This window comes from Hippopotamus amphibius, chromosome 3 (genome assembly GCF_030028045.1).
Source record: "Hippopotamus amphibius kiboko isolate mHipAmp2 chromosome 3, mHipAmp2.hap2, whole genome shotgun sequence".
In the NCBI taxonomy this organism is placed as follows: Eukaryota; Metazoa; Chordata; class Mammalia; order Artiodactyla; family Hippopotamidae; genus Hippopotamus; species Hippopotamus amphibius.
The window spans coordinates 35565711-36142426 of record NC_080188.1 but is presented as its reverse complement, the minus strand read 5'-3'; the positions used below and the strand labels follow the sequence as shown (position 1 = coordinate 36142426).

The following is a 576716-nucleotide window of genomic DNA, read 5'->3' as shown; positions in this document are numbered from 1 at the left end:
ATTTCCCCCAGTGATGATAGAACTAAAACCTGGGGCCAGGCCAATCCACCAAAGACAGTATTTCATTCCCCAAAAGGCTCAGGCTGGGATCCAAAAACATTTGGAGAAGCTCCTAAAGTACGGGATTCTACCACCTTGTCAGTCAGCATGGAACATGCCTCTCCTGCCTGTACAGAAACCAGGCACGGAGGAATATAGGCCAGTTCAAGATCTCCGAGCCATAAACCAGGGTACTGTCACCCTCTATTCAGTTGTCCCAAACCCCTACACGCTATTAGGACTTATTCCTGCTGAAGCAACATACTTTACTTGTCTAGACCTAAAGGATGCATTCTTTTGCATTCGTCTAGCTCCACCATGTCAGGACATTTTTGCATTCCAATGGGAAAACCCTGTAAATGGAGACAAGGGCCAGCTGACTTGGACTAGGTTGCCACAGGGTTTTAAAAACTCCCCTACCATTTTTGGGATGGCCCTAGCAACTGATTAGGGCTTATCCAGCTGACCAGCTGGACTGTACCTTGCTCCAATATGTGGATGACATTTTACTAGCTGGAAAAACCAAAGAAGGATGTATGGAGGGAACCCAACACCTCCTTACCCTCCTATGGGAAGCAGGCTATAAAGTATCTAAAAGAAAACCCCAGATCTGCCAGGAAAGCGTAAAATACCTCTGGTTCCACATTTCACAGGGACAACAACAGCTAGGCCCAGAAAGAAAACAAGCTGTTTGCTCAGTCCCGGTCCCTACAACCCGACGCCAGGTCCGAGAATTCCCTGGGGCAGCAGGCTTTTGTAGAATTTAGATACCCAACTTTTCTGTAATAGCAAAACCCTTATATGAAGCAACAAAAGGTGGGAAAAGGGAACCATTAATGTGGGAACAGGCACAACAGGAGGCATTTGAAAAAAATCAAAAGAGCCCTCATTAACAAGCCCAGTTTAGGGCTCCCAGATGTCTCAAAACCTTTCTTTCTATATGTACATGAATGTACTGGGATAGTGGTAGGAATGTTAACTCAAATTCTGGACTCCTGGCACTGTCCTATACCATACTTGTCCAAACAATTGGATACAGTTGCTAGAGGATGTCCCCCTTCTTTGCGAGCATTGGCAGCTACTACTCTCCTGGTCGCTGAGGCTGACAAGCTCACTGTGGGACAAGAATTGACAGTTTAGGTGTCACATGCAGTGCTAACTCTGATAAGGGACAATATTGGCTGACCAATGCTTGGATGGTTAGATATCAGGGAATGTTATGTGAAAACCCCCACGTCCACCTGGAAGTGGTAAAAACTCTCAATCCAGCTATGCTGTTGCCAGTGGGACCAGGTCCGCCAGACCATGACTGCATTGAAGTCATGGATGAAGTATTCTCTAGCAGACCAGATTTAACAGATCAGCCCCTCAAAGACCCTGATGTAGAATATTTTACTGACGGTAGCAGGTTTGTGAAGAAGGGAGATCGGTTGACCGGATACACGGTGGTGACATTAAATTCCACCATAGAAGCTAGGCCCCTGCCAAAGGGAACTTCTGCCCAAAAGGCAGAGTTGATTGCATTGATCAGGGCTCTTCAATTGACAGCAGGTATACAAGTAAATATCTATAGTGACTCTAAATATGCCTTCACCACTCTCCATGTACACAGAGCCCTATACAAAGAAAAAGGGTTAATTAATTCAGGAGGAAAAGATATAAAATATGGAAGAGAAATTCTTGAACTTCTAGATGCAGTATGGGCCCCCAAGAAAGTGGCAGTTATGCATTGTTGGGGACATCAGAAGGAAAACACAATAACTGCTAGGGGAAATCATCGCGCTGATCGAGAGGCAAGACTAGTGGCCTCTAGACAACTTCAGGAAACTGCAGCCTTAACTACTGCTTTACTCCCCTATGCCCTAACAGAATGGAACCCTTGGTACTCTAAAAATGAGGAAACTTGGCTTAAAACTGAGAAAGGAAAATATCTCCCAAGTGGATGGTGGCAGTTTGAGGATGGCCGCATAGCCATCCCAGAAGCCCTTGCCCCGGCCTTTGTCAAATCATATCATCAAGGAACACATGGGGTCAGACAGCCTTAGAAGTTACCCTGAGCCAACACTTCTATGTTCTTTGGCTCTCTAGCATCGTTCGGGCAATAAGCAAACAATGTGAACTGTGTGCCAAAAACAACCCATGCCAGGAGCCAGTAATGGCTCCCGGGTCACAAAGTGTTGGAGGGACTCCATTTGAAAATATTGTAGTAGATTTCACTGAACTCCCTCCTGTCTGGGGCTATAAGTACCTGTTGGTATTTGTGTGCACATTCTCAGGGTGGGTAAAAGCCTTTCCCACCCATACAGAAAAGGCGTGAGAAGTAGCCCAGCTCCTTCTAAGGGAGATCATCCCCCAGTTTGGAATTCCAATTACCATAGGGTCAGACAATGGGCCTGCATTTGTGGCAGAAATAGTACAGTTAATTGCCAAAGGATTAAAAATTACTTGGAAATTACATACGGCCTATAGCCCACAGAATTCAGGGAAAGTAGAGCAAATGAATAGAACTTTAAAACTATAGCTAAGCAAGTTATGTCAGGAGACTCATTTACATTGGGATCAACTGCTACCTATTGCCCTGTTGAGAATTAGGACAACCCCCACAAAATGGACTGGGTTTTCTCCATTTGAAATTCTCTACAGGCGACCATCCCCTATAGTTAAGAGCATAATGGGAGATTTAAAAGAAATAGGAAATATCACTTTAAGGCAACAAATGCAGGCTCTTGGCTCGACCCTAACCGATATAGATCACTGGGTTGGGGAACGACTGCCTGTAAGTCTAACTACTGACGTCCATTCCTTCAAACCCGGAGATACTGTATGGGTGAAGGAATGGAATGTCCAGCCTTTGAAGCCCCTCTGGAGGGGATCGTTCACTGTTATTCTATCCATTCCTACTGCAATAAAGGTGGCTGAGGTGACACCTTGGATTCACCACAGCAAAGTGAAGCCAGCCTCTCCAGACTGGGAGTGCATCCCTGATCCAATGGCCCCATGTAAACCGACTGTTCAAAAGAAATGTGTTGCGGCACTTAGAACCCTGGAAGACAACAGCCCTGCCTTAGTCACTCCGGAGGCTGACTGATCTATGCATGGTGGAAGCCTGAGAAAGGATGCCACAGCAAAAAGACAGATAAGACTATTATTACCTCCCCATGGACTGTAATCCATTTTTCTTGATTTTAGCTGCACTTTTAGCACTAAATCTAGCTGTGGGATTAGCGTCTACTGCTCCTGAAGATTGGACATTGGGGGAAAGGACTTTACTCATTTTTCCTCGTGCTTATAAGTTGCTTGCTTGCTATTGGATGCTTGGGATAATTGTTGCAATAGGAAGTACCCAAAACCCCTATTTCCCTATCAAGCTGACCATTATTGTGACTAGATCAGCCATTCCCTTTTCTGTAAAGTTTGATGCTTACCAAGTCATACCCTGTGGAAATCTAAATGCACAAAAACAACTTTCCCTGATAGGTAAATACCTCTGTCCTGAGACAGATAATAGCATGGGGCCACCCTGTCTGACTTGGAATGACATATGGTGGACCACTCAGTATCAAGGGTGGACAGCCAGCACAAGTTCACTCAGGTGGCAACTTAGGCAGGGATGGGACCGCCTGAAGCCAAAATTACATATTTACAAAGGAACTACACCCTGTAACTGCCAGCCATTACAATGTAATCCGATAATCCTTTCTACTAATAACCCTGTTGAAATAAACACCTTCCCTGTAGTAGCCCCTCAGACTTATGGACTGGGAACTGATGTGTCTGGAAGGGACCCCCAGGGAAAATTCAAAATAGTTTTAGTCAGCAGTCCAGTAGTTAAATCTACTTCCATAGCGCCTACCCCCCAAAAAAAGAAACATCAGAACGACAGCCTGTAAATAATCCAAAACAACTAAAGGTGATTGAAGTAAAAGATCTGAGACAGACCATAGAGATTGAAACAGGATATGGGGGGCCAAATGCCTAGATAGAATGGGTAAAATTCTCAGTGTTGGCCCTAAACAAAAGTGACTGTTATGCATGTGCTACAGGGTGACCACAAGCACAGGTAGTCCCGTTCCCTCTCGGATGGGACAATGATCCTTCCAGATTTGGTTGCATGATGGCACTCTATCAAGACAAAAAGGTCTGGAGAAATGAGACATGTAGGAGTTGGCCCCTGCTCTACCTGGCGATCCGTGAGTCAGACCCGAGGGTAACACCCTCATTCTCGGTGGGAAAGCTGAACTACTCTTTGTGTCTCTCTAGAAGGGGAGAAAAATTCACTACTCCTGTGGGAGATCTGTCAGAGTGCGTAAAGCCAACAGACGTGTCACACGACCCAGGAGCCAATTACTCTAACAAATATTCCTCAGGCCGATGTCTGGTGATACTGCAGAAATCGGACTCTCTTAGACAGATTGCCCACTGGATGCATGGGAACATGTGCCTTGGTTCAATTGGCTATACCATTCATCCTGGTATTCCGTCCCCCTACAAGAGCCAAAAGATCCATACCAGGATCTTTCAACCCAGATGTATATCTAGACTCAATAGGAGTGCCCTGGGGAGTCCCCAACGAGTTCAAGGCCAGAGATCAGATAGCAGCAGGATTTGAGTTGTTTCTTTTCTGGTGGGTAACAATTAACAAAAATGTAGATTGGATAAACTATATTTACTACAACCAGCAAAGATTTATTAATTACACTAGAGAGGCCCTAGAAGGGGTGGCTAGCCAGATAGACACCACTAGCCACATGATCTGGAAAAATAGAATTACCATAGATATGCTGTTAGCAGAAAAAGGGGGAGTGTGTGTCATGCTGGGAGGGACTGCTGTACTTTTATCCCCAATAACACCACCCTGGATGGCACCATAACTAAGGCCCTCAAAGGATTATCATCATTGGCAAACTGGCTAGAAATTCAGGAATTAAAAACCCTGTTACTGGCTGGCTGGAAGAATGGTTCTCAACTTTAGGTGGTTATAAAACTCTAATAATAAGTGTGCTCACAATATTGGGAATTCTCCTATTACTTCCCTGTTTTGTCTCCTAAATTATACGGATAATTTCAAACTTCATTGAAAATTTAGTTGAGAGAAAAACGGCCACCCATGCAATGAAGCTATGGAAATATCAACCAGTAAGGCACAATAAAAATGATGTTATTGCACCTTAAGTCAGATCTAAGCATCAAAGGGGGGAATGAGGCATCTTAATAACAAAAACAAGGAAGGACAAAGCAAACATAGGAAAATGCAAGCCCTAGGGAATAAATAACATATGGCCTCTTTCACAAGACCCTGCCAGGGGCAGTGCAAATATCTGGGTCAACAAGATAAAGAAAAACTAACCTATGCACTCTGGTTTCTGTACACTGCTTCTGCATAGATAAACAGAGCTATAGGCTCCCAAAAGTGCGGGAACTGGTTTATAAAAGGAAAAGCTCTCCTTTGGTTCAAGGCTCAGTCTTTGGATGCGAATCCACTGAGCCCGTACCCATACAACAAGCATTGCTTCCTGCATTATAAGCCTCGGTGTCCTGCTTACCTCTACTGATTCCTCTAACAGCACAGTTGCAGTACCTCAAAGATAAAATCTACCTATTTCCACATTACTCATTGTGTTTTCTTCTGTCTCTTGAAAAAGGCTAATCATATGAGGTAGTTTTGGCGCAGGAGAATGAAAAATGGACCAAAAATTAGAATATCTCAGCTTGAGAACTAACTCAGATGCTCAACCAGTTACACCTTTAAGACTCCTTCATTTCCTATAAAGTGAGATTAATAAAAAATTTCACAGAGAGTTGTTAGGATCACACATGTATTAAAACAAATGGGGAGGGCATTATAAAATCCACATAAAGTTTGGTTGCTTTTGTTAATTGGAAAACATCATCTCTTATAGTCAGAGATGACATCATGTAGCCTTCAGCTTAATTTAATATAAATTACAAACATAAATTAAAAGAAAATTTTTCTTTCCCAGTCTGAACATAATAGGACACAGTTCAAAATATGTATTTGCCACCTTATAAAAAAATACCTGTCATTTTCTGAAATAGATTGTTCTACTCCTTAGTAGTAAGCTAAGTAGAAAAGACATATACAGGTCAAATGTAGCAGGCTAGACTGATAAAAAAAAAAATTGTAAATAAATCCTGACCAGACCAAAGAATTTGTTTTCACTAGAAGAGTCTTTCAAACATGGGAAAGTGAACTTATTCAGAAGTTCAGAAGTTCATTTCAGCTAAGCACCCCCAAAATTTGGCAGTTGATCCAAATGTTATTTGAACCTTTAGAACACATACAATTACACTGAAAATCTTATTAAAACAGGATCACTGTTTGGTACTATTTCCACAAGTTTTGCCTGTTGATACAGCCATAACAGAGGACTAGAAACATATGTAAAAGTAATTGATGAAAATTACCCACATTTTTTTGAAATACAGGACAAGACTAAAGTTGGATCATACTCTTGCACAAAGTTCAAGTTGTTTTAAATGCATTCCCACGTGGCATTTCAAGGGGGTGAAAAGTGAATGGTTCAGGTGATAGCTTTCTCCTGAACTAAATTGTGAAAACAGACAACTTTAAAAAGCCACCAGTTTCTCCACATACAATGAAACAAGAATTGTCATTTCCCATGTAAAATACTGGAGTTTTTTTTTTTTCTTTTTCTTTTTTTTTTTTTAGAAATACTAATCTTCTTATAGGCTGATAAAGATCTCTTTGGTCCAAGATTATAAAATTCTTGAAAACAGAAATTGTACTGCCTTTTAAAAGTCACCAGCTAATTTGATTCTTCTTTCCATTCAGCTGAGGAAAACATGCTTGCAAATGTAGGATATAAATTTAATTCCCCCCCTCCCCAAATAGTATCCTACAGCATAACATGTGGTTACACGTTACTATCAGTAATTTCAGTTTTAAACACATACAAGAATAGCATGACCTTCAAAATGCCCAAAAGTGTTCTAATCCCTATGTGAACTCTGTGAACTCTACCACTGCCTCATTTCCAAGAGGAAAGAGAAAGAGGAAACAACATATTTTGACTGCCACTCTGTGTCAGGGTTTTTGTTATCTCATTCATCATCAGTCTGATCTTGAATAAAATAACATCAGGATCATGCCCATAAATGATGAATGCTATTAAAATATCTGTGCAGTAGAGAAAACAAGTGTGAATACAGAGCGTACAACTTGAAGTCAGGCTTTATTTCCCTTTTATGTGAAGTGTATTTTGCTACATGCATGACTATGACACCTCACTTCCCAACCCAAAAGGAGAGGGGGCCGGAGGGAAAGTGAGAAAGATAGAGAGAGATTCATGCAGTTTTCCCACCCCAATTTGCTTGAATAAATGTTTCAGTTAGTATTGCGTTCACCTTTATATAACAACACAAACAAATAGTGTTTATAGTGTTTAACAACAACAACAACAAAACTGTCATTCTGTCTATCAGATAGACCAGGATGGAGATGGCAGCAACACAGTCATCAAGTCCCCAAGTTTCTTCTGCCTTTTATTCCAACATCCTTGCTTCTGAGATCCTGAAGTTGCATGCTTCCTTGAAATCCAAAAAATCTCAGGGACTAAAATATCTTATTAAATTTTTTCTTTTCCATAAAATAAGTGTATACCTATTATCTTTTATTTTGAAGAGCTTTCTTCACAAGCCAAGTTTACAAGGTAAACATCCTGTATATTTTGATTACCACCTAATTCAGTAGTACTTCTTATTTGAGTTGGAAACAAAAAACAGAATCTTGGAATGCAGATTCACAAGGTGCTTCCAAGAGGAAGAGATAAAATTTGTACTCTAATACATCAGCTTCTTAGGCAGGCAGGTTGCAAACACTGCCTGACTCTTAAACACTTTGCTTCTGAATCATTTTACACAACTCAGTCAAAATGTGATGTTTGTGCAATAAATTTTAAATTTAGTACCTTTTTTTTTTTTGCAGAAGGGAAAAACCCATAAAAGAAAAAATCCAAACTAGTTTTTCCAAAATCATGCACAACAAAAAACCAAAGTAATCATGGAACACAAAGAGAAATAACCTCACCTCCACAGTCTTAATGCAGAAAACACACACCTACAAGACCACCCACATGCTTTTAGAAATCCACCAAGGTATGCTCTCAAGGAGTAATTTAAACAGGCATTTGGCCCAAAATTAATGCGTAGCACAAATCCTCCTCCATTTAATAATTCCTCAATGTTATTCCAACTGTCAAAGTATTTCACATTTAGTTTATATTCATAAAATTCACTTATGAATAAGACAATTATCTGGATATTGTTATTCTTTGACTCATAGCATCACTGAAATTCTTAGATACAGTTGGCTGTCTCTCTCTTAACGCTAACAAAAAGGACCCTAAGATGTGAGATAGTGAGTATAGAGCCAGAACTGGCCCTTAAGAGAATATGATAATGTCCCATCCTGGAGGATGATATTTTTACTCATATCAATACCAAATAAAGAAACGGCCTAAGAGCCAAATGCCGTTTAAATTTTCCAAGTCTAATAGTCTCCTTTATATCACTGTAGGACACATAAATGCTATATCCAAGGCCCTGCTTCAAGAAACTCTGAGTTTCAGTTATTTACCACTCTAAGTACAATTATTTAAACAATTCTTTCACCTTAAAGCTTGCTTAATTATTTTAACTGTATTGGTTTCAAAAGAAAATTTTAACTTTCCTTAACTATTGAACACAGTGTCTGAGGAAGGCAAATGATTCTTGCCCATCTTTATTTCAAAAACCTACTTCATACTGAATTTAGCTGCAAAAAGTAAAAAAAAAAAAAAAAAAAAAAAAAAGGCTGAGAAATTGTATGACAAAAATGATGTTTTCTTTTTCTATTTTGATTATTGATGTCTTTGCAGAATCCTCTGAAATCCTACTGAAGCACAGGTCTTAAATTGACACCTGTCAGAGACAGCCAGCCCCACCAATTAACAGCAAATCTTTTTTCCTCCTAAATCTTGGCAACAGATTCTGTAGAAAAGAGCCTCCAGAAATCTCATGAATTGCTATTTCCTCAGAGGGCAAGAGAAATGAACCTCTATATTAGCAGAAAGACAATATTAAACAGCTGCTCACAAGTCTCTCTCCAAAAGCACTTGATTTCTATAATAAACAGAATTAAATTGTGTCCATCTCTGGTCCTAAACAACAGGGCTGGGCTTTAAAATGTAGAGCAGGCACATAAAATGCCACTGTAAAATCCAGCCTCTATCATAAATAGGGTAGTCTAGGGAAATTCCAGATTGAAATCGTAAGCCAAAGCTTATTAACCAACTGCTTTAAAAGGACATAGGCAAGTTTTGTTTTAATTATTTTTTTTTCTTTATTCCTGGAAACCAAATTAAAAAAAAAAGAAAAGAAAAGACAAAAACAAAAAATAAAAAACAAAAAACAAACAAACAAAAAAAACCATTTTGTTTGACAGACAAGGTTTTTCTTTTTTTTTCTTTTTTTTTTTTTTTTGCCTTTCTAATTTGGAATGAAGAAAAAATTAATATTGTCATTCTTGCTTAAATGCCAGCATATGTCATTTGTGCCAAAATGGCTTTATTATGTGTACCAGCCCCATCAATTAAAATTCACAAGTAGAAGGGACTTGGAGATTTAATGCTTTGCCCTGAGCAGCAAGTGAGCAGAGTAGAGAATTTCTTTTCTTTCACATGTAATCCCTGCTGATGACAGGAGTTCACACAAACTCTGATGAGAATAGCTGGATTGTTTCCAGGCTCCTTACACCTCCGCAAAACCTTTCCAGGCTCAGTTGTTGTTTTGCTCTCTTTGCCCTGAAGACATCAGAACTGAGCTCTTGAAACTATCCATCTAGAATGGGATTCCTTTGGTCTGTTTAAATACCTCCTCTTTAAATGCTTGAATAAAAGGAAGCACTAGAAACCAGAGGAAATAAAGACAGAAAACCCAGAAGGAATATTTAAATGGAAATATTTAAATGGAAGGCCTCTCTATTGTTTGGAGTTTTTTTCCCTCTAATTGTGTATAGATGCCATGCTGAACTGCAAAAGATATACGACAGTACCTTAAGCTTATAAACCTGCACAGACTGTGTGCCTTTCAGATTCCTAACTCAGGTATGAGAGCCTAGTGAAGGCTAAAGAAGAGGAGCATGCTGAATGAGAACCTGGCCATTCAGAGACAAGCACCACATGGGAAAATGACCAGTTTATTAGTGAAAAGGTTGTCTTTGACACAATCTACTTGCTTAAATAGTTTAAAAACTTATTGTTTTAGATGCTGCTTAATTCACTCAAAATGTGTTCAATTCAGTTACTGAGTAACTTGGGCTCATTTAATGAGAAGAAATCATAGTAAACACAAGAGCATTTTTTTAAAATATAAATTTACTCTCATAAAATATGTATGCATGAATTGAAACACACACACACAAGAAAAAATTAGTAAGTGCTTGGACTTTCCAAATCACTAAGCCACTAAGCAAAGAATAAAAATAGTAGCCTCAAACTATTAAAAATTATTTTAAGAAATAATGTTCTAAAGGTTATATATGTGATATGTACCCTTTCATATTATTTAGTGAAATTGTGAATTTTCTCTTATCATTGGATTTATATGAGCAGAAATACCTTGAAATTAAAAAAAAATTGCTGTGGTACTATTTCAAAAGTGCAGTTGGGTGATGCTGAGAATCTCATAATCTATTTTTTCCATAATCACGATACTTGGAAAATAAATAATTTATTTCATCAAATAAGTATAAAAATGGGAGGTAGTCTGAAAATTTACATACTAGAATTTCTAAAAACAAGGAAATATTCAAATTGAATTAGTGCTATGTCTCTCACACACACACATATATGTATATCAATTGTTCATCCAGATTGTCCTTTGAGTTCCGCTATGTTTAGGGAACATATTATAAATAAATAGACACCTGTGGAAAAGCTGTGTATTACGTATGTGTCTAAAATGTACATGCATACAAGCACACACATGCACATAATACAGACACTCAGGTGCCATATATTTGAATGTATGTTTCAGTCAGGATTGCAAACAATAGAAACCATTTTAGCAGGTTAGGTGAAAAATGGCCATTAGGACTTCTGCTACTTATGCTCCAAAAAAAAAAAAGAAATCTCTCCATCAGGTTCTGCCACAATTGCCAGAACCACCCTATGAGTACCTCCTCCTCATGTCACACTCTTCTGAACAGAATTCTTGAGTGATATGTCTGATTGGTAGTACTTACGTCACAGATCTATATTTTAGCTAAAAGAGAACCTGGGGAAGGGGACTTCCACCTTGGAGATGTGGGGTTCCTAATACTAGAAATTCAAAAATAGAGGAGGAGTGTTCAAAACATGCTAATGGCCACAACAGATGACAAATATCCACTACTATTTATTTCTTGACATCCCAACATCACCACATATTTTCCTTTCATATTTAAATTTTCAACAAGAAAATGTCCCAGACTAACATATTGCAACTTCATATGAATGAAAATACAAGTGCCCTCACTCTAAAGTGGTAAATCCAAAGCTCCATGTGTTTCTCCATTTAATTCCAAATCTAAGGTATCTAGATGATAGTCATTATTTTTCTAAGTCATAAGTGCATCTTTATATTCTCTTATATACTAAATTATGAAATAAAAATATATAAATATAAAATAGCAGAATCGGAAAGAGAAAAATATTTTAAATTATGTAAATATGTGTAAACTGCAGGTAATATGAGCAGACACTATAGTCTTTATTTCTGGAATGGCTTATCATGTCAAGTTTTGATTTTCTTTCTCTACTACATATTCTAGACTTCTTTTTCCCTCAACCAGTTCCTCAGCTGTTCAGGGTTCTTACTTAGCATAGTAACCAAGCTTTATTCCTTAGATACAGAGGTCTTGGTGGTTTTTCCTTTGTGTACCTATCTATGGTAGCCTTCCATTCACTTTACCACTAGCTACAATAGTGCTATGAAAACCAGGATTTTAAATATTCATCCCTTTACCCATTATGTAGTCCCCTATTATCTTTGATAATCAATCACTCCAGCAACACTTTAACCCCCTTTCTTTTCCTGTTCATAAGAAGCTTGTAACGGTCATGAAGCAGTCTCAGATCCCAGTTTTATGGAAACACAGTTGTGTGCCAGGATGGACGCAATCTTTTCTTGAGTACTAATACTTGCAGACCAACAAAACCCAAAATCATGGACCATAAACTATAATTTTTGTCAATAGGTCGTAAGGTAAAAAAGTGAGAGGTTATATTCTGATTCCCAATCTCTTTGTTCTCAGACCTTTGGGAGAAAAAGCACTGTATATTACTGAGTGGTATATAACATATGCCACATCCTGCAAGATGGCATTCTAGCCTCATAAGACTGGTGCCGTAATGTGTCTTCAATAATCTTGTACACAGCAAGACCAGCAACTTTTGGGTGACAGAGTACAAAGCTAGACCTCTAAATCCAGGGAGTATACATCTATGCCTTACTTCTGTCCCTGTAAAATGAGTTCCAGGATCAGAAGCACTGGTACATGAATACCATAATAAAACACAAGGCATTCAATCAGTCCACAGATATTATTCATGAAAAAGAGACAGTAAATCCAAATATCCAGATCCAAAATAGTAATTTATTCCAGTAAGACCAAATCACTGTCCAGTTCATGATTAGTTATCCCACAGGTATCATTGTTATCTATCTATATCAGGTGTTAAGGGTTTTACCCTATGAGGTTCTACCATTGGCAAACTGGAAGTCTAATATAGTCGGAAACTGGTCAGATTGTGTTAAAGGAAAGATATGTTGATTCAGTGCATATCCTCCTTACTGAAAACAAGAATGAATCCATTCTGTACTGGCATGGTTACTGATATTTTTATTAGCTGGGTCATCCTTTGTATCTGAATATAATAATCCCCTGCACAGTGAGACTTCAGCATATCATTTACATGGGAAACATAATCTCACACTTTAGGTGTATTTTGTTTTCTATCTAAATACCTCTTCCTCAAAGTGCCTTGCCAGAGTCCTCCATTCTCGTTCCTTTTAAGTCAGTCCATGCCGATCCGGCCTATTAGTCAGTGTCTATGAATGGGTGTGAAAAGTACCTAATGTCTTTTTTCCTTGCAAGGCAAATGGACATGGAGAGGTAAAGCCCCAAATTCTCCCTATTAGGATATTAATTCTTCCCCCACTTTCTTCTAGGAACATCCCTGAGTACTATTCTAACACTGCAGAGGTCCACATTTCCTGCATACCATGCAGAACAATCTATAAACCAAACCAAGCTCAATTTTTTTCTTCCTCTGTTAATTAGTCATTGGGAACTTCTCATGAAATCATAGGTATGAATTAATGGAATGGATGAACTCACATGATGGTGGAGGGTTACTGGACACACCCAAATATATGGCTTGGTACACCAGGTAACATCAAACATGTAATGGTAGCTCCTCTTCCAAATCAAACTCTTGAATGGATGCTTCTAATTGGCAGGGCCCTCTAATTCCATGGCCTAGTTTCAAGGGAGGCTGGAAAGTAAATTCCTGATATTTTCCTTGAGAAGATAAGACTTATAAGGAAGGAAATTCCACCAAAGGTGAAAAGGAGTTTTCAAAATGTGGTGGACAGCTACTAAGTATGACAAAACAGTCAATGCAACATACATACAGATCCTAGATGCAAATGAAATTGGCATTCTAATTTAAGATAATGGAGGCTAAGAATCAAATGAGAACATATTACATACTTTTTTGTAGAACGTAGTAGTAAACAAAACAAAACAACACAAAACTCAAAATTGGCTGATCTAGACTCTCTTAACGGAAGTTAAAAAAAATCCTCTGGAGAGAGTAATTCACTTATCCATGTTATTTATTTACAGCGTATGACATAATGACTTCATTGTTAAGCACTAAAGTTGGAAGGGTAAGCTTGCATTCGAGTGGAAAAGCTTAAAGAATCACATAATTTGAAGTTAGACAGGGCTTATAATCAGACCCTCAAAGTGTCTGTTGTTGACTGAATAAAAGTGAGCAACGGTAGCAAAATTAGAGATAAAAAGCTCTCTTCAAAAACTGGAATTTTGATGTCATTACAAAAATGTTTGTTCAGAAATGCAGTGAGTTATATTGAGTGACCTAATTTCTAACTAATTATGTAACAGTAATTAAAGAACTTAAGGAGATTTCTTGGTCCCTTCTAGCCTTTATTATTTTCTATGCACTGCTTCCACAGTGGCTAATAGCCAGGAAAGGGAAAAGAAAACAATGAAAATGACAGTCATTGATTTTCTAGTGAACAAATTCCAAGTTGACAAATTATTTCCAGGTTAGGCTTCCAGTCAGGTTGTAAAATACTTCTCTGGCTAAAGTATTTTAAAAGGCACATTATTAGGCATTACCTATGTCTCGCTCTCTCTCTCTCAGAACATTTTTTAAATTAACCATATTGAGGAATGTAATTTACAAACAGTAAAAAGCACCTGCTTTAAGTGAATAGTTCTATGAGTTTTGGCAAATTTTATACACACATGTAACCAGCACCACAATCAAGACACAACATGTTCATCACTCTAAAATAATCCTTTGTTTCCCCTTTCCTTTGATACCTCCCCCAACGCCTAGCCATCATTTATTTTAACCTAAAAAAATCTAACATTTGTTTTAAATGTTTTTTAATCTAAAAAAGCTAACATTATTAGCTTCTAGATAGAATTTTCTGTCTCTGCTTCTCTCTAACTTCACTGATTTTGTCTTCTAACTGCTAACAACAGACTTCACAAGGTTAAACTCATTCTGCATTTGGCCAAACTTCATTGTATATATCTGGCTGTGTATTGTTGTTAAATCTATAAGTGTGGGTCTCCTCATGTCTATATGGGAAAAATTCACTTACACCTCAAGCTCATTGCCAGGTATTATATTTAGCACTAGTCTCAGACTATGATGCTAAAAAAGTTAGACAAGATCCCCACCCTCATGCGGATTACAATCTAAGTAAGTTGAATAAATTTACTATAAACCAAACCCAATATCATTAATTCTATTGAACCTAACACATTCTGTACAACTTGAAAACAACAAAAATGACAAAACTGTTTCAGTTGATAGAAACTCCATGTATTTTACATGTATACAATTAAATGCTTATAATCAATAAGTACTTAAATAATCATGATACATTAAATGAATAAATTTTGTATTTTTCACTTGACTTCAATATTTTGGTTGGCTTGTCTAATACAATGTTGTAAATCAACTATATTTCAATAAAAGATTTTTTAATTAAAAAATATATATTTGGTTGGTTTGAAGAATTTTATTATCATCAGATACACATAAGAGAGTTTTGAAAACTAGTTCTAAGAGTTTTTTCTTTTATTAAAACCAATTCACAATATATATTATGTGGCAACAAAACTTTTCCACCAACATCTTTTTTTCCCCCAGTGTCTACCACTTAACTCATCAACTTGACAGTTGAGATGACTTTTAAACTCCTTTGTTATTTCCCATAATGTTCTGACATTTAGGGGAAAAAATTTAAATACTAAGCTTTATTATGAATGTCTTTCTTCTCTGAGTTAAAAAAAGAAAAAAGTTAAAATCAATTCTATAACAAAATATAGAAATGACTCAACTGAATGTGTGCAAGCTAGGGAGCAAAACAGGCACAGTCTGTATTATATGTTATTGGATGAAATAGAAATGGACAATAAACTGAATGAAAAAAATATACAAGCAAAGATGGAATACAAGCAAAGATGGAATACAGCCAAAGAGCTAGTAAATGGAAGGTTGCAATTAAGCAGGCACCTAGTGGATTGGAGGAAATTAGACCACTGCTGCTGTGTTTCTGCTGCCAGCACAGAATGCTTTTTAACTCAAAATAGTCAACAGCCTACCAAGAGGACTGTAATCATATATTTTTAATTTTATTTCACAGCGTATGATTGCAGACAAGATAAAATCAACAAAAACTGAGAAAACTGCCTACTATCAATGACTAACTTTAATAAGTATATCTCTGTGAGAAGAGTTATTAAATTTTAAGTTGAAAAAATTGGATTCTATATTTATTTTAATTCCAGTCACGTGGCATTCAGTCAAAGCCTCCCAGATAAAAATCGAAAGGTAAATATGTGAAGAATTTCATTGCCAGCATCCTGCACAAGAAACATCTGGCATCATAATCCTAAAATAACATATATAGAGAGCAAATGCCTTGAGCTGAATAAATAAACTCAAAGCATCTCAGACTAGAGCGTCTACATTTTGAATTAGCCCAGTTTCCTTAGGAATTTTGATTGAGGGCTAGCATTTAGGGAAAATTAAAACGCAAAGTAAGTTTTCAGAGAACTTGTTTATTAGCAAGTTTCTCTTCCCTCTCTGCACCGTTCTCTTCATATCACCCTGCCACCCATCAATGTGTCTATAATTCTCATTCAATTATCTACTTGCTATGGGCTCTCCCAACTCTAGATTCCTACAACATTCCTCAAAGTTGCCTCTGTTTACTAGTCTTGATGCCAGAAACAAACATGGTAACTTAAGTACAAATAGTTAAATAATGTCTTTATGTGCTACTCAGTCTAAAGAACATCTACCTACAGTGAGTTATATTACAACTGCAGTTTGGGTGGTAACGGGTAACTAAGGCAAAGTCTATAGGAGGTTAGAGAAAAAAAATTCTAGAAATTACTGCTTTATCTGGTGTATCTCTGGCTAACCCTTTCTTTTCTTTTTATTTTCCCCAGATTATGTTACAGATCTATCTGCTTCCTTTTCCACTGTCACAACCAGTTATAATTCCAAATGTTATAAACTGATCATCCTGACTGAAGGCTCTTTAAAAGTAGGTAGGGCAAGTCAGTCTACCTCCATCAAATGGCCTCTAGTTAACCGAGATTGTCAGTATACCTGCAGCCAAGTACAGCTATTAAATTAAAAACAACCTCTCATCAAATCTCTCACTATTAAAAGAATGAAGAAATATGCAATTAAATACAATGGAGATGTAATACTACCCAATACAGAGAAAAATCAAGAATCACATTCTCAGTTACTCTGAAGTATTTAGACTTGTGACTTTGGTGAAACCTAGAGGTTGTGGACTATGGACTATTGAATAACGATTTTCAGAAAAGAGAAAGAAAATACTTGCTTTTAGAAATGAAACCCTTTGGGGACTTCTTTGGTGGCGCAGTGGTTAAGAATCCACCTGCCAATGCAGGAGACACGGGTTCGAGCCCTGGTCCAGGAAGATCCCACATGCCACAGAGCAGCTAAGCCTGTGTGCCATAACTACTGAGCCTGTGCTCTAGAGCCCGTGAGCCACAACTACTGAGCCCACGAGCCACAACTACTGAAGCCCATGTGCCTAGAGCCTGTGCTCTGCAACAAGAGAAGCCACCACACTGAGAAGCCCACACACTGTAATGAAGAGTAGCCCCCGCTCGCCACAACTAGAGAAAGCCCACACGCAGCAATGAAGACCCAATGCAAAAGTAAATGAAAATTAAAAGGAAAAAAAAGAAATAAAAGAACTTTTGTTATAATCCAATCAATCAAATTGCTATTGAACACAAAATTATATAATTTTAGATGTGGAAGTTGTTTTAGGGAAGAGTTGCTAAATACTTTCATTTAAAATATGATGAAATTGAGTCCTTGAGATATGAAGAAATTTACATAGAATAAAAAAGTTAAAACCAGAAGACCAGTTGTAACTAAGCAGGACCCTGTGGGGTCTTCCTGGGATAGACCCCTCCCGCATATACTCTGCTTTAGCTCCTCTCTCAAACACCTAGATAACAGCTTTTACAGATGCTTTAACCAACACCTACTGGAAGATATTAACTACTTGTTGACCATAAGCACATAGCCTCCAGGCCTACTGGAGCTTAGGGATTGACAACATTAACCCCTGTGACACAGCCCTGTTACCTTGCCATCAACCACTCAGAGAATTGTGCATGAGCTGATCATATACCCTGGGATGTCCCTCCCTCTCTTTGCCTTTAAAAATGCTTTCCTAAAACCCATCGGGAGTTCAGGGTATTTTTGAGCTCTAGGTGCCCTGGACTTCTTGACTGGTGCCCTGCAATAAATGCTGCACTTCCCTTCACCACAACTCAGTGTCAATAGATTGGCTTTACCATGCACGGCAGTGGACTCATGTTCGGCTTGGTAACACTGTCTCCCAATTTTTAAAGCAGCATCTTACCTCAAATGCAATGAAAACAGAGGGGTATTTTCACGCTGGTCAATTCAAGGAGATGAAAATGATTTCTGGGCACATATTTTTCTTCCTTCAAAAGTAAAATAATTTAATTAAGACTATGAAGAAAAAAAGTATATTCTGTAAATTAAATTCTCAACAGAGGGTATTTCTGAGGAGCAAGATGACTGGGATATTTTACTTTCTATTTTGCATATATAACCAGAACATTTTGAACTCATGCAGCCTTGCAGAGTTACCCTTTATTAACAGCCTTATAAAGTCAACCCAAGCCTCCATTCTATGAAACTGGAGCAGGTTCATTGCTCTCCCACTGTTTCTGAGTCTTCCTGAGGTACCACACAGAACTAGAAAGGATACTTGCAGAAGGGACCCATAGACTTGTATGGATGCTTCACTCTAAATCCATGTTCTCAGTTCAATTTTAAGTTACTTAGTAAATCTCCATGCTACCTCAGGGTGCTCCAGCTCTCTGTATGTGATTTGACACCCAAACTTGTATTTAATTTTTAGACTATGCCTAGCAGTGGTATAAGAACTTCATATGTATTAGCAGATTTAATCATGAAACAACTCTATGCATTAACCACACTTTACTCCCATTTTGGAGCTAAGCTAAATGAAGCACCTAGAGGCTGGTATTTACACATGGAGCCAGAATCTGAGCCTAAGCAAGTCTGGCTGAAAAGGCTGCACTCAAACATGTCTGACCTGCCTCTATTTCATTGCCCAAGGTGAAACTAACATAATGCTGTTGTGTGAAACTTCAACCAAACCCATACTTTACTGGAGCACCATTACTGCAGAACAAAAAAAATAAAGATTAAATATTGAATGGCAGCCATTATTGCTCCTAAATTCCTAGCAATCTCTGCCACAAAAAATCTTACTTACATTCCTGTCTTTGTTCCCCAATTTCTCACATTCTGTTCCCCTTTTAGGGCGTCCCTTTCCCATTTTCCCTGTGCCTAGAATCTAAAATGAGGGTGTAATAGTTAAATTTTGTGTGATATTTTTTTCTTCCCATTGTATGTATTTTACCAAAACCCCCCCAAAAACAAACCAAAAAAAGCCCATTGTTTTTAAAATTAGAAATTATTTTAAATTATAAAGTTTGATTTAAACATTTTTTAAATGTCAATATGAAAATTGACACTTTTCTAGACACTAAAATGTAATATAGGGGTATATTTGAGAACTCAAATAGTAGAGAGTCCTTTCTACTTTTTCTTCCTGTGTATAAGTGATGGACTCTACTATAAACTTAGGTGGACTCATGTCTGTTAATCTGTGTGATATTAGGAGAGTAATGAAGAATCAAAAAAGAAAAAAATGTTATCTATATAAATTGTTTAATGTAGTCATGAGAAAATATCTACCATATAATTATTTGGGATATTAAAATTAATCATCTTAACTATTTAAGATGGTTTTCAATTTTTGAATACTGATTCAGAATTTGATGAGAACTACAGACTCTTTATGGAGAAAAATACATACAAACACATATATGAGAAGAACTGTATACAAAATAACAGAAAGTTGACCCCTGAAAGGGGTCCACTGAGCTCTAGGTTTAAATTGTAAAGTATTATGTTAAATTTACTTTAAAATGTTTATTTTGTACAGTTTAGTAATCTTACATTTACTAATGAATATCTGTTTCTAAGTTTAAGGCATATTACTATACTTAATCAAATCGAAGTTACCTTCAACTGTAACATGCCTCATTGTTTCATGAAGAAAAAAATTATGCAATTTTAATTGTAGGGTGCCATTAATTGTAAGATGCTTCCAGGTTCCAGAGATGTTAAAAATGTGAAAAAGTACATCTCAGAATCAATGTATTATGGTATTTCTTTTTTATTTTAGATATGAAAACTTGCTTTTACTTCAAATAAATAATATGTGAAATATTAGGTCTTAGAGGATTTGCCATTTTTCTTTATTATTTTCCAAGAACTGAATTCACTTTCCTTCAGAGATTCATATACTTGTACCTAATTTTATTGTAGACCTATTATTTTCAAAATATTATTTTAACATGTCTGACCTTATCCTGCAAGCTTCCAACCTCTTTCTTGCTTAAAATGATATCTCGAGACCTGAGCCTACCCACTCTAGGAGGTAGTATAAAATGGAGCAAAGGCCAAGCAGCCTGAAATTTCTAGAATCAATCATATTCATTCTCTGATTTCTTAGATGTTCCACCATCTGATATATTTCAGCTAGAACTGGGGTGTCTGCCAGACCACTCCTACCTATTATGATTTGTTTTTCAACCTCGTGTTGATGTAAAAGTTTACCATATCCTTGATCTAAACCTTTGCTTCAAATCAGTCCTGACACATCCTTCTGATCCACCTTTGCCAGAGTTTTAACAATGCCAACAATAAATATAGGACTGACAAGATTTTCCATCTGGAACATGGTTTTTGGACATGATAGTTATTCTCATTTCTTCATAAAATATATTTCATATTATTATTTTCATTGACACAAACTAAAGGTCAAAAGTCAGTGGTCCAAGAAAAAGCTGAGAAAGATTGCAAACATTAAGGTACTGAGAGCACTAAGCCATACTGACTTTCAGCTAATGTCCAGAAAGAAACCAAAGGAGGGAATGTTGACAGGAATTAGGAATTTATTTATGTTTTGATATCTTTAATTTTGCAGATGCTCAGACAAGTCATTTGTCTGATGAGGTCTATCCAACTCATCAGATGTGTAAATAAAAAAAAATTTATTTCAATCTGAATATCCTTGAACAAAGGAGAGCAATTAGTTAGATAATTACCTTTAAATGTAGTTTAGAGACTGAAAATAGTATACAAAACTTGGGTACTAGTTTTTATAATGAATACCTGAATAATGGCTAAGAGATTTTGATATAACTGAGCAAAACTAAAACCTGCAAGTGATAAGAAAATTCATAGATGTAAAAAAGGTTTTCAAAATATTAGCAATTAACCTGGACAACCAAATAGAGAACAGATATATAACTTCCCACATTATCACATGTATCTAATAATAGAAATAGACTAAGAATTGTAAATATTGAAAGGTTTTAATGCCAATACAGAATTTTCCGATGTGTTAGGTCACTGACTTGCACTACTATGATTTCAGTTTTTATATTCATGTTTGCATTTACAGTTTGCAAAATTACAGCATTATTTGTTATTCCAAATATATATGTATATACTTTTCAAATTTGTTAATTCAACTACTTGCTAAAATTTATTTGTAACCCCAAAGTCAACATTTGTGGCATTTTTGCTGTCATTTGCAGACATACTCAAGCACAGAGCAGCAAAAAATTTCAGCTACCAGCACTCACGTTCCCTTTGGAAACTGAACAAGGCAACACTCTACCTTCTTGTTTTAGCTCTCATACTGTAAACAAGTGTGCTTTTCACAGTTTATTTAGCACCACACTCTGCATTTTTCTGCTTTTTGTTGATGATTTTGGTGTTTAAAATGGCCCCCAAGCATAATGCAAATGTACTATCTTGTGTTACAAAAGTCCAGAGGCTGTGATGTGTCTTATGGAGAAAATACATGTATTAGACAAGCTTCATTCAGACATCAGTTGTAGTGCTATTTGTCATGAATCCAAGGTTAATGGGTCAATAATACATGAGGGTGAGTCAAAAATTATCTGCACTCTGGCTATAGAATTTATTTTAATTAACTTTTAGAAAAGGCAAATACATCATTTTTTGACATAATCTCCTTGCCTTTCAATACACTTTGTCCCATCTTTCAACAAGATTTCATATTCCCTCATTTAAAAATGTTTTAGGCTGAGCTGCGAGCCACGAATGCACCACTGTTTTCACTTCTTCATCAGAAGTGGATCTTTGTCCTCAAAAGGCTGTTTCAGGGAACCAAACAGGTGAATGTCCAATGGAGCAAGATCAGGACTATAGGGAGAATGCTTTAACATCTCAAAATGAAGTTTTTGCAGAGTGTCAACAGTGTAGGCAGAAGTGTGCAGACTTGCACACCCTCAGACCAAAAAAAACAAATCACTACACACTTTTTCATGCAAATCAGAAGTGGAGCATCCATTTTTGGTTGCACTACAGTTACAAATGAACTGATGTAACATGTTCACACTTGCACAGCAGTGACTGGGGAGACAGTAGCCTTGAATGGAAAGTGCCGATAAGACAGTGCGGCCAACAGAAGTTTTAAAATAACCAGAGTGCGGATAATTTTTGACTCACCCTCCTACGTTAAATAAGGTGTCTTTAAACATAATCACAAATAAAATAAAGTTATACATTGGTTGGCTGATGAAAGTGTTGTAGCCAGAGGCTCACAGGAACCTAATTCTGTATTTTTTCCTTATTGCAATGCTAAGTATTGACTAATTCAGCTTTCAAGGAGACTTTAATAGAACTTAGCAAACATAACAATAATCAACTGTCTATGTATTATAGAATGCCAAGTTTAGAGGATATCTGTTTGTGTTTATTCAAAGTTTTCCATTATTCAAAGTTTCTTCTTATTGGTGGAGGGGATTCTCCCATTGTTTAAGTCTTGGATGGAGTGTAAATTGTCAAGCTGAAGAGGATCAGATATTGTCTCTCCATAAGGCAGTAAGGATTCAGGCACTTGACTAGTATCAGTCAAGTGAATGCTATTACCTATGACACTGAATCTTGAGCTGGACGTGAAAGCTTGTGGTGTGAAGACAAAGACATAATTTTTAATATATTCCTGAAGGGCAACTTTCAGCAGCAGCAGTGTTTTCTCATGGAGACCAGATTAGACAACTTTGCAATGTGACCAGAGCTGGGAAGCTTAATGCTGTTGCTTCCCTTTCTCTGAGCCTGATTCTCCAGTCTTCTCATTAAGTTTGTGAGTCATGGCCTGATATACTTCCAAGAAATTTTTTTTCTGATAAGTTAGCCAGCTATTGTTAGTGAGTCTTGCAACCCGGAATCCAGACTGATATAGCCATCATATGTCAAGTATTATGCCAAACACTGTCACATTACATTGAAAATACATATAAATTTGGGATTATTTTGGAAAATAGAAAACATATGTGAAGTAAATGTATTTTCCTTAGAGGGCTTATCATCTTATGTCTACCCTCTATCTAATATTTAATATCAATCATAGTAGAAAGAACCAGAATTTTTAAAAGGTGTTTAAGATATTTTAAAAGATTAATATGTACTCAATAAAAGTATTAAAATATATGTTAATGACTTAGCGTTAACTAAAATTACCCTCTAGACTAAATGATTTCACTGATAAATTGATCTTAATTTTCACTTCCTCAGAAAGACCTTTCAAGAATTTTTTACCTTTTTTCAATCTATCTGAACTTTAGGGTATGACATTTTCTCATGTAGAAATATTTTGTAATTATAAAGCATAATTGAATTGCCTTTCAACACATGAAAATGTGTAAAAACATTTCTAACAAGAAATTAAAACTTAAGAAAGCGAAACAACTGTCCTATAGATATTTCTTACAAATATAAGTTTAAGAAATTTGACAAATTCTGCACATTGGTTAGATACAGATAACTCAGTATTTATAGGGTTATTTTCCTGGCACATTGTCATGAAGCCATTTGCTTACATTCTCTTCCGTATTGGCTTTATGTTAAGAACCTGAAGCCACCAAAAATATGCAGACTTTAGTTAATTCTATCTATTTTACAAAGTATTCTGTCTCATGGTGCCTTTGGTTTGGTTTTGTTTATTTCATTTTCACATTTCAGAAGTGTTGAATAATGACACTGTTTTCACAGATTATATTTCCCCAAAATTGTTCAGATATACTTGCAATTTCTCTCACTTCTTAAAAAAGACAGTTTTCTGGTCCCACATGTTGAAGTGTTGAAGGGCCCCAGGGTAAAAAAATAAGATTTTTGTTACTCCTAGATTAAGCCTATCACTGAAAGCAGTTAGAAACACTTCTTGCATACTAGAAATACAACTGTCAAGTTTTGGAAAGAATAGTCATTAACCCCACCTGAGAAGCAAAGCTGACATAGACCAAAAAGAGCCCCATGGGTGCTGAATGTCTTGGCAGCTTCTAACCCAACATCCCTGGGTGTTTGTAAACCAAGTGAGCAACACCAAGCCATCACAGAAATATGTGCACATGTCATCTATTCAAATAAAATCTGTTAAAGTTAAAAAGGAAATACACCAACAGTAACACAGTGACCAACCAAATTGACATGGGTCTTCTTTATGCACACTATAGAAGGTGGAAAAGCCAGACAGCCAAGAAACTATTCTAAATTCCACTATTTATGCTGTCCGGAAAATAGTCCCTTTCATTTGAGGTAGATTTTTTTAGAAACCTTTTCCTGAAAACATATTAACATTCAATTTTGTGTAATAGGATACTGGAATTATTTTTTCCAAATATTTTTAAGCATTCCTTAAGACATTTAACAAATATCATTACTAATTCTATATATTAACAAATATTGTTAATATTGTTTAAATGGCCATAATACTCAAAAGCATCTATAGAGTCAATGCAATTCCTATCAAAATTCCAATGGCATTTTTCACAGTAATAGAAAAAACAATTCTAAAATTTATGTGGAACCACAAAAGACCCCAAAGAGCCAAAGCAATCCTGAGAAAGAAAAAAGCTGTAAGCCTCACACTTCTTGATTTAAACAATACTAGAAACCTATAGTAATCAAAACAGTATGAAACTGGCAGAAAAATAGATACATAGACAATGGAACAGATTCAAGAGCCCAGAAGTAGACCCTCACATATTAGGTCAACTAATATTTGACAAGGGAACCCAGAATAATCAATGAGGAAAAGATTATCTCTTCAATAAATAGTGTTGAGAAAACTAGATAATCACATTAAATGAAATCAAACCCCTACCCTTATACTAGGCACAAAAAATTTACACAAAATTGATTAAAAACTTAAACATGAGAGCAGAAACCATAAAACTCCTAGAAGAAAACATGAGAGAAAATCTCCTTGACATTGGTCATGGAGATGAGTTTTTGAAACTGACAGCAAAGGCACAAGCAACAAAAGCAAAAATAAGTAAGTGAGACTACATCATACTATTTTAAAAGCCTCTGCAGAGCAAAAGAAACAATCAACAAAATAAAAAGGCGACATGTAATGGAAAAAAATATTTGCAAATCACGTATCTGATAAGGGGTTGACATTTAAAATATATATGGAACTCATATAACTCAATAGCAAAAAAAAAAAAAACCCAATCTGATTTTAAAATGGGCAGAGGATCTGTATAAACATTCCTCCAAAAAAACATCCAAATGTCCAACTTGTAAATAAAAAGATGTTAGACATCACTAATCATTAGGGAAATGCAAATCAAAACCAAAATGAGATAACGTCTCACACCTGATACAATGGCTACTACCGAAAAAGACAAGAGATAAGAAATGTTGGTGAGGTTGAGAAGGAAAGGGAACACTTGTGCACTGTTGATGGGAACGTATATTGGTTCAGCCACTGTGGAAAACAGTATAGAGGTTCTTCACAAAATTGAAGTTAGAAATACCATATGATCCAGCAATCCCACTTCTGGTTGTAAATCCAAAAGAAGGAAAATCATGATCCCAAAAAGGTATTTGCACTTTCTTGTTCATTGCAGCATTATTCACAATAGCCAAGATATGAAACAACCTAAGTGTTCATTCATGGATGAATGGATAAAGAAGATGAGATACATATATACTATGGAATATTATTCAGCCAAGAGAAAGAAGGAAATCTTATCATTTGTTACAACATGGATAGACCTTGAAGGTACTATGTTAAGTGAAGTAAGTCATAAAGAGAAAGACAAATACTGTATTATATCACTATTATGTGGAAGCTAGGGGAGAAAAGTCACACTCATAGAAAAAGAAAGTAGAATGATAGTTGTCAGGGGCTGAGGGTGGAAGAAATGGGGAGATGTCAGTCAAAGGGTATAAACTCCTGGTTATAAGATGAAAAAGTTTTGGAAATCTAATGTACAGCATGACTATAGTTAACAATACTGTATTATATACTTGAGACTTGCTAAGAGAGTAGATCTTAAATATTCTCATCACAAAAAAGAAATGGTAATTATATGAGGTGATGGCAATGTTAAGTAACCCTAGTATGGTTAGTTATTTTGCAAAATGAGTGTATCAAATCACATATTGTACACCTTAAACTTACACAAAATTGTAAGTCAGTTATATTTCATAAAAGCTGAAAACAATATATGTAATATGTCAAATGACAATACTTTATATGAAGAAAATAAATCAAGATAAGATGAATAGAGAATTTCAGGTGGTAGGTGTTAGCTCCTCTCTGTCTCATGACACTTAAGAATCAAGTAAGGGATAAGCTATGCAAATATCTTGGTTAAGAGCATGATGAGGAGAGCAAGTACAAAGATTCTGAGGTTGGAACATGTTCCACATGTTCAAGAGACTGCAAATTGGCCTGCATATCTGGACCTAAGCAAGCAAGGAGACTAGAGGTTGAGAGTGCACAAATGTCATAGAAGCCAGATAATTAGGACTTTAGATTTTAGCCTTGTGGAGATGGGTAACCACTCTAGGGCTTTGTAGGGGATGACATAACCTGACATGTTAGAAAGAATCACCCTGACTAATCTGTAGTAAAGAGACAAGGGTGATAATAGAGACCAGTTATAAGGCTATTGCGAAAGTCCAGGGAAGAAATAATGGTGTTTTGTATGTAGGTGGTAGCAATGGCAGTGGTAAGAATTCAATTCTATATTGGGTTGCAAACACAGAGGTGGCAGGATTTACTATTGGTTTAGATGTAGGGTGGGAACAATAGAGAGAAATCAATGATGACTTCAAAGGTTTTGTTTGAGCAGCTAGAATAATGGAATTGACGTTGGAGGTAGGATCATAGGTGAGAAAAGTTAGTTTAAGAAAGAAAATCAGGAATACAAATTTTGATATACTAATTTGAGAAATCTAAGTGGAGGTGCCTATGGCAGTTTAACATACATGCCTGGATTTCATGGAAATGGTTCAGGCTGGATATAAATTTAGAGTCATCACAATATCAATGTCATTTGAAGCCATATATGTGATCTGATGAGATCACCGGAAGTGTGTAGATAGATTGACAGGACAAAAGCTTCAAGACTGAGCCCTGCGCACTCCAATTTGTAGACATTAGGAAGAATAAAACTCACAGAGCCGGCTCAGGAGGAACAACTCAAGAGGTAGAGGAGAACCAAGAGAGAATTTTGTCCCAGAGGTCAGGAGAAGAAAGTGTTTTAAGGCAAAGGGAGTGATCAAATATTTCCAATGCTGCTGTTGGGGTTCAGGACATGCTACCCCCAAATGTGTCACCTTGGCATACTGAATATTTTAAGTTGAAGGAGTTTGAGAAGCAGGAAGATCACTCTGATCTCCAGCCGCAACCTTGTCCTTCTCTGAAACAGATCATGAAATCCCTATATGAGAGGTGCCCTCCCTATACCCAGAGGAAACGAGCATCCTTCTCTTCAAAGACAAAGGGACACCAAGAAGAATTTGAACAAACAGGCCTTGCTAAGTTTCCCCAGTTTGCTATACTTGCCTCACACTCTCTGACCTATTGTATATCTACACAACTGTGTACTCTTCATCAAACCTAGCATTAAAATACTCAGGTTTATTTCTTTGGGTCTTCATTTCCTTAATGAAAGCTCCCATGTCACATAAAACTTATATAAATTGTGTACTTTTCTCTGGCTAATTGCTTTTTGTTAGTTTAATTTTCAGACCCAGCCAAAGACTGTAAGAGGACTGCGGAACATTTTTCCCCCCCTACACCGTCGATGGATGAAGTCTGTACCTGACTATATGAAAGTCATTGGTGCTATTCAAAGCTGCCAGGAGCAAAAACTCTATGAGGGCACCTTCTCTCCAGAGACTATGCAGTGATTTCAAGGGAAGGGTTGTCTCACTTGAAGAAGGAAGCCAGAACCTCCTCTTTCATGAGATCATGAAGCAAGATATTCCTTCACTTCTATAGTGAAGGAAGCATACCAATAAAATTATCTGTCACTCCATTTTTTAATTCTTCTCACATCTAAACATGGGACCACTAACTTCATGATGCAAAGCAAGTCCTGCACCAGGTGCACCATCCAAAAGCTAACCAAGTTCCAACATCTGTGAAAAACTGAAATGGCATAGAGATTGGGTTAAATGGCAGTGGAGGTAATCAAGGGTCCACCTCCTGAATCAAGGAGATACATTGCAGGTAGAGTGGAGGAGTGGAGTGATTTCCGAATTGATTAAGTAAACAAATTGTAATCACTCAAGGTACTTCATGACTTACATAGGTTTCTACAATTTAGAAATCAGTTATTTCAATGCTACCTGTTGAAGAAGGTACCTCTCCCACAAGATTTTTAATTTCCTGATGGTCAGTTTCAGTTGTATGTATATCTTTAGGGCCTAGCATATCACATGGCCAATAGGTAGATGCTCCATAAATGTGTTACCAAAACCCAGTCTCAGTTAGTATATGAACAATTGTCATGACTTCAGTTTCCCTGGCCTGAATCCCTGCTCTGACACCTCTAGGTTCACTCCCAGTTTGGGCTCCACACTATCTCTTAATACTTATGAGATCTTAAGTTGCTTGTATTGGACCCTATCTCCATAACACACTTCCTGATGCTGTGGGATTCATCTCCTGCCACCTGTCATTCAGATCAATCCCCCCACCCCTGCCACCACCAAACAATGTGTCCTTATAATAACACCAGGAAAGAGGTAGGGAAAGGCACATTTATCACCATTTGATGCTGGAAAGTTGAGGAAAATCTTGTTCAGCACTGTATTGAAAAGCCAAGGAGAGTGCATCTTTTCTCTGTTTTTTCAGGTTTGATGTCATTTGTCTCCAATTCAAAGGATAGGAGAATTGTGTTTTCCATAAGATTACAAGAAACCAAGGTGAGATTAACTATGAAGCTAACATAGCTTAAATTCGGGGGCCCTCACTAGACCACACCCCTTCCAAGACCCTAGGAGGGGTCCCTGTAGATATGTGTAGTTTTGTACTTCATTCCTTTAAAAATTTTAGAAATTTCAGACACCACACAATGTGTATGTGCCCTGCCTAAAAGTCTTCTGTTTGATGAACCAGGAGTGAAGCAAACCTAGTCACACAGCGCTAAGTGCCATTAACTAACATTTGTTGAACAAATCAGCCCCTGTAGTAGAAGGACACTTGCTTAAAAATATAATTTTTACTTTGTTGAATATGGAAAATAATCTCTTTGTAGGAGTAGTAAGAGGGTGAAATATATTATGATCTCAATGAAAGCCAAAGGTTTATATAAACATTTTTGAAGTTCTTTCAGGACTATTGTGCCATTTTAACCTATTAGTTCCCTTTGAGTAGGAAACTATATACTTCACTTATGTGGTAACAATATATAGACTTTATGTTTTGGTATATTAGCTTTCAATCATAAAGTCTTTGATATTAGATCTTAAGATTACTTAAACTGGCATTTCTTAATATCAAAAATTTAATATTAGTTTTTGGATATGTCTAAGCCTAAGCAAATAACACCTATGAATACCTATATGTTTTTCAATGTGTCTGCAAAGTATAATAACCCATTTTATGGGGAACCTTTCATGCTGAAGCAATAACTTACATGAAACCTGCATCAGCCTGCTCTGTCTGCAATGACTTGTCAATCTTTGATGCATTCACCAGTTCTCCCCTGACCATCGGTTAATTTAAAACTGGTCACTGGGACTCATGCAGAGCTTCACTAAATATTGTTCAGTTTGTTCAGGGAGGATAAACTAAAATGAGTTTTAGAAAAAAGTGTTTGTTGTTTTTGTGTGTTTAAATTCAATCTCTTTTTCTCCACATTCTCTGAAACCCAAAATAAACAAGTGGAATTCAACTTCATTCTGGCTCTTTTTCCAAATATTATCTGTCCCTGCATCTGTTTTTCTTTCTCAATTCCACAGTTGTTAAGTGAAGTAGGGTTGCAAGCTCAAAATGAAGAAAATCTAATTCTTGTTTTGTGTGAAGCTTCAGTCCAGGGAAGTAAATATCCCATCCACATAGGGAATTAAATGTCTATAACGTCTGTGTATGGTGGGGATCCTTTCTCTTCAGTTATATTTTATTGCTTCATCTATTGACTGGAGCACATTAATTCTCACATACTTAACTTCTTGCACAGATGAGAGCATTAGGCTTAAAAGGACAAAATTAAAAACTACTTGCACGCATAAAGTACAATAAAGCCAGGCTCTCTCACTACACAATTTTTTTTCCAAAGCCTAAAAACTAGCAATGGAAAGAAAATGTTATTAGTAGGAAACACAACACATTCATTTTTTTAAAGAATGCAAGACAGAAGCAAGAAATAACATTCTTATTAGTCTCCATAGAGCAAAGTGTTGAATAGAGCCCAAATATTCCTTTGTATAATATTACAGAGTTTCTGACTTTCAGTTCAATCTTCTTTTTGACTATGAACTGATTTTTTCTTGGTTATTATTCAAATTGTGAAAATAATCATATTATTATTATTCTACAGTATAAATGTCAAATTTAAAAAGAAAATTTCAATCACTCATCAAATGTGTTAGTGACCATTCGCATTTTCATAGATAACTGTATATTGCAAATGACAACATCTGTAAATCTCTGGTATCTCTGGCTCTTTCTCTTGCAATGTGTCTCTATCACTCTCTCTTCTGCTTTCTGCAAAATCACTTAGAAATTTTAGTTTAGAAAACTAAATTTGCTCAAAGCAGCAAAAAAGATATTGGTAGAGATAGGGATATAAGATGTGTCATCTGAACTATGAAACTTAATAAATAATATCAAAACTTAGCAGGGGAAAAGATTTGAGTCAGCTGTCCTGGCAATTTACACCACATTACCCACAATGCCCAGTACTTGGAATAGTATTTAAGAAGTCTTCATGATTATATTGGAAAGAATAAAAAGAAAACCCTGACAAATATCCAATCTAAATTCTTGAAATCAAATTTGTGGTAATCACCTATTAAGTTGTGCTGAGAAGTGCTTTTCCATGCTGTTTGTAAATAAATTAAAAAAAAAAAAGAACAGGAAACAAAGGTAATTTTGCCACACAATAAGGGATTGCATTTGAGAGCAAAAGCGGGTCTCTGCAGGGCCATCAGACAGCTTCCTGGAGTGGAATAATTAAGTTTGAGATTGCTGGAGGAGACTGCAATGGTATTTTAGTTTATAGCCTCAAAGCCAAGGGGACCCATTAAAGTGAAATAAGTGAAATTGTGCTAGTTCCTTGTAGGCCAAGTACCTGAGTGACATCAGCATCATCAAGGTAACGTACTTAAACGATACTGGGCTACGTTTAACAACAGCGGAATCTCAGACAGCCTTTCTGCCATATGGGGGCGGTGGGGGGAGGTAAAACAGTGCTCTAAGGAAAGGGACCTGACAGAAAATGAGCCAGTAAAGGAGGAACAATTAATTAAAGAGTCATTTGGGAGCTTAGAAAGCTGATAAACAATCATGAGAAAGTCACTAAAATCTGATATTAAATGTGATTTAGCTGAATTCGTTCAGAAGGGAATTTCACATTATGACTTCCAGACAGTCTGTTTCTAAAAGTCAGAGTTTTCTCATCTCCAGTGAGTGAGGTGGGAGACACAGTTGTGTGGAGTCATGAGTATTGACCCCAAATGACACACTCTCATTAAGAGAAGTGGCACCCAAATTCTTCTGAGAATCACTAAGCTTGGAAGTGAAATATATATATAAGCTGAAATAGTACGACACACACATCAAGGATTAAGCATTCATGACTTATCTTTTTAATAGTGAAAATGATGGGGACTAAAACATATCAGTTGAAAGCTAAGTACTATTAGACTCTATCCATCTACTTATCTATGGCACTGTAAAAAAAAAAAAGTATATTGCGTTAAAAAAAAGAATCAGTTATCAGTATGAGTACTAATGGCTTGGATTCCATTTAAACAGCATAACTAGTGTGAGGAATAAATAGAACTTGATACATGAATAAAACACAACTTTCTTTTGCTCTCCCACCATCTCTTTAAACTTTATATAGTAAAAACCATCTCCCTTAGTGCTAGATGGAAGCTCAGTAGGTCCCAAGGCTGTTTTTGCATATTCTTGAGGAATAGATCACAATATGGTCACTTCAGTCTGCAGATACTATTTCATCTCAATAATTAGAATATCCACTATCATATACTCAAAACACTCCAATCTTGATGTTGTTTGAAATCTCTTTCTTCCCCCAATTGAAAGCTCAAGGAGGGCAGACATAGGTGGTACCCAGTGCTTCTGCTGTCTACTAGGTCCTCTCTGTCTCCCTACTTGCAAGCTGCTGTTCAGCTCCTTCCCAGATTTACTTCATTGGGTGGCTTTGTGCTACCTCGGCAATGAAGATGGGTGAACCTCTGGGTGCCTTCAGTGCACCTAGCAGATAATCAAAGCCGACTCTTTCTCTCATGATCTTGATTTTATGAGCTTCAAAATGGTTCTATGTTCCTCCTCTTGCTTGAAATGACATTGTTCTGGGTCCATCTGTCTCTACTACATGTGGACTCTTGTGACTCTGCCCTAGTGCCAGAGCATCCAGAGTGCACTTTTAGCCCTCATTGCTTCCTCCTGAGATCTCTAATGGGCAAGCCCCCCTCTCTCTGCCAAATCTTCATAGTGTGGTCTGTGTCTGGTGCACCAGAATCAATTACACTTTTTTTTCCTTGACAAGATATTAGAGGGTGATCCTATCCCAACACAGCCACCAAAGCAGCAGCTTTTGGTCAGAACTTCTCTCTTTCTCTGGGTCTCCTGGGCAGGAAAAACCTCAGAATTCATTGTGCATTACCTTGCTTTGTTTGTTTGTTTTAAGCTCTTTATTGGAATATAATTGCTTTACACTCTTGTACCAGCTTTTGAGGTACACCAAAGTGAATCAGCTGTATTTATACATATATCCCCATATCCCCTCCCTCCCACAATGCCCTCCCACACTCCCTGTCCTGGCCCTCTAAGGCATCACCCATCATCGAGTTGATCTCTCTTTGTTATACAGCAACTTCCCACTAGCTATCTATTTTACAGCTGGTAGTGTATATATATCTATGCTATTCTCTCACTTCATCCCAGCTTCCCCTTTGCCCCCTGCCCCCCCAACCCCATGTCCTCCAGTCCATTCTCTGCATCTGCATCCTTATTCTTGCCCTGTCACTGGGTTCATCAGTATCACTTTTTTTTTTTCTTCAGATTCCGTATATATGAGTTAGCATACTATATTAGTTTTTCTCTTTCTGGCTTACTTCACTCTGTATGAAAGGCTCTAGGTCTATCTACCTCATTACATATAGCTTCACTTCATTCCTTTTTATGGCTGAGTAATATTCCATTGTATATATATGCCACATCTTCTTTACCCATTCATCTGTTGATGGGCATTTAGGTTGCTTCCATGTCCTGGCTATTGTAAGCAGTGCTGCAACGAACATTATTATGTGTTTCTTTTTGGATTATGGTTTTCTCTGGGTATATGCCCAGTAGTGGGATTGCTGGGTCATATGCTAGTTCCATTTTTAGTTTTTTAAGGAATCTCCAAACTGTTTTCCATAGTGTCTGTACCAACTTACATTCCCACCAACAGTGCAGGAGAGTTCCCTTTTCTCCACACCCTCCCCAACATTTGTTGTTTGTAGATTTTTGGATGCTGGCCATTCTGACCAGTGTGAGGTGATACCTCATGGTGGCTTTGACTTGCATTTCTCTGATGATTAGCAATGTTGAGCATCTGTTCATGTGTTTGTTGGCCATCTGTAAGTCTTCTTTGGAGAAATGTCTGTTTAGGTCCTCTGCCCACTTGTGGATTGGGTTATTTGCTTTTTTGGTATTTGCCGACACCAGCTCAGCAACTTGGGGCAAATGACAGGTGCTGCAAAGCATAAAGAAACACAAAGACAGACTTATGGGAAAGATGGGACTGGGGGACTCAAGACCTCTAGGATCGAGAGCCTGGCTGATTCATCCCACGTTGCTTTTATTGAGCTCTTGGCATTCAGGAAGTAAGATAGCATTAGGTTCCCATGCTCCCAGTTACATTCCACAATTAATGTTTTCTTTGAAGTAACCAATTTTCTCCTTGTACAAAGGGCCTCACATGATTGGGGGCAGTGGTCCTTGCAAGAACAGCAGAAGAACAATCAGTGCGTGGGCAAGAAGCATTCTAACTTGCGCTGACTCGGCATTCCTAAGTCCACACCCCTTGCTCCTCCACTGCACAAGCAGGACCTCCTGCCCCCAGTTGCTCAGCCCATGTACTTTAACTACTTTTAGCCATATTTTCTGTTACATTCTCAAGGCTTCAGAAAAACATCTGAATGTTTTCCCACAGGTACTAAGCTGCATGAGCTGCTTGTATATTTTGGAGATTAATCCTTTGTCCATTGCTTCATTGGTGAGTATTTTCTCCCATTCCGAGGGTTGTCTTCTTTTCTTGTTTATGGTTTCTTTTGCTGTGCAAAAGCTTTTAAGTTTCATGAGGTCCCATTTGTTTATTCTTGATTTTATTGCCATGATTCTAGGAGGTGGGTCAAAAAGGATCTTGCTTTGATGTGTGTCATAGAGTGTTCTGCCTATATTTTCCTCTAGGAGTTTTATAGTGTCTGGCCTTACATGTAGGTCTTTAATCCATTTGGAGTTTATGTTTGTGTGTGGTGTTAGGAAGTGTTCTAATTTCATTCTTTTACATGTTGCTGTCCAATTTTCCCAGCACCACTTATTGAAGAGGCTGTCTTTTTTCCATTGTATATTCGTGCCTCCTTTGTCAAAGATAGGCTGTCTATATGTGCTTGGGTTTACCTCTGAATTCTCTCTTTTGTTCCATTGATCTTCCTTTCTATTTTTGTGCCAGTACCATACTCTCTTGATCACTGTGGCCTTGTAGTATAGTTTGAAGTCAGGAAGCCTAATTCCACCAATTCCATCTTTCCTCCTCAAGACTGCTTTGGCTATTTGGGGTCATTTGCATTTCCATACAAATTGTAAGATTTCTTGTTCTAGTTCTGTGAAAAATGCCATTGGTAATTTGATCGGGATTGCATTGAATCTGTAAATTGCTTTGGGTAGTACAGTCATTTTCACAGTGTTGATTCTTCCAATCCAAGAACATGGTATGTCTCTCCATCTGAAACCCCAAAGTGAACAGAAGGAAAGAAATCATAAAGATCAGATCAGAAATAAATGAAAAAGAAAGGAAGGAAACAATAGCAAAGATCCATGAAACTAAAAGCTGGGTCTTTGAGAAGATAAACAAAATTGATAAACCATTAGCCAGACTCATCAGGAAAAAAAGGGAGAAAATGCATATCAACAAAATTAGAAATGAAAAAGGAGAAGTAATAACGGACACCACAGAAATAAAAAAGATCTTGAGAGACTACTATAAGCAACTATATGCCAATAAATTGGACAACCTGGAAGAAATGAAGAAATTCTTAGAAAAATACAATCTTCCAAGACTGAACCAGGAAGAAATAGAAAATATGCACAGACCAATCACAAGTACAGAGATTAAGACTGTGATTAAAAATCTCCCAACAAACAAAAGCCTTGCTTTGTTTTTGTCAGAAACAGATAATCAAAGTTTCCTGACTATTTCAAAAGTCGCCAGTTGTGAGCCCAGAAGCCCACCCTCTTCAAGCTTGTGGTTGGGAAGTGATACCCCTCCTAATGCCTCTTCCTCAAGAGGATGGAACAGCCAAGTAGGGCAGCAGTTCCAAAGAAACATCTTTACTCATCTCTTTCATAAGCTCTTCTCTTCACACCGTGACCCTCTTGTATAGTCTCTAAGTACGTGAAAGTGTTCAAGACATAAAAGAGTCGGTTCTTAATCAGCTTCTTTTAAAATCTTCATGGGTAGATTTGTTTCACACTCACTTTGATATCTGATATCATCAAAATAGAGTCTAGGTTGAAACTGAAACAGGAAGAATCCAGTCCTAACACACACCCTAGAGTCATATAAATGTCATGTTTTATCTTTGACTAGAGATAAGCTTATTAAGCTTACTAAATTAAATCATTAGAATGCACAAATAAAATGTGCAACTTTCAGGAATGTCACTTGGATAAAGTTGATTGGCTTAAAAATGAAGTGGAACTAGTCTTTATTTGAGCAAGCCTGTCAAGGCCAATAATGTTAGTGGATTTTAATGACCAAAACAATATATTGCCTTTATCAGTTAAAGAGCAGAATGATTTATGTATTCAGTGAAATATTTAAAATAGAGGGGAAATTAAATCTTTTCCTATAGAATTATCTAGAGGCAGAAAGCTGAGGTTTCAGGCAATCTTAAGGGTTCAGGTGTCATAGGCCATCAGAGTTTAGAATCTGATGATATTAAATGGGCCATACCCCACCCCCTCAAAAATTACAAACGCACACACACACACTCACGCACAGAAAAATGCTTAAAATATTGCGTACAATTTTGGCCATGAACTCTGGATTAAGCACCCCTCAGGGACTCGATAGTTATAGGTTCCTTCAAGTTAGGTTGCTACCTTGAGGAGCTATTTATGTGTTACATAACACTGTAGTTACAGCCTCTGCCAAATAATCTTCTGTTAGCAGATTCCTTTAATAATTATAGTCCAAAATAGAAACAATTATGAACAATATAAAGGTATTCCTTCTGGATTATACTCCTGTTCATATATAATGTCAACTTGGGTTTTATTTCAGTCTCCAAATTTAGACATTATATCACAGATATAACAAACTTTATGAAGGAAATGAAAATAATATAAAATAATGAAAATACAAATTAGGGAGAAAAAAGATTCAGAAATGCCTATCCTAAAAATCACTTTATTTTTGTTGCCCAGCTTAATAAATGTAATAAATTAAAGAATATGTAAATTTTTTTAAACGTAAATTATTTTTTTCCATAATTGCAGAATGGGGAGAAATAAGAGATATAAATCCTCTCCCACACTTTCTATCCCTAACAACATCTACACTTCCTTTTAACTATATCAGGTGCTCACCATGTTTGCAGAATGAGCAACTTTTAGTTTAAAATTGTAGTAGAAAATGCTCTTACTCTCTTATTTTTTAGTTGTAATTAAAGGGAATTAAAAATGTGAGCAAATAGGAAGATTCATTTATAGACAAAAGGGAGTAAATAACTGAAAGGGGAAAGATGAGATAAATGGCTTCTTGCAATTTTATGCCACCTGTAATTTCTATGGAAAATTTTTGTGACAAGTGACAATTACCTTGCATAATGAGAGTTTTCTCTATAACATATGTACATATATATATATATAGGTGATACTATCTGACCTCATTCTATGAAACGTCTATGAATATCTCATTAATATTTTCACCTTTTTTAGCATGTGCTCACTAATTAGATTCAGTTAGAAAGAAAAAGGATTTGAAAATAAAATGATCCATTCTCATTATAATGTTGAAAACGCTTTGCCATTTAACACTGAGCTTCCAATTTACTAGTTTGAATTTTAAAATTCCTCAGTCTCATAAATATTTTAATCATGGCAAAAAAGAACTTTGTAAAAATCTGAAAATAACCATAGATAATATTTAAGGAGCTGTACTTAAATCTAGAATTGAAAACTGCCTCTATTCAGGAAATCATCAAATGAATAGTTTATCTGGAACTCGGTGTCAGGCTGAAGTTTTTACTATGTTACAATAAGACCAAACTATTTTAAACCCCCGGTGACTCCAAAAAGAATATCATAGTGCGAGGACAATGACATGGTAAAGGACATTGCAAATATATATACCAGGAAATAGGTGAAGATCCATATACGTACATATATGTGTACTCTGGAATTTTGATGACCTTTGGAATTTTACAGATCTCTGGAAGTAGGTGTAGATCAGTGTTATCAAACCAACAATCCCTTTTTATAGCAAATAATTTGTAATACATGCTTTACCACCCCAAAATGAAGACCATAGATATGAAGATCTACCTACCCACAGTGTTTTAAGAAATAGCTATATAATGCCCTATCTGCTATTTAAGTATAAATAATAAGAAAGCAGTTTATTAGGAAAAAAATATGAAGTTCAATATGTGCACTCTTAGGCACAGCTACACAAGAAAATTTCATGAAATAGTCAGATGCTGGCCTCTCTCTGTATAATTACAGAAATTCAAAACTACAAACGCTACCTGATTCAGGTGTGAAGCATTGGGGGCTCAGATTCTATGAATAACTTGCTGCTGCTGAAATGATTTTGTGAAGGAAATGGCTGATACTAAATAATGCTTGGTAAGACTTTAAACAAAATAAAGTGCAATAATCCCTCAATATACACAGTAATGTGTATTTCTGGAAAAATATCTCTATAAAATTATGCAAGGAGTCTATATCTCTCTCTATAAAAAACAGAATTGAGTTTCTATTCACATAAATATGAACAGATTTTTTTTCCCTGCATGAATGCCCTATGTGCCTTTTGAAAATCATGTGGAACAAAGGAGAATTGCATATATATTTCTGGTCTCTTCTCACTAAAAAGACTAGTAGCACCCACTTCCAATCATTATGACAAGAAAAAAAATGGCCTCATACTGTTGAAATGGCATAGAGAACAGATGCACGGACAATTCAATGTGGAATGGACATTAAAGGCCGTCTAGCAGAGGTTAGGAACTGGCTTCCAGAAGACCTGCTGCAATAGATGTGACAAACAATGTCAATAACTAAGGTAAGTATTGACACTTTTAAGTTGCTCATAGCCTCCATTCACAGTGACTACTTTGTGCATTTATTTTCCCTTCTACTCCTAAAAATCACTTGAGTAAGAAATACCTGATTTTTGTCCAGTTCTCTTATTTTACAAAGAAGTAAATTGAAGAGTTCAGTTGGACAGCAAATAAATACTAAAATTAAATCTTGCTAACAGTTTTTCACATTAAAGATTTAAATCCACAAACTTAAAGATAACTAGTGGAGGGATTTCATGTAAAGTACATGTAATGTTATTCAGTGAAATGGCTCCCAGTGCCCCCCAAATCAGTGACTAGCAACCAAAGTTGAAGACAAAGAGGCACTAACTATCCAACATTTTAAAGAGAGCTGGTCAACAGCTAAGGGCAAACACTGTCTACCCCCACCCTGACTCCTGAGTTAATTATGGGTTTGGAGAACCAGTCTCAACTCTACCATCAGCTGCTACTCCATCTTCTTTCCCAGTCTAAGAAAGAGGGTGGGTCCTCGTGGAGTAAGAGAGAGAGAAACATTAGATTATTTTTCTTGTAGAAACTGTAAGTTCTTAGAGAAATATTATTAGTTCCCCTCCCTATAGGGAAGGAAGTGCTGCTTCTCAAAAATCTGAAACCATGCAGTGCTCTTAAAAATGGACATCCTGCAGGAGAAAGAGCTGGCATACCATTCCCTAAGTTAGTCATCTGTTAGGTACTAGACTCCTCAGAGCAGGACAAGAAACGTAGAGAGAGGTACAGAAGTGAAAGGACTAGAGTGACCTGTTTTCAGTATTTGTCATGTTGAAAATGTTTGGGTTTCTCAGAGATCAGGGGAATACAACAGAATATCTGAGCTATCTTGGCAGGAGGCCATAAATGAGAATTGACCTCAAAGCAAGAGGATGACAGCAGCACAAACTTTTGGCTATACTGATGGCTACCAGCAATGCTTGATGTTCCTTGGCTTTAGATATAAAACTCCAATCTCTGGCTCCATTTTCACATGAACTTCCTCTCTGTATGTCTCTGTGTTTTCTCCTTTTCTTCCTTTGATAAGGGTGCTCATCATTAGACTTAGGGACCACCTTATAAAAGCAGGATGATCTCATCTCAAGATCCTTAATTACATTTGCAAACACATTTCCAGACATGGTTACATTCACAGGTACCGGGGGCTAGGACTTGGACATATCTTTTTAGGGTGACTATTCATCCAATGGCCATCTGTCCTGAGAAGCTTTGTAATCAGAAAGAAGGGACTGTATCTCTTCCCTCCGAAACGATGAAAGTAATTTTGCCCCCTAAATCATACCCTCAATTCCTGATGGAAAAAATTTTGGACGTGGATGAGAGAGGTGATGGATATATCCCAGAGCCATGCTCCTCGGTGCTCACTTCATGTGTGGGAGTCAGGAATCTGGTCTGTGCTAAGTAAAGGTGAGGAGATGAGATTTAAAAAGAGTTTAAGTTTCAATTTTTTAACCGAACTGGTTTTAATAAGTGATATTGACTGGAAATAGGGAATCTCTCTCAATATTGTTTAAGGCACCGGAAATGGAGATATGTTACAGCATAGCTAAAGGCAGTGATTGAAGAAAAATAAAGCTGCTTCATTTTTTTAAAGGAATTGAATTTAGACAGCTCAACAAACTGATTATATAAACCTTGAATGGTTTTAAATATATATATGTATTTAATGTTTGAAGAGAGTAGTCAGATTGTGGGTGAAAAGGGCAAGGCACCAGTAATCAAATCCCCCCTATCCAGAAGTTATCTCCTTTATTCAGTATTGAAATCTGATCTGATACATTATCATCTCTTTCTTGAATAATATATTTAAAAATTTATCAATGTCCTTTTTATTATATCTAATATTATCATGAATATATAAATACATGGTTTCTTGTAGAACAAGGATTTATAGTAAATCTGAGCTGAGACAATTGGATGTTATATTTTATGGCTGGAATTTGTAGAAGATGAATAGAAAAGTGATTAGATGAAAAGCCTATGAAATGTATCTCAAGATTGCAAAATATAACAAGTCTTAGCTCATCCTTTGGATAAGTGTAAAGGGATGACATTAGTAATAATTGAATATTTTTTAATGGATAAAAGTCTCATACCATCTAATTGGAAAAAAAATCCATTGGAATCTACATCGAATTAAATTAAATTCAATCACATTAAATCTTAATTACTTACACATTACTGTGAGCAGTATCAAGAAGTCAAAAGACACAGATCCTGTCTTGATAGAGATTAAAAGCTAATTGAGGAGATTAGACTTGAAAAATGGAGAATTAAGATAGCAGTGAGGAATAATTTATAAAGAGTATTTGTAAAACAATAAGTAATATAAGATTTCAGAGGAGAGAGTGTTAAAGAGGGTCAGTTAGGAAGTGCTCTTTGAAGAAGAGGAATTTGAAGAATAGAAGAACAATTGTAGGGAGATATTGTTAGGTGAGAGAATCACATTTGCAGATGCAGATTCATTTTTCCAAACACTGCATTAATCAAAAATTTCAGTATTTGGAAATGTAAATTAATAAGATATTGTATTGATATAATACCTTGATATTACAATTGTCTCATTTTAGAGTCTACCATGCTTACCACTATTAAAAAATGTACATATCACACCATGCTCTATCTAGGAAAAAATGATCCTTGACCAGTTCTTCTAGAATTTTTTGTTTTCAAAATCTTCTATTGGAAAACTATTATAAGAGAATTTCTATTAATGAATCTCCTGAGCTATTTCAAAGACACTGACCTTTCAGTGTTGATGAACCCTGATAAAGAAAAAATGTGAAAGTCAATTTTTTCAAATAAGATGATGTCTAAGAGTTCAAATAATTATATTTTTATAGATATCAATATATTTTTCCTATACTAAGATTTTTTCATTGCAATATGTGGCAAGTTTTGTGTACATTATACAATGATATTCATAGCACTTCCATTTTTATGGCTTTTTTCCTATTTAATGACTGTAACAACTAACTTCCCTGCCTGCTGTAGTGGCCCCTTCTGTCATTTTTGAGTCAGTTAATACTTATAGGCTCATTATCACAAGCTTGATAGAAAACTATGCCAAAAATATAGCTTACATCTGGTTAAGAGACTAAGGGTTCATGTTTTAAACCAAATTTATTTTTTAAATTATTACTGCTAAATATTTATAAGGGATGGATAAAAGTTTTATGAGGCCTAAAACTCATATAATTTGGAGGACCCTACTGAAGAAAAATAAACAAAATAACATCTTTTAAAATGTTGATTATAGAAGGAGAAAAAGATGGCGGCGAAGTAGAGAGACGTGGAGTGCATCCCTCTCCACAGATGCATTGGGAATGCACGGAAGGACACAGCCATTCCCACAGAGAACCAGCTGAACACCAGCAGACGGCCTTGGACACCAGAAAGGGCTGCGGGGAGCCCGACATAGCCGGTAGGGAGGCATCTACGAGGGCTCAAAGAGGGTGAAGTGGCGGAGCTGTGGCAGACGGGAGGGAGTGAGAAACATACGGAGGGTCCGCAGCGCAGCCCAGCGTTCCCGGACCGAGACATCGATCCGCGGCTGAACGGAGGGTCCAGGAGCGGGAGCGTGGGAACCGGAGAGCTGGTTCAGGGTGAGAAACATTGTTGCCGGTAGGGTGACGGACTGAGAGGACAGGAGGGAGGAGGTCCGCAGAGAGGAGTGCCCGTCCCTGAGAGCTGCCCGGCCATGATGGTGGCTGGAGGCTGCAGGCTCCCGGGCGGGGGGGAGGAGCCACGCGCATAGCCTCTCCCTCTCTTTCCGCGCCTCTGCAACAGGCAGCGGAGAGATGCCCTGCGGGCCACCTAAGGCGCTCAGGGATAACAAGCACCCTCAGGCGCTCGGGCGGGGCTAGATTAAAACTCCTTGCAACACCAGCAGCAGGGAGGCTGCCGAGAGAAAAAATAAAAAACCAGCATCAAAAAGAAAAAACCCCAAGAGAGGCCCAACTCTAAGACTTTCTGTGTACGCCTGAGCCACCAGCGCCCTCTGCAACAGGCACCTCCAAGCCTGACTGAAACAACAGTGCGCCACTGCTCACTCACTCCCAGGAGAAGGAGCCACTATTGTACCCTCTCCCTCCCCACACACCGAGGCTTACAGACGAACAATAAAGGAACCTCTGCTGGTCACAGAATAACGCAAAAAAAAAAAACCCAAGGCAAGGAGAAGGACACTTACAGCTGAGACGCTAAGGAAACAGAAATAGTAGTATCAATACCTATTGAACTGGTCCATTCGGGGATCAGTTCTGGATTTTTTTTCTTTTTTTCTTTCTCTCTCTCACTTTTTTTTTTTTTTTTTTTGATTTATTAAATACGATCTTAGCCCTAAGGGATCTACAAGTTTTACAACATAATTTTTTAAGGATATTTTTTATTCTTTTTTTTTTTTTTTTTTTTTTTGCCTTTTTATATACTTCTATATCTAGCTAAGTTTTTGGTAGTACGGACAAAATATCTTTCATACTTTCCTTTCATCCCTTTCTTTTATACACTTCTATTCCTTTCTTTTTCTTTGCATATTTCCAACCACATTACGCTCTTCTGTTCCCCTTTCTTCCGGCCATTTTAAGTGTATTTTATCTTAACATACTTATAAGCAACACTATCGGTCTGCTCAGACTCCTTGCTCTATTCTCCAGATGATGCACTGCCTTGGTATTAATATTAGGCTTTTGTCTTTATCTTAGTTCTTAGTACAGTTGTCTAATTTCATTCTGAGAATCTCCATTCTCTCTGGTGGTACTCCAGCTCATTTCTATATTTGATCCTAGCTTACAAAATCTCCCTGGATTGATGTTTGTATGTGTAGGGTGTTATTTGTTGTTTGTTTGCTTTTGCTTTTGTCTCTGATTTGTTCTGTTTCAGTTGTCAATTTCTGCTGGGTTTCTCTTTGAATATCTGATAGCACACTGGGGTTCTGTCAGGTCTTTCTAGAGCCTTATGTCCTAACGGATTCAATAATTGTGTGTCTTATACATGTATGTGTTTCCGAGACTGAATATTCGTTTAATCCAATACTTGGACATCAGTCTGAGGCTTGGACAGTCTTCTATAAACACCTCTATCACCAGGACAAGCAACCCCAAAAGCTTGGACAACCATGAGGAAACAAAGAAACACCATGCAGGCAAAGGAGCAGGAAAAAAACCCACAAGACCAAATAAATGAGGAGGAAATAGGAAAAATGCCTGAAAAAGAATTTAGAGTAATGATAGTAAAAATGATACAAAATCTCGATAACAAAATAGAGAAAGTACAAGAAACAGTTCATAAGAACTCAGAAAAACAAACAGCAATGGATAACAAAATAACTGAAATTAAAAATACTCTAGATGCTATAACCAGCAGAATGACTGAGGCAGAAGAACGAATAAGTGAGTTGGAAGATAGAATGGGAGAAATAAACGCCACAGAGCAGGAAAAAGAAAAAAAAATAAAAAGACTAGAAGACAGCCTCAGAGACCTCAGTGATAACCTTAAACGTACCAACATTCGAATTATAGGCATCCCAGAAGAAGAAGAAAACAAGAAAGGGTCTGAGAAAATATTTGAAGAGGTTCTAGTGGAAAACTTCCCCAACATGGGAAAGGAAATAATTCACCAAGTCCAAGAAGCACAGAGAGTCCCATACAGAATAAACCCAAGGAGAAATACACCAAGACACATATTAATCAAACGAACGACAATTAAACACAAAGAAAAAATATTAAAAGCAGCAAGAGAAAAGCAACAAACAACATATAAGGGAAAACCCATCAGGATAACAGCTGACCTTTCTATGGAAACTCTGCAGGCCAGAAGGGAATGGCAGGATATACTGAAAGTCCTGAAAGAGAGAAACCTACAGCCAAGAATACTCTACCCAGCAAGAATCTCATTCAGATTGGAGGGAGAAATCCAAAGCTTTCCAGACAAGCAAAAGTGAAGAGAATTCAGCACCACCAAACCAGCCTTACAACAAGTGCTAAAGGAACTTCTCTAAGTAGGAAACACAAGAAAAGGAAAACACCTACAAATACAAACCCAAAACAATTAAGAAAATGGTCATTGGAACACACATGTCAATAATCACTTTAAATGTAAATGGATTAAATGCTCCAACCAAAAGACACAGACTGGCTGAATGGATACAAAAACAAGACCCTTCTATATGCTGCCTACAAGAAACCCACTTCAGACCAAGGGATACATATAGACTGAAAGTGAAGGGATGGAAAAAGATATTCCATGCAAATGGAAGGCAAAAGAAAGCTGGAGTAGCAATACTCATATCAGACAAATTAGACTTGAAAGTAAAGACTATTAAAAGAGACAAGGAAGGGCACTACATAATGATCAAGGGATCCATCCAAGAAGAACATATCACAATGGTAAATATCTATGCCCCCAATATAGGAGCACCTCAATACATAAGGCAAATGCTAACAGCTATAAAAAGGGACATCGACAGGAACACAATAATAGTGGGAGACTTGAACACCCCACTTACATCAATGGACAGATCATCCAAACAGAAAATAAATAAAGACACACAAGCTTTAAATGACACATTAGACCATCTCGACTTAATTGATATTTATAGGACATTCCATCCAAAAACGACAGACTACACTTTCTTCTCAAGTGCACACGGAACATTTTCCAGGATAGATCACATCTTGGGTCACAAATCAAACCTCAGCAAATTCAAGAAAATTGAAATCATATCAAGCATCTTCTCAGACCACAACGCCATGAGACTACATATCAATTACAGGAAAAAAACTGCAAAAAATACAAACACATGGAGGCTAAACAATTCACTCTTAAACAACCAAGGAATCACTACAGAAATCAAAGAGGAAATCAAAAAATATCTAGAAACAAATGACAATGAAAACACAACAACCCAAAACCTATGGGACGCAGCAAAAGCAGTTCTAAGAGGGAAGTTTATAGCAATACAGTCCTACCTTAAGAAACAAGAAAATGATCGAATAAACAACCTAACCTTACACCTCAAACAACTAGAGAAAGAAGAACAAAGAAACCCCAAAGTGAGCAGAAGGAAAGAAATCATAAAGATCAGAGCAGAAATAAATGAAAAAGAAAGGAAAAAACCATAAGAAAAATAAATGAAACTAAAAGCTGGTTCTTTGAGAAGATCAACAAAATTGATAAACCATTAGCCAGACTCATCAAGAAAAAAAGGGAGAAGATGCAAATCAACAGAATTAGAAATGAAAAAGGAGAAGTCACAACGGACACCTCAGAAATACAAAACATCATGAGAGACTACTACAAGCAACTATATGCCAATCAATTGGATAACCTGGAAGAAATGGATACATTCTTAGAAAAATACAATCTTCCAAGACTGAACCAGGAAGAAATAGAAACCATGAACAGACCAATCACAAGTACAGAAATTGAGGCAGTGATTAAAAATCTCCCAACACACAAAAGCCCCGGACCAGATGGATTCACAGGCGAATTCTATCAAACATTTCGAGAAGAGTTAACACCTATCCTTCTCAAACTCTTCCAAAATATTGCAGAAGGCGGAGCACTCCCAAACTCATTCTACGAGGCTACCATCACCCTGATACCAAAACCAGGCAAAGATGTCACAAAAAAAGAAAACTACAGACCAATATCACTGATGAATATAGATGCAAAAATCCTCAACAAAATACTAGCTAACAGACTGCAACAGCACATTAAAAAAATCATACACCATGATCAAGTGGGGTTTATCCCTGGGATGCAAGGATTCTTCAATATACGCAAATCAATCAACGTGATACATCATATCAACAAATTGAAGGATAAAAACCATATGATCATTTCAATAGATGCAGAAAAAGCTTTTGACAAAGTTCAACATCCATTTATGATAAAAGCTCTCCAGAAAATGGGCATAGAAGGAAATTACCTCAACATAATAAAAGCCATATATGACAAACCAAAAGCCAACATTGTTCTCAATGGAGAAAAACTGGAAGAATTCCCTCTAAGAACAGGAACAAGACAAGGGTGTCCACTCTCACCACTGTTATTCAACATAGTTTTGGAAGTGTTAGCCACAGCAATCAGAGAAGAAAAAGAAATAAAAGGAATCCAAATTGGAAAAGAAGAAGTAAAATTGTCACTCTTTGCAGATGACATGATATTATATATAGAAAACCCTAAAGACTCTACCAGAAAACTGCTACCACTAATTGATGAATTTAGTAAAGTAGCAGGATACAAAATTAATGAGCAGAAATCTCTTGCATTCCTATACACTAACAACGGAAGAGCAGAAAGAGAAATTAAGGAAACTCTCCCATTCACCATTGCAACAAAAAGAATAAAATACCTAGGAATAAACCTGCCTAAGGAGGCAAAAGATCTGTATGCAGAAAACTTTAAGACATTGATGAAAGAAATCAAAGACGACACAAACAGATGGAGGGACATCCCATGTTCCTGGATTGGAAGAATCAACATCGTGAAAATGACTGTACTACCCAAAGCAACTTACAGATTCAATGCAATCCCAATCAAATTACCAATGGCATTTTTCACAGAACTAGAGCAAGAAATCTTACGATTTGTATGGAAACACAAAAGACCCCGAATAGCCAAAGCAATCTTGAGAAGGAAAAATGGAGTTGGTGGAATCAGGCTTCCTGACTTCAAACTATACTACAAGGCCATAGTGATCAAGACAGTATGGTACTGGCACAAAAATAGAAAGGAAGATCAATGGAATAGAATAGAGAACTCAGAAGTAAGCCCAAACACATATGGGCACCTTATCTTTGACAAAGGAGGCACGAGTATACAATGGAAAAAAGACAGCCTCTTCAATAAGTGGTGCTGGGAAAATTGGACAGCAACATGTAAAAGAATGAAATTAGAACACTTCCTAACACCATACACAAACATAAACTCCAAATGGATTAAAGACCTACATGTAAGGCCAGACACTGTAAAACTCCTCGAGGAAAACATAGGCAGAACACTCTATGACATACATCAAAGCAACATCCTTTTTGACCCACCTCCTAGAATCATGGAAATAAAATCAAGAATAAACGAATGGGACCTCATGAAACTTAAAAGCTTTTGCACAGCAAAAGAAACCATAAACAAGACTAAAAGGCAACCCTCAGAATGGGAAAAAATAATTGCCTATGAAACAACGGACAAAGGATTAACCTCCAAAATATACAAGCAGCTCATGCAGCTTCATACCAAAAAAGCAAATAACCCAATCCACAAATGGGCAGAAGACCTAAAGAGACATTTCTCCAAAGAAGACATACAGATGGCCAACAAACACATGAAAAGATGCTCCACATCACTCATCATCAGAGAAATGCAAGTCAAAGCCACAATGAGGTATCACCTCACACCAATCAGAATGGCCATCATCACAAAGTCTGGAAACAACAAATGTTGGAGAGGGTGTGGAGAAAAGGGAACTCTCCTGCACTGTTGGTGGGACTGTAAGTTGGTACAGCCACTATGGAAAACAATTTGGAGGTTCCTTAAAAAACTACAAATAGAACTACCATATGATCCAGTCATCCCACTCCTGGGCATATACCCAAAGAAAACCATAATCCCAAAAGAAACATGTACCATAATGTTTATTGCAGCACTCTTTACAATAGCCAGGACATGGAAACAACCTAAATGCCCATCAACAAATGAATGGATACAGAAGATGTGGCATATATACACAATGGAATATTACTCAGCTATAAAAAGGGATGAGATGGAGCTATATGTAATGAGGTGGATAGAACTACAATCTGTCATACAGAGTGAAGTAAGTCAGAAAGAGAAGGACAAATATTGTATGCTAACTCACATATACGGAATCTAAAAATGGTACTGATGAACTCAGTGACAAGAACAAGGACGCAGATACAGAGAATGGACTGGAGAGCTCGGGGTGTGGGGGGGGGGCGGGGGGTGGGGGGGGCTGGGAGGAGGCGAGGGAGTGGCACAGACATGTATGTACTGCCGACTGTGGAATGGTCGGTGGGAAGTTGTTGTATGGCAGGGGGAGTCCAGCTCGAGGATGGAGGATGCCTTGGAGGACTGGGGCGGGGAGGGTGGGGGGGACTCGGGGGGGGGCTTCGGGGAGGGGAGGGAATATGGGGATGTATGTATGAAAACGGTTGATTGAACCTGGTGTACCCCCCAAAAAAAAAATAATAAAAAAAACAAAAAACAAAAAAAACAAAAAAAAAAAATGTTGATTATAGCACAAACATAAAATTGAGGGGGAAAAGTATTTGTATTAGTTAATTACCTGACACTTTTGTATACCTTTCCTGTATATTCAAAAAAATATATAAAATTAATGAAGTTAACACATATAAGTGCAATTTAAAATTTCTTCTAGGTTATATTGACCTAGATAATTATGTAAGCAATATTCTTCTATAAAGGACAGCAAGATATGCCACCCCAAAATGTGCCTCTTTGGCATAAGTATTATTCTGAGCTGATTATTTCGGAAACAACACAATAGGAAAAGCTCTGAAAAGAAGTAGAAGGGACCCTTTTGAAAGAGCAATTTACATTTATAAATGAAATCTTCATTTGTACAGCTGTCTCCCTCTCTATACCAGGAAGAGAGGGATGAGTCTAAGTCACAAGAGAATCTTATCAATAGAGAAGGCACTCACTTAAGTCATCATAACAAACATTATCCTTATTTATCAAGCTTTTCCTAGTAACCTCTCCACTACCAGGCTCCCCCAAACACACACATTTTTTTATCTTTAGGTTAAAAGGACAATCAAGCCCGACTTCTAAGCTACCCCAGAGAGTTATGCACATTTTCCTGGGTATCTTCCAGGTATACATGAGTTGTACATTTTAATAAACTTGTTTGTTTTTCTTTTGTTAATTAGTCTTTTATTACAGGGGTCTCTGACAAGAACTCAGATAGAGGAAAAATTATCTTTCCTCCTTTATATCTATATTCTTCATTTTTCTACATAAATATATCCAAGTGCAACTGAGTTAAACAAAGATTATCAAAAGGTCATTCTTGCGAACCCTGTGCAACCTCCCCACCTCCCATTCTTACTTCCCATGTCCCAATATGTAGGAAGATGTGGTGGTGTCAAGAGCTACTGAAGAAAGCACAATACATACTATTGTGCCCACTCCAGTGGTGTCTCCACTCCTCAAATGAATGAAGAAATGAATGAATTCTATTTAACATTTAATGATGGTCAATATATTCTAGGCACTGATAGGCTGGATCTCAGAGATTTGAATTGTTCTTGGTTGTTGCTTCAGACTGTGTTTCTCACGCAAGATAGTTTGTTGTTTCAGAGTCTTAACTGGGTCTTATGTTTCATTTGTAGCCCACTTCCTTAGCTGGCATACTGCCTCTAGCATAACACGTACTCAGTTCTTTTGACAGATTGCTTCTTCACTTACCCCTAAGAGCCCTTTAAAATCTCAAAGACCATAGAAATCGTATATTTTTGTGATTACTTCTTATTCTCACCTCAGTCTTAGTGAACAAATGAATTTAATATCATTAAAGAGTTGCAACTGATAAAGTGACCTAGACTCCTCCAAGCACAGTCAGCCTTGTTTGTAAGATGCTCTTGCGCATGTTTCAGACACAACAAGGTTGAAATAGCACACTAAATTAGGTATTTACAATTACAGAGGTCTTGGGATGTGTGGTCACATTTGAGCCACACTTTATTACCACATCACATATATTGCCCATGCCCATATCAGATTATGCTTTTCATCCTCTTACTTTTGTTTTTTTGTTTGTTTTGGGTTTTTTAGTAATCCACATACCCACAAAGCATTTCTTTATTTGACCCATTCATCTTCTGGTTCAAGACTTAAAACAATGTAGAGGGGGAATAATGAAAATAAAATTGAATTTATAAACATAAAGTCCTAGGTCCAGGGCATTCTCCAAGTTTGATTGTTTTTCCCCTCTGCAATGACAAAAAAGAGTGCTATAATCAATATGCATACATATTGAACTGAACTTGTCTAATCTGACTGTGAATATGTCAGTTTTAATGAGGACTCATGACAACACAGCTTCCTTTATATATCATGGACTTAAAATACTACCAACTGCACTTTTACTGAGCCTTTAAGTCATGTGTTGAGCATGTGAAGATGAAGGATTCTATCAATTTTATTCCACTCTCCCCTTGCCCTCTACATTGCACATCTCTGAATAGATTTTTCAAATAATTTCACTGAAATCGAGACTCTTAGAGTCCCCTCTGGCAGACCTATAAATCACATGCTTTAATAGTGACTTCCATTTTCTGGGCCTTCTCTATTTTTCTGTTAGTTTGCACACAGGATTTTGTTGTCTACCTCTCAACTTCCATGAAATACAAAATTATATCCTTAAGCACGACATTCTGATTTTCTTCTGAATCAGCTAATTTAGCTCTTTACTTTTGTTATGAGAGTAACAATAACTTATCTTGTATTTCTGTCCACAGCTGCTTCTCAGCTTTCAAGATTTCTATTGCTGCTACAGATTGCATATCTATAGATAACATCAGTGATCAAAAAAACTTTTCTCTGAGCCTGCTGGCTAACAAAGCAATTTCTAAGTCAAAGAAACCAATTTATGATAAATGGTTAAGTGCTTTAGAGTTGTTATCCATATACAAAAAGATCCTTTCAGATGACCTTGTAGAGGTCTTGAGAGTAGCTCTTTTGCTCCTTTCCTGTTTACCCAATCATGTTCCCCTTTAACCTTAGAAGAACCTAACTACAGAAATGAGATCGCTAGGCAATTTAGCCTAACTCCTGACTTATGCTCTACTGAATGCACACCATGCCTTGCCTAACCTATTGATTCTTTTCTGAGATTAAAAGAAGAATGAAGAATTAAGTTGTTAAGGAATGACTAGCTCTATACCCCCAGGAGCCCCCTTAGCAATCCTGCAGGCAGATCACATGGTCTAGATAAAATCTGAAGAAAGATAATGAGGCGTCAGCCAGTCTGCACTAATGGAGAATGATGCAGTATCTAACCTCCTGCCTTGATGATTCACTGAGATTATTTCACCCTTTTCCCTTCAAAAACTGTCATGGACAAGCAGAATCTTCCAAGTTGGTTTTGGGGACACAAATCCACCTTCTCCCCAGATTACTGGCTTTCGGATTAAAGCAATCGTTCCTTTCTACCAACATTTGCCTCTTGAGTATCGCCTTTTAAGTGGCAAACAGCCAAACCTGAGTTCAGTAACAGTCTCAACACCTAGCAAAGGAATAAGTTAATTTAATTGCCAAGCACTTAGGAAGATAAAGGGGGTAGAGAAGACTGAGCCATACAAATAACACTACAAACTTCATTTAGTTATTAGACCGAGTCTCACTCTTATAGTTTTAGCTCCTTTTTCTACAATGAAGGTTCTGAAATGCAGTGCAGCATGAAAAGGAAATCTGCAGGAGAGAGTGGTAGGAAAAACAATCATTCTGAATAGTCCACAGATAATGTGAGTGTTTTTTAAAGAAATCTAAATTGGTGGCTGGCACACAGCTTTCAGTCCTGAAATGATGGCAGAAATCTATTGTTGTGACAGTTAAAAGTAATGAGAAATAAGTTAAAAGCAAATTTGAACTAATCTACAGCAAAGGAAATGACAACTTGTAGAATGACTTATTTGAAAATCCATTTAAATACAAGATAAATTAGAAATCTAAAGAAGTATTATTTGGCAGTCTTTCTGGAGACCAAAAAAAAAACAAAAAACAAAACAAAAAAAAACCTGAATATGAAGATTAAAATGTAGCCAAAAAATAAATGAAATAGACACAAATTCATTTCTAAAAATAGCACCTTACAATTTACAATTCAGAGCAATTATTTCTGAATTTAAAACATACAAGTACAAAATCAAATTGAAAAGATACACTATCTTAGTAGTGAAATTTATGAATTGCTTCAAGAATAGGACTTGGCTTCTTTTTAAATGTTTATCCAAAAAATTTTGCATTCAGATGAGTTCAGAACATCACATTATCATCACTGCATCATTATTTGAATCATTTCCTATAGCTAAAGAATGTGTCCTTTTACATTTTCAAATGCAATATAATTGTTTTAAAATAGTTAATTCTTCTCCATTCCTACTTCAACCACATTTATTGTGAATCTACAGGATTCATGTGGTGACATTCTATGTTTCAATTTCAATCTTAGTCACAAAAGCAAGCCTTCTAATTCTGTCACCATTTAATGTCGACATATGCTTTTGCACTCATTTGACCTTTTCCATGCTTTCCATTCTCTCTTGTTTGATAAGCAGCCCATTTCTGTTTTCTTACAGTAAAAGGTAGAATAGATTAGCCAGTCAGAATTCAGAATATTTAAGTATTTAAAGCATAACAACAGACCACTGCTGGCTTGTAATGCAGACATTAAAATTCTAATGACTCATTCCCCTGTCACAGATGAGGAAAGGAATAGAAATAGACATAACATGAATCTGTTCTTCTGAAACTAATTATAACAGGAATTTGAGATGGTAGAGGTTTCATACACTCCTGTAAATCAGTTTTTCTTTAGCTTGATGGGGAAGCTTGAGGGATTTACCAAAACTCAGGCTTTTGGGGTATGGAATCAGGTTAGTTTAGGGTCCAGTATTAAAAGATATGTTTTAAAGATGAAAGGACAGAGGGATGTGAAAGGAAGAAGAAAGGAAAGTTACAAAGAAAGATAGAACCTCTTTATTGAGACATAATTTAAAGGAGAATGTTTAAAAAAGAAATCAGATTCTAAGGAAAAAGCTTGGAATCGTTCTATGACAATAAATGAATACCTATACAAGATATTTCCTTCTTTTCCTCATGCTACAATAATATAATCCCAGATATTATAAACTATTCTTATCCTATACTATAAGAAATAATAGTCAAAATAATCCGATAAATGTATTTCCTGAATTTGGGGGAGGTGGTTTGCAAGACATAGTGACATCATAGTGACTAAATACAGCATGTCTCCTGTTCTCTTGGGGCCTATAATCAAGTTAGTAAGACAGACATTAATTAAATGATCACCACAAAGAAATATAACATTGCCATTGTAATACGTAATGTGAAGGATACAAGAATACACCACCCCAAAATATGCTTCTTTGGCATAAGGCCATAGAGCACTCGCAGGTGCAAAAGAAGCGCTAAAAACAGGGCACAAGTTTTCCACTCGTGAAGGAAATTTACATTTATACATTTACATTTATAAAGGAAATTTCTATTTGTAAAATGTGTTTCCCTCTCCCATACCAGAAAGAGAAGGACTTTTAATACTGCTTATCAATGAAGAAGGCACCTACTGACTTAAAGCTGCATAACAAACCTTACTAAACCTTTTTTTAGTACACTTTTCCAGGTAACAGTTCCCTGCCTGGAAGTCTAAAACTTCTTTCTCATTGGTTTAGCCTAAGATATTATGTTAATTTAAGTTCTAAACACCCCTTTGGGTTAGTCATCATTGGGTGTTTTCCTGTGTATACGTGTGATGCACGTCTATAAATTTTTGTTGTTTTTCTCTTGTTAATCTGTCTTTGGCCAGTCTAATTTTTACAAAGCCCCAGCTAAGGAACATAAAATAGGTAGAGGAAAAGAAAGGTTTCTTATCCTACAAATGTGTCAGAAAGGAATACCACGATTATGAAAACTTGGAGGAATTGACCAAGGTGGAGAGTCCTGGAAGGCTTGAACAAGGAAGTGGTGATTGACTGAGACATAAAGGAGAGGGGGAGTTAGTGGAGAGAGGACTCTTGGTAGAGGAAACAGTCCCTGGAAAGGCAAGAACAGAAGACAGTTTGACACTTTTAAGGAAATATGAGATTGATGTGGTTGTTGTAAAAAGATCGAGGGGAAGAATGCTGCAAGACATGGAGGAAAATAGGGATCAAATACAATGCAAGACTTTGTATCTTGTATCGCATTTTAAGGATTTTGACCTTTTTATAAACAATGAGACGCGTGTGTATACTTGCATGTGTGTGTATCCATGTATATGTATGAATATGAGTCAATTTCTATTTACAATACCCCATTAGTACACTGTGGAGTACACTGGAGAATGAATTGGTGGTTAGTAAGGCAACAGGAGACAGTGAGGAGGCAGGTTAGGAAACCATGGAGACTGTCCAACTATGAGATGATGCAATCAGGATGGAGCAGGAGGTGGTAAGGAAGAAAAAAAAGTTGGAGGATACAGGTTATAAAGCAGTAAAAAGTTCACAACTACCATCTAAAACTGAAGGGCACTGAATCGTTTAAGAAAAGACATGACAGCTGTGGAATTTAGTATACACAGATGATGCTGGTAAAAAATAAACAAGATAATATCGAAAATAGATTATTATTAAATCACTCATATCATCTCTTTTCCTCTGCACCACTTTTCAGTGAAGCAGAATTTATTATTCTTCTTATCTTATTCTTTATCTTAGTCTCACCCATGGTCACTCAGCTAAGGCGTGGCACAGATAGGCTCTGATTCCAAGTTTGAAGTCTGGTTGATGACTTCATCATTACTTGTTTGAAGTAAGTTTGCTTGTTGTTGAGACAAATCATTAGAATTAATCTCTCACCCAATAGACAGTTTATTGTTCACGTTTTGAGAATGGTCTAGGATAATATTTCCCAAAGCACCTAGGATTTTATTAGGTATTGCATTTCTAAAAAAAGAACTTCATGGTCATATATATAAAGTTTGCAAAATTTTCATCAAACAATGCTGTTTTAGGTTGAGTTGAATTATTGCCCTGATTCTTCCCCCCTCAATGCACCTACACTTTGCCATGGCCTCATCATTGGTGTATTTCATCACCTCTTGACTTTGGTTAGGTCAAATAACTTCCTTTGATTAAAGGCCTATGGGCACAGGTAACAATGTGCCAGTGCCAAACCTGGACCTTAGAAGGACCCACGTTTGTGTTTATTAGCTTGCACTTCTGTACCAGTGCTATGAGAGGAAGGGACATTTCTGGCTACAAGGAAAATAAGAGACACTGAATATGCCCACTCTGGCTTCAACCTTTAATTAGAAGCAGGATCTAAGACACCACTGTCTGCAGAGTGCCACCTAGTCAAGTTCAAGTGAGATCAGCCAAGCCCCACAAGACACAGATAAACAAGAATAAATGTGTTATTTCAATCCACTGAATATTGGGGGTTTTAGCATAGATCACTGTTTCTCAGAATCTTTATTATGCTGGGAGTCCAAGGGTCCCTTCATTAGAAGAGTCCTTCTCTAAAGCAGCATTAGGAAGTGCTAGGTTAGAATAAGATCTATCAATCAGAAATAATATTTTTCCTTAAGTCTGTATTAGTTTAATACTTTTTAGTTTTGAGAGGGGCAACAAATGAGCATAGTAATATATGTTGTATGTTTTAGGATGTTGAATGGGACATTTCCTATCAACCTGAAAAATTTGGTGAAATCTCCAAAGCTGCAGACAGTAGGTGATACATAACTCCCTCACTCAAAGAAAGCCACAAATATATTCCCACAGAACTTAATAACATGTGATTAAATTGGTTCTTTGACTATCAACTACCATCACCCACTTCCAGTCTTTGTTAAAAATGACTGGAAGATTCATGAGAAAACTACTTAAAGAAAATTCATAAGAGTAGAGAAAACTGTGCCTCACTCTTTCCTTCCCCCACGGGAAGGAATAAGTGTTTCTGCTGTCCCACCACCACCAAGTGAAGAGAGGTGCTCCCCAAAATTATTCATATAGAGTTTCTGTAAGAGGGAAGATTAGCATCTCTCTCACTATTTAGATCTTATGCTTGTGAAGCTACAGATCTAATGACAAAAAGTAGGAGAGAATTCTTAAGAAAAACTGATGTGAGTCTTCGGATATGGGGGTAATGTGAAGAGAAAGACTGTACACACTTCTCTTGGGAAAGTCAGAGGAGACGATGATGCCAGCCTTGGTAACACTTAATGACAAGGTGAAGGGAGAAGATGGTACAGCAAGCAGGCAGCCATATGCCTTAGCTCTTCTGGGCAGCAAGTGAGCATAGTAACATATGCTATGTGTTATAGGACATTTGATGGGATGTTGAATGGGTCATTTCCTATCAACCTGAAAAATTTAGCTAAATTTGGCATTTTATGGAGCCAGGAGGCATATGAGTTCCCTTGGAAAACACGTATGCTTCTGTGGGTAAGTGGCTTGACCTGGAGCTGTGGACTAGGGGACAGAACTAATAAATGGGTGTAAAGAGACCAGCCCAAAAGTATTATCTGTTGTGTATGAGCCTACAAAAACCCATGCATGCCTGATGTGGCAGAGTATATTGAGAGCCAGTTTACATCGGTATCCAACCAATGAAAATATTTGCTTATTTCTCTGTTGAATCTAAACCCTACCTGGCAGTATCAGAAGGATTGGGAAGGAGGTGGAGGGAAAGAGGTAGTACCAGGCCACAGATAAGGTATGAGGAAAGGGAAAAGAAAAGTCTTAAATTTTATTCAAGATTAAATAAGATCATTTTTATAGTTAACAGTGACTATGTACAGGCACAGCATCTGCCAGAGATATTGTCATCAGGTGGAGAAAGAACAGCCTATATCAAAACACAGAAAAGGGGAAAGAATAAAGATATTCCCTTATTGCACTTTTCTAAGTTAATGTTTTTTTAAAAACTAGACATTGTGTGTGTGTATATATATATATATATATATATATATATATATATATATACACACACATACACATACATGTATATATGTATGGCACCTATGTGGTAAAGAATTTGACCTTGCCCCAAAAGAGGTTAGCCTTTGCCCTCAGCTTCTGCCAGGTATTCTATCTCTTTGTTTAAAGTTGGGGGCTCTGGCCACACTGGACCTAAGTGTGAAGCTGGACCTGCTAGAAAAACCAGCCACGTGGTTTAGAGTGGGGGCTTTGAATCCTGTGGTATCAATTGACCTGGTATTATGGGTTTAATGTTTGTATCCTTCCAAAACTCATATATTGAAGCCCAAAACCACAATTTGACAGAATTTAGAGATGGGGCTTTAGGGAGGTAATTTCACTTAGACAAGTTCATGAGGGTGGGGCCCTGGTCTAATGAGATTGGTGCACTTATAAGAGACACCAGATAACTCTTTATCTGTGAGCCAGCAGATAGATGGTGGCCATTGACAAGCCAGGAGAAGAGGCCTCAGAATGAAATCTACCTTACCAAGACATTGATCTTGGACTTCCCAGCCTCCAGAACTATAATAAATGAATTTCTGTTGTTTAAGTCATCCAGTCTGTGGTATTTTGTTATGGCAGTCCAAGCAGAGTAATCTACCTGGTGATTGAGTTAAACCACACAGGCAACCAATCAATCAATTACGCCTAGGTAATGAAGCCTCAGTAAAAACTCTGGACACTGAAACTCAGGTGAACTTCTCTGGTTGGCAATACTTCAGGTGTATTGTCACCATCAATGCCAGGAGAGTAAGTCATCCAGAAGTCAACAGAAGCTTCACACCTGGGACCCTCCCAGACTTTGCCCTTGGCTGATATTTTCATACATTGTCTTTTCCTGTAATCATCTTGTTCTTGGAGTTCTTCTAGCTAATTGTTCAAATTCAGAGTGGTTATGGTAACCCCCAAAACTTGAAGTTGATGTCAGAAGTCTTGGGCAGACTTGGTAGTCTAGAGGTATGTATCCTCAAACCTCACAATCTGGCTAACTGGTAACATGTTATCATCTGAGAGTAAATGTTTATTAAGTCTAACTAAATTCACATATATTAAGTCATATTGCTCAAACAATTGATCAAATTAATTAACATTAACACACATTAATAATGTATATTTTTCTTATTTATAAAGGTAATACAAAAAGATAAAAATTAACAAAAGTAGTGAATGTCATTTTAGAAAAATTTAGGAAATAGAATATGAAAAAAGGAAATTAAAATCATTAGTAATTATATCAATCAGATATATGCAATATGAATATGTTAACCTTTTAGTGTACTAACATATATTCTATTAGCTAATATTATTAACATATTATTCTGCAAAAAAGTTGTAACTACTTTCCAAGCACAGCTGAATTTCTAGGCTCCAAACAGTATCATCCTTTCCTAGTCTCCTTATTTGTTTACTTGCTATACTCTTCTTTCTTCTGTATATAAACTTTATTCTCAGGCTCCACAGAGTGGCAGGATGGCTGCAGTAACTCCAACATCATATATTCTTAGGTTCAAGTTCAGTGGGAAAGTCTCTTTACAAGTAGCTCCCAGAAAGAGCCTAAGATCTGAATGGATCCTCTTAGGACACATGTCTAGCCCTGAACTACTGATTGGCTTGAGCCTAGATTACATGGTTCACCAGTGGAGTTGGGAGTGGAGTCCCCAAATGAATTTCATGGAGTAATGTCAGAAGAGAAGAAAATAACTGCTGGAGAATTTAAGGGGAAAAAAGTGGTCATCACAATACACCTATAGGCTATTGATATTTCTCTGTGAGCTATTTCCAAACTTTGTCCTAAAGTAATTAAAATTTCCTTGTGAATTTGTTTCTTTAAAAAATAAGAAGTAAAGGTTCTAAACTACTTTTCTGTCATATTTCTTAATCATGTCTTTTCTTTCCAGTTTGTCATTACATTCGATTCAATTAATATTTGTGTATAGAAATTTTTCTAAGGGACATAAACTGTCCATCGTTTATGATTTCTTTCATTTGTGCTTTTAAAAGTCCTTCCTGTAATACAATCAAAAATTATCAACATATTTATTCTCGCATTGTTTGTTTTGTTTTTTCATTTTGTTTTGTTTTGCATTATTTTTGAATATTAATTTTATTATATTTGTTCATGGTCCTCCATAGAGCATACAAAGAGAAACGCATTGGCATGCCAAAGGAGTATTTCATATCCTTCTGAAATTTGACCTGCCTGGCTTTCTCTGTTATAAAATGTAGACAACTGTGTAAACTGTTTGCATCCTTTAATAAAAAATTAAAGAATTCTGTCATATGCTAGAAACCCACAAATTGTCCTTCTCCCGCATTGTTTGCAAAGTCTAGCCATCTATATAGAGCTTTGCAACCACAGACCTTACCAATTCCCATCATAACAGGAGATGAATTCCTAATGGCTGCATAGTGTGTGTTGTGGTCATGTTGGATATGATTTGACAGTCCAAGGCCATTCCTCAGAAGGGAGGAGAAATAATCTATTGGATAAAGATTTCCTCTCATCTCCTAGTTATGAAAGCTTTCATTTTGCCTTTTTGTTTGGATCTACTAATAATTCAGTACCTTACAACATTCTGGAATCACACTAGGAAACGACCATGAAAATAGATAGCTGAGTAGGAAAATTTTGCCTCACTGTCTCTAACAAGACTATCACCTCTAATACCTCCTATAGAACAGAAGGAAACTGTCAAGACATCTCAGCTGAAAGATTCCCAGGGGCTTCATCAAAATGCCTTCACCTCCTGAATAACAAGATTTTCTGACTAATCTGTAGCCATATGTTTCCTATCTTTTTCTTGATTTGTGGAGCATGTGAGAATTAGTTCCATCTAATTCTATGGGAGGGTTGAAGAAACGAATCCTATGCAATGGTTAAACAATAATGATTATAATAAAAAGTATATGTGCAACAGGGGCCTAGTAGAAGGGTAAAATCTATGAGTGCACCATGAACTCTAGCTTGTCAGTTCTTTTCATGCAAAAATGAAGGGTCTTCATAGAAAAAACCATGAAAGGACCTAAAGTCCGACAGTTGAGCTCAGAACTAAGAATCTATACGTGACAGGCACCAGGAACTCCTCTCTCTCATTTCATCCCAACATTCACATTCAAACAAGCATAAAAAACTGTGAGATTTACCTCCTAAATACAATAGTTCTTAAACTTGTCCACTTTACTCAGTCACAGTCACCAGTTAAAATGAAGCTCAACTGTATTACTGTAATAGGTTCCACACTGCCCTACCCAATCAATCTCCAGTCTTGCCATTTGCCCTTTTTCCATTGTAATATGAGTCAAAGAATGCTCTTCCTAAACACCAGTCCTAAAATACCACTCCACTTCAGGAATTCCTTTTTATGCTTTATATAAAATCTAAACTTCTTAAAATCACTCTCAAGGTCCTCAGGATCTGGCTAACCCCTCCAGTCTTCTCTCTCTCCCTTCTCCTGTCATGCCCAATGCTTCAGCCATTCTGAAATTCACTCAGAACTTTACACACACCAGCCTCTCTTATTCTCCAAGTATCTGCTTTAGGCTTTTCTTTTTCCTTTGAAAACTGTATTCTCCATGCAGCCATTGGTCCTATTCTCTCTTGTACTTCATTAAAGAGTGTTGATGCTTTAAGTCTCATTCTACAGAACATTTTCTCCAGGAACCATCCTCTGACCCTCCAAATTAGGATTAGTTGCCTCTATGTGCTCCCATAGCACCCTAAATGTCTAATATTCTATAGCTTATCACTCTGGATTATAATTGCCTGTTTCATTTTTTTTCCCCCATACTTAATAAACTTCTTAGGCAGAGATTGTGGCTTTCATGTTCATCAACACAGGCCTGATGTGCACTAAAGTTTTAATCATTATTCACATCTTAGATCAACAGAAAACTCACTCTGTACTTGGCAAAAAGAAGAGCTTCATCTTGAACATCTTCTGTCAATGAGACAGCGGATGGTAACGTCTTCCATTTTAGCCTAGGGAAAGCTGCTTGAAGTGTCTTGCAAGAGAAGGCTATAAGAGACCTATAGATGTCAATTAATAAAGTTGGTAAAAGAAAGAAAAAATAGAAACCTAGGGGAGGAGAAGGGCCCAAAACTAGTGCTGAATCAGAGTGACGAAGAGAGAAAAGTTTTGGGCATCTCACCCATGGTGGAGGATTCATGGTGAGTGGAGCAAATCCAGTTGGCAGGGACAAAGCTAGGATGCATCAGCAGCAGTGCCAAAATGTCAGTGACACAGGAAAATGTAAAAGTGGACATCTTTGCAGATCGAGAGATCAAGAGTGAGAATCAGGAAAGAGGTGGAAAGAAGAAGATTTAAGAGTGCGTAGAATACAGAGGTGCCTTCTCAGGATCATGTGAGGGGAAGGCAGCACTTTGGAGTGTGCTTGGTTTCTAGTGATTCCACTAGGTGATGCTCAGAGACAAAGATAATTTTTAATTTTATTGTTTTTGTCACCCACATTCTTTGAATAACATATCACACAGTAGTGTGACTTTGAGGGATACAAATGATGTCTATGTGTATAACTATAAATTGGTTGTATTTCATCATAATATAATTGTTAGCATTTATTGAGCCTTTGCTTAGAGCCAGGCAAGAGGTAAAGTACTATATATGCATCATCCCACTTGTGGTAGGCTGAATAAAGACTCCTACATTCATCTACTTGTAGCACCTGTGAATGTTTTCTAATATGACCAAAGGGACTTTACAGATGCGATGTACTTAAGTATTGAGATGGAAAGATGATTCTGGATTATCTATGTCACCCTAAATATAATCACAAGACATGCAGGTAGCCACTAGAAGTTGGGAAAAAAGAAAAAGAAAAAAAAAGATTCTCCCTTCAGAGCCTCCAGAGGAACCTGCCGACACCTTGACTTTAACAAAAAGAAACTATGAAACTTGTTTAGAACTTCTGAGTCAAAAACTGTAAGAAAATACATTTGTGCTGTTTTATGCCCTTAAGTTACTGCAATTTGTTACAGTACTAGCAGGAAACTAATATACCGCTTAGTTCTCACAACCACTCAATGTACCATCATTGGAAGCACAGGTTAGTTATCCAATCCAGGTAGTCCAGATCCAGTCCTGGTAGTCCATTCCAAACCCCTTATCCTTACCTACCAAACTGTATTCCATGGGAAAACTGACAGACTTGCCCAGTATATATCTCTGATCAATCCAACCATATTTGTGTTTTTAATTAACCTATGTCAAATTCAAAACTGGAAAGGTACATTTTGAGAAACTTTGGAAATTTTTTCAGCTATTTTTAAGTCTCAATTTCATGATTGTTTCCCATAACAGAATAATAACTCCTTCTATTGTATTAAAGACCTTGAAAAATTCTCATAAGACATATTAATTCATTAGTTATTGTAACCACATTGTTGTTGTATTCACACAAATAATATGCTCAGTTGTAATTAATGCAGGATTCCAATCCAGAGGGGAAAACGTAATATAGAAAATTCATAGCGTGCATAGTTGACTATTAAAGATTTGAATTTACAATTTCAGCTGCAGATTTGCTCCTTAGAGTATATAAACTTGAACAAGGAATTTAACCTCTCTTGATTCTCCTATCTATAAAATGTGAAGTTTGCCCTATCAGCCACCTTCCTTCTCTAAGCTTCTATGAGTCTGTGATTCAATTTGTTCCTCAAGCTTGTTAGTGACACTAGATTTTTCCATGTAAAAAGTTATATTTTGCTGATCCTGAACACACTGCCCAAAGTCTGATTCTAAACAAATCCATCCCTTTAGCTTATTCACAACTGCTTTGACTTGTTGGGAACTCTGATTTTGTAGCAGACTGAGGCACTTTTAGTGCCATTACCTGTTGAGCCAAAATTTGTGGGAGCATTTACTGATTGTGTATTATCTGTCAAATAATTTTGCGTAGGATCTCTTTAATCCTCACAATAACCTTTCAAAAATAAGTGTAACATACTAATTTAATAGGTGAAGAATTTCTCAGAGACAGCAAATAACTTAACAAGGATTTTTAAGTAGCCAAATATCCTGATCCCGAATCCTTACCTTTTCCACAATTCCATACTATATCATATAAAAGTAATAATAGCTTCTATACATTGACTACTGTGAGAGATTTTATTTTCTAAAAATGGTCACACAATGTATGTACCCCATCCCACATGTTCTCACAATGTGACTGAAAATCTTCCCATCAAGACGTAGAGTTCCATTGTGTCTGGGCAAGGGCTTATAAGTGCTCTAACCAACGGAGCATGGAAGAATAATTTTACTGGCTTCTGAGGTTAGGTACCATTAAGATGAAGCTTCCCTTGGCCCTCTCTCAGGACACTCATCTTTGCAACCCAGACACGGTGCTGTGAGGAAGTCTAAACTAGCCCTCACTGGAGAGGCTCATGTGAAGAGGTACCCACTAAGGTGAAGGACATTGCAGAGCAGATAAAAAACCACCCAGATTGTGCCCTGCTGAATTAGGGACCCACGGAACCCATGGATAGTTGTATACCATTATCTTCTGGGGTGATTTGCTATGAAGCCTTAGAAACTGGAATAAGTATACTTCATATACACAGCACCTTACAATTTTCCCATTTTACAGAAGTGAAAACAGACTCAGATCATATGATTCACTCTGACCCACACTGTTAGTACATAAAGACATTGGAAATAAAACTCAAGCTGTTGTTTAGGGGATTTTTGTTTGTTTTTCTGAAACCCATGCCCCATTCACTTCACTACATTATCTCCTAAAAAGTATCTCAATTTGGTAGTTGCTGAACTTTATGGATACTCACCAGCCTACAGGATAAACCACATTTTAATATGACATTAAATTTACAATATTTTCTAAGTCAAAGACCATTCTATATATGTAATCTGGTTTATCCACAAAAAAAAAGCTTTTAGGGGACCACATTATTTCTAGATTATTTATATCTTGTACCCATATTATCAATTTCATTGACTTTAAGGTATGTTTTTATTTTGTCATTTTACATTGGAAAATATGTGTTTTTTTATTTTGAGGGTTTTAGCTTTCACAAGAAATACAGCCATCAATACATTAAATACACTGAATAAATTGACTATATCAAAATTGATTTCATATAGGCCCTTGGAAGCAGATGTGGTTGATTGCCTATCTAAAAACCATTCCATCTTTATCCTTGTTCTCAGAAATCTGATTTTGTTTGATATTTACCACCCCTTTTCCAGGCTAGTGCTAGACTATTTTTTAAAGTAAGATGGGGCTTCCCTGGTGGCACAGTGGTTAAGACTCTGTCTGCCAATGCAAGGAATATGGGTTTGACACCTGGTATGAGAAGATCCCACATGCCACAGAGCAACTAATTCCGTGAACCACAGCTACTGAGCCTGTGCTCTAAAGCCCGCAAGCCACAAATACTGAGACCAAGTGCCACAACTACTGAAGCCTGTACACTTAGAGCCCGTTGTCTGCAAAGAGAAGCTGCCACAATAAGAAGCCCGCATACTGCAATGAAGAGTAGCCCCCGTTCTCCGAAACTGCAGAAAGCCTGCAAGCAGCAATGAAGACCCAGTGCAGCCAATAAATAAAAAATAAAATGAATAAATTTAAAATAATAAAGTAAGATAAATTTTGCTAAAGTTTTCTGTCTTTCAGGAAAAACATCTTAAAAACAAACTATGAGGCAATTGGTTTGGAGGAGGAAACTCTAAAATAGCATTATAAACAGCTTTTCCTTTTAAAAATTAAGTCACTGAAACACTAGGTCAGCTCCAAAAGAACACTTTGTTCTAATTATTTCTTTTAAATGTTCCCCTATGTCTTTTGCATTTCCTCTCTGAAGCCAGACAAATTTTTTTAACCCTCTGTGGAAATAGGTCAATAACTTCACTGTGAGATTAAATGTAGACCTTCCTTTCTTTAAACATGAAACAATGTAAATGCTGGTGTATAGACTCTCTAAATCTTTGCTATGCTTTTTCAACTATAATACAGTTGTGGTGTTTTGCCTTGTTTTGTTTCTTTTCTTTTCTTTTTTTTTTTTTTTTTTTTTTGGTTTTAAGAGGAGAGTGTTCTCCTTAGAGTAAATCAAGTATTTTGATTGGTGCAATAGATATTTGAAACTAGTTTTAAGACGTTGTGCCTTTTAGTAGTAATTTAATAAATTCGAGTGCTAGCTAACTTCCTGAGAAATTTTTGTCACTGATAAAATCTGGCTCACAGTGAATGAAATAGAAGGCGTTTTTACACCAAACATATGTTTCTAATAATAATCTTGTGTATGCAGTGTAGTGCTTTCAATATAGATGAGGTACTCTGATGACATCATCCTTTAAATTCTCTTTAGGTAAACCAGATGGTTCAACGTGAATGCAGTAAAAATGCTGTTAAACTGTCCAGAGAGGATAGTTTAATCTTCTTCAAGAATGTAACTAATACCTAACATGTGTATTTTTAAATGGGTATTTATATTGAAAAAAAATGGTATCCCAAAGTCTGTTTCAAACAATGCTCAATTAAACTAAATGATAAAAGTTGCAGGTTTTAAAAAAAAACAAAAATAGTCTTGAAAACTACAATTAAGATATAAAAAGGGAAAGGAGAAGCAGAACTTCAACGTCTTATCCACTCATGAAAACTTAAAGCTAGATATTTGACAAATAAATCTTGTCTCTGTGGCTTTCTTATGCATTTCATATACACAATGTCATGGGAAGAGAATAGCTTCTTATAAGGATGTAATGAGTCTAACTGAGGTTGGAGCTGGAGGAATCAAAGTAAACTGAGTTGATCCAATGAAGAAAAAAGTAAAAATAAATTTTAAATTTGACATTTGAGATTTTTATCATTGTAATTGCACCATAATTAATGATTTGCCTTTGATCCTACCCAATGAGCTTCCTCCCACCTTGAAACTATTGATATACTAGAAAAAAGTTGGGCAGAAGGAGGTACATGAAGTTAGAAGAGGTTTAGCAAAAAAGGTGCACTCTTTAATAGTCAATGGTAAAAGGTAATTTACAGCATTTTAATTAAATGTTCAAAGTTAAAATAAGCTTGAATTCATAGTTCCAAAGATTGGGCTAGATTTTACTTTTCTGAGGGTGCCACAGATCTCTATTTAATCTTACATAAACTTAAATGATAATATACTTAAGGTGAACAATCTATTCTTAGATTTTGAGAACTACCCAGAATGTCAGAATGCTGTTATTTACCAGTGCTAAAGATGTCTTCAGTTCCATAGTAATATTAAAGTTTTGTGTTATTTCACTGCATTACCTTTAAAAAAAAATAAAGTTTAAATTACCTTGATCGTAGAAGCAAGAATGATTTTCATGATGATGATGGTGCTGGAAGAAAGAATTAAGCATAAGTCTCTTGGCAACTTCTGTGTTTCTATTTTGTCTGCAGGAGGCATATATTCTGGTCTATTTACTGTCTTATTTGTAAGGGGAAAAAAGTCTGGCATGTCCACTCTGGGATTATACAGTTCTCCCATTATTGGGGTGAGTTAGTCTAATACAGAGATGGATTATTAGCAAGCCAACTTAGCCTTACATCTAAATTTACCTTTTCCAATTATTCATGAGAGAAATGAATGTGACATGTTTGCTCTGTCTGACCTCCAACACTATATCTCTCAGCTGGTTCCAAACTTGAAAAAAGAATAAACCTTGAAAAACAAAAATTCAATGTGTTTTTATGTGAGATATGTTCTACCTGAATTTTTCATTTTATGAAATATATGAGAAATAACAATACTGAACCATAATAATATTCCACCTAACCCTATGTCATACAGAGATATTAAAGGGATATTTACAAAGTTCTTTAAAATAAATTTTTATGAGATCAAGGATTGCCTTTATGATTATAGGAAAGTATAAATTTACCACAAAATTTCTAACCTGGAGGTTCCAACCTCTAAAATGTTGTATGAATTATCTGTGGCAAATCTAATATTGAATCAGGAAGTAAGGAAGCTAGAGATGTATTTATTTTTAAAATACATATAAACATCTATAAACATCATCAAACATCTTGCATGTTGACTTTTCTATGCTTACCTGTTTCTGACATAGTATATATACAATGGTGTAAGATTACACGAAGTCAACCGAAATAAGGATCAAGTTGAAAATTCAATGTATTATAACAAAATACAGGCAACATAAAATGTATAACCAAATACAGACAACACATACTATTCTCAAGTTCCCATTCAAGAAGATCTATTGGCAATCAATCTCTAACCCAAACTAGCCATGTTTGGCTCCCTAGAAACAGTCTGATCAAAGAAGAAATCTTCTTCATAGTGTTACATGGGGTAAAAATGTTTCCAAAAGCAACATGAAAAAATTTGCTGCCAGGAACCAAATGAAATTAAGTCAGGGTGAGTGTATAAAGTAAATAATCATAATTATAACTAATCCTTACTGATGTGTTGGGCTGCACCCCATGGGCTTGCAAGCCCTGTAGTTGCCCAGCCTCGAGACCAAAGAAAGCCTGGAGATGGTGACAGAAATATCAGTGGCCTACCACAGCGGTCCCCAACTCTTCTGGCACCAGGGATTGGTTTTGTGGAAGACAATGTTTCCACGGGGGGGTGGGGGTGACGGAGGCGAGGGATGGTTCAGAGCAACGGGGGAATGGTTCAGGTGGTAATGCAAGTGATGGGGAGTGGCAGATGATGCTTCACTCCCTCACCCACTACTCACCCCCTGCTGTGCAGCCCAATTCCTAACAAGCCTGGGACGGCAACTGGTCCTGGGACCCCGGATTGGGGACCCCTGGATTACCAGACAGGGAATCTTGCCTGTCCACAGCAAAAGGTCCTGAACTGACATCTCACTATGAATGGCAAGGAGCAGACGGGACAGGCAGCCATCTTCACTACTTGGAGGCAAAGGAGGCTACCATTTATAGGGGGCATTGACGTCACATTGGCTCATCAGTTACCAGGGAAACAAGAAGCTGGGGCATGTCCCTCACAGCCCCTAAGGTTAATGACCATCACAAGGGCTTTTCCTTTAACGAACTAGCAGGTGGACCCCTTCTGGCCTAAAGATTAGAACCATCACTAGCTGGGGCAGGAGGCAAGCACGTTCACGTGAGTAGGGTGTGGGTGTAGTAGGGACTGGTAGAGCAGAGGACGTACAGAGAGCAAGAGCACAGCCATCTTGAGTGGCCTGCCCATACATGATGCTAACTCTCTGCCTGGACATGTACACTTTCTCTTTCAAGCCTCTCAACTCTATAAAAAAAAATTGTAATGATTATTTCTGCTTTACAGACAAGGAACTGAGGCTTAGGGAGGTGATGTAAGTGGCTCAGACACATGCAACTAGTAAGAAGTTGAACCGGAATTCAAATCCAAGTCAGTCCAACTCCATATCCCAAGTTCAAGTTAAAATGTATACTACTGTGATAAAAAGACAGAAAAGAAAACCTAACTTTTATTTATTTATTTTGTTGTTGTTGTTAACACTGGAACTGTATTTTAAATGGTATGGAGCAGTCTGTTCCAGTGGAAGTTTTTATAAATAGAACAGCATTTATCATGTTAACTTATATTTTAAATTAAATTTTTATAAATCTGTATATTAATCTATGTATTAAGCTAATACTTTCTGTAGGAGTGTTAGAGGTGTGGCTCTGCATGAGATACACTACAAATTAGGTGACTATTGTAGGTTTTTCTGAAAACCTAACTTTTAAAAACAATTATATCTGTAAAAGTTCAGTTAATGGTAGGTCACAATCTGAACACCACCAAATATAAACCAAAAAATCTATGTAAATTATTTAGGAAGGTTTTTTGGCATGTAATAAACATTAATAATACAGCTAATAATATTTTACTCCATAAGAGAGGCTTACATAAAAATTAAAGCATATGATAACCTAAGAGCTGATTATTTCCATGATCTTAAACATCTTCATCAAGGTTACCTTGATTACTTGTTTCCATCTGAGTTGTTCAATCAGTTATTTTTTTTTTTTGGTAATTAATATATGTCATATTAGTAACATTTAAAAATATTAGGAATACATTGTCAATAGATATATTATGCTATCCTTCATATGTAAAATTGGGACTATTGACCCAAATTATTAGGATCTAAATCTTAAATTGTTTGATTTTTCCATTAATGGAAATGAATTTGCAGTGATCTTCACACTCTCAAGATTACCTTTATATTATAATTAAATATATGTGTCTATATATTAAATGTATATATAAATGTGTGTGTGTATATATATTAATTGATGGGGATTCTGCCAGAATGTAAAAGATTAACTCAGGAAGCTAAAGGGTTATGTCTGGTTAGGAGTAAAAGGTACCTTGAAATAAAATTAATTTTTATGCACTTGGTCCTGACTTTTTAACAGGCTAAAACCGTGTTTTAATTTTTAACCTTCATGCAAATCACCTGAGAATCTTGTTAATTGCAAATCTCAATTCATAAAAGATAGGGTGCAGCTGAGATTCTAAATTTCTAGCAAGCTCCCTGATACTACCAGCATTATTATTCCATTGACCACACCTTGAGTGGCAAGGGGTTAGGGAATGCAGCCTCTGGCCAAATACAGGAGATACTACTAAACTGTTGTCCAGCATCTCTTTTCTCAGAATATTCCCTTTTCTCTCCATCAACACTGGTACAGTAGAAGCCCTCAAGATTCTACTTGATTCATACCCATACCCCAGGAGTGAGCCCTGAATTCAACCAATCAGTTCCTTGACAAATAGTGAGAACTGAGACTCAGGGAGAGTCAATTTAGTATTTCTCAATCACCTCATGACTTTACATAAATTCAGAGCAAGTGTTGGTGGTTATTTTCTACCTAGGGAGGCAGAAAGAGAAAAACTGTCTTTCAATGAAGGAGAAAAATAAAGCATGATATTCAGAGTAAAAATAGATATAAGAGGCATCAAGAGACTAACTTAATGTATTGTTTAGTGTGTTCCCATTCTAATTCTATTCCCGAGGTCCAGATATTTGCTGCCCTAATAAATTAGCTTTTTGCTCAAGCTGAGTGGGTTTCCATTTCATACAACCTAAGGAGTGCTAACATTATACTCTGAAGTGTAATGTACTTTATCATAATACGTCTAAAAGCACATGAGCTTGGGAATCATAATCACAGCCGTCTCATTTATGTGCTAGGAATCTGTGCTAAGCAGGCACAAGTATCTATATAATAATATATATTACACACATGCACATTGTTGTAATGAATTTTTGCATCAAGTATATTATTTCAGTACATCTGTTGCTTTAGAATTTGGTTCTAAGTAAATAAGGATAGCAATAATTAAACTTAAAGATGTGCAATGATAGAAAAATGTATTAAGTGATGTATGAGTGAATATTATATCTTTATAAGCTAGGCAAATTGCTTTTTAAAAATGTGTGTATTTCTCCTTTCAGATGTTCAATAGTTAATTACGATGATGAAAATTCTTACATTAAATATATATGTTGATTGCTAACAAAGGCACTCAGAATGGTATTTTCCTTTAGATAAACGTATTTTAAACTACTCTGGTGTCTACATTATTATTCACAGTATCTATTCATATTTAACTGCTTAAAAGTTTAGCCTGATTAAGCAAAATGTTTACAAATAAGCAATGCCATAAAAATATCTCCACATTTTGGGCTCTGGCCAAATCAACTTCCTATAGACATGCAATGATGAATTCTATAATTGAATAGCTAATAAACCCATCTAACCTTAATCTTAAACTGAATTCACACATTTATAGCAATCAGATCATTTCAGTAACACAGGTGTTATAAAGCTATCACAAACTAGGATCTGAAGGAAATATCAAACTTCCTATTTCTCAAGTGTTTAGACTAACTGCAGAGCAAACTCAAAGTATGATTGTTAATCCTAAACACAACCAATAATATTGTTTGAATAAATCACCAATATTAAATTCCCAGAGCAAATCTATAGCATAAAATTGATTTTGTGAAGTAGTAACTCAGACTGGTCCCAAGGTGAATTTGCAGCCAAAACTTTGCATTGTACAGTTAATATGTGAAAACTTGTCATAAATTTACAGTCAAGTTGATGCAGATTGCTAGTGCTTCTAGGGATCTGGAAGAAGCAAATGAAAAATCTCTAGAAGAGCAAACTTTTATCTTAGGACTCAAAGAATTCTCATGGATAATTTCTCCCCAAAACATAAGCAGCTATTAGAGAAATAAATCAAAACGTATTCAAGAAAATAAGACACTATACGTAAGAACTAGCAAAAAAGAAAAAAATAAAATAAATCAGACCACAGAAGTAAACCATGAATTCATCAAATATTCACATTCTTAGAATAAAAAGTAATCATGCTGGCTAGAATTAAAGAAACAAAATATTAGTTTGAATTTATCTTCGGGGAACTAGAAACAATAAAGAAAGCAATCAGCTTGGGGGAAAAAAACAGAGAACTTATAGAAATTTAAAATATGAAAATTGAAAATAGAAGCTCAATAAATGGTTATAACATCATGTAGGGCATGTTAGAGGGAAAGAGTACAATGGAAGCTAGGTAAAAAGAAAGCACACAAAATATAGCACAGAGAGGAAAAATGTAGAAACTAGGAAAAAGGTCAAGAGATGGTGAAAATAACAGGAAGTCTAATGTAGTTCAACTACTGATCCAGCCAGAGAGAAATGAATTAACTGGTAAAAAGAGTGTGATTGAGAATATTCTATAACTAATGTAAGATGCCAAACAAAAGATTCAAGGAGTCCAATGTGTCATTTATAGAATAAATTAAAGAAATCCATACACAGAAATATTTTAATGAAATTACAGACAGCTAATAAAGAGATAAAATATTAAAATGAGATAGAGAAAAAGGTTATTTTCAAAGGAATGAACACTAGACAGTGAACTTTTTAATAACAAAAGTGGGAGTCAGAAGATAAGAGAGTTCTATCCAATTTTCAAAGAACAGATCATGCCAAATATTATAGACAATAGAAAAAAACTCATCCTACTATTCATGGACATGCCTGATATTAAGCCCAGAAAAATATAGGAAAGGAAAACTACAGAAACATTTCATTCATAAATACAGATGCAATATCCTAAACACAATATTAGCAAATAGAATCCAAGTGTATTTTTCAAATAATATATATTGACCAAAATGATATCCTAGCTATGTGAGAGAGATTAGGTCAATATTTTCAAATTCATACACTTAATTCAACATATTAACAGATTAAAGGGGAAAACGTGATCATCTACTTAGGTTGAAGAAAAGTGTTTAATGAAATCCAATACCTATCATAATAAAGATTATTAGTAAATAAGGAGTATAGAGTAAAACATCCTTAATCTTATAAAGAGGATAAACCTAAGGTAAATACCATCCTGAAAGGAAAAACATTAGAAGAGTTTTCTATATAATCAGGACTAAGACAAGGATGAATAATACCAGTCCTTTTATGCAACTCTGTATTAGAAGTCTTAGCAAGTGTAATAAGAAAAAAATGAACCATAAAGATGTAAGTAGGAGAGATATAATAATTTACATAGAAAACCAATAAGAGTTTATAAATTACTAAAAATAAGTTAGTAAATTGGCTATATATAATTAATACTTAAATAGCAACACAAAATTTACATCAGTTGCATTTCTAATTACCAGTAATAAGTATTCTGAAAATATAATTTAATAGATATCAGAATATCAAGAATCTTTAAAAATGTTCAAGACTGCTAAGATGACATTTTTTAAAAACTTTATTAACAGATATTAAAAGACATCTAAATATACTGAGTAATGTACCATGTCTCTGGCTAAAAAGACTGATATCTTCTGATAATGATTATATCCAATACAATTCCAATGTATACCAAGGTCATTCATGAAACATAATCTGATTCTAAAATTTAATGTGGAAGAGTAAAGGGCCAAGAGTAGCCAGAGATCACAGGGAAAGGAATTGCCCAAAATGCTACCAGGAGTTATTATAAACCTACTGTAAGTGGGAAGTGTAAACTGGTACAAGGATAAACAAAATGACAACCGAAATAGAGAACTAAGAAACATACCCACACGTGTTGATACATGACACAGGTGATATATCAGATAAGTTAGGAAAGGAAAGGTGTCTGGGGGAAGACATGACCATCCATATGGAAAAAAGAGAAAAAAAATTGAAGCCATTTCATCTCATATACAAAGTGCAAAAATTTAAACACAAATGTCAAAAACGAAATGTCTTAAGTGTCTGGTAGAAAACCTATTTAAAAAGTTTATAGAATTAGGGACATGAAAATTTCTTTAAAATACATTTAGGAAAAAGAGTTGACAATAAATAAAAAGACATAAATTTAACTACATCAAAACTGAGAACTGTTATTAATCAAATGATGTACTAAATGGAAAATGTTACAAAGTGGGAGAAAATATTTGCAATATGTAAAACAAAATACTAAGATGTTGTAAAAACAACTTCCACAAAATAATATGAAAAATTTTAAATAAGAAAAGAAATGGTCAAAAGGGATGGAGACTTTTCAAAGAAAAAAAAATTCACATGACCAATAAAAACATTAGTAGTGAACAGAGAAATGCAAAAACAAACAAACAAATCGCTCTAAACTAGAAAACAAAAACAAAACAGTGAAATACTATTTTACATGCACTTAATGACAAAAATTAAAATAAATGATAGACATAAATCCAGGTTTTGGAAGAATCCAAGGGTTTATTTAATTTGGGGTTCTCTAAGAAAAAGAGATAAAGAATAATAACAAATTAGGTATAAAATTTAATATTTATTTAGAATGAGAAATCTTAGCAAATTACAAGTTTTAAAAGCTGATAAATACCACAAACACCGTAAGTCAAAACAAACAAACACTTTAAAAAATTTCCTTTTGGACATATCTTTACAATGATATCTCCTTGAATTTTTTGGCAGCATATCCCTCCCCCCACCCCACCTTCATTGTTTGGAGGTTTTCGTTTGTTTGTCTGTTTTGGCTGAGCCCCAAGGCATGAGGGATCCTAGTTTCTCGACCAGGGATGGAACCCAGGCCCTTGGCAGTGAGAGGACAGAGTCCTAACCACTAGACTACCAGGCAGTTCCCCATGGCTGCATATTTTTTTATCGCTCTTCATATATTTGACAATAACAATTTTGGAAAATTTTTAGTGAACAGAATAGAAAGATAATTCCAGTTTTTAAACATGGTTGAAGTTTGTTTCTAATATTAGTAGTATAGAAAAGTTTCAGCTTTATGACATTATTAGTAATATAATTTAGATTTTTTAAAAGATTTTTGTCAAAATTAGGAAAACCTCTCTAAGTTTGTTTCATATATGATCTAGGAGATTTCAGGGCACTTAAATTTTTCTTGGGCAGGGAAATATACTAAAGAATTATGTATTCATTAACCAAATTATTGATAGCTTTATTGTGTGGTATATTTTATGGCATATTCATCAATGTTAGTATTTTGGGTCCCATCAACAGGACATCTTTTTGTTTTACTATAAGCCATACAGCTGGAACTTAAAAGACAAAGACGTGCTCCTATATGTTGAGATGCATGAAACAAGATTGAACATGCAGGTGTACTTATTTGCAGCATGTCTAAAGGTTTGTGCCCTACAAAACACTGGAGGTCTAATAGATTCTACTGTGTAAGATACTTTTTTATAAGTGTGTATTTATAACTGTACATGTGAATTATTGGGTGTGTATCAGACAGAACAGAGCTTCTGTTTTGAGTAAGCATTGAGAAGAACCACACCCTGTGCTTACCATTTTAAACCTCTTTAAATGGAAGAATTTCCACAAGTAAGTTCCTGCATTCATGCTTTTCAAAACTTATTTCTGCTCCACTTCACATATATTTTTGTTGCCAGGGACTGTAGGATGGCAGCTCAGCTTCAGGGACATAAGTTCTGTGCCGAGATGCCAGGTGAGACCACACAATGCGTGATTAGAGAACTCCTGGAAGGCTTTCCTACACCAACACAGCAAACAAGAATTAAAAACCCAGGAAAGTAACTCTATAAACCACATAAACACATTTCTCTACACCTAACATACTTATCCCCTTAGCTGAATCCCCATAAGGTCCATTGCCACACTATTGCCATCAACCAGGTAGGGAAGTATAACTAAGGAAAAATTGAGTGGAAAAAAAGTAGCAATCAATCAATTACAGTCAAAATATCTCTTACTGCAAATTTAACCAAAACATATGGCCAATGAAAACATTTCTTAAGGCCTTTCCAAGGACTTTGCTACTTGTAAGAGAAACATTTAGAATTGGAAAACAGAGTTGAAAGTAAAAGAATTCTTAAAAAGTTATAACCCACCATATTCTCATCAAAGAAAGCCAGTGTAGCTTTATAAATAATAGACAAATAGGCTTTACATCAAAAAACTACAGTTAAAGATAGTTATTAAAGAGCATAAGTACCCAGAAGTATAACCTTTTTAATTTTAATGAATTTTTATATTTAGGTAAAAACAGAAACTTAAAATGTCATAGGAAAAAATAGACAAGTACATAATGAGGCAAGTAGAATTTTCTTATACACTGCTATTGGGATATAATTCACATAACATAAAATTCACCTATCTGTAATATAGACTTGTTTTTAATATTCATAGAATTGTGCAAACACAGCCACTATCTAATTTCAAGATATTTTTTATCACCTCTCAAAGTGGTGATCACTCCATACACATTAGCAGTCACTTCCAATTTTCTCCTTCCCCCAGTCCTTGGCAACCATTAACCTACTCTCTCTTTCTATGGATTTACCTATTCTGGACATTTCATATAAATCAATAATACAACTGGTCTGGTCTTTTGTAACTGGCTTCTTTTACATAGCACAATATTTTTGAGGTTCATCCAGGTTGTAGCATGTACCAGTCTTCGTTCCTTTTTATCGATGACCAGAATATACCAACATACCAGAGAGCTCCATTGTATAACTGCTTTCTGTCATCACATCTCTTTTACCTATAGCTAGGCTAGATGCACAGGATCATCTGAAAGCATGTAAAAAATTATTTTATTTCAGTAAAGCTGGTTAAGTGAATGTGTCCTTTGTGCTGCACAGTGGCTTCCTGCCCAAAGCATTCAATTCACCTGGGAATAAAGACATGTGACATGTCTTCCTCCTAAAGGTAGCACTCATGTACCTGAGCACGAGCACCACCAATTCAATTCTATTCATTCTATTCTAGTAATGAAGTAGAATTGTCAGTACAATTATCTAAAAACAGTTTGTGTCTGTTCAGGTTTTTTCACAGTTCAGGGTAATAACTGCTGCAGGCTTATAAAGTCTCTGTGCAGCAAAGCCTTACTGCATGATGTTTGTATGAACTTTAACTGACAGCTGGCTTTTATTTTTTTCAAATGAACACCCAGAGTCCCACCTGGAAGATGATTTTGGTCTCAAAATTTGTTACTAGCAATGCAGTAGAGAATTTCCAGTTCACAGTATTCAGAGAGACTTTATACACAACTTTTTGTTTACAATGTAGTGGTGGCAATCGCGTGGTTGGAGATGGGCTGGCAGCTTTTTACTAGTTGTATGACGTGGGACAAATTACTTAGATTCTCCATGCCCTGGTTTTGCCAAATATAACAAGGGGAAATAGTGATTATGTTAGCGATCTTATGTGAATACTAAAGGAGATAAAACTTGTACAAAATTTAGTTTGGCACTGGCCATGCAATAAGTGGTTAACAGATGTTAGCTATCATCAGTAATAATAAAAATAAAGAAAATATTGACAAAATTTTATTCCATGAAAATCTAGACTTTATTAATAATAATTTGTAAATATGTTTCTTTTCTTCTATGACTCTCTATTATTTGGACTAGCCGGGGTAGCAGAATCAGTACAGTGAGGGGAGTTGTAGGCAGACTTCAAAGATGATCTATAATGACCCCTGCCTCCTGTTATTCATGTCATCTTATCATCCCCTTCACTTGTGTGTGGTATGAACCTAGTGACCCACTTCTAAAGAACTGAACTCAGCAAACGTGATGAGATGGTACTAGCAAGCCTAGATTCAAATCTGACTGCCATTTGCTAGCACACACTTTTGTCTTCTTGCTTGCTTGCTCTGACGAAGCAAGGTGCCATGTTGTGGGTTGAACTATAGATAGGTCCAAGTAGCAAGGAATTGAAGGCAGCCTCTGACCAACAGCCAGAGGCCCTAAATCCTGCCAACAATTTGGTGAGTGAACTTGGAAGTGGACTCTTAGTCAGTTGAAACTGACAATGACTGCTCTCGTGGCTGACATCTTGATTGGTCTTAACTTGAAACAGAGCACACAGCCTAGCCTCACTTGGATTCCTGACCTCCTGAGACTGTGAGATAATAAATATTGTTGTTTAAAGGCAGTCTCAGGGTAATATTTTATGCAGTTATAAATAACTAATATAAGGAGGAAGGATTTGAAACCTGAGCCAAGTTTTCCAATAGCTCAAACAATCTTTAAAGGGGAATTAGGGAACATGAATTAGAATCTTTACATATAAACTCTAAAGCAACTGTTTTGTAGAAGAGATTATAGTTACTCTGTTATTTTTAAACTATAAAGCTTGCTTCTATTTTTAAAGTATTCTTCTCCCATAAAAATGAATCCAAACAAAATTATTTTAGAAACTGTCTCTGTGCCTAACTGATGTATTTATGATATTTAAAATGACTACTTCTATGGTTTTAAAAGGCTTTATAAAGATTTATATATGATTTTTCTGGAGGGAAATTGGCAATAAAAAAGGATTACAATAGGATATTACGCAATAAGCTCTCAAGTTCAAAAACAAAGTAATTTATCTTTGTAGACTTAGCAGTTAACACAGAATCCGGCACACAGAATGCACCACAGATTTGTTTTTCTTGCTGAATGAACTGAATTTTTTAAAACGAAGAACTATGTATATAGAGCTTAAATTTTGGAGCAAGGCAGATTTTATTTCAAATGATGCCTCTGCCCACCCCTAGTTATGTGTCTTCAGGCAAGCCACTTACTTCCTTACAAAGTAAAAATTACAATTAAATTTCATCTAATAGAAAGGAAACATTAAGAAAAATGTGTTGAGAGGAACAGTCCTTATAGATATTAAAATATACTGTAAAGATAATAATTTTAAATAGGTTATAATAGAAAAGAGTAGGCAGAGAGTTCAGTGAATCAGAATTAAATGCCCATTAAGCAATCCAAGTACAGTTTTGTACATTAATTTGAGCAATAAATCTGGGATTTCAAATCATCAAGAAAGGAGAATGTTTGGACAACAATGTTTAAACAACAGGTTGTTTTATGAAAAACAAATGGCATGGAATACTCAGGACACTATGAATTACTACACTGACACTCGCTAAATAATTTAACCAATTTATTAATATATTAAAATAATAAATCAGCACAAACAAGACCACCAACCTTTTAGAAATATGTTCAAAGGATATAAAACACTAGTTCATAGGAAAAAGTACACAATTGCCCAGAATATCCATGAAAACAGCTTAAATCACTCCTTCTTCTTAAGTTGCAATCATGAAAGGCAACATAAAACAGTGATCCACAATGGTTTGCTTGATAGACTGCTGAAGATGAAAAGTAATAATATCTAATGTTAGCCATGGGGTGGAGAAAGGAACTCTCATAAACTGTATGTGAGAGTACAAGGACTAATTCTTTGTTGAGGGAAATTTGCCCCTACCTATCAAAATTTAAAATCCATATACCCTCTTTTCTAGAATATTCTGAAGTGATGGTTGTAGTGGTATAATGTTGGATCTTTCAAAATCCCATTATAAAAAGAGATGTAGAAACTGTACAGAAATAAACGAAAACCTCACAGCTAGCAACTACAATTAAAATGACAAAGTATTTCCATGGACTCCAAAATAGATACAGGTAGGAGTAGACCATGAATAATTATAGAACTACAATTCATAGGATTCGTTGGAGTGATAAAAATGAAGCACATGGAAATCTGAATGATCTTAAAGGAGGAGGACTCCAGAATTCCAACAGATTTTTACCAGAAAGCACAGGAGCTGAAAGTGGGAGAGTTTTGCACATTCCAATTCTCAGGTACACGAGTTCCATGGTAAGGTCTGACAGGATGGAGCAGTATGGTCTCTGTGAACACTCAATACTAACCAACCAAAGCTTCCATCTACGATAAAGCCCCACAATGAGAAGAAATTGTTAGGAACAGATTCCAAATTGGCAAGACAGGGACAATATAAGAAAAGAGAAGGTCTGAATAAAAATAGAAGAAGGGTCCCAGATCAGGAGAGTTCAGAAAATATGAGAGCATATTTTTAATAATTTTTTTTTGGCAAAGTAGTATTTTATTTAAGAAAAACAAGGAATGTAGTGTTAAATTATGACATGGGGGAAAGTATGCAAAACAGTCACATGGAAAGAAAGTGTTTTAATTTTTCAACATCCACATTTGCTTAATTTCTTATGAGCTGTTCAATACTGTTTCAAACATCCTGAATTAATAACTATGCCATCAAAATTCATCCCCAGTGTTTCCACAGGAGACATTAAAATACAACCAAATTATATTTTTTTCCTATTCTTCAATCAAAGTAGTCTTTCTCAGTCCTTTTTGTGCAAAACTATTACAAGAGTAATTCACATGGAAACACTGAAATGACATGCCAACATTTCAGAGCACATTTAAAACACTCAGAATAATTCTTGAAATTACTGTATTCTAAAATATGACTACCAATAGCTTTTAGGTTAGTTCTATACATCTATTCACACTGATGCAATATTCCTAGATCTCTGAAAATAAACAGGCTCATTGGTCTCTATTGATGTCCAAATAATAGGCAAGATAGGTTTACAATAGTGTCTAAATGGAACTAGGCATCTACAATCTCTTGACGTCCACCACATTCAAAACAAAAGTCAAGAGAAGAAAGATGGCGGCGAAGTAAAAGGACGTGGAATGCATCCCTCTCCAGAGATGCATCAGGAATACACCAAAAGACACAATAATTCCCACAGTGAACGAGCTGAACACCAGCAAATGACCTCGGACACCAGAAAGGACTGCAAAGATCCCGACATAACTGGTAGGGAGGCATTTGTGACTGTTCAAAGAGGGTGAAGCGGCTGAGCTGTGGCAGACAGGAAAGAGTGAAAGACACACAGAGGGTCTGCACCACGGCTCAGTGTGCCCAGACTGAGATGGCAATTCACAGCTGAACAGGGGGTCTGGGAGTAGGAGCGTGGGAACCAGAGAGCTGGTTCAGGGTGAGAAACATTGTTGGTGGTGGGGAGAAGGACCAAGGGGACAGGAGGGAAGAGGTCTGCAGCGAGGAGTGCCTACTGCAGAGAGCTGCGAGGCCATGGTGGTGGCTGGATACTGCTGACCCACAAGTGGGGGGAGGAGCCATGGGCATAGCCTCTCTCTCAGCACCTGCAGTGGACAGAGGAAGGACCCCTGTGGGCCAAGCTAATGAACTCAGGGTTAGCAAAGGCCCCCAGGCGGGGCTGGCTTAGAGTGCCTGCAGCCAAGAGCCAAAAGCTGGCAGAGTGGCCCAGCTCTGGAGATGTTCTGTTTACATGTGAGCCACCAGTGTCCCTCTGCACCAGGCACCGCCATGCCCAACTGAACCACTGTGGCCCAGACAGGGCACCACTGCTCACTCACTCCCAGGGGAAGGAGCCACTATTGTATCCTCTCTCCCCACACACCAGTGCTTGCAGACGAACAATAAAGGAAGCTCTGCTGGTCGCAGAATAATACAAAAAACCAAAGGCAGGTAGAAGGACACTTACAGCTGAGACCCCAAAGAAATATAAATATTAGTATTAATTCTATTAAACGGGCCCATTCTGGAGTCAGTTCTAGTTTTTTGTTTTTTTGTTTTTTTGTTTTTTTACTACTTATGATCTTAGTCCTAAAGGATCTACAAGTTTTATAACATATTTTTTTATTCTACTTTTTATTCTATTTTTATTTTTAGCCTTTTTATATATTTCTATTTCTAGCTAAGTTTTTTGTAGTGCTGACTGTATCTTTCCTACATTCTTTTCATCTCTATATTTTATACATTTCTATTTCTTTCTTTTTATTTTCATATTTCCAGTCACACTATGCTCTTCTGCTGCCTGGTCTTCTATCCTTTTTTAGTTTATTTTATCTTAATATACTTAAAAGCAATATTATTGCTCTGCTCTGTCTCCTTGTTTTATTCTCCAGATGACACACTGCTTTGGTATTTACTATTAGGTTTTTGTCTTTATCTTAGTTCTAAGTATAATTGTCTGATTTCATTCTGAGAATCTTCAGTCTGTCTGGTGGTACTCTAGCTCTTTATTATATCCTAGCTTTCAATATCACCCCAGATTTGTGTTTGTGTGTGTGTGGTGTTATTTGTTTGTTTGTTTTTGATTTTGTTTCTCTTTTGTGCTGTTTTGGTTTTGAATTTATGTTGGTTTTCTCTTTGAATGCCTGATAGCACACTGGGGTTCTTCTGTCAGGTCTTTCTAGTGCCTTATGTTCTATTGGATTCAGTATTTGTGTGTCTTATACATGTATGTGTTGCCTTCACTTAGTATTTGTTTGACTCAACCCTCTGCAACTAGTCTGGGGCTTGGACAGTCTTCTTTAAACCCCTTTATTGCCAGGACAAGCAACCTCTGAAGTTTGGACTACTGTGAGAAAACAAACACCACGCAGGCAAAGGAGCAGGAAAAAAACCCATAAGACCAAATAAATGAAGAGAAATAGGAAAAATGCTGAAAAAGAATTCAGAGTAATGATAGTAAAAATGATACAAAATCTTGATAACAAAATACAGAAAATACAAGAAACAGTTAATAAGGACTCAGAAGAACTAAAGAGCAAACAAACAGCAATGCACAACAAAATAACTGAAATTAAAAATACTCTAGATGCTATAACCAGCAGAATGACTGAGGCAGAAGAATGAATAAGTGAGTTGGAAGATAGAATGGGGGAAATAACTGCTACAGAGCAGGAAAGAGAGAAAAGAATAAAAAGAATGGAAGACAGTCTCAGACACCTCAGTGATAACTTTAAGCATACCGACATTTGAATCATAGGCATTCCAGAAGAAGAAGAAAAAAAGAAAGGGTCTGAGAAAATATTTGAAGAGGCTATAGTGGAAAACTTCCCCAACATGGGAAAGGAAATAATTAACCAAGTCCAAGAAGCACAGAGAGTCCCATACAGAATCAACCCAAGGAGAAATACACCGAGGTATATATTAATCAAACTAAAGACAATTAAACACAAAGAAAAAATATTAAAAGCAGCAAGAGAAAAGCAACAAACAACATATAAGGGAAAACCCATAAGCATAACAGCTGATGTTTCTGCAGAAACTCTGCAGGCCAGAAGGGAATGGCAGGATATACTGAAAGTCCTGAAAGAGAAAAACCTACAGCCAAGAATACTCTACCCAGCAAGAATCTCATTCCGATTTGATGGAGAAATCAAAAGCTTTATAGACAAGCAAAAGTGAAGAGAATTCAGCACCACCAAACCAGCCTTACAACAATTGCTAAAGGAACTTTTCTAAGCAGGAAACACAGGAGAAGGAAAAGACCTACAAAAACAAACCCAAAACAATAAAGAAAATGGTAACAGAAACACACATGTCAATAATCACCTTAAATGTAAATGGATTAAATGCGCCAACCAAAAGACACAGACTGGTTGAATGGATACAAACACAAGACCCTTCTATGTGCTGCCTACAAGAAACCCACTTCAGACCAAGGGATACATATAGACTGAAAGCAAATGGATGGAAAGGGTTATTCCATGCAAATGGAAGTCAAAAGAAAGTTGGAGTAGCAATACTCATATCAGACAAATTAGACTTGAAAGTAAAGACTATTACAAGAGACAAGGAGGGTCACTACATAATGATCAAGGACTCCAACCAAGAAGAACATATCACAATGGTAAATATCTATGCCCCCAACATAGGAGCACCTCAATATATAAAGCAAATGCTAACAGCCATAAAAGGGGAAATTGACAGTAACACAATAATAGTAGGAGACAACACCCCACTTACATCAATGGACAGATCATCCAAACAGAAAATAAAGACACACAAGCTTTAAATGACACATTAGACCATCTCGACTTAACTGATATTTATAGGACATTCCATCCAAAAACAACAGACTACACTTTCTTCTCAAGTGAACATGGAACATTTTCCAGGATAGATCACATCTTGGGTCACAAATCAAACCTCGGTAAATTCAAGAAAATTGAAATCATATCAAGCATCTTCTCTGACCACAATGCCATGAGACTACATATCAATTACAGGAAAAAAAAAACTGCAAAAAATAAAAACACATGGAGACTAAACAATACACTATTAAACAACCAAGAAATGATTAAAGAAATCAAAGAGGAAATCAAAAACTATCTATAAACAAATGACAATGAAAATACAACTACCCAAAACCTACGGGATGCAGCAAAAGCAGTTCTAAGAGGGAAGTTTATAGCAATATAGTCCTACCTCAAGAAACAAGAAAAATATTGAATAAACAACTTAAACTTACACCTAAAACAATTAGAGAAAGAAGAACAAAGAAACCCCAAAGTGAGCAGAAGGAAAGAAGTCATAAAGATCAGATCAGAAATAAATGAAAAAGAAAGGAAGAAAACAATAGCAAAATTAATGAAACTAAAAGCTGGTTCTTTGAGAAGATAAACAAAATTGATAAACTATTAGCCAGGCTCATCAAGAAAAAAAAGGGAGAAGACGCAAATCAACAGAATTAGAAATGAAAAAGCAGAAGTAACAACGGACACCACAGAAATACAAAAGATCATGAGAGACTGCTACAAGCAACTATATGCCAATAAATTGGATAAGCCAGCAGAAATGGATAAATTCTTAGAAAAATACAATCTTCCAAGACTGAACCAGGAAGAAATAGAAACCATGAACAGACCAATCACAAGTACGGAAATTGAGGCTGTGATTAAAAATCTCCCAACACACAAAAGCCCCAGACCAGATGGATCCACAGGCAAATTCTATCAAACATTTAGAGAAGAGCCAACACCTATCCTTCTCAAACTCTTCCAAAATATAGCAGAAGGAGGAACACTCCCAAACTCATTCTATGAGGCCACCATCACCCTGATACCAAAACCAGGCAAAGAGGTCACAAAAAAGAAAATTACAGACCAATATCACTGATAAATATAGATGCAAAAATCCTCAACAAAATACGAGATAACAGAATCCAACAGCACATTAAAAAAATCATACACCATGATCAAGTGGGGTTTATCCCTGGGATGCAAGGATTCTTCAATACATGCAAATCAATCAACATGATACATCGTGTCAACAAACTGAAGGATAAAAACCATATGATCATCTCAATAGATGCAGAAAAAGCTTTTGACAAAATTCAACATCCATTTATGATAAAAACTCTCCAGAAAATGGGCATAGAAGGAAATTACCTCAACAAAATAAAAGCCATATATGAGAAACTAAAAGCCAACATCATTCTCAATGGGGAAAAACTGAAAGAATTCCCTCTAAGAACAGGAACAAGACAAGGATGTCCACTCTCACCATTATTATTCAGCATAGTTTTGAAAGTTTTAGCCACAGCAATCAGAGAAGAAAAAGAAATAAAAGGAATCCAACTTGGAAAAGAAGAAGTAAAATTGTCACTCTTTGCAGATGACATGATATTATACATAGAACACCCTAAACACTCTACCAGAAAACTGCTAGCACTCATTGATGAATTTAGTAAAGTAGCAGCATGCAAAATTAATGTGCAGAAATCTCTTGCATTCCTATACACTAACCATGGAAGAGCAGAAAGAGAAATTAAGGAAACGCTCCCATTTACCATTGCAACAAAAAGAATAAGATAACTAGGAATAAACCTGCCTAAGGAGGCAAAAGACCTGTGTGCAGAAAACTATAAGACATTGATGAAAGAAATCAAAGACGATACAAACAGATGGAGGGAATTACCATGTTCTTGGATTGGAAGAGTCAACATTGTGAAAATGACTGTACTACCCAAAGCAACTTACAGATTCAATGCAATCCCTATCAAACTACCAATGGCATTTTTTCACAGAACTAGAACAAGAAATCTTACAATTTGTATGGAAACACAAAAGATCCCGAATAGCTTAAGCAATCTTGAGAAGGAAAGATGGAGCTGGTGGAATTAGGCTTCCTGACTTCAAACTATACGACAAGGCCACAGTGATCAAGACAGTATAATACTGGCACAAAAACAGAAAGGAAGATCAATGGAACAGAACAGAGAACTCAGAGGTAAGCCCAAGCACATAAGGGCACCTTATCTTTGACAAAGGAGGCACGAATATACAACGGAAAAAAGACAGCCTCTTCAATAAGTGGTGCTGGGAAAATTGGACAGCTACATGTAAAAGAATGAAATTAGAACACTTCCTAACACCATACACAAAAATACACTCAAAATGGATTAAAGACCTACATGTAAGGCCAGATACTACAAAACTCCTAGAGGAAAACATAGGCAGAACACTATGACATACATCAAAGCAAGATCCTTTTGGACCCACCTCCTAGAATCATGGAAATAAAATCAAGAATAAACAAATGGGACCTCATGAAACTTAAAAGCTTTTGCACAGTGAAAGAAACCATAAACAAGACACGAAGACAGCCCTCAGAATGGGAGAAAATACTTGCCAACGAAGTAACAGACAAAGGATTAATCTCCAAAATATATAAGCAGCTCTTGCAGCTTAATACCAAAAAAGCAAATAACCGAATCCACAAATGGGCAGAAGACCTCAATAGACATTTCTCCAAAGAAGACATACAGATTGCTAACAAACACATGAAAAGATGTTCAACATCACTAACCATCAGAGAAATGCAAGTCAAAGTCACAATGAGGTATCACCTCACACTGGTGAGAATGCCCATCATCAAAAAATCTAGAAACAACAAATGTTGGAGAGGGTGTGGAGAAGAGGGAACTCTCCTGCACTGTTGGTGGGAATGTAAGTTGGTACAGCCACTATGGAAAACAGTTTGGAGGTTCCTTAAAAACTAAAAATGGAACTACCATAGGATCCAGTAATCCCACTCCTGGGCATATGCCCAGAGAAAACCATAATCCAAAAAGAAACATGTACCATAATGTTCATTGCAGCACCATTTACAATAGCCAGGACATGGAAGCAATCTAAATGCCCATCAACAGATGAATGGATAAAGAAGATGTGGCACATATATACAATGAAATATTACTCAGCTATAAAAAGGAATGAAATGGAGTTATATGTAATGAGGTGGATAGACCTAGAGTCTGTCATACAGAGTGAAGTAAGCCAGAAAGAGAAAAACAAATATAGTATGCTAACTCATATATACAGAATCTAAAAAAAAAAAAATGATACTGATGAAGCCAGTGACAAGACAAGAATAAGGATGCAGATGCAGAGAATGGACTGGAGGACATGAGGTTGGGGTGGCGAGCGGCGAAGGGGAAGCTGGGACAAAGTGAGAGTGTAGCATAGACATATATATACTGCCAACTGTAAAATAGACAGGCAGTTGCTGTATAACAAAGGGAGATCAACTGAATGATGGGTGATGCCTTAGGGGGCCCGGACGGGGAGGGTGAGGGGGAGGTGTGGGAGGGAGGGAATATGGGGATATATGTATAAATACAGCTGATGAACGCTGGTGTTCCTCAAAAACTGGAACAAGAGTGTAATGCAATTACATTCCAATAAAGAGCCAAAATATATGTGTATATATATATATATATATATATATATACACAATAGAGAATGAGGTCCACAAAAGTAGAGCTGTAGATCTTAAGGCCCAGTCCTTTCAGTTTTCTTTTTCTCCCCAAGATGGTCCTGTAGAGCACAGTTTGCAAAACCATTGTTGTAGTACAGATTAAAATTATATCCTATCTCACCTAGGGAAAATGAGTCTAGATTAAAATTGACAAATGAAGCAAAAAAAAAAAAACCAATAAACAAAAGTCAAAGTTCATTTGGCTACCTTGAAATCACTCCCATAAACCTACTATGGTTCACTGGATCTAAACATTTCTCAGAAATGTGTTATTTAAAAATTTCACCTCAGTGATGATTTGGGGATCCTTTAGAAATGGTAATATCTAAGATAATAAACTTTATCAAAATGAATAATTGCAATAAAGTGCTTGTTACCTTTTAAAATGATGCTTTTAGACTATGGTGTGTTGTCTGTGAAGTGTGTGCTATTCCTATATAAAGGATCCCCAGGCATGAGAGTTGGGTCTTCTCACCTGTCTCAGAAAGCAGCAGCACTATCTCTTGGTAGGCTGACAATAGGCACATTACCCATGCGGATGAGGCTATCCTAGGGCTATGGCAAAAGGGGAAGTAAATTAGAAAAGTGAGGAGGCATGTGAAGGGTTCCTATTATATTCATAGTTATATACAAATATATTGAATATGCTATAAAAATAGTCAATTCTTTTCCTTTGCAATTACTTCAGAAGCTCCTTTTAGAGGAATGCCCAACCACCCCAAACAAAAGACTCTTTTTCTCCAATCACTATAAAATGGCAAGTGCCTTTGCACTGTTTCTTTTCCTCCACTTAAAAATTCCATCAGCTTATTCCTGGCTAGACTCACTCAGCAATAATAATATCCAGTGTTTAAACCTTCCAACACTGACCCCCGAGGGACTAAGAACAGGGTCACAGATATTGGAAAGGTTATAGACTTGAATGAGTTTTACACAAATATTTGTCAACAAACTTTCAATCACCAGAGAAATACAGAAAAAGGAAAAAAAGTAGAAATGAGCAATACCAGAGCAAAATGCTATTTGCAGTCCACTTTAATTGATTATTTTTTTGGGGGGGGGTACACCAGGTTCAATCATCTGTTTTTATACACATCTCCCCGTATTCCCTCCCTTCCTTGCAGTCCACTTTAAAAAAAAATAGTTTACCTCAATGTCGTGGAAACATTTTAAAACACGTCGAGTAATATCCTGTTTCGAGTAATACCCAGTTTAAAAATAATTTTCAACTGTCTGTGTAGAGCAGGCAAATAGAGTTACTATTTTAAGGGGCCCCTTCCTAAGGCTTCTTGAACAAGGGTTCATCTCCCTTCAATACACATTGCCCTTAATTAACTGCAAGCAGAATACTTGAAGGCAATGACCAACAACCCCAGCACTTCTGAAGAATTCCAGCAACAGTTTCACTAATCTGCTTTGAGTATTCTATAACAAACTATCCAAAGTCACTGGCATCCTTTTATTACTAGTACATTCCTAAACCAGATTTTAACAACTGCCAGTGAGGGCTGTAAGGATTAATAAAAGTTACTTCCGAGAGTGGTCTCAAATCAGAACCAAGACATTTAAAAGTACTTCTTTTTTTGAGTGAAAATATTGGCAGAAAAGCAAATACGGAGGATGGTGGGGTAGTATGTAAGTAAATACTACAGTTCACTCTCCCAACTCTGTCCCAAGTGGAGGGGGTAACTGGAGTCCTGTGCTCTGCTTTGTTACTAAAATCTGGCTTAGGAATAAATTTTTTAATAAATTTATTTATTTATTTAATAAATTTTTAAGTAAATTTATTTACTTATTTTTGGCTGCGTTGGGTCTTTATTGTTGTACACAGGCTTTCTCTAGTTGTGGCGAGCAGGGACTACTCTTCATTGTGGTGCGTGGTCTTCTCATTGCAGTGGCTTCTCTTGTTGCCGAGCATGGGTTCTAGGTGCACAGGCTTCAGTAGTTGCAGCACATGGGCTCAGTAGTTGTGGCTCGCAGGCTCTAGAGTGCAGGCTCAATAGTTGTGGTGCATGGACTTTGTTGCTCTGCCCCATGTGGGATCTTCCTGGACCAGGGCTTGAACCCGTGTCGCCTGCCCTGGCAGGAGGATTCTTAACCACTGTGCCACCAGGGGAGTCCTCAAAACCATATTTTTTAAACACTTGATGAAAACAAGAAGGATTCCTAGAAATATGAAACTAAAGAAAGTATTCTGACTGACCTCTCCTTTCTAAAATTTCAGGAAAACTAATTGCAGATAGAACTAGGCTACAGAAAGTGATTGGTTTGAAACCCATGCAAAGTATTTGAAAGTAAGAAAAGAATGCAGAGCAAAACTTCCTACAGACATGAAAGCAGGACAGATGTGCTCAAAAAGATAAAAATTATAAACTAAAATTTTAAAACAAAGTAAAAAAATAATAAAATGTTAGAAGTTATGAAAGAATAATACATATCAGAATTTTGAAAGTTCAGACAAGAGGATTGAGCTAAAAAAATGTTAGAAATAAAAGAAAAACATAAATTCAGTAATGAAAAATGATTATAAAGAATATGTATAACAACAACAAAAAATCTATTCCAAGAAACAGAAAAAATACTAAAAGTTATAATTCAGGAAAACTATCTGAAAATAGAAACAATTTTGAAATGGTATGCATGCTGGAAAACTTGACCCAGAATAGCCAACACGGAGGACCTATTTTAATGACATCATTGAAATTTGAAGAAAAAGAAAAAAAAATCCTGTGAACATTAAATTAAAAAGACCAAGTTACATATTAGTTAAAGAAGATCAGATTGTCATCTAATTGTCAATTGCAGCATTTTATGCCAAAAGACACAGAGTAGCATATTCATCATATTTCACATACTCAAGAAAAGCAAATTTGACTCAATTTTTTCCCACCAGTCTTTTGAGTATAAAAGTCACAATTCAATTTTTTAAACACCTATGAACTCTGCAAATACTGTTCTCATGCCCCTTCTTGAGAAATCCACTAGGGAAATAAGCCTCAGGTCATGAATATGACTGGACATATATTGACATGAATATTGATGTGATTATCAATGGCTACTAATACCATATAAAGAGAGACAACCATATATCATTTGCTTTCTAATGATAGAAAACATCACCTATGTTATAGTCTTGTTTAAACTGTTGTACCTGAATCTACTCAAGCTTCTGGATCCAACTCTCATTGTAGAGGAAATACAGAGAGTGGAGGAATCTGGCAAAAGACATCACAGTGATGCATCCTGTAAACGCCACAAAAGAAATGACATAATTTCTTTAACAACAAGAAAAAAAGAAAGCAAGAAAGAAAAAGACTTAAAGACCTAATCAGTTTCAGTGAGTGACATATGATTTCTGATTCCAACAAGCTATAAAATAATTGCCAGTTGAAAGTACAAACACTAAGTATCTGAGAATTTTAAAAGAGTTATTTTTAATTTTAAGGCATCCAAATGATATTACAGTTATGTTTAAATTTAAAACAGTGATCTCCTAAAGAAACATAATGAAATATATATGGGTAAAATGGCATAATTTTCTTCATAAAAAGGAAGTAAATCATAAAAGTTTCCTTCAAAATATAACTGGAAGGGAAGAGATGGATAGGGATATAGATAAAACAACGCTAGCCAATGGTTGATGATGGTGGAGAATGGGAAGTACATGGGAATTTATGTTTATCTATTTTAATATATGTTTAAAGTAGTCCATTGTAAGTTAAAATGCACACATCTTTGACTTGGCAATTTTACTTCTGGGAGTTAATCTATAGGTACACTAACATAAGTGTAAAGGATATGTGTAAAAAGAACACCAGAGGCTAGAATTTTTTATAACAGTAAGTTGAAAAACTTACTGTTATAAAAAAAATAAAAACATATATATATTGTATAGGAAGCTGTCATTGAACTGCTTAAAAAGTAAAAAAAAAAAAAAAAAGCCATTTGCTGAAAATAATTTCTCATAAGTAACATATTAAAAGTGAATATCTAATCACCTCACACTGGTTAGAATGGGCATCATCAGAAAATCTACAAACAACAAATGCTGGAGAAGGTGTGGAGAAAAGGGAACCCTCTTGTACTGTTGATGGGAATGTAAATTCATACAGTCACTATGGAGAACAGTATGGAGGTTCCTGAAAAACTAAAAATAGAATTACCATATGACCCAGCAATCCCACCACTGGGCATATACCCAGAGAAAACCATAAATCAAAAAGACACATGCACCCCAATGTTCATTGTAGCACTATTTACAATAGCCAGGTCATGGAAGCAACCTAAATGTCCATCAACAGATGAATGGATAAAGAAGATGTGGCACATATATACAATGGACTATTACTCAGCCATATAAAGGAATGAAATTGGGACATTTGTAGAGACATGAATGGACCTAGAGACTGTCATACAGAGTAAAGTAAGTCAGAAAGAGAAAAACAAATATTGCATGGTAACACATATATGCGGAATTTAGAAAAATGTTACAGACCAACCGGTTTACAAGGCAGAAATAGAGACAGAGATGTAGAGAATAAACATATGGACACCAAGTGGGGAAAGCTGGGGAGGGGTGGTGTTGGGGTAGAATGAGCTGGGAGATTGGGATTGCCATATATACATTACTAATAAGAAAAAAATACCAAATTGTACACTTTAAATACATGCAGTTTATTGTATATCAATTATATCTCCATAAAAGTTCTTAAAAAATAAAAGTGAATATATAAATGTAAGTCAGTGTAAAATTATATAAAGCGTGCATATATATGCAGGTTAACACACATATATATCTGTGTGAATGTATACCCAGGCACAAATACACATTGACATATCCCTAGAAAGTTTTAGAAGGAATACATACCAAATTGATATCAGTGGCAAATTTTATAATATGCTATTTTAAAATTTTTCATTATTGCCTATCCATTCATTGATTCATTTATTTAACAAATACTTATTTGTTGCCACTATGTGCCATATACGATTCCAGGTATTGGCAACACACTAATGAATAACACAGACATAAATCACTATCTTCATGGGTAGTGATGGTACACCAGATAAGCAAAAATTATAGCATGGCATGAGAAAAATTAAGCAAAGGAAGGGTTGGGGGGAGATTGCTGAATTTTCAGACAGGTTGGCCAGCACAAGGAACTGTGAGCAGTAACTCTGGAAATTTTCTTGGGAAGGAGCCCTGAAGCAGAGGCAACAGCAACTGTAAGGGCTTTTTGCAAGAGCACACCTTCCATCTTTGAGGACTGACACTGAGAACAGTGTGGCTGAGGGAAGAAAATGAAGGCAAGAGTATAGGAGATGAATTCAGAGGGAATTGGGTGCCTGATCTTTTAGGTCTTAGTAAGGACTTATTTTTTGACGCTGAGTGTGATGAGAGAGGCTATCAGATTTTTTTTTAATTGTTTTTTGCAATACTAGCTTTGGGGATTTTTCTTATGTAGTTATTTTGTTGTGATTTATGTTTGTATCATTTGCACGTGAAAATACTTCTAAAAAGACATCTGTGATTGTCTTCATTTAATTTGGAAGTCTGACCATTTGCAGCAAAGCAGTGATCTCTTTGAGAACCTGTCAAATCAAATGCTGAGTCATTTTAAAATACTTAATGTGTTTCGCTCTAACAATCTTCATTATTTTCCCTTGTAATCACTTGTTGAAACTAGTTTTTTCACCTGCCACTATATACTCTTCCTGTTGTACTCTTCCTGTTTGCTCCTCTTATTTTCAAGTAACGGGGGTACCTGTTTGTGTGCAAAAGATGGAGAATGCACAAACCTTCAGAAATGTCCCTCTAAGCAACACTTATTAAGTGATTTTACCAACCAATTGCTTATTATCTCTAAGTGATTATATTATGCTAGTTGTGTGTCCTGTGTTACTCGGACAGAGAGTTGTATCTTACTGACATCTTTGGGTAAAATGGCATGGCCTTATTGAGAGAAAAGTTAAATCACATACCTGACCATCACCTCCCAACCCCCACCCCCACCCCCACCCCCTACCAATGGGATACTGCAGCATTTGTTAAATAGCCATCTCATGGTGTGTTTGCCATTATGGCCCTTGCTAAACTTTACCTAGTTCTCATTTTTAATTGAATAGTTAAGTGTTGATATAGACAGCTTTCATGCATGAGTCAAGAAAGAAAAGAAAGATATGTGTTGCTATCAGGTTTTGATTGAAGCATACTTCACTATCTTTTGACTAAATATTTCATTGCCATTTTCATAATGATTGTAACCTTGAGAGGAAACTCCTCTGATCACCGTAGGCTAGTAACGAGAAATCATGCCTTGCTGGAGCTAAATGTTAGCCAAGATTTTTCCGCAATAATATATAATCCATGAAGAGGTTAGAATTAAATGGAATCATCCTGTTTTAAGTGGTCTAATATGAGATCTTGATGCAAAGCTGTAGTTTAATGTTGCAGTATAAAGCTCTGCCACTCTTTTTATGTTTTTTTTTAAATAGTGGCATTATTACCTTTTCCCACCCCCCATCAAGAAAAAAAAATAATTTTAATTGCTTAACTGCTCTATCAGTTAGAAATTATGTTTAACTGCATGTGATAGAAAAGTCTAAGTAACAATGACTAAAATAAGATTGTGATTTATGTTTGCTCAGGTGAAGGAGGTCTGAAGGTGGACAATTCAGGGTCGTACAGAAGCTGCATAGTCAGCAGGGACTTATGTTCCTTCACTCTCTAGCTCTGCCATCTTTAGCATGTAGCTTTCTTTTTCAAGGTTGCCTACTGGTCCAAGATGGCTGCTAGAGTTCCAACCATCACAGTTATATTTCAACAAGAATAAAGAGGAAGGGGAAGAAAAATAGGCACACTGCCCAGCTGAGGCAAGTCCTTTTAAGGAGACTTCTTTGAAGCAATATGAATAATTTTCAACTATATCTCATTGATCACTTCCGGCTACAAGAAAGGATGGGTAATATTGATTTGTAGCTGAGCAAACTGAAATGATATACAATATCAGGGTTTTATTAGTAATAGTAATAATAGTTTAGTACTTATGTACACTTTATGTGTGTCGGGCACACATGTGTATCACAAGTTCTAAGTGCTTTTCATAGATTAACTTATTTAGTTCTTATAACAACCCTGTGAGGAAGGTAAAATTATTATTCATGTTTTGCAGATGAGGAAACTGAGGTCTTGAAGGGTTGAGTAACTCACCTAAGTCAGAAATAATCCAAGTTTTAAAGTGTGATTTCTGGTTCCAGAGTGTGTACCCCTAACTAGCAATGCCAAGGTTGACAACCTTTTTTTAAAAAGGGCCAGATACTCAATATTTTTAATCTTGCTAGCCATAAGGTCTCTGTGCAATTATTCAACTCTACCCTTGTAAATTAAAAGCAGCAATAGATGACACTAAATGAATGGGCGTGGCTGTGTTCCAGTAATAGCTTCAGGGCGAACTTTGTTTATCCCCCACAAATATCTATCCCACCTCTCTAAGAGGGACAAGGATGAGCAGGTAAGTAACATAAAGTAGCTTATTCACTCTGAGTCTTTGGTGAATATCTTCTTACAAAATAAAGCATGATTGAGATCCTGCTGATCAAGAACTAGGTTTAGAAATCAATGGATCATGGACTTAGTAATGGATCTCTAATGTTCTTTCCATTTTAATTTGCTTCTTTTATATCCCATCATAATCCTGAATATTATCCTCTTAATAAATATTGTTTATGCTGTCTTTGGGGAGACTCACAACAACAGTTAGTATATTACAGCTTTTGCAAATTTTGTGGTTTAAAAGTGTATTTAAATTTGTTTAATTTGGTCTTCCTGAATGTACTTGACTCACCGAAAGCCCCCCACCCATCCCCCCACCCCCACCTACACACACACACACACACACACACACACACACACACACACAAACACACACAAAATATCTCAAAGAGCAGAAGTTTATCAGAATAGGTTGGGAAATATTGAATTAAGTCTTATAGTAACTTCTTATGCTTCATTTTGCTGCAGAAATGTCATCATGATAGAGCTTATTCTGAAGGCCTGATAACTTTTTCGAACTCTTTGAATAAGAGGTGTAATGTAAACATTTATTTACTGGAGAACCTCTAAGCTTACTTTGAGATCAGTAGATCTTTTTTTTTTTTCCTCTTCTTTTGAAGAACTACAAAATGGAAATAGTTATTCAAAGGCTTTATCTCTGTTCCTTTGTGTCTCAGTTTTTAACACAGTAAATATTCCCTTGCCAAGCTATGGTAGCTTTTGGCAGAGAAAATAACCTAGCAGAATGTGTTTAAAAGTTACTTACTTGTAAGTGACCCTTCACATTCTTCCATTTATCTGTTACTTTTCCTCCCCAAGCCTGCTTAATGTAGTTTGAGATTCAACTTAAAGATCTAAGGGGATCGCTATAAAGTTTATTACAAAGGAGATCAGATAATTGTAGCCAAATAACGTGCAAGTCAGGTCATCCTTCCTCCATCCTCGCATTTCCAAAAATTATTTATTAAATGCCTATTCTGGACAGAGGGTTGTTTTGGGGATATTGTTAAATATTTGTGAAATAATTGGAAATAATTATTTGGCTAAGCTGTTTCTATCTAGCAGTACTTATGTATTTATTAGTCCACTGACTCTAGTGGTGTACTGTAACAATATGTAGTAGTAAATAAATATCTAATGGGATAATTAAATCTCACTAGTGACATAATTGCTGAATAGCATTCTAAAACTCTGGAGACACCAGAGCTTCAGCTCATTTAATCGGAAAGGTTTTATTATTTGCATAGACAGCTTTTATTTTCCCTCTAAAGGATGGTCTTTACAGCACCTATTTTCCGTAACAGTCACATCAGGATTTATTTGTAGCACAATATGCTTAGTTACAATAGTCTCGAGAGTTATAATCCTTTTAAGCACTCCCTTCTCTTGAAAGCATTTTCAAACACTTTGGGCATGTGGTTCTATAAGCCCCAAGTGTGATTTAATCCTCAGTATTTTGGTTTGTTCTTGAAGTTGATATTCCTCTGAGAAAAGTGAAAGTATATGTTGATTTTGTATGTTGTTAGCACTTATGTAGGGTGACAAGAAATGGTTGAACGTTCTATCATCTTAAAAACTTCAGTGTCCTGAGATTATGCAATTGCTTTCATGTAAAGCCTATATAGATAAAGGAAGAGGTCTTTTTTAGTAATCAAAGTTCCACAATTCCAAAATGTAGGCTTTTAAATCTAGCAAATCTTCAAAAAAGCATTAACATTCAGTTGAATTTTATTTTTAAACTTGGCAAAATTTAATCTTATCTGTAATTAAATCACAATTATACTTTAATTATTCTAATTAAAGATGTGTATCATTTTCTTATGATGGTCTCCCCTGTAGCTTGTTTTAAATTAAATCTACTGGAAATAGTAATTTATTCTGAAGTATATCCAAGTTTTTTCATCTCAGATTTGGAACACTTCAAACTGTTTTTTTTTAATGAGACTACTCAATTAGTTTTTTTATTTTTGTCTAGCTTTTAATGTTTCTGGAAATGCTTCAAAAGAAAAATCAAAATTTGGTAGCACTTCTAGTTTGTTTATTCAGAAAAATCTCAATAATCATTTCCAATTAAAACTGAAGATACTAATAAATAAAACACAACTCTACAGTCATATGGATCACTGAGCAAAAGAGGCAGGACTGTAATTGTTTTTCATAACTGACATTCTTTTGGTAAAGCTGGAAATCCTATGGCGTTATCCTAGGGGTTGCATCTTCTCCTTAACTCAGAGAATGTGGAGGACCCCAGAGTATACTGCATATGTATTCATCCTTCATGAAATTGGGAGAAAACTGATAGCGTTTGCTTTTGTTTGCTAGAATAGTGTACGTATATATTTTCACTTCTTTTTCCTCCCAATAGTTGTGTGTGTGTTGGAAGGTACGATGAGCAATCCATATTCAAATAAAATGCTTTTTGTGCAAGGCATACCTTGGGAAAAGTCCCAACATTTTATCAGAAAGACTGTTTCTGACTGGTGGCAGCATTCTTTTGTTTTGTTTTGTTTTGTTTTGTTTGTTTTGTTTTTTTTAATTTTATTTATTTATTATTTTTTGGGGAGTACACTAAGTTCAATTATCTGTTTTTATACACATATCCCCGTATTCCCTCCCTCAGGTGGCAGCATTCTTTGTGAATGTAACTGTTCTTTTATTTAGATGTACTATTGGTGGGGTGTATCCCTCAGCTTTCTAAGCCTTTAGGCTTGGTGAGAATAACAGCTTTTCTGGATATCTCTTGCTAATCCTGGATTAAACCTAATAGCATTTTCATTTCTACCTTTTTTTTTTTTTTTGAGAAAGAGTTTTCATCAAAACCAATTTAATTACCTTTTCAAGGACACCTAAGTGTTTAGAAAAAGTAGTATTCCTCTACTTGAAAATTTCAAACTTACAGAGTGGAATTCAGGACCTTGATCTGAGAGAAGAGTGAGAACGAAATATTCATTTCTGATTTTCTAATGTTTACAATTGAGGCTTATTAAGGAGAGGAGAGAAATTCATTTTAACTGATGGAAATGTGCCATTTTGTAATATTGATTGAATTATGGGTTTAGTAGGTGCTTTTGATTAGCAGTATATGGTGAGATCGAACTGGAACTGAGTAAATATAAAGTTAAGGTCAGTCAGATGTGAAGCATGATTTAGATACGAAAGAGTGAAATATACAAGGTCCATATCTTACATAGCACTGTAAGAACTGATTCTACTCCGAGTGTGTTTGTCCAGCATCCCACTAACACTAGCTCCTGGTAAGACTTAGTTGTCCTAGCTGGAAATATGAACAGTAACCTAGGCTGATAGTACCCATCATTATGATACTCAGTCCCCCAGGGAAAACTGGCCCAGGGTGAGGTGTAAGAGTCAAGCATGGTGACTCTGAATCCTTCATTGTGATTTTTCTAGAGACTGTCTTGTTGCAACAGTAAGAATAGGGAACAGTTTTTAAGTGTGTATATGTAAGGCCCTGTTCTAAACACTTTATTAACTCATGATTTTAACGCTGTTATCTCAATAACCTTATTCAGTAGATTTTATTATTATCCTTTTTCAGTTTTACAGAGGAGGAAACTGAGCTATAGAGAGGAACTTGCTCATAATCACAAGACTAGAAAACAGAGAAGCAAGCTTTTAACTCAGGCAGTCTAGATTCAAACTCTAGACACTCAAGCACCATCAGATACTGCTTCTCAGTCAGAAAAAAAAAAAATCAAGCTAGGACACAGGGAAAAATAGAAAAGATAAGACACAGAGAAAGTCTTTACTGTGTTCATCTGTCCTGGTTCCTAATTAGACTTGGCCTCACCCTTTCCCTCCATGATTAGTAGAAAAATCCCATTAAATATTTGATGTTTTTAATTTATTTAGCTTAAGCAGGTTTGAATTATAGTTCTACTGCTTAAAGTCAAAGGATCCTGAAATACTCACCTAGTAAGAAAGGAGAAACTAGATCATGTGTGAGGCAGGTGTATTGCAGTAGGAAGGCTCGGCCAGGAAAATATTTTAAAAATAACATAGTAGAAAATATGCTGATCAGGAAACTCTGATTCAAGAATTAGCTCCAGCATGAATGAGCTATGTTACTGAACATAGCTCATATGTCCTCTGTAGTCCTCAGTTTACTTATCTGTGAACCAAAGGGACTGAATTATGTGATTTCAAGTGTTGTTTCAAGTCTGCAATTCTATGAATTTACATGGTACATAGGAAAAACTAATGGCTTAGAGTGATGAGTGGAAAAGTCCAGAGAGATGAATGAAAATGACTTAGAAAAAAAAATATGGTTGTGGGCTAAGACAACGGTGGGTCTGGGGAATATTTGGAGAAAGAGGAGAAACCAAGAAAAGGACTGGCTGATGAGTAAACCTCTAGCCAGAGTGAGGAAGGATGCTGCTGATTTGTGGAGTAAAGAAACATCAGATAAGATAGAAATGACTTTTGTGAAACACAGACATAAAAGGGGAAAACAAGTAAAGCTAAGATTAAACATGAGACAGACCCAGAATGAGATTGATAGGTAGGAAAAGATTAAAGAGAAAAGAGATCTCGTATTTCTATGAGATTAGATGGAATTTAGCCTGAATCTGAGGGAGACTGGCTAGGGATGTGGTCAGATGGAGGTGATGACTAGATAGAAGAGAGGAGGGCTTAGGTGAAAATAGGTCTGTGAAAATAATATGAAAGAAAACTTGCTAATCATAACCCAATAAGTAATCTAAAGCAAACATGAAGAAGAAGTGGAATAAATGATATAAGTAATTTTTCTGCTCCTCTTGTAAAATATCAGTATTTTCTATCACTGCATAACTAAAGTAGCTATCATCAAAAAGGTGTTAGGGCACTGGATTCTTCTAAAATATGTGACAGATATTTGTATTAACAACTTGTATATGAGATAAATACAAACATATATGTATAATTTATATGTAAATTGCATGTGAGTTGATTATTACCCTTGTGGTTCTCTTCCTTGACCATAGCAGACATAAATAATCCATCATGGAATTTTTTCTTACTAATCTTAGATGCAGCTTTCTGAAGATGTGCTCCAAACAGGTGTTACCATCGGATCAGCTGTCGCTAGAGTAAAAACTATTTGACACCCCACCACTTATCCATGAAAGTTATGTGTTAAATAGCTTGATAATTTAGATGTATTCATTCTGTATATTATTACTAACCATTGAAGGAGAAAACTAGTGGCCGTGAAAACACAACAGAAGTGGTTGTTTCTACCTAACAAATGGTTACTGATTTTTCTCTTACCTTCCATGGAATCCTCCACGCTATTCCTGCTTAGAGAAATGTTTAGGAATCAATATTAGTTGTTTACTAAAACCTAAAAAGAAAACTGTGAATTGGGTGGCCAACAGCTAAATAATAAGTTGGGAATTACATTGAAGACACTCAATTTACTATCTATTATGCATTTTAAATAACAAAAAAAAGAATATCCTTCATCAACTTACAGCTTTTTTATTTTTATAAATTTATTTATTTACTTTATTTATTTATTGGCTGTGTTGGGTCTTTGATGCTGCACACGGGCTTTCTCTAGTTGCGGTGAGTGGGGGCTACTCTTCATTGTGGTGCACAGGCTCCTCATTGCAGTGGCTTCTCTTGTTGCAGAGCATGGGCTCTAGGCACATGGGCTTCAGTAGTTGTGGCACACAGGTTCAGTGGTTGTGGCTCACAGGCTCTAAAGAGCAGCCTCGATAGTTATGGCGCATGAGCTTAGTTGCTCCATGGCATGTGGAATCTTCCTGGAGGAGGGATCGAACCGGTGTCCCCTGCATCGGCAGGCAGATTCTTAACAACTGTGCCACCTAGGAAGCCCTAGGCTATTCACTTTTACAATGAGTAGATTTTTGAATAGCTGAGACACTGTGCTAAATACCAGGTAAATATATGGTCTGATAATAGTCAAATTTCCAGGAAAAACTTGAAAAGAATTTGTTCCATGTAAATAATTCTGATATTTATCTGTGAATTCTGTATGATTTAAAATTAATAACTGACTTCTTTCTATATGATAATATTCATGGACCCTGAAAATGGTGAGAGAAACCCAGATATTCTGAACAAGAGTTTTTGTTCTATGAATTAAATAATGAAACATATATTTAATAACCCAGTTGATTTTTATTTGAACAATATATGATTCATCTTTATAAATTGGGAGGAAAACCATTTACGTGATTAACCAGGCTCACCTGAGGATAAGAAATATTCTTTGTCGTTCCTATTCATCATCCCTGCTTTCAAGAGAAATTTTATAATATTTTGAAAATATTTAAACATGATTAATGCAAATACTTATCCAATATTTATTAAACAGTTAACTCTGTGATTCTCAGCCCAAACTGCACATCGGGCTTTGAAGATTAACTAATACCTGATCACCACCCACAGACTCTGATTTAATTGCTATGGAATGAGGCATGGGCTTTTTCCCCCCTCTTTCTTTCTTTCTTTTCTTTGTTTCTTTCTTTGTTTCTTTTTCTTTCTTTCTCCTTCCTTCCTTCTCTCTCTTTCTTTCTCTCTTTCTCCCTTTCTATCTTTTTTCCCCTAATATGCCCTCATTGATTCTAATTTAAGCCAGACTGGGAAATACTGAGCTATTTTATTGATCTTCATAATAACATATGAAAATAGCAAGATGAGTTTAATCATCCTCTTCAAGGCAAGTGAATAAAACGTAGCACAATTATGGTGTGTTACATAGTGATTTGAATTAGTCTCTCTTTGTAAATGAGAAACATGATTGTTGAGTAAAAACTCTTTGTCTCCAGCTGCTGTAACCAAATGGATATTTGATATTGGGACATAGGAAGATATACTAAAATAAAGTGATGCTATGATTAGGGCAGAATTCTTTTCTTTTTTAAGTTTTATTGGAGTATGGTTGCTTTATAATGTTGTGTTAGTCTCCACCGTACAAAACAATAAATCAGCTATACACATACAGATATCCCCTCCCTTTTGGACTTCCCTCCCATTTAGGTTACCACAATGCATTAGGTACAGTTCCCTGTGCTATACAGTATGTTCCCATCAGTTGTCTATTTTATATATAGTATCAATCATGTATATATGTCAAGTCCTCCCACCCCACCCCTTTACCCCTTGGTAGCCATACATCTCTTTTCTACATCTGTGTGTCTATTTCTGCTTTGCAAATAAGATCATCTATACCATTTTTCTAGATTCCACATATATGCATTATTATATGATATTTGCTCTTCTCTTTCTGACTTACATCAATCTGTATGACACTCTCTAGATCCATCCACATCTCTACGAATGACCCAATTTCATTCTTTTTATGGCTGAGTAATATTCCATTGTATATATGTACCACATCTTCTTTATCAGTTCCTCTGTTGATGGACATTTACCTTCTTTCCATGTCCTGGCTAATATAAATAGTGCTGCTATGAACATTGGGGTGCATGTGTTTTTTTTAATTATGGTTTTCTCTGGGTATTTGCCCAGTAGTGGGATTGTTGGGTCATATGGTAGTTCTATTTTTAGTTTTTTAAGGAGCCTCCATACTGTTTTCCATAGTGGCTGTATCAATTTACATTCCCAGCAACAGTGTATGAGGGTTCCCTTTTCTTAGGGCAGAATTCTAAAGGCATCATTCATCTTAATTGTTCTTTACCTGAAGATTGGGACCATGCATTTAGTGGAGATACTTTTGTAATATTATTTTATGATGAGTTTTAAAGCCAATTAATATTGGAGGAGTCACACCTCTAGCATTGCATTGATACTCAGAGGGGGAAAAGGCTCAGTTGTAACAAAAATATTTGGGGCAGTGTTTTACAAACTGAGTTCCATGGGTTGATAGTTTTAAATTATTGCTTTTCAGATTTCTTGAGGATTTCAGGGCCAAATAAGTTTAGGAAACAGCACGATAAATACTCTTCTTCTACTCTGCAGTGCATTCTCTGAAGTCTTGTAATAAAAAAGCTATTTTACTTTGTTTAGCCTGACATCTCCCCAATATATTTAAACTGAAAAACATCTATTTTCATTGAATGAGACCTGCTGAAAAACAAGACACACACACACAGAGTCTATTTAGTACTAACCAAAAATCTGTTTAAGAGTTTTCTCAAGAATTTCATGTGTGCCAAGTGCATTATGTATCACATACAAATTAGGTATTGAATTCACTTTAGAGATGAGATGCTCTATTCTTAGAAAAGTAATTTGTTCAAAAGTATGCAATCAGTGACACTTCTCTTTTTCTCTCTCTTTTTTTATTTCTCCCAACTACCTGGTAAATTGGAGTTTGCATGAACTTCAAGTTCTTTAAAAGTAGGTTCCATGTTTTTTTGTTTGTTTGTTTTTTTTAAAGTTTACTCCAATGCCTGTTTCACCGCTTTTATTTAAACGAGAAGGGATGGGTTAATCTCCTTTCGACTAATCATTTAGTTTATGTATTGTAACATGGTTAAACAAGAATAAAATGGACTTTAGACTGAGAGATTTTGGTTCAAAACTCACTAGCTCTGTGACTTTGAGATCTGAATTTCAATTTCCTTCATAAAGCAAGTATGAAAAAATCCATTTCATCATATTATTAGAAAGATCAAATGAGGCAATGTAAAGTGCCAGCACATACTAACCACTAAAGAGTTGCTGATTTCTCTGTTTCTTCTTTGGAATATTTCTTATGAAAATGTATTTTCAATATTACAGAGTAGAGGCATCTAAATTAGATCTTTCTAGCTGATATTTGTACTCATATTACTGATTGCTAAGAGTTAGTAAACTAAATAATCTGAATCCCTGACACTACAGAATGATGATTATATAATGTCGACCTTTGCTATCGACAACATATACTAATATTTATTGTGCCCTTTATTCAAAAGAAGAATAGTGTAGAGCTCGTAACTCTCCTTTGGACCAAATGTTCGTTGCTGACTGTCTCTCCTACTACCCAGTTTAAGATTAGGAGAAATAAATTGATCAGGCAGCAGATATAGCACTACATTTGTTTATATCACATCATTGGCAAGCTTCAAGGGCAAACAGTAAGTTCTTAATTTAACTTCCTATCTTCCTGGAAAGAAGAAATTGACTTACAGACAACTTGGGTGGCAGCAGTTCTCTGAAAACATAAAGAAAGAAACCTCACATTTTATTTTCAATGTGTAAAAGGAGGCTGAAATGTGTGGGGATAGTAAGAAAATATACTAAGAGTCTATGTTTCAATTATTATCCTGCAGTTTGAGACACTATCTCCAAAGTTTGGGTATTACCATATAATAACAGTGACTACATCACTTATTGTTCACTGATTTTTTTATTGAGGTTTGTAGCTCATGACTTTACATGTGATAGTACAGAAGACTTAAGGAAAAAAAAAAGGTTGGAAAGGTTGTACAAGGGGAAAAAGTCCAATAGATTGAAATCTGGTGTGTGTATATGGTAAGATTAATACCATGTGTAAATATATGAGAATGTAAGAGACCAAAGCTTGCAATAGCTATATTCTCATTCCTAAAAAGTGACTTTTCTTATCAATGAGAAATAGCTTAATTAGTTGTTAGCTTTTAAAATAAACTATCATTTTTTAAAAAGATGTATCTTAAATTAGATTTAATGCTTGGCAAATGGGAAAACAGTATGAAAAACTTTTCCAATTATCCTTCCACTTTCCAATACATTTACAGAAGCCATTAAGGGAAATCAAGTTGACCCTTTCTGCAATTCTTGACTTTGTAGTTCATAGGCAACGATCAGCGTTAGAATATACAAATAAGACTTGTTTATAAATGAACACATTCTGATTGTCCATAGCTGTTTCAAGACATATCCTCTTTATTACTTAGGATGGTAAAGGAAATCTTTATTTTCAAATGAGGCACAAAACCCAACCTTAAACGTTTTTTTCTCATCTCTTGATTCATGATATCATTAAAAAGATAAGACATTGTGACAAGTTGAAATTCAAGGCATTAAAAATGCTCTAGAGGACTAGGCGGTGGTCAGCATAAGAGGACACTGTTCTAATCACCGTATCCTGAGTTCCATCCCCAAAGACCTCTACCTACTATTAAAGAGTTGACAGCATTCATGAATTTTGCCAAACAGTTTTTGAGCTCAACTGATACATTTCATTTTGAAGCCAGGACTATTTTGCCAGTTTCACCTTCAGAAGAATCAGAGGAATTTTTAATCTTTAAAAAGCCGCTTTAGGTTTGGATTTTAAATGTTTTTCCTTGCCATTGTACATTTTCACAGTGTGAAATTCTGCACCCTTGGGCCATTGAGACAAACTTAATTTCTTTAAAATTTAAAATCCTCCAATACTAGACCAACTGTAATCTTTAATAACCTCTCCCTCAGACCACAAATTGGAACATTCTCATTTTAAAATTATTTATTCTGAATGACAATATTTATCTAAATTAGGTCCTTAGAAGACAGCTTTACTTTCAACTTCTTTCAAGCTCTTTCCTTTAGCATTCTAGAATGAAAGAAGCATTGGGAATACTTTTAGACACATTTGGATTATGGAGTACTTTGATAACACGTCACGTGTACAACTGTCTGTAGAATTTTATGAATTGACTACAATAATAGAAGAGAGAGAGGATTTGAAAGTAATATTTTCAGCAGCGTAATTATTTGTTCAGTCTCAAAGTACTATTCATATATATAATGGATTATCCTATGATTATTGCTTGGTTATGAATTATTTTGCACAATGTACATAATTCCAATTTAATATTAATTTAATGTTTATTAGAAAGATTCATAATAAAGCTCTAAAAGGTACAAAGCTACTAGTAGCATTAACTGCGTTGGCATACAATAGAGTAAGCAGATTAGAGTGAACGTGAATTGAGGCAAAAATACTTAGACAAGAAATATTTAAACAGTGTTAAAAGTGTTTAGCATTTTCTGTGGAATCAGCAGGTTAAAATTATAATATGGTAAACTTCAATTTTATTTTTTTCAACACATCAACCGCATTTGGTACAGTATTTAAGATTTTTATCATTCTAATTTTATTATTTTTTCCTGGATAGTTTTTCTCTGTATCTCTAATTTAGGTCCAGTTACCTCACCATGAATTTGCCAACTTGGCTCTGCTCTTCTGTTCATACTGTGATTGAAAAGACTTCATTATCTCAATAGAGGTTTTTTCCCCTTACATAGTCTTCCTCGACTTCTTCACATAGATCAAAGTTCTCCTTTCACATACCTTCTTAAAAAATCATAGTTTGTATTTACCTTTAAAATACTCTAAAGGGACACAAATTAAGAAAAATTTGCGTGATGTACTATTAAGAGAGAGAAAGAAACATTACAACATAGTTGAAATCAAGACATTTGAATAATAAATTAAAGGTCCTAGATGTTAAAGAGGTGCTGACTTTTAACTTTTTTAAAAGAGGGAACAGCAGTGACTTTATTTCAAATGACAATATGTAAAACCATAATAACTGCCTGTTTCACTGCAAAAATCACAAAGTTTGCAATAATGTAAACAAGCTATTTCCTCTGCAAGCTGGAAATAAAAGGAATGGAATACGTAAGTATGTGTGTAGGGGAAAGCTGAAGATTGATTTCCCTTTTAAAGCAAAGAGGAAGTAATCAGGTTAAGTAGCAAATAGGAAAGATTCCTCTCATGGCCTAAGCAGGAAAGAAGCAGCTACCAACACTTTAACTTCTAGTCTAGAAATGAAAATTTAGATATTTAGCAATATTTTTCAGATGGTTTAATAGGAACCTATTTGCTGATTACAAAACTGAATTTATGGTTGGGAGCCATCAAATCCATTTTATAAACTCAAAGAAGCTTCTCATGTAGAATTCATTTGCACAACAATGCTTCCATAAACTATTTTGAAACGTTGTTGCTTTACTCTTGTGCTTCCATGTTCCTAATTTACTGATGTGCAGAAATCTAACATAAGATATATTTAAAGTATTACTTATGAATGCATACTATTTATGTGGTGATATAATTATGAATTGCTAAACGTGAACTAATACCTTGATACTATAACATACTCGGAAGATCATACATATTGTTATTTTACCTAAAATATTTCTGTTAGAGAAGAAAGGATATTCTTGTCAGTATTTTCAGAATTGCTCAAAATCAAATTAGGGTTTGGGTGCTTTTTTTTTTTCCCTCTCTCTAACTTTCTCGCTCTCTAAATTTGAATTGACTGCATAGTAGTTTTGCGATGTTTTTTATTTTCTGAAAAATGCCCCAAGCAGTAGCACTTTGGTACAGTACTGATGGACAACTTCTAAAAATGAATTATTCTCTCACTAACAGGAGGTGATGATTGATTAGTTTGAAGCTGATCTTTAGACAACGCAGAAGAAATATTTTCTTCTCTCTTTTGGTCTCTAGAATTGAGCAAAGTCAGTCTTTGAAGTTTTTAATGTCATTTTTAAAAGTAAACAAATTAGTCAATGGATTTAAACACGTGTGAGGGAAAAAGCTGAAGATATTGCCTAAATTTATGTCTATGAGTATTTTATAAATATTACTAATTCACTTACATGCTTATCTCCATTATTATGAAAACTTGTTACACCAAGTCAATATTAAAAAATTAAAAACTGAAATCTTAAAGACCTTTCATCAATATGTCAGCATTTTTAGATTAATGGGGAATTTAAAAATATACATTATAAACTATATTTTATAGTTGAATTTGTATTACAGGAAGATAAGGGGTTTCCATTATCAGCATTTGATGACTACATTTTCCTGACTATTTGTACCTCCAGATAATTGTCCTCATGCCAGTTCTTTTTTGTCATTACAATTATTTTAGCATAGCAATTATTAATTAAGTAAAGTATTTTTAATTTTAATAGAGTGAAAACAAAGAGGGATGCTCAGAAATTGAATTGGAATTCCAGCCTTTTTGTCCTTCACAAAATTTATATTTCTCCATAACTATTATCAGTTTGGAAGATGGGCTGTGCAACAATCCAAAAGTTTCTGAATCAACTAAACATGAGATTTGTTAGCTAGTGTCCTAATAGAGTATCATGTGAAATAGACCTCAAAAAGGAATAAAAAAGTGTAAAATGTCATGAAAATATTATTTTGCTTGGAAACAATAATTTTTTTCATTGGCATAGCTTTTACTTCCAGCTATCCAAATAATGTGCTATGTATGTACAGTATGTTTGATGAAAATTTACTTCTTAATGGAAAATCAGATAAACACATCAGAGATACGCAAATAAGGTCATGAATGTCACAGGGTATTATAGAGTCAGCCAAAGATGGTATAAAAACAAGAAAATTTTAAAATTATTAATTTATCAATTGCTACACATGAAAATGCATGTGAAAAAAGAAGATTCTAGTTCAGGAGTTCAACCTTTACTAGTGTAAAGAGGACTAAATGAATAATGTTAAACATACACACATTTCTATTGAAATGTATACATAATTAACTCATCCACTGTTTTGTTTTCATTATAGTCACTTTCAATTTAGGGGAGCAATCTCTTCCTGTGAAAGTCTTTGGGATCTTAAGTCTCTCTGAAAGCATACCAATTATGGTGTATGAGAGTTCAAAAATCTCACCCTTTCATCTTGATGTAAGAACTCGGTAGTAACTAACAGGACTGAATGGCTTTCTGTACCAGTTTATGTATTCAAGTGATTTTGTTCGACTTGGACTATATCGAGCTGGGAGGTTATTTGCTTCAAATTTCCATACAATGAAACACAAAAGATAATGGGCAGGGAGGTAGCACTAGCAGAAAACCAGAATTGGCAGCATCAGCAAGCTGAAGTGAGGTAGTTCCCCATTATTCTGTGAAACTAGCTTCTTATTGATGGACCTGCTTTCGTATAGATTACTGTTGGAATGGCAAAACTAGCATAAATACTCATAAATCCACAGACTACATTTGTGTTTCTGAAGTTACCTTACACATGCCTAAAAAGGATTCTTTCATTACCAAATGCATTCTACGTAACAGATAGGCTAACCACCTTTCAGGTGCTAATATTGCCATATGTGGTATGAGAAAACCTAATTACTATTAAAGCTTGTGGTTCTCCTGCAACTTAGAGAAAATCTGCAGACTTAAAAATACTTATGTCAAGTGACTAAAAAGGAAGGATGCATAAGATATTTTGAGGTGATACTAATTTAAGGTTATAATGTATTCTGGCCCAGCACAGAATTTTTTCTTTTGTCATATATTTTAAAAATGGTATGTGTAGATTACTGGCTATTCCCTAAACTACTCCTCCTAATCTTAAGGAATTCATTTATAGGTGGCTGGTGTTTAAATTTTTTTGAAAATATAAAGAAAAAGAAATTGCCGAGATATCACAAAACACAAAAGAAATTATAATTTGGCAAATTCATTCTAACTTTGCCCTAGGAGGGTCTCCATGCTTGGACACTGCTGGTAAAGATTTTTCAGTATTGGAGATCTAGAGAGTTCCTTTAAAGGACTTTTTCCCCTCCTATTTTAGACATATACAGAAAAACAAAAAATTAGCATAAAAATGTCTTATAGTCCTATCTTTATAATGTGGATATTCTCTTTGCCATTATTCTTGCATTTTTAGCCAATTGAGTGAATTTAGATATCCAACATCAAAATGAAACTTACAAGGGAGGAAAAAATATGATCCCCCCTTCCCCAATTCAATTCTTAAATCTCTGACTGAAGCTGACTTTTATAATAAGCCATGTGACTGAAGCTGGCTTATAAATAAGCACATAGTAACCTGTATATTAACCTGCTCGAAAGTAAGTTATGCATCTTATTTCAGCCAACAAAAACACGCCCATCTCATTTTTCTGGATTACTTTGTCTGCAAAAACTGTATAATTTTGTGCTTAGTTTATTCATCTAGGCAGATGGATTTCTTTTGCGTGGCTCATTTGGGCCACAGAGGATTAGCAAAGTTCATATATTGAAAACAGAAGGAAAGGTGAGCAAAATGAAAGGAATAATCATATACTACATACATCAATACAATACCTTCTAAATCTCAATCAGTTGTTTATTGGTTGGCAAACAAGTTTCACTTTTACAACAAATATTAGTAATGAGGTCATCCAACTTTGAGACCATACAAAATGGATCATAAATTGAAAAAAAATTATATGTGCTGCTAATTTACCTCTTGTATTCCTATATTACTTAAAATCCTGTCAAATAAATAAATTTTCCTGTTAATAAACAGAAGAGGTTTTTTTTTTTTTTAAATCACTTCAAAATAACTTGGCCTTTCAATTCTTTCTACAAGGGAGTGAATTTCCTTTAAAAATTGGTAGTGCAGGTGCCCACTTGGGGATCAGACTGAGCATTCAGCACTTTCACACCTATGGGATACCGTTTTTCACATGCAGAAGCCCCACTAGTTCTACTGACACCTCTTGACGTCTAGAATCATAGCTACTCTCTTAGTGATGAACTGCTTGCCAAATATGCTTTGCATTACAACAGATGTGCACTGTAAACATAAAAGTTCTTCCTGCTCTAATTTGCAAAAATGCTCTTGGAAATATTCTGACTGAATAAAGATATATAGTGAGGGAAGGAAATCTAATTTTATTTATTTTATTTTTTTTGTAAAAAATAATTTGTTTGCATTACTAGAAAATGATTCTTATAAAGTGATAGCTTCATTTATTTATTTATTTATTTATTTATTTTTTGCCAGGTGAAATTTTAAAGAAAAAAAGGCAAAAAAAAAAAAAAAAAAAAAAAAAGGACCAAAAAAAAAAAAAAAAAAAGAAAAGAGGATGGAGAAAGAAAAGAAAGAAAAAAGGAAGGAAACTTTGCTCTTTTACTGGTAGACAAACTTGCAAGACCAGCACGAAAGAAAAAGAAAATTTCTTTTTTTTTCCACTACATTAACAGGACTCAAATTCTGGAGGAACAGAAAGCAGACTACATGTGCAATGCTAGTATCTGTACATTACATAGAAATTGTTCAATATTTTTTCTGCCATTAGTTTTATCATCAGTTAATACAGCAAATCATAAAATATGCCTTTAGCATATAATTCTAGAATTCCCCTCCGTTTCATTATTGACTTTGTTGTTGTATTTTGTACACCACAGCTATTCCCGCTCTGGTGAATTCAGGTTGTGAGTGACTAAAAACCACTATGTGATACAGTTTGCTTTGCTTTTATGTTTGTGCAGCACTCCAATCTAGATGCAGCATTGTTACTAATTTCAAACAACTGTTCTGGCCTTTTAAAAAATCAGGTCCTTGTAATTATAGTAACAGAGCATCGGAGATGTTAGAACAAACACAACATAATTCAACAAGGCCACAATGAGCGCCATTTTCTTCAAATCTCGTTCATTAACATAATGAAGTCTCCATCTGAGGGGGGAAGGACAGGAAAGGAGCTGGCATAGGGGAATTTCAGCAGTTATCTTTCTCTCCTGGGATGACCTAAAAATCCCAGTTTAAAAAAGAAAAAAAAGTCTGAGAGTTTGTGTTTGTTGTTTAAGAACAGCATAAAGATTTAGGAGTACACACATTATTACCACTGCTTATATCAACTCAGAACAGTCAACCAGGTGTTAGCAGTTTTGTTGGCTTAAATTTCTGTCATCTTCTATAGGCTAGTGACCAAATGAGCAGGTCCTTTTGAACTTCCCTCCGGAGGGGTCCCATCTTTGTTTGGAGGAACTATAAATCCATCACTGCTACCGCGACCTAGCTGGTAGTAGGTGTGCAGCTGATGGACGTGGTTTCTGGAGCCTAGGTTTGGCATGCTTTTGTAGTAAACATCTTCGGCATCACCACATTTGGCCGGTGGGGGTTCGGTCTGGGTGCTGGTGGTAACACTCTCTGCGGCGGGCACACCAGCCAGTGCCGGCATGCTGGTGTAGAGAGAGTCCCTATGGGGTGACTGGAGATCTTCTGTGTGCTCGTTGGTTAGCAAAGGGAAAAAGCTCTCACTGTGGTCTTGGGGGATCCGCCTTCTGGTGTAATGGTGTGGCTGGTGGTTCTCTGTTGAGTAAACTCTTGGGGGCAACAAAGGAGCATCAGATTCCTCATGAATAAGTTCCAGGCCCAGACTCTCCTCATGGTTGAAGGAGGTGGCATCATCCAGGACAATGGCATCATCTTCACTCCCACTGCCCAGGTTATTCACCAGCTTGTTCATCAGATTCCTGTTCTGTTCGCTGGAACGCTCGTGGTTATTCAGATAAGATGGAATATAGTTGGAAGTGAGTTCCTTCAGAATCTTTTTCTCTAGGGCGGTCTCGTTATGGTTATAGCCACGGTCTATAATTTGCACACAGTTGCTCAGGTATTCACCACTGGCAATGCTGTAACTATTGCCATGGTTACCATTCAGTGGTAGAGTATCCATGACACTTGTATCCCTGGCATTGTTCAGAAGCCCCTCTGAAAAAGATTACAAAACATTATGACATTTATATCCAATTGGCCATAGAACACATAGACACAAACACAAAAGCAAAAACACCCAACTATGAAGTATGTATAAATTGCTAGCAATTTTCATTAAGTATAAAATCTTTGGAAATAAAGAAAATTACTAAATCTATATGTACATATCTATATATATGTATACTTGGACAATTGATAGAAATCTTATAAACAGAAAAGAAGTATTTAAAGTAAATCTTTAAAAGAATTTTAAAAACCCTATAAATTTGCAATTTCCACACAAACATTGCCTGAGAAACATAATGGTTATAACTTAGGGAAAAAAACACAAAATTTTGCTGTAGTCCTTCATAGCTTTCAATTTATACACACCAAAGTCAACCCAATGATTCATTATCTTTAATTTTATGTGTTGTCTTAACATTGAAATAGGTATAAAATTAACATAATTCATGTGTGGTACTTTGAATATGCTGGTGAAAGTAAAAAGTTCAAGCAGTTTCTAATAATCTGATATGTAATTTTGTAAGACTGAAAATAATCCCTACACACAAAACCACAAAAGAATTATGTTAGATTTGTCAGGATGATATAGTCACGAAATAATGCCTAGTCAAATAAGTGGCACATGAAAATAATTTGAACATAGGAACTTTCAAAGCAAAAATATTTGGATTTACTTTCCAATTTTTTTTCTGTTCTAAGCACTTTGGTTACTATTATATATTAATCCATTAGTAATTGTTTCAGGTCATTAGATAATTCTACAAAAGAATGTGTAAAGACATGGGTGATCTGATTCCTAAAAACAGTGTCAGTATTAAAGTTTCCATTTCATAATGAGTGATGACTTTGTGTGCATATTAAACTTTGGGTTTAAAAGAGATTAAATATCTTATTCTGGGAAGAAACAGCTGCAGTGAAATAAACTTGACCACATGCTTCTTCAAGGTTTTTGCATTTTCTTGAATGAACAGAAATCCAAGAATCTATAATAGTTCCATAAATCTCTTCAAATGCAACCACAAAAGAAAATAAAACACAAACATTTAACCAATACTGCTAAATAAGAAAGGGTATTTCTTTATAGAACAATTAATTGAAGAATTCTATTAAACTTCTCAATACATTGCTAACTTGTGAAAATATAGCATTCATTCTATATCTGTGATGCAGTTACATTTACCAAAACTGAACTAGTTCATTACTGGTTTAAATAAAGTATCCCAAATATATCAATTTTTATATGAACTTCTGACACATAGTCTGTATTCAAGTAACACAGTTTTCAAAAATAGTAATGCATTAAATACATTAAAAAGCAGCCATCACAGACATAGGGTGAAGCAATTTATTTTCATGTTATAAGATATCTTGTAGACAAATCCACAATGTTAAGAAAAAAATAAAAGTAAATGCTTTTTAAAGGGCCATATGTGATGGGTGATTGCTGCTGCAGAGGCTGCTATGGTATGCTTGATGGTTATGGTCGAGCAACTGATGCATTGAAACGTGTTTATTATTTCTGTTGTCAATGCATTAGGTACAGCTTGAAAACAGCCATAGTAAAATAAAGTGGGTATGTTGCATGTGACATGTATTTGTATGATGGAATGTAGTAATGAAAATTAAATGTTTATGAATTACTTAGCAAAAATAAATGCTTAATTTAAAAACAATTTAACTCACACAAACATTACATGAGACTTAACAATTATGTTATGTGACACAATAAAAGAATCAGACAACAAAAGCGTCTAATCTCTATTAACATATATATATATAAGTTGATTCATAGGTTCTTTAGTTTTTAAATTGTGAGATGAACTGTTTTTAATAACTACATCATCTATATGTGATGCAATAAAAGTGAACTAAAAAAAATTACATTTGATATGCAATGTTTAGCTTTACTCCCATACTTGTCTCTCTGTAGGGCTCTAAACGACAGCATGAAGAAAAGGAAAGAAAAAACAACAAGTAAGCTTACAGCGACAGTAGAAGAAACATGAGTAAAAAGCAAATTGATGATATGCAGAAAAAAGAGTCAAAGGAAATAATTCCACTGCCCCAAAATTCATGAGTCTGTGTTACATGGTTTATCATAATTAAAAATATTGAAATGTTAGTCAGAAATTAAACCCCCATAACACATGCTAATAAAATGAGTCTTTAATAAGCGTTTCTTCAGTTTGTAAATTTCAAATAAATACACATTTTAAAGTTAAAATTATCACACCAACCAAAGAGTAAAATCTTGAAGGCAAGCCATGACTATTTCCACAAAATTCAATATTTCATATATGTGTGTGTGTATAGGTTATTAGGTCATACTTGCTTCTAAGGAATGTCATTTAAGTTTAAAAATTTTCGGCAACATTATACATAAATTCTTTAGTTTATATACACAGAAAAAAAACCACAGTTTGAACTTTTCATAATTGTGTTTTTTTTTCCTTATGTATCTTCTCTTTTCATGTACAAAGGTTATTTTACTCCCACTGTACCTATACAAATGCTTCTTATCATTTGTAAATTATACTGATCAATACTGTCATTTTCAAAAGTTGTATAATTATGGAGAAAGAAAAAAGGTTAAATCCAACTGTTATTCTGTATCAAGAAAATGTGAAGGGGGAAAAAATACCACCAATTAATATCTGGTTTTCTTCTGGATTGTTGCACAATCATATGCAATCTAACATTTTAAAAGTTAATCCTTTAAAAACAATCATGGCAAAATTATTAAAAAAAAAACAACTTATATTTTAATCATGTCACAAAAAAAAAACAAGAAAAAAAAAAAAAACACACTGCTCTTGCTGATTTTGTTTACAGGAAGGTTAAATCATCACAAAATAAGAACCAGCAAAGTCACTGCGCTAGATCATTTCAAGAGATTCCAACTTGTTACAATTTAACCACTGCTGCTTTAGAGATACTGGTTTTGTAAAAGTTGATTTGCTTCTCAGCAAAAGACCAACAATATTTCAAAATGCAGAGAAAATTTCTTTTAAAGTTGCAAAACAGGTTTAGAAAAAGAATTTGAAACAAAAAGCCAAACTAGTATAACAACGGATGGAAATTGCTTGTAGGCTCATTATGGCTCCTTCCGTAAGTGATAATATTTTAGAACTGGAAAGCACATGAGAGACAACTGACGTTCATTTCCTGATTTTCAAGATGCGGTAGCTCCAGCCAAGAGAGACTGAGCCTTATGTTAACAGTGACAGAACTGGGATCAGAACGGGAATCTTCTAGATTGACTCTATGCACTACGATCTACTTTTCTTCACATCTGCCTTAGGCTTTGAAAGCTGTAACAGAATAGTTATTTATGGAGTTTATACTATAACCTTGTATTCCTGACAACAATAATGTATTCTTCACTATATCCCATCCTAAAGATATATGTCTTTCTTTAAAGTTTTAGAATTGAATTAAATTACTTTAAAATGTAAATTAACTTCTAAAAGTATGACTTCTCTATATTACATTTTGTTGACAGGTTAATCTATAATGAGATTTATCTAACAAAAATTGAATTCTCCAATACTGACAAGAAGATAATGATCCACAAATACTATGCATGAAGTTTTAAATATTTCCACAGATAGAATCTGAATGCAATATAACAAAAGTGTATTATTCATCTTTATTCCTAACTCTATACACATCAGTAACACTGTAACACATCTTTACATATTGTAAATAAAGGCATCACAAACAAAAATGGATACTTTAAAATCTGAATGCTTCTTTGCTTGGATGGCATTGGTACAACAGAATTAAAGGACCAAGAGAACAGAACCAAGTGGTAATTCAACATAAACCACTCCAGTACATACCGAGCCACCTATATTTCATGTAAGATTTCACCTTGCCAGTAAGAATATAAGTGCATTCATCTGAAAGCATAAGATTAGTAGCAATATGACAATCACCAAGTTTTATTTTTGGTCAGTGGTAAAAAAAATTATTTTAAGCACTATCATAGTTTCTTAACATAAAAAAATGTTAAAACATAAAGTAGTTGAACAATTCCATTTCTGACTCTGAAAACCAATAATAAAATTATTTACTTTCGTTTTCAAGAAAAGTCAGTAGAATTTAGTTTACTGGCATAAAAATCAAATCCATTCAGAAGAATTCTTTGTGTATTTATTTATAATTGAAATAGCAATATTCAGTAATAGGCTCAACGGGAATAAAATTTTGGATTTATACAGTATTATTTTAAATTTTTTCATGAGAATTTCACTTTGACAGCATTTATAATAGTGCTTCATTCTTAGAAAATCTCCTAATTTAGCATACCAGTAGTAAAATAAGACAAGGAGATACTGAATTAAGGAAAACATACAGATTGATGATTGTTAGTTTTTCATTATTTAAGACATTAGAAATTATATCTGAATAATCAAAAAAGCTAAACAAAATATAATCTAAAGTTATTACTTATTTTAAAAGTTTCCAACAACTCTTTGTATAAGGTGAACAATGTAGAATAGATTTAATTTGCAAATATGGTGTAAATCTTCATTTAACATCATTCGAAACATTAATATGTCAGCACACTTTGAAATGTTTCTAATGACACATTTATATGTCATTTAATAATGAAAATAAAGAAAAAAACCCATACAAGCCTCTATAAGGTGTGCAAAATTGTTGTGCCAAACCACATTTGGTGCACTGTGTAACACACACATCGCTGAGTGCTACAGTGAAATAGGGACATTAATAAATGTAGACAATGTAAAGGGGGACAACCTTGAGAAAGCTCTCTCCTATTGATAGAACTGAGGATGCTTTCCTAGAAAAAAGGAGGCCTAAAAGAAGCCAGATTAACTGCCTTCAAGTATTTAAAGGGTTGCCATAGAGAGCAGAAAAATGCTTTGCTCAGCTTTGTTCTAGAAGGCAAACCTAAGCATCATGGCCAGTGGCAAATTCAGACTTGGTGGAGAGAAAAAATATTTATAATAAATGGAGCATTTCAACCATTGAAGGGTCTAATTAGAGGAAATACTTAAGCATAGGCTGACAGAATATCATAATGTGGTAAAGAGGATTCAATGAGCTCTAACCCTTCTTTTGATTCTAAGTCTGTGATTCTTAAGAAACTGGATAAAATTGACAGTTTGCTTAATTATTTAATCCTACTGACATGCAACTTGACTATATTCCTGAAGTTACTTCTGACTTACTGGCTTTGGTATTTTTGAAATAATTTAAACATTTCCTTTGTATTTGACCAAGTATTACCTGGGAAACAGATGACTTTAGACACCCAATGACCATGTTGCAACAAACATGCTTTTCTGGAATAGGCATGCCCAGCAAGTTTTTCCACACTCATGCCACTAATCTTTTACCTCTGGCTGAGAAGAAACACACACACACACACACACCACACACACACAAAGATTCCCAAAGAGGTTAATAGAAATTTTATTCAAGATTGCATGGGAAAAAGTTAAAATATTGCTAATCTATCACATCAAACTTGAAGGAACCATTAAAGTCTCTTTTTTATAGTGAATTTTCTTTCAAATGTAATCTTAAATAGGTGGATCACTGAATAAAGTTTTTCTTTTATGAAACTTTTACTTGAATAATTTTTTCCTGTGGTCACTTTACTTATGATATGAATATTTTTAATCTCTTGTGCCTCGATACATTTTTTATCTTAGAAAAGGTAAAAAGTCACGTACAAATGCTTAGATTATAAGTGGTTTTAAAGAGATTAATGCTTGTTTGAGATACAATTAAATTTTTAAATCATTTAAAGTTGGAGGATATATAGAGGGACCATATTCAATACCCTTGTTTTTAACATGCAGCCACAGAGGAAAAGGCATTTCATGACCTTCCTGAGCCAGTTCATATAGGCAATATCACATTAGGGTAGAACCTGAGCTACTATCATTCAATTCACCGTTCTTTCCTCCACAGCTTATTTCAGTGTTTTCCATGGAGTTGATCTAAGTGCTTTTGTCAGTACTGATGTTTGTGCCTAGAGTGTGCTTCATGGTATAACAGAGTAAGATTACTTTCTTGATCTTAAGATTATTGAATCAAGTCTTCCTTTATCTTACTTACCTTAGGCAAATATCTCATTTCTTAAGATGAATACACAGGTATTTAATATAGAAATCAATCAACAACAAGAAAAGTACTGACAAACACAATACATTTTATAACATTACAGAGAAACAAACACATATTAATGACTCAAGCATTTGTTTATCAGAAGGAAGGAATCCATTTCTTACTAAGGAAAACCTAAGGAAAATGGAAAATAAAAGCACCAAGAGCGGTGGAAGGCGAAAAGAGTCTGTGTGTCTGCTTCCAAAAGAAAGAAAAGGCAGGAGGAAGGAAAGAAAAATAGAATGTGGCCATAAAAGCTACATAAAATGGGACTCTCACTTGAAAAAATTAAGATAAACTCCAGCACACCTTGTGCGTTGTACATGCTGACAGAAGGGTTGTTACAGACCGCCGGTTCCCCAAGCAATGTATTATAGGGATTGTTAGTACCATGCGGACGAAGCAGAGCATTGCTTATAAGATGATTAGCCATGGCTCCTGGAGCAGCCCCATAGAAAGACAGAGAAAAAAAAGGTCAATCAGGCAAATGTGTTTGAAAAAAAGAAAGGAAACATTTAGAATGACAACAGTTGATACAGTCCTGATTACAGGCAGGCATCTAGTTAGACTCAAAAATATATGCCACTAAAGCACACATGTTTCCAACAATGCACATATCCGACTCCATGGGAAAGAAAGAAAATGATTTACAATGTTAAGCCACATTTAGGGTGTTCTCTTTCCCTGAGGGTAAGCAAGGATATATTCCCATGCTTGCTAAAAATGAAAAATTAAAAAAAAAAAGAAGCAAAATACAGTCTTCCATATAAACAAAACACAAAACACAAAACAAAAGCTGAAAAAAAAGTTTAAAACACAGAAAGAAAAGCTAAAATTAAACGAAACAGTCCCTCAATCACAGAAACCATTTGGTTGTTTTCAATGAAGTAATAAAAGGCAACATTTATGATAAAACACTCATTTGGAGAGCAGTTGTTGACACAACAGAAGATTCTGACATTACTTAAAATTCTACGAAGAAATAATTCTTTAAATTTAAATAAACTAAAATGCAGTCACACTTATTAGTACACCATAGTAAGCATACTAATTAGGTGAACTTACAAATCTGATAGAATGATCATAAGGATATTATTTTTAAATATTTTAAATAAAATATTAACTTCATGGTATCAAGCAATATATATAATTACATTTTCCATTTTCCAACTGGTTGTTTGGGCTTTGGCATAGCAAAGCCACAAAGTTAAACTCTTTCATCGCTTTATGAACAGATGTACTCAGTCTCTAACATACTGTCAGTACGCATTACAATCTCCCACCCTCAACAGCCACTGAACCCAAAGAGCAAAAACTGAATGACAGCTTTATTAAATATAATTAGCCATGTATGAAAATGATAGGCAGAATGTATATTTATGTTAGATGATAAAGAAAAGAAAAATGATCGAAGAAAGAAAAACACAAATTATATGAGGATAGGTTGAGAACACAGGTATATATTAATTTAAATATATATATAAGAGAATAGAAATATAACATATAGAACAGCAGAAAATACTTGCAAACAAATTTACAAATATTTGCAATCCAACAAAAGACTAGTATCTGGGATATCTGGGATTTGGCAAACTCCCAAAAGTCTACAGTAAAAAACAATCAACAACAAACAAAACAAAACAAAATCCAATTGGAGAATGGGCCAAAGGTATAAACAGACATTTTATGGACAAGGGTATACAGGTGGCAAACAAGCTCAAAATGAGAAAAGAACTTCTATTAGTTATTAGGAAAATACAGGTTAAAACCACAATGAGATATCACTATACACTTAAAAATGGTGGTGACATCAAATGCTGGCATGGATGAAGAGAAACGGGATCACTCAAACTTTGCTGGTGGGAATGTAAAATAGTATAGCTACTCTGAAAAACAGTTTGGCAGTTTCTTACCAAACTAAATGTGCAATTACCATACTATCCAGCAACTGTACTCTAACATTTATCCCAGAGAACTGGAAATTTATATTCACACAAAAACCTACAGATGAATGTTTGTGGCAGCTTTATTTGTAACAGCTCGTAACGGGAAAGAGCCCAATGTCTTTCAACTGGTGAATGGTTAAACAATCTGTGGCACATCCATACCATGGAATACTACTCAGCACTAAAAAGGAACAGCTATCAATACACATAATGACCTGGATGAACTTCTAGAGAATTATACTGGGTAAAGAGACAATTCAAAAGGTTATATACCAAATGATTCCATAAATACATGTACCATGTTCTTGAAATGACAAAATTACAGACATGGAGAACAGATTAGTGGCTGCCAGGGTTTAAAAATGCAAACAGGAGGGAGGTGGGTATGGTAATAAAAGGGCAACAGCAGGCATCCTTGAGGTGATGGAATGACTCTGTATCTTGACTATGGTGGTGGATACACAAACCTACTCTTGTGAAAGAACTGCAGTGAACTAAACACACACACACACACACACAGAGAAATACAATTAAATACAAGTAAAACTGAAGAAATCTGAACACAAATGGTAGACTGTATCAATGTCAATATCCTGGCTGTGACACTGTAGTATAGTTTTACAAGATACTATTGAGGGAAATTGGGTAAAAGGTACATGATCTCTGTATTAGTTCATACAACTGCAAGTGAATCTACAACTATTTCAGAATAAAAAGTAATCTATATTGAATGAATACAACAAAAACATTCAGTCACTCATAGAAATGTTAAAAAATGAAAAGGGAAAACTTGGCCATGGCAGTTTTAATTTTTTCTTAATCATAGCTGTTTGTTATGTTGGAAATTACCAATCAAATAAATATTTTAACTAAAAAATTGGGAAAGTTAACTATTGATTTAAAGGACAATAAAGTCTGTCTGATCTCTAGAGCTGTAAAATTTCAGTTCTATCAGGAAATAAGCTATATGTTTGCATCCTATACATTCTGCAAAGAACTAACATAGACCTTGCACAGAAGTTTTCACTTACTATGTGCTCGGTAAATATTTGCTGAAATTGTACTTCATATATATTTAAATGTCTTTACACAGTGAGATGACAGCTCTTCAATTTATCATATAATGGGTATATCAGGATATTATTTCCCATTGATGAATTAAATACATGGTATATTAGTAAGAAAAGCTAAAAAGAGTTGGCTATAGTGCCTTTCAGATAACAAATGAAATACTGTTAATCTTAAACATGCATATTGTTGATGTCACACAAATTTAAGATCAATTGTTTGAGACAAGATTTGACCTGCTCAACATTTTTGAAAGCAAACTAGCTGTAAATTGTATCTGCTACCTATTATTTATTATTGCAGACTTTTCTCAAGTAAAAAGGAAAGTTAGTCTTCTAACACAAGTAACTGTTCTAAGGTTACTCTAAATAAGCATTTAAATAAAAAGTGAAAGGTGTAACCAACTCAAAATGAACTAGGGTAAAAAACTTAAAAGTACAGAATTGCTCGAATTCTTTACACTTCCTTGTACATCAAATAAAGGTAAGATCTGTATGCCTGGGACTTATATGTGCATCTGTACACATTTCCCTTTATTCTTACTCATTACTTAATTTAAACTAATTGGAAAACAAAACAGTAGGCTGGGAAGATGGCTTATCACTTTCCCCCTTCTTCATATAGCTTATAAAGGAAAATATTCTTTTTTTTCCCCATGCTGATGTAAAAGAAGATGATCTGCTTAGAAGCTCTCATCAGAAGAAAAAAAAACTGTAATTATGTATGGTGATGTATGTGAACTAGACTCATTATAGTGACCATTTCATAATATACACAAGTATTTAATTATGTTATATAGCTGAAACTAATATAATGTTATATGTCAATTTACCTGAATTTAAAAACTAATAAATAAATGATAAAATTATGTAATTATAAAAAAAGAAGATCTATACTTTAGAATAAGGAAACAACTGAGTTAGGAAGCATAAGCAAGAAGCATGTAACTCAATATTTTGGTTTCTGTTTAGCTTTCAGTTTACAAAAAAGCTAATACTATGAGAACAAAAAAGTTTAATCATACAAAAATGGAGTTCCATAATGGAATTCTAACAAAGCAATCACAATTAGTTTAGATTATCCATCCGGTTCTAGCTTTCCTAGTATAAAGTTCCTTTTCAGTTTTTCTTAGTGTTTTTCTAAGTTTTGAATGTACTTTAAATTTAAAGCACTTTTATCAGTTAAATCTAGTAATGTAGGAAGACTAAATTTTAAAGTTCACTTATTTATCATCAATTTCTGCTGAACTAGAAAGGCCAGCAACAATAGCGGAAATGCATTGGTATACAGCTGTATTATGACACAATGTTGGCAAAATGGAACAACATTCAGTCTCTGCCACATGGCTGGTAGGTTGCTTCCTCAAATCCGGGTGCAATCCAGAATCCAGTACTCATCTATAGCCCTAATGAGTGACATGATTGGAGATCTACCTGCTGTTAAATCTAAAACCACATAAACACTTATTTAACAAGTTTAAAACTTAAAAATAAAATCAGTTTTCTCTTTATCCTTGGTATTAAGGACATTTTTTTCCTGATAGAAAAAAAAGTCACTATTTAAATTAAGTTACTTTTTTACTATCACTCATTTTTATACCTCATGAACCATTTGAAACTAATATAACTAGTGTCACTGAAACTAACTTTAGTCCTGAAAGTAGAGAGTTATAACATAAGTGGGGGCTCAGTCACAAAAACTACAGAGCAGGATGTGAAGTTTGGTAATTAATGTTTCACAAAGAATAGAAGGTTGTGGATAAGTTCTATGAGTTTGCTAGTTTGAAAGAATGATGGAGATGTCTGAATAACTGAACAATTATCCCTTATTTGATTCACCTAATGTAAGAAGTTAATAATTTTTCATGGACACTCAGGTTTGTTGCTATCTCAAGAGGCCATTTTTCCTGTTGGCATGCCAAACAAGTGCAATTTTTCTAGAAAGTGTTGCCTATAGTACCCACTCACAATTAGGCATTTCAGTTATACTTTTGAAAGCTGGTACTGACTGCGCTAAAAAAAAAAAAAGACAAATCCTGCTTGTTGCCAATGCCTAGATCTTTTACCTAAAAACCTGCACAGAACCTGTCTTCCTTCATCTTTTATGTGCACAGTTACTTTTGTCTTTTCTCTGTAGCTGCACTGCATTTCACTTGTCTTTGTTCAAGTCTATTCTGTTTGCTTCTGGCTGCTTCTCCAATTTAGTCAGGTCACTTTGAATTCTGATACTATTTTCCAAGGTTCTGTCCATCCTGTCTCTTCATCTAACCTCCAACTAACTTCTGATTTGTAAACCTCCCTTCTAATAGCTGTGAAATTGCTGAAAACTTTCAAGAAGATCAGTGTTTACAGACCATCTGTCACTGTTTTTCAGTGGAAAAGTTAAGCTTATTGGTTACTCAGTTTGAAGACACACAATAAGATGTTGGGAGGTGGAGAGGAAGAGGGTTACTACAGCATGTATGTGAAAGGCATGTTTATGTGCTAATTTCACTGGCATGTAAACCTCAGGAAAACAGGGAATACACAGGGTTTTTTCTGCTGCTCTGTACTGCATGTCTAAGATAGTTCTTGGAGCTCAATAAATATTTCCTTAATTAAAGAAAAGATTTATGTGAAATCCATGGCATCTTGAAAATATGAAAACTAAAACAAAGTCATTTTACCAAATATGAATAGTTTTATACTTTGAGTAAATTTTTTAATAGTGCCATCTGTCTAATTTCTAATGTGATTTGTTTCCTTCCAAAACTATACCAGTGACCACAATGCTGAAACTTTTAAAACAAAGATAAAAATTCATATAATTATTTGGAAATAGAAAATGCTACCTGAATACTAACTGCAGATAATAATTAGAGGGGAAAAGAAAAACAACAACAGCACAACCTGCCATGACTCAAAAAAGCTCAAATAGTGTAAAACAGCTCAAGGTGGCTATGTAAAAATAGCTGTTTTTTAATTCTCTGACTCATTAAATTCTGGCTACAGTCTAATCATACCTGCTTACTTGCTATCAGAAACAAGGGTTAGCTCTTTAATAAAACCATGGAAAAGTAATTAACATTGAATTTCAACATATGCGAATTATTAATACAGCTGTCAACAGAAGACCAAGCACAAAATCCTTATTTTTGGTGAAAGCGTGATAGAAGCAAAAGAGGATTTTCATATTCCACACTGAAAAACTTAGGGAAGTTTTTCTGAATTTTTTTTTGTCAAACTGTAAGTTACTGGAAAAGACTAAGTTTAAAATCATAGATAATTGTTTTAAGAAGTTTTTTTTTTAACTTTATACCTGAAGACTGAGGTTGATATAAAAGTATTTAAATGAGTGAAATTTGAATAGAAGAATGAATACACTCTTTGCAAATGTGTAGTTTTTAACCACAAAACTGCTACATTTCTTTCCTTAGGAAAATAAAATAGGTGTTTTGACATTGGGAGGCTCTGAATGACAGCACTGCCTAGGCCAGTTCAATGTGATACCTGTAACTGAGGACTGAAAATCTAAGGCAGATCCCCCTGCTTTGAAATTGTGAAGTAAAGAACAGATCTGAAACAAGATGACGGTTGGATCTCACTTGAATCTATATTATATCATTCAGAAACATAATTCAAACAACGTTTCTTCTTGACAGCAGGCTAACAAAAGTATACTGAAAAGCTCTTTAAATGACTTGAACTGTCACTCTGCTCTGCCCCTCACACTTCATTTTTTAAAAAATGTACTGACATTCTTATTTGATCACATCAAATGGGCAAAGTGTTATAAATTAAGACCCTCGGTGATCTAATGAACCAACTGAATACAACCATTCTCTAATTGTCATATACCAATATACCTCAATTTTCAAATTCTTATGTATAAACATATAACATGATAAATGTTCTGTCTTATTTCAATAAAATAGTTTTACCTGAATGATTCTTTCTTCCTTAATGTACCTCATCCTCCATTCTATTCCCTCATGTTTCTCTCTCCTTTGGTTTGACATATTTTTCTTTATGAAATTATTTTCATTATATATGTTGACTGATGCATACAAGTCAGAGTTATACACAAAGCAAAGTTACTACTGAGTGATGCCTTTGTACTTCTGTTTTCAGACATTAATATTGGCCCAAAGCAAAGACTTCATTTTGTTCAAGCAAAAATAGTTTCACTGACGATGGGATTTTCTAGAGAATTAGAATACTAACTTCAGTGTAAGGCAAGGAATCTTTCACCAGGAGATGATTATCTATGAAGCTACGAAACCCTTAAAACTGTATGTAAAATGCTTTAGGTGTATGTTTGTGCACACACCTGCCTGCATTTCTTTCTGTTCAAAGGGTCTTGTGGCTTTTACTTCCTTTTCAGATATTTAAGAAAAGTGGTATACAGGAAAAAAGATGTCTCTTTCTTTAGAGAGTGACCTATAATATAAACAAGAAAACTGGAAAAAATGATTCGGAATAACCAAAATATATCATATATGTATATATCACCTAATCAATTGCAATATAACATAATGGAGAAAGGGAATTTACAACGCAATAAGATTTTAGCCTTATCTAATCTCCCATCATCACTTAACATGTAAAGTAACATAGGTCCAGAGACATTCGTAAGTTATTCAAGGTCACACATGACTCTGGTAGTATTTCTTAAATATATTTAAATCAGTGATTTTTAAACATGTTTTAGCATCCTCTCCCAAAATCATGTTTCAACAAAATTTTATTAGGACACTTATACAAGTGCATTACTCTTTTATTATATGCTTTTCAATAATGTTTAATTGTTTTATTTTCATATTCACATATTAATTCACACAAAGTAAATAAACAAAAATAAAAGTAAATAGATAAAAGAGACATCTGGAAGTATGGAGAACTGATTCAACAGGTATCTTCTATTTTAAATATTTTGTTTCCTACTTTTTGCTTTTCTATGTAACAAAACAATATCAGCATACACATGCAATCTACAGAATGCAGTGTAAGCAATGATTGATTCAATTTTAAAGGGCTACTTTATAAAATAGAGATGGCTATATTAATCAAGACCAAGTTATTTATAGTAATAAACAAAACTAAAAAACTTTGCATGCTATCCTTAAAAGTTATACAAATTTTAAAGTTAAACAAACTATAATTTTATATTTTTTCCTGTTTTTATTCAAACAATTAATGATATTACTAAGTGTCAAAGAAATGATTTATTGAAAGGCAAAATCTCTTTCATCATTTTTTTTCTAAAGTCATAAATTGAAGAGCTGACATCTTGATTTATCACACTGGACACTTTTAATAGCCAACAAGTTTGCTATTAAATTTTAATCAACCTGCCTATTAAATTTCTTTCAAATGGTTCGGGGATACCTCAGCTTCTTTTAATAGCTAATTCATTCACTGGGAATCTATTAATATGGATTTCAATGACATTTTCTCCAGAGAACAGATTGGGTTATTGTTAGTTCAGTATAAAATGATATTCTGAATGTAGAGCTGTTGACTCTATTTTAAAATGTAAATTCAAAGTTTTAGAGTTGGGAACCCTAGAAATGACATATTCTATTCTCCCTTATTTTACACTAATTGGCTTTACACATGTATTTTTGTCCAGGTACAGGAGTTTTTCTACAGTAAATATTTAGAAGTCAAATTCCTGGGTCATATGTTGTCTACATTTTCATTTTACAACATATTGCCAAAATACTATTAAGTATGTATGTATCAAACTACAAACAAGAAAGGAACACAAAACCACCCATCAGCACACAGACTATCTAAAGCCATATTAACCTCACAGATACCCTAAAACACACCACCTGATATGGCCCTGCTCATCAGAGAGAAAAGACACAGAGCCACACACCAGAAAGAAGACATCAGAAGCCTTCTCAAGACACCAGGAAGCCTTCTCAAGACACTGTACAACCCCCACCACAGTGGGCAGAGAGCAGAAACAAGAAGAATTACTACAAGGCAGCATAGGGAAAGGAGACAGCAAATCCTATAAATTAGACAAAATGAGAAAACAAAGAAACACCATGCAGGCAAAGGAACAGGAAAAAAATCCACAAGCCCAAATAAATGAAGAGAAAGAAAATTGCCTGAAAAAGAATTCAGAGTAATGATAGTAAAGATGATCCAAAATCTCAATAACAAAATACAGAAAATACAAGAAACATTTAATAAGGACTCAGAAGAACTAAAGAGCAAACAAACAGTAATGGACAACAAAATAACCGAAATTAAAAATACTCTAGAAGGTATAAACAGCAGAATAAATGAGGCAGAAGAATGAATAAGTGAGTTGGAAGATAGAATGGGGGAAATAACTGCCACAGAGCAGGAAAGAGAGAAAAGAATAAAAAGAATGGAAGACAGTCTCAGAGACCTTGGTAATAATATTAAGCACAACAACATTTGAATCATAGGCATCCCAGAAGAAGAAGAAGAAAAGAAAGGGTCTGAGAAACTGTTTGAAGAGGTTATAGTGGAAAACTTCCCCAACATGGGAAAGGAAATAATTCACCAAGTCCAAGAAGCACAGAGCGTCCAATACAGAATAAACCCAAGGAGAAATACACCAAGACACATATTAATCAAATTAATGACAATTAAACACAAAGAAAAAATATTAAAAGCAGCAAGAGAAAAGCAGCAAATAACATATAAGGGAAAACCCATAAGGATAACAGCTGATGTTTCTGCAGAAACTCTGCAGGCCAGAAGGGAATGGCAGGATATACTGAAAGTCCTGAAAGAGAAAAACCTACAGCCAAGAATACTCTACCCAGCAAGAATCTCATTCAAATTTGGCAGAGAAATCAAAAGCTTTCCAGACAAGCAAAAGTTAAAAGAACTTAGCACCACAAAACCAGCCATACAACAAGTGCTAAAGGAACCTTTCTAAGCAGGAAACATAAGAGAAGGAAAAGATCTACAAAACAAACCCAAAACAATTCAGAAAATGGTAATAGGAATAGGTCAATAATCACCTTAAATGTAAATGGATTAAATGCGCCAACCAAAAGACACAGACTAGATGAATGGATACAAACACAAGACCCTTCTATATGCTGCCTACAAGAAACCCACTTTGGACCAAGGGATACATATAGACTGAAAGGAAAGGGATGGAAAAAGATATTCCATGCAAATGGATGTCAAAAGAAAGCTGGAGTAGCAATACTCATATCAGACAAATTAGACTTGAAAGTAAAGACTATTACAAGAGACAAGGAAGGATACTACATAATGATCAAAGGATCCATCCAAGAAGAACATATCACAGTGGTAAATATCTATGCCCCCAACATAGGAGCACCTCAATACATAAAGCAAATGCTAACAGCCATAAAAGCAGAAATCAACAGTAACTCAATAATAGTAGACAACTTTAACACCCAACTTACATCAATGGACAGATCATCCAAACAGAAAATAAAGACACACAAGCTTTAAATGACACATTAGACCATCTCAATTTAACTGATATTTATAGGACATTCCATCCAAAAACGACAGAATACACTTTCTTCTCAAGTGAACATGGAACATTTTCCAGGATACATCACATCTTGGGTCACAAATCAAACCTCGGTAAATTCAAGAAAACTGAAATCATATCAAGCATCTTCTCTGACCACAATGCCATGAGACTAGATATCAATTACAGGAAAGTAACTGCAAAAAATACAAGCACATGGAGATTAAACAATACACTACTAAACAACCAAGAAATCATTAAAGAAATCAAAGAGGAAATCAAAAAATATCTAGAAACAAATGACAATGAAAACACAGCAACCCAAAACCTATGGGATGCAAGAAAAGGGGTTCTAAGAGGGAAGTTTACAGCAATATAGTCCTACCTCAAGAAACAAGAAAAATATCAAATAAACAACCTAATCTTACACCTAAAACAATTAGAGAAAGAAGGACAAAGAAACCCCAAAGTGAGCAGAAGGAAAGAAATCAGAAAGATCAGATCAGAAATAAATGAAAAAGAAAGGAAGGAAACAATAGCAAAGATCAATGAAACTAAAAGCTGATTCTTTGAGAAGATAAACAAAATCGATAAACCGTTAGCCAGACTCATTAGGAATAAAAGGGAGAAGACACAAATCAATAAAAACAAGAAGTGACAATGGACACCGCAGAAGTACAAAAGATCATGAGAGACTACTACAAGCAACTATATGCCAATAGAATAGATAACCTAGAAGAAATGGACAAATTCTTAGAAAAATACAATCTTCCAAGACTGAACCAGGAAGAAGTAGAAAATATGAACAGAGCAATCACAAGTACGGAAATTGAGGCTGTGATTAAAAATCTCCCAACAAACAAAAGCCCTGGGCCAGATGGATTCACAGGCAAATTCTATCAAACATTTAGAGAAGAGCTAACACCTATACTTCTCAAACTCTTCCAAATTAGCAGAAAGAGGAACACTTTGAAACTCATTCTACGAGGCCACCATCACTGTGATACCAAAATCAGGCAAAGATGTCACAAAAAAAGAAAATTACAGACCAATATCACTGATGAATATAGATGCAAAAATCTTCAACAAAATACTAGCTAACAGAATCCAACAGCACATTAAAAAGATCATACACCATGATCAAGTGGGGTTGATCCCTGGGATGTAAGGATTCTTCAAAATATGCAAATTAATCAACATGATACATCATAACAACAAATTGAAGGATAGAAATCATATGATCATCTCAGTAGATGCAGAAAAAGCTTTTGACAAAATTCAATATCCATTTATGGTAAAAACTCTCCAGAAAATGGGCATAGAAGGAAATTACCTCAACATAATAAAAGCCATATATGAGAAACCAAAACCAACATTGTTCTAAATGGGGAAAAATGAAAGCATTCCCTCTTAGAACAGGAACAAGACAAGGTGTCCACACTCATCATTATTATTCAACATAATTTTGGAAGTTTTAGCCACAGCAATCAGAGAAGAAAAAGAAATAAAAGGAATCCAACTTGGACAAGAAGTAGTAAAATTGTCTCTCTTTGCAGATGACATGATATTATATATAGAAAACCCTAAAGACTCTACCAGAAAACTCCTAGCACTAATTGATGAATTTAGTAAAGTAGCAGGTTTCAAAATTAATGTGTAGAAATGTCTTGCATTCCTATACCCTAACAACGAAAAAGCAGAAAGAGAATATAAAGAAACTCTCCCATTTACCACTGCAACAAAAAGAATAAAATACTTAGGAATAAATCTGCCTAAGGAGGCAAAAGACCTGTATGCAGAAAACTGTAAGACACTGATGAAAGAAATCAAAGACGATACAAACAGGTGGAGAGACATACCATGTTCTTGAATTGGAAGAATCAACATTGTGAAAATGACTGCACTACCCAAAGCAATTTACAGATTCAACGCAATCCCTATCAAATTACCAATGGCATTTTTCACAGAACTAGAACAAGAAATCTTACGATTTGTATGGAAACGCAAAAGACCCTGAATAGCCAAAGCAATCTTGAGAAGGAAAGATGGAGTTGGTGAAATTAGGCTTCCTGACTTCAAACTATACTACAAGGCCACAGTGATCAAGACAGTTTGGTACTGGCACAAAAACAGAAAGGAAGATCAATAGAACAGAACAGAGAACTCAGAGGTAAACTCAAGCACATATGGGCACCTTATCTTTGACAAAGGAGGCAAGAATATAGAATGGAAAAAAGCTTCTTCAATAAGTGGTGCTGGGAAAATTGGACAGCTACATGTAAAAGAATGAAATTAGAACACTTCCTAGCACCATCCACAGAAATACACTCAAAATGGATTAAAGACCTACATGTAAGGCCAGATACTACAAAACTCCTAGAGGAAAACATAGGCAGAACACTCTACGACATCCATCAAAGCAAGATCCTTTTGGACCCACCTCCTAGAATCATGGAAATAAAATCAAGAATAAACAAATGGGACCTCATGACTCTTAAAAGCTCTTGCACAGTGAAAGAAGCTATAAACAAGACAAGAAGACAACCCTCAGAATGGGAGAAAATACTCACCAATGAAGCAACGGACAAAGGATTAATCTCCAAAATATATAAGCAGCTCAAGCAGCTTAATACCAAAAAAGCAAATAACCCAATCCACAAATGGGCAGAAGACCTCAATAGACATTTCTCCAAAGAAGACGTGCAGATGGCCAATAAACACATGAAAAGATGCTCAACATTGCTAATCATCAGAGAAATGCAAGTCAAAGCCACCATGAGGTATCACCTCACACCGGTCAGAATGCTCATCATCAAAAAATCTAGAAACAACAAATGTTGGAGAGGGTGTGGAGAAAAGGGAACTCTCCTGCACTGTTGGCGGGAATGTAAGTTGGTACAGCCACTATGCAAAACAGTATGGAGGTTCCTTAAAAAACTACAAATAGAACTACCATAGGATCCAGTAATCCCACTACCGGGCATATACCCAGAAAAAACCATAATCCAAAAAGAAACATGTAACGTAATGTTTATTGCAGCACTGTTTACAATAGCCAGGACATGGAAGCAACCTAAATGCCCATCAACAAATGAATGGATAAAGAAGATGTAGCATATATGTACAATGGAATATTACTCAGGTATAGAAAAGAATGAAATGGAGCTATATGTAATGAGGTGGATAGACCTAGAGTCTGTCATACAGAGTAAAGTAAGCCAGAAAGAGAAAAACAAATACTGTATGCTAACTCATATATATGGAATCTTCAAAAAAAAGAAAGAAAATGGTACTCATGAACCCAGTGACAGGGCAAGAATAAGGATGCAGATGCAGAGAATGGACTTGAGGACACGGGGTTGGGGGGGCGGGGGGCGAAGGGGAATCTGGGAGCAAGTGAGAGTGTAGCATAGACATATATATACTACCAACTGTACAATAGATAGCTAGTGGGAAGTTGCTGTATAACAATGGGAGATCACCTTGATGATGGGTGATGTCTGAGAGGGCCAGGACAGGGAGAGCGGGAGGGAGTCGTGGGAGAAAGGGGATATGGGGATATATGTATAAATACAGGTGATTCATTTCGGTGTACCTCAAAAGCTGGTGCAAGAATGTAAAGCAAGTATATTCCATTAAAGAGCTTAAAAAAAAAGTATAATTGAATGAAAACTATATATAGAAAAAATAGCCATAATTAAATAAAAATAATAAGTATATTAAAAATATGTATGTATCAATTCATACTTCCATAAGCAGTGTATATTTCATAAACTCTTGCTAGGACTCTTGCTTGGTATTGTTAGGCCGACATTTTGCCAATTTGATAGAGTATGAAATATCTCACATTACTGCTATATTTTGAATTTTCTTGATTAACAGAGAGATGGAGTAATTTTTCATATCTTTATTGGTTGTAAGGGTTTCTTATTCTGTGAATTGCCTGTTTTTATCTTTTTCCCAGATACATATTAGGTTGTTGAATTTTATTTGTTGATTTGTAGACATTCTTTATACAATGTAGGCACTGACATTTTGCTTTTTCTATGTATTGTTTACACCTCCTTCCAGTAGCTCACCTGTTTCAAGTACTGTTTAAATTTTGAGATAAGAATCTTATCTTTTTCTTATAGTGTATGATTTTGTTATTTTGGTTTTAAGAATTCCTTTAACCTAAATTCTAAAATATATTTTCTTCTAAAAGCTTCAAAGTATTATTTTATGTGCATATATTTTTTTTTGCCCTGAAATGCAACACAACCAGGTTGTGTTGCAATGAAGAAACTAATGCTATTAGATATTCACTACTGTTTTTTACTGAAAAAGAATCTTCTCAGAGGTCTCGTGCCTTCTGACTGCTCTAGCCAATAGTGGTAGGATTGGAAATCATAATTCTTAGTGAATCTTTGCTTCACAATATAGGAAGTGGCTGGTCTGCAAATAGAAATGATGAACCCATACTAGTCATTCATCTCTAAAACTCATCTTTTGTGGTCAAAGGCATATATTTCTGTGTGCTTTTAACTTGGACATTTTGAATACACTGACATAGTGTTCAAAACAAAGAATGCTGAGCCCAAGGATAATGGGTCAAGTATGCTTAACCGCAGGTAAAATAGCAGTAAATCACATTTCTTTTTAGTGAGAATGTAGTATAAAGGATGCGTTATGTAGTCATTCCCACAACTATGGTTTATTTGTAAATCACATACTGCTTTACATTTTATTTGCAAATTCACACTGCTTGTAAATTTTTGCTTATTAAAAAAACCTCAGAACAAAGGAAAGTATAATAACTATTTAAGAACACAAAATAATTTACCAATTTGAAGAAAATATGACTTTTCATATACTTCTCTGCCCTATATTGCCATATTTTGTTATATTGTGCAACTTATACAAACATATGCAGAAAGTCTATACCAGCTAAAACCTGAATTTTAAGTTTGGAAACTTATTTGAAAAAAAGTATGTGAGGGAAAAGAGGATATGAATTAAAACAAGGTATCTATGAATAAAGAGATTCTTGATAATGTTCAGAGATGGCTTATTTTGTCATATAATCATAACCAGTTCTGCTCTGTTTAGACTGAGGCTATTTCAGGAAACATATTGTTTCTATTTTTCTACATCAAGACTAACTCTCTCTTCCTTCAATCTGTATATCCTCTTAAATCTTTCTTAGCTCTCCAGTGATTTTCTGGGGTTGTAAATTACTATCTATGAATGTGATGGGTAACTTGTCTTAGTTTTTAAAGCATCTGCATTCCTCATAATAATAAATTATGAGGAAAGCCTATTATGAAGATCACAGGAGAACCTATCACATAAACACTTATTTTTAATGGCATGCAGTATGTGAGGCTGAACTATATAAAGTGCAAGCCCCATATGCAATAAACAGGGGCTACCTTACTTGGATAATACACGATTATTGGTAATGAAAATTTAAGTATCTTTTTTTCTAATAAGACCTTCTTATGCTAAACATATATCCCATTTCCACATTTTAATTTTTCATATAAATGAACTAACTTCTATTCACTTTCAAAATACCAGATGCAGGTTAATGTAATCTATTTCTTGGAAAAATATAATCTGAACAAGTGATGACTCAGTTTACTTTCAATATTATATACCACATTTATATCATCACAACCTTTATGTTTATAATACAGTAGGAACATTTTTCCAGATGAGAGGTACAGTCCAGTTTTGCTTATTTTTAAATTTTGAATTATAAGACATTTCACAGTTTTTTAAAAAAACTGGAATTAGCACACAAAAGTAATAAGAAGTTTAATTTATAACATTATCACTACCTATTTGAAGTCAAATAAATTTCCTGTGTGTTCTAGGAATTATTATATTGCACTGACAGAGGACACAGTTTCAAGGATTATCAAATTCAGGAGTAAACAGATTTGGGAAAGTTATATCTTTGGTTCTATTACTAAATAATTATGGGCATAAGCTATTTACCAGATTTTTAAAAACACAATATTTGCTCTGACCAAAATATTCTTTTACTGAAATATCAGAAATTAAAATTAAAGATAAAAGGAGTCTACTAATAAAATATCTTGAGATTTGGGTATTTGAGAACTCCCAGGAAAAAAGAATGATTATAAAATTCTTGCAACCTAAGTCCTACAACTGAACATTTATGTATAGCAATTCAGCATATACATATCAAATAGTTTTGTAAAAAAAATGTTACTGGCCAATCCATCTCCTCATATACTCACAATATTTTAAAGCTTCTCTTTCTCTAAGTGAATAGGATGAATGAATCCACACCAAAGAATTGTACTTAGAATAAAATAAAGTGGAAAGAAATGAAGTACATCAAGGAAATTAAGAAATAAATATGTGAATAACTGTGCTAAGAATATCTTATTTCCATATGAGGTGATAAAAATCACTCTGAAATACATTCTTAGAAACTTAATTCTAATCTTTAGCAAGCTTCATGAAAAACTGTCATCACAAGAAAATAATGAAAATTTTTATTATTGTAAGTAGGACTCTGGTCAGAAAGACCTTGTTTGGGGGCTTCCTAGGTGGCAAAGTGGTTAAGAATCCACCTGCCAATGCAGGGGACACAGGTTCGATCCCTGCTTCAGGAAGATCCCACATGCCGCAGAGCAACTAAACCCATGAGCCACAACTACTGAGCCCATGTGCTGCAACTACTGAAGCCCACGCACCTAGAGCCCGTGGTCTGCAACAAGAGAAGCAACGGCAATGAGGAGCCTGCGCACCACAACAAAGAGTAGCCCCCACTCACCACAGCTAAAGAAAGCCCGTGCACAGCAAAAAAGACCCAACACAGCCAATAAAACAAACAAATAAATTTATTTAATAAATAAATAAATAAAACAAGCAAATCAACAACAACAACAATTAAAAAAAGAAAGAAAAACCTTGTTTGGAACTTAGATCTTGTTCTTTATTAACCATGTGATTTTTGACAAGTTACCAAAAAACCCAGGTTCTTCATGGATATAAAGGTAATGGATAATAAATAATGAACAGTAAATGATAGTTACACACATTAAAGGAAAAATCCCAATTTTATCAAGAGTATAAAGAGGCATACTGTGTTCTATTAGAGAAAAGAATGCCACTAATTTCGGAAGATAAATTGTAGTATTCACACTTAGTTCTCAAAAAATGATTGTTTTCCAAAAAAAATTACATCCTCAGCAACTTTTACAAAACAGTGATATTTAAAAACTAATTGGAAATGTTTTATAGCACCATATTTAGAAGTTATCAACATATCTCACTGTGGCTTGTTTGATTTATAAGAAAGCGGTAAGAGATACTGCTAACTACGTATAAAGGCAGTAAGATAATAAACCATAAAAATGAGAAATCTACTCTCCATAAATAACTCTTTGTGAAAGAATCTTTGAAAACTACAATAATAATAATAATAAAACCATTTTTACTATTGTGTAGTTGCCTATGAGAGGCTGGATGATTTCAAGGATTCCAAACAAAGAGACAAAGTTAAGAGCGAAACATAAGAAGGACTCACTGGGCAAGCATTTTAAAAGTTTTTCTTTTTCAGTTACTGCTGGCAATTTATAGCAAGAACACTTGGCTCAGACTGACTAGAGATCAATATTTAATATAGTTCATTTTGCAATGGAAAGTTCATTCTGAAAGTTATTTGGTCTCCTTGAGTTAGGAATCAGGGTATTAGTAGCATTGTTTACTTATTTATTCGATGCAGCAGCTCACTTTTAAAATCTGTACCTATTTTGCTTTTGGGTATTAAACTGATTTTTTTAATACAGAAGGTATCCTTATTTTATTGTACATTTTCTGATTATTGAGGACACATGCAACGGAAAGAAATTAACACAGAAATCATGGTTGCCTCACTTACAATCAAGAATGTAAAGGTCAAACAATACTAGATATAAATATAATGGCGAATCTCATACGAAAGATTTCTCCATATCATAGGATACTTATTATATTTGCACTCATATCATCGTAATACTTGTTCATAACAAAAAATAATTTGTTATATAGCGTAGTCTGATTTGTTAGCTATGCAAGTGCTCTTAGGCATAGGATTAACTGTTTCTGCAAATTTCACAAATAGATGTCAGATGTTAGAACCTGGTTAATATTTATGACCAATGATTTTATAATCCTTCAAAACAGCAAGCCTTTGGGCAATATGACATATTTTCCACATATAAGCCAAGTGATATTCACTGACATTAAAAAAGTAGAGTGAATGAATATGAGCGTTCACCCTAGTAGCTTTAACTTATAGAAATCATTAATCGCAGTGAAACACCACTTACACCTTTTCATTTGTATTTTTCTTTTAAAACATAAAAACAAAATATGTTTAGTATCCCAAATATTAATGAGACAGTGGGTGATTTATTGTGAAGTTTCATCTGTCCCGTGACCAGCCTCCTGGGAAAGACAATACAGTCTCTGAGAAGACATGATTTTAAAAAGGGAATGCGTCACTTCCCTACTCTGCTACATAACTGGTTATTTAGCAGGCCTGTCTAACTAGTGTTCCCCAAACCTCTGAAGGGTAGGAGGGCTTGGAGGAAAGAGAACGCAGTGCTTGTTTATATCATTATCTAAGGTAGGGAGAAGAAATATTTTACCTTCATTTCCTCGATGCTAAAATATAGTTACAAATCAAAAATGGAAAGTACAACTATGCAGATGTAATTTACATTTAATTTCTAATTTAAAAGAGATAATTCAGTTTTATTAGCTTATTTCCTTTTGTTAGCATCAAGGGGAGCACCATCTCAGGTAAATTATTTCTCTTACTTGACATTCAGGTAACCACCTCATTCCTCCTGCCTATTGCTATAAAATACAAAGTAGAGGAAACCTTCGGTAGTGAATGATGAATTTTAATATCTGCAAGGACCAGTTTTCATTTGTTGGAAAATATAAATGAACTTCTGAATAAAATAATAATAATAATAGTATTTATTATATCCCTGGCATGTTGTAAGCAATTAACATATATTAACTCAGTCCTCTCAAGGTCCCCCTGAAGTGGGTACTATTTATATCCCCATTGCATACCCACTGAGAAGTTAAGCAATTTACCCAAAGTCACTGGGTTACAACTCCATGCTCCAAACTGCTACACACAAAAAAACTTCAGATTAGACATTCTTCTGCCATATAACACTTGAATTTGGCTTAAATAAATATAGCTTTACTGGTCAGATCTCCATGAATAAAAATCTATATTGCATTAACCTGTGTGAGAGGTCGATGAGATGGAGGAAGGGAGGTAGGGGGAAATAAAAATCCACAATTCAGGCCAAGTCATTGTTCCAGAAGGAGAAATGCCTTTTGGCTAATTCTGTCACTTAGGTGGGGCACATTTTTGCACTCCACCGCTAGGCGGGGGGCACCTTTTGGTAATTCATATAGCAATACGATATTGGTAGTGGCTACCTATCAAACATTGATTTTAAACTGAAATTTCTGATGTCATTTCAACTTATTAAACAAAAAGAAAATGGGAAATATAATTATATTATTCATGATGACAAAGCCTAGTACAAAAAATCTCATTTCAGAAAACATCCCAATTTCTATATAAATCTATAAAAAGAGTGGAAATGTGTAACAATTAATGGAACTCCCAGAGAAATTTCTCATCAAATGCTTCATTTTTGGATCAAACTCAAGTTTTATAGGTATTGCTAATCTAAATCGCTCGGAGTTTGGTTTGGCTAGCACAGATTGTGGGTAGGGGATATAGGGGGAAAAGATGACCTTAGTTAAAAATTGTTTCTACTACTATCAGCAACTGGGAGCTACCAGAAATTTGGATTAGAGTTCCATTGTCTAGGGAGGAGCTTGGGGACTGAGGACTAACTCCAAGGTATATGCAAATTGTATATATTTAAATGAACAAATGAGTAAACCCTCCTGTGGGGTTTGTGAAATTTGGGTCTGCATCAGAGCTAACTTTCCCTGAAGCTCTCTGTAATCAACCATCACCTTAGGGCTCTCAAAATCTCCTTCTCCCTGTGCATACAGTGGCACTGGTGAAATTAACTTGATGGTAACCCTCGGGTATTGGGTATTGGCCTCAAGAAATTCTGGCTTCATATGAGTGTGTTGCATTGTAGCAAACAAGTCAGCAGAAGAAAAAATACTTGAAAATATTTTTTATAGGGAACACTTGGAAAATATCTTTATAAATAGATATTCAAAGGACAATGTTATGAAAGGTTTTAAAGAGATGAGGTGACTAAATAACAAAATCCCAAAAAGAATATATAAAAATGATTACATAAATTGAAAATTATCAACAAATCTTCCAAGGTCTTGCTTGATTCCAAGGAGTAAAATTCCAATAGCAATCAAATTTATCAAATTGGGAAATCTGGACAGGTAATCTGATACACAGGATGTAACAAGTTGGTTCAAGAACAGAATATTAGAGATGATTTGAAAAAATAAAAACCATTGAGAAGGATTTCTGCACTGCATGGTAGATGCTTTATTCTTAATGAATCCCAAAGACAATAATGATGGATCCTGTTTGGAAGAATAGATGATAAGACATACAGAATTTTAAAATAATTATTATTTTGATGAATTGGGCAGTGGTATGAATAGGAAAGAAAACCTGAAGTGGAAATAGGACTAATTGTTAGACAACTTCTTGTAGTTTTCAAAAGTCAGAAGTATTCTAAAGACAAACATAAAGGATTTAATATATCTAACTTAGAAAGAAAGGAAAATGGAGTTGGAATTAAAAAAAATGCAGCTGTAAAAAACTAAGAATGAATGGGAAGTTAGAATACTGTGTATGGAGATGTAAAGATGCAGTGTCTAACGTTTTTATTTTAATAATAGGGAATATAATCCTTTGAATAAATAGGTGTGAATAATTATGTTTCTGAGGTGACTGAAGTGTTTATCTGGAAAGGTGAATCTTGGATGCCACCTACCTAAATATGATACACACGCCTGAATGCAGGGAGGATAGGACCCTGGGAAATAAGACAAGATTAAAGAAGGAAGTTAAAGACTAGCTTCAGCGATATAATATGAAGAAATAAAATTTTAAAATACTGCTCTCATCTAAGATAAAAAATAATGAGATGAGAATAAAATGAGGAGTTTCTGATTTGTGGAACTAGGAAATTAATATAGGAGATCAGGAAGGTCACTATGATGTCTACCAGCATTAAAGTCACTGAGTGAAAGGAAGAATATATATCCTGAAGAAAAAAAACACTGCACGGACATACTTCAAATCATATATTCAATTTAACCCCCTCCCCAAAGCCATCATCAAAGTGACTTATTGGATGTCACAAGAAATTTTATACCCTTTCTTCAATAACTTTAAGAAATATCTTTTAAAAGCTGAAGATTTTAAAAACAGATTAAAACATATAATCAGACCATATAAAATATTATTATTTTCTTTAAATATATTTCAAATTGACCTAGTCATCCGCCTAGCACATATTTCAAGTTGATGAAATTTCTGAGAAGCAATTAAAAAGGGCACAACAATGCTACAAAATGTGATTGACATTAAAAATTAACATTGTAAAAATTATTCATTTAAAATAATTTTTAATAAAGCTACATACCTTACTATTTTTATGTAAATTTAGATCATAATGTGAAACCAAATAGTTATTTTACATATTCTATCTATCTTCACAGTAGGCAAATAAACAGCGCATCATTAAAATCAAATCTCATCTTTTGCTTATTCTATGGTTGCTATGATCATTAGATGCAAGATACTTCTAATAAATCTTATTAAGAATCATTTTCTTAAAGGAACATATTGTAAATTTTCTATGTATTATTTCTATGTATTATTTAAAGTAAAATGAAAAATCTGTCACTATGAAAGCAAATTAGTTCCTAAACTTTGGAGGCATATGTAAGTAATTTGTTCTCTGTGATTTAGAAAGTATGTCAAAAAGTTAAGAGTATTCATTTTTAAATTTTCACAAACTAACCAGTAAAACTAATCTTAAGAAGAGAAGAATACTTGAGAGATATTATGTAAAATAAACTGAAAATGAAACAAACTACAAGAAGGTAATTTTTTAATGTATTTTCTTCATATTTGGAGGAATACTGCATTCACTGTTCTAACAAGCGAAAGTGATATAGAAAATTTAATATCATCGCTAGGTTACAGTTACTATATCACTACCACAAATAAAAGTATGGAAGTCAATCAAGATTATACATAACATGGATGAATTCCTATATTAAATTCAGACACTACTTGTTGTAACTTCTTTTATATAAATAATATGCAACTTACTTGAGTAAAAGTAATTAACAGCACTGGCATCTGAATCTTTCTTAATCACAGACCATAATTATTAAATTATTTGCTTCTAAGCAGCATTTAATATAACAGAAAGCTGACAGAAACAGGTTTAAAACAAACAAATAATTCTAGTTTGGAGGTTAAAAAACAACAATGTTGATCATAAAAATAACCACTGAATATATGCATCAAAAAAATGTCTCCTTTAGGACAGTACAATTAGAATGTGCTCATATAAGCGTCACCCCCCAGATAAAGCCATATTCTAAAGATTTCCCAGCATGGACAGCAGTGTATTCTAGCTCTCCACAAACATTATATCTACTCATTTTTACTGCAGTCAATTTAATTTTAAACACACACACACACACACACACACATACACACACACACCACAGACACACACACCAGTGTGGGGAGTGGGAGAAGAGGGAGACAGAGAGGGAATAAAAAAGATCAACCACAAACAAAACAGTAGATCCAGGGAACTTCATTTTCAAAATTTAAATGATACCCCAGAAGCATTTTAACCAGAAGCACATACACACCAAAAATATCATTTTATATATATATAAAATTTATATATAGTAGGTTTTTTCTTCTGTATCTTTAAATCTCCAATATTATCTGGACACGTCTTTTTGATATTAAGATTAGGTGGGTTTTTTCCCAAATACACAGGTTGCCTTAAGTATGTATTAGACAGTATAATTTTACCTCCACAAAGACTATGAAATTGCTCTATACCTGGGACAATGTGGAACTCTATGATGCTTAGCAGACTATATAGCCACATAATTGCCCATTTTCACTGCTTCCAATGAGGCCTGACAGCTCACCAGCTTATAGCAGTGGCAGATGACTAGAGAAAGAAGTTTCTCATTTTTTAACTTACTTTCAGAAAAGATCTCGTGAAAATTCAGGATTGAAAAAAAAAAAAGGCTTATGAATAATGGAACACACTGCTACACTCAACCAGGTTTTATATCCTTGCAATAGTCCTATCACATGGAACAAGGTCCAGAAGTTGCAAACAAAGCAATGCATTTAAGAACTTCTTAAAGTAATCACAAAAGGGTAAATATGAAAAATTATTTCTAATTACCTCTGTTAAGTGATGCTGAACTGTTTATATCTCCAGTAATGAAGGAGGACTCTGACTGCTTTCGGACTGTGTCATTCCACATTCTACGAATTCGGCTCTAGATGAGGGAAAAGGAGAAAAGGAAATGAACTCACCACACAGTGAATTTTCACACAGATCACTCTTTCTTGTTTATATTATATTTATATAAGGTTTATATTTCTGACATCTGGCAAATATACAACTTCTACATGCTTGTAGTAGAGTAGCATGAAAACATCAGGAACTAAATTAATGATAATAATTTGTTCTCATTAAGTGTTTACTTAAATGCCTATGCCAGAAATAATTATATCTATTTAAAAGGAATAAATGTAATATACTACACCAATTTAAACATGAAGATACACAGAAGTGTACTCTAGATAGAATTTAATAATTTTAATTTCTAAGGTAAAACAAATTATTTTCATTGTAACTTTTATGGGAATGGGGTATTTAAATATGCATTACTTTGTAAGTTTTATTAAGATATTTTAGGAATTCAGAATCTTGCAAGAAGAAATAGTTTGGTAAGAAAAGAACATAGAGTATTATTAAAATGCTTCTAAACTTGTTTTCCATAAATTTTGTAAGAAGACCAATTTAATTTTACAGGTTACATACTATCTTGACTTTTCTTTCTTTTGAAGGAGATGAAAGTCAATTCATCTTTGTTCATTTCTAGACAGTACAAAGTTTTATAGGGAACTAAAATTTCTTACATTATTATATATATTCTCAAATTCAATTTTCTAAGTGTCTCATAATTCAAGAAAGCAGTGTAATATTTTTCCATGGTGGGTGGGACTTTTTTTCTGGTTTTTTGTTTTGCTGTTTTATTTGAGTTACGGATCAAAAAAAGTATTAACAATCTTGTGAGGAGGAAACACAATATTTTCAGAAGCTTTTCCAAGGATGAAAAAGTTATAAGAACTATTACTAGTAATGATAGTGAAACCAAGCTCACAAGTGGGTTATGTTCCAAATATATTTTAGCTCCTTGAATAATAGGAGTACCTCATCTTAAAATATTAGACAACTATTTTTATGAATCTTGGGACATGTTTATCCTTTGGAAATATTGTCTATATTGTTATATAGGTCAGCAAATACACTCACATATATACAAAGCAAAACTAATAAAAGTACAATAAGAAAACTGGTGTGGTAAACCCTGCACTTGAAAAATATTTCTATTGAAAAATAGTTCAAAACTTCAAGCTGAAATACTGGGAACAAATCTCTCACATTTATTTTACTAGTTAACTAGTTAAAAATATTAATTACCCTCTACCACGCGCCAAATACTAATCTAGGAAATATAAAGGGGAAGGGCAAACACAAACATCTTTGCCTTCACAGAGCTGCTAGACTAGTAAGTGACAGATTAATCAAATGTAAATTAAGAAAAATAAATGCAAAGGTACAATGTGCCCACAAATCTCCACAGAAGCATTACTTATTATAGCTGAAAACTGTGAACAACCCAAATGACTATCAATGGTAGCATGAATGAGTAAATTATAGAATTACACATAGCAATGAAAATCAAAGAGCTACATAGCCTCTTGAAGCAACAAAGATGTCCAAGGAAAGGAGAAAAACATACAAGAATACGTACCAAATGATTTCATGTGGATAAGTATCAAACACAGGCAAAACAAAGTACTGTTAAAAGTTAAGATAGTGATTATGTTTAGAGGTGAGGGATTGAGAAGGGTTCAAAGGGGTTCCGAGGTACTCCCAATATTCTAATATTTGATCTGGGGAAGAGTAATAAATCACCGTGCCATACACTTATTTTGTGTGCTTTTGTTAATGTTTTTTATACTACATAACTAAAATAACTTTTAAGTGCACGTAACAAGAGGATATGTCCTCGTCTAGGAAATCTGAGAACACTGCACTGAAGGAGTGACATCTCAACTGAGAGTTGATGGGATTATGATCATTGTTAGGTGACATTTATTTGAGCTGCCCGTATTATCTTCTATTATTATTTTCATTAATCTCCTCTACCTGGGCTAGCCACACCTGTTCCCCTGCCATTCCTTAACACGCCAAGCACAATTCTGCCTTAGGTTTTGCATGATTATTTCTTCTGCTTGGAGTGCTCCTTCCCCAGACAGTGGTATGGATAACTCTTTCATCTCTTCAACTTTTGTTCCTGAAAGAGACCTAACTTGATCACCCTATTTAGAACTGTATTGCACCCACACAACGCTACAATTTCTGCCCCCAAAGCATTACTATATTCTACAATATGACATATTATTATAATGTAGTTATTTCTTATATTTATATTTGATGTCCAATAATTAATGTCCAATGTCTGCAGTAGGTTTGAGGCTCTAGAAAAACAGAAATCTGGGGAATTCCCTGGCTGCTGAGTGATTAGGATTCCATGTTTTTACTGCCGAGGGTCCAGGTTCAATCCCAGGTCGGGGACCTAAGATCCCACAAGCCACATGGTGTAGCCAAAAGAAAAAAAGAAAAAGAAAAATTTTGTCTTTTTCTCTTCATTGATGTATCACACACCTGAAATAATTCCTGGTACATAGTCATTATTATATGTGTGTATATATAAAATATGTATTATAAATATAATATTTAAATATTTCAATTAATTCTTTCTATGTTCTGGGTTCTATGCTAGGTACTTTGCATGTATTCACTCACTGAAATCTCCCAAGAATTCCCTGAGGTAGGTGCTCTCTTATTCATTACAAAATTGAGGTTTAGAGGCTAATACGTCCAATATCACAGACCTAATAAGTGGCATAACCAATATTTGAATCCAATCATCTGGCTCCCTATCTAGGAGATTAACAACTCACTACATTATACCAAATAATAGTTGAAAAGGAAATGGAGAAAAGGGTAAAGTATTGCAGGTAGAGGAAAAGTATACAGTATGTGTCACAGAGCCAACACGTAAATGTTCATGGAATAAACCACGACGAGCCTTAGAATATGGCCATGAACAAAGCAAGTCACAGAAGACTACATATAATAAGATATCATTTTAAAGAAAGATTTTTAAAAAGTGAAGTAAACAACATCTTTTTTAGAGGTGAAGAAACTATTAGAAAGTCAAGGAAATGAAGAACAAAAGTTAGTACTTGTCTGTGGTAGGGAGGCATAAGGATTGGTTAGGGAGAGTTTTCAACAAGGGAAAAACATATGGAAAATATTCTGTTTTCTAAGTTGGATGGTGAGTTCACAGGTATTGATCTTATTATGCTGTGCTTCACAATTTAATATATGCTGCAATATTCTTTTATGTTTCAAATATTATATAACAAAAGTAAATACATCTACAAAGTCAATAAAACAAATGAAAGATAAATGACAGAACAAATAATGGAAGGTCAAAGTGGAAAGGACAATACTTCAGCTCATAGTTTTTATAAATACACACACACATACCAATCTTATACACATCTCTGTGAATATATGTTTGTGTGATTATGGATATTAGCAACCTTATAAGTGATTAGCACCAGGGTATCATCAGGTGGAGAAGATTTTTAATTTTTAGTCTTTCCAGTCACACCCTTTCATTATCTACATAGTAGCCACATGAACTTTATTACACATGGATGATTTCCTGTCACTGCCTTTTCTAAATGATCCCATTACCTTTCTAAAATAACCAAAATAAAATGTGAACCCCCATACTCTTACAAATACCTAAGGATCCATCTCTAGCTTTCTTTGACTTCATCTCCCATTCACTCTTTCACCACTTTAGCCAATGACACTCTTATTATTAGCAAAGTTGCAAGCTATCACCCTTCTAGAGGGCTTTCTATTTGATGTTCTCTCACCTGGAATTCTCTTTCCCTAAACTTCCTTCCTGTCATTTCCCCAGTCTTTGCCAGCACTGAATCCAAATGGATCTTCTATATCACATTACCATATTTGGTTATCCACCAGCTCTCATAATCTGATATTCTCTGTCGCTTTATTTGTTTGTTAATAAATTTTCTGCCTTTTACAATCAGAATGAAAGCTGCAGATCATGGGGGAAGTTATCTGTCTTTTAAACATTTTATCATCAGTGCTTACAAGACTGCTTGGCATTACAAGAGAAACTCAATGCTTCTCAACAAAAAATGTAATGACTGCTATTTTAGAAGTTCTCTGATGTGGAAAAAGGTATCTATAGTCCCAAAATTTTACCTAATATTCATGAGTGTTTTAGACTTTGCTCATGGAAGTTCACAGTTATTATGAAACATTTATTATTTTTACTTAGACTAGATTTAAGTAACTATCACTTTATGTAGGATTGGATTGTCATAGTTAATCAGAATTAGTATTATATTAAGGATAATAGAACAATGTGAGGGTTTTTCCCCAATATTAGAATTGTGATGTTATAACTATACAAGTGAAAAAATAACACAGCTTTGAAATATATATCTGAAACTATAGTCTGCAATACTGATACTAGTTAAGTGGTACCTGCTCCAATTTATTGAGCAGGTACACTATGTTGCATTTTGTTTACATAAGCTCAATCTTCCTAACAACATAAGAAATCAGAAACCACTTCACTTATGAAAAATCTGAGGTTCAGTGAGATTTAATAACTTGTTTTGTGTCACAGCTGGTAGGTACATGGCAAGGCTAGAATTCAAACCAAGGTCTACCCACCAAGTTTATGGTTATTCTACTAAGCTGCATTGCCCCATCTTTTAGCTTAGAAGTAATGCTAAACACTGCACAACTCTGTTCTAACATAATAAATCAAGCTCCAAAATATGATTGCTTCATTAAGGGCATACGTCAATAAAATGACTACAGGATAATGGACACGGTTTTATGAAAAGTGTGCAGAAACAAATCAAGTTAAATGACATACAGAATCTCGGCAATTTAAAAGTTGTGGGAATGTTGTTACGAAAAAGATAGGTAAGAATTATCGGGTTGAAAATAAAGGGATGGATTACAAGGAGGTTAGGCTGGAAGCATCATCCAGGTATCCCCCTACTCTTATGTGAAACTTCAGATTCTTAATTGACAAATTCAGTAGTCCTAGACTAAGAAATCTCAGCCCACCTAACTTGGTACATTTGTTTCTCCTAATTTACAACTTTGCAACCTCAGTAAGGCATAGAAATAATAAAATAAATTCAAACCATTAATAATTGCATATTATATGTAGGAATGTTTCATGATCATTATGATAATTTGTGGTTGTTAAATATTGAGATAGTCTGATAAGTTTGACATATATGTTAGTTTTAAATTTTTTAGTTGGAAATATTAGATTGATATTAGATATATGGTTTCATTTGTAAGATAAAAGAGAACTCCTTTAGTGTGAGGAAAGTGTTTATTTCTAAGAACACTGTTCATTATCTTTGGTTTATAAGAGTTTTTCAAGTGCTAGTTAGGTGTGTACAACAATCCAGTCTGACAGTGAATGTGTTTGAGAGAATCAGATATATTAGATTTGTAAATGATATTTAAAGGTTACAAGGACATTTAATTTTCTAAGCATCTGAATGGAGTTGTTTAGATGAATTTAACCTATTAAATTTACAAGCCGATTGGGAATTAGTCAAAGAATAAACGAAGTGATCTTTTTTATTTTATGTATAAAATTACCAAATTAAAAAAAGATTTATAAGTTGAGCTAATAGAGTTAAAAAAAGAAGTTATTGCCTTATAACTTTATTTAGGAATTTAAATTCAAGTCTTCTTCAGAAAACTTCAATTAACAACACTGGAAAAATGATTGTGTTTCCCACTGAACCATACAATCTTAAAAATATTGGTATGCTAGTCGGAACCCAAACTCATTCATGCATGACCCACATATGTCTTTTATTTGACTTGCTCATTTTAGCCATCCTAGAATTGCTGAACTTACTATGTAATAATCTTTGGATTGACATTGTGGCCTGGGAAAAATGGCAGACAGGTCACCTATAAGTTTAAGATTTCCTTGGTGAGGGATGATGCAGCTACTATATTTAATGCTGGACTGATGCGAGTAGCACTTAGACCAGTTAAGTCAATGATGCTCTTATGGTATTCTTCACTCCCTGAACTGCCCTTCAACTTACCAGCATACAATATGGTATGAGTTATAACTGCTTTTATTAAATATAACATTTAATAAGTAAATATTTCAGTATATGATAATTACTACACTAGTTAAGAGAAGTAATTAACTCAAGAATCAAGAATCATATCTATGTAAAATATTACTTTCTTAGAATTTTGGGTGAAATGTCAAATTCCTTTCCTTACCTTCTACACCCATTCAACTAGAAACAATTTGAAATCATGAATTATTATACGAACTTAGACCCTAAACTTCATTTTTTTTTTGCAATTTGGTTTCTTAAATTTCTGTCATAACCATTCTCACTTGAGACACACTAAAATAAAAACAACAACACATTTGATGTGTTAAATACTTGGGATAGAAAATAGATCTCATCAAGAAAGGACAGCAACTCATAACAGAATATAGGTAAGACATATTTCATTTTAGTTAACAAATATTGTTTACCTGTGAGCCTGTGGAGTAGCGCCCAGGAGTTCGAGAACCAGATGTTTTCCCTGAGCCGATGGAACTCTCTGTACTTTTGCCACTACAGCAATGCGTTCGCAGGCATTTCCCATACTCTTTTCGTACCTAGCCAAAAATATTAACTTCTGTTAGCAAGTAATTCATTTCAGATGGGAAATACAAAATGTATGTGAGTTTTATTTTTAGATAATTAATATAAAAAGTTTTTTTGCCCTACAGATATAAGAAAGTCTGTTCAGCATATATTTTATATATTTTTGACAATATAAAATAATATTCATACTGTCAAGACTGAAATTTTGCATATTTGGAGCCTTTTAAAACACACAAAGACACATATGTCCAATCACACTATGATATAATCTCTTAGTTGAAAAAACAAAACTTAACTCTTCAAGACACTATTTTTAGCTTCATAGATTTGATATGAAGTAGCCTATCTAACCCTTTCTCCATTCCCTCTTCTCTCTAACTTCCTCATAGAACAGTTGTATTGTTTGTTAGGCAGAGGTCTAGTGAGGAAGTTAGAAGAGGGAATGGAGAAAGGAGAGGGAGAAAGAGAGGAGAGAGAATTTTTAAAGACAACAGAAAATAAAGAATGTGTTGGGCTAAGCATTTTTTTAAATTTTTATATTTCTCTGAAGTTTATTTCTCTTAAAAGAGATCAAATTTGCTACTTGGGAATATACGATATTCTCAAAATTTTAAAAATTTATTCCCTCAAAATAGTTCTATTCAATAATTACAGAGAAATATGATTACTTTTCAATACAGCACTGTGATTACATTATTAATCCTTGTTGTAGTATAAAAATTACAGGATAAAAAGGAGATAAACTTTTTTTAGCTGATGTTTTTTCAAACAGGAAAATATATCAAGGAGAAAACTTTGATCATGTTTATTTAAAAATTTTATTACTGCCTATTTAATCAAACAAGACACATAAAAATAAACAGTAACTGTTCTACATCATACCTCTACTAGTAACATCAAGAAAAATAATTGCCAACTACTAAAAACACATTCTAGGATAACTTACTGGTTTTACATTCACAAATTTACATTTATCATGAAATAACACTGCATATATGTTATTCGTAGCACTTTATTGATTTTAATTTGTGACAATGTAATATTATTTAAAACAAAGTTATAAAAACATGCTTTTTTGAGAAGTGTTATTCAGAATCAAAAAAGGAGTATGAATGATACATTAAAATTAGTATTTGAAATTGAACATTATATCTTAACATATCAAAGTTCATTCTATCAAAGATATAGCTAAATTAGAGGTGGACTATATTCAGATTTGTTTGAAGAACTCACATTCATTAAATCCTTACCATATAATAGGAAAAATGATACAGTCATGTGAATCAAAGCATGGAGGAGGAGAGCCTAATTGGAAGTAAGTAGGGAGGCCAAAGAAGGCTTCTCAGAGAAGAGGACTTCTTCAACCTATCTTCAAAAAGATAGGTTGGAATTTGTTGGTTTAGGGGATTAAATTGAAAGAAAGGATAGATAAGAGAAAAAAGGCATTCAGTGTGAGCAAAAGAGAGAGGCATGATGTGCTAACCTTTGAAGCCTTTCTCTGATTTGTAATGCTAAAACTACATATTCTTTAATATATTTAAATTATATCGATGTTTTCCAACCAACCTCTTCTCTGCTACATTTATCAATAATTAGAAATAATTATTTGTATTCACTATTTACAAGCCAATTCACATTTAAAAGTACTAAGTTTGTGTCCACTTGTGTGTGTCCAAGATATGTGTGAGTTTGGGGAGGGTAAGATGAAGAAGCTTCTACTTTTTAATCACTATTTGCTAGGAACTATGCTAGACACCTCCCTCAGAATGATTCTGGGAAACAATTATTACCTACATTTTAAAGATAAGAATACTCTGAAAAGGTTAAGCAATGAAAGTAAACTGAAAGACTGAAAAAGCTAAGCAATGTGCCTTATGTGAAAAAATCCAAATCTTATGGGTGCTCTGATCAGAAAGCTCTTACTAAGATGTCACATTTCTAATATTGGTATAAGACCAACACAAGGCATTATATATTATTAAAGTAATTATTAGATTATCTCCTTCTCTATCTCTGGAGAAAATAAGGACAAACGTTTAATTAGAATTTGAGGAAGCTTAAAATAATCTTCAACCAAAGGTAAGCACTATCAATTACAGTTTAGTAATTTGTACTGAATTTATGAAGCATCTCCAAGAATCTAAACTTTCACCATAACCTACATCCCATTTTGTTTTTCCTAACATACTCAACAAGTGAGATTTTCTTCTTAGAAGAGGAAGTGTTTTGTAATGAAGTGATTTAAATCTAAACAAATATTTTGGGGGAGAGAGAAAGGAGAGAAAAAGAACCAGTTCCATTCCATTCCAGAAAGGAGAGAAAGAACCAGTTCCATTCCATTCCATTCCATTCTATTCCTGTTACTTACAAAGGCAGCAATATTGTATAAGCCATAGGAATTCATCATGGACTATTTACATTTACCAGCAAAGGTTAAATGTTCTGAATTGATTATACAACAACCAGTAAATCAAGATATCTAGTGATGCCAAGTCCCACATTTAGGTACATTACTTACTTACTGAATCATTAGAGATTTTATTTTTCTATGATTAGATTTGAAGTGGTAAGCACGTGTTTTAAAAAGAAGAAAGCAAAATAACATGGGCCATGTCCATGAGCTATTTCTCTTTAGATTAGTGTTTTTTTTAAATATATATTTTTTATTTATTTATTTGGCTGCATCAGGTCTTAGTTGCAGCATGTGGGATCCTTATTGGCAGCATGCAAACCCTTAGTGGCAGCATGCAAAGTCTTAGTAGCAGCATGAGGGATCAAACCCGGGCCTAATGCATTGGGAGTGCGGCGTCTTAGCCACTGGACCACCAAGGAAATCCCAAGATATTTCTCTTTAGATTACAATAAAATATATTTGACCATTCAATCGTTTGTGAATTCTAAGCCACTATTTTCTGTGATACTCCATCTTATCCCAATCAGATATGGTATCTTATTATTTCAACATGAAGTTGTTCTAGAATATATAAAACTAGGAAAGAAATTACACCTGACAGATGGAATATTTCTTTTATACTCTCTAATCAGAAATAAAATAATTATGAAACCCTCTAAGATGTATCACATAATTGAGTACACAACAAAGGAAAAAGTGACAACTTTAATGTCACCAGTAGAGACTATGGTGACACAAATATACAACCCACACTCAGAAAAGGACTAACAACTCAAAGTTTGACTTTTGTCAATGAGTTGATCAATCAACAAATAATCATATAAAGCAATGTATTTCAAAAATGGAATATTTCATATTTCTCTAATCAAACATAAGAGCAACTATATTAGATGGGCATAGTATTGCAATTAAGTCAGATGGCTTAAGAAAACCCTCCCATAAGAAATAAGATTGTTAAAACATCTGTAAGACCCAATACTGTATATGGATTCAATACAATCTCTATAAAGATTCCAATGATACTTTTCACAGATGTAAAAAAAGCAATCCTAAAATTTGTACAGAACCACCAAAGACCCCAAATAGTCAAAGCAATCCTGAGAAAGAACAAAGATGGAGGCATCGTGTTTCCTGATTTCACAATATACTACAAAGCTACAGTAATCAAAAGAGTATGGTGCTGGCCTAATAGACACATAGACAATGGAACAGATTGAGAGCCTAGAAATAAACTCTTGCATATGTGGTCAACTAATATCTGACAAGGGAGTCATCAATAATTAATGCGGAAAAGACAATCTCTTTAATAAATGGTGTTAGGAAAACTGGATAACCACATGCAGAAGAATGAAATTGAACCCCTATCTTATGCCACCCACAACATTTAACTCAAAATGGATTAAAGACTTAAAGATAAGACCTGAAACCACAAAACTCCTAGAAGAAAACATAGAGGAAAACTCCTGAACATTGGTCTTGACAATAATTTTTTGATATCGAAAGCATAAGCAACAAAAGCAAAAGTAATAAGTGATACTACATCAAGTTAAAAAGCTTCTGCACAGCAAAAGAAACAACAGAATTTATTGGCAATCTACAGGATGGAAGAAAATATTTGCAAATCATATATCTGATAAGGGTTTAATTCCAAAACTACATAAAGAGCTCATACAACTCAGAAGCAAAAAAACTCAAAACAATCCAATAAAAAATGGACAAAAGAAATGAATTAGACTTTTTTTCCTAAGAAGACATACAAATGGCTAATATGAAAGGATGCTCAACATATAAGTAATTAGAAAAATGCAAATCAAAATCACAATGAGATATCACTTCACATCTGTTAGAATAACTAGCATCAAGAAGATAAGAGATAAGCATTGGTGAGTATATGGAGAAAAGAGAGCCCTGTGAACTGTTAGTGGGAATGTAAATAAGTACAACTATTATGGAAAACTGTATGGAAGTTCCTCACAGAATTGAAAAAAGAACTACCATATGATTCAGCAATCCCACTTCTGGGTATATATCCAAAGGAAATGAAATCAGGATCTTGAAGAGATGTCTGTGCTCCCATATTCATTGCAGCAATATTCACAATAGCCAAGATATGGAAACAACCTAAGTGTCCGTCAGTGAATTAAGGATAAAGAAGATGTGTTACATATATCTAGGAATATTATTCAGCCACAAGAAAGAAGGAAATCTTGCTATTTGCAACAATGTTGGATGGACCTTGAGGGCATTATCTAAGTGAAGTAAGTCAGACAGAGAAAGATGAATGCTGTAAGGTATCTCTTATAAGAGGAATCTAAAAATGCCAAACTCATAGAAACAGATTAAGTTGATGGTTACCAGAGGTTGAGGGGTGGGGAAATGGGGAAATGTTGGTCAAAGGGTACAAACTTCTAGCCGTAAGATGAGCAAGTTCTAGAGATCTAAGGTACGTGATGGTGATTTTAGTTAACAATCCTGTATTATATACTTGGAAGTTGCTAAGAGAGAAGATCTTAAGTGTTCTAACCACAAAAAAGATGTTAGATGATAGAAGTATTAGCTATTAACACTATGGTAGTAATTATTTCACATTAAATACATGTATCAAATCAATACATTGTATACCTTAAACTTACACAATGTTATATCTCAATTATATCTCAATTTTTAAAAAAAGGAATAAAAGAGAAATCTCCTAAGACTATTTCTGCAATATCAAAGAGAAGTCTCTAGATTTTTTTTAAGCAAAAAAAGGTGAATGATAATTCAATGTCCTCTATATTCTCTGATGTTGGCCCATGTTCTTGACACCCAATAAAAATGCCACCAGAATTGAAAAATTCAAAACACAGAATGGGTGAAAGAAAATATGCTTATTACTAGTTATTATAAATCATAAAAGCAAGCTTCTGAATCAGGGCCTGGCACTTTTTTTCAGGAAGGGCCAGACAGTCAACATTTCAGGCTTTGTGAACCAAGAGGCAAAATGAACAATGCCATGTATGTACTTATTTTAAATTTTAAATGTATCCACTTGAAAATGCAAAAAACATTCTTGGCTGACTGACTGTAAAAATTAAAGGCAGCTGGACAAATCTGGCCCACAAGCTAGAGTTTGCTGAACTTTGTTCTAATGAATCACAAAATTGAGCTTGATGACATATATTTTCAAAAATTTCACTTGTTAAATATGTTCAATATATTAAAAATTCTAGACTTGTTTTTGGATCCTGAGGTTTGGTATCTCTACCTGGATATCAAAACATTGACATGTATCTAACAATAAAAATAATAATTGGGAAAATTCTAATAGGTACTGGCTAATAAAAAATAATCACAATCAAAATAATTCATGCATAAAGCACAAAAATCTTTTCTATTCTGTAGAAAATTTCAATATTCACTTTAAAATTGAAAAATTTGTTAGTCCAATTTCCAGCTAATACATAAAATAATTGATAAATCTGGTTCGCTATATTTGAAGATGTTAGTATAACTATGATGGTCCAATATTCCCTTACTGACATGGACAAATGCTACCATTTCCCTCAGTCTTCTGATTTTGCTCCCATCTTTCTACATATTTCTCTTCACAATCAGTTACAGCTTTTTTCCTACCAAAATCTAGAAATTTTTCCAAGTGCATACTCTTTCTAACTTCTCTGAAGTATTTTATAATACTGACAGTGTCTACTTCTAGACTTTTGCCCCTTATCTTTAATTTAGGTATTATCTTTCATTCTTCTCCTCAGACACTTTTTTCCTTCCGTTTCTTTTCTTACTCATCATTCACGTCTCCTCCTACTCTATACTCATCGAGTGTGGTAGACTGCTAGCTGTTTGTAATACCCAATTCCTCATCTTCCTGGGTACAAAAGGTAGACTCTGTTTTCCAGTCTTCCTTGCAGTTTAGGTAGTACTGTCGATAGTGTCCTATCTGATGGAAGGTGAGTAGAAGTGATGTGAACCACTTCCAGACTTTTCATACAAGATCCTCTCTCTTGGTTGGCCATGTCCCTCTATGAGGAACCCTCCTCAATCAGGCCATAAGTAAAAAAAAAAAAAAACATTTATTAGGTTAAGTGACTGCAATTTGAGGTATACGTACACTAAGTATTTGGGAAGATTCACCCATTCCAAGACAACTTCTTTTCTAAATTAATTTTAATCCGTTAGATTAGAACCCACCCATTCTAACATCATGACCTCCTTTCTTTTCTGTAACTTACATTTACAGGCCTGAGTCATCATTACTATTCTAGTTTGTATTTAAGATCATGCCAACACATTTTTATGCCCGCCACATAAAACTGAAACAGGATAAAACTGGACTCATCTCAACAAGTGGACACCTTTCAAACTTTTATTTGAGGTTCCATTAGTCTCTCAAGCCAAAAATTGTAGAGATGGATATCTTTACTCTTTATTTTCCAAAGAACAGTTTTAGGTCTTATTGTTTCTTTCTTAGAAAAAAAATTTCACATTTTGCCATTTCATTTTCAGAACCACCTCTCAATATCTCATAATTATTTTTATTACCTCCATTTTACACATGAGGAAACTGGGGCATATAAAGGTTAATTAAATGGCCCAAAGTCACATAAGCCTTTAAGTAGAGGAACTAGGATTTGGACCCGGTCTTGGCTCAGGGGTCTATGTGATCAGACCATATTTTTAATAGAGTTAAAAAGTATAGGATGACAAAATCAATCTTGAGATTTTTAAAAAATGCAATATAAGTCTTTAGTTGCTAAACTTAACTTTGAAAATGAATATTTTAGGTCCTTATAGATGTGAAAAATCCTAAAAATACACAAATATAAAAATTAAATATTGTATTCTAATCATTAAAATCATAGATTTTATAAAAGATGCTTTTAAAGAAATACAGAGATCTTTACTAAGTTTCCACCATTCATTTAAAAAATAAATGTTTAGATAATTATATTTTCTAAAATATATCAATACAAATTAGTTTTTTTGAAAAAAGAAAAATACATATTTCCTATACCATGTCATATATGTACATATGTATACATTTATACATACATGTACCCCATGCCTCCATAACATCTTAGAAAATCTACTTCCTAATATGCAAATTCCATGTGTCCACCAATAAAAATATTAAAGGCTATAAGGTCAAATCTATAAGAATAAAAAATATATATATAATTTTTGTGCAAATATTTTGATTCTGTTTTTTGCTGTTAAACACATTTACCAACTTTTATGCTTGCATTTTACGTCTGTTTTGTCTTTACTATTATAAAAATAAAATCAATGAAGTAATACATTTACATTACTATAATATAATATATTAGAGATAAACACATCAAGAATGATTTATGTTATGGGTGCTTTGCTGTCATAGAATGTATGCCATTTATTCTTGAATGGAGAATTCTAGCTTACCTTCTTTTGTAGGACACAATGGAAAATGAATATAAACATTCCCTGTAGAGAATTGAAAATGGTGAAGAGATACGCCATGATGACTGTGCTTTCATTAATATACATAAGTCCAAAGGCCCAGGTCAATCCTAATAGGCAGAGAAGAGCTATTGCACCTATAACCCATGACCTGCAGAGAGAAGAGAAATTAAGGGTTATCAAATAATTTGTCTTTAATTAACACAGTCATGTCATATCAACAATACTGACACTGAAAAAAATGTTACAGTAAGTTTTTATTGACAGAAAATGTAAGACAGGTGGTATAAGTACTTTAAGATTTTAATGAGAACTTACAAGTTTTCAAGCTTGAGGAGATATACATGAATGAAAATGTTATGAACACAGAAATTCATTTAAGCAAAAGCAGATTTGTACTATTATTTACGTATTTGCAGCACATATGCAAATGATATGGAGATGTAATTATGGTTAATGGCAAGGGGGAAAATTCTGTAAAGCTATGTTAGTCTCCACTGGTCTCATTGGTATGATAACGTTTGTTTGATTGGACTCTTTCCGTTAGTGTTTCATCTTTTACCCCATTTTTCCAAATTTCCTCTTTTTCCATAAAAAAATTTAGTGTTTATTGACAAAAACAGAAGGAACTTGTATATGGAACACATGTATAAATGTTAAAAGTTCTATTTGTCTGATTATATAGTTAAGTAGAACAAGTGTGTGATATAGTAGATGGGAAAAAACAATTTCCCCTCTAGATCACCATCTTCTCTTTCAGCCTTTGGATTGCTATCTTCTGGGTTATGTTGGACTAGACTTTGGAAATCGGGCACTTGGCAGCTTTGTTGAAAAGAAGCCCAGAGGCTCAGGACACCCTCATGTCTTTGCAGTGCCTGTAAACTTGTGGGAGAAAATGAAGCTGAGAATGGGATGGAGAGATATGAACAAAGTAGTCCAGAATGGAAGACAAATTCTCACTCTCACTCCATTCCCTTAGTTTCCTCCAAGCTGCCATTCACAATAGTAATAAATGGGTGACAAAAGTCCATATATTTGTAGTTATGTATTACATATTTACTAGCAACATAAAATGAATCTTTCTAATAGATGGGAATTCAGTAATTGAAAATGGAATCTTCTCAATTCCTCTCTAAGTATATAGAATAGGATCAAAACAGTCTAGATCTCTATACCCTTATGAGCCCACCCTTTCCTTTCCCAGTATACCTTCCTGAACATGGTAAACTAATATTTCTTTTCAGCAGACTACTATCCTCTATTTACATTGTCTAAGGAATAAATATTTACAGGGATTGAAACTTTGCAAAATGAAGGAGGAAAATCGCATATGTTTACTACAATCTGAAGCTGGGTTTAATAAATGTTTTAGAAAGAACTATGTCTTAAGAAAGATATGTCCCAAAGTAGTCAAATATTATTAAAGTCTTATTAAAATTAATAGCAAATATTTACCATTTTCCTTCTACAACCATCAGCCACTATATTTCAGATGTAAACATCCACTAAATTCAATATGCTTAATTTAAAACAATAATACTCTTGAATAAAGAATCCCTACAGGAAGCTTGCCACTGTATGTGCATGTTTGCGTGTATGAATTAGAAAACATCTTAGATATTAATATCTTATTTTGCAAGCAGATTCAGAAGTTTGAGAACTTTCAAGGTAAAGCTCTCAGCTTTTTACAGATATTGGAATAAGGAAAAATGGGAAGAGTCACCATTAAATTAAGGCAAAACTGCTATTCAGATTTACAAATAAAATGATAGGATAAAATACTTGTCAGCTATTATCCACTAGAAAACACATGATGGGCCCGTGTTAATGATATAAAATAGCGATGAGCCCAACTTCTAAAGAAAAAATTAAGTAAGAGCATGAAGCAGTAAGTGAAATGGTATTGGAGGAAATGAAAACAAAGGACTCTTCACCAGAAGAACAAACTGAAAGTCTACAGCAAGGTCACCCAAAGGTTGCCAATCTTAAGTTTATGGTTACAGGACATGTAATTTTAAAATGTACAAAGAAAAAAAAGCTCAAATATTAACATTTGTGTTTATTCTTATTATATTAGTACAGACTTGTAGCTTTGTTTCAGAAATGTAAACGATATGTGCATAAACAATCAGATCAGCAATCAAGGATGTGTTGAATTTGAAAGAGATAATTTTGCATACGTAAGGTTTAATTTTTGTAGGAGGTATTTTCCCCTCTTTTGGATATTTAACCTAAAAATTCATTAGTATCATTTGCAATTGGGTAGTTTCATACCCATAAGATCATTTGAAGATATAACACTAAATCACAAAATAACTTTAGATGAATGATGTCCAAACGAACAACAGAAATGAGGACATATGCAGCACAGAGGAACACATCACAATGAAAGGCGAAAGCTATTAAAAGCAAAACAAGTCTGTACCACATGAAGTTGCTATTACTGTGGCACTAAATTCAGGTGATATCCAATTGAAAGAGGTGAAGCAGAATTTTTCTGGCAATACACCTGCAGCACATTTATTCTGCATAGAAGTTGTATGCCTGATTATTTTCCTGCACAGTTTGCTCTTCTGCCTCAATGTGAATGACAGAAGCTCTAATGATTTTTCAGTACTGATCTGACAGCTGGTTCATGGGACCACACTGATAAATGGAATTTATCAGCCATTCAGGTCATTCTTACTTGATGAAGGGTCTGTTATCCTCATAGCTAAAGAATGCATAGACATAAAGACAAGAACACCAACATTAGCATTTTATGACAAAGAATTCATATGAAAAATATTCTCCTGGTCCCAAAGGCCTCTGTCCCCCACCTCCTTAAAAGGCATCATAAACTTCCTTTTATATCTAGAAGGTAAATCCTAAAATGACCATGAGAACTTAAATAACGAGGAATAAAATCAATTTTACAATACTGCAATATCCCTTATGAGACTAAAAAATTCCATTTTTTCATCATGTGCTCATATTACTTGTGACTTGACAGAGACATTTATTTCTAAGAGATCACATTTCTCTAGAGAATGAGAAATCTTATGAGCAATCTGGAAAAGGCTTGGGGGCATACTTAAAATGACAGATTTCATGTCACCTAAAGGTCTCCTTATTCTATAATATTAGTAGGTAAGATTACTTAATTATGGACAGTACAGTTCTGAGTAATTTTAACATGCAGATGATTGACCTGAGTTAAATCTGAACATTACAGTCCTTTGAAAATAATCAACCCGACTACTTTAAAATTCTTTCCAATAGTGCACGGAGAAAAAATTTTGAATAATCTTTTGCAGTAATAGGAGCAAACAGACAGCACCTGTTCATTATCACTTACATATACTAATTCATTTAGTATCATTCTGATAAAATGAGATCCAAGTGCCAAATTAGTAAAGATTAATTAGAGGGCATTTTGGATCATATTTTTACAAACATAGCTGCTGCTCAGCGAATTGTGATAGGACAGAAAAGAAACAGAAAGCTGTATCCTCTTTTCTCTTACCTCTTGCCAGAGGCAATAGTTTCTGATATTATGCATACACAAGTAAAGCTCTTAGGAACACATCCCCAGCTGTGATACATTTTGAACAAAGAGAACCACTGATAAAAAACCTCACTCTCCATGGTAAGGAAAGGATAAAGAATAGAGTGAGAGCCTGGGATTTGAAGCCAGTCTGCCTGAGGTACATCCTAACTTATTCACTTACCAGCTATTTACCTTAGGCAAAAATTAATTAACCTGTGGTTGTGTCGGTTTATACATCTATAAAATGGTGATAATTATAATGTAAGTTTCTTGTGTTAATGAAATGATATACTGTGTATCAAGTGCTCAGAACAGTGCCTCACATATTGTGTTCAATAAATATCACTTAGTTACTATTAGATTATTTTAACACTGAAAATACAGAATTTCTCACCCAAGGAATAAAACACCAAATAATAAATGCTGAATAGTTAAATTCATTTGAGGATGTTTCAGGAGTAATATTATGCCGTAAAATAGATGTGGCAGAAATAAGTTTGTAGATGGAGCAGGGAGTGACTAAACGTGCTGTCTAATATGGAGTCACCGGCCACATGGGTTTATTTAAATTTAAATTCATTAAAGTGAGATAAATTTTAAAATTTAGTTCCTTAGTCATACTAGTTACAAGTACTTTAAAGCTTCAGTAGTTGCCATATTGGACAGCTCATTTCTAGAACATTTCTGTCTTCACAGAAAGTTCTACAGGACAGTGCTGGACTAGGACATTCAAAGAGAGTTTTAAGCCAGGAATTGAAATTCCAAGAGATGTTTAAGTAATGTCATGGGTATGTGAAAAGATAAAGAGAGAAGAATTTCTAAGAATTGATCATATTTAACAGTTGCAAATTGTGTCTAAAAAGAAAATCCTGTACTTACACTAACATTGAAAAGTTATAAAACATAATAACATGATATTTATTCCATTATATGTATTCCCATTGCATCAATATATTCCATCTGTGATGCCAAGTTCATGATTGGCACAATTACTGTCATAATTTGTATAGTACAATGTTAAGTAAAGAAGGTTACAGAGGTTAGCATGCAGGAATACACGCAAAAATACTCTATAAAATTATATTAAGCTATCTAATTGCTTCAAAAAATAAAATACAGAACTTGCAATGTAATTGCCAGAGTGCGATGTTTGTCTTTAATGAGAAACACTAAAAAGAGAGAGATCAGGGTGCAATTCAGCCATTTTTGTTGGTAACTGTGGGGGTTAGCTGCTTGCTCTACCCAATAATGAAGACTGCAATTCCAGACTTAGACTTAGCTATAGCTATGTGTTTAAGTAGTGTCCACAGGAATGTGAACAGAAGTGGACTGTGACATTTCTGGGTTTTGCTAATTAAAGGATTGGAATTGGACTTCCCTTGACCATTTTTTTCCCCTTCTCTTTTGCGAGGACAAAGTGGCAGACCTAGGAAGAAAGCTGTTTATTGATGTGGAACCACCGTATTAGATTTAGACCACTTATTCCAGACATCTAAATTTAAGCCACTATATTTTCGAGTAATTTTATAGTGTCTTAACCTGTGAAATAATTACTAAAGCATTTAATTTTTATCTTTTAGCTCTAGGAATCCCTATTCCATACTCAATATAGAAATTCATGCTAATGACAAAGAACTATTCATTAATTTTACTTCCAGAATGACATGAATAATATACAATGGTTCAAAATCTAAAGATCACTAAAGATTATCTATAATACGTCAGTGCCTTCCATCATTTTGTCAGATATTCTACTGGCTTAGAGAATCTAGTTTTAGAATGCCTCTCCATCAAATTTAAATTAAATTGATGATAATGTTGCCACGAGTTATGGCGACAAAGCTGTACGCTATTGATTCATTTTTTTATTCTAAAAAACATATCTAGGCAACTAGCTTTTAAAGCTGAATAGTTCTCATTCTAATTTACCAATGAAAGTCCATTGAAACAAAAGATCATTCCAAGTTGTAGGACTTAAACAATTTTACCACAATTATTTTAAGGTTTTATGAAAATACGGACACAAAGGCTTAAGATGCTCTTTGCAGACATTAGTAGGAACTTACAGGTTATCTTAGAATTCATAAGTGGTGACATTGAAAATGAAGTAAAACATATTATATAAACAATTTTCAAGGCACAAAGAAGGAAAAATTACCCTCCTTTCATTAGCAAATACATTTTTCTTTTATCAGATATTTTACCATTTTATTCTTACACCTAAATTTGAAATGTTTATTTAAATATTGTCATAAAACTATCTTTAAAAGTGACCATTAGAATTAAGATCAGAATTTTTAGGAGCCTCTATATAGACTGATAATAATTATGCATATGCTTGTATATTCTATAACAATTCCAAAGAACACAATTCCAAAGAATATTAAAATGTAGCCCCATAGAAGCCTAGCAAAAATATATCTTCAAGAGGATAGATTCTTAACCAAAACATTATGTTATAAATTAATGCTACAGGGACTTCCCTAGTGGTGCAGTGGTTAAGAATCCACCTGCCAATGCAGAGGACACAGGTTCAAGCCCTGGTTCGGGAAGATCCCACATGTCGTGGAGCAACTAAGTCCATGCACCACAACTACTGAGCCTGTGCTCTACAGCCCATGTGCCACAACTACTGAGCCCATGAGCCACAACTACAGAAGCCCATGTGCCTAGTGCCCATGCTCCGCAACAAGAGAAGCCACGGCAATGAGAAGCCCACACACTGGAATGAAGAGTTGCCCCCACTCGCCTCAACTAGAGAAAGCTCATGGGCAGCAACAAAGACCCGATGCAGCCAATAAATAAAGGAACAAATAAATAAATAAATCTATTTTTTAAAAAATAAATTAATGCTATAATATAAAGATTCATAGTATATCAGTATAGACAGATGATAAATGGACAGAAATAATATGAATGAATCAGGTTAGTTAGATGATATTCTTTCTCTAACTTTAGCAGTTCAAAATACAGTGTTGTTTTTTGACAAATTTTCTGAAGGAAATATTACATAAAATTCAAGATATAAAGAAGATTAATTTTTTAAGTAGCTTTAAGCTTTTCCTTTTATTATATAAAATAGTACAGAATTTTTAAAAATAGTGGCATGGATAAGGTTTGGTGTGAAGGAAGATGGAGTCATGAGGGCCATATTTGAGAATTTAATCCCCAAACCAAAAGATCTGGTCACTGATAAGTCACAACTGGTAAAGGAAAATGAATGGCTGTAGGCAGAATTGTTGATCTCATCAATTTCAAGACGAACACATTCTGGGATCCTTGGGAATTGATGAATTAGCTAATTGGTGTTGGTGAATGAACAGTGAGAAGGAGTGTGATCATGATGTATAACACATTCTGGTTAGGACTTCAGTATTTCTAGGTTCAGTCTGCAGCTGAATTTACTTTCCCTGATATAAAACTGATTACATCAAAGAAATAAAGACTTTTCTCCTTGGATTTGGTCTGGGTTACTGTAGGAATGATGAAGGTAATATAAGTAAGTTTCTCAAAATTATTCTTCGCTTTTCACTGAAGAAATAAAAAGGTAATAAATACTTATGTATCTGTATTTTGAGTTGGCTTTCCCAGCTGCCCCTCAATCGATAATGAGGCTCTCAAACTGAGGATGAAGAGGATTGTTACCCCTATTCTAACAATCCAAGCTAATAAACTTCATCTAGAAGTGATTTATGAGACACTGCTTTGTCATAATACCATTCTAGAGGTCCCCAGTCTTTACTTATTTTTTTACATTAATTTTTATTGGAGTATAGTTGCTTTACAATGCTGTGTTAGTTTCTACTGTACAGCAAAATGAATCAGCTTTACATATACATATATCCCCTCTTTTTTGGATTTCCTTTCCATTTAGGTCACCACAGTGCACTAAGTAGAGATCCCTTTGCTATACAGTATGTTCTCATTAGTTATCTATTTTATACATAGTATCAGTAGTGTATATGTGTCCCAGTCTTTAAAACTGCAGGAGTAAAGACATAGCCTTTTAAGACCGCAACGTTCACAGAATATATAAAACAGTGTGAAGAAGAAGGAAAAAAACACCTTTACTTATATGAATCCCCCAGCCACAAATCTTAACAAGCAATGAAGGAAGGATGTTTTAAATGGGATGTTATTCAAGTTTTAAATTGATCAGACATTTAATAACCAGAATAGAATGGCAAAGTAGCAAGATCTGTCTAAGATGGCATTAAGATATCTGCTACCAGGTTTGTTAAGGGATATTTGAGATAGCATAGTTAGAAGAGTAGTGATTGGAGAAAAATCTAAACATATCAATGTTTATATTTCACAGTGTTGAAAATGCTCAATCAGTTAGTAACACTTATGATAGGAATCCTGACAACTTTATATTTCTTTCAAATGTTTTTTATATTAGTGGGACTATACCATCCTAGAATTATATTATTATTCAATTCTTTCTCCTTTTTTTAAACCAGTATAGGAAGATTAAAAGGGAACATCATTTGGAATGTAATTCGGGCTTTGCTGGTGGCATGGTGGTTAGGAATCCACCTGCCAATGCAGGGGGCACTGGGTTCGAGCCCTGGTCCAGGAAGATCCCACATGCCAAGGAGAAGCTAAGCCCGTGTGCCACAGCTATTGAGCCTGTGCTCTGGAGCCTGCGAGCCACAACTAGTGGATCCACATGCTGCAACTACTGAAGCCCATGCGCCTGGAGCTGTTGCTCCACAACAAGAGAAGCTACCGCAATGAGAAGCCCTGTGCACCACAACGAAGAGCAGCCCTGCTCTTTGCTCTTCACAACTACAGAAAGCACACATGCAGCAATGAAGACACAATGCAGCAAATAAATAAATAACAAAGATAAATTAATTAATAAAAAAATGTAATTCAGCATTTTTGAGTAAAATATAAATAACGTTTCATCATGGTCATATGTTTAAATCACTAAGTGTTAAATATATTAAAAATCCTTTGAAAAATATTAGTTATAGCTATAAATATAAAAATTATAAGCAGAGAAAATGGTTTTATTTCAACTTTGGATTTTACTACTATTAAAGTAGTACTACTAAAAGCTATATTTCTACATTTTGTTCATATAAAAATAGTAAGAGGACAATGAAATGAACCAAATAAATAAAATAAACGGTTTTGAATGTATCATAAACATTTCTATTCCCATGCCTCAATGCCCTTACAATAGTATTGCAGATTTGAGAGCATACAACAATATTAAATTTTTAATCACAGATTTCACACTGCTGCTGAATTAGGTAAGTCTGAAATTAGGCAGAATTGAGTATAATTAATCAGGATCAATAAATATTAAATCAATGACTAATAAAACTTTAATTATATTACCTCCACAGCTCAATATTATACACATTTTTAATAACTCAATATAATAAGGTCAAAGAACTAACATATATGAAAGAAATTTGGAGTACAATTATGAGATGAATAATGAATTAGTATATTGTACACAGACAGTTACGAACTTATTACAGTTTAGTATCTCCACCTATCAGATTTGTAAAAAGGAATTGGTAGGTTCCAGGCAAATAAGATATAAAATTTTGGAATCATGTTGGAAGCAAATATGATCACTGCATGATTACTTAGTACTATTAATATAATGAAAGATAGTATATCATAGTGACTGAAAGCATGGATTTGCGAATCAGCCTGCCTGCATTTGGATGCCAGCTGAGCATTTTACTAATGCAGCAACCTTGGGCTAATTATTCAACTTCTCTGAGCCTCACATTCTTCATCTGCGAAATGCAGATAAATACAACACTGTTCATAGGGCTGTTGTGTGTATTAAATAAAAGGGTTTGGAGCTTTTACTTAATATACAAAAATTATTCAAATACTCAGAATTTTAATGTACAAAAGTACTACATACGTATTTGCTATTACATTTACTGTTGTGTATTGACCTTCTGATCTCAAAAAAATGAGCTATAGGGGAAAAACACAAACACAGTTTTCCTTTTAAGTGTTTTGGAAATTTACATATTAAGTAGAAATCCAAAGAGGAAGAGGGAGTCACTGACACTTTCTGAAATGATCTCTATTAACTACATTTAGAAAGCTTCAGTTTATCCAATGTTTCACTCTAAGATTTTTTTAGACTTAGTAAGTGCTATGAATTTTTACATTCTCATTTGAAATGGGTTATATTCAAGTTCCTAATGAACACTGAAATAGAAACCCAGAGTTCTCTGGATTACATGAGAAATCCTAATTTAATTCATAAATATATTGTATATTCAGTGTCAAAAAGTCCACTAAGTAATTGCAATGTTTCGCTAAATGTAATCATTTGACCATAAAGTAAGAAATAAAAGACATAAAATTATATGTGAAATGTTCATGAAAATTCATTGATATATGTTCTAAAACTGAACTTCATTAATATTTTTTCTTATGATTTTTTGAAAACTTGAAACTTTGAATAGGAAAGATAAAGTAAATGAAAAAATCTATATAAAGAAAAATTTCTTATTAATAATTTTTATCTTGTAATCTATGAAAACTGTGGCTTTAATAAGAAACATCTCAAGATCCATAAAAGAATGGCAACAAGTTGACATCTTTTATTTATTAATACTTATGGTTAAAATCATGTTTCCTGGCTCACTGTTGAAGGGCCAGTGTTTTTCAGACTTACCTGAGTCTTAGAACAAGACTGACTCTTTAGAGCAAGAAAGCTGATAAAATTTGGTCATTGGAATGCAAGGAGAAGAAGTACTTTAAAGGCTATATTATATACTTTCAGGGTTTCTTTTTTCAACTTAGAAGATACACAAACTTTTAAGTTAAATAAAATAAGTCAGGAAATTAAAAACTTTTAGATATTCTTGCCAAATGTGTTTTCACAGGCTGAACTGCTGTTATACTCTTTCTCATACCATATGGTATCATCACCTCCCATTTCAACAATTTGCAACAGAAACTTTTCATCATAACCCTTCTGCGAATAAACACCTTATTGTAAACTGCTTGTAAGAACAACTAAAACATAAAAAAAGCACAACCGAGTATTTAAAACATGTTTGTACTTACTAAAGATTCCAATAAATGAGACAAAGGGAGGCCTTGAAACACAATTGGAAGCAGACATGCTTTATTTAATTTTGGTCAAGTAACTTAACCTTCATAAGCCTTAGTTTACTCACCTTCACAATGAATAAAACAATCTTACTAGGATCTTTTTGGAGTTTAATGGAACTAAGAAAAGAATAGTCTATGCCACAGGTAGTTACCTGCACAATGAGTAGTCCTAGTTAATGACACAAAATCTCTACCACAATTCTGCTTCTAATACAGAAGCCCAGTAAGATACTGTTGTTCCTAATTAAATTTATTACTCGAAATCTAAATATAATCTTAAATTTGTCAGTGAGAAAAAAATTTTTAAATGTTATAGAATATTTAAGCAAATACAGTAAATAAATCCAACTTCATAGATATACAAAAAGCTCCAAATACCAAAATAACAATTCTTAAATCAATCACATTTTAGTCCAAAAGGCAGCCTCAATAAAGTACTAAGAATCAACATCAATCAGAATGTATTCTCTGATGATTGTGCCATTAAATTAGAAATCAATAACTAATAAAATATGCATAGATGCACATGAACAATTATCCATCTGTTGCTACATCTTCAAAAAAGCCTCCAGACTCCAAACATTTTACAAATAAGTTCTATCTAACATTAAAGTAACAAATAATCCTTTTTTCATATAGGTCAGGCCTAAACAAAAAAGAAGAAAAACTTTATGAGACTACTACAACTTACTAGGTAAGGACAATTTAAGAGAATAAAAAATAATAAGAACATGCTATTTAAAATCTTACATAAAAATCCAAAATAAGCTATTAAGTAGCAAAATCTAATGGTGCATAAATATCATGATCAATTATTCCAGAATGGTAATCAATATATCAGAAGAACTTTAGAAACTGATTCTGAAATTTATGTGAAAGGAAAGTCTATGAGTAGCTAAAGCAATTTTGAAAGAAGACAACCAAAATGGGAGAACTCATTCTACCAGGTACTGAACCAGTGTTGGTAATAATGTGGTAATGGTAGAGGAACGAAGTGTATGTCCCTGGAATAGAAGAAAGCACAGAAACAGAGATTTGATAAGGAATAGTGTAGCAGCACAAATCTGGAGGAAAAGGATGGATTACTTGGCAAATGCTATTGGAAATTTTGTTCATTACATAAGGAACACAAAATGTCCTCCAAAGACCTCAAAAGCTATAGAGGAAAAAAAAAATGATGGTTTAAATATATACATTGTTTTTTGTAACAAAGGCAAGATCAAGGGAGACATGACAGATTGGGAGAAGATACATGCAATAGCCAAAGCATTCGAGTTGTATATTAGCAAGCAAAAGGGAAAGTTTACAGAAAAGCTAGCATAAAAAATGGGAAAAAATTAAAACATTTTTTAAAAACATTAAAAAATTTAATAGAAATAAATGATCACAATTATTTTACTAATAGCATTCCTGTGGTTATTAACTGAGATGTTGCATCTTTATTGTTTTATCACATTAATTTTTTTTTTTTTTTTTTTTTTTTTTTTTGAGAAAGATGGGACCAGGGGACTCAAGACCTCTAGGATCAAGAGCCTAATTTTTTTATTTATTGCATTAATGAAAGTTACTGAGTGGGAGAGCTGACGATTTTAGAAATCTTTCTACCGCTAACTGAGCAAGACGTGGTAAATCAAAGAAGGCAGAAAAAGAAGAAAAGTGCAATGTCAATGACTATTGCAAAGAATATGTGCCATTTTTTTTTACTGACATCTTGGTATATGTAATATATTAATATCCAATTATGTCAATACTTTTGCTGATAAATTATTGCTTTTCATACTCACAGCTTGTTTTCTTTACCTCATAATTAAAGAGTTTGAAATTATAACCTCAGACTATCAATCTCAGTTCTGGAACTGAGAGGACTTCTGTGTTAGCACGTTTTAAATGTCTGATTGAAAATGTTAAGTTCTACAGACAACATTCTGGAGTATTCTAGAATACATACTTAAATAGCACATTTATAAAAGTGCCAGGGACTTTGTTGACAGATCCTTTAAAAATACATAATTGTAGGCAGTGGAAAAATCCAACAACAATTGGGACTCAGCCAAGAGAAAATTAGATTAGGAAATTTTCAAGTGTGGACTGAGCAGCTCAAGACACTTAACATTCCACTATACTGTCTACACATTTTAATTACAAATCCAATGATTTACTACACAGTCCTTTATTTAAAATAACTATGACTTACATGCTTTCACCACATTTAATATGAGGTAAACTTTTCTATTTTCTATTTTTTTATTTTTTATTTTTATTTATTTATTTATTTATTTTTTTAGGTGCAATAAAGTTTAATAAAAAAGCAAGTATAGACGGTTGCTCTTAGTGTGATTATTTGGGCAGCATGAAATTTATTTATTTATTTTTAAATTTTATTTATTTATTATTTTTGGGGGGGGTACACCAAGTTCAATCATCTGTTTTTATACACATAACCCCTGTTAAAAAGCACTCCTGGAAAACAGGAGAATGAGAAAAGCTGAAGTCTAAAAGAGTGCTGTTTACCTTAATGTTGTTTTTATTTAAATGAGAGGTATCCCTTGGAATTAGGGAAAACTGATACACACCCAGAGTGTGTTGGTAAGTTTTTCCGTCCATTTGTGTAGCCCATAATCTTTGAGATGATTAATTTGCCAATCAGTGATCATCTATTTATCACCTTTCATCATAGAGCATTTTAGTCTCATTTTACAAAATTAGAATATAGTTAAATAGCCTGAGATGTGAGTCTTAAGATGATGTATCTTGGTATTTCCTAGAATATGAGGAGAAAATGTATGTATCTAAGGCCGAGTGTAAGTAGTGTTCTCATCCATCTAGGGCGATCTTCCATTACTACTGGGAAGGAACTCTATTGCCCAAGATCATAAGTGACTGCAAGAAGATAGTAAGTAATGAATTTGGACAACAAAAATGGTTCCAAGCTTGTTCCATCCACTTACTTTAAAATTTCCTTGTATATTTCTTTTTTTATATATATTTTTTTTATTTTTTTGGGGGTACACCAAGTTCAATCATCTGTTTTTATACACCTATCCCCGTATTCCCTCCCTTCCTTGACTCCTCCCCCTCGAGTCCCCCCCATTGTATATTTCTTAATGCAATCCCAATTTCCACATTTCTCTTCCTCCCCCCAAACTCCATACTGTCCTTTGAAATTCACGGTCCAATATCAACAAATTCCCTTACATTCTAACCTTCATCCTTGTGTGTTTTTGTCACCTTCATGCTTTAAGTGAAATTGTTGCCTGCTGACAGTGCTTTCCCTGAAGATCACACAAACTCAAATATTGTTTCTCTTACAACTCAGGCAGTAGAAGTGGCACTTCCAAACCACGATTTCACTTCTGTCAAAACCCCCAGCACCTTTGAGGTTCCTGCCATCAAATATTTACTACTGCCATTTGTTTCCTCTTGTTTTTGTTATCTACTAGCATCTTCAGACCTCCCATTTTTCTGTCTCTCCACATTTTCACTGTATATCACCCTTTTTGTGTTCATCCTTTCCTGCTTGCCCAGCCTAGATTCTACAACCTTTACTTTCTTCTTTCCCCTTTCATCCTTAGTGATATGAAAAAATATGCAACCCTGGATAGGTGAGCATTGATGGAAAAAACACACAACCATGACTACTGAAGACATGTTAAATTCATGACAACAAATGTCTATTAGCCAATATCCAAAAAGCCAACTACACTTCCCTAGCACATATGCTTCCCCATAAGGAATATTTCACATCTTCCTTCAACTTCAAACTTCCTTTTCATGCCAGCCCCCTCAGCTGAATATTGCCTGCTATTTCCTTAAAAAAACAAACAAACAATCTGACAGTTGCAAATACACTGGGCACTGTCCAGACATCACAATCCCTTCTACTGCTCATGAATTTATTCCTCACCTGCTGCATGCTTAGCTGATAAACGCTTGCCCCTGTGACCTGTGGGATGACTGCTTTTGGGCACCCAAGGTGCTATGTCCATATGGTCAGAAGTGCCTGGGAGTTTACATTCCGCTCTCACAATCCCCCCACCCGCTTCAGCAAGCCTGTAGTCAATTACTAACAGGTGTGAAGTTACAGAATTCCAGCTCCTATGCCTTAAGGTTGGACAGTTCCAAAGTGTAATTTACACTCCAGAGCTCCCTATAGGATCAGCGTCATCTGAGACTTCACCCAAAATGACAACCTTGCATAGCTTCTTCCTCTCATCTATCCTGCTTCCCTTTGCTTTCTCAACCAAGACTACTGACAGAAATGTTCTCATCTCTCCAAGACCCAGTCTATCAACTACTTTCAACAGTAGTCTTCCCTCCTATTATAATGAAAGAGGTGCCTCTGTTCTTATAAAGCCAACGTATCCACTCATTCTGATGCTTCTCAAGAACTGCACTCCTGTCTCTCCTGCTTTTATCAATATCTCCTCCCCTATTGGCTCATTCCCATCAGCAAATATACTGTAGTATTTAAAAACAAAACAAAACAAAAGAAAACAAAATACCTTCTAGATCCCAGAGCTCCTCCAAGAATCGTTTATGTTATCCTTTACTGAAAAATTTATCAAGAGTTTTCTATACTTGTAATTCAAGTATACAAGTGCTTCAAGAAGAGTGCTCACGTCTCATTTTCATAAAAGCCATTCTATTTAGGAATACGTTCCTCACAACTCCACAGTATCCCTGTCATTGCCAAATCTCTTGTGAACATTTTTCATCTTATCATACTTGAATACTCAGCAATATTCTATAGTTCACCACTCTTCTCTATTCTTGGATTCTATGACATAATTTTTTATATACCTTATTGACTATACTTTCAGAGTCACCTTTACCAAAACAACATTCTTCTTGGTTTCATTCAGTAATTCACTTTAAATACTAGTAACCCTGAAATCTCTACCTCTAATTCTGACAAGACTGCTGTGACATTAAGACTCCTGAAAATTGCATTTTTTAACCTGATTTTACAGTTCATAATTTAAAACACTAAAATAATCACAGGATTTTAAAGATGGGCTCTTAAGTCGTGTATTCCAATCAATATTTGAATTTAAAGCTTCTTTAAGCATGTCTTCAATCTAAAATATTTACTAAAAAACTCTTAAATGAAGCACAGTTTATTTATAGATGTACAATGTGATATAACAAGGAATATATGGTAATGATTAAGAAAATAGACTCTGAAGCCAGACTGCCTGCTGGAATCCAAGTTTTGGCACTAACTAGCTGGGAGGTCTTAAGGTGAGCTAATTACCCTTTTAGAAACCTCAAAGAGTTATTGCAAAGATTAAATTTACACATGTAGAGGATGCAGAACTGTGCCTACCACATAGCAAAACTTCAATAAATTATCTGTCTTATTATTTTGCACATAGTTTCAAATACACACAACACATGAAATCTCAAATTGCTGTTGGATTAAGTGCAGCCATTATAGTTGATTTAAGGGCAGAACCAGAAGGTACAGGTTTTTTATTTTAGAATCTGTGACTAAATTTTTACCTATAGTATGTGACTCAAAATGGGATATAATATTTAACTTAATATTACCACAAAATTTTACTTTAAACATCTCCAAGAAGCATTTGAAATGTGAATTGATTAGGATTTGCAGGCTAAAAGTCTTTCAGCCCAATTTATAAACATATAATCATTGTACCAAATAAAATTTTCAATTTGAAATAATCTGTGCTATTTCAAACAGAGCTATATTAGGAAAAAAATGTTATTTATAGTTGGTTCCGATTATAGCAACAAGACAGCTCTTAAAAGCCACAAGATTATATCCATGAGATTTCATATATACTTCATTCAGCCTTTGTAAGTAATAATATTTTCCACTTTGTATATTAAAGAACTCTGACCCTAAGCAATCACTGGGGTAAAAATTGGCTTATATATTGAAAAGAAAAATGATCTGCTTGGAAATAATTCAAAAGTGATTCAAATGCCTTCATTTACATTTGAAATCTACAGTTCTAAATCTATTAATTCCTTGTATAATTGTTTATAAGCTGAAACTATATTAAAATAAATGTTAAAAGTGAATGAAATCATTTTAGGATATTATTTATGAGTTTAACCCATAGTATATAAGAGTTAATTTTACAAGACCAAATTAAATGAGATATTGCTAAATACATGTACCTGTTTATGAATCTTTATTCAGATGTTTAACATCCAAGGAAAATATTTAGCAATTACATTGTAAAAATGAAGAAAAAAGATAAAAGCAGTAAGTTTAAAATTTTTTTATCCCAAAATCATAACTAGATTCTTACATTAATTTTTTCAATGGTATAAATAAAAGCAGTTAAAAACACTAGAATGAGTTCTATCTGTCAAACAATCTGGAGATGAATGAACCACAGTAATTTAATGCTCCCATTTTCATAAGACTTGATTGAATTTTCATTATGTAGCTATATCCACAGTAGATAATTAATAATAGATAATTAGACATAATTTTTTGGAAACTTTTTCAGAGGTTAGAAATACAGAATGACTCTTGCAGAAAAATGACCTTGTAAGAGTAGTCAATTACTAATATGTTTATGGACATAATGTAGGACAAACCATTTTAAAGACAAAAATTTTATGAGTACTATATATTCATCATACCAACTTCAAAAATTCAAGATTGTTGGGGTATAATAAAAAAAAATAAACATTTGGTTTTTGTCCCTGGTTCCTAGTGCAGGGCTCCTAAAACCCTTGAAATCTTTGGAGTGACAACAGTGTCATCTGTATGCTCAGGAGATGATGGGGAGTTGGGGGGAGTACCTACAGGTAATGGAAGAGAGTAGTGAGGGCTAACTAGCTCCTCTGAGAGAAAAAAAGCCATGTTTAGGTGGTTGGAACTTTCAGTCCCAGAGAAACAAAGCCATAATCAGGTGGTTGGAACTTTCAGTCCCACTCCCACCTACAACCCCATGCCCAGGGAAGGGTGGGGGTGGGACGGAAATTAAGTTTAATCACTAGTGGCCAATGATTTAATCACTGATGCTTCTGTAATGAAACCTCCACTAAAACCCCTAACAGATGTGGTTCAAGGAGCTTCTAGGTTTGGCAAACACTTTGAAGTGCTGGGAGAGTGGAGCCCAGAGAGGCCATGGAACCTGTACCCGTGCATTACTTCCATTTGGTTTTTCCTAAGTTTTATCCTTTTTAATAAAGCTGCAGTTGTAAGTAAAGCACTTTCCTGAGTTCTGTGATTCTCTCTAGTGCATTATGGAACCTGAGAGGTGGTCTTGGGAAGCCGTAAATTTGTAGTTCTCCAGGCAGAAGTGTGAGTAGCTTGGGCACTTTGTGGCTGGTATCTGCAGTGGGGGGCCCTTAACCTGAGGGATCTGCTCTAATTCTACGAGTTAGTGTTTGAATTGAATTGAATTGCTGGAAACTTTGGTGTTGGAGAATCAGGTGGTGTGTGGAAAAACAACATGTAACTGGTGTCAGAAGCAGTGTCAGAAAACACCACACAATCCATAAAATGGAACATTTTAAATTATACATAATCTTGCCACTAAAAGTTGACCATTACTAACTTTTTAGTACATTTCCATTTAGTTTTTTTCTGCATATATAATCAGTCACTTATGAGAAATAAGAATGTTCATTTTATATCCCAAAAGGCATATTAGCACTCAACTAACCTATAAAGTATATTTGATAAAATTTTGAAATATATATATAGTTCTGTATTTTATTTTCAGGAAGATAGCTAAATAAAAGATTGTGTAAGGTATAAAAAAGCGCACCTTATTATTTCTTGAAGGAAAAGGAATTTTGTTGCTTAGGTAATGTTTATTGATGATTAATCCTCTCCAAACTGTATAACCTATTGATTTTGTTTCTTAAATTCATGAAAAATTCACATAAAAGTTAATAAGTATGTTCAAAATATAAAATATTTTTACCTGTCAACAAAGTATTTGACATTTGCATTTTATATAAAGTACGTATGTTATATATTATGCATATTATATAATATACATACATGCACACATATCTATAGATATAGATTTTATAAGCAGAATATTAAATTTATAGCAGCATACACATTAATATATATTAATGTAAAAGGCAAAATAGAGGATTAAAGTAATCTTGTAATAATATATTTTTGAAGATTATATAACTCTCTTTCCAAGTATACGAATGTTTCTGAACATGAGTAGTTACTGCTTATGAGTCATGAATTCATAATATAAAGGATGAACTGCTTTGTATGTATTCCTTCTAACCTTCACTTGTACACTAGATCCCACCCTCTTTCGCCTACTTAAATGCAGAAACCACTTTTCCCCTCTCTCATCTGCATCAACTAATTGTTTATTTGTATCAGATTAAAAGGAAGAGTCTGTAATCTCTATCATGCTTAAAAACTAGCCAGTCAACAAAACAAAACAAAACAAAAAAATGCCCTTGAGCCAATATTTCTCTCCAGCTACTATATTTCTTAGCTCTTATTTACAGAAAAGATCTGAAAAGAGTCGTCTTTACATGTGGTTTTTAACTTCTCTCTTTCCATTCTGCCTTCAACTCACTTTAATAAGGCTTCATCAAAACAACTTTTGTTAAAGGTACAAGAACCTCCATGTTGCTAAATCCAGTGGTCAAGGGCAAGTCCCCATCTTAATTAAAATGCTTAATTTGCCTATCTTCCAGGATCTCTAACTTTCTTCCAATCTCATTGGCTGTTCTCTCTAAATCTACTTTGTAGACTCTGCATTTCCAAGATCTCAAAAGTTAGAATGACAGAGTTTCAATCCCAGGTCTTCTTCTTTTATATGTCTACCATCAATCTCTTTATTTTATCCAGTCACATGGGTTTAAAATAAAATCTACCCTGACCCATTCTCCCAAGACTGTAGCCAGCACCCACACTCCTACATTTGAGGGGTGGCCAAGGGGTGGCTGTTTGTGGGAGAGATAGACAGAACTTGGATGTGCTGGTTGCAGCGTCCCCATGTCTGTGTGAGGCCCCACGTGGTATGGGATGGAAGTCGGGGTAGAAGGAGAAGGGCCATATCCTGACATGAAATTCCAAGGAGCTGAAGGATTCTAAATTCAATTCTGGCCTTCTAGGTTGTTTTCAAGGTAAATCTGTTAGAGTAGAAGGTTTGGATATGTTTAATTTCTCATTTTGTACTCGCCCTGAGCTCTGCAAATGTTGAAATTGGCCTATTCCTGCCCACAGGGATCTGAGCCAGTCCCCTCTGCCAGATAGATCCCTGCTTTCCCAGACTCTTTTGCATTGAGAGGTGGTCATGTGATCTGGACATGTGATACGAGCAAGGAGTTTCTGGGAAATATCTTCTACCCTGACCATGAGAGAGAGAGAGACATGAGAAAAGGCTACGGAGGAAAGCGTTCTTTTCTCCCTTGAACACAATTGCTGAAGGATACGATGGTGGGAGCTGTAGGGGCCATCTTTGGACCACAAGTTGACACTGTGAATGACAACAGCCAACATGCTAAGGATGATAAAAGATGGAAAGAGCTTAGGTACTTACTGCCATCACTGAGCTATTAAACGAACTATGATACCACTTTCCTCTGGATTTTAGTTTCTGTAAATCATCAGTATCATTATGATTTAGACCCCTATATTGGTCAGCATTTGCTACTCACAGCAAAGCTATCCTAATAGAAATACACAGTGACTAGTGACAGAAAGCAGTCTGGCTGGAAAATCACTATCTCAAGTTTTTGCCATATCTGCATATCACCTTGCATTATTACTTTTTTTCCCCAAATCATCTCACTTTGCTTACTGTTTTAAAAGGAAATATTTTCATAAATTAAAAAACCAGGATCATTTACCAGTATATAAAGTAATAAAGACACATAAAACAAAATCAATACTAGAAATAAATAAAACCTGAAAAACACTAAATGCAAAAATAAAATAAAATATATATACTGATGACTCCAGATTTAAATCTTCAGTTTTCATTAATCCAAATGCCCATTCAACATCTATATTGTAATGGTTAGTAAGTCTTTCCAAGTTATGCCGTTAACCACTCTCCCCAAATCTCCTAATCTATCCCTAATATGTTTTTTTCTACAGTTCCATATCTCAATACCCCAAGCCAAAAACCCTGGAATCACACTCCACTCCTTTCTCCTATAATCTATGTAAAATAAATTGGCAATTCTGTAAGTTCTATCTTCTAAGTTCTGTAAGTTCTACCCAAAATTTTAGCACTTCTCATTCATTAAATAAATTAATGAATAAACAAAGGACAAAATCATATCAAAGTTCATATTAAAATTAAATAAAATATGTGAATAATATGGAATACAAATATTATTTAAATATAATTATTCTCAGATTTCTTCCACTCTTAAAAAATTTCAAGTGACTATTTGCGCTTAACTATTGGGGGGGAAAACTACAGCCTTATTATGAATACTTATTTTAGATTAATTCTGCTGTTGTGTGTACAATTACTTCAGAAATGTTGGCTTCATAATACAATTCTCATTACCAAGATTTCCCAAAGTCTGACTGCACATTTCATATAGGATATAAAGGAAATCTGTGAGTCCAGCCACACATAAAGAACACAGGAGCTGCTAATTTTTACATTTTTTTCATAAAGAAGAATTATTTTTCCCTTAGGTAGTCTTTCAGGCTTTCTTATCCTTAAGCTGCAACTGACTCTCCTAATTCTGATATACACCTAATTATTTTGGGGAAAAGTGAAATAATTATTTGATCTCAAGGTATAACACTTAACAGTTTCAGTGTGCCTGTGGCAGTCATCCTTCAAACTGTTTTTTTCTCAAGTGTCAGCTCCCAGAGTATGATGTATGCCAAATAGAGTGATGCATAAAACACCTGGTACCTAGAAAGATCACAGGGGGATTTGAGTGCATTTTAAAGAGAAAGCCTGAAAACAGAGCCTAACACTTTCAACATTTCAAAAAACTAAAAACTAAAGCCTAAAATGCATGATACAGTGAGACTGGTAACAACACTTGCCGAACTCCCAGCTTTGTGAACCAGTGGCTGAAGTTCATTTTCCAAAGAGGTGATTGTTAAATGCTTGTAAGTTGAAATTAAGTTAATCAGCAAAGGACTAACTAATACCTAAGGAAGGTCGTAACCTATTTGAAGTGAATCTAGAGATGTCATAACAACATACAGAGCTTCAAACAGTGCTGTTTAGACTGTATTACTCTTCAAATACACTTGGATCATTTATGATAATGTTACAGCACATTTCCAGTGATGTTTAACCACAGACTAAGGAAATGGAGGAAGGGTGGGGAAAATGACATAACAAATCCTTTCAGAATATTCTTAAAAATTATTTGATCTTATTACAATAAATAAAATAAATCAATTATTGGTTCTGACTCTTTGAAGAACTAAAGTGCCCATAGCGTGTGTGGGCATTGAAAAGTACATTTGATTAAAAAGATTTGGAAAAATATATCTTCAGTATAGTGTGTGGGCCTACGAATCTTTTTACAAGAGGTGGCAGTTCTTAAACACAATATCTCTAAATATTTAGAAATATTTTAAAGTAATTAGAAATCTGTGACGTTTTCATCTAAACTTAGTAGTTTTGGTGGTGGAAGGTAAACAATGAATAAAATCAACTGAATGGATACATAAATTTATGTTTTTTTTAAAAGTCTGCATGGACTCTATAAACTATACTGAGCTTCTTTTTTAAAAACCCAAAACAATATTTCAACCTTTTTATATCACTAAATTCTATTTTAAGAAGAATGAGAAACTCCTATAAATATTTTCCTCCAAATTCATCCAGAAAACATTGAAGTGGATGAATATTTTTATTAAATATAATTCAGAATTAGGTTTACTGTTCTCATAAAAGATCAAATTCTTTTTAAGATATTGTTCTGACTACAGCATAAAAATGATACCCTTTTGAAAAGCAGGCCATATATTTGTAATTCCATCTTAATATATTAATATAAAGAAGAAAAATTAAAGCACTGAAGTATTTGTGTGATATTGTTACATTTTTCAAGATTATATCATTCTGCTTTTCCACCTTCAATTTTTTAGAACCCTACCACATTTTACTCCATGAAGTACTAATGTAATGCTAGTCAAGCTAAATGACTTAACTGTTTCTACCAATATTTGGAAACACAATACAAAGCAAAAGTTACCTTCTTAAGGAACAAATAAGTTACTATGGATACTGGTAAGGCAAAACATTTTTCTATTCATCCCTGAAGCTACTCAGAAGCCTTCTTAGATTTCTTTATGTATGGCAGGTGTCCAAGATCACTGAGACACTTCTTTTTTTAAATGTAGAGCTAACTACAGAACTTGCTATTTATTAATCAAATGAGCATTTCACTCCTGGAGCCAATTCTTTCATAATAGGATAACTTTAGCTTAAAAAAAAAGGATCATATCAGGCAAATTGTTTATGACGCTACATGAGAAACAGAGCCAGTCAAATTCTAATGAGATTTTGACAAGAGGTTGAGCAGATTTCACTGAGGAAAACACAAAGAACCAAAGGCAGCAATATATTTCCACATAGAGTGGTTAAAAACAATCAAACCGTCCTGAATGAACACTAAAATATGAGCTATATGCTTTACATATATGATTATATTTAATTACAGCAAAACTCTACAAAGTAGAATTGATTATTCCCAATTCTGAGGAGATACTGAGACTAAGAGCCATGATGTAACTTGTAAGATCATATAACCATCACAGGACTGAACTGAAATTCAAACTGAAATTGTGTATGACTCAAGTTATTGCCCCTGTTCAGCACTACACCTTCCTTTAGCAATTAGAGCACAGGGAGGAAGGAAGGAAAGTGAAAGGTGTTTCTTTCAACCATCTGGCATTGTGTTTGCCAACCCATCACTCATGTAAAACCCAAGTTAAGGGAGATAACAGAAATTGGAAAACAGGACTAGGTCAAAATCAGAATCCTGGATGCAGAAATCTGTCCCTGGAAAAGGGCAAAGGGACAGACATAGGAAAGGGAAGCTTAGCAAATTCCTTGTCTCTCCATATGGGCACCAATTTTCTTTCTTAGCCCTAAAATTTTCTATTATTTCTTGCTATTCGGCAAAGTACTTGTGATGCTGTTAAATATTTTTTCAACAATAGAAGTAGTTAACAACTACAGATAATCAATTTTTATTTCTAAGGTAAATGTCAAGAATGTTATAAATGTGCCTCAAGAATTAAGGTCCTATCTGTCATAATACTTCAGTGATACTATAAATTAATTTTGTGCTGATAATTCATTAATTGTTTTATTTATATTTATATTTTTAGAAAATTTAGGTTATTTTTTACTATGATTACTGTAAGCTTCAATTTCAACTTGTTCAAAATTCAATCATAAAATTCAAATGACTGGAATTACTTTTTTCTCCAAATGTAATTACCTATTTTGAGGAAAAGAAGACAAAGGACAAGTAAGCACACAGCAAACAGAAATCCATTATTTAGTTTTAAGTACTTTTTAAGTTAAATCTGAGACTTGGAGTACCTCATTTCTTCTATAATCACGTTAACTATAGTAATTTATTATTATTTTTTCCCAGAATATATCGTTAATATAGTAATGAGCCAATGAAATGAATGTTATATACTAATATCAAAAGGTGTTTATTATGATGACTATGAAGTAAATTTAAAATTAAAATACAATTAAATTATTTTAACATAATAATTAAATTAATTAGAGTAAACTAGAGTCAGCCATGCAGTGTTAGGGGAAGGAAAGTCTATACAGTAACAACAGATAAGACCTGAAGCAGAAGTTAAGTACATCTAGAATGGCCAGAGGGGCACATGGCTTAAAAAGGGGCAACTAGGCCAGGAAGGCTTAGTAGGCCATGGTAGGAAGTCTGGACTTTAGTGTAAGAGTAACAGGAAGCCATTTTTACCCAAGAGAGATGCATGATAAGATTTAAACTTTTCAAGAGATCACTCTAGCTAATGAAGGCAGAACAAGAATCAGTATGGGGGAAAATGTCAGGACACCACTGACGCAACTTTGCAGAAGTTCATGGTGGCCTAAAAGTAAGTGGTGGTAGTAAATAAGCAAGAAACAAATACATTTTAGATAAAGAAGATATTTCTATGTGAAAGAATGTGTATAATAAAAATAACAAATATTTGATAAATGAATGAATGGTTTTAGAAAGACACTGACTTGCAAAGGGCCGTATATAGTGAGTTTATTTTCTCAATAAACTGTGCAAGGTGGTGCGTCTTATCACTTTAAAAAATACAAAAAAAAAACCCAAGAAAACATTATTAACTTTTATGCTCTCTCCCTGTACTAAAGGAAGACTTTTCAAACAAATGATGCTATGCCTTTAAAATACTCTCACATCACCCATACTGCTTAAAAATTCATATTAAACAGATCCTTATTTTTCTTAAAAACAAAAAGGATGCCAGATTTTGTGTTCTGCTTAAACCTTTCTTAAATTCTTCTTTCCTTATCAATTATGCCTTGGTGATTTTTTTACAAGCACCTATTAAATAGTTAACATATTTTAAATAAAATAAAATGTCCTTCAGATTCTGGAAAGTTCAAAGGATTATTTTCTTGAGATTTCTTTCTTATAATCTCTCTCCTGCATACCTTCATATTCTGTAGATGACCATTTTTCCTACTTTGTAGAGAAGAATAGGCAGAAATCCTTCAATTTACTGCTCTGCCCTCGTTCCACCAACATATCTACATCACACCTATTATTTATTTTACCCAGTCTGAGTAGAAAAGGATCCTCCTACCTGGCTTCTGTTATCTCAGTAGAAAGGCGTCTGTCATGAAATTGAATGGAGCGGAATTCTCTCCCACTATTCTGGATCTCTTTCCCCTACAGTTCCTCAGGTCATGACTGTTAACACTGATTTCCCTTCCTCTATTTCTAACCACATTTTTACTGGTTCTTTCCCATCAGCATATCTATATCCATATTTTTTTCATCTTAAAACCACCCTCTCTATTCTTTCTAACAGCTACCTAATTTCTCTCCTTGAGCCTTACCGATTTTTCCTTAAAAAGCATCATCAAAGGCTGATTACATATGTCTGCTCACTTGATTGCAAGGTATGTTTCACTATTATAACTATTTTAAACAGGACAGGAAGGCTCACCAAGGTTAAATAAACTTTCCAAAGGCAATAAACTGTAAAGCAGTTTAGACAGAATTCAAATCAAGATAGTCTCATTTAAGGCTTTATTTTGCTTTGTAATATAAAGTCTGATGCCATCAATATCATTAAACGTAATTATTAGCTTTTGTGTGTTTGTTTTTCTAAATATCAATATCACAGAGATTCAACCCATATTACCTAAAGAATACATATGAATAAAGAGAAAACAAATCTATCTTTTAAAATATGTGACTGTACTAAGTATAAGGCCTTTTTAAAATTTTTAATCTGGTAAAAGCTGTTACATAAATATCAAAGTATTATTCAGTTCTTTCTGATAGTACTTTAAAAGCATAACAAAATTGGTAAAGTATTATATGCATTTTGTTTTATATTACATAATAAGAGATATAAAGATGTAATTTATAGTAAAGTGAATAGAAGTACGATAAGGCAAAGAAATCATATTTTATGTCCCTATTTAATGATCCAAATTCAATATGGTCAGGAACAAACAATCCAAGGGATTAATACTACATTTTAGAAGGGTAGTCTAGTCGTACATAAGGCAACAGTATAATAACTCAACTAAGTAATATTAAAGATGACAAAAGACTATTACTCATAGTAGATAATTTCTAGTTTGCTCCACTATATTATTTTTTCTAATTCCTTAGCTACCTTTTCAACTAATGTAGACAAATGATCCCTTAAACAAAATTAAGCACTTAATGTCAATACACTTCTGTCACTACAGTCTTTAATGTATGACTTTATTCTGTAAACATTCACTGAGGGCCTACCATGGGCAAGGAACTATGTCAGGCACTGAATGTAAGAAGATGAAAAATGGGTGACAGCTGCTATCTGAGGTAGTTTAAGGAGAATGTCAGTAGCACATGAAAGTCACAGGCGACCTCATGAAACTTCTGAAAGTGCATTCATTTAAATAAAAGCATTTAACCAAGTTAACACATAGCATAGGCAAATCATATACAAATGCTACTTAATATAGAACATATATTAATGAGTAAAGTACATCTCCTCATTACTCTTTCTCAAATCTCACAGCCTCTAAGGGAACAAGACAAAATTTTTGGTTATACTAAAGAAGCATTTTTTTTCAGAAAATGTAAATTGGCTTCTTTTTGTGTATATACAAGAGAAGTACTATTAGTGAGGAAAGGAATGTGGATATTTTCATATCTCTGCATGGTTCAGGTTTTGGGACATAAAAATTAGAATTTGGGTTAAAGGATAAACCTTGGGAGTTAAGAGATGATTGAAGAGATAGTGAGAGTCTTCTGGAGAAATTTGCTTCTCAAGAGGTAAATTTTAACATTTCAAAGGGGGTACAACCTGGAGCCATATATATGTATACCATACAATTTTACATTAGGGAGCTAAGGTATCCATTTCTCTCTAAGGAGGAGAGGAGGGCAACTATACAACAGCTCCTCTGCAAACGCCCAAGTTAATAATTTCAGGGTTCCTCTCCTGTGGTGTAAAAATCCCCCTTTTGGTACTTGCAGGTGCTACCATCTCACTCTCTTCACACTGCTCTGAAGTGGGAGAGGGAATGCTGAGTACTGGTGCGGTTACTGCTCTAGGAAATAAGAGTCTGCCCAGATACAGCAACTTTGCATTGGTTTCCTGGACAAAATAAATAAATGTATCTAATAAAAACTTATGTTGTAAATAAGAATTTAGGGGGAAAAAGTTTTTTTGAAGACAGAGCTTCACTATACTTATTTTCAGGCAGATCAAGTCACCTCAGTAGTCAATAAATGATCTTATTCAGCAAAGACAGCACATTGACCTTTATCATTTTGTCATAAGATTTCCATACAATGAAAAGTAGGGATAGTTTAGTGTATCAAAGTAAAAGGTAGACTAAAGAAAAGAAAAAGAAAAATCACTTACTTGATATTATCAAGACAGCCCGATTCAGGTTTCAGAATGGCAGTGTGATGAAACATTTTATATAAAGCAATCCCAAGGAAGATTACATTAAGCTGGAATGTAGAAGGTACTGTTATGTAGCATAACTGCAGTAGAAAAAAATGCAAGTCTATTCTCTATGACAGATGAGTTGTTCTGGGAAATTAGCTCTCCTACACTTATAAAGGAATTGGATCATACATGATTGCCTAATATTTTAGTGAAGGCAAGAGGCCAGCTTGGAAACTCAGGATACCAATGAGTTACAAAGCACTCATGCCAAATACACACAGATACTAAATCATCAGCTGTTGGAATGATGACATGGAAAACAATACAAAGTTAAGTATATGTTTTAAAAAAAAGACAATAATTATTCCAGGTATGTTACTATATCTAGCCTCTAAACATGGCCCTTAATTTATTGTTCAAATGCTATATTATAAAACAAATACAAAAGTCATAACATTTTTGAATAGCTAGGTCAAAAGTATTATAAAATGCTGGTTAAATTCTGATGCTACAACAAACTAGGATTAAAGTAGAAGGAACCCCCATTGACATTGTTATATCACTGGACTAAGAGAGAACATATGATTTGAAACAAAACAAAATAAAAGCTCCAGTGTAAATTCCATATATCACACATACGTAAACGATATAGAAAACCACATGCTGGATGGCCCTCGTCACCTGCTTTGTTTATGTATTCCAGAACCTGAGGCTATTTTGCATTTTAAAATGATAAGTATATAAATAATGATACCAACAATAGTATGTAAATTAGGATAAATAATTCACATTTGAAATCAAGATATTATGCATTTAAAAATAAAAAAGAACGTATGATTCCAGAATGTTTACCTTACTTAACATTCTCAAGTTAAATCTTCTTAAATTTTAAAGTTTTTGAGATTTATATAAAAACAAAACTGGAAGGAATAGGAAGGTATTTTGCCACATTTCCAATTTCTGATTCCATTCATAATTCAAATTACCCAAATGAAAAAGAAAGGAAATGTACTATTGTCAAACAAAGTCATCACTGTTTAAAACCTATAAAACCAAATGCATTATGCTAGATCAGGCTCAGTACTGCATAAACTCTTGCAAATGCCTGTTTTCTTCTCCCAAGGGTTTTCATTAAGTATTTTACAATATAAAAGTAGACTATAATGAGTGGCTAATTGCTTGAGTTATATAAGGTCAAATAAGTACATGCTTTCCCCAAATTAATCTATGTAAATTAAATATAGTCAGCACAGGGATAGTGAAAGTTTTATTTCTTGACCTGGGAAACACATAGTTAATTAGGAGTTCTTACCATAATTATCAAGGTCGCTGGTCCTATAAAACTCCAAATGAAGTAGGTGTCAAGTCGGAGCCAACATCTGCAATGAAACACAAGGGAGAGAAGGCATTCAAGGACTGGATATGGGACATACATCAAGAGTGAGCGAGTGACAGAGAAGAATGTGAGCTGCAAAGCACTCCACTGGGAGACAGGAAATATTACATTGCTTGTTCATTTAAATGCTGAATTATGTGCCCAATTTGTGACAGCACTATTGATAGAGTAAGATAATTGCCCCTAGAAGAAGCAGGAAAAAAAATGGCACTGGGCCTATTTGCTAGGGCCTTTTTGGTCTGTCATAGAAACCTTAAAAAAAAAAAAGAAAAGAAAGGAAAAGTCATACACATGGCCATTAAATCGAGTAGCTTGAAGCTATCCTTTTCTCTCCAATTATGGTGCTACATAACCTGTCTATCAGCTGCCAGGTAAAGTGACATTTTCCTGTCAAGAAGATCTGAGGAAATTCAGTACAAAGAAGAAATAAATTTGGTATCAGAAAATTGAAGTTTAATTAGGTTGAGCAGCCAACCTTTGAGAGTTCTTGAGTCTTAAAAAGTGCATTGTTACTACTAGTGCTTCTGGGGTTGCAAATGATCCTTAGCATCCCATGAAGTTGATTCATGACCCAAAAGTAAATTATTAATCACTTAATTTCAGTTACATTTAATACTCCCCCAATTCTTAAAGCCTCTGGGAAATTACATTTTCATTCTTCAGGATGACAGGAAGACAAAATGGAAGTGACTAGTTATAAGAAAGATTAATGTAAATTTTGAACAAATTACATTTGATGTTAAAAATCATATCTTGAATTATTTGCCATTTAGCCATATTTGAGGCATAATTAAAAAAGGAAACATCTCCAGTGGAAAAGAGCTGAGTGCTTTGCTAAGTGGTCTAAAACAGCAAATCCAAAGTACATAAATATTTTTGATTATTATGTAACTATTACTTTAACCTCAGCAATAATGGAATACCAGGAAAGCTATGAAGAAAGAAGTTTATATATGTAAATACAGGAACAAATAAATAAAATGTTTCCTATGCATATGATGAAATGTTTTAAAATAGTTAAGCCGGAGGAAGTAGATCTTCACATGTCAATAGAATAGGTCACAGTAACAAAGCTTAGTGAAAAAAATAAGGTGAAGAATCTATACATCTTTGAACTACAATACTCGTATTTTGACAGATACATATATGTATGCAGTTTTTTAATGAAATGGGAAAAATCATCAAACTCAGGTTAGCGATTGCCTCTCATATGAGAGTAGAGAGGACTAGAAGCAAACGAATAGGGCTTTAGCCATGTGCTTTATTTTAGTAATTACTGAAAGCTATGTGCCAAAATACTAATAGCATTTGAGTGAGAGAGGCAGTGATGTTTATGTTTTTTTTAAACTTTTATGTAACAAATTTTTTTAAAAAGTTAGAAGCTAGATTTTTTTAAGCTCTCTATTGGAATATAATTGCTTTACACTCTTGTACCACCTTTTGAGGTACACCAAAGAGAAGCTAGATTTTTAAGTAAAGAAATAACCACATGCTCTGAAAAAAACTGATTTCAAAACAAGAAAATCTGGCCTTATTCTATTAAGTTAAATATATGTAAACTAATTTCAATTATAGTATAATATTTGTAGTCCAATAAGAAACTGACTACAAGTTCATATTTTTATATAGACATATAATTTCTCTTTATTCAAAATAAACATAATAATCCTAGTTGAAAAAAATTGTTATTAGAGAAGCAATCAATACTTAAACTATTAGCCATTAGTTTGCTTGAATAATTGGTTATCTTTTTGTTGTGCTGTTGTTCAAAAAATTTGGTCATGGGAAATAAGTGTGGTATTGCCAATAAGCAGAAGCAAACCAGAGAACACAAAAGTTGAAACATGAACATCGTCTTCATTCTGACCATAGGCTAGTTTGTTACCCCCTGATAATAAAGGCATATATGTGTGTTGGGGGGAGACCAGAGTAGGGCAATATTCATGGGTGTCTTTGGGTTCTCAACAAAGACCATATTTTCCCTCAAGATAAGAACAATAAAGGACAAAGCAAGGATGTATTCCCAGATTAAAACATACACAAGCGTGTGGGCGCATACACACACACAGAGTCCAAGAATGTTGCTGAAGTTATAACAGCATGATATACTAATAATACATTTAAGAAAGACTGTTAACAGTATAGCCCCTGTTCTTTTGTAGGACAAATGAGTTTTAGAGAGCTAATCTGAGAACTAAAACACATTTTCAGCAAATTGTTTTCAAAGGAAAATGTATTTCAAGAATTTTTGTAAACTGTTATTCCACAGGTTAAGGACTTCTTAGACAATTTTAATTACAATATTACAGAGTGTCTTGGATAAAGTAGGAAATTAAAAGAATTTACATAACCTCACCAAATGTGTTGTTAAAACAAAATGATGTCATTAAATTTTAGCCTTACAGAACTTTTATACTGTTTTGAAAAAGGTCTCTCTTTAGCAAATGGTTTATTTGGAAATAAACGTGCTTTTGGCATAGTCATCTCTAAATGTAGAAGTAAAATTACTTAGAAGTTATTATTTTTTTCTGTAAGAAAATTCTTCAATATCTATTCAGTACAACAGATTTCAATTCCCTGAGGAACTGAACAGTGAAAAAGGCGATATGAAACACTTTACATGTATTGAGTAAATCATCCCTCCTTGAGGGCTGCCTGGGTTTGACTATCTTCTGGATGAAGGCAGTGTGGCAAGAATCCCTATTCTAATTCAATTGCCATATGGCCATACCTGCTGTTTCTGGCCACATCCTGGCTTTCTCAAAACTTTCTGTATTTCCTCTCCGTCCCATTAACTACCTTAAAAGTTTGTGTGATTTGTGCACTGAATTTCCTGTGCCAATGTTCAAAGAATTCACCCTGGCTTTAAGGTGAGGGAGAGTACAGACACCCCTCAGTACCCATGGGGAATTGGTTCCAGGATCCCCCGAGGATGCCAAAATCCACGGATGCTCAAATGCCTTACAGCTGGCCCTCTGTATCCACTGACACTGAATTCACGGATGCAGAGGGATGACTGTATTATGTGGGTGTTTTTACATGCCTGGGTACATACATCCCACCTCATAGTATTCTATAAATCTAGGCCGTTCAATGTCACTTAGATATAAAGCAAAACCACTGATTAAGGGGAGACAAATGCTATAAAGGAACAGCTTATTGTACCAAACATAATAAAGTCCAACTTGCAATGGTCAGATAGACCTGCCATTGAAAAACACAATTTATCTGAAAATTGCCTTTATCCACTAAGCATGATTTAATTTGTGAGATTGTTAATTTTAATAGGCTACTTTTGTTTAATTTTTAAGATATGTCAATTCCTTTTTTAAATGAAATTCTGTCATATACATGTTATCTATAAATTATGTTTATAGCAGTACTGTAACAAAAGAGATAACCCACTGTTAAAAGAAAGAGCAAATGCATTCTAATGACACTACATGCTTATTTGAATCAAGACTGAAAAACCTTACAAGACTGGATATATTCTGGAATTCAAAGGAAAACTTGTCACATACCATAAACCTTGACTTTTTCTCCCATTTACCTATACAAAGATGTCATTAAAATTCTTTTTGTAGCAATTTTTTAAAATTATAAAATCAGCATATATTGCCATGTATTTGATAAAGTCTTACTACATTAATTCAAGTTTATTGGCTTAAAACTCTAAACAACTGATGCTAATCTACATGGATAAATTATTATGCTCTTCCAGAATTATTCTCTTCCAAAATATAAGAAGCATCACTGCAAATTAAATAATAATAAAGGTGTTGAAATCTGGGTCAGTCTCTTGTAAAACTGTCAATTACCAATCCAGCAAGTACTACCTTTAGGTTTACTCAGAAAATAGAAAAAATAAACAATGAAACAAATTAATTTCTCAAAACAGGACAAGAGAAAACCATACTTCTAAAGCTAATTCTCTTCTCCTACCAAAATTCTTCTCACCATTTTTCTATCATCAGTCACTTAAAAAAGGCATGACTTTGATTTAAAAAAAAATGGTAAGACCAATTGTCCAACATATATAAATGTCATCTAAAATATGTTTTAGAATGCTTTTAGATACCAGTAACACTACCAGAGTATAGTTCCTTATTCAAAGTTAGCATGTTTAATGTAGTTCATTCAGATGCCTTGGGACACTGTGTATTTTCACCTGTTTAATTCACTCTTATCAAAGTAGACATCTGACCGTTAACCAATTTTTTGAAGTAATATAAATTAACAACGGTATTTGCTTCATTTTCTATAGGACCTAAATCACAGACTAAACTATCCTTGGTGAGTATGAAATGTAACCAGTAAACAATCTTTGCTACTGATAGACCATGAAACTTACACAGTTTAATTATATCAGGTTATATATGAGAGTTTGTAAAGTACATATTCTTTTCTCTGTAACATATGCAGATCTCTATATTTGTACTACAAATATCTGGCAAGATTGAAAGAAAAAAGAAGGAATAAAGAGAACTGGGGCAAGAAAGAAGGAAGAAAAGAGGAAAAAGGACAGATACATACTTCAAGCATAATGACTCTACTGTAGTTCTAAGATTACTGTGTAATACATCTGTTAAGGGTTTTTAAATGGCACTTGTATCACAGCACATTCATGCATTTAATCTTGAAATACTCTGCAAGCAAGCACATGAACCAGAAAAAAGATTGGCAGAGTGATGCAAGAATGGGGTGTGATCACTGGTACTCAAGACTGGCGTTTGTGGTTCAGCTACAGTTTTGGATCTTAGAACACAAAACTAGATTTCATACATCAAATACACGTTAGGTTGTCTTTATGCACCCAAATATGTTTTTTTGTTTGTTTGTTTGTTTGTTTGTTTTTTGGCCATGCCACATGGCTTGCAGGATCTTAGTTCACTGACCAAGGATTGGACCTGGGCCCTCAGCAGTTAGAGCATGAGTCCTAATCACTGGACTGTCAGGGAATTCCCCTCAATATGTCTTTTAAAAATAAGTGTATCATTATGTCTTCAGCAAAATATATCCTATAATTTTATGGTGGACTACAAAGGTAAGAAAAGTGTTGTCTGTTATAATTTATTAATAACTAAATGTTGGAATAATTCCCATGGTCCCATATTGCTTAGAATAACAGGAGGCAGTAGCATAAGAACTGTAATCACTACTCTTATAAATAGATGCTTTTAATATAATTTGTTTTATAATTAAAACAATGTTACTAATCATAAAGTTTGTATTCCTTCATTTGTATCAGCTAAATAATATTATCAGTAATAATAATAGTTATAATTTAATGAATGGTTATACATGCCAAACATTTTACATGCAGGCATAATTAAACATATATACATATACAGGCACACACATACACATACATATACATATGTATTTACTCACACACACACAGTTTCAAATATTGCAGTAGTTTTGCAAGGTACTTATACAATAACCCCCACATTATGGATTAGAGAGTCAAACTGACTTGCCCACAGCCACATGGCTAATAATTAGTTGAGCCTGAATTTTATTCTAGTCTACCTGACTCCAAAGTCCCTGAACCTAATGGGTATTTCTCAAAAAGAATAAACGTACAAATTATAAAATAAATAAATACTACAGTTTTGTTGACAATAATAAATTCTCAATAAGTAGATGAGAAATTTATATGTTGCACACAAAACACAGATTGTTGAAGTATGTCCCAAGTAAAAATACTTTATCTTTAAAAAAAAAAAAAAAAAAACTATATCTTTCCAAATATAATGTGATCTCTTGATAAGTTACTAAACATTTTAGTATTTTTAAGTAGCTTCATTGCAGTATAATTTATATACTATAAACCATCCATTTAAAGTATACAATCAATGCTTTTTAGTATATTCAAAAGTTGGGAAATGATCACTGTAATCTAATTTTAGAATGTTTTCATGACACCAGAATGAAAACTTGTACCTATCTACAGCCACCCTCCATTGTCTCTACCAAATTCACTCCCTTGGTATGGAAATGGCTTCCCTACCCCTCCCCAATCCTAGTAAATACTATACTTTTTCTAAGAATTCATCTATTCTGGACATTTAGTGTAAATGGGATCATACACGTGTAGTCTTTTGTGACTGGATTGTTCCATTTAACATAATGTTTTTAAAGTATATTCATTCTGTAGCAGGTATCAATATTTCATTCATTTTCATTTCCAAGTAATATTCTACCAAACGGATATGCCACATTTTGTTTATCTTCTCTTCAATGGGTGGATGTGGGAACTTCCACTTTTTTGGCTAATATGAATAATGCTGCTATGAATATTCATGTGAAAATTTTTGAATGAGCCTATGTTTTCATTTTTTCATGGGTAAATCCCTAGAAGTGAAATTGTTAGGTCATTTGATATCTAAGGTTAGCACTTTGAAGATCATTCAAACTGCTTTCCAAAGTGGTTAGCTGCACAATTTTACATTGCCACCAGAAATATATGAGGATTCTGATTTTTCCACATCCTCACCAACATGTGTTATTATCTGTCTTTTTGATTGTAACCTTCTAGTGGGTGAAGTTATGATACAAGGTAACCGTCTAGTGGGTGAACTTATGATACAAGATGTGGAAGTTATTATATATACTTCTTTGGTTCCAGTAAGAACTTAAGTTCCACATTTGACTTCAATGATATTTTCTAAATAACAGGACAACACTCCTGATGTTCTCTTACATAGTTCTGGAATGGATAACTCCTCAACCAAAAAAATTATGCTCAATCCCAAATTCTTACATACGGTGATAATCTTATGCCCGATCATTGGGTTCCTGGGTGATGAAATGATGATACAATAAGCCCTCAATCTCTGATATACATGCCCATAAAATATGCTCTTGGCTTTAACAATATAACATATAACATACAGTGCACTCCCCACACACATATTGAATGATTATCTTGATATACATCAATGATAAATACTTCATTATCTGTACTATTTCCCACTGGCCAACCCAAAGTCAAACATGCCTGGTGATAAATATTTAGTAAGGTAAATGCTTCATGTCAACATAATGTTACAAGTAGGAATATTTTACATATAATAATGTGCTTAGAGAAATATTTCAGATGACTATATAATGTTCTATGAGTAGGATGAAGTGCTTGGACATAAAATATATTGAATAAACCTATGCATATAACTTTCAGATATTATCAAGTTTAATGTTTCTTGGCTAGGCTCTGTCTTGAATAATAATAAAATCTAGTATTTTAAAAATCAATAATCACTTTTCTGCTGAAATGATTATGCTGGTTAGAGAATGAAGTGGCAATAAAGAAACTGGGGGGCTTTTAACTAGCAGCGGAGAGACTACCCTTTTTAGAGCTGTTGTTAAGCTAGTGAGCTAGGAAGGCAAATCTAAGACTTAATAGGTGACATAATAATTTTAACATCATAAATTTGATTTCAATTATTTTTAAAAGCTCAGTTATGCTTCTAGAACTCAAGGATGTTCTGGTCCATTATAAATGCTCATGACCTAATCAACATCTTTCAGAAACCCCTTACCAATTTTTGAGCCCACGTTAATTCCTGGGTTATTCTTTGAGCTTCACCCCTTCCCAGCACCCTCCCTTCTCCTCCTCTTGGAATCTACTTCCAGTCCTTTTCCAATCTACCCATGACTTTAACCTCTGCTTTTTCTGTCATAAACTTAGATTTCAAGGAAAGTGCTATAAACTATAAATGCGATTTTTTTCCATTGAATAAAAATTAACCATTCAAACAGTTTGCATTTTTGGAGGTAATATTGAGGTAATTAAAGTTTACATGAACTGACTAGTTTCATAAAATCAAAGTATTTAGCACAGAATTTCCAAAGCAGTTGTGTTTGAATTACAATGCCAGCCTTTATCTTTTCACAGTATCATGTTGGATGGTTTCACCGAAATCAAATGCTCTACCTCTGAGCTATACCCCCATGAATGTCCATATGAATAACAGTATAAGAGACTAACGGAAGATTCAAAAACAGAAAATGGAAAATGCCCCATAGTCAGTGCGATTTAGACCTGTGGTCCACTAGCTGAATTTTTTTTTTTTAATGACTGTATTGGACTTTTAATCTGATTTTTCAAGTGTCTGATAATTGTGACTAAATGTAATTCTAAGTAAATTCTCTCAAGAATAATGTTAATACAGATAAAAAAGATTTCATTAAACAACATCAGAAAATAATGAGATTCTCTTATAAATATTGCAAATTGATTGCAAACTACTCAATTTCCCAAAATCAAATTATGTATGCTTTATGTGTGAGTGTGTTTTCTACATAATAATCAATTCAATATCCCTAATAACATTACATAGGAAAACACATTATAATCCTTCAGCCAGATGGAATAAGATAGTTACCTGTACCTGTATCAAAATAATATTTACTTAATTTACAAAAATAATTTTGTCTCTAATTTTATCTCCTACCATTGATAATGATTCCCTACTTTTCAGAAATGTAAGCTATTATTATTAAAGGTTTCAGAAATAAAATCTCATTGTTATATAATGAAATATATTAAGTACACTCAGAGGAGAAAAAAGAAAGAAATCTGTTATTTGGATTATGGTAATATGTATTCAATGATTTTATCCTAGATGTAATCCAAGTGGTTGAGACTAAGAAGTAAAAATTTAATAACAAAATTCCAACAATAAGTAAAATAGACTTCCAAGACATAAAAAACTTTACTGTATTAATCTTAATAAGAATTTACAGAAAATGAGTGACAACATGTCTCTAAATTTTGGCTAATTCCAGTTTATTTATGACTGTGGACTTTACCTATTTTTATTAAAAAAAATCAATGTAGTACATAAGAAGGTAACACTGGCAAAAACAAAAAACAAACCAAAAAAATCCCAAATGTGATGAGCAGGAGGTAGGAAATGCCATTTGAAATAAAAGAAATAAACAATAGTAACAGAAACCAGACAACAAAAATAGATTTAATAATAAGGAACAAGATACATAATTCTATAAGCAGAAATCCTTCCAGTTGTATAAAAACTCATTGCTTATATTTTTATTTGAGACATCTTGATTAAACTCCTGATGGAAACACGATCTGTTCATTTCAGCTTATCAAGTAAATGCAAATGACTGAATAATGTTTCTTTTTCAACACCTGCTTCCTCAATGGGCAAAACAGCACTGTACGGACTTTGGGTTGGATGAACTCCCAAAGGGAGAAGTTAAACCTTGTTCCCATGTATTTTGAAGGTCTCTCTCTGGATAATTTATTGAAAATGTACAAATGGGACACTAAATGCTCTATGCCCACCTGTGAAAGAATTGTAGTGCAATTTTCCCTATCCTTTTCTATCTCTCTTTCATTTACCCTTTACTTTATCCGTATCTGTTTTGCTTCACTTTGTGTTGGAAAAAATCATAATGGTGAAACTGAACTATTATTAAGGCTTGTTTTAAAATCAGTGCCTGGGAAATAAATTAGCCTCTATTCTCACAAAGTAATAATGTCAGTAAATGAGATCTTCCAGTTATGGTGCAGGAAATTAAAGCAATGATGGCCAAGGCTTTAACAAAGTCATAAGAGACTACATAGTATTGATTCTAAGAAAAGATAGATTCCTGCTATCCAGAAAATGACATCTCTTTCAAAATAAATGACTAAAACATAAAGCAAACAAGTTGTCAGTTCAGTAATAGGAAAATTTGCACATATCTAAAGAGAAAAAACAACATAAAACAAAAATAAAAGCAAGAGAACTGCAAGAGAGCAAGATTGAACTACATAAAGAAAATACTTGTAGTATAAGGTCGCAAATAACTATATCAGTCAATTTAATACATTAGAGGGAAAATGCATTAATTAAAATGTAAAATCCTATGATCTAAGCACAGTGACTGCTAATGGGTTTCTTTTAGAAGGGGTAAAATCTTCTAAAATTAGATAGAGGTGATGGATGCCTAACACTGAATGTACTAAAAACAGCTGAAGTGTATTATTTAAAAGAGTGAATTTTCTGGTATGTAAATTATATCAATAAAAGTGATTTTTAAATTAAATTCTATGATCTAATCCCCCTCCCCTAAAATGTCTTTGGGGCAAATACAAACAATATTTTTATCTAATCCTAATCTGGTCCATGATTGCCACTGGGATACACAAAATGACCTCAGATTTGATCACAATTCACAAGGGTTAGCTTAAAAAATAATCATTGTTAGTTACATTTAGGCAAATGGTTTTCTGTAGCCTGTCACTGTACTCAAGAAAAAATTTTAACAGAAGTGAGATGGTCTTCTTTTAATCGTATTGCTGGTGCTTCTACACCAACGCATATTCTATTTTAACTATGCTCCCTATAACTCTGGAGTCTTCTTGTTCTTCCCTCCTGAATCTTCTCTTGTGGGAAATGAGCTGCCTTATTGCCAGCATATTCAGGCTGCAGACTGCTGGTAGAAAGTCATAAAATTTGGCTTATTAACTTCTGTACAAATGATGTTATCTAACCTCTTCTGAGCCTACACTACTGCTTGGAAATCCTTTTATTAGTGTCTAATTGGCTCCTTAACACATTTTCCATAGTGCTCATTTCAAAGCTTTTCAAATCTCTTGGCCTCTCAATGTGACCTCACCTATTTACTCAGCAAAAATCAGCATCTCCTATTTGATGGGAAAATTCCTCCACTTCCAAATTTATCCTATCTGTTATTTCCCACATACCTTAAAAGAGAGAGGTCATCTCACTATTTCAAAAACATTCCAGTTTTAGTGAGAGTAAACCTGACTTTTTTCATCACACGTCTGCCACTATCTACCTCCATCACCACAGGCAAGGCAATTAATTTACCTGGTTCTTGATTTTTTTCATCTACAAAATTAATGCCTTGGGCTAGGTGAATTCTAAGGCCACTTTCAATACTAAATCAGGGTTTTTCTCATCTTCTGTCTAATCTTATGCCTTTCTATTCCCTTAGGACCTTTCCTTTTCATTCAGCCTATATATATATTGAATACAAATGAGGCATAAGATACTTTCTCTCTACTCATCTCCTCTTACCAACTTGATTCTTCCCACTCTAGACATTCTTAGGACTTCACTTTTTAAAATCCTTCTTCATTACTGTCATCATGAATTAATATTTTCACTATTTCTCAATCGAACTTTTTCAGGCTGTAGATAACAATTGAAGACTCTACTTTTTTGCCACTGACTTCTCTCTTCACACCTTCCAATTTGGCTTCCACTTCCAGCACTTTGTCAAAATAGTTGTTGCAAAGGGTAAATGATTTTTCTTCCATGCTTATCCTACGTGAATTATCTTGGACATAAAATACCACCTTGAAACTTTCTTTTCTCCTTCCTCATGGTTTACTTTTAACGCTCTGGTCACTTCTTTTCTTTCTTTATTTTTATTTTCCCTCCTCAACCTATGTCCTAAATGTGAGTACTCATCAGAGATTTATCTTGGTCTTCTTTCTAAACTTTTTCTATTGAAACTCTTTCATTCTCAGGATCCCAACTATTATACTGATGCAGATTACAGAAAAATTTTTCACTGAATTCCTTTCCATAAGTATGCTGAACATCTCTATGGGTATGTCTCACCAATCTGTCGGTATGTTGAAAATAAAGTTCATCACTATACCCCAAGAGCCATTTAGGGAAAAAAAAAGGAAAACACAAGCTGCCCCTGCTCTAAAGTCTATCTTTCCGTTAATGATATAAGTTACTTTCCAGTGACTGAATTGACATGTCAGGAAGAAGAGAAGCCATTAATGTCAGGGACTACACTGTCCTCTGAATATACATCTTTAATATAGCTAGTTCTTCATTTGACAAACGTCTCAGCACTCTGAAAGATATTAAAAGTATCATCTCTTTATAATTACTCAAGGTTGTGATGTAGATGTGCAATCTCAGGAATATTTTTTCTCTTTTTACATCATAACAAAAGTACAACTCATGAAATAAATTATCCCCTTTTGTTTGTACAGTTCTGTCGTTTATTGCTATGAGGGGATATAAAGGCCTTAGCTTCTGAGAAAATCCAAAGTTTCAATTTCAACAAGATTTTAAGAGGGGGAAAAAATGGAAAGAAAACATGAACTCACACTTTATCTGTTCCATAACTCCTGTAGTCTACTGCAGCTGACACAGCCACAATAAGTGCAGGCATCCCGTAGCCGACCAGGTAAAAGTATTTCCTTCGTGAATGTTCACTCTCAAAAACCTCCACCAGCATGATATAGAGCTGCACTCCCTCCAGGAACATCCAGGTGAAGGCAGCCAAGAAGAAGAAATGTAAGAGGGCAGCAAAAACTGCACAGGCAATCTAGGGAAAGGAACAAATGAGTCAGTCAAATAACTACCAAATGAAATACCAACTGCCACAAAATTAAAATAAATATTTATCAAGACTGCAGTAATAAAATAGATCTGCAAAAAAATAATTGAGATAAGATTCTTAAAATTCAGATATTAAATCCTAATTAAATATAACCTATCCTTGAAAATTACATTTAACATTTTATTAATAATGGCTAATGGATGACAGCAGAGCATTATAATAAGAAAAAAAGTATACCTATAGGGAAAAGTTCTAAGAAGATCCTATTGATAATTATTGCTGAGATTAGTCTAAAGGTTTTAAAATAGATCTTATGAATTCTTTTCCTGATCATAATCCTGTATTTATTAACATATTAAGTTCTTCAATGTAAGTAAAAGAGAAACATTAAAATCAGAGAATAAAAGCTCTTAAAATAAAAAAAAATAAAGTATTTTATAATGATATTATTGACTTATTATTATTAATTGTTTATTCCTTCCTTGCTTTGTTTTAGAAAGGATTTTCAATGACTTTGGGAAGTTTGTACTGCTTAGGTGTAGAAGTAAATCTGGTTAAAATAAAGTGTTCCAGAAGTGCTTTCATTCTCTCACTTTTCGTTATTTTACTATTTTTTAAGGTACTAAAAGTTTCAGCTGACCTTATATTAATTATCTTATGTCAGTTACTGAAATTCTCATTGCTTTAGAGAGGAGGTCTTCATTTTTTATAAGAAGTCCTAACTAAAATCTACAGTTCTTACCAGAAAAAGGCAACAAATGTACCAAAATTATCTGATTAGAATGGATTCAATGATGAGTATGATCCTTGAGCAATGAGACAAAGAGCAGGTCTATTTCCTTGGGTTAGAGAGATGATGATGAAGGGAAGGTGAGGAAGTCAAGTGTCAGAGGGGCTAGAAAGGGAAGGCAGAGCCTAACTGCCATAGAAGAGTCAGGAAGAGGACACACATCCAGCAATAAAAGCAAAGACAAGCTGGGCTGAGCTGCACTCTACCCAAGTTTTTCATGTTAATCATTGTCCTTTATGCTACGTGTCAGAAATTAGTTTTGTGCAGTATGCAACATTTGGAGGAGTTTATCATACCATATGTAACATCAAGAAGCAAAAATAAGAATAAGGTTTCTAAATGAAAAGAAATCACAGAGCATTTGAATTGCAGGTTGAAAAGAGAATGAAATGATTTCTTCTTGGGAAATAACACAGTTTTCCATTTCTTGCTTTTAGAGTTAGAACTTCAACTATTAATTTTTGTTATCAGAAGTCGTCACTGTTTTGGAGAAAAAATGTGCACTTTGATTGCTTATTCATCTTATGCATTTATGGGAAAAACTGTCACATTCGTATATGATAACCAATTAAAAGTATAATCACCATAATTGTACCCTTTACAGCCATTAATCATGAATGTGTAATCACAAACATGAATCCAACTGCATTTTCATTGTAAAGTTCTCTATACATACGGACACAGACCAGAGAACAGCATTAAGTGAATGAATTATTTATTATGCCTACAAGTCTTCTAAAAAATGAAAATTTTCATTTGCAGTTTTAGTCATGAGAACCAACTTGTGCTATGTTCATGAATCTTAAGTAAATAGAAAGGGCCTCATAAAAATTATAAACTGGCATAAAGTCTTTAATATATTAGATATTGTTTGTTGATCCTATTTTCTGTTTGGTTTTATCAAGAACAGTTGGCTAGTGCTATGTTTTTTTTCCCTTTATCTTTCCTTCCATCCCTCCTTTCCTCCCTCCTTCTCTCCCCATCTCTCTCCCTCCTTCCCTTCATTTCTTGATATGGCTAAACGTGGTTAGTAGTAAAGTATAAAGTACGAAGTTAGCACTTAAAGATGTAAACAGAGCTTGAGAAAATATAAAGTGTAAAACAAAATTTGGGAAGAGCATACAAATTATAAAAATGACATAGAATTTGAACTGTTTTCCAAAATAGGTCAATTAGAAACACTCATGTTAGGCATGCATATAATTTCCATTGTTGTTTTTTAAAATACAAACTTCAAAAGATAACAATTACATGTTATAAAAGATACTCCTCCATTCCCCAGATGATTTAACTTTACTCAATATTCAGCTCTGAGATTAAAAAATTAAAGAAACAGGCTAATGAAGAAACACAGTTCTTTAGAAAGGCAAGTTTATGAACAGAATTTCTGAAGAAACGAACATTCACACATCCATATATTTAGTTTCTTTATAGCCACGGGCATGAAAAAGGGAATACTGAATAAGATCTGAAAATTAGTAACTAGCTTAGACAATTGGAAGAGAAGATACTTTCAAACAGGAATATCTTGAGTATTGGAAAGCTGGAAGTGGAGAAATTATTTTCTAACACCAACGTAAACTACTTACTGGTTGATCTGTTCGGTTGATCCCAATTAAGAAGAGCAGTTCTGCTACGAAAAGGCTGATGCAGAGGTTCTTATGGATGGTGTTACGGTCACTCTGGAGCCCACGGAAAAAGCAAAATGTGAAGATGCAAATCAGGAGACAAACAAGGGACAGCAAAATTCCAACCCATGTGATCACATCCAGAAGAAGGTCATGGACCGCGTCACTGTGCTGGAAACACAAAAGAAAACCCATAAGTTGCAATTATGCAGTACCAATTACAAAGTTTATAAGGGCCTGGATTCATGAAGCATGATTTTAATAATGTACTAAATATCCTCCAGACACGTAATGAATAAGATTGGGTTTTCTAGTCCACAGGTAAAGCATTTTATCTTTTCTCTGAGGTGTAAATCAGTTTGTCAATAGTGTTTGCACCTTTCTTAGCTATGTATGTTTTCAGTATATAAATAGTTGACGCAAATCAACTTAATTCTGGCTAAAGATTTCAAGGTAAAGCTTTTCTTTTTTCTGCCCCACATCACCTTTTTAGGTTAATATTTTTACAACTCTTGCTAGGGAATACTTTATGTAAAAAATTAAGTTATACACTTAGGAAAGTGGTATCACACTGAAACGTTATTTGAATCACTGAGGGATTTTTATTTAAAAAATACAGTTCTTCTGTTCTATAAATCCTTTACCAGAATTTCCAAGCTTGAGTTCATAGAAGTATGTAATTTTATAAAGATCCTCAGTTAATTCTGAAGGACAGCTACGTATGTGTACCATTTATTTAGTGGAAAATCTAAAAGAATGAGGGTAGTCACTGGATTTATATTCATATTGAATAGCTTAAGGAGATCAAGAAGTTTGATCCCTGAAAGGTTTTGCATGAATAGAACCTGTTATACACAGATGGAAAATAAGCATTCAGAATTACTATACCCAATAGCAGCCCACAATAGATAGTAGAGCTATGAGAAAGAAACTTCCACACTGAAATTGCCTTTTGTGGCTCTGTTACAGTCCTGTGAGTTCCATACCTGCCATGTTCCTTTGTCCATTACCTCATTTCTGTCTTTGTTCTAAGTTTCAAAACTCCATTTCTACTCTATGATAGTTTGCCTGCATCCAAAACCACTTTTGTGAAGCTTTAGAATTGATGTAACCCAACACACTGGTGCGCCAATGTGTTGGAGCAGACTTGAGAGATTGTCTATGACTGTCAATTCCTCTTTTCTTTCTAGGTTTCTTGAAAATTCTTAAAGACCTAAGTTCCATTAGTAGGGGAATAAATAAATAATGGTTGATATTTATGGGATGATATTCAAAATAGGAATAGAAAATCAGTGTTCTAGATTTATAATCACAAACACAGGTACTTCTCAAAAATCTAATATTAGATTTTAAAAAATGCAAACGGAAAAAGTATCTATACAGTATGATACCATTTATGTAAGATTTTAAAAGACACATATCAATAACATTGATTTTTATGGATATATGCATAAGTAGTAAAAGTGTAACGTGCATGAGAACAAAGAGATGTATTTCTAATTGACATCTTTTTCAACTGTACAGACCACACACACTGATTTTTGTTTTAGGATGGAAGTTACTACATTTAGTTTTCTCCCACATTGTTAGCTCACCTTAAAAAATACATAAATATCCAGGTTTTCTATTTTTGTTTTTATTCAAAACTTTGTGCTTTTACATTTTATAAAACTTCATACAAAGATTATTCCGAATGTGGAAATTCTCACAAGTGAGCCACCATGCTATAACCTGAGTCACAGCACTTCGCTTATTGCTAGATACAGCTTCGCAGTTGTTATCTGATAAAGAACTCTGCTAGGACACTGTCAATGAAACAGTTTCAAAATATTCCTGCATAACTCTAGGTGTATTTCTCAGAAGGAGCTCAAGCCATGAAAGAAAACCACATGAAATTCTGCTTTAACTGCTTTGTTCTCCAGGGGACACTGCTAAAGTAGTGCTGAGTCTCTGATAGCTTAAATTACTTTTACTATTGGATAGTGGAGAGTGGTTAGTGCTACCCAGTTCCCTGAACAGAGGGCTATTTGCTCTTTTCTTTGACTCAAAGGAAAGATGCTGTAATTGAGTATCAAGCACAGCAGTCTTCCATAATGGCAGGTATAATACATTCTCAAATGTATCCTAAAGACCTAAAACACTGAAAAAGAAAGAAAGAAAAAAAAAGAAACGAAATAACTCCTGCCTTTCCTGGGTAGTTGCATTATTAGAAATGTATTTATTTTACTCAGTGCCTTCATAGGTCTTTCAAAAACCCCATGCAGAGTTATTAAGAGAATACCAAATGTCAAAACAACAGTACAAAAAGTACACAGCACTCAAAAAAAGAGCAAAAAATTCTAGCAATTAATTAGTAATCATCTTTCAGGTATTACTGTCTCGTTTAGAAAACATAAACACCAACCACCTTATATATATTATACTGTGATCAAATGTAACTCACCACTTGAATTTTATGGATAAGATGAAAGAAGAAGAACAACAAACATTAAAATGCAAACAAGACCTATGAGTTTAGCCTTCTATATCATAGTCTGTCATAACAGAACTCTCAGGAGGCCAAGCCATGATAAAAAGCAACCCCCCTTCAAGAGGATGGTCAATTGAATAAAACTCCTAGGTATGGGTTTAATGATGTGATAATGGATCAAGTGTTCCTATTTCCAAGGTTTCATGTTTTGAGTACTATATAACTCAGTCACCTATGACATGAACTATATACCATCACGTGACTTGAGATTTTATTAATCTTATATCTTATTATTCTTTCCTAACACTTAGTACTGGTAATAACCCTACTCCACTTAGACCAAATGTCTAAGAGCTGAAACCTCTTACATAAGTACAGCTTTAGCATCCATTTAATCTCCACTGAATTTTAAAAAGTATCAATATCAAATATTACATGTTCAAAACTGAGTCCCTTCTTATCCCGTTTCTCCCTCCACTCGCACCCCCCACACTCCCAAATCTACTCTTCCCTCTGGTTTTCAGTAAACAGCAACTTCATTCTTTGAAGAGTTCTGGGCAAAAACTTAAGAGTCATATTGATTCCTCTCTTTCACACACTACTCTTAATCCATTTAGAAATGTTGTAGGTCCTGTCTTCTATCTGACAGCTGCTCCTCACCTCAATTGCACCAAATTGGTTAGAGCCACCTGATTTTTTTGAAACAGACTCCTAAATGATTTTCCCAATTTGACCCCCATCCGTCCCCCTTTTCTCTCTATTCAACAAGATGGAGAGATTCTCCTTAAATACAAGCCATATAATAAGATTCATTGATGAAAATATCCAATGTCTCCCATCTCAATAAAAGTAAAAACCAAAGTCTTTACAAAGGTCTACAAGGTCCTATAATATCTGTACTCCTGTGGAAACATTTCTTATTCTCCCCTTCATTCAGTTCACTCCACCCCAGTTGGCCTCCTCTGGCCTTTGAATACGTCTAGCACATTCCAGTCTCAGAGCCTTTGTACTTGATGTTCCTTTGGTCTGGAATGTTCTTCCAAAAAATAGCTCTGTGACTTACTTGCTACCCTCCTTCAATTCCTCATTCAAATGTCACCTTCTCACAGGGTTTTTCTGAATCACCCCATCTAAAATTGCAAACATCGTTTACCCATTCTGACTCTATTACTTTTCCTGAATTATCTTTCTCCTTAACATTTACCTAGACTATATATTTTACCAATATTTCTTGTTTATAAGTTTTCCACATAAACAAGAAATATTAATAAACTATATAGCCTAGAGCCTACTGTATAGCACAAGGAACTTTACTCAATACCCTGCAATGGCCTATATGGGAAAAGAATCTAAAAAAGAGTGCATATATGTATATGTAAAACTGATTCACTTTGCTGTACACCTGAAACTAACACAACATTGTATATCAACTATACTCCAATAAAAATTCAAAAAAAGAAAAAAAAATATTTCTTGTTTTCGTCTGTGGCCTCTACCTCTACTGGAAAGCACACTCCAAGAGAATAAGTTGTTTTATTTCTTCTGATCACTAATGTATCCCCAGGCCCTAGAAAGTTGTCTCCCATAGAGTGGATGCACAATTAATGTGTGAACTGAATAAATGAATCTCTCTTTAATTACCCCCCTCCCCGCAATGGATTTAGATTATAAACTAAAAGTTGTATCATGCTGCCCATTGCAATCTTTGGGATTCTTTGGTTCATAAACTATCTGCTCTAAAATCTTGAGTAAAAAGATAAAATTAAAGCTGGAGAATGAGGAGGTCATTACACCATAATATCTTAAAATATGTGTAAATGTCAAGGTGTCAAACAATTACGAAAATGGAGGCAAAACTATGCATGGAAGTAAGAGGACTGCAGAGTAAGTCGAATTAGAGTCTAAAGATGTGGATTTAACCTTGTCATTCCAATTCTGCAATTGTTATCCTGAACAACTACTTACCCTTTAAAGTATCAGAAACCTCATACACATGGAGATAAAATATAGAGGCTTCAGGTTATCATGTGGTAAGTAATTAAGATAATATATGTGAAAGTAAGGAAGTCAATGTGTCTTTGTTCTTGGATTATTTAATCTAAAAACATTCTGGATTTTCTTCATGTTCGACAGCAACCTTCATTTAAAAATCAAAGGTCTGTATGAATGATACCAGGTGTATCAGAAAAATAATAACTGTAACAAGAATAAACCTTAATGTTATTTTAACTAAGGACACCAAACATTATTCCAACCAACTAATGAATTACCTAATTTCACTTTATAACATTGCCAGTTTAGTTTATATTATTAATAATATTTGTGTTGATAAATTAAGAACACAATATGCCCATAGCATCTGAAGGAGAAAGATTTTAACTTTAGAATACGAATTCTACCTTCATTACTATACAATTGTGTTTATGATGTTTAAGTAACAAAACACAGAGGGACTTAATTTCATCTATATAAATATTTTTCTGGAGTGTGTACCATAAACTATTTGTTATAGAAAAATACTTGGGAAATTCACAAAAAATAAAAATAAACGGTGAAGTAAGGCAGACAAAGATGAATATGATATGATATCGCTTATATGTGCAATCTTACAAAAAGGCTACAAATGAACTTATCTACAAAACAGAAACAGAGTTACAGGTGTAAAAATTAAACTTATGGTTACTGGGGGATAAGGGGTAGAGGGATAAACTGGAAGATTGGGATTGACACACACATACTGCTATATACAAAACAGATAACTAATAAGGACCTACTGTATAGCACAGGGAACTCGACTCAGTACTTTGTGATAGCCTATATAGAAAAAGGATCTAAAAAAGAGTGGATATATGTATAAAAGTTTCACTTTGCTGTGCACCTGAAACTAAAAACAATGTAAATCAGTTACAGGCCAATAAAAATTAAAAAAATAAAAGAATCAAAAACCTCAAGGATATTAACTTCTTAAAGAAGATGGGGAGCTGTGAGAAAAAATCTACAAGCAGAATGACAATGATTCATCAGAATATACTTCCAGGAAATTCATTGACTCTATCTACTCTAGAAAGAAATATTTATGAAAACAATACTCATTTTTCAGGCTTTCTTGTGAAGTTTATATTCACGTAGGAAATGCCAGATATTTTGTAAAAGCTACAGAAAGTTTTTGATTTTTCCTCTTATTTTCACCTCAGTGAATCTGCTTTGTCCTATCACTGTGGGGTTACTGAGCAATTGAAATACCACAAAAGGAATGAGTACCACAATGAAGGAGAAAAAGATGGCTTAAACAATAATATTTTGTGAAGCTCTCTGTCAGTATAAAACTCTCAAATATACCAATAAGTACATTTAATAAAACTAAGCCCAAATTCATGGAATAGGGAAATGTGACTTTTGCATCATGATTTAAAAATAACTCAGTCTGAATACACTAAGACCTTTATGTAAATCTTGATATTTCTAACTTTATTGTCCAAAAAGCAAGTCAGCAAACAAGATGGAGAAATAGATTTTGAAATGTTTCTCATTTTAACTGCATAAGTGTTTCCAGATGGGACATAAACTATATGAATTAATTCTGAACCCCTCTGGATGCTTTTTTGTTTTTTTACATTTTAGAAAGTTGAAAATTTTCCAGACATTGCTTGAACAATCACCCTATAATAATTATTAATTTGGGGCAGTAATTTTCAAGAACCTGTTTTACTTTCTGCATTAAAATATATTATTTTAATGTTGAGTCAGATTTGTTAAGGCATAATAATATGATTTTTAAATTGCCTCAAACATATCTTCTTCTGAAATACTTGTAATATAGCTAAATGAGTTTTCTTCTTTGCAAATGTAAGAGCACTTGCTTTGCTACTATTGTATCATCAGCATAAGGCATTGCTTTGACTCAGGAATTTCACTAAAGCCAGTAGGGTTAAGAAAGACCTGTTTTCTGATAAATGTGGTAAGAACTCTGTGAAATAAGTTCCTTGCATTGCTCTAACAGATCATCAAACACAAAGGTCACCCCACAAATGCTTGGGAAAATAAAGGGCTCAATGGTCTAAGGAAATTAGAATTCTCTTTGCAGAATAGGATGAAGGTCAAAGTTGAATAACAGTAAGAAGAATGATACGATTGCATTTCTTATGATTTTTATAGTAAGTTAACCAAAGTAACTCAGCAATAATTTCCAAATTTGTATCAAATTGAAAAAAATCAAGTATTTTCAAGCTTTAATTCCTGAGAAACACTGGCAAGTAAGAGCACATAAAACATTCATATCCAACTATCCTTTGAATTCAGTAGAACTTAGAATATCTCTTTCATTTCAGAAGCACAGCATTGTATACTCTGTTATTTGAGATTTTCTTGCTTTGAATTAAATTTTTTTTTAATTTCACCATATTTGGTGAATCAGATTCACAACTACCTTAATAGAGGAAACAGAAAAGGAAATACTAGAAAATGTGGGAACTAACTATCTTACAGTAACTAGGAATTAAATTCAGGTATAGGTTTTTAAAAAGTAAAGTTGAAAAACAAAAAACAAGTACTGACCAGTTAAAAAATTTTAAAGTAAATGAAGTAATCAAACAGTAAATAAGAAAAAGATTTTAGGAGTATTTGGAGTGAGGGTTGAAAATGAAGCTAGGAAGATAGAAAAATTCACCTTTAACATTTCTGAGTTAAGTACAGTGATGATAATAATGTGATGATGACAGCTAACATGTAACCTTCAAAATATCAGTTCCTTTTAGAAGTGCTTATTTATTTTATCAGGGTCATCACTTAGTCCTATAAAAGACTGTGATATGACACTATTATTATTTCCAATTTACAGATGAAGAAACTGAAGCATAGAGAAGTAATTTACCCCAGATCATTCAACTGGTAATGCAGTAGATATAGTATTAATGGTAGCATGACCAAATGTCCAGGTTTGCTCAGCAATGTCTTAGTTTTAGCACTAAAATTGTGCATCTTGGGAAAAAATCCTCTCCAAGACATGAAACTATTCCAGAGATCAGAGATGGGTTCAGAAGTTTGAAAGTACAAAATCCATACGATAGTTTAGAAAACAGAGTCTGGAAGCAGCACTATTTTTAGTATCAAATGTCTGTGGCATTGAATATCCACCATCCTTAGTGATTCCTGCTGTTCTTTCCCGACTATTGATGTTGAAAAGTTCCTAGTAGAGAATCCATGACTTGCAGTTCCTAGTAGAGAATCAAACATTGCATTATTCTGAGTGATGAAACCTGTGTGCAACTTCAGTGCCTTGTGATCCTAAATTCCTCTTTGATTTTGGATTAAATGATGTGCTTTGTATCAAGATTGTGCTAAATTAATTTTTAACATTGTTACTATTGTGACAATGTTTTCTAAGAGTTCATTGATGAAACTGAGAACAATATAATATAATAACATGACACTACTGAAAAAGAAGGCTAAACAATTGTGTTATTTTAAAGATACATGCAAGGATAAATGAAATTAGATTAGAGAGAGAACTAAAACAAAGCATACTACACAAAATGCAGAAATGAATTTGGGACCAGGGATGAGAGAGAAGACTGATGGAATGTGTACACGGAGGCTGGATAAGACAGGCAAGTTTTTGTAAGATAAATTTTTTTTTAATCTCCTCCCAAAAGGCACCAAAGTTCAGTTGAAATTAATGGTCATGGTATAAGCCTGAGTATTCCAAAAGAATAAACATGCATTATTGTTTTGTTCCCTCAATTTATCTTTGCATCTGAGTACAGTTACTTTCCCTGATTCAGAGGTTGCAACTGAAATGTCCTATGGGTAAACACAAGGGGAAATTTTGATACCCAACGTTTTGCTTCCTTATAGTATAGAGCTGATTCTGTCCGATCTTACTAATGATCATGCTTTCTACAGTGCATAAAGTGATGTGTTGGATCACAGCAACAAAATAATGTTTCCCCCAGCTCTGATGTATTTTGATTTGAAAAATGGATTTTCAAATTGTCTTCTCAATTTCCATAAAGATTTTGATTAAACTTCAGAAGACACGAAACAAAAGATTGTTGATAACCTTGTTCATATATAAACTAGACTTTGCTCATCTATCAGCATATTTGACAGGCAGTGCAAATGTAAATTTTGGAAAATACCATTCAGCCTGTAAACTTCTTACAAAAGAAAATGAACAGTTCTTACCCACTAAATGTCCTATACACCCTGTAGACAAGGCTGCTAAAAAGGGATGTGATTTGCTTACCTGTGAGGTTTCATAATGAAATTATTTCATCACTTTTCAGTTTCCTCAAAATGCATAGAAGTACTTAATGAGCCTTTTAACTTTCTAGAAATGGAAGGAGACAGTCTCCTGAGACATGTGCCTTCAAGATGGCTATTATTGCGGCTGGCCATAGACAAGATGTTAAAATACTGACCTTCTGTAAAATCATATTTCTAAAGTGTAGGACAAGAAAAATGTCTTTCTCTAACTTTGAAATATATGACAGATGAGAATGGAGAAAAATGTTACAATAAGACACATTTATATGTTTCTCTAAAACTGTTTGATGAGCTCTGAAGAGGCCATAGGAAACCTGGAAAAAGATGAACTTATTCTACCTGAGTTGCATGGACTTCTGCGTAGGTTAGAACAAAAAATTTTTACAGTGAAAAACATTATTTATTTTGGGGATTTAAGACTATCTGCAAATAAATGTCATCAGAAAAGGGCAGTTGTGTTTAATAGGACTTTATCATTTTTTTATTAAAACTATAACTTATTTGGAATCCAATCCTTATTTCATAAAGTACAACTATTTCAGTGCTTTAAAACCATTATCTCTGACAGTGTTTAATTTTATGCTGACAGCGAATGTGCTTGGAAACATTTACAAATCATGAACATACTGGACATGGACAGCCCATATGATGAATTCACAGCTGCAGAAGAACAAATTGACAAGCATCTGGTTCGCCAAACAAAGCCTGTACTTACAAAATGGATGGACATTTTTGGTGAGCTGGGAACTAATTCCTACAAGTATAAAAAGCTACTAAATAAAGCTGGTAAGTAAAATCCTAAGTACTCCATGCTAAACATGTTTGTTGAGCAGATATTTATTTTGATGTCATCATATTGGATTGATACCAGGAATCAATGTAATATGGGCTTGCTAAGATCGGAACTGCAGATCAAAGTGAATTTCACTTTGAATATATTCAGTTTTAGCTTTACTAAAAAAAAAGAATGAAAAATACAAATAGGAAAAACATGTCACAGTTACTTTTATTAAATATAGATCATATCTGTTTATTTTCTTGTACTATCTTATTTAATTCTCACATTTATAAAATGTGCAATAATATAGCCTACAAATTTAAATATTCAATCAAGACTTTTGCTGTATCAGAGGATGGAAAGAAGCATCTAAAAATATTGTTATAGGTATTCACACTATTAGCACTATTATTAATTAGTATTAAATACTTCTAATTGTCACTTTTAAGTAGTAATAACATGTAAGTGCATAATTGCTTATTGCATATTAAGTATATTTTTTGATCTAGTAGTGCTGTTTCCGGGTTGGCTCTCTAAAAAGCTGATCACCCTAACTGGTGGCCAAATACTCCATTCTCTGGACAATTTCACTCACAGTGGAGAGGACCACAGATCCTCTCCTTTATTTCCTTTGTTGACCCAATTATACTAAGCCCCTTAGAACTGAACAGAGGTAGATTCGCGGGTGGAAATTTCTTGACTATCCTTTGAGTACAATGATTAAATATAGTGGTTTTGTTAAAATAAAGTTTGCTGGGGAACATTCAGCAAATTTTCTCATTTTCAGACAAAACGGGTATCTTTGTTTAAGATTATTTTCATTAAAACACACACACACACAAACACACACAATTTTTGAAAGTACTTCCTAAAGGGTTAGGTGAAATGGCTAGAGGAGCTGAATTATAATGAAGGGGAACCATAGAAATGCCAGACTTGAATTACTCAGATATGTTTACTGTTATTATTTAAATATCATTCTTCTCATAGAACCATTTCCTTTGGCATGTAAGGAGAGAGAAATTTACCACAATGAGAAAGAAAAGTTTTAAAATAGAGACAAATAGAATTAGACTTAACAGATAAAGTAGTTTTGTATAACTGCGTTATAAAAACCAAATAAATAGAAACTACTCCAAGCCAAAAACATCTAATAAAATTTGGTAGATTTATCCTAATCTTGGATGCCTACTTGTCAGGTATTGAATAAAACAGAATGGAAATATAGATATATACACACGTACACACACACATACATCTCATTTTTACTTCACTATTCCATTTTCATTTGATTTTCTTAGCTATATCAATTTAAGGAAAAAGAACAAGGATATGGTTACTAGGCTTACTTTTTTCCATTCTCATGAATAAATTTATTGCATTTTAAACAAGAGTGGGGATCGTCCACATAATTACCCTGGGGACAAATATCCCACAGGCCTTCAGTCAATAACATGAGCTAACATTAAATTTTACAAAATTAACATCTTAAAATTTCCATGACTGGCTTTTTAAATCAGCAAGTAACCAACCATAGAAGATCTTTAAACAGTAATGCTTACACTGTAGGGATAAACAAAGTAAACTGGCAGTCCTTTGAATGGTCTATAACAAGGTAGGAAAAATGATTTAGTTCAGCCATATTTTTGTTCACATGCTTTTAACATCTTACACACAAGTTGACCTTATTGCCTATCTTAGAAAGCTATATAAAATAACTATTTTGGAAAATCTAGCCTAATTCCTCTAGAGTCCAATAGTCCTCCAGCTTTATCACTTTATTTACTAGACACAGTGGATTGAAATAGGCCAGGAAAAAAGGAAAACAATCACAGAACAGTCTGAAAAAAAGTCTAAAAAAAAAAGGTAAAGTTTTGTGATCCAGAACAAATAGACTACAGTTAGTAAACATATCAACTAGTTCTTACTAAGAACAGTATAAGCAATTGAGAATAGTTTTAGGATATTAAGATGGAAAAAGTTTTTATGCTTGTTTCTTTTGCTTGGCTGGTTGATTATACTTTCTCAAGCATGAGTAAATTGGGTGAGTAGAGCCAATATATTTAAAAATTTGGCAACTTCGGAGGGGGTGGGGGGTGAAGGGGAAGCTGATACGAAGCAAGAGAGTAGCACAGACATATATATACTACCAACTGTAAAATAGATAGCCAGTGGGAAGTTGTTATATAACAAAGGGAGTCCAACTCTAGGATGGAAGATGCCTTAGAGGACTGGGACGGGGAGGGTGGGGGGGACTCGAGGGAGGGTGGGGGGGGAGTTGAAGGAGGGAGGGAATATGGGAATATGTGTATAAAAACAGATGATTGAACTTGGTGTACCCCCCAAAAAATAATAAATTTAAAAAAAATTTAAAAAAAAATTTGACAACTTCACTGTGAAGAAAAGAATCTGTCACTTTGAACAGTGATGCAAAGCACTAGCCTAAATGTCTTTCTTTCAGGTACAGGTAGATGATTATTTATTATTATAAACTCAAATATTTGGGCCTTGATGGTTAACTTCTCCCAGGATCAGGAGCTCAAATGTTTTGAGAACAGTTAAGCATATAGTGAATTAAAAAATTATATTTTCAGAAAACTTTATAATTCTCAACATGACTTCAATAGAGTTTGTTATTCAACCCAAAAATAATCCTGAGATAATGTTAGAAATAATTGTATTACTCTCACTTAACTGATTAATAATGGGAACAATGAGTTCAGATGATTTGCTAGAGAAGAGGCAATTACCTACAGAACTGGAATCAGGACCTTAAGCCTCCTAACTTTTCTTATCCAAGTTTCCTGCAAATTATAAAATGGGAAAATAAATTATGATGACAATACCTATGCTGGTTCTGTGGATCAAATGAGATAATGTATGTAGACACTAAAGAAATATTAATTCCTCTTATCACTGAACATGCTGGGCCTTTCTGAGAGATGAAGTCCTTACCAGATCTCTACTTATTGCAATCGCCGTAAACCTGATTACTTATTTCTTATAAAATATTTCTCACTAGAATTGCAGATGCATCTCCAGCTGCTATTTTTAGTCATGCTTATTTAATGAAGATGATAAAGAACCTGAAAATTGTAAGGCTAAAGGTCTAGGATGCATGTGAGAAGACTGCTTACAAATTTTACTACAACTCAAATAAAAACAATCAGAGGAAGAATGTAATTAAAACTCTCTTAAAGAATATAAAATTTACTGAAAATATACACTTCAAAACCACAAAAATCCAGCCTTATTTCACGCTACTTCAACCCTGTCACTCTCAGTTTGCTTAAAGTTATGTCATTTCATGTAGAGCATCTTCTCTGACCTCTCAAGGTCAAGTTAAGGCTTTCCCCCATGTGTTTCTAAAGTATTCTCTACCAAAACAATGAGACATTTCTCATAAAATACTGATTTTGCTGATTACTTATCTGTATTACTAATTAGATTATAAATTTTGCTTGTTACAAAGATAGTACTTCACTATTTGAGGAACAAATAAAGGGTAGACTAAACAGATTACAATGAAAGAAACTGAGATTAATAAAACAAATTTTTCAAATATGTTTCCACAGGTTCCTTGTAACTACAAAAACTTCAATGTTCCTGTACAATGTAACTTTAACAAAGTAATCAAACTTAGTAACTCCAATAAGGGGTTTCCTGATACAATGGGAAAGATACTGCATCTCCTACAGGGCATTTTTGCCAAAAATGTTTAACGTGGATCTAATTATGAGAAAAGAATCAGAAAGCCTGAGATTGTGGAACATTCTACAGGACAAATGGCCTGGACTCTGAAAAATATCATTTTCATGAAAGATAAAAACAGGCAGGAATACTTCTAAAGAAGAGCAAAGAAACATCACAACTAAAGGTACTGTGTGATCTTTGATTGGCCCTAAGTGGAAACACAATGGCTGTAAAGAACATTATCAGGATAACTAGAAAATCTGTGTATGAATTATACAGTAGATGACAATATTTAGTCAAAGTTAAATTTCTTGTGTATTTTAATGGTAGAGAATGTTCTTGAAACATATTGGCTGGAAGATTTGGGAATTAAATACTAAAAATTCAGCAATTTACTTTCAAAGAGTCAAATAAGACAGCAAAATATATGTGCATGTACACACACACAAAAGTGACAGTCAAATGTGTCAAAATTTAAATGTGAATTCAGAGAAAATGGGTATATGAGTGTTTACTGTACCACTCTTTCAACTTTTCTATAAAAGTTCTGTAAAAGGAATGGAGAAAATAAGTAATAAAATAATTTTTCTTTCCACTCCAACGACACCATTCTCCTTGCAGTTCACATCAGAATCACATCAGAATCACCCCGGGATCAGGTTCCTGTTCTTGTTCTATCTGCCTGGAAGAGTCTTTCCCCAGATGATCTGCAAGATTGACTCTCACTTCTTTCAGGTCTCTGCTCCTAACACTGAGCTTAGGGTCTAGTGGAGGATGCAGACAATAAAACAGCATACTAGCAAATAAATAATTTCAGGTTTTAATAAATCTAAGAAGGAAATATCATCATAAAACTGTTCCATGAGAAGATCCAAGAACAGTTCTTGGTTCTAAGAGGTTCTCATTTTTTTTCATAGTTAATATTTAAGATAATTAATATAATAAAATCTTACATTTTTGACCATTTTTGAAACAATTTTGTTTTCATGGAATTTTACATATTTGGAGGGTATTCAACTTGTGAGTTATCTAGTTTTTTTCTCTCTAAATAAATACATTGTTTAAAGTACTATATAATAGTTATGACTTTTAATCTCTACCTTTACCTCAATCCCATTACACTATAGATGGCAAAGTACAAAGTGAGCATAAAAATTTGGGAATGGAAATATACAACTTTTAGCATCATACATTAAACATTTTACTTTTCACAAATAAAATCATTTTTTAAACGCTTAACTTTTCATTTGAACTTTAAAAAGTAAAAATACTCTTTTTGAAAAGCAAGTACTTTTCTTCATGTGCAACTACAGAACTTTACAGTGTATTTTCTTCTAACACAGGAAAAGGCTAGTTATAAAATATTTGACCTACAGAATCCATGGTATGAAGTTAAAAATTTCCAAATTGTCATTGTTTTAAATCAATACTAAATTTAAAAATAAATACAATAATTTGAAGTAGCAAAATAATGCCTACACTTGGACTGGGGTAAAGTTGGGGTAGGGCAATAGGATATACTAAGCTCAAAAGAAAACAGAGGGAGAAAGAGAGAAAGAGATGCAAGCATCAAACTAAGGAAAGTGAAACCTTTTAAAGATAATAAAAATCAACATCAAGTTGAACTGACAGGAATGAGTAGGGAGACTTTTTTATTATCTCCCAAAGAATTATAATTTGAGTAGAGGAAAAAGCTATAGGTGATATGAATTGTCCGACCATTTTCTAAAGCATTTGTTACTGTGCTCTACAGAACCACAGTAGAAATGTTAGTCCCTTAGTTTGAAACTTATGACCCTGCAAACTAAAATACTCCTCCACAAAGTATTCTCAAGAGAATTACTGGTAAGAGAAGAGATGGACATTTGAATTTAGTGTAGTCAACATTCTATTGAACGACAGACAAACTTGCAGGTGATTTCAATAATGGGAAAGTTTTAAATATGCCATACATACTACCACAGTTTGGTATAAAGTTACATTACATAAATTTCTGTAATTATTACTTTTGTCCCTAAAAGTGAAGACAATCAAAATGTTCCTCAGACAAGAGAAGTAAGAAAATTCGAATGTAGTTACTCATCTGTGTTCCTGAAACTGAGCAGGACCCTGAGGGGTTCCTAGGCACAAAAGTCTTTCTGTACCCTCATTCCTTGTTTGTAGAAAATAGGCTTCATTCAGCCTCCGCGACCTTCCCATGAGTTCCAAAGGGCAGGTTCAAAAAGCTGCTAATCAGGGAAGAGAGGAAAGGCAGAGACAAGGGAGGAGCAGTCAAGAAACAACAGTGCAGCCTTGGGGCAGTGTCCTAGTTCCTCTTCAAGGGATGCACATAACAATATCTTTGAGCTCTTCTGTAGAACTAAAACCCCCACCAAATGGAGGATGCTAACTACTTGATGAGCATTCTTCATTTCAGAGAGAAGGTCACAGTTCAATAACCTCCAGAACCATAGAAGCTCATCACAAGACCACTGAAAGCCAGAAGATTTCTGGGTTGAAGGAATGCAGGCCCTGCACACACCCTGATCCTTATCAGCAACACTGTCCCTTGAACCATTTACTATAAGATTCCTTATAACCCCACCCCCAGGTGAGGATGCACAGTTTTGCTAGCATTAGCCCACTGTGGCCCCCTATCCCTAGCAAATAAAATAGAGCTATTCTTTTCTACTTCACCCAAAACTCTGTCTCTGAGATTCAATTTGGTGCCCATGCACAGAGGCTAAGTTTTGGCAACACTGCCACCTTGGGGTATCCCTTTCCTTTTTTTATCTGCTTAAATTGACCTAGTTATGAAATCTCTCTCAGCACCACATTCAAAAATCAGCTTTAACACTTCTCTCCCTTGATACACTATACATCAACTGAGGCCAGGGACCTGTTTTGCCTTATTTCCCACAGTATTTTGTTGGGGTGGGGTAATCTGAAATTTTAAAAGAGTCGACAGGGAAAGCATCTTTGAGAAGGTGACATTGGAACAAAGACTTGAAGGAGATGAAAAAACTGACCATGTGGCTGTTTGTGGGGTAGGTGGGTAGGAGAAGGGAGACTTTAGGTTTAACCAGAGCAAGCCTGATTTCCTTTGTGGAAAGGCAAGGAGGCCAAGAGAGCAAGGGGAAGAGTAGTATGAGAGGAGGTCAAGAGTTGCTAAAGGGGCCAGGATTTGGGATTTTACTTTTATTGAGATAAGAAGTTATTCAGGCTGGATCAAAGGTGTGAAGTACTTGATTTGCATTTTAAAGGGATTACAGTACTGCTTTTTGAGAATGAATCAGAAGAGTGAATCACATTTTAAGAGTATCCCTTTGGCAATTAATGCTGAGAATAAATTTAAGAAGGACAAGAGGAACTTCCCTGGTGGCACAGTGGTTACGAATTTGCCTGCCAATGCAGGGGACATGGGTTTGATCCCTGGTCTGTGAAGACCCCACATGCCTCGGAGCAACTAAGCCCATGCACCACAACTACTGAGCCCATGTGCTGCAACTACTGAAGCCTGCATACCTAGAGCCTGTGCTCAGCAACAAAAGAAGCCACTGAAATGAGAAGCCTGTGCATCACAATGAAGAATGGCCCCCACTCTCCACAACTAGAGAAAGCCCGCACACAGCAACGAAGAGCCAAACACGGCCAAAAAATACAAAAAAAAAAAAAAAAAAAAGACAAAAAAAAGAAGGACATCAAAAAAAGCAAGGAGACCAATTAAAGGGCTGTAACAAAAGAGCAGAGGAGAGGGACTTCCTAGGTGGGGCAGTGGTTCAGAATCTGCCTGCCAATGCAGAGGACATGCATTGTCCCCTGCATGACATGTTTGATCCCTGCCCCAGGAAGATACCACATACCATGGAGCAACTAAGCTCGTGCACCACAACTACTGAGCAACAAGGGAGGCCACTGCAATGAGGAGCCCGCGCACCACAATGAAGAGTAGCCCCCGCTTGCCACAACTAGAGAAAGCCCGTGTGCAGCAATGAAGACCCAACACAGCCAAGAAGATAAATCAATCAATCAAACAAACAAACAAATAAACAAAAACAGCAGAGGAGAGATGATAAGGGTTGGAATCCAGGTGGTAACGATGAAGATGCTAAGTTGTCAGATGCTGGAACTGGCAGGATACGCTCATGGGATTGGGTGTGCAGTGTGAGTGAAAAGAAACAGATTAAAGATGGTGTATGGTATGGTTTAGGGCAGGAGCACCTGCAAGGACAGAGGAACCATTTGCTAAGAAGGAAAGGATTCAGGAAAACACTGAAAGTGTAGTTCTAGAATTGTGACACTTATGAGAAGTCTAGGTGGGTATATCAAGTTAAGTCTGGACTTAAGAAATGGAGACAGAAGTCTGGGAATCATGAGATGATGTTTACAGCCATATGGCCACATGAGATCAACTACAGAGGAAGAACAGATAGTGCCTAGACCACACCTAGGATTACACTCTGGGCCAGAGCAATAACAAGAGGCTGTGGAAATGACGAGGATGCAGCAAAGGAAGCTAAAAAGCACCAGCTGCTGAGGAAGGAAAGAAACTAGAGAGAAGGGTGTACTCAAAGCAAAGTGAAGAAAACGTTCCAAGAATGTGGTTGATGCAAATTCTCCACAGGTTACCTTACTAAATTCATCTTATCCTTCAAAGCAGGTCACTTTTTTGATAAGCCCTCTTTGACGAGTCCTGCCTTAGATAGACGATCCCCCTCTGCGTCCCTAAATCACAGTGTAGGCCTCAGTTATAAGGCATCACATTTATGACTGCTGCTTCATGTCTCTGCCCTTTCCTTCTCCCCAAAAATGCAAGTTCTATGAGGGCCAGAAGCTTCACCAGAATGCTGGAATCTAGTGATATCTCTGGCAGATCAGAAGAAGGAAGTTACGTTTATAGAGAGCACCTTTCACTCAGATGCTTGAAAATTATTAGTAAAAAAAAAAAGAAAAAGAAAAGAGGGAAGTACTGAATGAATAGCAGAGATTACACAGGTGATAGAAAAGGACAACTCCAGCCACAGGTGGCCCTGGAGTGAAGACCCACGCATTAGGGCACCACAGCTTAATAGCAATAGCATCGAGACTGCTCAGCTAACTATTCTTGCTCTCTTTCTAAGCTCATCAAGCAAAAATATAACTTTGTCTTGTTTATAGATTTTCCTGTGGAGTTAAGAAGTGATAACTCGCAAGGGCAAATATCTGTTCTAACTGGCTGTTGCATATCTCACCGTACATGAATAAATTAGTGTTCATTTCTAGACCTTAGTCTAATGTAAGCATGGTTGGTTTGTTTCGTTTTGGACTTCCAGGGATGATCATTCTGCTTCTTTTTCATTTTTCAAGTGCCAAATTCATGTTGTGTGATCAAGATGGGAATGACTCAGACAATTGCAAGAGATTATGATACAAGAAATCCAGGGCATACTTACTCTGTGACTGACTGCTGAGGGAAAATACTGATTTCCCTCTATTTTATCACTTGTTGACACACAACAGTGGTCACAGTCAAGATTCTTGTGTAACGGACTGGGTAGAGATTGTTATGAGATGAACTGAGAGAAAAATCATATTTTGCTGTTGTTTAAAATATGACCCATTTTTCTGTGTCTGAATTTATTCCCTAAGCTGAAAAGATAGAATCCTAGAGCCATATGAATACATTCCAGGTTTAAATCTAACATTTGTTAGTGTGGCCAATCGTGCTAAGCTTGATCAATTCGTGAAGCTGTGACGAAATACGATTTGTAGTCCTTTAAAGACCAGACTTGACTGTGTTGACACAGCTAAGGTAATTTATTCCTAAGGTCCTGAGTGGGCTTGGATTTGGTCTCCCTTTAAGATACCTGTATCATCTCTAAATTCAACAGAGTCAAATAAAATTTTGGATGAAATTATTGGATCAATGATATCAGGTAGATAAAACCTTTGCCATGGTCTTCATGTTTTAAAATGTACAGGACAGTGATACTTCCTCTATTTTTATTGACATTAGGAAGATGAGAAGAGAATTCACAAGTATATAATTTCTTGTTACTAACCCATATACCAATCTCTATAACCAAGTTAATAATCCCTTTGTATTTTTATGTCCTAAATATATCTGAAATCTAAATCTTCTTCCTGCATTCCATGACAACCAGTCACCTGGAAAGAGACTGATGTAGCCCAGTTAGCCACGTTTCTGGTTTTGGAAACAACATATCATCTGGATTTTTACTTAGAATAGTGTCTTCTTGTATGAACAGAACAATTACATTATGTTAGAATTTGTCAGGCTCTGTGTATTACCATGCTTTGTGTATTGTGTTTAGCAGCTATTTTCCCAAGGCTCATTTGAGAGTATTTAATCCCATGCACGGCTCCTTAGTCTTCAGCCTACCAGATCCCAGCTTCCTAACCCTATCACACTGGCCTTCGGTGCTGGAGTCCTATCTTGTCCTGCTCATAAGGAAATGGTTTGATATTTACTCACACAAAATAAAAGCAGGGAAGAACGGGAAGTTTTATTAGCAAAATTTTATTTTACAAGCAAATTTCAATTTTACGAACTATATTGATAATAGAAAAAGAGAGTTCTTTGAATCATTGGTATGATATGGGTTGAACACCAGAGAGTTCTTGAATAGAAATACTATGAAAGTGGAAACACATTCAAGTTGGACATGGAGTTAGGACTTTTTACAGTGAGCATCTTAACTGTATTCTAAGCCATTTTTATTTTATGGTATGTATCTTACCTTAACTTCCACATGTGCCATCAGTACTGCAAAATTGGTTAGGTGGTTACAAGAGCATGTAGTATGTGTCTTATTTGTGGTCAGGAGCCGACAGCCTTGGGTTGACCAATAACCTGTCATCGTGCGCTTGGAATAGCTCCAAAATGAACAGTTAGGATTGAAGTTTTCCTCAGACTGCTACAGGAGAAAAACATCAATAAAGCCAATAACTACTTTATGATCATGTAAATTAGGCAGGCATTTTCTTTATATCTAACAACCTCACGCTATGTTCTAAGTTTTGTAGCGATGTCTACCAGTGTTTTCATATTAAGTGGGGCTTACGCATTCAAAGCAAATTTGAATATATGTTGTTATCTATTCCTTCTGATTAGAGGTGAATTCACTTTTCAAAAAATAACACTGAAGGAATACTAGTATCACTGTCTCAGAATCACATCAATAAACTTATACTGCAAAGCAAAGAATTGTTCTATACTACGAACTTCTGATAGGATGGTTTTTAAAAATCTTTGTTCAATTTACAATACAATCTTTGCATATACATAAAAATATATCCACACACAAAGACATAATTACTTGTAACATCAGTGAGCTTTGCCCATTTCCAATGAACATATTGCTAACTCTTTTTAATTATAGAGAAGCCTTTATAAATCCCTCTATGAACATTGTTACTTTAAGTATATACATACACAAGAATTATTCTCTTCTCTCATTTTGGAAAAAAAATCACTAATCATTTTATAGACAATGAATTGCTATATGTCAAATAACAGGGAAAAATAAAAAGAAAATTAAGGCATTTCATGCTCATATTATAACAAATATAGATGGTGTGGACAAAAAACTTCACACGCCATTTTTTTACCTTGATGTGTTTAACAGTGAATACCACAGGATCAGCCAAATAGACCTTATTACTGAACTCTTTGTTTATTGCTGCCGTAATAACTGGGGAATTGACGATAACAGAATGATTGGTGGACATAGCCTCTGTTCCCAACTTCATGCTGGCATTCTCCGTGGACAAATAAGGACCCAAGTTGTTATACAGGACAAAAGCCACTCGGATCTCTCCTAAAATAAGTACATATAAATTGGGAAGAAACTGATTAGCTTGTACATACCACCTAAATGAGATAGTTCTAAATAGACTGAAATCAAATTTGTATAATATATATATTCGCAACAAAATTCAGACATTCATTTCAACCAAAGTGCCAAGTCATTTAGGGGGAAAGTCAAATGAGACTGAAACAACTACATATCAGTATTAAGAAATGAACTTCAATCCCTATCTCAGTTCATACACAGAACTTAATTCAAGAGGGATCACAGTCCTAAACAAAAATTAGAACCATAGAGCCTCTGGAACAAAATATAGGATATCTCTGTGATGTTGGGGAAGGCAAAGACGCCTTGGATAGGACTCAAAAAACACTGACCATGAAAAAAGATGGTAAACTAAACTTTATCAAAATTGAAAATTTGTGCCTATCAAAATACAGCATTAAGAAAATGAATAGGCAAGCCACAGACTAGGAAATATATATACATATGACTCATACAAAGTATTTCTGCTGCTCAACAGTAAAATTATAAATTACATACTAAAATGGTAAAAGACACACACTTTAAAAATAGACATATAAAAAGCTAATAGACACATGAAAATTATCAATATCATTAGTAATTAGGGAAATAAAAATTAAAATCATATTGAAATACCATTTCATACCCACTAGAATCTCTGAAACCCACACTATAAAAGACTAGCCACACTAATGCTAGTAAGAATGTGGAACAAATGGAACTCTGCATACTACTGGTGAGAGTGTAAAACAGTTCAACTACTTGGAAAAATGTGTGGCAATTTCTTATAAAGTTAAACATATAGCTACCCTTACTAGATACATGAAAATATATATCCACAAAGAAAAAAAGTTGTACAAGAATGTTTATAACATCCTTATTCACAATAGCCCCAAACCAGAGACAACTCAAAAATCTATCAATTGGAGAATAAACAAATTATGGCTTATTAAAATAACAAAATGACTATATATCAATAAAGAACAGACTAATGACAGATGGAGCATTATGACTGAATCCCCAAAATATTATGCTGAGATAAAGAATACAGACAGAAAGAGTACATACTGTATGATTCCAGTTACGTGAAGTCTAAGAACAGGTAAAATTTGTCTTTAGAAATAGTAATGAGAAGAAAGTAGTTCATCAGGTGGGGAGATGGGGTGAGAAGAGTGAAAAGAGGTATCAGGACATTTGCTGGGTAATATATGAAATTTTCATCTTATTTTATGTGATATCACAGAGGAATATACAACTGTCAAATTCATCAAGCTAAACACTTAAGACGTGCATTTTATTGTATACAAATTATATCTTAATTACAATTAAAACAAAACAAAGATTCAAAATCTTTAGCTGTGGTTGCTGAGGGGGAGAGGGTGTGGGGAGGGATGGATAGGGAGTTTGGGATTAGCAGATGCAAACTATTACATACAGAATGGATAAACAAGGTCCTACTGTATAGCACACGGACCTATATTCAAAATCCTGTGATAAACTGTAATGAAAAAGGATATGAAAAAGAATGTATATATGTATAACTGAATCACTTTGCTGTACAGCAGAAATTAACATGGTATTATTAATCAACTATACTTTAATAAAATAAAATTTTTAAAATATCTGTCTTAAAACTCAATTATCATGTTCTTTTAAGGTCATTATCTCCATATGTCTTTCTACCTTATTTTATTTCCTTTATAGCAATTTCTTACAAATAATCCTCAGTAAAGTTATCCTTTTAGGATGCTTTTAAAATTTTATGTCATTTCCTTTCTTAAAATAAGTCAAGTCCTATGTCTTTCTTCCAGTGTAAATTCATTTCAGTGGATCCCCAAAAGACAGGTACTGCCCTGACCACTTTGGTAACTAAGACAAGGAAGTCCCAGTGCTTATCTCTGAATCTTAGAGTCAAGTGGGAATAAAGATAATAAATTTTTAATACATTTTTTTGAGGAGGAAAGGAGCTGTCCATAATCTAAATTGTGCTCCCACATTTGGGAAATTACCTTCTCTCAGGGATTTATAGACAAAAGGGACATATATTTGCTTTCCCAGACTGCCTCACAAAGAGGTTACTCTGCACACCCCAGCTAAATGCATCCAGTCAGATGCACTAGGTCCAGATATTAGATGAGGAACCAGTGACTCAAGGAAGCAGGAGGTGGTGCAGCAGCAGCAGCCTTCCCTTGTGGCAGCAATGACATCTCACAGCACTGATTCTGTGTGATGATATAGGCTGTTGTTAGCCTCCTTGCTCTTTTATGTTTTCTGAGCCTGATTATCCAGCCTTCTCAATGATTCTATCAATATCTATTAACCTTCCTGTAATCCAGCAAAGGGATTATGATAAGAGCTGCATAAGGGAAAGGGGCATTCCTTTTTTTTTTTTTAAAGTGAAAGAAAGTAAGGGTATTCCCCCTTCCTTTATTTATTTATTTATTTTTATTAAGAACTTTTATTGAGATACAGTTAACAGACAACAAACAGCATATATTTAGAGTGTACAATTTGGTGTCCCAATCTCCCAATTCATCCACCCCCAACCCTCCCCGCTTTCCCCACTTGGTGTCCATGTGTTTCTTCCCTACACCTGTGTCTCTATTTCTGCCTTGCATTTCTTCTTTCATAGTTGTTAGCATTTGCCTTAGGTATTGAGGTGCTCCTATATTGGGTGCATATATATTTATAATTGTTAGCTCCTCTTCCTGGATTGATCCCTTGATCTTTATGTAATGTCCTTTCTTGTCTCTTGTAACATTTTTTATTTTAAAGTCTATTTTATCTGATATGAGTATTGCTACTCCAGCTTTCTTTTGATTTTCATTTGCATGGGATATCTTTCTCCATCCCCTCACTTTCTGTCCGTATGTGTCCCTAGGTCTGAAGTGGGTCTCTTGGAGACAGCATATATATGGGTCTTGTTTTTGTATCCATTCAGCCAGTCTGTGTCTTCTGGTTGGTGCATTTAGTCCATTTACATTCAAGGTAATTGTTGATATGTGTGTTTCTATTACCATTTTCCTAATTGTTCTGTTGTTGTTTTTGTAGGTCCTCTTCTTCTCTTATGTTTCCCGCTTAGAGAAGTTCCTTTAGCATTTGTTGTAGGGCTGGTTTGGTGGTGCTGAATTCTCTTAGCTCTTGCTTGTCTGTAAAGCTTTTGATTTCTCCACTGAATCTGAATGAGATCCTTGCTGAGTAGAGTATTCTTGGTTGTAGGCTCTTCCCTTTCATCACCTGAAATATATCATGCCACTCCCTTCTGGCTTGCAGAGTTTCTGCTGAGAAATCAGCTGTTAACCTTATTGGAGTTCCCTTGTATGTTATTTGTTGTTTTTCCCTTGTTGCTTTTAATAACTTTTCTCTGTCTTTCATTTTTGTCGTTTTGACTAGTATATGTCTTGGCATGTTTCTCCTTGGATTTATCCTGCCTGGGACTCTCTGCACTTCCTGGACTTGGGTAGCTATTTCCTTTCCCATGTTAGGGAAGTTTTCAACTATAATCTTTTCCAATATTTTCTCAGGTCCTTTCTCTCTCTTGTCTCCTTCTGGGACCCCTATAACGTGAATGTTGGTGCGTTTAACATTGTCCCAAAGGTATCTTAGGCTGTCTTCAGTTCTTTTCATCCTTTTCTCTTTATTCTTTTCTGCATCAGTGATGATCACCATTCTGTCTTCCAGGTCACTTATTCACCCTTCTGCCTCAGTTAATCTGCTATTGGTTCCTTCTAATGTATTTTTCATTTCCATTATTGTGTTGCATATCTATGTTTGTTTGCTCTTTAATTCTTCTAGGTTTTTGGTAAACTTTTTGATCTTTGCATCCAGTCTTTTTTCAAAGTCCTGGATCATCCTCACCATCATTATTCTGAATTCTTTTTCTGTAAGGGTGCCTATCTCCTCTTCATTTAGTTGTTTTTCTGGGGTTTTATCCTGTCCCTTCATCTGGTACAAAGTCCTCTGCTTTTTCATTTTCTCTATCTTTCTGTGGCTGTGGTTTTCAGTTCCACAAGACGAAATACTGCTGATACTGCTTGATACTGCTGTCTGCCCTCTTGTGGAAGAAGCTATCTAGGAGCCTCCTGTGTGCTTCCTGATGGGAGTGTCTGATGGTGGGTAGAGCTCAGTAAAGCTCTAATCCGATTTGGTGGGCAGAGCTCAGTAAAACTTTAATATGCTTGTCTGCTAATGGGTGGGGCTGTGTTCACACCTTGTTGGTTGTTTGGCTGAGGTCACCTAGTGCTGGAGCCCACAGGCTCTTTGGTGGGGCTAATGGCAGACTCTGGGAGGGCTCACACCAATAAGCACTTTCCAAAACCCCTGCTGCCAGTGCCCCTGTCTCCTCGGTGAGCAACAGCTGCCCCCCCACCTCTGCAGGCAACCCTCCAACACCAGCAGGTAGGTCTGGTTCAGTCTCCTATGGGGTCACTGCTCCTTCCCCCGGGTCCTGGTGAGCACATTTTTGTGTGTGCCCTCCAAGAGTGGAGTCTCTGTTTCCACAAGTCCTGTGGAGGTCCTGCAATCAAATCCTGCTAGCTTTCAGAGTCTGATTCTCTGGGGATTCCTCCTCCCATTGCTGGATTCCCAGGTTGGGAAGTCTGATATGGGGCTCAGAACCCTCACTTTAGCGGGTGGACTTCTGCAGTATAACGGTTCCCCAGTTTGTGAGTCACCCACCGAGCATTTATGGGATTTGATTTTAACGTGATTGCGCCCCTCCTACCGTCTCATTGCGGCTTCTCCTTTGTCTCTGGATGTGGGGTGTCTTTTTTTGGTGATTCCAGTGTCTTTCTGTCGATGACTGTTCAGTAGTTAGTTGTAATTCTGGTGCTCTTGCAAGAAGGAGTGAGCGCACATCCTCCTACTCCGCCATCTTAATCCTATCTCCCCCGAAAGGGGCATTCTTAAACTTCTAATCCAAACAGAAATAATTCACTAAATATTTCTTGACTGTTACAACATAGCATTGAATTTTAGTTCTTTCCCTCTAGATTTAAAATAAAAATTTTAATTTTTGGAGGGCTAAACTTAGGAATGACTATGTATTTTTCTTATTGACAGTAACAACTTTTAATTGGTTTAAAACTGGCTGATAATTGATATCAATTTCCCCTTGTGAAATGGTGTCAGGTTGTCATCCTACCTTGTTTTACCAGTGCAATTTGTCACATACAATAGTTACAGACTCTCCACTCCAAAATTCATGCTTAAATGTGGCCTAAAACACACACACACACACACACACACACACACACACAGTAATTTAGTAAATAAAATGAACACAAAACATAATATTACTAATATAGACATATTTCAGTCTTCATTAGCTTTATATCTGAAAATTCACAGATTTATTTGATAAACCCTTAGTGATTGCATCTATGTGCCAAGCACTAGGGTTACATCGGTGAACACGCTGGGAAAGGTTCTTGCTCTCATGGAGATCATCTCCTAGAGAAAGAGTCAGACAATAAGCAGGCAACTTAAAAATAGTAATAATTAATAATAATAATATAATTCATATAGTGGTAAGTAAATAAATGCTATGAAGAAGCACTGGCAGAAAATGGCTAATGGGAAAAGAGTGATTGGGAAAGAGCAGTCTACCTTCAAGGAGATAGGAAAAACTTTCCTAAAAGGTTAAAATTTATAATGAGCAGTAAACAATAGAGAAGCTTCTATAAAAAGAAATGTAAACAATGCATTCCAGAAGAAAGAAAACACGAACATCTGATGAAGGAACACTCTTGGTGTGTTCAAGAAACAGAATCAAGACTAAACCAGGGAACCATTGTGTACTGTTGATAAAAATATAAATGATATAGCCACTATGGAAAACAGTATGGAGATTCCTCAAAAAATTAAAAATAGAACTGCAATATGGTCAGCAATTCTACTTCTGGATATTTATCTGAAGCAAACAAAAACATTGACTTAAAAAAAATCTATGCACCCCCAAGTTCATTGCAGAATTATTTATAATAGTCAAGATATGGAAACAACCCTAAGCGTCTATTGATGGATGAATGGATAAAGAAAATGTTATATGTATAATTATATCTTGGAAGAAATGGATAAATTCTTAGAAAAATACAATCTTCCAAGACGGAACCAGGAAGAAATAGAAACTATGAACAGACCAATCACAAGTACGGAAATTGAGACTGTGATTAAAAATCTCCCAACACACAAAAGCCCAGGGCCAGGTGGGTTCACGGGCGAATTTTATCAAACATTTAGAGAAGAGCTAACACCTATCCTTCTCAAACTCTTCCAAAATATTGCAGAAGGCAGAACACTCCCAAACTCATTCTATGAGGCCACCATCATCCTTATACCAAAACCAGGCAAAGATGTCACAAAAAAAGAACATTACAGACCAATATCACTGATGAATATAGATGCAAAAATCCTCAACAAAATACGAGATAACAGAATCCAACAGCACATTAAAAAAATCATACACCATGATCAAGTGGGGTTTATCCCTGGGATGCAAGGATTCTTCAATATATGCAAATCAATCAACGTGATACATCATATCAACAAATTGAAGGATAAAAACCATATGATCATCTCAATAGATGCAGAAAAAGCTTTTGACAAAGTTCAACATCCATTTATGATAAAAGCTCTCCAGAAAATGGGCATAGAAGGAAATTAGCTCAATATAATAAAAGCCATATATGACAAACCAAAAGCCAACATCGTTCTCAATGGGGAAAAACTGAAAGAGTTCCCTCTAAGAACAGGAACAAGACAAGGATGTCCACTCTCACCACTATTACTCAACATAGTTTTGGAAGTTTTAGCCACAGCAATCAGAGAAGAAAAAGAAATCAAAGGAATCCAAATTGGAAAAGAAGAAGTAAAATTGTCACTCTTTGCAGGTGACATGATATTATATATAGAAAACCCTAAAGACTCTACCAGAAAACTGCTAGCACTAATTGATGAGTGTAGTAAAGTAGCAGGATACAAAATTAATGAGCAGAAATCTCTTGCATTCTTATACACTAACAATGGAAGAGCAGAAAGAGAAATTAAGGAAACTCTCCCATTTACCACTGCAACAAAAAGAATAAAATACCTAGGAATGAACCTGCCTAAGGAGGCAAAAGATCTGTATGCAGAAAATTTTAAGACACTGATGAAAGAAATCAAAGATGACACAAACAGATGGAGGGACATACCATGTTCCTGGATTGGAAGAATCAACATCGTGAAAGTGACTGTACTACCCAAAGCAATTTACAGATTCAATGCAATCTGGATCAAATTACCAATGGCATTTTTCACAGAACTAGAGCAAGAAATCTTATGATTTGTATGGAAATGCAGAAGATCCCGAATAGCCAAAGCAATCTTGAGAAGGAAAAATGGAGTTGGTAGAATCAAGCTTCCTGACTTCAAACTATACTACAAGGCCATAGTGATCAAGACAGTATGGTACTGGCACAAAAATAGAGAGGAAGATCCATGGAACAGAATAGAGAACTCAGAAGTAAGCCCAAACACATATGGGCACCTTATCTTTGACAAAGGAGGCACGAGTACACCATGGAAAAAAGACAGCCTCTTCAATAAGTGGTGCTGGGAAAATTGGACAGCAACACGTAAAAGAATGAAATTAGAACACTTCCTAACACCATACACAAAAATAAACTCCAAATGGATTAAAGACCTACATGTAAGGCCAGACACTATAAAACTCCTAGAGGAAAACATAGGCAGAACACTCTAGGACATCCATCAAAGCAAGATCCTTTTGGACCCACCTCCTAGAATCATGGAAATAAAATCAAGAATAAACAAATGGGACCTCATGAAACTTAAAAGCTTTTGCACAGTGAAAGAAACCATAAACAAGACTAGAAGGCAACCCTCAGAATGGGAAAAAATAGTTGCCTATGAAACAACGGACAAAGGATTAACCTCCAAAATATAGAAGCAGCTCATGCAGCTTAATACCAAAAAAGCTAATAACCCAATCCACAAATGGGCAGAAGACCTAAAGAGACATTTCTCCAAAGAAGACATACAGATGGCCAACACACACATGAAAAGATGCTCCACATCACTAATCATCAGAGAAATGCAAGTCAAAGCCACAATGAGGTATCACCTCACACCCATCAGAATGGCCATCATCACAAAATCTGGAAACAACAAATGTTGGAGAGCGTGTGGAGAAAAGGGAACTCTCCTGCACTGTTGGTGGGACTGTAAGTTGGTACAGCCACTATGGAAAACAATTTGGAGGTTCCTTAAAAAGCTACAATTAGAATTACCATATGATCCAGTCATCCCACTACTGGGCATATGCCCAAAGAAAACCACAATCCCCAAAGAAACATGTACCATAATGTTTATTGCAGCACTATTTACAATAGCCAGGACATGGAAGCAACCTAAATGCCCATCAACAGATGAATGGATAAAGAAGATGTGGCATATATATACAATGGAATATTACTCAGCTATTAAAAGGGATGAGATGGAGCTATATGTCATGAGGTGGATAGACCTAGAGTCTGTTATACAGAGTGAAGTAAGTCAGAAAGAGAAAGACAAATATCGTATGCTAACTCACATATACGGAATCTAAAAATGGTACTGATGAACTTAGTGACAAGACAAGAACAAGGATGCAGATGCAGAGAATGGACTGGAGAACTGGAGGTTTGGAGGGGCGGGGGGTGAAGGGGAAGCTGAGACGAAGTGAGAGAGTAGCATAGACATATATATACACTACCAACTGTAAAATAGATAGCCAGTGGGAAGTTGCTGTATAACAAAGGGAGTTCAACTCGAGGATGGATGATGCCTTAGAGGACTGGGACGGCGAGGGTGGGGGAGAGTTGAGGGAGGGAGGGAATATGGGGATATGTGTATAAAAAGAGATGATTGAACTTGGTGTACCCCCCAAAAAATAATAAATAAATAAATAAATAAAATTAAAAATTAAAACCAAAAAAACAATTATATATATAGATATAAAATGGGGGATGGAATATTATTCAGCCACGAAGAAGGAAATTTTGCCACTTTCTATATAACCTGGATGGACTTTGAGAGTACTATGCTAAGTGAAATAAGTCAGACAGAGAAAGACAAATATCTCATCTACATGTGGAAACTTAAAAAGAAACAAACAAACTAATAAAGAAAACAGACTGCTAGTTACTAGAGATGAGAGGTGGGAGTAAGGCAAAATGGGTAAAGAGGGTAAAATGTAAAAACTTCCATTTATAAAATAAATAAGTCATGGGGATGTAATGTACGGCATGGTGACTATAGTTAATTTAATAATACTATATTGTCCATTTTGAAAGTTGATAAAAGAGTAAATATTAGTTTTCTCAAAAAAAATTGTAACATTGTATGGTGATGGATGTTAACTAGACTTGTGGTGACCACTTCACAATATATACAAATATCAAGTCATTATGTGGTACATCTGAAATGAATATAATGTTATATGCCAATTATATCTCAATTTAAAAAAAAGAATCAAGACCAGACAGTCTGGATCACAGAGAGCATGCTAAAGACAGACGTGAGGTAAAGCATCTGAGGCAGGAAGGAAGTGGACCAGGGAGCATATGGTAGGCCTGTTAAGCCATTTGTTTTCTTTCTAAGTATAACTGGAGGTGAACTGGTCAGACTCATGTTTCAGGAAGAACCCTTTGTCAAAGGATATACTGTTGCTGGGCAAGAATCAACGAAGGGAAACCAGCCAGGAAGCTAATGAAGGAATCTGATTTCGCTCTATGGAAAATCTTATTTGCTGCCTCAAAATTCACAGTCAATTTAGCAACATAATACTATTTGTAAATTCAGTCTTATAAGATTTCCAACACTTATAAAGAATTTTGTTCTGCTGGCAACAAACATAATTTTTCTTGATATTATTTAACAGTCTCTTCTTTTTTCAAAACTATTTACCCTGTAATATTAAACAGCATTTGAGTTGGTTGCTACAACTTGAAGTCATCTTCCTATCACCTACCAGGTTAAAGGATCTCATTTCTTTAGCAAAACATATGTTTAAAAACTTTTAATGTTAGTGAGGCTTGAGACATATCTCCATGAAATTATTTTTTTATTTAATTTTAATTATATTCAATGAATATAATCTAGTACTAAATTGATCTATATCTACCAGTTTCATTCCCCAAAAGCATCTCCTTACATTTACATTTTCTATATGCTTTGCAAAGGAAAAGCATAGAAACACTCTCAAAGATAATTTAGCAGGCAAAAAACACATATAATTTTAAAATTACAAGTAAAACTTCCATTTGAAATTTCAGAAACAAAATCTATCAATTCGGTAAGAATTACTCCTTTCAAGGAAGAAAGTTAGAACATTTGGATTTTGTTGTTTATTAATTTCCCTTACATTCAAGTTTCTGATACTTTTCTGCAAATGAAAAGTAACAACAATTTCCAAATCTAAGTGAGAATTCTGTAGAGCCAATATCATTGTAAATTGTTGGTGCAGGAACTAAGAAAGAGGAGGAAGAGGTGAAGAAAGAGAACAGTGGAGCGAGAGGAGAGGAAAGCTTTTAGATAGCAGATCTAAAATTCAAAGCCAAGACTCAATGAATTAATGAGAAGTTCAACTCCATCAAGCTTAATAAATAAATTCTAACCTACCATTTCGGCCATTTTGTTTTAGAGTATTTGCAGAAAGCTGGATAGTGCTTCCATGACCCATGTTTTCTGGAAACTTTAAGTCTTCTAAGTTTCCTTCTGTGCTCAGCCTTGCAACTTCCAATTCTGTTAATGGCAAAAAGATATCAGTGCTTGTTGAGAAACATGCCAAATTTAAGATATTCTCCTAATTATTGAAATGTTTCTGAAATCCAAGCACTGGAATTAATGTTCTATCTGCCGTACTTTATAGTGGTTCAGTCTTCTATTTAGAAGTCTTTTTAGTATTTTATTTTTTTCCAAAATAAAGCAAATAAAAGCTATTAAAATCGGGTAAATGAGAATATAAGGATATCAATGATAAAGCCTAGAATTTAAAACTCAAGCTCAATTCCTTATAGTTTGTCACTGACTATAAGTTTACTTTCAAAATGTTATTTTGAAATAATATTTTATGAATTAAGTGAAAATCCTTTTGTAACCTAAAGCTGTACTATTTCATCAATATTGATTTATCTTTAAATCTAATAAGTTGGAAATGGCTTTATCAAATCTGAAATAAAAATGCCAGCTACATCCTTAGGCACACTAAAAATAGATTTATACTCTTTATGAGCCAATAACACAATTATCAAAAATTGTTTTATCACCTTCACTTAAATGACTGGCTTCTTTATAATTCAGAGACATTCTTATTATAACTGAAGTGACCCATAAGGATAAAATTTTAAATACTACCGTATATACACAGATACATACATACATAAAAACTGAAAAAAAATAAATGAATGGACCTCACTGTAAGTGATCTCAGGCTAATATATTCAATACTGGAGTGTCCTTAGGAGGATATGTATGTGATTATGAGGACACTTCTGAGCTAATGACAGGTGATACCCTCCTAATTATAGAAAAAGGATAACTTATCTCCACTGAAATAAAGTATCACTCATAATATCTGGTCCACCATAGATGATCCTTTTTTCTTTTCCCTCTTATGCTGAACAAGATGATAGTTTTTTCTTGTCCCTCTCTGGCCCTTCTGTGTAACAAAGGCCACTTACGAATATTGTCTGTGTTCTCCCTGACGATGTCAGTCTTCAAAAGGTTATCAGCCAGCACAAAAGCACTTTCCTCCACAGTGTCAAGCAACATGGTGGCTGCACGTAGTTGATCACTTGTAGTCAGGTCTCTCCAGGCATTCAAGGCTTGTGGCTGGAGAAGGTTGTTAACTGTCTCGACCATTGCCTGTGAGAGGATGAACAGAATGACAGAGGTCTCTAGTGAACCCACAGGGCTGTCAGAAATCCAGGCATACATGTTGCCCAGCAAGTAAGGATCAGCGGTGTGCATGAGTTCAGTATTGTCCCAGCCTCCCCTGTGACATGCTGCAGTGGAAGCGTTCATTATTTTGTTCTGTAAAACCCTAGCTGAGACTCTGCAAGGCAACAGGAAAAGCTGCTTTTGTTTTGAAGGACAACAAACAGAGCCATGGTTGCTTCTTAAAATCAATGGCAAAGGCCTCAACAAGACTATAATTACATAATTAAATTATTTGGCTGGGGAACTGTTGGCAAGTAATTTAAACTAACATTTTTATCATGTCACCACAAAAAAATGATCTTCTCTATACATCACCATAAAACTGGATACTAAACAGAAATCAAAAGGATGACTATAGACAGGACAATACAAGAATTTGTTGCCTGTAGCTCAAGGACTCACTGAGCAAACCAATTTTTTTCTTAGCCAGCTAGTAAAATGTCAGGATGGGGAAAATATCAAAGCATACATACTCCCAGGGGCTTTGGATATGTTCTGTGTGGAGAGAAGCCTTCCGTGCAGTTTATTACTAGGGAGGGGAATAAACAGGTGGAGCTTGCTACCTGTGGCCCTCAGGTGTTTTTCCTTAAAAGAAAACCAGCAGTAGGTACACTCACACATAGAGATAAAGCACTATGTTTCTCTTTGCTTCATCCAAAAGAATCATTTTTTCTAGCTACAATTTATATATTTCCCGTGGTTAGCTCAATACTCCAGGTTACAAGAAAAGACAGTTAGTTCTTCCAGTAAGGTCTTCTTAAGGTTTCACTCAAACATAGAGAATTGCAAAACAGAAAAATACAACACCTGCAGTTTGAAAGTGATCATTCTTGAACCTGTTGATTATGAAATATGCATCTAATTTGGAAATAAAGGTGAATAAACAGCCAGCACAGGCAGTTTCCAGGAAGCACAGAGGTGTTTAAAAACGGGACTCACATTATTGACACGTTGGCAGAGGGACTGGGAAAGACTGGAGAAATATCCATGATGCTGCAGTGTTTTCTTCCGGCTGGTGTTTTCATAGTAACCAAGTAACAACTGTTAAAAATTCAGCTTCATAATGAAACACCTTGGCTGCCAATTAACACCAGCTTCAAAAACTAATTTGCCTTATGATAAAAGTTGTTTTTCTTGATATTTTTTCCCAGCTATTCCAAGTTCTGGCCAAAAATCAATATCACTGGACTTTTATGTAAAATAGTTCTACTTGCAACTTGAGTACTTTGCATCATTTAGAAAAAAAAAACCTCTCATGAGTTTAATGACTGGTCATTTTCACATAGTATGCTTAGCTCTGTCATTTGTTCTGGGTTTAAAGCATGACCTAGAAGCCAGACAAAAGCATTTCTGGATCACAACAATCTGATTTGCTTTCCAGGAAGTTCTCTATGGGGTGATGCCAAAGGATAAGCCAAAGAAGGAGGTGCCAGATAGAAATCAAACAAAACAAAACAAAGTGTTTGGGTATTTTCTGAAGCCAAACAGAGGACACTGACCTCTTGAGTTCAAGGAAGTATTCTTTCTGGGATTAGATGATCCTCTGAATTGATTAGAAATGCTCTGAAAACCCCATATGCAATGGAAATTATGCCAGTTCTTTATGGAGCTGTGATTTTAACATTAGTGAATAATCTTACATTGATTACTTTAAACCTTACCTCAGGGAAAATTTTTGGGGGAGAATGCAATGCTTCTCTTCTGTCTTTTATTGCTTTCAATTTTTTTAATTTAAAAAATGGCAAGGAGAAAAAAAGAGAAGAAAAAGAAGCAACTATGGTCAATTCTGAGAATATTCTAAACAGAAAACTGTTTACAATAGACTGCTTTAGCTAAAATACCAAGTCTTTAAACTGACAGCAAATAAATCAAACACACCTCTTCTTATCTTAGTTTTGCAACTGAAAATGTGTAAGGTGCAATATTTTTTCATAGTTACACATTTTGAGTACATTTCAACAGCTGCATCTTCCCAAATAAGATGTAGTCTTTAAAGAAGTTAAGCCCAAAGGATTTCCAAGTTCATTGCAGAAACGACAGACTTAAAATATGGCTCTAAAACCTGGGTTGGTTAAGACACAAATCTAATATTTATTTATTCTTAAAACAGCACCTGTTATGATTGCCTAAGTATAATTGGAAGGGAATGTCAACACAAGGATTGAGAGATAGAATTCTCTAGTGATAAAATCTGTGCGGAATTTGGAACTACATCTGCTGAATTTGAACTCTGCCACTTTACTAGTTGGGTGCTGTTGGGCAAGTTTCTTAACTTATCTGTATTCACCTGTAAATTGGAGATGATAATGTAATCATTTCATAAGGTTACTTGGCTCATACTAAGTGCTTAGGTGCAATCTTATCTTTACTTTCATTTGATATAAAAATCCAGTGTGGGAAGAAGAAAGGTCTTCACTGAATAACACAGAAGTCATACGGGATAACTGCAAAATATTCACACTGAATTGAGATCTGGAAGGAACACCTCTTCTACAATGCAATCTTCAAAAACAGACCTGTTAAACAACTTTACTACGACTGAGGAATGGGAGGCACATGTGTATTAAAAAGTTCATAATGTGTGTTCCAGAGGCTTGAACTAACTGACCCTCTGCTAGTGAGAGCCCAATTAAGTCAATCTTAATAGTTTTATAATTAATACAATTTGTGCAAGCTTCCCAAAGGTTGTTGACATGTCCCTGTTACCAGTTTAATGAAGGCCAATTAAAGTCACAACTCTTTGATGGTAAAAGAATATCTATATTTTGTTTTCCCTATATATTTTGCATTTATATATTTTAATTTTACGCATAAATGATGACATCTGGTAATAAAGTTTCTTTTTTATTTTTTTGGTCAAACTAGTTATTTGCATTGCTTTCATTAGCTCTACAACATTTCTTTAAAAAACAGGTTGATCTTTATTTTATTTGGTTACAAAGAAATGAGCTTAACTACACTTAGAACCAAAGTTGAATAGGAAATATACAATGAATTTGATTAAATTCAGGTGCTGGGGCATCACTTAAATGTCCAAGAGCATTCATTAACTGCTCTTTTCTGCTATAATTTTTTTTCTGACCTAAATTTATATTCTAAAGTTAAATTCTGACCTGAATTTATCTTTAAAAAAATTATGTTCTCACACAATGCCTTGATCCAGAAGGAAAAAACAAACAAACAAAAAATACCTAATGGTTTTGACATGTATAGATTGAAATAATCAAAATTTTGAGAAGTTAATTTAGTCAACAATATCTCTGCCAGAAACTAAATGTTAATTCTCTCTAATTTTTTTAAAACAGTAGAAACTGAATAGGAGACAGACACTGGAAATTTGCATTCTGGTTCTGTCACTAAATTTCAGTGTGCCTTTGCACAAATTGATGTTTTCTAACCAATCAACAAAGTGTGAAGTATACAAGAAAATAAAACTCACTGTATTGGAATTCGAGGGTGGTTAGGGGCATTCTACTATTAGATATTACTCTTCTCGTTATACAGTTTATGGACTAGACTCTAAATTCACTTTTGACTTTCTAAAAGTCAAATATAAATTAGGAAGTGTGAAAAGTCACTTAAATTTACTTAGATCATGGACATAACATATCCTTCTGGACATATATTTGCATTAAACAATATTATTGGACCTCTTATCATTAAATTCAGACATTAAGCAAATTCATTTGACTAATTTTACTCAGAGCATATAACTGTAATATGTTTGTTAAAAGATGTTATAAACTGTATAATCACAGTTTATACACTTCAAAAGGAAGGATGTACTTATTTATTATAACTACTGTGAAAAATTTTGGAGGAAAAACAGCTATATATCCTTCCAATAACAATTTTGTCACTTTTCCAGGAGAATGTGCTCGTGAAACAGTCTAGGATTCCTTAGCAAGAATACATAAAAGGATTCGTGGTGAGAAACATATCAATGGCACTTCTTACCGAGGTGAGCACTTCTTACTAGGTAAGCAGAATCACCTGGGAAATTTAGTTACCCTTCTTCCTTCACTTGAAAACCACTAAAATAAAGATCCAAATAGAATGAATGCCTTGTGAAAAGATATGCAACAATACCACCATGGTATTTTCCTGAAGACAAGTTTTTTAATAATAATCTCATTCAGATTTTAGCTCAGGAATCAACTGCTCAAAGAAGTCCTCCATTATCAGCATATCTAAGCAGAGTCTCCCACCCTTAAATCCATTACCTGTTTTGTTTTCTTTGTATCTTGTATTGTTATCTTAGATACGTCAGATATTTATTTACCTACCCAACTATTTTAGATCTCTCACTCACGAAAAGGCACGCTTCATGAGGATGGTGACTGCAATATTTGCAAGTGCCAAAAACTCGGCCTGTGTTAACTCTTTGCTGAATGATTGCCATTCAGTGAAGATTCACACGTGAGTTTTCTCCCTTTTCACGCCAACAGAAAAAAAATCTCTGATTTTATAAGAGCAAAGGTTATTTAAGCACAAATGAAAAAGCCTATTAACCAGCCAAAGTTATCTGAATCATTATCATTTCAGAGACTCAGTGTCACAGTGGGCTCCCATTTTAGTACTTATTCACCTTTAATAGAATTATCCATATTTGGGTCTGGCTTTCTCCTTAGATTATGATGTCCACAGGGGAGACATCATGTTCATTTGTACTTTTCCAGGGTAAAATTTAGTGTCTTGAGACATTTTGGGTATTCAATAAATGTCCATTAACTAAAAATAACCTATCAAATCACTAATACAAGAGGGAAACTGAAAACATCTTCTTTTAGTTCTATAACTTTTTGTTATGTCTCCCAAGAAGCCTTCTGAGTGCTCAGGTATCAGTGTGGTTTGGAAGGAAGACAGGATGAATTACAGGGAATTACGGAGAAAAGCAGAAGCACAGGTTATTGTAGTGAACGTAGATCACTATGAATAAGGACGATATATTCTATAAAAAGCTTTCCATATGTTTTACTTATTTATTTATTGGGCCACGCACAGCCTATGGGATCTTAGTTCCCGGACCAGGGACTGAACCCACGCCCTCAGCAGTGAAAGTGAAGAGTCCTAACCACGGACCACGAGGGAATTCCCCAAGATGTTTTAAAATGTCCCAAAGCTCATTTTCTTTATTTTATTTTATTTTATTTTATTTTATTTTATTTTATTTTATTTTTTTGGGGGTACACCCAGTTCAATCATCTGTTTTTATACACATATCCCCGTATTCCCTCCCTTCCAAAGCTCATTTTCAATGCAACTCAATGCTGTTTTATTAAATATGTATGATATGCAAAGAACTAGGGAAGTCACTGTTGGGTGAGGTTAGGAAAAAGAAGGAAAACATGGAACCTGTTCTCAATTTGCCTACACTCCAAAGCAGAAGGTAAGCACGTCACACAGGGCAGAAAGTAATGAATTCTTGCTGAGGAGATCAAGAAAAGATCTCAGAGGTGTCTGGTTTTGAACTGGACACTAAAAGATGCATAAACTTTTTTTCACCATGATGAGGAAATTTGAAGCTAAGGAACATAATAAACAAGTTGATGATTAAAAAAGAAAAAAAAAGAAGGTACCAAGGCAAGAAATTTCTTGCATTTGGGGTGAGGAGAATGTATTGGTGCATGGAAAGAGAGTTTAAAAGATGAATACAGTGAGAACAATGGTAAGTAGAAGTCAGATTTTAGAAGATCTGCAGTATGATGGAAGTTTAGGCTTTACTGTATAGAAAATGTAGAGCCATTAAAGATATTTAAGCAAAGGAGTTATTAGTTTAGATCTTAAGTTCTTGAGTTCATTTATTATATTTTTAAGTTCTTTTGTGTTAAAATAAAGCAAACATTTATATGTATGCAAATTATCATTAGGCAGCCCATTAGAAAGTTAAGAGCAATTATTTCCTACTAGTAGATAAATTTAAATTAATAAGTTGCTGACATTCTGTTGAAAAATGCCTGTAATATAAAATTTTATTTTACTCTTTACTTCCACATCTTTGTTTTTTGATGTATTCTCCTGAATGAAATATTTCTTTATCAATATATAGAGTAATCATGCTGAACACTCTTATTTTCTCTTACTATATTATACATACAGTTATGTTTAAATATATTTCATGTTTAAATTTCAGGATATATAGAGAAAGAGAAATAAGTCTTCGGGTCTTCTCTGTTCCCATTTCTTGCTCTCTCTCTATCTATATACATACACACACACATATATATGTAAAAAAACTTTGATTCATAATTAAAAAGAATAAAAACAACTTCAATTCTTCCTTTTTGACTTCTGATATAAAGCTTATTAGTTGAGAATAAAATAAAACAGCAAAAGTTTACAATCCTTCCTGAATAGGGCACACTGTACTCCAATCTATGTTTAGACATTGATTCGAATCAAAAATTTAAAGGTCAAATGTTAGGATTCGTCAAAACAGTTTTAAACTTGCAGGGTTTTTTATTAGAAGTCAAGATGAATGACTGATATTTACACATCTGATCAATAAACCTAAGGTTCTCTTTATAATCACTGTCATTTAATATTACTAAGCATATAAAAACCACTAATCTCTGAACTCCCTTTTATATTACAGTGAAGTGTTGGCATTTTCAAGTCTTAATTAAAATTAGATTGTATAACACAACTGACCTTAATATAGTAATAAGAACCTTTAATAGTAGAACAAGGTGAAACTAAATTTCATAGAAAAGACTCTGCCTTTTCAAGAAACCCGTTGTTACATAAAAATGTATTGTTTGGGGACTTCCCTAGTGGCACAGTGGTTAAAAATCCGCCGGCCAATGCAGGGAAAACGGGTTTGATCTCTGATCTGGGAAGATCTCACATGCCGCAGAGCAACTAAGCCCGTGTGCTACAACTACTGAGCCTGCATGCCTAGAGCCCGTGTGCCTAGAGCCCGTGCTCCACAACAAGAGAAGCCACTGCAATGAGAAGACTGTGCACTGCAACAAAGAGCAGCCCTTGCTGTCTGCAACTAGAGAAAACCTGCGCACAGCAATGATGCCTCAATGCAGCCAAAAAATAAATAAAATTTTAAAAATGCAGAGAATGGACTGAAGGACATGGGGTTGGGGGTGGGTGGGGGCAAAGGGGAAACTGGGACGAAGTGAGAGAGTAGCACAGACATATATACCAAATGTAAAATAGATAGCTAGTGGGAAGTTGCTGTATAACAAAGGGAGATCAACTCCATGATGGGTGATGCCTTAGAGGGCCAGGACAGAGAGCGTGGGGGGGAGTCGCGGGAGGGAGGGGATATGGGGATATATGTATAAATACAGCTGATTCACTGTGGCATACCTCAAAAGCTAGTACAAGAGTGTAAAGCAATTATACTCCAATAAAGAGCTTAAAAAATTGTATTGTTTTTAGCAAACTGAAGTTGTATTATTTTTTAAATCTTAGAGTTAAATGATTGAATGCTGTCAAATCTGTTGTGTTATAGGAATTAAACAGAGCTATAACTTGACTCAAACTTTTTGCTAACTCAACATTCATTCAACAAATATTAACTAAGTGCCTTCAATTGGGATACTGTAAGAGAGATATTCTCTCTTCCCTCAAAGTGATAACAATATAGTGAAGCCACTAAATAAAATACGACGTGACAAGCATTATAATAGTGGAAACATGGGTTTCAAGCTTTACGTTAGAAAGGCTCCATGAAGTAGAATTTCAAGCTTAAATACAACATTGACCAAACAGGCAAGGGGTAAAGTATGTGCTTATAGGTACAGAGGTGAAAGAGAACTGGCAACTCCGAGGAACTGAAAAAGAGTGCAAAGGGTTCAGTGACAAGATTAGTTAGCAAAGGTTGGTTTTCAAAGAGGCTTGCAAACCTTGTTAAGATATTTGCAATTCTTCCAAAGGGCACCAAGAAGCCACTGAAAAATTTAAAGTAGGGGAGTGATACAGAATATAATGGTTAATGTTTATTGAGTGTGTTCCAGACTCTCATCTAAATGCTTTATATGCATCAACCCCTTTAATGTTGACAATAACCCGATAAGGTAGAAGTAGTTATTATTCTCATCTTGCAGTGAGAAAACTGAGACTCAGAGAAGTTTTGCTTTTTTTTCTTTCTGTAATCCTTGTGCAGGGGCCATGCTAATCTTCTCTGTATCATTCCGATTTTATTATTTGTGCTGCTGAAGCGAGCACGAGACTCAGAGAAGTTAACTTGCTAAAGGCTAATTAGTTAACATAGGGCAGAACCAGGGTTCAAATCCATGCATTCTGGCTCTGGGGATGGAGGAAAATAGAGATTCCAAAAATATTTTTAAAAATTTATTGATTAATTAACAGTTGGAAAGGGAAATAAGGAAGTGAACTACACAGAATTTGGGGGTAGGCAATGAGGTGGCACTCATTTAAAATGGGAATAAAGGAAAAGGAGCAAATTTTTTATCACTAAAAGGTAGAGGATGTAAGCACATGTTGGGGGAAGAGTGTGCAAAACTGATAAACTCAGGTTTTTCTATTTTGAATGCAAAGTACTTGAATGGAATTAATGTAAAAGGTCTAGAGAAGCCTTGTAGGGGAGAAAAATAACCTTCCATTACCCTCTTAGGTTCTGTCATGAGACCTGAGAATTAAATTGACATAGATAGAGTAACAAGAGAAAAGCACACAAATTTTATTTAATACAAGAGAATCTTCATAGGAAAAATGAAGACCAAGAAGTAGTTAGGACTGAGAGTTTAACCTGCTTTTTTAACCAGAGAATAAAGTGACAAAGGAAAAGGCATTAAGCTACAAGGGACAGTAAATTGTGGGAAAGCAACTAGTTAATATATGGGGGAAACCAGGAGAAAATAAACGTTATTTTTGTACGTATGTTTGCACAGATCCATTCTGGCATTGACTCCAGCCCTCTGGTGATAAGAATGTTCTTCTCTTCCTGGCACATGGAAATTTTACGATCTGCTTTTAGATAGAAAGGGGGGATCAGAAAGGCCTTCCTCATCTGCTGTTTCTCAATTGCCTACAGTTCAAATAATCAACATACCAAAGTAGCAGGTTTTGGGGTGGCATATTCTTAACCTCTTCAGTCTGTAGTTTACTAAAATCTCTGCTCTTGGCATACAGGTTTAGGCATCATAAATTCAAGAAGCTCATTAAAGCCAGTGAGATGTTTGACATTTCCCAGATAAACTGAGTATAGGGAGAAGCACTGATTGCCCAGAAACACTAGCAATAGAGAAGAAAATGTAGAAAGAATAGTCGACACCTGAGATGAAGAAAGAGTAAGTAGCCAGAAGAGTGTGGTATCACAGAAGTCAAGGGAAGAGTGTTTCCATCAACTTCAAAATGATCTCAATCATAAAAGTACCAAAAAAAAGTCCTTCTTGAAATAATAACTCTAGAATTTTTTCTGGGTAACTAGTATAATGGTTGTAAAATAAAGAGAAAAGCTATAGAGAAGCTGCTTTTAAGGGATAATCGGTTCAATTTTAAGTATCTTTACTTTGAAGTAGGACATTTATTCATTCAATAAATATTTCTTGAGCATTTAATATGTGCCAATACTGTTCCAGACTCTTGAGATACATCTTAAACAAAGCTGAAGGGGGAATAATCCTAGCACTAAACATTCTGGCAAGCAAAGTAAACAAAATCTACCCCCCCGCCCCCGCCCCAGTAAAATAAAAGTAAAATATACATGATAGGGGAATCTAGAGTTAGGAGTAGGGTTGGGGACAGAGTAGCTTGTGATTTTACCTAGGATGGTCCAGGTGGGCCTCCTTGAAAATGCAACAATTTAAAAGAGACAAAGTTGTTGAGAGAGTTACCCATGCAGATATTTGGAGGAGATATTACAGTCAGGGGGAACAAACAGAATAAAAGTCCACGAGTGGAAACATGCTCTGCATGTTCCAAAACCTTAAAGAGGCCCATGTTTAGAGTTTTTTTTATAGAAAACAGGAGGGATGGGACTGAACCACATCAATTGAATAGGAGAACACTGGACATAAAAGTGGTTTTCTGGTGAAGACTGGGAATTCAGTTATGAATGGAGGTGTCTATTAGAAAAAAAAATGTGAAGATGTTGAGAATTTAGCTAGCAATTAATTTTAGAGTTCAAGAAAGTGGTCTGTGCTGCAGAAAACATGGTAAGTCTTAGGCACACAGGTGGTATTTAAATCAATGAAATCACCAAGGAAGTGTGGGGACAAAGAGAAAACAAGAGCAGACTGAGCTAGGAGGCACTCCAATCCAAGGGTTTGGGAAAAAAGGAACTGGCAAAGGAGACTGGAAAGAAGCATCAAGAGTTGGAAAACCAAGAGAATGAGTTATCCTGATGAGAGTATATCAAGGATCAACTGTGTTGGATGTTTCTGGCTGGTTAAGTACGATGGATTTACAATTGACTACTGAGTTTAGCAGCATGAAATCATTAATAACCTCAACAAGTACAGCTGCAATAAGACAGTGAGGGCAAAAGCCTGATGAGGTGAAATCAAGAGAGAATATGAGGAGAGGGATTGGTGATTGCGAGTATAGACAAGTGTTTTGAGAATTTCTACCAGCAAGCAATTGGAAACATTAGCTGGAAGTCTCAATTAAATGGTAAATATTTAGAAGTCACTTTTTATGTGCTAAGTACAATTTAAATGGTCTTGAGGATATAGAAATAAAAGTGGCACTGTTCTTCTCCAAGGAGCTCAGAAATACAAAAGTGAACAGACATTAAAATATAGCTTGATAATTGCTGTAATAAGAGGAAAAGTGAGGATGTATAAGAGGGCATTTATCCAGACTAGGTGGGAGAAAGAATGCTTCTTTAGAGTAACTGGTGCATAAAGTAGGTGTTGGCAGATAAGTCAATGTTACTGAGAAGAAAGGATGGAGAAAGGAGAACAAATATAGAAGTAATCCAAGCAGAATGTACTGTGACTACAAAGGCACAGAGACATGAACTGCAAGTACTTAGGTGGTTTGGAAGTGTAGAATCCAAGAACATGGAAGGGGCCAGCTAAAGGTATGGGAAATCAGAAGAGGAGTCAAATTCTCAAACACTGTAGTCCAAAACAGGATTTTTTTTCTTTAGGGAAAAAGAGAGTAATGGACAGTCTTCGGGTGGGATCAAGTCTTGCTCAGATTTGCATCTTTAAAACATTATTTAGCAGTAGGGAGAATGGAATAACCTAATTTCTAAATGTATAAAGCAGTTGATTCATCCATGTAAAGGTGACAACAGAAGCAGTAATAATGGACATTGGAGGAAAACTAAATTTGCAACCAAATTAATCTTGCAAAAATCTAATGTCACAACCCGTTAAAACTCTTTAATGGCATTCAGAATCTTGACTCCTTTCCAAAGGTTTCCTAGCCCTGTATTCTCCTTCAACCCATTGCTTCAGGCATATTAGCCTTCTTTCTATTTCCAGAACTCTCCAACCTCACTTGGCCATGATGGGTAAGCTCTGATCCTAGAATGCTTTTGCTCCAGATAGGCACATGGCTGATCTTATACTGCCAGGAGTCAGTGTCATTGTCATTTTCCAGATACACAGTCTAAAGTAACCAAGCACTCACTTTAACTCACAATTCTCTTTTAACTCTCTGCATAGTACTTCTGCCATTATCTTATTTTATTATTTTGATTGCTTTACTGTCTATTTTGTTCCCAAACTGCAGTTTGCTAAACTAGGATGTGAGCTCTGCAAGGTAGTAATCCTGTCTGTCTTTAACCCTGAATCATTGCACCTGGAACAGTGCCTGAAGCACAATAGCTCAACAAATATTGTCTGAGTGAATGAATGGATAATTCTATGCTATTCTTAAACTATACACGCTAATAACTTTAAATGGAAAATATATTTTCTGACTTTAAAAAGGACGACCTTGCAGGAAAGTCTGAAAAATTATCACAGCCTAGAGGAGCCTAAGGAAATATGATGATTAAATGTAATGTGATATCCTGATAGGATCCTGAAACAGAAAAAAGGCATAGGTAAAAACTAAGGAAATCTGAACTATGCACTTTAGTTAATAATAATATATCGATATTGGTTCACTAATTATAATGAATGTACCATACTAATGTAAGGTAGTAATAATAAAGGACACTGTGTGTGTAGGAGGGACATACAGTATTGGAACTCGGTACTAACTGACCGATTTTTCTGTAAGCCAAAAACTTTCCCAAAAAATAATCTGTACTACGAAAAAAATTTAAAAGTATACATTGTGAACAGTCAAAAAACATGTAAGTATTTACATTAAAACTGTAAAGTCTATTTATGGGACAACACCTACCTCTCCCAAAAAGAATCTCTTTGACAGTTAGTTGTGGACCCCTCCAGCCTTGTAAATATTTACACATACACACAAATAAATGTGATCACCATAATAACTTGTAATTTGCTTGGTTTTGCTTGCTTGTTTTTTTGTTTTTGTTTTTACTTGATACTATATTATACCCATCTTTCTAAGTCAATACAAGATCTACCTCATTCTTTCTCTTTACAGTATTCCACTATTTGGTGTAACATTTTATTCAACTGGTTTCATACTGATGAAGTTAAATTGTTTTGTTGATATAAACTGTGATACAAGTGTACCTTGTGATCATATCTACACGCTTATGCTTTTCAACGGTGGAGAGCTACCACATAACGTCATAACGACTACTGCCAAAGTCCTAGTCGTAGGTAAAGAGAACAACACTGTTTTGTGATTGTATGACAAAATCTATAAAGAAACATTATAAAAACATGGATGTGAGTAAAAACAGTCTTCTCTGGTAGGATATTCAAGAGGCTGATAACAGTCATTGCTTTGAGGAAGGCAATCTGAATGACTGGAGGGAGAGGCAGGGTTGCTTGGAACACACCCCCAAGGGGGCACCACTGAAGTAGATTACAATGTCAGTGGCATGCCCCGGAGGGAGCAATGCAGCAGCCCCAGTGGGAAGGAGACATATCTATCATTCTACTTTTTGAATTTTAAACCATATATCTATATTAGCTATTCAGAAAATTACTTAAAAAGGAGAAAAATGCCATCTGGAAATAGTTTGAAATAATCTTTTTTTCTCATTTAACAAAAATGATTGCCTTCCGACTATAACTATAATAGAACAATCAAAAGAACATTTTAATCTATACGTAGGGTTTAAAAGTAACCATTGGTATTGTTACAACTCTATGGCAGAATATTATATCAAAACTGGATGAATATATCAATATGTACCATTAAATAACAGAAAAAGTATTTTTGGTTGCATCTAAGAATACTATTTGCCCAATAAGTCTCTTGGTTTAGACATCGAATCACTGGACATTAGTAGATATAGTTATGCCCAGCTGCAAAACTGTATCTATTAATGAAGCATTTAGCTATGCAAACTGAGGAGCCCAAGGGGTATGGTCAGAAGTAGGGGAAACAGTCAAATACAGCTGGGTGAGACATTTGGAAAGTTCTAACCAAGATGAATATTACTTGTCCTTATCCTTCTTTCTGTGTAGAAATCAGCATGAAGTGGTGACTGAACGCTAAGTAACCATCTTGTCATTTTGAGGATAGAAGCCCATGTGCTAAACACAATAGAGCAGAAAAACAGATGAAGCTTTGGTCTCTGACAGGGAGTTTTCAGGCTAATTCTGAACCGCTTTGGCTGCATTTCCTTTTTATTTATGAAAATAAAGCCCTAGTTTAAGTTGCCATAGTTAAGCTTCTATTACTACTGTCTGTACAAAATTCATACATTAGATTAGGGAAAATATCAAAATTATAACTCTGTTCGGAGCAGTATTAAAATATCATTTGTTTGGTTCCAAGCCATCAGGGAACTACTTTACTGCAAATGACACCTTAAAACTTCCATTTCTTTTCTGACCTGTAGCAGAAATGCTAATGATAGTTTCAGAAAGTAGGATCTTAAATCTGTAGTGCTATTTTAAGTGTGTTTTTTCCTTCTGGTTAGGTACATGATCAAAAAGCTGTTAAAGAAATAGCAAAGTAAATTGATGTGTCTTCTCGTGTTTGCATAGCAAGAATATCTATTCATATTCTATGTATTTAAAACTTTTCTGAAGGTAAACACGTTCAGAAAGCAATGATGCATTAGAATGGACTTTAAATAAACAATTTTACAATTAAATAGTGATCTAGGCTTTAAGAAGTTATGAGAAGAGAATAAAATTGTGAAAAAAAGTGAGACAATACTTTTAAGTGAAAACACTTTATTTAAAAACAAAAGGGCTTTTTTTTTTCAACCTTATTAGAATTACTTCCTGAAGCATTTACAAACCATGTGTATACAAACAGCAGCTGGAACATTTTGTTTACTTATAGGAAATGTGCAAAATGTAAGTCAGAAATGACTTTGTAAAGTGGCCATCTCTGCCTGACCTTCACAGTAGCCATGGTAATTTTGAGAGATTCCCAAAACGTTCTTAGCATGTCAAAGCAGGATCTCCATCACCAACATCTGTCATTGTCCTTTGGAGGTTTTCAAATCATTAGATTTATGAACTGACCTATCCAAGCTCTTAAATAATAACCTGTATAATTTACACTGCTTACATTACATAAGGTTTTTCTGTCTTTTGATTCCACACTTGCTTTACAACAGCATTTGGTGTCTACAACTTACAGAAAAGAATTCTTACATCTTTATCTAAAGAAAACTACTCAGCTTTGTAGATGGAAGTCACTTGCTTTGATCTTTATGTCTTTTAGCAAGAGGTTCAGGGCACCAGAAACATGCAGGGTGCAGATTTATATTTTCTCTCTTACTGACACAAATCAAGTGCAGATTTATCAAGCTGTGAAATATATTAAGTTCACAAGGTTTTAACAAAGGGTTACCAAACCTCAAGAACCTGGTGTGATTCAAACTACTTTCAGATGTCCTTTTAATTATATTAAATGAAAGTTTGGGTTGGCTTTGATGCTTACGGGCAAACATCGAAATCTCTTGAAAGAGCTGCTAAAAGTACTCCCTGTCGCTGTAGTTAATATACTACATTGTATGCACACCACTAGCCAATTTATTCTAGCCACTTTAACAAGGATATCCAGCCTGACAGGCCACACAGAATAGTATCACAAGTCAAGCAAAGCACAAATCATTAGAGGACTCAGAAAGTTGTTTGACATGTACCATGGAGCTCTTTGTCACACAGCCAATTAAGTGACCAAACAAGGCACTTGAAAATACTCATTAATTTCTCCTAGCAGTATAAATGGAGGTTAGACTCTTCTTGTCTCATGCACCAAAGTCACACAAGTAAAACTGGCATAATTTAATTTGCACTTTGTCAAAGGTGCAAGTAGCAACTTTGCTTCACAGAAAGTCTGCATTAAAGGCAAAAAAAAGAAAAAAAAGAAAGGAATAGGTAAAAATGTTTACGTAGTACATATAATAATATAGATATCTGGGCTTTGGAATTTTTAAAAACTCATCAAAAGTTGATATTACTTTTATCATTGAAAAGCTGTATCAGCGTTCCCGAGCTCAGCAGCACTTGACATAATTTCCTCCTCTGTGAAAGAAGAACTTGAGTTGACTTCTGGATGCCACACTCTCCAGGTCCTCCTCCTTCCTTAAGGCTGCTCTTTAGTCTCTACTGCTGGTTCCTTTTCCTCCCCCTGACCTCATCATATGACAGTGTCCTGGGGCTCAGCCCTAGATTCTCTTCTCTTTCTACACTCATTGCATTGATGAATTCATCTAGTACTTTGACTGAAAATGCCACTCTAAGTGAAACATTACTAAATGATTATTTCTAGCCTGACCTCTCAGATAAATTTCAAGGTTGTGTATATAACTGCATATTTACCATCAACACTGCATATCTAATGAGAATCGCACACTTAACAAGCCCCTAAGTGAAGTTCTTTTAGTGCTTCTCCCAAATTGGTCACAGATAGACCATCTCAATAAATGGTGATGTCATCCTTCCAGTTGCTCAGGCAAAACACTGTGTCATTCCAACTCCTCTCTTCCTCTGACACTTCACATACAACCCCTTAGCAAATCCTGCTTGTTCCACTTAAAAAAATGCTGAAGCTGAAGAATTATCTCAGCATCCTGCACTCATATCCTGTTCCAAGTGACTGCAGTTATTGCCCAAATGGTCATCCTGTTTCGGCCCTTACTTTTCCTGCTAGAATCTATTCTCCACTTTTAAAACACATCAGATCATGTCATTCTTCTGCTCAGAAATCTGCAGTGGTTTCTTGTGTGTCTATGAATAAAGGCTGAAGTCCTTGCAATGGTCTGTCAGATCTGGGCCCTCACTGCCCCACAGATTTGTGTCCTGTTACCCTCTTCTCCTTCACTCTGCTCCAGTTGCATTGGCTTCCTGGACAACACAGGCATATTTCCACCTCAGAAACTTGCTGTTTTCTCTGCTGGAATGCTTTTTCCTGCATATCTTCACAGCTCACTCCTTCAGAGTTTTTCTCAAATGTCACCTCAGTGATGTGTTTCTTGCTCTATTTTTCTCCGTAACATTTATCATCATCTCACATATCATATATTTCATATACTTAGCATAGTGTTTATATTCTGCCACTAGAAATTTCACCCTAGGAGAGAGAGCAGGGATTTTTGGCCTGTTATGGACCCTGCTGTATTCCCAGTAGTGGTAAGATTACTGCGCATGTGTGCTCAACTAGTAATTCTTGAATGTTTTTGTTGTTAACTACTATGTGATGTTTTTTTACAGTTGAAGATAGAGATTGCTTTTACATTAATGGTACCTAGGATACAGATTTCTAGTGGATAATGAAGGTGAAACAAACAAAATAAATAAAACAAGCAGACTCTAATTCCAAACTGAAATAAAAAGAGAGCTTATTTCAAATACTTGGTAAGATTTAAAGAACACATAGACTATCTGCCATTAAAAAAAAGAAGAAAAATGTAAGGAAGGGTACGAAGAAGGGAGGAAACCAGGCATGCGTGTGTATGTGTCTTTTTAAAAAAATTTACATCTATTTACCAATTTTTTCTGATCAGTTCTCAGCCCAACTATGCAAATAATGGTAGGTTCCAAAGAATGACTCAAAAGATTCACATCAAAAACTATATGTACTTATATTTCCCATTAAACAAGATCGACTTCAGTCTCTCTCAGGAGTCCATGCCACCTCTGAAATTTGGAGGACAAAAGAAACTGCTGACAAAAATCAAAACATATTTCTTAACTAGGAAAATATCCTGCTTTAAAGCAGTAAAAATGTGAATGCAAGTGATTTTTAATAGTTCCTGCTATAGAAGAGAACAATGCTAACAAACATTACTATTTAAAAGATGGGAACTTGGGATTGAAAAATGAGAAAGAAATGTAAATCTAAGTGCTGGTTAGATTTATAACAAGGCAGTTGTTTTTAAGCTGTTTGAGGTCACACACGCTACTCTCAGATTCTCATGAAAAACACAAACCTCTCTTTGGAGCCACATAATTTTTTATTTGTTCATGGATTACCTCTCAAATCTTCCCCTGCCCCCATTCCACCAGTAGAGTTAACTTGTGCAATTCACATGTACTTGGACAGTTATCATCGAAAAGAGAAAATAACAAGTGCTGGTGTGGATGTGGGAAAACTGGAACCCACACATATCACTGGTGGAAATGTAAAACGGTGTGGTCACTTTGGAAAACAGTTTGACAGCTCCTCCTTTAACATCGAGTTAGAATATTTTCTACTTGTAATTTCTTCTCTCAATATGGTAATTTTTTAATCACAGTGTCCTCTGAAAACCAAAGGACCTCAAAGTAAATTATGTTTGTATTTGACCTGGCTATAGTAGAACAAAATAATCACCACACAGCCATTTGAAGTCAACCTCAAAAAAAGGAAAAATTAAAAAAAAAGTTATACTTTATACCATTCTTTAAATACAGTACCATAAATCAATAAATATAAACCAAATAATATATCATCTTGACTTCTAACACCCAATAATAAAGCCCATTCCTCAATCACATTACTTTGAGCTTCTGAATCAGGAAGACCTAACTTTGAATTCAGGAGCCCCTCAACTATTACTGTATAATTTTGTGAAAGTCATTTAATGCCTCCTGTGCCCCATTTTCTCTACTTTAAGTTAAGAATAGCAATAATTTATATCATACAGTTGTTTTGAATATTAGATAAGAATTTATGCAAAATGCTTTGCACAGTGATGGCCACAGTGCCTAATAAACATATTTATTCTTCATAATAAATTACTGTTATTCTTAAATATGGTGTTGAAGAAGCACTGGATGCACATCAGAATAGCAGCATTAGTGTCAACAGTGCCAGTTGTGTGACCGTGGTCCAGTCACCTCACCTCTCCAGATCTCAACTCACTCATCTTCATCTCTAAGGTCCCTCCTGGTAATATTATATCATGGTAGCTACTTAATATGCATATGTAACACAAGCCTTACTTTTTTTCTTTGGCATAAAACTTAAAACCCTCTCCTAAAGGAAGGTATGTATTATGCCTGAGATACGGTAATGATATTTTTACACATGATATTTTACACACATCAATATCTATCTTTTGATAGTCAGTGAGGATTTTAGTGCAATCTAAAATTACAACTAAATACAGAAAAATAAAATACATTGGACCCAATTTTTTGTTTCTGTTAAAATTCTTGAGACAAAGGAATAAATGGGTTTTAGGAAACTCACATATTATTTAAAAAATCAAAGCAACTAACTTTTAATTGTTCACCTACAGATCAGTTATCATAGCTGACTGCTGACAGTCCAGATTTTATTGTTTTCTTTTTTTTTAAATAAAAGGTGAGAAGCAAGAAATAAAAAATGGATCTACATAACTCATAAAATAGACACTGTATTTCTAAATAATTAAAAGCTAAATGTATTTAGATGGTTAAGGTCAAACCTAGGAGAATCACTGCTTATGCCCATGGAAAGGAAATTTTTTTTAAGAATCTTGTGATAACTAAATACTTTTTTCAAATTTAAGGCATAAAACATTTCAAGTGTATTTTATACCTATTTCATAGATAGCTCAGAATGTGCTCTGAACATAGAAATAATAGGGAACATAAGTCTTTAAAATTCAAATAGACTAACTTTTAAGGTATTATTCACTCTAGAATTTCATAGAATAATGATCTACATTAAAAGGAACAGGAATAGTGCTGTGTTGTAGTGAGCAGAGCATTTATGCTTCACCAGTATTCTGTTTCTATTTGCTCTTATCAGATGTTTAGTCAATAGCTGAAACATTTATTCATAGCCAGTCAATTATAACACCAGGAAATCAGCCACTGAATAAACTGTGCTATTAATTTTCCATCAGAGATTCATGTTTGAATGACCATGCATTTCATAGATTTAAATACCGAAAGGCTAATTATCTCCAAGGCCCCATTAAAGGGATATCATAGATTGCAATCAAAAACAATTCTAATGTTGCTCAAAAATGATCCTCAGCTTTCAATGCTGAAGAGTACTTCAATTTCTCTGTCTATGGCACACATTAAACAATATATATACATAAACCTTCCAAAGCAATTCCTTTCCCAAAACCTTAGAAAAATAAACCTGAACAGCTTCTTATATACAAAGGTTCATTATTTTATAAAGTAAAATGCAAGTTAAAAGCTTTTCTTCCTAATCTCTGTTCCATGTTCAAATTATTATTATTATTTTCCTTTTAAATGACTGTTTCACAAAATGCCCTTATTGTGAATAAACTGACACTGTTTAATTTCTGGACCACTAATCTGAGAACCAGTAACTTGGGTCTTGAGGGCATCTCTCTTTTTTATAAACGCAGTTGGCCTTCCCCTTTAAAAATGTTATGATATATACACATAGGGAGTAAAGTTTACAGTCACACAGTTTCCTATTTTCATATTCCTTCTGATAAAGTTAATTTGTATATTGGGACCCGCAAAATGGAGACCACCCCAGTGGCCTAGTCCACATCACAAATCTACATCTGCACTTATGAGAACTGACTGTCGAGGAAACCTCACATACACTGATCACAATCCTCCAACTCAGCGTTAGCTAGCTCACCTTACCCTAGAAAAGAGGACCTGTTAGCCTTATAAGGAAATCCCAAACCTCCTTGCCCATCATGCCCTGTTTCAAGTCGTCTCTATAAAACTCACTCTTGCCCAGCATCCCTCAGGAAGAGTGCACCACTGATGGTGAGGCACTTACTCCCCCAACCCATGGATTGTTTTCCCTTGAAAAAAGCACATCAAAGTCACTACTAAATCATTTTGTCCGTTGAATTTGTCACTTGACCTTGGCTGCCTTCCTCCCTCCCCTCCCCTCCCCTCCTCTCTCCTTTCCTCTCCTCTCCTCCCATCCCCTCCCTTCTTTCCCTTCTAAAAATAACTATGAAGCTTGCTTCTAGGATTCTTTTTCACAAAAGAACTCACAAACATAGAAATGTTTTTTATCTTGCTTAGGAACAAATTACAACATGTTAACTGGAGGAATAATTACATTTACGCTGGGATTCATGTGTATAATAAGTGGAAGAGTAAGATCGTCACAGAGTGTCCTGATTAATTTGGTACAGAAACATGATATTGGAATTGTGGATACTGGAATTGTCTTATTTGACTGAGTGTCATTTCTGGATAACTTGCTACTCAAATGTTAGCTAGACCAACATATGAATGAAGTGTTTTCATACCCACCTCTCTGAAGAAATTAGAGATTTATGTATTATACCCAACTCATCTTTCAGTGAGGAGAAAATTCTCACACCCAAAGTTGTAACTCTTTGCTAGTCTGTGCTCCTTTTGCATGATAGAGCACTGGAGCTGTCAAATTTCCTTTTAGCACATACCCTTTCATATAGCTTTCCATTCCCACCCTCCATGCCCTCCCTGAAATTCTTCCAGTTCAACAGGTTACAGTGTCATCTTTCTATCAGATGCCCACACATGCTACCACCAACAGAGACAATTCAACAACTTAACACATTTATAAAAACGCAGAAAGTACCTGGACATAGGCTCTGCAAGAGCGCTCTCTTTTCTGAAGCTGAATCCATTAAGACAGCAGATTAAACACAGAATAGAAAAAACAAGTTAGTGACAGAAGAAAACAAGAAAAATAAAAGAACACATCTACACAAACACCTTATTTTGTTGTGCACTACTTTCTAGAAGAGAATGAAGGCTAAGCAGCAGCAAAATGTCAGCAATGGCTTGAAAAATAGTAACCAACACCTTTTCAGAACCCAAGTGATAATTGGATGGTATAAAGCTGTTAATGATGGAAAGAAATCTTAGAATAAATTTAGTAGAAATTAGTAAAAATCAACATACTTCATTCGACATGATTTATTTCATATGAGGTTAGTTATTAATTAATGGGCCACAAATGAAGACCTATGAAGTTAAGTAAATTAGGTCAAAATTTTAGAACCCATTTTTTACAGATAGTAAATTGTTTGTGGTTTACAGATTATATATGATGGTTAATGTGTACCACAAACCATTTGTTCATACATACAAAATGTTCTATTTATTGAGAAAACAGAAATGCCCCTTCATTTGAATATTTGATTCAAAGGGTCAAATATCAAGAGATAAGTAACTTCTGATTAAAAGAATGTGATCAGCCTTCTGATGTATCTTATTTTTATTTCTTAAAGAATTTATTTTGATGGTTTTGACCAAAAAAATTTATACATTTTAGAAACTTTTGTAGAATAAGAAGCCTGTTTTTGTGTCTTTCTTTATTTGCTTGCATACAGAATGATATTTTTCCGGGCCAAAGGTTAACAGCAAACTCATATTCAGTCCCAAACATTTTTTTCCTGGTGATAAAATGAATAATTAATACACACATTTGCTCTGTTTAAATAAATGACTGCAAATTTTATAAATTAGATTGTAGTTTTCCTCCTCTTCCCTATTTTTTTCCTTCAGTAGCCTTGATTGTTGAAGGAGAAAATTACCCTGTTTTAAGAAGCAGTTACTCTGATGCCTTTTGTGTGGCTAATACTCTCCCAACGTTAATTCATGCATTCTTCAATGAGCATAGAGCAGTTACTCCTCTAAAGAATTAAGTGAGGAATGAGTGCAAGTAAATTGCAGTGCTGTCATTTGGATCACTGACTCTCATCTTGGTTTAGCAGGTCTCTAAACCCTCCAGAATTTCAATGTGGAGCACAATTGATTTGTACCAAGTTGACTCTGCAAATCTGATGGGTTATAACTGCTTCAGGGAACAGTGGGAACCACAGGAAATGAGAGCAAGCCAGGAAGCATGTGAATAACCTTTGCCCTCCCATCTCCTTACCCCATCATGCAAATTAACATATGACAAACCACATTATATAAACAATTGAAAAGAGCCAAATAAGAAACAAAAGAGAGCATTAAAAAGCTTCACAAATGGAAATTTGCCCATTATGTAGTTATTTGATATTCAGACTAGGCAAGCTGATTAGCTGTAGCCAGTTAGAATGTGACATTAATTGCCAGCTTTACCTGATATTGTCAGACATCAACACCATTCTTAAATAAAGATACAAAGTATTGCTATAACAAGTAATGGTATGGATATGTAACATTAATAGAAATTACTATTTCCAGTACATTATGATAACAATAGCTGGCAGCAATATTCATTAACAGCATCCAGTCAGCCTGGGTAATAACACATTAAAAATCACAGCATGCCCAGATTACATAGGCAGCTGCGGATTATATTCTGTCAGGGGCTTGGTTGAGATTGTATCAGGAATATGAGTGACAAAAATAACTCCTTTTTGCTCAGCATGAAAAAAAACTTCGGTAATAATTTACATCCAATTGATAAAACTGAATCTATTTTCTGATGATGAAATTGCAGGAAAAACTGCCAGATAAAATATCTAGCTTTTTAATGTCAAGCCATCATTACTTAAAAAAATTTCTTCCATCTCATGAGTGACATTCCTAGTCTAATAAGACAGAAAAGAATAAACATAATAAAGACCACTCTGCAAAGTTATTTTTTCATTCTAAAGGGGAATATTCATTTAGTGAATTCCATACAGGACATCAGTCTGTCACTGCCAAATTCTCGCTTTTTTAAAAAAAGTAGTAAGATTATCACTGATATTTGAGGCCTTAAAATCTAGTTTCAATAACCGATCATCTTTATTACAAAAATGCCATTCAAGGAATACATGTTATCTGATGGCATCAATTATACTATCTTTTCACCATGATGATATTCTGTTACATAAATAAATGATATTCCTTATAATTATATAAAACATATTTTACATACTTATGTAAATAAAATGCTCATATGTGTATGGGTTATATATAAAATGCTTATGGATGAGTGTATAATGTATATAAGTATATATTGTAGATTTATAAATATAAACTAAAATACATAAATTCCTTAAAATTTAAAAAATAATTTTTATTAGTTACAATTCAAAGTTGCTGAAACACTTTTATACTTTTTCAGTGATAATGGTAGTGATGCAAAATCTAATTTAAAAATCAAAAGGAAACAAAAATTAAAACAAATACTTGCCCTATGAGTTTTTAAATGTAATATTAGGTTGAATTATTTTTAAAACAATTCTATAATGTATTACTAATATCCGTTGTCATTGTTATTTCCTAAATTTCTGCTTATTGATTAGACAGCATTTGTTTCACTGTTAAAATTATATTAATACAAAGGTTTGAAAGGGAAAAAAAAAGAAACAAAAGAAATCATATTTATCTATATTAACCCTGTCAGAACTTAGCATACAAAACAGAGTACTATGGAAAATAGAATTGTAAATTCAAAATATATATAGGGAGATTATCATTTATTATGCCTTAGATTGAAAGTCAAGTAAGGTCATTATTATAACGAAATAGTGAATTGAATATAGCTAGCAATTCTCTTTAGAATGATCTGATTCTATGGAAAGAGAGAAATTAATCAGGGAAGTCTCACTGATTTTACTACAGCTTTAAAGATACATGTAACTAAGGTCCTTACCTTGTTCAAACTTCGTGCAGCACTATCTTTTCCACCTGGGGTCAAGTTCCGGAGCTGTACATCCAGGAGGCCAACCAGCTGATCCATGGCCCGGACTGAATAAGTGATATCTCCAGCATTCAAATGATTTCTTGTCTGTTCAGCCAGCTCTCTAGCAATGTTGGCAGCTGTCTCTCCAGATTTCAACTACAATTTTGAAAACAGAACAAAAAGGAAAGAGATCTTAAGTAATTTTATTGGTTTCTTTGGACAATTGTTTTTCCATTTGTTATAATCGTTGAGGCAAGAAAGTTATTAAAACCTCCCTTTACTTGGTATACATTCCCTAAGCTTTCCTGCTAATCGATTATTTTCTTCAATACCGAACTTGAAATTCCCACCTTTAGGAAGCTCCTCTTGAGGAACCTAACTTCTAGAAATTGTTCTTGCTTTACCTATCTGGGTGGTTAAAGTCTAAGGTTTGCCCTGTGATTTTTCTCTGTGAGTTCCTAAATTGGACGTTGACTGAGGCCAGTACAAATTTTCCATTATGCCTAGTTTAGCAGCCAGTGAGTATTCACAGCAAATACTCACTGGCTGCTAAACTCTGTGAAAATTTAATTCCAAATAAAATTCCTGCTTTTCAAAGTGGTCTTCATCCTCTTACTAAGAGATTTTGCTCTCAATGTACTAGGTAGAAAATTACTGCTTAGTTTCTAGCACTTCCCTTTTCTGAAACTACATGCTGATTTTTCAAGTATATTCTACAAGAATTTTTCAAACTGTCAAAAACCCAAAGATGTTAAAAGAGATAAAGACTAATACCCTATGATCACTTGAACAAGTCTGATAGCTCTGGGTAATAAGAAGATAGGTATATATATATTAGTTTGTGAGGAAGGCCTGGAGAACTTAAAAAAGAAAAAAAGTAAATAAGTGCAATTTCCCAAGTTTATCATGCCTTTTATTATTTTTAAATTAGTAAACTAAAATAAGATTATAACACATTGACACAATATAGATACAGGTATACAATATAAAAATAATGAATGTCTCTTCTTTTGCCTCTATATATTCCTACTTCCCAGAGATTGTTAATGGTTTGGCATGTAGCTTTTCTAACTTTGGCCTGTCCTATTATTACTTAAATATATAATATATCATTATTTAGAAAATTTTCTTCTCTTTTTCTGTTTTTCACGCAGTCTAATATAGCACTTAGGGTCACAAACAGAAAGGTCTTCTCTTTGTAATGCTATCTTCCTAACGGATATCCAGAAAGCTATAAGGGGCACAACAAAAACTCAGTCAAATAGGTTATCGTTATCTACTTAGGGATGCTTAATAAATGTTTGTAGCAGGATTGAATGTTAAAGAAACAAATGAATAAGCCGGAGCAACTGGAATATATAAGTTGTTAACAATCACATTCTCAAGTATACAGGAAATCCTAATTCAAAAATGTAAAAATAGTTTAGTAACATAAAGTGTTGGCAAAGATTTGCAGAAATGTATATGACTATCATGAACTACTACTGAATGTGTATGTTTGCATACTTCCTATGTAGAGTAAATTACCAGTGTCTATTAAACTCTGAAACGTGAAGACTATAAGACAGAGATTTCTCTTATCACTATCAACCATATCAAAATAATCCTACTGTTATGAAAGAGATATGTTCAAAGATGTTCATTTTGTTATAATAGAAAATAAAATGGCTTATGACTGTGGAAAACTGCTCATGTATATAAATACTATGGAACATCATACAACAGTTTAGAAGTATGAAGGAGAACAATATTGTTAACGTCAATCTTCAACATGTAATACTGAGTTAAAATATATGTAAGTATGAAAGTTATATATATGCTAATATATATAGGCATGTTATTTGTGAAATATAGACATACAACTTGACTAGCATATTAACATGCCACCTATGAAAAATAAATAATATATGTAAATATTTTGTGTTTATATATATGTGTATATGTTTAAACACATAGAACAAAATCTGAAAGATGGAAATCAAAAGAAAAATCCTTTTCTGCAATGTTTAAATTTTACAAGAAGCATGAATTAATGTATTACAAGAAGAATATGTTAAAGTACTATTATACAGTTAACTGGTACTTTTTAGAAATGCTTAAAATAAAAAAACACCTGCCCACTAAATTTATTGAATTAGTAAAATATGGTCAAGACCTGAAAACCTAAGACACTTGTAAGACCAAATGGAATACATTATAAGGTTCAAGGATAAGTGTGTAACAGTCAGTGTAGATCAAAGTAGCATTCATGACCCACTGATGGATCATGAAAGTACTTTTAAGTGGTCACAAAGTGACATAAATGTAATTATAATCCATACAGTTAAATCATTATATCCAATTTAAGGTTACTTACTGGCAATCTAGTATATCAATGAGTGATTTATAAAATTCACTATTCATTAATTAAACTGGTGAAATGCTAGCATTCATGAAGTATTCAAATTCAGTATTCCATCAGTAAGTCTGAACGCCTGATACAACTGCTTGGCAATGTTGCAAAACTCCTGTGCACACGACTATCCAGAATAGCTGGAATTCCTATAATTTTCCAAAGGGATATTCTTTTAATCAATGCACCATTCATAGTCTTTTTTTCTTTTCTTTTCTTTTTTTAGAAAGGCAGACTGCCACATTCAGTGCCTCATTTGGATGTGTCTGGAGTCTTGGAAGCTTGACCACCCTACACTTTTTTACAAATGGATCTTGAGAGCTTGTTTGGAGGTTCTAGCAGGGGAGCGCATCTACCCTTGCCCAGAGAACAGTCCTCCTCTATTGGGGAAGGTCATCCTCTTTGACCGAGTGTGCAGTTTCAGGAGGGATCCATGTGGAGCAGTGAGGGAGGAAGGGGACACCTGCCTAGCCAGCCAGATCAGCCGAATCAACCTGGCGATCAATGGGGTGACAGATGTCATATCCACCATTCATAGAATCTTGCACTTGTTGTAGTTTTCCACCTATGCTATTCTTATCAAAAATGAATGTAGTTGTGGAATTACCATTGTTTTGCTTTGTTTTATTGTTATTATTATCATTATTACTGCATTGTTCTCTTCTATGCTTTTATTACCACATAATACTTTTTCTATGAGAAAATGCCAAGGCACATGGACCTCTGGAGTCTTTTGATTCACTTAAATGGACCCTGTTGGAAAGAGGCTGAGATCTACTAAAATAGATAATAGGTTTTCTTTAACACATTATCTTCAAAACTAAATATGCAAGTACTGACTTTCGTTACAGCTATCAGGGAATATGATAAAAAGCAAAATTATTTATCAAATAGAAAAAGATAGGCATTTTCACATTGTAATTCAATCTCTTTTCTTTTGTTGTGTAGTTGTACAAGCATAGTCTTCAATATTAATTATTATAATATTGGGCTAGGACATGAAAAGATGAAAAAGAAGGCCTATGTAATTCCCTAATATAGAAATTTAAACTTTTTCTTTATGCATAGTCATGAAAAAGTTGAAAATGTAAATAAGTTAAAATATAACTGTTCTCAACATAAAAGATGATGCAGCCTATACATGTGTCAATAGCAGATAGTGTAGTGTCGTAAAATGGGGAGTCAAATATAAAAATCACTAGTGGATTATCTTAAAAATAATAACTAGATTTTAGCATTCCAGAAGTGTTTATTCATGAAGAATAAATCAAATTAATCCCACAAAAGAACTCTGGAACTCAATGTTCACCAAAAAGAAAGTTGTAAGAAAAAAACTAAAGTAGAAATAAGTTATGAAAATGTTTATAATAAAAATGTGATAAGCATGTTTTTAAAGTAAAATAAAAATTAACATAACTAGTTATTCATTATGATCCTCTCTTCCTCTTAAAATTGAAGAAACCATAGTAAAATTCTTTCATTCAATTGGACACTTGTTATTTCCTAAGGAAATAAAGACAAATGATACATGTGACTCTTACACTCAGGAATTTCACGTTCTACTAGTTGGTATGGGGGGGGTGCATAAACACAGATAATACTAATTCAACAATGCAATTATAATAACAGAATGTATATGGGATGTTACAGGAATATAGTGCAAGGAATATAGTGCAATACAAACATCTGGAAATTAGCTGGGAAAGCAACAGAACGTAACAATAAGCTGAAAGTCAAAAGATAAGTTGAGGGTGACCTGGTAAGATAAAATTCTGGTGGGGACTGGTGGCGAGAGAGAGCCAAGAGGATGCTATATGAAAAGCAAAGTCTAGAATAACCGTGGCTTGGGAAGACAGGGCATTAAAGGTAGAACAGAAAGAAAAAGCACATTTTTCTACCTTCAGAATTCAATTTGGTACTAACATAGCATAAATTGTATGTATGTATTAAATCTAGTTTTTTAAAAATAGAATATCTCTATTTATAATTTCAACAATTGTTCCTTCAGTCTAAATGTTCATTTGTTCTTTAACCAAAATTTGAATTTCTAATAGTACTATGCTAAAGTCTGGGTATAAAATGGTTCCCAATAACAGAACTTTATATACTAGCAATGGGAAGGGCTACTAATAAATTAACTGCACAGTAATTTAACTTTAATTTTTTTGAGTGCAATAGAGAATTCCATCGTGGTAGAGCAGCTAAAGGCATTTTAACCTGGTGTATGAAGTTAGGGGATAATTTAGGAAATACTTCTCTGAGAAAGAATGTTTAATCTGAGACGAAATGGAAAAGAGGGAATTAGGTTGGGATGAGGATGGGGGCTTCCAGGCAGAGAGAGCAGATTTTAGGAGAGGGGGCAGGGAGTCTTAAAGGCGCTGCACAGAGGGTACTTGTAACTGGGGTTTAGGCAGTTGGAGAGGTGAGAAAGGGGCAGATTAAGTAGTCCCACTTTGGAAGTCATGATGATGATTTGGGGAAATTGTGTAAATGTACATCTAAATAGGATTGGTCCAATCAGGCTTATATTTGAAATCAAAGTCAGTAGCATGGATTAGAGGGTTAGGAGTGAATGAAAGAGGACCTGCCGTGAAGCCACAGCAGTGGAAGAAGCTGTTGTGGATTAGGGTAGTAGCAGTGGGGAAAAGTGACAACTGGCCTGATTTGGGAGAGATTTATAGGTACCCCAACAGGTCTATTGTCAGATTGGATGTGTGAGGGGAGGGAAAGTGAGGCACCCAGAGTCATCTCCAGGTTTCTTGTTGTTAATGGCAGTGGTGCCATCAACTGGATTCTCTCATAGCCACCGTGACCTCAAGGTTCAAGCTCAGCTCAAAGGTTGCCTTTCCAGATCAGGCCTTCATGAACCATATTCTGTGCAGTGGCATCCAGAAGCTACTCTTCTTTCTGATTGTCCTATTTATTTCCCTTGCCAGTTATTATTATCTTATTTCCATACAAAAATATACACATATCTTGAATCTCAAGTTCTCTGTGCAAAGAGGCAGGACTGAAAGAGTTACTTCATGTATTCTAGCTTGAGGACATCATTACAATGTCTATCTCTAACATTTCGTTTACTAAATTCTGGTAAAATTATTTCTCCGAAATAAATACATGCACAGTGAGAAATCTCATGAGTTTTGTGAGGATTAGTAAATTAATGCTTGTATTGAAATGGTGGGATTATACCTAGGGCCTGAATAGGGGAGGGGAAACCCTGCAGCTGTAGTTAAGGATAATAATTATGACAGGGATGGATACTATTTGCATTTCAAATTTTGACACAAGAAAAAACAGTTTTCTTTGAAATAAGCTTTGACATTTTATGGGATTTATTACATCAAACATTAATCAGGTGCCAAAACAATTCATGAAGGAGTTACTCATAGTGTTTAAGTACAAAGCTACCATTTCTTTGAAAGATCTACCTATTTTTCTATAAATCTGAGTCAAGTGCGTATATAAACAGTAAAACACTTCTACCTTACAATTGAATGTAGGCTAAGTAAGCCTGAAGATGTGGAAATTCCACTAATCTCTGATAAAACTAACAAGCAATTTACTTTCATTCCACAGTAGAGCTACAGAGCCCAAAAGAATGGAGAAATTAAGATCTGGGTGACAGGATTTGACCAGTCTTCCAGAGCAAATAACTGGCTTATTTTATACTGTAAAACAGCAACATCATTTCTAGATCTTCACATCCTTCTTTAGAAAATGCCGGAAGAGCCCTACATTAATCTCAAAATCTGTCAGTAGCTTGTGTACAAACAGAAGAAAATACACTTCAGTTTGCTAGAAATAGAAAAACTGTTTCCTGGTAACAATTCCAGCATATCTTTTCCATATAATAGTTGGACCAGGTAATGAAGTAGGAAGTAGACCTTACTTCACATGTAAATAAATATGGAAGGTCTTTACAACTTTAATTTCACAATTTTCAATTGAAAAAAGACAGGAGTTATTATAAAGGGCACTGAATTCTTTAAAGGTATGCAAAACAGAAAATATAAACTCCTTTTTGAAAACTTGAGTCCAAGCTAGAGGTCAAGCTGACGCCAGACTATAATTTCAGTAAACAGTCATTAAGAAAGGTGAGAAAACAGGATATTTGACCACATATGTTTGATAAGGCAGAGCTCTAAACTAATTTGTTGGCTTCCAATATAAAGAGGAAAATATTTTTTAAACATTAATTTGAAGACATATGTACCTAATCTCGATCTCTATCTATTCTATCTTTCTATCCAATCATCTGTTTATCTTTGTACCTACCTTTTGGTCCACTCACCCATCCACCCACCTACCAATCTTTTGCTCCCTCTCTGCCCCTAACACACCACCACCATACCTTCTTGGGCAACTTTCACTTTTCCCTTTCTGTACAAAATAGGCTTTTTATTAACTCTCATGATTATGAAAGTATTCTGGCCAGTTTGTAACAAATTTCTTCTGACTTTAAAGGCTCACATTTTCTCTAGTGAAATGTAATCTACACGTTAATACCACTCAAAATTCAGTCTATAATTTCCCCACTATATAAGTGGCCTGAATTAATTTGTGAGTCAGAAACCATCAAGATTCTTTGCTCGTTTCATCCCTCCTGGCCTGACTGCAGGGGGAAAAAAAACATAACTCGTTTCTTAATGAAAATGAAAATTTAAGGTTTGCTTTTTGCAACGACAGTAAGCATCTTGATCCACTTATTTGCGCAGCCTTGCTGTCTACAGCGGGGCCTGACATACAGTGAGTGAACAATGCCCATAACAGAATGAGTGATCCTCCCAAGGGAAAGGTGCAGAGACCGCAGTCCGGTGTGTTCTTTCCTTTAAAGCTCTCAGGAATTCCCCACAGGCCCTATAAAGCCACAAGAGAGGGGCCTTACGTTCCAAGGTACATTCACCCACAAACTTGGGGAGGGGAAACTGAACGCACTGTTTGAGTGAGAGAATCACCCTCCTTTCTTTTCTCACTTATGCTTTTACGGGGGTAAAAAGTGTTCCTCTATTTTAAAAGTCTGAAGCTCTCAGAACTACAACGAGCAGAGGAGGGAAGGAATAAATCGTTACGGATACACATTTCACTTTTATTTTTGCAACATGGCATAGCAAATAAAGAAAAGCAGGAAGGTCAGAACAGAGGAAAGAGGATGGAACAAGGGAAAGGAAGGAGGGAAGAGAGGGGCAGTGAAGAGAGAAAGAGAGGGGAAGGGAAAGGGAGGAGGGGTGAGAGAAGGGAAACAAATACTGTGAACCTTGCTGGGTACTTTCCATTTGCTAGTTCAAGGAAGGCCACCTTCCATCCTCCCCCATCCTCTCTCTTCCCTAGGAGTTGGACTTACAGGATGTTATTAAGAGCACCCCTCTTCCCTGGCTTTTGCTTGGGTTTGGCCAGTGGAGAGGCTGGGCAGGTGTGAGGGGGAAGGAAGGAGAGGGGGTGAAATCACAGTATTTATCCCCCTGGATCTTTTCTGAGAAGCTGCCTGAGGCTAGGTTGTGTCTCTGGGCTACAGGTCATCTTTCCTCTCAAGGATACCCTGTTACCAATTTTCCATCATACTTTGGATCTGGTAACCACAGGCCTGTGGTTGGGAACAGCGCCATCCCTGTTACTAGCTCTGGGTTCGTGTTCAATCCCTTGCAGTTCACCTTTGCTCCCCCAAATACCACTGTAGACAGGACAAGAATAAGGATGCAGATGCAGAAAATGGACTGGAGGATGTGGGGCTGGGGGTGTGGAGGGCGAAGGGGAAGCTGGGATGAAGTGAGAGAGTAGCATAGACATATACACACTACCAACTGTAAAATGGATAGCCAGTGGGAAGTTGCTGTATAACAAAGGGAGATCAACTCGATGACGGGTGATGCCTTAGAGGGCCAGGACAGGGAGTGGGGGAGGGAGTCGCGGGAGGGAGGGGATATGTGTATAAATACAGCTGATTGACTTTGGTATACCTCATAAGCTGGTACAAGAGTGTAAAGCAATTATATTCCATTAAAGAGCTTAAAAAAAAAAAAAGAGTAAATCCTCAGAGTTCTCAACACAAGCAAAAAAAAAAAAAAAAAAAACACTGTAAACAAACCCTCTTCAAAGGTTCCATCTGTTTGTTTTTGGGACTCAGATACTGAGGGAGGAAATGAAGCAAAAGGCTGAATTCTGTGGAAGATGCTTTGGAGAGGAGGGAGAGAACATAGGAACAAACAGCTCTGTGCACAGCGCACACAAATTCCCTCTCAGAGGTTTATGGTGTCACTATTTAAGTGTTGGAGCTGTGTGGTAACCTGTTCAACCACCATTTTTGTTTAATGAATAGCATAAATAGTTGGAGGTATAAAGGATAACCAAGTAAAAGAGCGGCGACGAGTGAAGAGAGACTAGGTAAGTGGGTGTGGGATATAAAGACCATCATGGTCTGTTCCCAGCGTAGCCAGTGTTGACGAAGCATGATGTCTTGATAAAGGTAGACCCAGTTAAACACCAGCTCCAACACTGACCTGGCAATAGTGACATAAGCTGATTCACAGGCCTCAAAAGCCTCCTGTTAGACTTTTGACGATTCTATAAATTTATAAGTAATCAAGCTAAGGTATTATTATAAATTCCAACCATTTAAATTGTATAATCTTCATATAATTATAACATAATTTTAGACATTACAGGATTATACAGAAATGCTTCAAAAGAATGGAACATATTTGTTATAAAACAAAAACATTCCATCCCTAAATCAAAGGGGCAACAGCTGTCTGGTCTTTACAAGGAACTGTGTCTTTTGTCATAAGATTAGCAGGTCTGCAGAGGAAAGAAAAGAATTAAGCATCAATATCAGTTAAAGTCACCAGTCATTTCTGCAATGAAATAGGCCAACCATATTCAGGAATTATCATGAAAACACTCAGCTTTCTAGGTGAATTATTACTGAATTAATATTAACCCCCGGGCTAAGTATGTAGGGAATATTTTTAAAAGTTGCTAATGTAAGGAGATATGCTACTGATCTTTTAATCTGATCACATCCAGCAAGAGTTATTTGCCCTGGGGTCTGAGCTACATTGTAATAAAATCAAAGGACATAAAAACTGTGGCAGGAACAGTGCTGAAATTGGAGAAGCATCATTATGAATAGCAACAAGTATGGAGATGCATATGTAAGAGGGTAACTGGAGTCAATATAACCACTGTTCTTCCATGATTTAGGGTAAATAGATAGTTATGGCTCATCTGCTAAATGATCTGCTGGGTAGATATTTATGGATTATTAGACAGTATATTATTGAGGATAAGCCTGGTTAAAAACAAATAGAGGAAAGAGCAAATGGCACAGACAGGCTTTTAGTAAGGCCATCATTTGTAATATTTCTCAGGAAAGATCTCTTTCAGAAATTCCTCAGCATAGCTAATGTGCCCTAGAAGGGCTCTCCATTTTAGGAGTGCATAAATCCGCACAAATTGCTATAATAAGGATTCATCCCATAGCCCTTTTGGCATAAATGCACATCTGGTCTCTGTTTGTAATGAAATCAATTCAAAGCCCCACGGTGCATTAATAATAAAAATGTTCAACATATTGCAACCAAATAAGCCCTGCAAATTTGAGTCTGCAAGATTCTGTCACACATGTGTATACTTTTAACACTGATAAATGATTAGGTTACAGAACATTTATCAAATGGATTAAGATTCCAAAGATAGATTTTTTTTGTAATTATTATTTCCACAGGAAAATCCATATATATGTATGCTAGAAGCTTTTGCTTGCTTGATTTATAATACTTCTTGAACCTTTATACCTGTAGTTCACAGTACTGTAAAAATTTTATTAATAATAAACTTATTATAAACAATACTGCTTGGCTTAGAGAAAGTACATGAATTTGTCCTTTAAGAACAACAAAATTCTGGAATTAGCTCATAGCATATTAGGGTTGTCACTAAATCTTAAATTAAAATAAAATGGGAGAATTTTTTCCACACTAATTAAAAAAAAATTATTGGCTATTTTGATTTCAGTCATTATAATCAACAACAGAGGATCTAGATCTGGCAAAGCCTTCCTTGTCAGTCACATGATTTACCTTCTGTGTTATATGGTTGACCCAAGGAGAAGAACAGTTGCTAAGATCTGGTCCTTGGGGATCCCAGATTCCATCAGGAGCCAGGCACAGATAAGTTGATACTCCTAAAATAATGAGAAAAATAAGTCTGCTTCAAATATTCAAACCATCTTTCTTATAATGACTTTATATCCATGATACGTTTAAATATGAGCAAAGGTAAGATTGTGATCATTAAACTGAGGTTATGTCTATTAAAACACCATGTACGATGCCTGGTAAGCAACTGGCATTAGAGAAACACAATACAACAAACACTCAATATTTTTAAAGTACTTGCTGACAACTACACCAGGGACAGGGAATAATTTCATGAATTTGATGAATGTGGTACCTGCCTCTGTGGGGCTTATTGCTTGAGTTTTCAGAGGCAAGGTAGCAGTTGAGTCTTAAAGGAATTGGTGTGCAGGTTTTTCAGAAAAACAAGGTGGGTAAGGGCATTCCAGGCAAAGGAAAAATATGCTGTCTTTGGGAATCTTCAACTGTTTTGCATTGAGGTCTACTGGATAGAGGAGTTGTATTTAATGGAGTTGGAAAGGCTGGCAGAGCCCGATCATAAACACCCTTGTCTGTCATCTGTGGGTGCTGGAAAATCAATGAAGACCATTACGCAGAGGAGACAAATGCGCTGATTTAGGTTTTAGAAAGATAACTGTGGCAGCAACATGGAGGATGAATTTCAGGGAGTGATGTGGAGGTTGTGAGGAAGCGATTGCAATAATTCTAGTGAGAAAAGACTCTGTGGGACTGAACAGAGACGCAGCAAAGGGGACAGAGAAAGGGGAAAAATAACACCACAGCGTAAGCACAGTCACCTGGGAGGGAGGGCTTCAGAAGATTTCCTTTAAATCCCTTTCTCAATTTTCACAAAACAATAACGACATATTTCTGTAGTGCTTTGCAGTTTGCAAACTGCTTTCAAATTAAGTATTTCACTAACCTCTACAACAAAGGAACTGAAGTCCAGAACTAAGGGGATAGTGCTAAGAAAGAAATTCAAAATGTTTTCTGATTCCAATATCACAGGAAACTTTGGAACTAAACATTGCATCCCTCCATAAAGGGGAGGAAGATTTCACAATATTTTTAAACACTTTGATGAGAAAAAATTAAATGTGCACTTTTATAAAAAACAATATATCTTTTTGTCTTCCCACCACTTCATATACCATGGAATTCAGAAGGACATATCCACACTGAAACTTTAAGACAAACCTGTTGAAGTAACCAAATCAATAACACCCAAAGACCCAAGTCCTAGCAATGCTAGTCTAGTGTCATCCACGTGCATTTGTTTTATTTATATATTTTATGGAATAATGCAAATGTGTGCAGGCTGTCAAGTATTAGTTTTGTGACGATCAATATACGTAACAATAAGAAATCAAACTATTTCTGGCTTAAATGGCAAATAATAATATGATTACCATTTAGGGATACTATGAATCATATCAGTGGAAAAACAAAAGGGGAGGGCAAAGAGCTATTTAGTTCTGGACTACGCCCTAGAGAAAACAATGCAGGACTGATCTCTTGAGTGGATTTTGTGTAAGAGGAAGTTGGCTCCTGCCAGCATCATCCCTGACAATGTCAAGAGCCTCTGACTATTAAAGGACAGCTGTGATGACTGGTAATAAAGGGCAGTCAAATCTTCTCTTTTGTTAAATGTTAGGTAGTTTCAATGATCATCTAATATAGATGATCTCGATCTAGTTTTCTGCAATCAACATTTGACAGTTGGTGACAAGCATGAGAACTAGCTCCCACCAATCCAGTGATTCACTCTGGGCTGTTGCATAGAAGCGCTGGCTCTTTGAGTAGCTGAGACATCCATAGCTTAATTGTAACTTGACCCAGAGACCTCACAGCATGGGTGAAAACTATTGATCTCACAGGTACTCCTACCAAATTCTCACCTGTGACTTCTTCAGGTTGCATTCTCAAACTCTGAAAATACATTGCTTTAAATTGTAGTTCAGCTGAGTCCAGAATTTAATCAAATGTTAAGTAACAAAAATATGTTGTGACCAGAAAAAAAGTGCTAGGAAAGCAAGTCAAAGTAACAATACACTTTTAGCTCATCTTTGTAGGATAGACTTACCTATAGTTCCTGCGGGGCACGGCTGCTTTGCCATCTGTCCTTGACGGGTCTTAAACCACATGATTTCTCGAGCTTCCACAGCCTCACAGCTCTCTTCCAGAGCTGGGATTTGGGATGATGCTGATGGAAGGTGTGTGGTAATGTCATCAAGTACCTCGACGGCTGGAGATGGGGTGCTGGTACTCCGGTTTCTTCTTCCTGACACCGATGGGGTGGTGCTCCTGCCTGGGCTCCAAGTTGTGGTCCGAACAGTGGTACTGGTGGTGGTGCTTCCCATGCCAAGAGGTCCTGTGGTAGAGATTTCTGAAATAAAATTCAAAAGAAAACACCTACATTGCTTGTTCACAGTGGGACCTAAAAATGTCCAACTGCTTCAGGAGTCATTTTTATTTGACAGTTCAAGGAACCTTAAAAATGGGAAAAATAAGCCAATATCAAAATATCAGAGTGCTACTTGAATATCAAGGCAGCCATTTGACAAATGCTAAATGTAGGCTTGTTTGTAAGTTCTCAAATTACAGAAAACAAAGTGAGCACAATTCAACACTTCGGTAAGCTTTAAGAAGCTTCAGGCCTTTTGGACAATTAGGGGATTAAAACATTTAAAGCCCTCTCCTTAGAAACTTAAAACTCGGTATAGGAAGAGAGAGAGCTATATACAATATTCTTTCCACCTTAACTATAAAATAAGTTTCTAAAGATGTAGCAAATAGGCGAGAGGCAAAAGAAAAAAAAAATCAGGAATTAAAGTGCTCACAAGCTAAAAAAGTAAAGAGCAATTCTCAGTATAATCTCCTTAACACAAATTAGAGTAGCTCGGTGATTTACTCTGATGCTTTCAAAGCTGACCAATTGTATCAAAACTTTCAAACTTGACATTTACTAATGTAAAGTATTAGTAGTTTCCAATTAGTGTGTTCATAAATTATTTTCTAACTAGATTTTTTTTAAAGTGGCATTTTCCCAATGTATTCAAGTTCCAAATAAAAATGGTTAGGTTCCTTGACCAGATATTAATAGGTTATTAAATTTATAATGTATTCAAAGGAATATCCTAATGATTCTGTAGAAATAATCACTGCAGAGAATTATCTTCTGGTAAAATGTATTCTGATTCCCATCATAGGAATGCAAGTGTATACCAGGGCTCCACATACATGCACTGCTTTCCTAACACTAAGATTAGATTAGAAACTACTCTTAACCTCACTTACTGGCAATAAACAGTGGAGGAGCTGGCTCTGCTCAGATTCAAAGTCACTCGGCTGTATGAAACTGGAGGGAGTCCTGTGATAAGCCTCCTACTGTTCGTCATTCATGGTCTGCTTTACCATGTCATCAACTAGACTCTGCTGCCCCAGAGAGATGCCAAATCCATCACAGTGTATTTCGCGTATAAAACAGGATAAAGATGGCGGTGGGGGGGGGGGGGGTACAAATTTTTTGAACATCTATCGAATCATTGAAATTGTAGCATTTTCTGAAGTGATGCTATTTGCTATTTTGTCTTCTTGCCTGTTCTGTTTCCTCTCCCCTTCGTCCTAATTTTTCTCTCATGTTCCCTCTCCACGTGAATGGTAATGTTCATAACTACAAGGGTGACGCCAAGATTATCCGCACTCTGGCTGTAGACGTTACAGAAGTTTTAATGTAACCAGAGTCCAGATAATTTTTGACTCACCCTCGTACATTTACTCAAAATTCATACAAGAAAGCAGAGTTCCTTTTTTCACCTTCTTTTTTCCCTATATACCATATCCCCCAGATTGCCAAGTCTGGCTGATTCAGTCTCATTTAAAACATTTTTCTCTCTCCCCAGTCACCATTATCTATGTTCAATCCACCATCATCAATGAATGAAAACAATGGCCTTTTAACAGTTTTCCTAATGAAAGCAACACCAGAGCAAAATGCCAATACTGGTATTTCAGTATCTACTTTTGCAAAACAGAAATTCAGAATTTAGAAAATAAAATTATTGACACTAAGCATTTAACACAATTCAAATATAAAATTTAGAAACATATTTTGAAATATTAAGTAAAGCTGAATTCTTAAAATTATAAACAGTATAAATGATTCTAACATATAGTTTGCATATAAAATTATCAGAATGTTCAAAAAAGAAAATTTAATAACTTGAAAATCAAATATTATTTATTGAATTAATTAATGTTAAAATTAAATAATATAATTTTATTACTATTAAGCATTAGCTTTTAAAAAATATGTGTCAACGGTGTCATTGCTGGGATATAAGGACTTTTTTTGTGTGTAAATTTTTTCAGCTGATGGAAAAATTCTTTTTGACTTTATACTACTTGGTGGAGAGAGAGGCAATAGTTAAAAGCTAATTTCAAGTTATTTTCTCTGACTCCAATTTCAATAATGCCATCTCTCATCTATACCTTTGAAAGGACCATTTACAAATTTTTGAAAGGGACTCTCATTGATAATGAGCTACAGATTTTGTTTCAAACTGATGAGGAAGATTTGAAATCTATAGTTTGAGGCCTGCTATGTGAACCCTGCCTGTTAATAATTGCATAGGAATGATTGATATAAGTATAAAATGTACTGCTCCTGCTTCTGCTCGCCTTTGTCTGAACCCCTGCGTTCTGTAACCCCTAGCAATTCCCACGCGTCCTGTAGCCCTTAGCAACCCCCCCCCCCCCCACCGAGTTCTGTAACCACCTGTAATTTATAGAAACTGTGTAACCTATCAGTTAGTACCAACTGTAGCTGTATGTCTTAATCTATAAAAGGAGAAAACTGGCCGGAAACGGGGCCCAGAAATTTTGGAGCATTAGTTCGTCTGTTGTCACTGGCTCAATAAACCTGAGTTCTCCAACTCTCTGAGTGTGGTGCTTGGTTTCTCGCGGGATCAAGTTCTGCAGCAAAACAAAGCATTCTGAGTTCTTTGTTTTCTAGTTTGATCATGTAAAAATGGAAACTTATAGCAGTTAGCTGTATTAGTTAAAAAATCTCATGGTCAAATTTACTTGTTCAAGAAGTTTTTGAACTAAAGAAGAAATTACTTTAAAAATGGAAGCTCTTATTTTCAATAGTCTTCCTTCTCTTCTTGAGAATTATGTGGGTACTAAAGAAGGCTTTTTAAATAAAAGCACCCTTCTTCAGTTAGATATTTTAATCTCCTCCGGGAGAAGAGGAGATTTGTTTTGCAATCATTTTTGCTCTGATAAAACTGTATCATCACATGTATGGTAAGAAGATTCTCTGGCCTATTGCCTCAATCACACAAATCATGAGCAAGGAGCAATGACATATTATAAGATTTTTGCTTGTTGTGATTCCAGACTTGCCAAGCTTGAATAGAATTGTTTTTTTAGCATAGATTTAATATATGTATCATTGTGCTCTGTTTAAAGGATCCAGATTTCAGATTTTTAAAGATGACAGTGTCCCACCAGAAAGTATTTAACAATAGCACCATGCAATGAAAATCAATGTTCTTTATTTTTCTGTAAAATTACCCTATTCAAACCATTCTCTACTTTTTGCCAAAGGCATCTCTTAGGGTCTAAATTGGAATACGTTACTCCGCAGATTAAATTCCTCAAATGGTTTCTATCTGCCCTCCAAACAAAAGCTTAACTCCTTTTCTTCATGCCTATAGCCTTTAGGAGTTTCTTTCTCCAGCTCATTTACATTGCTTTTTTATCTTTTACATCTACTCGTAAACCATACAAAATTACCAGCAGTTTCCCAGTTGTCCCCTGTTCTTTTGGCCTCAGGGTCTTTGCGTATGCTGCAGTGTTCCTGCCCCCATTTCCTCCTGGTAAATCCTATGTATTCTGTGGGGCTTAGATTGGATACCATCTCCATCAAGGAACCTTTCCAAATTTAGCAAGACAGGGTTTTATACTGCAGTGTGTTTTGTCGAGATTATTTCCTCAACTTTTGCCCTGTGTCTGACTAAGAGTTAATAAGTTCTCAACCAAGATAGATGACCATCAGGGATAGGTCAAGGAAGCAGGGGAAGAGTCCTGTTGTAAAACTTCACAAAAGATGGGAAAGGATAAATAGAAAGAAAGAGCAAATGGGGGTAGCTAAGAAGCCCTACAGTTGATGGGCTGGAAAAGTTATTTTACAAATGGATTTTACTCCACTTTAAGAAAACTCAGAGACAACTCAAAGAGAAAATAAGCAGGAAGAATACAAAGACCCCTCTTTCCCCAAATGACCTTATCTCAGAACAATCATATTTAAGTGAATTTACTTTTAAGAAGAAATAACACTGATAACAGATATATTTTTTAAAATTCAATTTGTTATAAAATACATTGCAAGGACTTTACTTAGTTTAATACAGAAACACTGACGTTAAGGATCAGTATAGAACTTTTCTCCTTGGAACTGTGTCACAGGAGATATCTACAAGCATGGTCATACCTTTCTGTTTGACTTTAAGCAGAATAAAAGTCCATTTTAAAAGCTGTCCCTGATCCCTCATCCCCTTCCTCCCATTTATGGCCATGTAAGACTCCCAAGGGCTCTGCTCAATGCCAGCTTTTGGCAAAATAAGTACCACTAGTGAAATACATGCTGTCGCCAATGTCCAGGAAAGAAACTGCCCTTCTGCTAGATACTGTGGAAAAAGATCTAGATTCACTAAAGAGTTACAGCAACACACTTTGGCCTAGTTCCAGCCTATATCATATGCTATAAAGAGTTTGTCCTTCTCTATTTTCCAGCAAGGTAGAAGTGACATGACACTTTACCAGTGTACACTGTTACTGAATCTTACCCGATGATATAGCCAGTTTAATAAAACTGTGTCTTTAGTGCCTCATATGCTTGAGGATGTATCAGGGAAGGTCACTATGTAAAAGAAAACAAGTTTGAATGACTGTTTATATAAAACACTTCATGAAAATTGTGCAATTTTCCTTATTATTTTGTCATTGTTATTGTGCTCAGTGTACTTATACAGATGAGCATTTTCATAAATGTAACCAAAAAATTTCTTCATATTAACATTTTTCCCTCATAATTAACATTTGTTTCCAAAAGAACTGTTTAATTTTCCTGCCCTCTGAAACTTATTGTCCCTGGCTTATTTCATTCTTATGATTTCATTTATTTTGTTTAATTTTTTTTCTTCAGCCTGCCTTGAAGAGAATAAATATTATTTTGAATGTTACTACAGATTATACTCTGTGGCGTATACTATGGAAAACAGTGAAAATAAACAACATTTGTATAGTGCTTTACATTTTGTAATGCTTTCCCTTATCTCTATTATCTCACTGAATTCTGATTTTAAAATGTGCAGAGTAATTATAACCATGAATACCTAATTTTACAAATGAGAAAACACAGGCTCAACTGGTAAGTGAATCATAATCATACAAACAGTAAGTCAGTGTCCTCTAATTATTCCATATTTTTCATAATATGCTTTCAAAAGTGGCAGCCTGAATTATTTCATGCATGCTACAACTACAAGTCTTCCACAATGCTTCCAGAAGAGACTGAAGGAACTAAAATAACTCCAATAAAACATTACTATTCTTGATCACAAAACACATTAATTATCTGGGACTAACACTGTTAATGGACTTGGTTGTTTTCCCCCAAAATTCATATGTCGAAGCCCTATTCCACATGTGACTATATTTGGAGATAGGCCTTTAAAGAGGTAATTAAGAGTCAATGAATTCATAATATAAGAGAACGGGTATTCCTATAAGAAGAGAGATACCAGGGATACAGGGGTACAAAGTAAAGGCCATGTGAGGACACAATGAGAAGGTGACCATCTTAAGTCAAAGAGAGAAGCCTCAGGAGAAACCAATCCTGCTGGCACCTTGAGCTTGAACTTCCAGCCATCAGAACTGTGAGAAAATGAATTTCTCTTGGTTTAAGCCACCCAGTCTTTGGTATTTTGTTGTGGCAGCCCCAGCAAACTAATACAGGCATTTTTTGAAAAATGTAATACTTAAGATAGAATATAAACCATGGAATCAAAGACAGGATAAACTTCACAATAGGAGACATGTTTTCTTTCTATTCATGAAGTACATGGACCTTCTTCTTAATTCTCCCTTTTTTTCCTTTCCTCTTTAAAATACGTACCACCCCTCACAGTTTTCCCTTAACAAACCTTTCTTTCGTGCTAACTTCTTCCCAACATAAAGTACCTTAGCTGACTACAAAAGCACTTCCTTCTTCCCCCACCTTCCAAGTATTTAAATCCAAGGTCAATTATTGAAAAAATCCTCCCAAGGGCCTGATAAAGGAAATAAGAAAACCAGAACCATAACAATGCTGCAAGTGGCTTTTGGCTACTTGTGCAGTGCTCTGGGTAGAAGAAAGAAACTCTGCCTGACCTCCACGCATGTCAGTTGGTGGCAGAAGATTTGATTACACTTAGTTTTTACAAAGAAACATTAACATTACCAGTTATGAAACCATCTATAATACTTGGCTCCATGGCCCCTTCAAATAGGGAAATTCCACATACTATCAGCCATGTGGGGGGGTAAACTTATGTTTGTAATTTGATCCAGTTATAATTTCTGATTCTCTCATAGACTATATCCTTACTGTAAATAAAGAAAACTATCTGTTCTAATAAACATGAACTTGCAATGGCCTTATCATGTAAGATGTTAAGGTAACATATAGGATTTTGGGGGCCCTAACCATACCAGGAACTATATGTCTTATAAATATACGTATCATAAGAAATACTAATTTAGCATTCCTAATAACCTTAGGGTAGCTATTCTTCTCTTCATTTTGGAGATAAAAGAAGTCAAACTGAGCAATTCTCCCAAGCTTATATAGCTGGCAAGTGATAGAGCTAGAATTCTAATCCAAATCTATCAAAGTCTCTGCCTTTTTAATAGGATTATCCTATTGTTAAAAATTTAGACAAAATTTAATGACAGAAACACATATGTAAAAACTATTAATAAATTTGGAAATTAATATGTCCCCGATACTGCTCACATATACTTTCTTGGTATTGCTATGGCCTGGACCTGTTGGGTGGTTATTGAGTACAAATCATGCATCTGGCACTATTCTGAGCACTTTACAGGAACTGGCCCATTTATATGACAACAAATCTGTACTATTAATTATCATCATTTTCAGATGGTGAAACTGAAGCGCCAAGAGATTCAGTAATTTTTCAAAGGTTGCAAATTCATAACAGAGAAAGAACCTAGGCACATTCTTAACCACACTAACTTGGAAGGAATATTGATAACCTGAACTTGATCCATAAGAAAGTAGCCTGCCCACTGCTGATGAGACTGGAGGAAGTAATCCTCTTTGAGCTAATTTCTTTCTCTTCTGGCATGTCTAACTCTCCTAAAGTAAGGACCCCCTAAGAAAAAACTTTAAAATCCAGAAAACTGAGTACAGCGTTTGGCACATGAGCAGGCAATAAAAAATCAGCAAACAATACTGTGAAATATAGCTGGCTTTTCTTGAGCATGTGTTACGTACCTGGCAGTGTGCTAATGCTTTACATGCATAATTGAGGCACAGAGAGGTTAAGTGAATTTCCTAACTTCACATAGTTCAGAAGTGGTGAAGCCCGGATTTTAATACAGATAGTCTGACTCCAAAATCCATGTGTAATCCATATTATCTGACAGAGATTTGAAGTGATTTTTAAAAGTATCAAGTCTGGAATATATTATCTGCCTATAAGAGAGCTCATTTCTAGGAATTATAAGATTTATTCATCCCATCCATATTTATTAATCAACTACCATATGACAGGAGTGGTACTGGGAATAAAACATTGGGTACTAGTGTCATGTTCCTTGTCCTCATGTTACTTGCCCTCATGAAGCCCTAAGAAGCCACTGAAGAAGTTAGGAACTAGAAAGAGGAGAAATACACTAAATATATTTATTCATTCAGTAAATATTTATTGGTGTTTGTTTTACACTATACATTGTGACGGGCATCAAGGATTCAGAGATGAAGCAAAGAGAGCTTCCCTCGAGAAGACTCTAATATACTGCATTTTGTGGAAGGTACAAGATCATTCATTTCTCTTTGTGCCACTTAGAAAGAAAAAAAAAAAATCTCTGCCAATTAAACTGTGAAGTATCAAGTGTTAGGTACATTCCAACTAATGAAATGTTGAAAAGTAAAGTCATGAGAATCTTAGAGTTGATAAAATACTGTAATAACAACAATGTCTCTTTATAATACAATGAGATAAATACTCAACATTTAAAAGAAATGTCACTTTGGACAAATTATAATACCTCTTTGTACTTTAGTTTTCTGTGTTTTTCACTAAATGGAGATAATATATATATTTTTTGAGAAGAAAAGGGGCAATATGGATTTAAAATACTTAGCAAAGTAAATGACAGAGAACAACAGATTAATAAACATTTACTATCAGTAACAATGTTATTTATTCCCTAATACAATCAAGAATTATTGATTGCTTACCATGTGCCAATTGCTGTTCTAAACGCTGGGAATACAGAGTTAAACAATAAAAACAATAAAAATAAAAATCCCTGCCTTCACAGAACTTACATTTTAGTAGGATAAATAGGGCAAAATTTAAAATATATAGCATATCAGGTATTAAAAAGTGCTAAGGATAAGAAGAAAAAGTGCTGTTAAGGTGATAAGGAAACCTGAAGGAAGTGGAGGACTGAGAGATGTGAATAACTGTGGAGCATTCCAGGTAGAAGGAACAGCATCCCCAAAGGTCTATATGCAGTGAGATGACCAGTGTTGCTGGAGCAACGGTAAGGAAACCAGTATGAAAAGACATCAGAGAGGTGGTGAGGAACTGAGCATATAGCACTTTACAGGTATGGGGAGGACTTTTGCATATACTCTGTCTGGTGTGGGAAGCCACTGTAAGGTCTGAGCAGGGGAAAGATATGATCTGACTTAGGTTCACTTGGGTTGTTGTGTTTAAGGGTGATTGAATGGGAACAGAATGGAAGTAGGGAGAACAAATATCTATTTGACTCTATGTCTGAGGTGCCAGTGGTACTGATGGCTAGAAAGCTATGGGTCACATGCACATATACTGGAGCATGGGGGAGGGGAGAGAGGTGATGGCTTTTGAGTATAGAAATTATGATTCTCACTGGTACATCATAGGCCTTCAACAATGTTGGTGGAATTGAGCTGATGTTTGAGTCTTCATTTTAACAAAAGAAGAGTTAGCTCTTCTAATGTAAATTCCTCTTCAGCTCCATTTCCATTACCATTATTTATTTAAAATTGAAACAACCACATATACATATGGACTTCAAACAGTATGAAGATACTCCTGAGGATTCCTGAGTTATAATCAACAGTTATACTCTCTTTCTCATTACTGTAAAATTTCTAAAAGTTTTGATTTATGAGAATATTAAGTAAACCGGTGGTGACAAAACCATGCATACAAAAAAAACTGGGAGAATTCAACTGAATTTGAGTTTACTGATTTCCCAACAACCAGCAAAATATTCAAGGAGTGTAAGTAGTTGAATTGGTGTTAGGATTTAGAATAATTCCTTACTTCTAGCTTCAATATTGTATTTTATTCCCCTAGTTTTGACATCATTGTTATCCAGTTACTGAAATTATTGCCTAATATTTGCAGTGACATATTATTAACTTGTGAATTGTAGTTTACCTATGAAGACAAAGTGATTCCAAACTGTAAGGGTTATATATGATTTATTTGTAAGTATGAAGTTAAAATAAATTCAAGAAAAATAAGATTATTCTCTGCTTTTGGAAATGAAATACTCAAAGTGAAAAAGCTCATAATTTATGCTCCAAGTTGTTTTTTTTTTTAAGAATGTAACTTTAGTAACTTTGATCTATTGCAGATGCTTGAAATAATATATATGTGCTCATCTCTGTTACATATGCACAAGTTTCCAAGAACAAACTGGTAAAATTTAAGGCCCTTTTTCAGGGCAGCTACAGTTCTTGGTTACTTGTTTTGCTGTTTATGTTTAGAGTGTGGAAAAAAGAAGGTCATTATATTGCTTTCTAAGCACCTTCTTAAAAGCAAACAATTAAACAAACTCAAGCATTGATTTTTTTTTTTTTTTTGACCAAATAAACCTAACAGTGACACAAATGGGAGATTCAACTAGCTGCTAGGATGGGAATACAAGGCTGAATATAACATGGCCCCTTCCTCAAGGAGTTTATAGGGTGGGCAGGCTCACTGTTTTATGGGTTGTAGAGTCAAATCTTGGCTCTTCACTGTGCTCATTATCTCCATTAACACTGAGATCTCTAAACATTTCATTTTCTTCGGGTAATTTAAATTATAAAAAAGAAAGGGAGCTCTATAATTGTCATATAAATGATTCTTAATTTTAAGTAAAGTCATAAACATTCTTCTAAGTCACTTAACAATCAGTATATAAATTATAGACTTGATAGATAAAGTAAGTCATTCTTCCAAAACCACATTTAAACTCTACAACTCTACAGCTCTTACTGAGTGCAAGGAAATTTGATATTCTACTTTGTTTTCCATGCAAATATACTACCAGACATATATTAAATACTCAATAATGCACAATTGGTGAGTGATAGAATAATTATCTATGCTTTATTTTGAAAAGTATTTTCAGATCCATGTACATATATGTTACTGTATCTTATTACACTGAGATTTTAATAAAGTTGGAATAAATAATTTAATTCACCCACTCCAGAATAAATTTTGTAAGATTTAATATGCAAGAGTTTCAAATTTTTACTTATATAATATTAAGCTATAATACGAGTACCAGAAAATACAGACTTAGACTCTCAAGAAACTTATATATTTATATAGATACTAGTAATTAATAATTACTTTCCTCTAAAATAAAGAAGGGGTAGAAATTGTCTATGTTGAGAGAATTAAGCGGTTGAGTGACTATGCGAAGGTATTTTCTGTTATACATTCAGGAATAGAATTCAGGACATTTATCTCTAAGGCAATTTTTTTTTAAGGTAAGAAGTACATAGATTTATTAATACCTTTTGTAAAGAGGTTGCAGGAAAATGGCGCTCGAGAGGATAAGTTCCTGGGATGGACTGCCAAGTGAGGGTCCTTGGCTTCTTTCAGGAAAGAATTCAGGAATGAGCCATAGTAAAGTGAAAACAGATAAACACATTCCATAGGCAGAATGTAGTCCATCTCAAAAGGCAAGAGTGGCTTGGGAAACACACACTCCACATACAGAGTGTGAGCTGTCTCAAGTGAGAGAGGCCCTGAAATAGGGGGTGGATAGTTTTTATGGGCTGGGTAATTGCATAATTTAAAGAGTGGGAGATTTATCCCAACTATTTTGGGGAAGGGACAGGGATTTCCAGGAATTGGGCCATCGTCCACTTTTTGCCCTTTTATGGCCCCGGAACTGTTGTGGTGCTGGTGCGTGTGTCATTTAGCCTGCTAAGGTTATTACAATGAGCGTATAATAAGGCTCGAGGTCAACCAAAGGTGGAATCTTCCACCACCTTGGGTCTAGTTGGTTCTAACCAGTTTTTGTCATATCCTCAACATCTCTGTCATTCTTTTTAAAAAAAATTTTTTTATTGGAGTATAGTTGCTTTAAACCACTGTGTCAGTTTCTGCTGTATGAATCAGCCATACATACACATATATCTCTTCTTTTTTGGATTTCCTTCCCATTTAGGTCACTGTAGAGCACCGAGTCGAGTTCCCTGTGCTATACAGTAGGTTCTCATTAGTTATCTGTTTTATACATAGTAGTGTATGTATGTCAATCCCAATCTCTCAATTCCTCCCACCCCATCTCCTTCTCCCTTTGTATCTATATGTTTGTTCTCTATGTATGTGTCTCTATTTCTGCTTTGCAAATAAGATCTATCTATCCATTTTTCTAGATTCCACATATATGCATTAATATACGATATTTGTTTTTCTCCTTCTGATTTACTTCACTCTGTATGACAGTCTCTAGGTCCACCCACATCTCTACAAATGACCCAGTTTGATTCCTTTCTATGGCTGAGTAATATTCCATTGTATATATGTACCACATCTTCTTTAGCCATTCCTCTGTTGATGGACATTTAGGTTGTTTCCATGTCTTGGCTATTGTAAATAGTGCTGCAAGTGAACACTGGGGTGCATGTATCTTTTTGAGTTATGGTTTTTCTCAGGGTATGTGCCCAGGAGTAGGATTGCTGGGTCATATGCTAGTTCTAGTTTTAGTTTCTTAAGGAACCTCCATACTGTTTTCCATAGTGGTTGTATCAATTTACATTCCCAACAATGTAAGAGGGTTCCCTTTTCTCCACAGCCTCTCCAGCATTTATTGTTTTTAGAGTTTTTGATGATGGCTCTTCTGACCAGTGTGAGGTAATACCTCATTGTAGTTTTGACTTGCATTTCTCTAATAATTAATGATGTTAAGCATCTTTTCATGTGTTTGTTGGCCATCTGTGAGTCTTTGGAGAAATGTCTATTTAGGTCTTCTGCCCATTTTTGGATTGGGTTGTTTGTTTTTTGATATTGAGCTATATGAGCTGTTTATATATTTTGGAGATTAATCCTTTGTCAGTTGCTTCGTTTGCAAATATTTTCTCCCACTCTGAGAACTGTCTTTTCGTCTTGTTTATAGCTTCCTTTGCTGTACAAAAGTTTTTATTAATTGGGTCCCACTTGTTTATTTTTGTTTTTATTTTCATTACTCTAGGAGATGGGTCAAAAAAGATCTTTCTTGATGCAATTTATGTCAAAGAGTGTTCTGCCTATGTTTTCCTCTAATAGTTTTATAGTGTCTGGCCTTACATTTAGGTCTCTAATCCTTTTTGAGTTTATTTTTGTGTATGGTGTTAGGGAGTGTTCTAATTTCATTCTTTCACATGTAGCTGTCCAGTTTTACCACTGACACTTATTGAAGAGACTGTCTTTTCTCCAGTCCTCAAGTTGGGAACTTAGTAACTTCTCTTCACTCAAATATGCACCAAATAATTTATTTTCTTCCTAATATCATGCCAACCATGCCTACTCAACATCTTCCAAATTAATAGAGTAATAAAAACCTCCCCATTTTGCTTTCTCCTGATGATTTGCCTTTTAAGAAGATGGAGTCATGCATTTCACAGGTAGTAATAAATGTGTCAGAGAAGCAAATTGCTTAGGAAAAAAATCTGCCAACAGGATAAAAATTTTCAGATTTCTCTACCAAAAAAAATATACATATACACACACACACATATATATAAACAAATACACACACACACATATATACATATACACATATGCATACATATACACACAAGTATATGCACATCACACGTATATTTCAAATTGCCAGGGAAACAAGTAAATAAAATGGACACTGATTATACTGAGCTCTTCTACTCCAAAATAATTATGTTCATTTTCAGAGACCCATGAAAAGGCCTTGAAGGCTTCATAAATCAGTGTATTTACTGTAGTAATAATAAAATAAAAGACAGTGAGGTGTACTGGAAAGAACATTTATTCTAGCTTAAAATACTAGATAATCATCTACTAGCTGTGTGGATTTGGGCTTACTTTTCCAGAAAGTAAACATTTCCTTATCTTTAAAAATGTGGATTTAAAAAATATGGATTCCTATGTTTGCTTCAATAATTTTGACATACAATAGACATTCAGTAATAATAGCATTATTATAGTCAAATGCAGGTTATCCTAAGATGCCACTGACTCTGTCTCAGGAAAGTTATAAACAGCCATCTAATTTAGAAGGTTGAACTACTTCCTGAATTTATATAACAAGAACTGAAATTAGATCAGCCTGAAGTACAATTATAAAGTTTATTTTTTCACCTCAATCTGAGGGATATCTAAAACCCCACTAGTAATCTACCACCTACTTTATCCAAACAAGCCTTAGAAAACATAAGATATTGTTACTTGCACTCCAATGGGAAACATTTTTTTTAAAGTAAGAATAATGTAAATAAGAAGAAAATATTTCTTCAAAATCATTTGTCTGCTCTGTGGTATTTCAAAACTTGAAATTTGGGGGCATACAGGATATAACAAATCTCTTTTTCCAAAAATTCCAATATCTAGTTTTGAAAGTAAAATGGGAGGAATGGGGAAGGAAAGGGACATTTTAAATCAATGTTGAAATACATGATATGAAGAGGTTAAACTACTGTGGAATCAAAATTATAGATGGCTCACATAATTTAGGACTCTACAAGCTATCAGCGGCTTGATCTCTTAGACTCACAGCCTGGTCTTCATATAGGAGAGTGTTAAAAATTTTTATAATAGTTTCTGCAGGCATGTTTTAGACTCTTTTGGTAGCCCCAAAGCCCCATAAAAACAGACTCTTGTTGTTTTGCTCAACAGTGATCCTCAGTGCCTTCAACAGCCTGGGACACATGAGAGTTGCTTAGAGTTGCTCAGTTAGCAGTTGTTCAATAAAAGCACTCTAACATCAACTGCCTTGATTCCATACAAAATATTAACATTGGGACTTGCAAATTTGATTGTCATTGAGCCCAGAGAATATTGCCTTTCTTATTCTTCACCACCATTCCCATTCTAACTTAAGCCTGTTCTATTATAATAGCCTTTTAAAAATCTTTTTGTTTTGAAATAATCATAGACTCACAGGAAGTTGCAAAAATAGTACAAAGAGTCCCTTTCTTTAGCTTCCCTCCAATGGTGAGATCTTATATAACTATAGTATAATACCAAAGCCAGCACATGGGTATTGGTACATAACTCTTAGTTTGATTCCAGACTTGATTGTTTTCACTGTTTTTAACCTGCATTCATTTATGCATACATGCATATAGTTCTGTGTGATTGTATCTCATGTATACATGTGTGTGACCACCACCACATTAATGATACAGAAATGTTCCACCAATACCAAAGAACTGCCTGGATCACCTCTCTGTATTCATACCCATACACCCCCATCCCTATCTCCTGGCAACCTCTCACCTATTCTCCATCTCTATAGTTTCATCCTTTCAAGAATGTTATATAAGTAGAATCATAAGCATGAAACCTTTTGGGATTGACTTCATTTCTCCAAGCATAATGCTCTTGAGGTCCACTGAGGTAGTTGCAGCTCTCAATAGTTATCTCCCTGAATCATCACATGAATACCTATAATCTTTCACCTTGGACCCGGAGTGATCTTTAAAAAATGCAGATCTGACTTGTTGCTCTTTAAAAGCTCCAAACTGATCATATTATAAATATGACATGCTTAAACATGGCTTTAAAACCCCTCTAATCCTCATCCTGCCTACTTCTCAAGCTTCCAAAGAAGCCTCCCTGCCTTTGCTCTCTCCCTTCTAACCATTCTGGATTTATTTCCTGTGTCCCAAAAAGATCCCTTCTCATCTTCAATGAAACTAACGTTTCTTTCTGGAACGCTCTTCTCAGTCTTAACTATTCTTCTCACTCACATCCCACTTCCATGACTTGGCTAAGTCACTAATCTTTTTGATAGCTGTGATTTATAGTGATTGCAAGCAGAAAAGGGGAAAGAGTGAATGAAATCGTCATTTTCGGATTATTCATAATTGTATTCAGTATATGTTTATTATTTTTAGAATGTTAATTTAGACTAAGAATTCAAGATTTCATTCTTCTGGGGAGTATTCATTTTTTACGCCACTACATAGGTAGAGCCACATGAAGGGATGTTTGCATGTGAGTACCAGCTCTTGGATTTTCTAGGTTTGAAACTCTGGGCAAATCTCTAAACCAGGATGAGTGTTAGTTCCCTTTAAAAAACTGGGTAAAATAGACATGAATGAGAATGCAATATTGCACACCCAGTACACAGTTCCTGTTACATAATAGGTGCTTAATAAACATTCTGCGTATGTGTGAATATCCACGTAAGATATGCAAATAGTGCAAATGTCCAAAAAAGTTATTTGAAGGAAACAAAAAAATCTATTTGACTATGTAATTTTCATGCCCCCCTAAATTATGCTTATGAGTAAATTTCTATAAAATAGAAACACTGAATTCTCCTATGAAAGTAAAAAGTGCACTTGATATCTACAATAATGCAATTTTATCAGTCATCACATATGTATTAAATATCATAGAATACATCTCACAATATATGTAATAGATCAAACAGTATATGAAAAGAACTATAGTTATTTGTCCATCTTAAAAGAACACAAATACATAAAAGATTTATTGTAATCATAAAACTATTATTCATTAATATTTGTGTGTTTCTTATTTAACAACAATTTTCTTTAATATTATAACCTGTGTAGTATCATATTTTCACTGCTGAAATTAATTTCCAACACTAGAAATTAATCTGGTTTGTATTAAAGCCAAAGGGAAGCATAGCTGCATATCAGAGAATGAAAATTCAGCATAAACTTAAAATAAAAGTAAACAGAGAAGTTCTCCAGTAAGGATCTAGTAAACAAAATTTATAGTAACAAGACAAATTTATTATAATAAGTTAAGTTTAATGTACAATGGAGAGAGATTCAATACCTATTTTTATGTTATGTAACATGTAACTTTCACTTATTAGTTATTCCATTTACCTTGTTTACAATTATATATTTTAAATACAAAAGAATCTTCACCCATCACTAGCAATGAATAAGAACCCAAGATGGCCTTTCCATTCCCCAAACCCCCAGCCTCCAAGTCCCAAATAGTGTGAAAAATTTTAATACAGAGAAAGAAAATGAAACAGACAGAGGAGTGGGGACTTTCACACTTTTGTGTAATTCCTTACTCTTGAGTGTGGGCAAGATCTGTACTTACTTCTACCCTATAGAAATAGGCAAAGGTGGCAGGATATATGTGATTATGGCATGATTTACATTACACATAATATCTGTCTTGCGAGAAGACTTTCCCTTCTGGCTTTGAGGAAGCATGCTACCCGTGTTGTGAACTGCCTACAGAGAGCCATGGGACAAGGAGCTGAGGACAACACCCGGCAGGAAACTGAAACCCTTAATCTGACAATCTATAAGGTACTGAATTCTACCAACTGCTGAATAAGCTTGAAAACAGATTCTTCTCCAGTTGAGCCTTCAGATGAGAACTCATCCCTGAGTGGCACTATGATTTCGCCTTACAGAAGACCCACTTAAGCCGTGCCTGGATTCCTGACCCACAGGATCTCTGAGATAATAAATGTGCATGTTTTAAGCCTCTAAGTTTGTGATAGCATTGTTATATACCAGTAGATAATACAAGTCCTAACTGTTGTCCCAGTTTTAAACGTTTGTGAATTAGGACTTAACGTTTAAGATATGATTTGGTTCCACAACTTTATTGAGAGCAGGAATTCCCAACCTTGGTACTACTGACAACTCTTTGGGGTGTGCGTGTGTGTGTGTGTATGTGTGTGTGTGTGTGTTGGGGACGGGGGCTGTCCTGTGCATTTTAGGATGTTTAGCAACATCTTTGGATGTTATGCACTAGATACCAGTAGTACTCACTACTCCTAGTTGTGACAATCAAAAATATCTCTAGAGATTGCCAAATGTCCTTTTTAGGGAAAATCACCTCTCTTTAGGAATTTCTTCATTTACCTCTAATCTATATTTGTTCAATGAGAGGGCCACTGCACGCTGATAATGGTTTTAGGATCTTTTAAACATATACTAATCTAAACGTGAAATGGCTGGATGGTTGCTTTTCAATTTGTGAAATGGCTCAAAGGCTGTAAATAAAGGAAATTGGATGGCTTTCAAAAACACAGATTATGCTTTTCAATTTCTAGCGATTCCATGCCTCTGAGACATATTTCCACAAATCACACATTAATATTTAAAAATTGGTTTTATTTTGCTGTTTAACTTAAGGAGAACATGCATAACAACATACCAGGAAACTAATGGAAGGCACAAAATACAAAGCATCTCAGCTGCATGCTTGAATTGGGTCAGGGACGGGGGAAGTTGGTGAAAGAGAAAGTGTGGTGGCTTCATGCTTTCCGATTTCAGAGATCACACTGCATAGAATAAATTCTGCGAGCCTCTTGTTTACTATATTAGATCTGCCTTCCAAAGATGTTCAAATGCCTCTAGTGTCCAGTTGCTTTCTGAGTGAGAAATCTGAGAAGGAAACTTCTTGCTTCAATGCCACTGCATTTGATGATAACAAATTATCAGCTTTCACATAACCATATCTCATAGATGTGTTCTCAAGTTAAACGTTTAAGGAAGAAATCATGAAAACCAAACAAACCTGCTTTCTGAAACTAGTTTATATCTTCCCTTTTTCATTTATTATACAGTTGGATTCACATCATTAACATGCAAATCATACTGCACTACAGTGCATTTTAAACAAAGAACTGAAAGAAAGCAGGGCTTGTAATTTCCCAATGGGTTGATAAATAGATTTTTGCCTTAAGAGAACAGAATACACTCTAGTCACTTTATGTTCACATTTTTGGCCTAAATAATAATTTCAAAGCTAAATAAAAAAAGTACTACTTTTCTCAAAAGTACTACTTGCCTATGGACATTTTTTAAGTTACCCTGATTTTAGTTTGAAAAAAATCTAAATACTGTTGTTATCAGGGAAACTGGAAAAATACTCTGTTTTCTTTTCAGATTTTGGGAGGGTTGTTTATTTTTTCTAGGAGAGAAGATGCTTTGTTTTATCTGAATCTACTCCTATTTTTTTTTAATAAGGTTAACATTGAGACTAGAAACTGATTTGAGACTGATTAAATAAATGTCTAATTTAAACCATGGAGAACAGTCTAAAATAAAATAATAAACAAATGTAAATAATCTTACCAATTGTAAGTCTTTAGTGTCACCACTACTTCCAACTACATGACACTATATACTATTACAGAAAGGGTGGGAAAATTAAAAATAGTTTCAGAGACCTTACGAGTGAGAGAGAGGAAGAGAGAGAATTCTCTGTCTCCAAAAGGCAACCCAACTAATAATGATCATTACAATCCCCAGCTCATCACCTTTCCATGGTTCTCTCCTGTCTATAAGATACAAGATTAAACTCTTTAGTGTGTCTATACCAGATCCTCAGAAACAGGGCTTCTCCTTTCCTGTACAGCCTTATTTATACCACACCTATTGGCTATCCCCTGATACAGCTAAATAATTAAGAACTATTTGTAGTGTCCGAACAAACCAGGCTGTTTGAGCCTTGAGTTTACCTGTAACTTTTTTTTTTTTTTATGTAATATCATTCACACATTGAAAAAATATCTACTATGTGCTAGAAACTAGAGATACAGTAACAAATTAATATGCAAAAATTCTTTCCTTCATGGGATGGCAAATAACAAGTAAAATATTTATGTTAGATACTAATATGTGCAAAGGAGAAAATTCTGAAATTTAGCTTGGTAATGAAGGTGGGCCCAACTGTAAGGTGACATTTGAAGAAAATGAAGCAGTAAGCCATACAGATAATTTGGGAAGATCATTCTACACAGATGGAGTATTTAGTAAAGGGAACATGCCTCTCTGTATACTTCTTTCCTTAACTTTTAAAAAGTAACAACTTTATTGAGTTATAATTCACATACCATATATCTTAGCCATTTAGAGTTTAATGGTCTTTAGTATTGGGTTGGCCAAAAAGTTCATTTAGATGTTCCCATAACATCTTATAACAACTTAACGGAAAAACTGGAATGAACTTTTTGGCCAAACAATATATTCATAGGAGTGTGTATCCATTATCACAGTCTATTTTAGAATAATTTCATCACCCTCAAAAGAAATCCAATACCCATTAGAAGTCACTCCCCATTTTCCCCAAACCCCTAGCTCTAGGAAGCAACTACTTTGCAACTCTACAGATTTGCCTATTTCAGACATTTCATACAAATGGAATCATACAATATGTGAAATTTTTGACTTTATTTTCTTTAGTATAATGTTTTCAAGGTTTATCCATGTTGTAGCATGAATCAGTATTTGATTCTTTTTTATTGCTAAGAAATAGTCTACTTACAAATATACCACATCTTATTTGTTCATTCATCTGTTGATGGATATTTGGGTTTTTCTACTTTTTGTCTATTATGAATAAATGCTGTTATAAACATTTGTGTATTTTTTTTTAATATGGATGATATGTTTGAATTTTCTTGAGTAGATACCTAGAAGGAAAACTGCTGAGTCATATGGTGGCTCTATGTTTAACCATTTGAAAAACTGTCAGACTTCAAAGTGGCCACACCATTTTACAATCCTCAGCAGTGGATGAGCATTCCAATTTCTTCATATTCTTGCCAACACTTATAGTTATCTGTCTGTCTGATTACAGCACGTTTAATGGTTAGAAGTGGTATAATATTGTAGTTCTGATTTGCATTTCCCTGATGGCTAACAATGTTGATTATCTTTGCATGTGCTTATTTGACATTTGCATACCTTCCTTGGAGAAATGTCTATTCAGATCTTTTGTCCAATTTGTAATTAGGTATTTATATTTTTATTATCAAGTTGAAAGAATTCTTTATATATTCTGAATACAAGTCTCCCATAAGATATGATTTGCAAATAATTTTTCCAGTTATGTGGGTGTCTCTACTTTCTTGACTGTGGCCTTTGAAGTACAATTGGTTTTTATTTTGATGAAGTGTGATGTATCTATTTTTTTCTGTGTTGCTTCTGCTTTTTGGTGTCATATCTAAGAAACCATTGTCTAATCCAAGGTTGTGAAAATTTTTCCTATGTTTTCTTCTAAGTTTTACAGCTTAGCTCTTAGTTTTAGGTTTATGATCCATTTTTAGTTAATTTCCATGCATGTTGTAAAGCATGAGTTCAACTCCACGCACTGGCATGTAGATAGTCAATTGTCCTAGTACAATTTGTAGAAAAGACTACTATTCTTTTCCTACTGTATTGCCTTGTCCCTAACTTCCTGTGTCTGGTATGCACCTACTCATCATTCAAAGAAACTCATGATCTACTCAGGCTGCCAACAATTACAGAAATGTATTGTTTTCAATCTCAAATCAGTGCAGTGAATATTGCAAGAACAGAACCTATGTTTTGTTTTGTTTTTCTTTCATTTTTGAATCTCCCAGTGCCTTCCACATAGTAGGCACTTGGTAACTGTTTAGTAAGTCAAAGGAAGACCTTTCAGATGGATTTTGAATAATTGACAGTACTCTAATGACTAATAGTGCCAATGGAAGGCATCCAAATTTGGGTTACAAAGCTACAAAAGTGGGCTGAAGTGATACTTTCCAGTAACTTGTATGCCTTGCTAAAGACTGTAATTGGCTACTAAATTAGAAATTAAAACTTCTGTTGAGGTTTATGAGCAAAGAATGAAGTTCTGTTTTAGGAAGAACAATTTGGCTATAGAGCATAGAATATAAGAGAAAAAAAAGAAGAGGTTTAAAGAACAGTTTGGAACTTATTATAATAAACAGTAGAGTTAAAGGACAGTAGGGTAATGGCACTGGTAATAGAAAAGGTAGTGTGTGTTTTAAAATGTGGTCCCGTTATTAGTTTGTTAATGGAAAAGACATTATAACCCTTTCTCTTTATATTTCCATTTCAGGAACTTCTACAAAAGAAACCCAAATATGTATATAAAATGATGTATATGTGTGCTGTATATTAGAGAGGAGATGAAGAGAGTACTAATATGCACAGTTTGAGAATGGTTTAAGTGGCCATGATTATTGCCACTAAAAGTGATAAATACATAAGCTACACAGATATATCTGAGTTTATACAAAATCCAAGAGAAAAAAAAAGTACAAGACCCAACAATATGTGTCTAATTATTATAACCATGTAAAAACTAAGTAACTGGCATAACACTGGAATAGCACATAAACACTAATACATGCTAAAAGGTATAGCTTATATTTCTGGAATGATTTCTATAGATTTGCTAAGTAATTAACAGAGAGGAAAAAAACCTTATGTTCATATTGTTCTATATAGACTATTTTATGTTTTTTGATTTTGTCTCAAACTTCTTACTTTATTGGAAATTAAATATTTGAGTATATTCACAGATAAAACCTTATATAGCAATGCTGTCAAGAATAATATTGCATTTACTATGTCAAAAATAGTGACTTATTTATAGTATGTATATTATCACTTATTACCTATATATTTAACCACAAGACAACGAAAATCAATCTGTCATATATTACAGTGACCTAATACAAGACTGACATTTCATGTCAACCTGTGTATAATGAAAGACAATTAGAATGTGAAAGTAATTTTGAAAGGTTCTCTGCTATACCCTTTTACAAAATTAGTTCAGTTATATTTCTTTTTTGGAATATGGCATGTGTTCAGACAAATAAACAACTGCCATCAAAAACACAATGGCAACATTTTGATTAAGTGACATTTCCCATAAAGAAGAAAAGGTATATAAATTCACCTTTATCATGAAAGCGAAAATCCATTACCTCTTATCAAGTACTCCAAATGCATTTGGTAAAACTTTAAGATAAGGGTTATTCAAATAACTTTAAAAAATAAACCAATGATACTGTTCTTTCTCACTGGAACAACTTCAAACAGCAGAACAAAACTCTGCTCATATTTTATCATAACCATTTGACAAATTTACTAGTCTAATGTGTTGTTTAAAAGACTGTATATACTATTAATGCACAATTCAAGTTTCATTTTACCACTCCTACTTTAAAGGATATACATACTATTTGAACTTAGACTCCACCAGATCCTTCACTTAAATTCATTTGATTGGTAATGTTTTTGGCAGAAAAAGCCTTACTGTCATTTGGCAGGGCAATGGTAGTAATTACCCAAAACAACTTGTTAGAAGTATTGCAGGGAGTCAAAATAAGGTCTGACTCCCATGGTGGATCTTTACTTATTTACTCATGAAATTTGCTCATGTTTCATTCCTTACTACCTTTTTCAATTCCTACTCCTATTTCACCCAGCTGAATACCTTCTCACACACTTACCTTTTCTACCTCCCGCCTCTCTTGCCCTCATAATGGTCTTCCTCCTCTTTACCTTTCAAGCTTAATTCTTTAACTTACTATTGGGTGCTGATATGATTATCTCAAAAAATTTACCTTTAGATGTAAGTTTCTGTTTGGTTTAATCTAACCAGTAATAATGCAAATATTCCTTAGCATATCTGTTAAAAAATAGATATGGGCTAACATCATAATTGCTCCTCTATGATTTTTAACCTAAGAAACAGAATTTGAAGGCCAAGTACTTAAGAATTTTCCATGCTGTAAACAAAAGAAACTGCCTCAAAGACAATATGATTCTTATAGAGTCTGTACATAATCTCGACTGTGTCTGTAGTTGACTCTCAGGGAAAACAGCTGAATGCCGTGAGCTTCAAAAGAACAGAGGAGTTTTTCTTTTGTCGTATTTAATTTTGCTATTCCACAAGCATGTGGAGGATTGATCAATGTGACACTACCTTTAATCCCTAAAACAGAATTACAACAGACATGAGAAAATAATCTGCCTTCAAAGATGACTTGAGGATGTGCTCAGGGGAGACATGCATTTTAATTAATGCCAGGAAGTGAAAGGAGTCTTCAGTGAAAACACTGGCTGAACGGGGAGTTCCTTAATTATAAGGTTTCAGAAGTTATCCTGGAAACCTTGGAGGCATTTTGAAATCTGAGTGTTTTCCAGCTTTACTATGGACACGAAGGAAGAGAATGTAGTTTTAGGCAGTACCAATAGCATCTGAATTCCTCTTGCCACAGAGAACATATATGCTGAAATACAAATGAAGTCCACAAAATGAGATGCTTGATTCACAAAAATAATGAAATCTGATAATACCAAGTGTTGAAGAGGATTTAGGTCAGTATGGTCTCTTACACACCAATGGTGGAGTGTTAAAGTGTACAATCTCTTTGGAAACCAATGTGACTCTACCTCATAAAAGTTGAACATTCACATACCCTACAATCTAGCAGTGCCACTCCTAGGACTATATCCTAGAGAAACATCACACCTGCACACTGGAAGACAGACATGGTAAGTGTTTATGGCAGCACTATTCGTAATAGTAAAAACTAGCTCCAGAGCAGCCAAATCTGATGTTATCAGATTGCAGACAGTCCTGAGGAAGTTTACTGTACTCCTGGCAGCTTGTACAAGTGATGTGACCCTGAGGGACACACTATAGTGAGAAGGGTGAGATATGCACCATCGAGTGTATTTAAGTTATTGAAGGGCTGTGGCATTGTTTCCCTCTCATTTAACCCTAATGAGAAAGGACTCAAGGGAGCTTAATATGTATGTTCCAGAGTTAAAGGACAAGCAGAGAAAGACAGACCAAGATGCATAGGGAATTAGCTATAATTCTACTCTAGAGATGACAACAAGGCTGCATAAGTTTCTCAGGAACCAGGGGAGGGTGCAGCCTGGAGGCCCAAGGTGACTTTTTGGAAGTGAAAAATGATATCAGCAGAAGAGGTGTACCACTGAATTTCCAGGGGCATAAGGAGGAAACGTAAGTGGTCATCCAGCTGGAAGAACATGCATCATTTGTTTTCACATAAAACACAGTCAAGTCTTTCTCATTGGGATCTTTCAGCTTTCAAGTATCTGCCCAAGACAGATTCATCTTTATCCACCTTCCTAAGGAGAAATTATTTTTTATTCCATCTAAATCTATCACATAAGACTCTTCCTGTGCCTCGCCTGTCCTCCCCTTCTCATCTGCAATACTAAACCATTTAGGAACTGGAGGCAGTCTGTTCCACAGAAGATAAGTGGAAGCATCTGGTGGGGAAAAACAGAGGAAGCAGGCTAGGCACCCCGTTCACACAGCAAGCGTCCCACCTACAGCACTGAGGAAACAGAAAGTTGTGAAGAAATTTCACTGTATGTGAAGTTCAGAAATTTTGCTATCATATGGAACTGCACATGGAACTTGGAACTTCAAAAATTAGATTCTTCTTTGGACTGAAATGATAATTTGGGGGCAAAGGGGGCCATAACGGTAGGGAAGAAACATGGTAGGATCAGAAAAAAGGTGTTTTATGATTAGACTCAGAATCCTTATTTAACGTGCTGATTACAGACTAACCATTACAAAAAGAAACAATGTTTGTATATTAGACAATCTTCCTTTATGTGAAATTTCTTTCAAATAGCTAAAGTGTATTAGCAGACATTATTAATTTTCATTAGAAAAAAGGGATTTTCCACAAAGATAGTCTAGGAGTTCAGTGGGTCTCAGTGGGGATGACGGTGTTCTCTAGAGGACATTTGGCAATATCTAGAGATTTTTGGTTGTACCAGCTGAGAGGGATGGGTGGTATCCAGTGGATAGAGAGCAGAGATGCTGTTCAACATCCTACAATGCACAAGACAGCCCCCTACAATGAAGAATTATTCTGCCTGAGATGTCAAAATGCCAAATAGACACCGGTCCAAAGTGTGGAGGGTGAGAAAGCTTGAAGTATGCAAGGAGGAGAAGGAGTGGACATAAGCATTTTTGGATTAACTTCTGCTATCAAATAGAGTGTGTGTGTGTGTGTGTGTGTGTATAAGTTTCAGGGATATTTGGCAATCTGTCTGTTAACTGAAGTGGAAAAGTGGCAGATTGGTAAAAAACTATCCTACATTAGCAGGACTAATAAAAAATGAGTTTCCACTTTGCCTTCTGTGTTGAATATTTACTGTTTTTTGCTTCCCTGGCTTTCACTCCTCCTGCTTGGGAAAGTTTCTCAATTTTGCTTTGAGAAACTATCCAGCCTCCTGTGTCCATAAACTAGTGAAATGCCACTCAAGAGGTCCTGACCTTCTCTGGTCCAGAGATGGCTCTGAGAGTCAAGCTAGGCCAGTTTTACATCCTGGGAATCTGCATCTCGACTGAAGTGATATCAGGATACACGAGAGTTAAACTAAGGCCCTGAAGAAACTCATCTGTTCAATTCTGCTCCCCCTCCCCCGCCAGATGGTTCAAGTTTCTCATCTAAAATACTCATTTTATTCTAGACTAAAATTTTATTTCATAGTTGATGTTTAGTTTAAACCAACCTCATTCAGCGAGATATAAGTAAACTCCTCGGCAAATTATAAACATTCATACATAAATAATACATTCTACATTTTCTCCTAATAGGCTAAAAATTGATACAGGTGTCTGCAACATTATTTAGGTATTTGAGCCATTTTGGATCGAAGTACCAAACATGTGATAGTGTATGTCCCCCAAACAAAACAAGCACAAAATACAATTAAAGAAACATTATATATTATGCTTCTGATGACTGCACTTTAGTTCAACAGCTTTACAACTTTACCAGTTTTCCCAACCTGTTCCTTTTATGTGTCTTCAGGGCACTATTCACAGAACTTGCCCAGTTCAGTACATGTAACATTTTTTTTCCCCTCAGTCAGTTCAACATCAGATTCAAAAGAATCTTGCTTGAAAATTCCATTATTTGCTCCAGTTTCTGCTAGTGACCTCAGCTTTATTTGTTGCCTCAGCAGTAGAAAGTTATTCTACCACAAATAAAAGGGAATAGTAGATCAAAATTCTGACCTTCTAAAGCCAGCATTACTATAGTTTCTGCATGCGTTTTAGGCAGTAAGTGACTGTCACAATAACATCTAAAAGCTTAGCTTTCTGGTGAGCTCAGTTTAACTTAAGTATCTGGGGCTTTGATATGTTCAAATCAAATATAAGCTAGGGAAGAACCAGGATTTTGTGTTGGACACGCCAATATTTACTGAGGCTACTGAAAGGCCTTTTGCACTGAGAGGAAAACTAGTTAGTTCGCCTTCCTGCTCTGATCAGGAGCTTGAATTCAGTAGGGAAATCATTATTGGTTTAGAGAAGTTATCTACATTTCATGCCAATTTATTGCTAAATTAGAATGAATCCATGGCAGTCATTCATAAGTAAACTGATTTGAAAAGAAGATCTAAATAGATTATTTGTCTTTAAAACTAAGAACTTCAACTTAGTAACAATTTCCAAGGATAAGCTACACATAGCTTCTTCCTATAACAGCTTAGTGTCTACCATCTTTCACTTAAATACATTGAGACTATTTTCAAGGTTTGAAAACAACCTAACTACTAGTCATACAAAATATACGCCATAAGAGTTTGTCTATTTAAACCCACTTTCCTTTTTGCTCTCCTGCAAAGCTAGACATTCAGAATAATCAATGCTGACCAAACCATCATACAGTAACTGCAGTATAGCATTTCATTCCAAACACCTGTTGCAGCATAATTAAAATATCCTGTAAAAATCAATCTTTTCTGAAACTATGCTGCTCAAAAATCGATGTTTATGAAGTGATGCTTGTACAATTTCAATCGCTTCAAACTGTGCCCTCATGCTGGCAGTGAGGTTTTTTGCCTTTTGTTGCCAATAATAAATTTTAGTCCTTAAGTTATAAAATATCTAACTTCCTCCACAACTAATGTGATATATTTCTAAGACTTATGATGAATAATGTTTGAAAATAAAGTAATTTCATGTGTATCTATGTGTGTGTTTGTCTGTATGCTGCTACCAACATTAACATCCACTTTACCATACTTCCCTAAAAGATGTGGGACCGGAATTACTGAGAATGAACGATGTCCAGACACTAGGTGAAGTAGAGTATTTCCTAGTCAATAATGTATTGGTCTGTGTTAGTGAGTTCAGGATAACATACATATCACAGAATGTCAGAACAGGAAAAGGTCATACTGTTCATCTGGCCCAACTTGCTCTTCTCAGAGAGGAGTCACACAGTATTGAAGTGGTAAAGCTGGGCTGGAAATACTGACTTCTGAAATCCAAGTCCTGTGTTCTTTTGCCTATCTAATATTTCCCTAATGTAATAAACCAGAATCACTTTGGTGGTGGAAATTAGGAAACCTATTTTAGTCTGATTTAAAAGTATACCCCCATCCCACCAAAAAAAAAAAAAAAAAGCTTCAGATGCACACCAAGGATGAGTACCACTAACCTAGTAGTTGTGCTGGAGCCCTACTTTTCATACTTTCTCAAACATCACAATCACCTGGAGAGCGAGTTTAAACACAGATTCCTGGGTTACCTCCCAGTGATTCTGATTTAGTCAGTCTGAGTTAGGGCCCAGGAATTTTAGTTAGAACAAGCTCCCAGGGAGGCTAATACTAGTCGTCCAGGGATCACATTCTGAATTGCACTGCTGGGGAGAGCAAGGCCACTAGCTTATACAGCAACTTAGAGTGGAGGTTTCCCCAAGGATGCTGTTGGCAGTGGTGCTACACATAACACCAAGGACCATGTATTAGGGGACAATAGTATGCTTTGTTTTCATTCAGGACTCTGTTACTCAATATCCCATCATAGGTCAGTTTCTTTCTCTTCTAATCCACATTTGACAATGCCAACCAAAAACTCTAGCTAAAAGTGGGTCAGGCCAGCTGAAACATGCAAATGCCTATGCTTTGGCTGATCTAGACTCTGGCTTCTCATAGCTACAGCTCTGCCCCATGATTTTCATCTTAGGTGCAGACTATATTTTGAACAACGGTTATCTTCTTCCAATTGCTCCTTTGAATGTGAGCTTATCATAGAGAAACCAACTTTTCCTGGCTTTCCTGGGATAGTCTCAGTTTTAAAACTGAAAGGCTCATGTCATGGTAACTCTCTAAGTCTTAGGGAAACCAAGAGGGTTCACCACTCTACATTGTCTTTCCCCCATCAAAAAGAAGAGTCTAATTCATCTCCTCTGAATCCTGGCTTTCCAGAGTAACTGCCTTGCACCAATGGAATGTTCCTGAAATGATGCTAGACAACTTGCAAGCCTAGGTCAGAAAAGGCTGTGCAGCTTTGGCTGTTCTCCTAGAACATTTGCTGTCCAGAGGCTTTAATTTGGGGCACTCTCTTTCAGACAGCAGATGCCATGCTGAAAAGTCCATCCCATGTGGAAAAGCCACATGTAGGGGTTTTGGTTGTCAGCTTCAAGTAGGCTTGGATTTTAAGTAACCAAGCCCCAGTAGATGACTTCTGATAAAGAAGCTTCCAGATGATTCCATCCTCTGTCATTCAAGTCACCTGTTCAAGTTTTCTTAGCTGAGGCCATGGATATCATGAAGCAAAAACAAACCAGTTCCACCATGCTAGGGGTGCATTGCTGACCCCAGAATTCATGAGACGAATAAAATGAAAATTTATGTTACTAAATATGGGGTGGTTTGTTATACACCAATAGGTAATCAAAGTCCCATCTAATTAAAAAGGGACCAACCTTGTTTCTATTTAGACTTGGCTCTGTGAAGATTGTTGCTTAAGCATACTGCTCCTCAGTTGAATTTAATCTTCCATCCTTTTGGTTTCTTAATTTAATCCAACCCAGCAATCTAGTCTTTCAGAATATATTCTTTCTAAGCAAACATTTATAAGCACCAACTATTCACCAGGTATTACCCTAAATCAACAACCTACATTATTTTATGTAATTGTCACAATACCTTGTGATGCTATGGTCCCCATTGCACAGATGCGCAAGCTGACATCTTACAAACACTGGATTCTGAATTCAAATACATACTTCATTCCAAAGTCCTTGTTTTTAATAATCACATTATATTCTTTGGCTCTCACCTTTTCCCAGTCCTTCCCTGATAATCCTGAAGCTGGTTTTCTTCATTTGGAACTATGCTTTTTTTAAAACAAGAGGATGTAACTGCCCTTGTACACCTATCCTATGTCAAATCTGTTTTCTGACACAAAGCAGCACTCTGTATCATCACTATACTAGGAAATAGATTTCAATATTTCATATGTAGAAATACTTGCCAACTGGACACAAAATGATGAGTGATGTAACAGTAATATTTGGCAGCGTGGCTTAGGGAAAAAAGCAGACTTAAGGATTAGGCTGAATGTGGTTCTTATCCTGGCTTTATTACTTCCTATTGTTGAGTAAGTTACCTTACACTTGCTGAGCCTCAGTTTTCTTATTTGTAATAGAAGGATGATGATGGTGATGATAACTGTCTTGTAATATTGTGATGATTACTGAATGAGGAGACATAAAGCGCTCCAAAAAAGTAGCTGCCACATGGCATGCACTCTCATGGCAGTAATTAATAACCTGAAGGAGCTCTGAGAGGTGACTGCACTGGAATCAGACATTCAGTGACAACTCTTAGACGTAGCACCCAGGGGAAATACCGCAGATGGAGTACGGTGGATGAGAAGATTTGTATAATGTTGGCAACAACAAAAGGGCCCAGATATTGGCATCAGCACACTGTATTGATGCCAGCATCATTAAAGTCTTCTACTCCACCCAGATACAGAGCGATAAAAGGATTAGCTGGCAGCTGCTGTTATCCTATCTCTGCTTGTGGGCAAATTTGTTCACTTTCCTATCAGCATTGCAAATAATTTCACATTTCATTCCAACTGATAATTTGATTTTGGACAATGCTGGTCTCACACCAGTCAGAATGGCCATCATCAAAAAATCTACAAACAATAAATGCTGCAGAGGGTGTGGAGAAAAAAAAGCCCTCTTGCACTGATGGTAGGAATGTAAATTGATGCAGCCACTACGGAGAACATTATGGAGGTTCCTTAAGAAACTAAAAATAGAACTACCATATGACCTAGCAATCTCACTACTGGGCATATACCCTGAGAAAACCATAATTCAAAAAGACGCATGTACCCCAATGTTCACTGCAGCACTATGTACAATAGCCAGGACGTGGAAACCACCTAAATGTCCATCAACAGAGGAATGGCTAAAGAAGATGTGGTACATATATACAATGGAATATTACTCAGCCATAAAAAGGAACAAAATTGGGTCATCTATAGAGATATGAATGGACCTAGAGTATGTCATACAGAGTGAAGTAAGTCAGAAAGAGAAAACAAATATCATATATTAACACATATATGTGGAATCTAGAAAAATGGCACAGATGAACCTATTTTCAGGTCAGGAATAGAGACACAGATGTAGAGAACAGATGTGTGGACATGGGGTGGTGGGGAAGGGGAGGGTGGAAGGAATTGGGAGACTAGGTTTGACATACATACACTACCATGTGTAAAAGAGATAGCTAGTGGGAACATGTGGTATAGCACAGAGAGCTCAGCTCAGTGCTCTGTGATGACCTAGATGGGTGGGTGGAATGGGGGCGGTGGCAGGGAGAGAGGTCCAAGAGGGAGGGGATATATGTGTATATACATAGCTGATTCACTTCGTTGTACAGCAGAAACTAACACAACATTGTAAAGCAATTATACTCCAATAAAAAAAAAAAAAGTTTATCTGGCTTAAGTTTATCTCCATGTTGTTATGGAAAAAGACAAAAAGAGGAGAAGAGAATGGCACTCTTCTCAGGTTGGTTGTCCTAAGCTGGATGAAGGGAAGGAAGGAAACAACACACAAGCTTGTATACACACACACACAAACACACACACAACACAACTGCACTTCTTACCTTTGACTAGAATGTTAGAAAGCTCCTGGGGTGCTTTTAAAAACTACAAAGGCCTGCCACCCTGGAGCTACTGAGTCAAAACTCTCTGCAAGTAATTCTGAAGTATACCCTTAGTTAAAAGCTTTATTCCAAAATGATGAACATATATATATATATATATATATATATATATATATATATATACACATTTACTTCTATTTTTTAAGGTAAGTACAAGGATTTGTACTTTGAAAAATAGCTTGTAGCATAGTGTTATTTTATTAACCTAAAAGCAATGAGACCATATTTCTCTAACCCAGACAAGCATTGGAAAAAGATAATGTCATTTATCTCTTTAACATGAATAATTAGGCACTAACTTGCTTCCTTTAAAATTGGTTTCACTGATGAGATAACTGATTCTGTTTAGCGGTTGCCTCTTTAGGAAGAATAATGCAACTTTAACACTACATATGGCAGAAACAGATCATTATTGCAGATCTATAATCACAGTTATTTCCCAGCATTTTATCAGAACTAAGTTATAAATATCATTTAATAATGTTTTTAACTTTTTTGACATTTGAAGTCTACTTCTTAAGGAACTGCATGAGTTTACAGTTGTTTCTATGTCATGCTAAAAACAACTTATAAGTTGGAAAGAGAACAACGGTATTGAGGAAATACTGAGCTCTGGTTCACTAAAACCTACCTAAAGATTAGGGACTTCACTAATAAATGTTTTTAGTTAATCATTTTTCACCATCAAGAATTAGGAAAAAGAAACAAAAACATTTAACACCATAATGACTGGAGTATGAAAAAGTTAAATGTAACCGCTAATTTGCAATATTACCATTACTAATTCTTTTATTATTACTTGATCTGCAAACTTTTAAAGTTCTAAACATTTCACTTAGTTTCCTTTCTGCTTATCTAGATTAATAGGTAGAAAACAAACAGCTACAACTTCCCAAGTTAAATCAAACAATTCTAAATAACGGTACTTAAAATTTTTACTAACCATTCATCCTCCTTTAGATACTTTTCAAATGCAAGCTCTGTTGCAGGTGGTACACTAAGCACTGAAAACTAAATAGAAAAATGAGCCCAGAAGTAGCAGTATAGTATATATACTCAGAGTATATAGATTCATAGTTACTATATGTATAGAAGAATGATTATGGGAGTATTCATAACAAAACAGGATTTGTTTTACTTCCTAAATCTCATTTATTAACTCCTATCCCATAAATTCTGGTTCCCTAATCATATACTAGGCATGATCTTTTCTCCATCAATCCATAGACATCATGGTATTCACAGCCACCACTTCAGACTTCTTTCTATAGGTTATTGACAAAAAATTCCCATCTCTAAGCCACATCTCTTTCTAGATCAAAGGTCAGCAAAGTAAGGATCTTGGGCCAAATCTGCCCCGCGGCCTGTTTTTGAATAGTCCATGAACATAGAATTTTTTTTATTTTCTGTCTTTTAATAGTTAGGAAAAAAAGAATACTTCATGACATGAAAATGATATGAAATCAAATTTTAGTTTTCAAAAGGTTTCACTGGAACACAGCTTCCCTCATTGGTTTATACAGAGCCTCTGGCCGCTTCCCAGCTTCAACAACAGAACTGAGTAGCTGTGATAGAGACCTTAGATAGCCTTCAAAGACTAAAATAGTTACTATCTAGTCCTTTACCATAAAAGTTATCCTACTCCTGCTCTAGATCATTTTATTTTTTACCTTTTGGGTATGTCACCTCTGTCTCCCACTGGTATCTCAAACTCAATGCTAAAATTTAATTCATTAACTTCCCTCACAAGCCAGCTTCTGTTCCTTTCAATAATGAACAGTCATTTGGGATGTCTTTACTCTTACCGCTTACCAATGATTACGTTTCAAACGATCCTGCCTCATCAAAGTAGCTCACATTTATTTTCCTCTCTATCATTATTGCTAAACCTTAATTCAGATCTCTCACGTGGACTATTAAAACAGTCATTCAAAAACCTTTCTCAGCTGTCCACAATCTTATGTTCTTCCAAAGCTTCCCTCAATGTTCTACCTTGACACAGTTAATGGCTGTTGTAATGCTACTCTTAGGTGTATTCCTTCATCAGAGTGGAGGAAATTAGCAGTGTTTAGGTGGTAGAAAGTTAAGCTAAAGCCCCAAGACTTTCTGATAGGCAAGCCACCTTCATTGCCCTTGAGAAACAGTTGCTAGAATAACTTGATCATCTTATTCTCTTATTCAAAATTCTAGCCAAGTTTACAAAGCCCTCTAAAACCTAGAGCATGCCTGTATTTATAGGCTTTTCTCTTATAGAAGATTTTCTCTTGTAGCATTTCTACTTCCACCATGATTAAGAAATTCTCAAACACTAGCAGTTGCCTGCATTTGACATACTGCTTCAGGCTTCTGACTATGCCTTTGGTCTCCCAACTTTTTTGGCACGATGAAAAATGTTTAAGCTCTGGAATCATCTGTTCTGCAAAGCCTTTTTAAACTGTCCCTCTCCTCTAGAATTAATGATTCCTTCTTCAGTGCTCTCAATGGACCCAGGCAAATAGTTTACTAATTATTCTTATTGATTATATGCCCATCGCCTTCTACTAGACTGTAACTTCCTTGAAATTAGGGACTAAGTTTGTATCCCCAGAGCCTAGCAGTTGGTAGGCATTTGATAAATGTTGGCTGGAAAAACTAAAGGAATTATATTTATTATCTTTCAGTGACTATTAGGCAAGTATTTTCTTCACTGATAGTTCATAACCCTCATAAAACTACTTTAGCATGTTTCAAGGTGGGTTATTAAAGTCCCGATGTGGGCCAGTTGTGCATTTTACTAGCAACAAATTGCTGATATCTAAGGAACAAAACCAAATCTGTCATGATCTTTTCAATAGTCCCAGGAAAATTGTTAAAAGCAAAAAATAATCTTTACTGATATTTTCTACTGCTATCTCAATATTCTTCATTGATAGTCAATTTACTCACTAAACAATATCTTTTAAAATCAGAAGTTTCATCTGTTGAAAAGCAAGCAAATACCATAGACTCTTCAGTTTCTGGATTTGATCGCTTCCAGAAAATATTCTTCAATACAAAAACTCAGTCAAGGGACTTTGCTGGTGGCGCAGTGGTTAAGAATCCGCCTGCCAATGCAGGGGATGTGGGTTCAAGCCCTGGTCTGGGCTCCCACATGCCACGGAGCAACTAATCCTGTGTGCCACAACTACACAGGAGGGTGGGGATATGTGTATAAATACAGCTAATTTACTTTGATATACCTCAAAAATTGGCACAGCAGTGTAAAGCAATTATATTCCAATAAAGAGCTTTAAAAAAAAATGGGACACTATAAATGTGACACTTTTGGTTTTGTAATTTTACTTTTTCTTAGAATTTAACTTTTTATTTTATAATTAAAAAATGGTTTCTAGTTTACTGCATAAAATTTGCAAAGATTACTTTGCAACTGGTTTCATATCTATCCAGCACTCAGTTTCCCCACTTTTTAACATATTACTATAGTACACTTGTCATAACTAATAAATCGATACTAATAAATTACTACCAACTAAGCACCATAGTTTATTAGCTTTTCCCTAATGTCCTTTTTCTGTTCTAGGATCGCATCCAGGATGTCACTTTACACATTGCATTTAGTTGTCATGTCTCCTTAGTTTTTTCTGGACTGATACTTTCTTACACTTTGCTTGTTTGTGAAGATCTTGACAATTTTGAGAAGTTCTGGTCAGATAACATGTAGAATGTCCCTAAATTTGTGTTTGTCACTTGTCCTTTTCTCACGCCTAGACTGGGAATATAGGTTTTTGGAAAGATGGCCACAGACATGAAGTGCCCTTTTAATCACATCACGCCATGTGTATACGCTATTAACGACTGACTGATGAAGACATTAGCATTGATCATCTGACTTAGACAGTGTTTCCCAAATTTCTCCCCTGTAAACTTACTTTTCTCCCTCCTTCCATATTGTATTCTTTGAGAGCGAGTTATTAAGTGTGACCCACACTGATGGTGTGGGAATTAAGCGCCAACTCATTCATGAGGAAGTATCAACACAAGTTATTTGTAATTTTTTTCTGCAGGAGATTTGTCTTTCCTCCTCCATTTATTTACTTATTTAATCGTTTATTTGTATCAGTATGGACTCATGGATATTCATCTTATACTATAGGTTGTAATCCAATGTTACGTAATTTAATCTGTTGCACAAATTGTTTCCATTTTGGCCATGGGAACTCTTCCCTGTTAGTTACTCTCATCTTTCTTTGACAAATCCCCATTGTTTTATATTTTTAGACCCTCTTTACTTTCTGGCACTATAAGATTTTCCAGGCATATTCTGTATACCTTCTGCCCCAGGCCCAGAATCAGATGTCCCTCCAAGGAGCTGGTTCCTTTGAATGGAGAATCATATTAGAAACCAAGACTGGGGTGCTACGTGGGCTTCTTTTAATTTTGAAATTTGTTTCAATTTTGCAAGGAAGGTAATGACTAGTCAACTTTCTAGATGCCCTCCATCATTCCATCACTCCTAACAATATGAATACAGACATATTCACACACACGTATTTCTACCAATAAAGAGGCAATAAATTCCTAAGTACTCTGGTTTATAAATATGCTAAGACAGAAGATTTCTTAGAAAATAAACTAAACCATATTTGCAAATGATAACTGTAATGTATTAACATCCACAACTACCCCAAAAGATAGATATGCTGTGAACATTAAGTACAGACCTCAAGACCAGGCTATAGAGAAGAGGCTACAAATAAACACAATTATGTTCAGGAATCATTACAGTTCATATTTTCCATTTCTGGTTCTCCCATTTGAGTTATACAAATGAACCTGTCCCTTGGGACTGAGACTGGGGCTCCAGGAAAGTATGAATAAATCTCAAATATTAGGAACTATATATAAACATTAATACAAGGAATGCAAATTATGTAAAGAAAAAATGCTTCAGCAGGTGGCTTTGAGTTTACACTCTTGACAGGTCAGAGGCAGGGGACACAAACATGCTTCTTTAGTGTCTTTAGGAGGGAAAATGTTCTTCTAAATAATTAAAGTAATAATAATACTTTATGGCAGAGATTATATTTAAAATTTTCCAAATATTTTCAAAGCTATTATGCTGCAGCCAAAAGTGAAATTATGCACTAGAACATAAGAGAATTAGCAGATGATGAGACAGTGAACACACTGTGAAAGCTTCCTGATGGTTTGGGAGAGGAAAATCTGGTCATAATATTACACTCTCCTCAGAAATCAAACTGTGGCAAAATAAAACAACATCTTTGACCTTTGTCCCTGGTTCCTGGCACAGAACTCCTAAAGTCCTTAGAATTTCCCAAGTATTATGAATGTCTTTTGCTATTAATAACAAATTCTGAGTTTATGCCAATGAGGTGACTCAGGGTGGGGCTTCTAGATGGCTTCTATAGCGGGCTGGTTAACAGAAAGATCAAACACAGGATTAGAAGGTGGGAACTTCAGGCCTCATTCCCCAGCCGCCTGGGAGGGGAGAGGAGGCTGGAAATTCAGTTATAAAAACTCTTGAACCATACGATTCTAGAAGTTTCTGGTTTAAACACATTAATGTGCTGGGAGGTGACACCCAGAGAGGACACTGAGGCTGTGCTGAACCCCACACATCATCTTACAAATCACTTCAATTTGGCTTTTCTTGAATTGCATATAAAGCTGTAATCCTAAATAGAGCACAGAGTTCCACAGGTTGTTCTACAAAATTGCTGAACCTGAGATGCGGGAAGGGAGTCATGGCAAACCCTCTGAATTGGCAGTCAGGTGGTCAGAAGTGTGGGTAGCCTGGGCACTTGTTTGTCGGTAGCATCTGAGTGGGAATGGTTTCTCGGGACTAAGCCTTTAACCTGTGGGGTCTTCTCTCACTCTGGGTGTTAGTATCAGAATTGAATTGAATTATTGGACACCTATTTGGTATCAGAAAACAATACATACAAACAATATGAAAACATACCTTAAAAAAATGAAAGATATACCATATAGTCCCTAAATACTCTAATTCCAGATTTCCTTTTCTTAAAGCCTTCAATGCAGTAGTAAGAAAAAGAAATAGAAACAAAAGAACTATTGTTATTATTTGGAAATTGCAACTGAGAACTTTTTCCTTTTTTAAAGATAATATTAGGCACCAATAGCATTTTAAATATGTTTTTAGTCAAAAAAGTAAGTAGAAGGCTGAGAGAAGAACACTAGGAATACATTTTTACAGAAATTAAAAAATGCTAGATTGCAAGCCACTTAGGAAATGGTGCATCACGGCAATGATGCTACAAGATTTTAAACTCTAAATGGAATGTTAAATATTGCATTCTTTCAAAATGGTTGAAAACTTGAAGGGGGGCATTTTGTAAGTAAGTATAAAAGCAGGGAATAAGTCATTCAGAACTCTTGAAAAGACAACCTAGGTAACTGCTGAAAATAGTGGTTGTGGAATGCCAGGAACATATACCAGGCCATTTCACTTCTTCCTGGAACTCAAAACAACATCTTTTACTATGACGTTATGACCTTTACTCTCCCTTTCTTCCCTGGAGAAGGGTCTAAAATAGTCTTTCTTCTTATGTAATGATGCCAATTATAGTTTTAAAATATATATATATATAATTTAAATCCTTACTTGACAAAATAAAAAAAAAGTTTTCAATCTTGTGTTTCTCATCCTTTATTTATGTATACAGTAAAACCTTGGATTGTGAGTAACTTGTTCTGTGAGTGTTCCGCAAGACAAGCAAACATTTCTAATAATTTTTAACTTGATAAACCAATGTCTTGCAATACGAGTAGTACGTGACACTGAACGTCACATGATCACAACTGAGCCAATGGAACTGACCCCCGACGAACTGATGGATCTGCATCCCGAGCAACAGCAAGTGGTAATGGAGGAGATCTCGTCTGCAGAGGAGGATGAGAAAAAGGCAGAGGAATCCTTCACTTCAAATGAGATTAGGGAGATGTGTAAAATGTGGGAAACAGTGCAAAATTTTGTAGAAAAGCACCACCCGAATAAGGCTGTAACAGTGCGAGTGATGGATCTGTTTAACAATGCAATGTCACATTTCCGTGAAATCCTCAAAAGGAGGCAAAAGCAAGTGTCACTGGATAGGTTCCTTGTTAAAGTTGCACAAAAAGAAAAAGATTCCATTGAGCCAATAGATTGCAATGATTCTGTTAGTGATAGTGAAAGTCGTTCTACACAATAACCCTCCTCTCTCATCTCCCTCACACCAGCCACGAAGGTTTTAAAAGGTAAGTGCAGGTTAGTTTGTTTATTTTCCTTTATATTTTGTATTTTCATTATTATTTTGTATTATATTACTGTATGTAATCATTTTTATATGAATATTTTTGGGTTGTGGAATGAATCTCTGAGTTTCCATTATTTCTTCTGGGTAAATTCGCTTTGATATACAAGTGCTTTGGATTACAAGAATGTTTCTGGAACGGATTATGCTTGCAAACAAAAGTTTTACTGTATATGTATTTATTTGGTCAAGTTTTACTAACACAAAAAGGCCCCTTGAGGGCATGTAACCTGAATTGTTAGGATAGTTAGGGAGAACTGTGCAAAGGATAATAATATCAATAGATTAGGTAACAAGGGTGGAACACTGAGGTGGATAAAAAACACCCTCCATTATTTATTTAGAACTAGTGACTAACACAAGAAGAAGCACCTTGACTTGGACCAAAGAGGGTGTGGACCTAATGGAAAACCTGATTAAGAGGATCTTTGTTTGATTTTTGCACTAAAAATCAGTGTCATTCTAATGAGAGAAATTAATTCATTGCTTAGCAGATATCATACTGCAGATGTATAATGTGTATGCTAGAGTAGTCTAGGTTTATTGTTTTGTTTGCCTCATTCATCTTGTGAAAACCACTTGGGGGCATCATTAATTGTTAAATAAATGTTAAGAAATTTAAAGTGAGCGATTGCCATAAATCGACTTATTAACTTTGTAATTTTGGGTAAGTTAAGCATACTCTCTGGGCTCTAGTTACCTTGCCCATAAAATGGGGAGAAATAGTGCCTATTATATAAAGTTGTTGTAAGGATATAAAAAGAGAGTACTTTAAAAAGTGCATGTGATGTTGTCAAGCACGTGACAAGTGTTTAATAAATATTAGTAACCCAAGCTGTCAATAGTAACAGTAATATTAGGAGGATATCCCAAGATCAGAGGGATAAATGGGCTACAATTATCAACATTTCCTAAATTCGACTGTTAACAATGCAAATTCTGTTTCACCATCATGAGCCTAATGGATTAGAATCTGGGGAGAGATGGGCCCTGGGAATCTGCATCTCAGGTAATTCTTATGGATATCACAATGTGAAAACAACCGGATCCTTAAATAGACACTGGCTTATACTTATTCTATATGTTTACATTTCTTTAAGAAATAGTGATTGCTGAAGGCAATCTGTGAATACAGGGTTAGTAAATCCTGCCTCTGTGAGTCCCCATGACAGCCTTTGTGCTAATTAAGAACAGGAGTAAAAAGAGGGATGAGCTCTGATAGGCATACACCTCGAGGGCACAAAACATGTTTCTTTCTTCTACAGTCCATAGCTGGTGATTTCAAAAGAGGGAAGTTAGATGTAGTTTTAAAAAGTGTAAGAAGCTGAGTCCTAAAACAAGATTCTTCTTCTGTGAGCAAAAATACCTACTTGGTAATTCCACATATTTTGAGACTTGATTCGTGAAGAGTTTTCCATATTTAATTTCACACATTCTAACTAAATGTAATAAATCTCTAAGATTCAGCGTCTGTATCTTTAAAATGGAAAAAATTAATAACAATAATTCATATTTGTTGTGAGGATAAAAGGAGAATAAGGACAAGGTTAATAAGCAGAGTGCATGTGGCTCATGGCATGTGCTCAATAAATATTAAGAGAGTATGGACTGACCATCCAATGTACTGAGTTAAAGAACTGTTTTCATCAAGACCTGGATCAAAGGATATTACATATCCAGTAGAAGTTAAGATTCTGATGTCCACAATAGGAGATATTAGGAAAATAAAATAATGCCAAAAATCTGCCTAAATATGCTGTATATATTATGCCATTATAATTCAAGAGAATATTCCTCGAGTCAATCTGTTTTGCAAAAGCATTCTGTTTACATGCAATGTGTTTATACCTAAAATACCCATGGCAATGTTTACTGAAGTATGAAAATATTTTAAGCAGTCCTCAAATTAGGAATAAACTAAATGTGTTTGGTTATGCTGACTGCATTTTCTCTTTGTAAGAAATAAAGTCGCAGCTGGCATTTAGATATTAAATTAATATAATACTTGTAAGAAAAAACTGAAAATTTAACCTAAAGACAATTAAAATCAGAGATGGGAACAAGACGATACAGAATTGTTTCTAAAGGTGACATGTATAACTTCCATATAAAATGGATCAAAAAGCCCCCCACAAGCACTGCAGAGAGAGTGTGGAATGGGGTTACATAGGAAGAGTTAATATACACCAGTTTGTGACCAATGAAAGAAGGGGGATCCAGTTTTTGACCCACATCCCACAAAAGTTATATAAAATATTTGTCTCTTTACAGAGAAGCAGAAAACACACTAGAATCCATCCTAATGATACAGAGAGCTTCACAGAAAGTGAAGCTGGGTAATACACACAGCAGAAAACATTTAGAAGTTTGTGCCCTAAGGAAGCAATACTTCATTGGTGACACAATGCTAAATATCATTGGATTTAAAGTGAAATTTGTGCATCTCTATAAGCAGGCAGGACTTTTACAAATAGTAGTAAGTGCCCTAATAAAAGAATAGTAGGTTATTGTGAGGGGGAAAAAGAAGTTCAAAAAGAGAAAAGGATCAACAGAACTTAAACCAGAGGAAAAAAGAAATGCATACCAGCTAAAAATGAATAATTTTTTTTTACAACAGTGGCTGACTTTTCACTAAATGAAAACTGATTATTACTGTAACTTTACTGTATAATGTTAAAAGCTGAACTTGTTAAAATGCATATACTTCCTATTTATGTGAGTTGATTTGGTTATTTTGAAGTATTTAGACAGCTTCATAAAACACTTCTCTAAGTACTGGTATGGACAGAGCTCTGAATGGGCTGGAACTTTCTTCACTGCCTTTTGTCATAATCTAGACACCTGTGACATCAGTGGCATGTTTCAGAAAATCTTCAGTGTATTTTAATTTTCCTATTATTTGTATATAAGAGAGTCTCTGAAACAGAAAGCAGTCACAGGATGCAAATGTTCGGGCATTTAATTAATTTCTTCTTGCATGAGGTAATACTATTAAAATTATTAACTACAAGTAAGAACTTCTATTTCCTCACTATCAAAGCAGATAATAATTTATTGGATGAATTTTAAGATATATGGGGTTAGGAGTTAAAATGTGTCTTCCAAAGAGAGCTTGGTTGAAGTCCTGACCCTGTGTCAATGTGGCCTTACTTTAGAAAAACAGAATCTTTGCTGATGTAATCAAGTTAAGATGAGGTCATACTGGAGAGGGTGGGTCCTAAATCCAATTGGACTGGTGTTTTGAGATAGAGACACACAGGGAAGACAGCATGTGAAGATGGACATAGAGATAGGAATTATGCTGCCTCTAGCTAAGGAACTCCTGGTGCTTAAGAGGCAAGAAGGATCTTGTCCTAGAGGCTCTGGAGGGATAATGGTCCAGCTGACATCTTGATTCTGGACTTCTAGCTTCCAGAATTATAGAGAGAATAAATTTCTGTTGTTTGAAGTCATTAAAATGTATGGTGATTTATTACAGCAGCCTTAGGAAACTAATACAGAATTTGAAGTAAGAGCTATTATCTCAATACCAAAACTAAGACTATGGTTTATAAGATAAAATTTTAGATACAGTACATGATTTAAAAAACTTTCTGTCCTTTTTCTATTACTATTTAAATATATAAACATTATTTTCATTTAAAGTAAATTCCCAATTGGGACTTTTAACCAATAGAATTCTAAGATAAAAATTTAATGATTCTTCACACAAAAAGTATACTACCTACTTTCAAGTGATATACACACAGACACACACACACACACACCCTTAAATTGGTAAACGCTTTTCTAAGTGGCTCTAAAGAGTTGATGAGATTTGGGGGAAAGCCCAGTTTAGACTGTACATTAGTTTAATGTTTCTGCAGACAATTGTCAATGAATATTTGAAAAGATATGATAGCATTTTGCTTATCCTTTAATTTAGGAATCTCATTACCTAAGAATTTAGTCTAAGGACACAGTCATAGATGGGCACAAAAGATGTAATCACACAATTTGCAAGAATATTCACTGCAGTGCTATTTATAATATGAACTAATCGGAATTATCCTAAGTATCCCATAATATGAGATTAGTTGAATATATTATCTTATACCCATACAAATGAAATATCATACCAACATTAATAACATTGTAGAAGAATATTTGTTGATGTAAACTTTTTTCATGACCTATTTTGAAGTTAATAAAATAGACTGTGAAACAGAATGTACAATAATATTCCCTGTACAAGCAGAACAGAAGGCTACGTGGCTATAAGCTAAGATGACAACATTGGTAATCTCTGGGAAGTGAATATACGAGTAATTTTTAATTTTATTCTGTTTTACTTTTTAATATGTTCTACATGAGCAAGAGTACAATTTTTAATAAAGACTTTATGTAAATATAAAATTTTGCAACCAAAGAATGAAAGAATCACTGATAAAATAGTCATGCCAACAAATATTGTAAAAGTGTACTGAACAGTACACATTACTAGAAGAGTACTGGCGGAGGCAATTGCTGGCAAAAATCGATTTACAGCTCATCATGTAAGTATCTACACTGTCTCAGTTTAAGTATCTTACTGTATCCCTATAAGCTCTTCCAATTTTCCCCCAAACTGCCACACTTCCCACAGAAACTATCGAATTCTGTCATTAAGGGTTAATATTACAGCTAAGCAAATTCTGGGTAATTAAACAGAACACAGTGGAGAGTAATAATTGTTAATACAACAGAAGAGAAAAATATAATGGGACTCATGACCACTAGTTATGAATAGTTTCTTCTTTTTTCTCAATATAAGAAATTGTCCAAAAAAGAAGAGATAAGGGGGCATTCCAAGAGAATTTATGCCTAAAAGAAAATTAAAATGTCAAGAATTAAACTATCAAAACACAAAATTGTAATAAAAAAGTTTATTGTACATACTAGAAATGTATATGATGACTGTACCTGTCCACATAAAATTTTTTATATGAATAGAAACAGGGAAGCTAGCTTACTCTAAGAAAAATCCCTTCCTTCTTTCCCACCCTCCATCCCTTTCTCTTTTCTAATATTTAATGGGTAGCTACTATATGCCCATTAGTCTAGATAGACAAATGCCCTGCAGGAACAAACAATTCCATTGTTTTTGACTGACACGTAAAGAATAACTGCGGAGTGTGGTTAAGTGTTAAAGAGATATCCTGTAGCACAAGGGAATGAGGGAGCTGGTTAGAGAAGGTAAAGAAAACAGTCCAAAAGCAATGAATGTAGTTTGAGTCTCTTGGAATAACACAAACAAGAGTTAAAGAGGTTTTGCAAAAAGGCAAAGACAGTTGTAATGTCTATAATGGCTACATCAATGTGGATCTTTAAAGCAGTCATGTTCAAACTATAAAACAGTGAGTTTATTGCCATTATTCACTTTTAGCCAGTTTTTTTCCCAGCTTGTACAAGAATAAAGTAAATATATAGCCTTTAATGCATTTTTGAGAGGCAGAGACCCTCATGAATTGGTACAGGCACAGTCTACTAGTGAAATTATTATTGGATCTCATGTTAGAGTATAATAGGATAAGGTTTAGCTGTTGGTGACAGAAAATTCAACATAAGAATGGCTAACTCAAGAGATCATTTTATTTCTCTCTCAAGAGAAAACAGGCTTCCAGGGCTAATATGGAAGCAGGCACCTTCTATTATGTTCTTTGCTTCCTTTAATACACGAGAGTCTACTTTGTGATCTACAATGGCTCCCCTAGCAGTAGGAAGGATTAAAAAATGGGAAGGAGAATGCCACCTTCATTCAAGAACATTTCTTGGAAGTGCTGCACACACCACCTCCATTTAAGTACAATTGGCTAAGACATACCTTAGCTATAAGGGAAAATCTATTTATTCCCAGTAGCCAAGGGTCCAGCTAAAAATGAGGGCTCCATTACTGCAGAAGAAAGGGTAAACAGATACTGGACATCTAGTTGTCTCTGCTACATGCATTTTACATATCTATAAGTTTATATCTATACATTTAGAAATGACATCGGTGACTTCTGAGAATAAAGGAAATGGAACAATTTTATAGCACGAACAATGATTCTCTCTGTCTCAGTCCTGTCACACCCTTCCCACCTACGCCTATATTTTGAAAGATTTAATCCGCTGGTGCTCTTTATTCTCTTTTTCCATTTGAGTCATTCAATACGTGCACAGATGAGGTAATAATCATAAGAATTATGAGTTGCTCTTTTTCTTACATTTGTTTCCTCATAGCCTCCTACTGAAAGCAATTTGTAACAGCCCTTACAGAACCAGTGCTGGAACACCTGTTTCCAATCTCCAATGTATAAACTACATCTTCAGTGTAGACTACATGCATTCATGACTAGAAGCCTCCATTTAGCTGATCTTTTCAAGAAAATCCATCAGCCACTGAAAATAGCAAATGATGCAAGCTTCATACAAAACACCAACTGCTTTCAACTAGAGCTTATATAAAGTCATCCTCTAGCTTCAGGATTATGACAAAACTGATGGATTTTTATTCATCTGGAATCAATACATTAATAAGATTTTGATTTTCTAAATGATACAGTGAATTTCTTTGTTTTTAAACTAAGAACACCTGAGGAGATGGCTCTTTGGCCAGCTGCTGTTTTCTCCCCTGCGAGGATGACTCACAGTGTTTTTGTGCCTGTGTAACCAAATGCAAAAAGAAAACCTAGTTCTCTAGCCTTTTCAATCAGTTACCTAAATCTAAACTCTGAAAGCACTAAAGCAGAATGATGAAAACTTAATAGCCTTCAGTTGTTCCAAAAGTGAATTATCTTATAGATTAAGAAATCCATTAGGTAAGAAAAGAATGTAAACTTGGTTATATACTTATTGCAAAATCCACAGGAAAAAAGAAAGGGGGGAAATGGAGAGAGTTAAAAAAAAAAAAATCCCCCTAGCCAAAGTATGATTTTCTTAGTCATCTGAAAACATATACCTTAATTCTCTCAGGTGAATAATATTTTAACCTCTAGAACTTCACATTTCTCTGTGAGATTTTGCTTTTGATATTAAAAGGTTTTGACTGTACGGAGTTTTATTCACTGGTGCCTCTTTAATATCTCTGTATTATGAAATTCAGTCATACATACATTTAAATTAGACTTTTGGAGTTTGCCATTTCATAAAATTTTCCCTTAGGAGTTTCAGCTAATTAAACAAATGATTGCAAAATACCCACAGTGTCAACTTTGCTGGCTTTTTCCAGGGACAACTAAAGTCAAATTTCAGTCATTTATCTCTATTCCTGCTGGCCTCTCCCCATGCCCTCTCCTTCTCCCACTACAAGTATTACTCTGATAGCAATGTGTGCAAAGATAAGAGTAAAATATTTTAGGCAGCAAGGAACTCAAACATTCAAGAACAAAGCAAGCAGGTACAAATGATTTCACTAGAGAAATTATTTTTTCCTCATGAAAACTTATTTACTTTGTCCCATAAAAAATTTTCTCCCATTCTACAATTTTGAAATTATCTCATGGTTTTAAATGATCTCACGGATGTGTTTCTTCCTCTCTGAAAAGACAGTTTATCCTTCTTGTGTGAAATATTCTTAGAAACAAATCTGCTTTGCTTTGTTAATCTTTTCCCTCATTTTTCATTCTCAAAATCTTTATCAGCTACTACGTGGTGCTGACATGAAGTTTTCAGCCAATTAAGATGAGCAGTGAGATGAAAAGGTAGGGAGAGTAAAAAATTCTAAAAGAACTTCCTTAAGGGTACAGGCTATTGTGACTTTGACTTGAAAATCACCTGAGAATATCTGTTAGGCCTGAGGATGTGTATGAAAATTTAAGAAACTACATAATTTATATGCAAATACATAAGTGAGCCTCCAGCATATTGGAAAGTTCTGGTGGAGACCAACAATTTTCAGTTATGCCAAGGGATTTTCATACTTTGAGTTTTCAAATGTTAAAAGGTTTGAAACAGGATGTTCATTGTTGTCCTGGTTGTTTTTTGTTTAGGCAAAACAAGAGAGAGAAAAAGGAGAGGCCCTAGTGAAAAAAGGAAGGGGTGGTGGTGGTGGAAAGACTAGCTTATGGCTGCCTTTTAGGGGGAATATGGAGTATTCGACTTTAAAAATTATCCGCTGTACACTTTTAGTCTACACGGATAAAGTACACCTGGAATTCAATTATGACTCTCCCTTGAGATTAGGGAAAGTTTGAGGAGGAAATCTTTATTAGGCTTGGAATAGAAGAAAAGGGAGGAGTGAAGGAAGCAATTCTTTAAGAAAACATAATCAAAACAAACTCACAAACCATTTCCTCTTCTTTGGCTGCAAAGGAAAACATTTACTTAAGTAGCATATTTTAATAGATCACCCAGAAGCATTCTTTGACCTCTTCCTTCCTCCAGATCCAGATGTAAACTCAGGGTCATAGGCTGCTTCCCAAATTATCTCACCCATTCTTTTAGGGAAAAATTCTCACTTCAAGATGGGACAGCAAGAACACTAAACAAACAACTAACACCTTTATTATAACCTCCCAAAGGCCCTAATACAGTAGCTAGTAAAATGAACTCTGAAAAGAAAAGCAAAAATAGAAAAGGTCACTTAAAGGCAATACATGGCGCTGCTAATTGACTCAGAAGAGTGAGCTCAGACTTAGACTCACCAAAGGGTCTAAGTCTTTGACTTACACTCAAAATGTGTTATTACCAGTCACAAACTGTTAGAGTTTCCTGTTCCTTATACGTGTTAAAAAAAAAAAAAAAAAAAAAAAGACAACAGGCCCAAAATGGAGCTGCTTATGATAAGCCCCAGGTCACTAAACCAACGACTTATTTACAGTTTTGGCTATTCCAGAAACGGAATCTTAAAGCAGTCAGGAATTGCCTGATCAACACTAGTTATATAATCTGCCTGATAGACCCCTGCCACTTCCTAAAGGAAAGTAACCTTGCAATCACCAGCCTGCATTTTTGCCTAGTATAACTTTGCTTCCCCTTCCTTCTGTCTTTCATTTTGTACAGCTCCTCAGATCTCCTTTCTATGTGCTAGATTGGATGCTGCCTGATTCGAATCAATTTTTGCCCAAATAAATTCTTAAAATTTTAATATGCCTTAGTTTATTTTTTAACATGTATAAATGCGATTTTACATCACTTCAGGTGTCTTTGTGAAAGTTAAATAACACCAACTAGTTAGTGGTTAATTCCTTTAAATAAAAAAGGTAGCATCATTCTATGCCATTACATCAGAACTGATAAATGGAATATTTATAAGTGGAATGGACTATCTGAGAAATGGAATATTTCCTGCCCTATCGACAAACAAAGGATGTCGGGCTTCCCTTGTGGCGCAGTGGTTAAGAATCCACCTACCAATGCAGGGGACACGGGTTCGATCCCTGGGCCAGGAAGATCTCACATGCCGGGGAGCAACTAAGCCCATGTGCCACAACTACTGTGCCTGTGCTCTGGAGCCCGCTAGCCACAACTATTGAACCCACATGCCACAACCACTGAAGCCCATGCACCTAGAGCCCAGCTCTGCTACAAGAGAAGCCACTGCAATGGGAAGCCCGTGCACCACAACTTAGAGTAGCCCCGGTTCACCCCAATGAGAGAAAGCCTGTGAGCAGCAAGGAAGACCCAACACAGCCAATAAATAAATAAATATGTAAAATAATAAATAAATAAACAAAGGATGTCACAGTCATCTATGATTGTTGCCCTCCAACATGAGATGAGGTAATTTAGGGCTGAAAAGAATACCTGCCATCTAGTAGCCATCAGACTGCAGCTACTGCCTGTGGTGAGCCTTGAGGAAACTCAGGATGTGACAGGATACTGGCCCAGATAGCTGAGGTGCATATCAAAGTAAGGATTTCAGTGAGCCCAGACTCTTGCATCTTCCCATACACAGAACAGCTCTAAATTCCTTAACTTGAGACATCTGGTGTCCTTTAATTAACAATAATCTCTTGACATTCCTGACTACCCGTCCTTTGTTGCAAAACTCCTATATGTCCTGGCTCCTCTGCTTGCCTCCTCAGAGCAGTTTCTCAGAGCTATCTGAAATGCTGTCTTCTGGGCTGCAGTCCTCATTTTGCCCCAAATAAAACTTAACTCGCAACTCCCAAGTTGTGCATATGTGTTTTTGAGTCAAGAGAACTATACTTTTACAGACTGTAATTTTTCATATATCTTATCTCCAAAATATATAACTAAAATCAAAAGTAAACAAACCTTTAAAAAGAAGAGAATCTGGAAAATTATGACAATTAAAAGAAAAAATTACCATAAGAATACATTTTTACTGTTAATTAATTCAAGAATCACACTATAACTACAAACTTTATAGTTGTATAAAAACAAAGAATACCCTGGGTAGCAACACATTCTAAAACTACTGCACAAAGTATAATAGTTTTAAATAGTCCAACACACACCCTCTTCCTTCCTGACTCCCCCTACTCCAGCTTACCTACCAAGTCTCCTGAACAGAAAATCACTCTATCAACACAACCCCTTACATTAAGTGATTCTGAAGATCACTTTTGTACTAGTCTCACTAGCATTGAATTCATATTTCTTAAAAGATCATTTCCATTTTCTCTAGACACTTAGACACACAAATAAATGAGAATTACAGACAGAGCCTTTTATTTTTCATTAAATTAAACAGATTTCCTCATCTCCTCCACAATAATATATATAAAAAAGGGAAGAAACTAAATGAATCAGCACCTTCAGACCTTCCCTTAACGATAAAAGGCACAGACCTTTTTTCACTTCCAACCAGAGAAATTATAGTTTTTCTTGGGTTATTCATTAATATAAACAGAGTTGGTGGTTCTTCAAGATGTTCAGTACATATTTATATGTTAGATATCTATAGCAATATGTAACCAAAGTAACTCAATTGTACATGTTCATATGTAATTTTAATTTACTTCATATTAACAAAATCTGAAGTTTCAACAAATAGAAAAATGGTCTTGAATTTACCTGCGTGACAATCTTACTTTAAATAAGACAAATGCTAAATAAACTACCATGAGAAATCTGTAAAAATTTCCTGTTTATTTCTGTTTCCTTTTTATAGAGCTAAGTCATTTGAAGTAATTTTAAGCCACTGTAAACACAATTAAAATAGCTCTGCATTTTTCAGAATCTGTTCACAAGATTTCTTTATTTTAAACTTGATATTTATCTTTATATATAATGAGATGGTCAAAGTGGTTTATGAACACATTTCTTCCTCTTTCCCCTGTGACAGAATCCAGCAAGTGTAATTATTACTAATATCATCAAAATGTGGTTTACATTTAGCTACAGCTTAGGGTCTGAGTACTGTGACCCATGATAATGAGAATTTGATGAGAAACAAATTTTATCAACAACAGCAAACAACACAGTTCTAAATCTTACTCCTAACTGCATATAGTACATTGTGACAAATGGAATTCAATTCACTTCATTTGATTTTAAAATAATAGTGCAATGCCATCCTCGCAATCCCCACCTCTGCGAGATAACTATTAACTGATAACAGTGTGTGATATTTTCTTCTTAGAAGGCTATCATGACTGGTATTTTTTTTTTAAGTTCTTTCTTAAGAGATACTAGTATTTTGCTGCTTTTAGTGTGTCTGATACTGCGTATAAAAAATGTGACTGCTGTTTAGAATCTTTTCCAGAGTTCCAGCCCTAGCACTTAATAGCCGTACAACCCTGGATGAGTTACATCATCTTCTGTAAGCCTCAGTTTCTTATTTTTCTACAGTGAGGATAAAGAGACCTACCTTCCCAAGTTTTCATAAGAATTAGAAACAACCTATGTGAAGTATCAAACAGTGTACCAGGCTTAAAACTGCCATTCAGTCAGTGGTGACCTTTCTTGTTCTTATTTTATTTGCAAATAGCATTTCTAAAGATATTTCCTAAGTCTTAGACTTTGGTTTTTCTTCCATTATTCAGTATTACTCATACAGTTACAGTTGGAGAGAAGCTGAGTAAAAGTCATATTTTAAATTATATGTTTATAAAGGCAAAGATTTCACATGACAGAATAAATGGAAATCACTAATTTTTTTCTTAATCGAGAACACGTCAAGAATTTCACAAAAGTAAATGTTTCATGATAAATACGGTCATTTAAAAATGAAATGTTCATAAGTACTATAACAAGCACTCATGAATAATATTTTTATTCAAGGAAAAATATTAGCATAAGGAAGACATTTTGGTTTTACATGTCTCTTGATTTGAAATTATGGATACTCCAGATTCATATAGTTTTAGAAATGCATAATGTCCTGAATATCACACATTCAAATTTGATTGGTAAAATGAAAAGAGACTACCACGTTTCATATCAATCATCTAACACTGTCTATTCTAAATCACAGAATAAAAAAAGAAAGAAAAAACTCCAGTGGATTTTATAAAAGAAACAATGCACTTAAATTGTTTCCACTTGGCTTTTACAACTGTATGACTCCAAGGTTTCAATTATTTGCATTGCAAATATTATTCAATAGTACACACAAAAGTGAGTTTACACAGTTTGATAGGAACCTAGGTATATAATATTTTTTTCTCAGAGAACATAGAATTTTGAAGTTTTAATGTAATGAGTAGTTTTTCTAGTTTAGAAAGTGAAAAGAGATTAAGCCACAACCTATTCGAAACATAAAAAAGGAATAAAGTAAGTAAAAAGTGTGAATTCTCAAAACTTTAAATCATTTTCCTTTAGAATACGTATTCTTCAATAAATTTCTGCCAATAAATCTAATTATTGTTCCCAAATTCCCAGCAGTTTAATGGATCTGATTTAATAATGGTTGTAATTATACCCAAGAGGGAAAAGAGAGCTGCTTACATTTTGGAATCATTCCACTTCTTGCTGACTGAAAGCAATTTACATTTTGCTGCCCTACAACCTAAAATAGATGTTATATCCTAAAGTTTTCTGTTAAATTCCATAAACATTTATCAAATGATTAGTGTTCAAGGTAATATTTGTAAACATTATTTATAGTTTTTTCATTCTGTTGTACACATCTTGAAAAAAATGTAATAATTAGATCACAGGCTTCCTCCATGTTGCTATTACAAATTACTGTTATGCTATTTTCTACCATGTGCTATTTCATCAAAATTTCTAAAGAACATTTTTACTTTTATTAACATTTTCTCTTTTCTTGTTAAACATTTAACACGTTTGTTCATATATTTTCTTGATTTGCTTTGTGCATTAGCAAGAGGTAGGCCCAATTTCAGTATATATGATGACTAAAGTTACTCACTAATATGGATTTCACAGGTTGTAATTATAGCTGAAAACAAAAAGGCAAAGTATTCACCTTTGTAATTTTTTAACATGTAGTCTGAGCCAAGTGCCCTTGCAAGAATTATGCTAGTTATTTTACATGAAATTTCAGGTATTTTGCATGAAATTTCATACTTTTCCTACCACTTATACATCATGATATATGCTTCTATTCTCAATTCAGTCCTGGCATAACCAGCAAAAAGAAAATGAATTTGAGGATACAAATACAAATAAATACATTTTTTCTTTTAATTTCCAGATGGAAATGTTTCTTAATGGTTTTCATTTTGCACACAAAAACAACAAGATCCTGTCTGAAGACACAGCAGGAAATATACATGGTTCTACATAAACATGATGGTTAGAAAGGTGAGAAAAACAATAATTATGGACCAGTCAAGTGTATAAAACCAGGTTTTCCAATATGGTTCCAGATGATGTAAATTTTTGATACAGCAGATCCAATGAAGCTGTGAGAAAAATACATATAAGGTGATGGGGAAAGGAAAGTAAATGAACAGAGGTCCCTGCCAAGTACCAGTCTAGTGGTTTAGAATATGCACTGAGGTTTAGTTAGCTGTTTAATGCTTGGACTGGCTCAGGGCTCTCCTATGTGAAGCTAACTCTGAAAGTTTTGGAATTTTTTGCCAACCAGCTAAGCCTTGGTGCCAACTTTCCCTTGATTCTGGTTACACTTGCCCAAGGGTTCAGATCTGTAAAAGACAGCAGTCTTAATCAGTTCATTTTGGGAGCTTGTATCCCTGAAGAGTCTCAGCCAGAATCACTCTGAGACAATTTAGCATCAGTTTTCATCAAATAAACCTTAAGAGTATTATTTGGGTCGGTTATTAAAAGATCATCTTCTAGGGTGGTGCAGTGGTTAGGAATCCGTCTGCCAGTGCAGGGGACACGGGTTCGATCCCTGGGCCGGGAAGATCCCACATGCCGCAGAGCAACAAAGACTGTGCACCACAACTACTGAGCCTGTGCTCTAGAGCCCACGAGTCACAACTACTGAAGTCCACGTGCCTAGAGCCCAGCTCTGCAACAAGAGAGGCTGCTGCAACGAGAAGCCCACACACCACAACAAAGAGTAGACCCTGCTTGCTGCAACTAGAGAAAGCCCGTAGGCAGCAACGAAAACCCAACGCAGCCATAAATAAATAAATAAATAAATAAATAAATAAATAAATATTTTTTTTAAAAGATCATCTTCTACAACCTGGTGCCTTAATGAGCTTTCCAGTCATTTGAGTCAATAGAATATTCTACAGACTAATATGTCTATTGACCACTGGTGTCTATAGAGAATAGAAATAAAAGGCAGGTATGTCCATGTCAATTAGACATGTGTCAGTGTAGTGAGGCTTTGCAATTGCATTCTTTCACACTACAAGAGCTTTTTATTTCTTTAGGATATTAGAATTAAATATTCCCCACCCAGCATCTTCCCCCATTTGTCTTTGATGACATTTTTCGGTTATGGAAGACATGCCTTCCAAAATGCACAGTTTCTTTAAGTTTATAACTCTAATGAAGAAATTCACAATCTTCTGCCACCTGGTTTCTTGTGTGAGTGCTACCATTTATCACATTGAAAGCCAGAACTCCGTGGAAGACAAGCAGGTCCGTAATATACATGTGGAAACTTCTTTTTGGCAGCTTCAGCCTTTCAAACAGCCAAAGGCAATTGTAATATAGTGTTGGTGCTAATGTAGATTCATCCTTATACCATCCAATCCTGTTATCAGTTTGTTAATATCTTCCTGTCTGTACCATTCATTTTCTTTCTAATCTGGAAGGTCCAATAGTTGCACTGATTGTTTAATAGCCTTTGAGATTTCTTTTTCCATATAGTGGATCCTACCATCACCCCAGTCCTAAGGTCCTTTTCAGACAGCAGTTGAGACATATCTGAAAGAAGTTTTTCATAGATAGTAATTTCAATTCAGAGTCTTCATAAGAACTGCAGCTCTCTCTAATGGAGATCTTGAAAATAGATGTGGTAAAATTCTGGCTGTGTTTAAGTCCAAAGAAAAGGGCCAGAGAGTTCTACAGATGCCAATAGGAACATTAATTCTGAAAAACTACAAAGTGCTAGTTTCCTGGCTCTCTTATTTCCCTCAGCTTTTCTCTCACAAACCTAAGGTTCTCTTTTCTTTTTACTATCTTTCTTGTACATACCCTTTTGCTAGTGCCACAGCTGATTATGGTACAATGGAATTATTATTACTATTATTATTATTGTGGTAAAAAGTACATAGGATGAAATTTATTCTCAGTGAACATTTAGATGCACAGTACAGTACTGTTAACTATGTGCACATCGTTGCATCATTGCAGATTTCTAGGGAAGCTTTCGTATTTTCCTAAAAGCACTGTCACTTCTTTACCAAAATCAAAGTTCATAAGTAAAGGAAACTAAAGAATTGTACTATTATTTCAAATAGGTATGCACCTTAACACATGGAATTTTATATCACATGATTCGCATTTACCCTCTTCTCAAATTTCATAAATATAAACAACACATCTTACATTCTTAAATCCCAAAAGGATATCAAATTAATTCTATGTGTTTAAAAAAGGGGCCGGTATTGCGAGAAGGAAATTTACAGTAAAAGTGACGTGAATGGACTATTCATTTGTATGGCCACTAATTCTGTAGGGCAACTGATCATAAATTAAACGCCTGACATTCAGTAATAGATGATTATATCTGACATAATGAAGTTATAATGGAAGGTGTTCGCATACTGCTTGACTATTAAGTGCCCATTTATTGTCCCTGCACCAGGTGTGATAGTGATAGGCTATACAAATCATCCAGAAGAAATGTCAAAATAGGCTCCTTTGCTGATAAAGCACCACACATGTTTATTAATATAGCAGCTTGTCTTAGAACTGGTCCATCTGCTCATTCAAAACAAATCTTCTTCCTATAAATATTTCAATGTTAAGAGCATGACCACTAGTAATAGCTTTAAAGTAATAGGAATGGAAAGAGAAGAGAAGAAAAAGGAAAATAGCTGGAGCTTTAATAAAATATTATCCTCTTTCTTTTACCTTAGATACGTTTAACAGAAGAGGTGGCTTTTAATGCAGCATTTGCCTTAGATTAGTGCTGCCTAAGTGTAGGCCATCGGAAATGGTCCAGGCTCCAGCAGCTGCTGGTGCCAGGTGGGAAATGGCAAATTTCACCAATGTTTTCAAAGTACACATTTCAGTAAAGTGCAAAATGAAGTACTCAATTAAAAAATTCTCCAGAGCATTAATTCATATGCATTTAAACTTATCAGAAAATATTTTAGCTGGACAGATTTTATAAAGAAAAATAAAACCACATTTTTTTGGGGGGACGTCTAAAATTCTGAGGATTTGCTTCTAAAAACTCATGTTCTATAAGATATCAACATCATGTTTTTATATATAAAAACAGGGAAACAGAAGCAAAATTTGAATGTTTATCCCCCCCCTTTTTTTAACTTTAAGAAATCAGAATCACAAGGCTAAGATATTTTCCATCTGGTATTCCAGGTTTTATGTGCTTGCAGTGCAGCCTGTAAGCTCTATGTTCCATCTTCAAGAATGGTTTTATCTAACAAAAAAACAAGTATGCCCTGAGGTACCCTTCTCAAATGAACACACACATTTGAAATGAAGACGTACAATTGTTCAAAAGAGTGAAACAAAGGAAAGGCATGGACCATTTGGTGACCAGAGGTGGTTTTCACTTTATAGCCTTGCCTTCATTTATTCATTCATTAAAATCTAAATAAAGTCTGGCAGGCATGCCTTTCAGGTTCCAGGAAAGAACTTTATCAGATTTAGTATCACATAAATCCACTAGTCATACCCTTCTAAATAAATTACATCTTAGAATAACTAACCACCTGGTGACCAAAGGGCCAATTCGATTACTTGTAAAAGGCTAAAGGTCTCAGACACCCCTGAAATTATTTCTCACATCTCCCATAGACAGAAAGGATACGAGTTCCAATCATATTTCATGTTACATGTATTTTCAAAAAATTAATAATGGGTTATCTTTAGTTTGAACATGAATTTCCCTTGTCTTTTAGGACAGTATCAATATTCACCCAAATTATTCAAATTAGAAATGTAGGAATTTTTTTCCAGTATAGCCAATCAACCACGTCCTATTATGCTTTAACTGCATATATGAATGTTGATAGTCCATTACATCTTCTGTATTCCCACTGCTACTGTTTTAAAGTTTGTGCTCCCAAGAATCCTTTCTTGAAATAACCTACTAATTGTCTTTATTCCCAATCCATCCTAAACAGAGTAGCCAACATTTCTATGCAAAATAGTGGTATTAATGCTTTCTATACCCTAAGTCCTTTGTGGTTTTTATAGGATACACTGAATTGCTAGGTTTAGTACACAAAGATCTGCTATAATCTCAGCTACAAACCCTTTTGCCAGCTTCTTTTTCTAATTTCACGTTATACCAATTGGATCCTGAAGCCTTTCGCAGTTCCAGAGGCAATGCAGACCAATCTGACCAACAGGTTAATAGCCTAGCGATCACCAGCCAAGAGTCTAAGACTATTCTTGCTTTAACAGGGTCAATATTCAGTGTACCCAGCCTGAGCCCAGCAAATGCAGTGTTTTCATGGGTTATCTGTTAGCAGTTAAGGCCCTTCTTCCCTCCAGGAACTGTAACCCCCAGGTATTTGTTGGAATCCAGGGATGTGCTTTCTCAGGTCCTATCAATACTTCTAAAGGGCTCCACACTTAGTCCCACAGACAGTTGCCAAATTTTTCTCCTACTTCTGGATCAGAGAAGACATTACTCAAAGGTCAGTAATGTGGAAAGAAGGAAAGAGAATCTTCAAAAAAATTTAAGGAGGGAATTCTCTAAATGAAAATTAAATAAAGGCCACACCAATATGAATGGATTTACCTCTTTCTATGCCATTTTCCACCCTGTAGCTAGAGTCAGAACTGGAAATAATTGCTGGACCCAGAGCTATAACTAACAAAGAGAAAAGTGCTTCTTAGTATTGAGGGAGCGAAATGTCTCTTAGTGTGAAGGCAATGCTGTTTGAGGTGTTATGGGATGAATAATACTCAAAGTCAATGCTTCTTGTACAGAAAAATATGCCTTTTAGAACTAAGAAAACAAGATTCTCACTTCCTCATTCTCATGATACATCGGTTGTACCTAATAGTCTCAACCCCTACCATTCAGGTATAAAAGATGAATCTGGAGAAAAGAGATCTTATCTGATCTCAGGCAATTGACTCTAAAAGAAAAAGATATTTTAAATTTTAAGAATTTATTATACATTTTAACTTTATCATATCTATCTTCTAAATATATCGTCCAGTAAGAATTGTTACGTTAAAGAAGGTACTCCTGAGTGGCGTGTGTGTGTGTATGCATGTGCTGTGTGGGTACACCAAAAAATTGGAACCTTATAGCCATGAGTATTCAGCAGGAAGGGATGCATGTGATTGCTATATTTGGAGGTCAAGCCGACTCCTTCTTCACCCCATCCCAGGCTCTGGTGGTGGCAGTTAATACAACTATCTGCCAGCTGTCTGCTCCTGGCATTATTTTGAGTATAGAAGTATAAAATTATTTTCTGGTGATTAAATAAATAACCATTTTGGGGAGAGAATACTGAAAAACACAGGATTAAACACCTCTTTTGAGGGAAACAGTAAGACATTTTATGAAAAGAATAAAAGGTAACAGTGACAATAGAACAAAGATATTCTATTTTATAGAAAAAGAGAAGAGACACACAAAAAACTTACCTGTCACTGGGTAGTAAATAGTACATAAGTGTTCAAACTACTTGTATCATATTGTGTTCTAGAGATAAATAATGGAAATGGTGAGAATTAAAAAAAAATACTGTACTGTGGATGGTCAGATCTCCCATTGCTGCCAACAATATGTTTCATTATTAAATACTTGCTATAGCATGTAGTTTTAGAAACTAAGCCACAGTTCCTTTTGTATAAATGAAAAACTGCCATACCAGATTTTATAGATGCCTGGGTTTGAATCCTGATTCCAATACTTAATTCTTGTCTGACATTTATGAAGTTGAAGAAAACTCTCTATGTCTCAGTTTTTTCATTCACAAAGTTGCAATAATAATACTACCTGACTCATGGGATTCGGGAAATCAATGAAATAATAATCCATGTCAAGTACTTAGGATAGAGCTTGGCACAAATGTTAAGTATAAATATTAAGTGTTCATACCATGTCAACTCAAAAAGGTGGTATCTACTGTAATATCCTGAGGAACAGTATGTTCGGCTTTCTTTGGGAATTGGGAAAGAGGGAATCATACGGATAATTTTTAGTTTGAATATATGACAAGGTTAATTTGCATAATCAATGTTAGCTTATTATTATTATTGACTAGCAATATCTCACTGTAAAGTTGTGACATTTAGAAAATACTAAATATTTCCTCCCTGAACAAGATAAAGCAGCTCTACTTTCATTTATCTGAATGAGACTAAAACCAAAATAAGACAAAGAGAAGTAAGTACTGGAACCTACTGGCAGCAGTCTTAGGAGAGCTGGGCCATTGAGAAATTCTAGGAGGGGGCACAGAAAGCTGGGAGTGGTTGGGAGGTGTGTGAAGTTTAGAGAACTGAACCTGATCATAGCTTCTTGGAGATATCCTAATCCCGGAGACTTTCCCTTGCCTTGAACAACAGCTCCAATGGGGGAACCATCATATTCAACGGTCATTAGCATTGGATTTGCCATTAGGCACATGAACCTGAAGGAGAATGTTCAGATTACAACAGTATCAAGCTTTTACTTAATATCCTTTGAATAGTAAGAATATCGTTCCATCAGCCAATGGGGAAGGAGAATTTAAATAAGCTCCCTTCTCATTCAGGCTCACTAAGCTAACACCAAGACAACTTAACTAGGAACCTAATGTGATAAACTACCAAATCACACTACTCTCTGGAATAATTATTCTCAACACATGAATTATCTTCCACAAGGGGCCTGCAGGAGTGTGCTAAACTATTTCAAATGATAAATATTGGCTTTTCAACAATAATTTATACTTGGAAAGTATGTTACAATTTACAAAACCCTCCTACTTATTCCTAACAATATTGAACACAAAGGTACATTTTACCATTGAGTTTAGAATTTAACCTGAATTTAATTCAACACAAATTGGAGTACTACTTCATAGTATTATAGTAGTATGCTTGATGTGAGAAATAGAATCATGATGACCAGTAAGTCTGAATGAAAAAAGTGATAAGATCCTTGTAAGACTAAATGAGACAATATGTATAAAATATTTTTTCCTGTGTCTGACACAAGATAGATACTTAATGAATGGGAGTGGTGTTTACCATTAATAATAACAAACTGTATTCCCTGCCTCTATTTTGCAGGTGTTCACAGGTATTCTTTAAACACAGCAAAAAAATGTTTAGCATTTGCAAGTGTAGCAAAAGGGTGTTTATTTAACATGGTCAAAGCACTCTGTTATATGCAAGTTTAATTTTTATTCCCTTGGGTTAAGGGTTAATAAAGCCAGGGAATTATGTTCTACCATATAATATCTGCTAACCAGGTAAGTTAGAAAAACACCATCATAGCACATTAAAGAACAAGCCTGGAGACCCCTCAGTAAGAATGCCAGATGTCTTGTTACTATTTTATGCATATTTTAATCAATATCAAATGCTTTCCTAAAAAATAAATTTATTTATTTATTTATTTATTGGCTGCATTGGGTCTTCGTTGCTGCACATGGGCTTTCTCTAGCTGTGGAGAGTGGGGGCTACTTTTCACTGTGGTGCGCAGGCTCCTCATTGTGGTGGCTACTCTTGTTGTGAAGCATGGGCTCTAGGTGCACGGGCTTCAGTAATTGTGGCATACTGGCTCAACAGTTGTGGTTCATGGGCTCTAGAGCTCAGGCTAAATAGTTGTGGCACATGGGCTTAGCTGCTCCTTGGCATGTGGGATCTTCCTAGAGCAGGGATCAAACCCATATCTCCTGCATTGGCAGGCAGATTCTTAACCACTGCGCCACCTAGGAAGTCCCATCAAATGTTTTTATATTCACTAAATAATATCGTGTGTTAATGTCACGAATTTGTGGTGCTAAATCTTTGGGCTATAGTCTATTTTTAATATATGTGCACCAAGAAGGACCATCTGTTTATTTTGAATTTAAAAAAATATTTTCACTGTGTAGATTTGCTGAATGTAATTTAGTTTGCACATGAAACTTAATGGCTGGCATTATTCTAGTTCATTGATTATCTGCCAATGGAACCATGTTTATGTTACTCATTTCATTATAGAAAAAAAAGTTAAAAAAAAAGATGCAATTTTTCAAATGTGCCCAAATATTTTAGATTTTTCTCAGAGTATAAATTGTACCTGTTAACAATTAGCAACTGTATAAATTATTATTTAGTATTAGGCTTCTGATCAAATATAAGATCCTACCTAAAGAAAGGCTATACACAATACTATACAAAATAAATACAATACTGTTTTCACCAGCTTTATTACTAGTGGTTTACCATATAGGAAGGTGGAATGTATCTGGTAACTGTCACATTTTTATGTAGCAGAATATTCAAAATATCATCCTTAGTAATAAAATGGAGAACATTTTTCAGAAGTTAATGTCTTTTCTTGGTTATTGACAGGAACTTATCTAAATTGAATTGCTAGTGATGTGGTGAAGAATTCATAGGTAGGGTTCTATCACTGACTGCTAAGGCTGTCAATAAATTGTATAGAAAATCAATGAAACAAAACCAAATTAAAAATAAAATAACAGAGTTTCAATTGAAAAGTGTGCCTCAGTTGGTATATTTGAGTATCAATAGTCACTTCTGCTTAGGATTCTGATTCAGCTTCCAAAATAAATTCCCACCCAAACAACTTCATTGAGTGATTCTGCCTGTAACAGAGTCATGATTTTGGGGTAGAGTATTTTGTGAGTGGTTAGGAAACAAAATAAAGGTTAGGGAGAGAGGATCCTTAGTGAGGACATGTGACCTTCAGAACTGCAACTTCTAATAAGTCCTGCTAAAATTTCCATTGCGCTTATTTACAAATCTGCTACAAAAAATTACCAAAGTAGACTGTCATTTTCAATTATAATATACAAAATTGGGAAATATGTCTGAAAAGCATCGAGAACTTATTTGCATACAGAAATATATAATCAATCCCATTAAGTTAAGTACAAAATGGTAACAAACTTGTTTTAATAATGAAAGGTTTACAAATAATAGTGCTTTTAGATGAAGCTATTTTTTTTAAAGTCCTGATTAATGAGACGTATGGCGAGAAAAATTACTATAACGGTGAATGCTGATTCAGGATCTTATTTTTATCAAGTAGTTTATAGTTAGGGCTGTGACTATTTTTCTGTTTATAGTGGCAGCTCTGGTTAATTACCTTGTAATGTATTGTGACATTAATGCACTAGTAAACTATTGGAATTTATACCCTTATTCAGTAATAAAATCTGTAAATTGAAGAATGCATGTAAAGTTATCACAGGCATAAATTCTGTGACCAAATGCCACGTATGATCACATTAGATTAAACAACAGAATCTCTCAGATTTACTCATCAGTGGGTAAGCGCCACTGATCTATACTTCAGCTATTTTGAAATATAGATTTCAACATTTTATGCAAGGTTATTTGGTAACTTGTTACTGCATTTTCCATATGGTACCAAAAGCATGTTGGTCACAATTAAAATACACAATACCAAAGAAGAAATATATTATGACAAAAATATACATCAATTTCACAAAATATGTTTTCTCTAAAAAATGAGACAAAAGTGAAAGAAATCAAGAGAATTGAAAGGAGGTAGTATGGTGACATGTGGATTAAAACCAAAATGATTCATAGGTTATATACAGAACTTAAGGGGATGAAAAAGAAATAAAAATGTAACATATATATATTTTTGAAAAATAATTACATAATTATTTTTTAAAATAGAGGTTTAAAAACAATTCCAAAGTTATCAATAGTTAGTTCACTATCTCAAATACTCAAAACATAATCACTAAAACAAAAAGTACCAAGTAATCCAAAACATTTGAGATAAGAACAGAATAAAATGGCAAAGTATCTGAAGCAATCTGATATGTAATTATATGTTAGATAATTCATACCCTCTGCTGAAAAATTCCCTGTGCTAATACTGATAACTATACTAATACATTTTAAACATTGTTTTGTATTGCTCTCTTGATGAATATCGAAATGCTTAAGTATGATTTTCCTATGAAAATACAGTCATGTCTGTAAAATACACAGGGAACTAATATATAAAGCAATAATTCCTAAAACAGGAACATGCATGTCCACTAGTGGAAACTGGTACAGGGAGAGAAAGTAAGAGACTACAGAGAACCATAGGTCAGTGGGGTAAGGGGAATATTAAGACATAGCTCTGATTGTCTCAATATGTATAAACTTATGTTAGAAAAATAGAAAAAGAAAAGCTAACATAGTTCATGTGGTTTTTCAGGTAGTTCAAAGGATATTGCTACATAATCAAACAAAAAATTATTAGAGATAGAATTCCAAATTATTGAAAGAACCTAATTTATCTTATTGTATAAATTAAATTAAAAATCTATAATATACATGACAGCTTTTCTCTCTATGTATGGATATAGATAATGTACAGGTCATTTGTGTAATTTGATTGCATATAAATATCAAAAATGTATAGTATGATTAAAAATAGCAAATGAAGATGAGGGGTGATAGTTGAAAGGAAATACTTTGTGGTTCCAAAGTAATGATATTGCCAATTCTATACCATTTCCAAAATTTGTTTTAAATTAAATATTAGATAGTTTTAAGAAAAAAAAAAAAGCACAAGATCTTCTGCAATGTTATTTATACAAACCTCTTTATTTATCTAATTAAATATTCTTTTTTGGGGGGGCTGGTTACAGGACTATGGCACATGAGATAATGACCATAACTACAATTGCATTAATCACAGAATAGATTAGGAGGGTCTCTGGGTCAATGCATGTAGAGGAAATGTAAGAACTAGAAGCTATCAAGACAATCCTCCTAAGGTAGAGAGCACAATTTGAGGCAGATACAAAGGCAGAGATCACTCTTGGATTCTAGTAACTCATTCTTCACCATGTCAATACCATCACTACTTTTTCTAAGATGATGACACTTTAAAGCGAAGCTCTTAATAATGCCTACTTGCCTACTAACTCTTCAGGGTCTAGTTTACGTCAATTTATTTGCCAGGAACTTGATGCTGTTTCACTAAATAATCCTTAAAAATTTGCCAGGGTGGTATTACTATCCTTGTTTTATAGATGATAGACAGAAGCTGCCTCAGCTCTTGCAGGTCTGCCTGGCTCCAAGGCCCAGTCTCTTCCCATATGTCACAACAGCAAACCCAAATGTATATATCGATAGTAATAGCCACATATTATCTAGGGCTTACCAGATGCCAGACTCTGTTCTATATTATCCCTAATCCTTACAAAGACACCGTGGAGTTCTTATTTCTGAACTCCTGTGTAGTACTTGAGGTCTAGACCTCCCAAGTTTAAGTTTATTGCCTCTAAATCCCATCATTTTATCACTCAATTTTTGTCTTTTCATTCTAAATTTATTTTACTCTTTATTTGCCTACCTACAGTAGGTTGAAATGGCTCAAATTCCTCTTCTTCCTGCATCCATGGTCCTTTGGATTGTGGTTCCTCCATCAAGAGATGGAGTTCATTTCTTAAGTCTAGGGCTGGCTATGTGACTGGCTTTGGCCAGTGAGACATAACAAGCATGACACAAGCAGAATGTTGAAAAACACCTGAACTTTGGGACTTTCCAACTTATTTCTGGGAATCCTGTCATTATGGGAATGAGCTGGTGCTAGCCCGCTGGACGATGAGAGGCATCATCCCAGATGACATCAAGGTGACTACCAAACATGTGAATGAGTTTCCTCCCCTGAAAATACAATGAGCGTGCTAACTACTAAGCATCCAGCCTCAGTCAAGTCAGCATACAGGCGATTCAACTAATTTTGAGAACTATAAAAATGTTTCCTGTTTTAAGCCACTAACTTTTGGAGTAGATTATTATACCATCATACCCATGACTTTACAGTACTTTTCCCAAATCATACTAAGATCATGTCTGAAGAACTGAATTATATTAAAGTCATCAACTTGTATAAATAGGTCTCCATCTTTGGTGGGAATGACATTCTACTAAGAATTAACATGTCTAAAACAAGGCATCCATTTAAATTCATCTCTTCCTTACGATGAAAAATTACGTCATAAGCATCCAAGTAGTGAATCAGTATAGAAACCTTAGAGAATTTCTCTTCTTTTCCCTGTATCTGTTCAGCCAATGCCATGTCTCTTCAAAACACTTCTCAGACCCTACCCTGCCAATGCACTCCTAACCAATGTCCCAATCATCTTTTACCTGGATTACCAAAACAGCCTCCCTCTGTCAATCTTTCATCATCTACACTGACTTCAGAGATATTTTTCTCATATTAAGAACAGATCCTTTTATGATGTAACCCCAATAACTTAGGAAAATTTTTTAAAAAATTAAAAATGTTTGATGATTTTTTCCAGAATGAAATACAAACTCCTCAGCATGTGATACAGAATACTTCACAATCTCCCTCATTACATCTTCCCAGTCTCTTCCTCTAAAACTGCTCCCATTTTATTGTGCACTCAGCACATTTCATTAAAAATATCACAACTTTCAAATATCCATATTTTGGTTCATTCTGCTTCCTCTTTGTGAGGTTTCCTTATTGTCCTTGCTCAGTTTTCTTCTTAAAAAATGAGGATGCATCCTTCATGATCTAAGTTGTCACCTTTACTTTCAGTCACTTAGACAGAAATCATTGTATGAGTTCCTATTATGCACCAAGCACAGACCAGTGACTGGAGGAGAAATAATAATTATGACACTCTTTGCCCTCAAGGACCTCACAGAAGAGAAAGGGAAACATTCACACTGAAAAATAAAATGCAATGTTTTAGGTATAATAACTGAGGCAAGCACAGGGGATATTTGGAAGAGAAAGGCATGCACTTTAGCTCCTGCCTAGTACATAGGGAAGGCTTAACAGGGAAACTGAAATTACAGCAGAGCACTGAAACACCGGTAGAAACTTAGTGGGTAGAAAAGAAAAGGTAAGAACTTCTGGCAGAGGAAACAGAGTGTATAGAAAACATGCTCATAAAAGTCAAATCTAATGGCTTTTATTGCATACTACTGCAAATTTAAGAAAATATACTGTATTGTTTTAAAATGAAAAAATTAACCTTAGGATATTTGGTATTTATAAAATTAAAAGTTGTGTCTATTATTACATCAGTTTGTACATTATAAAACATTTAAAAATCATTAATTTTTAAAAGTAGAAAGATAAATTCTATATTTAGATTATGAGATAAATATTACTTTTAACACCTATTTTGTATGACTAAGTTATTTTAAAAATCTTTAAACAGATGGCATTAATTTAAATGCATAATTTTAATTTATACATTTCAAAACTAAATTATATTAATAATAAAATGACTGTTTAAAATAATAAGATATGATATAACTTTGCAAGGATATAAATCTGTCAATATGACTTAGATTAAGACACCTTAATTTATTAAAAAAAAAAAAAAAGGATAGGAGAAGAAGAAAATTCCAACAAAAAAAAGTAACAATTATCTGGTAACCTCTAAATCTAGGTTGGTTTTCAACTAGTCTTCCACTGTGGATTGCCATTTCTTATTTGGTTTACAAACATTTCTCAAAACAATATTTCACATCTTAGTTTATAAATAAGACATTTTTCCTGTAATCATATTCCTTACACACCATTTTTTTAAATAGGCACTGCATTGTAAGATACATATTTATAGCAATCTTTAACTGTCTTCATCAAAGAATAAATAGAATTTATTTTTCCTTCAATAAATAAAAAAAAAAAAGAAAACAACAACTCACCTCTAACAGGGGGTCTTTCTAGCTCAGAGTCAAGGTGAATTGGTGGGGAGATGTATGATACCTGTCCATGATGTGCCTGTCCTGTGGACCCAAAAATAAATGTTAAGACATTATAATTATGTCTTTTTACCTTTTTATTTTTTGGTTTTATGATGTCACACATCTCTCTTTGCACTGAATTAATAACCATTATGGAGTGCAGACAGACCTATCCAAACATCAACCAATTAAATCAGTCCTTCTTAAGCCATCTAATTTTGTTGTTGTTGTTGTTAAATCACAAGTTCATTGTGGAGTGACAGTTTAAAAAACACAATAAAAATGATTGACAACAAAAATGAGATGCAAAAACTGAAAACAAAGACATAAAATACACACCCCATTTTTCATTGTTACACAGACATTAAGTACTCTATCAATTTGCCTTAGGTGTTTCTAAACATTTACTCTTAATCATTGCACTTATTTCACTGCAGATCACTAATAAACAGTCTGCAAACTGGCATCCATGTCAGATAATATTTTGAATAGCAATTATTTAGATAACTTTACAACTTTAATTTATACTTTATTTCTATGATTACTTTGCTTTAAAATTTTTAACTTATTATTTGAATAGAAAACTACTCCTACTTGCTTAATGTATTTGATGAAAAAATAATAACTAACCACAATATAAAGAGCAGGTAGACAGATTCATTCTCTGTTTCTTGTAAAGCATTCTGCCAGCTCAAATACATATTTGTAATACATTTTCTGTCTTATGAGTTAAAGTGTTAAAGTTGATTTGAAGGCCCAGGAAAAAATTGCTAGCTTAAAAACAAGAGAATTTTATAATGCTTAAAGTAGCTTTAGCTTGTATACTGATAATCCAGTAAGCAATTAGGATTTTTAAGGCAAGAAAGCATAATTATAGAGTTCAATTTCTAAAGCTACTTTATATAAAAAAGGCTTGAGTACAAGTAGAGAACCCACCACTTTCCTTCTACAATGGGAATATGCAGTTATATTTTATACATTTACTATAGCAATTTACAGGGTTGTTAATCTCTTTTCCTAAACAAGGAAAGTTAATGATACATAGATTATGATAACAGTTAGAGTAACCTTCCTGTTTCAAGTAATATTCGACTTGTAATAAACTCTGCTGATTCCTCTTATGAGGCACATTTCAAATAATTAATATGGCTCCCTGTTGATAGTAGCTGCTGTTGCTCCCAGCATTTTTCTAGCTAACAGCAGACACAGTGGAGAGGCTGTAATATACAGAGCCCCTCATAGTGGTAACTAAGAATATTGTGCATTCACTGCCCATCTTTCAGTGGATTACTAAAAGCACTATTATAAAAGAAACAATAGTGACTGTGCACTGTTAGCAGTCCATGTGTAATATAGCTTATTAAAAACTTCAGATTACCTTAATTATAAAAACACCTGATGTTTACCTATGTTGCATACTTGGTTGCAAAAACACTTTTATTTTTAAGGTCCCGTGACATTACAAATGAATCGGTTTGAAACTTTATTGATCATGAAAATGAAAATAAGAATCTTTCACTTTATATTGGTTCAAAATAACCTCAGCATATAAAATAGTATTGATTTCATGTCAAACCAAGGAACATGGCTTTTACTACAGATAATAATAACCACTATGTATTCATCTATACATCATCTTCTTTTATGTAACCAATATCACTATAAGGATTTAAAGGTAGGTACTACATTAGTACACACACATTTTTAAATCAAAGATACAAGCAGAGAAGCTTAACTAACATGCAGATAGTAAAGAGCAAGGCCAGTAGCATTTTGACTTCAAATTTCACATGTTTTCATCTATATCATAATATTTTTCTCAAAGAAGGTATACTAAACCTGGAAATAATGGGTATAGATTTTATTCTGACAAGTAACTGCTTTTGGAACTGTCACCTCTGCATTCACAATGAAGTAAACAGTGCCTTTAAATGCCACATTTGCCTCTGTTCTTGGGATAAGCATGTAACCTCAGGAGTACTCAACACGGATACTTTATTCTGAACCTGGTTTGCCATAATTTCCATTCTCTCTCCGAGGAGAAATCTAGCAAACTGCAGCATGCAGTATGGCAGGGAAAGTCACAGTGTTAGGCACTGACTGGGACTCCAAGCCTTAGAGAAAGGTGAGAAATGCAGTAGTGGATTCCAACCTGGTCACTGAAATTTCTGATCTACAGAATAAAAACTAGAAATTATGGAGGTTGTTGTTGATTGATTACTCAAATTCTTAAAACGATTCCTGCCACACTTTAGATCAGTGGTATTCACACATTTATCTCCACAAAAACACACAAAAGGTAATAAAACCTAGTTTATTATTAAAAAGTATTAGGCGATACTTCTACCTAAGGATAACTAACTAATAGATAATAAATCTAAGGCAACAATTCTCAGGGCAGAAATCTATCACCATCAGCGAGGACATATGGGAACATGGGGAGAGGGCTGTGCATAGTTCGAAAAAAAAGTCAGTGTCTCTCAAAGTCCCACCCCCCTCATTAAGAATTACCAAAAAAGAGTCTGGCCAAGCTGGTAGAGTAGGGAGACCTTGAGCTCACCTCCTCCCATGGGCACACCAAAATTACAACTATTTACAGAGCAACTATTGATGACAAAGACTGGAACCTAGCAGAAAAGCTCTTCTACACGTAAAGATATAAAGAAGGAACCACAAGGAGATGGGTAGATGAGGTGGAATCCTGATATAGTCAAGAGCCATACCCCTGGATGGCTGGCCCACAAGGGGAAGGATAATTACAATTGCAGGGGTTCTTGCCAAGGAGTGAGAGGTCTGAGTCCCACATTAGGCTCCCCACCCTGGGGGTCTTGTACCAGGAAGACAAACCCCCAGAACATTTAGTTTTGAAGGCCAGCGGGACTTATTGTCCAGAGAGCCAGAGGGCTGTGGGAAATAGAGACTGACACACACAAAATTTCACACACTCCAAGACCCAAGGCAAATGCAGTAATTTGAAAGGAGGCTGGGCCAAACCCACCAGTTGATCTTGGAGAACCTCCAGAAGAGGCAGAAGGCAACTGAAGCTCACCATGGAGATAAAGACACTGGTGGCAGCCATTTTGGGGAGCTCATTCTTCCATGTGGACACTGGTACTGGTAAGTGACATTTTGGAATCTTCCTTCTAGCCTATTAGCACTGGAACCTGGCCCTGCCCACCAGCCTGTTTGTACCAGTACCAGGATGCATCAGAACATATAACTAACTGGGTGGGGCTGCCTTAAGACACCCTGAGCCTACCACTGCCTCAGAACATAGCCCTGTCCAACAGAGGGCCCAGGATCTGGGCCTACATACCAGCGCACAGGCACTAGACCTGGGACCCCCAGGTCTCGGCAGCAAGAGATGCTGGGTCCCAGCCCTGCCCATCAATAGGCAGATACCAGTCCCAAGACCACCACAGCCCTGCAGCCTACCTTGTCACGACCCAGCCAACCCACCAGCACACCAGCACCAGCCCTAGGATCACTGGGCCCTGGCCCTGCCCACCAGCACCACAACGCCAGCTTTGTGACACCTTGGGCTCCTTAGCCAGTGGCCCAGGATCCAACCCCACCCACCAGTGGGCTGATACTAGATCTGTGAACCCCAGTTCTGAAATCACCCACCCCAGAACCTGGTTTTGCCCATCAGGGGTCAGTATTAGCCCCAGGACCCTGTGGCATTCTGCAGTGAGCAGTCTCATGATCTGACCCTGCCAACCAGCAGCTGGCAGCCTCCACACAAGGCAGGGTCTAACAACCAACTGGACCAGGGGCCAGCCACACCTACCAGACCACACACAGTGGTCAGCTCTCCATAACAGAAGGATTCATGCAGCCCACAAAGGGGGCACCCCCCAGGATATAGTTCTGATGACCAGAGGGAAGTGTACTGCTGGGATGCATAGGACATATCCTACAAAAGGCCACTTCCCCAAGGTTGGGAAATATAACCAACCTACCAGATACATGGAAATAAAAACAGCAAAGTAGGCCAAATGATATGACAGAGGAACATGTTCCAATGGAAGGAATAAGATAAAATCTCAGAAGAAGAACTTAGTGAAGTAGAAATAGGCAATCTACCTGAGAAAGAGTTTAAGGTAATGATTATAAAGATAATCAAAGAACTCAGGGGAAGAATGGATGAACATAGCGAGAAGTTTAACAAAGGGTTAGAAGGTATAAAGAAGAACTAAACAGACCTAAAGAACACAATAACTGAAATAAAAAATAAACTATAAGGAATCAACAGATTAGATGATACAGAAGAACAGATCAGTGAGCTGGAAGTTATAGTAATGGAAATCACCAAAGCTGAACAGAAAAAAATAGAAAGAAATGAAGACACTTTAAGAGGCCTCTAAGACAACTTCAAGCGTACTAACATTCTTGTCACAGGATTCTCAGAAGGAGAAGAGAGCGAGAAAGGGACAGAGAGCATATTTGAAGACATAATAGCTGAAAACTTCCCTAACCTGGGAAAGAAAACAGACATCCAGGTACAGGAAGCACAGAGACTCTCAAACAGGATCCACTGAAAGAGGATCACACCAAGATACATTGTAATTGAAATGACAAAAATTAAAAATTAAGAGAGAATATTAAGAATTAAAGCAAAATAGTAGTAATAATAATAAACTCCAATTAAAACCACAAATAACTTCCATAAATATTTCTCTTGGACTTTAAGGTGAATAATGTTCAATGAAAAAATGCAATCAGCTCAAAAAGAGCACAGGGAGGTAAAAAGCATGACAAACACCTGTTTTTCAAGATATGACACATTTTCCACCACAACTGACTGTCCTATACTAGTCTCACCTGGTACTTGTAACTACAGGTTTGTATATCTAAACATGTAATGTGCTGCTTTTATTTTTGCCCTTACTTTTCCAAATTAAAAAAAGATACATATCTGCTTATTTTTTCTTCTAAATTTTATTGCATTTTTTTCAAAATTTTAAAGCAAAAAATCATATTGAGATTTTATTACAATTACATTAATTCTATAAATCAATTTGGAGAATAATTATTTTAAATAGCTTGCCTTCATATATTTTAAATGGATTACTTTTTGTTTGAATTGCTTTTTAATAAGTAGGAAGAAATTATTTTTTGAAGTTTTCTATATTTTAGTTATAAAAATATTTCATTGTGTAAGTATTCTGTTTTCCCCATTTTGAATAAAATTTCTAAATTTTCTTGATGACTTTCATTTAATTTTTTTGACCTTTATGGTTGTTATTATTAGCTGTTGAGTCTACCTTACTAGCTCCTTAGAGCTAGACACACTGAACATTTTGGTTATGTTCTGTCATCTTTGTTTCTTGTAAGAAATATATTCCCAGGTTAAGATTTATCTATATACTCTTGCTTTAATTATTTTGTGCTGCAGAATTTAAATTTTAAAGACTGAATTTATAGGGCATGCATTTAAGGGGACAGACTTTCCTGGTGCTGCTACTCATCTGTTGTTTTATCTTTAAATCCCTACAAAGTAATGACCAAAGGAATAAGAATTGCTTAATGACAGATTTCATAAAAGAATTACAAAGAATTAAAAGGGAGGAGAATAAAAAGCTTCTTCATTCATGCTTAGGAGTCTAGAAGAATAATAGCAGTAGGGTAATGGGTGGTAGCTTATGAATTAGATTTTATTCAATTTTTAGTTTAGGTAAATGATACATTTGTATGAAGATGTCATATATATGCATTTACATATATACATGTATGTACATACATATGTGTATATATGTATACATTTATATGAAATATATATGCTGATATGTAATTTATGTATCATACAATTCACCATTTCAAATATACAATTCAATGTTTTTAGTATATTTATAGATTTGTGCAACCACTACCACAATCAATTTGAGACCATTTTTATCACTATTAAAAGGAATTTGAAGCCTATGAGCAGTCATTCCCCATTTCCTCCCAACCTACCCCAGTCCTGGGCAACCACTCATCTACTTTCCATCTCTATAGATTTACCTGTTCTGGACATTTCACATAATTGGAATCATACAAATATATAGCCTTTTGTGATCAGCTTTCTTCATTCAATTTAGTTTTTCAAGGCTCATCCATATGATAGCATGAATCAGTACTTAATTCCTTTATGCTACCAAATCATATTCCATTGTCAAAACATACCACATTTTTTGTATCCATTAATCAGTTGATGGACTTGGGGGGTAATTCCACTTTTTGACTATTATGAGTAATTCTGCTGTGAACCTTCACAAGTTTTTATGTAGACATAATAGAAGGGAAAAAAATCACCTGGCAAAAGAAACGAAAACAAAGAAAGAACAGCTCACATTCTGAAATGAAAATGTGTGAACTATCCAGTGTTAGGTATGCCAAAGATGTAGAAAATTTAAGGATGCTGGTGAGTAGAACCCGAAAGTCATTATGGATTTTGGAAAAGCCATTATTTTTCTATTTTCAATAACGTTTTCAGCTTTCATTTAATTTCTACCTCATTGAGGAATTCTGTGCAATTTCTACTAAAGTTCAAATGTAGAAAAGACTTGACCAGCACTAGGTACAGGAAAAGGGTTTTTCCCCCCTCTTTCTACTGTCAATACTTTACTTGCACATCAGAGTACAGAAGTACATTTTTAGAGGGAGAAAGACATTTGATAGCTTGTAGTCCCAAACCTACATTTTAGAATAAGGAAATTGATGTCTTGATAAATTGGTGACTCAAAAGTCAAATCACGGTGGTGGTCGTCAAGAGTGATGTCAGAGGACAGTAAGAAAGGGGCTGCAGCTAGTCTGCAGAAAACTGCCCTCTACCGTCTCTTACCTCTGAAGCCTTACTTAGCAAGCCATTATTTTCAAGGTGTGTGGGGCATGTCTCAGGTTATTGAGACATTAAAAGGGCTGAAAACTATTTATTTATAAAAATATGTCATTTTTTTCCCATTTGGCTATGTCTATAAACTAAAGGCAGCTTAGCATAACAGGTGGGATCATGCCCAGGAAACAGAACTGTCTGTGTTGGTATTTGGACTCTGCCACTTCTTAGCCATAGAATTATTAACCATATAAGTTATTAGCCAGTAACTGTCAAACTGTTCAGCTTCTATGTGCCTCGATTTCCTCATTCGTAAAATGGGGATTATAACGGCACTGACCTTATAATGTTTTGAAAATTAGATAAATTTATACATATGTAGCAATTAGAACAGTGTTTAGTACACAGCAAAGTACTATTAAAATAAATTCATTCTTTCATTCATTAATGCATCAAACAATATTAATTGACTGCCTAATATGTGACAGGCGTCTTCTTAGGTGGTTGGCATATATCACACAACAAAATAAATGATAATCCACACTTTATGAAGGGGAAGACGGACAGTAAGCGTTGAACACAGTAAATTATTATATGTGTGAGATGTTGAGGGTAATGGAAACAAACTAGAACATGCTAAAGGGGATCTGAAGTGGGAGGGGCAGGTTGCAATTTTAAATAGAGTGATTGGGAAGGCCTCATTTAATCTCTATGAAGGGTTCAAGAAAAGGCAAGAGATGTTATCTGACTTTTATAGGAAATTGTAAAAAGATAAAAGTATAGATGAGAACCCAAATCTAATTCTAGGAATTAAGAATGTAAGAACAAAATGTGCTGGTATCCGATGATTTTGCTTAACACATTTATTTCAAATTTTACACATATTCATAGATATGTTAATAATGACACAATGACCAATGAGTAAAAGAAAACATAAATAAAATACAGTGATATGTAATTGGGGAAATGCACACAGCTTTGTTCGTAAAGTAAAAACACATTTTACTACCATAAAGTCTCCATTGGTTTCTCCAGTTATCTTTCAACTCACATTTTCCTCATTTTCTATATAGTGCTGTAAACAAGTTTAATAGTTTATGTATGGCCCTCTAGGCAGATTTTATGCCTTCTTTTTGCTCGTTTGCTTTAAACTTTCAACTTCTGATCTTAATTATTTCCTCTAGAGATATGACATTTCCCCTTCTTCACAAACAATAAAATATATCTCTCATTTTTGATCATGCAGTTTTTAATGATATTATCATTTTCCTTTTACAAGCTTTAGAATGATAGCAAGTTACATCTCTGCATTTCTCTGCTGTACTATAGTAATGATTCCATGTAGAATGTAGGAACCTATACTAAACTACATTTAAGGACGACATATAGGATTTTTCTAAGTTTTTCAAATACTCTGAAAGTAGACGGGCCTCTTCAAAAAAAAAAAGTTTAATTTTTTGTTGAAAATAATCTTAGCAACTGATAAAAAAAATACCAGAGGTCAGTGTGTTGTTTGTGCTAATGGAAAACTGGGTGTGCCTAGCAATACAAGAGCTTGTATTTCTGTCTTTAAATCCCAGTCTGACTATAACCATCTGGCATTCAAAAAGTCAGCTTTCAGGTGCAGATATAAAAACCAATCAACAGTAATCATCAAAGAAAAGAGTTGTGAAGTTGCCAATTTAATACCTATCTTTTCACTCTGGTTTCCTTTTCCCCTTTCATCTTATTACTCACACTTATTCTCAGTGACTTTAGTAAAATATGAGGTAGCAGAGAAACAACTACATGCTTGACTTATTGAGGATATAAAGTCATTGATGGAGGCCCAAAGGTCACTGATGGGCTTCTCCCCAGTGTATATTACTTGCCACAAAGAAAACAAATGGAGCAATTTGAAGCAAAGGTAACATTCTTGTTTTTTTCGTGTGTGTGTGTGTGTGTGTGTGTGTGTGTGTGTGTGTGTGTGTGTGGTGCATCCAGCAACTATTTCTTCAATACCCACTCCCACTCTGTGACCAGTATTAACAATACCATATAAACAAGGTAATAAAATGCTCCAATGAGAGACTTCAGCTTTACCTGCAGGGTTAAGAAATTGCAGTGAAGTATGATATGTACCTCGACAGAGGTGAGAGAAAAGAGCGCAACAATAGTATGAACTAAGGTAAGTGAAGTGAGGGAAGAACAGTACCTGAAGAAAGATGAGACGGAGGCAACAGCAAGTAGTAATCTAGTGAAAGAGTATGGCGGGCACGGGGAATCAGAAAGAATGGTATGAGGGGATGCCTGCTGGTCAGATAAGTGAGAGGGCTAGGAGACAGGGACCCGTAAAGGAGGGCGGGCAGAAAAGATGATTAAAAACAATTTAAAAAATTCAAAAATGTACAAAAATGGAAAGGATGAAGGATGCACGTGAAGGGGACAGAATACACCACTCCAAAGCATGCCACTCTGGCATATTGACTATTTTGAATTAAAGGTACTTGAGAAACAAATGGTACAAGAGAGACACTCTGACCCTTTTTGTCTCCCTGAAAGCAGGAAATAAATCTCCCATGTGAAAGGTATCCTCTCTGCACTAGAAAGACAGAAGGCCTCATTATCCCAGATAGGGAACTGAGAAAACTGCATAAACAAGTCTTGTTACTTCTTCACTAATTTAATACCCCAAGTCCAAACCCCTTTGTCTTACAATAGTCAATTCTTCGGGTCATATTTTCTGGGGGCTCCAGTACAAACAAAATCAAACTGTTTTTCTCTTGCTAATCTTTATGTCAATTTAATTATTAGACCAGCCAAAGAACTTAGAAGGGGAAAAGGGACAAGTTTTCCATCTCTATACATGTTTACCACCCAGCTTCAACAATGGTCAATTCCGGGCCTATGTTTCACCGTTCTCCTCCCATGACTCTTTCCCCGTCCCAGAATATGGGGAAGCAAATCCCAAGCATTACATAATTTCATCTGTAAATTATTTGAGTATGTGTCTATAAAATATGAGTTCTTTAAAAACAACCACAATACCGTTATGATACCTAAAAATTAAGAAGATACACTGTGAAATGAATTTCATGTAAAATTCAATGAAGCAATTGTCAGGAAGAAATCAGCCAGTCTGAAAGAAATGAAACCTGTTGGCTTGCAAAATGCCTCATTGGTCCTAGGATTGACATTGTGCTGGACTGAGGAATATTTTATATAGATGATGAATTTCAGGTGCTTACAGATATAGAGGTGAATCTATTTTATAAAAACCAAACAAATGCTTTCCATTCTTTTACAAGCGTAAAAAACAGACTTGGTAGTTAAAATGAAAAATACTGAATTTTGGAAGCATCATTTCAAAATTATTCCTTGAAGTCTCAAAAACCTACTGTAGCAAGCATTACAAAAATAAACTAGAAGCAGAATAGAAAAAGAAAAATAAATCAGCGCATTCATCTTTCCTCAATTTCTAGTTTTTATAATCCTTCAAAAATAAACAAGAGTGGACACTTTGGAAACTGAAGATCATATTAATAAAAATGGTTATTTTCTAATTTTCTAAAAGACTAATACTAAGAAGCACCATGTGAGGGAAATATTGCTTCCCATTTTAAAAATGCAGTAACTAAAGCTTTATAAGGTTAAGTGGGTTTTCAAAGGTTACACAACAGTGTGTGGGGGAATCAGGTTTCAAGTCCAGAGACCATGTTCTCACTATATAGCTTACTGCCTCCACATCCTATAAATATACCTACGGGGGTGGGGAGAGGCAAATATACTAAATTTCTGAAACATTAGAAATTTTTAGTTCTCTTTTTCCAGGCTAACCTAAAACTAGGTGTTTACATTACTAAAAGACTAACTCACAGAGCAATCAGGATTCTAAAATTACTTTTCTCAAACAATGAGCAAAACATTATGTTCTACTTAACAATAGGTTAATTATATTAGCCTTCGCCTGGCTTTTTTTTTCTTTTATTTTAATGGAGGTCTTGAAAATGGTAGGGCTCAGTAATACAGATCTCCTTGAATCGCTGTGATTCCTAAAGCTGGGGAAAAGAACAAAGGCCGTTGAAGCAGTCCTCCTTCCCACACGCACTCTCACATCTTTCCTACAGTTTATCATTGTTCTAAGCCCATGTTTTGCATACAGTAGAATAAGGGGAAATATTTTACTACTGAAGTAGTTAATACTCAGGCTTATTTTACTGAAGGTCTGTATTCAGAGTGGGGAGCTGTGAAAAGCTAGATTAGAAAAAAAATAGGCAAACCTCATGAACAGAACTGTGATATTAGTATGAACACAGGGATCAATAACTTCAGTTGGTCAATTAGCATAGGACATACAAGAGACTGTTCCTAAGCCTCTTTCTCTTCCAGAGAAATTCTGATTTAGGAATTACAGCTTCCTCAGATATTTTGCTTATAGTTTATGGTAGATAGAACAATGGTCCTCCAAAGATGCCTACTTCCCAATCCTCAGAATCTGTGAATACCTTATTTTATATGGCAGGAGGAACTTTGCAGATGTGATTATAGTTGAGACGGGAAGATTACCCTATGACCGTAGTTCTTGAAAGTCAAAAAGGGAGGCAGAAGAATAAGTTAGAGTGATGCAACGTGAGAAACACTAGATAAGCCATTGCTGGCTTTGAAGATGGAGGAAGGGGACCAGAATCAAAGAACTAGGGCTGTTTCTAAAAATGAAAAAGACAAAGATCCTTCCCAGAGTCTACATAAAGGACTACTTTTAGCCTATTGAGACCTGTGTCTACATAAAGAACTACTTTTAGCCTATTAAAACTAAGTGTTGAACTTCTGTCTTAGATAAATATAAAGTGATAAACTAGCATTGTTTAACCCTCTAAGTTTGTGGTACTTTGTTCCAGAAGTGATAGGAAACTAAGATACATTATAATAACTGGTATTTACTTTATTCTAAAAATATCCTGTTGGTATTAAATGTACTAATTATTTGAACAGCTAATACATGGATATGGTAATATTCAAATAGGACAAAATGATAGAATCTAATCAACCTGATGACTTTCCACAGGCATTCTCTCTTCCTGGTATCTTGTGTACTTTCTGGAGTTATTCTACACCCTTATAACACACACACATATGCACACTCTATCATATACTAATTTATTTGAATTCCTGCTACATTAAAACACAGATATTCTGCATTTTGTCAAAACTACTCTAAAAGATCGTTCTAGAGCTTCAACTGTTTAACCACATCTTTCTAATGCATATAAATTCCTGCATACATTACTAAGAATGTACCATCACCTAAAATATCACCCTTGGCACAGATAACACAAAGTTCTTTTAATCAGAAAGAGGTGATCACTTCATGAGGCAATGTAATAACCTGACGACTGCAACTAAATGATAAACATAAAACACAACTATATATAATGAGATAGACAAAACAAAAGTCAAAGAGATGGAATAGTTTCCTTAGAAATCATCTAGCCCAACTGCTGTAATTTACAGGAGGAAATAGGCCTAGACAAGATATAGGACTCACCTAAAGTCACCCTCTAGCTAAGGGCAGAGGCAGACATAGCAAAATAGTTATACAACTCCTAGTTATGTGTTCTTTCTTCTATACAACTCTGTTTCTTTATTTTTTTTAATTAGGATTTTTAAAGAACATTTAATTAACATTTAATTAGGATTTTTAAAGAAAATTTAAAATTCACAGCAAAATTAGGAAGGAGGTACAGACTTCCCATGTATCCTTCCTGTCCCCACAAAGGTATAGCTATTATCAGTCTCCCAGTGATACATTTATTACAACTGATGAACTGACATTGACACATCATAATCACCCAAAGTCCATATTGTATTAGGGCTCATTCTTGGTGTTGTATAGTCAATGGATTTGGACAAATGTATAATGACATCTGTCCATGATTATGGTATCATATGAGTATTTTCACTGCCCTATAAGTTCTTTGTGCTTTGCCTATTCATCCTCTCTCCTCCTTTATTTCTCTTATTTTCATGACAGAAAATGTAGAAAGTGTAGAAACTTGGTTGGCTAACAAAATAAGGCTAGGAATACTGCATTATAGGAAAATAAAGTTTTGTCTATAAGGAAGATTTAGAGTCAATCCACTTTTATGAAATTATCTAGGTCACAGATTTACTGTGAGAATGAAATCAATGGTGACATAAAGGTTACTAGTGTCTAATACAGAATCAAGCTTCATTAAACATGAGTTTCTTTACTGTTCCCACCCCTTTAATAAATATTTCTTTTGGGTTATTTCATTGCTGTGTTGTGCCTTTCTGACATCTTATTCATCAGTAAACAAAAATAAGTATAAGTAATGAAAAATAACTTACTTTTTTAAAGTTTTTTTTTTTTATTATCTAACTTTGGGGAGGAGGAAATAAGACATGAGAATTTTGGATCAAGCTGGAATCATTCTTTGTCATGTTTTCCAATACTCAGACTCTAATTGTGTAGTGGAATATTAAAATGTGGGCAAGCTTGGGTACTGATTCAAAATTTCTGTTAGGTATCAGCCGCATTTCTTGTTAATATTCAGATACTTGGTGGTATTTTAAGAATATAGCAGATATTCTGTGCAGGATTGTGATATAAAGTATATATGATCGTCTTGATGATATATCTTTGTTCAAGAATGAGTCATTCTAAAATTGTAAATTTTAAAATAAATTACCACGTTAGTTTTATAGAAGTTATTGATCATGGAACTTGCAAAGACTGAGTAAAATAACTCTTTAACCCAAATAATGGCAAAAGAAAAAACTGTGAATGGGCTTTCATTAATTTTCTCAAATTACTCATGTATTCATTAGGACAATATTTAATGAGTGCCTACTATGTGACTGGTACCAGCTGCTGGAATAAACAAGTAAACTGTTAACTCTAGGAACTTATAATCAGAGTTTAATTTAATTTCAATTATGGGATTTAATTGAAAAATCCACTCCTTAAGTAAAGGGACTCCAATAAACATGTATGTGACTCAGAGTAGGTGTTCAATAAATACTCACTATTTTTTATCTATAAGAAAGACAGAAATAACATTAATTACTGAGAAGCAAAATCTCCCTGGGTGACTCAGGGAAGGCTGGCAGAGGGCCAGCACAAAGCTGATACTGGGACTCTGTAAGACTGAAGTTGTCATGTCCATTCTTCTAATTGTCTTGTGATATTTGGAAATATGATTCACCATATTTTAAAGTGTTTTTCAAGAGAGAGAAAAAGATAAGGTGTTTTCCATGGTATCTGATTCACGGCAAAAAATACATAAAGGGCATGGTCTATTAATTTATTGAATCCACATTTTTACTTATAATTAAGTTCACCTATCAAAACTTAATATCAGTTGGGAATTTGGGATTGCCATATATACATTACTATGTATAAAACAGATGACTAATAAGAAAAAATATCAAATTGTGCACTTTAAATATATGCAGTTTATGTCAAAAAAATAAAAAATTTATGTATAAAAAACTTAATATCAAATGAAGATACCAATTATTTAAACTTTTCAACATGCAGCCTAGATATCAAATTCCAAGAAAATAAAAAGGGTAAAGTAGTCTATATTCATTTTTTGTTATGAAAATTTATATAATATTTAAACTTTTGTGTCCTCCAGAAACTGGGTGCTATGTGACAAAGTTTGAATAGCAATTTTGTGTATATATTTATATTTATAGTCACATGCATATGTGAAGACACACACACAAATCTTGAATACCCCCAAATTATCCTAGGATTTCTAAAATTTGTTTTAATATTTCCTACAATTTTATAAATATTAAAACTGAAACATCCTTTCACGACTCTAATATGCCTTCATTGTAAGAGAAAGCTAACTGAACACATTTATAGCAAAGACTTTACATAGAACAATCCAGGTGTAAAACTCCATGACATTGGGAAGCATAACAACTCCAGTTTCCATGTATTCTCTTCCATCCTAGGACTCACTCAGATGTCTTAGTCACTGTAAGAATTCAGCGCATTTCTGTGAAAATTCATGTTAATGACATAAACAACTAAGATGAACGTTAAAATTGCTACACTTCAAATCATAAACAAGGCAAATATTAAAACTCTGGGAAAATTTCTTTCATAAATGTAAATAAATTCATAGTGCAACTAATTTTGTTTGAGAACTGTTACAAATTTTGAAACTATTTAAACTCTCTTAGCCTGTTAATTTCTAGCAGAAAACATTCATGGGATTCTTGAAGAGGTCTTTACCAAGTGAGACACACAGCAATTCCCCCAATACAGACTTTAACCCAATGCATTTATGTAAAGTAGATCTTTTAAAAAATACTCTTCTAATGTACTTTTATCAATTTTATTTTCTCCCCAAAATGTAATTATTAAGTAGGTGGCAATTAAATCATTATGATAAATTGTGAAAAGATTGGATAAACTGGCACTATATTTCTATTATTTATCTGTATTTAATGGAACTGAAAATAGTTTATGTCATAAAGGAAAGACTGGAATTATATGTTTAGGATAAAGGGCTATGGTGCCTGAAAAGCGATATTAGAATTACTTCAAAGGAGAACTAGCAAATGAAAATTTGCTTCTAGAACCACAGAAGCAAGCAGCAAAAAGAAATAGACCAGGGTCTTCACAACAAAGAGATGTGTTCCCTAGAGTACAGAGCCAGGAAGCTGGCCTGCTGTGCTTATATTTTGAAAGGTCTGCTTCAAAAACTATCCTAGCTTGCTAAGAAAAACATAACATGTTAAATTTTCTTGTCCTCCCTGCTGATAGATCAGAAAAGATCCAGTAACACTAATTGGCAAAGAAGAATGGTAAAGCATGTTAAAGGTACCTAAAAAAAAAAAAGTTCATAGGTGGATGGCAACAAAATGCTAACACCTTGCCCTTTAGCCCCCACCCCCAAGGAAGGGTCCAGAATATGAAAAGTAGCAGCCTGGATCTGACTGAATAAATGTTGTCAATGGAGAAGTGTGACAACATAGATCTCAAAGTAAAAGCTACTTGTCATGTGTTATTCTCAAATGATGCCCATCAGGCATTTTTCCTCTCAGGTCCTGAGTCAATGAATCTTAGAGAAGGCATATCTATAGGAGAATTAGAATAAGACCTTTGGATACTAAAGTACAGTAAACTAAATATACCTCAACTTATTTCAGAGAGGAGTAGAAAAATTCAAGTATATTAATTATAGGTCCAGTGTTCAAAGAAGTTCTTCATATGTATATCGATATAGGTAGGCAAGATAATGAAGAATCAGAGGAGTTGTTTTACAATATACATAAGGTTTGTTTATGAAATTAACTGTTTTGTTGTTGTTGTTGTTGTTAAAGAAAAAAGACAGGGACATACTTATCTTGCCCACAATTAGGTCAGAATCTCTTCTCCCTTTCCATCAATTCATGTGATCTGTGAGAGGATCTATCATCCCAGCATGTTCAGTTAGTTGACAGAGATCAATATATACCCCAAAAGACCTGAATTCTGAAAATTCTATGCAAAAGATATTGCATGCATAGGCTTACAAAAGTGGGATCAGAGTGACCCAGATATAATAAGACCAGATTTGCACATCGAGAAATGAAAGGATATGGGTTTTCTTCCAGGATGACAGTGAATTTTACCACCTAATTCTTTTCAATAAACTCTAAAATATATTATTGTATAGGATGAAACTGCCTGTCGTGAAATTTTGACAACTCCCCTTTGTGTGCTAAAATGCTGTCAGCTGAAAAATCTGAACTCTTTGTGCAAATTGTTCATTTTTGACAGATTTATCTTACTTTTATGTTTGCAGTCTCAATCAAAGGAATTTGGAAAAGTTAGAATTTAGCTTTATACTCAAAGAATAGGAAGCACTATTAGCATAATTTGGGGGTACTAGGCATTTATATTAAAGTTATCTATAAAAAGTGTAAACTGTCATAAAAGTGAAAATATTTATAAAGTAATAGTATAGAGTTTGATTGATTTTAAGATACCATATATTATGTTTTAATAGAAATATCTTTTTCATAGTTATGCCACACTATTTCATAGTTTTATGTCTTCCTCTTTAAGAGACAGATATTATTTTCATATTTCTAAAAGGTCATCCTACTTCATTATTGCAACTTAATGTAGGATGAAATGAATCTCTCAGCTCCTATTATGTCTCAATTTTGGTTAAAATTTTGTATATTATAGTCTTATTTTTTTCTTTCAGACTTCAAGGAAACAACATCTGATAGATATTTTAGCTTTCCTTAAGTGATCTGAAAGTGTTAATTCTTATTCATAAAGGATTTTAAGATTTATATTTGGATCCCGGGCTGCAGTCCTAATTTTGCCCCAAATAAATTCAACTCGCAACTCAAAAAAACAAAGGAAAAAAAAAAAAAGAAGATTTATATTTGGGGAAACAAGCAAAGAAGCAACAAACGTAATTCCAAGGACATGTTTAGAAAAAACAAAAGAAAAGAAAACAAACAAACACCTCTACTAGTGTAAACTTAGAAGATTTTTTCTGTGGTGTGTTTTTTTGTTGTTTTCAGCATCCCTTTGTTTCAGGATATATATAGCACTTAATATTAATCCTGCTCTAAATACACTGGGCAGGGCTGACCCTTTCCAGTATCCTCTAAAATCTGAGAGGTGAGTTCATCACCCAGGTTTGGTCACTCAGAGGGTTCTTTCAAATGTATCAGGAGACCCTATCAAATTTTTCCCTGGAACTTGCTAGAGCTAACAGAGAGAAGGAATGCTCTTTCTATGAGAACCTGAGCTCCATGAAAAACATAGGCTTGAAGATGCCAGTGATCATCTTGTTGCCACATGGAAGAAGCATATGCGAAACAGGAGCCAGTTGGAAGTAAGCTGAGTTTAGGGACTGAGAGATAGAACCTTGATTACAGAAATGAATACCTCTTTTTTAGATCTAAAGCAAGAGCCTCTCTCTTTGGAAGTCTAGTTATCTTAGACATCTAATTCCTTCTTTTAGCTTTAGCCAATTTGAGTTGTTTTCCTTACTTTAAAACAAAAGCATCTTTTGTGTGTAGACGTGTGACTGTGCGTCTGGGAAGCAGAAGTACTGGGTTCCCAAAAAGCTCATCTGAGTTTTTCGAAAGATTTTACAGAAAAACCCAGATGAACTTTTTGGCCAACCCAATATTTTCTTCCTTTAATAAGTGCACTCTATAAAAGGAAGCTCATCACTTCAGCTTTTTCCCTTGGCCATTCAAAAACTTAGTTTCAGTTCAATCAATTCAGTTTAATTCAATTCAGTTCCATCAATTCAGCCACATATAATTTAAAAAGCACATCTTAATATATCACTTTTTAAATGGGAATATTTGGTGGGCTAATACATAATTCTTTTAAAATTACCCATTATCAGTGCTCCTAAAGAGTTTATTAACTAGCAATAAAGGGGAGACACCTTAGAAATTTTAGACAGCAGTATTGCCAAAAAAAAATAGAGACATTTGCTAAATCACTTCATATGTTGTTGAGGGAAAAGCATGAAATAATTAAACCATTAAGGAGACAGTTCATTTCTGGAATTTAACTATGTCAATATCCAACATGTTTGAACTACTTTTATATCTTGAAAATGCTTTTTAGGGACACTAGACATCAATCAAAATTCTTAACAAATCCTACTATGAGCTGCTTATATTATATAAGAATGCTAGGCTTGTTACTGTATCCTCCTTTAGTACAGAATGAGCAGTTGATGACTTATACCATGATACTATAAGGCATCATAATATTTTTACTTTTCTCTTTTTGTATTTCACTGCTACAGTGACTCAGGATGTGATAGTCCAAGGTTCTACTTGTAATGAGAAGCTATGGTTTCAATAAAGGAATGATTTTTTTTCACTTTTTCTATTATCCAATATCTTATTTTCATGAGATGAATGTGAGATTCTATTGAAAAAATAAAAGGTAGAGAATGAACAGAAGTCAAATCATCTCAATTTAATTCAAAATTTGTTCCACGTTATGATGTTTACAAACCATTGTGTCTTATCATTAATATTTTACATCAGGTCCTGGTGCTGTACATCAAATAACCTTGATATTCTAAATGCTCATAGAAATGTTATTTCAAGAAAAAAAAACCACATAAACCTTCCAAAAGCCATTACCCATATCCTCTAATTTAGAAATGAGTTTACCAAGTAGCCATCACTAACCTCATTTTTAAAAATAAGCATATTCTCAAGTAGATTATCTGCACAGAAGAGCATGAGGTCTTAACTACAGTTGCAAAACCAGAAAAGCAAACTTTGATGGGCTGAACATCAAAGGCGACACTGTGCTAACTCCATGGAAGGTTTGAGGCTCACGGACCATCTCAGGTATCTCTTTAACCTGATCAAACTTCACAGTTAACTGTGTAGGACAGCAGTCTTATAAGCCAGGTATGAAGGAGGACATCAGAACCAGAACATGGCTGAGGAAATAAAAGCTGTTCACAAAAAAGCAACTTGACTTATCTACCATAAAGTGTACCATTAAAGGAAAAAATTAGGTGGTTATTCCAGAATATTATCACCATGTTATCTGGACAATATTATACACATGGAGGGACAATTTTCATGAAAATCCTCTTTAGAAGTATGCTCTAGAAGAGTTTGGTCCAAACTTAGCTGTTCATGATAACCCATTAAAGGAAATTACATTATTAGAAAATGACCAGAAGATGTTTGAACAAGTATCTTCAGTTATATTTTAGAATAACTCCAGGGGAACTTCTTGATTTTGCAGGGTTACTTATGAAAACAACATGAAGTGTTTCCAGTTCTATCTTGAACCTCTGTTTTTATTATGTCAGCTCTGAGTCAATTATTTTCAATATACCGATGGCAAGATATTAACTTTTTCTGACTCTATCTGAATTTAGCTCAGTTGAGCTTGGAAACTATGAATAGTAACCTTATCTAAATGTCACTCTTCTTATCAAGAAACAGCCAAAAAAGATGGTGCAGACAAGAAAGGACCCCATACAGCAGAATGAAAATAACATGAAATAATATGAAATAATTAGCTAACAAATCTTGACAAGTTGCTCAATCTTCAAAGTGTCACTCAACATCCCCAAACAACAGTCATTCCTGCTGAACCCCATGGTGACAGCTTACATCTTGCTTCAACTGCACTCACGAAGAAAATCTTAAAAAAAAAAAATATATATATATATATATACACGGGTGTGCGTGCACATGCATGCATTTTTTTTTCCTGTTTTTGTTCTGCTTCTTTGCTCACTGCTACTAAATGGTTAAGAAGGTTAGTCTTTGCTAGACCTAACTTACAAGGCTGAACTGAGATAGCTTTCACTAACTCTAATCAAAGTCACGTATCCCAGAACACATGAGTTTCAGTAGTGAGGCAGTATAGTACCATGGTTAGGAACACAGGTTTTAGAGACATAAGATCTGTGGGGTACTCATACAGTTACATCACTTACGGATTCTGTGGCTTTGAGTATATTAAACCCTTAGTGTCAATTTCATCTGTAAAACGCAAACAATAGCATTCCCATTTCACAGGATTGTGGTGAGGGTAAAAAAAAATCATAAATATGAAACATCATCACTATCTCACACTTGTTTCCTCTGACACAAATGAGACAGTATCAAGATTGTTCATCCACCCCCTTTGAGCATAGGGTATATTATCAATAGCTTGGTGATTAGGAGATGTTATTAGAGGTGAGATTCCTGGCTGAAGATCAAAGCATTGTCTTTAACTGAGGAACACTGGGCAGGCTGGTTAGCCTCTTGGAGATTCCACTTCACTATCTGGAACATAGGGATAGTGAAAGATATTTCATAAAGCATGGGTCAGCCAACTACAGCCTGCAGACCCAATCTAACCCATGCTGTGATGTTGCATGGCCTGTGATCTAAGAATTGTTTCTCAATTCTTAAAAGAGTAGAAGGAAGAAAAAAAAAGTAGAGGAAAAGGAGAAAAGAAGGAGAAGAAAGAGTATCACTAGCAGCACTGGAGATCATATGTAGTCTGAAAAATCTAAAATATTTATTATCTAGTCCTTTATAGAAAAATTATATGCTGATCTCTGTCTTTATTGTGAATATTAAAGGAGCAAATATATAAGTAAATACTAAGTAGAGGTCCTGGCATAATTATAGTTAATATTCTTGCTACTAACCTAAGCCTCCTTCTAAAAGCCACAGTAAAGGAAGCAGTAATTCTTCTTGTGTCACCTCTGACTTCTGATGTGAAAATATCTTGATACTCCAAACTCATTAGAAAGAACCTTCCAACAGTGTTCTTCTTTCTCTGGTTAAAGAAATACGCTAAATAAGGCAGAGGCGGATTATGATATTATCCTCTCCAGGAATTATTTGGCAAAAATAGTTTAGATCATTTTGGTTCATGCAGCTGCATTTAATGGCATTGCGTACTACATCAAAGATTTCCATTCAAAGACATAAACACACACACACACAGTATTGTGGGTGCTGCTTTGTGTATACCTACTGTTGACTCAGTTTTATCATAAGGGACATTAACAAACTATTGAACTAAGAAATGAGCAAATCACTGTGATTTGCTGTGATTTTAGATCTGAGACGTTTTTAAACCTAGCAATTGTTGACTGTCCCTCGTGCTATTTTATTCCTAATCAGTACAACACAAGACAATGAGAGTTAGTTGCTTCAGAAAATGCATGCTCCTGATTTTTGCCCGTAAGGTGAAAAGTGGAAGTGAAACAGAGTGTGAATAATAAAGATTGAGATACATTTTCTAAACATCCTCTGATCATTCTAACTCTTCCACTTGTCAAATGTAATAGAAGACTATGCCTTCCTATGTTGAGAGATGGATGTGATCCAGTGACTTTTCTAAAGTCACAAACCAAGTCTACAAGAGGTGGGTGTGGAAATAAAATAGCTAACAAAAATGACAACATATCAATTATTTAACATTAATAATGACATTGCTTCTGATATGCAAGTTGAACATATAGGAGAAAATTAATCTATCCATTAGGAATTGAGAATTCATATACATAATGGTCAAATTGACTGTAAAAAGGAACATGTGTTTTGGGTTTTCTCCCCCAATAGCAAGAATATTTGGTTAAATAGTCAAACTTTTTCTTGGTTTGTCAATTGGTTTGTGTAATGATAAACTGTTATAAAAGATAATATAAAAATGAGGATAATGATAACATTGATGATATTTGTTGAATATTTAACTCTGTGCTAAATTCTCTGTTAAGGACTTTATAAACCCATTTTTATCCTTACAAGAAATCAATGAGGTAATTGTTCTAGTCATCACTGTTTAACAATGAGGAAAGTAAGTCTCAGTTTAAACATGTTTTTTCCCCATATACTCTGCCTCAAATTTGTGGTAATTTCAGAGAAAATATGACCTTCAAATTAAAACTAAGGACTTTAATTTAGAAATACCCTTTCGTAGGGTACTTAATTTCCATATTGGTCTAAAATTAAACAACTCATATTTTGAAACACTTTTCATCATGAGTCAGTCTCAATAACATTCTTAGATACCAGAGTTCTAACCAGAATTCTGATTTTCTTATGTTATAAATTTACATTGCTTAACTTCTCTGTGGATGAAAAGCTATCAAAGAACTGAAAGAAGCAAAGTACTACCAAATTTCATTTGAATTGGTTATGCAAGGAAAAAAGGCAAGAACTTCTCAGAAATCCTTTTAATTCTTTGGAGAAGCAAAGGGGTGCTGTGTTTGAGAAGAAAAGGTAAAGCCAGCCTGAGTGAAGAAAAAAGAAAAATGAAGGTTGTAAGTGCTGACCTTTAAAAATTCTAAAGAATAGAGAAAAACAACTCCGCTACAAAATCAAATTGTTCGATTATAAAACCCAAAATACCAGAAGGGGTGCAAACTGCTTTCCTTCTTCCTTTTGAAATCTGTTTCTACTTTGTTAGAATGAAATCCATTAATGTTTAAACTATTGTAAGGAAAAATTTCAAATCATATCTGGTAAATAACTAACAATGAACTAAAACAACAAACGTAAAAAGAGAGACATTTAGATTTAGCATGTAAAACAGATAAAAGAGAAATCAGTAAAGCCTTTTTTTCAACAAGGCCTCAGAATAATCTTTTGGGGGAGTGAAATAAAAAATTATCCTCTTCTGCAAAGGATCTTTGGTTTCTGTTTGAACTTACCATACTTCTAAGAAACAATGGAAACCCCCAGGAATAGTTGAAAAGTGTTCCTTTGAAGAGATTAGTCTATAAGCTGGAAAAGTGACTCAGATTTATTGTGAGTAGCTGTAAAGTATTCATCTGCAGATGGTAGTTGATAAGCTGGAAAAGTGACTCATTTTCTTTATGTTTCTATATTTTATTTTCAAAATTTGCATAATGTATATATGCTCTAGACATAGTTAAATGGAGATGAGCTCTAATGATTTCTTCAAGGTCACATATAAACTGAAAGGAATGAAACTCAAGAATTCTAATCAGTACTTGCTCTCTAATCATTCTTGATCTGTTCTTTTTTTTTAATCTAGGTTGAGCTCAAACTGATTTTTTTTTTCATTTTTAGAAAATAGCTATTATTGTTTCTATTTGATATACGGAAAAATCCAATGAATAGCTCTTCAATTTTTCCTCAGTGGCCTGACATAAAACCATTCACGTAAAATGCATTTATTGCATAGGAATTTTTTGAGCTGCTTAAGCATGAAAAGAGGTTAAGAGATAAGAAGTTATTCGTGTGGAAGTAATTGTGAATGCAAAGGCGATGAATGACTTTCTTTAGAATAATTTGCAGTTAAGATCTATGCTCAAAATGGTCATTAGTTCACAAGCAAACATGACAGAAAACTGAAGGAGCCATCACCTAATGGTTTTCCTCATTTAGGCTCCACGACTTACAAATGAGCAAGTGCCTCTTAAACTCTGCTACCTTATTCTTTAAGTCAGTCAATCATCACCAAGTGCATTTTGAGTTCCTCTTCACTAAGAATATCTCCACAGGCAAGTGAACAATCACTTGTCTTTCCTTTCCAGGAACCTCAATAACAGGAAGCTTTCATTTGTTTCAAATTGGAAGAAAGAGACAACTAGAAATGAATCATGGCTATTCAGATTTGCATTATCTCTGAAACTGAATTCATAGGAAAACATCACACTCTCTATTTAAGAAGAGACAGGTCTTGTCTTTTTTAGATTAACTGGTTTTAAAACCCACCAATTTGGTCTTTTCAGAAAGTGTTACATGCTGAAATTTCCTTCCAGTTTTGAACATGTTAGTAAAGGACACCACAAAGATATGAACTCTCACAGTGGAAAAAAACTAAAGACAGCATGTTGTAATAATTCACCCACTTACATCCCTACCTTTGTGAGGATAAAATCACCCTCGGCTAATGTTAAGGTGGCAATGAAGCCACCCCCGAGCCCCCCAAAGGTATAAGCAGGAAAAATGGCTGAATGACATTTTGTGTCGGTATTGTCAACTAGAGTAGACTCTCTTAACTACAGAAACAAATAAGACCTACCTGGTTCCCTTAAGGCATATAACCTTAGCAACTATGACTGTGTCTGCAGCATAGGTTATGACATCATGGAGATGGCACCTAGCATCCTTTTTTGTAAAACAGATTTCCCATGAGTTAATATGCTGATCACTATCGGGGAATTATTCTAGCTTTCCCAGCTATTTAATATATTTAAATCTATTTTAAAAAATATAAGCTTAAATTAATATTCTTTTTAGAAACTAAATATATAAAATGCATTCTCATTCATAGGGTACAATTAGGTGAAATTATGACAACACATTGTTTATGGTGCAGACTATATGTTGAGGTCCTATTTCTCATGATAGGTTTCATAGGGTTTATCATAAAAGCAACAGGAAATCAAGAAAATAAACTATAGGATTTAAATTATTGTTTTGAGTTTTAGAACTACCTGGTAAGCTGTGTAGAGGACAGACAGAGTAGGAATGAGAATGGAGAGGAGTCCGCTGAGACCGGAGGCTGAAACTTAAATCAGTTGCTGCAAGAGGATAGGTGAGTGATGTTGGGAGCCTCCACCAGTAGTTCTCCCACATTTCAGCCTCCAGATATGTAAAGGAAAGACACGCTTCTATCAGAAACAGTGACTCACCCAGCAATCATTGTCAACATTGGAAGATGAGGGGGTTTTGGAAGCTTGATGTGTTCAGGTGATTATAATACATAATTTGCAATGTCCCTACATCCCACCCGAATAGAGAATCCATGGACTGAAGTAAAACAATGTCAGTGGGGTAGAAAAGGGGATGCCGAAGTTATGTGATTTTAAAAAATATAAATAAATCCAGTATCCCAGAATTTGAAGAGAATAGATGCAAGTGAGCTAATTTACTATGTCAACACTGTTGTACTTCTGTTTTTGCTTATTTTAAATAATATGACAAATGCATTCATTTAATGTAATCCAAGTAATTTATGATTACATAAAGAAATATACAGCCAACATTGTCTTAGGAGCTGTCAAAGTTTAATTTAGAACTATAAATGTTTGTAATGAATATATGTTTTACGTTATGGGCACTTGATTTCCCATAATGTTATAGTAAAAATAACCCACTTACTTTGAAACCAGGAATTTAAACATGAAATATATGTAAGACAGGTCAAAAGCCACAAACATAATGATAATCTGGAGTGGCCAAGGAAAAGTTAGAAGTTAAATTGAGTTAGCTTTGCTACAGAAAAAGTGTGGTGAAAAAACAGAAAGATAGTGTATAGAAAAAATTACAGAAAGGATCTCTCCAAAATGATTAAAATATGTCTTAAATGTTTTAGTGCTTAAACATTCTTATTTAGATGGAGAATTCAGCTATTCAGAATGACTCATTTTCTGAGGGATTCAAACAGGAAAACCTTCACTCTATTTTTAATAATAGGTGCTGAGAGAAGGGCATGGTTCATTTATGCATTTGCACTTTATACTGTACACTCCAGTTTTATGTAACGCTTTCTTGGTGTCTTTTTGGAACCCTTACCATTGGAGTTACATAATGTATATTCTAGTGTATGAACATATTTTGGCAAAAGTGGAAATAATTTAGAATTAATTACACCTTGCTGGTAATGAAGACCTTTCATTCCTTAGAGAATTCTTTGAAAGTGGACTATCAGTCCTTTTATTATGAAGTATGTGTTTGTGTCATATTAAGCCCTCATAGGACATTTCTTTTGAGAGTTTCTTCTTTTGTTAATAAAGACCAACTTGTATCTACATTTTTTACTTGTATAATTTAGTGAAAAGTATCCCAAGAAAACATAAATTCAGTAATAAACACATGCTTTTCATTCCAATAGATATAATCTAAAATGTAAGACGTACTTAAAAAAATTTTTGAGAAAAAGTAAAAAAAAAGTCTAAATAAATAGTACAGCTTTAATGCATGTCTTTATGCCATAAATATATAAATTTCTACTATCCTGGCTCCAATGTTAAAATTTATTAAAATATTTCCTATTCTCTACTTAAATTTTAAAAGTGAAGAATGACTTCATTTAAGATCTCATAATTGGGCTGAATTTAAGTTTTAAAATATGGATTGTATGTGTGTGTATGTGTGTGTGTATATATATATATAGGGTTGAGGAGACAGTTTCATATTTCACATAAAGAAGTCATATTTTGGAAAGCTCACCTTGGTTTTCTTAACCATAAATTCATCATGAATCAATGGAATGATACAGATGCTTAAACTCTGATATATTCTCAGTCTGTATTAAAATGGTTTAGTATTCTGACCAAAGTCAAATGTAGATTGAAATCTCAGTTCTTAATCTTATTAGTTATGTGATCATAGAGATACAGTCCAATCTTTGTAACTCCCAGTTTCTTTATCTGTAAAACGGGAAAAATAAAACCTCACAGCTCATTAGAGAAGCTCAATAAATTTTAGTGGTTACCACTGATGATAGTCAAACCACCTCTACATTGATCACATTATATCTCTATGTTGTGCCCAGTTTTGAGACTAGAAAGAGAAAAGGAGATAAGGAGTCTTAAGAACCTTGTCATGATGATACATGATGGAACACTAAGGATGCTCAGACTAGAGAAGAAAACTGAAAAAGGGCAATTATTAAATTTGTGATGGACCATTATATTTAAAAGGAAGTTGATTTATTACATGCTGCTCCAAAAGGAAGTGGAAAACTTTTTAAAAACTGGGTAAAAGATATTGATTCCGTGTAAGGAAAAACTTATTACACTGGAACAATGGAATCAGTTGTCAACAGTGGAAGCCATTCTCAAAAATGGAACCCATATGATACAAAGCAGAAAAAGGATGACCATTTGCACATAAATTACACCAGGTATTTCCATATAGGGAGAGAAGATACATATATATAAAGCATCTAATCATTTTGTCTGCAATACTTGATAACTCATTTACATACACATACACACAAAATTTTTTTTATCATATCCTCATCTATAGAAACAGGTCCTTACTGTCAAATTTGTGGCCAGATATCAGGTTATGTACTATGCATTTTTAGCCTCATTACTTTCTTCTCTGTATTTTCTTTACTGTTTTTCTTAGTCTTTTCCAGTTTTAGTTTATGTGTGCTTACTCTATTTTATGTACCAGTATAAGACACCTCAAACTTATTCTGGATTTTGGGGGAATTATTCTATACCTTAATTATGGTAGTGAATTTATGACTATATTTGTTAAAATTTATAGAAACCTATACTAAAATGGGTGAATTTTACTGTATACAATTTATTCTTTAATTTAAAAAAATACCCCCAAAATTCTTTTTGAAATAAAGTAGGGCTTAATAAAAATTAAAGAAAATAACTTACAAGGAGTTCTGGCAAACTTTCAATTAATGGTAAACTGCAAGAAAAATAGATTTGGAATGGGTTTGTTTTGGGTATCAAATTTCACTGGATTGTTTTCTTCTTTCACAGGCATAAGCTAATACTGAAATCCCTAAAACACTCTTTATGGTGTTAATTCAAAATATTGAAGGAACATACAATAAGATTTTCAAAGAACATACTGGCAAAATATTATTTAATTCAAATTCACTGTTATATGGGTCTATGCTTTTTTAAACCCATGATGTTACTTTTGTATTTAGTAAGATCTGGGATATTTGAAAAAAAATGTGAGCATAATTGGAAATTTTTACAGAATTCTAGGATACCCAATAATGCCTGAATAACATATGCAATTAGTGGAAAACAATAATCTATCTTATGTGACATATCAATCAAAGAGAAATGATAACTTCCATTGTGAGGTTAATGAATTATTCACAAATTATGTCATTTATAGGATATAACAGCAACTCCCTTGCCTGTAACAACCTACCAGGGTATACCTAGTATGGGAAATTAAGAAAAGTTCATAAATTTATTTTTAATTAATTAATTTATATTCTAGATTTCTCTTTATCTTTTGTATACTGGTGAATGCCATAAAAATTAGCATTGTTTTGTGTGATAAATTTTCTTTTTTCTTTTTTTAATACTAAAGAAACTCTTAATCAGGATAAGACTTCACAAAGATCTAAGTTTTGTTATTGATACTGTAAAATAAGCATTCTTGAATATAAAACATTTGTTTTTATTAATTAATAGGTCTATTTTGGATGTATGGCTTATCACAATCATAATGTAAGGATTCTTTAGGGTACCACATGATGAATTCCATTCTATTTTTTCAGAAAGCTGAGTGGCTCTCAGTAAAATCTATTAACTGAGAAATTATAATAAATATATGAAAGCATAATGGGAAAACATTAGAATATTTTTGGACCAAAACTCATTTAGGGTAAAAATACCCTATTAGTTCATAAGCTCATCTGTGAGCAAGAAATGCAATTTTTAAAAATTCCGTGTTTATACATTCCAATATAATACCATTTTCAGATATGTTACTGGTTAAAAAGTAAAAAATAAATAAAAGCTATGAGAAATGCAATACTTTGTTGGTTAATGGCAGTAGCAACTAAGGAATGGATGCCTAACCAAATATCTTATCTCTTCTTTTCTTCCATAGTCACTCATGCCTTTTGCCTTTTTGAGTGTTATTTCATCATTTTATGAAAGCTCTTCCTATCCTTTCTCCATTTGGTTTATTCATTTAAGGTCTGTGTCCCCAACTGGACTGCATTCATTGTGGGCAAAATAAATATTTTTTTACATGTGTTAAATCCACATGCAGTGCCCACAAAGTAACTGCACGGAAAACTGAGTGAATGAATGAATAAATGTTTAAACTGTAGAAAGATGAATAAGAGAACTAGTTACTGAATGCTAAAAGCTGACTGCTTAGTAATCACATCCCAAACCTTATACATTTGTAGTAAGGAGAAACTGGCTTTTTTGAAAACAGTCAAAACAACATTAAATGGCTTTCTAGTAGCATGAATGTAGATATGTATCAGTGGAGACACAAAACTAACATTCTATAGATGAAGCTATAATATTGCAGCTAGCACACATACAACTATCTTATGTATATAGCCTTCAAGTTTATAAGGAAAACCTCTGTTGCCCAATTATGCAACACTGCACAGCTAATATCACTGAGCCACAGTGTCAGTGGATGTGCTAACACTTTTACTTTTCTGGATTATTTTTGGATGGCCTAAAAATATTGTAGGCTTAGCATACCAGGGAAAAAAGCAATTCCCTTTTAAGGAAGTAATTTTTTAAAATACCATTTCTAAAGCTCCTCCGTTTCTTCATAACCATGGTTTTGCTTTGAAAAATGTTACATTATATTAATGTTAGCAAGAGAGGTTTCACTAAATCCATTAAGAATAGTCAAAGGAAGAAGTCACCACAGTAGCACCAGTTACTACAAGAAATCTCTGATAATGTTAGCAATAGTACTGCATTGATGAGATTTCATCTGGTTAAAGAAAAAGAAAAAGAGAGGCTAAGAAAATTATTTGAGTTTATTCAGATAATCTCTAGCAGAAATTCTGCTGGAATAGAGACTCTACGACCTCTAGTTACCACTGTAAGTCAGCTATATTATCAATAGGCAGTCATGCCCTAACATAGCATATACTCATTTAGGTTCCAAACCATTATTAGAATACATTTTGTTTCCATATTAGGAGTTGACAATATTTCTGAAATTTGTTTAGACCCTAAAAACACTGCCACTTAGTTCACATGAAAGCTCTCAAGTTGCAGGGCTGCTGAAGCTAATTTTTCCAATTCTGAATCATTTTAGAAGTTACCAAAATTTAGGAAGGAGGAGAGCACTGAAGAAATAAAATCGAATACATTTAAAAATTTTAAATTACATTTTATAAAAGATTATGGTTTGTCTTCATCCTATGGTTTCTAACCACTTGCTCATGTTCACTGTAGGAAGAATGAAGTATGAATGCCTTCTCATCAACAGACTTCTTTTCAGATCTTTGAAGTTACTTCTGGTTTCCCTCCTAAACCCTTCTATTTATTTATTAATAATCTCTCTATCACTCTCTCTCTCTCCCCTTCCAGCCATTTATGCATTTTTAGCACTTATATGTCACTTATCATACTTCATTCATTGTTTTAAGTACTTTACAAATATTAACTAACTCTTCTAAACAAACCTGAGAGGTAGCTACTACTACAATTTCCATTTTATAGGCAAGGATACTAAGGTGAAGATAGGCCAAGTAATATGCCCAAAGACACAACTAGGAAGTGGAGGAGCCATTTTTGAACTCGTGCAATCAGTTCTCATCTCTGTTAGCTAAATATCCTGATCTTTCAACCTGCTATCAAATGGATCATCATTTCCAGAATACACAACAAACCTAGACATCTTCCATTGGACAAACTCTCATATGTTGACATTGCTCTTAAAAGCTGGTGCCCAGAAGTTCTGAACCAAATTCTTAGGAAATGGTCTGAACAAATGGGAACAGCACGAAAATTTCTCCTTTATTCCAGGTGCTTTGTTGTCATTGTTACTGTTATCAACATGGTTGAAGATTGCATTTACCTTTTCTACCCCATATTCCAAATTGTTGATATAAATTTAATCTGTGGTCCCCCAAATCCTGTAAGCTTGGGAAAATAGGGACTGACTAGGTTCGGATCGTTGCATCCCCAGTATATTATGCTATGACTGGCAGAGTGAGTCAACTAATTTCTATTTGCTGGCTGAGAATGAACTAAAAGTTTGTTTTATTTTTTTCCCTTTCATATGAACAACTGCCTAGCAGAGCCTTCTCATTTAGGTATTATATAATACACAAACAAACAAACCTAAACAGAGGACTTTACATTTATCCATGTCAGATTTCATCTTTTTCACTTTAGATCATTGATACAGGCTGTCCAGATCCATTTGATTCCTGATTTTATCATCTGGTCCATTATATTCCCTCCCAATAATCTGTCATCCAGCAATGCAAACTGTCACATCTTCTATATCTTCATCAAAGTTATTCACTACAAATATTAAGCAGGAGAGGGCCAATGACAAAGGTTGTCAACATGCCCAGAAGACCACCTTCTAGGCTTACTCTGATGAATCAACATATTGCTTTATTCTCACTTGGTTATTCAAGCCACTTACAAAGAGGTTACATTATATTAAGTCAAATCATATGAAACTGGTAATTTGTAAGTCAAAACTGCAAAAATATTGGCAATTCTATATAACTTAACCTAATCCAGTCCAAGCCACATTTCTTTATCTTCTCCTAAGACTGTCATAGAAGATTTGGCTAAATACCTCACTTAAATAAAACTAAATCCAAGTTGAATATGACTTTTGCAATATTTTTTATTAAGATGTACTATTATTAATTTGGTAACTTTTTTTAAAACGTAAAAAAAAAATAGTTACTTGGCATGACTTGACTTTGCTCAAGTGTGTTGCCTCCCTGACTAAATTATATGTTTCTTATCTACAGAGCCAAGGCTTTTACTTTATTTCTCACAGCATTCAGTAAAGTATTTTTCACATAATAAACACTCGCGAAATGTTGAATAAACAAAATGATATTCTGCCTGTGCTCATAACTCATCCAACAAAAAATCTTCATTGAGAGGCTTTATGTACAATTTCCTGGAACTATCTCTTTTCAAAACATCTCCTATCACCAATCTAACTTCTCTTGGCTTTAATAACTTTTGGCACTTCCCACTCATATGAGACTCATGCATCTGACATTTATAAACAAGAAAAAAATCGCTTTTCCTCATTAAAAGTAACCTCTTTAGGTCTATGGGAATTGAATATATACTAAGTCACCCAGTGGGTTTGGCCCAGATATGGAGATACTGCTGATGGTGGGTGACAAAAGACTAAAGTAACATCACCTGCCACGATCATAATGAATTCCCGAAATGAGTTGTAGTATCCACTGTTACAAATGGCAAGAAATGTTAAGTTTAACCTCTGTTTAGACCTCAGGCAAAATTGATGCTGTATTAAAATACTCCAATGTAAACTTTTTCATATCACTATATCAAATAACACATGACACTCTAATGCATAGCCAGCAGAAGTGAATTTCTGATAATACCAGGTCTAGTAAATGGAGCCTGAGAATACTTTTCTTATCAAAATCCAGAGTTCTTAAGTGGGCTTATGACACAACAAAGTCTCTTATAATTAGAGGAAAGTATCAGCAGTGACTATGGGATTCTTTCCAATTATGGATTTCCTGGTGCTTGAATTAAGACTTCTTTGGCTCTAAAATGAAGCAGACAAACACACTCAGACTATGTCTATCAATATTTCTGGGCTGGAAAGCTCATGTAATTCCAGAATTCTTGGTAAGCTGTCTGACTCTTTTACTGGCAGAGTCGTCGTCTTCTATCAGAATGAATTTATAATTTAAAGATGATTGCTTATTTTCTATTAAAGTAATCTTCCATTGTCTACCCATGTTGTAGTTTTACGTTAAGGAAAACAAAACAGTCTAAGTATGGTATATGAATGAGTATGTGTTTATTGAGCTCTTCTTTGGAAACTGAAAACTAAAAGGTTCTAATGTGATTTTTTTTTTTTTTTTTTTTGGTAACCTGACCATTTTTCCCATTTGTCTGAGGCTTATTATGTTTATCTGTGGATGACTACTATAATATTTTCAGTACTACTTATTAAAACTCATCTCCTGAAGCCTTGCTCAACATTGCTAATTAACTTCTTCATTACCATAAGCATGCTGCTAAGCCACACTATTGTCATAAAATTTTTAAATGAATAAAAATCATGTAATATAAACAATGATACAGCTGCTCATTGTTTATACAGCTCAGCAAATAATGGCCAAGTACTACAGACTAAATCAGTGAATATTATTCCTTCTCATTAATGGAAAAAGAAAGAAATCCAGTATAAGCTGAGCGTGTCAAAATAGCAGGGAGCTCACATATTTAGGATGCAGCCAGTGTTGCATCTCTGCCAATAGTACCATCGATACTCAGTCAAATGATAACTGTGTCCTGCTCATCCCATTTCAAGCAGTATAATCAGTCCACTTTAACACTAAAATGAATTGCTTTGAATTTAAAAGGATCAATTCCATCACATATTCATTCTAATTAGAGATCTTGAGTATAGAGCTAGACACAAAATTGAGAATTCAATAAGTATTTGTTAACAAAGTGAATTATGTAAAAATTTTAGCTTTATTATATAAAATAAGGAAATCTGAAAGGCCTCTGAATTATCTCAAAAAGAATATACTTAGAATTTAAAATCACAATCATGATGGCTATTAATGAAATAAGATTTTTAGATTTTCTATCTCTTAGATTTTCCTTTTTCCTATAGTTCAGAAATGCAAAAAAAAAAAAAAAACCCTCCAAGGCTTGTGTGAGGCTTCATATTATTTTATTGCTTTTACTATTTTGTATTATTTTAAACAGGAAAAATACCAGAATTGCCTTACATCCTAATTGGGATAGAGTACAGTCAAAACAAATAAATCAAACTTCATGCGATAAGAATGAATGACTGCATTTTCAGCTCTAAATCAGGGGGAGGGATGGTGTAAAATTAAAAGGATTAGAAGAAACTGAACAAAAAAATCTTTGGAACAAACAGCTACTATTCACCCTAGTCACTAGGCCAAATACTTCTAGAGATAACGATAATAGATATTTTTTAAAAGGTTATATTTTTTAGCATAAAGAAAAGTTTTTCTTAAAAATAGGTATTTCCTTTAGTGGGACAGCACTCCCATGCACAATTTTAATTAAAAATTAAAATGATATAAAATTTTGAGTGCCTTTTAAACATATCAGCATATTTATTTCAACAGGTTCACATTTGAAACCATGTTTTTAAATTTTACATTCTTATTAAGTCAAAGCCACCAGATGCTTCCATCTTAAAAGAGAAATATGAAAGCAGCAGGGGGCTGGACCAAACAACGGTTACACATCAGCCTGATTCAGGATGGGCACTTTTTCTGCATCCACTCAGATCTCAGCTGGCAAATCTGAGTGCCATTCATGCCAGCCTTGAATAGCCATAATAAATGAACAGTCAGAAAGAATGATCGGACTCAGGCAGCAAAATAGCATTTCAAAACAGCTTGTCATCTGTCCGTGTTTATGAAAGTCAGTGGGAATGGACAGAAGAAGGAACTATCATGTATACCAGACTATGTGTTAGTATACTTGGAAAATTATGAGCATAAATGAAAATTCAGAATTCTACCTACCTCATTTTTGAGTATGAAACATAACTTAGCCTTAAATTAAAATATGGAAGTTTGAGGTATTTGCTCATGGTAAGGATGGGATTATACTGGTTACTAGACTCCTTCAAATATAGTGACAGGTCTAATTTGTTTTCCTACCCATTTTCCACCTTGTTTGTTTGTTTGTTTGTTTCCCAATATATGATTAGACTATGAGTGGTTGTGAGGCACTGCACGATTGCCTAGAGTCTCATTGCTCTTCTCACTGTGTTAATTTATTCCAGCTATTCAAGGTGAAGATGAATGGCACCTTGCATTGCCAGGACAAGCCTGAGAGGGGATGTGTCCATCCTGTATCAGGCTGCTGTTCTTTCCTGTCAGCCACACAGGTAGTAATTCTATGAGGACACAAAGCAGGGTCATTTAATACAACAAAGTGATGCATTTCACTGCCAGAACAGCCTTTGCCCAGAGAGGAGGTAGATAGTATATATCGCTCCATGGATGCTTAATGCATTAAGATAACATTCCTGCTAAGATATAAATTTTATTTAAACCTTAGGGAATCTACAGTAGTGATTTTTTCCAAACCCAGAATCACCTATAAAAACTACTATCCCAGGCCTCACTTCACATACTGAATCAACATCTCAGGGCTATGATTTGAAAGACAAAGGAAATCTTCATTTTAACATGCTCCCTCAGTGACTGATACAGCCTCTTTGCAGTAGTCATCAGATAGGGTATTGGGAAACACTTAAGGGTGATCAACAAATATCACAGATATTTATAAAGCAAAAGAAAATAGTTTAAAGTTTTTATTATACTCTGTAGTGTATACTAACCTAATATATACAACATAGGGGTTATGGCCTACACAGTAATTCTCAAATTTAGCAGCCTATTAAAAATAATTACTAAGATTCACCCCCAGAGTTTCTGATTTAATCTGGGGTGGGACCTGAGAATTTGCATTTATAACAAGTTCCTGTTGGACTACGATTTGAGATCCATTATCCTATATGACTTAGGAATCACTTGCCTATAACCTACTTGCACACACACAATTTTTATTACACAAAGAAATATAAGAAGAGGCTTTAATTCACCAAAGTATTTAAACCCACTGATGACTAGAACAAAATTATTTGCCTCCCAAAATAATTATATAAAATTGCAGCAAAACACTCTAATACTTTCTCTACGAATGGTTTTTAATATCAATATCATTACATCAAGATAATAACCATTAGTGCTTCTCCTTAATCAAAAGTGTTCATTGGATATTTTATTTTAATGGTTAATAGTCAATGTTCAATAAACATACTTATGTACTTCTTCCTAGAAAATAGAAGCATGAACATAAAAAGGGCATGGTTGTATAAATAAAAAAATAATATTGAAAGTTTCAGATGGGCAGCTTTACCTGCTTTATTGTCAAAGCTAAAAGTAAAACCATAATCCCAAAAGAAACTTGTACCATAATGTTTATTGCAGCACTATTTACAATAGCCAGGACATGGAAGCAACTTAAATGCCCATCAACAAATGAATGGATACAGAAGATGTGGCATATATACACAATGGAATATTACTCAGCTATAAAAAGGGATGAGATGGAGCTATATGTAATGAGGTGGATAGAACTACAATCTGTCATACAGAGTGAAGTAAGTCAGAAAGAGAAGGACAAATATTGTATGCTAACTCACATATACGGAATCTAAAAATGGTACTGATGAACTCAATGACAAGAACAAGGACGCAGATACAGAGAATGGACTGGAGAACTCGGGGTATGGGAGGGGGCGGGGGGTGAAGGGGAAACTGAGACGAAGCGAGAGAGTAGCACAGACATATATATACTACCAACTGTAAAATAGATAGTCAGTGGGAAGTTGTTGTATAACAAAGGGAGTCCAACTCGAGGATGGAAGATGCCTTAGAGGAATGGGGCGGGGAGGGTGGGGGGGACTCGAGGTGGGGGAGTCAAGGGAGGGAGGGAATACGGGGATATGTGTATAAAAACAGATGATTGAACTTGGTGTACCTCCAAAAAAAAAAAAAAAAAGCTAAAAGTAAAATATTTAAATTTCGTCTCTGGTGAGAATGGTTGGCTCTCTTTTCATTCAAATTCAATGTGGGTATTTTTAAATTCATGGTTTTATTTTTATGTTTTTCTCTTGCCATTTTCTGTCCTTATAAACAACTGGTGCAAACCAATGCTTTAAAAGTCAAAATTGACATAAAGTACCACTAAACTAAATAATATTATGGCTCTGTAATCAAGCGGTAGAAGCAAAGTTTCTAGGAATACCCAATACTTTTAAGAACTACAAATTTTCTTCCTTAGCAAAGAAAAAAAAAAAAGCTAGACATAGAATGAGGCTCTTCTCTTACAGTTTCATTCTCTCAGTAAGACTTCAGAACTTTCTTATTTGTGTGTCCTAGTCACAAGGGGGCAGGAATTAGGTAGTCGGGTAACTGTCCTGAACACAGAAGGCCTTTTTACAGTCTATGAAAGAATTCTAAACAGATTATTGCCACTCTAGTCATGTGGAATATTAGCTTAATTTTCAGAAATTTACTTCAAATATTTCAAAGACTCAACATATTCACTAGAGAAATTTGGGAAAACCCAGAAAAGCTCAAATCTGAACCATTAAGAAAGTAACTACCACTAAAACTTTGGATCCTATGTTTGTTAAAAAATGTACTAAGTATAATTAATAGGCCTATTCTACATCATTTAAAAAAGCTTTATAAAAATTTTCAAACATAAACAAAAGTAGAAAAACATATAATGACCTAAATTTCAAATCATTTAAACCTGTTTTTTTTTTTTTAAATTAGCAATACATAATGAACATTTCTCATATCATTAAATATTCATATGCCACATAACTTTCTTAGTTGTACTGTTGAGGCATTTAATAAGTGACCTAATAATTATGTACAAGTTTAATGGAAAAATACAAATCAATATATTCAAGAATATATGTGTTGCTTAGGGGAAAATGTTCTCATGGGAAGAATTTACACAGAAATAACTATGGAACTCTTTTTTTAATACACAGTAATTGTATCCCAGATATTACATTCAATTTACATGAATTCATGTAGTTCTGTTATGTAATTAAAATATAAAATTACACTCTGTAAAGGTACCTTTTATTATGTACAATACACATTGCACAATAATACTATCTCTGTACTCTATAGGGATATATTTTTTAAAGCACTGTATTTTATACTACTACAGGAGTTTTAAAAATAAGTTTGACTGTATTTAATTTTTACTTTAATAGATGATTTTAGACTCTAACCCCAACATACAATTCAACTCCACTAGACAATTATTTTTTATACTCTTTATGTGATATTCTGGAAATTCATTACATTTATGGCACATATATCTTATGATTAACTTATCTTTTTCACTTGTATATCAGAGAACTAAAACCTCCACTTTAATTCACATGTAAGTCTTCCAGCTCACTATTAGGTTTAGAAAATTTTAGCTTTTCCATGTTTGCAAAAACTGGGCACTTGAACCTGTGTCATGGCATTGCAAATTCTTAACTTTGGAATATGATCAGTCAACTCAGTAGTCCTGTTCATCCCTTGAAGTGCTTTGACATGTTCCTGAAAGCTTAAAAATTATCATTATACTAAAAGCTGTTATAGGAATCCAGAATATGTGGCAGGTCAATCTATTCATACTCAGGGAGAAAATTCAGTTGAAGACAGTATAAAAATAATTTTAAAACAAATTCTTCAAGAATTGTTTAATGCCAGGGCTGAAACACATAATAGTTACTATTATAAGTCACACTCAATTAAAATTTGAGAGGAAAATTTTCCTTTTCTGACAAGAGACAGCTTCTTTTACTAACAAGGTAATGATTTCTGAGAAAGAGTTACAGGAGTTAAAGGTTGTTGGTCCTTTGGGAAATTGTAATCCTGGCTTTTTTAAGTTATTAATCCAGCTAGAGACCAAATGGAATGATATTACTAGAAAGAGTAAATTTCAGGATAAGATCTTTTCTTACTTATCATTTTATCGGTATCAGTACTTGATTTGCTATATTTCTTTCTAAGGGATAACTGATCACATAATGTTTCCTTTTACCTTCAACACTGACCAGGGATTTTAAAATCTCTGGTGCCGGTGAAGATAGATGTCACATTCATATCTCCTGTTCCAGCTGCTTATTAGTCACTTGGGCAACCACACACAAACCTTGCTCTCTTTGTGCACATGTGAGAAAGCTTCTCCAAGTGAGCAAACCTAGAAGTGGATTTGCTAGCATATAAGGTATGCCAATCATCTAGACATGGGCTCTACTGGATATTGCCAAGTTTCTCTCAAAAGCGCTTAACAACAATGTATATTCCGACCAGCAAGGTATAAGTATTCCATACTTTGTCTTTAATTTTATCTTTAACCACTTGAGGTTATTTTTTAATCAGTCTTGGAAAATAACATTTTTAAATGCATGCTCTTTCATCACCTTCCCTTTCAAGAAAGGGACCTCATTCATTTCTTGTCCATTTATTTTCAGGAAAAAAATATTTATTTCCCTCATTCCTTGCCTCACTAACTCCTTTCTTTTCTTTCTTCATTTTACTTTTCCCCCATTTTGTTAATCTTGCTCATAGATAGTAACCATAAAAGTGTTGCTAGCAAAACATCTGGATTAAGAAAATGGAAATAATATAAGCAGAATTAAACCTAATAAACAGCCAGTCCCCAAATCTCTAAAGTTTTTTTAAATTGCTCAGAATTTCTGTAAAAGTTTCTAAGTCTTCTAACCCTCCAATAATTAAATCTGCTTCTTCAAGCATTTCTAGGAACAGGAACACACACACATACACGCATACACCACCCCCCCCACATCAAATCTATGCACCATTATATCACATTCTATTGTATGTTTGTGTGTACCATAATTTTTTTCATTGTAAATATAAACTGTTTCAGCTTCATAATTTAGTCAAATAAACCTGAGCTTCTTTGAAGCCCACATCTACATTTACAAACTAGGTTTCTCTGGACAGATGATTTTACATTTCTGATTCTTAGTTTCCAAATCTGTACTTCGTAGCATTTTTTTAAGGGTTAAGGCATGTGTGTGAAACCTAGTACAATGTGGAGGGGATGGTAGGTGTTTTTTGTTTGTTTGTTTTGTTTTTGTGAAAACAGAAATGACTGGGAACCATCTCTTCAGTTCTCCAAAGCCCTCTCCAGAAACCTCTGTAGCTCCTACAACCTACACCATCCTCCTGACAAGACTGCCGCGTCTCTATTTTACTGGAGCAGGTCTCGGCCGGGGATGGGGGCAGGGGGAGTACAGAGCAAAGCAGTGGAGACTGCTCACTCTCAGTCTGCAGCCAAATGAGACTAGAGACCCAGGGAGGAAGGCCTGCCCATCTGCCAGCCACTCTGTTGTCATACACTGATCCTGTTGCATACACTGATATTGTTTGCCAAGCACTGGGGCAAGGTCCATGCTAAGAAGGGCCCTCCACCCCACTGCCCAGATGGCCAGATGCAGGGCAGTGTCCAGTAGGTGCTTTATAAGACTAGCGGCTGTTTGCTTGTCCTTATTCTAAATGAGTTTGATGTGGCTTTGCTGTTTTGCATCTGCTACTTCATTTTACCTGTTTTTTTATATTCTACTATCTGTACGTGGCCTTCCTGCTTTTTCCTTGCTCGTTAGTTATAGCACCTGTATTCTTTTTAATGACTGATGGAGGCAATGCAACATAGCAGAAAGGCAGACTAACATTGTAACTGCAACTCTGGACTAGGTATGTGGCCTTTGAGTTATTTACCGTCTCTGATCCTATATTTCTTTATCTGGAAATGAGAATAATGTTTTCTTTGCATGATTTTTGTTGGGATTAAATTTAGTAATCTATGCAAAAGGCCAGAAAAGAAAACATCTGACAAACAGTAGCTGTTTTCTGACTATTTTCTGACACCCCTCCCCCTTTCTCCTTCTGTTTCTTCTTACTTGTCTCCACTATTCTGTAAACTCCGTGAGGGCAGGGTCCATGCCTGCCCTGTTCACAGCTGTAACCCCAGAGTGCTTGGCCTCAGCTACCTCAAGACATGTCTCTTGAGTGAAATGAAAGGAAGTGAGGAAGGGAGGAAGAAGAGAGAAAGAGAGGAAGAAAGAACCTATCAATGAATCACTGGACTTCTGACTTAAGCCCAGTTTGGCTCCCTGCTTCTGCTTTCTACAGCAGGTTTGCTTTTGTGTCTCAATTGCACTTTTCACCGTTGACTTTAATATTTCCAATTCCACTTTCAAGCTTCCTCTCCACAAACAGGTTGAAGGATTTATTTTTTTGTATCAAAATAAAGAATTAATTTTCAGGAACCCCCTCGCCACTATTACCACTATTTGTCTCAGATTTCTCTCAGGGATCTTCTCTACAAAATATGAAAGTCTAATTTTTTGTTTACTATATAAATATATGTACTATATAGCAAAATTATCATAGACTTTGAAATTTTGTTTTAAAAATTTTGAAGTTGATTATTTTATATTTTTATTGAAGTGTTTCTAAATAACGTGTCATTTTCTCTCAAAGGCAAACGTTTCTTGAAAGACACTTCTTATTTAAAAAGTTAGCATAAGAGATAATTCTCAGTCATGAAATCAACAAATACCTAACTTCACTTGCATGTGTATATTTTTGGTAGAACTGTTTTTTCTAACATTAGTTTTAAAAATCCAAATTTTAAGGCTAAAATATTTCAGTCACATGATACTTCAGAGAGAAAGTACTAGATAATTTTAATTTGTATTTTCATTGGGGTAAGTGGATGCATAGAGTTTGGCCATGAATTTGTACCACTGAAGGGCATGAAGAAAAACAGGCAGAATTCTCATTAAGCAAACAAAAAAGATATCCATTTGTTTTCAGGGAAATCTGACAGCATCTCATCCCATAAAATTATACAGAATGGTAGATTATTCGTGTAATTTAGGTATCTTGAGTTTTTGGTCATCAATCATTATTATCTGAGAATTTAGCTTTGCAGTGGAAAAGTAGTTGAGGGAAATACTTTTCTGCTTACATTCATATTTTTGCTTGGCAACCCTATTCTAAGGTATTTGTTCATTGTCTACAATTTTAAAAAACAGAGGAATAAGGCAAATGTCAGACTTTGCTATATAATAAAGTCAACTCTCACTTATTTGCGCTAATATGGATAGAGCAGAGCATTCTAAAGTGGAAGCTCTCGGTAACTAGAAATCCCATTTTAATCACTACTGCCAACCCTGACAAGATGTGCTAATAATGAGCAGCCAAACTATTTCAGTTCCACCTGCCTGCCCTCTGGTGGACGTGCTAATGAGCAGTGAAATGGCTACAGAAAAGACAGCTGGTGTGAGTGGGAAGCTTATTCACAAGTAAGTCATCTTTTATGACTGTGAGCTACATGTAGAAATAATCTTGATTACTGTTCTAATAATTATACATTTATCAGGGACATCATGCTGTAGGAAAAAAATTAATAAGTTAGGAACAGTTGTGAACCTTGCAGCTTGTCTCCTTTATTAAGAGGGTCACCTAGATGTGGGATGAATGACTAACACTGGGCTCAGCTGTAAAGAGCCAGGTCCAGCTGTGCTTTGTACAGGACTGTGATTTTGATATTCAGAGCCCCAAAAGCAGAGGGTGTCATTCTAGGAAAGGTTTAGCCTTCAATTACGAAGACGGAAAATACAAGAAATGTAAAAACAAACATAAGAGAATTCAGCTGATGTTGAGTGGCAATAGAATAGCTATTGCAAATTTTGCAAATTTTGGCTGTGCTCCCTGAAAAATCACCAGCAGCAATACTCTTCAGGCAGCAGCTGTCACTACAGGCAACGAAGAAGCATCAGAGAGAAAAAGAGGGGCCGCCGCTGCAGACAGGCAAACAGCTGATGCATAAAAATACAGACCTGGATGAAACAGGCAACAAGTAGCTGACGATTTTTTCTTTCTGTAAAGTTCACTCAGCTACTAAGAAAGATGTACATTAAACTTTAGAGACAATGTGGCAACTCAAGTGGAACTGTGAAGCAATCATAACCCATACGCTGAGGACAAGTTTGATTTAAAATCCCCACTACTTTCAGGCTCTATTTTGTGACTAGGGTGCAACATGTTTAACTAAACTGCTCAGGAAACAGATTCAGCTACCTATTAAACACGTGACAGTTTCAAAATGTTCAAGATTCTCTGCCCAGCACTCACATTACTCAGCTGTCAAAGTAAAGGGCTCAGATATATGATGTGAAAATTACATTTTAACGAGGTGTCATGTGTGTTTAAAGTTCTTATTCATCACTACATAGCCACAGCTTTTACTGGAGACACAAATGCACTTAATTAGCATATTATAAGGACAGAAGGTTCACCTTATCTGCACTGTTAAACTGTTATGTGTAGGCTTTTTGTTGTTGTTTTAGATTCTACTATCTTCAGCATAGACAAGAATGATTACATTTACATCATCTCAAATGGCTTTCAAGAAAATGTGGATTGTGTTTGGGAAGCAGAAGAGCAGGCACTAGACAGTAGCTACATGTCCTTATCATCTGGTGTTCATACTGACTGCTTGATGTGTTTCACTAAATCTCAACCAACAGATGTTGAAATCTGTTAGACACACTAATTTTAGGAAATTTTTGGCCCTGGGCTTCTTTGTATATTCTTAATATCAGCCGGAGCCTACTTCTTCTTCCTTCAGTAGGAAAGAGTGGAAAGTATTTGTATATTTGACAAGGAAAGTTTACATTATTCAGTGGACAGTTTAGAAACAAAATGGAAGTGTCAAAGAAAATACCTCACATCTCCTATTTATTAATGAATAATGAACTCAGCACAAGGCGGTTTGGGAGAAAGAAGTCAAGAGTGAACGTCATTCAACACCAGTTAACTAAAGGCAAGGAAAGCAACTATTTAATTCCCTCACACCAGATATATCAGGATATCAGGTAGAATTTTAGATTTATGATGCCAATGTGACAATCATTCAAATAACTTATGAAACAGCTAAGTATTGTTTGGAGGTTTTTAATGTATATCTTACAAAAGATAGTCAATTGAAGGCAATGATGAATGTATAGTTTTATGATATTTTACAAGATTGGAAAAAGGCTCAGTTAAAAAAGTACGTTTGAGAAAAATTCTAGATTTGCTAGTTCTTTGCTCAGAAAAAAAAAAATAGAACTTTCATATTTACTTTATCCTCAGGTGTTAATGCTTATAAGCATTTTTGATACTGGTGTCCAAAACTGAATCACCTGTCTGCAGCCAAAATGTATTTTCAAAGGAATACACTATTCACTTGAATACACAAGTTATTTAATGGAATAATACACTTTTCATTTTCATTAAGTTGAAAAAATTCCTGCAATTCATCAACTGAAAAATTTGAGAATATGTTCTGAAGATAAAATTCATTGAACAGTTGCTTACTTTCTTTCCCATTGTAAAACTACTAATTTCTCTAATTACTTCTTTTGGAAGAAAGTGCATTAGGTGTTAAAGTGCTTTGACACTTCTTAACACACTAAAGTTCCTTTAGGTTACCACATATCACTACAATCTGAGTGAAGAGAAGAAGCAGGTATGGGTGGTGGGTGGGGAATAACTGGGGTGACAGAACACTTCTAGATCATAGGAGTGCGTGGCAAATAGTGAAGAGGACTACCCGAGAAGCATACATGTAATCTTAATAAAACAAATTTTAGGACTAATACTCCCATTCCTGTAATACACTGAATAAGAAGGTTTTATATATATATATATATATATGTATACAAATACATATATATATAATTCATTTATTTATTTCTTAAATTATTCAATAAATCTTGACACAGTATATGATTTCACCATTGAAAAACAGAGGCAATTTTTTGGAGTGCAGATCTATGGTAATTATCTAATCATGAGAACTACAAATTAGATTTGCATCTGGAGCGTGCCTGTCACATGGGGATACCGAGATCACTTCTATCAAATGAATGAATCTTGACACACAGCTTCAGTGAGCATACTTTCCGCTACTAGCATCACAGAAGGGAGCATGAATCTCAAGTTGGGCTGCATTTTAATAGCTGAGAAATTTTAAGGTAAATTATATGCTGTAGTGCCTTAAGCCCCTCAAACAGATCATGTGGATAATAATGGTCCTTGTAGTGTTGGCATGTAGATTTTATGTTAAGTTTGCTATGCCTATTACATATATCATCTCATTAAAATCTAACAATAATCTCCTGAGATAGGTATTATTTTCTTTTCCATTCTATAGTTGAGGAAACTAAGACAAAGAGGCTCAGTAGCCTGCCTGTAGTCAAACAAGCACTAGAGGAAGAATTAAAACACAACTCCTTCAGGCTCCCAGACTCATGTTCAGAAGCAGTATGCTACCTCCACGGATGCTTCACCTGAGGATCTTTATACATCTGAGAGGATATATTTGTCTCAGAGTATTACAGAATAGTAATATTCAGTAGAAGTAAAACATAGATACCCCTTTACATAAAAATGTCAAAAGTGTGACTTTTCAATGATTAGAGCTCAGCTGAAATCAGAGCAAAAATACTCAGCTTGCTTCTAACAGATGGCAACAGAAAATATACTTTAGATCTATGGACTTAGAATCAGTCTTTTTGACCCTAACATATTTATAGTAAGTTGGTTTCCATACATAGACACGTAAGAAAATCCAGAATAAGAATTTACTAAAGGAAATTTCTTTGATAAATGTCAAAGTAATTTATACTATAGAAAAACACTCAGTTGAAACTGTGTAGAATAAGGTGAACATCCTCCACTAATGCTAACTGAAATTCTCGATATCTATGCATAAAATGTACACATTATTATTCTACACATTCTTTCTACCTCTAAACTGCAGTGAGTCCACACCAAAGTACTAGCTTTTTAATTTGAGCATTGATGCATGAAAACTGATACTTTTTCTTGTGATTATATATGCAAAATTAATACAGCTGAAATCTTACTCTTTGCAAAACAGAAGAGATCTTCACTGTCATTTAAAGTGAGTGAAAACTGAATCTCCTCGCTTAAGTTAGGAATTTGTTTCAAAAGCTGAACTTTACCATTTCTCAGTGTTTGCCACTTTACAAACATCCTTTTAACAAATATGAGCACTAGGACAAGTGGGCAAAATGTCTCATAATTTAACTCCCATAAGCAAACAAACAAAATTAAATGAATGGTATAGTTCTCCTTCTGTCCACAACTACAACGACTTCATATATATGGATACACACATATAATTTTATTACTATACATTAGAAATATTTTCTTTTTGGCAGGTCTCTAAATACATGGGGCTATGGTATCATCTTTTTCTTTGAGGATAATTTATACAGACTAAGCTAAGAATTTGCTTCAGTCCATCAAATCGAAATCTGGAATGCTAATTAATTTTAACCTACCTATTATCCTAAATAAAAAATTATGCATGATCTTTCCAATAAATAAAATTAAAATATGTTACTGTACCTTATTCACTAATATCAAAAGATGATGAGTTATTATGTATTATTTCTTTGGAGGCAGTTAGAAATTACTCCAGTTCCAATTAAAAGTCAAAAAAGGCTAAGAACCACTCATCAATAGAGTTTTCACTGCCAAAATATGAATTTTGGTTTAAGAACTATCACAGATCTGAAAGAATTGTCTTCCCAGAATATTCCAGCTGATTTATTTAGGTTTATAATTGAAGCATGTGTTGGATTGAGAAACCTTACCTGTACAGAGGTTAGCCAGGTCTAGGAGATTTTTGAGGACTTAGTAAGGAGAAATTGCTTTTGCTGCTGTTGCATATTAGGCTTCTCCTTCCACAAAAAGCAATTCAACATAATATCAGCATTGCTGGCCATGGAAAGAATTGCTGTCACTCTTACAGCAGCCTCTCAAGGATTAGAGAAAATGCCACCCAATTTGACATTCTATCACAGTGAGAAGTGGAAAGGCATTCATTTATCCATCTCTTCATTCATTCATTCAACAAAGAATTATTGAGCCTTTATTTTCTATATGCAATATATTGCACTAGCATCTAAGAAGGCAGAAATAACGGTCAGATGAAAAATAATAAAAAGATGGGTAAGGCAAGATTATTAGCCATATGGCTCTTAGAATCTACTTGTGTATGAAGATATATATATAATGAAATAAGTTAGTAAGCAGAATGACATGCTAGTAAAAGCAAGGTAAAAGCAGTGCAGAAAATAAGAAATATTAACATATAAGCACTAGGAGAAAAAAATTAAACTCTGAATTGCTATGTTACTATCAAAATTCAGACATCTATATCTTACTTTTCCATTATATTTTATCAGGAAGAACAATATTATTACCAGTTAAAATAATTTAACTTCTAGACCAAGATAATTCTGCTCAGTTGTGCAAATAAAAATGTAAAAGATAAAGCAATTTATGACTGTTTTTAAATAATATTAAAAGCAAACAGTATGTCCTAGGGAGGAAAAATACACTTTTAAAGAATAGAAATTAAAGCTTATCTCATTTTTTTCAAAGCTGGGTTCTGCTGTTTCTTACAAAATTAAGATCTATTTTTTGTCTGTATCAGTTATGAATATTTTTCTGTATATATCAATTAGATACACTCAGACGTATGTACAATCAACCTGACAATATTCCCAGTAGGGATGATCATATATGATGTTCTCAGTGAGTTGAATATATGGTGTAGTGCTTCTGAAACATTATATCGAGCCAACCCTTTGACATTTTCCAAGTGGAGAGCACTTCACAGGGCATGTCACAATTAATTAGACGGAATGGCATGCTATTTTCACAAAGGTTTTGTGTACTTCACAATACAAAGAACTACTAGCTGATAATGAAAATGCCCTTCAAAGATGGGCTGAAGGTTGGAGACAAGCTGCACAGAGGAGGAAGAGTCAGTTTCTTATGCCTATACTATTTTACCTTTGAAAGTGATTAAAAGCAACAATTTTTAGCTGAAAAGACAATGAATAAGTTTCAATATACAGGCAAGAAGAAAGGCCATAAAAAGACGTCTAATCAAAATATACATAAACATACTAAGAGCGAGCTGTAAATATTCCCCCTTAAAGTATAATCAAAAGTCAAACTTACCTGATCTACTATCCAGAGGTCCAAAATCCAAAGAATATTTCACGACATGATAGTTATTCCAGACGTAAAGAAGGTTGTCCCTGGGATTGTAATCCACAGCTGCTATGTACTGGTATGAATTGGGAAAGGGTACATCCACCAAACTATCCTTACTTTGGTCGGTGTTGTAAATGTAGTCAATCTTATTCCCTGTGGCCTCATTGTCATCATCTTCATATACAGATTTGACCACATACAGAATCCCACATATCATAAATGCGTTGGAAGCTGACCTTTTATCATATGCAGTGTCCCAAGTCCCTTCAATCCGTAGGGTGTAAGGATTCAATTGACTAATGACAATTTTACCATTGTTTTGCTCTGTTGCGTAGATTACCCATAGCCCATTCTCATCCACTGCCAGGTCTATGTCAGATTTGCCTCCCCAACGGTAAGGAGAGGTATCATGGTAATTGGCATTTGCTATGATAGCCTCTCCACTCTTTATCCTAGTCCGCAAATCAAACTTTACTATGTTCCTGGTGCGTTCTTTATTGAAGAACAAAGCTCCATCATACACTACAAATCCTGTGCCATCCACCCTGTGAGGGAGCTTGTAGGTGGTAGTTGGCCTTCCAGCAATGAAGTCATCCTTGGATGAGTACTCAGTCAGGGTATCAGTTCTGTAGGGTGTCCAGGGCATATAATAAATCTTGTCAGAAGCCTGCAGAGGGTCTTTGCACCATGCCCCAGATTGGTGGTCGGACTCAAACAAATGTTCACTCTGGTACACTCCTTTTAGTAGTCCAGGACAAAGAAAAACTGTCAGAAGGGAAAGAGTCAAAATAATAAATGTATTAATTTTAATATTTTGTCATATATTCTTATTTTTTACCAAATGGAATCCAACTCTAACAAGAAATACCCACCACCACTTAATTACTGTGCTGTATTCTTCTGAGAACATAAAGTAGTCTTCCACATTAATTTTGATATTTGTTCAGAATCATTTTGATTTCATTAGCTGAAAAAATTTGGCCTTTTAATGAGTGGCTGTGCTTTCCTTTGCTTTTTTACCTTTGCAAGTGTGTTGCAATAATTTTGGATATGCTATATATATAAATGTGACATATCTATGTATTCTATAGACATATAACAAATATAAATGCTCATACGTGATGATTTTATATATCTTATTTGGAAGTTTTTAAAAATATTGTTTTAACTCTGATGCTATTAACTATTCTGTACTTATCATTAAAAAGCAAAAGAAAATACTGTAGTAATTAAAATATAATAGTAAGGGAAGAGCCCTGCAATACAGGCCACTGAATCTTCTAGGACAAAAGCTCTTAAAGCTGCTATAGCACACACAGAGCATGCAACCCACACAATTAAAAATGAGTGATGGATGGATACTGGAAGGAAAAAGAGAAAGGAAGAAAAAGAAAGGAAAGAAGGAATAAGGAAAGAAGAAAAGGTGAAAGGTTACAGAGAAGAACCCAAGATCTAGATTTTAATCAGTTAAAAATGTCCTGTTAAATACAGTAGTATTGGAACTTAAAAACATGTACCTTTTACTGTTACATGAGAAGAACATTAAAAAACAAGATTACTTGCTACAATATTTTGCTGCTCATACTTCAGACTGAAAATGGGTAGGAATTATCTGATTCACTTGATTTTTAGTATGATTCAGTAGCACATCATGTGAGTAATGGTAAAGAAAGCTTGGCTGATTCATCTGTAATGAAGGGGCTAAAAGGCAATGTTTCCCAAAGGGAGGTCCTTGAAGCACCTGTTAAGTGGTTTAGCCACATATTACACAGAAAGAAAACAGGGATCCCTAGCCATGTGTTTAAGAAATATCATGTTAAACATAATATCAGGATTCTAATAGCTGAGGTACATTAGTGAATTTCCAAGGTAGAAGTGGGGAGGGTGAGCAAATTTCACAAACTAATTTGATCATGGAACCCTTTCTACAGAGCCTCATGGGATGTAATGTTCTGCTGAACCTGCTATGGGAAACCGCGCTCCACTATTTTTGCAGAGCAAACACACTGAAAAACGATCATACAGTCCACTGTTATGTTTGAAATGATTAGAAGTGTATTGGGAGGAGAAATTAGGAGACCACAAGAAATTTGGATGTTGACCCATATTTTAATTATTAAAGTATTATTCTCTTGATATTAGTGATTAGCTCTTTAACAGCAACTATAAACCTATATCCAATGGAAAACAAAACCTATATCCAATGGAAGACAAAATTCAGCTAGGGTTTGTAGGTTATTAAAAAAGAAAGTACACTATTAAAATGCCCAAAGTTTTAATTTTGGAAAAATGAAAAGTTTAGGGGAAAAGTTAACTATCAAAATCTTCCAGAGCAAGGATAAAGAGCCATCATCAAATTATACTCAATAATATTGATTATTAGAAGAACTTCTCAGGATTCTAATATGATGTCTATAATTATAAAGGATGGGTAGGTATTATTGTCAAAATTGTATATAAACTTTATGTTAGTTACTAATCAGCCCTTGGTTACTAAAGCAATTTATTTTAAGGTATTTCAGAAAACCATCTCCCCTTTTCCCCTAATAGTTAAAAATTAAAGGAACAGGGGAACCATACCAGAACCATGGAAAATTATCTAGTATAGAAATAAAAACAAATCTAAAACAGTCACTATCCATCACCATCTACTGGATTTCTAACTATTTATTTAAAAATAAAGAGGAATAAAATGCACGGTTGAAAATTTTACATTATTAAACTGTTTTAGGACAAAAAAAAAAAATCAAACCAGCACTGGTCAGTACAACAGATTAAAGTGAAGTTGAGCAGCAGAAGTAGTAAATAAATTTTCATAAAATAGATAAGAATTAATAACAAAATTATTTTAACTAGATGTTAAACTGTTAAATAACTTAGCCTATAAATAGTATATAATTTATGAAAGGTATTTAATTACCTTTTTGTTCCACTTCTATTGGAGAGAGAGAAGTAAAGAGAGAAAGGAGAAAAGAGAATAGATTAATGGTACGATATTGGCCAAGCACTTTTTATTCACCTCTTCCAAACTGAAAGTAAATAATTTATTTCACTCATACTTGTTTTATTGAACATTATGTTATTTTTAAAAAACCCATTCCTCTATAAAATTATTTTTTAAGAAACAATCACATTTTAAGCTTAAAAATACAGTACAATCTTGGAAAAAATAAGGCAAAAGTTAACCCAGCTAAGATTGAATAAACATACCATTCCAAACTATAGACACAAGAAATACAATATTCATAATAATAACACAAATATTTTCCATTTGAAAGACAGGTTGGTAATTATACATAGAAAGCTTTCAGATAGTTTGGATAGTCTCCTTTATTAAATATTATAGTTTATACCACTATTTGATATAATAGTCTCACTTTTTACCCATCTCAAGGATTGATTTCTTCAGAAGGAACTACTCTGTGACTTACTTCCTAAGGCCTAATATTTTCTATAGTCAGTCTTATAAGAAATGTACCTCATGAGGTGACTCATTAACAGGGAATGCTCCCATCCTGAATAAATATATTTAGAATCCTTACTGAAGAAACTTTTCTTCCTCCTACTCATCAATATTTTATATTATTATGGAAAAATACTGTCTTTCAGAAAAATCTGTATCTGAAGACTGATATAAATAATGAGCCACCAGCCCTGGGGTTTTCTGAAATTCTTAAGTGTGTCTTTCAACAAACTCTTAAAAGAATAAATTGATATCCTCAAACATGTTATGGCTATGTATCTTTCAAATTAGATTCCATTATTATTTTAAGGTATTGATTAATACAAGCCAGGGAAAACTCAGGGAAATTATAACATATTCATGAAACTAATCAAGCAGGATCTTCTTTATCTTATAAACATTTGTCTCATCAGAGACAATCTGCCTAGATCATAACAAGAAAAAAAAAAAAAGATCAATGGGAAAAAAAGAGAGAAACAGCCAGGAAAGAATGGGTTCATAACACAAACTTAAAAAAAAAAAATCACAGGGACTTTCCTGGTGGCACAGTGGTTAAGAATCCACCTGCCAATGCAGGGGACGTGGGTTCGATCCCTGGTCTGGGAAAATTCCACATGCTGTGGAGCAACTAAGCCCCGAGCACCACAACTACTGAGCCTGCGCTCTAGAGCCCACAAGCACAACTACTGAGCCCGTGTGCTGCAACTACTGAAGCCCATGTGCCTAGAGCCCATGCTCTGCAACAGGAGAAGCCACCATGATGAGAACCCCATGCACCTCAAAGAAGAGTAGCTCCTGCTCACCACAACTACAGAAAGCCCGCACGCAGCAGTGAAGACCCAACGCAGCCAAATAATAATAATAATAATAATAATAATAATAATAATAATAATATACACACATACATACATAAAAGCAATGATCACAAAAAATTTAAAAATAAAAAAAAATCACAGATTACAAGTGATATAAATCTAAGATAATTTCAGTGGAAGGGATAAATTGAGCTACTATGCACAATAAATAAAACTCTAGGAAAACAAGGGAGCAATAACTTTTTGGATAGTCACTTTTGAGTGAGATTTTTGACTTAAGCTCATGTCTTCAATTATGGGCAAAATCACACTCATTTTTCTCCATTGACTTTTTGGAGAGCTCAATATCACATGTGTTAGAAGACAAAAATGGTATATATGAAAAGTTACGCTTAGGAAGTTGTAAATGGGGATATCTTTTTAAGATTCCTTATCTCATTAATTTACAAATCTTATTTTTAACAATATTTCTGCAACTCTTAAAAATGTTTTTATAATATATAATAATTATTAATTTAACTATAATAATTATATATTATAATATAATGATTAATTATACTGTTATAATTTATCATCATCCTCAATTTATCTTTACCAAGTAACTGTAGTGTTCACTGGACTGTATGCCTCATTATAGGTCAGTTAAAAGCTTTACCTAAGAGATGTACTTCATGCTATGACTAGATTAGAAACAAATCTGAGTTCAGACTGACAACTAGAAGAAGCATAACTAAGCACCTTAAAAATTACTTAACCAATAGTCTCAGAAGTTTGGATTTGAGCCCACTGTACAGCAAATGTGGAAGTTGGGAGTGGAATCTTACACTAAAATTGACATTTTTCAAGCACTTGCCTATAAAGGGATTCCTAGAACTAATTTCATTCCTTGAAACAGCTCTAAATATATATCCTTTGGATTTATATGAAGGTATTTATATTCTATAACATAAAATGTACACTCACAACTTTAGTCTTATTCCACATAAAATTCTTCATCTTAGAGTGCAATTGCCCTAACTTCTTGGTGACTAGTATTCCCCTAACAAATACTTAATGAAGAATATGGAATATATGGTACAAAGTTTTGATAAGGTATTTATTATAATCTGTAAATACTATCTTACAATTTAATGGGCACTTATTTTTTAAAGAACTTTTACCTCTTTTTTTTCTCAATTGTTATTAGGTAAAATTTAACTTTTAATTCTCTGGTCCTGGTCTAATATGAAGAAACTGGCATAAACTGTAGCATAAGTAAAATGTGCCTCTGTTACTGCTGGTGACTCAAAATGAAGATTTATTAGGCAGTTCTACTTCAGAGAAAATTAATATGGTCTTGTCTATGTCTCGTTCATCATTTATTTGCTATTTTCAAGACTAAAGTAAAGCAATTCTACAATTTAAGTTGAAATAAGTACACACAAATCATATTCCCATAACAAAAACTGGCAAGGCAAACACAATTCGTCACTGAAAAGCTTAGAAACATTTAGGATTGGCCAGTCATTGTCCATCATCTAATTCTGATTCCAGAAACTTCCCTCACCTGAAAAAACATGCAAACAAACAAACTGCCTGCATACAAAACACATGCTTACCACTGCATCCTTCACGAGCTCACAATGCCTGGAACGTAATATGTACTCAATGAACTGCTTTTGAATTAATACAGAATCCACATAGAGGTGATTAATTCTGCTTTTAGATATTTTAAGCATGTAGTAAAAAGAAAAAAAAAATGGCAAAAGAGAATCTGGATTTGCTATATAGAATCATACGTGCAATGCATATCTGCATGACGTCTTTGAATATTTTAGTGGGTGGGGAGGAAATTTAAATTTATAAGCAATTTTTATCTTCAACTCATTAAATGTAAAACCAGATAAAAAAAGGAAAAGAAGAAAAAGCATATGAATGGTCTTGAGGGTTATACTGGCAAGAAAAATTTGTTGCTATAAAACAGTCTGTGACAATCTAAAAACACAAGTAGAAAATACTCCCTTTTCTCCTCTCTGTTATGAGATCATAAATAAATGAATTGTATGATGACAACTCCGTTAGGCCTTTTTCAGGATCTCTTGTCTTTTAGTCTGGTCCAATATCCTGAATTTCACATTATAGCTGCCATTGTTCATTTCCACACATCCTTGGAACCAGTTTCTCTCCTTCTCTCTTCATTTTTAATCCCCAAACTATTTTTACTGTCCATTCAACCTCCATAAATATGTTTATATATTTCCTTAAAGTGATTTCCTTGTTGTCCTTTGTCAAATTTAATGTCACAAGCTATATCCTGTGGTTAGAGTAAATGACAAATTCAAATGAAGGGTAATTGTATTCTGTATAAAAGGAAGAAACAGGAAAAAAAAAAGACTAGTAAATTTTCCCTTCATTTCCCAACAGTTAATAAAATAGATATCATATAGTCATGTTATTGTTTAGAAAAATAAGATGTTATCAGTTCTATATTAGTTCTGTCTATATCTGTACTATATGCAATACTTTTGAATTGTGTTCTCTAATTAGAAAAGGTATGGATGAGAGAGCATATGCATGCATTGCCAAGTTTTTTCAAGTTGTATTGCAAATTACAGAGAAATAAAATTATTGCATGCCAAAAATTGTTAGAACTAAATTGCTATAACTAAGAACTATGAAATTGTTTCTAATTCTAATGTAGCTTAAAATTTCTTTTCTTTAAACTGCAAGTCATACAACACATTTTCTATCTACAATTTAAACATTCCAAATGAGCAGAATGTTATAATACAATGATGCCTCTAGATCTCTGTAATATATAAATAAGACATTTATGAGGAGCATAAGATAGTAATGAAATATTAAATAATTTATAAACAAATATTTTTATCACTGAAATGTAGTAGTATTTTGAACAAAATTATTTTCTTGGTTACATTTGGCTTAGACTATTAAAATACATTTGGGTACACTTATTACAGGCCAGCTGGGCAGTTAAAGAGATGGCAGAAAGGCAAACTAAGTAATAAACAAATCAATCTTTGATGAAAATTTGCCAGTGCACTATCTACAAACAAAATCATCTATAAGTCGATAACCAAAAATTCACAGTAATATTTTATATTAGTATAGTACTTTCTAAGTTAAAATTTTTTCATATGAATCACTTGCTTTAATTCTTTAAACAACACTGTGATATGGTGCTAGTTACTACCATATTCGAGATAAGTCAACTGAAACTCAAAAGGTTAAAGGATTTGACTAAGGTCAACGTTGGTAAGTGGCAGCATCCTATCATTTGTCTAATATCATACACTGGTTCTCACAACATGTAAACTCAGTGAAACACAGTTTCTTGCTCTCCATTTCCTTTCTATCACCAAATCCAAGCAGGAGTGTACTTTAGCAGAGACAAATATCATAAACGGAATCTTCCTAAGGGCAGGCACTGTGTCTGTTATAAAAACTAACATTCATTAAGCATGTACCATATGCCACATATTGCATATGATACTAATTTAATCATCTCACAGCAACCTTATAGGTAGATATTCTCATTATCTTAACTTGTCAAATGACAAAACAGGTACAAAGATGCATGGCTCTTTTGTTAATAAGTAGTAGAGTTGGAATTCAAATCCAAGTTTTGATCTTATTCATTGTTGCATCTTCAATGCCCAGCACACTGAAAGAGCTCAATTAACATTTCTTATGCCTCCATGCAATGATGAATTGCTCTGTGGTATTTTCAAAGAAAGGAATTGAATGTCATACTTTTCAGTGCTATCAAGCCTAAGAATGGTGATGCAAAGCATATCTCCAGAGAAGATAAAATAATAGAAAAAAATGAGTTCCTCATTTCTTGGCCAAGGAAAAGAGATATTTCTTATCACCGGAAACAAACTAGTGCTGAATACCTCATGTCCTGTTAATTGTTATTCTGAAGCAGGGAAAATTCTTTATTCTTCCATTTCACATCCACCAAGAAAATACAGAAGCACTTCGATAAACAGAAACAAAAAGATCTGTGAAGCTTATTAATTTTTTGGTATATCAAAAATTCTGAGAGACATCTGTCTCTTTCAGTAAATAAAGTGCTAATCCTTTATTTAATGAAAGACAAAGGTAATCTCTGCAGCTCAACTTCTAAATTATGTATTTCAAATCATACCCGTGCATCACTGAATCTCTGAATAAACGTGCTGTTCAAGCACTCTGTATTACAATGGCTTTATATAATGTGTTTCCAAAATTATCACCTCCTAATGAATTTCATCCTGAAGTGTGTAGATTGAAAATGTCAATAATTCATAAAATGCTTTCACTAGCCACATTATGATTCAAGTACTTAAATACAATATCTATAGGTGCTGCAGAAACTGAGATGCCCTTTTATTTTATATTAACTTTCCATTCCACTGATGGATCTGTAAAATCTTTCAAACTATTAATTTAGTCTTTTAAAAGAAAATGGTGCTATTAGTTGACTCTTTTGTGAATCTATTAGTAATAGCTTCTAGTAAAAATAGTAATTTTAAAAGTTATTATTGGTAACAAAGTCAACATTTCATCTGGTTCATCTAGGATGTATCCCTGTCATAATGATTTGTCACCACTATGTAACAACCATGTGGCACTTCCAGTTGCTAAATAAAACAACAAAGGCAGAGTCCTCTCAGAGTGTATTAGACTACATACGCATATTTATATATTAGATCCACTGAATGCATTTGTTATGTGCAAGGCCCTCAGAGATGTGAAAACAGAAATAAGTAAAAACGATAATAATACCTAACAGTTACTGAACATGTACTATGTGAATAGTCATCTAGTAGATCATTTTCTTTAATCCTCAGAGAAACTGGATTTGGTGATACTATTATGAATGTTAAAAAGGAGGAACTGATCTCTGCCTTAGGGAAGCTTACAATCTAACAAGTGGTGACTTTTCAGTATACTTGTAAACCAATAACAAGTTCCTTTTAAATGCTTTCAAAGGAGCTGGTATAAAAAAGATTAAAAATAGATAAGAATAGAAGTGAAAGGCAGAGAAAGGGAGAATTGCTAAGAGAAGCTGATGTTGGAAACACAATTTGACTACAATCAAATTTCTTGTGGAAAATGTCATCCATTTGCTCTTGAGAAATATATTTTTGACTGATGCCTATTACTAGGTTCTAAGGATCCAGCTCTGGATATTTAAAAAAAATTCAAAATGAATCTAAATCTAGTCCCAGATAGTCAGTAAATACCTTATAATTAATGTTTGCAGGGTTCTAAGGCTGAAAGTTGTTTTTTAGATATCTAGTCCCAGCCAGTAGTTTAAAAATTAGAAAAATGAAGGCTGAGAATTAAGATATTAGCCTCAAATCAGTTTACTTTTAAACTCTCAATAGTATTGAAACATTATTAAAAATGTGATATTTTTGAGTCACTTAATAACTTTACGCATTGTGAGGGCAGGAATGGCTATCCTAATTTTATTGATGAGAAAAGCCAGAAGCTGAAAGAAGTCAAGTTACTTTACTTTTGACAAACATTACTCTTTCAGTCTTCACCAGGGCTCTTACGATCTTGTGAATTACTCTTGCAACGTAAAGTTTTTATCACCACTTGGTGCAAGAGAAAGGGACAACAAAACCCACAGTGACATTCAGTAAGGAAAAAGGGAAAACAGCATTCTGAGGAATAGATTAGGAATCTGAGGAGCTACTACATATTAGGGTACTTTGTAGAACTCATCCAAATATCCCAACCAACTTGGACTAGATTCACTCGCCAAAGAGCAGAAAATATTTTGTATTCAGTAACAGCAGAGTTAATAACAAGATTAATAATATAAATATGATTTCTGGAACTATAAACAAAAACAAAATTAATTCCAGAATTCATTAGTAGAAAATATACACCAAAAATATCTACATATCAACTGAATCTCTTGAAAAGTAGTTTACATTGTTGTGCCAGTTTTTGCTGTACAACAAAGTGAATCATCTGTATTTATACATATATTCCCATAGCCCCTCCCTCCCACGACTCCCTCCCACCCTCCCTATCCCAACCCTCTAAGTCACCGCCTATTATTAAGTTGATCTCCCTGTTTTATGCAGTAGTTTCCTACTAGCTATCTGTTTTACATTTGGTAGTGTATATATGTCAATCCTATTCTCTTGCATGGTCCCAGCTTCCACTTTGCTCCAATCCCCACCCCCGGCCCCTGTGTCCTCAAGTCCATTCTCTACAACTGCATCTTTATTTTTGCCCTGTCACTACATTCACCAGTACCATTTTTTTAAGATTCCATATATATGAGTTAGCATACGGTATTTGTTTTTCTCTTTCTGGCTTACTTTGCTCTGTATGGCAGACTCTAGGTCCATCCACCTCACTACAAATAACTCAATTTCAGAAGATGTGGCACATATATACAGTGGAATATTACACAGCCATAAGAAAAGTAGATTTAAGATCCTTACTCATTTAGATTTTGGCATTTGATAAAGTTAAGATGCTAATACCAATTCATCTGAATAAATTTCAGGTGAATAAATTAAAATTAATAAATTAAATTTAAAATTTTTATTGGAGTAGAGTTGATTTACAATGTTGTGTTAGTTTCAAGTGTGCAGCAAAGTGAATTAGTTATACACATACATATATCCACTCTTATTTTTAAATTCTTTTCCCATATAGGCCATTACAGAGTAGTGAGTAGTTTCCTGTGCTATACAGTAGCTCTTTATTAGTTATCTATCTTATATACAGTAGTGTGTAATTGTCAATCTCAATGTAACCCTCCTCCATCTTACCCTCTGGTAACCAGAAGTGCGTTTTCGACCTCTGTAACTCTATTTCTGTTTTTTTAGATGAGTTCATTGTATTTTTTTAGATTCCACAAATAAGCAATATCGTATATTTGTCTTTCTCTGTCTCACTTACTTCACTTAGTATGGTGATCTCTAGATCCATCTATGTTGCTGCAGATAGCATTATTTCATTCTATTTTACGCCTGAGTAATATTCCATTGTATATATGTGCCACATCTTCTTTATCCATTCCTCTGTTGATGGACATTTAGGTTGCTTCCATATCCTGGCTATCGTAAATAGTGCTGAAGTGAACATTGGGATGCATTTATCTTTTCAAGTGATGGTTTTCTCTGGATATATGCCCAGGAATGGAATTGCTGGATCATATGGTATCTCTATTTTTAGTTTTTTAAGGAACCCCCATACTGTTCTCCATGGTAGCTGTACCAATTTACCTTCCCACCAACAGTGTAGGAAGGTTCCCTTTTCTCCAAACTCTCCAGCATTTATTGTTTGTAGATTTTTTGATGATGGCCATTCTGAAAGGTGTGAGGTGATACCTCATTGTAGCTTTGATTTGCATTTCTCTAATAATTAGTGATGCTGAGCAGCTTTTCATGTGTTTGTTAGCCATCTGTAGGCCTTCTTTGGAGAAATGCCTATTTAGATCTTCTCCCCATTTTTTGATTGGGTTGTTTGTTTTTTTTTGATATTGAGCTGCATGAGATGTTTGTATACTTTGCATTATATCAAAAAGAATAAAATATCTAGGAATAAACTTACCTAAGGAGGCAAAAGACCTGTACTCAGAAAACTATAAGATACTGATGAAAGAAATAAAAGATGACACAAACAGATGGAGAGATGTACCATGTTCTTGAATTGGAAGAATCAATATTGTGACATCCCTATCAAATTATCAATGGCATTTTTCACAGAATTAGAAAAAAATTTTTACAATTTGTATGGAAACACAAAAGACCACAAAAAGTCAAAGCAATCTTGAGAAAACAAAAAACAGAGCTGAAGGAATCAGGCCCCTTGACTTCAGACTATACTACAAAGCCACAGTCATCAAAATGGGTACTGGCACAAAAATAGAAATATAGATCAATGGAAGAGGACAGAAAGTCCAGGGACTTCCTAGGTGGCACAGTGGGTAAGAATCTGCCTGCCAATGCAGGGGACATGGGTTTCATCCCTGACCCAGGAAGATATCACATGCCGCGGAGCAACTAAGCCTGTGCCACAACTATTGAGCCTGTGCTCTAGAGCCCATGAGCCATGACTACTGAGCCCATGTGCCACAACTATTGAAGCCCATGTGCCTAGAGCCCATGCTCTGCAACAAGAGAGGCCACTGCAATGAGAAGCCCGCACACCACAACGAAGAGTAGCCCCCGCTTGCCACAACTAGAGAAAGCCCGTGTGCAGCAACAAAGACCCAACACAGCCAATAAAATAAATAAACAAATTAAAAAATAAAAAAAAAGTCCAGAGATAAATCCACACACCTATGGTCACCTAATCTATGACAAATAAGGCAAGAATACACAAGGGAGAAAAGACCATCTCTTCCATAAGCAGTGCTGGGAAAACTGGACAGCTACATGTAAACTAGTGAATTAGAACACTCCCTAACATCTAACACAAAAATAAACTAAAAATGGATTCAAGACCTAAATGTAAGGTCGGATACTATAAAACCCTTAGAGGAAAACATAGGCAGAACCCTCCTTGATATAAATTGCAGCAGTATCTTTTTGGATCCACCTCCTAGAGTAATGACAATAAAAACCAAAAAACCCAAATGGGACCTAATTAAACTTGAAAGCTTTTGCATGCAAAGGAAACCATAAACAAACTGAAAAGAAAACCCTCAGGATGGGAGAAAATATTTGCAAATGAAACAACTCACAAGGGATTAATCTCCAAAAATGTGTTCTTTATAACTTTTCTAATTTTGTGTCTTACTAATTCTATATGTTAACCATATTCTTCATAGTGGTTTATGCATTTTACTGCATATACTCCACACCTATATGTATTTTTCAACTTTTACTCACTATGTAGCCCCTACTTAGAATGCCTGACACCTTATATCCCAGTTAGCCAAACTGTATCTTTAGGTTGTAAGATACTCCTTCATGAATACTACTTTATTTCCCAGCTTTATATTGAATAACTGTATAATTCCAACATAGTTTATGGAGGTGAGGGGTTTCCATAATGTCCCAATCGAGAGATTGGCAAACTTTCTGCAAAGGACCAGATATTAAATAATTTAGGTTTTGTGAGCCACATACAAGTTACGTCACACAGTCATCATCTTCTTTTCTTTTTTTAATCAACTCTTTAAAAATGTAAAAGATATTCTTAGCTCATGGGCCAATACATAAACAACACACTGGGTGTTTGTCATTGTTTGCTAATATCTATTCTACTTAATTTGACTTATACTGTTTCATTTACTATTCTCCTGGCCCTTGGCATTTTAACCTTCTCTCCTTCTTCTAGAAGCACAGCTGACCCTTGAACAATGTGAATTTGAACTGTGTAAGTCCACTTACACACAGATATATTTCAGTAGTAAATACTAGAGTACTATATTGTTCATGATTTGTTGAATCAGTGGGTTCAGAGGGCCAACTATAAACTATACTCAGATTAACCCCCAAGTTGTTTAAGGATCAACTGTACTTAGAGGTTCTTGAAGGCAGAACATTCTTGTATCATTCACTCAGGCGTTATAAGGTTCTATTTTATTATCTTGTTATAAATACTGGTCAATAAATGTTGGCACTGACATGCTTTTTTTTTTACTATATTCTTTTTTTTTTTTTTTAAGAACTTTTATTGAGATACAGTTAACAGACAATAAACTGCATATATTTAGAGTGTACTGTTTGGTACCCCAATCCCCCAAATCATTCCCCCCCAACCCTCCCCGCTTTTCCCACTTGGTGTCCATAGGTTTTCTCTCTACATCTGTGTCTCTATTTCTGCCTTGCAAACCGGTTGATTTGTACCATTTTTCTATAGTCCACATATATGTGTTAATATACGATATTTGTTTTTCTGACTCACTTCACTCTGTATGACAGTCTCTAGGCCCATCCATGTCTCTAAAAATGTCCCAGTTTCATTGCTTTTTACAGCTGAGTAATATTCCATTGTATGCATATACCACATCTTTTTTATCCATTCATCTGTTGATGGACATTTAGGATGCTTCCATGTCGTGGCTATTGTAAATAGTGCTGCAATGAACATTGGAGGGCATGTGTCTTTTTGAATTATGGTGTTCTCTGGGTATATGCCCAGCAGTGGGATTGCTGGGTCATATGGTAACTATTTTTAGTTTTGTAAGGAACCTCCATACTGTTCTCCATAGTGGCTGTATCAATTTACATTCCCACCAACAGTGCAAAAGTGTTCCCTTTTCTCCACACCCTCTCCAGCATTTACTGCTTGTAGATTTTCTGATGATGCCCATTCTAACTGGTGTGAGGTGACACCTCATTGTAGTTTTGATTTGCATTTCTCTAATAATTAGTGATGTGGAGCAGCTTTTCATGTGCCTCTTGGCCATCTGTATGTCTTCTTTGGAGAAATGCCTATTTAGGTCTTCTGCCCATTTATGGATTGGGTTGTTTGTTTTTTTGATATTGAGCTGGATGAACTGTTTATATATTTCAGAGCTTAATCCTTTGTCTGTTGATTCATTTGCAAATATTTTCTCCCATTCCGAGGGCTGTCTTTTCGTCTTGCTTATAGTTTCCTTTGTTGTGCAGAAGCTTTGAAGTTTCATTAGGTCTCATTTATTTATTTTTGTTTTTATTTCCATTACTCTAGGAGGTGGACCAAAAAAGATCTTGCTGTTATTTATGTTTAAGTGTGTTCTTCCTGTGTTTTCCTCTAGGAGTTTTATAGTTTCTGGCCTTACATGTAGGTCTTTAATCCATTTGGAGTTTATTTTTGTGTAGGGTGTTAGGAAGTGTTCTAATTTCATTCCTTTACATGTAGCTGTCCAGTTTTCCCAGCACCACTTATTGAAGAGGCTGCCTTTTCTCCATTGTATATCCTTGCCTCCTTTGTCATAGATTAGTTGACCATAGTTTATCGCTGGGCTTTCTATCCTGTTCCATTGATTTATATTTCTGTTTTTGTGCCAGTACCATACTGTCTTGATCACTGTAGCCTTGTAGTATAGCCTGAAGTCAGGAAGCCTGATTCCACCAACTCTGTCTTTCCTTCTCAAGATTGCTTTGGCTATTCGGGTTCTTTTGCATTTCCATACAAATCGTAAAATTTCTTGTTCTACTCCTGTGAAAAATGCCGTTGGTAATTTGATAGGGATTGCATTGAATCTGTAAATTGCTTTGGGTAGTACAGTCATTTTCACTATGTTGATTCTTCCAATCCAAGAACATGGTATGTCCCTCCATCTGTTTGTGTCGTCTTTGATTTCTTTCATTAGTGTCTTATAGTTTTCTGAGTACAGGTCTTTCACCTCCTTGGTTAGGTTTATTCTTAGGTATTTTATTCTTTTTGTTGCAATAGTGAATGGGATTGTTTCCTTAATTTCTCTTTCTGATCTTTCATTGTTAGTGTATAGAAATGCAAGAGATTTCTGTGTGTTAATTTTGCATCCTGCAACTTTACCAAATTCACTGATTAGCTCAAGTAGTTTTCTGGTGGCATCTTTAGGATTTTCTATGTATAATATCATGTCATCTGCGAACAGTGACAGTTTAACTTCTTTTCCAATTTGGATTCCTTTTACTTCTTTCTCTTCTCTATTTGCTGTGGCAAGGACTTCTAAAACTATGTTGAATAGTAATGGCGAGAGTGGGCATCTTTTTCTTGTTCCTGATCTTAGAGGGAATGGCTTCAGTTTTCACCACTGAGAATGATGTTTGTTGTGGGTTTGCTGTATGTAGTGTTTATTATGTTGAGGTAGGTTCCCTCTATGCCCGCCTTCTGGAGAGTTTTTAGCATAAATGGGTGTTGAATTTTGTCAAAAGCTTTTTCTGCATCTATTGAGATGATCATGTGGTTTTTATCCTTCAGTTTATTAATATGCTGTATCACATTGATTGATTTGCATATATTGAAGAATCCTTGCATTCCAGGGATAAACCCCACTTGATCATGGTGTATGATCCTTTTAATGTGTTGTTGGATTCTGTTGGCTGGTATTTTGTTGAGGATTTTTGCATCTAAATTCATCAGTGATATTGGTCTGTAATTTTCTTTTTTTGTAGTATCTTTGTCTGGTTTTGCTATCAGGGTGATAGTGGCCTCATAAAATGAGTTTGGGAGTGTTCTTTCCTCTGCAATGTTTTGGAAGAGCTTGAGAAGGATGGGTGTTAGCTCTTCTCTAAATGTTTGATAAAATTCACCTGTGAATCCATCTGGCCCTGGACTTTTGTTTGTTAGAAGATTTTTAATCACAGTTTCAATTTCATTACTTGTGATTGGTCTGTTCATATTTTCTATTTTTTCCTGATTCAGTCTTGGAAGGTTACACCTTTCTAAGAATCTGTCCACTTCATGCAGGTTGTCCATTTTATTGGCATATAGTTACTTGTAGTATCTCTTATGGTGCTTTTTATTTCTGCGGTGTCTGTTGTAACTTCTCCTGTTCCTTTCTAATTTTATTGATTTGAGTCCTCTCCCTCTTTTTCTTGATGAGTCTTGCTGGAGGTTTATCGATTTTATTTATCTTCTCAAAGAACCAGCTTTTAGTTTTATTGATTTTTGCTATTGTTTTCTTTGTTTCTAGTTCATTTATTTCTGCTCTGATCTTTATGATTTCTCGCCATCTACTAACTTTGGGTTTTGTTTGCTCTTCTTTCTCTAGTTTCTTTAGGTGTAGGGTTAGATTGTTGATTTGAGATTTTTCTTGTTTCTTGAGGTAGGATTGTATTGCCATAAACTTCCCTCTTAGAACTGCCTTTGCTGCATCCCATAGGTTTTGGATCATTGTGTTTTCATTGTCATTTGTCTCTAGGTATTTTTTGATTTCCTCTTTGATTTCTTCAGTGATCTCTTGGTTATTTAGTAATGTACTGTTTAGCCTCCATGTGTTTGTGTTTTTTACAGTTTTTTTTCCTGTAATTGATTTCTAATCTCATAGCGTTGTAGTCAGAAAAGATGCTTGACATGATTTCAATTTTCTTGAATTTACCAAGGCCTGATTTATGACCCAAAATGTGATCTATCCTGGAGAATGTTCCATGTGCACTTGAGGAGATGGTGTAATCTGCTGTTTTTGGATGTAATGTCCTATAGATATCTATTAAATCCAGCTGATTTATTGTGTCATTTAAAGCTTGTGTTTCCTTATTAATTTTCTGTCTAGATGATCTATCCATTGGTGTAAGTGGGATGTTAAAGTCCCCCACTATGATTGTGTTACTGTTGATTTCCTCTTTCATAGTTGTTAGCATTTGCCTTGTGTATTGAGGTGCTCCTATATTGGGTGCATATATATTTATAATTATTACCTCTTCTTCTTGGTTTGATCCCTTGATCTTTCTGTAGTATCCTTTCTTGTCTCTTGTAATATTTTTTATTTTAAAGTCTATTTTATCTGATATGAGTATTGCTACTCCAGCTTTCTTTTGACTTCCATTAGCATGGAAAATCTTTTTCCATCCCCTCACTTTCAGTCTGTATGTGTCCCTAGGTCTGAAGTGGGTCTCTTTTAGACAGCATATATATGGGTCTTGTTTTTGTATCCTTTTAGCCAGTCTGTGTCTTTTGGTTGGGGCATTTAGTCCATTTACATTCAAGGTAATTATCAATATGTATGTTCCTATTACCATTTTCTTAATTGTTTTGTTTTTGTTTTTGTAGGTCCTTCCTTTTCTTCTCTTATGTTTCCCACTTAGAGAAGTTCCTTTAGCATTTGTTGTAGGGCTGGTTTGGTGTTGCTGAATTCTCTTAGCTGTTGCTTGTCTGTAAAGCTTTTGATTTCTCTGTCGAACCTGAATGAGATCCTTGCTGGGTAGAGTATTCTTGGTTGCAGGTTCTTCCCTTTAATCGCTTTAAATATATCGTGCCACTCCCTTCTGGCTTGCAGAGTTTCTGTTGAGAAATCAGCTCTTAACCTTATGGGAGTTCCCCTGTATGTTATTTGTTGTTTTTCCCTTGTTGCTTTCAATAACTTTTCTCTGTCTTTAATTTTTGGGCGCTGACATGCTTTTAAAATCACAGGCAAATGGCTCCAAATATGAACTTGGTATGATTTATTCGACAATGTGAACAAAAGAGAAAGGGACAAATCTTACAGATGGCAAGGTACTTTTGCTAAACAGGCACATAAAATCCCCCTTGCTTACTACTTCTTATCTCTCTACAATAAAGTCCATTAAAACTCTCACTATCTACTTAAACAACTGTACACTGCAAAATATTTCTTCTACGATCAATTGCTAAAATTTTGTAATTCCTGTGGAATTTCCCCTTAATGATATTGAAATCTATGTTATTTTTAGATTTTTTAATGTTTATTTAAATTTACACTGTGTCAGCCTATTTGCTGAGTACTTTATCTAAATTATCTTATTTAACCCTCACAACAACCCTGTTGAGAATGTTGTCACTGTGACACAGATGAGGAGTTCAGAGCCCATATAATTAGGAATTGGTCGAGCTGCTATCTGAACTTCTGAGCCTGCACTCTTAACCTTTATGCTACACTCTCTGGCAAAAGAGAAGGTGATGATAAAAAAATGAGGATAACTAATATTATATGAGTGATTACTAATTACTAGTCAGTCTATTGTTTAAAATAATTTACATTTACTATTCACATAATATATTACTATTATTAAGTGGACAGTATTATTATCTCAGTATTACAAAGAAAGAAGCTAGATGCAGATAAGTTAAATAAAGAGTATGTGGCAGACCCAGGATCCAATGCCAGTCCTCTGACACAAGAACCCAAGTGCTAAACCATTATGTCTCAAGTGCAAGCTACTATTGTTGAATAATTCCATCAACTGAGTTAGGAACAGAGTCTCAGCTACCTCTATTACTTCATATATGCCAATAGTGCTTTATCCACTCCATTATATTTATCAGGTATAGGAAATGATTTGATGGCCTGATCTCAAGGAAAATATCTGGTTGTGATTTCAACAAACAAAACCTTTTAAAAGTTAATATTAATAACTACCAATAACTCAGCTTGAAAAAAAGTGCTACACTGATTTTTGCTAAAGAATCTCTTCTCAGTGCCATCAAAGCCATCTATTTAACATCTCGTTCCAGACAATAGGCTGTCTTTTTTTGACACCTTTTAGGGCAGCATCACATTCTAGACTCACAAGGCATATACTGGTCACCTGTAAAGGCAGGAGCCATCATGTGACTTAAATCAATAATGTCGGACAGAGTTGAAAGAAATGCAGGGGTAGAAGAATTAAGTGTACCAAAATTAAGGTGACATAAATAAAACTATTTACTACTTTTTCCTACTTGAAGGAAAAACATGTTTTATTAATTATGCATCCTAGAGTAAACTGTAGACGTTGCAGATTTTCATGGGAGTCTCCTGTTTCTTAATTTTTCAGTGTCCCCCATCATAGCGTGTCTATAACAATTTAGCAGCAAGATTTCATTGGCTTAGCCAAACATAGTTAATTGTATAGTGAAAGTTTTCTACTTTTTTCTCACTCACAGGTGAGAGCATTCACAATGGAATTTAGCTCTGCAACATTATAATATCTGACATAAAAAGTATATGCTTCTAAGAATGGGAGCATATTCTTCCCTCTTTTCCTTGTAAATTTATGTCTTCCTTTGAGAGACAGTAACAGAAGGAATAAATATTCCTTAAAAGATGGTTGTAAATTAGCTAGATGAGAGTTGAACAAGGAACTAATAAGCAGGCAGCCGTTCAAATGGATATAGTGTGGTACAACACTCAAAGCTGAGATATTAAATTTAAGCTTAAATTTAAACAAATTAAAACAAACAACATATAGTGTCCTGTCCCTTCCATTCTTTATAAAACTCAGCCAACATCTGTTCAGTAATTCACTAAATGTATTGTTTTGTTTGTTTTAGTAAAATATGTCAAATTAGAGGAAAAGCAAGTTTTATTTTTAGGCAATGAAATAAATGATCACTTTATTCTTTGCTCTAGTGGACACTGGCAAGATACTTTACAGTCTATTTAACCTAATTAGCCTCCAACTGTTTGTTTGTTTGTTTGTTAATTTTGCCTTAAAAGCTATCTGTAGGAGGATCATAAAAACAAATTTGCTGGTTAGAGTATTAAGGAAGGAACTATCGTCAATATAACATTATTATATATAATGTTCTCACTTTTTAATTAAAAAAACTTTCTGTAAACAACAAAAAAGCAATTAATATCCAGTAAACTGATGTGGATGGTATTTATTTAAATTTTTAATTTTATGTTTACAAGTATACATGTAGGTACTATACAAACGTTATTATTACATCTACCACATAAAGTGATTAAAAAAATACAACATAAAAGACCAAATAAATTTCAACTAGAAGCTATATATTTTCTCAAGAATACTCATCTTATGACATACTCCATTAATCTACTAGAATGTTAGTTGTATATATTCAAGAACTCTCTCCATTTTATTCACTGCTGTGTCCCAGCACTTAGAACAGTGCCTGGAATATAGAAGCTACTCAATAAATATTTTGAATTTTTAAATCAATACAAAGCATCTCTATCTATGATGCTCTTGAACAACTGCTATAACTTTACTCATATTAACAAAGGCAAAATAAAAGGAAAAAATTTAAAATATGTGTACATGGATTGTATAATTGCTATACCGAAGTAAACGGTTTCTGTATATGATGTTTAATTAATAAACCCATTTGATATTTTAGGTTACTATCTAATTACTTAAAAAAACTACTATCCTCTGTTCCATCATGCTACATTTTAAAATAATGAACATTGAAAACAAAATTATTTGCATTTTTTGACATGTTAAAACATGACAATAAATGCATAATTTGGAAACAAGAAGCATTTATAGCAATAACAGCCAATAGTTACTGAATGTTTGCTATGTGGAAACCCTTACTATTAACTCATTTAATTATCAACACAACTCTTTAAGGTAAGTATACTATCATCATTTTACAGATGAAGAAAGTATAAGGATGAGAAATTAAGTTACTTGCTTAAAGTCACAGATTTAGTAAGAAACAGAGCAAGGATTTGAAAAAAGACAATTTGGCTCCAAAAGCTTATGCTCATCAGATGGTCTACACAGTCTCTCCAGAAGATTACTTATCAGTTTCTACTGACTAATTTTTCTCACTCAGAAAATAAAGTAACACAACAGTTTGATGCCCTATTTTAAATGTCAATAAATTTGAAAAATAGATTCAAAAGTATGATGTTTTGAATGAAATCTCAAGTTGTGAATTTTGGCTGCTTTGCCACTTACATGAAAACTATGCGGCCCACAGAATCTGGTATCCACTTGCAAATAAATGACATATACATTTGGAAAGAGAGTGTGAGGTACGTTTTAGATTTCTCAAGTTGATATTTTCTAGTCACAAACAATAGCATCTTAACTCACAAATCTTCTCTGAGCATCAGTTCATTAGTTACGCACCTGGCATGGATTCATCAGACCAAGGTGAGGATCTAAGCTCTACTGTGTTTACCAATTTTAGAGAAGAGGAGAGATTTGTGATGGAAAATTACAACTCCTTAGCAGCAAAAGTCAAATGCTTATACTATGAAAGGAAGAACAGAGTGCAAAATTCTAGTGTGTAGCAGTGCTACAAAAATGGATTTTCCTTCTTTTTGAAATCAAATACAGCTTCTTTTACTACTGTAAAACTAATGTCAATTTCATGTCTAAATTAAGTTTATGCATTTGGAGAATGCAGCACTCTTTTATGAATCTTCTCTCTCAGCTTAGTAAACTATATATTGCCTATCTGAATTCAGGGCCATTAAATTCTTGCAAAGTATTTGCTGCACTATATATATTATTGGTCTTGTCTCTAAACAGTGCCCTCTTTCTGTTTTATAGCTAATGTAGAGTTTCTCCATGGCATCCATAGATTAAAACATTCACTACCAGAAAAAGTATGTGAAAATGGAGTAAGCTCATTTTGCTGCAAGCTAACTCAATAAATCTGTCTAGTTTACTGATGTTCACTTTCATTTAAAATCAGTACATATTTATCTTGCAAACTTCAAGAAGGCAGAGAGATAGGTTATTTTCCCTTTTTTGTCCCTGGCAGCAACGCTACTTTGTTAATGTCAATAAATGGCAGTTTAATAGGACCAGATCTATATTTATGATGTATACTGGGTTGGCCAAAAAGGTCGTTTGGGTTTTTCTGTAATATCTTATGGAAAAACCCCACACAACTTTTTTGGCCAGTCCAATATCTGGGGATATTTAGAAGAGGGTCAATGAGAGGTATATTAAGACTTTAAAAGATTCTATCTATTGTTTCTGGAGTCATACAACTCTTCAGTAAAGAAAGAGGCAAGATAGCCTAAATTAACTGGCTGAATTTTATAATGTTAGTTTGATGCGTTTCTTAATTTATCACCAGAAAAATAGCTTATTGACAAACCTATTTTATTTCCATTTGGACAAATAAAAATAAAATAAAATAAAAGCAAATTTATTCCAATACTCTTAAACGGATAATTGAGGGATAAAACAAAATGTTTGAAATTATCAGTACTTTTTTTTGACAGTATTGTAGAGGAAAAGATTTTTTACTTTGAAGACAGATAACCTCTTCCTTATTACAGTCCCTTACCTCCCACAGAAGATGGTTACAGACACAGCTTATATAATCAGTTCCCTAGGGCCATTCTTATCAATTGGTCAAGCCTGCAACAGTCAGAAAAATGGTCACTGATAATACAACTTGATCTCTCCCAGTTCCATGTGGCAATCACTTTATCCTTGGTTATGACAATACAGTGGAAGAAAAACATTGATGTTTGTTAAATCAGATCATGCCCACAGCTGTAAAACAGCTACACTGTATCTTTTATGCACCTACCACAAGTACAAAATATCTCTCAGTAGATAAATGCCAGAAGTTTTATTAGGATACACTTGATTTTATTTCTGAAAGCTGTGTGTGAATTAATGCCTTGTTTTCATTCTTATATATCAATATGACTTTCTTGCACACAAACTTCCCCTTTACACAAGAAAAAACAAGTTGGTTATAGGGCCACTCTCTCCCAAACCTCTCTTTTGCAATGAAACATAGTAATTCTCCTATAACTGTCCCCTTGCACACACTACTTAACATTTAATACTGACTTTGAGAGTCTCCAATACATTTATCTAAGATTGGTTGATATCACACCTTTTCTATGAAGTTTTCAACAACTTCCTATGTGAACCACAGCTTTCAGAAAGGCCTGCTTTTGAAAGATAAGCCTTAGGAAGAAAGTTTTACAGAAACTGATCACTTTGGGAGATCTGGAGTAAGACATCACTCCAATTAATATGTTAACAAAAAATTCAGTAATCTGTAGAATCCCCAGAAAGGAACAGATTCTCCATAGTAATAGCCAGCTGTTTCAAACATATAAATCTTACTTCATCAACAAGATTATGGCTGCTTTCTAAGAAGGTAGATAATATGTTAAATGCCAAAAGAGGTGATACAATGATTAATGTTTTGTCAAATCCGATTTATAAAAGGCTATGTAATATTTTTATAACACTAAATAATTACATAGTGGTTGGTGGATACTTATTGACTAATGATGCCTACAAATGTTTTGAGTTACTCAAACATAATAAATTCCAACAATCTTATGTGGTATAATGTCCTAGTTTGGGATCCCCAAAAAGTAGAATCTGAGACAAGAATTTTGATGTAGGTAGTTTATTTGGGAGGTGATCCCAGAAAACAAGTGTGAAGGAACAGGGAGAGAGAAACTGAAAAGGAAGAAAGTCACAATATGCATTATTATAGGAGTTGCCACTGTTGGCAAAGAGGACCAAAATCTGCCCAGATCTCTGAGATAGTTCCCTGAGTAACAAATCTGGAGTAATGATACACAGGCCCTTCTTCCCCAGTGGCTGAGGACAATCTTCACGAGATGAACTCGCCTTCATACAAGTGAATGGCTGGGTGCCAGCCAAACAAGCTTCTGGGCTTGGGGAAAGCCTTACAGCAGAATGCTAAAAGACAAACGCATTTGAGGTGAGAATGGGGTAACTGAGGTAGGCCTAAGTGTCCACAAAATAGTTTACTTTGGGTCTAGGTAAAATCAGAGTAGAGTCAAGGGGATGCTATATGTATGACAGAGGCATCTGCTCTGTGTGTGTGTGTGTGTGTGTGTGTGTGTATCCATGCATAGAAACAAAACAGTACCTAAACCTTAATCTTTAACTTCTATTCTCTCATAATACCGAGTTTCACATTTATTTAGCAGTCACTTCAATTTTGGAAACAGCAAAAGATATTGTTACTCATATGATTTTTTACATAGCAGTGTTTCTTCACACTTTCTCCAACAACAACAAAAAACCTTTACTACTGTAATATTACTAGCTTATTTTTGTAACATCCTTTCTGGTCACATGCAGCTGAGAGTGAAAAGTTCAGAAAAGAATTGTAGCTAGAGGCCTAAAATTTACACATTCCACAGAACTCCTGCTGCAGGCATAGAAAGGGGAAAAATAGAACTTGTTGTGACTGATTCTGTCTATTCTCATGTCAATTCTGGGAATGGAGTAAAAGAAAGATAAATCACTTAGATCACATACCCTAAGTTCAAAAGCAGTTAAGACCCAGCTGACAAGTGGGGCTTCAGCAGAAGTAATAATTCTTTTCTGCTACTTTATTTGATAACATTCATTTAAATTTATCCTTTTGGGAGCCCTTTCTATTTTCATAAGAGAAAATGTGTTTAGATAGACCTTCATCATAAAAAACCATTATTCATGTTTGGGGGTCTTATTTCTTGGCCTTTTAAAATACAGCTTTGATTTTAATAAATCACCTCTAGTTCAGTATAGTTAAAGGCAGGGAGTCCAGAATTCTTGAATAAAGAATAAAAGGATGAGCAATGCTTGCAGTTTTAACTTATGTATTTGCATTTACTAACCCACATGCAGAAAAGTGAACCCTTGCAAATTTTAAGATTCTGAGAAGACATCATTTAAACCCAGAAGTAGATCAAGGTCAATTAATCTAACACAGTAAATTAGGAAGCAACCTGAAATATTTATAAGCAATTTAAAGGCAACAAAATGTATGCTTTGTTGAGTACTGCATACACAATAAATACTTGCTGATTTATCGACTTAATGAACATAATGATGAGTTAATAAGAACTAATTTCTAGACAGAGAAAGAACATACAGAAAAAAAAATGAGTACACTCAGTGCTCGTCATACAAGCATAATTGGCTCCAAAATGTTTTCTCATTGGAGGAAATGAGCATAAAACGACCATTAACTACTCATATAATTAATACAAAATGACAGTATGTTTATTAATGTAAAAGTAGCTACAGAATCAAGCTAGTAATGTAGTAATATGCATTCATACTTACATACTAAAATAATAATAAAGTCTTACCATTACATGTACATATAATTACTTTTTAATGAGCAGAGTACTTGGAAATAGCTGCAATATCAGTCCTCATCGTTTTCCACGTATCTGGGTGTTGCAACTCAGATATCCAGGCTTAACTGATAGATAATTTTGAAAGCATATGATAGTCACTTTTGTCAAAAAGGGCAATTTTAGTTTTAACCCAACACATTTCAAGGAAAAACACAGAAGATACGTGTATTCAGAGAGTGCTACATCAAGAGACAAAAGCAACCAAAATCACAGTGACGAATAAGGCATCATTTGCCTCCATGCAGATGGCAGCCATCTCTTGAATTTAAATAGGTGGCAAGTGTGCTCACATAGCGATATCAGCTATGTAACTGTAGAGACATGAAAGGGATCAGAATATGCCCCCCGAAGAAATGGCGCCTTGGCATATTAAATAATATTTTTAAGGTGAAGGAAGGTGAGAAACAGCAGGTGCAGGAAGGACTCTCTGACCTGCCCCTTCTCCCCTGAAGCGGGTCATAAGACCCTCTTGTGAGAGATGCCCTCCCTACACCCAGAAGACAGAGGGATGCTGAGAGGAATCCAAAAGAACATGCCTAAGTTTCTCCCAGTTTACCAACCTCCACTCATACATTTAGTCCTCTCACGTTTTCTCACAACTTCCTAATCTTTATCAACCTTCATATAAAAACATTCAGGTCTTCATTTCCTTATGAAGGCTCAGTGAACTGAACAGTCCAAGCACACAAATCACACAATTGTGATTGAAAAGCTTGGTATTTCAATCCAGATTTGTAAGACTACATAACCTATATTCTAACCGAAATGCTATACCTCTGTGGCTATAGCAGAGTCTAGAATGAAATGCAAATGTAATTTTGTTTGTGATGATGCTGAAAACTCTCAAAAATGTTTTTCCCTGATACTGTTCAAAGCTAGTGGTATTCTAATTGCGTTACTGAAACAGTTGCATCTATTAGTTCTATAACTGTACTGTTACAGCAAAATCTCTGAAGTATATGTTTTAAGATAGCAGTTGGGTTCATAGCATTCCCTGTTGCCAAATGGATCCTAACTTTAGTAACAGACAAAAAGGACAGAAAGAAGCACCAGCAATCATTGCATACTCTTTATTTAAGAGGAACTCAACAATGCAAACTAAATATCATGTATAGCCAGTGCAGTGAAATACATTTTCCATTAAAATTATCACAGGCAAATAACATTGCTCACATTGTTTGTGAATGCTGACAGTTGTGCTATAATATGTGATTTATGAGCAAAAAATATCTTCTGATATAAGAAGAGGTTGTATTTTTTAAAAAAAAACTTGTCTAATTAGGTCCTTGAAATCTTGGGATTGGTATTTCCCACAGACATAATGTCTACCTGCGGCTGACTTTCCTGGGCAGTCTGCAAAAGTATAGAATTCATCATATACCACAAATCCTTCACAGATGTGGTGCCAAATTTTGATCACTGTGCAAAATCATTATCATTAATACAACTGAGAAGCACAGTGTCTGCTGGATGAAATGTTCAACTGAGTGGAGCCATGTGGTAGCATGTGGGCTACAACTTAGAGCACAGACAATGCCAAAAAAATAAAAACTTCCAAAATAAATTTACAAAACCAAAATCAGTACTATTTACTTGAAATGTATGAACTTCATTTGACAAGTATATAAGGGTAGTAGATCAGAAAACAGCTATGTTGAGAGGGCAACACACCAAAGTGAATATAGGCAAAACGAATGGCATCCTTCAGGTGAGGGTCTCCAGGTGAGTAAAGAGACATTGTGAAGAGAGACCTCCCCTAGTACAAATTTAAGGATATTTTAAAGCTCAAGATTGGATTCATGGCCATTCTGCAAGACTAATCCATTGACTTTTCTTTCTGTAAATATCATCTATTTTTTTTCCTGAACAACAGTCATTAATAATCTTTCTTTTATAAATATAGAAATCTAGAATTTCATAAAAGCTTTGACTCAAAGCCTGGGATAAACCTACCATCCAGTCACTGGTTCAGAACTGCTTTTAATGCCATTGTTTAGACATCTGGGTAAGATGAAGAATGCATCCCATTTTAAACATCTGTAAGAGTAGCTTCTATTACCAAGCTCAGTTTAGGAAATAATAAGCATCTTTTCTATGTTAATTATTTCAAAACTTTAGCCAGAGAAAAGCCAACATGGCTACCATAAAAATATATGCTGCTTTGAATAATTGCTGTGTAGGAGATAGCATGCCCACACCCTGATAAAGGTCACTAGGACTCTCAAGTCACTCCAGGAAATTAGATGCATTTGCCTACTTCCATTCTATTATTATATCATGTGTAATCTTCTATACTCAAGTATTAACTCCCCTGAATACACCAGAAATTTGATTGCAATCATTAATAAAGTATATACCAACCATTACTGGCAGAATATGGATTGGTCCATTACAAATAATTAATTAAACAAAGAGTTCACTGCATGGTACTTTTTTATTGGGCAGAGTATTGCAGCAGTGAAGAGAACAGGTTTTGAGTTACATAGTTTCAAACGGATTCAGATCCTGGCTCTACCACTGGATAGCTAAGTATCATTGGGTGAATTACATGTTTCTGTGCTTCAGTTTCCTTGTTATTAAAAAAAAAAAGTATAATAAAAGTCACTACCTCTCTGGCTTATTATGAAGCCTAAACAGTGCTTGGCACAGAATAAATGCTTGGTAACTACTGGGTTCATTATCATTACTGTTTTAAATTGTTATTAAAATGACAGAAGGATCACTGGTAAACAGAAGACAAGCAAACACCTAGTTTCCCCACTTTTATGGTTTTCATAATTTAGCTAAAGATTTGACTTCTACTGACTGAATAATTAGAAAATGAAATACATGAGCAAATTAGGTAACATTTAAATATGAAATAAAGTACCAGATTAAATATAAATCAGACTAAAGTAAGATGGGCTAAAATAACAGGCTAAATTTAAGAAGTAGATAAAATGAGCTACAAATTGTCAGAAGGGTGAAATATCAAGATCAGTATGACTGTATGAAATGTTCTATGGGTAAGGTGCAGCTTAAACTGAAAGATTAAGAATTGTTGAATTCAGAAAAATGGTGGCGAGAATTCAGAAAGATGGCGGTGAAGTAGAGGGACGTGGAATGCATCCCTCTCCACAGATGCATTGGGAATGCACCAAAAGATGCAATAATTCCCACAGAGAACCAAGGGAACACCAGCAGATGACCTCAGACACCAGAAAGGACCACAAGGATCCCGACATAACTGGTAGGGAGACATCTATGACAGCTCAAAGAGGGTGAAGTGGCTGAGCTATGGCAGACAGGAGGGAGTGAGAAACACACGGAGGGTCCGTACCACAGCTCAGCGTTCCCAGACTGAGATGTCGATTCACAGCTGAACAGAGGGTCTGGGAGCGGGAGCATGGGAACCGGAGAGCTGGTTCAGGGTGAGAAAAACTGTTGCCAGTAATGAGACGGACCGAGAGGACAGGAGGGAAGAGGTCCACGGTGAGGAGTGCCTGCCCCTGAGAGATGCCTGGCCATGACAGCAGCTGGATGCTGCAGGCTCACGGGCATGGGGGAGGAGCAGCGGGCATAGCCTCTCTCTCTCTTTTGACAGCTGCAGTGGGCAGTGAAGGGACCCCTGTGGGCCACCTAAGGCACTCAGGGGTAACAAGGACCCTAAGGCCCTCGGGTGGGGCTAGATTAAAGCCCCAGCAGGCAGCCGAGAGCAGGCTTGGAAAACCGGCAGCAAGGAGGCTGCCAAGAACAAAACCACCCGGAGAGAGGCCCAACTCTGAGACATTCTGTTTACACCTGAGCCACTGGTGTCCCTCTGCAACAGGCACCTCCAAGCCCGACTGAAATAACAGTGCGCCACCGCTCACTCACTCCCAGGGGAAGGAGCCACTATTGTACTCTCTCCCTCCCCACACACCGACGCTTACAGACAAACAATAAAGGAAGCTCTGCTGGTCACAGAATAATACAAAAAACCCAAGGCTAGTATAAGGACACTTACAGCTGAGACTCTAAGGAAACAGAAATATTAGTATCAATTCTATCGAACTGGTCCATTCTGGGATCAGTTCTAGCTTTTTCTTTTTTTTTTCTTTATTAATTACGATCTTAGTCCTAAGGGATCTATAAGTTTTATAACATATTTTTATTCTATTTTTATTTTTAGCCTTTTTATATACTTCTATTTCTAGCTAAGTTTTTTGTAGTACAGACGATATTTCTCTCCTACCTTCTTTTCATCTCTATCTTTTATACATTTCTATTCCTATCTTTTTATTTGCATATTTCCAGTCACAATACGCTATTCTGTTCCCCCGTCTTCCATCCATTTTTAGTTTATTTTATCTTAACATACTTATAAGCAACACTATCGACCTGCTCAGATTCCTTGCTCTCTTCTCCAGATGACACACCGCCTTGGTATTTAATATTAGGTTTTTGTCTTTATCTTAGTTCTTAGTACAATTGTCTAATTTCATTCTGAGAATCTCTATTCTGTCTGGTGGTACTCTAGCTCTTTTTTATGTTTGATCCTAGCTTTCAATATCTTCTTGGATTTGTGCTTGTATGTGTAAGGTGTTGTTTGTTTTTGCTTTTGTTTCTGTTTTGTTCTGTTTTGGCTTTCAATTTCTGTTGGTTTTCTCTTTGAATATCTGATAGCATACTGGGGTTCTTCTGTCAGGTCTTTCTAGTGCCTTATGTCCTATTGGATTCAGTAATTGTGTGTCTTATACATGTATGTGTTTCCTAGACTTAGCATTTGTTTGACCCAACACTCGGACATTAGTCTGGGGCTTGGACAGTCTTCTATAAACACCTCTATCACCAGGACAAGCAACCCCAGAAGTTTGGACTACCATGAGGAAACAAAGAAACACCATGCAGGCAAAGGAGCAGGAAAAAAACCCACAAGACCAAATAAATGAAGAGGAAATAGGAAAAATGCTTGAAAAAGAATTCAGAGCAATGATAGTAAAAATGATACAAAATCTTGATAACAAAATAAAGTACAAGAAACAGTTCATAAAAACTCAGAAGAACTAAAGAACAAACAAAGAGCAATGGATAACAAAATAACTGAAATTAAAAATACTCTAGATGCTATAACCAGCAGAATAACTGAGGCAGAAGAACGAATAAGTGAGTTGGAAGATAGAATGGGGGAAATAACTGCCACAGAGCAGGAAAAAGAAAAAAGAATAAAAACAATAGAAGACAGTCTCAGAGACCTCAGTGATAACATTAAGCATACCAACATTCGAATCATAGGAATCCCAGAAGAAGAAGAAAAAAAGAAAGGGTCTGAGAAAATATTTGAAGAGGTTATAGTGGAAAACTTCCCCAACATGGGAAAGGAAATAATTCACCAAGTCCAAGAAGCACAGAGAGTCCCACACAGAATAAACCCAAGGAGAAATACACCAAGGCACATATTAATCAAACTAACGACAATTAAACACAAAGAAAAAATATTAAAAGCAGCAAGAGAAAAGCAACAAACAACATATAAGGGAAAATCCATAAGGATTACAGCTGATGTTTCTGCAGAAACTCTGCAGGCCAGAAGGGAATGGCAGGATATACTGAAAGTCCTGAAAGAGAAAAACCTACAGCCAAGAATATTCCACCCAGCAAGAATCTCATTCCGATTAGACAGAGAAATCAAAAGCTTTACAGACAAGCAAAAGTTAAGAGAATTCAGCACCACCAAACCAGCCTTACAACAAGTACTAAAGAAACTTCTCTAAGTAGGAAACACAAGAAAAGGAAAACACCTACAAATACAAACCCAAAACAATTAAGAAAATGGTAATCGGAACACACGTCAATAATCACCTTAAATGTAAATGGACTAAATGCTCCAACCAAAAGACACAGCCTGGTTGAATGGATACAAACACAAGACCCTTCTATATGCTGCCTACAAGAAAACCACTTCAGACCAAGGCATACATATAGACTGAAAGCAAAGGGATGGAAAAAGATATTCCATGCAAATGGAAGTCAAAAGAAAGCTGGAGTAGCAATACTCATATCAGACATATTAGACTTTAAAGTAAAGAATATTACAAGAGACAAGGAAGGACACTACATAATGATCAAGGGATCCATTCAAGAAGAACATATCACAATGGTAAATATCTATGCCCCCAACACAGGAGCACCTCAATACATAAGGCAAATGCTAATAGCCATGAAAGGGGGAATGGACAGTAACACAATAATAGTGGGAGACTTGAACACCCCACTTACATCAATGGACAGATCATCCAAACAGAAAGTAAATAAAGACACACAAGCTTTAAATGACACATTAGACCATCTCGACTTAATTGATATTTATAGGACTTTCCACCCAAAAATGACAGAATACACTTTCTTCTCAAGTGCACACGGAACATTTTCCAGGATAGATCACATCTTGGGTCACAAAAAAAACCTCTGTAAATTCAAGAAAATTGAAATTATGTCAAGCATCTTCTCAGACCACAACGCCATGAGACTAGATATCAATTACAAGAAAAAAGCTGCAAAAAATACAAACACATGGAGGCTAAAAAATTCACTACTAAACAACAAGAAATCATTAAAGAAATCAAAGAGGAAATCAAAAAATATTAGAAACAAATGACAATGAAAATACAACTATCCAAAACCTATGGGATGCAGCAAAAGCAGTTCTAAGAGGGAAGTTTATAGCAATACAGTCCTACCTTAAGAAACAAGAAAAATATCAAATAAAAAATCTCACCTTACACCTAAAACAATTAGAAAAAGAAGAACAAAGAAACACCAAACTGAGCAGAAGGAAAGAAGACATAAAGATCAGATCAGAAATAAATGAAAAAGAAAGGAAGGAAGCAATAGCAAAAATAAATAAAACTAAAAGCTGGTTCTTTGAGAAGATTAACAAAATTGATAAACCATTAGCCAGAGTCATCAAGAAAAAAAGGGAGAAGATGCACATCCAAAGAATTAGAAATGAAAAAGGAGAAGTAACAACATTAAAAAAATCATACACCATGATCAAGTGGGGTTTATCCCTGGGATGCAAGGATTCTTCAATATATGCAAATCAACCAACGTGATACATCATATCAACAAATTGAAGGATAAAAACCATATGATCATCTCAATAGATGCAGAAAAAGCTTTTGACAAAAGTCAATATCCATTTATGATAAAGGCTTTCCGGAAAATGGGCATAGAAGGAAATTACCTCAACATAATAAAAGCCATATATGAGAAACCAAAAGCCAACATCAGTCTAAATGGGGAAAAACTGAAAGAATTCCCTCTTAGAACAGGAACAAGACAAAGGTGTCCACTCTCACCATTATTATTCAACATAGTTTTGGAAGTGTTAGCCACAGCAATCAGAGAAGAAAAAGAAATAAAAGGAATCCAAATTGGAAAAGAAGAAGTAAAATTATCACTCTTTGCAGATGACATGATATTATACATAGAAAACCCGAAAGACTCTACCAGAAAACTGCTAGCACTAATCAATGAATTTAGTAAAGCAGCAGGATACAAAATTAATGCACAGAAATCTCCTGCATTCCTATACACTAACAACTGAATTAAGAAAACTCTCCCATTTACCATTGCAACCAAAAGAATAAGATAACTAGGAATAAACCTGCCTAAGGAGGCAAAACACCTGTATGCAGAAAACTTTAAGACACTGATGAAAGAAATCAAAGATGACACAAACAGATGGAGGGACATACCATGTTCCTGGACTGGAAGAATCAACATACTGAAAATGATTGTACTACCCAAAGCAATTTACAGATTCAATGCAATCCCCATCAAATTACCAATGGCATTTTTCACAGAACTAGAACAAGAAATCTTACGATTTGTATGGAAACGCAAAAGACCCCAAATAGCCAAAGCAATCTGGAGAAGGAAAGATGGAGTTGGTGGAATGAGGCTTCCTGACTTCAAACTATACTACAAGGCCATAGTGATCAACACAGTATGATAGTGGCACAAAAATAGAAAGGAAGATCAATGGAACAGAAGAGAGAATTCAGAGGTAAACCCAAGTACATATGGGCACCTTATCTTTGACAAAGGAGGCACGAATATACAATGGAAAAAAGACAGCCTCTTCAATAAGTGGGGCTGGGAAAATTGGACAGCTACATGTAAAAGAATGAAATTAGAACACTTCCTAACACCATACACAAAAATAAACTCCACATGGATTAAAGACCTACATATAAGGCCAGACACTATAAAACTCCTAGAGGAAAATATAGGCAGAACACTCTATGACATACATCAAAGCAAGATCCTTTTTGACCCACCTCCTAGAATCATGGAAATAAAATCAAGAATAAACAGATGGGACCTAATAAAACTTAAAACCTTTTGCACAGTGAAAGAAACCATAAACAAGACAAGAAGGCAACTCTCAGAATGGGAAATAATAGTTGCCAATGAAACAATGGACAAAGGATTAATCTCCAAAATATACAAGCAGCTCAGGCAGCTAAATACCAGAAAAGCAAATAACCCAATCCACAAATGGGCGGAAGACCTAAAGAGACATTTCTCCAAAGAAGACATACAGATGGCCAACAAACACATGAAAAGATGCTCCACATCACTCATCATCAGAGAAATGCAAGTCAAAGCCACAATGAGGTATCACCTCACACCAATCAGAATGGCCAGCATCACAAAATCTGGAAACAACAAATGTTGGAGAGGGTGTGGAGAAAAGGCAACTCTCCTGCACTGTGGGTGGGAATGTAAGTTGGTCCAGCCACTATGGAAAACAGCTTGGAGGTTCCTTAAAAAACTACAAATAGAACTACCATAGGATCCAGTAAACCCACTACTGGGCATATACCCAAAGAAAACCATAATCCCCAAAGAAACATGTACCATAATGTTTATTGCAGCACTATTTACAACAGCCAGGACACGGAAGCAACCTAAATGCCCAGCAACAAATGAATGGATACAGAAGATGTGGCATATATATACAATGGAATATCACTCAGCTCTAAAAAGGAATGAGATGGAGCTATATGTAATGAGGTGAACAGACCTAGAGTCTGTCATACAGAGTGAAGTCAGAAAGAGAAAGACAAATATTGTATGCTAACTCACATATACGGAATCTAAAAATGGTACTGATGAAATCAGTGACAAGACAAGAATAAGGATGCATATGCAGAGAATGGACTGGAGAACTCGAGGTTTAGGGGAGCGGGGGGTGAAGGGGAAGCTGAGATGAAGTAAGAGAGTAGCATAGACATATATATACTACCAATTGTAAAATAGGTAGCCAGTGGGAAGTTGCTGTACAACAAAGGGAGTTCAACTTGATGATGGATGATGCCTTAGAGGACTGGGACAGGGAGGGTGGGGGGGAGTAGAGGGAGGGAGGTAATATGGGGATATGTGTATAAATACAGATGATTGACCTTGGTGTACCTCAAAAACTAGTACAAGAGTGTAAAACAATTATATTTCAATAAAAAAAAGAATTGTTAAAAATGGAATAAGTGATCTTTTAACTTTGATAAATTTTCATTTATAACAAAAAATATAAGTAGAAAACATCATGTGTTTCTTTGAATTTTTACAGAGTTTTCTATTTCCTACTTTAAAAATCTAGATCTAAGAAATTCTGAGTTTTCAACTTGGAAACTTTGCTTTAAAAATATCTAAGACCTTAAGAGTTTAAATAACCAGTTATTTAGTAGAAAAAAGTACTATTAAAACCTTGTTTTAAACCATCTTTAAAGACATTAAGAATAATCAAAGCTTTCTTTTGCTAGTGGTGCAGAAAAGAAAACAAAAAGTGCAATTAAAGAAAGGCATTTGAAAGGTAAGATTTATGACTGATACATTACTGTACTTAGAATGAGACAATTTATTATGGCTCTAAATCCTTCTACATCGCAAATGACACTTATTGTTGGCACTGCAGCCACTTTCTCCCAGTTCCAGTGTAAATGCACATGATATTTTTCATGAATAAACATGAAAATGTCAGCAATTCTAAACAAAAGGGAGATGGCAAGTTTGGAAATAAGCCAATAACTGTGCCAAATGACCCGGGAAACTTGATTTTAAGAAAAGAATGTCTGAAATTCGGGTAAATTGAACGCAACATTCTGAAGAAAACATAGTTAAATTACACATTATAGCCACAGAAGAAGGGAAAGAATAAAAGCAAGATGGGGTGACCCACAGTTCAGCTTGAAATAAAGTAGTACAGGCAGTGACATGGTGAGTTAAGCCCTCCACTGCACTCGTTATTGGGGTCCTGGTAGACTTGCAGCCAGTATATGCAGGTACATATGGGCCTTTCATCAGGGGGTCTTAGGACAGTGGATGATCTTACACACCAAGGAGTATATGCTGGGATACACATGAAGAGAGATAAGCACATGAAACTTGAAGGTTTTTATTTCTTTTCCATAGTTCTTCTTTGTTTGCTTAAAAAATTCTCAGGACACTTATACATGCTGAAAAGTATTTGTAAGATCTGATTAGAGAGCTAAAAGTGTTTGCATGTTTGAATAAGGCTAAACTAATACAGCTTTAAAAAATCAAGGTCAAGCAAACACCTTTAAAATCACTGAAAAGCTAGCAATATTAACCTATTAAAAAGAAATCAACAAATTGCTACTTATTTTTTTGAATCAAAACACTCACTCTATAGTTTACCTTTCTTTCCAAGTATTTGTATTCCTGTGGAAATGTTTACTTACTGGTAAGTGGAGAGACTTTGATATATATTTTCTAATCAATCTTGGATTTGCTGTGATATCAAATAACAAAGCCAGGGCAAATGACCTTTAGCAATTACACTTTATGTTCCCACTAAAATCTTCCTGCTAGTAATAGTGTTGCCCCATGAAGCACTGTTAATTAAATTTTAAAGACTGTTACACATCTTCTAGAGAGCATAGATGCTATCCCAAAGAAAATGTCTCCTCCTCCTCAGCACTTTGAAGCAAGTGATTCTGAGCCCCCAATGACAAAGGACCACCGTGCTAGGGTGCAAATACTATTCTTCATATTTTCTCCATTCTGGCCTCTAAACAAACCTTTTTATGTAAAAAAAAAAAACAATGGTTAAAATAAACATCAAAGCAAACAACAGAAGAAATATATCATAAAGGAACACCCTATACCCTCGTGGAGGAAGGGGATATAGATTCTGTGGTGACAGGGTTTGGTCTTTTTTTAGCACCCATTTTCTCTGTCATCTGCCTCTCTGAGTCACTGCCCAGCAAGACCGTCCTAATTTGCTCTCCCTAACAATAGAGATGACAGTCTTGATGTCTATCTCTTTTATGAATTGATCCGTTTTCCCTAAAACCATACCCTATTTTTTTGATACTTGGCAGTGTAACTTCAAATTCAGAAAGTTATTTTCAGATGTTGAATGGATAAACAGATCCCTTCATTATTACATATTTTTAACTGGATACATGTCTCCCACAACCTGTTTATACAGAAATAATTAAGTACTAAGTTCCCAGCATAAGCCTTGCACTCCTCAAGCTTAGTAATTGAAACTTTTGAATTTATTCAACAACTTACAGTTCCCAAAAGCATTTCACTCTAGGTTGTACATGGATCATGCTTATTAGTCAAGACTAGGGTGCTGAAAAACTAACAACCAAGATTTGTCAAGCACTTACTGTGTAAAATATGTTCTCAGCACTTGTGTATTTAATTCTCACAATGATGTGGAAACTGAGGTGCAAAGAACCTGAGTGCATTACTCAAGAATCCAAAGCCACTATGATAAGCTACTTCACAAATAAAATAATAAAATACAAAGGAAAGTTGTGGGGAAGCAAGAGGAAAGGCACATGCCTTTTGTAGAAAGGGAGGAAATATATATTTAGAGAACATGTTAGTGATACTGAGTTAGGGCACAAGCTAGATTCTAGAATAATTGAAGAGATGGGCCCTGAATACATGAAAATGGAATCATTTACAATTTATATCAAATTAATACTGCTTTGTTCATAGAAAATCAGGAAATGCAGGAATAAAGATTTTATGGGACGCCAAATGGCTTTGACAAATTTTATCCTGATATATAAGTGAATAGAAATAAAATATACAAGTGCAGAAATAAAAACAGTGATGATTTATTTAAGAGGACTTAAAGCTGTACCCAAATAAGCTGGATGCAATTAATAATTACTCAAAAAGCTATGTGGGTAAGTTAAAGTTAGACAATGACTTCTAGCGGTTTTCAGCAAACCTCTGTCCATACTGATCACTCTAACATTAATATTCAGTTGGAGAAATCAAAGGCATAAAAGTAAAATCTGCAATTCACACAAAGCTAGGGGCTCTAATAGAAAGAAAGTCAGAATGAATATTTGACAAAGTCCTTTAAATACCAGGTGAGAATAAAGGGCTGATACTAATAACATGTAAACGCAAATTCTAAAGTAACGTTATAAAATAACCTTAAAAAGGTGTTGCATTCATGGACAAAAGTTATACTAGAAGGATTTTAAAGATTCACATAAATTGAATACAATTGACCAAAACTCAAAGGGAACAAACCCTCTGATCATGTTGTCAGAAGAGATAAAACACACAGTGCCTTAGAAAAGGCAACGAACTACTATTTTCAGTTCTGAGCAAACTTTTTGAGATCAACATAATCAAGGTAGACTAGTTTAAAGATTGAAACTCAAAAACAGTGGGGTCTAGAAACCATGAGAAAAGAAACTGGAGTCATTAGCAGGACAAGATAATTCAGGGCCTGGTATTCCTATCATCCTTTGCACATCCCAGATCCCCTGTAGTAAGTCAGCTCTGTAACCAACCTGGTTCCAGGGTAATTCTAACACACAGTCATTCAACTAGTGGGCCTCACCCTTTCATCCTAATTCGACAATTCCACAATACTCTTTCATTTTTTATTCCTAATCCTCTGTCCAGATTTAAACTGTTCTTTTATCTCCATACCACCTCTTTTAAAATTCCTTAGATCCTAGTAACTCAAGAGACCCCTCTTTTAGAATCTTCATCCTAACCCTAAATATGATGCTTTTGTTAAAAATATATACAAATATGTAACTTCTAGGTTCAAAAAATAAAAAAGATGCCTTCTAAGCTACCATGAAGTTAACTTCCTTTAATTATTTCTCTATAGCTTTAATGTGCTTATTTACACTGTGATTCTAGAAGATGAGGGGAAAGAGGATAGTGACAGCCTATTATTTTGTGTCTTACAAACTTACTTGATGATGGATGGAGTCTTTCCTTCACCTCCTTCAAATATGTTGTATGGCTAATATTCCGTAGAACATACTTTGAGAAATGCTGCTCTGTAGAATTGTACAAGCTGTGTTCCTTTTTCTTTAAACTTCTTTCTCCTAGTTTTTGTGACAATAGCTTTGTTTCCTAGATTCTGGATTAGTGTCTTTCAACTTTGACAAAACGTCTCCATGTATATCTCTATCCTGTTTTACAAATTTTTGTTCTCTACGTTTTTTCCTTTGGTTTGATTCAGATATTTGCACCACTCTCAAAATTCCACTTGTACCTCTCTAAATGATTCTCAAATGTTTAGTTTCTTCCTAAGTGGCAGCACAGTTAGTGGTTTGGTTCAGTGAAATGACCCTGAAGGAGTTCAAACCTCAGGTCTACTTATTAGCTGTGTGCCCTTGGGTTTTAGTAGTATTTGCTCAGAAGTTTTGAGAATTAAGTTAGGTTTCAGGAAAAATGCCTCAAATAATTACTATTAGCTATTCTTTTTTTTTTTTTTTTGGCTGCAATGCGTGTGACATGTGGGATCTTAGTTCCCTGACCAGGGATTGAACCCATGCCCCCTGCAGTGGAAGCGTGGAGTCTTAACCACTGGACCACCAGGGAAGTCCCACTATTAGCTATTCTTTTTCTTTCCTAACCCAAGCTCTTTCCTGACCCCAAGGCTATCATCACTGCTCAGCGCCATAAATTTTACAGGCACCTCAAACTTAAGATGTTTAAGAATTACTTCCAACCCCATTTCACTGAACTCTACACATCAACCTTTCTTCATTTTCCTATTGTAAATAATGGTAATATTACCACTTGCACAATCACTATGGCTCAAAACTCAGTCCTTGTTTTTTTTATATTTAAGAATTTGCTAGTTTCTGTCAAATTGTGTCCACCACTTCATTCCAATCTCATTTCTCCCCATCACCATCATTGGCATATTAGTTCGGTTGGAATCACTCAGCATCTGGACTGTGGCATTCATCTACTTATCTATTCTTTCTGGAATCTAAGGCACCTGACTGCAACCGTCACAACATTTTCTAAAATTCTCTGATACATTTGCCTTCTTTTAAACTGGTATTTAAGGTAACATCTGTTCCCTCTTGAATTAAAATTTGCTATTTTATTGTTAACTATTCTCAAATTTAAAATCTGCTTGTGTTTAGTGGTTGGATTAAATTTCTTCTTTCATATCCCATTCTGTGGTACTTATGGTACTATGCCTAGTATGAGTTTTTTATGCAAGTATTTATTTCTTCTAATAGACTATAAGCACTATGACTACAAATACAATGTCTTATTCACAGCTATATCCTCTTAATAACTTTCCATAGTGTTTGGGAAATAAATGACATGGTTATCCGTGAATTTTTTATCTACATTTTCATGGACCGACTCACATAATATACAGCCTCTTTTGCCCTCACTGGTCATTTTCCTCTCACATAATGGTTTTCTTTTTAGAACTCCTACAATACCTTATCTAGCCCATATGACAGATAGATAGATGATAGATAGATATAGATAGATAGATAGATAGATAGATAGATAGATAGATAGATAGATAGATGATAGATAGATAGATTGACGATAGATAAATAGATGATAGAAAAACAGATTGATCCTTGTTATCTGAGCCCAGGTCTAAACTTTCCTATTAGACTATAACTTCTTAAAAGTAAGATTTATCCCCAATACTTTCTTACAAGTTAAGCTGTTTTCAAGTAGCTCCTGAATAAACAAAATAGCATATTTTATTAGAAAATTTAATACATTCAACATTACTTATTCCTATATAATTGCACAGATTTCTATAAGTTATTATTATGTGTTTAGGAACCACTGAGCACGTGGTTAAGAGATAAGAGCAAAAACAACCAATATATAATATTAGAAATAAAAATCCTGATGGGTTTTCTCTGCTCACTGTCTTAAATCCCTATTTCATATTCTACTGAGAGTGACTTTTTTTAAACCTAAAACATGCTTTAGGTCCCTCAACAAAATTAGACCAAGTCCAAAACCCTCTCCCTGGCCCACAAGCCTTGTAGGATCTGAACCCTGTGTCTTCCTCTCCAACCTCACCTGGCTCTTTTATCCTTCCTGCTGTATACTCATTGCAAAGCATACTAGAGGGCCCAGAATAGCCAGTTAATAAATCATTACTGGAAAATAATTTTTAAAATTAAAATTAAATATTATAATTGATTAGATGTGTATTTCTAAAAAATTTTATATTCTTCTTGAGTACCTCTGATATTCAACTTACTCCTTCCCACAGTTTTTCCATCATTTTAAAATGCACATTACATCACATCAGATTTCCTTCTTAAAATAATGTTTGGAGAACTCTACTTTTCTCCTTTACCCCACTTTTCCATCTATAAAACTGAAGAAGTTCTTCTCAGCTAGTGGCTACATCTCAGGGATGTTGCAAACATTAGGAAGGACATATTTAAAAGTACTCAAGACCCCTTTGGATGAAAGACGTTACTAAGTATAAAGTATTATTACCATATCTGATAGGATTACATTCTGAATGGGAAAGTATAAATGGGAGTCCCCAGAGGAAGAAGTACACTAATGGTTTAAGTGAGATGCTGAAGCCTCAAGATAAACTAATTTAAGTCAAAGCCCCAGAGTTAAAAAGAAAGTAATTTTAACTGGATTAAACAATGCCACCCATCACAAAAGAGCAGTCTGCCATTTACATAAGATATAATTTTAAAGTGGATTTTCTGGAAGTCTATGTATTATGCAATTATCTCAGTTTATAAACAGGGGCTGGAATCAAAGATTGTAATACACTGTGACTGAATGAAGAATCACACACCAAAATAATTATAACACTTAATCACATATTTTTCTTAATATAATCTCACATACTACTAAAACTTCTGTAGGTAACTTAGTGTATAATTAGTGGAATTTTAAAAGTAAGTATTTGAGAATGTCATAAGAATTTGAACGTGTGTAACCTCTTTTCACTCTGTAGGGTCAGTAACCAACTATTTTTTCACTTTGGGCCTCAGCTTTTCAACTAGTGCCTAGCATATAGCACAGAAGCTCAATAAATGTTTTTTGAATAAATCATAAAGTTCACAGTCATTAATACTTTATAACTTTGTATAGCCAAATAAGTTTTGATACTAGTGCCTCAAAGGAAGAGTCAGAAATCCAACAGAGAAAACTAAGATGAGTGATATTCTTCTCTATGGTTCCCAATTCCTAATGGTGGGAAGCCCCTAGAATAGTATTTAGTAATTCTAAATATTACTACATAGCTGAGAGATCGGGGTATAGATCAGAATGATCTACTCTAGTCCAATAATCTCTCCTGTCCTTCATGTGGCAGAAATTACTCTGTGGTTAAGTGATGAATATAACAGACTAATTTGAGATTAGTGAGGTTCCATGCCAACAGCAGAGGCCCTCTCAAGAAGAAGTGGTGCAGAAGCTTTGTGGGTTTCCAGAGAGGGAACTGGCTCAAGTTCAAAGGCACAGCAAAGTTCCCTATGCATAACCACAGTATGCTACAATTATTAGGCCAGCTCCTGGAGAATACAGAACTGCACAGAATGCAGTTGATAGTGTTTTCTTGGAAACACCTCTGTCACTAACACCACTTGTATAGGGTCCTCTGATGTTTCACTGAGCTTTTGGATGTTCTCAACTATTTTTTTTATCAATTTTCAAGTAATGTCAAATATGTTTGACTTAAAACACTATTGAGGCTTATTTTTTAATTCACTTCATCATGAGTATTTCTTCTGCCTTGAAATCTTTGCTTATTTTTATTTTTAAATATTTCTTTCTATTTCTATAGAACCTGGTACATGGTAATTTTTATTTTACACATATAGCACTATAACAGTTATTTGTATTCTCTTACTATTTGGTGATAAGCTTTTTAAGGATATTAAGGTTATTTTGTATTTAGTCTTCAATTGGTCATTGAATAAATACTACTAAGTATCTTCTGTATATTGAGCAACATAATAACGAGACAGGATATAAACACGCACAAGAAACATAGTTTGTTATCATATGGAACTTGGAGAATATATCACTTATCATTCAGATAGAAGGCATACAATAAATATTTGTTGAATGTACATGAGAAAACTTTTTTTTGTGCTTGGTGGGATTTTAAAATAAAGCATCTGTTGCAATTAAAACTAAAATATAAGCTAGTTGGACTTCAAGTATCTTAATTACATAAAATAATAAATCACTAGAATCCATGATAATAGTGATAGAAAAGAAAGTAAACCTATAATGGAAAATAATCTGAAAAACAACAATGTAAATCAACTATACTTCAATAAAAAATAAGTAATTAATTTAAAAAAGAAATAAAATAGGTGCTTGAAATCACAGTTCACTCTCCTGTTTTCCTATGGAAGGAAAATTACTGTGAAGATTAAGTAGCACTTGCAGGTAACTGGTAAAATTCATAGGCAGTCAAAACCCTCTCCTGGGAAGCACACTCCTTTCTGGAATGGGATATTCCCCCTGATTCTGTGGGTTCAAGTCAGATGTAGAGTCAGAAATCTACATATAATAAATTTGAACAAGAAATTCTACCCTTAAGAACTTACCACCAGACTCACATGTTTTGTTAGAGGGTTTTTTGGGTAATACTTATTATAAATGTAGTCTTAGTTACCAGCTGTATTTAATGACTACACACTACATTAGGAAGAAAACACCATAAGGGCCAGACTCTTATCCATCTTATTCATTAGTCCATGCTGACTCCTTAGCATGATACCTGTATTAACGGCATACAAGATTCTCAACTGTGAGTAAATCTTGTAATTTTCCAAGTTAGACTAAAAACACAACCTTGTTGAGTAAATAAAATGTTAATACCGCAAATGTGGCCACATTTTTCGTAAATTAAATTTCTATATTTTTTCTTTATACATGTCATCAGCATATTAAAAAAGCAAACAAATTTTCAATAGGGCAGGGCAGATAAAACGATTATGTGATGGGTGACTGGATTAGAAATAAAACGTAGAAAACATACTGTTTTGAAGTCATTATCACCTGCTTGGTTCAGAAATAATTTTGTGAATTACATACATAATGTATATATTTTTTGCTCAATATCTAAAGAAACAGAATACTACAGACTACCACAAGCAAGTTAGAAAATGAATATCATACTTAAAACTTACAGATGTAATTCAAATTTTTAGGATTGGGAGACTCTTACAAGTTATTAACTACCTTGACAAAGAAAAGAACTTGGGCTTCCTGATGCTCTTCTAAGTAGACTCCAACTATATCTGTTACATATTACTGTAGATAGTCTCTACCAAAGTTCACAATATGCTATTTAATATCAAGCTGAAGAAAGCTGACATGACCACTCCTTTCTTGCCAAACATTGGAAAATTTAATTAAATAGACATTTGACTTCAAGAAGGCAATGTTGAAAACTAAATAAACTTTATCCTTTTAACCTTATTGACTGACCAAAGTAACACGAAAACATCAATACTTCATCTGCAATGAGAACTCATATTGGATGAACTTCGTCTCTGTCAAGGATGTGATTACTAATGGAGGTGGTGGAGCCAGACTTAAAAATCAAATTACTCTGATGTGACAGCTTAATCTCAGACTTAACATAATCTTTATTCTACAACTTTGAAACTTCTTGGTGATTTAATAATACTCAATTTAAGGGTATAACATTATAAGCTTTAGGCATGCCAGTTAGAATTCTGGCATGCTAAATCTTTGGTTTGTCTAAAACTCACATAAAAATAGAATAAATTTTGGTTGGAGCTAAAGTGATCCATTTCCTTTGAAGCTTTAGAAAAGTGAACAGGACAGTTTAGAGGTTAATCTGGTTACTTTATGTAAGAAACTAAATAAACAGTAGTAATATTGAGTTAAAGTAGGATAATAGAAGAGCATAAAACAAAAGGATACACTTTCTGTTATTATTCCAATTATTGCTTTTCTTTTCACAAAAGTGAGAGTCATGAAGCCTCTCAAAACTAAAAATGAAAGAAAAAAAAACTGTCCTTAACTTTAAGTACATTCATTCATGGATTTTGGCATTTTTCCCTGAGTTCTAAATTACTTTCACACAGCGAAGCTTTATAAAAAATGAAATTATACAATAGTTTGGGGGCATGAAGAAATTACTAAGGAGCAAAAGGACTGGAGCATGTTAATTTTCAAGATAAGAGTTCACATTTTTCCATGAGTAGTCAAGAACACACTGAAGCTACCCACTACATGTTTATGGAAGGATTAGGATCATTGAATTCTTCAAAGTATAACAGATTCAACAAAGTAAAATAATAATTGTATTATGAGATTGAATTGGTGACAGTTCTTCAAAATATAAAGATGGTGCTCAATGTGTGTGTGTGAGAGACAGACAGATCAAATGCCTAATAGTCAGATAGAAGGCAAATAAAACTCAAGCAGTACCTTGATTGTATAGTTCTTTATAAGGAGTTGGAAAAATACAGAGGAACAAAGGAAGTGTAGAGACGAGGGGAAGAAAGGAATGCCAAAATGAATTAAGAAAGAAAATTGAGAGGATGGATTTAGATATTACATAAACGATAATATTTTCACATAAGTCAGAAGAAGAACTTAGCAAAGGAGGAGATAGTAAATGGTCACAACTACTGCAGGGATATTGAAGAATAGGTTTTGAGAAAATAAAGTTTGACTCAAAAGAAAGTTTCAGATGGTTTTTGATAAAATATTACCAGTAAACGAAGGAAAAAGATGGTGAAGGAGGCACCTACTAAATGCTTAAGGAATATCATTAAGGTATAAAACAAAAACAAAAACACTTCCAGCCTTGCTGCCACTACAGAAATTAGTTTATATGTATAATAATCCCTCTGTTTCTGAGCAGCTCAAAGTTACTTTGGTTCTCCTACCATAGGTATTTTGATTAAATGAGCTACACTACCTGTGACAGATGTTATTAGATACTTCCAAAGTTTATTTAATGAAAATTCTCCAAATCAAGTGACTGTACAGATTCATAGAACACATGCCTCAAACATTAGCAATTGTCAGTGGTATTGGGTCAGCCACTTTGGTGGAGAATTAAAGGTCACAGATTCAATCCCATTCAGCTTGACTCTATAGCTTGAACCATTACCTTCAGTCAGTAGACAGTATGTGTCAAGTGGCAAGTGCCTCACTGCTGTTTGAAAAGTAATATAAAATAAATCATTCTTAGTAGGTCAACTGTCATCTTACTCATAAAGATTTAAACATCATTCACCTTATCACATACAAAGCAAAACAAAAGTTTCCATCAATACGGGAATGACTGAATACATTGTCTCTATCAGCACATGAAGTACTAAAAAGCCCTTAAAAAAAGTCAAAGTTATACCAGCTGACTCTGGCTAACTTCACAAGATATTGTACAATGAGAAAAACAAGATGCGTGTAGGACATGATCCCATTTTTGTAAAGACACATAGACACACACCCAGACATACACATATATAAATCTATATTCATGTAAAAGCCTCCAAAGGATACCTGAGTACTGGAAGAACTGTCAAGAACACACACTAAATTTTTATATAATATGTGTGTCTGCTTATGTGTGTGTGTGTGTGTGTGTGTATAAATCCCATCCTTATAAAATCATACATGTTGGACTTCCCTGGTGGCACAGTGGTTGGGAATCCACCTGCCAATGCAGGGGACACGGGTTCGAGCCCTGCTCTGGGAGGATTCCACATGCCGTGGGGCGACTGGGCCCGTGCACCATGGCTGTTGAGCCTGTGCTCTAGAGCCTGTGAGCCACAGCTGTTGAGCCCATGTGCCGCAACTATTGAAGCCCACGTGCCGCAACTATTGAAGCCCACGTGCCTGGCGCCCATGCTCTGCAACAAGAGAAGCCACTACAATGAGGAGGCTGCACACCACAACGAAGAGTAGACCCCGCTTGCAGCAACTAGAGGAAACCCGTATGCAGCAACAAGGACTCAACGCAGCCAATAAATAAATAAATTAATTAAAAAATCATGCATGTGTGTATATATGCATAAAGCAATGCCTAAAATAATGGTAAATACAAAGTTAGTTGAATTTATCTCCAGTTATAGAAACTCAAGTAAACTTTACTTTCATCTTCATTTATATTTTTGTAACATTTTATTGTTTGATTATTTATTCTTTATATAACTAGAAAAAAAGACATTTTATTGTAGAAGAAAAAGGCAAGTGGATTGGTGTCAATTTAATTCATCAGTCTTAAATCAGCCATTGACTGCCCATTTTCTCCTAGATATTGATATTATGAGCATTCAGAGATTGTTGATACTCAATAATCAGGTATATCTGGTCATTAAGAAATAGAGCAATAGAGCTTCACATGTGTTCTATACTGAACTGCACTCTTTTAAAAATAAAAACTCATCCTTTAATTAAAACAAACTTGTAGAAGGCTGAATAATGATCCCTCCTCAATTGTCCATGCCCTAATCCTCAGAACCTGTGAATGTTTTACCTTTCATCACAAAAGGAACTATTACAGATGTGATTAAGTTAAGGATTTTGAGATATGAAGATAATTCTGAATCATCCAGATAAGCCCATGATGAGTCCTTATGAAAGAGAGGCAAGAGGGTCAGTGGCAGAGAAGAGATCTGAGGACAGAAGTAGATGCTGGAGTGATGTGTTTTGAAGATGAACGAAGAGGCCACAAGCCATAGGATGCAGGTGGTTTTTAGAGGATAGAAAAGTCAAGGAAACAGATTCCTCCAGAAGGAACAGACCCCTACCAATTCCCTTATTTTAGACTTCTGACCTCAACACCTGGAAGAGAATAAAATCATCACCATGGTGTGATATAGTAGCAGTAGAAAACTAATGCAAAAGTTTAACAATTATTAACAGCAACAAACATTATAAATCAGATTCATTTCAGAGCAGGACTTACAGAATAAGTGATAGTGATCACCTCACTGAATAACTGCCGTTTCTCTCCCTCCTTGTATTAACACAGGTTCCCGACAACGACTCCTACCCTCCTGATAGAAAGTCTTTTCCAGTCAAGCTAACTTCAGCACACACAATTCTAATTTTTAGGCATCAGGCTAGAGGGTAGTAAAATATTTTGCAAAAGATAGCTGGTTAGGCTTCTCAATTCTCAGACAAGAAGATACTTTTACCAGCCTTTAACAAACTGAACAAAATTGCATGAGTCAAAGAGACCTGTATTTAAATTCCCATCCCTTCTCCACACTCATCTACCAGGCATGAGAACTTGGACAAACTAAGGACTTAATATATATTCTTGTGTTCTTTATTTTTAAAATGGGAACTATACTACATAAATAAACAAACTGCTATTAGGATAAAGTGATATTGTATACAAAGTATTTAGCATAGTGTTAGCACTTGGTACTTGCTCAGAGAACTATACTAGTAGCAAAAAAATCCTCATTTTTCACTAGCGATTTTTCTTCTTTATATTTTAACTTTGACAAAGAGGAAGAAAATCAAGTAGAGGAGTTATAGTCTATTTTTATTAAACACTCTAATATATTCTTTCTCAATCAACTGCTTCCTGGGCCGTCAGCTTCTAAGTCACTCCAGTTTCCACTTTAATCAGAGAATGATCTGCTAAATGTTTAACGAACTATTTGCATCAAATAGTTACCTAGCAACCATCACTAATATAAAATTAGATTTGAGTTTCTGTAAAAGTCTACAATCTACTGAAAGGATTCAAAGATAGACTAATACTAATCTATGTCAGAATTTTAACTCTTAAAAACACACCCAGGTGGGCTCTCAAGAGCCTAAATAGGGGATGTGCAATATTATTTATAGCTTGGTATTCAGAATTTTATTATTTATTGTTTTCAACAATAGGCTGAACACTCTATTCATATTGTATGAAAGACTAAAATAATAGTAGCAAACTTTTATCAAGCACTAATTACATGCCAGAAACTATTTTAATTCTGCTGTGTGTATTAATTACTTGAAGACTCAAAATAAGTTTGATGTAGTGCTTGCACTGAAGAGATAAATCATATTTCTAAAGCATTAGATTCATTTGGATATTTCTGGCAGATGATGAAACTCATCTCTATTATCCGTCAATGAGGAAAAAAGATCCTGGCTTTCCATCACAGGTAAAATAAAAGGGCCTTTATAGGTTGGTCCATGTGAGCTCTGAATCTTGAGCACTTTTAGAACAAATGATAAATGGGATTTTTAGTGAACAGCTCCTACCAGTGTTCAAGCTACTGTCTAATGATAAAGATGAGGTATTTCAGCATTTTAGAAAATACCATCTGATACCCCCAAGGAGCTGCAGCTGTTAAGATTCAATCAAGTAGTATAACTCATCATAACTCATTTTTTATTAGAATCAGTGCTAATCACAAATGTAAGCCAATGCTGATAAATGACCAATGGATTGCCGGGCCCTAAAGACAAAGAATAGCTTATGTTTTTTCACTTTATACTTACCACTCATTCTTAAAAAGAGTAACACATGGCATCTGTTGCAGAGCAGACATTCATAATTTATGAGATCTGAGCTTGATATTTGAAACCATTTAACATAATATGAGTATTAGTGAGTGTATGATAAAGTGGAATCAGGAATTCTTAGAGCTTTGCCTTGATAATCTCCCCAATATTATTCTTTTACTAGGCAAGCATTTTCCTTGAAGTTAATCCTTGATGAGTCTGGGTAGATAGCTTGATAAGTAACAGATCGGATAAAACCAAAATATGGCTAGAAGAACAATTTCTGTTAGATTCTGATACACACAAGTAGCTAGCTACCAGTTCTATCGGTGCTTGAACAAACAGAATGAATACAGAAGAAAAAAAAAAGAAAGTCTTCTTGTAGGAATAAATGCATTTTATTTCCAACAAATTTGTATATGATCTTCCTTCTGAGCCCGTCCTGTTATCCTGATGAACTTAACAGCAATGAGTTCTCTACGAGTAAGAAGAATAGCGGAGAGAGCAAGTCAAGGAAAATCACATGAAAGGAAATCCTATGTTCAGCCTTTCGAGAGAGATTCATTCTTCTCTTCTCTCCATAAGTGTATCAGCTGAGTTGTTTTTGTTTGTTTGTTTGCTTTTAACTGCAGACAGTTTTTAGCAACTATGAAATCTCAGTGTAACTGAGTACTGAACTTATTTCAAGCTGCTTTAAAAACTAAAATGAGAAGGGATTTGCCACAGAAATTTGGATGCATATTCAAAGGCTTCCAAAAGTAAATGGTTAGCATATAGTGAACATAAAAGCAAATTGCACACCCCACCGTCTCTAAAAATGTTCATTTATTGGCTTTCTCCAGGCAATTTTGAAATAAGTTTATGAGAAAGGCCATGAGGCTTGAAGTCTAGCCATATCCATAAAAAAGACTGCTCTTTCATAATACTGAGAAAGTTGGGTTTTTTGATATCTCAATATGCTAACATTAATTATATTAATTACAAGCCATATTGAAGGCAAACAGACAAAATAATGAAGCAGTCACATCAGGGCCGTTTTGAATTTTGAAATCTTTCTGGAAGAATCTGAATTAAAATGAGGAACTGAATTAGAATGCCAAATATCAACTAAAGGGGATATATTTGAATCTTTTATATTTTTGAGAGTATGCCTTAATCACTCCTTCTGACTCTAGGCTATAGAAAACTATTCTGAAATTTAAAGAAATAGAGTAGCATAATGGAAAGACAACTTACAATTAAGATTCAATGCGTTATAATGATACAATCATTAACTATTTCATTTATTCTGAGTCTTAGGTTGTTCACCTAAAAAAAAAAAACTAACAAGACAGGTTGAGATTGCTTCATAACTAAAGTACACTGTTATCACCTAGAGCCAGTATGTGAAAACTCATATAATAAGGGCTGAACCAATATTTTTTGAATGAAATAAACGAACATGGCCAGGCTCCACCTGGATGTATTTGAGGACATTGACACCTTTTTATCTATTGCTATCTATGGGGAGAAATGGGTCTGGAGGTAAATAAACTAGTACCAAAACCTAACACCAGTGAGGAAAGTATGAAACAAAAAGACACAATACCCAAATTCCATAGCAAGCTTGGATGTGATTCATGCAATTTCCAGTATCAGCAGGTTAAGTCCAAAGGGGATGCAGAGCAGGGAACATGTGATAAAAGAACCCACAGAAACCAATGAGCTGAGGGTAGATTCAGCAAATTTGCTTGATGTGTCTTAGTATTACTTCTCGGTTAAAGAGAGCAACCCCATAAAAGAGAACTGGTTCAAAAGCTAAATCATATGACAGATGCCTCTGAGAAGGACACAAAATCCAAAAGTGATCTGAAATAAAAAACGAGGAACTAAGACAAAAGTCTTGTCTGTGAAATTATACAAATAGCAAGAGCAATAGAGAAGGCTATAACTCTATGATGCTTGGGGCTCCCTGGGATAAGTTAACAACATAACATAATTCTAAGTCACAGTAAATGAAAATATTGATTGTCAAAAAAATGATCAGTGGTAAAAAAAAAACCAAAAAACGATGGCTGAGATGCCACAGCCATATTAATTTTAATAGCTATGATATACTGAGAATTTCTAGATATGACCATCACTGTACAACCTTTTGACATATATTTAATTTTAATTTTCATAGACATTGTATGAATTGATTATCAACCCTATTTTCTATGTGAAGAGACTCATTCACAGAGGAGTAAAACAACTTCACTAAAAAACAGCTATTAATTAGCAAAATCAGAACATAAATTTGAAGGCTCCCACTCTTAACTGCTATGTTATACTCTCATGCTTGAGAGAACTGGTACAATGCAATATTACTCAGCCATAAAAAGGAATGAAATTGAGCTATTTGTAGTGAAGTGGATGGACCTAGAGTCTGTCATACAGAGCAAAGTAAGCCAGAAAGAAGAAAACAAACACCATATGCTAACACATATATATGGAATCTAAAAAAATGGTACTGATGAACTCAGTGGCAGGGCAAGAATAAAGATGCAGATGTAGAGAACAGACTTCAGGACCTGGGGGGCAGGGGAGGTTATGAAGGGGAAGCTGGGACGAAGTGAGAGAGTAGCACTAACATATATACACTACCAAATTTAAAATAGATAGCTGGTGGGAAGCTGCTGCATAACACAGGGAGATCAACTCAATGATTGGTGATGACTTAGAGGGCTGGGATAGAGAGGGTGTGGGGATTTTTGTATAAATGCAGCTGATTCAATTTGTTGTACAGCAGAAACTGGTACAACAGTGTAAAGCAATTATACCCCAATAAAGAGCTTATAAAAATAGGGAAAATGTGATAGGACCTGCCACCTGTCTAAGTAATAATTAGAAATATGTCATTGCCATAAAGAATACTTGAAAACCATCACTTCTTTTGTCTCCATATCACTTTTCTATTCTGTATTGTTTCTATTCTAGTTCAAGTAGAAAAGCAATTAGCACAGAGAGGAAGAAATATATTTATAAAATATATTAATAAAAACTAAGCAATATTAGTTCCTTCCCTGTCTGATTCTATGTTGATATGATTACTCTAAGGATTACAGAATAGTGAGAAGATTATGGTTTCTTGGAAGTCAGAAAGTCATATTTATACTATTGGGGGCATTAAGACATTGTGCAATGTTTTAAAAATAACTAGGTTTTCATTAATTGCTGATAAAACTAAATTAAATTAATACATACAAAGTAAGCTTGGAAGTCCATAAATATGGATTTAATTCAAGTATTACAAGTCCAGTTTTTGTGAAAAATTCCTGTTTGTTTAAAGAATAAGAAAATTTAAACAGAAACTCACTACATTTATTCATCCTATCCATCTAGCTCATACAGTTATAATCAACCACTTATTTACCCATTCACTATTTCTGCTGCCTCATATAAATAGTAGATAGGTGTAATACAGTAAAATTGATTTTACTAAATACTAACTTGACTTCAGTTTGCCTTGGGTTTTATATATTCATAGAATTAAAATGACTTTTGTCTATAACAACATGCTGTGCATCCCACATTCAGCCAGTCCATGAGAGGAAAGGTTTCTACATTTACATTTTAAAAATATCATTACAAAAATACATGATAATCTTTATTTAGAAAACAAAACTATGTCTTTAGTACTCCATTTCCTAAGTAAACAATGAAATTTAGACTATATTAATGATGTCAGGAAAAAATATTATAGCAGGTTGTATTAGTATTCTACTGCTGCTATAACAAATTACCACAAACTTAGTGGTTTCAAACAACACAAATTGTCAGAAGTTCAAAATGGGTCTTAAGGGCTAAAATTAAGAGGTTAGCAGAGCTGTGTTCATTCTGGATGCTCCAGGGGAACATATATATGTCCTTGTTCTTCCCAGCTTCTTTGAGGATACCTGCATTCCTTGGCTACTGGCCCCCTTCTCTATCTTCAATGTGTATCACTCCAATCTCTATCTCCTGTTTTGAACATTAACCTCTTCCCTCCTTTTCATAAGGATATTTATGATTAGATTGGGCCCCCATGGATTATCCAGGATAATCTCCCCAACTCAAGATTTTTAATTCAATCAAATCTGCAAAGTCTCTTTGCCATTTATAAGAACATATTCATAGGTTCTGGGGATTAGGATATGGATTTCTTTGTGGGACCATTATTGAATCTACCATGTAAGTATTTAATTGTGTAAAAGAATTTGGGTTTTATAGGAAGATTTTGAAAAATTTTAAGCAATTTAAAAAATTTACAACATTCACAGGAATTATGATCTCCTATCATTTGAGAAATTCCTTAAAAATAAAACAAAACATTAAAATTTATATAGATTTTCCCCTTTACTAACTAATCATTTTAATGGGGTACTATTATGTTAAAATTTAAATATTTGAATGAATTACTTTCTAAGCAAATGGATTAATTTTTTTCTAGTTTCATAAGATTAGAGATTAGAATACAATAAAATTAACAATGCTCTGTCATAGTATTTAGGTTGCTTTTACAAGAATTTAGAAAAATTGTATCTGGAAAATTAACTCTTTAGATCTCACACATCATGTATGCTATAAGATCTTTTTAGCAACAAACACTTTGAAAAAAAAAACACCTCACCTTCACATGTTTTCACTACTTCTCTTCCCATACATATGCAGTATATTTTAAAAACTAAAAATCCTAGAAAACTTGAAAGAAATTGCTGCTTCATTATTAATGGTATTAATAGTACTAATTGCTGGTTGGTATCTCTCCAAGTCACTCTCTCCAATCTTAACTGACTGCAATCACACTGACTTTCCATCAGGTATCAGGACAAACCAACCTCAGGCTTTTTGGAGCTACTGATCTCTCTGCTTTGAAAGCTGTTTCCCAGGCTCTCTGCCTGACTGTCACATTCTCATTCTTCAGGCTTCAAATATCCTCTCTTTTATCACACCTATATAAACTGGCCCCTTTATTGTTTTCTATTGTACAACCGTGTTTATTTTCTTCTTGCATTTTATCATTGATGATTATATGTATTGGTTCATGTGTTTATTATTTGCCTTATCCATGAGACCTCAGATCCATAAGGCCAAACTCTACTTTTCTCCAGCACTTAACACACTGATTAACCCATAACAGGTACTGATAAACTTCTATTGGTAGAATTATTGTTGGTGCAAGAACTTAATACTACATATTTTGAAAATAAAAAAATATATATAGTAACTATTTAGAGTGCTTTTATACCTAGCAGCATTGATTAGATACAAACTCTAGAACAAGAGTTGAAAATTTAAGTATCTTCAGAAGCCAGGAGATATTTTAAAAGATTATAATGAACCACGTACAATACGATAAGTAATGGAAATTACAGGAAATAGCAAAGAACAGACCGTATTTAAAACGTGCAGCACCTACTCAGCTCTAGCCTATTATAGCCCAAGGGAATACAGGTCCAGTGTTTCTCCAGACTTCATGTTAAATCTGAGTTTAGGGATTTGGGAGGACTAAGGAAACCCTCTGCAGGCTGAATCTGGCCCGGGGCCACTAACCTGCAGCCTTTGCTCAAAAGTCTACTGAGGGATCTGATTCTTTCTAATTGTCTATATGCTCTTTGCCAGCCCCATTCCCCTCCCTTGTAAACAACTGAATTTCATGCAGTCCTGCTGTCCTAGCCTAGATCATTACAGGACTTAGATTAGATGGATCATTTTTATAACTGATTTATTCAAACACAGAGTCCTTAAGAGACTGTCCACGAACTCTTGCTCTCTAGATCACTAGATCTTATTTTTTCAGACCTGCTTTTTCACCTTTTTTCTTTTGAGCCTGGAATTCCTACCCTCCTCCCCTCCCACCCCCCAAAGTCTTCATTTTTCAACTTAAATTAGTCAAAATTGGTTTTTGCAGATTTGCAAACAAGTATTTCTTAACATATTAGTTAATTATACCACTTTGTTCTCCACACTGTGATGGGTACTAGGGCTCAGAAGAATCCCAGCACACAGGGAAGTCATGATTTCTACCGTGCCCATCTATGGCTTCATCTCCTGTCACTCTTGTGTTTTGTTTTTTATGCAAACACCAAACTGTTTTGGTTTCATATTCACGGGAACAGCTTCTTATCTTACATTGTCCCATCTGCCAAAAATGACTGCCCTTCTCATAAGTCTACTCATTCTTTAAGACTCAGCTCAAGGGCCATCTCCTCTAGAAAACCTTCCTTGAAGATATAGCCCTCACACAACCCCTACAAACATCAGCCACTATGTGATGTGCATGTCTTCTAAGTACACTGCTATATGAAGTGCTCAGTTGCTTTGCTTAACTAGTAACAGTGTAACTTTGGGGACCCTGAGCCTCATTTGGCTAAATTCCTCTATGGCAGAATTTTTATCTTAGCATTCTACCTAGTGTTTAGCATAGTGCCTGGTCTGCAATAGATGTTGTGTGATGAAAGGAAAAAAAAGAGGGAGGTCTTGAAAGCAAATGATGTAATCTAGTTGAGAATAATTTCGACAAACATATGAAGCAGCTAGACAAAAGCATAAGAGAATTTAGGATGAGAGCTTCTAAGAAACTGTATAGTCCACCTAGGCTTCCTAGGTAAACTTATAATAGCAATTTTTATGAATATTTCATATTTGGGACATACAATAGAGGTTTAAATTATCTATTAAGTAATCACTGATTCACCTGCAATAGTTTTATGAATTATATGTTAGGTGCAAGATACTATCAGGTAGAGAGAAACTATTTAAGGAACAAACTATGGTGGAAAGAAAAAGGAGAAAAAGAAAGAATTTTGTTGTTCTTGTTATAAGTATCATTCTAAAAAAGAGAATTTAGATAATTGACATTCCTCTTACAAAGAGACAATACTTGCTACATTATATGGAGACATACAGAAGAACAATATGAAAAACAAATTGGTTGCTAGGAGCATTCTAGCATTCTTGAGGAATAAAATCACAACATCAATTTGGAAAAACTAAAATTCATATTATCTATATTTTTTACCATAGATCTCCCCTTTGAATTAATAAGGTCTTGTCTGTAGACAAGAGTTTCTTTTGTTTAACATTTTAGCAATGAACATAATACTTTTAGAGGATTAAATTTTGACTATATTTCCTTTTCTCTTTCAATCATTCAATACATATTTATTGACTGTCTCCTGGAAACTGGAAAAGGTATTGGAAACTGGAAAAGGTATCAGAAACTGGAAAAGGTACCAAGGCACTGGGAATCAAATTTTATCTTGACGTTCTGTGATAGTTTTAAAATTAAACATATGGGTTAATTTCAGCATGAATTTTAAAATATGTAATTATTTATTTACATAATAGGAACCAAAGCATGCATATATTAAAATATGCACTCAGTTGAATATTAGTTGCAAAATGTATTTAGTTATTTATAACTAAATACTTAAAGACTTTTGTTCATTTTAAATGCTGAAAGATAGCACTTTTTCTTTCAGTAAAAAAAAGACAAAATAACAGATTATATAATTAACTGTAAATATTAATTTCCAACATTACTTATTTTGCATGTCTTTCCATAAAGACAATCACATACATAACTTCAAATGGCTAATGTGAATGGTGAGAAAGTCTGTAAGTTCTATAAAATAAGATTGGTTTAACTAAACAGTCATTTCTAGTAGCTCTCCAATTGTGTGCTTCCCCAATCTATTTCCAAGAAAATCTACCAGGAGAGAAGATAACTAGAATAAGTAACATGGGTTTTGTATTTTTAAAAAGAAGAAACAAAGAACTGAAGAGAAATGCTGGACTGTGAGAGAAGACAAACACTTTTTGAGTGTAATGTGTGTGAAACTGTATGCCTTGGAAGAAAGACAACTTATTAGCAGGATATAAAGTAAAGATTTTTTGCTCAGAAACACTCTATGTAGGTGGTTAGTTTCTCTCTAACACAAGTCATCTCCGTAAACTGGCTAAATGAAGCAAGCTCTACTTAAAGATGCCACAATTTCCATCCCAAATCAGGCTAGAAATGATGGGGTGGGGTGAGAAGAAGGAAGCTGTGAGAACAAGAATGTGGCATTGGGAAACCTGAGGTTTAACCTCTTGAATATTTGGGTCATCACCTGGGGAGGAATCACCACAATGGAGGAAAATCAAACCTCAAAAGAAAAGGCAAAGGCTATAAAAGTCACAAGGTGTCACAGGAACAGAGAAAAGTATTGATTCATCTGTCCCCAAACAGGGTATCTGTGAACCCAAACAAGAACATACAGACAATAGGAAGAAAAGATTAAATACAACTTTAGTGATTTGGAACAAATTGAGTACAAGACACTCAAGAAACAGTATAAGACAAATTTAGTAGCCTCACTAAATTGTTTACAATTCCTGATTTTTCTTATTTTATTTCCTACTGCCATGTTTTCAAAACAAGTCATACCATTTGCTAGATTTGGGTTAAAGTCCTTTTAAAAGTTTCATTGTTCAATTAAACACCTATTTACTGACTCCTAAAACTCTGTGCAAAAATTATTGCAAGCTTATTTTAGATGTTTTTAATTTTCCTTATTCTGTGTGATACAATAAAACTGTTGAATTTTTCTATATTACCTACAATATACTTATATATCATCAATATTGATGTTTTTCTATATATTTTTGTTTTTTCTATATTTCTATATTTTCTTTCTACATTTTTCCATGAAAAAGTATCACCTTAAAAATCAATATTACCATAGAAACATACACACACAGAGCACATATAAAAAAGAACATAATAGTTTTCCACATATCCATATTAAGAAGAAAACATTCATAAATATGAAATATATCACCATATACACTGCAGTTTGTCATCTTAAATTCAAAATGAAAATGTGTATTATTAAATTATATAAGAAACAGAACCTAAAAGTATTTGCTGTTTGGTTGTTGATCCAGTTGTTCAGTAAGAAAATTTTCAAATATTAATATTGAACCCTAAATATGAAGTCTGTCTTCTACTAATACAATAGGGTCTTTAAACAAGTGTATTAATTAAGTACAAGGATTTTCTCCTATAATACAGGTTATTTAAATAACTTATTAAGTTACTACTTAGATAAGAGCTTCATTCTAAATTGTTGGTGGTATTTTTATAGCACAAATTAGTCTTTGCCATAAAGCTTCATTAGGTGTTCGAGAAAATAAAAGTTTGTAGTGATTCAGCTCCTTTAAGAAAAGAATACAAACCTCTTAAAAATAAGTAGCAAAAGAACAAAGAAAAAGGGTCTGGGCCCTTGAAGCACTTGCTTTCACCATGTACCATCACTGTACTGATGTAAGTTAAATATTGAACACCATTGAATAACCCATGAAAATGTAAAGGGAAAAAACCAAGGGGAGAACTATAGCTGGGTCCTTAAGAACAGATATTACAGACAAACTCAACTCTTGGCTCTGCCATTTTCTAGTTATTCTACATTTTACATAAAACATTTTATTTATCCTATTGAGTTTGTTTCCTCTTCAGTAAAGTGGTGACACTCATACCTAACAGGGAGGAGAGTGTTGGAATTAAATAAAACTATATAAACATATAAGCCATGTAGTAAATGACATGTAGTACATGTTAATAAATGAAAGCTATTTTAATAGGTGACTATTTTCAGCATTGGAATAAATCAGTATTTTTTTTTATGCTGGGGAAAAGAAAAAGAGCTTATCATTATCTAAATCAGAACTTGTAGTAGTTCCCCCCCATCAATGGGGAATACCTTCTAAGACTCCCAGTGGATTCCTGAAACTGCAGATAGCACCAAACCCTATATATACTGTTTTTCTTCCTATACATACATATCTATGATAAAGTTTAATTTATAAATTAGGCATAGTAAGAAAATATCCAAATTTCCAGCCTGACTCCTCTTGTGCTTTGGGGCCATTTATTAAGTAAAATATGGGTTACTTGGACACAAGCACTATGATAGTGTGACAGCTGAAGTGTCACAGATGAGTAAGTGACTAACAATCGGGTAGCGTGTACAGTGGATATACGAAATAAGGGGATGATGAGTCAAGTCTTGGGCAGGACAGCAGATGTCATCACACTACTCAGTGGCATATGATTTAAAACTTATGAATTGTCTATTTCTGGAAATTTCCATTTACTATTTGCAGACTGAGGTTGACCACAGGTAACTGAAACCAAGGAAAGTGAAACCACAGATAACAGGGAACTACTGTACTATAGATGAGGGAAAGTCTATAAGGTGAGATCCAGAAAATTTTAATAGCTTACCTGAGCTAAAGGATCCAGATTTTTTTGTTAAGTAACCAGAACTCCTGATATCTGGCCATTTTTCTACTAAGCCAGCCTACCTTTCAAATAAGTCACTATAGTTTATTTTATGGTTTTTACTTTCTTTTGGATTATTTTCTTTTAAATTCATGTTAAATTTACTAAATGAGTTGCCAGTTGTCATTACACTTTTAACTGAAACATACTGAAGCTAATTTAAACAAACACGATCATAATAATGAAATGGAGCCGGATCCTATGGTCCTCCCCACCCCCCCCACATGTCCTCAGGCCGCCTTTTGTCTGCAGAAAAACTTTAGCCAAAGAATAAGCTTAATCAGAGAAGTGAGAAAATGCAGAAACAAAAGTCAAAGGAGACCAAATAATAATAGTTTAGTCAGTAAGCAAAGTCAAGGGTCTTTACTTCCCTCTCAAGGGCAATAGATAATATTCTGAGCCATATCTGTGAGCTGTCTTATAGATACTGAAACCCCCACCAGGTAGAAAAAGTTAACTACATGATGACCAGACTGTAGTCATGACATAAGCTGCCACAATTCCGAGAAATGGCCTCAAGGAAATGGGAACAAAACGACCCTGGAACTGAAGATTAACTGTACTTAAAACAATCAAGATGATGCTGATTAGACCACCTCATGTGCTGTTTCTGTATGTACTGTCTCCCTCTGTCTATAAAAGCTCTTGCCCACTGATTGTCAGTGGCGGGGAGTTGGCCTTCGGACAGGCGTCACCCTCCCCGTTGGTTGCCAGCACCCAAAATAAAGGAAACTTTTCTTTCCACCTACCTTGCCTCTTTATTGGCTTTTGAGCAGTGAGCAGCCAGACCCCACTTTCAGTTACACTGTATCATTTAAATTAAACCAAGTGTACACTGGAAAGTGGTTGCACCTGTGTTTATAATTCTGATTTAATGAAACAATCAGATAAATATTTTAATATAATATGAACATACTTCTAAGACAATCAGTACATGTTCAGGATTACCAGAAACCTGTAAATATAGGATATTTAAGAATCAAATTGCCCAACTCTAAAAATTTATGAGCGAGAGAGGAAATCTGTGGTAAACCACAATCCTTTGGCACAAAAGTATATGAGCAAGTTATTATTTATATTGAAATGATTTAAGAAGATACTTTTTCAGAATGAGTTTGGCAGAGGATTTTGGAGTAGTTAACCTCAAAGAAATTCTAAAAAAAATACAGAAAATTGAAAAGCAGCTGTGAAATTCTTTACTTTTTAAAAATTGTGAAAATAAAACAATATTTGACAAATCTTTACCTTTCATGTTTCTTAAAACTGTCTTTAAAAATAAGGCACACCCTATTTTATATTTTTAAAAAGGCCTTTGGAAATAGCTCTTCCACATATTTCAAAAAGATCTTATTATGCAATCTGTCACAGTTCTAAAATGGACTACAAATTTTATTTCTTTAAAATATCACTAATGAACAATAAATCGTCATTTAGCTTTATATTTTTATAGAAGGGTCCCTGGGATAACAATATAAGAAGTATAACCTCAATGGAGGTTTCAATAAAACCTATACTTTTTCATAACAAAGAAAGTTACCTTATGAAACTTCATTACATATACTTTCTCTAATCAACCACACTGTAAATAAAGGAACAATGAAATTTTCTCTTGATTGCTTTCTTTATTACTTTTAAATTTCAATTCATTTCTCCTTGGCCAAATTTCTCTATATTATTCGAGTATGCACATTTATGGCTCATGAGCAAGCAATGTGCTGCTTTTTAAATAAACATCAAGGAGGCAAGCCTAGAACTACCTCTTGGCACAGTATACTTGCTGATCCCCAGATACTTCGTTGCTTCTGAGATGTCAAAGGAAGTTGGAACCTGGGATTTGTTTATGATCCCAGGAGTTTTCTACCTGTGGGATGAGCTGCATATCTAATATGAGAATACAGAATTTCCTGAGTGATCTTCACTAAGGTATCCCATGAATAATTAACAAGTCAGATCAAAAGTACTTTCTTTTGAGAAGCTGATTCTACCTTTGGATAAAAAAAAATCAAAAAATGTTTCATTTTTGATTGTTTGATTTTTCTTTATTCCTGAAAAAAAATAAGTTGTTGGTATATCATTTCTGACATAAAGGTTGCAAAGATACACTTCTTGAGACTATAACAGATACATTCTCTAAAGACTGTTTTAGTGCATGTAATCCTTGTATTTTCTTTCCAGTCTGCTCCCTCTGAATAAATATATTTCTAATTCTCAACATGCTGGCAGCACAGGAAACGTAGATATAATTGCTCATATCAAATTCAAAATTTATCATTTTCTACACTACTATATATACAAGTATATTATTCACCTTCACTTCTGGTTTCTTGGACCTGGAGGGATATAGTACTGGCATTCCACTCTTTCAAACTTTTTCTAAATATTTTATATTCTTGCATTAAGAAAAGAGTTTTAGAATAGATACAGATATACAGAAATGTACAGTCAAAATTAAGGATTATGCAGGCAACATCTAATTCTTCTAAGGGTGGGGAGAATGTATGACCCTGGAAAATTAAAATTAGCCAGTTTTTGATATAATTTATGTGATTATTTTTATGTCTTCATAGAGAATATGTTGTCAATGCATGCAAAACAAAGCTTAATATCTTTCCTTATTATAAGAAAAGTACAGGAATATACATACTGTAAGGGACACATTCATACTGCACTTCAAGGTATTTATAGGTTCCCGGACACGGGTCTGGAAAAACATCAGGACCTGCCACCACTGCACACTGGGTTCTGTTATTGCACCTAAAGTCAAGAAAGAAAAAAAGAAAAAATAATAAGCTTCTACATAGTTAAATCATTAGCACCAATACAACCTTTATTTTAGTTCCTAATTATACAGATTTAAATATGGTTTTGGTTAACTTAGGGTTTTAGGCATCTTAAGGAAATATCTGTAGCATACTTAAAAAAAAACTAGACATTAAAAATTAATTTAGTTTATTCATATTAACTAATCAAATATTTGATTGAACACAGCATGATTTTAAGTTAGAAGTTAAATATTGCTTAAGCAACATTAACTGGCCCATAGGATACTGCCAATGTGAAGACAGGATTATTTGGTAGGAAAAACTCACTTTCATTATAAAGAAATAATTAAGAAAATAGAACCACAGAGTTTTATTAGGCAGTAGTAAAATAAATTCACTGATTACTGTATTATTTTATAGGCAGTGAACATATGGTGTTGAAACAGTTTTAGCCAAACCTAAAAATTAAAGTCAATAAAAATTTTATATTTAAATTTGAAATATATATAAAATTTTAATTTTTATAAATTAAAATAATAATAATTAATCTTAGAAGTAAGACCATTTTTAACAATGGACTTATGTTCCTCATGTTCAGCTAAATAATAACACTAACCTTACAGACTGCTATTCACAAGCCCAGGACCAGATGGATTCATGGGTGAATTATATCAAACATTAGAGAAGAGCTAACACCTATCCTTCTCAAACTCTTCCAAAATAGTGCAGAAGGCGGAACACTCCCAAACTCATTCTACGAGGCCACCATCACCCTGATACCAAAACCAGGCAAAGATGCCACAAAAAAAGAAAATTACGGACCAATATCACTGATGAATATAGATGCAAAAATCCTCAACAAAATACGAGATAACAGAATCCAACAGCACATTAAAAAAATCATACACCATGATCAAGTGGGGTTTATCCCTGGGATGCAAGGATTCTTCAATATATGCAAATCAACCAACGTGATACATCACATCAACAAATTGAAGGATAAAAACCATATGATCATCTCAATAGATGCAGAAAAAACTTTTGACAAAGTTCAACATCCATTTATGATAAAAGCTCTCCAGAAAATGGGCATAGAAGGAAATTACCTCAACATAATAAAAGCCATATATGAGAAACCAAAAGCCAACATCATTCCAAATGGGAAAAAACTGAAAGAATTCCCTCCAAGAACAGGAACAAGACAAGGGTGTCCACTCTCACCATTACTACTCAACATAGTTTTGGAAGTTTTAGCCACAGCAATCAGAGAAGAAAAGGAAATAAAAGGAATCCATCTCGGAAAAGAAGAAGTAAAATTGTCACTCTTTGCAGATGACATGATATTATATATAGAAAACCCTAAAGACTCTACCAGAAAACTGCTACCACTAATTGATGAGTCTAGTAAAGTAGCAGGATACAAAATTAATGCGCAGAAATCTCTTGCATTCCTATACACTAACAACAGAAGAGCAGAAAGAGAAATTAAGGAAACTCTCCCATTTACCATTGCAACCAAAAGAATAAAATACCTAGGAATAAACCTGCCTAAGGAGGCAAAACACCTGTATGCAGAAAACTTTAAGACACTGATGAAAGAAATCAAAGATGACACAAACAGATGGAGGGACATACCATGTTCCTGGACTGGAAGAATCAACATACTGAAAATGATTGTACTACCCAAAGCAATTTACAGATTCAATGCAATCCCCATCAAATTACCAATGGCATTTTTCACAGAACTAGAACAAGAAATCTTACAATTTGTATGGAAACGCAAAAGACCCCAAATAGCCAAAGCAATCTTGAGAAGGAAAAATGGAGTTGGTGGAATCAGGCTTCCTGACTTCAAACTATCCTACAAGGCCACAGTGATCAAGACAGTATGGTACTGGCACAAAAATAGAAAGGAAGATCAATGGAATAGAATAGAGATCTCAGAAGTAAGCCCAAACACATATGGGCACCTTATCTTTGACAAAGGAGGCACGAATATACAATGGAAAAAAGACAGCCTCTTCAATAAGTGGGGCTGGGAAAATTGGACAGCAACATGTAAAAGAATGAAATTAGAACACTTCCTAACACCATACAAAAAATAAACTCCAAATGGATTAAAGACCTACATATAAGGCCAGACACTATAAAACTCCTAGAGGAAAACTAGGTAGAACACTCTATGACATACATCAAAGCAACATCCTTTTTGACCCATCTTCTAGAATAATGGAAATAAAATCAAGAATAAACAAATGGAATCTAATGAAACTTAAAAGCTTTTGCACAGCAAAAGAAACCATAAACAAGACAAGAAGGCAACTCTCAGAATGGGAAAAAATAGTTGCCTATGAAACAACGGACAAAGGATTAACCTCCAAAATATACAAGTAGCTCAGGCAGCTAAATACCAGAAAAGCAAATAACCCAATCCACAAATGGGCGGAAGACCTAAAGAGACATTTCTCCAAAGAAGACATAAAGATGGCCAACACACACATGAAAAGATGCTCCACATCACTCATCATCAGAGAAATGCAAGTCAAAGCCATAATGAGGTATCACCTCACACCCATCAGAATGGCCATCATCACAAAATCTGGAAACAACAAATGTTGGAGAGCGTGTGGAGAAAAGGCAACTCTCCTGCACTGTGGGTGGGAATGTAAGTTGGTACAGCCACTGTGGAAAACAATTTGGAGGTTCCTTAAAAAACTACAAATAGAACTACCATAGGATCCAGTAATCCCACTACTGGGCATATACCCAAAGAAAACCATAATCCCCAAAGAAACATGTACCATAATGTTTATTGCAGCACTATTTACAACAGCCAGGACACGGAAGCAACCTAAATGCCCATCAAGAAATGAATAGATAAAGAAGATGTGGCATATATATACAATGGAATATTACTCAGCTTTTATTACTTTCTTAAACAGATGCTTCATTTTTTTTAATAAATTTATTTATTTAATTTATTTATTGGCTGCGTTGGGTCTTCGTTGCTGCACACGGGCTATCTCTAGTTGCTGCAAGTGGGGGCTGCTCTTCATCATGGTGCGCGGACTCCTCATTGTAGTGTATTCTCTTGTTGTGGAGCACAGTTCCTAGGCGCGTGGGCTTCAATTGTTGTGGCACATTGGCTCAATAGTTGTGGCTCACGGGCTCTAGAGCACAGGCTCAATAGTTGTGGCGCACAGGCTTAGTTGCTCCGTGGCATGTGGAATCTTCCCCAGAGCAGGGCTCGAACCCAGTCCCCTGCATTGGCAGGCGGATTCTTAACCACTGTGCTACCTAGGAAGTCCCAGATGCTTCATTTTTGATATGACCTTTACCTCTGAATCCTTGCTAGGATACTAGTTGGATAATGAGCATTTAGGGCAGAACTCATTTTGACTTAGAATGAAAATGTTGTGAGTTTACTTGAGGCTACCATTTTCCAAGCTTCCTGAGGATTTTATTTAGTCCTTAAATTAAAATTGATTCATTAGTGAATGTCTTAAACTGAAAAATACATTCCGTGTTATCAGTGAAAGATTAATGAAAGCCAATATTTCATTCTCATCAGGCAGTTTAGCATAACAGCTAATCCTGAGGGTCAACATGTTCTAAAGTTCTCTCGTGTAGATTTAGTGTCTAAGGATGATCATCAGACAATTGTATAATAACAATGTAAGTGTGGCTGTCCTCAACGTGCATTAGAAAAAGGTAGTGCAAATATTTTAGTGCATTAACACTTTTAAAAAATAGCAGTACTTCCCTATTACATAGAAAATCCATTCGAGGAAGCTGTCTCAAGTTAAAAGACATGTTTTCGTTTTTGTTTTTTTTTGCAGTTAAAAGCAATACAATCTTCACATCACATCTTAAAATAATAAATTCATAAATCTATCTCAGGATATTACACAATGAGCAACTATATAAACTCGGTTATATCCATAATTGTTACAGAAACAATCAGTTATTATCAGAAATACATTTGAAGTAAAAATAATGAAAACAAAGTATACATGATAAAATGATATTTAAATATTCTGTAAATATATTATTGCTGATCTCATATCATTAAATTACAATGTGTGAAACAAATATATACTATGATATACATAATATATTATCTATATATAATGTTTTGTCTCTTGGCCTACTCTTGTTTTACTCCGTACTATCATCCTATTTTCTAATTACTACAGCTCTTATAATAATGAAATTAATTTACAATCTGTGTCTATTCTTATAATTTTAAGATATATATGGGCAATTATAAATCTTTTACTATTTAAACAATCAATGTTTGATATCAACAAACCAAATTACTAGTCATTTTTGAGTAGGGCATAAAGGTTAAAATTTATAATTATGGAAATGTGTGTTTTACAGAAAACTGTTTTGAATCAAAAAGATTCAAGTTATAACTGTATAGATCAGTTATAATTGTATAGATCAGATTTACAAATAAAATATGGACATTATACACATCCATCCATCCAATTATCTAAACATAGTGGACTGACCATTTACATGTTATATACTATTTAACTTACAAAAATACTGATTATTTATGTATTTGTAAGAAAACTGAAATAAGTGACATTTGTTATGAACATTAGATATTCTCGTGAGTCCCAAATATCTTACTTAATGTTAACCAAAGAAGAATCAAGAAAGCCTTCTAACTGATCAGATAGTGTATGTCAAGAGGTATATAAATCAAAACATGCTAAACAAATAATATACTGCAGTCATTGTCACTATTGTTCTGTAGAAAATAATACTTTACAGCATTTACTTTTCAAAATAATTTATATTCTACCATTATTGCTATATCAAATGGTTTTTATAAATTAAGATCTTGAAAATTCAAAAGACAGGCAACCTCTGGATATTATTTTTGTATAAGATATAATACTGATTGTTTAAAGACCAGCTACATTTCAAAAATAGGAGTTTAAAAGTCTGTCCTGGGCAGGGAGGGTGGGGGGGACTTGAGGGGTGGGGAGTCAAGGAAGGGAGGGAATACAGGGATATGTGTATAAAAACAGTTGATTGAACTTGGTGTACCCCCCAAAAATAATAAATAAATAAATAAAATTTAAAAAAAAAGTCTGTCCTCTTTCTTTTTTATGATTTCAATCACTGTGAATCCAAATTTAATTTAATATTAGATTAAAGATTATTGATCAATTTATACCACTGAGTACTTTTATAATTATATCACAGTTGTCAAAAGTAAATTCATTCTAAAATACTCTTGATGATAAAAGTGAAATAAAATAATTGCATGTTCCAATATGCTTTACACTCAGATTTTTCTTTATATTTACTTTTAATTTAAATATAAATTAAAAAATGATTTTCAGTATTCCTGATATTAAAGATATTCTTAAAACCCACAGTAAAGGATAAGAAAAGATTATGATAATATGGTCAAATGGATCCTAATCTACTAATATTCACAGAAAAAAATGCCATAATCTTATAAGAGCATTGTTTTCAACTTTTGATAAAAGTTTCAATATTTTTTCATTGAAGACTTTATGCAATAAAAATTTTCTACCCCAACAACAGACAATGTTCAAATAAAGTATTTGATAAAAAAAGCAGGTGACAATAACAAGTAGGTAGACTACTCAAAGAACTCTCTTGGAGTTTCAAGTTTTACACACATATCACAGAAGCCAATTATTTTGCTACCTCACAGAGTTGATGTGCTTATAAAAATGCATTAAAAATTTGTAAAGTATCACGTAAATGTACAAGGTATACTATTTGCTGCTGTAGCTAGCCTCGTTATTATCATTATTAACATTAGTCATTTGTCTTCAAATGCATTAATAACACTTCATTCCAGATAGACTGAGTCTTTTGGGAGAAACCTACAACACAGAAGAAGTGACAAACAGAAAAGTACATAAGTTCTCTGGATTGAGAGTAGAAACAGGAAAAAAGATTCACTTTTTTTTTTTAAAGTAAGCCAAATAAATTAGTTGTATGCAAAGTACATTCCCCAGGATACCATAAGTTTGAGATTTATAGTAACTCTTTAAATTTATCAAACATGTTCACATATATCCTACTTGCCACTTCTTTTTGAGGTGAATATTACTACTGCCAATTTCACAGAGAAGGGAATAGTTGTGGCAATGTTAAATAACTTTTCAGACTCTCAGTAATCAAATAATAGTCACTAGACTCCAGAAAAGTGACCTGAAAACCACTATCCCATTGCTTTGTGAGTGTAAGTCATGCATCTCATGGTCACTCTGGGAAACTAATTTAATTCATTCTTATAGGTTGTCAGGAGTACTATGATGATCTGATGAGGTAAAGACCAGTTGTGAAATATCTAACTGGCCCAGGATTAATTCAGTTTTGGTATGAATCAGGCATTCCAAGGAAGCTCTGAATTTAAATTAACATTACATAACCCAGCCCTCTCAATTCAAATTGGAATGCAGCAATCAGAAAGATCAATCTCTGAACATAAGGTGGAAGGAGTAATAAAATAAATGAGTATTTACTTATAAATAGACTATTCCATAAGAAAAAAAGAAACACGAAAACATGCCATTTTAATTCAACCCACATGCAAAGCTCCAAGTTAAGTATAGTTACCATCGATTGATGAAGTTTATTTAATAAATATTACTTAATATGTTGAATGCTATTGGTTATTAGCACTAATTTTAAAGCAATATTGCATAACTTGAAAAGAGATCTTATGATGACTGCCAGGGAAAATAAACATAATTACGGGATTAGAAATTAGATACAGAATCATTTGATGGTAACTTATTCATTCCAATATGATTCACAGCAGTATAAGAACAAAATTAGTTAAGTACGATAATGAAAAAGTCATCTCTGGGGCAAAAAATTGCCACAACATACTGCAGCATATAATAAAAATGACAGTGCCAGGTTTATGCACATATTATCTATTCAGTAAGTTATATGTAAAGTAAATGAACCAACCTCTTTTCTGCTAAATTTAATAAAGTGATGTTTGTTTTAACTTCCATATCTAGATAAAAATTAGTAACCCATTATCTCCCCCAAAAATTTATAGATTAAGTATATGAAATGAATTGTAAGTATAACTCTATTTTAAAACATTCTTACATAATAGACACATAGGACTGTATTGGTGGTTCCATAGCTCTAGTAATCTAATTGGTACAATTAAAATAATTTAAATAAAATATTGTTGTATTTATCAATATATACTAGGAGTGTAATCAATAGGGGTCTCCACTAAAAAAAACAATTACATATTCTTATGATGCTCTTAAATTAGTGTGTACAGAAAAGTCAATCCTACAAATGCTCAGAAACTTCTCAATTAATGCTTCAGTCATGCAAATATATAAAACTCCGTTTAAAATCACTGGAGTAACAAGATATGATCTTGTAACAACAGGTACCTTGTGAGTGTCTTTTTGTTTGCAAAATTAGTCATACGAATTTATAATAGTATTTATCAAATGACCGATGAACAAACACATACACTGAGTATACTCAAGTAATTCACAGCATCTAAAATATGCCAAATCAGTATTTGAATCATACAAGGATGAGGCATTATGTTCTAAGAGGAAAATGTTTTAAAGACGCAAAAAACAAAGTGCTGCCATCGTGACACATTAATATTTAAAATCTAAAAATGTTTCTCAAGATTGCTTTGGCTATTCAGGGTCTTCTGTGTCTCCATACAAATTTTAAGATTTTTTGTTCTAGTTCTGTGAAAAATGCCATTGGTAATTTGATTGGTATTGCATTGAATCTATAGATTGCTTTGGGTAGTATAGTCATTTTGACAATATTGATTCTTCTAACCCAAGAACATGGTATATCTTTCCATCTGTTTCTGTCGTCTTCAATTTCTTTCCTCAGCATCTTATAGTTTTTAGAGTACAGGTCTTTTGTCTCTTAGGTAGGTTTATTCCTACCTAAGGTAGTTTATTCTTCTAGATGTGATGGTAAATGGGATTGTTAATTGAATTTCTCTTTCTGATCTTTCATTGTTAGTGTATAGAAATGCAACAGATTTCTGTGTATTAATTTTGTAGGCTGCAACTTTACCAAATTCACTGATGAGCTCTAGTAGTTTTCTGGTAGCATCTTTAGGATCTTCTGTGTATAGTATAGTGTCACCTGCATACAGTGACAGTTTTACTTCTTTTCCAATTGGGAATCTTTTTATTTCTTTTTCTTCTCTGATTGCCATAGCTAGGACTTCCAAAACTATGAAATTGGCAAGAGTGGACATCCTTGTCTTTTTCCTGATCTTAGAGGAAATGCTTTCAGCTTTTCACCATTGAGTATGATGTTAGCTGTAGGTTTGTCATATATGGGCTTTATTAGGTTGAGGTATGCCCACTTTCTATGCCCACTTTCTAGAGAGTTTTTATCATAAATGGGTGTGGAATTTTGTCAAAAGCTTTTTATGCATCTATTGAGATGATATATGGTTTTTATTCTTTGATATGTTGATTGAACATATCACACTGATTGATTTGGGGATATCGAAAAATCCTTGTATCCCTGGGCTAAATCCCACTTGATCATGGTGTATGATCCCTTTAATTTATTGTTGGATTCAGACTGCTAATATTTTGTTGAGGATTTTTGTCTCTATGTTTATCAGTTATATTGGCCTGTAATTTTCTTTTTTGTGTGTTATCTTTGTCTGGTTTTGGTATCAGGGTGATGGTGGCCTCAGAGAGTGAGTTTGGGAATTTTCCTTCCTCTGCAATTTTTTGGAACATTTTCAGAAGGATTGGTGTTAGCTCTTCTCTGAAAGAATTTGCCTGTGAAGCCATCTTGTTCTTTAGGTAATCAGGGTAATTAGGAGTTTTTAATTCTCAGGATGTAATGTAGCAATATAAAAAACATAAATTCATGTGTGAATATCAAGAGTATTTTGCTCAGTGTCCATAAACAGATCGACTCTCTTTTCCTTAAGACAGTACTTCCCCTATGTGCCACACTGCCTGTCTCTCTGAGACCTGCAAATATGTCATTCATTTTGGACTTGCCTAGAAAGAATAAGGCAACTATCTCAAGGTAGAATATGAAATATATATATATATAAAATAAAGGAATTGTAGATCTCAATTAGTAAGAGAACTAAATGGTCAGAGAAAAAGAAATCAATCATCATCTTAAATGTTAAAAAAAATTCTCTAATTCTTACACCTAGCATTCACAAAGGAATCTGCCAGTGTTGTCCACATACACTTTAAGTGGCAATTTAAGGAAAGTAACAAAAGTGATAAGGCCCTTATTTCCTGTTTTTATTTTTAAGAAGATTGATTCTAAATCATAAACTAAAAATATTGTAAGATCTTACAAAACACATTGTGATGATGTATTTAAACCAAGTTCTATGATTCACAAGGTGATTCTTTAACTGCAAGTCTTTCATTTTCTATATTCTTTTATATTTCATTTCACAAGCATTCTTTATATTAGAAAAAAGTGATGTGACACAAACAAGTGAAAACACGACCAAAAATGATGAGTGGGGGGAACCATAGAAACTAGGATACTCTGTTAGTTTTCTTCTTGCTTCTGGAACAAATTACAACAAACTTAGTGGCTTAACACAATGCAAACCTATTCTTTTATAGGTCTGGAAGTAGAAGTCCAAAATGAGTCTTCTACGGCTAAGACAAAGGTGCTGGCAGAGTTGGTCCCATATGGAGGCTCTGAGGACACTCTGTTTTCTTGCCTTTTTTTCAGTTTCTAGAGGCTGTGCCCTCATTCGTTGGCTTGTGGCCCCACATCCATCTCCTTTTTTCACCCTGATTCTGACATGGCACTACATTCTTCCTTCTTTGACCTTCTTGGTTCCCTCTTATAAGGACCCTCATGATTACATTTAAAAGGCCTACCTCCATAATCCAGGATAATATACCCATCTCAAGAACCTTAACATTGCCATATACGTAAAGTTCTTTTAGCCATAAAAAGTAAAATTCACAGGTTATGGGGATAAAGATGCCAATATCATTGGAGGGTGCATTATTCAGCCCATCACAAGCATTTAAGCAAAAAGACATATTGAAACTATCTCCTGAGGTTGTCACTCTGTAGAAGTCTTAGATAGGAAGATGCATTTCATTACAGTGGAGCATGGCTAAGGTGTTTAATGTCTCTCTAATATATAGTTTTATTTATTAAAAGGATGCATAGGCTTCTACTTATATACATTATCTTTCAGTACAAAGAAATGTTTTGATTATAGTTTGGCTAAAAAACATCATATTATATGTTTGTTTTGTTGGATCACAATGGAATTTTCAATGCATAAAGCTTATTATGATAGATGTGAGAAAGTGAGCTATATTTGCCTAACTAGTAAAGGTAACTTTTAGAGCATTTTACGGAAATTGGGTGGTTGTTTCAATTTTGGACTTCATAAAGTGTAAAATATCAAACAAAAAACTTCATAAAATGTGAAAATCAAACATTAGGAAATGATTAATGAAACCCAACTGATTCATGTTAAACTGAATTTTTATGTTTTAGTGTTATTACACCTTTCTGTGAATAAAGGGTGACTATTCCATGTTTACAGATTTTAAATAAATAATTTTACTTTGACAAAATTCAATTTAAAATACTAATTCTCTATGCACTAAAAAGATATTATTTGCTTATGCTCTAAACTATTTTCATGGCAATTTAAAAAAAAATAGAAAACTTTTCAGATTCTCTTATTATATTATAAATTTACAGGTTTAAGAATCAAAGTTTTATTATTGGGAATTTTTCAAATTGACTTAGTAACATTCTGAAAATATAGAAATATGTTTGCAAATGCAGTAATCTTGCAAGGAAGTCCAATTTCCAAGTATTCCACTTATCTCTGGGTAATATTTGATAGAATAAATAATCATAATCATTAGTCAGCATCCACAGAATATTTATAGCGCCCATTCCAAAAATAAAATGATTAGCCATGTCAGACACGCACACAATTCATAGAAGCATGCATTCACAATAAATGGAAATGTGCCTTTAAAATTAACATGTTCACAAACATTGCCTGGAAAAGCATTTCAGTCCTGAGTTATGTGTCAGTGATTTCTAAGCTGTAATCTTCTAGTAGTAGCTGAATGCTATAAGAATGGTTATATAGAATGATGAGAAACTTTTCATTTAAAAATAATGGGAATTGTATCCGTATTAGTTTTTTACTGTCTATTTGCAGCAGCATATCAGAGCTGGACATTCTTTACTTGCATGTATGGTTAACCAAATAAATCAGTGTGTGTGTCTGAGCTCATTATCTGAAAGTATAGCAAATGGAGGTACTGCTTGTTTTCCTCTAAATAAAAAGGAACAATGTTTTACATGTATGTATTTTTCTTAAGTGAAGACAATGTTCACTTCGCAGAGAAGTAGATTTTTTTTTTTAAGTCAGAGACAGACATAATTGATTACACTTCCTAAGAGTGCTACAAGGCATTCTTTTCTTCCCTGAGCTACATGAATGTCCTATGTGCCATGACAGGGCTCAGACAAGAGATGTCATACTGACTCATTTAGTTAAGTCTTTTTTTTCTTGTCAATGTGCAAAATTTCCAGATCAAACTATTTATATATGTGAAAAATAAAAAGAAATAAATTCAAACCTTGAGAAAGAGAATTGCAAAGAAAAAGGAATTTTACTAATGCTGACTACTGAAGTCAGTTAACATGAAAGCCTGTGAAAGAAACTACATAAGATGAGCTCAGAAAAATGTCTGTCTTTCTCACATTTGCTTTCAATAAAGTGCTAAATGAAAGCAAACGAATAACTCTGTGTGAGTGTGTGTGTGTGTGCACACGCATATACTAGTATATACACCTTTATATACATATAAAAAGACTTCCAAAGCAGAACAAACAGCAGAAATACACATTTTTGTCTGTGTCCTCAAACACAGATTTTTTTGAAGAGTGTAGTAGTAAAATTTACATTACACAAAAATAATTTTGGTTATCTTCATGCTTTGTAAGTATAATGCAAATGATGCAGAATAACAAACTATGAAAGAAAGCCCACTTGTGCCAGTGACTGAAGACCAATAATTCTCGTGGCCCCTCTCCTCTAAGAGGCTTCATCTCTCACTTCTGATGTCTGGCCTTGTTGGCCTGGCTCTGTTGAATTACGTCCAGTCGTGACCTCAGACAGAGACTCATCTCAAGCAAATATCGTATGGAATTATGGTATCGCCAAGAAGAAATAAGTACAAGGGAAATGCAAAGACATTTCTATTTGTATCAGAATGCTTTAGGCTTCAAAATAACAGCAAACACAAATTAAAGTGGCTTAAAAATAAGGTTAAAAATAAGGGTCATTATCTTACATATTAAAAATTGGAAGATGAGTTGATTCAAGTTGGTTAATTCAGAGATTTAACAAAGTCATGGTTGTGACTTGGAGTCTGTAAAATTTTATTGGTTTTATGTCCCATGGTCCTAAGATGGCCACTACATTTGTAGATGTTACATGAAGATAAAATCCAGAAAAAGTAAAATTTCTACCTTGTGTCTCATTTTAAGAATAAAGATAACCTACACAGAAGCAGACTACCCTTAAAGAACAATGACCAAAATCAGCCAACGTCTATGCCTAAAACAATCACACAAGGGAAAGGACATCCACACAACTGGTTTTATCCAGCGAAGCTTCAGTATCACAGGGCCAGAGAGGCACCTGGTCTCCTCTGAAGCACTAGCCGCTTACAGGAGAGTAAATAAATCACAGTTTTGCTAGTAAGGATGGATTTGTCACAGGCAAATATATCTGACGTATCATTCTCTCAAGTTCCCTTCTCAAGCAAAAAGCACCTCATATTTAAGATATTAAAAAGTTTTCAGCACAGCTACCAAAAAATATTGGGACACATAAAAGAAGTCTTTTTTCAAATTTAAAACACAATATTTTATTTTGAAAGTATGTATATGGTATATGCATTCTAACATACAGAGAGTCTGGTTAAATCCATTAAAATGAATCCCTAATATGTGATGCTAGACAGCCATTAAAAATGAAGGAACGCTTCCTTTGTTAACCTGAAAAAAAAAACCCTTCATACTGAAATTTTAAATAAAAACATTAAAAAAATTTGTATAGCTGAATACAGGCATAAATGTAGGGACTATCTACGAGGAATTTGTAGCAACAGTGATTATCACTGAGATACAGAATAAGTATGACTTGTCAGTTTCTTAATAGTTTTTCTCCTTTTTAAAACAAAGTGAACATTTACTACTTCATGATCCTTCCAAAGTGTACATAAAATTCAAAGAGAATGATCATTCTTTCAGGACTATCCATACTAACTACTTCATATTCTGATAACCTTTGAACTCTTTAAAAACTTTACATAATAACATCTAATGCAACTTTCATAGAAGTTATATTTCTGTAAAACAAAGTTTCTCCTGTATTTATTGCAAATCTCTCTGCCTATAAAACATTACATTTATTTTTAGTATTGAGATGAGAAATAGCCTCTTTCTAGAGGTAATGTACAGGTATACGTCACCTAGGAATCCTGGCATAATGAAAATCTAGCTTGCCACATGTCTAGAAAGCTAGCATTCACAACTGGATAACCTCTGCTACAATTGCTAAGGTCCTTAAGAAGATAACAGTATTAGTTGATTCATCTTAGAATGACTTATGAAGTTATGACAACTTATAACAACACTGTCTTCAGCAAGTGTATCACATTTGTCTCTTTGAAGGTTGTGGTCCTTATTCCACATAAGAGAGGAATATATTGAAGTGATACTATAATGCTCAGTCCAACACAGTGATTATTTGAGACATATGCTTCATAATTTATGCATGGTTGGGAAAGCCACCAATAATGTAAGGTTTGTGGTAAAAGAGAAAAGGGAAGAAAAAAATCTGGTAGCACAAGTTGCCTTTAAAGAGGATAAGAAACAGTTAGGTAAAACAATATATTTATTTTCTTGGTTGCCAGGTTGCCATTTGAAATGATTAGCACTTGGTGTTTCCTTTTGCATTTAGAATCATAGACAGACAGATAGATGCATAGATAGATAGATACATAGATAGATAGATAGATAGATAGATAGATAGATAGATAGACAGACAGATGATATAGATAGACAGACATTTAATACAGATATTTAATAAAGAATCTATACAATTTATTTAATAAAGAATCTATACAATTTGAAGTTTAAGTGAAAGAGCTTTGTATTACTGTACCCAAACAAGATTAAACATTTATGTTTTATTATTAACATAATAATAGTTCCTTTATTATTATGAAATGACATATATGAAATAGAAATAAAGTATGTAATATAATGTATAATGCACTGTTCTAAAAATTTATAAGGAAATACACACAATTCTTACTTTATTTCAAACTTGAGAGCTAAAATATCAACATAATTCAAGTCATTACATTGCTGTTTAAGAATTGTTTCCTTTAGAGAAAGAAGAATTTCATAAGTATTTATAACAACTAATAAACACAATAAAAAAACAAAGTTTTTATGAATATTTACTATGTGCCTACTATATACTAGACTTCTTATTATTCACATATAACACTTAACTAGAAGAATACCCTGATGTAAGCCAAGGGTTTCCAATCTTTTCAAGACTATAGAATTCCTTTTTAAGAAAAATACTATTCTATGATAGAATAGTAGTTGTATTTTTATTGTTTTTGGTTGAAAAAGTCTACAATGGAAAGTGATCATTTTAGTCTTACTATTTTTAAATGGATTTATATTGTATTATTCAAATGATTTTATACACACTTGAAAAATATGCAAAATGTGCAAAGGTAGTATTCAGGTTACTGACAATGCTTAAAATGTGGAATAATTTTAAGGTACCTAAAAAATCCACAGCCAAGAGTTTAGATACCATTAGCAATATAGAAAACATCCTAGAATTAAGCTCAGAAGCCTACATTTGAACCTATACTATGGTGTAAACAAGACAAAATATGTAACCTTTAAGGGCCTCAATTTCTGTGTATTTGTAATTATAATCTGTGATTATTTTAAGACACGAAAGCAATAATACATAGGATAATACAACACATAACCCAGGATGGTGTAGGTACTCAATAAATGCTGGGTCACTGAACCAAAGACATAAGATAATTAATACTAACAAAGGTAAGAAATTAAATTATTAAAAAGGTAAACCTAAAATAAATGCATTCTAAAAAGTCTTTAATTTGGAATTCCAAATAAAATGAAACAATTCACAGACAACAAAGCAAAGCATACATCCAAACCTCACGGTTTCATTTTTGAACAACTGGGTTCAATGTAGAAAGGTTACACAGTAAAAAAGAAGTCACTTAGCACTGTGCACCCCTCTCTTCTTCCTTCACACAGGGTTGCCATCAACTAAAATTATTAATATATGGTGATCTTTACATCACTATGCCATTAGATCTTATTCATGAACAGTTTAATTAAAATACTTGATTAATGGAGACAAAATTAGGAAGTAGTTTAGTTTGGGTTTGGGAAAATTGTGCTGCACTTTAAGACCATGCCCATCTCCAAATACACAATGTTTTCAACCATTATAGGAGACCTCCCTGAAGACAGATAATGACTAAGAAATATTTGCTGATTTTTAGTAGTTAAGGGAATGAATACATGTGGATGTAGTCAGAGAAAGTAAGGCTAAAATTACATATATACTTTAAGAAAAAAATTCTGAATCAAAAGACCATTTTCAAAGTAACAATCATCCAAGCAAACCATTTATCCTTCTGAGTTTTACTCTACTCATATGTAAAACAACTGTAACAGTGATTTGAGTCTTCTTAACCAGACTGCTGCTGCTTTAGCTCAGCTTCTTTCATAATCCTCACTTGATTTTCATGACCCTTCATTTCCTCCAGATTAAAAACTATACATGACATACCAGCCTCTGCATAAGTAGCCTCTACCTTCTTATTAAATTAAATTTCTGATGGTTCTGGAAGGGAAAGTGCTTGATGCCTGAAAATGAATCAGTAAGTTATAACTTCTTTTACTGATAATTTATAGATAAGCATGAAGGAATTAAGTAATTTGCCCAAAGCTGCACTAACAAGGACCGTGGGAAAAGAACTATATTCCCTTTGCTCCTGATTCAAGGTATTTCTATTTTCTTTTTCTTTGTAGTAATGGGAAAATAAAAATCAGATTATTAGGTATCACATGACATTATAAACTCTTGGCATCACAAGACCTGTTTTTTAAATAGTGAACAGTGGTATGTTCACTTAATTGACACGTATTAAAAGCTTACCATGTATCCTGTGCTAGGAAGATGAAGATAGATTACACTTGGCACATGCTCTATCTAGAGAGCCTGAAATCTATTAGAGGAGATACACAAACAGGTTATGAACATATGATGAGCTAATGCAATGACAGATGTATTACAAGTGACATAAAAATACACATGAGAGTCACTATTATGGGTTGAATTGTGTCCTCCAAAAACATATGTTTAAGTGCTAAAGCCCAGTACCTCAGAATGTGACCTTATTTGGAATTAGACTTGTTGCAGATGGAAGTAGGCAAGATGAGGTCAGACTGGATGGTGGTCCTTTAATCCAGTATGACAGTATAGGGAAATTTGGACACACAGAGAGCACACCATATTATAACTGTGGCAGAGATTAGAGTGATGCAGCGTAAACCAAGGAATACCAAGTATTGATGGACACTACCAGAAGCTAGAAAAGCAAGGAAGGATTCTATCCAGAGGCTCAGAGGCAGCATGGCCCTATGACATTTTAGCATATCTGACTTTCAGAACTGTGATAGAATAAACTTTGTTGTTTTAAGCCACCTAGTTTGTGATACTTTATTTCAGCAGCCCTAGGAAAATAATACAGATTCCTAACCTGGACAGAATAAAGGATATCAGGGCAGCTTTCCTGGAGATAACATAACAACTGAGTGTTAAGAGATAAATAACAGTCACCTTGGTGAAATTACTGGAAGAACAGAGAAGGCATTTCAGGCAGACAAAGAGAGAAAGAAAACTGAAACAGCATGGTTATATAGAGATCTAGAAGCCATTTGGTGCTCTTGGAGTAGAAGACACAGGCTGACAAGAGAAGAGGTCAGAGAGGCAAGAACAGGCTCAAATACAGAGATTTTGTATAACGTTAATAAAGATATTAGCTAACATGTATCGATCGCTTCCTCTGGGTTCAGCACTGTGCAAAGTGCTTCATGTGCGTTATCTTGTCTAGTCTTCGCAGTGAGCTAATTGCGCTGTATATAGGTACACGTAAGAAAAGCAAGGCCTTGAGAAATTGTGACTTATGTAAAGGTTATGCAGAGTTACTAAAAGAGTCTGGACTTGATCTATTTGGTTAAGTGGGATTATAGAATGTGTTATAAGCAAGGAAGTAATAAACTCTTAATACTTTTGATATAGGTTAATCTGCCATTCATATAGAAAATGAATTTGTGAAGTACAGGCCTATAGGCATAGGGATTGCATAACAGAGAAGGAGAAAATAGGTGAATTCAAAATATATTTAAGGTGGTAAAACTGAAAGGTCTTGATAATTGGTTGGAATGTCAATAATTAAAAGAAGGGAGGAACCAACGCAGACGCTAGCTTTGGAAACTGAATGTCTGCTGGTAGAACGCAAGAAGGCAAAGAATAAAAGAGGAGGCAGAAGTTACAGTAGATCCACATGAGGAAAATGATACATGAAGTACTGGTCTTGCGTTGATGTGTACAAAAATAGGAGCTCTGGTGAACCTCCAATGTCCTTCAACAAGCTCTTCTCCTTTGCTATACTGTGCTGTAAGACAGCAGAGTGGCAGCTAACAGCACTCTGTTAAACAGACTCCAAACAGACTCTCTTGCTCTCCAATGTTTACTGTTATCCTTAAAGAGATTAAGATATAAACCTAAATCTCCTATGTCAACAGAAATATCTTGGGTATCCATCTCTCAGTTTTCTAATACATAATCTGAAATGTTTAGCAATTTCCAATGCCATTTACACATTCAAATAACCAGATTGTATTGTTGTTGTTTGTTCTTTCTCCAAAGGAAGAAACATTTTCAAAATTAGTCAGAAAGATTCAAATTGCTCAGAAAAGTAAATATAAGAAGTGGTTGAAGCAGTCTGTTAGCTACAGAATTAAAACGATGACTTTGTTTCTTGGCTTTGGTGTTAAATGGGAATTTTTACAACACATTTTAAAGAATTGAGTCTCCAGAAAGAATAATACCTATGTGAATGAAATTCCCATCCTGTCAGATATTGATTAGAGTTACTAACAGTTGGCAATATATTTTTGAACACATGCAGTTATAAATAAACATTTATTTACCTAAGACATATACATATGTCTGTAGAATTAGCACTTGAGGATTATAAAGTCTGAGAGTGTTGCAGAGATGATAGACAGTCCCTAAAGGCAGGGAAGAAGGTGGCTGTTTCCTTCCGCAGCATTCCCTATGGTCTAATTATAGAGCAATAGTTGGGTCAGCTTGAGGGAAGCCACTCTCATGGCTTCTCAGCTGGAAGCAAGTTGCATAAAAATGATGGAAAGAAAATGGAGAAGGCTGAAAGGGAAGTACAAGAATGGACAGGAGCAAAAGTGAAAAAACACATATGCTTTTTACTGCTTGCCATATTTCAAGCATTTTTAATCCATTTGATAAGTAAACGCATTTTACAAATAAAATGTGTCAAAAGGTTAGACATTTGGCTAATATATGCAAATTGAAGGATGTGTCTGCTGCTTTTACAAGCGGAAGGAATACTGGGAGACTGCCATTAATAGCACGCCAACGTAGAATATCAGTGGAAGTTTAGCAAAGAGAGAAATAGCAGGCGATAAAAATTACGTAGCTGCAATGGCTGACTGAATTTGAAATGTCTAAGTGGACATGAACAAGTATTCAACTAGCAAGCAAGATGGTACATGCTGACTGAGGAGGCAGATAAAGTTAGGAAATTCAATGTTTCAACTCTCTAAATCGTATTGACTTTTTTTCCCCATCAGTGGAGACCCACTCCAGAGGTGTAGCATACAACTACTGCACCTCAACTTGTCAAAATTTACAAAATCGTAAGATAAAAATATATTTAAAAAACCCTCTTTTCTTGACTTGTATTTCATCTAGGAGCTAAATAATTCATTTATATAGTCATTTATAACATGCAGTTTTAAAATTTAGATTTCAAAATTAAAGGATACTGGTTCCAATAAATATTTATCCTGATCGTCAAGGACTTCTTGAGTTCACTGCACGCGCACCGCACGCAGTAATGAAAAAAAGTGTAACAGGATACACTTTTTGTATGTTTCAACCAATTTATGTATACTTATTGCAAGTTTTTTTTTCACTCAGCAAATGGTCATATAAGTTTAATTTCATAGAGAAAAACTAAACTACAGATTCACACTGATCTTTAAAAATATTTTAACACTCTGACTTACAGTTATACATGTAAGTGGTGGCACCAAAAGAGAGCACTAAGGGACATTCAGGAAATTTGTATCACTGTCTGCTGAAAGATGAAATTAATGCCTCACTAAAACAATAAACGTCCTGCTGGTAATAAAGTGAACACTTAATGCTTTATTTTAACATTTAGAACATGATTAAGAAAATACATCAAAAGCCACTGGAGAAAACCAGACAGCTGGGACCAAGTCAACCACTGATCTTGAATTTTAACATTAACAAGGTAGCAGGTATTTTTCTTTTATACCAGTCAGTAAAATATATTCCACATATATCCATAATCTCATAAATCCCAAGGAAATACATGTTTTACACAAAATCTAAAGCTATGGTAACATTACATTTGTTTTATTTGCATTAAATTCAAGTCAACTATATGCTTAGAATTCCATAAGAAGAAAAGTATAATAAATCTTATTTAGAAATGTGACTCATGCAGAAGTCAAGTTTGTCAATTTTTATGTCATAATTTACCACAGCGGCCAGCGTATAGAAATCGCTGATTTAAAAAGTTTTCTGAATGAATCCATCAATCTAGAGAAAAATGAAGGCCTCAGTTGCTACTAACCAGAACCACAATCTTGAGTCAAAACTGCATTAACCAGGAAAAACAGGTATTTGCATAAAAGCAACTCAAACTTTAGGTTAATTTTTTCCTAATGTAAACGTATTTTTGATTATTTAAACTGTTTTCTCATTTTTAAATTTTATTTCATTTTATTTATCTTAGTTACTACTGACAACTTAATTGTAAGCCTAAGGAAGCACAGTGCTATTAAATGCAATCATAAAAAATTTGCTAAAGATGATTTTATGTATATACTGTTGCTTTTATTATAATGTTTTTCAAAATGTATGGTTTTCAAATTACATGATAGAGGTAATTGGAAATAGCCTTGCATAAATTAAAAACATAGGCTTAAAAATTATGAAACCTTGAGAATAAATCCTGGCTCAGTTAATTATCAGCTATTAAAGTTTATATAAGTTACTTAACCTCTCTAAGCCTCAAACACCCTATCTGTATAATGGAGATAATTGTACCCGCACTTCATAGGGCTCCTGTATGAATTAAAAGAGGCAAATCATATAGACTGCATACGTAGAATACCACTTACAATGAAGACACTTTCATTTAGATATTAATAGTGCTGATAACAGGAGCCATACCACAACAAAACAAAACTAAACTAAAATGGAAAGCAGCTAACTTAAAAAGGTCAGATTCCTAGAGAACTGCATTCTGAAAACACTGTTTCCTTTCCATCTCTTTATATACTTACATATACAATAATTAAAGAACAACATTTTCTTTAGACTGATCTTTTACTATATAATGCAAATTCCATAATCATTTTTATTTCAGGAAAAAATATAACTTGGAATAGAATTCTAAGAAATTCAAAAGTGTTAAAATCATTCTCACATTTAACTTTGAAGTCAGCACTTATCCTATAGCATATGAACAATTTTATATATTCATCTGGAAATACTTCAAACTCATCTTATAGAGAATAATGAAAAATAGAATCCAACTTAATATAATAATCATGCTGTATTTATATTCATACCTAAATTTTGGGTACCGAGATGAGATTCAAACATACATATTTATTTTCTTAATGAAATAAATCACATTCATTACATACATTTTCATCATTAAGGGATATATACAAAAACTAGAAACTTTTTTTAAAGTTTCAAATTTCTAAATTAACTAATCACCTGGATATATATAAGAAACACAAACTTTATCTTCAAAACAGTTAATGTATTCTTCTCCCATACTTTTTCATTGTACATCACCAATGATAAAAGTCATATTTTTTAGCTCAAAATATCACAAAGAAAGATCACTGTAGAAAATCCTAATTGTATGGAATTACACATTATTGAAAAGTTTCCCTAGAAGTGGTTTTCAGGTTAATTGCATGTAGTCAATATCTATTTGTCCACCCAGCACACACTCCTGTAAGAGCATATGGATTTTGCTCTGCAGAATCATTTGCTCATATGCTCAATCTATTGCTCTTTGGGCATGTGAGCCACACCTGCCTAATACAGCTCCTTGGTCACACTGATTGAATCAGGGATAGGCTTGCAATCCAACAGAAGTCAATAATATCCAAACTTGGAATTTTTGCTGAAAACACTGGAAAAAAGATTGCTGGTAACCTAAAGCTGAGATTAAAAGGTCGAGTACATAAGCCTGCTGCTGCTGGAAGCCAATATGCTAACACTTAAAAATGAAGCCCAACACAAAGGACAAGAGGAGTGGAGGAAGACAGATTTCTGATCGCATCACTTGAGCACCTAGATGAAGAGAGACCTAAAGTCAATTAAACGTGGGGCTTTTCAGGTAAAAGAGTAATTTCTTTCTCTGTAAGTCATTTCAAGTTAGGCTTGAGCTCTTTGTAATTTAGAGTTCTGAATAGCTGAGTTTCCTTCAGGCCTGACTATATCTTGTTTAGTGCATATAAAGCATGTGTTGATTTAGAGTATCTCTGACTCTCCCAGTGGATTGTGGACAAAATTATTCACTTTTATATCATTAGTACTTACTTTTTTGTACCTATCAAGTGCTCAGTAATTGATTAAGGCATTAATTAATTATTCTATTGGCAGCCATTACATAAAAAATGCTCTTATAAGAAGAAAAGGGTGATTATAATTATGACATAAATACAAATATTGTAGGTCAAGGAAGCATAAACAGATAATCTTAGAAGAGTTTATAGATTCCATATCCAAACATTTTTCTTCAAAATGATTTCTAAAATACACTATAACATGGTTATGATCTATGTATGTTATATATGTGTGTATGCCTTTGAGAGGTCAGCATAAGTTTTCTTTAAAGGTAAGGTAGTAAATATTTTAGGCCTCATTGAACTGATGGGCTCTGTCACAAATATTCAACTCTGTCATTGTAGCAAGAAAGCCTCCACAGACAAAAACAAATAAGTTGTGTTACAACAGGCCTAGTTTGAAATGAGGGCCATTGCTTGCTCTCCCCTGCTTTCTTTAATCAATCAATGCAAAGAAACTTCTATTTTGGTTTCAACAATAATAGCTATCTTTGACATCAGCTATGAAATAAGATGAAAAATACTTATTAAAATCATATGGTTACCAGGGGATAAGGGAGGGGGAGGAATAAACTGGGAGATTGGGATTGACATATACACACTACTATATATAAAACAGATAACTAATAAGGACCTGCTGTATAGCACAGGGACCTCTACTCAGTACTCTGTATTGGCGTATAAGGGAAGAGAATCTAAAAGGAAAAAAAGAGTGTATATATGTAGATGTAGAACTGATTCACTTTGCTGTACACCTGAAACTAACACAACATTGTAAATCGACTATACTCCAATAAAAATTTTTTTTAAATCCTATGCATTCCGTCAGTAAGTAATACAAAAAATTTTCTTCAATGTAAAATTATAAAGTTTTGCATTCCAATGCATATGTTGATATCTAAAACAAAACAGACAAAAAACAAACAACAAAAAAAAACTACCACCACCACCAATAACAAAATCATTCCAATACTCTGCAGTATTCTGTTGAAGTTATCTATACTAAGGCCACCCCTCAGATGCTTGAAAAACATAAAGAATAAATAATGCTTTCTCCTATACATTGTCCAATTCTGTTAGAGCGTAATAAGAAAATTCTTTTTTAATATTCATAGGCAAACTTTGAAAGATTGAAAAATAATGATTAATTCAATTATATCTCCTTTGGCTTGAATATTTTTTAATAAAATTTTTATTCTTTAAAGCATTATTAAAATTATCTTAAAAAGTAATTAATTTTGAAAACATTACTCAAAGTTTTAAGCCCTCCCCCCAAAGTAAAACTGGTCTCTCTATGAAAAGCTTTCATTCCAAATCTCAAAAACACTACCACTCGGAATATATTTTCAAATTTTTAGCTGATGGATCAGGGTACTGTATATTAGAAGTGCTCTCATATAGCAATTAATGGCAGGAAATGTTAATAATTTAGTGAATTTTTTTTACTGATTCAATAAACAGTATAAATATATTTAGTGGTATTTTAGTGATTTAGGAAACAGTGTAAATACAAAGGATTTATAGTCATTGTGCACATTTATCAGTTTATTTGTCAGTTTTCATCACCCCATTTGCATTGTTTGTAGATTGCAATTACCCTGGTAATATGATCCAAAAAGAGTCATTTCTGCCTTCTAATGGACCATTAATGATTTGCTAAGATTTCTAACCTCATTCCCATATGGAAAGTGCCTCCATAAACTAAAACCTTTCCTCCCAACATTTTAAAACTACCAGATTAGTAGGAAAAAAAATCATTTTGTTCAAGAATCACAATGATTGAGGTTGATTATATTATTTAAATCTCTTTGTCCTTTCACTGATCCCTGTCTGTATTGTTTTATTATTCCTTTTTGTTTTTCTTAAGCAGGCAAACAGATATTCAAAAAATACCCTTCTAAAAATTATTTATTGCTCATTGTACACAATAAGCATATATTTTGCCAGCTCACTATCACTTCATATGTAAATAGAGGGGTCTTGTTAATTTTTACTATTTTCATGTTTTATTTTATTTTAATTATTTTATATACTACGGTTAAGGTGAAGGATGGTCTCCATCATGACCTTGGAGTCAGGAGTCAAGTTATCTTCCTCAATTGATAAGGATCCAGGTCAAATTAATACCATTTATTCATTTAGTTCACTTCGTAGTCACTTTTATGGTCAAAAGATTCCCAAACAACAAAAAAAAATTAACAAAAAACTCTGGAAAACATATTAAAATAAAAATACCAAAAAATTACAAAAATATGAAGGACAGTAGTAACAATTTTTAAAACAAACATTGTTATAAAAACATTAAAACTGGAATTTACTATTTCAGTTTTAGGAATATATCATTACAAAAATATACAATAGAGAAGCTTCATGTAAGATAAAGAGTGCCATAATATAGTTGCATACTGAATCTGGTAAAACTTTTGGAAGCCTTATAATCTGCTTCCATTCAATACATTTTTCTAATGTTACTGAGTATGTATTACCAACAATTATAATTTACTTCTTAAAAAGTAATAAGTATTTTGAGAGATAAAGTCTAATTTTGATTATACTTTATAAAATACTGTTGCATTTTATTGATTATCCTCCTTAATAAATTTTCATTGTAAATCCTGATAATATAAAAAGATATATTGATACATTTACTATTATTCAAGACAAAGATTAAAAAGTCTTTATTTCTCTTGATAGATTTAGTTGCCCTAAATTGCTTCTCCACTTTCACACCTTTAGCTGGTTACAATATATATGTGTTACTGGATATAATAATCTTCAAAAAGGGCAGAAAAGATGCCAGACAATGGATTTCAGCTCCAATTCCAACTGCCCATCCTGAAAAAGGTCACATAGAAACCTACACAAGGTTAGATCAGTAAATCTTTGTCACCTTTACTGGAACAAGAATTACAATTCCCTCCTAAAATATGAAGGATCTCTATAATAATAAAGCAAACTGAGATGTGGACTCAAATCCACATATATATACGTGTGTGTGTGTGTGTGTGTGTGTGTGTGTGTGTTTGTGTGTAGATGGGTATCTTCTAAAGATAATAACTAGTGAGGACTTAGTTCTGGTTCTAACTTTGCTATTTACAGGTCACAAAAAAATGGTATTGATACATTAATTTTCTTATCTTTTCAAAAGGAATTGGACTCTTTCTAAAACTTTCATTGTCAACAACAAGGGTGTAAAATGATAAGATAACCAATCATTAGGATTAGCCCAAAAGACATTCTGTGTTTTGCTTAGTGCTTTAAAAAAAAAAAAGTACAGATCATTAAAATAAAGAGATGTGACAAAAGGTTAAACCCTTGTACAAAGTATATGAATAACCTACAAATCTAGTAAAGTAAAGGACCTCTAAAAATAAATGATAATATAAAAAGAAAAAGCAAATTTCAACCTATAAATTTACTGAGAACTGAAGGCATACCAATAAAAGATAAACATGCCTGAGAATAAAAAGAGGCTTAAAGCCTTAAAAATTTATTTGGCAAATTTAGATGTTGCCACTATTAAGGATGAACTAATTCTACACTTTCATCTTATTAATAAAATACCAAATACTAGAAGGATACATATCTTGTTATCATATTATCATAAAAATTTGAGTTTGATATTTTCATTAATTGGTAAATGATGTTACCTCTCTATATAACTACTAAAAAGAATGAGACAACACTATTTTTACTGGCGTTCTTTTCCAAAATGTATTTTAACTGCAAGTATCTATTTTAACTGCTCTGTATCTAGAGCAACAGAGTAAGATCCCATTTTCTTATATATAGTTCATTTATGTAGAATTAAAATATGATTGTTAAAAGTGTTTATTTATAAGGAATAGCATGTAGTTTCTGTTTGTTTTGAAAACATTATTTCTGTAATGTAAGGACTTAAAAGAGAGAATGTATATAGAATACTGGAAAGACATGGCTGAAGTCATAGGAAACTGTGTTCTTATTATGTCCCTAAAAATAGTTTTAAGATGAAAACTATTTTTAAAAATTACCACATCCAATGGGATTCAATTTCTTCATCAATAAAATTGAAACAATATCTAAATGCATGAATTAGATGAGAAGTAATTGAAATGATATACGTAAGATGCTTAACAGTGTCTGGCACATAGCAGTTACTACAAGATGCCAGTTTGCTCATTTTCCTCCCTTGTTCATTAGTGAAAGGCAATGACGTTTCATATTCTAGGCTGTTCTTTCTCCCCTAATTAGAGAATAGAAACATTACTTATTAGACATTTAGCTTCACAGACTTGAAAGAGGATTACTCAGCACAGGAAAAGACTTTTTTTTTAAATCAAAAAAAAAAAAAAAAAAGACAAAGACAAAGAAAAAAAAAAGAAACCCTTCTAGTACCAATGATATCTGTAACCAATAGGAATGGCAACGGAGACAAATACTTAACTTGATTAACTTAGTGACCTAGAAAGGAATGTGTCTCATTCCAACATTGCTGAACAGAAAATCACTCATTAAGAGCTGTTTTTAACTTAAAAATATATGCAGATTTCATTCCCCAAATCTTCAAGCCTACTCACTAAAATCCTAATTAAAAACTCTTGCTCTGTAAAAGACAATGTCAAGAGAATGTTAAGATAGTCCACAGTCTGGGAGAATATTTGCAAAAGAAACATCTGATAAAGGACTGTTATCCCAAACATAAAAGGACTCTTGAAAACAACACAATTTAAGAAATGAGCCAAAGATCTTAACAGACATCTCACCAGAGATGATATACAGATGGTAAATAAGCATATGAAAAGATGCTCCACATCTTGTGTTATTAGAGAAATATAAAATAAAACTAGATACTACTACACACATATTAGAATGACCAAAAACCAGAACATATACAACACCAAATGCTGGCATGGATGAGGAGCAACAGAAACTCTCATACATTGCTGGTAGGATTGTAAAATGCACAACAAACACTGGACCACAGTTTGGCAGTTTCTTACAAAACTAAGCTTATTCTTACCATAGGATCTAGCAATTGCATTCCTTGATATTTACCCAAAGGAGTTGAAAACTTATGTCCACACAAAAATCTGCACACAGATGTTTATAGCAGCTTTATTCATAACTGCCAAGACTTAGAAGCACCCAAGAGGGCCTTTGTTAGGTGAATGGATAAATAAACACTGATACATCCAGACAATGGATATTATTCATCAATAAGAACAAATAAGCTATCAAACTATGAAAAGACATGGAAGTACCTTAAAAGCATGTTAAATAAGTAAAAGAAACTAATCTGAAAAGGCTACATACTGTATGATTACAACGATATGACATTCTGTAAAAGGTAAAACTATAAAGACAATAAATAAATCAGTGTTGCTGGGGTGGGCTGTGAAGATGACACAGGATTTTTAGGGAAGTGAAAATATTCTGTGTGATATATAATGATGGATATATGTCACTATATTTTTATCCAAACCCACAGAATGTATATAAAGTACATGCTTGGTAAAAAAAAAATATATATATATATATATCATTCTGGTGAATCAGGCTAACAATGGAGGAGGCTGTACTCGGGATGCAAGGGGTATAAGTGGGTATAAGGGAAAATCTCTGTACCTTCCTCTCGATTTTGTTGTTAATCTAAAACTGCTTTTAAAAAATTCTGAAAAAATATTTGAAAGATGTATCCAAAACAGTGAACAAAGAAAAATAAACAGTATCGTCAAACTCTGGTTAATTCACAAAGGAAAACAAGTTTATTCTAGACAAATAAATCATTTTTGTTTCTTTAAAAAACAGCCCATCCAGGCAGAACTCCAGAATGATAATGAGACCTGTAAAGAATGATTAAAAATGGTCTCTTTTTCTAAGTACTGACAGGTGAAAATCAATAATTTTTTTAAGAAAAATTATCACATACAAATAAAAACTACCCATTAAGTGTCTAGTACATGTTAAGTCCTGGCAGGGATCACTATCGCTGATAGATAAGTTAATAAAAAGGAGTTTTCACACCCAGAATTATCCTATGGAGAAGAGATAGATATGGACAAATAGATCAAAAAGTATGATGGAAATGTGTCACAACTATAAGGTCATATGGAGAATAAAGTGAACCAAGCTTTGCTCACAAAATCCCACATAATGAGACTGTGTGCCCTAAAAAGTAATTATGCCTATCTATGTAAAAGCGATCTTCTGTGGGGTACCATTAACCTTCTTAGTTCACACCACAGAAGGCAAAAGGAGCCTCCAATGGATACTGTCAGGGGCAGAGCGATCTGTTATGTAACATTCTCAAAAGATAACATCTGTTGAAAACATGGTATTGTATTTAATTACTACTTTTCTTGCTTTTTTCTATTCAAAATGAAGATATTCATTTATTTCCTCTTGCCATATTCTGCTTTCTGAGCAGATTTAGTTGGTGGTAGCAGCATGATCCAATCTGATTATTCAATCACAGCAGTTTAAATGATTCTAAGTAGTAAGTCTGCAGAAAGTAAAAAGAGGTGTTAACCATTCTGACCACTTCTTGCTTAGGGAGGTAAGGATATCATACTCTGAACTGTTCTCTAGATTCAGCTGTCAGCAGTAAAGTCAGAAGTAATTTATTCAGACAATTCCATTCTCCCTTAACGAGTTGTGAGTATTGGTTAGCCTCTGTGAAATACAGATGGTCTCCTTTGTTTTTCCACGTAATCTGTAACATAAAGAATTATGCAGAAATCTAGATAGATACTAAAATTATTTGAAAAGATGGTCAATATTAATTAGAACTTAATATGGGTTTTATGTCTGAAGTTTAAAAACTATGGTTGTGAACACATAATTCTGAATGAGAAATATGTGGACTCATTTTCTTTAATTTAACCCACTACTGAGACTATAAGTTTAAAATCCTTTTTAATGAGATTTTATGACCTCTCTGCTACTTCAGTTTATACTTGCTGCAGTCATGCCTTCAGCAGGATATTATATTTTATTAATTGAGTAAAATAAATCCCCCTAATGAATCAGTCCTATTTTGCATGATAAACCTACTTTCCAGAAAGATTCTAATTTATATTCATCCTTTCCTATTTTGAGTTGCAAATGTAACTCTTGAAATGTCCTTTCTAAGACCTCACAAGTGTATAGGTTTTGATGACCAATTTCAGAACACAGCAGTAATTTTTAACTTTGGGAGATATATTTTCTAATTTTTTTTAATTTGTGCATATCATGTTATTTATTAAGATACTGCCTTATTCATATACTGCATTAAACATTATTCCAAAGTCTTACCTTCCTCTTAAGAAAGTTGGAAAGACCTAACTCCTCAACAACCTTGAATCTTTTAATAATCATCACAACACATCTAACAGCCTTGGGGAGGTGGAGGAAGGAGGATGGCAGAAATATATAGTTAAAAGAAATAGGTTTTCTACTTTAGAGTACAAAGATATTTTGAGTTGGCATTTCTTCTACTTCTAAACCTACTGTATGAACAAAGGAAATAATCTTATTCTTGTTATTGGCTGTTTTCAATAACTAGGTTTCTTTCAGGCACATGGAAGTACAATATGACTAGCTTAGGACATAGGGTCAATTCAACAAGCCACCAAGACTTATGCCACCTGATACTCAAAGAGAACTACTTAACCTAAATGAGACACAAGCAAGCTGGTTAAGTGAGGGCTAAAGGGGGAGTAATCTAATTTACATACTATTGAGCTTTCAGAAGAAATTCACTGAAATGAGTCAGAGTCAAAATATTGTCATTTAAGATTTGCCTTGGCCACTGATCACCTCACTGATTCTGGATAAATACACATGAGTGACATCATCCCCTCTACAAAGCAGAGATAATCATACTGAGCCTTTCCTGTTTAACTCAGAGTAATTTTGACGACTGAATAAAATATACTATGTATGTAGAATACTTTGTAAACTGAATCTCAGTATAAACATTAATATTAAATATTAGTGGTCGTAGTACACTAGTAGATTAAAACATGGTGTACATTGTCCACTAAAGACAGATAAACTCAAATAAAAAATGATTGCATGCAGGTATAAGTAAATGTGTTTCTTATTCCAATTTTTTCCCAAGTTACATTCATGAAATAAAGAGATCTTAAATGTATTTTGATCAATTTTGGCAAATGCCTAGATTTACTTAATTCACACCACTATGAAGCATGGGTTAGTCCCATTACCCCACAATCCACATATGCCTTTCCCACTGAATCCCCACTCTGCTGGAACACACACAAAAAAACAACTCATCTGATTTCTATTACCAAGAAATCAAACAGTATACACTTAGTAGTGTCTAGTTTCTTTCACTCAACAATGTTTTTGAGAGTTTTCCTTTTTGTGGCATGCATCAGTGGTTTGTTTTTTATTAGGGAATAATGTCATATTGTAGCAATACAGCACAGTTTGTTTATCCATTCTCCTATGGATAAACATGTAGGTTATTTCCTGGTTTTGGCTATTATCAATAAAGCTAGTATGAACATCATTGTACAAGTATGGATATATGTTTTCATTTCTCATAGGTAAATATTTAGATTGGAATTACTCAGTTATAAAGTTGAGGCATGTTAATTTTTATGGGAATCTGACAAACAGCTATAATCCAGTCTGACAATTTCTGCCTTTTAATTGGAGTGTTTGGTCCATTTATCTTCAATGCAATTACTGCAATGTTTGAATTTAATTCACTATTCAGGTGTTCGATTTCATTTCATGAAATCTGTATTTTGTCTCATTGTTTCTGCCTTGTTTTGGGTTTGCATTAACTTAGTATTTTTAGTATTCCATTTTATCTTCTCTACTGACTTTTTATTTGTGCCTGTATTAGTTTACTAAGGCTACTATAACAAAGTATCACAGATTGGATGGCTTAACAATAGAAATTAATTGTCTCACAGTTTTAGAGGCTGGAAGTTTGAGATCAAGATGTGAGCAAGGTTTGTTCCTTCTGAGAGATGTGAAGGAGAAATCTGTCCCATGTCTTTCCCCTGCCTTCTTTCTGGTGGTTTGCTGGCAATATTTGGTGTTCCTTGGCTTGCTGAAACATCACTGTGATCTCTGCCTTCATCTTCACATGGCATTCTCCCTGGGTTCCTGTCTGTGTCCAAAATTCCCCTTTTTATATAAAGATACCAGTCACATTGAATTAGGGGTCCTCTCTACTCCAATAGAACCTCATCTTAACTAATTACACCTGCAATGATGCTATTTCCAAGAAGGGCACATTTGGAGCTACTGGGGATTAGGACTTAAACATATGAATGGGGGGTAGGGGAAAGAATTCAATCCATAACAATGCCTCTCTCTGTTGACTTCAGTTATTGCTCAAAACATTACTATATGCACCTTTAACTTATCACTGTCTACTTAAAAAAAAAAATTAATTAGTTCATAAGAAACATAAAAACCTTACCACAGTATATTTCCAATTATCATCCTCCCATCCTCGTGTTCTTACTGTCTCATGTTTTACTTCTATATATGCTATAAACATATTATATTGCTATTATTTTTCCTTAATCACAACAAATGACTTTAACTAGATTGATAATATATTTAATATGTATATTTATTATATAAAATATATGTAAATATTATATATATTTCTATATATGTAAATATATTAATATGTATATATTCCATATCTTTGAGGTATTCTTCACCTCAAAGATAACCAGATACATACCTGCTATCATTTCCCTGGAGCCTGAAGAATCTTTTTTATTTTTCTTAAATTTTAACGTATCTATAATGGAGAACTCAGAGAAAATTTTGACTTTTTGAATTAAGAATAAAATGTCTTTTTTCATGTTCTTTTTTGAAAAATATTTTCGGTGGGGTATTAATTCTAGGTTGACAGATCTATCTTGAGAACTTTAAAGATGCTATTCTGTTATCTCATGCCTTCCACTGCATCTGATGAAAACCTGGGTATCATTTATATAACTGGCCCTATATTCAATGTCTTTTTTCTCTGGTTGCTTCCTTGAGTTTTATCTATCTTTGATTTTCAGTGTGTGATTAGGATATTCTAGGTATGTTTTTCTTTGTATTTACACTGATTGAAGTTCTCTGGCGTTTTGGCCTATGGTTCGATGTTTTTCATTAACGTTGGAAAATTATGAATTATTATTCAAGTATTTCTTCTTTCATTCTCTTTCTCTTCACCTTTTATGACTCTAATTAAATACAGTCTTAAAGAAATCGGCTACTCTGTTATATTTCTTCCTGTGTTTCAAGTTAGAAAATTTTTATTGCTCTATGTTGGCCAAGTTCACTGATATTTCCTTTCATGTGTTAGATTACTGAGAAGATCGTGAGAAGAACTATTCATCTCCAATGCAGTATTTTTTGCTCTAGCATTCACATTTGATTCTTTTTCATAGTTTTTCTATCTGCTGAAATTCCCCATTTGCTCACACAAGTTGTCCATCCTTTCAAGAAAATCCCTCAATATATTAGAGGTATTTTAAAATCCAATCTGATAATTGTAACATCTTGGATCTGGTTCTATTGATTATTTCCTCTCTTGGCAAAGGATCACATTTTCTTGCTCTTTTGTGTACTCTAATGTTTTGATTAAATATGAACACTACACGAAAGAACAATAAGGACTGAGATGAAAAAAATTTACACACAGAAAAGGGTACAACTCCTGTTTTGGACTGGGTGTTAATACAGTTTACATAGGCATTATAAGCTAAATCATGTAACTTCAAATTCATATGTTGAAGTCCTAACTCCCAGTACCTCAGAATATGATTGTGATTGAAGAAAGGGTCTTTAAATAGTTAATTAAGGTTATATGTACTCAGTAGGGTGGATCCTAACCCATTATGATTGGTATCCTTATGAGAAGAGGAAATCTGTACACAGAAACACACAGAAGGAAAACCATTTGAAGGCAGATGTTGAAGTCCATCATCTACGATCCAAAGAAAAAAGGCCTCAGACAAAATCAACTCTGATAACACCTTGATCTCAGTCAAGAGACACCTTGATCTCAGCTTCCAAAATCATGAGAAAATAAACTTCTGTAGTTTAGGTCACTCAGGCTGTAGATGTTTGCTATGACATACCTTCCAAACTAATACTTGCACTTGTGTTGGGCTTTGCTGTTGGGCAAGGGCTTTGCTGTTGTTTTAATTAAATTCAGTTCCCCACTGGCTTAAATGTTGAGGGTGGAATTAGAAACTTAACTTTTGAGTCCAAGTGACAGTTTTGTCTTACTTGTCATACTCTGCCTTCAGATCCCCCAGAGGTGTATCTCAGCAATCCTTTTCCTGTCCCAGTGGTATAGGGCCACCACCTGGTACTCTTGCAAGGCCCAGAGTGCCTGTCAGGGTTTCTCTCAGTTCTGATCTCCACTCCCCAGGGCACTGGCGGCACCTATTCCTGCTCCATCTTCAGACTTCATTCAACAGGTCTCTGCACCTGTGATTTAGGGGCCTTCTCTCTCATCTCCCTTCTCCCTCCCCTAATGGAAGACAGGCATCGACTCACTCAGGCAAGCGAGCCTATGGGCTTCTCTCCATTCGGCCTGCCCTCAAACATTAGCAGACTATATGGAAGTCTCAGCTCTCCTAGCCCTCCCCACCACACCCCTCCTTAGATGGAAAGCAGTGGGGATCTCTCCTGCCCCTTCTCCTGTGGCAGACTGCTTCTGCCACTTGTTCATCATAAGTCCAACATAAGTCCCAGAATGCGGACGCATTTCTCTTAGTTCTAATTCATCACACTGAGACTACAGCAGACTTGATGTGCCTGCTCCTCACAGGATGCACTTCTCAGTTCTCCTGTCCTTACCCTGACCTTTCTCATGAGCTCTCAAGTGAAGGCCAATGGGAAAAAGATGAGGAGAGAGCAAAGATTCCCCTTGTATCTAGGACTCCAAGGAATTCTAAACTCCTACACCAGCCCACATGTGGCATTTAAAAATTTAAAAGTTCAGCTGCTTTATTTTTACTGTAGTGACTTCCTCCTCCCACATTTCAAAGATGAAAGCAGCTATATATCCTAAGAGAGGTTTGTCAAATTTTGGATTTTAATTTATTCAATTGCTTTGGGCCTGATTCTTTTATGGACTAAAATAACTGATGTTACAGTTGATTTGGCTTGTTTTTATTGTTAGGTTGGGAGGGACATTCTCTTGCAACATTGTACATCTTAAATAGAAACAGCAGCCCCATCACATTTCTCTTTAATTACCCTGTCTCATTCCCCTGTTTCCCTTCCTTTTCATTTCTCTCTTCTCATCATGCCTATGTGTTTTGCTATTCCAGTGGTCTCAATATAGTTTGAAAATTTCATTCCATTATTTTTTTCATAGCTAAAAATGAGCATTTACTAAACAGACACACTGTACTAAAGGCATTACACATATTATGCCATTTAATTTTCAGAATAATTCTATAAGGAAAATACTTTAATGGTACTCCCTTTATACATAAGAAAAATGAGTCTTAAGTAACTTGGGCCAGGTCACAGAGCTTGGAAGGAGTGAATTAAAACCCATTTGGTCTGACATTATAGGATATCTTGACTGGTATACTGCTTTTACTTCCCAGCACTCTAATATTTGTTTATTTTCTGTGCCTTTAGAGTATGTGAAATCACATGCTTACAGAGTACAGTAACACCAAAATGATTTGCAGTTAGCATTAATGTTGGGATTCTGCCCACTTTATTTTTGCATTGTAAAAGAAGCATGCAAAAGATAAAATAAACGTAGGACTGTACATGAAGTAGATGTTAACCTAAGTGTGTGTGCCAAACAATAACCATTCTTTAAAAAGCAAAAATTGCAACATGGGTCCAATGTTATCAAATTACTACTTCAGGAATAAAGGAGTAAGAAAAACTGGCTTTGGAGTCCCAGCTCCAAAACTTACTATTTGTATGAGGACACAGTGTAATTGACTCTCCAATATACAGTTCATCCCTTCACTATATGGAATAATAATATCTATGATCTTTACAGAGTTGCTACAAGGACAAAATAATATATGTGAAGGCACATCTGCAAGCGTGTAAATTACTTTCAAATGTAAGTTATTATGAACATCACTGTTACTATTGGGAATCTCCAAACTTTAAAAGTTATCAATGTTATTTCCTAAAAAATCAGTAATGAACCTTTTAAATTGTTAGCAGTGTGAATTCACATATAGTACATCAATGCCAGCCATATATGGCAGATCAACTAAGGTGAAAACATTCTGGAAACCCGGAAAGGTCACTTACCTCAGCCAACAACTACACTGTATTGATAATTTACATTTACACCTTTAAGGAAAGCAATAAGAACTATATGCAATTATCCTCAGCAAGAGAAATAAAATAAGCATGAGGACAGAAAAGCTGTCTGAGGGTAATGAGGCTCTGAAAAGGGAAACAAGAATTACTTTCCGGGTGTAAAACATCAAGGACTAGTATCTAGGTTAGACTGGGACACTAGTTCATTTTTATCATGGACTTAACAGGCATGACACCAGACTGTATATCTAAAGGCTCAACAAGGATTCTTCCTAAGCTTTGAGGCAGAGGAAAAAAAATTAAAGTGGAAAGAGCAACACAGAAGTCAGTCCCCTCATTGATTTTTAAACAACACATGCTTTGATGGTGACTATTGCTTCCTTTCATTAACTTAAAAGAACAAGCTAATACTCATGGAAATTTAAAGACTCAATAACACATTCTCATTTTCATTCTTATTCTGACTTTCACAACAGTTAGACAAACATTTTATTTAACATGGAAAAATTATTATGACATTAAGATTTCTAGTACACAAAAATACATAAATAAGGATATTTTCTGGGTAGGAACTTAAAAATGTAAAACACTTCCCAGTATCACCATTTAAAATAAAATAATACATATACAGGTAAATAAATGTTAAGGAAGCAATGCTCAAAACGAATACAGTTTGATTTGTCCTATTATCAATTATTACCTTTGAGCTGGTGTGTATCTTATAAGAAGCTATCTAGATATTTAGTCTCATAGTTCCCTTATAGAGGCCTTGCTGATATAGATATATAAACAGTAGTTATTTTTAAGTAAAACAATACTAGTTAAATCACTGTTTTTGAAATTATCTTAAGCTTATTTTAAGTAACTAACAAATATTACCTTCTAGTAAATAATACCTGATTTTAATTAAACTCATTTTCTTTTTTCTCTAAGAGGTAAATCTAGTCAATAGGATTAGTAACCACTTTCTATATGCCCATTACATGGTGCTATTTCACAGTTATTATTTCAAAAGGAATATATAGGATGCAGAGACTCAGAAACACAGTAAACAAAGAGAAAGTAGTTAAGAATTCCTTCTAACACTCAGCATTTCTCAATAATTGATCTATAGAACACCAGTCTCACGCGATTCTAATAGATACTCCATGATAAAAGAATTAACTGGTCAAACGTTTTAAAGAAATGCTAGAATAATCAACATTAAACAGGTTTCTTTATTGTAGAACTTCTCAAAGCACTAATGTACACTGTGAATCTCCAAGGGGTGATAGAGTATGCAGCTTTCCCAAATTTATTTGAAAGCAGAAACCTTTTATTATTTTTTTCCCAGAACACTCATTAATGTCGCACTGGATATGATTATTCCACAAAACTGAATTCAGAAAGTGCTGATCTAGGAGAAGTCAGGATTAGGGAGATGCCATTAGAAATATTGAGAAAGGTACAAATTCATTGAGCATAGTGAAGGAACAACAACAAGAAAAATCTCTGAGAGTATACTAAAGACACATGAAAGGAAGGGCTAGTCAAAGATAACTGTCATGGTTTTTAACTTGGGGATGGGAAAATAATGGCATTATCAACATAAAGAGAGATACCGATAGGTATGCCTGCCAACCATTATTTCATTCACTTAATCATGGGATAAATATTTATTTAGCATTCAGAACTAATTAGGCTAGGAAGGTGGCCAGTGAAGAAAAAACTATCGTCCAGCTTCAACAATTATAGTTTAATGACTGAATACAATATCCTCTCAAAGATAATATAAGTGAACATCTTTCAGGGTGTCTGCCCACCTCTTCTTTGAGAACTACCACCTATATCCCTGTCCATAAAAAAGGCTCTGTATTTATATAAGCACTTTTCACACATTCATATATGTACTTTGTGAACAAGATTTATAACCTAACCCAAATGTTCTTTTCTGGGCATTTAGCTAGCCAGTTTTGGCTGGTTTCATGAACTGCAGACATGTAAACATGATTTCTATGAAAATTTTTTTTTTGCCATTTGTACACATTAGCTGTAAGAAACATTTAACACTGAGAAAAATAAGTGAAAAGAAGAATTATAAAGAGAGTAAGGAAGAAAAAGTGAATGAGAAAGTAAGTGGAAGAAAGACACATAGCTTACTGAGTCCCAAAATGTAAAGTCAGTAAACAACACAATATAATTCTAAAAAAATTTGTTATCCAACTATTTTTACTAATATCCTATTACTTGCAGTAAAAAGACCCATGATTAAAAGAGAAATATCATGAATAATATATATACATGAAATTATAACAATGTCAACAGTGAAAAAACTACTTCATCTTTTGAGTAGCATTATATTAGTTAGAAGGGTTAAAGTATGGCTGAATATTACATGTGTATAAACACACCCTAATAACTCAAATGCCAATTCAGTTTTAGAAAACTGGGATAATATACTGCCCCAATATATGCAGTACAATAAAATCCATGAAAAGTATAATACCCTTGAAGTAGAGATTTCACAGGAGTAATCTTTCACATTTAAATAAGGTGGGTATGCAAAATACACAGATGAAGAGATCTGTCATGTTGCTCTCACTCTGGGGTGTTAAAATGGCAGTATGGGGAAGCATTTGCCCGAAGATTGGCAGGAATTCTGTCAAAGACTTAGCATAGTAATTTATGGGAAATCCAGAATGTTTAGACAGAATTGATTAGAATTAGTCTCTACAGAACATCATGCCAACACATGGATACAATTAGGACACATGTTCAATGCAAATGACTCTGATTCTGGCAATCTGCATTATGATTTTTAGATCAATCCAAGTTACTTGGATTTTTTTAAAGATGGAGGAAAATCGTGTAGTACAACTTCAGATGCTAATAATGTATGGCCCTGAATAACTATAGAAGATGTATGTTGTTGAATTACAAATGCAAGTTAACAAAGTAAGTAACAATGGAGACAGAATTAACTAATCTCACTACATCGCCATAAAAATATACATTTAGCCCTACAAATTTCTAATACTATCAGCATCAATTGTTTGTGAATATTACAAGTTGTCCTTTTAGAAAATGAAAATGAATCTTTTCTGTCTCCATAGAGCTTTTAAGGGCAAAAAGTTTCCTAAAGAGAATCTCCATCTGTGTATGGTAAGTTTCACTCATTCTCACCTTGCTGATCTGCAAATCATATCATTCTCACCAAAGTCTCACTTGTCTTTTCAGCATTGATTTGTTAGTAGAGTGAGGTAGCAAGATCTCACATTTCAGAGACTTCGAGGCTCTCATGCAGGGAAGGTTGTATTTGCTTTGTAGGAATAGGTGCTATGTAAACAGAAAGTACCACTACTATGCTGCTGCAGCAGTTATTCTCCAGGCATTTTATATACTATCAAAAAGAGCAAGGTCCAATTTTATTTCCTTTAATACTAAGATTCTTAAACAGGACTGTCCCTAAACTATATTTTAAAGCAGGAAAAGCTGAGTTTTGGCAAAGCAGCTCCCAACCTCCTTGTAGTCATCTCTTTGAGGAATGAACACTGCTCTCAAAACTTTAACAACAAAAAATGGAAAGAATAATATGTGAGAGAAAAGAAGCAACCATCTTTCACGCTAGAGAACCATACCAAAATTTTCCAAGTAGGCAGGTTAAGATGTCAAGCTATGATTTAAGCTTTTATCCTTCATTTATAATTAAAGTTATCACCAGAGAGATGCATAATGTTAAATGAAACTGCTTAATGAACTCAGTCATGAGTAAACCACATTACAAGTGCTCATTATTCTTCAAGCACTCCTTTGTTTTAAAACGAATACTTTGTTAAAGAATCTGAAACATGCACTATTTTTGTCCTACTGATTAAGTTGTATATAGCTACCTTATGCATTAGCTGCTATTATTATTATCATTATTATTGTACTGTGTACCTCCTTCTATCATGCTGTCAAGTTAACTCCAAGAGGAGTTACCATGAAATAACACCAATTTGGTCCAAGAGTTGCTCTTACCCAGGTTTACTTCTCTACCTGTATACCCTTATTTCTACATCTCTTCTTTTCCTCTCTTCCATCACTATCACACTCAATCACCAAATATATGACAGTGACTCAAAGATAATCTTTAAAGTAATGTGTTCATATTTCAAAAGAAACTTTAATGCAAAAAAAGGGATTTAAATGATTGGGAAATTAAGGCACTATAAACAAGCAGAGGGGGCCAAGTACTATCCTCCTGAATTAGCCAAACACTGCCACTTATTCTACTTTTTCTAATACAATTTGTTATTATAATTCCAATATACTGAGAGTTAGGATTGGTTATTAATACTTACAATGGACCAGCTCTAAAGGAAAATGTGTGAGCACTTAGGGGAAAATGACTATTATTTTCCACAAGATACAAGTAGAAAAGACAGATTTTAAATAAGGCAAAATGAATATAGTGTCTAGTAAAGATGAAAAAGTCTGCAGAATATCAGAATAACCATGTCCCTTGATATATGAGAAAAATAATAAAAATGTTAATATCAGAAGGAAAAAAGGGTAGAGGTTTTCCAATTTCTTTGGAAAAGGGCATAGCCAGAATAAAATCACAAACGGATGCAGTATATTATTGTTTTAGGTGCTCAAATATAATGGTAGATGTCTAATTTAATAAATGAGGATGAAAAGTCAAAGAAATACAATTGTGCACTACCTCTATGTCAGATACACTATTGCAGAGTGAGTAGTATGTGATATTTCCTTTAATTTTCATAAAACAGTATATTTGATATAATTGTTCCAATTTTAGAGATTAAGATAGTAACAACCATGAAAATTAAATAAAGGTAATTTCGCAGATAAAAAAAATTGTTATTAACCTTAGGTCTGTATCACTTAAAAGCCTGTGATCATCAGCACCAAACTACTTCCAGAATTTTCTTTCATAAGAGTATAATAAAAATGGATTTAGAAATTATGCAATTAATAACCATAAATTCAGAAACATCCTTGGACCTGAAATATAATTTTTAATTAACAATTAATTTTTGTTGTATTTGATCCCTCTTGAGGAAGAAAAATTTCTACTTCTTCAACCTTGCCAGAGGGTACACAATACTAATAGGATAATACAGCAGAGATCAAAAGAGAAAAAACATTATCCTTTAAAAAAGTTTGAGGAGAATATAAGCAGCATATGGTAAATGACTCCAACTTGGCTCCTATCAAGCTTTTCTGTTTGAAGAAATAGGCTGAATTGTATAAAAACACGAATACTTGATGATAAGTGGTTTAATCCAAAAAAACAGGTGTACAGAGGAGAGGAAATGGAGCTGAAGACAAACATCGGCAAAAGTTATTCTGTGTAAAACATTCACTTAATCACGAAAACTAATGCTTCTAAATAAAATAAATCATTAAATCATGTAAAAAATAAATCAGTTCTTAGATTCTTACAGACTTTTAAAGTGAGAAATTATTTAATATCTCTACCCATAGTTTTCTCATTTGATATGAAGATGAAATAAAAGGCTCTGTAAACATATATTCTACACTATAAAATGGTGAGAAAATATACAGTCGTCCCTCGGTATCTGTGGGCGATTGGTTCTAGGATCCACCTCAGATACCAAAATCTGCAGATGTTCAAGTCCCCTAGTTGGCCCTCCATATCCATGGGTTTGCATCCATGAGTTCAACCAATGATAAATATACGTACATTTATTGAAAAAATTCCATGTATAAGTGGATTCATGCACTTCAAATCTTTGTCATTCAAAGGTCAACTGTAATTTAATGGTGTTAAATTTACTCTTCAAATACTTAGAGCTGCCACTTGCAGAACCACTTAATCTTTATTCTGTGGTATACAAAAATACATAAAATAGAGCAAAAGAAAATACTGTCAATTGATGTAATGCTTCCCATTATGTACTTACTGTTAAAAATTAGTTTTAATGATATGCCTAGAGTGCCCACAGCCACACCTATAATTAACTTTATTCCTCTTTCAAGTAGTTAATATCTTGTCTGTGAAGTTTCCTTCACCACACCTATGCTAAGTCAAGACTCCATCCAAGTTCTTAGCTTTGCATTATTCATCTTTATATATCTGCCTGACCTTTATTAGGACTATCAGGTCTGTGAATGGACAAATGATCAGATTCAAAGATATTCAAATTAAGAAGTGGAAAACACCTAAGTTAGGGTTGATATAAACAGATTTTTTTAAAAATTTATCTACGTACTGTAACAAATATATAGGTCCCTACATACTAATTAATATATATAGGCTTTATTCCCTCTAATACTTAAGTTTATTACCCAAAAAAGAACAAAATAATAGCAGAAAGTACCTAAAGTTTATAAACTAAGTCCATACACTTTTTGTAACAAATACTCTCAATCTTCTTTATGATTTTTCAACAAGAAATATTCTGAACACCTTATATAAATAGCAATCTGGTCTACCCCACCCACAAACATTTATTTTATTTAATGTGTTCACTGATTTATGTCAGTGCCATAAATACTGCTTGGCATATACCAAGCACTAAATAAATAACTACTGAATGACTGGATGAAAAACAATGCTTCACATTAATGTAATTACATCTAAAGTTCAAAGTTCAGATGCCTTTGTTTCATTTTCTACATTTCATTTTCAACATTTAAGTCTTTTTTTGGGTCTTTATCACCATAAGGCAATTTTTCAAAATAATTTCCAGTTCTCTACTTCAAAATAATAAGCTATGCGTACTTCAAAAAGAGTTGTAAATATATACTATTTGCATTTTTAATAGAAAGCAAACATTTTATCTCTAAGGGATCTGAGAAAGGGTATATTAATGATGTATATCTACTATTATAGTGTAATTTTTAAGGACATGTTTTATGAGCTTTTAAAAGGTATTTCTTAACTATATATCACAAAATATATAAGCTGTTTCTGAGGTACCTAACTATTAAATACAATTAAGTTGTTATACTTAATCTTGTCATGATTTTTCTTCACTTAAAATGCTTAAAGATGTCTCATATTCATTACATTCAAGACATAAGTAAAATAGTATCTGGCACGAAGGAAGCCAGTCTTTCTCAACTAGTCTTCTGTAAGATAATTAAGCCCTACATAAAAAGACTTGAATGACTATTTTCTCAGTTCTTCCAAGGATGTTACAAGACTGGTATCATTTTAGATACATAGGGGAGAAGTAATTCAATAAATATGATGGATACCTTAAGAGGCATTTAGGCCTTAATTTTTTCAAAGAAACCAGGTTGGGAAGTACTTGAGTAGGCACTCAGTAAATATTTGCTGAATAAATGTTCTGCCCAAATCAAGTTTTTCCTTCCTTACTGTTATCTACTGTGTAATACAACCCCTAGCCTCCCCCCTCTCCCCTGCAAACAACAACAACCAGGAGTCATCTTGAATTATCTCATGGCCTCACATTTTACATCTCAACAATCACTACTCGTACAACTGCTATTGGCCTTCCCTTAGACTGTTATCTATAAGAGCTACTTCCTGACTTCATTTTGAATATTCACTCTGAATATCCTGCCGTCAAATTTCACCCTGAAGCCAGATCTTTTCAAAGTGCTAATCTAACAGATTATTTTCTATCACTGCATAGATCCATTCAACAGATTTTAATTGTTTTTAGGCTTAAACCAAAATGCTGTAATGTGGCCAGTAGGATCCTGCATGATCTGAAACGTTTCTGTATTTCTAGCCTGGATGTGGACTCATTCACCACCTTGTACCACAAGCACCAGCCACACGACAAATGGATCCTTTACATTCCTTGAAAGAGCATTTGGCCATACTTTTCCTCTCCTTAGAACCTATTCCCATCTCACCTTCACGTATCTCCTGACCCTTCTCCAGTGCTTCAGTTCATGCCTCTTTTAGGGTGATTTCCCAGGAAATGCCCCACCCAGACTAGCTCAGATTTCTTTGTTAAATACTCTTCAGAACCATGCTCCTATCCTTCAGGGCACTTCTATCAGACTAATAATATTCTCGTTGGGGTTATTGTTTGAATGTCTGTCTTCTTCAACAGACACTATCTTCTCCCTATCCCCTAGCATAGTGCCTAATACATATCAGGAACACAATAAATTTTGCTGAAATTATTAAGATCAGGGACAAGCTGAATACCAATTACCGGCAAACACAGGTAATGATAAAGGAGACTGTATCAGTTTCTGAAGGATGAATGTGTTTTATCTTTGGAAAAATCTACAAAGAAGTATTTCCAGAAGGATTACATCCTAAAATTCAAGCATGAAAGATGATAACAGAGGATTTTTGTGTTCACAATTAATTCATATTAAAATCTTTTTAAATTATAGGTTTGTGACCACACAGCTCTGCTTAAACACGATCTCTCTTCTTTTTCATTTTTTAAAGTTACCTTTTATTTTGAAATGACTAACACACATTGACTGGGAAGGCATCTCAGAAAATCAAGACTGCTGAGTAAGGACCGGTTTTATTAGGAAGACGTGAATGGATAAAATGAGTCAGGGAAGAAAAAGGTAGGACCTTAAGTTAGAGAAGACATGTGGCAAAGACAAAATAGGACAGCAGAATAAGGTTTGAAGAAGGTGAGACTGGGTCATTTTCTGAAATTGCAGAAATGTTACTCTAGGCCATGATGGGAAAGAAAGATACCTGGTTAAATAGCGAATTTCTAGTTAGCTTTTAGAACATTTTCTTATTCACTAGCCTATTAATCAGACAGTGGTGAGATAATAAACATTTATTTTTCAATCTTCTTTTTTTCCTTCTCAGTTTTAAAGACTGAAAACTGAGCAGCTGGTCTTCTCAATTTTTTCATAATTCTTCCTGAGAAGAATGGCATGATCATACATACTTTATAATACGACTATACTTACCACTGAGGAGGAAGAGGAAGTAGAATGTTAAGTTCATAGTGAATCCTTGAAAATGACAGCTTTGATTTCAATCTCAGCTCCTTTGCTTACTTGCTATATGACTTTGGGAAACATTTTTAATTTTTCCCTGCTCCAGTTTTTTAAATGGAAGCAAAATTTTTATCTACTTAATAGTGAAGATTAAATGAGATAATCCACATTAAGCACCCAGCAGAATGCCTGAAAGTAGTAAATATTTAATAAATGAACTGTTCTTTTCTTCTTCTTCATCATATTAATAGTGTTTTTTATTTTTATTATTTTCATTTTTATTTTATTATTATCCTGCCATATGTATAAAAAGATTACAGATCAGACTGAATTTGTAAGAAAAGCTTTGGGGAAATGAGAGGTAATGATGAGCATGTTAAGAAAGAACCCATTATAACGCACAGTGAGAACTTCACATGGACACTTTATAATACCACAGCCATAATATCGGTATTGGTTTGGATCACTATTCTCTCTTACTTTAACAGACTATCCTCAATCTGAATATAGGAGAATTTATAGAATCTTCTGAATGAAACTGAGAAGATTTAGCTCACTGATGTGAGGTCCATGATTATATATCATTTTCCTTTAAAAGGCAACTTTTTTTGCAATGTATAAAAGAGATACATTTCTGAAGTTTTCTTTGTTTTGCACATATGCCTCAAACTTGGTTCTGTAAAGTCTCAGCAAATGCTGAAAGCAATACTGACTGGTTTGAAATAGACCAACAGCAGCCACAGACATACAGGCAATCTCTTGATGAATAATTACTGTGGTCTAATTGTGTGACTAAAATTTTGCTTACAAGTACAGACATAGATGAAAACAGCAATTTCTTCTACCCTTAGTCTTCATTTGAATAAATTATGGAAGTAGAAATTAATTGCCTTTTTCCCTTCTTAAGACAGGAAATGAGAGAGAGAACTATTTTTCTTCTTTAATGTTAAATTTCACAGCAAAAATTAAAAGCACCCCAAAAAACCCTAAAATCTGCCTTTTTGTACTCAAATTAATTAGCTCTGCTGTCCTAGTGACAGTAAGTAATGGAAAATTAGATGTTTGGAAGAATTAACTAAGCACACTGAGCAATAAAGGGTAACGTCGGTTGCACTGAGAACAGTGAAAATACAGAGACTTTACTAATATTAAGAGCATAATATTTTTAAACATTTGAGTGAAGAGGAGCAAAATGTTAACACATATGATAAAATCCCAACATTGAAGATTTTTGAAAATGAAAAACATTCAAGATTAATAAAATTTCCATTCAGATTTTACTAATTTACCATAAAAAATATTCTCACAATTATAAACACTAAGAAATTTCCAGCAAGCCAACTGCATCTTGAGGTCCACTGGGGGAATGGGGGGTGGGGCAAAACATTTTTCTTAGAAATTACTGTGGGTTTGTCATCATTGTTATTATTTAAATTCCAGATAAGAATTAAATCTGTGATAATTTCATTGTAATTGTCAGGCTTCAATTCATCCATGTTATTAAAATAAACTATATAATAGAGAAAGGATATAGGTAAAGAAGAAGTTGGGGAAAAAGTTAGAATAAATATGAGAAAAAGATTAAAAAGCATTGATCAATACTAAACAAAGCCATAAGACTGTTCATTATCAACGTACACTTCAATGTGGGAAATCCTCCACAGTCCAATGGAGGCTTTATTGTTTAAAACAAAACAAAAAACAAAACAGAAAAACAGAAACAAAGAACAAAATAAAGCCATAAAGTCTGTTACAGAAATGAACTATTCTATAGGAAGGCATAATTTACATTATGTATACTATACACAAGAGTAGAAAATAAATCAGCCAAACTGTTTCTTTGTCTACTACTGCATAAGAAATGAGGGAAAGAATAAAAGGCACACTAGAGACACTTGTGTAGATTTAATGCACAGGCTTCTCTGCAAGTTTGGCTTATTAAATAACTTTATTTTTATTTTATTTTCCACCTCCAGAAGGACCTGGTACCATCAATCCCTTAGACCTTTGGATGGGCTTGGTTTTAGGCTTTCTGCAATGTCAGTTTAGAACTAAAATTTCTTAGCTATGCTCAAATAGTTACCATCCATCCATTTTCCAGCTTCCAAAATTGCCTAGCTATTGTTTCCTTTATTAGTTTTCCCATTGTTGTAGAATTTATGTCTTAAAAATTTCTTTACTGGACTTCCCTGTTGGTGCAGTGATTAAGAATCTGCCTGCCAATGCAGGGACATGGGTTCAATCCCTGGTCCAGGAAGATCCCATGTGCCATGGAGCAACTAAGCCTGTGCACAACAACTAATGAGCCTGCGTTCTGGAGCCCACAAGTCATAACTACTGAGCCCATGCACCGCACCTACTGAAGCCCATGTACTGCAACTACTGAGCTCATGTGCCGCAACTACTGAAGCCCGGTGTGCCTACAGCCTGTGCTCCACAACAAGAGAAACCACCACAACGAGAAATCCACATACCACAACAAAGTGTAGCCCCTGTTTGCTGCAACTAGAGAAAGCCTGCATGCAGCAATGAAAACCCAATGCAGCCTAAATAAATAAATACATAAATAAATATGTAAATAAATAAATACATAAATAAATAAGTAAAATTTTAAAATCTCATTACTGTCATTAGTATGGATTTCAGAAGGGAGAGAAATTCGTTATATGAGTTAAATCTGCTACATTTATTGGGAAGTGTTCTTGTTTGTACTTTTCTACCTTATTAAAGAACCCCCAAAACAACTGTTTTAGAAAGAAGCCTAAAGCCAGCCCTATTTTATTTAATTACATATGTACACACACACCTATATGTAATATATACAGCTATATAAATACGTCTTTATATATAAAATATGGAAAAAAGTATTCTAAATTATCTGAGAACAGATTTTAAATATTTTATTTATAATTTTACTCTGCTCTATTCTTTACTAGTAAAAACTCCATTAGAAACGTGATGCAGAGAAATTTTACCTATTTGTTCCTACCAGGATGAGTAGCAGCACTTTTTGGCTTAGTCAGCAGTAACCTCCAGAAATTAAATTTGCTTTCTCCAGAATGTAAAGTCCTTTGGTAGGATATGTTTCTTTTGAAACAACTGGTATATTTTGAGTGAAGAAAGAAAGAAAAATGTGAGCTGAGTTTCAGTCCCTAGAACTTCCAAGTGTGAACTGCAGTGGCTGCAGTGACTCTGCCCTGAATGGCACCCAGGTGGCCAGAAAGCAGCAATGAGCCTTGTGAGTTTCAGTTACTAGTTAGGAGTACTTTGCACACCAGGGAAAAACTGGACCTAAAATATCATACTAGTTGCTATATATCCAAAAGCATGACAAAAAAATACTTGAGGGAATTTCTTTATGGAAGATTACATTAAAAAAGATCAAGTAGAAAGAACAAAGGAGATCTGTGAGGAAGCAAAGGTATTAAATTAATAGTAACAAAAGCAAACAAACATAAACAGATCAGCTCTTGTTACTGTAAATTTATAATAACTGGCCCCAAGACAAACTGGAATGTGCTTTTCAATATGAAAGCAACAAAATGAAGGAAGAAAAACAGAATAAAATGATACAGCTTTATAAAATTTGTGACTGGTAAATTACAAAGATAGCCACAGATTGTTCCTAACCTTATGCAAATAATCTGTTTGAAACCTGAATTGCAACTATTCCCTTAAAGAGAGGTGAAGTTGCTGTCTCCACAGTTGTCTCTGGGATTGGCCATGTGACTTGCTTTGGCTAATAATGGTTCACTTAAAAAAAAATGTGACTCAAGAAAAGATTTGAAAAGTGTTAGCATACTGGACTTTGCTCTTGCTTGCAGTTCCTTGGAACCTTGAGACCATCTTTTAAAGAAGCCTGGAGAACTGGAGATCAAGGAAAGCTAAGACAACAGTTCCATCTGATCCCTCCAACTCTCCCCTAACCAAAGGAATCGCCCTGCCAGCCACTAGAAACGTGGGTGAGGCTATCCTAGGCCATCAAGACTCAGCCTTGCAGGCCAAGATCTGATCAGAAAAAAATCACACAGCTGACCAACAAAACTGTGAATCTGGTCAATGTGTATTGTTTTAAGACCCCAAGTTTTGGGGTGATTTGTTAAATAGAAATAGCTGGTATAGCAATTTTATGCACTATCTTATTTTTGTTAAAATTCACAGTATAAAAAATAACATTTTGAAATGTTTTAAAAATGATACAACAATTTTTTATTAAATAAAAATGTAAAACTTATAGTTTTCCTCACATTCATTCTGTTTCATATCTGGGCTTCAGCTATTAGAAATATCTTCCTATTTTGCTTACTTTTCCAAGATAGACTCTTTCTCCAGAGCTATCCTTCAATCTAAGATCGAGCCAAGAATTTATTTCTAGATTCCAACAGAATCCTGATCATACCCTCAATTTCAGGGCTCAAAATATTAGGCTAAAATTATCTATTTATGTGACTTTTTCTCTTACTAGACTTTCAACTCTTCAAAGGCAGGAAGATGTCTTATTGTCAGTGAAGCCCTAATACTCAGGCCAATTAAAGATTTTAAAATAGTAGATATCCAAACTACGTTATTGAGCTGAATTTACTAGAACAAATTCTCTGATTTGACTGATACAGAGCAGTCAGAGGGACCCCAGGCAGATAATAGAAGTAAGCAGATAATCAAGTAGGATTTTTAACAAAAGTTAACACAAGGTTTTTGCTTAGGGAAGGAAATATTAAGCATGTCTTCAAAATTCAAGCTATGTCAGTAAGATTCATAGTTGAAGAAATAAATAGAGCTGTTGAACAAGAAACACTGAAGTGACTTGAGATGGGGGCAGATGCTGTTTGAATTCTTGGCTGCCTCTTACTTGCCCGTTTTATATATGGAGCAGCCCTGAAGACGAACTTTCTTTTTGATTAAGCAGCAGAGGTGCTGGCCTTAGTGGAAGCACTCAAAGTAATGTGAGGAAAAAAGCAAGAGGGAGAAATTAGTGATCATCAAAAATAATAAGAAATTAAACATCTAGAAAGAAAGTGCTCACTGAAACGGCTTAGAGAAAGCAAGTGCTTTGGGGTTTTGAAGCTTAAGAAAATGTAAATGGTGTAATGGAAAGAAAAGTTTAAAAGAAGAAAGGAGCATAACAAGGAAACTATGAATGTATTCAAGCAATCATAAAAATTCTAAAGGCCAGCATTTGTCCTCAATAGCATAAACATCAAAATTGATAAGCCCCATATTAAATAAAAATGAATGTGCTTATATGTAAGCTTGTATTTTCACACATTTAAAATACAGGAAGATTCATTCTAATGAACAACACAGACCATTTGTATCTGTGATCAAATTCCTTAGGAAACAAAATTAATTAATCCTATGCCTATGAAAGTACCCCTGCAAGTCCAGATTTTCATGAAATGGAATTAACAAAACAAATATTCACTGTATCATAAAGATAAGATTTTATGATAGAAAGAAATTATAAATTATAGGATCATGTTTAAGTATTAAGAATTCACCCATTAATACTTTTTTTCTAGTTCTGGATACCAACGTAAGAGAATATAACCTACTGATTAAAGCTTATTTTTTAACCATTGGTCACATTGTACAGTATGGATAACAGAACTGAAATTCACAAAGTAGTATCACAAATCTAGCCTTTCCTTCCAGGTACCAATTAAAATTATTTAAAAAATAAGTAAAAAGAAAAAACCTTTGTCAACATGGGAAAGATGCAGTCAATAGTTGGATAGAGACTATCTCACTGGCAAGACAGCACTACTTAAAAAAAAAAAGAAAGAAATCTTCCACCAATGAAGCTGTTTGTGAAAAACAAGCCTTCTCTTGTGGTCTTTGTGTTGCTTAAAATTCTACATGACATCTTTTAAGGACAGAAGAATTTAAATTCCTTTCTCTGATTACTGAAGTGAAAATTAATCTCCAGTAGTGATAAAATTGTTTTGCCCATTAAACTATCCAACAGCCTTCATTCTGAAAATAAAAATATAAATGGGCTTAAATTATACTTTAAAATGTTAATTGTATGAAATTTAGGCATCTGCCATGCAAATTTTCATATTTTCAGTAAGACATTGCTTTTAAAAACTTTTATTTCTAATAATGTTCCAGTTTTCAACATACCCCTGTCAGAGCTATTATATAACCACTAATTATTCTGATCAAATAACTTCAGTCTATGTTTTCTTTTCCTACCATTTATATTGTCAACCTTTAAAAATAAATATTTTGGATGATTTTCTTTCAGTGTCTAATTTCCTCATAATTTTCAAAGTTACCTTTAGGGTATTTTCAATGTTTTTCCTGTGATTCAACAAAATGTTTGCTGAAACATATGTTCCCAGACTCTTTGAGATGCAAAGGTTCCCTGTCCATTATTTTCTATAGAAGAAGTTTGTTCCTTATATTAACGTGTCTCTAAATCATTTTGAACAGAACTCTACCCTGCTTTCGTGTTAATTATGAGGATGAAAAAGTCAGACTTTTAAATTCAAATATATATGTATTGAGATTCTTTTTGGTGAATAATTTATCTTCAATAAAGAAAATATATGATAACAGCTATATATCCAAGCCATAATAAATTCCCCCTCAAATCAAAATAACTCACTAAAGTGTTTGGGGCAGTCTCTTTACTATCACTCATTGCTTTAACTCAAGCCCTCAAAGTGTGTTCTCCTCAATTGGGGTCTCATTAAAGCATCGATTTGTAACATCCAACGGTATTCACTATATGTAAGCAATTAGCTTCTCTTTTATGCATCTAGAATGGTACTACCTATGAACCATGCTTGGGAGAATTGCCAAAAGACTGACTCAAATAATTTTCTGTAGGGCTTAATTTCTCATAGAATCCCAGTTGAGAAGGTCTGCCTAAACGCTGGCCCTACTGATGATTCAGGACTGTCAATATATGATAATACTGGCACTTGACAGGAGGAGGGAAGGTACCCGGTTCCATGGTCAATCACATTTGGAAAATACGGCATAACATTTCCCCCACTTAAGAGATTCATGACATACATAAATGCACTGAATTTAATAAGAAGTTCCATAATAATAACAAACAATAATACAAATAATACACCTTTTATCTTCGTTTAACTTAATATTTCCAAAACATAGCTGATCACGCAATCCTTTTTTCACACACTCTCAATGGACATCCCCTAAAACCAGTGCTCCACTGAAGAAGCTCTGGGAACACCAAGGGTCTAAGAGATCATTCTCCTACCTTGCCATATTGTCTCCCTCCAAGGTATTAACCACATTCTGGACACACAAATCATTTTTTAAAAACAGAAGCTTGTTCCCTTGCTTAAAATTCTCTGGCAGCTTCCTATCACCTAGAGAATAAAATTAAAATATATTCTCTAATCTGATATTCAAAACCATAATTTGCTCCCTCTTTCTGTATGTCTCCTGCCATTCTGTCACATAACACACATACACACACACCTGATTCTGACCCGAATATACAAATTCTTTTTCACATCTTCGCTCCTTTTTGTCTAACCAACCAACAAATCTCTATCATATTCAAAATTAAATTTAAATAGTACCTCTTTCTCAAAGCTTTCCCTCAACATTGCAAGGCGTTTCCCCTCTTTGTTCCCACAGAGGCTTGTACTGGCTTCTGTTTTAACACATACATTATTGATTTAAATATACTGTAGTTGCTTTCAACTCTCTCCAGACTGTGTACCTTTGAAGGGAAGGACATATGCTCTATTAATCTTTTTATGCATAATGTCTAGTGTAATGTAGGCATAGTAAGAATAATTTAACAATTATTAAAAGCCAACTTATAGGAGTCATAATTGAAGATGTTAGATTTCTTAAAATCTTCATCCTTATGCATACCTCATATAAATATTGATTTTTGTTTCCTTTCAAACTGTACTTTTTCTCCTTATCATTATCTTATAAATCAACATCTTCCTTCCCACTATAAAAGGGTCTCTGTAAAACTCTTTCTATATTCTGAAATGGTTTATAAAAAATTCCTTACTTTGGTTTCAGTGAGAAAAAAAAAGGTAATACATTCCTTTTTACTCCATATCATTCATTAGTTTTTTTAAAGTGTCTTTTATATTCCAGGCACTATTTTAGACACCAGCATATTGCAGTGAGCTAAAAAAGACAAAGTCCTTACCCTCAAAGAGATGATATTCTAGTTGGGTGAGACATACACACATACATACATATGTTTAAATAGATCATATGGATTGGTAGTCATATATGAAGAAAAGTAAATGAGAAGAAGGAAATAAAATAAGTGTGTCGGGGGGTAGAGGGTAGCAACTGCTCTTTCAGATATGGAGGTCAAGAAAGGATTCTTTAAGAGGTGAGTTTTAAGCAAGGACTAAATAAATTGAGCATAATTCCACATACAGCATGTCATTTCTTGGCATCCTGGATTTTCTTTCTCAATTAGACTTGATGAATTTATCTTAATTCTCTTAGCTCTAGGGTGATTACTATGCTAAAAGGTTCTTTAAATCTAGAGTGGCTTATTGAAACTTTCAGAAGCTAGCCTTTATATTTTAGCCATCAGGATCCCTATTGATTGCTCACATCCTGCAGTGCAAATATTCTCAGTAGGGATAAATGGTGCACAGAATAAGTAGTGACCTTAAGCATCACTGCCTCATAGCAGACAACAGCAGTTGCTTAATAAGATCAATCACTTTCTGAACTGCATGCTATGAAGTTTGGAAAGAGATCCTTCTGAAGTTTGCCACTTGGGATAAATTCAATTTTTTTGAGATCATTCTCAATGTAAGCATGCATAATGCTGTTAGTGAGAGTACTGTATTGAATAGGACGCTGGCAGCCCTTGAATCTTCCAGTGACAACTTTCACTTCTGTGCTGGCTGGTGACTATGAATATTGCAAATACAGTTAGCAGTAGTACCATTTTACTTTGCAATATTTTTCTTGAGATCTAGATATTTTATTCCCTCTGTAAAAATGTTACTTTTTCAACTTTATTAAAAATTAAACTCATGGGGAATAAATTCATTATCCATAAAACATCCCCACCGATAAATTCTGGACAAATTCACACTGATGATTTTGATGCATATACCATTTAGGAATTTAACAAGGGCCTCTGTCTTCACAGTTGGAATCTTGGACTCAATAGTATCAAGTTGCAATCTTGCTATCATATTGTTCATTTTTACACATGGTATATTTCCCTGTATCAGTTCATGTATTTCATTTACAATTGAATCTACTACTACAACATGTCTGCAGGACTCGCTCTCTATCAAATTTTTAAACATAAAACAATACTTAGAAAACATCAATGAGGAACACAGAATTTTATGCTTAGGCCTTAAGTATATCATTCTTTGTAGTAAAATATTCAAAACAAGAAACATACAAAGAGAAATTAAAATTATCCTCTCATTTGTCAGCTTCAGAACTTCGCCAGACCAATATAAAGAAAATGTAAAAGGAACGAATCCAGAGTCATAAACAACATTGTGGTGGAATTTAGTGAGAATGGGGAACATGGTAGGAGATCAAGTCAGAAAGGAGTTGGGGTTCCCATCATATTGAGTCTTTTTTTTTTTAAGCTCTCTATTGGAGGATAATTGCTTTACACTGTTGTGCCAGTTTTTGCTGTACAACAAAGTGAATCAGCTGTATTTATACATACATCCCCATATCCCCACCATCCTGCAACTCCTTCCCACCCTCCCTATTCCAGCCTTCTAAGTCATCATCCATCATCGAGCTGATCTCCCTGGGGTATGTAGCAGCTCACACTAGGTATCTATTTTACATTTGGTACTATATATATGTCAATGCTACTCTCTCACTTCGTTCCAGCTTCCTCTTCGCCCCCCGCCCCATGTCCTCAAGTCCGTTTTCTACATCTGCATCTTTATTTTTGCCCTTCCACTGTGTTCATCAGTACCACTTTTTTAGATTCTATATATATGAGTTAACATATAGTATTTTTTTGTCCTCTTTCTGGCTTACTCCACTCTGTATGACAGTCTCTAGGTCCACCCACTTCACTAAAAATAACTCAATTTCATTCCTTTTTATGGCCCAGTAATATTCCAGTGTATATATGTGCCACATCTTCTTTATCCATTCATCTGTTGATGGGCATTTAGGTTGCTTCCATGTCCTGGCTATTGTAAATAGTGCTGCAATGAACATTGTAGTACATGCTTTTTTTTTGGTTTTCTCAGGGTATATACCCAGTAGTGGGATTGCTGGGTCATATGGTAGTTCTATTTTCAGTTTTTTGAGGAACCCCCATACTGTTTTCCATAGTGGCTGTACCAATTTACATTTCCACCAACAGTGCAGGAGGGATCCTTTTTCTCTGCACCCTCTCCAGCATTTATTGTTTCTAGATTTTTTGATGATGGCCATTCTGACCAGTGTGAGGCGATACCTCATTGTGGCTTTGACTTGCATTTCTCTAATGTTCAGTGATGTTGAGCATCTTTGTACGTATTTGTAAGCCATCTGTATGTCTTCTTTGGAGAAATGTCTATTTAGGTTTTCCACCCATTTTTGGATTGGGTTATTTGCTTTCTTGGTATTAAGCTGCATGAGCTGCTTGTATATTTTGGAGATTAATCCTTTGTCAGTTGCTTCATTGGTGAGTATTTTCTCCTGTTCTGAGGGTTGTCTTTGTGTCTTGTTTATGGTTTCTTTTGCTGTGCAAAAGCTTTTACATTTCATTAGGTTCCATTTGTTCATGTTTTATTTTATTTCCATTATTCTATGAGGTGGGTCAAAAAGGATGTTGCTTTGATGTATGTCATAGGGTGCTCTACCTATGTTTTCCTCTAAGAGTTTTATAGTGTCTGGCCTTACATGTAGGTCTTTAATCCATTTGGAGTTTATTTTTGGGTATGGTGTTAGGAAGTGTCCTAATTCATTCTTTTACGTGTAGCTGTCCAGTTTTCCCAGCACCACTTATTGAAGAGGCTGTCTTTTTTCCATTGTATATTCTTGCCTCCTTTGTCAAAGATAAGGTGCCCATATGAGCATGAGTTTATCTCTGGGCTCTCTATTCTGTTCCATTGATCTTCCTTTCTATTTTTGTGCCAGTACCATACTGTCTTGATCACTGTAGCCTTGAAGTATACTTTGAAGTCAGGGAGCCTATTCCACCAGCTCCATCTTTCCTTCTCAAGATTGCTTTGGCTATTCGGGGTCTTTTGTGTTTCCATACAAATTGTAAGATTTCTTGTTCTAATTCTGTAAAAAATGCCATTGGTAATTTTACAGGGATTGCGTTGAATCTGTAAATTGCTCTGGGTAGTATAGTCATTTTCACAATGTTGATTCTTCCAATCCAAGAACATGGTATGTCCCTTCATCTGTTTGTATCATCTTTGACTTCTTTCATCAGTGTCTTATAGTTTTCTGCATACAGGTCTTTTGCCTCCTTGGGCAGGTTTATTCCTAGGTATTTTATTCTTTTGGTTGCAATGGTAAATGGGAGAGTTTCCTTAATTTCTCTTTCTGCTCTTCCATTGTTAGTGTATAGGAATGCAAGAGATTTCTGTGCATTAATTTTGTATCCTGCTACTTTACTAAATTCATTGATTAGTACTAGCAGTTTTCATATTGAGTCCTGAGGGCCATGGTAAGGCACAATATATGATTATTTAAGGGATAATCTGCTCCTTTGACACTTTTGTTAAATTATTTCAGCTCTATGAGGGTAGGGACTTTGCCTAAATTGAACGCAGATGTCCAATAAAATGATTTAGGATGATAAAAAAAATAAAACAAATAAATTAACCCTCTTGAGATTTAAAAAAGCTTTATGATTTCCTCTTCTCCCCTTTCTCTCTTGAAAGAGACAGCAGCTTCCAGTCATGCCCTTGAGGTTACTTAGCATGCGACTTCCAATTTCATGTTCACATTGGCTAGACTAAACTGGAGAGCACACCATTCCAGATATCCCAAGTATAACAATAATTTACCAGTGCTCAGAGTAGTGAAATCTATAAATAGTCGTTTATTCTGCATACTAGGTTGCAAAAGCCTTAAACCTATCACCGTGTTATAGACAGTAATATAATTCACTTTCCCAATGGCAAAAGAGACTGATTTTTCCATTTAAGGGTTTTTTTTTTTTGAGTGCCTTCATTTTTTATTTCTCTCTCAAAGTGTATTACCATCTCTACCAAGGGTAATAACCATCTTGTACAAGGAAGGAAACGGTCACTATTGTAAGGTGAATTCTTTAGAACTAGTTAAAAGACTCTTCATATTTTCAGTTGATCCACAAATAAGTAAAGGTGTATATTTTCAGGACAAAATACAGGGATAACTATGATTCCTTTCACCATCTAACATCTAATGAGCCTTTGACTATTGTTTCTGTTTTCTCATGAGTCTTTTAGCAGAATGAATCACTTAGAGATTTTTCAGAAGTGAAGAGAGCAGTAAATGCTTCAATTGATAAAATTCACAATAACCTCACGGCTGAAAGATTGAAAGTTATCCAAATCATGCCAATTATACTGTGCTATATCTGCTTTTGTTTCTAAAGTACTCGGAGTATGCTTAAGATGGCCAGATTTCAATCTGTCTAGAATAAAGGGATTTTTTTCTTTCATCATGTGAACTAGTGGGAATGTTTCCCAACAGGAAAATTAAGCAAACCCTATTTCATCTTTTTAACTTTTATTCTTTAAATGATCAAATTCCCATTTTGTAATATGCTAGGTAAATAGAAAATGTTATGCTTTACAGTAAAACACTAGGGTAAATGAGTTACTGATTACTAAAATTCTTTCCCATTAAATTTACATAGACAAATTTTAAAATATAATGAATATTTAATCAATTAATTCATGCACATGGTATTAATTTAAACTGTAAAAAACATATTAATTGAAGCTATTTTTCCTCTTTGGGGCTCAGCTTACCCCCCACTACAGGTACTACTCTGATGGCTTGTTAACACTCACCTTTTGAATGAACTTGCATTATCAAATTAAATTTACCATAGTTGCTTTGATAGAGATAGCTAGTTAGTCAATAAAAACTTGTGTTCTTTACTCGAGAGTGTGGGTAGCAGCCACCTATAGAAACTAGAGACCAGCAGAATACCGCTTTTTTTTTTTTTTTTTTTGGCTGTGCCACAGTGGCGTGAAGGATCTTAGTTCCCCCAACCAGGGATTGGACCTGGGCCCCCTGCAGTGGAAGTGCAGAACCCTAACCACTGGACCACCAAGGAAGTCCCAGAACACCTTTATCAGGTGTGGCTATGTGCCTAGTTCTTGCCAGTAGATCCTGACTGGAAGCAAGAGGTGACCTTTCCAGGCCAGGCTTTTGAGGAACTGTTCGGGTTCCTCTACATCTAGTCCATGTCCCTGTCTGTCCTGCCAGCTGGATGCAGGGAAATCCTAGGCCCCAGGGAAGACAGGAATCAGAAGTTAGAGGGATTCTATGTTCTTTGATAACCATATGAAAGAAAATCACCTGCCAAAGTATTAACTCTGAAGTCTTATAAGGATAAGAAATACATCTCAGTGTGTGAAGCCTCTGAAATTCTAGGGTTTATTTATGACAGCATCTAGTATCTCCCTAAAATAGAATGGCACTGCATATATTAACATTTTGACACAATGGACTTGAGGGGAACAAAAAGAAAAATAATATTTTCCTTATGCCTAAGAACATGAAAAGATTTTGATAAGTACTTGTCACTTTTTAGTCAAATTGCTAATGCTGATCATATGCGAACATTCTTCACCTCACTATCTCTTCAGTATTTATTTTTTGACCTCTAAGAAATGAATTTCTAATATAAAAGAAATAAAAGACTTTCTCTTTCAAAGTATTCATGTAGTGTCCTGTTCCCCTTGGTTAAAATCATTTTCTTTTCTTTTTCCACTGACAAACAGATAACACATTAGAAGAACAAATTGAACATTTGAATGTTTGCCTATATTCTTGCTAAAAATCAAGGAAAAATATGGTAAGCTCTAATCACTAGACCGTCTCACTATTATCTCTGTGAAATTATTTCCAGAGGATTTCTTTCAACAAATACTTAGACTATGGTTATTCTTTTAATCTGCCAGATCACTTACAGTATCAAAACATTAAATGGTATTTTTCTGAGGCGCATCATATCCTTTAAAGATCAGTTCTGATATAAGGTGACCTATCATGTCCAAATTTGAAACTACACATCTTCTAAAATGTAGTTTGCTGACTTACCTGCGGGCAATCTTTGGAAATAGGACTCATTAGAGATGAAGAATCAATGCATTACTCACATAAGTTTAAAATTAAGAATGGATTTTATGAATGTGACACTTGTCTTAAAGAAAAGTACTAAGTTAGAATCCGGAAATCTATAATTAAATGTTTGCATCATAGATTTCCTTGCATTAAAAATGAAATCAGTTCCTTTAATTAAAAAAGGCATATGTATCACTTCTTTTAACATGAAATGCTCGTAAAAATACAATTAATTCTGGGAGCTTGGTTTCATACACATGTCCCCGTCAGTACAGGACTCTTCTTGTATACCCCTATAATCTTGACATAGTCACTAACACTGCCCACTTTGACTTTCAAAAGAGTCTCTCTAAAAAAAATACGTATCAGCCTACATAGGACATATCTTTGGTAACTTATATATTTGTTTCATTTCAGTTTCTTTTGGGGAGAAAGTTTATTGAAGGTAGCAAAAATAACCCTTGATAATTTACGCCCATTTTATTCTTTATATTAAAACCAACTACTCATAGGCAATTTTAAAAATTCATACCATAAGCTGGAGGGTCCTAATTTGAAATATTTGTTATCATAATGTTACACATTTGAAAATAACATGGGGCATGCTGAAGGGAAAGAAGGATTAAGACATAATAATATTAGGGAAGCTGGGTTGCATAATCAGGATTGTACATATAAATACAGAAAAGAAAATTCATAAGGAAGAATTCTGAAATACTCAATATACTTACAGAGAAACTGAACTAAATAATATGTTAAAGTATGAAATGATTCTTCACAAATGAACTCCAGATATCATGGGTGTTTTCCCTATAAACCATGTTTACTTCTTTAATTTTAAGAGCTATGCTATTAAATATTAATAGCTGTGATAATTAATCAGGCATATTCTTATAAATGACTTTATGAAACCTAACAAAGGTTTTAAAATAGCCTTTAGGGTGTAGTCTAAAATAGTATATACAGCATATTGTGCTTTGCTTATTAATTATGTATTTGCACAAGTCTGCAGAGCTAGAATTTATTATTTGAGAATGTGTGGGATAACACGTAAGTATAGATTTCTCTGGGAATATCGATGAGTAAATTTTAATTAATCTCAACATTAAACAATTTAGAACTCAGATATCTTTTTCCATGTAAAATTGGCAAACAGACTAACCAATAAGAATATCCTTGGCAAGGATTTTCCTGCCTCATGCCTGCTGTGACTTCCTTTACATAGTTAATAGCTTCACAGTTGATAAGGCTTATCTATATAAACAAAACAAACAAGCATTATCACATATTTAACATAACGCTAAACTGTAAAATACAAAAAAAGACAATTTTAACACAAATAATAACTATTATTTTTTCTCATTGTAATCCTAAGCAAGAAATTACTAATAAGTTCACAGGTAAGTCGGTGAATTATTAGTTTTCCAAAAAAGATAATAACCTTCTTTCAAAATACTACCATATGATTGAGCTGATTAGATGCAGCTAACAATACCCTCAGGTATGTTTCTAATCTAAGTCATGTCTTTATGCTATTGAATAATGATTTGGACTATTCTCAGTTACTAGTATAAATAACAGATAATGCAAACTCCATATACCCATGACCTTGTAGTGCTTCCCATAAAAGACAACTCATGAAATTAAAACAGACACATTTAAAAATTAATATTAATAGATGAAAATTTCACTCCTTCTCACTCTCACACATATGTACATATAGAATAAATTAGGTGAAATGCCAGCAAAAGAGCCAGATCAATAAAAGAATATCTCTGCACCAAAATGAGGTGTTTGGTCCCTGAATAATTAAGTTATATTTGAAAATTTATAAAGAGTTATGTTTCTGTATTTTTCAACTATGAAAATCAAAGATAATTTGTCCTGCCTCATTTGCTGTACTTAGGCAACATGTTCTCAAATTACAAATAAGTGAAGGCATACCATTTCTAATGATATCATGTCTGAGGGAAAACATTTCTAATAAGCCTATAATCATTTATTATTTTACTATCTGGCTCTGCCCAAATGTAATTATGAAAACCTAGCTTTGACATAACTCCAGTTTGTGTTGCAAAGCTATACTCGGATGGTCATTAGCTCCTCCTTTCATTACCACCACCCAGAAGAATCTTGGGACGTATGTACATGCTATGAATTTGAAGGTAAACTGAAACAAACCCTGAGATCATTGATTCTGTGAGCTTAAGAGATTGTCTATATTAATTAAGATACTTGAATGATTGAAATGCATTTTAAACCAAAGATTAAAAAGAGCCCCATTCACTGATTCTTGAAATAATAATCATCATTCATGATAATTCATATCTGAATCTCCAGATTCTAGAAAACGCGAGTCAAACACAAGCTAAATCTCTTCTTCAGGTATACTTTGTTCAACCCACATAGTGTGTTTTTTAAGTGATCCAATAGAATTTAGGAGATATTTATAAAACTCCAATTTCTGACTTCGCTTAAAGAAAAAAAGCCTAACAGCAAACCTCTATCTAGACAGTGTATATATCTTTAGTTTAACACATTTCTTATCCTTATGACCCTAAAGCCACCACCAGAGTTTATATTTCAATACATAAACAAATATTGATTGAATGAGTCTGCAAAATGCAATTTTTTCCCTTTTGAATTTCTAATTTTGCCTCACTTTTTGTTTGATTGCTTTGGGATTTTTGTTTTGTTTCATTTTTTTTCTCAGCTTGTTTATAATGCCGACTGTACTTAGGAGGTTTTTGTATTTTTCTGTATATATTTTTGAAATTGTCTACAGCATTGCACAGCAAGGTAATGAGAATGATGCTTATGCTGCTGACTTGATCAATGGAAGAACTCAGCATCGTTCAGTGGTTTGTGTCTGTCATGTTCAAGGACACCATCATGGCTGGATTAGAAGGAGCAAGACTGGGAGCACAAACAGACAAGATCAAAGAGGCAAAGCTGTGTGGGCCAGTGTGGGAGGTGGGCAATGGAGGCAGATGGGTCTAGCTTTGAAGGTTGCTTCTTATTCCTTCTCTCTGTCAGCCTGTACCACTTACTTTCCTAAGACAGAAGTTGGGACTTTTATTTTTTTATCCCCTTACCCTCTGCATCCAACTAATGATAGATTTCTCTCAACTCGGTCTCTCTTCCATTCATTCTACAACTGACCTAGAGCAAGTCTCTCACAGCGGACAACTTGTTATATGTTTCTAACTAGTCCTCAGGCTTCCATTATTTTTCCTCTTCAAATCTATCTTCATTATACATCTACACACAAATTTTCCTAATGCAGGAATTTGCTTCTTCACTTAAAACCCTCCAGTGGACCCTCTTCACGATTATTGTTATAGACAGATTTGTGTCCCTCCAAATCATATGTGGAGACCCTAACCTCCATATTTGGAGATAGGGGCTTTAAAGAAGTAATTAAAATTAAATGAGCTACAGCGTAGGCCCTAATCCAATAGGACTGATAACCTTATATAAAGAGGAAGAGACCAGGGATGCATATGCACAGAGAAAAGGCCATATGAGGACACACAGAAGCCATCTGAAAGTCAAAGAGAGAGGCCTCAGGAGAAAGCAAATCTCCCAACACTTTAATCTTAAACTTCTCGAGTCCAGAAGTGTGAGAAATTAAATATCTGTTGTTTAAGCTACACAGTCTGTGGTATTTTGTTATGGCAGCCATAGCAAACTACTACAATCATTACAAAATCCAATATTCTGAACACTATAGTCAAGGCCATTATTTTGCCTCTATATACCTCATCTTTTCCTAGTCTCTGGTTTATACTTTAACTTCCATTGTTACTGAACTACATTAGCTCCCTTCACATCTGTGCAGTCCTGTAGCTCTCCTTAGACCCGAATGCCCTTCTGATGCCTTTCTCAGGTATACTTTAAGACTTAGCTAAGATTTTCACCCCTTATGTTTCTCAGTCCACTTCAGGCTATATTAGGAGCCCTTTCATTTAGTCCTTTAGTTATCTGTATCATTCTTACTGCATCTAGACATTTTATTCCATGCAATTGCTTATGTAATCTTCGCCATTAAACTTCCTTATAGTGAGGAACTATTTTAGTCACGTTCAAGTTCCTAGCAGTTAGCAGGATTCGTGGCATAGTAGCATTAAGTGGAAGCATCTCTAGTAATAGCTTATCTCTAAGGTTAATTTGAGTCTATTTGTGCCATCAAGGCTGGACTTGCTCAACATCAGCTTTCAATACTCATTTCACATACATAAGCTTTTAATAAATATAGAAACCGTGGGTATTTGTTGGATATTTGAGAAGTAAAACTTACACTTTTTGTATCAAAGTAATTTCATTGACAAAGCAGAGTAGGCTTTTGGTTTTTCTCAGGCTTTTAGTTTGAAATCAAGGATCTTGAGCTACCCATAATATAATCATATCCCCAGATTATAAGTATTAGAACTACCTGTAAATGATTAATGAGTGCATATTGTTGCATTCTTACTCAAGTAGAGCTCAAGTAGAGCTGCCAGATCCTTCTGAGAAGTAGCATCCCTTTATCTATTTAGTATTGTTGCAGACAGGTTTGCTATTGACAATTCTTATGAAACATCAGGGTCTCTCTCACAAAACAAAATTAACAGTCTTCTTTACTCAATGCATATATACAAAAACTGAAAAAGATTACTTTTTAATGATCCAAATTGTTCAAAAGTTACTTCCTTCTCTTCTTCCATTTTTTTTTCCTCCACTGCAATGGATCCTTTGTTCCAAATTATGTTTTACCAACCAAAGCACCATAGTCACAAAGAACCACAGTCAAGGCACAAAGGTAAAAGGAGAGCCTGAACAAAGTTCTGCTGAGGTGGTACAAAGAACTAAAACACCCTCAATAAACTGCAGTTCTTTTCCCAATCTTCTGTGCACCACTGATGACCCAAGTAGTAGATAATCCAAGTCATTTTAGCTTGGTTGGCATGCATCGCTTTACCTTTTTTGATAATGTATGTACCATGTAGGTTGTTTATTTGGGCCTACTATTAAAATGATTTACATTCTCTGATAGGGGAAATGGCAATGGTTAAGGGTGGTACAAACAAACTAAAGAGTGGCTCTTACGAACACTAGTTCCAGGCCAGATGTGCACAGACCAAGGGAAGTTGTCTATCTATGGTTTCTCCCTATACGTGCCACTCTCTTCTACTCTACCTTCAGAGTGAAGAAGGCTCCATTACCTTCTTCCCTCTCTGGCTTCGACACCTTTGCCAGGTAACAAGGCTGACAACTCAGAAGTAGCTAATTAGTTACCTTCTTGAAGGCCAAGGCTTTAGACAGAAATGCCTTTCTCTTTCCTCTAATATCTGACTCTCTCCTTTCCTGTCTTTTCATAGTAAGACAAGTTTAAAGGTTTCAAAAAACCCAGAAGAGTTAACTTTCGATTTTCATTTTAGTGCACAGTAGTTTCTTCCTATAATGAATAAGTTTCCTAATTTTTGGTAGATTATAGGCCTCATGTGTTTACAATAGACTTTTTATTTATTTATTCAGACTGAAATGGAAAATGATTTTCAAGTGTTTGGTTGCTGCTATAAGCAGTATACACACACACACATATACGTGTATATATATACACACACATATAATTTTTCTATTACAAAAGAATTATACCGTTTACTATGCAATATCTAACAATAGTTCATTTAGTATATGTATTAACAAAAGAATTTAGGATGCTATAAAAACTGCAGCAATAGTTTTTATGTTAGAACATACAGAATTGTTTTATCGAATTTAAAAGTTCAATTTGAACTAAAGGGGAAGAAGGCATCATTTGAGATTTTAAATTGTTTTAAAACTTTTTTTCTGTTGTCATAATACAAAATTTTAAACATTTAAAAATTTCATAATGGAATTCACTAGTTATTTCAATCTAAGAGCAAAATGTGGTGGCATTTCTCTTTTTACCTTTTATGAACATTTTATTTCAGAGCAAAAATACCACTGATTTTTAAATTTTTAAGCAATTTTAGAGGTTGTGGTTAGTGTGAAGCCTGACCAGTGCTTCCCACACCCAGTTTCTTTCAGTAGTTTGACCTCAACCACCTGGAGTGGAGGGCCGACACCAACATAAAGGAGGCATCCAGGTCTCAGGCCAGAAGCACCAGCGCACACTCAGGGGTGAGTCCCACCGCAGAGCTTCATTATTAGTCTCTGCAGATCAGTGATGAAAAGAGAGCGAGAATTCCCAAGGCCTATGTAAAAATTGCAAAAAAACTAAAATTTGAATTCAAATGTAATTAGTGCCAAAAATCTCTTCTTCCAGGCAGGATCTCCAATCAGACCATAGGGTATCCAGTGCTATGAGACTGAAACAGAAGCACTGCTTTTCTTTCTTTCAGGACTGAAGACCTACTGTGTGGGAACAATGTTTATCTTCTTTGGTTTGGTTTGGTTCTTGTGGGGGATGTGGTGCTGCAGAGATTTTGAGATTCTGAGCCAGTGTTATTGCCAGTAAAGGGGAAATCATTTCACGATAGTCCACATAAAATAATGAATTGTATTTGGAATAGGGGAGGGATAGTGTTGATTATCTCCCAGCATCTATATCTCTAGTATTCTATCAAGAACATTCAGATTTACTTTTGGTGGGCATTCTTTCCTTATTTTTAGGCATGTGCCTCCTGGGATCAGAACCATTGTTAGCCATTGGTGCCATTAAACCAAAGGTCAGATGTCAGGAAAAGGGGAGAAATAACTAAGAGGAATGGGAATTACAAGTTTAGTGTTTCAAACAGCTGCTTGTTCCTTGTTCAACTTTTCCTCCTGAAAATATCAGTTTCTCAGTGCTGAGATATGACTACTTTATTCCCAAACCTATAGGTATATGTAAAAGAGCCTACTTAAATAATTCTGGTTCTAGTCTTATAGAGGAGGGTCTTCACAAGCCAAAGAAATTTCTGATCCTATATAGGCTTTGTGGCCATAGCCTACAAAGTGTCCAGCTGCACTAGAAAATGTGTGGCAATATGTATTTGGAAAGAGTCCTGAAGCTTTCTAACCTCCTAAACTGGATTGTCCAAGAGGCATTTCCTTACAAGAGAACTTCTTATCATTTTCAGCAGTAGCAAGCTTTATATTCAAACCCTTCCTTCTGACACTTAATAGTTCCTATTGCACAATTTTGCCTGCTGGGTTTAAAACTGCAGCTGGCTCCCCACTGTGCTAGTTACTTCATTAAGAGGAAAATTCTAGAGTGATAATGTTGCCTCTACTCCCTCCTAAAATTCTATCTCTGTTAATTACTAATGTAAACAGGGCGTGGGTGACTATTGCTTATGTGGTCTATCAAGATGTTTCCCACAGTATTGACAGAATGAAATGACACTGGTGAGACAAAATTCACAAGCATGAGATTTCCTTTAAAAATCTACAAAGATTATTGTTTGAAATACCTTGCTTAAACAGAAGAGAGAAAATCTATGAAATTTGATATTCACTGCCAAGACTAAAGGAATGATGTGTGGTGACATTCCCAAGCCACACTTCTTGTCAAGCTGGTGACATTTTCATAGCTCAAAATATAGCCTCTTGTAAGTATGTAGATGAACGCCTAAGAGGGAAGCAAACACTTTCAAGAAATAATAATAGCTTTGTTTATATGTGTAATATATTATACAGCATTACACCTGGCATTATTCCTAGGTAAAGATAAATCCTTTTGTGATATTCCACATAAAATTCTGCATTGCCTTTGGAGCAGGGGTGGATACTTTTGATTATCTCCCCAGCATCTATTTCTCTCATTCTCTGTCAGGACCTTATGGATATAACTTTGGTGAGCATTCTTCTCTCATTTTGAGGCATGTGCTTCACCTAAATTGGAACAATTCTTAGCTTCATAGATAATTTTAAAGTAAGAAAGTAATGACATTCTTATATAGGACTATAAACAAGGAGTAGGGTAGGGAAGAGAGACTTTACATATTAAAAAATGAGGCCTGAGGGCCCAAAACTTAAAGAAGTGAAAGACTCCAACCCTGCCTCTCCCCCAAAAAACTTTCTGGCTTCAAAATAAAATTCGTGTGCTTTAAGGGTTTTCCCAGAACCAGAACTCTTTATACACAGATAATAAAATTTTAAGAATTTAAAATAAGTACAGCAGGACAAACATTTACAAGTGTAAATAAATCCTATCATATTTCTTTGGAATATGAACTTGATGTATTCTAAAGACATAATGGAGAGTCTTTCTGAGATAGGAATTCTTTAAACACTTCTCTTTTGACTTACATAGGAAAACAAACATCAAAATCCAGACTGATACCTATTATTCAACAATAGAAGATAATATAGAAACATTTCTCTCTAGTCATAATAATAATAACCACTTTAGCATTGCGCTATTTATTATACATGTGAAAAAACACAGAGGTTTCTATCTTCATTATGGCCCTCCAAGGCAAGTATTTTACTTCTAACTTGCTCAGAGAAGCAATGTGCACCAGGACACACAGCTTGGATTTCAAAACAAAGTCTGCTGCAAAGATTTCAAAGCACATGCGCTGAACCTACAAGATGAGGCATATGTATCTGAGGAGTAAGAGGATGGTTTCTAAACATCTTCCTAAAGCTAATATAATTTTGGAGCTCCAAGAGACATCTTTTTCTTAAAAAAGTCTTTACACCTTTGTTGAATATCTCATTTCTAATTTGTTTCCGCTTATAATCAGGAAACTTTATTTGTGAATTGTAAAATCTAAGAATTAAAACTAAGTTTTGTCATTTTGCTAATAAATGAAAGAAATACTTTTATTTCATAAAACCAAATACGAGTCAATCTGTTTTCCAAATAAACTAGTTATGAAAATAGATTAATCTATAACAAAACGTAAAGGCACAGGGTCACATTTAACATTGGATTAATCATTTTGTCTGTTTGAGCATCAGTACCATCAATAGTAAGATAAAATAAATATGTTTGCCCTATCATCCTAACACACACAAAAAGTCTTACAATAAAATAATCAAATAAATGGATGAGAAACATATCCTTCTACTTCTTAATAAATGAGAAAAAAAGTAAACCTTTTGAAATCTTGACACATTAGATAACAATATAACTATATGATTCCAAGGCAATTACATGTTTTCTTAAAATTAATCTGCATTCGAGAAATACATATCATAAATGCTCTATACTTATAGCTCAGAAGTTATGTTCTCATTTATTTGTTTTTGTGTATGTGTGTGTATACACATGCAATGCCAACACTAACTACTGACATAATAGTTTCAAAGCTGCCACTCTAAGGATACACTGAGTTCATGCTCTAACCATCAAAACAGCATGTTCTTCAATTGTTCCCCACAAGAAATTGTGGTACAACAGATTAAAAGAGTCTAGGGGATAAGATTTATCTTGCAGCTCCTTTCTTTCATTCGTTGCTGACCTACTTTTATAATACAATTACAGCTATAAAATATGTATTCAATTGTATCACATGGATAATTATCTTTTCCTTTACGTACAATAATGTAACATTTTAGATACATATTATGTACCTTAAGACTTACACTGAGACACATTTTTTTTCCTGTTAATTTGTAGAATGAGGCTCATATTCCATTCCAACATCCACGTGGGCTGGTGCTGCTTTTATTAATTTATGCTTTTGCATGTCTATGACTTTTATGGAAAGATTATATATAATTTTTGTTGTTATAGTTGTAGTATTTTTTTATGTCACAGCAGCCAAATGCTATTGGGGGAAATAACTGAATGTAAAGTCATTCGAAAGATTCTAGTTTCTTTTTTTTTTCTTTCTTCCTTTTTTTTTAAATATCCGAACTTGGAAAGTAATTCAGAATCCTATTTCCTCAGGCAAGAATGATCTACTTGAATTCCTTAGAAAGGTGAAAGCCTTTTATTGTGACAAATTTTGCAGAGACTAATTCTGAAAAAGGAGTACATTTTTATGAAACTAATTTCTAAAATACCTTTAGAGAAATAATTCACACTGTCTAGAAGACTGTAAACAATGAAACTGGTTATAGGTATTTTTACACCATATTCTAAAGGAAAGACAAAAACTTGTGGTTTGGGGAGAGAAATAAAAAAATTAAAAAATATTATCTAAATAAAATTAGAAACATTTAGATATATATCAGAATCACACATATAAATATTGGATATATATCAGAATCACACATATAAATATTCATATATAACAGAAATGTTCAAGGATGTACCATGTTGCCAGGCCTTGGTGGGCATAATTCTGAAACTAAAACAAAAACTATTACTATGAAAAAAAAAGTCAATGTCATTAAACAAGGAGATAATATTATTAAACCAGGATATTGTCTATAATAAGATGTTCCTATTGGTAGAGAACTCATAAATCTTTCACATAACATTACTGTATTTTTACCTTTGAAGGCTTGAACCCACAGCCATTTAATTTCTCTTTTCATCTTTTATAATACTTTTGAAGTATATTTTTCTCTTATTATATGGCCATGTTTTTGTAGAATTATATTCTTTTCCTAATATTACTTCCTCAATACACTAACAAGTTCAAGAAACAGTTTCAAATGTTTATTTTCATAAGGTTGATAGTACTAAGAGTCATGGGTACTAGCATTTTGGGGAAGATCAAAGTCTTTTCGAGCTAAAGCTCTCAAACATATTTATATATAGAAATAAGCCCATATGCATGAAAAAACATATTTTGCTTTTACCATCTGATAAACCTAGTTGCAAATAAATATGATTTACATATCTTCCTGCAACACATGTGACAAAATAAATATCTAATTTTAAAGAAACTGGTATCAAAAAGTGCATTTTTTCATAATGTTGCAGTAATGGTTATTCCCTAACAACTTGGGAAATACCATTTTTCTTATAATTAAACTAATCACATCACCTAATTGCAAATTCAAAATGTATTACGCAGAATGATTTATTAGCTATATTTTATTTGGTCATATTCTTAATAATAAGGAAAAAATAAATCAGTTAAAGTTTGTGTCTAACACAGTATTCATGGAGGCAAATTTACCAATATGGTTTCAGCATAAGCTGACAGGAAATGAAAAACAAAATGGAAAATATTAAATAAGAATAAAGTGACCTCTATAATAAAACAAAGTTACCATAGTGTGGTACAAATAAAGATCCACTTTCATTTTTATAACTTATCAAAAGCTTTGTGGAGATTTATGCTGCCTAGAATCTCATTATATAAAACATTAGAAATTTTAATGCACACTGTTACTTATATTCAAGTTTGATTAAAAAAGGCTGGCATGATACATTTTCTTATTTACAAGTAATTCAAAGTACCCATGTGATACATTTAGTTTCTAACTCATGAGCCCTCACTGTTCTGAAGTCTGCACATTAACTGGTATCTATTTTATTTCCACACACGTACAGAAATTGGTGTATTATTCCCCATTACTACCTGTAAGTTCACCTTTACTGAAATATTTCTATGGATAATTGTTTCCCTATAAACTCTAAAATGTTAAAAACAGTAATGAAATCTGATTTCACAGTTCTTCTTATGAAAAATTTTATCACAAGTAGTCGAGTGATTCTTCCTGAAAACTTATCCTAAGGCAGAAAATAAATGTCATGTAATTTAATAAGTTTCATGCCATGTTTTCATTATTTGTGTGAATGTGACAACCAACCACTAACAGTGTACATAGGTGTGTGGGTGAACATACACATGTGTGTTTTCTTTTCAGGAATAGTGAATGGTTCGCACTTGTTTCCTGGGTTAGGCCCTTTATTAAAAATAGTACATATTTTAGAGCACACCAGGCAAGAGACTGTAGTAGTTACCATGGATTTTGAAGCTGGGTTTCCTAGATTAAAACTGCAGCTTTGCCATGCAACGGCGTAACTTTGGGATGTTAATTAAACTCTATGTGCTTTAGTTCCCCCTTCAGTAAAGGAAGGATAACAATAATATCCATTTCATAGGAGTGAGAAAAGAAATGAGTTAATTCATATAATGTGCTTAGAACACTGTCTGGCTCATACGAAGTTCTCAATAAATATTGCTTTATATATAGTTACAGCTGGAATATTTAATAATACAATTGGCTCTGATCTATTAATGCATGTTTTTCCAAGAAACATAACATTATACAAAACATTTTAAAACATAATTGATTCAAATATAAAAAGGAGTTGAGAGGCTGGAGAGTTTCAGATTCACAATACTTGAATCACTTCTATCAAAAACTTCAATAATAAAAATTTGCGTATGGCTGTAATTGAATATTAATAAAACCTAAAATAAATCAACCCAATATTTAGCTGAGTCTTTCCATGAGAGGGAACGAGTTTCTTTTCTCACCATCATGATCCTAATCAGGAGCACTGTTCTTAACTAATCTTAACACTTTATCATTTTATCATCCTTGCTACAATAAATAAAACCCCAATCAAATTAGGCAGTAGTGCATTGGCTTAAAATAAATGCTTCAGCAAGTTAATTTCTATGTGCCTTAATTACCTATTTGTATAAGGGGAATGATAACAATATGTATTTCTTAGTGTTACTGAGAGGAATAAGTGAGATACTGAAAGGTAAATTCATTACAGAGTTTATTGCAGATGAAAACCACACAATAAATGTTAACAGGTATAATTATTATCAATAACAATTGAATATGCTATTTATTCAAGCATATACTATCCTAGATATTAAAACTCCAGCTAAAGGTAAAATCAGTAAGGAAAGAAAGGATATTTTCCTAAAGATGAAATTAAATGGTTATAATGATCAATTTCGTAAGGTTGGTTTCATTAAAACCCTACACTTGTTTGACCAATAGATTGAATTATATAAAATGTGGATGGATTTGACTATTTCATTTGTTTTTTCTGATGTACTGAAAAAGTGAAAAGGCCCTTCCTTGTGACAAAAATTATTCTTAATGTATCACTAATTATCAGCGAAATGCAAATGAAAACCACAATGAGGTATCATTTCACACCTGTTAGACTGGCTATCATCAAAAAGTCTACAAAAAAAAAAGCCTACAAATAATAACTCTCCTATACTGTTGGTGGGAATGTAAATTGGTGCAGCCACTATGGTAAACAGTACGGAGGTTCCTTAGAAAACAAAAAATAGAGCTGCCATTTGACCCAGCATTGCCACTCCTGGGCATACATCCAGAAAAAAAAAAAAAAAGAAAAGAAAAGAAAAACCAAAAAAACAAACCTCTAATTTGTAAAGATACTTGTACTACAGTGTTTATTGCAGCACTATTTACAATAGCCTGGATATGGAAGCTACCTAAATATCTATCAGCAGATGAATGGATAAAGAAAATGTGGTACATAAACACAATGGAAAGTTACTCAGCTACAAAAAGAATGAAATATTGCTATTTGCAGCAATATGGATGGACCTAGAGATTATCAGACTGAGGGAAGTAAGTCAGACAAAGATAAATATTATATTACTTACATGTGGAATCTAAAAAATAATACAAATGAATCTATATACAAAACAGAAACAGACTCACAGAATTAGAAATGAAATGGTTACAAAGGGGAAAGGGAGAGATAAATTACGAGTATGGGATTAACAGATACAACCTCCTCTACATGAAATAGATAAGCAACAAGGATTTACTGTATAACCCAGGGAACAATATTCAATATCTTATAATAACCTACAGTAGAAAAATAATCAGAATAAATAATCAAAAAAATAACTGAATCACTTTGCTGTACACCTGAAACTAACATAATATTATAAATCAACTATACTTCAATTTGAAAAAAGAAAAAAAAAAAGTATTGTTAATGTTTTAGAGAGAAAAAAAAAAAGAGCACAGTAAAAAAATATCATAGGCTTTGTGTCCAAAAAGAGCAGGTATGTTTGCACCATCATACAGTAAGTAATTTCAGGTAAATTTCTTAACTCTGTGTAACTCAGCATCCTCATCAGTAAAATGAGGCAGTCACAGAACTTTGAAAGCCACTCCCCCAATATCCTGAGGAATCTTTAAAATCTTTGTAATGATAGAGAAACTGAGGTATTTATTCTAAATATCTATCACTGTAAATTATTTTCCTCCAGAGTCCAGTGACATCCCATTAATCACTGACAGAATTTATGTTCATAATCTGCTTAGTTCTTTTCCATTTGGATTTAAGCTATACTCAAGATAATTGTTCAGTGTTTTTATCCTGTATTCTCTAATTTTCAGAAACTTCTTATCTTTCTTCTCTTGGTAATATCTTGTAAACATTTTACACAAGATGTCAAGACCACAGAGTATAGAATTTCTAAAAAGCTAAAGGTGGGGAAACAATTATGATGATCATTTACTATGAATGAAAAAAGTGATTCCTTACATTTTATAAATCAAATGTGAAACAAGACAAATTCCAGGTAAATCTATCATTCTCACTCTACCTCTATTCTAGGTCCTTTTTAGGTTTATTTTGTTTAGTTTGTTTGCCAATACATTTACTAATGGCTACAGGCATTGGAATTACCATTAACACTGCTAAATTAAAAAGAACTCAGAAAATTTAAAGAGTGCCAGGAAACAAAGAGTGCCCAAACTTCCTAAATTCTGTCTTTACAAGGTTGACTCTTTTTTAAACAGAAAACTGACATCAGCAATATATTAAAATGAAAGCTATTTTCCCCAGTATACATACTTAAAAATTTAGTTCTTCCAACATATTTGTGTTTACAATAATATCTTGACAGAGCCCTCCTAACCCTTTCAAAAAATCATACAATAGTAACCTGGGCAGTACTTTTATTTAAAAATTAGCTATTCTAAGTTTCTATTGTTTTAATCATTTTATTTTTAATTTAAGCAGGTTTTTATAATTTTATGAAAATGATGCGTGTCTGAACAGAAAATTATGTTAGTTAATTTTCAGGCAATGAGTCTAATTCTCATTTGATTCTGTATTAGCAGGGGCTACTGTATAACATACAGATATTCTCACCTTCAAAAATAATTCACTCACAGAAAATGTCTAGATGATTTTAAAGCAAATAGAATGAGTATTATACAATGTAAAAACAATGAAAACAAAACCTAAATCACTAATTTTCAGCTAATACGTAGAAATGAAAAAACAGTTGTGTTTGATAAATTATGGATTTTCCTAAGTTTTTGTCTCATGACCTCTTTAAATCTTAAAATAATTAAGATTCCCAAAGACTATCAGTTTGTATCAGTTATATCTATCAATATTTACCATATTAGAAATTAAAGATATTTGTAAAAGTACATTTTTTAAATTTTTAAAGAACTTTTATTGAGATACAATTGACATACAATAAACTCATATATTTAAAGTGCACAATTTGATATTTTTTTCTTATTAGTAATGTATATATGTTACTACTACATTGATCCCTGCTAAGATGTCCTCAGTTATCTACCAATGCTTTTGCACCATCAGTGCCTATGTCAAATACAATGAAAATTGCAAATATTATCTCAAAATTCTTATGAAAATAGTTTTGACCTTGTGGAATCCCAAGAAGGGACTCAAGGATTGCAAGTTTCCATGAACAATGCTTAGAGAATGGCTACACAAATGGTTAATACTTCCCAAGGCCTATAAGAGACAGCCAACACAATTCCCTTTAATTTTTATCCTAAGCTATCCCGAAACACTTGAATCATTTACTAACTTTTAAATTTCAGACTACACATACATAACATAGAACTTCATTCAAAATTAAGTTAATATTAAGGAGTACTAGGAAGCATTTTAGTAGAATATTATCAAATACGTATTCTCAGAATTGAAATGGGAAAAAACATTAGAGAAAAAGAGATAAATGCCTTCCAGGTAGAAACTTTGCAGTTCCTTCATATTCCCTATATTTGGGCTTTGGGAATGGGAGTTTCCTTCCTTCCTTCCTTCCTTCCCTCCTTTTTTTCTTCCTGTTTCCTTAATAAACATATATGCAAACGGTAATGCAACGGCAATGAGTTATATATTGCAGTTTCTATGCCTATCTGCTCTTTTGTTCATTTTACTGCATTAGAATATGAATTCATGGAAAAGTCCCTGAAATGTAGGATTGTTTTTGATGTTATAATTCACAAGAGAAATACAAGACATAATGTAATGAATATGTCAAGGGAGCAAAGGAGAATACTCAAATTGAAAAACTCATGTCTATATGCACACATTGCAAAACATTTACTTAGCTATGTACATACAAAAACTGCCACTGGCATTTCTTCTTCTACTGCTATTGAAAGAGTTCTTACTTCACCAGGATTGAACACAACAAACATGAGGGCCTTTTTGTATGCTGTAAAATCCCCTGAAGTGGTACTGATATAAACTGAAACATAACTTATTTAGAAAGGTGAGAAACAATTCTCTCTCTCTCCCTCCCCTGCCTCATTTTTTTTTCCTTCCCTGCATATTCTTGATGTGACTATGACATGTGGAAATGTAATTTTGCTAAAATGGTGCTGGAAGATTAAAAGTAAAACTTAAATCACTCATTTAAACAGAAAAAAAAATTACTCCTATTTTATACATTTAACAGCTCTCCTTGATAGAAAACTCTTAAGAGGATACTTTTTAAATGTCTAGATTCATGATCTTTGATTCCAAGATAATTCAAAAAGCAAGCAAAATAGTTATGTCCATGCCTTCAGAAATAACTGCTAATATTTCTTTGATAACGTCCCCACTGAAATACCCACTAAATCTAACTTGACTTCGAATATTCAGGTTTTAGCTTAAAAAATAATGTATGAAGGACAGACATAAAGACAGAAAACAGACTAGTCCTTGCATGGGGTGGAGAAAGAGATGGGAATTTATAACACTGGGCATAAAGAATCTTACTGTGGTGATGTAAATGTTCTAAAACTGATTTATGGTGATGATTGCACCACTTGGTAATTTTACTAAAAAAAATACCACTGTACACTCGAAATGGGTGGATTACACGATACATAAAAATGCTTCAATAAAGTTATATTTAGAAATGAATACACTGAATGAGAGAAGCTAGACACCAAAAAGCATATACTATATGAATCCATTTATTTAAATTACAAAATGAGCAAAACTAATTTAGGGTGACAGAAGGCCCAACAGCAGCAATTCTTGGTTGAGGGGAGTATGGCTGGTGCAAAGCACAAGGAGGGGAGTCTGAGGTACCCTCAGTGTCCTGTCTTCACTTGGTTGTTATTGGATGAGCTTGGTTTGTGAAAATTCACTGAGTTGCACACTTATGACGTGTGCAATTTTCAGTATATATATATATTATACTTCAATAAATCACTGTACTCCATATACATATATACATGCTTGTTCAAAATTCCTTTTCAACTAAAAAAAATATGGGTAACTCTATGTGAAGTAAGGCTGTTATGCCACATATTTAAAATATTTCTCATGAAAAGCTGGCATGACAATGTCATAACATATGATATTCAAACACACTTAGACGGAATTTATGCCCAATATATAAGAAAGACACCATTCAGAGTTTTTATTGACAAGGGAATAGCATCCAAGCTAGTTTATCATCAAATTGTCAAGGTGTCCTGGGTCTATAGAGTTGGTTGATGGTGGCGGGCTGCCCCAGGCACGTTTGGCAGAGGCCCTAGAGAGATTAAACTGTGCACAGCAGACACCAGTAAGCTTATGAAGCCATGACAGAAAAGGATGGGTGAAGGGTTACTGAAGGGAAGCTGCTTCCCCTGTTCTTTTTTGGCATTCATCTACTTATATATCTAATATCACTTTGGTCTATTCTGGTTCCACCAATGCTGTAATCCATCAAGGACTAGCCTAACACCTTCTCTTCAGTGAATACTCCCTAATATCATCCAGGTAAAAGAGTGTTCTTTCTTGTTTTGAACTCTTCAATAAATGTAAATGAGATAAACAATAAATTACTGAGCAAATGATATAGCTATTTGTTTTTTATTGGCCAAAAAATTAGTTTTGTGGACAGAAACCATGCCAGACTTATTTATCCACCGAACTCCAGAGTAACTGCCATAGTGTACTGCATATCATGGACATTCGGATATTGGTGGAATAAAAAAGTGCAAGTATTATTAATTTTATTTCAATTTAAAAAATTGAAGAGGAAAAAAATGCAAGTGTTTTCATTAATAGCCGAAGATAACAAAAACCTCAGCTGCATTCAAAATGCAAAATTTCTGCAGTTATCAGTTGCCAACAGTCACTTTCATATTTAGATTCAAAAGCTATATGTACTATTTTTTTAAAACTCTTACGTGTATAAACATAAAGTGAAAAGAAACAAAAATGACTCAGATAATAAAGTTAAGAAAGTTTTTAAATGGCATGACAAAATTGGACGGCATATTTATTCCTTCATTTATATATACATTTGATTTGAAATATATATTTGATTTGATTTGAAATATATATATATATATACACACATACATTTGATTATTACATATTAAAAGTTAGTTTTAGGTAAAATCAACAGAAAGTCTGCCCTATAGAAGCCTGTAATTTACTTTAGACAAGGCAACTGTCTAAAATATGATAACATAAGTTTACTGTTTAGATGCAAAAAAGATGGATGTAGATGATAATAGGTTAGTGGCCTCAGAAGTTCTGAGAAGGATAAATAAACATGTTCTAGTAGTGTAATGAAAAAGTCTTCTAGTAGTATAATGAAAAAAGTAAAGCACAGAACACTCAGAGAAACTGGGGACAAAATGGCATGAGAACACACTTAGCTTTGAGAGCACCAGGCTCAATCTGAAAGGCAGTGAGGAAACTGGCTTCTCTAGAGTAGATATCAGATTGCATTATTCTAGTTGGGGAAAAATGTGGAAATCATGTCATAACCTTTTTGATTCAAGTCCCCAATTTATCATACCTAACTAATATGTTAGTATACAGTTTTATTTACGTATTCATTCAATGTGTATTCAAACATCTGCATGAATAACATTTCATGTCTGTCCTTGCCTATGACATCTGTCTAATTTATGAGGCTGAAGTAAGTTATGAATCCCTTTTAACAATGTTATGCAAAGATACATAATAATTTTTTGAATTTACTGATAATCTTCCCATGCTTAAAAACTTTAGACTCTGATATAATGTCTTTCTAGAAGTTTAAATGAAAGGAAATACAATAATCTAAAACACCTTTTAGAAAAGATGTTTTCTACTATTATTTAAATTCAAACACATTATTTAAACTGTCGACATTATAACTAATATGATGTGTCCATATCACAATTAGTAATTATGAAAATTATTTAATATGCTGTCATTGGCATGACAGTGAGAGTACATTATAAAGCATCTTAAGTGGATGTGATCATCCCATATCTTGGGAGCTTACAAAATGGAACCAGATTTCTTCTCTCCATTTATTTTGGACAAGTGTAAATATAATACATTTAACAGTCCAAATATAAGCAAGAAACTTGCCTCAATGGAGAATTAACCAACCCCCCCCCCCCCCAGGAGGGCTTTTACAAATGATTTACTCAGGGTGCTTATAACAATTTTACTTGGCAGATTTGTCACTTTACAGATGCATCCCACGTAATTCAGTAGCTCCAGAGGATCCATTGTAACTATTTTTTGTAATAATTACAAGATTAAGGGCTTATTTTGGGAACCATTAATAATATCAAAGAGAGGATTAAGACAATTTTGGTCAAAATCATATAGAGATAAAAGAGCTAGTGAAGTTAATGCTTTTGCTACATTTTAAATGAAAACCTAATCACAGAAAAGCAGAAAATCCTCCTCAACCCACTCCCCAAATGGATTCTGAAGAACCCTATGTTTGGTTTTCTGACTGAAACAAATAAAATAACAATTTAGTCATGGTGCCCATTCCATACTACTTATGGAAAAACCACTGCTGAAAGATGATTATAACACCCACAGGCAACAAAATGATTAGACTTCTTTTAGGTATAACATCAGAGAATTTAACCATATTTGGAGGTATGTCAATCCATAGCAATGAGAGACACGAGAAGAACCAAATGCAACCAAACTTACACCAAATGACATCACTAATTTTAAAATCTTATTTCTCATTAACACTCACCTTATCATGAGCCAGCATTTTAGAAATAGACAAATAAAAGCTCTCAGATTTGCCCAGAGACCACTGTCCTTCAAGTATGCCTCAGATGCTCTGATCATCAAAATCCTGGCATGTTATACTTTCTTTGAATAATTTATACAATAGAAATTTATAGATATATTGACTATTGGTGTATATACCAGAATTTTAAGTATCAAGAAAGTTAAAAATAAGCCAGGCTTTCTTAATTACAAGAAAGATAATCCTTAAAATCCACTGTTTCTGCTTTTATAATTCAATTTGTTTATTTTTACATATGCTATGATTTCCCCCATATTTTAAGAAATCCTTAAACTAAAGAAAGAAATGCCTACGTAGAAATCCTAATGAAAAACAAATTCATTAAGTAAATTATTTATTGATTAAGTCTTTAAAAATTACTTTGTGATCAAGTAGAATGGATGAAGGCTTATTGTAAATGAATGACTTTGTCACTGATTTCTGAGAAATCATAATAACAGTGAACAAATATTTGAGAGATATTTAATATTTAACTAACTTATCAAAAAATTTTAGTATAAGCTTTCTATAGTACAGATTCCAATTGACCAGTCCCTTTAGAATTGAAGATCTTCTTTTACTTATCCAGTGATATTATCTGGTATTTTATATTATTTTAACATGGTAATATTTCACATTGCTTAAATGCATTAAATAAATTAATGTATATACTAGATATCAAAGTAACACTTTTTTATTATTTCCCAAGGCCAAATAATCATTAATCAACAGTCTTTACTATATTTTGATTAATGGTTATAAACTTGCCTATAAATTTAAATTTTACTCTCTTCTCCCCACACTGATGTAAATCACTGTTAGCAGTAAAATAATTTTTCTGTAATTTCTGAAGAAAATTACATAACTCTGCTTTTGAAAACTGAAAAATAAAGTTAGTTTCTCAACTAATGAATCCAGTTCTAAAGAACACAGAGTAGAACACATGAAACAATAAATAATCTAATGCATTTTAATATTTTTCCAAATGCCACTCGCAACTTGTAGCACTAGGATTTTAGTGATATGGGGAATAGTTTGATGTTGAAAAAGTTGTTCGAAGTATTGTAAAGTACACAGTTTTATATTCTTACCTATGCTCAATATGTCACACAGGTGCATGTTGAGAGTTTATATTAAATGCACAAAGAATATTAGAAATATCATACCTTTGAGACATAATCTTATAGGCATCAGGCAGATAGCATCGTATATTCTCCATCTGAGCAGGGTCAGAGTCACAAATCTTGTCATCAGTCCTCCCATAGTTGGCACTTTCAATCATGATGACATCTGTTCCTGGACAGCGGAGCTCTATGGGGTAGCTCTCACAGGAGAGCTCTCTGCGGACCACAGCCATCGGAATTGGGGCACGGCTGAAAGCTACCAGAAGAAAGAGGAAGAAAAATAAGTCATCTTTGTTACATACAAAGGAAAAAAAAGCAGTTGCAATTCATAATTTTAACTAAAAGTAAAATTATCTCTCACTTCAGTAATTTGACAGGATTTTTAAAAATCTAACTATAAAAATTATTTCTTAGAAACCTAACAGGTATGTTTCTTATAAATGGAACAAAGCACTCTGGATTTTCTAAAATACTGTCCGGTATTTGAGGTAAAGACTATACAGAAATATGCAGTTTGTAAAGCAAGATTCTCAGATTAACCTCAGCAATACTGTATATGTTTGTTTTGTTTTTTAATGGAAACCATTACCAAAAAAAAATCTATTTCAATTTTAAAATGGTTTCATTGTTTCAGGTAATAATTAACATAAGTATATTTTTTTAGTTAATTTAGAAATAGTGAATGTTCTTTAAGAAAATAGAGATGTGTAAGGAAACAAATTTAATTTTCCTTCAGCTCCCTTCCCACACTTTTCCCCTAATGTGAAGAGGTAACCAATTAACAATGTGGTGACTTTCTTATTAGAACTGTCTACAGAAAAAACAAACATTGTAAATTTCTTCCCATCCCTCTTTTAATTTTACTTAAGTAACTTTTAATCAGGTAGTATCACTCTACACATGTTGTTTCATACCTTGATTTATTTTACTTATTAATTTAACAATATATGGTGGAAATTTTTTCATTTCTATGTTGTATCCCTCATTTTTAAATGCTTGCATCACATATACATATAAAACATTATTTAATTGGCCTTAAGTTAATGGGCACTTAGAAATGTCCCAGTGTTTTTGTGTTACAATATTGTAAGAAGTATAAACCTATCTGTGTACTTTGGCTACAGTATTTTAGAAAAAGTATAATTATCCAAATACATTTTATGGTATATGTTAATAAATGAAATTGATGAAGGGGTAAATACATTTGAAGTTTGGCAAGTATCAACAACTAGATGTCCAAAAAGCTTCATACAAATGTACACTTCCAACAGTAGTACTTTCCTCTTCAAAACTACGTATTACCAATTCCTTTATATTTTACCAATGTGATAGACAAAGAATGATATCATGTCCTTATTTTCATTTTCGCCACTTTACTTATACAATGAAATATATTTTAATGTTTCTTGACCCATCTCTCTTTTATTATATACAGTTTGATATTGTAAAAGTTCTTTGTATAGCAAGAAAATTGAAAAGTTGTCCTTTATACTTGTGGCAAATATGCTTTACTAGTTTGTTGTTTGGTTTCAGATGTTTGCTGAACATATATATTTCATTTTTATACAGCAAACTGTCTATCTTTTCATGTCAATTTAATAGTTTCATAATCCAAGACTGTGAACATAATCAGTGTATTATTATAGGAAGACAGTCAAATGTTTAATTGTAAAAACTCAACAAGTCTTCTTTTAAAAGCACATAATTGAAATTCTGAAATTGTTTACCAACCAGCTAGTAAGTTGATTTTCACATAAGACAATTAATTATAGAGATAAATACATGATAACTATAAATTTGCATTGATAGTTGATTAACTCATTAATGTGGCACATACATAAAAATGTATTTACATAAATACATTCAACTTCTCTTATGGCTTTTTTACTAAGCATGTGAAATGTGAAAAGCAAAGAAGGGAGGAGAGAAGCAAGAAAGTGTAAAAAGAGTGGGAATAGGGAAAAATATTTTATTACTATAAATATTTTCACTTGAAACAGAGAAAATATTGATTTGGTTTATTAAACCATACCCATCATTTCAAAACTGAAAATGACATTAGTTTTTAATCCATTTCTATACTATTTTGGAAAAACTATACGTGTACCAAAGACCCCATGCATAACTTGCGGACAGGTCACTCAAGCTGCACCACACAGTTAATTTCATACTGGTTGTCATTCAACATCTTGTTTTGTCCTCCATCTCCCTCAAACACAGACAGACAGACAGATACACACATGCAAACACAAACACACACACACACACACACACACACACACACACACACGAACCTAGCACATTCACAGCATTGATCAAAGAGTTAATTTAAGAGATTGGTGGTAACATTATTTTTAAAGTTTGTTCTTGAGTCAACATTTTGACAGGGCAGTGTCACAACAGACACTGAATTTCTGAAATGCGTGTTTCTATGGTTCCTAACATATACATATTTATCTATCATTTAGAAATTAGATGACTGTTTAAACATGAAGTCCTTTTTAATACTGAGATTCTATTTTCATGAAAAAAGATATTTTCATTACCATGTATAGTATTTTAAGTAATGAAATCATGGAACAATAAAAATGTTCCAATTTAGGAATCCAGTTTGACGATTTCAATCAGTTTAAATAGAATAATAGATATTTTTTGCTTGCTTTTTTATAAAATGTTCTTGAAATCAGAATTTTTCAGATTGTTTTACAGTAAACTTTCGAGCATTTCCTAAGAGACAATTTTTTTCTTAACTTTGGTATAGTCATTTTTCAAAAATCACGTTGAAACTGCTTCCAAACATTGAGTTGATCTTGCTATATTTTGTTAAGTTAATCAATTAAGTCAAATTGTTAAAAATAAGTTACTTTAACAAAGAAACAAAAATAAGCAAATCATACAGTCAAAGCATTGTTTGACTAAGTGGACAATTTGGTTGATTAAACTCATCAGTCAATTTTGCTAAAACATGTACACAGACATAGCTTTAATCTGGGTCTTAACTGTCAGAAATATGGTTTAGAACCAGACAGTGGCAAAGTCAACTAAAATATGGAGGGCAAACTTCCCATGTATCTCATTTGACCCTATAAGAATTATTCAAAAGTTATAGATATGGAAATTTTCACAGGGTACCAGTGTTGATTTGTGGATGCTTTCTTCCATTTAACATATAACTGCATTAGTATCAGTAACACTTTGATAAATTGCATTCCTAAATGATGGATGCTTTGTTTAAAGGAATGTATTACTGGAAACTATTCTATAACATTATCTAATTAGCTACTTAAATTACTTTTAATTACATTGCTAAAGGCTTTAATCAGCAACCAAAGTCCAATGGAAAAATATGCTTAAGTTAAAAGATTTTTGTTGTTACTGTGTTGTCTTGCTTACCATTCAGTTATGCTAACAACAGAGAGACTTTGGTTACTAGAGAAAAAAACTAAGACATGGAAAATGTCAACAATTCAATGCAAGTTATCCAGTGAAACAGTCTATTTTATTTTGTATTAGGATAATATTGCACTGGGCACTGTGAAGTGACTATATAAAAATAATATGGGGCAAAAGATGGCATGTTCTTGGGGTCTTTCTCATTTTTGTACCATGAGTTAATTTGTTGTAACAAGGAACAGAGTGTCACCTATTATGTGTGTAATAGATATTGGCTGAATAAACTGGAAAAGCTTTAGATGTGAAATCTAGTGGACTTCTGTTAGGATGCTGCACTTTGGAACTACCCACTGACCACGGGACTAAGAGGACACAAATGAAACTAAGCTTCTCTGCTAATGACATCCAGAACCTCAGGAAGTGCCCAAGTGCCGTGTCAAGCACATCCCTAATTAAAAGTGCTCCTGACCAAGGATTAAACAACAGGAGAATTGGCTGCTGATTCTTGCTCACTTGTTTCAGCACAAATCACTCTGATTCTTCTTTTTTCTGAGTCCTCAGCCACTCTGCTGTTGAAACTTCTTGTTTTTTGTTACTCTCTTCTTGAGTTTTCCTACTGAAATCCTGTTTAGTGATATTTGACTCAAAATGCTTTAAATTCTTGGTGAGTTGTGGGTTATGATAACTAAAGATACCAGTCTAAAGATAGTGGGTGCTGGTGGGAGCAGGGTACTAAAAGCTGAAGACCAAAGAAGAGTCAATTGATCCCTCCTGGACTCGAGCACAGGGGTCAGAGACTTGGTAGGATACCCCTAGGCCTTTACAGGGTGGTAGTCAAAGAAGGGAGTGCTACTTGAGACATAGGATTTTAGGACAAAAGATATCAATAAGTAAAAGACTAAACACAGATTAAGAGGCAAGCCCCCAGTTAGTTGGTTGAGGGCATTAACCCAGTATAATTAAGTTTTTAAACATGTTGAATTTAAGGTGTCAGGCTAGCACTCAGGAATGTTTAATTCTCATGTGGATTCGTGAGTCTAGAATGAATGAGTAGACTATAGGCTAAAATCATAGTAATAACACAAAGTAGCTCAAGGAGTGCCTATAGAGTAGAAGAGGATAAATGCAGAAGGTGGAGTACCAGCGGCCACTGAAGAAATATAGAAGAGTGTACTACTTAGTTGCTGGACGTATATAACATAGATAAAAGCACTGTGCATCTATTTAAGGAAGATGTTGACTAAATGGACTAAAATGCCTGCCACTACTACTTAGTTTCAGGAAAGAGGAATCAAGCACTTTATATATATATATATATATATATATATATATATATATATATATATATATATATATATATATTTCCCTGGGCCAAGCCTTCAATGCACTGTTCAAATCTGGTTTTTCCATGGATTGTTCTACATATTCAATGATCCACTCAAAAATAAATGCTGCAGCCTATTCTCCATTTAGCAGAAACTAAAATCTTCAGCCTGCCTTATGTGTGTGTTTGCTGTGATATTAAAAACTGGTAGCAATACAGCTTACATTGTTATTTGTTTTTCATTTCCTTACTTTTATACTTTGTTTACCCCAAATCCCATGTACTAAATAAAATTAAATTTACTAAGAAAAATATTTAAGCACAGATAAGAAAATGCAAATTAAAAGGCTATTTTGCAGCAGTAAAGATAAAACAGTTGCTTTAAATGGGTAATGACAGAGAACATATTTGATGTATATTTAGGGCCAAAAAATTACACAATTTGATGACTGGTTTAACACGAAGGGTAAAACTGAGGGTGACAAGGATGACTACCAGGTTTCTGGCATAAGCAAGTGACTAGATTGTAGTGCCAAAATCTAATAGGAGGCTGAATATACGTCAGTGATTTAGAACAGAGATCTTTATAAATTTGAGAATGGTTTCAGGTAGTACTTAAACCAGAGCAGTAGATAGGACAACACATACAGGGAGACAGATTTTATTAAAAATGTCCATGTGGCAGTTTTAAAATATGTTCATAATTCTTTTCTACTTCTCCATTTTTTTTTTCCTTTCCCCTTGAATGTGGGCTTTACTTAGTGACTCACTTCTAATGCACATAGCCTGGTAGAAATGAGAGTGTATGACTTCCAAGAGGAGTTCATTAACAAGACACTGCAGCTTTAACCTCTCTCTTGAATCATTCACTTTGTTTAAAGCCAATCACCAAGTCTTAAGCACATTCAAGTAGCCCCAAGGAGAGGCCCAGGAAAGGAACTGAACACTATGCTAACAGCCAGAATAACTTGCAAGGCAGGCAAGTGGAGTCATCTTGGAGGCTGGCGCTCCAGCCACAAGAAAGCCTTCCTTTCGGTAACTACAACCCTATGAGAGACCTTGAGCCAGAACCAACAAATTAAACTATTCCCAGATTCCTAACCTAAAGAAACTGCAGAAGATAGTAAATGTTTATTGTCTTAAGTCACTGTTAGGGGCTATGTATTACTAATATAGTGCAGAATCAAGCCTGAAGGAATACTTAAAGAGTGGACATTGAAACTGTGGGATGATAATGAAGAATTAACAAATCAATAAAAGAAAAATATTCTGAATGACCCACACAGATAGTTTAATATTACCATCCCTTTGCTTAAACATAGTTTGGGATATATAATTTTATTGTTCAATTTATTACACACATATTTTATATTATACATTATATATAATACATAAATAATCTATTTTCAGCACTAAAATAGATTAGCAATAGATTGTTAAAAAATTTTCCCCCTGTATCCCAATGATCATAAGATGGGGAAAAAAAGGCTCTTTTGAAAACTTTAAAATAAAAAGAAGATAGATCTGGTTCCTTATGGGAAAGAAGTAAATTAAACTATTTGTAAGTCAAGGCTAATGATTTTAAAGGAGTTTCTTATTTACAGACAAGGACACTTACATATCTGGAAGTGGGTTACTTTCTACAATAAATTATCGGCAATGCCTTTAAAAATACTTCATTACTTAAATGCTGTCAAAAAGCGAACACTCCTAATTTTGTTTCAGCAGACCCTATGACATAGTTTTCTTAAATATATGTATTTTCTCTGTGCTGTTTCACATGCCAACACACTTATCCAAGTTTTTAAAAATGTGGTCTGAAAATCTAGTCTGAAATGTTAGGCAGCAAAAATAACATTGGAAACCTAATGAAATATCAACCTATCATCTACTCTCTATAAAAGTACATCTACCACCAGTAAGCATCTGATACACTGAATTTCAACAAGTCTATTTCAACAAAGAACACATATAATTTAAATAGTTTAGTATTGAATTAAGTGTAACACAGTGACAATTAAAACTGACACCATAAAGAAATAACCAAAGGCAATTATGTTCTGAGGTCAAAAAGAAAAGCATGAAATTTAGAATTTCTGAAATTACAGGGAAAAAGGTTTTAATGAGGGATATCATAAAACAATTACTGTAAAGCAATCCTTCTGACTTAGGAGCTTCAGCATGAGGGTAACATTAATCATTCTTTTTGAGGATATATACAAACTAATGACCTTTAGGTGAGATTATCCACAAGGAGGTTGCCTAAAAAATGTTGCATTTGAATAAATGAATTCATATCTACTTGTTATAAGTTTTCAATATTTAATAAAATTATACTCTACATTGTCTTCCAATTACATTCATGAGGGATAAAATTTCTAAAACTGTGCCAAACTTCACATATCACTATTATCCCAGTCTATTCCTAAATGTCAAAAACACCAAACTGGCTGTTCAAAGTGTTCTTAAGAGTAAAAATCATCATTTCAAGACAGACAATCCAGTAAAAAAGAATTATACTATTCAAAAGAAATTTGAAAAGATATACCAATTTAATTCTAAATGTATATTTACCAGTTACAATGTCACTGCTGGGAGTTTTTAAACATAAGACGTGAATATTGTTCAAATTCTCCATCCACACTGGTGATTATCTCAGGCCTAGCGGTGGTCCTATACGGAATGGGATTCTAAAAGTCTGGTGAAGGAGTTTCAGAGGTATCATATGAAATCAGGAAAATGATAAATATTCATGTGTGATGGTTAATTTTATGTGTCAATGTGACTGGGCTAAGGGATGCCCAGGTAGCTGCTAAAACATTATTTTTGAGTGTCTCTCTGAGGGTATCTCTGGAAAAGATTAACAAAGATTAGCATTTGATTCTGTTGACTAATATAGATCACCCTCACCAATTTAAGGTGGGCTGTTGAGGGCCTGAATACAACAAAAAGGCAGAGGAAGTGTACATTTTCTCTCTGCTTGAGCTGGGATGACTGTCGTCTGCCCTCTAACACTGGTGCTGCTCCTTTTTCTCAGGCCTTCAGACATAGGCCAGGACTTACACCAGTGGCTCTCTGATTTTCAGATTTTTGAGTACGGATTGGGAACTACATCACTGGTCTTCCTGTGCTGGCAGCTTGCAAACAGCAAATCATGGGGCTTCTCAGCCTTCATAATTGTTGAGTCAATCCCACATAATAAATCTCTTCATATTGATATAGATAGATAGATGATAGATAGATAGACAGATATACATATAGATAATATGGATAACTGTGATACGTGAAATCTGACACTTTAGTAAGTTCATCCCATGAATATAATTGGAAAACAATCTAGAGAACCCTAATAATGTGAGTATAGCAAAATCTCCAAAGCCAAAAGATAGTATCCAGGATAACTAAAACCAAAAGTTTATAGAATAATGACAACAAGATCAGAGACGTGAGAGACGTGAAAGTTCATAGCATGGGAGGGCAGATGGACAGTTGATCCAGAGCAAAAGTACTAAGGATCTTCCTAAGTGTCTCCATGTCACTCTAGAATCTTAGAGTTGTAGAGAGAATACACAATCTATACAAGATTTAACCATCATAAAGTACAATGAAAATGTGAAAAATTACAAAGTAATGAAGTGATAAACATATTTGGGTTCCTAACACAGATTTCCTGAAGGAAGCAAACTTGAGATGTCCTTTAAAGATGAAATAATATGTGAATACAGGAGAAAAGATAAAATGTTCCAGGCAGAAATTCTGAGCAAAGAGAGACATATTCAGTGTCTTGAGTGAGGATCTCAAAGAGATATCTGTACCCCATTGTTCATTATAGCACTATTCTCCATAGCCAAGATGGAAACAACCTAAGTTTCCATCGGTGGATAAATGGATAGAGCAGATGCGGTATACATATAAAATGGAATATTATTCAGTCATGTGAAAGAAGGAAATCTTGCCATCTGTAACAAACAGTGATGAGCCTTGAGGAAATTATGCTAAGTAAGGTAAGTCAGACTAGAGAAAGACAAGTACTATATGATACCACTTATATATGGAATCTAAAATAGCCAAACTCATAGAAACAGAGAACAAAATAGTGGTTTCTGGGGATTGGGGGTTAAGGAAAATGGTAAGATGTTGGTCAAACGGTTTAAATTTTCAGTAGTTGTAAGATGGATAAGTTATGAAGATCTAATGTACAGCATGGTGATTATAATTAACAAAACTATTATATACTTGAAAGTGGCTAAGAGAGTAGACCTTAAATGTTCCCACCACAAAAAATAAATGGCAATTATGTGAAGTGATGGCGTTAACTATTTCTAATGTGGTAATCATTTCACAACATTCATGTGTATCAGATCAGTACATTGTACACCCTAAACAAACACAATAATATACGTTGCTTATATCTTAATAAATATGGGGAAAAGAAGTTATACTTATAAGAGATTTGGGAGTAGATGGCAGACAGAAGTAAAGAGTAGTCAAATCAGAAAGAGGCTTCAAATCAGATTCAGAATGTATAGTCCAAATTATATAGGGTAGTGGAAGATTACAGCATAAAAGAATAATGTAATAATACTATTAATGAAATTAATCTTTTTTTATTAATTTTATTTGTTTATTTATTATTTTGGGGGGGTACACCAAGATCAATCATCTGTTTTTATACACATATCCCTGTATTCCCTCTCTCCCTCGACTCCCCCCCCACCCTCCCTCAAGTCCCCCCCACCCTCCCTGTCCCAGTCCTCTAAGGTATCTTCCATCCTCAAGTTGAACTCCCTTTGTTATACAACAACTTAAAAAGCACTAGCCAATAGATTATTCAAACAGATTAGGCAAAAGATAACAGAGTCTGGAAACTGATGAGACAAATAGCGCAATAAGCTCTTTAAGGCAATATGATAATGGTAAGTATTTTATTTTTTTTAAAGTATCATTGCTAATGAGAACATACTATATAGCACAGGGAACTCTACTCAATGTGCTGTGGTGACCTAAATGGGAAGGAAATCCAGAAAAGAGGGGATATATGTATATGTATAGCTGATTCACTTTGCTGTACAGTAGAAACTTAGCACAACCTTGTAAAGCAACTATACTCCAATAAAAATTAACTTTAAAAAAGTATCATTGTGTTTTAAACTCCAAACTATAAAAGCTTGTCAATATCATCATCCTCATTTAGTATTCACCAGGAAACTACAGTTTTGCCCAAAATGGTAAGAATAAGAGGCATGAACTAGAAAGTAATACAGGTGAGAGAAAAGATGCAATGACCCTCCTTGTGTGTCACACAAACAGAACAAAGGAAGGGGAGTTCTGTCAGGAAATACATAAGGCAATGTGAGGATATCATACTAGTTATCAATAATATAAAGTTTATGCATTGCCATTCCTTTGATGAAATGAAGCCTGATTTCCAAATATGTCTGACAGGGGGCTTTTTTTAATAGCACAAAACAGCATACTATTACTATTTCTTTCCTAACATTTTAATATATTTTAATATTCTATCACAAAAACTAATATGAAAATTTCCTTTGTGTGAAAATCTACTGCAGTAAGATGGAAACTCACTACTTTATTTTAAAATTGTGGCATTAATTCTCAAATGTAGTCATTATATTTTTATTGAAGTATGTAAATATATGATTTATTGCAAAGCACCAAATTTGAAGATTCTGTTATTCTTGTCATACAACAGAGAAAATCTGTAGTCATAGAGATTTTATCAAGAAATATACAGTAAATTTAGAGAAGGATAAATAGGTTTTGAATAAACAGTGAAGTCACAGGTTAAGACTAAAAAACATTTAATTTTGAAGGGGAAGAATTCCTAAACAGTGAATGAACTCTCTACTGCACTGCAAACACCATTCAGAAATACACAAGCAGCACCTACTCACATTCATCCCCTCCTCCCACCCCCCAAATACACTATTTTCACTGGAAAGGATAAAGAGCTTTCAGCAGCTTAAAGGTTTTTGTTTTGTTTTATCCTTAAGAAAAGCAATGCTAAGACATTTTCTAATTCAGCAGCATAAACCTTCTGCAGAAAAGACCTTGTAATAATCTCTTAGGTAATCTTCACTATGGAAAACATATACAACAGTGTTTATAAATCCTTTATCCACGAGCTTTACAACAGTTTTCACGTATATAAACTCGCCCAATCAGTGCTGGACATTAGTGTCTGTGTAATGCACCTGAGATTAGAACAATAAATCTAATCATAAAGAGCCTGACCAAATCTGCATCTCCACATTGATACGTCTTTTTCGCCAAAGTTTCCTACCACCTGTTTACAGAAGCTAAAAGGTAACGTTCATTCCACTAGAATGTGTATTTGTTAGGAATAAGTTTGCAAATTGACAATGCTGCTTGCAAAATGAAATGCTTATTCTTTATTTTATTCCCAGTGAAAACATTTATTAGCAATGTTTTCAAACAAATACATTCTCATTAAGAAGTTGACTAAACACTAAATACTGAATGTAAATCCTGGCTTTAAATACAGTGAATCTCTATTTAGTGATATCAATAAATGAGGAAGGTATTAACCAAGCAAATCTCTCAGCCTATGAAAATCCAGATATTTGCTAAATATGCAAACTGTGGGATAGGAAGAGTAGCCTGATAGGTGTTTTGGGTTTTTTTTTATCATAAATACTGATGACAATTTTTTCTCCAAAGTAGGAAAAATAATCAGAACGTGAAAAAAGTTAGCTAAAATAAAACCATAAATCCTAGGCAAAACGAAAAACAAACAAAAAACCCGAGCACACATTGGATAATTCTGGACGCTAGTGAATATCTTTTGAGTGAGAGTGAATATGTTGGGTTGGGTCAGAAGTGAACTCTCACCTCTCTCCAGCTTTGAGGCAAAGCCACCAGAAGGATTCTGGATAAATAGATTTTTCTCCTTTCTCTAACAATAATAAAAACAAAAAACATATTCTGAAAAGCAGGAAAGCACCTCACACAACCTTCAAAAGCCTTATGAACTGACTTCAAAAACCACATTTAAAAAAAAATCACAGGAAACAGGTGATAAAGTCTATATCCAGGATTATCTGTATACATGGGAAAACTGTGGTGGAATGACACAGGGCATGTCCAGCACTCTATTTTATTTGTTCAGCTCAACCACAAAATGTACCACTGAGGTTAGGAAAATTTTCCCACTTACAAAAATATTTAATGGGAAGTATTTATACAATACATTTTCAGGATCACACAGCAAGTTTCTTGAAATAGACTAAAATCAAAATTCTAGGACTTGCTAGGTGGTGCAGTGGTTAAGAATCCACCTGCAAAACAGGGGACATGGGTTTGAGCCCTGCTCTGGGAAGATTCCACATGCCATGGAGCAACTAAGCCTGTGAGCCACAACTATTGAGCCCGTGTGCCGCAACTATTGAAGCCCATGTGCCTAGTGCCCATGCTCCACAACAAGAGAAGCCATTACAATGAGGAGCCTGTGCACCACAATGAAGAATAGCCCCCACTCTCAGCAACTAGAGAAAGCCTGTGTGTAGCAACGAAGACCTAACGCAGCCAATAAATAAATAATATAAATAAATAAATCTAAAAAAAAATCAAAGTTCTAAACATTTACCCTGATGTTTTCTCAAATCATTAAACAGAGGTTGTGAAATAAAACCAATTTTCAATGTGATGCTTGAGCGATACATACTCTGACATGCCTGAATGATAAATATCAATCAGTGATTAACTTCATCTATTCACTCAACAAATATAAACTGAGCACTGAAGGAAGTGTCTGACACTGTTCCAGGCTGTGGATATTCAATGGTCAATAAAACATTGATTCATGACCTTATGGAATTTACAGCATAAATGAGGGAAAGGGATAAACATTAAAAACAATTAAATATACAAATGATTAAATAACTCCAAAATAATCATGAGGACTATGACAGAAAAACAAAACAAAACAAAATATGACACTATGAGAGAAAACAGCACAGTTTCATCAGCTGAAGCTTCAATGACATGTCTGTCTCTGGCTTACCCAAGAAAGTAGGGAGCATCTAAAATGATTTTAACGAGTGTTTATAAAATTAATAAAACATCAGTTTAAAATCTTATAATGCTCCATGTTACTCAAAATGAATTATTTCATTAACTCTTGCTCAAACTCTTAGTAGAGGAAGCATTCGAAATTGTATTATTACAAAGAGACATTTACTTGAATCAATAAAGTTGTTGAAGGGGAGAGCAGAAAGGATGATTACATTCATAACTGGCTGTCTGTGATTCATACCAAAAAAGAATGAAGGGATAAACTGCATTATTTTTCCCACTTTGATCAAACCATATCACTTTTTTTTAAGCTCTTTATTGGAATATAATTGCTTTACACTTTTGTACCAGCTTACGAGGTACACTAAAGTGAATCAGCTGTATTTATACATACATTCTCATATCCCTTCCCTCCTGCGACTCCTCCCCCACCGTCCTGTCCCGGCCCTCTAAGGCATCACCCATCATGGAGTTGATCTTCCTTTGTTATACAGCAACTTCCCACTAGCTATCTATTTTACAGTTGGTAGTACATATATGTCTATGCTACTCTCTCATGTCTTCCTAGCTTCCTCTTCACACTCTGCCCCCCAACCCCGTGTCCTCAAGTCCATTCTCTGCATCTGCATCCTTATTCTTGTCCTGTCACTGGGTTCATCAGTACCATTTTTTTTTTTTTTTTTAGATTCTGTATATATGAGTTAGCATACAATATTTGTCTTTCTCTTTCTGACTTAACTTCACTCTGTATGACAGACTCTAGGTCTATTCACCTCATTACATATAGCTCCATTTCATTCCTTTCTATAGCTGAGTGATATTCCATTGTATATATATGCCACATCTTCTTTATCTATTCATTTCTTGATGGGCATTTAGGTTGCTTCCATGTCCTGGCTATTGTAAATAGTGCTGCAATAAACATTACAGTACATGTCTTTTTGGATTATGGTTTTCTCTGGGTGTATGCCCAGTAGTGGGATTACTGGATCATATGGTAGTTCTATTTTTAGATTTTTAAGGAACCTCCAAATTGTTTTCCATAGTGGCTGTACCAACTTACAGTCCCACCAACAGTGCAGGAGAGTTCCCTTTTCTCCACACCCTCTCCAACATTTGTTGTCTCCAGATTTTGTGATGATGGCCATTCCGACCAGTGTGAGGTGATACCTCATTGTGGCTTTGACTTGCATTTCTCTGATGATGAGTGATGTGGAGCATCTTTTCATGTGTGTGTTGGCCATCTTTATGTCTTCTTTGGAGAAATGTCTATTTAGGTCTTCCGCCCATTTGTGGATTGGGTTATTTGCTTTTTTGGTGTTAAGCTGCATGAGCTGCTTGTATATTTTGGAGGTTAATCCTTTGTCCATTGTTTCGTTGGCAAGTATTTTTTCCCATTCTGAGGGTTGCCTTCTTGTCTTGTTTATAGTTTCTTTCGCTGTGCAAAAGCTTTCAAGTTTCATTAGGTTCCATTTGTTTATCCTTGATTTTATTTCCATTATGCTAGAAGATGGGTCAAAAGGATCTTGCTTTGATGTATGTCATAGAGTGTTCTGCCTAGTTTTCCTTGAGGAGTTTTATAGTGTCTGGCCTTACATGTAGGTCTTTAATCCATTTGGAGTTTATTTTTGTGTATGGTGTTAGGAAGTGTTCTAATTTCATTCTTTTACATGTTGCTGTCCAATTTTCCCAGCACTACTTATTGAAGAGGCTGTCTTTTTTCCATTGTATACTTGTGCCTCCTTTGGCAAAGATAAGGTGCCCATATGTGTTTGGGCTTACCTCTGAGTTCTCTACTCTGTTCCATTGATCTTCCTCTCTATTTTTGTGCCAGTACCATACTGTCTTGATTCCTGTGGCCTTGCAGGATAGTTTGAAGTCAGGAAGCCTAATTCCACCAACTCCACCTTTCCTTCTCAAGATTGTTTTGGCCATTCGGGGTCTTCTGCATTTCCATACAAATTGTAAGATTTCTTGTTCTAGTTCTGTGAAAAATGCCGTTGGTAATTTGATAGGGATTGCATTGAATCTGTAAATTGCTTTGGGTAGTACAGTCATTTTCACAATGTTGATTCTTCCAATCCAGGAACATGGTATGTCCCTCCATCTGTTTGTGTCGTCTTTGATTTCTTTCATCAGTGTCTTATAGTTTTCTGTGTACAGGTCTTTTGCCTCCTTAGGCAGGTTTATTCCTAGGTATTTTATTCTTTTGGTTGCAATGGTAAATGGGAGAGTTTCCCTCATTTCTCTTTCTGCTCTTCCGTTGTTAGTGTATAGGAATGCAAGAGATTTCTGTGCACTAATTTTGTATCCTGCTACTTTACTAAACTCATCAATTAGTGCTAGCAGTTTTCTGGTAGAGTCTTTAGGGTTTTCTATGTATAAGACCATGTCATCTGCAAAGAGTGACAATTTTACTTCTTCTTTTCCAAGTTGGATTCCTTTGATTTCTTTTTCTTCTCTGATTGCTGTGGCTAAAACTTCCAAAACTATGTTGAATAATAATGGTGAGAGTGGACACCCTTGTCTTGTTCCTGTTCTTGGAGGGAATTCTTCCAGTTTTTTCCCATTGAGAACGATGTTGGCTTTTGGTTTCTCATATATGGCTTTTATTATGTTGAGGTAATTTCCTTCTATGCCCATTTTCTGGAGAGTTTTTATCATATATGGATGTTGAATTTTGTCAAAAGCTTTTTCTGCATCTATTGAGATGATCATATGGTTTTTATCCTTCAATTTGTTGATATGATGTATCACGTTGATTTATTTACATTTATTGAAGAATCCTTGCATCCCAGGGATAAACCCCACTTGATCATGGTGTAGGATTTTTTTAATGTGCTGTTGGATTCCAAACCATATCACTTTATAAGCATATTTAAACAGATATGATAAAAAGAAAATGCTGCCATTTGTAAAGAGAAGACTCAGATCTCTGATTTAATTGGCATAGAATGTAATACATGTTCTTTGAATGCAGGTATAAAAAGATGTATGGAACTTTTAATAAATAATATAGATGAGGTTCCAAATATTATTATTAAATAATACACTGAGTTAATCTAATATGAATTTTCTAATCTCTCTATTTCTAAAAGAGTTTATGGGAGCAAAGATAAAATCTTACAGATTTTAATAAGTTTCCAAATTACCATTTCAGGATTACAAGCTAAAATGTTTTAGTGAAAGAATCATTTTATTGCCTAGAAATTTGCCCAAATCCAAGAAACAAATCCCTCAGTAAAAATACATAAATCCAAAATATTTCCAAAGTTGACACATCTCCCTGTCAATGATATTGGAGTCAATGAACTGAATTTTATTATTCTGCCGATCATCTAATTTCATATTTATTTATCATTTGGAATCCTCTAGCATTTCTAAAATCCTTGTTTAATATTGACTATGGTTGATATATTTCTCTATTATTTAAACAGGATTCTGTTCCTAATATTTGAGGAAGTTTTTTTTTTAATTACCTTGTTTACCTAATTGATGACTCAGAAGGCATTTTGCAGTTTATTATTTAAAAACTAAAATTTGAACTGAATTATTGAACGTCTAAAGTGATACAATGATATTGATGAATGATGACTATATGCATATTCCTTATTGCAATTATTACATTTATTTATGCTTGCTTTTTCAGTATATACAAGGATTATAAACCACACAGACACACCATACATACATATACCCATATGACTGCTTTATGAAAATGTCAATCGTAAAGTTATTTTTCTAGTACTGCTGATGGTGCAGGTATGATGGAGCTATACTCTTTCTCTTGGTTCGATCTGAAGTATGCTTTCAATGTGACTGTTTACCAGTGAATGGCCAAATCAGAAAATAGAATTAGATTGAAAAACAGAGTCCACCTGGTTTGAGAATGAAAGTATTTCACGTTAAACAGTTTAAAGAAATAACCATTAATGCATTTTTCAATGTTTCTTCATTTTTCTTGTTTGTACACTTATTTGGCCAGTTTCATATTGGTTTTTTTCTCTCACATGAACATTCAAGAAAAAGAGACCAGCTGTTATTATGTTTTTAAAAAATCAACTATCATTCTATAATAAAGTGTGAATAATATCTAGCTTTTCATAATTAGTAAGTTTTCTCTGGTTATGTTTTACATCTCCCCAAGTGAATGCAATTTAACTGGCTTTCTATAAGTGTTTATTGAATGCAAGTCAGTAGAGGTATTTTAAAAAATTCCTTATATATACCAATTTTAATTCAACAGACTTTTTCTCCAAAGCCTCTCCAAACACGTAATTCTATTCTAGTTCATAAATTTGTGGGAAAATATTAATGATTTGATTTCTATTTCACCAAAGCATAAATTAAGATTATATGAATATTAATTTAGAAAAAACTGCATATCATATTGCGAATACAGGGATTTTCCTTAAAAGAACAGTAGGGAAACTGGAAGAACAAATCAGATATAGGTTCACGCAATCACTGACTCAATTCAGTATGCGTTAAATGTCTATTTACCATGTATGAAATATGGTTAGGCACTTGAAAGTTTAAAAATGAAAATAAAATGTTTCCTGGCCAGCAAGCCAGGATGCAGATATACTTAAAATCTGTATACTAAAATGATAATATTTACATCTAAGTTAACTGATAGTTCCTATGTAGAAAAAAGTGATTGAGAGAAAATTTGAATCTCCAGCATATTCAAGATTATAAAATTCTAGGGGCAATGCAAGTAATTTATATATCATATTTATTTCATGGGGTTATTTTTTGAAATACAGCAGAAGAGATCCTACGAGATCCCAATGCCCAACACTATGCTTAGCACGCAATTATTGAATAAGTGCCTCTCTATCTCTAGTTTTCTGCAGTAATAAACAACTGTTATTTTGGTCCTACAATTTTGCTCAGATGACCCATAAATCTTATTTCATAAGTGCACTAAGAATTTGTCACAAAAATCCTGAACTTTTGGCAAAAGAGAGTCATTTACATAAAGATGCTTGGAGACTCAAAGTGTCAAAAGCATTTCTTTATCTGGGTGGTCTCAAAGATGAGATCATACCACAGAGGGGGGCCTTGAGAACACATGAAACTTTCACATCTGTAATACTTATAAATCTTTGCAGTATTTAATTTCACATGACACAAATTAATGCAGTGCTATTTATGGGGAAAACAAATTGTGAAATAAGTGAGGTTTTTATTAATCACAAATTGCTGGTATACTATTTAATTTATAGTATTTTGAGATACCACATTGCCAAAAATATTACAAGCCACAGGATTTAATTCTTCTAAGATTGGGAAATATATTTTTAAACACACATATTAAAAAAGGATTCATCTGTAATCTCTTAGATAATTCACACTTTCTCATAAATTGCTCTTTTTAAAAACATATGCATTTAAATTATATTTCTTTTCTCACATTACAACTTCTGGATAAACCAAGAATTTTAACTTCTAAGTCTAAGGACAGACTGGGCTATAAATTGATTCAAAAGACAAAACAGAAGACCATGTGAAGCTGAATTAATTGTGGTTTTCACTGAAGCAAAAGGTGACACAAGGAAGAATAACTTCACAGACAGGATTTACGAAGAGTTGAAGTTTCTTCTATACTTGTGGTCCCCTGATCAGTTTCTGTAGAGAAAACATAAGCCCACTGGAATAATATTTGCACTTTTAAAAAAGTGGTGAATTGCATAATTATAGTGTTTTGAATGGTGTATGGACTTGTTTACCATAACATACGAAATCTATTAAAGCAAGTTTTGCCAAGAAAAAGGATTTAAAACAAGCCAACAGAATTTTTGAAAACTCTCTAACGAATATTATTAAAATCTTCAAAAACACTCAAACAGTTCATTTGGGAAACATCATCTGATGTGAGCCTCTTATTATTATTTGTAAGTTAATACAATTTATTTATCTATCTACTTAGCCATTCATTCAACAAACAGCTGTTGAGTTTTATCATATGCCAAGAAATAAGCTTTATTCTCTAGGAGATGGATATGAATGTAATGAATATAAATGTTATGGTTTCTATCCAAAAGCTATTTATTCATGAGCAACTTTCTCAAACTTTTCAAGTAGTCTTTTTCTGTGTTAAATGAGGATAATAATTTGAACGCCCTTCATAGGAATTAAATCAATTGTCAAGCATAGTGCCAGGCACAAAATAAGTGCTTGAACAAAGTTACCCATCTAGTATATTCTGATACTGCCAGAGTTTTAAGTGATATGAGAATTATATACAAAATCTTTCCCAGTAGATGAAATGGTATAAATAAAGCCATAGAGAGTCATCCGAAGACCTGAAGTACACACAGGCAGCCAATAAAACAACTATCTGCCTCCATGCTGCCCAAACGTCCACACTCCTCTGATCTGAGCCCTCTAATTGCCTTGATGTCTGCAATGTAGTATCTCATGTTTTTGGTCTGCACTTCAATATAAACCTCCTTTGGTTTTTAAGCTTTTTTTCACATCACACTTTATGTCCTTTCTTTTTTTCACATCGTATTTTATGTCCCCTTCTGTGTCTCCACTGCTTAAAGATGTCTTTTGAGATAACCTTGATTTCAGAACCACTTTGACCAACCCTCCTCCATAATCCTGAGCCATACCACTCTAGCCTTGGTCATTTCCATTCTCACCCATTTCTACATTTTCTTTAAATTAAAATTAACACAGAAGTTAATTTAGGAAGTGGCAAGAAGTCTACTTTTTCTATAACAAGAAAAGAAATAATATATGTTACTAGTGAAATGTATATATTAGGTTATGTTGAAGAGAGGTCTGGGTTTGACTTTTGCTTCATTCAACAAATAATCATTGAGCTCCTACACACAGTCCAAAGAGCTGGAACATAACATTAAGCTAACAGAAAAAAATCTCTACCCTCATGGAGCCTAACTGCTGATTGGGGGAGACAGAAAATGAACCATCAATTTACACTGTGTCCATTGGTGGTAAGTATTATGGCAAAAAAACATAACAGACTGGAGCATACGTTCGCGACATTAAGCTTTCTGATTATAGTGTAAGTGCCTGATATTAAACTTCTGATTACCAGCGTGTCCATTTCAAAAGACATCCATCTTGAATGAACATATTTCCAGCTGTATGACACAGTTACTAGTCAAACAATCAGATAAGGAACTAGGCCACCCCTTCCCATGAAGTTCCCTCTTTCCGAAAGCCCTTGATAACCTAGGAAACGGATCACCTGTGTGATCCTGCGTCTCTCTTCCTGAACCCTAATTCCCACTCTTATGATTCAATTTAGCCAATTAAGAGTGAACCCACAGATACGGATAAAGGCAGAACCCCAGGTCCATGTTCGCTCTCTCTCCATCCACAACCTTCCTGTGTGGCCCTTGTGCGTGCTGTGTGCCCTGCAGGACCTATAAAAAATATATCTTGTTCTTCAAAGTTCCTTGGTAGTTTCTGCTGAAGTGAGTCCTGTGATCACAGTAAGAACCACAATGGCTCGTCCAGCCACAACAGTGGCCTCAGTAGCAGAAACGTCTGTGGGAATACAGTAATAGAGGCTTGAGTGAACGTCTCTGGTGTTTCTAGCTGAGAACACTGCCATGGGCAGAGGCAGGCTTGTGACCCAGGGAACACACACTGTGAGAGATAGGGAGGTGTTTCAGAGATGAGGCATTGACATCTTTGAGTGGAGTCTTGATTTGGTTATAACGGCGCATTAGGAAACGTAATCTGCCTAAGATGGGCAAAATGGATTTGAGAGAATTTAGAGAGAAAAAATAGTAGAAAGAATAACAAGATAATAATTGTAATCACTCAAATAAAAAGAAATGACAATGTTAATAAAGAAAATAGAGAGTGCGACTCTAAGAGACTTGTGGAAACAAATTAAAATTCTATTGACTTTCAGGATGTGGGAAGAAAGGGTAGGATGGTATCAAATTTGATAGGGATAGCTGTATGAGTAGCAGAAAAAGGGAAAGTCAGCAGTATTCAAACTGGTGGGAAGGGAGACAAAGATAAGCTCACTTTAAGGTACGTCTTTACATATAAAAAGAGTCAATAACTAGCCCCTAAACCTCAAGAACTCATACAAATCAATCTTGGGGAACGTAAGTGATGATCACCTGAATTTAAAATGATACGTGAAGTCTATGAGTTTAAAAAGGCTGTCAATAAAAACGTGTATACAAATGTTCATAGCAGCTATATTCATAACAGTCAAAAATGGAAACAACCCAAATGTCCATCAACTGATGAGTGATAAACAAAATGTGGTATATTCATATAATGGAAGGTCTTCCAGCAATAATAAAGAATGAAGGAGATGACAAAAGGGTTTTAGAACGTGATATATGTAGTTACTGCACATCACTGTGAATGTATTAAATGCCATATAAGCGTACAATTTTAAATGTGTGACTTTCACCTCAATAGAAAAATTGAAATAAAAAAACTGAAACACTGATACATGCTAAAACTTATATGAACTTTGAAAACACTGTACCAAGTAAAAAAAGTCAGTCATAAGATACAACTTATTGTATTATTCTATCTATATTAAATATTTAGATAGGCACATCTATAGACAGACAGTAGGTTAATGGTTGCCTATGTCTGGAAACTTGAAAAAACAATAGTGAATGACTTCTAATAGGTATAATTTTTCTTTTTGTGATGATGAAAATATCCTAAATTCTAGATTGTGGTGATAATTGCTCAATTCTGCGAACATACCAAAAACCACTGAATTGTATGTTTTATGAGGATACATTTTATGGCACGTGAACTATATCTAAATAAAGCTATTTTTTTTTTAATTGCCAAAGAAGACAATCTAGACATGGAAGTATTTCTGAAACTCTTTTGGCCATGACCTTATAGAAATAAATACATTTTTATATTTTACCCCATACCAAACTTGTATACACACACACAGACACACACACACCCAGGAAACAAGTTTCTCCAACCAATACCAATGCTCACTATATGAGCTTCACTCTATTGTATTGTGATTCATTAAAATATTCTAATCTCAACTCATTAAATTGATTTTCTAGCTCAAATATCAGTCATAATCCAAAGACTGAAAAAAAAACCCACTATTTTAGAGAAGATAAGAGAGATGAGGATTATCCTAAGGATTAGATTTGTTTTTGGAAGAAGGGGTAAGAATAAAAGAAGGAAATAAAAAGGTTAAAGGAAAGAGAGTAAAGAAGCAAGAGGAGAACCATGATTATGCTTTACAGAATCAAATGGTGAGAAAGGGATCATGAATGAACTAGCAATTAATAACTAGAATACAGAATTTTCACTGATGATGAAGAGTGAAAAAGACCATTAACTTAGTGCTAGAGACTAAATGTCTGTGTTCCCCTCCCCCCAAAATCCATATGGTGAAACTGAATCCCCAATATCATGGTATTTGAAGGTGGGAGCCTTTGAGAGGTGATTAAGTCATGGTGGCAGAGCCCTCATAAATGGGATTAGTTTCTGAATAAAAATCTCAGAGAGATTACTTCCCACTGCCACCATGAGAGAATAAACCAAGAAGATGGCCACCTATGAACCAGAAACCATCTTAAATGTGCCAGCACCTTTATCATGGGCTTCCCACCAGTCAGAACCGTGAGAAATAAACTTCTGTTGTTTATAAGTCACCCAGTCTGTGGTGTAACTGTTATAGCAGCCCAAACAGACTAAGACATTTAGTTAATGCCTTTGCATTAATATATCATAGTGGGACAAACATAAACAATGGAAAAATCCTTTGTTACAGAGTTCTGACTTCATCACTTATTAAATGTATAACCATTATATTAAGTGTATAACCACTGTATAATTTCTCAATTCCTCACAGCCTCAATTATGAATATAAGCAATTATTTCACAATGTGTTTCTTCTACTGCTTCAGCTTTTCAAGAATTGGTTCTATAGTATTGTCAGAAAGAAAGAAAAACATGAATTTGAACCCCCTAAAGATGAATAAATTTACTGATGAAATATTAGCATGATTTGATCAAAAAGTATCAGAGAGAATAGGTTGAAGGGTAATATGGTATACAGACTTTTAGAAATTATCATTGTTATTATTTTATTTTGTTTGTTTGCTTGTTTGAGCATGGCTTGCTGGAGAAGCCTTAAAAGCATTTATAAATATTTGCTATGGGGCCATCAAAAAGATTAAAAATGAAAGGAGAAATTTCTTGATAGAAAAGGAAGTTTTCAAATAAAGTGAGATAATACACTAATAATCAGGTAGATTAAAAGATAAATGAAAATTGAATGAGGAAAAATATAAGGCACCATAATAAGTAGAAAAACCACACCAAAACAAATTAACAATTAAGCTTAATTTCCTTTCTACCTTGATAAGTATTGTGTATGGGACACATCAGTGAATTCAGCAGAGACTCCAGAAGGGGCTAAGGAATAACAATCTAGTTGGGGAGTCAGATGATAGGAGGACAGAGGGTCTTGTCCTTGAATTTTAATATACTTTTCTTCCTATTGACTGGCCACTTATTCCAAAAGTAGTTACAAATGGAGCTTCAATAGTCTGAAGACTGCAGATATTCTCCTTATATTTCCTACCTATGTATGTATTTGCTTAACTATTTTTAGCAGTTAAATGTAGGGTTATTTGGAGGAAGGGATGATGAAGATTAGTATAGGCTACCTAATGGGCCCTAAAACATCCCATGACATTGACCTTGCTTGAATGGATTTCAAAATGAGTGCATCAGTTAAACATGCATTTTAATATTTACTCTGCCACTGAGCTAAATGTATGACTTTGACAAATTATTTAACTTCTCTGAGCCTTAGTTCCCTCATCTGGAAAATGACGAAGTTGATGAATTCAAAGGTCATTTAAAGTTGTAAAATTTGTTGAATTTTTATTCTGTAATTTTTGGATTCTTGCCCTACATTGTCTACTAATTGCATAGCATTTGCCAAGTTTCTTCTCTGCTTCATGCATCTATTTCCTTATCATAAAACATGGGAAGTAAATGATTAATAATGTTCTTTAAGCTTAGAGTCCAAGTTGAACAGGTGATTGATACAATATGGGCAATCTCATAGTTCTATAAGTTAGAATGCTATATTTTTGTTGACCAAATAGATCAGATTTACTCAAAAAAAAGGACTAATTTTTTTAATAAAAATGGGCAAATGTACACTTCTAATGATAGTAAACTTGTACAAATTTTATACTAAATTATTCAAAAATATTCTTTGAGAACAAAATTCCTTGCATAAACAGTCAAAATTGCATTTATATGTAATATTTAATTTTATTTATATATTAACTATACATGTCCTACCTTCATCAGACATATTAAAACTACTGAGTCTATGCCAAAATATATTTTCTTAAATCTCCTCTTACAGATGCCAAGAGAAACAGTTCACACTTTAAAAATTAACTCAAATAGCAGGTACAGCCTTGCTAGGGAAGAAAATTGCAGATTTTTTTTTCTGAAATACAACCATTCCTTCCTGAATTGTGTCTCCCATCAAAATTTCTGTGTTGAAGTCCTAAGCCCCAGTACCTCAGCATGTGGCCTTATTTGGAGATAGCATCTTTACAAAGATAAACAAGTTAAAATGAGGTCTTTAGAAAAGGGCAAAATCCAATCTGACCGACATCCTTATAAAAGAAAATCTGGACATAGAGACAAAATATAGAGGTTACATTAATGAAAAGATTTAGAGAGAAGACAGCAATGTACAAGCCAAAGAGAGAGGCCTGAAACAGATCCTTACCTCATAGACCTTAGAAGGAACCAACCTTGCAGATACCTTGATCTCAGACTTGTCTCCAGAAATGAAGAGACAATAAATTTCTGTTGTTTAAGCCACCTTCTTTGTGGTATTTTGTTACAGCAGCCCTAACAAACTAATAAACTAATAAACTTCCTAGAGTTCAATGTTCCTGAGCAAGTCCTCTCTCTTCCTTTTCTCAGAATCAATATACTTTTAGACTTTTCTCTTCAAAACTATGACTTAGAAATCATAAATCTCAAGTAAACAGTTTATAAATCCGTACAAAATCAAGCAAGTGAGGGGAAGAAAGGATTATTTTAGCAGTATCATAGCTAATAATAGATACTCAAGTCAAAGGAAATTGAAGAGAACACATACATAAACTGATATATTTAAGTTCCATTGATTCAGCTTTCTATTTTGGTTCCAATGCATTGGCAGTTAGACAAGATTTACTATCTTATACTATCATCAACAGTGCCAAAATAATATGTGCTTAAATATAAATTGTAAGTCTACTCAAAACACTAATAGAGTTAGGGCCATCTTATGAGTAATAAATAAATTCTCAAGGTGGAGAGCTTGAGTTTAGAATTCACAAGCTATAGGACAGATGGTATGACAAGAGAAAACATTATGATTTATAGCTAAAAATAATTTATAAAGTCAAACTTACTGAGAGTTAAAATAATAATTCATATTTATTTGGTAGGTCTTTATAAGATTTATAGGTTGTAATTTATAACTTTTCACGAAATAGAAATGGAGCAACTGTTAGTCTGTTTCATAATAGAGAGAAACATATACAGAAAATATCTGCTTTCTCTACAAGGACTTGACAAATATCTCTTCAGCATAAAGCTATGAAAATTTCAGGTATTCAAAAATTCACACAAAGTAGATCAAATATCCTGAAGAGATTATTGTCTTTCCTCTTCCCCCACCTCCCTGAAACATCTGTTAAAAAAAAAAAAAACAGTAAATTACTTATTTTTCTTTCTGGAGATGAGAAGTTATCAGGAAACCTAACGTACCTAGAGTTAAGTGAGATTATAAATGAGATACACAGTGAAATAATTAAATCTTGATAATTAAAAGGTCTACCGTCATCCAAAATACGTATTATTTTCTCAACAATTTTCCTCAATCAAAAGACTGGCAATGGAATATGTTCTCTTAAACTTACTTTAAAATGGCATTGTTAAATAATGTAAAATAAGCAGAATTAACTCCTCTTTTATCTACTGCCAAATAAGGTATTCAACATTGAGCACTGCATCCTAATAGAAATGAGTCTTGAATGGCAGAATTAATTTTCCCTAGATGGCAAAAAATTTGATATAAAAGCTTATAGTGTAAGTACTGATCAGTATTATTAATAAAGCATACTCATACTTCTTAAGCGCATTGAAAGCTAAAATAAAACGTATCTTTATTTATCTATATGGTACTATATATTTCTCAACTTTTTTAAGTTACTAGCAACTCAAGTTATCATGATATTTCACCAAAGAAAACTGCTACAAGCATAAATAAATCAGAGAATCTGTATTTTAGTGACAATGAAAACAAACTTATGACTGGAGAACAATTAGGCATATCTCTCTCCCACTGTCTTACTGCCACTAAGTCAGGAAGCCATATGGAATCAGCCAGATGGAGAAAAAACACTTCTTAAGGTTGATGTGAAGGGGTAGAACACACTCCCCTTTTTAAAGAAAGGTTAGAAAAAAAGAGGCAAATTCAATGGGATCTGGAATATTTGGACATATTTGATAGGACTGGGTTTCTCTATCCCTACACACTTAGTGACCTCCAAACGTATGTATCCGCCATAATTACTTTAGGTGCTCAGATTATCACACCTTTCCCGAAAAGACAAATGCAACCATCACAACAATTTCAGGATATAATAATTGGAAATTTAGATTCTCCTGCTCACTTAAAGGTCAAATATACTCAATTTACCATTAGTTTTTACAATTTCTACTTTGAAACGTAGGGAAATGACGATACATTACAAGTGATTTCTGGATACATAAAAGATACCTTATACCTTTCTGGATACATAAAAGATACCTGGATACATAAAAGATATATTTATAGTTAGCATGAATTATTTCATGAAACAATTATTTGTTGTACATCACAAGCTAGTCACCACGATGCTAAGCATCAGAGATTTAAAACAACAAAAAGACACATTCAGCATTCCTCCCCAGTTTGTGCTTTTATTTTCCTTCAAGCAAATAATCAATAACAATATAAAAGGCTAAGTGTCATAAAAGAACTGAGAAAAAAGCAGGCCACTGAAGCAGAGAGGGGGCCTCTACAATCCTGCCTGGCCAGGGAAGGAGTAATTGCACAGGAGGACTTCTTTAGGATGTAATGAGTGTTGAAGTTGAATCTTCAAAGATAATTAGGAGTTTGTCCTGTGGACCAGAGGGGTATGGTTAAGGATAAAAGAGAAAGAAGATAATCCCATATAGAGGGAATAGGTATGAATGAATATAGCACGTGCAGGGTAGTAAGTGAACTGAATATCATATTTAGCTCCTCAATTCCTTCAAAGCCAATTTTTGTTCTATAAAACATATATAACAATAGAATAAAAATGACATGATTATGATTATTCATAAATGCTCTAAGATTTTCTCTTTTGGTCAGTGGACTGTACACATTAATATGGACATAAGCAAATAGCGAAGAAAGACACAAATATTTTACTCATGCTTTTCTTGTTTCCTACATTTTTAGTCACACTTTCATCCCCTTATGGTACTGCCAGAAAAAAAGTAACACATAACAAATATGTCCACACACTAAGTACAAAATATTACAAAGCATGAACATGTGTGCTGCAAAAACCTACTGCCAACGTGTCAGATGCACTGACTATTAGCAGACAAGTAAGAGCCAAATTCAGCCTAATCACACTAAATGCCATGGTGGGTGCAATCCAAGGTTTTATTTTTAAACTTTTCCATTTTCTAATTTTTATTTAAGTATTCAGCCAGGCCATAAACAAAAGCAGCTTATATTGGCAAAGGGAGGGCAACTGGCAGAAGACTTTCAAGTCACCACGCAAAAATTAAAGGGAACTGCAATCCACTTGTAATTACTGACTCATTTCTCTACAAATAGATTATTTATTATTCAAAGAATAAAATTTGGAATTTTATGTACTGAGAAAGTGCCAATGGTGATGATGGTGATAACGATAAGAAGCTACCATTGCAGAGAACTCACTCTGTGCCAAACACAGCACTAAACATGTTATGTAACCTGTCTCATTTATTCTTTACATAGCACAATATGTGATGATAAGAGTAATCCCAAAGGGTGAATCAGCAGTATCCAGCCGCCACTATGGCCTCGCAGCTCTCTGAGCTGAGGAGGCTGTAGTGTGATGTGATGCTCTGGGAGATCTGCCAGTGGCCTCTGTGATGTGGTGGGGAGGACCAAGTCAGGCAACCCTCCAACACCAGCAGCACAAGCAACCCCAAAAGTCTGGACAACCATGAGGAAACAAAGAAACACCATGCAGGCAAAGGAGCAGGAAAAAAACCCACAAGACCAAATAAATGAGGAGGAAACAGGAAAAATGCCTGAAAAAGAATTCAGAGTAATGATAGTAAAAATGATACAAAATCTCGATAACAAAATAGAGAAAGTACAAGAAACAGTTCATAAGAACTCAGAAAAACAAACAACAATGGATAACAAAATAACCGAAATTAAAAATACTCTAGATGCTATAACCAGCAGAATGACTGAGGCAGAAGAACGAATAAATGAGTTGGAAGATAGAATTGGGGAAATAAATGCCACAGAGCAGGAAAAAGAAAAAAGAATAAAAACAATAGAAGACAGTCTCAGAGACCTCAGTGATAACATTAAGCGTACCAACATTCGAATTATAGGCACCGCAGAAGAAGAAGAAAACAAGAAAGGGTCTGAGAAAATATTTGAAGAGGTTCTAGTGGAAAACTTCCCCAACATGGGAAAGGAAATAATTCACCAAGCCCAAGAAGCACAGAGAGTCCCATACAGAATAAACCCAACGAGAAATACACCAAGGCACATATTAATCAAACTAATGACAATTAAACACAAAGAAAAATATTAAAAGCAGCAAGAGAAAAGCAACAAACAACATATAAGGGAAAACCCATCAGGATAACAGCTGACCTTTCTACAGAAACTCTGCAGGCCAGAAGGGAATGGCAGGATATACTGAAAGTCCTGAAAGAGGGAAACCTACAGCCAAGAATACTCTACCCAGCAAGAATCTCATTCAGATTTGAGGGAGAAATCAAAACCTTTCCAGACAAGCAAAAGTGAAGAGAATTCAGCACCACCAAACCAGCCTTACAACAAGTGCTAAAGGAACTGCTCTAAGTAGGAAACACAAGCAAAGGAAAACACCTACAAATACAAACCCAAAACAATTAAGAAAATGGTAATTGGAACACACATGTCAATAATCACTTTAAATGTAAATGGATTAAATGCTTCAACCAAAAGACACAGACTGGCTGAATGGATACAAAAACAAGACCCTTCTATATGCTGCCTACAAGAAACCCACTTCAGACCAAGGCATACATATAGACTGAAAGTAAAGGGATGGAAAAAGATATTCCATGCAAATGGAAGGCAAAAGAAAGCTGGAGTAGCAATACTCATATCAGACACATTAGACTTGATAGTAAAGACTATTAAAAGAGACAACAAAGGACACTACATAATGATCACGGGATCCATTCAAGAAGAACATATCACAATGGTAAATATCTATGCCCCCAATATAGGAGCACCTCAATACAAAAGGCAAATGTTAACATCCATAAAAGGGGACATCGACAGGAACACAATAATAGTGGGAGACTTGAACACCCCACTGACATCAATGGACAGATCATCCAAACAGAAAATAAATAAAGACACACAAGCTTTAAATGACACATTAGACCATCTCGACTTCACTGATATTTATAGGACATTCCATCCAAAAACGACAGACTACACTTTCTTCTCAAGTGCACATGGAACATTTTCCAGGATAGATCACATCTTGGGTCACAAATCAAACCCCAGCAAATTCAAGAAAATTGAAATCATATCAAGCATCTTCTCAGACCACAACGCCATGAGACTAGATATCAATTACAAGAAAAAAGCTGCAAAAAATACAAACACATGGAGGCTAAACAATTCACTCTTAAACAACCAAGGAATCACTAAAGAAATCAAAGAGGAAATCAAAAAATATCTAGAAACAAATGACAATGAAAACACAACAACCCAAAACCTATGGGATGCAGCAAAAGCAGTTCTAAGAGGGAAGTTTATAGCAATACAGTCCTACCTTAAGAAACAAGAAAAGGATTGAATAAACAACCTAACCTTACACCTAAAACAACTAGAGAAAGAAGAACAAAGAAACCCCAAAGGGAGCAGAAGGAAAGAAATCATAAAGATCAGAGCAGAAAGATATGAAAAAGAAAGGAAGGAAACAATAGCAAAAATAAATAAAACTAAAAGCTGGTTCTTTGAGACGATTAACAAAATTGATAAACCATTAGCCAGACTCATCAAGAAAAAAAGGGAGAAGATGCAAATCAACAGAATTAGAAATGAAAAAGGAGAAGTCACAACGGACACCTCAGAAATACAAAACATCATGAGAGACTACTACAAGCAACTATATGCCAATCAATTGGATAACCTAGAAGAAATGTATAAATTCTTAGAAAAATACAATCTTCCAAGACTGAACCAGGAAGAAATAGAAACCATGAACAGACCAATCACAAGTACGGAAATTGAGGCAGTGATTAAAAATCTCCCAGCACACAAAAGCCCAGGACCAGATGGGTTCACGGGCGAATTCTATCAAACATTTCAAGAAGAGCTAACACCTATCCTTCTCAAACTCTTCCAAAATAGTGCAGAAGGCGGAACACTCCCAAACTCATTCTACGAGGCTACCATCACCCTGATACCAAAACCAGGCAAAGAGGTCACAAAAAAAGAAAACTACAGACCAATATCACTGATGAATATAGATGCAAAAATCCTCAACAAAATACTCGCGAACAGACTGCAACAGCACATTAAAAAAATCATACACCATGATCAAGTGGGGTTTATCCCTGGGATGCAAGGATTCTTCAATATATGCAAATCAATCAATGTGATACATCATATCAACAAATTGAAGGATAAAAACCATATGATCATTTCAATAGATGCAGAAAAAGCTTTTGACAAAGCTCAACATCCATATATGATAAAAACTCTCCAAAAAATGGGAATAGAAGGAAATTACCTCAACATAATAAAAGCCATATATGAAAAACCAAAAGCCAACATTGTTCTCAATGGGGAAAAACTGGAAGAATTCCCTCTAAGAACAGGAATAAGACAAGGGTGTCCACTCTCACCATTATTATTCAACATAGTTTTGGAAGTTTAGCCACAGCAATCAGAGAAGAAAAAGAAATAAAAGGAATCCAACTTGGAAAAGAAGAAGTAAAATTGTCACTCTTTGCAGATGATATGATATTATATATAGAAAACCCTAAAGACTCTACCAGAAAACTGCTAGCACTCATTGATGAGTTTAGTAAAGCAGCAGGATACAAAATTAATGCACAGAAATCTCTTGCATTCCTATACACTAACAACGGAAGAGCAGAAAGAGAAATGAGGGAAACTCTCCCATTTACCATTGCAACCAAAAGAATAAAATACCTAGGAATAAACCTGCCTAAGGAGGCAAAAGACCTGTATGCAGAAAACTTTAAGACATTAATGAAAGAAATCAAAGACGACACAAACAGATGGAGGGACATACCATGTTCCTGGATTGGAAGAATCAACATTGTGAAAATGATTGTACTACCCAAAGCAATTTACAGATTCAATGCAACCCCGAGCAAATTACCAATGGCATTCTTCACAGAACTAGTGCAAGAAATCTTACGATTTGTATGGAAACGCAAAAGACCCCGAATAGCCAAAGCAATCTTGAGAAGGAAAAATGGAGTTGGTGGAATCAGGCTTCCTGACTTCAAACTATACTACAAGGCCATAGTGATCAACACAGTATGGTACTGGCACAAAAATAGAAAGGAAGATCAATGGAATAGAATAGAGAACTCAGAAGTAAGCCCAAACACATATGGGCACCTTATCTTTGACAAAGGAGGCACGAGTACACAATGGAAAAAAGACAGCCTCTTCAATAAGTGGTGCTGGGAAAATTGGACAGCAACATGTAGAATGAAATGAGAACACTTCCTAACACCATACACAAAAATAAACTCCACATGGATTAAAGACCTACATGTAAGGCCAGACACTATAAAACTCCTCAAGGAAAACTAGGCAGAACACTCTATGACATCCATCAAAGCAACATCCTTTTTGACCCATCTCCTAGAATCAGGGAAATAAAATCAAGAATAAACAAATGGGACCTCATGAAACTTAAAAGCTTTTGCACAGCGAAGGTAACCATAAACAAGACTAAAAGGCAACCCTCAGAATGGGAAAAAATAATTGCCTATGAAACAACGGACAAAGGATTAACCTCCAAAATGTACAAGCAGCTCATGCAGCTTAATACCAAAAAAGCAAATAACCCAATCCACAAATGGGCAGAAGACCTAAATAGACATTTCTCCAAAGAAGACATACAGATGGCCAACAAACACATGAAAAGATGCTCAACATCACTCATCATCAGAGAAATGCAAGTCAAAGCCACAATGAGGTATCACCTCACACCCATCAGAATGACCATCATCACAAAATCTGGAAACAACAAATGTTGGAGAGGGTGTGGAGAAAAGGGAACTCTCCTGCACTGTGGGTGGGAATGTAAGTTGGTACAGCCACTATGGAAAACAGGACATGGAAGCAACCTAAATGCCCATCAACAAATGAATGGATACAGAAGATGTGGCATGTATATACAATGGAATATTACTCAGCTATAAAAAGGGATGAGATGGAGCTATATGTAATGAGGTGGATAGATCTACAGTCTGTCATACAGAGTGAAGTAAGTCAGAAAGAGAAGGACAAATATTGTATGCTAACTCACATATACGGAATCTAAAAAGGGTACTGATGAACTCAGTGACAAGAACAAGGACGCAGATACAGAGAATGGACTGGAGAACTCGAGGTATGGGAGGGGGCGGGGGGTGAAGGGGAAACTGAGACGAAGCGAGAGAGTAGCACAGACATATATATACTACCAGCTGTAAAATAGTCAGTGGGAAGTTGTTGTATAACAAAGGGAGTCTAACTCAAGGATGGAAGATGCCTTAGAGGACTGGTGTGGGGAGGGTGGGGGGGACTCGAGGGGGGTGGTAGTCAAGGAAGGGAGGGAATATGGGGATATGTGTATAAAAACAGATAATTGAACTTGGTGTACCCCAAAAAAATAATAAAAAAAAAAAGAGTAATCCCAAAGTAGGACTAAGCACTTATTTTGTAGCAGTACCTATGCTAATCATTATTCTTTTTATTCTCAACACAATTATTGTATACACATAGTATTCTCTTTTAATTCTTTGATAACCCAAGGGATATTGTAATCCTCGTTTCCCAATGAGAAGAGAAGACTCAAAGTTCAAGTCATTCAACTGGCCTGTTCAACAGCACTGTGAAACTTTATAAAAGATTTGGATATGTCCAATATATTCTAGAAATAGTACCCATTTCAGCCAGAAGCTTAATACCATCGCTCTTATAACAAAATGGTTCCATTGCAGGAATCTGAAGTAATTTTTTGAGAAACAATTGAATAATAATGATAATTTCTTCAATTTTACAGGCAGTGAATCTAGGTAGATAGAGAGGTAGATAGGTAGATATCTAGAAAGAAAAAGAGAGATCTATCTTATCTCTGGTACTGGTAAAAGACAGTAGAACCAAAACCAATATTATGCATTAGAGGTTTACCAAAGGGCTAAACACCAATTTCATGTGCTACTTTTTTTTGTACTTAGTCCTTAAAATAGGCATCCAATGCAGATTGGAAAAGTCCATGAGGAAAGGTGCCAGAAAAACATAAGAAAAATGATTTAAAAGTACTACAATTCTATCAAAACTCCATTCAACTAGACGATCATCAAACTTTATAGTGAGAAAATTAAATATACTCTGATGGGAAAGAATATAAATCAATAACCTCAAAATCTAAACTAATTCAATAGGGGTACTTTAATAAAATGCAAGATACATATTGTGACATTGCAAAAACTTGGGACACTTTTCAAATATTTCACAAGCCACTATATCAAAGGTGCCATTTTTACCCATAAGTTTCGCACAGGGTTTTAAGATAAAGATGCATATTACCTCAACTGTTTTGTAAATATTCTCATCCAGGCAACCTGTTATTCTCTTCTCATGAAAAATTGCTGGAGTCAATCACAGTTATCATTTTTTTAAAAAATAAAAATAAAATACTGAAAATCAGATCAATGATTTCAGGTAAAACAGCCAAAGTGTATATATACACATATTTTCATTCTAAAGAAACCACACCCTGTGAGAGATTCCTAAGGTTAGTTTTTCAGTGCTATTATTAACTGCAACTCTGGGGACCTACAGCACTTTAGCATTACAGAGTAAAAGACAGGCAGTCAGCCTGCTGGATAATTTTACATTGCTAATGACTTACAAATGCCTTTTAGACAGCTCTATCCACTGGAACAGGCAGCGCATCATTAAAATACTCAATTCTGTAGAGGGTACACATTGATAGTAAATGCGTTATCGACTTTTACTGCCTTATTTTTAACAAAACCACATAGTGAGTCTACGGATTCCAGCAATTCTTGGTGCCTCATATCTGTGAATCAATTATGTATTTGTAATTAAAAAAAAAATGACTGCACCAGGCATCCATTAAGGGTCCATAATGAAAATTTGTTTTAGATAATACATATGAGTTCCTGCTGTTCAAGGACAAAGTATCTGAATGTGTTAACAATCATTTTATTCTGATAAGCAAATTGAAAATCATTAAGGCATAATAATTTAGGTCATACTCACAACTGGATATGACTAAATATTTTTAAGAAGAAAATTTTGGTAAGCCTTTTACCTGAAAAGGTCAGAATACAAGGACGGAGCTCTCTCACTTCATTTTTATCTCACCTTTTATTTACCAATGTTGAAACTATTGCCTTTATCTTGCTGTATGTAGATTAGAGAACAAAACTGGAAACTTTCTGCTAAATCCTACCCTCAGAAATGCTTTAATCAACCCAGACAGTATTGGGCTATTTAGTTTTTAAATATGAGTTAATGGCCATACTTATAGAGATCAGCAAATTTAACATAAAAATTCATATTTTTGGCTTCTCATAAAAATCTGAAGAGTTAGCAACACTTGGGCCTGTGTTATCACATTGTAAAAACTGGAGGTGAGCAATGACAGTGAAACAGGAGGGAAGGGGGCAGGCCACAACCTCAGAGAATGACATAGCCCGAAGACATAACATAAACTGATTAGACCCAAATGGGTCCAAGATGGCAGACAAGTCCACTTCCAGGCACCTTGACAGTTCCAAGGCTGACCATGAGGATCAAAAAAGTGGGCAGTGGCCCAATTCTGGAATACTCCGCCCACTTATTAGCCTATGAAATTACCCACGCTTACAAAAACTGACAAGCCCCATACCCTGGTGCCTTCCTCACCTTCTGAGATGGCCCACACTCTGTCTGAGGAGTGTGTTTCTCTCTAAATCTCTAAATGAACTTCTTACCTATCACTTTGTCTCTCACTGAATTCTTTCTGTGATGAGACATCAAGAACCTGAGCTTCATTAAGTCCTGAAACCAGGTGTGTGATCTCATTTGGAAGATCTTGGGTTTGGGCTGGGTTTGAGTCCTGGTCACATGGATTCAAGTCCCAATCAGCATTTTAGCTGGGTCGGAGTCCCAGCATACAGATTCAAGTCCCAATCTGAGGTGCACGGTTTCAACAGCACCTGCACAATGTGCACCCTCATTCTGATTTTTCTCAGCCTTCACCACTCCCTAAAATCCTCAACACTGAGGCCAAATACCTACTGCCTTTATTCTCTTAACACTCAGCTGCTTCCAGTATTTAGCTTTACTCTTTTACATTATCTCCTGGCCCTGTAGGCATCTATGTTTGTTGAGTGGAGCTTCAGGTGCTTAGGAAAACCTTTCATTTCAAATAAGCAAGGTCCTTCCCTATTGTTCTCTACAGAGTAGGCAGGATGATTGTTGGAAACAAGGAAGTCAAGTCTTGTTACTCAAAGCCTCATTTTCCAAAGTGCTTACTCTGGCCCAACTAACCCCCTCAACACAGAACTGCAGCTTCCATAACTCTCTCATTCCCCAGTACTTATCCCTTTGCTCATTCTGCTTTAGTCACACCAACCTCCTTGCTGTTCTTCAAATACACTCCTGTCTTACATTCTTCTTTTACTGTTTGTTCCTTCTGTCTGGAATGCTCTTCCCCAAGATATTGATCAGAAGTCGCTTTTTCATTGCATTCTCTTCTATAACCTATATTCTTTATATTTGCAACCTTTTTCATCTACCCTGCCTTATATTTCTTTATATCACTTTCTGATACATGATATACCATGTTTTCTGATATATGATATTGCAGAGCTTCAAAAAGGCCTCCCCAAGATGTGCCATCTTGGCATGTGGATTATTTTGAACAAAAGGCAATAGAGACTCTGAGGTTCAAGAGAAATTACTGCCCCCTTTAACTACCTAGAAGAAATTAATTTTTCCTAAAAAAAAAAAAAAAAAAGTGTTATTACCAGAGAGAAATTCTATCTAAGTAATTCCATGTGTATGACAGGGCAAACACCTAGTTACCCAGTATCCGTTCTTTTTATTGTTATGTGAATGACCCTCCTGTCCTTGAGAGTCCTAGGCCCTTATCCCATTCCTTAGCCCAGAATGTCATATATAGCTCATTTTACCTTTCTGTCTCTGAACCTCTCATGTATATGGGGTTACTATATGTACACAATTAAATTCAATTTTCTCTTGTTAATCTGTATCATGTCAATTTAATTCTTAGACTTCCCCCTAAAATCAAGTTCCCCTGCCAAGTTTATGATTAACTTCTCTATTCAAATCTTTAGTCCCTTTCTTGTCCCACCTCTGTTCCCCTTAGGATTGAGGAGTACAAAAAAAGAAGGGATTGAAATCATGCAGGTCCCTGTGGAGGCCTCCCAGGTACAGAATCCCCTCCATGTCCCTCATTTCTTATTTGTAAAACAAGGTTTTAACCTCCTAGGCTTTTGCTAACTTCCAAAGAGCAGTTTCAAGCAGTTACTAATTAGAGAAGTGATGGAATGCAGAAACAAAGGAAAAGGAGTTAAGCAAGGTTGCTTGAACAATAGTTCAGCCATAAAACAGAGTCCTAGCTCCTCATTAAAAGATATACATAACAATCTGATGCATATCTTTGAGCTGTTAGGCAAAAACTAAGACCTCTACCCAGATGGGAGTTGGTGGCTACATGCTGACTACAAGCATGCAGACCCAAAACTAATTGGGACCAGAAGGTTGATGACTGAGATTCTCAAATTACCACCTATTACCTCACCACCAACCAATCAGAAGAAAAGTCATGTACCCTGCCAACTTAACCCAAGATGTTGCCTTTAAAAACTCTTCCCTGAAAGCCATCAGGGAGTTCAGGTCTTTTGAGAAGAGCAGCCCATTCTCCCTGCTTGGTGTGCTACATAAACACTGCACTTTCCTTCACCACAACTTAGTATCAATAAATTGGCTTTGCTGTGCATCAGACAAGTGGACCAAGTTAGGTTTGGTAACACCAGAAGAAGCTAGAATGGTAGAAGAATATTTTCCTTTGATGCAGTATACCAATGAATTATCTTCCCATTCTTTTGTTTGTTTGTTTCTCTATCTGCTCCCCCTAGGCTGCTTATCCAAGAAAGCAGAATATTCTCTGTTGCTCATCTCTGTCCTGCTGCTGTGTTCTCAGTATCTAGAACAGCTCCTAGAGCACAGGGGTAGTCAATTAATATTTATTGAAAAAAAGATAGAATGTACATAATAACCCAGGCTTTATTTTTTGAATAGCCTCATCTGTCATTTGCATTCACTTAAAATGCAGATTTCTGCTACCTTTTAGGTAGGAAATAAAGAGTTAAGGTACACAGTATGTTAAAATTATAACACACCTATACTAATTGGAAGAAAATTCTCTTACTGGACATTCAATGGCATTCTAAAGCAGATAAAAAGCATCAGAACATGTTACCCCAAAATATGCCACATGGGTATAGGATTATTTTAAGCTAAAAGCAATTAAGAAACAGAAAATTTAAGAGGAGCTCTCTGCACTTCCACTTGCTACCTAAAAGCAGCATATAAATTTCCTTTCTGTAAAGGAAATTTCCATTTATAAAGGTGTCCTCCTCCCCCTCACCAGGTATAAGAGAACTACTCTGGAGGCAACATTTATCACCTGAAATGACTGGAGTCTGCACAACAAACCTGTCCAGGGGACCCTTATTACCCTACCTTTCCCAGTCATGTCCCCACAATTCCTTCCCTCCCCCAGAAGCCCTGAAACATTTCCTATAAAAATTTTCTTATCCACACTTTTTCATGCTTTGTTAAAATGGTATGTAAGCCCCCACATGTCTCTCATTTCTTGGGATTTACTTCCTTTCTGCATTACCTCTTATACACATACAAAATAAAACTCCTCTCCTGATAATCTGTCTTGTTTTACTTTAATGTGGAGGCTTCAAATTCTGAATCTAGGAAAGAAGAAAGGAAAGTTTTAGCTCCCTTATATTGACATACAATTTAATTCAGTGTGCCCCTGAAATTAAAGTGTAGAAATGCCATAAAATTAAAAGCCTGTAATTGTTGTTTACACACTTAGATACATAATCAAAGATACAAAGACAATTTCTTTGTCTCTGTCTTTCCTTCTTTCAGTTTCTCTCTCTCACGAACGAACACACACAAACACACACACACACACACACACACACACCACTCACAGGCATATCATGGGTTAGCAAATATAGACCAGAAAATGTGAATATAAATGACAGAACTATACTAAAATTAAGAGAGAAATTTTTTACAATAGGATCAAACATTTTAAAGGTCCAAGTCTAATTTATAGTAAAAGTCTGTAGTTAATATGACTTTGAGATCCTTATTAAAGTTATCATTTCAACTTGGGCTAAAAGTATTTCTTAATAATTTTATGAATTAATGAGGATTACAATGAATTCCTAAAACAAAGACTGACAAAATGGACACTTTTTTTTTCCTCTTAATAGCTCTCACTTTCTCCTGGGTCTTCCAATGTGTAGAGGCACTGCTCCAGCACTAATTTATAGGAAATTCCACATAACATTGATATGTAAATTCTGATTGCTTCAGCTCAAATACTCTTCATTTGCATAAGCTAATTTAAAAATGGGCTGTTAACTCTGTTTCAAGCTTGAGAACCTGAAAACCCAAAGATGTCAATTGTAGAAGTTAATTGAGAAGTTTAGAAAATTTCCACCAAGTCTACAAAACATCCTGTTGCCTAGCCACTAATTAACCAAATACTTCCACTGGGTGAGGTGTTTAGAACAACATGGTGTGAAAAAATAATACACAGAAACCCCATTTAAATAGAGTTGGGAGACCAGAAGGAGGAGCTCTCATGCCCTGAGATGATGACAGAGCCCAACAAAAAGAAAAAAAGACTCCTCTTCTTTCCTGGCAAAGACTCAGCCAATGAAAAGCCACTGAAAAGCCAATGAAAAGCCACTCTTTGTTTACTAGAGCCCTCCTAACTTCCTTTTCCCCTCTATAAATGTGTTCTCCTTCCCTTGTTGTGTAAAGACTTACATGTGGCTCACCATGGTTACAGATTCCAAATTATAATTCTCTGTTGATCCCTAACAAACCCATCTTTGCTGGAGAGATATCTGGTGATCTATTTCAGAGTACTTGATAGAAAAATGTACAATGAATTAGAATTATTGTGAATTTTTTATGCTTGCACTTGATTTTAATACCTAAAAATCATTCCTTTTATTATATTGTAAGGTCAGCTAATAAATAAGTCGACATGGGAAAAAATAAAATTAAATAATGGTTAAAAATCACACAAGCAAACAGTTATATAATCAAGTGTGGAGGCTGCATCTATTTTAATGCTAGAGCATTTATACTGTTTAGCTTTCTTTATTTAGCATTCTGGGAAGTATTTTGTACATTTGTGGGAGCATAATTAATAGTTGTGCTATTTTATCCAGCTAAAATTTCTTTCTCCCCTGCCTAAAAATCTAAATCTATTTTTCCATTTGCCTATTGCATTAAAACTTATTTATTCTTATTTTTATTATTTTTGATCTGGATTATATATTTTAGGTACAGCAATGCTTATGTACATAGTCATGCTTTCTTTGGCTTTGGAATTTCAAACTAAAGGAGAGTGGAAATAGAAATAACAGCTGTTTCATTTTTGTCACAGCTCATTTATATAAAATTTGATTAAGAGAAATATGGCCAGCCAACTTAGTAATGTATCCAAATGTAAAACAGGCACCTATAACCTGTCCCTATTTCTAAAAGTGACTGAAGGCATCTTATAATTTAAATGGCACAGGTGCAATAAACCAAACACCTTTAACATAAGTTGAAACTACCTGTTACTGTGTGTTGCTTCCCACATAAGGCAATGATTGATAGTATACACCTTTGTTTCCCAGAACCTGGCATGGCATTGGACACACTGCAGGCTCTCAAAATATTTAGGGACATGGACAAGGAGGTGAATATAGGACAGAAAATGAAGAACAAATAAGAACAAAGGGAAAAAAGATAGGTGGAGAAATAGTTTTTGATATTTTTAGCAAACAAGGTCTAATAATGTAGTCTTGACCTGATATAACAAAGTCAACTGACAAAAGGCCTTCTACAGATAAAAGAAAACTATAATTCAGTTTGGTAGTACTACCCTGTGATGCAAAGTTTGGCAACCTTCTGAGGATTTCATTTTTATCAAACAAGGAATGAATATTATTAAATTAAAAAGTCTAAATCAAGTATCTGTAACCAGTTACCTAAACTACAGATACCATAATCAACTACACTTAAAAGAAAAGAACACAATTGGTAATAAACTCTGAGACAGCAGACTATAATGGAACAGTACTGATTTGATACTACAGTAATTGTTCAATAAATTTGGTTGAATGAAATAGAAAATGATATGTATGAGACATATTGTATAAAAAAATTAATAAACAGAAACCTCAATTAAATAGAGTTGGGAAACTAGAAGGGGAGCTCTCACACTCCATCATTATAGCAGATCCATCAAGAAGGATTCACTCTTCTTTCCTGGCAAGGATCCAGCCAATAAAAAGCCAGGAACTTTGTTTACTAGAGCCCTCCCAACTCCCTTTTCCTCTCTCTAAAATTGTTCTCCTTACCTTGCTGTGTAGCAGCTTGTAAGTGGCATGTTATTGTTGCAAACCTGGAATTACAAGTCTCTGCTGATCCTCAATAAACCATTTTTGCTGGAGTAATATTGGGCAGTCAATTTGTTTCAGGTCAACAATTGTCACCAAGTAGTCCTGTATTTATTGAGTCTATTCCCTAGATAATAACTTATTCCATACCTATAATCAATATGTATTGCAAACACTTAAAATAATTAGCCCCAAAATTCATATTGTTAAATAAATGTAATCCACCTATCAAAAAGTGGTGTTTCCCTTCTCCTTTAAAGGACTGGTAACTTCTACATTTGGGGCAAAATTGTGAAGGGTAGCAGAATAAGTTACCACAAAATACATGCTTCTTTGGTATAACAATTATTTAAAGAAACAGCAATTGCAAAAGATGCTCTGAAAAGAGAAGTCACTCTTTTGTAAGGAAAATTCACATTTTATAAAGGAAAACTCCATTTGTAAATGTGTTTCCTTCTCTATACCAGGAAGAGATTCTCACAAGAGAATCTTATCAATGGAAAGGCACCAACCAAAGTCTGCATAGCATACTCTACCTTTGTTTATCTTGCTTTTCCTGGTAACTTCCCATAAAGTCTCCTCTCCCCCAGCAACCACCTCCCCAGGTCCCCCAACCCCGACTGGGACTCTGCACACAACCTTTTGTCTTTAGCTGAGGATGGTATTAAGGTGGCAGCTTAGCCCACCTCAAAGAATTGATTATTTTTTCCTGAGTATTTCCCATATGTATATGAGGTATACATGTTAAAAAAAAGCTTCAGTTTGTTTGCTATATAATCTGTAAAAATTACCCTAGAATTAGGGATTTACTAACCCAAGAAGTAAAAATAAGATCTTAATTATCTTAACAAAAGGAGTCATATCCAAATCTTTATACACAGTTGAATCTTGCACAACATGGAGGTTGGGGCACCAACCCTCCGTGCCTTCGAATATCTGTGTATAACTTATGGTTGGCCCTCTATATGTGTAGTTTCTACACTTCCACTGTTCTACATCTTTAATTCAATCAACGACAGACAGTGTAATACTGTAGCATTTCTTTTTTTTTTAAGCTCTTTATTGGAATATAATTGCTTTACATTCTGTACCAGCTTATGAGGTACACCAAAGTCAATCAGCTGTATTCATACACATATCTCCACATCCCCTCCCTTCCACAACTCCCTCCCACCCACCCTGTACTGTAGCATTTCTATTGAAAAAAATCCGCATATAAGTGGACCTGAGCATTTAAACCCATGCTCATCAAGGGTCAACTGTAATAAGTTATATATAAATGCAATCAGTTTGTATAAATGCTGACAGTACATGCTATGAATAAAATGTTCTAGCGTTTCTCGGTTATCACAGTTCCTTCAGTCCCCTCTAGAGCTATTACTCTCTTTTTATAAGCTAATTTATTTATTTTTAAATAAATTTATTTATTTATTTATTTTATTGGCTGTGTTGGGTCTTTTTTGCTGTGCGTGGGCTTTCTTTTTAGTTGTGGTGAGTGGGGGCTACTCTTCATTGTGGTGCGTGGGCTCCTTATTGCCGTGGCTTCTCTTGTTGTGGAGCATGGGCTCTAGGCACGTGGGCTTCAGTAGTTGCAGCACATGGGCTCAATAGTTGGGGCTCACGGGCTTTAAAGTGCAGGCTCAATAGTTGTGGCGCACGGGCTTAGCTGCTCCGCGGCACGTGGGATCTTCCTGGCACAGGGATCAAACCCGTGTCCCCTGCATTGGCAGGCGGATTCTCAACCACTGCGCCACCTAGGAAGCCCTAGAGCTATTACTCTTAATTTTCATATGTGATGAAAGCAAAATAAGAAAGAGGAAAAGATCAAAATATTTTTAAAATTAAAATATCCATAGTGTCATGATTTTGTAAATACTTTCAACTGTAGGTAAGGTGAAGAATTCTGATTAATTATGACCTTTGAGGCATACCTTTTTTTTTTTCATTGAGCATGAAGGGGAGCAGATTTTGCGACTCCCCACCTCAAATATGCCACTTTTGCATGAAGATTTGTTTAAGCTAAAGGTAATCAAAAACCCAACAGACTGAGGGACAGCTCTTTACCTCCCCCTCAACAGCCTTAATTTCCATTGGAAAAGGGGCTTGTATCAGGAAGAGAGCCCTTACCACAAACATCTTTTTACCTAAGAAACTGATAACTGATAACTTATAGCAGGGCAATCTTTGTTTTCTAAACATCTCCTCTGCCTTCCTATGTATAGCCTTCAACCCTTTTGTATCCCTATACCCCTACTCCTTTCCTTAGCTCAGGATGTTACATAAGCTTTAATTACCTGGCTGACTTTTGAGTCTTCATTTTTATGGGGCTCCTACATATACAGGTAGTTTTGTTTTTCTTCTGTAATATGTTGTATATCAACTTAATTATTAGACCAGCCAAAGAACCTGGGAGGGAAGCAGGGCAATTTTTTCTCTCCCCACAAGCACATAACTGGTTTTATAACTACACAAAACATCCCTACGAATTTGCCAATACTTCATAGGCAAGTTTCTAGATAATTAAATGTACAAGTCACGATTTACTATATACTGTAATTTCAAACAGTTACATCTATCTCAAGGCCTGGTGCTGCAAAAATATCCAAAGAATCATTAGTTTAATCTAAAAGGAATATGCACAGTGACTCTTAGATCAGGTGTTTAGCTACAGTCTACTAACAGTGGAGCTGATATGAGAAAGGACTATGTAGCTACAACGTGATTAATATCTTCAATGTAAAAATATACAAGTGTCTAATCACACACAAAGACGAACATACATACGAGCTGACAGTTGAGAACTGAAAGGTCCTATGAATAGTTCAATTTATAATATAAATAGTGAGATATTTAGGAATTACCTGGATTTATAATGTCATTATTTAATAGGGTAACTACTTAGTTAGCCAGCTCTCTAGATTAATGACCCATAAATTAATAAATATATCATAATTCTAAAATTATGCCTTAGCCAGCCCCTCAAAATCAATTAGCCTCACAAGTAAGAATACTTCTGGAATCATATTTCTATTCCTTCCTTTGTTACCCCTAGACTACTGCTTTTATCACTGATATACCATTCACCACAGCAAAATATCCAAAATATTTTGTCTGTTGCTTCATAAAGTGAATCAACAAAGATTATAGGACACTGAATTTATCTGTCTTCCTTTAACATTTTATTGGCATACCTACTTAGAACACACACACACCTGTGTGCAGGTGTACATGAATTCCTATACAAATAAGGCATGCCTCTTTCTGAGAAAGTGTCACCAGCAAAGCCTATTAACAATTCCCAGGAAATAAAAATAGAATCTGGGTAATAAGATAAAGTCTAACCTTTTTTTTTTTCCTTTTCCTTTTGCTCTTATAAAGTGCTGCATGCAGCAGCCTCGAACTCAGCACTTCAGACCAGAATTCCTCCTGCAAAACGGCTGTGCCCTATACCTCAGCTGGTCCGGTGTGTGCAGAAGCTCCGCAGGACACCTTGACGCACGATGGCGGCAGCGGCCCGTGAGCAGAGACATTGGGCTTGGCACCAAGACCTGTAGCGTGAGCTGCACAGCTGCACCTTCCCCAAGAGAACTCCCTCCCCTCCCCCCTTAAGAGAGCCCTATAAAGCAGCCCTGCCCACAGCCTGTCCAGGAGCGCTTGGACTGGAGATGACCAGCTCCCACGTCTCCATTCTCTGATAGAAGAACAGAGCTTTCCTTTCTTTCTGAATCAAACTCAGTCTTGTTCTATTGGCTTGAACAACACTGGACAGAAGGACTCTTGCTGGGGACCAACTTGGGAGGGTTGGTAACAAAAGTACACAAATTCAAAATTCTCTAAGAGAAGCGAATTATTTTATTTATCATTCTGACTCTGTCATTATTAACAATATTGTCTTTTTTAGCACTCTTCAGTTAGTTTTCTTATCCCAGAAACCACAACAGAAGGAAAACAATCTAGTTCTCTGAATTTATTTACTTCTGGACTTCAACTGAATCCCAAAGTAAATGATTCTGATCAAAAAATATTGCTTGCAAAGATAAAGATACTGTATGAATTTTAAAAAGCAAACATATTTGATATATTTAAAGCCCAGCATCAGTCTCTAGTGCAGTGTATTTCCTCCACAGCAAATACACTAGATAATTCCTGTGGATTAAGACAGAATAAAAACTTTAAGTGGTATATTTCATGATACTTCTGTATTTTTCCAGTAAGGTAAATAATTTAATTTCTTTCTGCATTATTTCAGTATGATAAAATTATATTCTACAATTACTCTCAAGTCCAAGAAATATTAGTTTCGATACATACAACCATATTTGAGTACTTTAAATGTAATTTAACAATCAAACTGCAATCTTTAAATGTAAAATTTCTATGGTAAACAAAACAAAAAACAAAAAAATGAAAAAATGCCAAATATTTCCTAGTGTTTAATAAATGCTAGACAGTGTTCAAGGCCCTATGAGTACAACAATGATTAAGCCAGATAACAAATCTGGGTAGAATGTGGGAGGCAGATAATAAACAATAATAATTATAATATCTAATCTTCTGCAGAGAATTAAAATAGATTGATGTGATAAAGAGTAACTATTTTACTTTTTAGTCACAGAAGATCTCTACAAAAGTGACAATTAAGCTGAGGGTCACAGAAGAAATATCCAAGCAAAAATGAGGAGGAAGAAAAATCTAGACAGAGGGCATAACTAAGGTAAAGGCCCAAATTGAGAGCTTAATGGCTAGGGGTGGAGAGCAGTGATGTACTAACAAATGTTTAACTGGCTTTCTAGAAAAACATGTGTGTATACAGAAATATTAAGTTTATTATAAGGTTTGCTAATATAAAAGATGTCTAGCACACAATTTGTAAACAATAATAATGCATACAATATCCTACATTATAAATTCCACACAGCCAATTGATTCTCCTGGTATGCTGTCACTGACCTGCTGAACTCATATCTGTAGCCAAAGTCAGGTCGTAATTGATGAACAAGTGTAGTTCCAAAGTTAACGTTGATTGATATTTCTGTTTACTTTAATGAGCAAGATGAAAATAAAACAACAAAGACAAATATTGAAAGTTTACTGGTTCACCAGTAATGTAACTTCTTTGTTATATTGCAAAATAGTTCCTAAATTCTGAGTATCTCCTCAAATTTTTTGTGCTATTCATAATGTAACAGCTAGACACAACACACTAAGTTTACTCTGCATTAATAATTTTCTCCAACACTTTCTTATGTCCAGACAATCAACAAAACATTAAGTAAGCACTGATTTACAATGTTTGCCCTTTTCTATGGTGTAAATTTTCCTCCAGATTTGATATTAAGCTATCAACATGAGTTCACTATACATCAAGTTGGGAAGAGATGTGCAAAAGCAAAACCATTATATAGTATTTCAACTATACACACACAATATATGTGAAAAGACTCCAAGAGCATAAATAATAGTAAAATGTAGTAAAATAATTAGGAAATGATGAGCTTGGAGCATTTACTGCATTTGCTTGCCATGTAATTTACTTAACTGTAAGATTATACACTATTTTTAATAGTTGGTTATAACAACTGGCTTGCAAATTTTCTGAAAACTTACCAATTCGTTCTCATAGGTCAAAGCAAGCCAACTCCAGCACACTGGTTCAATGTATATATAAGGTGATATAAATGTTTACACTTACCCTGCAGATGTAAACAGGGACCTAGCAGGTAAGGGTTTTATAAACCAATAAAGGGAGTTTTTTGGGAAGCCACTGTAAAAGCCTGGGTGAGAGATAATAATGGCTTAGAAAAGGTACTCGTTGCAGTGAAGTTTTCAAGGTAGTCTGCCCAGACTTATTGATGGATTCAGGCAGAGGCAGCACAGCCCTTAGATCAGACTAAGAAGACCTACCTATCACATTCACAGAAACTCTTTTGTAGGTCATAAGAAAGTTTTTTGAAAGTTCAGTAACCAAGGAGAATTACTGGGAGAGACACAGGAGCTGAACTATCTCCAAAATACTGGCAAGTCCTAGAGTCAGGGGGGAAGGGAGGAAGGGTGGTGAGAGGTGAGAACTGAGGAAAAACTATGCAGTAGAAAATCAGAGAAAAGAGTGTCTGCTTTTGCCTAAAGTTGTCTTTCTCAAATTAGCTTTAGTCAACGTCTAGGGAGCTCTGTCTCCCTCTCTGCTTCAAAGAGCCTAGAGCTGCCTAGAAATCCTGAGTTGGAAAAGTGAGATACAGAGGAAAGGCATTGCCCACCCTTGTCTTCCTACAGAGTTTGATTATGTCAGTCCCGCCTCTGGGTAGATCCTGAGTAAAACCAGCTTCTACCATTTCCTACCAGCAGAACAGTACAACTTACAAGTTTATTAGCGTTTGCGCCACAAGAAGGGGAACTCCTTCAGCCTCCATGTTTCAGGATGATAACATGAGCAGAATACTGAAGAAAATTTAATTTATAACTTTTAACTATGATGTATGATATGCAGGTTTCTATTCAAGCTCCTGTTCTAGCCCCACAAATATTAAAGGCAATGTAGTAGGAGAGGGAGGTAAAGAAAAAAGAAATGGAAGAGGACTCCTAGATTTTTGACTATATATTAATATGATTCACTTTATCAACATCCTGCAAATCAATCTAAATTCAATGAATTTCTAATCAAAATTCAATCATAAAACTTGGGAGAACTTGAAAATCTGGTTTAAAAATTTTTAAGCCAGTTTTGGAAAAGGAGTAAAAAGAAGGAACTTGCTCCTGCAGGTATTAAGCAATATTGCAAAGCCATAGTGGTATATTGGATTAGATGCAGGCTAATGAACCAGTGAAAGAGAATAAAGAGGCTATGAGTACAGGAGAATCTGTTATACAGAAATAACATCACAAACCACTGAAGAGAGCTTGCATTATTAGGTAATGGGAATTGAAAAAAATGACTCACTACATCCAAAAAACATTTTAATTTTAACTCATAAAAACTTCAAGTTAATCTACTTGAATTCTGAGTGACTCTAAATGTGAAAGGTAAAATATGTATGATATTGGATGATGAACGGCTTTTGAAACACCTGCAAATCCCAAACCAAAAAAGGGAAAATGGCATGTTGTGACTATAATTCAAGGAAAGATTTCTGCCCAAACTTATCTAAACAGCAACAGAGAGGAAGAAGATATTTGCACAATTAAAAATGGCAAAGGTTTACTATTAAGAGTTCTTACAACCCAGGGGGCTAAAATACAACCCAAGAGAAAAATAGGTAATGACTATGAAGAGTCAGTTTACAGAAGGAACTATCTAAATGGCTAATTAGTATTGAAAGAGAATATTCAATCTCAATGGTAATCAGAGAAATGCAAATTAAAACAATGAGATACCCCTTAATATCTACCCAAAAAACAAAAATTAAAAAGCTGGCTTCTACCATTAAGCTTTGGCAAAGCTAAGAAGAATGGGAAGTTCTAACCTAAGTGAAAACTGTCGCAGCCATTCTGAAAAGCAACTTGTCATTGCTTAGTGAAGTTAGTTATCTATGTGTGTGATCTATTTGGGAATATATTCCCAATGAAACTCTCATACTGATATAGAAAAAGACGTTTAGGATGTCTGGCCCATTGTTCTTGATCATAAAGAGTTAGAAGCAGCCTAAGTACCCATCACTGGATATATAAAATGTGAACCACACATATGATGGACAAAGATAAGCAGACAGAATCACTAGAAGATTGCATGGGTAAAAGGTGGTACATGCATATGATGAACTATGGTACAGCAGTGGAATACTCAGTGATGGACTACAACAGAATCACTGAACAAACACAGCAATATGGACAGAGTTCAATGACAGCAATGATTGAAAAAAGTAATAAAAAGATAAGATGAATAGCACCATACCATTTATACATTCATGTGTATTAAAAAACACTCAAAATATTTTCTGATTTTTTAAGGATACAGGTACATTTGAAGGTAAGACCAACCTAAGTAAGGATGTAAAAGACCTGTACTCAGAAAACTATAAGACACTAATGAAAGAAATCAAAGATGACACAAACAGATGGAGAGATACATACCATGTTCTTGGATTGGAAGAATCAACATTGTGAAAATGACTATACTACCCAAAGCAATCTACAGATTCAATGCAATCCCTATCAAATTACCAATGGCATTTTTTACAGAACTAGAACAAAAAATCCTAAAATTTGTATGGAGACACAAAAGACCCCAAATAGCCAAAGCAATCTTGAGGGAAAAAAATAAAAAACGGACCTGGAGGAATCAGACTCCCTGACTTCAGACGATAAAACAAAGCTACAGTAATCAAGACAATATGGTACTGGCACAAAAACAGAAATATAGATCAATGGAACAGGATAGAAAGCCCAGAGATAAACTATGGTCAACTAATCTATGACAAAGGAGGCAAGGATACACAGTGGAGAAAAGACAGCCTCTTCAATAAGTGGTGCTGGGAAAACTGGACAGCTACATGTAAAAGAATGAAGGTAAGACCAGAAGAATATAAATACACTAGAGTAGGGAAGGAGAATGAGCTTGAGAAAGGAGGATGAGAAGTAGGTGTCAATTTTCTATTC

General features: G+C 34.6%; 1 protein-coding gene and 1 non-coding gene across 4 annotated transcripts; both read right to left on the bottom strand.

The window, feature by feature from the left end:
- Nucleotides 1-111841: 111841 nt before the first annotated feature.
- ADGRL3 (adhesion G protein-coupled receptor L3) lies at nt 111842-527295 on the bottom strand. Of its 3 annotated transcripts, XM_057727607.1 has the most exons (22): nt 527087-527295; nt 447162-447271; nt 384669-385469; nt 336964-337044; nt 270842-271129; nt 268702-268805; nt 258202-258387; nt 255199-255237; nt 233961-234144; nt 232900-233022; nt 222014-222222; nt 221143-221319; nt 201180-201389; nt 198565-198785; nt 186366-186432; nt 185024-185115; nt 157302-157470; nt 149362-149487; nt 142809-142905; nt 119180-119308; nt 114643-114660; nt 111842-112714 (listed from the first exon to the last, which is right to left on the bottom strand). In XM_057727607.1, exons 1-22 carry the CDS (start codon nt 527275-527277, stop codon nt 111915-111917), a joined length of 4422 nt encoding a protein of 1473 aa, XP_057583590.1. In that variant the 5' UTR covers nt 527278-527295; the 3' UTR covers nt 111842-111914. The 3 variants fall into 3 exon arrangements, with proteins under 3 accessions (XP_057583590.1, XP_057583589.1, XP_057583591.1); XM_057727606.1 differs by lacking the exons at nt 114643-114660; nt 119180-119308 and having other exon boundaries at nt 270842-271144; XM_057727608.1 differs by lacking the exons at nt 114643-114660; nt 119180-119308; nt 255199-255237 and having other exon boundaries at nt 270842-271144.
- LOC130850566 (U6 spliceosomal RNA) lies at nt 242300-242403 on the bottom strand. Its single transcript, XR_009052936.1, has one exon. It is a non-coding gene; the product is annotated as a U6 spliceosomal RNA (small nuclear RNA).
- Nucleotides 527296-576716: the final 49421 nt, after the last annotated feature.

What these genes read in the sequence shown, in the direction of transcription:
- ADGRL3 (XM_057727607.1), bottom strand. Translation starts at nt 527,277, where the DNA reads ATGGCTGTGGTCCGCAGAGAGCTCTCCTGTGAGAGCTACCCCATAGAG. An exon ending in GGAGAACACAGACAATATTC is followed by an intron (nt 233,023 to 233,960) that starts GTAAGTGGCCTT and finishes TGCCATTAACAG; the next exon opens with AATTGGAAGTTGCAAGGCTG. An exon ending in TTCAGCATCACTTAACAGAG is followed by an intron (nt 119,309 to 142,808) that starts GTAATTAGAAAT and finishes GGGCTGCTCCAG; the next exon opens with GAGCCATGGCTAATCATCTT.